The sequence below is a fragment of the Letharia lupina genome (genome assembly GCF_014066315.1).
Source record: "Letharia lupina isolate WasteWater1 chromosome Unknown contig_7, whole genome shotgun sequence".
Taxonomy (NCBI): Eukaryota; Fungi; Ascomycota; class Lecanoromycetes; order Lecanorales; family Parmeliaceae; genus Letharia; species Letharia lupina.
The window spans coordinates 7,973-472,395 of NW_023502976.1; the positions used below are offsets into that span (position 1 = coordinate 7,973).

At 44.5% G+C, this 464,423-nt stretch overlaps 130 protein-coding genes across 130 annotated transcripts; 67 read left to right on the top strand and 63 right to left on the bottom strand.

The window, feature by feature from the left end:
* Positions 1 to 5,321: 5,321 nt before the first annotated feature.
* On the top strand, positions 5,322 to 8,473 carry HO133_009446 (uncharacterized protein; the record flags this gene model as incomplete). Its single annotated transcript, XM_037300307.1, has 6 exons — positions 5,322 to 5,456; positions 5,508 to 5,721; positions 5,779 to 5,922; positions 6,014 to 7,055; positions 7,105 to 8,222; positions 8,304 to 8,473. The coding sequence occupies 6 exons, from the start codon at positions 5,322 to 5,324 to the stop codon at positions 8,471 to 8,473; spliced, it is 2,823 nt and encodes a 940-aa protein (XP_037154155.1).
* Positions 8,474 to 15,183: 6,710 nt separating this feature from the next.
* HO133_009447 (uncharacterized protein) lies at positions 15,184 to 18,021 on the top strand (the record flags this gene model as incomplete). Its single annotated transcript, XM_037300308.1, has 1 exon — positions 15,184 to 18,021. The coding sequence occupies one exon, from the start codon at positions 15,184 to 15,186 to the stop codon at positions 18,019 to 18,021; it is 2,838 nt and encodes a 945-aa protein (XP_037154156.1).
* Positions 18,022 to 19,783: 1,762 nt separating this feature from the next.
* On the top strand, positions 19,784 to 21,372 carry HO133_009448 (uncharacterized protein; the record flags this gene model as incomplete). The annotated part of the gene is made up of 3 exons (XM_037300309.1): positions 19,784 to 19,988; positions 20,035 to 20,462; positions 20,623 to 21,372. The coding sequence occupies 3 exons, from the start codon at positions 19,784 to 19,786 to the stop codon at positions 21,370 to 21,372; spliced, it is 1,383 nt and encodes a 460-aa protein (XP_037154157.1).
* Positions 21,373 to 24,215: 2,843 nt separating this feature from the next.
* HO133_009449 (uncharacterized protein) lies at positions 24,216 to 26,200 on the top strand (the record flags this gene model as incomplete). Its single annotated transcript, XM_037300310.1, has 3 exons — positions 24,216 to 24,519; positions 24,591 to 25,305; positions 25,369 to 26,200. The coding sequence occupies 3 exons, from the start codon at positions 24,216 to 24,218 to the stop codon at positions 26,198 to 26,200; spliced, it is 1,851 nt and encodes a 616-aa protein (XP_037154158.1).
* Positions 26,201 to 27,472: 1,272 nt separating this feature from the next.
* HO133_009450 (uncharacterized protein) lies at positions 27,473 to 27,919 on the top strand (the record flags this gene model as incomplete). Its single annotated transcript, XM_037300311.1, has 2 exons — positions 27,473 to 27,755; positions 27,846 to 27,919. The coding sequence occupies 2 exons, from the start codon at positions 27,473 to 27,475 to the stop codon at positions 27,917 to 27,919; spliced, it is 357 nt and encodes a 118-aa protein (XP_037154159.1).
* Positions 27,920 to 28,482: 563 nt separating this feature from the next.
* Positions 28,483 to 29,101, bottom strand: HO133_009451 (uncharacterized protein; the record flags this gene model as incomplete). The annotated part of the gene is made up of 2 exons (XM_037300312.1): positions 28,483 to 28,730; positions 28,882 to 29,101. The coding sequence occupies 2 exons, from the start codon at positions 29,099 to 29,101 to the stop codon at positions 28,483 to 28,485; spliced, it is 468 nt and encodes a 155-aa protein (XP_037154160.1).
* Positions 29,102 to 30,651: 1,550 nt separating this feature from the next.
* On the top strand, positions 30,652 to 31,923 carry HO133_009452 (uncharacterized protein; the record flags this gene model as incomplete). Its single annotated transcript, XM_037300313.1, has 1 exon — positions 30,652 to 31,923. The coding sequence occupies one exon, from the start codon at positions 30,652 to 30,654 to the stop codon at positions 31,921 to 31,923; it is 1,272 nt and encodes a 423-aa protein (XP_037154161.1).
* A 1,158-nt stretch (positions 31,924 to 33,081) lies between these two features.
* HO133_009453 (uncharacterized protein) lies at positions 33,082 to 35,661 on the bottom strand (the record flags this gene model as incomplete). Its single annotated transcript, XM_037300314.1, has 9 exons — positions 33,082 to 33,296; positions 33,383 to 33,541; positions 33,639 to 33,739; positions 33,841 to 33,920; positions 33,973 to 34,027; positions 34,087 to 34,440; positions 34,494 to 34,563; positions 34,626 to 35,053; positions 35,321 to 35,661. 9 exons carry the CDS (start codon positions 35,659 to 35,661, stop codon positions 33,082 to 33,084), a joined length of 1,803 nt encoding a protein of 600 aa, XP_037154162.1.
* Positions 35,662 to 37,859: 2,198 nt separating this feature from the next.
* On the top strand, positions 37,860 to 38,661 carry HO133_009454 (uncharacterized protein; the record flags this gene model as incomplete). The annotated part of the gene is made up of 2 exons (XM_037300315.1): positions 37,860 to 38,312; positions 38,419 to 38,661. 2 exons carry the CDS (start codon positions 37,860 to 37,862, stop codon positions 38,659 to 38,661), a joined length of 696 nt encoding a protein of 231 aa, XP_037154163.1.
* Positions 38,662 to 39,512: 851 nt separating this feature from the next.
* Positions 39,513 to 40,482, top strand: HO133_009455 (uncharacterized protein; the record flags this gene model as incomplete). Its single annotated transcript, XM_037300316.1, has 2 exons — positions 39,513 to 39,743; positions 39,841 to 40,482. The coding sequence occupies 2 exons, from the start codon at positions 39,513 to 39,515 to the stop codon at positions 40,480 to 40,482; spliced, it is 873 nt and encodes a 290-aa protein (XP_037154164.1).
* A 1,223-nt stretch (positions 40,483 to 41,705) lies between these two features.
* Positions 41,706 to 43,077, top strand: HO133_009456 (uncharacterized protein; the record flags this gene model as incomplete). Its single annotated transcript, XM_037300317.1, has 2 exons — positions 41,706 to 42,416; positions 42,478 to 43,077. The coding sequence occupies 2 exons, from the start codon at positions 41,706 to 41,708 to the stop codon at positions 43,075 to 43,077; spliced, it is 1,311 nt and encodes a 436-aa protein (XP_037154165.1).
* Positions 43,078 to 44,170: 1,093 nt separating this feature from the next.
* Positions 44,171 to 44,801, top strand: HO133_009457 (uncharacterized protein; the record flags this gene model as incomplete). The annotated part of the gene is made up of 2 exons (XM_037300318.1): positions 44,171 to 44,681; positions 44,746 to 44,801. 2 exons carry the CDS (start codon positions 44,171 to 44,173, stop codon positions 44,799 to 44,801), a joined length of 567 nt encoding a protein of 188 aa, XP_037154166.1.
* Positions 44,802 to 45,357: 556 nt separating this feature from the next.
* HO133_009458 (uncharacterized protein) lies at positions 45,358 to 45,718 on the top strand (the record flags this gene model as incomplete). Its single annotated transcript, XM_037300319.1, has 2 exons — positions 45,358 to 45,642; positions 45,713 to 45,718. The coding sequence occupies 2 exons, from the start codon at positions 45,358 to 45,360 to the stop codon at positions 45,716 to 45,718; spliced, it is 291 nt and encodes a 96-aa protein (XP_037154167.1).
* A 1,333-nt stretch (positions 45,719 to 47,051) lies between these two features.
* Positions 47,052 to 49,272, top strand: HO133_009459 (uncharacterized protein; the record flags this gene model as incomplete). The annotated part of the gene is made up of 5 exons (XM_037300320.1): positions 47,052 to 47,399; positions 47,447 to 47,512; positions 47,559 to 47,670; positions 48,208 to 48,731; positions 49,186 to 49,272. 5 exons carry the CDS (start codon positions 47,052 to 47,054, stop codon positions 49,270 to 49,272), a joined length of 1,137 nt encoding a protein of 378 aa, XP_037154168.1.
* A 950-nt stretch (positions 49,273 to 50,222) lies between these two features.
* HO133_009460 (uncharacterized protein) lies at positions 50,223 to 51,371 on the top strand (the record flags this gene model as incomplete). The annotated part of the gene is made up of 2 exons (XM_037300321.1): positions 50,223 to 50,272; positions 50,399 to 51,371. The coding sequence occupies 2 exons, from the start codon at positions 50,223 to 50,225 to the stop codon at positions 51,369 to 51,371; spliced, it is 1,023 nt and encodes a 340-aa protein (XP_037154169.1).
* Positions 51,372 to 52,434: 1,063 nt separating this feature from the next.
* Positions 52,435 to 55,432, bottom strand: HO133_009461 (uncharacterized protein; the record flags this gene model as incomplete). The annotated part of the gene is made up of 8 exons (XM_037300322.1): positions 52,435 to 52,995; positions 53,048 to 53,387; positions 53,440 to 53,694; positions 53,729 to 53,841; positions 54,207 to 54,463; positions 54,521 to 55,060; positions 55,099 to 55,190; positions 55,239 to 55,432. The coding sequence occupies 8 exons, from the start codon at positions 55,430 to 55,432 to the stop codon at positions 52,435 to 52,437; spliced, it is 2,352 nt and encodes a 783-aa protein (XP_037154170.1).
* A 6,902-nt stretch (positions 55,433 to 62,334) lies between these two features.
* On the bottom strand, positions 62,335 to 62,991 carry HO133_009462 (uncharacterized protein; the record flags this gene model as incomplete). Its single annotated transcript, XM_037300323.1, has 2 exons — positions 62,335 to 62,619; positions 62,686 to 62,991. 2 exons carry the CDS (start codon positions 62,989 to 62,991, stop codon positions 62,335 to 62,337), a joined length of 591 nt encoding a protein of 196 aa, XP_037154171.1.
* A 2,134-nt stretch (positions 62,992 to 65,125) lies between these two features.
* Positions 65,126 to 66,303, top strand: HO133_009463 (uncharacterized protein; the record flags this gene model as incomplete). The annotated part of the gene is made up of 4 exons (XM_037300324.1): positions 65,126 to 65,307; positions 65,372 to 65,916; positions 65,968 to 66,085; positions 66,147 to 66,303. The coding sequence occupies 4 exons, from the start codon at positions 65,126 to 65,128 to the stop codon at positions 66,301 to 66,303; spliced, it is 1,002 nt and encodes a 333-aa protein (XP_037154172.1).
* A 733-nt stretch (positions 66,304 to 67,036) lies between these two features.
* On the bottom strand, positions 67,037 to 67,765 carry HO133_009464 (uncharacterized protein; the record flags this gene model as incomplete). Its single annotated transcript, XM_037300325.1, has 1 exon — positions 67,037 to 67,765. The coding sequence occupies one exon, from the start codon at positions 67,763 to 67,765 to the stop codon at positions 67,037 to 67,039; it is 729 nt and encodes a 242-aa protein (XP_037154173.1).
* A 1,744-nt stretch (positions 67,766 to 69,509) lies between these two features.
* On the top strand, positions 69,510 to 70,562 carry HO133_009465 (uncharacterized protein; the record flags this gene model as incomplete). The annotated part of the gene is made up of 1 exon (XM_037300326.1): positions 69,510 to 70,562. The coding sequence occupies one exon, from the start codon at positions 69,510 to 69,512 to the stop codon at positions 70,560 to 70,562; it is 1,053 nt and encodes a 350-aa protein (XP_037154174.1).
* Positions 70,563 to 75,803: 5,241 nt separating this feature from the next.
* HO133_009466 (uncharacterized protein) lies at positions 75,804 to 76,758 on the bottom strand (the record flags this gene model as incomplete). Its single annotated transcript, XM_037300327.1, has 3 exons — positions 75,804 to 75,984; positions 76,068 to 76,261; positions 76,402 to 76,758. 3 exons carry the CDS (start codon positions 76,756 to 76,758, stop codon positions 75,804 to 75,806), a joined length of 732 nt encoding a protein of 243 aa, XP_037154175.1.
* A 2,098-nt stretch (positions 76,759 to 78,856) lies between these two features.
* Positions 78,857 to 81,505, bottom strand: HO133_009467 (uncharacterized protein; the record flags this gene model as incomplete). Its single annotated transcript, XM_037300328.1, has 4 exons — positions 78,857 to 78,901; positions 78,955 to 79,401; positions 79,454 to 79,695; positions 79,924 to 81,505. 4 exons carry the CDS (start codon positions 81,503 to 81,505, stop codon positions 78,857 to 78,859), a joined length of 2,316 nt encoding a protein of 771 aa, XP_037154176.1.
* A 6,238-nt stretch (positions 81,506 to 87,743) lies between these two features.
* Positions 87,744 to 89,025, top strand: HO133_009468 (uncharacterized protein; the record flags this gene model as incomplete). The annotated part of the gene is made up of 3 exons (XM_037300329.1): positions 87,744 to 87,842; positions 87,892 to 88,623; positions 88,681 to 89,025. 3 exons carry the CDS (start codon positions 87,744 to 87,746, stop codon positions 89,023 to 89,025), a joined length of 1,176 nt encoding a protein of 391 aa, XP_037154177.1.
* Positions 89,026 to 89,377: 352 nt separating this feature from the next.
* Positions 89,378 to 90,376, bottom strand: HO133_009469 (uncharacterized protein; the record flags this gene model as incomplete). The annotated part of the gene is made up of 1 exon (XM_037300330.1): positions 89,378 to 90,376. The coding sequence occupies one exon, from the start codon at positions 90,374 to 90,376 to the stop codon at positions 89,378 to 89,380; it is 999 nt and encodes a 332-aa protein (XP_037154178.1).
* Positions 90,377 to 90,791: 415 nt separating this feature from the next.
* HO133_009470 (uncharacterized protein) lies at positions 90,792 to 92,059 on the top strand (the record flags this gene model as incomplete). Its single annotated transcript, XM_037300331.1, has 3 exons — positions 90,792 to 91,321; positions 91,407 to 91,932; positions 92,006 to 92,059. 3 exons carry the CDS (start codon positions 90,792 to 90,794, stop codon positions 92,057 to 92,059), a joined length of 1,110 nt encoding a protein of 369 aa, XP_037154179.1.
* Positions 92,060 to 92,891: 832 nt separating this feature from the next.
* On the bottom strand, positions 92,892 to 93,461 carry HO133_009471 (uncharacterized protein; the record flags this gene model as incomplete). The annotated part of the gene is made up of 1 exon (XM_037300332.1): positions 92,892 to 93,461. One exon carries the CDS (start codon positions 93,459 to 93,461, stop codon positions 92,892 to 92,894), a length of 570 nt encoding a protein of 189 aa, XP_037154180.1.
* Positions 93,462 to 94,258: 797 nt separating this feature from the next.
* On the bottom strand, positions 94,259 to 95,983 carry HO133_009472 (uncharacterized protein; the record flags this gene model as incomplete). Its single annotated transcript, XM_037300333.1, has 2 exons — positions 94,259 to 95,647; positions 95,849 to 95,983. The coding sequence occupies 2 exons, from the start codon at positions 95,981 to 95,983 to the stop codon at positions 94,259 to 94,261; spliced, it is 1,524 nt and encodes a 507-aa protein (XP_037154181.1).
* A 4,950-nt stretch (positions 95,984 to 100,933) lies between these two features.
* On the bottom strand, positions 100,934 to 102,028 carry HO133_009473 (uncharacterized protein; the record flags this gene model as incomplete). Its single annotated transcript, XM_037300334.1, has 1 exon — positions 100,934 to 102,028. The coding sequence occupies one exon, from the start codon at positions 102,026 to 102,028 to the stop codon at positions 100,934 to 100,936; it is 1,095 nt and encodes a 364-aa protein (XP_037154182.1).
* A 929-nt stretch (positions 102,029 to 102,957) lies between these two features.
* Positions 102,958 to 103,951, bottom strand: HO133_009474 (uncharacterized protein; the record flags this gene model as incomplete). The annotated part of the gene is made up of 2 exons (XM_037300335.1): positions 102,958 to 103,303; positions 103,788 to 103,951. The coding sequence occupies 2 exons, from the start codon at positions 103,949 to 103,951 to the stop codon at positions 102,958 to 102,960; spliced, it is 510 nt and encodes a 169-aa protein (XP_037154183.1).
* A 201-nt stretch (positions 103,952 to 104,152) lies between these two features.
* On the bottom strand, positions 104,153 to 105,272 carry HO133_009475 (uncharacterized protein; the record flags this gene model as incomplete). The annotated part of the gene is given in 3 exon segments (XM_037300336.1): positions 104,153 to 104,914; positions 104,951 to 105,121; positions 105,141 to 105,272. 3 exon segments carry the CDS (start codon positions 105,270 to 105,272, stop codon positions 104,153 to 104,155), a joined length of 1,065 nt encoding a protein of 354 aa, XP_037154184.1.
* A 39-nt stretch (positions 105,273 to 105,311) lies between these two features.
* Positions 105,312 to 105,809, bottom strand: HO133_009476 (uncharacterized protein; the record flags this gene model as incomplete). Its single annotated transcript, XM_037300337.1, has 2 exons — positions 105,312 to 105,596; positions 105,717 to 105,809. The coding sequence occupies 2 exons, from the start codon at positions 105,807 to 105,809 to the stop codon at positions 105,312 to 105,314; spliced, it is 378 nt and encodes a 125-aa protein (XP_037154185.1).
* Positions 105,810 to 106,206: 397 nt separating this feature from the next.
* HO133_009477 (uncharacterized protein) lies at positions 106,207 to 107,328 on the top strand (the record flags this gene model as incomplete). The annotated part of the gene is made up of 1 exon (XM_037300338.1): positions 106,207 to 107,328. One exon carries the CDS (start codon positions 106,207 to 106,209, stop codon positions 107,326 to 107,328), a length of 1,122 nt encoding a protein of 373 aa, XP_037154186.1.
* A 1,023-nt stretch (positions 107,329 to 108,351) lies between these two features.
* HO133_009478 (uncharacterized protein) lies at positions 108,352 to 109,978 on the bottom strand (the record flags this gene model as incomplete). Its single annotated transcript, XM_037300339.1, has 3 exons — positions 108,352 to 109,432; positions 109,482 to 109,872; positions 109,927 to 109,978. The coding sequence occupies 3 exons, from the start codon at positions 109,976 to 109,978 to the stop codon at positions 108,352 to 108,354; spliced, it is 1,524 nt and encodes a 507-aa protein (XP_037154187.1).
* A 1,987-nt stretch (positions 109,979 to 111,965) lies between these two features.
* On the top strand, positions 111,966 to 113,104 carry HO133_009479 (uncharacterized protein; the record flags this gene model as incomplete). The annotated part of the gene is made up of 5 exons (XM_037300340.1): positions 111,966 to 111,986; positions 112,172 to 112,204; positions 112,264 to 112,640; positions 112,694 to 112,789; positions 112,870 to 113,104. The coding sequence occupies 5 exons, from the start codon at positions 111,966 to 111,968 to the stop codon at positions 113,102 to 113,104; spliced, it is 762 nt and encodes a 253-aa protein (XP_037154188.1).
* A 782-nt stretch (positions 113,105 to 113,886) lies between these two features.
* On the bottom strand, positions 113,887 to 115,801 carry HO133_009480 (uncharacterized protein; the record flags this gene model as incomplete). Its single annotated transcript, XM_037300341.1, has 2 exons — positions 113,887 to 115,595; positions 115,687 to 115,801. 2 exons carry the CDS (start codon positions 115,799 to 115,801, stop codon positions 113,887 to 113,889), a joined length of 1,824 nt encoding a protein of 607 aa, XP_037154189.1.
* Positions 115,802 to 115,956: 155 nt separating this feature from the next.
* On the top strand, positions 115,957 to 116,972 carry HO133_009481 (uncharacterized protein; the record flags this gene model as incomplete). The annotated part of the gene is made up of 4 exons (XM_037300342.1): positions 115,957 to 116,015; positions 116,112 to 116,283; positions 116,337 to 116,583; positions 116,638 to 116,972. The coding sequence occupies 4 exons, from the start codon at positions 115,957 to 115,959 to the stop codon at positions 116,970 to 116,972; spliced, it is 813 nt and encodes a 270-aa protein (XP_037154190.1).
* A 193-nt stretch (positions 116,973 to 117,165) lies between these two features.
* HO133_009482 (uncharacterized protein) lies at positions 117,166 to 118,455 on the bottom strand (the record flags this gene model as incomplete). The annotated part of the gene is made up of 2 exons (XM_037300343.1): positions 117,166 to 117,966; positions 118,219 to 118,455. 2 exons carry the CDS (start codon positions 118,453 to 118,455, stop codon positions 117,166 to 117,168), a joined length of 1,038 nt encoding a protein of 345 aa, XP_037154191.1.
* An 88-nt stretch (positions 118,456 to 118,543) lies between these two features.
* Positions 118,544 to 119,021, bottom strand: HO133_009483 (uncharacterized protein; the record flags this gene model as incomplete). Its single annotated transcript, XM_037300344.1, has 2 exons — positions 118,544 to 118,792; positions 118,833 to 119,021. The coding sequence occupies 2 exons, from the start codon at positions 119,019 to 119,021 to the stop codon at positions 118,544 to 118,546; spliced, it is 438 nt and encodes a 145-aa protein (XP_037154192.1).
* Positions 119,022 to 119,285: 264 nt separating this feature from the next.
* HO133_009484 (uncharacterized protein) lies at positions 119,286 to 120,624 on the bottom strand (the record flags this gene model as incomplete). The annotated part of the gene is made up of 2 exons (XM_037300345.1): positions 119,286 to 119,764; positions 119,796 to 120,624. 2 exons carry the CDS (start codon positions 120,622 to 120,624, stop codon positions 119,286 to 119,288), a joined length of 1,308 nt encoding a protein of 435 aa, XP_037154193.1.
* Positions 120,625 to 127,599: 6,975 nt separating this feature from the next.
* HO133_009485 (uncharacterized protein) lies at positions 127,600 to 130,906 on the top strand (the record flags this gene model as incomplete). Its single annotated transcript, XM_037300346.1, has 4 exons — positions 127,600 to 127,817; positions 127,929 to 129,181; positions 129,237 to 130,309; positions 130,358 to 130,906. The coding sequence occupies 4 exons, from the start codon at positions 127,600 to 127,602 to the stop codon at positions 130,904 to 130,906; spliced, it is 3,093 nt and encodes a 1,030-aa protein (XP_037154194.1).
* A 2,349-nt stretch (positions 130,907 to 133,255) lies between these two features.
* HO133_009486 (uncharacterized protein) lies at positions 133,256 to 134,611 on the top strand (the record flags this gene model as incomplete). Its single annotated transcript, XM_037300347.1, has 2 exons — positions 133,256 to 134,033; positions 134,094 to 134,611. 2 exons carry the CDS (start codon positions 133,256 to 133,258, stop codon positions 134,609 to 134,611), a joined length of 1,296 nt encoding a protein of 431 aa, XP_037154195.1.
* Positions 134,612 to 134,950: 339 nt separating this feature from the next.
* Positions 134,951 to 137,823, bottom strand: HO133_009487 (uncharacterized protein; the record flags this gene model as incomplete). Its single annotated transcript, XM_037300348.1, has 9 exons — positions 134,951 to 135,034; positions 135,089 to 135,148; positions 135,209 to 135,451; positions 135,538 to 135,744; positions 135,798 to 135,880; positions 135,990 to 136,886; positions 136,945 to 137,286; positions 137,540 to 137,668; positions 137,763 to 137,823. The coding sequence occupies 9 exons, from the start codon at positions 137,821 to 137,823 to the stop codon at positions 134,951 to 134,953; spliced, it is 2,106 nt and encodes a 701-aa protein (XP_037154196.1).
* A 303-nt stretch (positions 137,824 to 138,126) lies between these two features.
* HO133_009488 (uncharacterized protein) lies at positions 138,127 to 140,232 on the bottom strand (the record flags this gene model as incomplete). The annotated part of the gene is made up of 2 exons (XM_037300349.1): positions 138,127 to 139,982; positions 140,037 to 140,232. The coding sequence occupies 2 exons, from the start codon at positions 140,230 to 140,232 to the stop codon at positions 138,127 to 138,129; spliced, it is 2,052 nt and encodes a 683-aa protein (XP_037154197.1).
* Positions 140,233 to 140,532: 300 nt separating this feature from the next.
* HO133_009489 (uncharacterized protein) lies at positions 140,533 to 142,030 on the top strand (the record flags this gene model as incomplete). The annotated part of the gene is made up of 2 exons (XM_037300350.1): positions 140,533 to 140,918; positions 140,968 to 142,030. The coding sequence occupies 2 exons, from the start codon at positions 140,533 to 140,535 to the stop codon at positions 142,028 to 142,030; spliced, it is 1,449 nt and encodes a 482-aa protein (XP_037154198.1).
* Positions 142,031 to 143,782: 1,752 nt separating this feature from the next.
* HO133_009490 (uncharacterized protein) lies at positions 143,783 to 146,442 on the bottom strand (the record flags this gene model as incomplete). Its single annotated transcript, XM_037300351.1, has 11 exons — positions 143,783 to 143,901; positions 143,960 to 143,976; positions 144,050 to 144,075; positions 144,128 to 144,514; positions 144,568 to 144,626; positions 144,699 to 144,897; positions 144,952 to 145,000; positions 145,053 to 145,631; positions 145,696 to 145,760; positions 145,807 to 145,850; positions 145,908 to 146,442. The coding sequence occupies 11 exons, from the start codon at positions 146,440 to 146,442 to the stop codon at positions 143,783 to 143,785; spliced, it is 2,079 nt and encodes a 692-aa protein (XP_037154199.1).
* A 2,690-nt stretch (positions 146,443 to 149,132) lies between these two features.
* On the top strand, positions 149,133 to 150,023 carry HO133_009491 (uncharacterized protein; the record flags this gene model as incomplete). Its single annotated transcript, XM_037300352.1, has 2 exons — positions 149,133 to 149,588; positions 149,763 to 150,023. The coding sequence occupies 2 exons, from the start codon at positions 149,133 to 149,135 to the stop codon at positions 150,021 to 150,023; spliced, it is 717 nt and encodes a 238-aa protein (XP_037154200.1).
* Positions 150,024 to 150,292: 269 nt separating this feature from the next.
* HO133_009492 (uncharacterized protein) lies at positions 150,293 to 150,929 on the bottom strand (the record flags this gene model as incomplete). Its single annotated transcript, XM_037300353.1, has 2 exons — positions 150,293 to 150,481; positions 150,597 to 150,929. The coding sequence occupies 2 exons, from the start codon at positions 150,927 to 150,929 to the stop codon at positions 150,293 to 150,295; spliced, it is 522 nt and encodes a 173-aa protein (XP_037154201.1).
* Positions 150,930 to 151,247: 318 nt separating this feature from the next.
* HO133_009493 (uncharacterized protein) lies at positions 151,248 to 151,865 on the bottom strand (the record flags this gene model as incomplete). The annotated part of the gene is made up of 2 exons (XM_037300354.1): positions 151,248 to 151,463; positions 151,548 to 151,865. The coding sequence occupies 2 exons, from the start codon at positions 151,863 to 151,865 to the stop codon at positions 151,248 to 151,250; spliced, it is 534 nt and encodes a 177-aa protein (XP_037154202.1).
* A 4,193-nt stretch (positions 151,866 to 156,058) lies between these two features.
* HO133_009494 (uncharacterized protein) lies at positions 156,059 to 156,809 on the top strand (the record flags this gene model as incomplete). Its single annotated transcript, XM_037300355.1, has 2 exons — positions 156,059 to 156,218; positions 156,268 to 156,809. 2 exons carry the CDS (start codon positions 156,059 to 156,061, stop codon positions 156,807 to 156,809), a joined length of 702 nt encoding a protein of 233 aa, XP_037154203.1.
* Positions 156,810 to 158,217: 1,408 nt separating this feature from the next.
* On the top strand, positions 158,218 to 158,608 carry HO133_009495 (uncharacterized protein; the record flags this gene model as incomplete). Its single annotated transcript, XM_037300356.1, has 2 exons — positions 158,218 to 158,364; positions 158,408 to 158,608. 2 exons carry the CDS (start codon positions 158,218 to 158,220, stop codon positions 158,606 to 158,608), a joined length of 348 nt encoding a protein of 115 aa, XP_037154204.1.
* Positions 158,609 to 160,118: 1,510 nt separating this feature from the next.
* On the bottom strand, positions 160,119 to 161,222 carry HO133_009496 (uncharacterized protein; the record flags this gene model as incomplete). The annotated part of the gene is made up of 4 exons (XM_037300357.1): positions 160,119 to 160,237; positions 160,292 to 160,800; positions 160,852 to 161,110; positions 161,168 to 161,222. The coding sequence occupies 4 exons, from the start codon at positions 161,220 to 161,222 to the stop codon at positions 160,119 to 160,121; spliced, it is 942 nt and encodes a 313-aa protein (XP_037154205.1).
* A 443-nt stretch (positions 161,223 to 161,665) lies between these two features.
* On the top strand, positions 161,666 to 162,311 carry HO133_009497 (uncharacterized protein; the record flags this gene model as incomplete). The annotated part of the gene is made up of 2 exons (XM_037300358.1): positions 161,666 to 161,728; positions 161,835 to 162,311. 2 exons carry the CDS (start codon positions 161,666 to 161,668, stop codon positions 162,309 to 162,311), a joined length of 540 nt encoding a protein of 179 aa, XP_037154206.1.
* Positions 162,312 to 162,908: 597 nt separating this feature from the next.
* HO133_009498 (uncharacterized protein) lies at positions 162,909 to 164,624 on the bottom strand (the record flags this gene model as incomplete). Its single annotated transcript, XM_037300359.1, has 2 exons — positions 162,909 to 164,445; positions 164,500 to 164,624. 2 exons carry the CDS (start codon positions 164,622 to 164,624, stop codon positions 162,909 to 162,911), a joined length of 1,662 nt encoding a protein of 553 aa, XP_037154207.1.
* Positions 164,625 to 165,766: 1,142 nt separating this feature from the next.
* Positions 165,767 to 167,002, top strand: HO133_009499 (uncharacterized protein; the record flags this gene model as incomplete). The annotated part of the gene is made up of 4 exons (XM_037300360.1): positions 165,767 to 165,987; positions 166,044 to 166,344; positions 166,404 to 166,616; positions 166,673 to 167,002. The coding sequence occupies 4 exons, from the start codon at positions 165,767 to 165,769 to the stop codon at positions 167,000 to 167,002; spliced, it is 1,065 nt and encodes a 354-aa protein (XP_037154208.1).
* A 570-nt stretch (positions 167,003 to 167,572) lies between these two features.
* HO133_009500 (uncharacterized protein) lies at positions 167,573 to 168,806 on the top strand (the record flags this gene model as incomplete). The annotated part of the gene is made up of 3 exons (XM_037300361.1): positions 167,573 to 167,605; positions 167,659 to 168,420; positions 168,501 to 168,806. The coding sequence occupies 3 exons, from the start codon at positions 167,573 to 167,575 to the stop codon at positions 168,804 to 168,806; spliced, it is 1,101 nt and encodes a 366-aa protein (XP_037154209.1).
* Positions 168,807 to 168,961: 155 nt separating this feature from the next.
* HO133_009501 (uncharacterized protein) lies at positions 168,962 to 172,123 on the bottom strand (the record flags this gene model as incomplete). Its single annotated transcript, XM_037300362.1, has 4 exons — positions 168,962 to 171,393; positions 171,542 to 171,602; positions 171,655 to 171,726; positions 172,052 to 172,123. The coding sequence occupies 4 exons, from the start codon at positions 172,121 to 172,123 to the stop codon at positions 168,962 to 168,964; spliced, it is 2,637 nt and encodes an 878-aa protein (XP_037154210.1).
* A 1,390-nt stretch (positions 172,124 to 173,513) lies between these two features.
* Positions 173,514 to 174,602, bottom strand: HO133_009502 (uncharacterized protein; the record flags this gene model as incomplete). Its single annotated transcript, XM_037300363.1, has 2 exons — positions 173,514 to 174,281; positions 174,342 to 174,602. The coding sequence occupies 2 exons, from the start codon at positions 174,600 to 174,602 to the stop codon at positions 173,514 to 173,516; spliced, it is 1,029 nt and encodes a 342-aa protein (XP_037154211.1).
* A 375-nt stretch (positions 174,603 to 174,977) lies between these two features.
* HO133_009503 (uncharacterized protein) lies at positions 174,978 to 175,283 on the top strand (the record flags this gene model as incomplete). The annotated part of the gene is made up of 2 exons (XM_037300364.1): positions 174,978 to 175,002; positions 175,039 to 175,283. 2 exons carry the CDS (start codon positions 174,978 to 174,980, stop codon positions 175,281 to 175,283), a joined length of 270 nt encoding a protein of 89 aa, XP_037154212.1.
* A 3,564-nt stretch (positions 175,284 to 178,847) lies between these two features.
* On the bottom strand, positions 178,848 to 180,155 carry HO133_009504 (uncharacterized protein; the record flags this gene model as incomplete). The annotated part of the gene is made up of 1 exon (XM_037300365.1): positions 178,848 to 180,155. One exon carries the CDS (start codon positions 180,153 to 180,155, stop codon positions 178,848 to 178,850), a length of 1,308 nt encoding a protein of 435 aa, XP_037154213.1.
* Positions 180,156 to 181,931: 1,776 nt separating this feature from the next.
* Positions 181,932 to 184,328, top strand: HO133_009505 (uncharacterized protein; the record flags this gene model as incomplete). Its single annotated transcript, XM_037300366.1, has 6 exons — positions 181,932 to 182,113; positions 182,175 to 182,273; positions 182,330 to 182,390; positions 182,453 to 183,281; positions 183,329 to 184,189; positions 184,261 to 184,328. The coding sequence occupies 6 exons, from the start codon at positions 181,932 to 181,934 to the stop codon at positions 184,326 to 184,328; spliced, it is 2,100 nt and encodes a 699-aa protein (XP_037154214.1).
* A 1,272-nt stretch (positions 184,329 to 185,600) lies between these two features.
* Positions 185,601 to 186,574, bottom strand: HO133_009506 (uncharacterized protein; the record flags this gene model as incomplete). The annotated part of the gene is made up of 2 exons (XM_037300367.1): positions 185,601 to 186,257; positions 186,317 to 186,574. The coding sequence occupies 2 exons, from the start codon at positions 186,572 to 186,574 to the stop codon at positions 185,601 to 185,603; spliced, it is 915 nt and encodes a 304-aa protein (XP_037154215.1).
* A 679-nt stretch (positions 186,575 to 187,253) lies between these two features.
* On the top strand, positions 187,254 to 188,979 carry HO133_009507 (uncharacterized protein; the record flags this gene model as incomplete). The annotated part of the gene is made up of 5 exons (XM_037300368.1): positions 187,254 to 187,707; positions 187,757 to 187,773; positions 187,866 to 187,908; positions 187,981 to 188,045; positions 188,092 to 188,979. 5 exons carry the CDS (start codon positions 187,254 to 187,256, stop codon positions 188,977 to 188,979), a joined length of 1,467 nt encoding a protein of 488 aa, XP_037154216.1.
* A 2,216-nt stretch (positions 188,980 to 191,195) lies between these two features.
* Positions 191,196 to 191,696, top strand: HO133_009508 (uncharacterized protein; the record flags this gene model as incomplete). Its single annotated transcript, XM_037300369.1, has 1 exon — positions 191,196 to 191,696. One exon carries the CDS (start codon positions 191,196 to 191,198, stop codon positions 191,694 to 191,696), a length of 501 nt encoding a protein of 166 aa, XP_037154217.1.
* A 1,184-nt stretch (positions 191,697 to 192,880) lies between these two features.
* On the top strand, positions 192,881 to 194,376 carry HO133_009509 (uncharacterized protein; the record flags this gene model as incomplete). Its single annotated transcript, XM_037300370.1, has 3 exons — positions 192,881 to 193,208; positions 193,480 to 193,748; positions 193,792 to 194,376. The coding sequence occupies 3 exons, from the start codon at positions 192,881 to 192,883 to the stop codon at positions 194,374 to 194,376; spliced, it is 1,182 nt and encodes a 393-aa protein (XP_037154218.1).
* Positions 194,377 to 196,730: 2,354 nt separating this feature from the next.
* On the top strand, positions 196,731 to 198,473 carry HO133_009510 (uncharacterized protein; the record flags this gene model as incomplete). Its single annotated transcript, XM_037300371.1, has 4 exons — positions 196,731 to 196,878; positions 196,942 to 197,285; positions 197,646 to 198,389; positions 198,450 to 198,473. 4 exons carry the CDS (start codon positions 196,731 to 196,733, stop codon positions 198,471 to 198,473), a joined length of 1,260 nt encoding a protein of 419 aa, XP_037154219.1.
* A 1,466-nt stretch (positions 198,474 to 199,939) lies between these two features.
* On the top strand, positions 199,940 to 201,630 carry HO133_009511 (uncharacterized protein; the record flags this gene model as incomplete). The annotated part of the gene is made up of 3 exons (XM_037300372.1): positions 199,940 to 200,561; positions 200,610 to 201,087; positions 201,150 to 201,630. The coding sequence occupies 3 exons, from the start codon at positions 199,940 to 199,942 to the stop codon at positions 201,628 to 201,630; spliced, it is 1,581 nt and encodes a 526-aa protein (XP_037154220.1).
* A 453-nt stretch (positions 201,631 to 202,083) lies between these two features.
* On the bottom strand, positions 202,084 to 202,977 carry HO133_009512 (uncharacterized protein; the record flags this gene model as incomplete). Its single annotated transcript, XM_037300373.1, has 1 exon — positions 202,084 to 202,977. The coding sequence occupies one exon, from the start codon at positions 202,975 to 202,977 to the stop codon at positions 202,084 to 202,086; it is 894 nt and encodes a 297-aa protein (XP_037154221.1).
* Positions 202,978 to 203,324: 347 nt separating this feature from the next.
* On the top strand, positions 203,325 to 204,309 carry HO133_009513 (uncharacterized protein; the record flags this gene model as incomplete). The annotated part of the gene is made up of 3 exons (XM_037300374.1): positions 203,325 to 203,378; positions 203,458 to 204,106; positions 204,227 to 204,309. 3 exons carry the CDS (start codon positions 203,325 to 203,327, stop codon positions 204,307 to 204,309), a joined length of 786 nt encoding a protein of 261 aa, XP_037154222.1.
* Positions 204,310 to 204,862: 553 nt separating this feature from the next.
* Positions 204,863 to 206,757, bottom strand: HO133_009514 (uncharacterized protein; the record flags this gene model as incomplete). The annotated part of the gene is made up of 4 exons (XM_037300375.1): positions 204,863 to 205,086; positions 205,137 to 205,970; positions 206,063 to 206,299; positions 206,370 to 206,757. The coding sequence occupies 4 exons, from the start codon at positions 206,755 to 206,757 to the stop codon at positions 204,863 to 204,865; spliced, it is 1,683 nt and encodes a 560-aa protein (XP_037154223.1).
* An 829-nt stretch (positions 206,758 to 207,586) lies between these two features.
* HO133_009515 (uncharacterized protein) lies at positions 207,587 to 208,756 on the bottom strand (the record flags this gene model as incomplete). Its single annotated transcript, XM_037300376.1, has 3 exons — positions 207,587 to 208,410; positions 208,476 to 208,681; positions 208,737 to 208,756. The coding sequence occupies 3 exons, from the start codon at positions 208,754 to 208,756 to the stop codon at positions 207,587 to 207,589; spliced, it is 1,050 nt and encodes a 349-aa protein (XP_037154224.1).
* Positions 208,757 to 208,932: 176 nt separating this feature from the next.
* Positions 208,933 to 216,882, top strand: HO133_009516 (uncharacterized protein; the record flags this gene model as incomplete). Its single annotated transcript, XM_037300377.1, has 3 exons — positions 208,933 to 208,981; positions 209,298 to 214,269; positions 214,326 to 216,882. 3 exons carry the CDS (start codon positions 208,933 to 208,935, stop codon positions 216,880 to 216,882), a joined length of 7,578 nt encoding a protein of 2,525 aa, XP_037154225.1.
* A 1,069-nt stretch (positions 216,883 to 217,951) lies between these two features.
* HO133_009517 (uncharacterized protein) lies at positions 217,952 to 220,779 on the top strand (the record flags this gene model as incomplete). Its single annotated transcript, XM_037300378.1, has 2 exons — positions 217,952 to 217,996; positions 218,143 to 220,779. 2 exons carry the CDS (start codon positions 217,952 to 217,954, stop codon positions 220,777 to 220,779), a joined length of 2,682 nt encoding a protein of 893 aa, XP_037154226.1.
* A 596-nt stretch (positions 220,780 to 221,375) lies between these two features.
* On the top strand, positions 221,376 to 222,449 carry HO133_009518 (uncharacterized protein; the record flags this gene model as incomplete). Its single annotated transcript, XM_037300379.1, has 3 exons — positions 221,376 to 221,434; positions 221,597 to 221,848; positions 221,936 to 222,449. The coding sequence occupies 3 exons, from the start codon at positions 221,376 to 221,378 to the stop codon at positions 222,447 to 222,449; spliced, it is 825 nt and encodes a 274-aa protein (XP_037154227.1).
* A 629-nt stretch (positions 222,450 to 223,078) lies between these two features.
* On the top strand, positions 223,079 to 224,676 carry HO133_009519 (uncharacterized protein; the record flags this gene model as incomplete). Its single annotated transcript, XM_037300380.1, has 2 exons — positions 223,079 to 223,583; positions 223,904 to 224,676. The coding sequence occupies 2 exons, from the start codon at positions 223,079 to 223,081 to the stop codon at positions 224,674 to 224,676; spliced, it is 1,278 nt and encodes a 425-aa protein (XP_037154228.1).
* Positions 224,677 to 225,513: 837 nt separating this feature from the next.
* Positions 225,514 to 230,922, bottom strand: HO133_009520 (uncharacterized protein; the record flags this gene model as incomplete). The annotated part of the gene is made up of 15 exons (XM_037300381.1): positions 225,514 to 225,646; positions 225,703 to 226,183; positions 226,280 to 226,385; positions 226,467 to 227,029; positions 227,164 to 227,751; positions 227,838 to 227,934; positions 228,059 to 228,089; positions 228,237 to 228,540; positions 228,710 to 228,798; positions 228,857 to 229,273; positions 229,339 to 229,453; positions 229,500 to 229,836; positions 229,982 to 230,118; positions 230,166 to 230,352; positions 230,449 to 230,922. The coding sequence occupies 15 exons, from the start codon at positions 230,920 to 230,922 to the stop codon at positions 225,514 to 225,516; spliced, it is 4,059 nt and encodes a 1,352-aa protein (XP_037154229.1).
* Positions 230,923 to 231,372: 450 nt separating this feature from the next.
* On the top strand, positions 231,373 to 233,243 carry HO133_009521 (uncharacterized protein; the record flags this gene model as incomplete). Its single annotated transcript, XM_037300382.1, has 4 exons — positions 231,373 to 231,620; positions 231,720 to 231,813; positions 231,871 to 232,817; positions 232,871 to 233,243. The coding sequence occupies 4 exons, from the start codon at positions 231,373 to 231,375 to the stop codon at positions 233,241 to 233,243; spliced, it is 1,662 nt and encodes a 553-aa protein (XP_037154230.1).
* A 316-nt stretch (positions 233,244 to 233,559) lies between these two features.
* On the top strand, positions 233,560 to 234,901 carry HO133_009522 (uncharacterized protein; the record flags this gene model as incomplete). Its single annotated transcript, XM_037300383.1, has 2 exons — positions 233,560 to 233,703; positions 233,792 to 234,901. 2 exons carry the CDS (start codon positions 233,560 to 233,562, stop codon positions 234,899 to 234,901), a joined length of 1,254 nt encoding a protein of 417 aa, XP_037154231.1.
* A 475-nt stretch (positions 234,902 to 235,376) lies between these two features.
* On the bottom strand, positions 235,377 to 239,866 carry HO133_009523 (uncharacterized protein; the record flags this gene model as incomplete). Its single annotated transcript, XM_037300384.1, has 10 exons — positions 235,377 to 235,683; positions 235,768 to 236,521; positions 236,578 to 236,688; positions 236,746 to 236,819; positions 236,872 to 237,033; positions 237,077 to 237,306; positions 238,550 to 238,647; positions 238,703 to 238,806; positions 238,876 to 239,671; positions 239,722 to 239,866. 10 exons carry the CDS (start codon positions 239,864 to 239,866, stop codon positions 235,377 to 235,379), a joined length of 2,781 nt encoding a protein of 926 aa, XP_037154232.1.
* A 970-nt stretch (positions 239,867 to 240,836) lies between these two features.
* On the top strand, positions 240,837 to 241,322 carry HO133_009524 (uncharacterized protein; the record flags this gene model as incomplete). Its single annotated transcript, XM_037300385.1, has 2 exons — positions 240,837 to 241,250; positions 241,308 to 241,322. The coding sequence occupies 2 exons, from the start codon at positions 240,837 to 240,839 to the stop codon at positions 241,320 to 241,322; spliced, it is 429 nt and encodes a 142-aa protein (XP_037154233.1).
* A 1,130-nt stretch (positions 241,323 to 242,452) lies between these two features.
* HO133_009525 (uncharacterized protein) lies at positions 242,453 to 242,971 on the bottom strand (the record flags this gene model as incomplete). The annotated part of the gene is made up of 1 exon (XM_037300386.1): positions 242,453 to 242,971. One exon carries the CDS (start codon positions 242,969 to 242,971, stop codon positions 242,453 to 242,455), a length of 519 nt encoding a protein of 172 aa, XP_037154234.1.
* Positions 242,972 to 245,388: 2,417 nt separating this feature from the next.
* On the top strand, positions 245,389 to 245,999 carry HO133_009526 (uncharacterized protein; the record flags this gene model as incomplete). Its single annotated transcript, XM_037300387.1, has 2 exons — positions 245,389 to 245,557; positions 245,872 to 245,999. The coding sequence occupies 2 exons, from the start codon at positions 245,389 to 245,391 to the stop codon at positions 245,997 to 245,999; spliced, it is 297 nt and encodes a 98-aa protein (XP_037154235.1).
* A 701-nt stretch (positions 246,000 to 246,700) lies between these two features.
* On the bottom strand, positions 246,701 to 247,546 carry HO133_009527 (uncharacterized protein; the record flags this gene model as incomplete). The annotated part of the gene is made up of 1 exon (XM_037300388.1): positions 246,701 to 247,546. The coding sequence occupies one exon, from the start codon at positions 247,544 to 247,546 to the stop codon at positions 246,701 to 246,703; it is 846 nt and encodes a 281-aa protein (XP_037154236.1).
* A 2,051-nt stretch (positions 247,547 to 249,597) lies between these two features.
* Positions 249,598 to 250,967, top strand: HO133_009528 (uncharacterized protein; the record flags this gene model as incomplete). The annotated part of the gene is made up of 2 exons (XM_037300389.1): positions 249,598 to 250,614; positions 250,746 to 250,967. The coding sequence occupies 2 exons, from the start codon at positions 249,598 to 249,600 to the stop codon at positions 250,965 to 250,967; spliced, it is 1,239 nt and encodes a 412-aa protein (XP_037154237.1).
* A 646-nt stretch (positions 250,968 to 251,613) lies between these two features.
* Positions 251,614 to 252,594, top strand: HO133_009529 (uncharacterized protein; the record flags this gene model as incomplete). Its single annotated transcript, XM_037300390.1, has 2 exons — positions 251,614 to 251,762; positions 251,934 to 252,594. The coding sequence occupies 2 exons, from the start codon at positions 251,614 to 251,616 to the stop codon at positions 252,592 to 252,594; spliced, it is 810 nt and encodes a 269-aa protein (XP_037154238.1).
* A 1,113-nt stretch (positions 252,595 to 253,707) lies between these two features.
* On the bottom strand, positions 253,708 to 254,203 carry HO133_009530 (uncharacterized protein; the record flags this gene model as incomplete). Its single annotated transcript, XM_037300391.1, has 2 exons — positions 253,708 to 254,137; positions 254,199 to 254,203. 2 exons carry the CDS (start codon positions 254,201 to 254,203, stop codon positions 253,708 to 253,710), a joined length of 435 nt encoding a protein of 144 aa, XP_037154239.1.
* A 1,337-nt stretch (positions 254,204 to 255,540) lies between these two features.
* HO133_009531 (uncharacterized protein) lies at positions 255,541 to 256,251 on the top strand (the record flags this gene model as incomplete). Its single annotated transcript, XM_037300392.1, has 1 exon — positions 255,541 to 256,251. One exon carries the CDS (start codon positions 255,541 to 255,543, stop codon positions 256,249 to 256,251), a length of 711 nt encoding a protein of 236 aa, XP_037154240.1.
* Positions 256,252 to 258,776: 2,525 nt separating this feature from the next.
* HO133_009532 (uncharacterized protein) lies at positions 258,777 to 259,781 on the top strand (the record flags this gene model as incomplete). Its single annotated transcript, XM_037300393.1, has 1 exon — positions 258,777 to 259,781. One exon carries the CDS (start codon positions 258,777 to 258,779, stop codon positions 259,779 to 259,781), a length of 1,005 nt encoding a protein of 334 aa, XP_037154241.1.
* Positions 259,782 to 260,606: 825 nt separating this feature from the next.
* Positions 260,607 to 261,509, bottom strand: HO133_009533 (uncharacterized protein; the record flags this gene model as incomplete). The annotated part of the gene is made up of 3 exons (XM_037300394.1): positions 260,607 to 260,903; positions 261,061 to 261,397; positions 261,445 to 261,509. The coding sequence occupies 3 exons, from the start codon at positions 261,507 to 261,509 to the stop codon at positions 260,607 to 260,609; spliced, it is 699 nt and encodes a 232-aa protein (XP_037154242.1).
* Positions 261,510 to 263,628: 2,119 nt separating this feature from the next.
* On the bottom strand, positions 263,629 to 266,645 carry HO133_009534 (uncharacterized protein; the record flags this gene model as incomplete). The annotated part of the gene is made up of 7 exons (XM_037300395.1): positions 263,629 to 265,201; positions 265,639 to 265,776; positions 265,835 to 266,063; positions 266,113 to 266,304; positions 266,354 to 266,419; positions 266,475 to 266,583; positions 266,634 to 266,645. The coding sequence occupies 7 exons, from the start codon at positions 266,643 to 266,645 to the stop codon at positions 263,629 to 263,631; spliced, it is 2,319 nt and encodes a 772-aa protein (XP_037154243.1).
* A 1,021-nt stretch (positions 266,646 to 267,666) lies between these two features.
* Positions 267,667 to 268,362, bottom strand: HO133_009535 (uncharacterized protein; the record flags this gene model as incomplete). The annotated part of the gene is made up of 1 exon (XM_037300396.1): positions 267,667 to 268,362. The coding sequence occupies one exon, from the start codon at positions 268,360 to 268,362 to the stop codon at positions 267,667 to 267,669; it is 696 nt and encodes a 231-aa protein (XP_037154244.1).
* Positions 268,363 to 269,513: 1,151 nt separating this feature from the next.
* Positions 269,514 to 270,881, top strand: HO133_009536 (uncharacterized protein; the record flags this gene model as incomplete). Its single annotated transcript, XM_037300397.1, has 2 exons — positions 269,514 to 270,824; positions 270,846 to 270,881. 2 exons carry the CDS (start codon positions 269,514 to 269,516, stop codon positions 270,879 to 270,881), a joined length of 1,347 nt encoding a protein of 448 aa, XP_037154245.1.
* Positions 270,882 to 272,486: 1,605 nt separating this feature from the next.
* On the bottom strand, positions 272,487 to 273,540 carry HO133_009537 (uncharacterized protein; the record flags this gene model as incomplete). The annotated part of the gene is made up of 4 exons (XM_037300398.1): positions 272,487 to 272,684; positions 272,838 to 272,930; positions 273,043 to 273,280; positions 273,347 to 273,540. 4 exons carry the CDS (start codon positions 273,538 to 273,540, stop codon positions 272,487 to 272,489), a joined length of 723 nt encoding a protein of 240 aa, XP_037154246.1.
* Positions 273,541 to 277,984: 4,444 nt separating this feature from the next.
* HO133_009538 (uncharacterized protein) lies at positions 277,985 to 279,837 on the top strand (the record flags this gene model as incomplete). The annotated part of the gene is made up of 2 exons (XM_037300399.1): positions 277,985 to 279,490; positions 279,550 to 279,837. 2 exons carry the CDS (start codon positions 277,985 to 277,987, stop codon positions 279,835 to 279,837), a joined length of 1,794 nt encoding a protein of 597 aa, XP_037154247.1.
* Positions 279,838 to 281,835: 1,998 nt separating this feature from the next.
* Positions 281,836 to 282,045, top strand: HO133_009539 (uncharacterized protein; the record flags this gene model as incomplete). Its single annotated transcript, XM_037300400.1, has 1 exon — positions 281,836 to 282,045. The coding sequence occupies one exon, from the start codon at positions 281,836 to 281,838 to the stop codon at positions 282,043 to 282,045; it is 210 nt and encodes a 69-aa protein (XP_037154248.1).
* A 661-nt stretch (positions 282,046 to 282,706) lies between these two features.
* Positions 282,707 to 284,037, bottom strand: HO133_009540 (uncharacterized protein; the record flags this gene model as incomplete). The annotated part of the gene is made up of 3 exons (XM_037300401.1): positions 282,707 to 283,013; positions 283,361 to 283,756; positions 283,823 to 284,037. The coding sequence occupies 3 exons, from the start codon at positions 284,035 to 284,037 to the stop codon at positions 282,707 to 282,709; spliced, it is 918 nt and encodes a 305-aa protein (XP_037154249.1).
* A 556-nt stretch (positions 284,038 to 284,593) lies between these two features.
* HO133_009541 (uncharacterized protein) lies at positions 284,594 to 285,252 on the top strand (the record flags this gene model as incomplete). The annotated part of the gene is made up of 3 exons (XM_037300402.1): positions 284,594 to 284,670; positions 284,786 to 284,963; positions 285,145 to 285,252. 3 exons carry the CDS (start codon positions 284,594 to 284,596, stop codon positions 285,250 to 285,252), a joined length of 363 nt encoding a protein of 120 aa, XP_037154250.1.
* Positions 285,253 to 285,523: 271 nt separating this feature from the next.
* HO133_009542 (uncharacterized protein) lies at positions 285,524 to 287,320 on the bottom strand (the record flags this gene model as incomplete). Its single annotated transcript, XM_037300403.1, has 6 exons — positions 285,524 to 286,128; positions 286,184 to 286,343; positions 286,395 to 286,623; positions 286,685 to 287,039; positions 287,090 to 287,175; positions 287,238 to 287,320. 6 exons carry the CDS (start codon positions 287,318 to 287,320, stop codon positions 285,524 to 285,526), a joined length of 1,518 nt encoding a protein of 505 aa, XP_037154251.1.
* An 849-nt stretch (positions 287,321 to 288,169) lies between these two features.
* Positions 288,170 to 289,162, bottom strand: HO133_009543 (uncharacterized protein; the record flags this gene model as incomplete). Its single annotated transcript, XM_037300404.1, has 1 exon — positions 288,170 to 289,162. The coding sequence occupies one exon, from the start codon at positions 289,160 to 289,162 to the stop codon at positions 288,170 to 288,172; it is 993 nt and encodes a 330-aa protein (XP_037154252.1).
* Positions 289,163 to 290,029: 867 nt separating this feature from the next.
* Positions 290,030 to 291,477, top strand: HO133_009544 (uncharacterized protein; the record flags this gene model as incomplete). The annotated part of the gene is made up of 2 exons (XM_037300405.1): positions 290,030 to 290,768; positions 290,822 to 291,477. 2 exons carry the CDS (start codon positions 290,030 to 290,032, stop codon positions 291,475 to 291,477), a joined length of 1,395 nt encoding a protein of 464 aa, XP_037154253.1.
* A 1,127-nt stretch (positions 291,478 to 292,604) lies between these two features.
* HO133_009545 (uncharacterized protein) lies at positions 292,605 to 293,524 on the top strand (the record flags this gene model as incomplete). The annotated part of the gene is made up of 2 exons (XM_037300406.1): positions 292,605 to 293,127; positions 293,274 to 293,524. The coding sequence occupies 2 exons, from the start codon at positions 292,605 to 292,607 to the stop codon at positions 293,522 to 293,524; spliced, it is 774 nt and encodes a 257-aa protein (XP_037154254.1).
* Positions 293,525 to 293,794: 270 nt separating this feature from the next.
* HO133_009546 (uncharacterized protein) lies at positions 293,795 to 294,370 on the bottom strand (the record flags this gene model as incomplete). Its single annotated transcript, XM_037300407.1, has 1 exon — positions 293,795 to 294,370. One exon carries the CDS (start codon positions 294,368 to 294,370, stop codon positions 293,795 to 293,797), a length of 576 nt encoding a protein of 191 aa, XP_037154255.1.
* A 1,329-nt stretch (positions 294,371 to 295,699) lies between these two features.
* HO133_009547 (uncharacterized protein) lies at positions 295,700 to 296,284 on the top strand (the record flags this gene model as incomplete). The annotated part of the gene is made up of 2 exons (XM_037300408.1): positions 295,700 to 295,914; positions 295,972 to 296,284. The coding sequence occupies 2 exons, from the start codon at positions 295,700 to 295,702 to the stop codon at positions 296,282 to 296,284; spliced, it is 528 nt and encodes a 175-aa protein (XP_037154256.1).
* An 803-nt stretch (positions 296,285 to 297,087) lies between these two features.
* On the bottom strand, positions 297,088 to 297,942 carry HO133_009548 (uncharacterized protein; the record flags this gene model as incomplete). Its single annotated transcript, XM_037300409.1, has 2 exons — positions 297,088 to 297,263; positions 297,318 to 297,942. The coding sequence occupies 2 exons, from the start codon at positions 297,940 to 297,942 to the stop codon at positions 297,088 to 297,090; spliced, it is 801 nt and encodes a 266-aa protein (XP_037154257.1).
* A 2,310-nt stretch (positions 297,943 to 300,252) lies between these two features.
* On the bottom strand, positions 300,253 to 300,851 carry HO133_009549 (uncharacterized protein; the record flags this gene model as incomplete). The annotated part of the gene is made up of 2 exons (XM_037300410.1): positions 300,253 to 300,643; positions 300,682 to 300,851. The coding sequence occupies 2 exons, from the start codon at positions 300,849 to 300,851 to the stop codon at positions 300,253 to 300,255; spliced, it is 561 nt and encodes a 186-aa protein (XP_037154258.1).
* A 774-nt stretch (positions 300,852 to 301,625) lies between these two features.
* On the bottom strand, positions 301,626 to 305,946 carry HO133_009550 (uncharacterized protein; the record flags this gene model as incomplete). The annotated part of the gene is made up of 2 exons (XM_037300411.1): positions 301,626 to 303,913; positions 303,963 to 305,946. The coding sequence occupies 2 exons, from the start codon at positions 305,944 to 305,946 to the stop codon at positions 301,626 to 301,628; spliced, it is 4,272 nt and encodes a 1,423-aa protein (XP_037154259.1).
* Positions 305,947 to 307,092: 1,146 nt separating this feature from the next.
* On the bottom strand, positions 307,093 to 308,506 carry HO133_009551 (uncharacterized protein; the record flags this gene model as incomplete). The annotated part of the gene is given in 6 exon segments (XM_037300412.1): positions 307,093 to 307,177; positions 307,238 to 307,285; positions 307,338 to 308,111; positions 308,129 to 308,214; positions 308,265 to 308,299; positions 308,350 to 308,506. 6 exon segments carry the CDS (start codon positions 308,504 to 308,506, stop codon positions 307,093 to 307,095), a joined length of 1,185 nt encoding a protein of 394 aa, XP_037154260.1.
* Positions 308,507 to 311,534: 3,028 nt separating this feature from the next.
* On the top strand, positions 311,535 to 312,028 carry HO133_009552 (uncharacterized protein; the record flags this gene model as incomplete). The annotated part of the gene is made up of 2 exons (XM_037300413.1): positions 311,535 to 311,556; positions 311,622 to 312,028. The coding sequence occupies 2 exons, from the start codon at positions 311,535 to 311,537 to the stop codon at positions 312,026 to 312,028; spliced, it is 429 nt and encodes a 142-aa protein (XP_037154261.1).
* Positions 312,029 to 313,481: 1,453 nt separating this feature from the next.
* HO133_009553 (uncharacterized protein) lies at positions 313,482 to 315,110 on the bottom strand (the record flags this gene model as incomplete). The annotated part of the gene is made up of 1 exon (XM_037300414.1): positions 313,482 to 315,110. One exon carries the CDS (start codon positions 315,108 to 315,110, stop codon positions 313,482 to 313,484), a length of 1,629 nt encoding a protein of 542 aa, XP_037154262.1.
* Positions 315,111 to 317,530: 2,420 nt separating this feature from the next.
* HO133_009554 (uncharacterized protein) lies at positions 317,531 to 318,239 on the bottom strand (the record flags this gene model as incomplete). Its single annotated transcript, XM_037300415.1, has 2 exons — positions 317,531 to 317,997; positions 318,047 to 318,239. The coding sequence occupies 2 exons, from the start codon at positions 318,237 to 318,239 to the stop codon at positions 317,531 to 317,533; spliced, it is 660 nt and encodes a 219-aa protein (XP_037154263.1).
* Positions 318,240 to 318,636: 397 nt separating this feature from the next.
* HO133_009555 (uncharacterized protein) lies at positions 318,637 to 320,553 on the top strand (the record flags this gene model as incomplete). The annotated part of the gene is made up of 3 exons (XM_037300416.1): positions 318,637 to 319,727; positions 319,784 to 320,093; positions 320,149 to 320,553. 3 exons carry the CDS (start codon positions 318,637 to 318,639, stop codon positions 320,551 to 320,553), a joined length of 1,806 nt encoding a protein of 601 aa, XP_037154264.1.
* A 762-nt stretch (positions 320,554 to 321,315) lies between these two features.
* On the bottom strand, positions 321,316 to 322,261 carry HO133_009556 (uncharacterized protein; the record flags this gene model as incomplete). The annotated part of the gene is made up of 2 exons (XM_037300417.1): positions 321,316 to 321,921; positions 321,974 to 322,261. The coding sequence occupies 2 exons, from the start codon at positions 322,259 to 322,261 to the stop codon at positions 321,316 to 321,318; spliced, it is 894 nt and encodes a 297-aa protein (XP_037154265.1).
* A 1,475-nt stretch (positions 322,262 to 323,736) lies between these two features.
* On the top strand, positions 323,737 to 325,999 carry HO133_009557 (uncharacterized protein; the record flags this gene model as incomplete). Its single annotated transcript, XM_037300418.1, has 3 exons — positions 323,737 to 324,973; positions 325,029 to 325,636; positions 325,697 to 325,999. The coding sequence occupies 3 exons, from the start codon at positions 323,737 to 323,739 to the stop codon at positions 325,997 to 325,999; spliced, it is 2,148 nt and encodes a 715-aa protein (XP_037154266.1).
* A 1,374-nt stretch (positions 326,000 to 327,373) lies between these two features.
* On the top strand, positions 327,374 to 329,364 carry HO133_009558 (uncharacterized protein; the record flags this gene model as incomplete). Its single annotated transcript, XM_037300419.1, has 4 exons — positions 327,374 to 327,849; positions 327,911 to 327,987; positions 328,059 to 328,817; positions 328,877 to 329,364. The coding sequence occupies 4 exons, from the start codon at positions 327,374 to 327,376 to the stop codon at positions 329,362 to 329,364; spliced, it is 1,800 nt and encodes a 599-aa protein (XP_037154267.1).
* Positions 329,365 to 331,680: 2,316 nt separating this feature from the next.
* HO133_009559 (uncharacterized protein) lies at positions 331,681 to 333,062 on the bottom strand (the record flags this gene model as incomplete). The annotated part of the gene is made up of 2 exons (XM_037300420.1): positions 331,681 to 332,220; positions 332,436 to 333,062. The coding sequence occupies 2 exons, from the start codon at positions 333,060 to 333,062 to the stop codon at positions 331,681 to 331,683; spliced, it is 1,167 nt and encodes a 388-aa protein (XP_037154268.1).
* Positions 333,063 to 333,543: 481 nt separating this feature from the next.
* On the bottom strand, positions 333,544 to 334,478 carry HO133_009560 (uncharacterized protein; the record flags this gene model as incomplete). Its single annotated transcript, XM_037300421.1, has 3 exons — positions 333,544 to 334,138; positions 334,193 to 334,263; positions 334,323 to 334,478. 3 exons carry the CDS (start codon positions 334,476 to 334,478, stop codon positions 333,544 to 333,546), a joined length of 822 nt encoding a protein of 273 aa, XP_037154269.1.
* A 5,693-nt stretch (positions 334,479 to 340,171) lies between these two features.
* On the bottom strand, positions 340,172 to 341,545 carry HO133_009561 (uncharacterized protein; the record flags this gene model as incomplete). Its single annotated transcript, XM_037300422.1, has 5 exons — positions 340,172 to 340,403; positions 340,462 to 340,926; positions 340,979 to 341,324; positions 341,382 to 341,457; positions 341,525 to 341,545. The coding sequence occupies 5 exons, from the start codon at positions 341,543 to 341,545 to the stop codon at positions 340,172 to 340,174; spliced, it is 1,140 nt and encodes a 379-aa protein (XP_037154270.1).
* A 343-nt stretch (positions 341,546 to 341,888) lies between these two features.
* On the top strand, positions 341,889 to 343,258 carry HO133_009562 (uncharacterized protein; the record flags this gene model as incomplete). The annotated part of the gene is made up of 4 exons (XM_037300423.1): positions 341,889 to 341,997; positions 342,062 to 342,100; positions 342,163 to 342,260; positions 342,326 to 343,258. 4 exons carry the CDS (start codon positions 341,889 to 341,891, stop codon positions 343,256 to 343,258), a joined length of 1,179 nt encoding a protein of 392 aa, XP_037154271.1.
* A 454-nt stretch (positions 343,259 to 343,712) lies between these two features.
* HO133_009563 (uncharacterized protein) lies at positions 343,713 to 344,573 on the bottom strand (the record flags this gene model as incomplete). The annotated part of the gene is made up of 2 exons (XM_037300424.1): positions 343,713 to 344,364; positions 344,518 to 344,573. The coding sequence occupies 2 exons, from the start codon at positions 344,571 to 344,573 to the stop codon at positions 343,713 to 343,715; spliced, it is 708 nt and encodes a 235-aa protein (XP_037154272.1).
* A 10,912-nt stretch (positions 344,574 to 355,485) lies between these two features.
* On the top strand, positions 355,486 to 356,781 carry HO133_009564 (uncharacterized protein; the record flags this gene model as incomplete). The annotated part of the gene is made up of 3 exons (XM_037300425.1): positions 355,486 to 355,561; positions 355,621 to 356,645; positions 356,713 to 356,781. The coding sequence occupies 3 exons, from the start codon at positions 355,486 to 355,488 to the stop codon at positions 356,779 to 356,781; spliced, it is 1,170 nt and encodes a 389-aa protein (XP_037154273.1).
* Positions 356,782 to 358,375: 1,594 nt separating this feature from the next.
* Positions 358,376 to 359,838, top strand: HO133_009565 (uncharacterized protein; the record flags this gene model as incomplete). The annotated part of the gene is made up of 5 exons (XM_037300426.1): positions 358,376 to 358,652; positions 358,709 to 358,945; positions 358,995 to 359,068; positions 359,125 to 359,288; positions 359,358 to 359,838. The coding sequence occupies 5 exons, from the start codon at positions 358,376 to 358,378 to the stop codon at positions 359,836 to 359,838; spliced, it is 1,233 nt and encodes a 410-aa protein (XP_037154274.1).
* Positions 359,839 to 360,824: 986 nt separating this feature from the next.
* On the bottom strand, positions 360,825 to 361,417 carry HO133_009566 (uncharacterized protein; the record flags this gene model as incomplete). The annotated part of the gene is made up of 2 exons (XM_037300427.1): positions 360,825 to 360,915; positions 360,939 to 361,417. The coding sequence occupies 2 exons, from the start codon at positions 361,415 to 361,417 to the stop codon at positions 360,825 to 360,827; spliced, it is 570 nt and encodes a 189-aa protein (XP_037154275.1).
* Positions 361,418 to 361,946: 529 nt separating this feature from the next.
* On the bottom strand, positions 361,947 to 362,644 carry HO133_009567 (uncharacterized protein; the record flags this gene model as incomplete). Its single annotated transcript, XM_037300428.1, has 2 exons — positions 361,947 to 362,193; positions 362,358 to 362,644. The coding sequence occupies 2 exons, from the start codon at positions 362,642 to 362,644 to the stop codon at positions 361,947 to 361,949; spliced, it is 534 nt and encodes a 177-aa protein (XP_037154276.1).
* Positions 362,645 to 366,730: 4,086 nt separating this feature from the next.
* Positions 366,731 to 369,139, bottom strand: HO133_009568 (uncharacterized protein; the record flags this gene model as incomplete). The annotated part of the gene is made up of 3 exons (XM_037300429.1): positions 366,731 to 367,649; positions 367,703 to 368,410; positions 368,469 to 369,139. 3 exons carry the CDS (start codon positions 369,137 to 369,139, stop codon positions 366,731 to 366,733), a joined length of 2,298 nt encoding a protein of 765 aa, XP_037154277.1.
* An 11,595-nt stretch (positions 369,140 to 380,734) lies between these two features.
* On the top strand, positions 380,735 to 382,590 carry HO133_009569 (uncharacterized protein; the record flags this gene model as incomplete). The annotated part of the gene is made up of 5 exons (XM_037300430.1): positions 380,735 to 380,894; positions 380,944 to 381,096; positions 381,150 to 381,523; positions 381,597 to 381,690; positions 381,737 to 382,590. The coding sequence occupies 5 exons, from the start codon at positions 380,735 to 380,737 to the stop codon at positions 382,588 to 382,590; spliced, it is 1,635 nt and encodes a 544-aa protein (XP_037154278.1).
* Positions 382,591 to 382,763: 173 nt separating this feature from the next.
* On the bottom strand, positions 382,764 to 384,327 carry HO133_009570 (uncharacterized protein; the record flags this gene model as incomplete). Its single annotated transcript, XM_037300431.1, has 3 exons — positions 382,764 to 384,080; positions 384,132 to 384,248; positions 384,304 to 384,327. 3 exons carry the CDS (start codon positions 384,325 to 384,327, stop codon positions 382,764 to 382,766), a joined length of 1,458 nt encoding a protein of 485 aa, XP_037154279.1.
* A 1,373-nt stretch (positions 384,328 to 385,700) lies between these two features.
* Positions 385,701 to 390,053, top strand: HO133_009571 (uncharacterized protein; the record flags this gene model as incomplete). Its single annotated transcript, XM_037300432.1, has 3 exons — positions 385,701 to 386,188; positions 386,503 to 389,243; positions 389,302 to 390,053. 3 exons carry the CDS (start codon positions 385,701 to 385,703, stop codon positions 390,051 to 390,053), a joined length of 3,981 nt encoding a protein of 1,326 aa, XP_037154280.1.
* Positions 390,054 to 391,197: 1,144 nt separating this feature from the next.
* Positions 391,198 to 391,748, bottom strand: HO133_009572 (uncharacterized protein; the record flags this gene model as incomplete). Its single annotated transcript, XM_037300433.1, has 2 exons — positions 391,198 to 391,330; positions 391,420 to 391,748. 2 exons carry the CDS (start codon positions 391,746 to 391,748, stop codon positions 391,198 to 391,200), a joined length of 462 nt encoding a protein of 153 aa, XP_037154281.1.
* Positions 391,749 to 393,703: 1,955 nt separating this feature from the next.
* On the top strand, positions 393,704 to 398,005 carry HO133_009573 (uncharacterized protein; the record flags this gene model as incomplete). The annotated part of the gene is made up of 9 exons (XM_037300434.1): positions 393,704 to 394,168; positions 394,246 to 394,855; positions 394,940 to 395,297; positions 395,875 to 396,019; positions 396,066 to 396,136; positions 396,187 to 396,334; positions 396,385 to 396,420; positions 396,497 to 397,814; positions 397,887 to 398,005. The coding sequence occupies 9 exons, from the start codon at positions 393,704 to 393,706 to the stop codon at positions 398,003 to 398,005; spliced, it is 3,270 nt and encodes a 1,089-aa protein (XP_037154282.1).
* A 1,173-nt stretch (positions 398,006 to 399,178) lies between these two features.
* Positions 399,179 to 402,451, bottom strand: HO133_009574 (uncharacterized protein; the record flags this gene model as incomplete). Its single annotated transcript, XM_037300435.1, has 3 exons — positions 399,179 to 401,453; positions 401,513 to 402,239; positions 402,382 to 402,451. The coding sequence occupies 3 exons, from the start codon at positions 402,449 to 402,451 to the stop codon at positions 399,179 to 399,181; spliced, it is 3,072 nt and encodes a 1,023-aa protein (XP_037154283.1).
* A 28,884-nt stretch (positions 402,452 to 431,335) lies between these two features.
* HO133_009575 (uncharacterized protein) lies at positions 431,336 to 431,791 on the top strand (the record flags this gene model as incomplete). Its single annotated transcript, XM_037300436.1, has 1 exon — positions 431,336 to 431,791. The coding sequence occupies one exon, from the start codon at positions 431,336 to 431,338 to the stop codon at positions 431,789 to 431,791; it is 456 nt and encodes a 151-aa protein (XP_037154284.1).
* Positions 431,792 to 464,423: the final 32,632 nt, after the last annotated feature.

Here is a 464,423-nt window from a genome sequence, read left to right on the forward strand (position 1 = left end):
ATATAGAAAAGATATTAAAGAAACTTCGATAAGTTAATCTCTATCTTAATATTAATAAATATAATTTTTATATTATTAAAGTTAAATATCTAGAATTAATTATTATAATAAAAGAAGTAAAAATAAATATAAAGAAAATTAAGATTATTACTTAATAAAAGAAATTTAGATATATTAAAGATATATAAATATTTCTAGAATTCGCTAATTTCTATTAAAAGTTTATTATAGAATATTCTAAAATCGTTATATTTCTAATAAATCTTATTTATACTTAATAGAAGAAAGACTTTATCTATTTATAAATTTAAGAATACTCTAAATAACTCGCTTTTAAAATACTTAAGAAAGCTTTTACTACTATCTCTATACTTATTTATTTTAATTTAAATAAAAAGACTTAGCTAGAAATAAACGCGTCTAATTTTATAATTATTATTATTCTATTATAAAAAGATAAAGATAAAGTATTTAGATTTATAATATTTCTTTTTAAAAAGATATCTTCTATAGAGTATAATTATAATATTTATAATAAGAAACTTATAATTATAATATAAGTCTTCGAGAAATAATATTCTAAGCTAGCTAATACCTCTATCGAGAATTTTATTAAAATTATTTTAGATTATAAAAATTTATAATACTTTATATTCTTTAAATAACTTAACTTTCGCTAAGTAAGATAAGCGAAGTTTTTTTTTGAATTTAACTTTTATATTATCTATCGTTTAGAGAAAATAAAGTATTAAATCTAATAGTCTTATTTAACGAGTAAAAGATTTATCTAAAAATAAGAATAATAATTATATTTATTATTGATATTATATAATTCTTAAAAATAATAATCTTAATAAAGATATTAAGAACGTTATATATCTTATTATTATACTTCTAAATAATATAAGAGAAAGTATTATCTCTTTAATTATAATATTATATAAATTTAGTAAATAAGATAATATTAATAATAAGAAGTCTAATAAAGAATTATTATTAAAAACTCTAATAGAGACTTTTTAAGAGAAGTCTATAGAAGAATCAAGAGAAGTCTCTACTATTAATACTTCTAAGTTATTATATTAAATAAAAAACGCTTATAATTATAATAATATCGCTTAAAAAATTATTTAATTAAAGATATCTAAATAGAGAAAGTTATTACTTAAAATAATTAAGAATAATCTTAAGCTAAAATTAAGTAATTATTATCTTTATAATAAATTATTATATATTAATAATAGATTATATATATTAGATATTCTTAAATTACGAATTAAAATTATTAGAGATATTTATAACTCTTTATTTAAAGATTACGCTAATAGATTATTAATCTATAATAGATTAAGTAGATATTACTATTAATTAAGAATAACGAATTTCGTTATTCGCTATATTAAGAGCTATTATATTTATAAGAGATTTAAAACTTATAGAAAGAATAAATAAGATCTTCTTAAATCTCTATTTATTTTCGAATAATATTAATAAGATATTTTTATTAACTTTATTATATTATTATCTATCTATCTTAAATATAAATACTTCTATTAATATATTATAATAATTATAAATAAACTTAATAAAAAGAAGAAAATTATTTTTTTAGACTTTTTAAAAGTAAAGATAGTAGTTTAAATCTTTATCGAATTTATATAGCGAGAGAAAAGATACTTATTTATTATTATTTTAAATTAAGATATTTAATTTATAATATATTTTTGAAAAAGACTATATAAAAGAATTAAGATTAAATCTAAACTTTCTACTACGTTTTATCTCGAAATTAATAAATAGATAGAGAACGCTAACGCTATTCTAAAGTAATATCTTAAAGCTTATATTAATTATAATTAAGATAACTAGATAAATCTATTATTAATAGTAAAGTTTAAAACTAACTTTAATAAGAACGCCTTATCGAGCGTATTATTATTTCTTCTTATTAAAGAATATATTCTTTACTCGAAAATAGAATTCTTTATCTCTTAAGATTAATTCGCTAATTAAAGAGCGAAGAGAGATATTAAATTAATTAATAAGTTTATTAAAAAAATAGATATTATAAGAAATTATTTAAAGAGTTAGCTCGAATAATTATAAGCTTTATAGAAGAAATAAGCTAATCATTATCGACTCTTAATATTAAAATTTAGAGTTAAAGATATAATTATATTTAATAGAAGAAATATTAAAATTATACGTCTTAGTAAATTACTAAATTATAAGAATTTTAAATTATTTAAAATTACTAAAGCTTTAAATAATTTCGCTTACGAGTTAAAACTCTTTACTTTTATAAACGATATTTATTTTATCTTTTATTTATAGCTACTATATCTTAATAATAGCGATCTACTACTAAAATAAATTAAGTCTTTACTATCTTTTATCGATATTAATAAAGAAGATAAAATTTACGATATTAAAGAAATAGTTTAATTTAAATTAGATAAATAAAAAAATAATCTCTTAACTAGTAAGAGGGGATATTTAATATATAAAATTAAATATAGAGACTCTAAGATTGAGAAAAATCTATTTTAATAACTATTTATAGATATAGTAGAATATCTAAATCTAATAGTAGACTTTTATTATTACTATCTCGAGGCCGTTAATTCTTATTTATTATTTAAAAGATTTTCGAAATAATCTTCTCTATTAGCGCTACTAATTTATAATAGCTATATCGACTTATAAAAAAATCTTAAACTCGTTATAAAATACTAAGTTAATATATCTAAAAATATTACTTCGTATATATCTAAATATATTTTTTATAAGATTAGTATTTACTATATAGTAGTCGTTATCGAAGCTTTAAATTAAAGAGAAAGATAATATTACGATTTTAACGATCTTACGATCTTACTTATATTATAACCTAATTAGACTTAGCGTGCTAAGGCCTTTCGATCTTTCTATCTTACTATAAAGTCTATATTTATAATAATTCTATATAGATAGTATTCTCTTTATACTATAATATAAAGTTATTATATATACTATTAAGTTTCTAACATTATCGTCTAATATAGTTAAAAAAAGTCTCTTTACTACTATAACTAGAGAGATAGCTAAGTACTAAAAACGATTTATATCTAACTTTATATTATCCTCCTTCTTATTCTTATATATAAATTTATTCTTCTCTAGTATATCGTCGATAAAGTTACTCTCTATATCGTTATTATATAATTCTTTAATCTCTATCTCTATAATTACTTATTCTTTTTAACGAGATAATTAATCGAACTTAATAATAATTAATAAAATAATAGTAAAATAATTAATATAAATACTTTCGAATTCGTAGAACTATAAATACTTCTTAAGAATAAAGTCGTTAACGATAGATTCATATAAGATATTATATACTTTTTCTTTATTAATATTAATATTAATTCCTTAATCTAAACCCTCTATCTTTATTCTTATATCCTTATATTTCTTAATTATAATATTTACTTTATTAGCGATCTTCTTCTTATTCGCTTTATCTTTATTAACTAGATCTATCTCTTAAAGTATTCTTTCTACTATCTCTATATAGACGCCTATTAATTAATTCTTAAAGTTCTTTACTATTTCTTTATCGTCTCGCGTATAAAATTATTCTACTATAACTTCTATATTCTACTATATCTATTTAATTATAAAAGCGCGAGGTCTCTTCGATTAATTAAATTAAGAGATATTAATAATATCTTCGAGAATAAATCTAAATAGCTTTTTTCGCGTTATTAAGAAGACTAAAAGATATTAAGAAGAGTAGAAGATGTTAAAAAGAATATAAATATATAGAAAATCGTAATAGTAGTAATAGTATTATTAATAAGTAGTAATAGTAATAATAATAGTAGTAGAAGTAATAGAATAGTCTTATTTAATTACTAGATCTATAGAATTTATTAAAAAATCATAGCTAAAAAAATTATTAAATCAAAAAAAAGGCACTTCGAAGTTCTATTATTTTCAAACGTAGTACTTTTAAATAAAAAAACTAAAAAGCTTAATAACTTTAAAAAATTCGAATTTTAACTTTAGAAATTTTAATATATTAATATTATATATATTAAGAATATTTAAAAAAAAATATATAAAATATAATAATTCGATTATTAAGTAATAATATATTAAAGTAAAATAGCTTTAGAATAGCTCGCTTCGAATTAAAGCTATGTCGAAATTTATTAATATTAATATATATCTAATAGTAAATATCTTATATTAGCTAAATTATTAAAAAAATAAGACTTAATAGAATTTCCTACTTAGACCTACTGCGTAGGGCCTTTCTGAGACTACTGTTGGGATTTATCAGAGGAGGATTGTTTGATTTTCTATGGAAGGCTATGTAGGCTACTTATACCATGAGAAGCCTGTGGCAAAACCACGCTAGTGCTTGCCACCGTGAGGGGTAGCTACATTTCCAACAAGAGCTCATGTAGTCTCAGACATCAATATCGCTCTCTTCCCAGCCAACATTCTCTGTCTCTGCGACATTTGCTGTCAACAATCAAGTACGATGGACGCTGGTCGCAATTATGGTATAACGGTTCTCTATCAGCCGAAAAATTCCTCCGAGACTTCATCAGAACCTCTTTATGCGGTCTTTGAGTCAGTGGTTTTCCTTGTCGCGTAACCGTTTAGAGAAGTAGCTAACCGGTTGACCCCAGCTTGGTGGCTGTTCATGGACTTAATGGTGACGCTTTAGGCACTTGGACACACACACAAAGCCAAACGATGTGGCTTCGAGACATTTTGCCTGTGGTTCTACCAACAGTTCGAGTAATGACGTATGGCTACAATGCGTCATTCAAGAATTTTACGGCTCAACAAGACATAAGATCTATCTCGGCAAAGATGCTGACCGAGCTTGTAGATCTCAGGACAACAGAAGAGGTCTGCATCAAACTATGTCAACGCACTACTCCCTTTAGTCATAGTCATGAAATACTGATATGCCATCAAGGAAATGCGGAGACCCATCGTTTTTGTCTGTCATAGCTTGGGTGGTATTATCGCAAAGAAGGTGACACATATTCATGCACATCTTGCGGCTATCATCGTGCTGACTGGACTGGGACGCTATAGGCACTTCTGTTAGGAGTTTCAGGAGAGCAAGCGAAGGTTCAAGATGCAGTCTATGGCATTGTGTTTCTTGGTACATCTGATTGAGAATCTTGGAGCAAGGCCGTTCATCTACTAAGAATGGGGCAGCAACACCGCACAATGGTAGTAATATTGCTACGTGTGGAAAAATCATTGCAAATATTGTCACAGCTTGTTCACCTCTTAACCCTGCCAAAAAAATGATTGGAGCTCTCCAAAAAGATTCGAAGGTCCTACTCGAGATCACTGAAGACTTCGTGCCAAAAACATCAAACCTTCAGCTGGTGTCATTCTTCGAGATGAAGATGACGAATTTGGGCTTCTTCAAGACGATGGTATGCAGTGCGTCGGCCTTCTCAAACTGCCGGGCTGAGTCTGTCTGTTAGGTCGTTGAGCAAGGCTCGGCCATTCTGAATGTCCCTAATGAGGTGGTCATCGGCCAGAATGCCGACCATCGCGAAATTGCCCGCTTTGTTTCCTTGGATGACCGCAATCTTCGTCCAATCTTGTCAAGACTGAATATATTCCGGCAAGATATTTCCAATCAGTTACAGTCCATGGCAAGTGGTCAATCCACAATTGAGCGGTTGGATACCAAAGGTATGTCTCCCAGGAAGTACTCCACATGCCGAAGGTTAATTCCGGTATCGGTCGCAGCCACGTATGCCATTTTTGAGACTCCATTCCCTCCTTGTGATACTTTTCAGGGACGAGAGACGCTACTCGGTAAAATGGAGGCCTTCTTTTACACGTCATCAACGCCAAAGTCAAGTCAGCTAACTTTTGCTATCTGCGGACTCGGTACGTCAGCGCTAGGGGTGCCCTCTCCTCGTCTCCCGTCCATCGACCCTTGACGGTACTTTGCAGGGCTAATCAGCAGACTTGAGTACAGGGGGTTCGGGTAAGACGCAAGCGGCACTGAAATTTGCAACTCGCAATCGTGAGAAATATCAGTCAGGAGTGTTCTTCCTAACAGCAAGTTCTGAACCGTCTTTGATCGCCAATCTTTCCCGGATTTGTGAGTCTTTGCAGCTAGGGAACGTCTCGAACAAGGCGTCTGCATTCAAACAATGGCTGTCTCGGGTAGAGAATACTGACTGGCTGTTGATCTTTGACAATGCTGACGATCTTGAATCTGTGCGAATCTCGAATTACTTTCCCGAAACCTCATGGGGTCACATAGTCCTTACCAGCCGGGATCAGGGTGCAATTGGCACTGTGGCAAAAGATGGAATTGTGTTGGGTCGGCTTGAAGTGGGGGAAGCAACAGCAGTCCTTCTCCAAAAAGCTGGTTGTCTCTGTCCGTCTGCAGAAGACTACGAGGAAGCAAAAGTGATAGTGGAGCTTCTAGGTTGCCTTCCACTGGCTGTGGATCAAGGAGGTGCATACATCAGATCTCGGCGCAGGACTTTAACAAGCTATCGTCGCTTGTACAAAGATCGCCAGAATGATCTATTACGATTCAAGCCTAGGTTGGGAGAGTACAACAATACAGTGTTCACCACTTGGGACATCAATTTTGAACAAGTCGAACGCGATTCGAAGGAAGCATCCATTCTGCTCCTGCTCTTCTGCTTCCTTGACGCGTCAAACATATCTGAGACGATGCTTGATCGTGCGTGCTCGCCTCAAAAGCGGTGGAACCGAATAGGTGAAATGTCAGAGCTTGCGCCGATAGATGCCGGCCTGAACAGCGGTCTTGTCGCACTAATCAAAGACGAGGTAGCATTCGATGATGCGATCGAGAAGCTCCTCTCGTTCTCTTTGATCCACCTAGACAACGATGTTAATGGCTCGAGGAATTTCTCAGTTCACCCGCTTGTACAATACTGTGCATCGCAGCGTGTTCCATCCAGGCTTCAGGACGAGTGGAGATTACAGGCGATATTGGTTGTCTGCCATGCGTTCCCTCGGAACAAGTATCTTGAGCCTCTGTCAGTGAGCTAAATCTCTATCCTCAAAGGCTTTACTAACTTATGAAAGCTATGGACATCTTGGAAGATTGCAACTCCCCCACGTCATTCGAATACTGAAGGAGTATGACCAGCTTTCTGAGGCGGATGCCTGCCCGGCGCCTGCCAAATACGAAATTTCGTCAATGTTGCTAGCCGCTTCTCGATTCTCGAGCACATCGTGGAAGCGAGAGGCAATTGACCGTGTCAAGCAGCTCTCGCAAGACGAAAACGATGCCTCTCTTAACGTCTGCTTAGCACAGCGAGAGAGCTCCCTACTACGTATGCTTGGGGGACGAGCATCATCTAACAAAACGCTTGAGGAATTCATCCACTCAATTATTCTTCCTGGCTATGACCAATCGTTGGAGGGTGATGCAAGGTGGAATGCTCAGAGAGGAGAGCTAGTTCTTTCATTCGCGGAAAATCTTATACAAAGCGGTGCGTTCACGGCCGCCAGACATGAGCTGCTCCAATGGAAACCTATCAACCCAGGGTCGCCATCGTCTATGGAACGGATAGTGTTGCGTGGCAGGAATATTACGTTGGGGAAAATCCTCAAATTCCAAGGCCAATTTCAAGAAGCACTTGACTTTCTTAACACTGTTCTCCAGGAGAGCGAGATCGACAGTTTTTATGAGGGCACTGGCTGGCGACGAGTACTCCTTTCCAACATTGGCGACCTCTACTGTGAGCTCCGACGACCTGCAGATGCCCAGTTCCTCCTGGAACCGGAGCTGAAGCAAATGATCGACTCGGGATCTCAAAACATAAGTAGTGGACGACGGCTACAGCTAACGTTAGCGGAAAGCTTCATTCGGGGTGGTATGTATGAGAAGGCCGAGGAAGTTTTATCGAACCTCGGAAAGCTCTACGGAACGATCCCCGATCCTGACGCGCTCGCTAAAAGGGGCATGTTCCGTGTCTGGGCTAGCTTAGCGCGAATCGCCCATGTCGGATGCTACTGGGATGAAGCTCTCCTCAACTGGAACAAGGCCAGTAGTGCTTTGCAGAGCCTCGGCAAGCAAGACAATTCTCATTCTGGGCTTGTGCTATACGCTACTGCTCATGCCCTCTCTAAACTTGGGAAGAAACGAGAGAGCTCGGACAATTTTGGAAAAGCAAAGGATCTCCTGAACAGTGATGAACGTATGTATTGGATCGTCGGGTTCGACTCATATTGGCGTGATTACATTATTGAGTGCGTGGGCGCCTAATAGTCGTTCTAAGACACGAGCACTGTCTCGGTCAAGGACGAAGACGACTGTTTTTTGCCATCTAGGAAGATCGCTTCGTTCGTCTTCATTAACGCGAGAAATACGAGGATATCCGCTCAAAAACTGATTCTGCATTCTGCGCTTGCTAAGACACGGCAAGATGGAAGGAAGCCGAAAGAGTAGACGATCTTCGCCGTAGCGACTCACGCGAGATTTTGTGCTTCAGGTGTGTACGCGATGGGAATTAATGGCCTTCTTTCTGTTTTATTTGGACTACTATATTAGAAGAGCCTTCCAGCCAAAGTTCAAAATCGACTGAGTATCTGTAATTTACCTTACGATTTGAAGCTCTACGTCTGTATCTGTGCTTATCATTGGCCATTGTCTATTATGCTCTACGATTAATCTGCACGATTATGTAGTCTCCACAAAAAGTGATTCAAGGGTGCAGGAAATCGACGTCAAACTTGCCAATCCTCACGTCCGACAGTAGCCCTGCATGCCTTCCTGAATCTTCAACGCAAACAAAGTTACCAAAGAAGCGAACGAAGATTCGCGCAGTCAACTCCTATTGCACATCTCCTTCCATAGACCTCACCTCCCACGAGTAGTGAGCCACGCAAACGAGGCGGCTCCCAGCTAAACGGAGAACTTGTATGGTATTACTTAATTATTCGTTTTTGAAAGACGAAGCGCACCACCAATTAGATATAGACTCCCTGTCATCAAAGTCTATATACCGTTATTACGATTTTCAATTTCTCTTATATAATTTAGAGCTCTCTTAATAGTCGACTCGATTATTATATAGATATCGAAATTAATACTTCTATAAGCTTCGATATAGTTATTCTAAACGTTTAATAAGAATAGCTTTTCGAGAGTTTTAAAATAATAATCTAAATTGAAAATTAGCTTACGTAAAATTTAATAGAGAATCGTCTCTAAGCTATATTAGTATTAATAATATCGTCTTATTATTCTTTATATATACTTATAATAACGTATTATATCTATAATCTATCTCTTTATAAAGCTTTAATAATATCTTTTAAAAGAGCTACTTTATCTTATTTCGAAATATAATTAAAAATAAGAATATGAGTATATAATAAAGTTTTATTAGAATCTTTAACTCTTTATTCTATTTTACTTAAATCGAGTATTATTAGATACTCTTATTCTTTCGAGATAATCTTAATAAACTATTATATAACTTTCTAAATAATAAGCTTATTATAAGCTTTATTTAAAAATTATTAAAAATTATTTAATAATATAATAAGATCTTCTAGACTAGAAAAATTACTTTATATTTTAAATTATATTCTATAATAGTAGAATATAATACTCTTTAAATATTTTTATTTTAAAGAAAGTATAGATAAGAGTAATAATAAGCGAGTAATTTATTCTCTAAATCTCTAGCTTTGAGATTAACGCGTTATACGAGAGTATAAAATCGACGTCGATAAACTTTAATATTATATTTTTCTTATCCGCTCGCTATTATAATACTATTATAGCTATAAACTTTTAAAGAATTAAAAAAGTAAAGCTTTTATATTTAAAGATTCTAATCTTATATTAAGTAATATTTTTAATTAATAAATCGAGTTATATAATATAATTAATTTTAATTATTATAACTTTTATAATAATAAACTTTTAAATAATATTTATAACGTTATATTCTCTATTATTATAAATCTTATAGATTATAATATTAATCTTCTCTCTAATAAAAGTATAAATCGATATAAGTAATAGTAGTTAAAGATAGCGAGATTTCGAGAAGATCTTACTAAATAAATTATTTTAGACTTTAAAAATATACTTTATAAGAAGGCTTTTCGATATTAATCTTACTTAAGTTAATTTAAACTCTCTCTTATATATATTTTAAATAAGAAGAAGTATAGAGTTTAATTATTAAATTTAATATTATTATAGATCTTAACGCTATTTATATTAAAACGTCGATATCGTATATACTACGTTAAGAGTTTCTTTTAGAATTTAATTTTAATAGTATACTTCTTATACTTAAAGACTTAGCGAATATAAATTTACTTTATATACTTTAAGATTTTAATATTTTTTAGAAATTAATTTCTATTATTAATATATTATTAAATTTTATAACGACTTTATATCTTTTATAGTCTACGTTCGTTAACTATTATTTAATAGACTACGCTTTTATAATTTTAATCTCTTTATCTTTTAAAGAAAAAGATTTATTATTATTATAATATCGAGTTTATCTTTAGATTATATAATAAATATTAAAAATAATATCGTTAGTCGCTATAGCGTAAATATTTAATTTAAAAGTTTTTTATTAATAAAAGATCTTATTATAAAATAACGTCTTCGAATTATTAAAATTAAAAATCTTCGTTTAAAATAAGAATAAAAATTAATTATATTAAAAGTTCGTAATTATAAGCTTTATAATATTTTTTAATTATTTATAATTAATAAGAACTTATTTATATTAATTATTATTATATTTATAATAAATAGATTAATAAAAATAAAAATACTTCGCTTTAAAAGAATATATTATTATAAGAATATTAATAAAAGAGAGTATCTACGCTAATTTCGCGAAGTTAAAATTAAATTTCTTATAAGTTCTAAATATTTTACTATTAATTAAATAAGAATTATTTATTATATATAATTTTTAAAAGATAATCTTAATATCTAATAATATAAATATTATTAAATTTATAATTTAGAGAATATAATCTTTAAATTCTTAAAGTTATATACGATTTAGAATTATAATAGAGATAATATTATTAATCTTTTATTTCTCGATATTATAGAAACTTTCGATAATATCTCTTATTAAAGACTACTTTATAATCTTAGAAAAAAAGAAATTTCGAATCTACTAATAAGATAAATCGAGAGCTTTCTAAGAAATAAAGTTATATCTATTATATTAAAAAGAAGAACTAACGCGATAGAGTTTATAAAAATTAATATTTTATAAAAAAATTCGATATTATTAATTTTATTTCTATTCTTTAACGTATTACTTATTAAGAAATATCTTAAAACTAAATTTTAGTTATAGATTAGAGATTTTATAAATAACGTTTATCTATAAGCGTATAGAAATTAATTTAAAAACTATAAAGTTCTTAAATAGATTTATAAGATTTATTTTAGATAAATAAGAATATATAAGATAACTTTTATCTCTAAAAAGTATAAGTTAATATATCTTACTATCTAATAGAGAGTAATAAAATTAGAGCTAATTTCACTTAATTCGTTACTAGCGCGGAGATTAATTTCATTTAAAATCTTATTTTAAATGAAATCTAAGTTTTTCTCTAATAACTTTTTTTAATTATTATAGATTTAAGAAGTTCTTAATTAAAACTATATAGCGTATCTCATTCGAGAAAATTTAGTCTTATAATTATTTTTTAAAAAAAAATCAAAATCTATATGAAAAGTCGTTTCCCCGACTCGTCGACGCTAAGAGAAGTTAAAATTTAGAATTTATTCTTTATTATTAAATTTATATATTTTTTTATTCTAGAAAAAATCATATCTTATTTTTAATTTATTTAATTAATATATTTAAGAATACTTAAAATCGATTAAGAAAAGCTAAAGTTATTATTAAAAAGAGATATATTTTATATATTCTTATTTTCTATTCTTTTTCTCTATATTAATTATATAGATTTATTTTATTTTAGAAAAAAATTAATCTTATTTAATTTATTTCTTAATTATAGAATTAAGAATATTTAGAAACAATTTAGAATCGATAAAGTTATTTTTAAAAAGAGATATATTCTATTTATCTTTATTCTCTATTTCTTTTCTCTTAATTAATTTAATATATTTATTTTTTCTAAAAAAGAATTTATATTATATAATATATTTCTTTTATATATAATTAAGAATTCTAAAAATCGACTAAAAGTCGATAAACTTATTATTAAAAAGAGATATATTCTATCTATCTTTATAGAGAAGTTTATATTTAATAAGTTTAAGAGTATATATCTAGTAAATAGAAGATATATATATAATACTTATCTTTTAATAATACTTAGATAATCGAAATACTCGAAATTACGAAATTAGCTCGAGGGTTACGAAATTAGCTCGAAGCTAGCCTCGGGAGCCTCGAGCGTACCCGGAAGTGCGAATCTGGCGGGCCGACACCCGAGTTGCCGATGTGTGAAGGGTTAAGGAATGGCATATCGGCTACGAAAGTAGCTATAACAGCCATCAGAGCAGTCTACTTTATGGCTTGTCTAGTTTATGGCTTTCAGAGCAGCTAGTCCTGTCACAAGAGCCTGTCCCGTTACCATAAGAGCTATCATAGCCAGCCGTACTACAATTAGTCATACCACAGCAGCCAATATTGGTCCTCCCAGAGCAGTCATAGCAGCCCGTTATACCACCGTCAGAACCGTCAGTACCAGGGCAGTCTACCCTATCATAGCAGCAAGCAGTATCAGAGCCAGCCACATCAGAGCTGCTAGTCACACCACAGCTACCAGAGCACCTGCTAGAGCAAGCCTCACATTCAATACCCATATCACAGCAGCTGCCTCAGATCGATACAAATCAAGATCCTCGATTTACACAGTTTGTAGTACTTGGTACTACGGATCTACGCCCCACATTCCACTTGCTTGGAGAGATCATTCCGGGGGTTCTATCTACGCGTGCATGCATCAGCTAGCTTGATGTGCCATGGAAGCAGTCCTACAGTGCTTGTGGAAGAGGCTTCAGGTCGCGGAGGCTTTGTTCTGTTGTTTGGTAGCAGTTGAAAGGTGCCTCCTGCTATGGCGAGCCATATGTTGTATTGCTAGTCTACTTGGCTTGGTGGGGTTGTACTCGAGAAAGCCTTCGTTCATGGAAATCAACATGCCTCCTACACACACGACTGCTGTTCTTGTCCCACCATTTTTCTGGGACAGGGGACTGTCGCGAGTCAAGTTGCCTACTGATGGCCCAAGATCTTGGTCGATGGTAGATCAAGCGGAGGTGGGTCCTACTGCCCTAGCCAAAAGGAGTCATCTTCAGACTCAAGTGAGACGGCGTTGCGACGTTGCGGCGGTATATAGGGGCCGAAATATCTGTATCCAATATGCTGGCGAGGTTTGCGCCTATCAAGAACGCCAAGAAAACGAATGCATAACAGTACAACCAGAGACAAGGGATACAGGGTCCGAGCCTGCAAGCGCTTTGACATGCATCCTCTTTGACTCTTCCTGCTGGGCAATTCAGGTCCAAAGATGAAGACAATTGCACCAATGGGCGTGGGTTTGAACAAAAGCAAGCGTCACCATGATTGCGAGTAGGCGGTTGTTGCCGGCTGCTGAGTCAAATGTAGAGGCTGTAGCGTCATCCTGCTTGCCTTGTTCTTCCATAAACGACATGTTCTCTCATGCAGAATGCGCCAACAAGCTGATTTATAGACCCTACATGAGACCCTTGTCACACACATGTGAGGGGAGAGGGTTCTGGCTTGCTACCCTCCTCGCTCCGACCGAGTTTGTACATGAGATCGTCAGCCATTTTTAGTAGAATTGGAATCAATATGGTAAGTCCTACAGTGTTTTATGTAACCTAATCAAAGGATTCCAGAATCATGCAGGCGCTTGGATCCTCCCCACTAAAGTACGATCCACTTAAAGTAAAGTAGCGTGCGCTTGGATTCGCTAAAACGGATCGGGCGGCCGGACAGATCGGCAGTGATGGTTCCACCCACACTTCCACACACTCACCTATCACGTAACCACCATCTACCCGAAAATTGGAAGAACCCTGTACACTTTATACGCGTTATCGGAAAATACTTCTCAAGCATTTTCAGCCTCAAGGTGGTTTTATGGAGAGGCGGTACGGGTCGGCTCTCTTTGGGCTGAAAGCAAGGTCGCTGCCATTCTGCCATGGAATGATTGCGACCAAGATAAATACAAGCTGCGCTAGAATCCCCTCCTCATTGGTCAAGTTTCGGACTTTCTCAATCTCTACCAGGCTGACCTTCATTCAACGAATCTCAAACATCGGCCCGATCTCATGGACTTCATGCTGGTGTCGATAACATGGACATGATGCTGATATCATGCACTTAATATTGATATCATGCACTTGATACTGATATCATGGATCTCATGAGATTCCGGGAAATTTGGACGATTTAGTGTCATCTGCAAGTCCTATGTCTATCCATTCGACGCCTTAGAAATTTCCCGCAGAATGTAACATCGCATGCATCAAGATCATCCCACTCTGCGCGTTGACGCGAAGAGCGAAGAACATGTCCAAAGATGTTCATGATCTCATGCGCCCCCAAATGAACGACTGGACTTTCCACAAAAGGTTGGATGGTATTAAAGCTGATTGGCGCCGTCCTTCCTCGCGCTATTGGTTGATACAGAATCGATCGGGTCCAGATGGCGTCGATCGACTCAAGACCCGAGGTATGAGATTCCACAAACACATGCTCGTCCGCTTGACCAAATGAAGATGGTTCTTATCTAGCCTTTTAGCACCGAACACCTTCGAGCGATGAGATACCGTATGTTCGTACGGCTGAGAAGTGATCCCCCTCCACACAAGCACGTGGGGGGAGTTACTAGTCACAGCTTCCACCAAAGTTTATATACAGGGATCAATGACGGGCATCGTCGGTCCAAAAACATACTTTCGCCGGGCATTGCCAGAGACCTGCAGGGTCCATGGTGCCTCACGACATAGACAAGGTGGTGAGAGCGGACCCTTGCCGATGATCTGGTAGTAACCCTGCAGCCATGACAGTGGTGGGACGGCCGTCCGCGAGCATAAAAAGGGGGCGCTCCGCTGGAATTTCGATTTGGAAGACATCGACCAAATCCATCATGTATGAACCATCGAATCTGTACCACGTCCTCAAGGATGCCGCCTCATCCCGCGCTGGTCTTTCCGTGTATCCGCCCGGAGACACCGAAACACCCAGTGAGCTAGCCTATCATGACCTTTTTGTGTCTGCAAAACATAAGGCACGGTTGTTGCATGGTTTTACAGCTGCCGCCGATAGACCCATCGTCCTTCTTCATTTCGACAATCATCTGGAGACCATCGAGTGGCTATGGGCGACAATAGTTGCGGGTTTCCTACCTGCAATCTCTACTCCTTTTGTCAATGACCTGGGCCAAAGGAAGAAACACTTGTTGCATCTCAACTCCACCCTCCATGACCCGCTCATGCTCACCACGGCACGCTTGAAACCCGAATTCCTCGGCATCCAGCAACTGAGACTTCATTCAATTGAGGAAATCCAGAATGAGTACAACTTCAGAAACGCGGTGTACCGTCCCTTCGACTACTCGACCAAGGCCGCCGAACACGAAACACTGTTCCAGGGCACCTATGCAAAACCAGCGGACTTGGCAGTGCTCATGCTGACTTCCGGAAGCACCGGCTACGCTAAAGCGGTCTGTCTCAGTCACGGCCAGATGATCAAAGCAGTCAAAGGGAAGTCCAAGTACCATGGCACCTCGAGCGAAAAGGTCTTCCTGAATTGGATTGGCATGGATCACGTCGCAAATCTCACAGAGATCCACCTGCACGCCATGTTACTTGGTGCGAACCAGATCCACGTCCACGCTGCGGACCTGTTGGTGCAGCCGTCAAAATTCGTCAGCTTATTGGGCAAGCATCAGGTCGCGCATACGTTTGCACCCAACTTCTTCCTAGCCGCTTTAAGGAAATCGCTGGAAACCCCGGCCGGCTCAAAGCTTTGCGAGGGAGCTGACTTGTCGAATTTGAGAGCAGTGATATCTGGAGGAGAAGCAAACGTGGTTGAGACCTGCGATGCTGTCACCAAACTCTTGAACTACTACGGCGTAGAATGGAACGTGATTAGGCCAGGGTTTGGCATGACCGAGACCTGCGCAGGCTCCATCTACGGTACATCGTGCCCATCTTACGAGCTGGAACGAGATTTGGAGTTTGGCTCTGTTGGTTCCTGTATCCCGGGTATCCACATGCGTATAGTGGCAGACGATGGTACGGTGGCAGCTCAGGGCGAAGTTGGGCATCTGCAGGTCCACGGCAGTATCGTTTTTGAACGATACTACAACAATCCGGAGGCCACTGCGAGTGCCTTCACCCATGACGGTTGGTTCATCACCGGAGACCAAGGATATTTGGATGAAACCGGAAGTCTCAATCTCTCCGGACGAGCAAAGGAGAGCATTATCATTAACGGGGTCCAAATCTACCCTCACCAGATTGAGTCGGCACTCGAGGATGCGTATCTGCCTGGGGTTGTTCCCTCGTTCTTCGCCTGCTTCCCTCACCGGCCGTCAGGATCGCAAACAGAACGTTTCTGCCTGGTCTACTGTCCAACGTATGCCAAACACTGCATCACCACGCGCGTGGAGACAAACGATGCTATTGCGAGAATCTCGGCCATGATCTGTGGTTCGAGACCCTACCAGATCATTCCACTAGAGGAATCCCAGCTCCCAAAAAGCGCCCTAGGCAAACTCTCTCGCACCAAGATTAGAACGGCGTTCGAAGCAGGAGCATACCAAGGGATTCTGCAAGAGCACCTTTCCGCGATTCAGGCCCACAAGAGCAGCATGCGACAAAATCGAATTCTCACAGAGACGGAGAAGGTCGTCCTTTCAACCTTTTTGGATCTTCTCGAGCTCGATTCTGCAGATATCGGTGTGGACAGCAATATGCTCGAGGCAGGAATAACTTCGATCGACTTGCTGAAAATGCAAAAAGTGCTGCAGACCAAGTTTGCCATTGCGGAAATCCCTCTGATAACGCTACTGACAAACCCAACCATTGAGGGTATGTCCACAGCCATAGACAAATCAAGAGGCGCCGCATCCGGCAAGTTCGCGGACTACACTCCTGTTGTACCCTTGGGTACCAAAGGATCTAAGACTCCACTTTGGCTAGTACATCCAGGTGTTGGAGAGGTGCTTGTCTTCTTGAACCTCGCAAAGTTCATCACTGACCGACCTGTATACGCACTTCGCGCGAAAGGATTTGAGCAAGGCGAAGACTTTTTCGACAACATACCCGATGTGGTCGAAACCTATCGCAAGCACATCCGTGAGACTCAACCTCAAGGCCCCTACGCCATCGCGGGATACTCCTTCGGTGCCATGCTCGCCTTTGAGATATCCAAACTTCTTGAAGCACAGGGCGAAACGGTGAGCTTTCTGGGCTCCTTCAACCTTCCACCTCACATCAAAACGCGGATGAATCAGCTTGACTGGATTGAAGTAGCTCTCAATATCGGCTGCTTCCTTGACCTCTACTCGGAGGACTACCAGCATTGCATTTCGCATGACATGCATGAGAAGCAGGACCAAGAGGTCCTTAGCTACATCATGGAGAAAGCGCCACCGAACAGACTGGCCGAGCTTTCGCTTACGCGTACGAAACTGGAGAGGTGGATCTCCTTGGCTCATGCCATGCAGAATGCAGCCACCAACTACGATCCCTCTGGATCAGTGGCCAATATTGACATCTTCTATTGCACGCCGCTGGCGTCCGTGTCTAAGAGTCGTTCCCAGTGGTTGGAAGAGTATCTGAGCAAATGGAAGGATTTCTCGAGGGGAGAGCCACGCTTTCATGAGGTTGATGGGGCTCACTACACTATGCTAGATCCGGACAACGTACACTCGTTCCAGAAGACGTTGAAATCTGTGCTGGTGGAAAGAGGTCTCTAGACTGATCATGGTTTCCAACCCTTCTAGCTATTTCTTATGTATTTTTACATCGATTTAAAGTTAGAGCACTTTAATAGATGAGATTTCCTAACATAATGATGAAAAACCATGCTGCCATCGTCGTAAGCTCAGCATGTTGCAGCGGTCGTAAGCGCGTTGAGTCACTTGGAAAAACGGCGAGTGCTCGCGAGTTCCATGGCTTTGCATCCACGACCCCATTGTCATGCAGACTGACTAGGGTATTGCACGACTAGCAATTGACCGACATCGGCAATTCGAGGGGGTCGACCCTTGGAGCAATGAGTGGCTGTGGGCGTTCAGACCCCTCGTCCACATGTCTTGGCACTCGTGCGAGGCTCCCCGAGCCCCCCCGAGTCCCCCAAACCTCCAATCTTTTCAGAACACCTCCAACATACTCCAGGCTAAATTCCCTGGTCGCGCGTAATTTGGGCTACTGGCATGTAACCCTGCCAAGGCCCATTGTCAATGCCTCTCTCTACCTTTGTCGCATTCCACACCCCGAAGGAGTACTTCACTGCAACAAAAGTCTTGCGCAGCAGCATAGAAGGGTACCTCTACGGAACACACCCGCGTAAAAATTGGGGCTTTGAGATCAGGGCGTTGACCCCCGTAGAACTATGCCTCCAGTGAGCACGCTCGGGAGGCCGGGCACTATGATATGGCTTTCTTAGCCTTGTGTATCACCCGTGTGTCGAGATAGCAGCTAACCCCGTGAGCCCCGAGCTTGCCCCGTAAACCGCTTCTTGCGGGCCGACCTGGGCGAAACTTTTCCACCTAGCCTAATCGTCCGTCCGATGGTCGTTTGGAACCGTGTCTTACATGCAAAGGGGCCTTATGACACGGTGGTATCGTATAACCTATGGCGCTAGTCGCTGGCCTTACCAAGCTCGCTGTCGCCAACTGGATCTCTAAATCGAAGGCGTAGAACAACGCAAACACTCTACATCTAGTGTCCTACGTCGTCCTTTTACTTACTTTACTACCCGAGGCCAGCTTAGATTGTTGTCAAGGGACTTTTTGAACGCTACGAAGACCAGTACTTATGATTATGTACTGCGGCTCCACTAGAATTAAGTCGGCTGCTGGCTTGGTATTTTACGGTCTAACCATGGCCTACATCAGACAGTCGTTGTTTTGAACGGTAACTTACATGCGAAGGGGTCATTTGATGCCATGCTATTTTATATTTCAATTAATTCGGTATTCTGGCCATTTTGGGTTACTTGCAGTTGATTGACCGAGTATGCATGTTCGGTATCTCGGACTCTCCATGCCCGCTTCACTTGTCCACCCCACTCATGCAGGACCCGTACTCATGCAGGTCTCGCGTCGCACGTCACAATCAAACCATGTTATCGCCTCCTATTCCGCCTTAAGCCCACCCGAATCCGGGCTCATGAGTAATTGATTCCGCCCCACCCTAGCTATGTTCTACCGCAGATGACGATCGATAGCTTCCCGAGACAGTGGGCCCAGGGACGGTTATAAAAGTCTCCCGAGGCTCCGAGCAGATCCAAAGGTATATCTCTCAACCCAAATGCAACTCTGTTATGCACATTGTCTATCCTGGAAGGTTATTTTAAGCTTATGAAATTTTGACCAACTTGTTTCCACCTTAGACTGTGGATACTCCTTTGAACAGCCACGCAAAAGGAACATACGATTTCCAGAATTAATTCACTGCGATTTCTTGATACCTAGAGCCTGAGACCTGGAGCCTGATACCTAGAGCCTCTTCGCCATGGCTATTCCGACGCTGGCACTCGGAGCCGCTGCTTCAGTTGTTTGGGCCATATTGCTGGTGGTATATCGTCTCTATGTCAGCCCGCTGTCCAAATTCCCCGGTAGCAAACTTGCGATCTCGACGGAATGCTACGAGTTTTACCATCAGGTGATCCGAGGGGGTCAATACCCGTGGGTGATCCAGAAGATGCACGAAGAATACGGTATGACCTTCGGTTCGAAGGCAGAATATGCGCTGAATGTAGACAGGACCAATCATCAGGATCAATCCACATGAATTGCATGTCAACGATCCCGCCTTCTACGACGAGATCTACAACTACAAGCAGTTGGATAAGTATGGCCCTCACACACGGCAGTTCGGACATCCCAATTCTTCTTCCAATACTGTCGAGCATGACCTACACAAGTCCCGCACTTCTTCCATTGCCCCTTACTTCACGCGCGGCAACATTCTCCATCTTGAACAAGAAGTCATCGGGGAGACGTTACGAAAGCTTTGTAAGAGAATTGACGAGTTTCGGGGTACTGGGAAGCCTATGCCAATTGGTGTGGCTTATCGGGCTTTCACGACGGATGTCATCTCGAAGTACACCATGGCCACTTCGTTCGGGTTCCTTGACGAGCCTGACTTCAAAGAGACTTGGTTCAATGAGTTTCTCGAGAACGTTGGTATGGTGCATACCATCTCCTATTTCCCATGGTATTTGAAAGCGATAAAAAAGCTGCCGATGTGGGTCCGATCGCTCTTGGTACCTGTTGGGTCTCAGATGGTACAATTTCATCATGTGGGTATCTCCGCACACCCGAATGATTCGAGCTAATCTCTACATATAGGTGGTTGAGAAAACAGTCGAGAAAGCCAGCAGAGCTGGAGTCGGAACCAAATCAAACTCGATCCCAACCGTCTTTTACGAAATGGCGCACAACGAGAAAGTGCCGGCAGAAGAAAGAAGCCTCGATCGCCTCACAGACGAAGGAGTCTTGTTCATCGTGGCCGGTAACGAGACGACTGGAAATGCCCTGTCCAACATGACCTTCCACATCCTCAACACCCCGAGAATCCTCCAAAGTCTCAAAGCCGAACTATCTGCCGCTATTCCTAACAGCGAGACCATACCTCAATGGCGGGATCTGGAACATCTTCCCTACCTGAGTGCCGTCATCAAAGAAGGTCTCCGCATGTCCTACGGCGTCGTTAGCCGCATGCCTCGCGTCTCTCCAAACACAGAAATCAGATACAAGGACTGGGTCATCCCTCCCAACACTGCCGTCTCGATGAACAACATGGACATGCACGACGACCCCTCTGTGTTTGTCAACCCCAAATCTTTCGACCCTGAGCGTTGGCTGCAGCCTGAAAGCATCGAGCTACAGAAACAGCTCGCGCCGTTCTGTCGGGGCACGAGAGCCTGCGTGGGTATGAACTTGGCGTATGCAGAGATGTATATTGCGCTGGCTACGATATTCCGTAGGTACAACATGGAGCTTTATGAGACGAGTAGGGTGGACGTGGATGTTGCGCATGAGTTTCACATTCCACAGGTGAAGAAGGGGTCGAAAGGGGTGAGGATGCTGGTGAAGTGAGTGGGATTGATTGGAAAATTGATCCTTGTTGGGATTGCGGAGATGTGCTGTAATCATGTCGTGGGTGCGGACAATGGAGGTTGTGCTTCCAATATAGAATCAAAGCTGACTTCGAGAAAGGACGAGTCACAATAAATAGAACGCGCAACTATAAGAAATCTTCATTGATAACTAGCTGCAATGACCGATGGCTGGAGTTCTGGGCTTCTGGCCACTCATGCATGCATCTTGTTGTTTTCAATGGAGATGAGAATGCCAAAAAGTACCTGCTGATTGCTTAGATCCAGAACAACAGGCGGATACAACACATCGAGCAACTTAAGCACCAAGCCAATTTCTAGACTTTGCAGAATGCCGCACTTCCTAGCACTTTCGCACTCTCCTTCATCGCTAGTAAGAGCACGGGTCACAAGTCATGCGCATAGGGAAAGTTTTGCGGGCAAGAACCTTAGAATTTCTAAGTCCTACTGAGGGGAAACCTCGAAACTATCAAGTCCCACTGATGCAAGTTTGCCGGCACCACTGTGGGACTTAAGAGATTTCAAGGTTCCCTACATGCATGACTTATGATCCATGCTCTTACGATGCAACCTGCACTCGGGAAAGGTTGCAACTCTTCTGGCTCTGCTTCTGTGACAACACCGCCCTCCTACTCGGCCGGTTGCATGTCCTGAATAGTGCAGCACCAATGGCGGAGCCGCAGCCACAGCCACAGACCGGAAACTGTTGCCGTCTGTGCTGTTTGGGCAGCATGATTCTATGTGCATCATTTAGCTGCTGCAAACCATGTCGACTTGATAGCTCGTGGTGGAGTCGGTCGCTTGTGACGCTTTCACGGTCATATTGCGTGTCGTGGTAAGTCGTCGGCTCGGCAGGGATAGCGCGGGTTGTGGAACCGATGGGACGATAGAGAGCGAACCGACATGGATGTTGGAGCCGGGGCTGCCGGTTGTTGCCCGTTATTCATGTGTCGGAGGCTTTAGCCCGAGCAGTGTCGCAGGCGCGTGGGCAGACGCGGCAAAGGTGGCATTTGCTGCGAATGGAATCGATTTCGAAGTGGTCTCGCAGGCGACTAGGAACAGGCTTCAGGGCCCTGTCCAATCGAAGCATGCTTCGCACGAGCCTGCAGGTATTTGGCTTTAGGACTCGAAGGCAAAAGCGTTTACATCTACGCTATTGGGCCGGGACTAGAGCGGTGCTAATTGACACTCCACTACGGGAGCTTCCGGGTGACAAGTCGTCCCTGAGCAGGAAGATATCCTTGGTGCCAATAACGCGTTGACTATGTTGGCACCTGTCATGCGGCATGTAGCATGTGGCATGTGGCGTGTGGCTCCTTCCATGGAGAAGCTCATCATCGTCATGGTCATGGTGTCGAGCATGCCTACAGCCTCAGACAGCAGAATCAATCTCACTTCATCTGAAAGAATCATTTGGGCTGTAGTGTGATTGAGATTGATGTTGGACATGGCTCAGTCAATGCAGGATCTTGGATGAAAATTGAAATGGCCAATGGGTCAATCAGCAAAGTATATGTCAGGGCCTCTGCTGAACTCATCTGGATTTTGAACAAGGCATTAGATTAGTAGTTTGCCTGAGATCTGTGTATGGCGTATCATGATATACCTAGTCAACTGGGCAGTGGGATGGAAGAAAAGATGGTCTTTTCTGGCAATAAAATGCTTGGCAACGATGTGCGATCAGTGTACAACATAATGGCGACAGTGTACTTATTATCCCCTGTACTTTATGTACCGGGCAACGCCGAAGACCCTGCCAAGACGTTCTAGAAGATGATCTCTCGTCTTGGCAGCCGACTAGAAATTACTTGGCAATTTGGAAGGTAAAGTAGATTAAGTCTTGAAGTATGTTGTAGCCGTATCCAAGACATTGGCGCCCATCTCAAGTGTGTTAAAGTGTTGGCACGGAGCAAGGACTCTTCAGGATCCTTCCTCGGCTTCACCAGAGATTAGGTATTATATTTTCGACTACTACTAACAGCCACCGTATAATTATTCTCATTCTCATCCTCATCCTCATCATCATCCTCATTTGTATCCTCCGTGCTACTATCGAATGCGATCATGGCGATAGATAGAATTCAAACGGAGGGAGCCGAGGGCTGGAAGAGCCGAGGTAACCTACGAGTAACCTTAAAATATCATCCTTGCTCGCTCGCTTCACGGGGATCGATAAAGGCAAGACAAGCGATAGCCAGCCAACCTTCGTATTTTGTATGACTTTCTTGATCGCGTGAGTGTCCAAATGATAAGAGATGTCGGTGCCGATGCATTTAATCGAACTTGGAGAGTGGGAGACTATCTATCTACCTACAAGTAGCAGAGTCAAGCAGGAAAGATAACAAGCACAACTGCCAAGGACAACGCTATTGGATAGGCGTGAAACGGTGCATGAATTGGCCGCAGGCGATAGCGCGATGCGGAAGGTGCTCTGTGGCCCCTCCCCGGGCAAAGTTGCGAAGAAGCTGGGAGAAAACCAATCAGTCACAATCATCATCCTCTGAACAGCTTCCTTTCCGCATGTGCCAAGCTTGCACCAGGGCTACTCGAGTCCTCTAACAAGCTCGTGTTCGGCGATCGACCCCGTTGCGACTTACGACAATGCGTCGACTGCTGAGAGATGTCGGACTCTCCGGCCTCGCCACCAATCAAATGACGGCCAGATCAGCATCAACCCTCGTCTCGCAATGCACCATCCCACCCTGATCTACCACTCCGCACTTGTTGCCCTGCATTAATACCCCTCACTTTCCCTCCCCTGGTCTTCTTCTTTCATACGTCGTCGACGACTTCATTTTCTACAACAAGCATCATTCCGCTACCATGACGAGTGGAGCTATCGGACTCGACTTGGCTGAGGTGTCCAAGTCTAACGCGCCTCAAGTCCTTGACGTCCCTGCGGCCCCGGGACTCATCAACGAGAAGAACGAGAAGACCCTCGTCATTGACGACAGGCCCGTTCTCACTTCCGACGGCTCTCTGAGAGGTCCCGAAGGGGAAGAGTACCCCACGGCGGAAGAAATCGAGAAATTGCGTCGTGTCTGCGGTGTCGTTCCATTGAGCGCCTACACAATTGCCTTTGTCGAACTCTGCGAGCGATTCTCCTATTATGGGACTACGGCCGTGTGTAAGTGACGCGCCAAGTCCCGCCTGGGTCAATTCATTGCAGCGAGCTCGAAGACTGATGGAAAACTGCAGTCGTCAACTTCATTCAGTACCCTCTTCCTGATGGATCAACCACTGGCTCATCCGGCACCGATAGACAATCGGGCGCTTTGGGTTTGGGCCAGCGAGCATCGACCGGCTTAACCACCTTCAACTCCATGTGGGCTTATTTCATGCCCCTGGTGGGTGCCTACATGGCCGACCAGTACTGGGGGCGATACAAGACAATTCAGATCTCCATCTTTATTGCTATCGTCGGTCACATCATCCTCATCATCTCCACCATTCCGTCAGTCATTGCCCACCCCGATGGCTCCATCGCTGCCTTCTCCATAGGTCTGATCATCTTCGGTGTCGGAGTCGGTGGATTCAAACCCAACATCTCCCCTCTCATTGCCGAGCAGTACGAGTCCAAGCACCCGCAACAGTACATCAAGATCCAGAAGAGCGGCGAGCGGACCATTGTCGATCCGACAATGACCATCTCGCGTATCTATATGTACTTCTATCTCATGATCAATGTTGGGGCTTTGATCGGCCAGATCGGCATGGTCTACGCCGAAAAATACGTTGGGTACTGGTTAGCGTTCGTTCTGCCGACTATCTTGTTTCTGTGCTGCCCTACTATTATGTTCTTGATGCGCAACAAGTATGCGAGACGACCACCCACTGGCTCCGTACTGGCCAAAGCGCTTCAGCTCTGGGGATTTGCTATGAAGGGCCGCTGGTCCGTTAACCCCGTGACAACGTAAGTGGTGCATTCTTTCTTAAAAGTATCTGTCTAGAAGTAAGCTGACTTATGCCGATACAGGTTCAAGAATATGCGCTCGGATGACTTTTGGGAATCTGTGAAACCAAGCAGACTAGGGTCGAATAAACCGGTATGGATGACTTTTGACGACGTCTGGGTCGACGAAGTCCGCCGAGGTCTCAAAGCCTGCACTGTCTTCCTCTGGTACCCGGTGTACTGGCTCGCTTACAATCAGATGACCAATAATCTGGTCTCTCAAGCCGCAACCATGGAACTCCACGGCGCCCCCAACGATCTCATCAACAATATTGACCCTATCGCTCTCATCATCTTCATTCCCATCTGTGACATGTTCATCTATCCAGGCCTCGAACGCATAGGGATTCGCTTCACGCCGCTGAAGAAGATTGCATGGGGCTTTGTCACCGCCGCTCTTTCCATGATTGCAGCATGCGTCACCCAGTACTACATTTATAAGATTGGGCCTTGCGGCAAATATCCCTCTGAAACGACCTGCTCGGGCCCTGCTCCCATCAACGTCTGGGTTCAAACTATTCCGTACCTCCTTATCGCCTTCTCCGAGATCTTCGCCTCCATCACCGGCCTAGAGTATGCTTTCACCAAAGCACCGAAGAATATGCGCTCGGTCGTCACGGCAGTATTCTTATTCATGAGTGCTGTTTCATACGCTATAGGAGAAGCTTTCGTCTCTCTCTCTGCTGACCCTCTCCTGGTTTGGAACTACATGATCATTTCAATTTTGGCTGCAATTGCTGGAGCTGCTTTCTGGCTTGCACATCGCAAGTTAGACGCTGAGGAGGATAAACTGAATTTCATTCCCGAGAGTTCTTTCAAGGGTCGGCAAATGAGTCAGGGTGGTCAGGCTGCTTGATCGAATAAGGCATCCGCTGAAGTTTTATTGTAGTTTTGTACACAAATAATTCGCCGTAGTGCGTTTGGGGATGAATGGATCACAGGATATGCCCCTGTTTCAGGCCCTTGTCAGGACCCCTGCAAGGGTTCGGAGACAGGTGTCCACTACGAGCTATATAGCCACCTGTTTTGCACCTGTCGATGGCTCTTCGTTCGATTTCGTCTCTTTCAGAGCCATCGCATACTTTTAGTCCCACCCACCCACACCTGTACATAGCTAGCTACTATGAAATTTTACTTCCAGAAAAGCTCCATTTCTTGTCTTCCTACTCGTCTATACCAGTCATGTGGAAATTTTGAGGGGTACAGTCCAAGGATAGGTGCACAAATTTATGGACGGAAAATGCTTGCTGTCGCTGTCCAAGGGTTTGATCAAGAGGGCGTGGCACTGATTGTTTTTTTGGTGGGCCTACACGATACAGATTACGCAGGGCATGCGTCTTAGCGTTGGAAAACAGGTAATTGTCTCGCTTGAGTTCCATGCAAAAGAAGATTCGAGCATCGCCCCGTGGGTGTACCATAATTGGAAGGGACTGTCACAAAAGACTGGTGGAAGCAATGGGAGGTTCTTTGTGCGACTTTGTGCATATGGACCGCAGCGTGACCACTATCAAAGTTTCTTCCCTTAGTTCTTTATCTTAGTGGTTCCACTTCTTTCGCTGCCATGTACCTGTCAAGCTATAACCTCAAGGGACAAAGCGATATCTCATTGTGACTGACAGTGCCACTAAAAGCCTTTTCTTTTTCTACGCATAAGTTCATATTAGTTCTCTTTGTCGCAACGCAGCGAACCGTAAGCAAACTCTTTCTTCTTGTTGTACGAAGCCATCCGTTAGTCTTTTTACACATACAATGCAGTTCAACGTCCCCTCTTTGTTCGTCATAATGGCCTTTGCCGCTCTTGTCTTGCCATTGAAATCCTTAAATGATTCTCTTCTCCCTCCCTTCTGTACCTGCTCTTTCCCTAACCACTTTCAACCCACGAATCTCCAAAACATTTTCAGTAACTGCCATGGAAAACCACCCATCCAAAGCCGCTGCACACAGCCAGACACCCTCGACTATCGTGTGTGACCCTCAGCGTACTCAGCCCTTTGAGTCCGAGACTCAACCAACGCCAAGAGACAAATCCCCCCTTACTTGCTGGGAATGCGCGACATGTGGCCGCAGGTATATAGACCCAGCAGCCACGAGTCTTTTCATCTCACCCCCGCCAACCACCGAGTGCATTATGGTCCAGACCGACGAGACCTGGACCCATGAAAAAGGAGGATACGTGAATCTTTCCATCACTGGCGGAGCCACCTGCGATTACGTGCGCATTAATCGCGCCGTTGGCGACGCAGACCTCGGCGAACACATTGCCGAGCCAGAGGACTCCGCTTCTGCGCTGAACATCCCGGCTGTGAACGGACTCTCAGCGCGGGTTTGCGATAGTATGAAGGTGGAAGGGGAATATGGTCGTGTCAGTAGGCAGAATAAAGCCGTGGATACTAATTGCGACGATGCAAACGGTGAGTATTGCGAATTCTGGAACGCAGAGTGTAAGGATATTGATTGCATCCATGAGGGAGACCACTGCCGGTATGAATGCGCGATGGCAGAGTTGAGTGAAGAGCCTGAGCCTAAGGTACTCGCTCCTAAGCGCGGACTCAGATTTTGGCGATCAGTGCCGTAGGTGTATCTGAGGCTTTAGGTCTGTGAAGAAGACAATCCCAGGGCATGAGAGATAATCACTCGCTTTTCCGCTCAACTTCAAACAAAGAACAAGAACCTGATCACTCAGTGTAGGCAAAGTCCACACTATGAAGGTAATGAAAGACCAACAAACTCGGACACCTTGCAAAAGCAACAAGACGCTTTTTAAGAGAACCTCCAGATCGCACAGATTGCCTTATAATTCACATTAGAGTAAGTAGCAACAAGGTTATCGTGACAACCTCAGCTTTTTTAGCAGGTTTTCCTTCCGAATAACAATTGGTGAAGCGCGGACTATGGAATTGAATGTCGCTAAGAAGATCTCGATGATACGACCACACAGGTCTTCCCTTTTCTGGTAAAGCGCTCCTCTACGGTCGACCCTGACTCCAAAATTAGAACTCCGCTCAAAATTCCAGGCTTTTCAGACTGTCTTGACCCTCAAACAGCAACGCTCCTGACCTTCTCCATCAAACCTTTCAGACTCCCCTCGTCCTCCGCTCCCATTATCGGGTTCCCCCAGCTGAACCCACTGATTGCATCCTAAAACCACGCCACAATGATCAACCGGCCTTCCGAAATCTCTGGAGCGAACAGCTTCCGAAAATCATCCCTTTTGTGCTTGAACTTGAAGCGTTGAGTGATACTGGCCTCGTACAAGGCCCTCCTTTCGGAGAAATGACCAAGAAGGAAGGCCAAAGTGAGCGAGCCTGTCTTGCGAGCACTCAGGTCAATGATCCAATGTCTAGACGGCTGAGCGGAGGAGGTATCTGAGATCATGATGTCGGCGCCTACGAGGTGCTGTTCAGCACTGTGAAATCTTCATGGGCGGACGATGTGAGAACCGTTTTGGCTCACACGGGATACAGACGTACTAGCAGGCCCATAATACCCCTCCTTGTGCAGATAGGATGCACAAGATTCTCAACATCGCGATCTTACTTCTCATGCTTCTAGCAACGAGCTTAATAGCACTTTCAACGTTATCCACCCCCCTGTGGACAACAGTATTCTCCTTAGGGGTCGCGGGTATTGCACTGGGTGGCGTGCTCACAGTAACGCTCCTTGCTCTGATTAGCGCTGTATCCCACGAGGAGCAAGCACTTGTGATCTCGCTATCATACGCCTTTCGCTCTACTGGTTCAGTCATTGGGGTCGCCATGGCGTCAGTAGTGTTCCAGAACGTGTTAAGCAGTCAATTGTGGGCAAGGCTGGGAGCTCGGACAAATGCTGCAGAGCTGATCTCCAGACTCAAAAATAGTCTGGAAGGGGTCAATGTTTTCTGCCCTTACGGGATCAGTCCCTGGTTGGGGGGAGCTACATGTGCGCTTTGCAAGCGGTTTTTTTTGCGTTAGTGGGCTCAGCTGTCCTTGGTCTTGTCAGTGGGTCACTGATGCGGGAACTCAAGCTGTCTTCAAGGCTGGATAGACAACATCAAGATGAGGAAATTTGTCAGTAACGGTGTGAACTATTGTTTCAATTGGAGTTCATAGTCCTTGTCTTGTCACCCACCAGAGCCAGCTTGCCAGCAGCGGGGATATGCTGGATTGAGCGGTGAGTCCTTGAGAATTGGTCTCTTTTCTGTTGAGTCCGCTCTGACTTCTTCCTTCTCAGAGCACTACGCAATGCAGATTCAAGTAGCGTACCATCTGCTCCTTCCACTCCGTCTTTGCGCATTTACTCATGCAGCGCCGTCTCCCGCGCCGCTTATCCTCTCCGGCTCAACTCCATTGTCCCTCCTCAAACGCTGTTGTTGGAATGCTGCAGTACTGTATTGTAGCTACCCCTTATAGTGGTAAATTGGCATGGGCTTTATAAGTAGCTTACATATCACTCTATAGCTAATAAACCCTTCATCCTCCAGTCAAACACAACAGCTGTATCTTCAACCAGAGCCTAAGATCCAGCCCTAGCAACCGAACTCATCGCCCTACCAGGTCGAGACGACGAACACATCCCCGGACTCCCACTATCTTCGAAATCTACGACTACGGCCACACTTTTACCGTGCTTGACACCAAAGGGGCCAGAGAGTGTATCCGCGCTGCCATTAACAATGCTGCGTCCCACCTCGGTGAATTGAACCGCGAGATTGGCACCGGAACGGTCTTCAGATACGAAAAGCCACGCATCTGGCCAGTTTGCTATCCCAAGCAGCCATTGACCGGAGGCATGAACTATAATGTACTGGTGACAATGTTAGCCGTCATAGACCAGAGAAGCTTACGCAGAGAGTTTCAATTTTTGATTCTGCAAGAGGGACCGAGCAATGACGAGTTGACGACTAATTGGTCAAAACCCAAATGAACAAATGCAGGGCCCTCCAGGCCCTAATATGCGTGGTTGAAACTTCCTCGATGCATTGCTGCTTCTCTGCTTTCTTTTTCTCATTTTTTACTACAGCTCACTCCTGCCATTGATCGAAGGATTGTACAACAAGTGTGTCTACATAGTCTTTGTCACAACGTACAAGAACTCAGTAAGGCACTGGCAAGAACCATTGCAACTCCCTTTGTCCAACACAGTGGTTATGGGGAAAAGCATTGTTCCGACTATCACTATAAAAATACAAAGACAGTTAACACCAACCCGCTTTGCGAAAAGAAAAGGAATTCCAGAGATCCCATCAGCAGAGCAGAGCACTGTGACATTTTCAACTAATCGTTACTCGTACCAATACGAAATATCGACGAATAATCATACACATCAACCATGTACGGAAATCCTCGAGCGGATGACTACTATGCAGAACCCAGTGGCCATCGCCATAGCCCCCGTGTTGAACCACAGTATTATCAGAGCAATTTCGATGATGGAGCCAGATTTACCGATCGCTTTGAAGACATGGCCATTGGCACACACCATCACTCATCACAAAGTGAAGACTATGGTAAACGAGGCACATCTCATCACGTGGATGGCATAGGCTCGGACTACCTTTCTACACAAAGCGGACATGACGGTACACGAGGTACGCACCACCACAAGGACGACGAAGAAGCTCCACACTCAAAATCAGTTCGTCAGCAAGCTGGAGGGAGGAAAGAGCTCAGAGAGCGACTATTCAAACAAGCCTTGCAGCCGTTCAACAAACACAGTGGAACGCCCTACCCTTGTACTCAAGCTGACATCGATTTCCACCTGGAAAGTTTCAAATCACGCAATAGAGGTCCCTTCGTGAAAAACTGGGACGCAACGAAAGAAGTCTTGTGGCAGAATGACGAAGCAAGGCCTGTCCCTCCGGCCGAAATCGCTGCCATCAACAGACTCTTGGACGCTGCTAACAGCGCTACAGACGGAGTCGTCCTCGGCCCCGATTTTGCTATCAAGGCATTCTCCGATCTTGATCTTCTCTTCTTTGGCGGCCGACTCCGCGGCTACGTCACCGTGAAATGGAAAGCAAATGAATATTTTCGCAAAAATGGACACCAGAAGGGAACTTGGGCCTTAACCGAGGGACAATGCACAAGCTCCGAAAAGGGACAGTGTCGGATCGTGCTGAATGCCACCATGATATTCAAGGAAGCGTGGACGAAGCAAACGCCAAATCCCTCGGAGAGCATGATCGGGACGTTGTTACATGAGATGTGTCATGCTTATGAGTCAGTTCGGTCCCCCAACGATTTAGAGTCACACGGTGGGCACGGCAAATTATTCGGCACGAGGATTGGCGTTGTCGACAAGCGAGCTATGCGGATCTTGGGACTGTGGGCGATTGAAACTTGGGAGCCGCATCGGCAGCACCATATCTTTGTCCCATACTGCGTGGAGGGCGAAGGAGATCGTGACGGCGAATACTACGGGAGTAGCAGTCATGGCGGTGGCAGCAGAACCGGTGCAAGCGAGACGCACAAAAGCAGCGACGAATCTGGCAGAAGAGGTAAGCCAGATGACGGAGGAAAACTTGATAGTAGTAGGAAGAATGGTGGGAGCTCGAAAAGGCCAACAAGAGGGCACAAAGGTACGGATTGTGTGATAATGTAGCTCGCGCATTTTAGTGTATAGTTTGTGTTTATAAAAACTTGGTTGACACAGATGTGCGGAGGTATCTGAACACACGCAAGACGGGTCTCACATGATAAGAATCACGAGCCCTGTATGGTGTTCGAGTTCCGGGGAAATCGCCGTTGATTTATGTCGGAACCCTGCTACCAATCTCCTCAAATTACAAGCACTCGAGATGAGCCCTAATCCATGGTGCCACTCTGTGAGCCATATCCTCATTTTCTCCCTGCTCTAAAGGCAATCTCAAACGTCACTGACATAGCCAGGCGATCAGAGTGCGTGCTATCAGCCAAGGGTAACTTCAAGCAGTACATCCCGCCCCTTCGTCTCGACTTCAACATAACTTCCGATATCGCCGGTGATCCAGCCCCCGTGTTTGTAGTTGAGGACATCTTCTGCGATTGTGAATAGTGACCCAATATGGGTCAGGGAGCTGTCCCCCCATGAAGGGACCAGCAGTCATAAGTTTCAAGGCTGTTTTGATGCAGGGTTGGATTTCAGAGGTGAGAGAGGTACCGCGGCTGAGGCTCTTGTGCTAGTTCACCGAAGGCTATGCAGGTAAAATACGGCGTTGACATAGAGTTTACTTCGGAGAAGACGATGGTCACACACATCTGGACAGATTTGCAACTAAAGACCCGATGGAAAAGTCATTGATCGCGAGGTATACAATATTCGGCGCAGAACCTAATTTCAGGAACCGCGGAAGCCGTTTGAATGGGTCCAAGCTGGCGGTGGGCAGGTGGGGTGGCAAGGGTGGCGAAGGCTTTGATATCAACTGACTCGTCTGCCTGAAGACGTACGTCCATGATGGAAGACTTGGCAGCGGATCTCCCCCCTAGCCGAAAAGCCTATGAAGAGAATGCTGGACACTAATGAAAGTTCAAAGCAGATCTAGGCAGTGTAAAGCGAGAGGATCATAGGCAGTTTCAAGATGGCGATGCAGAGGCGGCATGAAGGCAATGGTAACTCAGAGACAACGCTGTGCACTGACGAGGTTTTCGAAGCATAGACCTAAAGAGATCAATTTGAACGCCACAAGTCTCCTCGATATGTGTGCAACATCGTTTGTATACTCGGGTCTTTGAGTCGTCTTCACTGCAGCATATGGCCCACCCGGCGTCCTCCCATGGCGCTTCAAAGATTCAACACAGGGATATTCCTCTGCTTATACCCATACCATTTCGGCTTCGATCTCCCATACGTGCTATTCCATTTGAGCTGCAAATCCTCGATCGCACTAGCCCACTTCACAAGCTCGGCCTCAGACCATGCGGTGCCCATGAGTGCAAGACCGAATGGCATTCCTGTTGAGGAGTTGACGCTTGCGGGGAGCGTGACCATTGGGTAGCCTATTGAGGCAATGTTCTCGTTAGCTTCTTAATATTAGACCATACCCGGAACCATCATTACTTGACCCCCTAGAGCTGTCACGTACCAGCTTGAGCAGCAATTTGATATGTCTGTGCGACATCAGGAGGGACCAACAGCGCTGAAAGTTGCCTGCCGTTGTTTTTCAGAGCAGCATCGATGCCATCTTCTCTTGTGGATCGTTGACAGAATGACAAAGCCTCGTAGTAGGTTGAATTCATGATACCTAGTACAGGTCAGATTTCATGGCTCTCAGATGACAAAGTCATCCCGCTCAAGGAACGGCCGGAAGGAGACAGAAGAACCTTGCACGGAGTACGGACCTCTGGTAGCAAGCGACGCCAGGAAGCTGTCTTGCCCTGAAGCAAATGCGGGTTGGACGTTCGGCGTGCCACCCTCAGTTCCATCATTATCATAATTGTATCTAAGCAGAGGCAAGTGGTAAGCAAGACTTTGTTATCACACAGGCGGCTGCCAAGCCACCGGTATCGTACCAATCGAGAGATCTAATACGTTTTCACTTACTGAACAATATCCTCAAGGGATTTAATGTCGGTGTTTTGAAGCTCGGCAAGATATGTCTTGATGTTGTTGTAAAAATCCACCTAACGATTAAAAGTACTTGGATGACTTTTGAGAAAAAGGAAGCGAACACACCTTTACATAAGTGAACTCGGATTCGTTTGGATATCCTCGAGTTGTTCCATAGTCCCTGCCGCGAGTACAGTAAGCGATAGCGCCACCTTCCATGCGGACAAAGAACAGACTCACCAGTTCCAGCCATCAGGACTTACAGTAGTCTGATAATTCGGCAGCTCAGTTCCATTAATTACAGTGGCACCGGCGCCTCTTATGAGTTCTATGAGTCCAAGCAGAGAGGCCTGCTGCTCTTCGCTTGCCAGAGTCCAGAAGCTTTGCCATGGTAGTCCGAAGGTAGCGTTTTGGAGCGCACGGCTGTTGGTTAAGAACTGGCTGTAGCCACCCGAGAGTACCTTACCCTCTTGGCCCAGAGTGTAATTGTCACGGAGATCGATGCCGTAAATTGCGTCAAGTGTATAGACAGCGTCTCGAACAGTTCTGGCAAACGTACCAACGGTATCTTGGTGAGTACTTTCTGGAATGACACTGCCCCCGTGAGCTATGCTGATGACACAGAGACAATGGAAGGGAACTACTACCCAGCGCGAGATGTCAAGCCCACAGTGGGCTTGATGCCTACCAAGGCATTCCTCTCCGCAGGATTGATGACTATACAACGCAACAAAATCAACAGCCGAGCATCTTGTACTGGGCCGGATATAGGAGCGTACCACTTCCGTCGGTCTCAGTCCCCAGAGCAAACATACACAAGTTCCCAGTTACAGCACCAGCACTCCCAGAGCTACTACCACCAGGATTGACTGTCAAATTGTATGGACTTCTTGCCTGCCCTCCTCTCGCTGAGTATCCTTCAGAGTACTCACTGCTGCGCATGTCCGCCCATTCGCTGAGTGTGGCCTTTCCAAGAAGCAACGCACCTGCCTGCCGGAGTCTAGCCACGACATGAGCATCACGTGGAACGATTGACCCCAGAAGCGCCCAACTGCCGGCAGTGGTTTCCATCTTATCCTTGGTGGCAATATTGTCTTTGACGATGAAAGGGATGCCGTGCAGTGGACCGCGGATTTGGCCAACTTCTCGCTCAGCGTCAAGAGTTGATGCGATTTCAAGAACGTCTGGGTTTAGCTCTAGTATTGCACTTTGTTCTTCGAGGTCAGTGATCTAGCATCATAGCAACCCAAGAAAAGGGTAGACAAGGAAGGAGCAAAGCCGCCACAGTAGGTTGCTTTGACAGAAAGGGGGGAGACATGGAAATTTGCAGGACTTCATCCTTTGGATTGTTTCTCAGATAGGAAGGATAAAAAACAATTCTCGTATTTCGCTCCGCAAATTGATCTCACATCAGACAACGACGCATGGACCACAGCAGGCTGAATGTATGCGCAAGCAAGTCTGCCATGCTTACTTTGTGTATTCATTCGTCTGGTATATCCGTTGCAAGTAACACAACGCTATCATTGTACTCGTCAATTGGCCCTCCTTCATAGCATTCTGCAAATAATCAACAGTAGCCTCTTCCAGAACAAGACCATTGCATGCCGGCATAGGGAAAAGATTGTCAAGATGTTTGTAATTGGGGAAATCATAGGGAAATGGTGAATTCAAATCCTCTGATGAAACGAGGTTGGTCTCGTTACCGTAGTACTGCGCGCCATGGCTGACCTCTGTCGCAAAAGCGCGAAGTTCAGAGGTACCAGCGAGAAGACCCAATACGTAGGGGTAGAGAATAGACAACCTTCGAGACATGATTGTATATGAAGGCGACAAAACAATGTGATTGGCAGGAAGCTTCTTGATGAACAAAATTAGAGATCTAGAGTAGACCCGAAGGATTCGATTCCCCGCAGATGGTCATGCACGTGTACGGTCTTACAGTAGTAGACTCTCGGGGACTTCCGTCGCCTCTGCGGGCCAGAGAATCTGCTTCAGTGAAATCGTGAAGTCGGCCTATGAATAACATCCCAGCTGCTTTGAATGGCCCATTGCTGCTGAAAGCTATCCTTGTCATCCCCGCTTTCATGCGTCTCTTTCGCATAACACTTTGCACCTCCATTTCGCCGCCACCCCACTCTACTGAACCGACCTATAATGCCCACCGCCTCATTTGCACCTTGCTGTCGCCGAAACAAAGGACTTGTGATAATTGCAAGATCTGAAATTACAGGAAGGAAAATTGGAAAAAAGAGTCAATAGCATCAACAAAAATGATGACCGCGACAGCAAATTCCAGACTTCTCTTTGGCCAAATCATCGTTCTACCGGGGAAAAAGCCGTTTGCTAAATCATTTAGGAATGAGGTTTATGAATCTCGCAATTGTCAAACCTGAGATTACCGAAGCGAAGCCGTACGCTGACCTTATTCCAGAAAAAGTAGCAATGAGAGCCAACAAGACTGGATCTCTAGCTGTGTAGACGGAAGCCTCTTAAGGAGGATATGAGCGGCGTAATGTCTGGACACAAGCCCCGAAGCCAATACTCTTGCACCCGACACATGCCCCGACGTGGTCAGCAAATAAATCAGCTCGGGGTTCTGTGAGACCCCTAATCCAACTGTCATTGAGAGCGAGGCTCACAACCTCACGACTTTCGAGCCTGACTGTCTCCCCATGCTTTCCGCTATGACTAGATTTCGAGAGTCATAACGGCTTCTTCTAGAGGAGAAGAAAAGCTAGCTCGTCGATATAACTCCGTGGTGATACACATAAGTGCTATGGACGATGGACGAGACGTCAAGTAGTGCAAGTACCCTGGAGGCTCCAGGGTTCACCACGGGCTGGCCAGGACGTATAAGCATTACAGTTTCCAGCTAATGCGCTCCGGTGTTCAAACTTATAGTAATTCTGTTGGAAAGTATGAAGGGTTGATAGATTAAGAAGCTATGAGAGTGCTGAGTGGGCTAGTTGTACCCCTATTTGCCACCTGATTGCCACCATGAGAGGTAGCTAAAATACTGGTGCTGCAGCAAATCTCAACAAATTCAATGTGACCGATGCATCCACAAACGCATCTAGTGCACATGGCGATGTCATAGATTACATTATTGGCGAGAACCAACTCGTGTCAGGGACTGCGAGAGGGCGTTGGTAGGGAATGTACACGGTTGAGAAACACTGAATGCATGACCTTGGATGCGGGAACTCAACGTTTACCTTCCCTGGTTGGTTGGTCGGCATCATGACTCTTCGCAATGAGCAAGTCTAAATGTCTGGTAAATCAATGCCACCAGGCCCCGTCACCCCATCCACATTTGCATTGATTTTTAAAGCCAGTGAATCATAGTCCTCAGAAAACTCAGTCATCAGCGTCGTCATCCCGCAAACATGTTTCGCGTCATGGCTGGGCGTGAAAGCACTGTGAGAAGCAGTGGCCAAAGAGATTGCCACGCTCCTTTACCAGTAACTGAGAGTTTCGAGTCTCAAGTACGAACTTTCGCTGGACTGCTAAAAGACCGTTGTCATTGTTTGTTATCGTGTGCTAACCGGTAGTATGTTGTAAATACGACGCACTGCAGCAGGACCGATGGCCGCAGCTATGTTAAGCCATAGCAGAGACCGCTTGCTTGGCAATGATATTTGGGAAGACAGCAGGCCACGCTAAAATGGGTTTTCGAAGGAGCAGTGCTGCCGATTGCCAGATTATTGTTCGAGTTAGAATAGGCAGCGGGTGATTTGGACATCATGGCGATTAACACTGGAGGAGTCCCAAAGCCGTCTCTGATTTAAATACATGAGATACGTTGGGTCACGGTGCAATGTTCTTTCTCTCCTTCTTACTTGGAAGTTCGCTTTCTTTACCGGCCACTATCTTGCCTGGATGCACAACGTTGAACAACACCAGTCTCATCTTGACATTAGCTTAAACCCCCCAAGTTCTGTCGCGATCGTATCATCGAACTCCAAAAGAACCCGACAACTCCCGGCAACTCACCCACAGTCTTCGACACGATGCTGAACTCCAACCTCGAGAAGGGGCAATACACTCCCACGCTTCAAGAGCTAACCGGCGACGCGCTCTTGCTGCTAATGGCCGGGACAGACAGCACTGCACATACGCTCGTTACCGCTACATATGCCATGTTGACGCATCCAGAGATGTTGCAGGCTCTCGTGACTGAGTTGAAAGAGGCGATTCCAAAGAGAGACAGCGTAGCAGAGTGGGCGGCTCTAGAGAAGCTGCCATACCTGCGCGCAGTGGTCAAGGAATCTCTCCGCTACGTATCTGGATCTCCGGGTCGACTGCCTCGGACTGTCCCATCAACAGGCGCTGTATTTTGCGGACGGCCGATACCGCCAGGGACTATTATTATAAGCGGTGCTTACGTGCACCATCGCAACCCGGAGGCATTTGAGGATCCGGATATGTTCCGGCCGGAGCGCTGGCTGCAGGGTACTGTTGTAGTACGGTGGAGATGGAGAAGGATCTGGTGACGTTCTCGAGGGGTCGCGGACGTGTACGGGTATGAAGTAAGTAGATTGACTCATTCTCTCATCTTTGGTCTCGAAGAGTTTCAGTCTGGCCTCTTTCACGAGACACTGCATCGAGTCTCCTGAAAAGCATGATTCGAGCGGCAGGACTTACTTTACTAGTCTGGCATATTGCGAGCTCTATCTCACACTCGCGCATCTTTTTCGAAAATTCAATCTCGAATTGTATCAGACTACGCCCGCGGACATGGAATGGAAGGACTGCACTGTATTTAGAATGATGGGACATCGGAAAGTCTTGGTCAAGGAGGCGAGAGATTGAGGGGTCTTGTTCGTGCTTGCAGGCAAGATATGCAGTGTTCCATGTGTAAAAAACGCTTGCATGAATTGTTTAGGAATGCCATCTACTCGACGGTTGCACTGGAGTCTCTGTGTTTTTAATCACAGTCGTAGCGCTCGCGTCATTCATGAGGGTCTCCCACAGTCCTCCAAATCATTTTTTCCACGCCCTCCAGGAAGAACCTGCGTTCGATGAAGATTCGCCATCCGAGGAAGTTCTTGTGCCCACGGCTGTTTCTACCTTGGAAGATGCCCTTGCCTTTGGGGAAATCCCTGTAGCCGGTCAATCACCTGGGCCTAAGTCGTCCTCTGCTGTCCACGATTGGTTTCTAAAAGTAAACATAACCCGGCAGCAGGATGACGGCTACACCTAAGCGGTATGAATACCGCGTAGCACGCCACCCACGCGCTCAACCTCGAAACATTGTCTGATTTCTCAAGACACCAGAAATCATGGACTTCGTACAGCCATGAGCTGTTTTAAGAAGTTGCCACCAGTGCACAATCTGAACAATCATGTTCTTCCACGGCTTTCACAGTCTTTGATTGCACCAGCTAGCGTTGCGAATCAGGGTTGTGCCAGCTCGGCGTCAGCGCCATCAAAGATGCAATATCAATGCACGATGCTAGACGGCATTGAGTACATTGAGAGATATACGAGAGGAGCCTACCATCCTGTCTATGTAGAAGACGCTCTCGACGGACCACATCATCCATAAGCTTGGTAGTGGAGGTTCCTCGACAGTCTGGCTGGCTCGCGACAACAGCACGCAGCGACTTGTCTCGCTCAAGATTCTGACCGCAAACGCTTCTTAAGAGGATAAGGATCTCAAGATGCTACGTTATCTCGATCACCATTCTGGGCCAGACTCAGGCCGTAACAATATCGTTTCTGTCACAAACACATTCAAAATTGAAGGCCCCAACGGCACCCACACATGCTACGTTTCTCACGTTGGCGGTCCTAGCATGGCCCAGCTGATCCGAACTGCGTGGCAGGTGGCGGGAAGCCGGCAGCTGCGCGGCGCCTTAACACAAAGACTGGCAAAACAGCTGACAGAAGCAGTATGCTGCATGCACTCCGCTGGAATGGTTCACGGAGGTCGGTCGAGATCTGCGCTACCGTAGAGCGTTCTAACATCCACATCAGATGTAACTCCAGAAACGTCCTTCTCCGTCTTTTGGCACTGACTCCTGGTCTCTAGATGAGGTTTATCGTCAACTTGGCGATCCTAGGCAAGAAGAGGTCTTCAGCGCATCCGGAGAGGCGCCCGGCATCCACGCGCCCAAGTACCTCGTCCAGCCGACATCATTTTCCAAGCTCGAACCAAAGCATTTCTCTCAAGACATGGTACTCATCGATCTAGGCGAAGCCTTCCTCGCAGCGTCTCCACCACGCAAAGGAGAAGGGACCCCCAACAAACATGCCTCACCAGAGCTACCACTGGCAAAGCAAGCTAGCATGTGGTCGGAGAACAGGGCCTTTGGCTGCACGATGTTCGAGATGCGGTCTGGCTTTCCTTTGTTTGAATCGTGGCTGGGGAACGATAGCCATGTGCTAGAGCAAATCGTACGGACCTTAGGGAAGCCGCCAGAATCTTTGTGTGCTGCTTTTGAGAAACGAGGTACTGCGGTGACGAATGTGAAGGGAGCCGGCCGATACTCTCTTGTAGACCAGGTGAGCGAGGTCGGAGCAGAAGATGAGCCGCCATTGAGAGGAGAAGCACCCACCAGACCTTGGATGGAAGCACCTGATACTAGACCGTCTTCCGAGGAAGTACGCTGCCTCGCGGGCCTGCTGTAAAGTTTGCCGATCGAGAGAGTCCTAAAGCATAGATGGTTTATTGAGGACTTTTGAGCTTCAATTGCTATCGATGAATTCGATTCAACCCACCAAAAGACGGCGGATGGGAGCGTGATGAAGATACACCCGGTGATGGATGGTCGCGGGGGGGCCGCTTTACATCAACGTGCCGCAGAATCCTTCCCCGCTCCAACAGGCCCGACTCCTTCACGGTACACAGGATTGAACCAATCAGGTGCCGTAGCCTGAGGATTCTCGTCCCGGTGAAACTTTGCACGGGGTTAGGCATGATCTATTTTCTATAATAGACACAAGATCCCACACGCGATTCAGCCCACCAGCTTGTCGCCAGTGACAGCCGTGGAGCGGGCGCGACAGCTAAATTCTCCGATACAGGAGCTCACCTAGAAGCACAAGGGTGAAGGAAAAGCCAATGGGACCTTTATTGTAGCCTTGTACTAGTACCAGTAGAATAATCCATGCAGCCAAGATGGTCTATGTAAATCGATGCTAGAGCAGGCTGTGCTGCAACAATCAGCTCAGTCATGGATAAGAAAAATACAGTAATCCATCAGCATGTATCAGCATGTGTGTCGGGCGTAGAAGACTAGAAGAACGGCACGGCTAGCTGCCGCAAGGTGTTGAACGTCAGTCAGACGGACTTGTGGAGTGGTGGAGTGAGAGTCATGGTAAAGTAGGTAGGTACAGTAGGTCAAGTTTGTTGTAGGAAGGGGAGAGTCAAGTTTCAGGGGGGGAGCGTTGGCGTGCATTGCCGTGCCTAGCGCATGTTGTATCTTCCCCTGCGTCTCACATTGCGGGAAGTTGGCATTTGGCACTTGGCATGATGAAGCGGAGTTCCTCAAAATCCAGAACTTCAGAAGGCTAGAAGCTGACCAGTGACCATCATCCAGTCCGGCGCCAAAAGATTGATTGCCAGAGACCAGGAATCCCTCCATCTTGCATGAGCTGCACGGAATATTTGGCTTGGCGAATTAGCCCCTCATGTTCCCCTAAAACTTCTCATCTCCTGAGCCCGCACCCCTCTTCCACTTCTTCCTCCTTCCATTCCTGCACTCACCAGAGCGACACCTGGTGATTCGCTCGCAATCCTTCCCTCTTTCGCTTCACACACCTGGCTGGACCAATTGCCCTTCATTCTTTATCACTCACTCCCTTACCTTGCAATCAACAAGCACAGTCGTTAGAGAGTCAGCACATCCGGCATGGCAGCTCTCCGCCAACTACTCAATGCGCGAGGAATCACCAAGGACGCAACCACCTCAGAGGAGGACCAGCGACGAGTTGATGCCAAAATGCAAGCAATGGGCTATTCCATTTCACCACCAATACCAACACGACTAAGGTCCAGCAGGAGCGAGGACCAAGGACAGAGACCATTTCATTCCAAGTTCAACGAGAACGACTTTGCGCAACATCCTCTGTACCGCGGCGGCGATCCAAACGGTGCAGAGCACGGCAACTCCTTCGACGACCCTTCTCGTCCCCAACTCTCTCGCTCGGCGACAGATGATCATCTACACCAGAGCTACGCAATGAACGATGGCAGGGGTGGGGTGGATGTGTCATCGTACTACGAAGATGGCGAACAATTGCCTGCACTGTCGCCTGCGTTGAACAAGCACCTCGCACTAAGACCTCTCGACCCGCATGGGCAACAGCAGCAGCAACATCCAAGCCAAACCAAACACGGCCGGCATCGCAGCAGGTCTGCGACAGACGACAATTTATACTACGGGGTCGAAAGGGAGAACAATGCGGTTAGCAAAGAGCACAGGAAGCACAAGCCTAGGCAGGAGTCCCTAGCGGGTGGTTCTACGAAGCCGTTGCCAGAGAAGAGGTCAGACGAGACGATGAAGGAGAGGACGATGCAGCTTCTCAGAGATCGTCAACAAACACCCACACAGAACAGCAATGTATGTGCTGCCACCATTCCACTCCTCTACGACGCGCAAAGCTTACGTATTAATTTCATAGGGCCGATTCACACCCCAAGCCCTCGTCGTCCCCCACGACGAAGCCACCAAGGTCGCACACACCTTCTCCGGGTCCGACGGCTCCCCCACCGACTCCGCCGGCAATAGCGTCAGCAACAGTATCAGCGAAGGTGGACACGGGAAGCACGGCCGCAAGCGCTCCAGAGATTTGGACTACGGCGTACACCAGCTCGCGGAGATGGACTACCAACAACTGCACAACGAATCCTTCGATCACGTTCCTGGCCACATACCCTACCACGGCCTCCCCGACCCCTCACTCCCTCTCTCCGAACGCCTGCACAACATATATCCGGATAAAACGCACAAGGATAAAGCGGCACGGGCAAAAGCTTTCTTTGCCTCTCTCACCATCGACCAATATGAAGAGTGTGGGGATTTGCTACTCGATGGGTTCAGAGATGTGATGGACCGGCTGAGGCAGGCACGGCAGCAAAAACGAAAAGCGGCGAGGGCGATGGAAGAGCAGATCGCGAAGAGGGAGGAGTGGGTTCGGAAGAAGAGGGGGGTGTGCGAGCTGGAGCTCGGAAGACTGAGGAGTGCGGGGACGGCGGTTGTGAAACCTATCAAGTCGAGATGATGATGATCCCTCTACGTTCTTTACTAACCATTTACACACGATAATGCCCCCTACGATTCTACTGGGTGTTCAAAGGGAAGGGATGGCGACGGTGTTATGATGGCGATATGATAGATCTGGATACCCTCTACCTACCCCGAATACGAGTGTATTAAGTTCCAGAGTTTCCCTCGAAGCTCTTGATTGGCCATGCATCTGACAGGAGGTGACTGCATCCGACATAATGAATGCCGTGAATCCTTAGACCCGAACTCAACCGTTGGCTAGGGCCCTAGGGGGTTGATATGGTGGGGGATGGGTGGCATGATCTTACGTTTGGGGCGCTTATAGCACCCGTAGGAAATCGGCGATCAGGTACTATCCGGTCATCCCGTGCAGCTGAAACCCCGCCGAAACCTCACACCACCGGGACCACCCCACCTAAAGGCTAGGGCAAGTCCACGCAAGCTCTATGTAAAAACGACTTCAAGACTTCATCAATTGATGATATCTGCATCAGAGTATGGTAAGAGAGATCCTAACCGCCGTCGAGGCAGACATGTTTCCAATTGCCAGATTCTGCCTGATAAGGATGTACATGAAAAGGACTATGTATGCAGCAGTCAGGGGTGCTTAGGTGGGTCTGCGTGGAGGGCTCCGAGGGTCGTTTCACCTCTCCCTTCAATTTCCTTCGCTTTTCCCTGCAATGTCAAGCGCCCACGCAGCTGCAAGGATTGCACTTATGTAGGTAATTTGGGAATCCTTTGGGAATCTAGATCTGCATGCTCATCATCATGTACAGGTACATGGAAGGTATCAAAAAGGAGATGTCGTGCCTCCCGTGCTCTGCCCGCTTTTCGCACCATTTACTAGACCATCATTCTCATCCCGCTTTCTCATTCTCCATAGTTGAAGAGACACTGCCGTCCCCTTATTCTCATGCTTCTCCACCGTGACGCGCATGAATAGGCTCTTAAGCCATCAACCACTGATCAAACCGCACCCGCCGCCACAAAAGCAGCCGGCCGCTCCTCCTTCAGCAACACAACCACTGTCCATCAGAACCAAACCCCCTATCACCGAGCATCTTCCCGACACCACCAACTCCAGAAGGATGTCACCCACAGACTACAACCCGGCCAAGCCGCTCCCCCTCGCCCAAGCCGCCGGCTTCCACACCTCCCCGCAACAACAACGCACCCACTCCCCACACATCGTCGACCAAGCCGTCTCGCGCAAACCCATCACCGCGAGCAAAAACGGCAGCGCCGACAGCCCGCCGCCCAACGCCTCCGCCAGCGACTTCGCCCGCTACCACTTCGAGCACAGCCCGACGGCCACCCCGACGCGGACGTCGTACGCCGAGGACCTGGCCATGGACCCGTCGGTGCGGCTCGAGGAGTACGACTGGGCGGGCCTGGAGACGCAGTTCGCGAAGCGCATGGAGGCCTTCAAGGTGGTCGAGGAGGGCATCTGGGAGGAGTGGCGCGGGTGGGGGGAGGTGTTCGGGGCGTGGGCGGGCACCATCAGCGTGCACGACGAGGAGCGGGCGGGCAAGCGGCTGCGGACGCGGATCTCGTACACGCAGGGCAGCGAGGAGGGGCTGGAGGCGAAGCGGATGCACTGTGAGATTCTGTGCCTGTGTTTGTGGTTGTGCAGGGTTTGCTGATGATTGTGTGGTCTGGGTAGATATCAAGGTCGTGCAGGCTTTTGAGGGGGCGTTGGCGCTGTTGGGGGACGGGTGAGGAGGGGGAAGCCGGAGTGTTTGGTGATCGGTTTGTCGGTGGCGGAGCTTCATGGATGTGGGTCTCTTTCGTGGAGTTGGATCTGGGTATGAGGGTCTTAGGGTTTGGATGCGGGACGGCGTATCACGATTGCGACGAGCTTGGTTTGGTCTGAGAGATGTGAAGCTACCTCGAAAACGCGTATGTACAGATACCCAAACTCAAATGCACGTCTATCTTCCAAGACCTATTGCTTCTCCCCCTCCTCATCCCGTCCAGCACATCTTCACCCACCAACAACGACAACAACAACAACAGACTCTCAGAACACAGCGTACCACGCATACACCACCGCCAACAGAGGAACCAACACCATCAACGCCCTCCCCACCACCCTCAATATCACCCAATCCCTCGCCCGCCGAAAACTCCTCACATAAGCCTCCGCATCATTCACATGCGGGAACGCCCCCACCGGCCTCTCCACCCCCAAAAACCCACACAGCGGCCCCCACCCCTCCTCCACATCAAACACCAACAGCCGCTCCGCGGGCACCACCCTCCTGACCACCTCGCCATGCTCCGCAAACGTCCTCTCCATATTCGCGTCGCCGAAATCGTCCCTCCCCCACCCCTTGAGCATGGTCTGTTTGTACCGGCACCAGGGTTCGACGAAAACCGGGTCGAAGCGGCGGAGGAGCTGCCAGGAGGGCCAGGCCATGACGGGGAAGATGGTGGCGTTCATGGAGGCGAGCCATTTCTCGACGGGGCGGTGGGTGAGGATGAATTTGGCGTCGGGGTAGGCGCGCACGAGTTCGTCGACCATGCAGGCGGCGGGGAGGTCCATGATGGCCTGGTTTTGGTATGTTATCAGACTCGTTGTTGTCATCATCAACGCATCATGTTTGCCATACGGCGACACGCTTTGTGAGCTGTAATATGCTGGGGGAAGTGGATTGGATAGGACTGCTCACGTCGAAGTTCCCCAATACGACATCGAGCTCGCGCCGGCCCCACGGCGCGCCCGAGCCCATGTACTTGGCGCGCATGGCTTCGGTCCACAGGGTCAGGTTTCGAAAAGGGTCCGCCCACATGTTGGTGCCGTGGCAGGGGTGGTACCCGAGTTGTTGCAGCGCGGTGTACATTGCTGAGGAACCACACGTCTCTGTTAGTGAGCCGTTCGTCGCGGGAGCAGTCTCGAGAGGGGTGGGGCTACATACACATCGTGCCGGTCCGGTTCAGTCCTAGTACTATGACCTTCATGGGCATGGTTCTGACGGAAGGGAGGGTGTCGACGAGGCGGGGTTTGGGTTGGGCCATGCTGGCTTGACGTGAATACCGTGGTCCAGGCAATGGTAGGACTGTTCACTGTTTTGGCAAGTATGAAACAGATAAGAGGTGATGGGAGATGAGTTGCAGTGACGCAGGAAGAATGGTGAAATCACAGCCGTGTTAATGTTTTTAAAAGCTACTGCTGCCACGATAACCGAGACGATAAAAGCAGAGCGGTTTCACTCGGTGCAGACCACGGAACGATAATAGCGGCAAGATAACATGTTAACACTTTTTTGCCTCAACTGACGCTTGTCCTACCGCCTGGGCTCATTCCTGCGCATGCTTTCGCGGCCGCTGGGCTGGAAACTTTGATTTCGCCACTATAGCGAGTGCTCGATGTGTTATGAGAGAAAGAAAAGGACCTACGCGGCCTCCACTACTGTTTTATACGACCATTGACACCCAAAACGTCTGATCATCATACTTCTAGCTCAAATATTCAGTGAACCATTTCAACTTGCTTCGAGAGAGCGCGAAGAAATACTCAAGTAACCCTGCCATTCACCCCTTTCAAGAGGGAACAATCTCTTCTTCTTCCCAAAACCGAGCTCTCGCTCAACTCTGTAGCACTACATTTGGTGATGCCGTATCTTTCTTGGGATAAAGTCCAAGATCGACTAGGGCTTGATCAGGTTTGGTGTCTATTGATCCGTACTAAGCAATCGGATAGGACGACGATGCCAGCGGCTTCACCTACTTGTATGGCTGCTCTCAAGACTCGAGGTGGAAGGTGTGGTAATGCACTGCAGGCGGCCTCAACTGGGAATCATAATCGAGCTGTGCAGCTGCTGCAAGAGCGGGGCTAGAGTCCTCGCTCATGGTGGAGAGTATTGCAACGCATTGTAGCGGCTTAATATGAAGGCCATATTCGACTCGCGCAGCTCCTCCGAGAACGGAGCCGAAATTGAAGCTCAACAGTGAGAGTAAAAAGCTCGAATGCCTGTTGGGATGTTTATGATTTGCTACGGACCGAGGAGCAACGCCACCAGTTCACTGATCACCCAGCATGATCAGAATATCAAGAAGCTTGGCTCAAGCATTTTTTGGATTGGAGAAGGGACTGGATTCGCAAGACAGAACGATAAGAGGATCTGCCGTCAAGATACCTTGGCAAAAGTCATGTGGTCGAACAAGGATATTGTAGGAGTACTGGATCCAGGATCCGAAATGCTACGCGAAGTGCAAAAGGGCTTCCATATCATCCTCCGGCTAAGGAAGGATGAAAGAACCGAGATCTCTATCACGTGCTTCTTTGAAGAAGCTCCCGTGACTGCGATTGGAGAGGTACGATGATTAATGCGTTAATTATATCCTGATCCTAAATAATCTAGGTTGTGCCGCTGCACTCCGCAGAGATCAAGGGCTATAGTTGCGATGGCATTCATGCAAATCATACGGTAACCGTGGAAGCCCCCATCAGTCTTACTATGCTTATTGCTGTAGGACATGACGAAGTTTCCAAACCGAAAAGATCGCGGGTACGACGCGATTCTAGGTGAACTTCTGCGCTGGAAGAAGACAGCCCATAGAGTGACTATGATTGAGCCTCATTCAGGTTAGTCCCGCAATTGGCTCCATTCCGGTTGTTGTGTGGTAGTAGAAGGGACTGGTAGCTTCAGTCACATTTGCTTAAGGTTGCCTCACTTCCAATGCTCTACTCAAGTATGTGACTTAAGTGTTGGAATCTTAAAAATTAACCTTGTGTTTTCCATCATCCACACAGAATCATAGCTGGTCAAAATAACAAGTCAGCCAACTCGAGTGGTCAGTATGTATCTCACGCGCTCGATCCTTCAATTTACGAGAGTAGAAGGAAATTCTGACAGCTCTGTACAATTCCCATAGATCATGAAACTCCCGTTCGATGGAAGGTTCCCCGTGTCAGCCCTCTTTATACCGGACGTAGAGAACTTGGTGACCGACTTACTGCCGTGTTCTTTTTTGATCATTCTGCAATCGCAACCAAGCAAAGGGTGTTTGTCATTGTCGGAATAGGTGGTGCAGGGAAGAGCGAAGTTTGTGCCAATTTTGCAGATGTTCATGAAGATGAGTAGGTACGACCTAACATGTCACTGATCTTCAACTGGCCAAGCAAGGTACTGGGGAATTTTCTGGCTTGATGGGAGGAGTGTCACAACAGCCGAGCAGGGGATCATCGATATCGGGCGCCAGTGCGGTATAGCAGAATCCAATAGCACAAGTGTGAAATCATGGCTAGCCTGCAAGATTCAGCGGTGGCTTCTGATCATCGACAATGCCGACAACACGGACATCGATTACTCGAAATACATGTTATTCAGCAAGAGAGGCGATATTCTACTCACTACACGCAACTCAGAGTGTGCTGCATACGAGACTGTGGGAAGCAAACTATTCGACTGCTGTGAGCCTGAGCTTGCTCGGGAACTTTTATCCAAGGTTACTTACATACCAGAGAGTCGGTGGAAGGAGAAAGAGAAAGCTGCTGTGACCGTCATCCAAAACTCTGGCTCGCATACGCTGGCAATAGTCCAAGCTGGCGCGTTTGTCAGGAAAGATTTATGTTCTCTCGAAGAGCACCCAATCATCTTCCAAAAGCAGAACGAACAGCTTCTAAGGTTTCACTCGGAAGCAAACGTGTCAACATATGGCAATGTGTACGCAACGTTCGAAATCTCTGCAGAGTATCTTCAAAGTTCGAAACTTCCAGAGTGCTTGGATGCTTTAAGCTTGCTTCATACTCTCGCCTTTATGCACAGTAGTGAAGTCACAGAAATACTGTTTCAAAAAGCTTCTAACTATGCTACTGAGCTCCACAATATAAGATCTATAGGTTGCGACAAAAGATTCTTATCCGTGCGCCATATCGTAAGACTGTCGGAGTACATCCAGCGAGGGTGGTCCAGTAACTTTCAAGACCGCTTGCGATGGCGCAAAGCTTGTGCGATCCTGGAATCTTTATCGCTCATCCCCATGCAAAAACATATCTCGGAACGCATGCATTATTCGACTTTCCAATTGTACGCCGAAAGCGCTTCTGCTCCTGAAGTCACCCCTCATGCACGCCATATCCCAGCTAACAGGTTTCAAGACCCTGCAGCTGGAGTACCTCACCTGCAAGGAATTCTGGCTGAAGGAAGACACATCGGAGGACATTAGGGAGAAATTCTCGGATTGAAGACTTGCCTTAGCTTCGATACCCTCGTGTTCCTGATCAGCCGAGCACTAGAACCAACGCTTGGATTCCATCACTACAGGTGAAATACTGAATGAGCCCACATGCTGGGAACAACACGTCACGTTTCATCCGCAAGGCCATCCATTCAAGAAGGCGGAGGGGATGGAGGCTAAGTCAAGTACTTAGGCGGACGAGGTGACATCGGCGCTTTCCACTCTGGGATGGATCCTGCCAATCCTCGACGATCAAGTATGAAGGCAACAGTAAGGGGAACACTGACCGAGCTTCTCAGTAAAATTCCCAGTACGATAGGCTCTCTTGCATTGTGCCAGATGATCGCGCCATGACAATCCAAGTCAGCGACTTTCATGGTTAAAATATGGCGTGTAATGCTAGATGATCGTTTAGCTGTTCTGCGCGTGGCGATGCTCCAATTCATCCACGCTGCGGGAAATAAGCATGGGATATGAGTTACAATCTGGTTTGATATGGACTACCAAGAGTCAAACTTCAGAAGTAGTAATGTCAATCACAGAGCCATTTACTCATCAAATGTTGATCTCGTCCTAGTTTTCCACGCCTAAACACCCAAGTACCCATTCACCACCAGCGAAAGAATATGCCAAGGCGATCCTTTCATTACCGGAAGCCTTGTGTTGTTCCCGCCACATGCTTCTCGTGATTATTAATTATAATAGGTCAACTAAATCTGCGTCGTTGGCTGGTGGATGGATAAGGCATTGGATGACTCACTTGGCATGGCCTAATGCTGCACAAACACGCAGCAACACAGCGCCAACCACCACATCTGCCCACGCGACCGCTAGTTTGTGCAGTCAACACCTCGTTTATTGTCTTAGCATAGCCCATTTAGGAGGCTTCATAGCACCCAAAAATAAACAACAACAACGACACCATAGTAAAACAGCATCTCAAGATCTCCAGTGGAAATGGAATTGAACGTTCAAGGACCAAGACCGGTCAACACGGCGCCTACCACGTCCAGAGCAATCTGGAATGCATTATATAACAAACTCAGAACCAGACTTAGAGGTTCTAGGCAGAGGTACATCTATACCATACCTCGCATATTCTATCAGTCGAACTCTAACCTTTGCCGTAAAAGCACCCTTGACATCGACGGAGAGTCTGCTTCTTCAACCAAGTCTACGAACAGAGAAGCCCACGCGATCAACGGATCGCTCAAACCTCATCCTCCCAAACCATCCCTCAATCCGCAAACACCCGCATCAACCACGCCCACACCTCTCGGCACCCTATCCGTCCTACCTCGTGAGCTACGGGATGAAATCTACAGCCACGTATGCGAGCGAGAATACGATTTCGGCCGCTTTTCGGACAGACTACACAGGAAGTGGCATTCCGACGGAAACACGGACCTGCCAATGCTAACATTGTCAAAAACCATACGTGAAGAACTCCTCGCCGTCCTCCATGCCGAAGCCGTGTTCAGCATCCGCAGCGCGCGCTACTTTCAGAACAAAGCATGGACGCGCAACGACATCCCATTCATCGATCACATCCAGCGAGTGGGACTGTCGACCGCGGTATGCGCATTGAGCGATGAACACTGCAACGAATCCATGCTGGATCCTCGCGAAGCAAACGAACAATTGTCCAAGATGAGAGCAGAGCCCACTTCGTTCTTCGCCGGGACAGAAGTGCCGAGGAAGACCTGCGTTATCGAATTCATACTCTGCACGCCAAAAACGATGCTGATACGTCAATCACCTCTTTTCGATGCCATCAAGCACCTGACAGGCTTCAAGACCGTGACGTTGAAGATTTCGTCAATCAGGGAGCATTGGGGGCCACAAGATGCATTGATCTACATCGGGGAAGATCCCTCATTCATGGATCACGCTGTAGGCTTTGCCGCCATTATCGATGCAATAGGGAGTGCGCTCGAGCCATCACTTGGTCCCAACGTCATCAGCGAAGCAATTGTCCTTCAAGGTATTGGTTGGAAGATTACGTTTCATCCGCGAGATTACCTATCCAAGCAGGAGAAGCCAGAGGCTGGATCTGGCGCTCAATTGGAAGAGGCGGCAGATACTTTGACCGCGCTTGAAAAGTAATTGATGACGATTGACATGGAAGGATAGCAACCAGGATGGACGTGGGCCACTCATCGACAGTGTATATGAATAGAAGATGAAGGCGGCACGGCAAGTAAGGAATGCTTTGAACAGGTACCACCAACTAGATATCAGTATTCACCATACATAAGCCTCAACCCCAACACCCTAGAGCGCCTTGACGAAATCGCAAAACTCGAACAACCACTTGCTTGAAAAGTCTAGGTGCTAGAACGGCGGCTGACTCAACCATCCCAAGCGTAAGACGCGTTCCGTAACAATGCTGTATGCAGGCTTTTGGTTTCCTCTCAAGTTTGATATCAAAGCAAAAACCCTCCATTCACAGGATTCGGATATCCGCTGGTGATATGCATCAAGTCCGACCTTCCTAAGCGTCAATCCCTGAGTAACAACATGACTCAAAAGTATATGACGTAGAGTACCCTCACAGAGTCCTTCAACCGCAGTACAATCCATCAAAAACCAAAAAGAAATTAACAGTGTGTCTTTCACACCCCCTCGCACTCTTCTCAACCCCCTCGGCGGCCTCCCTCACAGTGCTCACACACCTCTCCAACAGCGGCAGCCCCTGCCTTGCCTAACCACAAATATCTCTACTCTATCGACAGCAATCCCAACCCCTTACCCTCCGCTATCTCTACCTCCCACCGACCCTCATGCGCTTGCTTGGAATCTACACTGACTGAAAAGTGGCAGATCCCGAAGTTTGCAGACTTCAAAAGTCAATCGGAAAGTACATGCTGTGCATTGTCATATACCTCTAAGTTAAGACAATATTTTTTGTTCGTTTGCGAGGAGGAATCTGCAGCGCCCCAACGCTAAGTATAGGATGGCAAACGAAAGCATATGGGCAAAAGCGAGATGGAGGGACAGATGCCGGACAGTTCTACACAATCAAGCGTGCGCGACAGCTGCCTTTACCACGCAAACGGAACCACACGCCGCACCAGCTAGCGCACGACACGTTTGCCTCGCCTCATCCAGGAACAGAATCTCTGCCCCTACCACGCGAACGTCGCAACCATGCCCCCGGGCCACCTCCTCAACGCAAACTTCCTCGCCTCGTCGAGCAGCAAGACCCCCAGTATGCAATTGTTTTCTTCAGATTATCGAAGACAACCCTTCCGTACTGAACGGCTTCAACGATAGCAGAGAACGATTCGAGCAAGACCATGTCCGCGGCTTCGATGGCAATGTCCGAACCACTACCGAGGGCGATGCCGATATCTGCGGCCTTGAGTGACGGCGCGTCATTCACGCCATCCCCGGTCATCCCAACTATTTCATCTCTGGCCTGGAATTCGCGTACGATGCGGAGCTTCTGCTCGGGGGTTGTCCTTGCAAAGACGATCTCATCGTATCGGCAGAGCTGATCCCATTGATTTTCGTTTAAGGTGATAATTTCTGGCCCGCTGAGAACGATTGAAGTTTTCGAAGCGTGTTCATGTGTGGTTTCAGGACTCAATTCCCTTTTGGTCGAGCCATACTGAGAGTCTTTCTCACGGGAGAGCGCCTTGAAGTCTTTGACGAGGCTTGGAACACTGCTGACGATGCCACAGTCTCTGGCAATTGCTTGAGCTGTAAGGGCAAAGTCGCCGGTGACCTGTAGCGCCATCAGCACAGAAATCCAGGATCAGTCTAGATTGAAGATTCACCATGGAAATCCGAATCCCCGCTCTTCTCAATGTACGCACAACCTCAGGAATCTCGGCTCGGGGAGGGTCCACAATGCTGACCAGCCCGACGAGGGTCAGACCAGTCGTGGCACTTTTTGTAATTTCGGATTCAAGGTCATTCGACACGACGAGCGACTGAGCCGGAAGGGTTTTTCGTGCGAGCAGGATAACGCGCTTTCCGTGGGCGGGCCAATCGTTCTTGATCTCTTCAATCGTGCTGCGAATGTCACTGTTCAGTACGGTTGTATCGCCGGAATTGCTCGTAAAGTGCGTGCACCGGTCTATCAAGACGTCAGGTGCGCCCTTGATTGTGAGGAGTCTGTACAACAAGATGAGTAACCGCAAGCCAAGAACGGGGAAAATACACTCACAGATCCTCCGAGCTGTAGTGGCATCCTTCACTAAGAGGAAGTGTATACTTCAAGCCCTCCGCATCAGCCAATGAGAAGGTCTTGATCATAAACTTGTTTTTGCTATTGAACGCCAGCTCGAAGTTCTTCTTCCAGAAGCGCTTTAGCTCTGATACAGATCCTAGCCCCTCGGAGAACCTCAAGATGGCCTTGTCAGTGGCGTCCCCATTGATTTTTCCGCTCTTGAAGGGGCAGAGTGCCGGTAGCGGCGTCGAACTCTCCAGAGTTGCACAGTCCAGCGACGGCTCACATTTGGTCGACGGCATTAGTAGAAGTATTGTGGTCATCGCGGATCTCGTCTCGTGCAGATTGTGGGGTCATCTTCTTGGTGCCGATAGAGCATTCGGTAACAAACATTTCGTTCTAGCCGCCCTGTCAGCCTTAACTCTTCACATGGGCTTGAGGTCCTAATCAGATAGTTCATACTTGAGTCAGAGTACCGGTTTTGTCTGAACAAATGACAGACACAGCGCCCAACGTCTCCACCGTTTTGAGTTGCACAAAACCTTATTCTTGCGCATCAAGTTGGCCGTGATTGTCAGACTCGCGGTCAAAGCGATTGGAAGTCCTTCAGGAATGAACGCGATAGCAACACTGACGCAGTCAACGATCAGTGTAGGGACGTTGATCCAAGATGGATGGTCTCTTCGCAGCCAAGAAGCCCTGGAATGAAAGTTAGCGTCGTTTATCTTGAGGGTAGGTGCCGTTACACACCACAGAATGATCACGAGCACGATCATGGAGAGCATAATAGAGACGATGATGATGACGAAGTGCAGGACCTCCTTTTCCAGTGTCGTCATGCCAGTCTTGGGCTCATTCGTTAACATCGCAATGCGTCCAAAGACCGTTTTATCGCCAGTAGCTACAACGACACCCAGTCCACTGCCGGAGACACAATGAGTGCCCTGCATCCCAATGCACTTGGTCTCAAGGTAATTGTCATCGGTCGAATCTACCGTACCAGAAAGTGGTAAAGACTCCCCTACGCACTACGGTCAGTGGAAGTTCGATTTTTCAAGAACATATTGAGATGCTCTACCAGTGAGAATAGAGCGGTCAAACTTCGTATCGGAAGAAATCTCCACGAAGCGTACGTCCGCTGGCAGCTTGTTTCCCGCTTTCATTAGCAAGAGATCCCCCGGGACAATCCCGCTCGCAGAAGTAGTGACTTGGGCGCCATCCCGGAGCAGCAAACAATCCTCTGGCATCATGTTTGTGATCGACGCCATCACTTTGGAGGAAGACCAATCTTGCCATGCATTGAACGCAGCCTGTATGAGAAAGACAGCGAGCAAGACTATTGCTAGAGCGAGGTTCGCCTGTGTGGGAGGGTCTCCAAGTGGCTTCCAACATATGAAGACAAGTATGGAGCCCAACAGGAGGATAGATCCAAACCCTTTGAAGAAATAGCCAAAGATCTGTTTGAAGCGATGGGTGGGAGGAGGAGAGGGTGTATTTCTGCCGTACTCAACCAATCGGAATTTGACCTCCTCTTCGCTAAGACCCTTGATGGCAGAGGTAGACAGTCGGCTGAAAACTTCTTCCGGAGATATGACGTGCCATTCAAGTTTAGATAACTCTGCATGCGCTCTGCCATCAGCCTCAGATTGAACTAACGACTCTGGGATGACATGCCTGTGGTAGCGGAGTCCTTGGCTTTCTTTGCGTCTGCCAGGCCTTTCTCTTTGGATTCGTCGATGTTGAAGGAACTTGTTGGGCGTCAGAACCAGTCTGAGATGTTGGAAGCGAGCGCTTACACTGTTCGATATTGGATGGGAAGCATCGTGCCTGGATCGATAGAACCTCTCCTACTGTTTGCACTGTGTATCGATAGCTGGGAGCTTGTGGTCTGCGTGTGCGCGACCGGATTGCGAAAGTTCTCCAGAGCTTCTTCGTCAACAGTGTGCCAACGGAGTCCAGGCTTTTTGCCGTCATTCCCAGACATTTCCATTCCGAAGTCTAGAGATTAAGAGCAGACAGAGCTTTAGAAAGAGCCGGAAAAGCAAGTAAGGTAAAATGTGTAACAAGAGACGATAAAGAGAGTCCCAAATCTGTATGAAGGAGCAGAGAATTAGGGCCCCTTTTTTATGTGTTATTGAAGCAGAGACATGACCGTTATGCCAATTTCAAGGCTGACGGCAAGATGGGCAGTGAAATCTGTAGTAAAGTCTCGAGTACGGGCATTGGGTGAGGTACAAAGGGGATAAAAGGAGGATAGAGGAGAAAATCGCGTGAGGGATTTTATGCTAGTCTAGTGATCGTGCAATGGTCCTGAGACGCCCATTCCTTGGATTTACAGTCATTGTGTCGAGGCAGCGACTCGAATTTTGCAGTTGAACTCTGGGATGGGTCCAAGCCTCCATCAGGCGGTAATCGCTGCGCCTCCAATGCGAGAGCCAATCAAGGCGCATGTGTCAAGACGAAGATGTTCGGCTTTTGTCTTTGACTCGTGAAATCCAAGATGTGAACTGATCCAAAGATGCGGCTGGCCGGAAACAGCAAAGGTGGTGAAAAAGTAAATCGCGCAATTCTCATATCATTGCAGAGAAAAAATCCCGCATATCTCGCTTATCTTCAGACCCCACTATTTCTGACCACACGGACCATGTTCCCACGTTCCCCATGCACGAGACTGTTGTACGCACTGCCTCAGTCTAGAGCATCAATCTGCACATGAAAAGTGTCACTGAAGTTCCACTATTCCGTCCGCCCTTGACTCGATTTCGGCGTCTCTGTTAGAGACCAAGACTTAGCTATGCTAGCTTGCTGTTGTGGTTGCTATGGTGGCTGTGGTGGCTGTACGATGATGGTACAGAATCGCAGACGTAGAGGAAAGGGAAAGAGCAGTGTGAGACAGAGTACAGCACTGATGTGCTGGCGTTGTATGCAGCGAGAAATAGCTGTGCCGCTGTGCATGCTTATATCTTGCAATCGAGAGGTGGACCAATTGCCACAAACAATGTACTAGTCCTCTTACTCTATGCCGATCACGCTCCGAACAGAAGCGTGCCTGTGCGAGTGTGACCAGCCTTCAGCATAGACTCCATCTGTGACTAGAATCTCGAGGACTTTCAAGAGGGCCCTTACCAGAAGCCGCTAAAGATCGGGGAAAAAAAAGATCCCGAGCTTGGACCACGCGGTTGCTCCAGCTTTTGTCTGGGGACCCTTGTGGACACTTGTGGATCCTTGTAGACCCAGACTCAGCGGCAAGAGCTTGGGAAGCAGCAGAGTGACGTAGTCACGCATCCCACTCCCCAAGTATCACGCATACTCTTGGCAATTTCAATGATTAGTAATGCATAAAGAGCGTTAAGAAGCCTAACTCGTCTTCGTCTTAGACTTCTATCGCTTTCTTTAGCTAATTAATTAGAAGTTACTAAATTAAATTAGAGAAGTTCGCTAATTAAAAATATATCTAATACTTAATAGATTAATAAGATCTAAATTTAGCTATTATTTATTTATTACGAAGCTCTTATTAATTAGTAATCTTTAATATATATATAGCGATTTCTAATAGATTAAATTATAATATAATACTTTTCTTATCGATATAAATCTTAAGAGAATAATATTAGAATTTAATCGAATTTATAATAGTTATCTATAGAAGTAAATAGAAATACTAACGCGTATAATACGTCTAAAGTTACTTAATCTCTAGCTAATCGCGGCGAATATACTTCTTCTTTAACTCTAGAATTATAGTAATAGCTATATAGATCGATTTGAGATAGTCTTACTCTAAGAATTAATAGTAGAAAGTCTTATAGAGATACTTAAAGAACTTCTTACAATCGTCGATATATAGATGTTATTTAAGAGTTCTTTCGCTATATTTTCAATAGAGAAAATAATTAATCTATTATTTATCTTTTTTAAGGCCTTAAAAGACTAGTTAAATAGCCTTTTATTTAACTATAGAGTTATTAATAATTATATAGCGAAAATACTATATATCTCTTTTCTTATATTACTTCTTAAACTTTCGAAGAAATATCTTTATAATATTATTATTCTCGATTAACGAGACTATATAGACGTAAAGAATTTATCTATTATACTCGCTACGAGCTATAACGATAAATAGCTTTTATTTAAGAGCGTTATTATTATAGATAATATTTATTAAGATAAAATATTCTCGTCTTTAAAGAAATATTAATTAGATTAATATTATTTTACTCGTTAATCTAATTATTCTAATTAATAAATATTATAAACTTATATTCTTTCGTAAATACGATATTATAAATTACTTCGCTATCTATATCTCTCTTAATAATAATATTAATATATTATATATTCTTCTTCTACTTTAAATCTTCTAAATAATTAATCTATTACTCTATCTACGACGTCTTTATACTCTAAATTTATTAATTAGAGTAAAACTTCTTTTATTTAACTCTAGTATTATAATAATATATTAGAGTAAGATATTTATCTCTAGTAGCCTTTAAAGCAATTAGATTATTAATTTATTTTATATCTTTTAGAATAGCGTAAATTAAGTAAACTTTAATATTCTTAATAACTACTTTATTAGCGATATTTATTATAAAAAAGTTAATTTTATATTAATTAATATAGTCTTACTCGTAATTATACTTTTAGTAAATATATTTTTTATTAAGATAAAGAGAGACTTTAATAAATAAAAGAATACTACGATTAGATAGATTATAGATCTTTATTATCTTTAACTTTATTTTATAAAAATCGATATAATATAACTACTTATTTCGCTAATTATATATCTTACTAATAGTTTTATTCTTATATAAATAATATTATTAATAGAATAATCGAGTATCTTAGATAATTAGCGGCTTATCGAGCTTATTATATATTTAGAAATTATTAATTAGAGATTAATACGCGTTAAATTACTTAAGTATCTATTTAATAACTATTTTTAGCGTAAAAATAATTTTATAAATCGTTAAAGTATTTATAAATAACTTTAGTATTATTAACGCGACCTTCGAGAATATTATAAACGCGAGTTTACTACGTTTAATCCCCTTTCGTAACTCTTTCTACTTATTAAGACTAATAAAGATCTTTTATTTAATAGGGGGATAATAGAAGATAAAGAGGATGTTAAATAATAGTAATAACGATCTAGACGCGTTAGAGTATATATCGCGACTTTACTTAATATTACTAAGATTACTCTTATTCTTCTTCTATAATAAGGCTATATTATCTTTCGAGAGAATCTCTAATAAAGTCTAATTAATATCTTTAAGATTGCTATTATACTAATTTAGCTTCTCTTCAGTATTCTCAAAGCCCTTATATTGCGAGGGTTGGCGAATAATATATTTTTAAGAGATTATAGTAGGCGGAGCGAAGTAGTAAACGAGGCGGAGTTATAAATAGCTTTAAAAAAATTGGTGGGCGATAGCGAGATATAAAGAAGAAGAGTGTAATAGGTAAGGAGGGCTGCTAAATTACTATGAGAGGGCCTTACTAATCCGGCGGGTCGGCCTAATCGTTCTCCGGTAATATTACCGTAAGGGTGGGCTGAGGTTTAAAAGCTACCCCCCCCGGCTCAGCTTTAGCCGCCGCTTTAGCAGCTAAGCCAGTAATCTTAGTACTCAATCGTCACATATTTCCTTTCTACATAGACCCATCATTCACATTGAGAATGTAGCAAAGTTTATGCATAGAGAGAGAATATCAATTCACAACAGGAGAGATCTCCTTCTTTACCAATCAGAAAAAATTGACTCCTACTGTCAAAGGATCTTGAACGGAAGGGATTAAGCACATAAACGAAAGAAGAAGTCCTTTGCAGGTAAAACAACGATTCTCATTGGAAAGTCTGTGAAAAAATTGTCGCTCTCTTCTGGTACTCCGCCTGAGTTGTACGATTGCTACGACTCCTCCCTTGCAGGTACAAGGACGTTTCTTAGGCAAACGTTGTGAGAACCGTCCTCGTGTTCTAGCAACTGTCGGACTTCTACAGTTTCATCAAGAGTTTTCGCCCTCTATGCATGACTTTTGCTTCACTCTCTTACATACTCTTATTTGGCCGTGGCAGCAGGAAACGGCCGCGAAAGGTTGGGGCTCCTGCTAAGCCATCGGGATTGTGCCTCGGCCTCAGCCCCTGTAAGACCTAGTATCCGGAAGTGACGTGCCACTCGGCCCTCTCGCAGGTAGCGACGGAATCCCTACTCCAGCCCGTCGCGCTCAGCAAAGGCATTGTCGGGTTACGCCGATTTGAGACTGTGACTGTAGACCATGACTCGGATTGTGGGCCAGACGCCATTGACTGGGCGCTGTGACCCAGACTCTACGGATCCTCCACTATTTCGAGCGCGTAACAAATCTATTTACGTAGAGCGTAGTGAGGGAGGGACTGGAGGAGATAATGGGGCCGGGAATTTAATATGAGGGGCGTGCGCGGGAGGGGAGGTTTTGTAGAATCGCGGGCACGTATGTATTCCAGTGATTAGGTTGAAATTGCAAACACAAGACGGCGCGTGGTAAATCCAAAGGGGGGGATTCTTTCGGAAGACGTAGAGTCGTCCTCCAAGCAGATAAAAGAGAGATTCAATTGATGTTAACGAGAGTCTATCGAGTCCACCCTAGGCTGATCCATCTAATTTCTTTCATATCCGCTGGCCAGCTAGCTTTCATCACCCCCCGAGTCCCAATCCATTCATGTGTTTAAGTTGTAGCAGTCTTCCCAGCATCAAGCGCGAAAGTAGGGAAAGGAAGTTTCCGGGATACCAGTGACTGAATTCCCTATGTTCTTATCAGTGTCTGACTCATCTCCACGAGGGGACAATGGGACGTACGGGAGCGCTACTCTGCTGCTTTCTAAGACGGTGGGGCAGGAGGCGAGCCAGATGGAGGAGGTCCAGAGAAAGTGCCGGTTGGCTTTGGTCCGTGGTGACCATCATGCAGTATACCAGTGGTGTGAGGCCCGTGGTGACCGTCATGCGGCATACCAGTGCCATGAGGGCCGTGGTGATCATCGTGCGGCATACCAGTGCCATGAGGGCCGTGGAAGCTGACACCGCTGGGTGGAGGGCCGTGAGGACCACCTGATGGAGGACCTTTGTGCTCTTCGGCTGGAGCAGCAAAGACAGCTACCGGAGCCAAGGCGGCGACAAAGAGGGTGAAGAGGGTAGAGAGATGCATGCTGGCTGCTGTTGGTGGTGGTTGGGTTGGTGTGGTGGAGGTTTTGATTTGTAAAGATGTCTGCTTTTGCTGAATGAATGTACTTGGGTTGTGTACTTGAATGAGAGGGTGCTGTCGAGCAAATTGAAAAAGAAACAGAGACCTCTTATAGGGAAGACACTGCTAAGTGGCGCCCTTCAAGGCGCTTTCTTTGGTTGCTATAGGGGCTCAAGTCGTACGCGTCAAGCTTCCATTCCTGAATTTCCACGTAAGCGTATGGTATGATCAAACTTCTTCCGAGGCAAGTCTAGGCTTGACTCTCTTGGTCTTCCACCCGATGATTGCAAGTCAAAGAAACGCAACTGGTTTAGTTGGTGACGAGATTGTTTGATTGATGAATGAAACACCGTTTCGGCGGAATGTTAATATGAAAGCCAACGCCGTAATACAAAGCATGATCTATGTTGGTGCCCCTTGATAATATGGTTTGCTAAGCTTGTTCGTTGGTGCCTATCCGTCGCTGGCTCTGGGTTAGTGGGTATTGGATATCCGTCTCACGTTCCGAGCGCCCAGGGCAGTAATTGGCCCTGCAGCTTGATGCAAGGTACGAGGAGTCGCGGAGGCTCTTTAAAAAAGCATGACAAGAATGGAGTACGTACTTCTCTTCACAACCCTGTGCTTCATCAGCCTGCGCACATGGACAGGGAATCATCGCACTTCCAATGCACAGGTGACAACCACCCTAGATACATATCTAAGGTACCATTATACGCCAAAGTCCACATAACCAAGCAGTGTCAGAACTATTGGCTGTCGTCGCATGACGGCTCAAAGAAATTTCAACAGTAGTCGTCAGCTTCGGGTCAAAGTATGTGTAGTAGCTGCATTCGGTTTAGCGGACGCGTGGTCTCCGATTCTCACCAACAAAGGGGGACCGACGCTTAGATCTCTTCAATGATTATGAGCTGAGTCTGATGCACGATGGGCGAAAAGGGCTTTAGATTACTACTACGAGTCACATTATTGTAGATATGTAGTATGAACGGAATATATGGCTCACAATTCTGTTATTTGGACCGAGGTTACACGCTAGTCCCAAGCGGGTTTATCAGATTAGATTTGCTATCTAGAATGTTTGGCATCTTACATCTTGCGAGAGGGATGGCCTTCAGGAAGGCAGTATACTGCAAATACATGTCAGTTGAGTGAGGTCACAAGTCAGAGGATTCTTGATAGCTCGTAGAAGTTGTTCTTGATTAAATACAGCCGTGGAAATGATAAGCCGCCAACCAAGTGCTTACCCGCCTCCACGGGTCGCGTAGTCGGAGTACAGCTAGAGAGAAGTCATGATGGAGTACAAAGATTTCGTTCTCCAAAAGGGACTCGCACCATGTCTTCTTCCAACAGCATTAATTAAGAGAGTGTACTGTTGACTTAAAGGATCCATATGCTCGATCTCGCACTGTGGCTTCCGCCAAAAGAGTGTGTTCATAAAGCACGCAAGATGAAACCCATCGCATTACATGCTCCATATCCAACGAAATACACAGTATCACCCACGCATGAAAAGCCAAGAACACCCCATCGCACCCTGATCCAAACAAATATCCCCTATCCGTGTCCCTTGACACTTGAGCGCCACCTTGGATCCTTCAAAGACCTGCTTTTTAACTCTTGAGTGTCACACGAAGAGTGCAGAGAGTCTCAAGAAGCGTGCTAGGGTCCCTCGGGCGATGGACTCTCACGGCCTAAAACGGGATCGAATGACCATTTCTTGAATGCTTGCGACGGCGATGGCTTGTTCTTCGAACCATGTCGGTAAGGGGCGAAATTGGCTTTCGCTACATACTCCTTGAAATCTTGTGAAGGCGATCGCGGTTGATTCCCTTGAATAAAGTCCTGGCCAATGTCGTAGTCGCACCCGATGTTCAGTGTCTTCATAGCTGCGGCCCTAATCTCCTTGATACCATCTTTCAACTCTGCCAGTGGAATATCCGAATGCTAGTAGCGGTGGTTAGCGCAAGCAATCGAGAAGTACTCATTAGTAAAACTCGCCTTGCTGAGCACTTTCTCACATTCTCCGTCTATTTCGGTAATAGCTATGATCTCGTCATAGTCCGGAACGACTTTTCGTGCAACTAACTCGCCGACTCCCGCCTTGGTCATTCCTCGGTTGGGGAAGTCAGACCTTTCGTGGAATCCGCGGCGTGCTCGACACTCTATGGCTTCTATTTCTACGGTGCCAGGGTTTTTCAACTTGATTAGCTCAGACACAACTTTGGCGTTAACTCGAAGGATGCTAAAGCAAAGAATGATCGCAACGACTTTGGGTGTGTGTCTTGGAGGTTTGAGAGGTTTGGGTTTGGAAGGCATTCTGGTAGTCGGAAATGGTCTGTTTTGAGGGAAAAGGGTTCAGTACCAACATGAGCTGAGTGGTATTGCGGTAAGCATGTATGACTTTCTAGAGGTAAGAAAACCATAGTCTGGGACGCGGATTGACTCTTATTATTGTAAACATTTGCCTGCAAGGCTTCATCTCGAACACTGCAAACCCCTTGTTCCTATTCGATCAGAGATGTTACATGCATCTAAACAGTATCCATCGAAGAAATGTCAAGTCTTGCAGGACCAAGGCGACTTGCGACTGGATGTTTGGCTCGTATTCCTGTATTCGTAGGACGGTGAGATTCTCCCAAACGATTGTCACAGCCTCCGCTGGCAGTACATCCTGCGAAACACAGAAATACGTGCATCAGCATGACGATGTTGCAAAACCCGGTGAGTTGTAGGTGAGCACTGCTTGGCGTTTGGGATGGTATGAGGCAAGGACATCCACCCTGTCACAAGATGATGACAACAGTTCGATAAGTATCGCAGTCTTTATTGGTGTACGTCCCTCGGAAACAATGAAACATCTGTCAGCGATCTCATGTAAATCAGTGTGTGATCGTTGCTTGCTCATACGTATCAGAGATGTTTGAAGATTCAGCCCCCGCGGACCTGGACCTGGACCTGGACCTGGACCTGGACCTGGCAGGAAGGCGCGAGAAAGACTAGAAATCCTAAACAAACCGAGAAAGCCATGAAGCTCAATCACAGCTTTATTTGAAGGCTTTTGGTCGGTCGTAAAGCACTGTTAGACAAAACTATGCTCTATAAACGAGAATTGATGGAGAGCAATGTCATTGTAAGTAATTCCGGGGTTCCACATTTTGTGACAGCGGTTCGGAAGTTTCAGCCTGTTCCCCTGCAATTCGACAAAGTGACTCTCACATCTTTGTCAGATTGCATTTGAGTATGGACCAATTCCTCTCAGGTGAAGCTCTTTTTGCTTTGGCATTGCTTCAGAGTTTTACTGCCTTCTGCTGTTCAGGCACAACATCGGTCCTTACGATGTCTTATGTTCTTCTTGAAGTCATCAGTGTCGTATACGGTAAGCCTTTCCGATTTGATTCCCTGTACCAATCTAATGTTAGAAGCAATCCTAATTATAGGCCACATTTTTTTACAAGAGAAGGCGACAAGTAACACGTTGTCGGAAGCTATCATGTTTATGAGCGACATGTTCTTCCTGGGAAATCCCAGAATTTATAGGCTATCGGAAGCAACCATAGTCTCAAGCGACATATTCCTCCGAGATATTTTCAGAAATAAGTAGGAAACCGTGAATGAAGGAAGTCCGAAGTTCAGCGACTTAGATTGTCACTGTTTCTGGTAGCTTGCTTGATGCGCAACCAATCCAGACTACAATTTGGGTTGATTCTCCGTCGAAATCACTTCCGCCCGGGCTTATTAGGTCTTCAAAAGACGTTGCGTCAGATCGGTGCAAACATTATACGCTGCTCTAAAAGTGCCATACTTGGAGGATTCAAGAAGAAGCATTCACTCAGCGGGGTTGCTCGAGCTGATACAAAAGGTGCTGAGGTACGGTAATCAGAAACGACTTTTCCGCAGCTAAATGCGGCTAAGGTACCTTAGCTTATACCCGCTAGTGTTGTTCTTGCTTAATATCCCACGAAAACTACACGCACAAATGAGTTCTAAACGATGATTGGCTGGGTTCTAAGGCTTAGAAGCACGCAGACAGCGGTCCACAATGCAGCTCAGCCCTAAGAAAACTCCCTCTACGTAAGGTAGAAGACCTGGAGTCTAGATACAAGAAATCGCTGAAAAAATGAGGCTCCAAAACCTCTTTTTGCGACGAGAGGAATAGGAATAAGAATCAGGAGCGAAAAAACAGGAGGGATACCGCCTACCAGTATCGGGTTACAGCTCTTCCAACATAGCAATCTCGGCTATGTTGCCTTGTGTGTACTGCGCCCCACTAGCCCCCAGTCAAGCTGTGGCGAAAAGTCTCTCTAGCGTCGGCATGATATACGCGCTGCTAAGTTCTCGTCAGCGCTTCTTTTCCAACCGAGCCATCAATCGTGGGACGCATAGAGAAGTCTCGATCTGTTTTCACCCGGAGCGCAAGAATATCAGTCCTGTCAGGGTCTAGCTTTGCACCATGGAAGTCCATCATGAAGCACCCATAGCGCATACTCAGTCTTCATCAAAGGATTCTGAAGCTCAGGACATTGGGGATGATTACGAGATTCCCCCTCCAGAACCCTCTACCTCCTTTGCCGGCCTGAAAGACCGCATCAAGCGCCACTACGAGATATGTTCCGACTACTATTACTCGCTTTGGTATGTACGTGTCGAGTGTTCACGGTATCGGATTCCACGCCGGGAAGCATTCGCTAATGAGCAGGGGTGAACATATACACCATGGCTACTTCCTCAATCCAGCAGACACGAAAGAAGTGGCACAGACGCGCCTTGTAGATCTCCTACTCGAGCGCTCTCAATTGCCCCCCGGAAGCCAGGTTCTGGATGTCGGATGTGGCATCGGCGGCACGTCGCGCTATCTAGCTAAGAATAAGGGGTGTAGTGTTACTGGAATCACCATCAGCGGGCAGCAGGTAAAGTTGGCAAAAGACTTGTCTGCAAAAGAGGCAGGACGTGTCCAGGGGGAGGTCGAGACATCCAGCTCCATCGGGTTGGGTAATGGCACTGTAAGGTTCGTCGAGCTCGATGCTGAGAAGATGGGTGACTTCTTCAATGAGTCAGAGACAAAGACGGCCTTCGATTGCGTGTGGATCTCGGAGGCAATGAGCCATTTGCCCAACAAGGAACTCTTCTTTCGGAACGCTTCGATGCTGCTGAATGAAGGTGGAAAACTGGTGGTAGCGGACTGGTTCAAGGCCGAGGAGTTGACAGATGCGCAAATGGAAGCAGATATCAAGCCGATCGAGGGTGAGACTCGCCTGCTGGTGTTAGTCAGCCATGGAACTGACTAGTGCAAAGACGGAATGCTTCTCCCTGGATTGAACACACAGTCAGAGTACCTCAGCTACGCAAAGCAGGCTGGGCTTAGTGTGTTCTCAAAGCCCTTTGATATCAGCAAAGAGGTCTCCAAGACTTGGTAGGTCCCCAAGGGCTTCCCGACAATTGTGAACGGTACCTTGACACATGCATACTCGTAGGGATATATCATGGTCGCTGGTCCAGAACCCAGCGCTGTGGGCCTTTGCCATCTCTCAGGGTCGAGACGGTCTAGCATTCCTTCAAGCTTTCCGAGCGATGAGAAGAGGCTATGCCAATGGCACATTCCGCTATGCTGTGATGGTGTTCCGAAAATAGAGTGACTCGATTGCTTCACCAAAAGTAGATTGGATATATTCCCACTTTATGACTGTGGTTGCTCTCGACAGCGCGTTACCTCTGGGCTTCTCCCGGAAAGACATGTCGCTTATGACTGTAGTCGCTTTCGATAGCGAATGAATTCTGGGCTTCTCACGCAACAAAACATGCCGGTTGTGGTTGTGGTTGCTTCCAACAGCATGCCAGTGTGGGCTTCTCCTAGAAAACCATGTCACTAATGACTCTGGTTGCTTCTCAAAAGAAAGCGTGTTATTCGAGGGTGCTCCCAGAGAAAGGTGTCACTCCTAAATGTGATTGCCCTGACAGCGCGTTACTTCTAGGAACCAGCCCGAAAAGAGCTTGCCGTACATGACGCCGATTGCTTCGGGAAGAGCGTAAGACCATAGGAAAAGTCATGTAGTGCATGCTCCTATTGTCCATGATCGAGCTTGAACCGGCACTTTTGCTGATACCTCGTCTGACCCAGCCAAATCCAGAAGAAGCAATTACAAAGGAGTGTGGTATTGTACTAAGGAAGCGCAAAGCCTGCTTCATCTTCCTCTAAATACAACCGTGAAAAGAGTGTGCTAACTGAGTATTTAGTGCCAGTACCATTGCATAACATGGCATCAAAGCCGCCAATTGAAAGATTGTGTTTGTCTACCACGCAGATGCAAACCCATTGCACAACGGCTTCCCAGTGATCAACCCAAAGGTACCGGTCCGTCTGAGATCAGTCTGCGTCTCCAGAGCGACCATTCTCGAGAGCGCGATCGGCGTCGCGTTGAAGGAGACTGGAAGGAATGACCAGAGGGGTTGGAGATTCGTCAGAAACCTGCTTCAGTGGGGGATCTGGAATGCTAGGAGGACCGCGTCGGCCTCGGTTGATCTCCTTCCAGTAGGTTCGCAAGGGGACGTTGCCCTGCGGATCGGATAAGGCTTGCCATGCCTTCGATATTATCCACTCTGTCGTTACGGAGAGGCGTTCGTCCTTGTGGGAGCTGTCAGCGGATGCCAATGAGAGGAAGAAAATTGGTTCACTGGAACTTACACCAGCATGGTGTTGCAAGAAAGAGTTGACCTCGTCAAATGTGTCGTCATCCTTCACTTGACTGCTAATGATCTGAGCCACAGCGTTCTCGTCCCAAGTGATGTTACGCTCTACGGCGTTTTCCTTGGCTTGACGCCAGTATCTGTCAATGGAACTTGCTCGAACCTCGACATTGTATAGTCGCTTGAGAAACTCGCTGGCGGCAGCCGAAGATTCAGGCAGGAGGCGCTCCGTTTCAGCAGTGCTTGTGCTGGCTTTCGTGGTGGCCACATCGACAAAGTATTTGAAGAAGATAATGATCGCTTTGTGCTTGGATTCAAGGGGAGATATGTCGCTGACGGGCGATGGCACATCGCTGACGGGTGATGGCGACGCATCCACATGAGGGGAAAGGAGGTATTGATGTTCCATGTCCAGGGTGTTCAGGATGCGTATTATGAGCAGGATGTCTCGGGGTGAGTTTGATTTTGGATGAGATTGCTGTTATTGTTCTTGCAGATGTCTGTAAGAGAGGCTGAAATTCTATGAAGAACAATATCGAGAACATGGGGACAGCCTTTTATACAGACCTGTGCTCGCTGCCTGAGTCTTCTCTGTTTCATGGAATGCTTCATGTCATTCTACAACACAACTAAAAAACGGCATGCGTTTTAGGGTACCAAGGACAGATTTTCGTAGTGCTAGCTCGTGCTTCTCCCTACCCCATGCCACAATGCTGACACACGGAAGCGAACAAAGTCAGAGTCGAGTCTTCCATGGCAGGTAGCTGCTGTCCAAGGCATTGGCTTTGGTCCCTCCGCTTGCCAGAGACCAGGATTTGATCCCCACAGAGTCGTCCATCAAACAGTGCGTTTTGGCTGTTTCCGTTGATCGAGGGCCTAGGTTGCTGCGTCCGAAACCCATTAAGGCATATATTTCAGAAGCTGCCGATACCATAGACTGAAACATCCGTCGGGGACATCGGAACGCGCCGAAGCCGTTGGGGGTTCAACCGCTCGGATGTTTCAGGGCAGTATGTACGGGGTAGCCGCCTCAATTGTGCGGCCGAAAGTTGCTTCGAGCCTGGGATTGCGTCTGGAACGCCGGCTCATTGTTACAGGGATGGGGTCGTCTCTCGGTTCATTTCCCGAATGTAATGTCCGAAATGATTTCAAGCACCGCTTATGGTTACAAGAGCGGAGCCAAACGCGCACTTCAAGCCCAAAATCCATGTCCAAAACGTTTTCTGGAAGTGAAGGTTACCACGCGGTAGCGGTGCGCTCTGTGACGTCGGAATCCAGCGTAGGCATCAAGCCCAAACTCTGCGCCCAGAACGAGTCCAATGGAGCGTCCATTGAAACCCTGTCATGGGTTAGTGAACACTACAGGAAGTCCAACCTGCGCTTCGACTCAAGGATTTGTCTCCATAACTCGAACACCTGCCGCCGAGCACCGTCTGTCTTTCGAGGCTAGGCCGAAATAATCTTCCCAAATAGCTCCGTCCATGTGCACAGCGACCGTGGATCTCACCGTCGACGCTAGGCATCTTCCCTAAGCAGAACTAAGCGCATTGTCCAGACAGCGCTTTAGGCGGGGCGTTATCCGAAATATTGACGCAATGGTAGGTCTCGTACTTGATGTGCAGCACTTTTGGTGCCAACCTCCGTACCGTAGGCTCTACCGGTAGGTACGTAAAATTTGCTCTGGGCGACACCAGCAAGAGTCCCGAGCGCCAAGAATCCTGCAAAATCTCTCGCAACGTAAAGTGGTTTCGAAATTGCAGTTGACCTGCTTCCAACTAATTCCTACGGACTCTATTGTTGAGGAGCTTTCCCTCAGCTCAAATCGCACAGTCCTTGCCATCACACCAGGACGAGTACGAGTACTGTTACCTACCTACATCATTATCGTACCACTAGTCACTCAAATTTGCTCTCTCAGATTTTTCTCCTTGGCATCGTTGTTGTAGGGCAAAGCTGTGACTCATCCTACGAAAATTAAGGGTCACTGTTTTCAGAATACATACAACATACCATTGCTTGACCTCACCTTTACTCGACATTCATCCTCTCGCCTCCAGAACTTACACCACTGCTCAACGTCGTCTTCTCGACTCTCACTCCGGTATACCTTGCAGCTTCATCGCCACAACATTACGAAATACCCCTCACCGACAATGGCACTCACATGGACTAGATTTGTCCCAGACCACTACGACAGTGCTGCCCAGTCCCCACCATCCCCCGCAGATACAGTTGTCGCGCATCCTTTCCCTTTCATGCGCCTCCCCGTGGAAATACGTCTACAGGCCTACAGAGAATACCTACTCGATCGGTATTCCCCCTCACCCGCAGAAATCCACGAAATGGTCCTTGACACTTGCGACTGGGAAAAACCCCCGGCTGAGATACTGCAAGTCAGCAAGGCGGTGAATGCGGAAGTCCAGGACCTCCTCCGACATGAAACTGCATTCAACCTACGGATATGTTGGCAAGATGCCACATTCGATGGTCTCGCGGTCTCGTGTTTTCGGGCCAGGGGCAAGCCACTGGACTATGACGGCATCGCACACCTCAGGATCGAAATCTATCCTGCACACCCCGACCGATATACCGACATGATACGCGTCTGGAGACAAGTTCAGAAGGTCTGTTCCGATCTACAAGGGGCTTCCTGCGTACAGAACCTATCCCTTCACTTCATGGAGAACCAGTACGCGACGTGGTCACTCGACGGCGAGCCTCGGGGGACAATGGACATGAGTTGTAATGCAAAACGGTTGCCTTCGGACGTTCTACATATCCTCGATCTATTCAAGCTCCTGGCAAACGTCGCCAAAGCACAGATACATCTACCCGTTTCCTTAAACGAGGATGTGAGCCTGCAAGAGTCGAAGCGAGACACCGAGGACGTGATGATGCAGATCAAGTCACTTGATCATGCACATCAGAAGTTGGTCATCAAGACCATTGAAGAAGCCATAGCAGAGAACGAGGAAGACTTGAAATACGTTACTAGCAGCAACTCCCATGACAAGCTAGATAGACTGTGCGGATACGGTCACTGGATTTCTAACCCTCATTTTGACATCTTCGAGAAGGTCTGGCCACATAGAGACTCCGTTTTTGAGTGGGAATATAGACCACGCTCACAATACATCGGCGATGAGAGTCTCGAGAATGCTCCTTTGGATTATGTCGATCCCTATGACAGCGACGATTACTATTGAGAGACAGCTCCAGATGGACCTGCGGGATCACACACGACCCCTTCGACGATTCGCAGGTTCTCGGCAGCCACCAGCCATATAGCTCGGCTTGGGGAAAAGGAGGGAGAACATGGAGCAAGTGAGAGCAGTATTGGAGGAGCGGGGATTGGAATTTGAACGAAGGGAAGGCGGAACTGAAGGAGCAGAGGACCGAATTTTGGAGAGAGAGGCAATAGGAACGGAGAGAGGGTGTATTAAAGGAAAAGAGGGCAGAATTGGAGAGGCAGGGGACCGCGATCAGGAGGAAGAGACGATCGGACTTTGGCGAAAGTCGGGCCAAAATTTGAAAGAAGGGAGGGCAGGATTGATGGAACTCGCCATGTCTTGGGAAGTCCGCATGTACTCGCGTTAATATCTAGTCGCCGCTGCGATCCATTGTACCAGTATTGGCATGCTGGGCAGGAAACTTGGCACTCTCAGGTCTTGGCATGTGCCATCTCGCAACAGTGGGACTGTGGGTTAGTGGGTCCATTATGAGGCTATAGCGTTGGTGGCTATTTGATCAGCCGTTCTGTTGGTACCCTTGTTGATACCTCTGTTAATATCCCGGTAAGGGGTTAGGGATAGGTGTTCAATATAAGCTATATAGCCACCTATTTTGCACCTATTAACGGCTCTTTATTCGATTTTATCTCTTTTAGAGCTATATTATTTTTCTTCTTCTTTCGTAGTTGAGTCTATATAAATTAGTCTTTATTTAATTACTATAAATACTATCTAACTATTATAAATATACTCTATACTCTTACATATTTTATAATAGCCTTCGCCGCTATTATTAGGTCTAAAAAAGCGATTAAACGTATTATCCTCGCTTTTAAAATTATTAAAAAGACCTTTAACGTAGTCAATAAGGTTAATAAGACCTTTAAGATCAAAAAGGCTCTCAAGGCCACTAAGGCCAAAATACCTCCTTCTCGCGAGAATATTCTCGTATACGATATGTTATTAGATACTATAAGCTCGGATCAGATAGATAAAACGCTCTTATCTACTATTAAAGTAGATCTTTAAGAATTAATAGCCTAGCTATTTAAGATCTAAGAGGAGCGAAATAATCGCTATTCTTACGAGGATAAGATTTATAAGTTATATCGCTATTATCATCGCTATAATTATAGTTATTGTTATCATTACTCGAATATATCGAATTCGGATTTATCTAATTTTAAATTAAACTAAGAGAAAAGAAGAGAGGTTCTCTTTCGTTATATGAAAGGTAAGAAGCCCTTTTTTAGTATTACTAAAAGGTTTCGAAGTATAAACGTTAAGTACTTTAAATAAATCTTCTTCGAGATTTTTAAGATTAAAAATTTCGCTAAACTAGCTTATATATATACTATCTCGACTAAGGAGGATAAGAACATTAATAATCATAATTATATAATATACTACTTTTATATATACTCGATAATTGCTAGTCGCTTTATATATATTAGCGTAAAGAAAGACTTAAATAAGATTCTATATATGTATACTATTCGTCTACTATAGCTATTCATCACCTATAGATTTAACTTTATTCTCGCTTATTACCTCGCCTTTATTATTATATATATTTAGAATAATTAAGATAATCTTAAGATCTAGAAAGCGAATAATTAGAGTTATAGAGATTTTCTTATATCTAAAGAGACTTATATAGGTAATAGTAAGCTAAATCTCGATACGTTTAGCTCTAGTAAGATTATCGTTGAAGGAATTAAAATTTATAAGAATTTTAATAGAGGTAACTATTTTCGCGAGCGCTATATCTATTTATATATCTATATAATCTATTAATAAAATTATTTGATAGATAAGTACTCTAAGGCTCTAAACTCAGCTATAAGTAGCTTTAATTATTTATTATTAAGTAACCGTATTATTAAGATAGAATAACTCTTAGAGTATTTATAGATACTCTAGTCGCTATAGTATATATCTAAGAGGTTTCTATACGCGCTATATAACTTATTAAACTCGGATTTACTCTATTAGAGATCGTTAATAGTTAATAATTAATTTAAATAGTTAAATAATTACTTGAATCTAATATTTATTAAGACTATTTTGACTATTCTTCGAAAAGGCGCTAAGATAGATTTTTAAGGCTATATTCTAGTTTATTATAGTTAAAATTATTTATTAATATATTAAGCACTCTAAATACTATCGATAGATCTTTAAAAATAGCTTTAATAATATCGCTTAATCGAGGTTAACTCTTAAAATAAGTCTTACTACGTCTATTCGCTACTCGATTTAATATCGAAATATAATAAAGATTAAAGACGAATTTATAATCTCTTATTCTTATACAGCTATTTAGTTAATAACGATATCTAGGCGAAGTAAGGCGTATTAAAATATATTATATACGATAATATAGTAGTAGTATTACTATAGAAAGACTTAAGGGCTTAATTCGTTAAAAGAGATCTTAAAGACGTCTTTAGATATATATTTATCGCTATATCGAATTAATGATTACTTGATTTTAATTATAATAGACGCTATTAAAAAGAATAATATCTATTATTCGAACTATATATGTTATTATTTCTATTTAATCTCTTCGTAAAGGCCCTTACTTAGATCTTAATCGCGATCCTTCTATAAAAAATAATACTTTACTATCTAAACGATTTCTTTATAATCCTTTTATTAGATAATAATATAATTATATATACTTAGTAGTTCGACTAGCTATATAGCGAATTAAGTTTTTAAATTAATTATATAAAGAATATTATAGGTTTTATAGTCGAGTTTCTAGAAATCAAATTCGATAATATTCGTATATAAGCGAGACTCCCTTCGGATAAGCTGACTAAGGTAAGAATTACGGCTAAAAACCTTTAAAAAAAAAAATTATCTCACATTAGGAGCTCGAGTTAGCGATTAACTTTCTCTCTTTCGCTATTAAAATCGTAATTCTAGAAAGAGTATTCTTAAGACGACTTTTCGATATTCTTCGAAGGTCTATAATAATTATATAAATTATAGATGATATAAGGATAGACTTACTATAGTGGGATACTTTTCTAAAGTATTAGAATAGCGTCGCCTTAATACGCTATGTTGATAGTCGAGTTATATAATATATATAAACTAATACGTCTAGAAAATTCGATATAGGAGACTATATTCTCGATTATCTCGATTATATTTAATCGATTTAGCTTAAAAACGTTTTTAGCATTAAAATAGCTATACGTTATTATTTTAAAGATATATAATTTAAAGAAATAAAGGTCGTTTATTACGCGATAAAGCTGTAGCTATATTAGTTACGAGAATCTCGCTTAATTCTCTATTACGATAACGATATATACGTTAATAAATTACGTAAATCCTCTATATATGAGTTAGCTATAGCCCTATTACGCGATATAGCTATACTAGCAACTACTTATAATATTATAGTAATATCTATTTAAATATCTACGAAGGCTAACCAGCTAGCTAATAATCTATTATATTTTCGATACTAAAAAATTGCTAACGTATATTTATAGCTGAAAGGTCTTATATCTTCGCTAAAATAGAGCGAGATCTACTAGAATATTAATATAATCAAACCATATTACTTTAAGAGACTATACGACTTCTCTAGTAAAGACTTACTATTAAAACTAGAAAGATATATATAACTCTAGCAAGATTCTATACGATCTATTACGCACTAATAGAGATTTAATCTTTCTTTTTAGTAATTATAAATATTCTTACGAGCTAAATTATTAATCTAAGTACTCGCCGCGTTAAGTCGAAGTCTATAAAGGCGTACCTTATCGACCTTAAGTTAGCTTATGTAGATATGAAATTCGATAATCTCTTAGTATTTTATTATCCTCAATTACAACGCATTATTATAAATAGTCAATATCTTTATAGCGAAGCTAATATGAAAGAAAGGCGTTTAATTACTAAGAATCTATTACTTTAAATCCTTTCTTATTTCGATAAATTAACTCATACTAAGGCGACTCTATATATCTCCTTTTATCTTACCTTCGCGATATTTCTATATATAGATAAATTTACTTATAATAAGCGAGACCTTTAATAGAAGAACTTCGGCGAATAATTCCTTATATATCGCTCGATAAGACTATTCAATAATTATCTAAAACTTATACTTTTAGCGTCTAAAATGGACCTATTTCGTTATGAAATTATACTTATAATGATTATATTAGATAATAACGTATACGCAGTTAAAGTCTTACGTTATCTCTTTAGATGGGAAGCCTTATCTAATATATCGCTATTTTAACTAAGGGACTTCTTCTTTACTAGAAAAGTCGTTATTAATAACCTTTATAAGGTGCTGATATTACTTAGTATTAAGGGTTATTATTTAGACTATTTCTTTTATAGAGAGGCTATAATATTAGTATGTAACGTCGGTCTTAGTAATAACGAGATTTAATTACTAGATTGTTAAAAGTTAGATTCCTATCGCCTATATATAATTACTTACCTAGTCTATATACTTAGAGTATTACTATAGTACCAGTATCTTCTAACTTATTTACGCTAGTGCTATTAATCTCTATTACTTACTGCGATAGATATTATTAAAAGTTCTTCTCGAGATTTTTACTCTCTTTAGACGATGTTTTAGACTATTTAGAAGTTTTCTAGCGCTAGAGGACTTTTTTTAAACTATTTGTATATTTAAAAAGATCTTAGCTACCTTAGTATTAAATATACTTAATCATCTATCTACATATCTACTTATATATACGTTATTTTATATATAGCCTTACTATTTACGAGCACTAATTATAACAGTGGGATTATGAGTTAGTAAGTCCATTATAAGGCTATAGCGTTAGTGACTATTTAATCAGCCGTTCTATTGGTACCCTTATTAATATCCTTATTGATACCCCGGTAAGGGGTTAGAGATAAATATCCAGTACGAGCTATATAGCCACCTGTTTTGCATCTGTTAACGGCTCTTCATTCGATTTCATCTCTTTCAGAGCCATATCATTTTTCTCTTACCCACCTATACCTGTATATAGCCTCATTTCACTCCAGGGTATATCGCTTAGACATGGGAGTTTTCTAGCGCTGGGGGGCCTTTTTTGGATTATTTACATATCCAAAAAGGTCTTAGCTGCCCCAGTGTTGGATATGCCTAATCATCTATCTACATATCTACTTGTGCATACGTTGTTTTGTGTATGGCCTCACTGTTTGCGAGCACTAACACACCGCAATAATGACTGCCACCATCACTCCGAGAGTCTTGGCCAGGTTGACGGCCGCGTGTCTGTACTGCGGCTTTCTCCTCTCCGCGATGCGCTTCGCAAACGAGGGGGGCGCATTACCGCTCGGGAAAGCCTTTTCCGGCACCGGTTTATCGAGGAAAGCGCACAAGGGTTCCCTTTTGCCATGATTAGCATCAGTTGGGACGTCCTCAAACACCTCACCATAAAGTATCGAAAGCAGAAGAGCGAGGCAACACACCAGCCATCTTCCACCGTCCACTCCAGGTACTGCCTCTCTCCCAGTACGTCCTCAAGCTGGCGATAATGCGCCCGGTAGACTTCCAAGCCATGCTTCTCAAAGCTACCATTGAAGAAGTCGATCACGAACCGCAGCGTGATCTGACGTAGCCAGAAGTAGTCTGGGTGAAGATAGCTAACGCCTTGAGGGACCAACTATCACGAAGGCCGTGGATCAGTGTCGTGCGGAAGCTTCGGTCCCATGCTTCGACGTCTTTGCGGCGGTTGAGGATAACCTCCAAAACCACTAGTTAGTCCTCGTAGAGAGTGTATCAAAGCTCAAAGGGCAAGCCAACCTTAGCGTTCGGATACGTCTTGATCAGTTCCTTACCAAAGATATTACACGGCGCATCGGTGAGAGCCCCGTAATTCCCAATCAACTTGTCAAAGTCCTCCACAACAACCTTCCGCCCAGAACCGGCGACCCTGGCGTCCCACAGCCGAGTCCAAACCATGCTTTGGTTTCCCGTGACCTCGAAGCCATGATAGACGCCCTGGTATCCCAGATTCTCAAGCGCAAATTTCAGCGACTCGGTACCGCAGCGAGAAAGGCCCAGGGCTAGGACTTGCATCGGGCTGTCCCGCGCGGTATTCCGTTCATCGAAGCGGTAGATCCACTGCAGGAGCAACTCGACCGGGTGGAAGAGAGTCATTGTTGACAGTGGTATGAGAGGTCAGTGTTGATGAGATGTCAACAGGACTAAACGAGCTAGATTATATGGAGAGAGAGGGGGGACGAAACTTTCCAGTTGTAACATTCCGGAGGCTTTTATGAGGGAGTACAGAGTAAGTTGTACAAGCAGTCATGGGGAAGACGGATGAGTAATCCACATAGCGCCAAACAATTCCGGAAGTGCACGGGTTTGGACATAGGCAAAGCGCGAGCGGAGATTACATTATTATTATCAGAAGATCACGAGATCACTTTGAACACAGACACGCTTCGACCGTTCATATAGCAGTCAAGAATGGCACTGTCCGCTTTCCAGCTGCCCGGCTACACAACATACCAGCCAAGCAACCGCACTTATGAGAAAAATATCGGTCAAACACGTACGAGAATCATACGCCCAAAATACTCATATCTCATAAGATTCGTACCAAGAAGCCTACTTCCGAAGTGCACTGGACCCCAATTCCTCCTCTTCCAACACCGAACCGGAGCGGAAACCCCCTTAGTATAGACCGTGAATAAAAAACAGACACATCATTACAGCTCCCACCTACCCCCTCATCACCTTGTCCCCCATTCCACAACTTCCCTCTCCTCTACATCCCCGGCCCCCTCGCGCTCCCCTCGATCCTTTGTCCCGCGTTATCCAAAAAGACAATCGTATCCGCCGTCCGCCTCGAGCTCTTCTTCCCGAGGGCCACCTGCTCATGCGTCTCCTTCGTCTTGACCCATCGGTCCAGCTGCGAAGTTGCGGAACCCGAGGAGGAATTGGAGGAGTGGTTCTGTGTGTATTGGTTCTGTGTATACGGATTCTGTGTGTATTGGCTTTGTGTAGAAGAAGGATATTGGGACCTGATGGTCAAAGAAGAAAGCCGTGTCAGTTGCATTGCAATACGGAAAGGAGGGGAGGCGAGAGGCGAATGGAGGAAAAGACCGCACTAACGGCATGGCTGGCCTAGCGTTTGCACAAGTCAAGAGCTTGGATCAAGAGTGCCGAGGTTAGGGTCCTAGGCTTCTGACTGCGTCCAGTACCACTCTGACAGCTCTTCCGAGAAGATGATCGGTATTGTGGTCGGATTCCTGTGACGGAATGTCTGCTACTTATCCTGTTCTTGGAAGTCTCAGTGGCGATCCCATGCTACTTTATATGTTTCCCCCATCTTGAGCCAATACATCCTGGCTTCCTGTTCGTCCGCGGGAAATACGCAATTGACCGGTCGACGCCGAACGTCCTAGCAGTCCTAGACGCGAAAGACGCGCTCGATAGTCCTTATGGACGCCTTTGCCATCGCCTTCTAAGTGTCATGAGACGGTACTCGCGCGCCTATCTTGAGATGTCATGACAAAGCTCTCGTATCTACGTCTCGATTGAGGTTCTTCCGGTAGTCCTAGAGGCCAACGATGCGCTGGACAGTCCTTATGGTTGCCTTTGCCATCGCGTTCTAGCCACCAAAGTCCAGTTCAGGACACCACTCGAGCTGTATTTGTCTTAGCGTATCATGATGAGGCTCTCCTATCTGGGTCATACTCACGGTCCTAGAGCCAGGTAGCCTTGTCATCCCTCCAAGAGCGTGATTGACTTATCCGGCTCCGATTGAATAGATCCTGCAGGCTCGGGGGCCTATGAGAAGATGTCACCGCAGTAAAGGAGTCATAGGGCAAGTAAAGGTCAAACATCAAGGGTCAATCGGTGAGTATTATCAGGGGCGGGAACACATATGTGATTTGTCTGAGGTCATAAATTCATCGTTTCATTAGATCGCAACTAAATGGATTATACATCGAATCTTAGTCCTTGAGGAAATGTCTTATAGATCATGAAATCCAATCCATCGAAACGATAGCTTTCAGTCATTCTTGAAAGACAGCACGAGAAACTGAACGCCTATTTTCTACGAGACCTACGTCGATCAATTCCATCATCGTCCACTCTCCTGGCCGATAGTCTACTTTGGTCTATAGCGACACTTCTTTCTGACGAGGACATCCGATGTCTCTTCTTGAGATGCGGGCCTAGGTTGTCGGATCTCATGGGGGGCCTCATACGACATTCTGGCTGGGGACATTTGAGACCTGCATTATTGTGTCTTGGGGACGTTCGTTGATGACGCCGATAATTGGATCTGGCGTCTTGTGGGCTTCCCGTGAAGTCCTTGGAGCATTCTCGACAACTTACAGTTGAAGTTGTTGGAGTGTTGGGGGTTAGCGACGTTGGGGAGATGGAGGCTTGAGACAAAGTGGTCAGCGAGGTAGGCCGGGTGCTGACTTTGGGTCTCTCTGAATCAGCCGTAGACCTCCGACGCACGTCGCTGATTTGAGAGGAGTCGAGGGTCCTAGCTCCATTATCTGTTGGATACCAAGGAGCAGACGAATCGGAAAGTGGCTGGATCGGATGAATAGCTTCGAGTTCACTGGTATCTGGCCAAAGCTCGAAAGCGGATTCAAGGGCGTCGGGTCTGTCCTGCAATTTCGACATTTCCAGTACTCGGACCAAGTCGACGATATAATGACCATTACGCCAGGCGGGATACCAGTCTGAGTCCCTCGACGGCAGCGCTTTGTTACATTGGTTTGTGACGATATTGTGATATCTTTCAAACATTTCAGGTGACTCAGAGCTCCACTGGAATTTGTTAGCTAAATGAGTAGCAACTTGATGAAGACTTGGATCTTACTCTACCACTGGTATTCAAGGTGACCTCGACTTCACGCAGGTCCTGCAATAACCCACAAGCTATTCGAAACTCGGTATCAACCACGATCCTTCGAAGAGCTTCTACGCCGCGCTCATGCTGGAGCGGGCGAGTGATATGCTCGATCAAGTGCTCGATTTCGTCGGTCCGAGACTGGGCAAATAGGGCCAATTCCTTGGGCGGATATTGAGCATTCCTTTCACAAATATCTGCCTCCTCGAAACCTAAAAGTCAGTTAGAATGGCCATCTTAAATCTTGAATGGAATAAGTGTTGGCTTGCCGTCGAGGAAACTAATGCAACCTTTGAAAACCTCACTGTTTCTTAATACATCCAACATGTCTGCCTGGTTGCTACAGATGAGTGACTCCCGCGAGATGCTACTTCCGACGCTTGCATGGCAACTGCTATTGAATAACAGGGTAGGCTGAATCTTAGGTAGCCACGACCAACGATCCATAACCTTCAGAAACAAGATCTTGTCGTCCTTGTCGGAAAGCGCATGCTGCCACTGAAGAGCGTCGTAGTAAAAAGTATCCAAGCCATAAAAATCCTGCTGATAGTGTAAGAGAAACGCGGCAGCAAATGCCAGATGTATAAACGCAAAGACGTCATCGAAGGTCTGTCCCAATCTGCCACGAAAATATTCCCTCAGGGTCCCGATGCCTTTTTCGAACAAATCACCTGGCGGCAGTGGAGCACAACGGAGCCAGAGCTCAGGGTCTGATTCCAGCGTCTGCATCCAATCTTTGTTCACAGCGTCAACCAATGCCTGAAGTGTTTCGACCTGCATCTGCTTTGGTGCAGAATGAGTCACCAGGAGGGATCCATGATCGAAGCAATGTGGCAGAGTCTTTGTAGAAGATGGTGAATCAAGAGCATTAGATAGGTGAGGTCGGCGTTGATGCGCTGAAGCAACCTTACTTTCGGAGCCTGCGGCTTCGCCATTGCTCCTTTGTCCTTCTCTGCTCTGGCTCTGCGGTACCATCTCGGGCGTCGGCCTGGACCTCCGAGGGTTCAAGATTACCTCCTCACCTCTGGAGCCCGATGAAAAGATGTTGCTTCTGGACAAAGGTAATGGCGGAACGTCCATATGCCTCCTGCTCCACAAGGCGACGCTAGGCTGTCTTTCTGGGCAAAACGACGAGTTGAACGGATAGTGCGGGTCACCATCGCAGGTCGGCGATGGCAGCTTGCAGAGACCATCATTAGCAGCCATCGTGTCGATCGGGGTAAAAAGGGGCACTGGTATCTCTGGTCTCACTGTCTCCATGCTCCCACTCATGAAGCTCGATTCCATGTCAATATCCCGTGCCGGATGTGCAGAAGAAGATACAGAGGGCAAGAAAGCGGTGGTCCACGACTTTGAGGCTTCGGCATGTGTCATATTTGACTTTATCATTGACTCTAATAAATCGTCGACACCACTCGAATGGATAGGGCCAGCCAAGTCTGTCGACTCCATTCTCATGAGCGAAGGCTGAACACAGACGGACGACTGGTCAAACTCTTTGATTTGGAACGGACGATAGAAAGAATGGGAATGCTGTTGGGCCAGGATGTCCTTTGGCCATGGGGCTCGAGACGCTGTCGAGACCGCTGGGTGCGAGACTGGACGCTGAATTGGACGACCCGGCTCAGAGCTGTTGCGAGCAGAGCGTGTATGCTCGAGATCTTTTGTTGTCGACCCTGAAGGCGATGAATCAAGAGATATCCCACCGCTGGTGGCGTCTTTATGATGCTCTACCCTTCCCGGATCTGGTCCCTCGCGGGTGAATGTGGATGAACAGGCAACTTTTGACGGTGAAGACACAAAGTTCACTGTTGGGCTTATTGGAGAGTGGAGGTATGACCAGGGGGAGGAAAGTCCAGATTTTGGAGAGCTTGGGGAGACGTCATTTGAGGCTGGAGGGGTAGCAGTATGAGCAAGGGTACTTGGAGAGACAGTATTCCAGAATGTATAAGGATTCCTTGGTTCGTGTGGACGAGTTCGATTCATGGACGAGGCATCGCCAGCCAGTATCTCATCTCTCATAACTTTGCTGTCAGTCGAAGATGAGCTCGTGAGTGGTGGCTCGTGTCGCCTCTGGGACTCCCAGATTGAATCGTGAGCCGTCCAAAATGTGTCGGTCGACGCATCTGTCGGGGCACATCCCACAAACTCGGAATCAGTATAGGAGACAGATGTCCCGCTTGACAACCTAGGATTACGGCTCACGACTGAAAAGCGTTCGGAAGAACTGGTCGTTAATGGTGAATTTGGGACCGACGGCAACGGCCGGTTCAAGTTTGAAGACTTGCGCTGAGGCGGCGTGGGTAACGGTCTAATCCGGTCGACTGGTTTGTGTCTTGGTGACGATGATATTATTGTCTCAACGCGAGGAGACTCCAACGATGCCCCGGAACTGTCGCTACTCTCTCTCGAAATGTCAGTAGACACAAAGATTGTGCATCTTTTACTATCGCTCTGTGTATAGGGATCGGGGTTCGCCATAGATGTATGCCTAGGCCCGGGGCTTGGTATTCTGCAGAGATCATACGCCTCGGAAGCTTGCTGATCTACAGATGAGATCGTGCTCCCTGTTTCATGGGTATCAGGCCAGCCATTGCTGGATCGCTTAGCGGTAGACAAACGAATATCAATGGCTGGAGTTCCGTGCGTTTTTTGCCACAAGCTTGGCCGACCAGATTCGCTGTTGATCGGATGTAGAAGCTCTGGTGAGTCTTTCCGCTTGGACGACGCCAAAGAAATTTTCGGGGGAGATGAGGGGTCGTACATCTCGTGTGAGAGTGCTGAAAAAGGGTCGCACATCTCGTGAATTGGCCCTACGACGCTTTGGCGTGATGCTAGCTCCGGAAGACAGACGGTAGGGTCACGTATTTCGGCAACTCGGACGCCTGGGTATCTTGCTTTTTCATCTAACAATCCCGTCAACATTGGAGAGTCGTTGGCCCGGGACGAGTTTAGGGCCGATCCAGGCGATTCGAATCTTTGATTGTCAAGACCTGTGCCAAGCTCTTCCTTCCATCCTTGCCGCGTGCCTCCATCCAAGGCTGTTTGCTCCTTCAGTTCGGCTTTTGTAGCATGGGTTCGTTAGTATTATTGTACTTCAATGGATTGTTGTACTTCAATGGTGAAGAAGCCGAGTACAGACCTGATCTTTTCTCAGAGCGTCTGCGACAGACCCAATTGAGAAACCTTTCAGCCAGCTTATTGTCTTTGTTTCGAAACCTGACTTTCGGATGATTCTCGCAGAGTTTGTTACACTTTAGGAAACGTTCGGGGCGCTTATGGAACGGGCACCAATACCACGCAGTCGAAAGGCGAGGGCAATCGGGAACGTGACGAGCTGCTAATTCTCTACTGTCAAAAGTCTTGCGACACCAGATCAAAGGGCACATCCTGAGCTCGTCTTCTTCTATGTCTGGATTGGGGGAACGGTCGATTTCGACCCATTCGAGAAAATTGCGTAGACATCCATATTCAGAGAGGGAGTCCAAGATCCTTCTATCAACACCGTCGCGGATAAGATGTCTCAAGCTGACATATAGGTGTCAACATGTATTTCGTTTAGGATCAAAGGACTAAGCACTCACGCACAAGGTGCTTCGCGGGCAGAAATGGGTGTTGTACCATTCATCGTGCGCGGTAGACCCAACATGGGTCTGGAAGTAGTTGTCAATGATCTGCGAGGATGTGTGACTGTATGCCCACTTACAGGCAAGGTGTCTCGCAAACAGAGTCAGGAGTTGTACCACACATTGTGAATTGTAAACCGAATATTTGTTAATACCTTTTTCAAAAGTCTGAGATTGTAAGAAATATTGACTTGTCTAGGCCGAAGAATGAAGCGCCTTGAAAAAGTACTGACCGCTGAGAAAGGGTTGGGGAAGAAACAAGTTAAGAAGTTGGGGCATCTGACATTGCTCCACACTATAGTCATTCTTGTGGAGTGACAGCTCAATAAGGGTAAAGCCACATGAAAAACGGTAGGCAGGGTGCTCTCGGCTTAGGACTCTGACGGCATTGAGACTCCCACCGAGATAGCTGCTAAAAACGGCATCTGCGAGTAGGAGGGACTCTAAGGACTGCAGATTTCATGCAAGCGACAGCCAATGCCATTCTGCGCGATTTCTCGGAAAAGCAACGACGTCCTATAGAGCTGGTGGTTTCCAAGAAAAGGCCTGGCTAAGGACCTTGTTCTATGTGTCCTTAGCCTCCACTGCATGATCGGATAGGCGACGCCGAACACACAGCAGTACGTGATCTATTGCACCACCCAACGCAAGCTTCATGTTGGCAGTAAATTGGCACTGTCGGCCTCCCCCGAGCTAAACTGTATCTATCAGTCCTAATATCTAACACGTCTGGGCCTTATACGGCCACAAGGCCCGCGCCTAGGCACGAGGTACCTCATGTAGCCTATGGTCTTTCACCAAGTCTCCGGCGCAGACACTGGCTTGTGCAATCGACGCGTTCAGTAGGACTTTTTTCGGGCTAAAAAGCAGGCAAAATAGGCCGGCGATTGATTATGCATCGCTGGTATCGATTCGCTGGCCTACATGATACTAACGCAGGTCGTTTGAGCGGCGACGCCTTGCTTTGCGGGATCCCACAGGCCACGAGAGCCGGGTTCGGAGTGACAGATGTGGGACCGAAGGTCCAGGCTGCCAGTGACACCCCTGCAAGTCCTGGAATGGCTAAGGACGGCTACCTAGATCTGGTCAGTCCTGACGGCTTTATCGAGATCGATAGGCTCAAAACACAGCATGAACTCACCACAACACCTTCGCTTTCCCTTTGCCTATTTCTGGAGGCCATACATTGGAGGGGAAACAGCCGGAGCCACTGGTAAGGACTTCGCACGCCAGGACGGCCAGCAGAGCACGGTATGGAAGCCGGCCGTTGGCGCTGTCAAGACGTCAGCCGCTAAGCTGTTCGGGGAAGTGGGGGTTCGCATGATTAGATGGGCTGGTTACCAATTGTGACAGCCTTGTGGTGTTTTTTCTCCTGGAAAAGTCGTGCAAAATCCGGTCTACTTAATGAGATGAAGAACAGCAGCATGAGCAGATTTATGTGCATCCATCGAAACTACTCTCTGGACTGTGCCATGAGTAGTAGATGCTCGAGGTTACATCGCGGTATGTAGGATTGGACAGTGTAGCCAATTGGCTTTGAGCCCCCACCTACCTGCATACAAGACGCAGTTGCCAGTCCAAAAGGGCGCATCGACCGCATGAACCATCGTCACAAGGCTACTCGTACATTGGTGGGCCTAGATCGTAGAACGGAACGAAAGGCAATGAGACGATGATTTGAATCTCCCTTTTCCTTGACCAAATTCCTGTCGTACTTTTGCATTGCATCGCATCATGCGTGGAATCCAACGATGAGTTTGGCTCATGCCAGATGGACGTAGAGGTAGTGAGTGAGTAGTGAGGAATGTAGTAAGGGAAATGCTTGCCGTCCGACGGTTACTCCGTGAGGACATGGAGCGATCAGTAAGCCATTGGTGATTGTTATTCTTCGCTGGCTAATCCCCTTCGGGTTAGCCCCTTACTTTACTACGCTCGTACGACACCTCCAGGTGATGGGCTAGGATTTGGAGAATTCGAGCTGAGGCGTTGGCCATCCACTAATGCTTCGTCGATTAAGAAAGTAAGATATGTCAATCTACATCTTGATTTATCACGCCGACGGCGCGGTTAAAAAAGAACAATCCTGCCAGTCCATACAACGCTTCGCTTGATAAGCAGGTCCCGCAGAGGGAGAAGGCGACCATAAGGAGACCAGAAAGCCCGGGGGATGTGTTGCCATGTAGATGCCAAAGCCAATGCCCAAGATGGTGGGCATGAGAGCTATTGTGCAGTCCCGGACCTCAGCCATCAATCCCTTTAGTACCACACGATGTGTGGTAGCTGGGACTGGGCCGGTTCTGGCTGTTGGTACCACACCTCTGATTGGGGCCTGAACCGTAGTTGTCCTTGCTCTGCCGGCGTCCATGATGCCGTGCTCGAGATGTGGACGGGGTTGTGTTGGGAAAAATTTCTTCCGGCAGGCAGGGCAGTTGTTGTTGGCCTGAAGCCAGGTGACTATGCATGATGATCCTACCGGATGACCGCATGGCAGATCAACCTCCCACTCGACTACCCCAGTTAAAGTGTTCAGCGTGTTGTAGTCTTCTAGACAGATCATGCAGTTTGCGCCTTGGTCGGAGCGAACGCGGTTCTCGGTTGTGCTGAGAAGATGGGTGAGGAATTCTCGAGACATGGTGCGATAGAGAGGATTTGGTTCTTCGAGGGTAGCTAGAGATAGGGGAAGATGTGTTGTTGAAACGGTGAAGAGAGGCGAGTTGTAGGTATAAGTAGGTGATGTTGAGGGGAATGCCGAGGGGTTGACAAAGACTTGGTAAGTAAAGACACAATGAGTTGGTCTGAGAACAATCAATTCTTGGAAGCCTGCGAAAGAAAGAAGGACCTTGTCAGCATTACAACGAACGAACGCTACGGCTTTGTTTTTTCACAAATACCTCTGTATCCTGTGTTATAAAATCTAGAACGCACCAATGAGGCATCTCAACACAGTAAATTGGTGTTCATAGGTCCCGCTTCTCGCAATAACCACACCAACTAACCACAAAAGCGAAAAGGCAAGCCCCGACACCAACATGGGCTGCACACACTCCCGCCCTTCCCCCAAAGAGACTCAAAGACCTATCCCCGAGAAATCACGTTAAGACACGAGAAACCTCGGCGGATAGTCCGGGAACGATCCTGATTTGAAAATATTCAAGTATGCCAAGTTTCCAATTTTACGAGTAAAATATTTCTTGCTTCCAGGTAGGGCAGGGGAGGAGGGACAATGTGTAGAGTGATTGAGTACTTCTGGGGGCGGTGGTTGAGACGGTGGAGGTTTTACTGCTGTCCCAATACGAATTTGCGAAAAGTACGCCCCAAGCATTCAAGTAGAGTAAAATACAACATCGATCGAGGTTATACTTGAAGATTCCTGAAGATTAGCTACCTATCTGTTCTCAGAGCAAGCAACGACGAGAAAAAACTCGTCTCAATACACGAAGACAGTCCAGTTGGCCAATCCACTCGTGCTGACCTGTGGTGCACTTATTAAACAAGCTTGAGTTTCACGTAATAAGACTTCAAGGCTACCCACAATCTGGACCTCAAGTCTCCCATCACATGCACTCACTCCTCTGATTCTGGCATGTCTGAAAAGATAAACGTGTTGCTCGGAGGGAACAAACAGTACTCTGGCACGTCAACCACTGCTCAGTCGGCGGACCCATCTTCATTGACTATATCTTGCGCAAGAACAGCCTTACCGTTGATATCATGTTGAAGATCCGCGACGATTGTCCCAAAAGAGTGAAGATATCGCTTTCGAAAAGACAAAGACGTGGTGATCAACATCCCGAGCGCTTCTATGTCTTCAGACAGCTGAGTGATATGGCAGGCTGACGGGGACTATTCTACCATGACCATCCACTCCACATACGGTGTGACACGCTCGAAGGAAAAAGAATCTGTCTCAAGTAACTCGTCGCTTGGGACGGACGGAGATCAGTGCATTCAGCAAGCTCTGAGTGAGGGACGTCTACTTGCTGAGCTATATCCTGGAACTCCAGAATCCTAAGCACAGCATGCGTTGGGATCTTGTCTTCCACTAAATGCTCCCCTACTGGATTATCGTGCCATTCGTTCCCTACTTTTTGGTATTTCGACGAAAAATTGCTGTCTTCTTACTGGTTCTAGAAGTAGTCAAAGTAGTCCACATACATTTCGCCCCGAAAAGGAGTTCCCGTCTATTGAAGATCAGGTCCCAAAGAAGGGAGCTGGTAGTCGATAGCCAGAGAAGATCTCATATTTAAAACCCCAATAATATGGGCTACTCAAGCGGTCAAATGGGACTGGCTGAATCTACCAGAGGTACAGGAGAAGGTGTACTTCAATAGAACATGTCAGTTTGACCAATAAAGAACACAAGGAGAGGCACGCGAAACACAGCGGTCTTCTCGATTTCTCGCGACGCGGGGCCGGAACAATCTTTCCCCGTAGAGTAGATGCCAAGACATCTGAATATTGGGCGGCTTTATTACACCTTTGCGCCATGCATTACCACAGCAAACGGACTATGCGCCCCTACTACTCGAAGTCCGTCCATTGGATCGAAGAATCTACTGCCCATGGTTCCCCTTGATCCCACCAATCTTTGTTTTCGGGCAGGCGCAGCCACGAGGTCTTAAAATAAAACAACTATGGAGTACCTTCGAGATGTCCTCAGGACAAACCGAGGAGTATCATTGCCACTGACTGCACTTTTGGCTTTGTCCACTGTTATCGGCATCGCCGTTTTGGTATTTTTACCCTGAGGGAGGATGACCGCTGCTTGCTGACGCTCTATAGTTCTACCTCGCCCTATTCATCGTCGCCCCCATACCACGCGCTCCTTTAAGATCAGAGAAGACCTACAGAACTATCGAGCCTGGCGAGTACTCCGGAGAGGCCAAACCACTACCTTGCTGGCAAGACAAATATAATGCACAGGGAGAGGCCGCACGGCGCAGAGGGGACTCTACAGAGACAGATCTGCAGGTCGAGGAACCCGAGGTCTTCATGTCTCTCGTTGTACCAGCGTTTAATGAGGAGGAAAGACTCGGGGTGATGCTGACTGAGGCCGTGGAGTACTTACAGCATGCGTACGGCAACGAAGCTCCTAAGATGCAGGCCAATGGCAATCGCCCAAAGCGAAAGGATGCCACGCAGGCAGTTTCAAATGGCTACGCGGCGTCAAACAGCGGTCGGCTTCCAGGCTGGGAAATCTTGGTAGTCTCAGACGGCTCCACAGACAAGACCATCGACACGGCATTACAATTTGCGAGAGACTTGGGAGGAAGAAGTGCATCCTGTATCCGGGTCATCAGTCTACACGAGAACCGAGGCAAGGGAGGAGCGGTCACACATGGGATGCGTCATGTCAGAGGGCAATATGCCATCTTTGCTGATGCGGACGGTGCCAGCAAGTTCGAGGACTTGGGCAAGCTTGTCAGGGAATCTAAGAAGATTGAAGATGCTGAGGGTAGGGGTGTGGCTGTTGGGTCTAGAGCGCATCTTGTGGGAAGTGAGGCTGTCGTCAAGGTTTGTCGAGTGGCCGCATTAGAGATGAAACGAACGGTGCTGATGACCAATCTGTAGCGCTCATTTCTTCGAAACCTGCTCATGCACTCCTTTCATCTCCTCCTCCGCCTCCTCACGCCTCCTGCCACAGCCGCTATCCGGGACACCCAGTGCGGCTTCAAGCTTTTCTCTCGTCCATCACTACCATACATAATACCATACATGCACTCGGAAGGTTGGATATTTGACGTCGAGATGTTGATGCTTGCGGAGTCAGCTGGTATACCCGTTGCGGAAGTACCCATTGGCTGGCAAGAAGTTAAAGGCAGTAAGCTGAACGTGCTCTGGGATAGTTTGGGCATGGCTTGGGGATTGGCTGTTCTTCGAGCAGCATGGGGTCTGGGAGTCTACAGGCGCTCGTGAAAATATAGAGGGGGAAAAAGCATAGGTAGAGCATCGGTAAAGGCCACTTTAAACGGGGCCTGGAGTTTGGGATTCGTTGGGAGTTAGACCATGTAAGAGGACATCTACGTCTCACAGAGATATGCTTCAGAGCTCCATAGCATTCGGCCTTGCGATTCTGCGGTGTCTGTCACCACATCAATATCTCCCACATTGTCTTGAAAGTGAATACAGGATTGGGGTGTTTCACCACCACCAACGCATCCAACTCAGCGCAACAAACAACTCGGATGTGAGTTGCAGCCACGACGCGACCGACTCATCCAGCTCAGCCAAAGCCACACTCTCTCACAAGGCTTCCTGCGAACAAGGCTCACCACACCACCGACTGCTGCATCCTAACCTTGTCAACCAGATCCAACGTTTCCCTGATGACAAAGTCCGGGTCATCCCTCTGGATGAAATGGCCGCAGCCCTTCGCAACGATCGGACCCTTGCTCTTCTCACGATCTGTGACGTGCACAAGGCCCTGATTGTACTTATGCCACATTGGATTCATATACCTCATCGACAATCCAATTGGCGTACCCATGGTCCTCAAGCTCTCATTCGCAAAGGCTTCGAAATCATGCCCGACGACCGTCACCCAAGGTTTCCCGCTTTGATTGCCTAGCATGGGCCCGTCACTGTGAGGTAGCAACCTAGCTAGACTGCGCCTGCTGAGACCTTCTCTATTCACCACATCCGGCCTGAAAATAGCTGCGAACTTCGCCCTCTGCTCCCTCAAAACCTCGACAGTCACATCATCTGGCAGCTCTCGCTTATCGAACCCCGGCGCATCAGGATCAGGCCAGAAATCGAAATCAGAATTCGCCATAATAGAATCCAGAAACAACACCGCAGCCACCAGATACCTCTCAGCATACAATCTCGCGATCGCGCAGCCAATCGAGTTAGCCACGAGCACGACACGCAACTTCTCCCCACTCAACAACTTCAGGCCTTGACTGAAATGCTGAATCAGATAATGCAGGTCCTCAGCGGCATCCTTACAATCATGACCATGACCCTGCTCCCTGCCTTGATCTAAGGGATCGCGAACTTCCGTCATTCCGACGCCGTAGCGGTCGTAGGCTAGCATTGACGGGAATTCTGGGGACGCGAGACTTTTGCGCTGGTGGATGATGCCAGATATGACGGGGGTCCAGGAGGATTTGTCGGTCATGAGGCCGTTTAGGAAGACAACGAGGACCGCAGGATCGGTGCCAGAGACGTAGGAGCAGGCGATGGCGGCGGTGGGTTTGTGGGGAAGGATCACTGTTGTTGCAGTGATCTCTTTGGGGATGGCGACAGCTTGGAGAGGTACTGCCATTTTGAAGGGAGTGATCTAGCATTCACTCTCCCACCATTAATCGGTTGTTGTCTGTTGTTGCCAGAGAGGGTCGATATTCATATACAGAGAACGCGAGTCCATTCTCAAGGAAAGAGGATACTTATCAGCTGGCGTAGCTTAAGGCGTACTGCCGCTTCGTGAACCAGTCTCACTTCAGCAACGAGAGTTAGTAAGAATGTAATCGACGGCTGCAACAAAGTCTTGAGTATCGTGATAGACCCGAGTCACATGAAAGCGGTCAGGCAACTTTCGGCACTAGCGACGATTCCGTCTTATCGCCGCCTAGAGTACATGTAACTTCCACCTCCCCGCCATAAAACATCTTGCACAAGCATCAACAGCGACATCAGTCCTCTACCCATTTCCAAACATCCTTCCATGATACATACACAACATGAACTTAATCCACTCAACCCTCGACACTCTCCGCGACCGCTGGGCCCCAATCTCGCACACCTCCACCTTCCGCACCACGGGCCAAGTGACACCCGAAGAATTCGTCCTCGCCGGCGACTACCTCGTTTACAAATTCCCCACCTGGTCCTGGTCCGACGCCTCGACTCCTTCCAAGCGCGTCACCTATCTGCCTCCCACAAAACAGTTTCTCATAACGCGCGGCGTGCCATGTCACAGGAGACTCGACGAGAATTTCGCGGGCGATGCGGGGCAGGATGAGGCGATGGTGCAGGATGGATTTGCGGCCGGAGGGGAAGGAGGAGGAGGGGCAGGTGGGGAAGACGACGGATGGTTGCGGACGGGCGGGTTGGCTGCGAGCCAAGAGGCGAGGATGAGGGATGTGCGGACTGTGGATGAAAGCGGGAATGTAGGGGAACGGGAAGAGGAAGAAGAAATACCGGATATGGAAGACGAAGACGACGATGAAGAGGCTATAATCCGGGACCCGAAAGCCAGCGGTACTACTGCGTAAGTCCTCGCTCTCCTACCGAACCCCTCGTCGACAAGGCCAAGGCAAGTACGCATCAGCTGACTCAGTCAACATCCACCACAGACCCCTCCGAACCTACACAGTCTACATAACTTACACCCCCTACTACCGAACCCCCCGACTCTACCTATCCGGCTACTCCTCGTCCTCGCACCCGCTGTCCCCACACCTAATGATGGAAGATATAGTCGGCGACTACGCTGACAAAACCGTGACACTCGAGGACTTTCCCTTTTTCGACAACTCAGTGAAAATGGCGTCCATACACCCGTGCAAACACGCCAGCGTCATGAAAGTGTTGCTCGACCGTGCAGACGCGGCGCTGAAGATACGGCTGGAGAAGGTGCGGAGAGGGAATGGTGGTGGAAAGGGAGCGGAAGGGCGGGGGAAGGTGGAGAGCGGGATGGAAGGGTTGGTGGACGAGATGAATGCGACGCAGATTGCAGATCGGAGAGGCCATAGCAGTGGGGTAGCTGCCGCGGGCGGAGGAGGCGGTGACGAGTGGGAGGTCCTGCAGCATGAGGGTGGGGTCTCGGAAGAAGACGAGGTGGCGATTAGGGTGGATCAGTATTTGGTTGTGTTTTTGAAGGTAGGATCCCTACATCCTCACTCGCCCCATCTGGGGTTAGATTGGTGGTTGGGACGGCTGACATCTGCTCTAGTTCATGGCCTCGGTGACGCCAGGGATCGAGCACGATTTCACAATGGGAGTCTAGGTCTAACCTTCTGCCAGCACTATCATCGCATGGCGTTCAGCGCCGCTTACAATAGACGATCATCAAATTCTGCCGGATACTGGTAGCGCTCATTGATCAGGGAGAGACTCAAAATCATCCACACAAGACGCCACTCCAAATCCTTCACCCTCCATGTACTCAACGTATCCTATCTACCCACTTCCTCACGCCCAGTCCTTCAATCACTTCGTCCCCCATCTCCATCCTCTTCCCCAGATACACGCACACACACCATCTTTCCCCTCCCAACCACACCCCCCCACCCACAAAACGCCCTCCCCAGTCCCCTTCCTCAACACCCACCCACTCACCCACCCAAGCGCCCAAACCACCACCCACGCCTTTCTTCCCCAAATCCCCAGGATTCCGGAAGCCGACTCGGATAAACCGCAGCTGACGTTTCAGACACTACCGAGTGGCAACGAGCCGCCGAAGCGCTCGGGGCTGCGAAGAAATGCCCCACGAACGGTGCGGGTGGAAAAATGGCGACCGGTCGTGCATGACTGTGGCGTATTCGGTTGGATGTAGTTGCGTGCGTTTTTGGTTCGTGGCTCCGGGTGGGGAAGTTGCGCTTTGCAGCATTGCGGAGCGCGTGTAACTTTCTTGCTTTTCTTTTCTTTTCTTCTGTCTTTGTTCAGGCACTTGCATGAGGAGGATTCTGGAGCGCGGAGACGCTTGAGACGGAAGAATGAATTCGCCACCTTTTTTGATTACTGTTTTTTTTTGTTGTACAAACCGTGATAAAGACAAAATCGCCTCGCCAATCGTGCCCCAAACCCGCCATTCCAATCCCGGTGCACGCGCAACCCTCTCACCCCCTCGACAGCGGAGTCTCCGGACCTCGCTGAAGGGGCAAGTAAGTGATCGAATAACTGGGATACCCCACATCGACCGCCTCCCCCGTCTCATAATCGTCCGGCAACTGCTTCAAATTGACCGTGACCTGATTATACGCCGTGCCCCCGTCGATCATGCCGATCATATACATGGGCGTGTAAATATTGTCCATGCAGGCGTCGTACGTCGGCTTGGGCGCGCTGCCGGCGTACTGCGGGAGCCAGAAGCCCATGACGCACTCGGAGCCCGGGTCGGTCCAGTTCCACTGGCCGACGGGGACGGAAGAGGCGTTGATGGCGGCGCAGACGTCGAAGAGGACGGGGAGGCAGTTGTCCCAGGGGATGGTGAGGCCGGAGCCGTCGTTGAGGAGGAGGGCGCCGTAGGCGGAGGGGGCGGCGCCGAGGGTGATGTTGCGGTTGCAGGTGTCGCTGGGTGTGAGGGAGTCCTGGACGAGGGGCCCGCATGCGTCGAAAGAGTGGGTTGATGGGAGGGTCGCGGAGAGGAGAAGGAAGATGGGGAGTCTAAGGGAGGTAGCGTTCCTCATGTTGCTGTATTTGGTTGCATTTATTCACTCAAATTCGAGACTGGTCAGGTAGCATGCCAAGGCTTGATATTTGGAGTTTCAGAGGTATTTGGAAAGTGGAGACGTACCTTTGGACTGCGCAAAATATAAGAGAAGGGAGGGCTGACAACAGAGGGACATTCAATCGGCATGACTAGGCGTCATGCCGTGACCAATTGTCTACTGAGCGTATGGAGGATAAAGGCATATGATGCCGAGTAATCAGCAGTCGTATGCGAAACGCTATGTATGGTCTGCTTAGAGGCGATCACGCCACCATGTACGGCGGTTATCTTCCGACGGGCGCGCATAGGCAGGAAGAAGCGATGAAGTCTTGAAGAAGTGTCGAATCACACGAAGTATATCCAAAGTCTATCAATGAATCTTGATGCGTAATAAACTGATAAGATCATAGTAGCGCTTTCTCAATGCACTATACTATTCACTCGGTTCGAAAAGGGAGAGGATAGAACTAGGGAGTGCTTCTGCAATTCTGGAAGGGAAGCAATTCTGGAGAAATAGAGTCTCAAGGACATAGTGACAAGGCTTGTATTGGGACACACGCAACGAAACGTCAAAAAGGAAAATATCTGACCGAAAGAATTATGAAGGTACCATCAATCTTGCGTGTATAGCCGGGCGATTTGCAACCACCGACTGACACTCCATTCCGCACTCCGGACAGTTGCCGAACAGCGAGTTTCTGGTGTAGCTGAGACGGTGCATGGTCGGTCTTGAAAGATTAGCGAGATGAAGACGAAGATAGACTGGGAGTACGGTTACTGATCCTCAGTGTTCTCCTCAACATCAGGTTCACTAGATTCGGACTCGTCATCAAGAACATGTCTCAGATGAACGAGTCGCTCCTCCATGTATGCATTAGCATCAATCCGTTGGATGCGGGAGGATTCGGGAACATCTTCAGCGCTTTCGACTGCCCCGAGGCCCTCTTCTTCAACGTCGATCACCCACTGTCCAACCCTGCTGGCATCGTTCGCATTCCAGGTCCCTTCTTGCCGAGGTAAGGACAGGCGAGAGAGGAGAGACAGCGCTTGCCGGCGTACAGCTGGATCTCTGCAGTTGACCACTGTCAAGTATAGATGTACAATGACACCCAGATCCATCGAAAAGCTTGGTCTGATCTCTAAAGACCCTGGCGCTTCCACTAGTGACGCTGAAAGCGACAGACTGCTCCTGAAGTGGTTAAGATGGACGTCAAAAGCGCATTGTTCAGGATTGAGGCTCGCTCTGGGGAGGATTATAGCGGTAGTGTGATGTATCTTGAGGAGCATAGCTGCTCTGAGCTCTCTAGTGCCCATCTGTGTGCCTGATACTTGTAGCAATGTGTCGAAAGTCTGAAGCCATCGTTGCATCAAGCCATCGAGGTGATGGCGTTCCAAAACCACCGCACTGGGTGGCTCCTCAAAAAGATTGACAGACTCTTTGATGTCGTATGTTGAGTGGATAAAGTCGAATGTTGCGTTGAACAAATTGTATAGACAGATTCGCGACTGGTTGAGGCTCGAGAACGCACTTGGGATTGACTTCGTTGCGGTATCTCCAATGAACCGGTGATGCTCGGAAAGACCTGGGTCGACCAGTGACGTTGCTTGTAAGTTGAGGTGAGAGAACACCGGAAGGAGGTCGTCCTCAATCATGCTCGTTCCGGACGAAAGAGTTGATTGCAGAAGCTGGTCTTGCTGAACTTGCCAATCATGCAAGATCTTCAGCCCGTTCTCCAAGTGCAACCCCCCTGAGTCGTAGTTACCGAGGAATGTCTCGAAAGCGATAATGTGGACGCGGCAAATCAGGGTTGACTGGACATTCCGGTTCTCATTATCTCCAAGATTCTGCCGCAAGTGACCGAGGGCTTGATTGTACTGCTCGATGCTGTCTTGGCGACAGACCGTTGCCTGGGCATGCGGTCGGATCAGTTCCCGCTGACCGTCGAACTTCTCGTACAGGGAGCCAAGTGCAATGACCGCGTGGCATACAGCCGGATCATCATGGCTGACCTGTAAAATCAACTGGTCCCAGAAGTTCGAGTCAAAATATCCAGAGAACTCGACGACGGAACGTTGGCGGAAATACTCGAAATACCTCCGTGCGTCATGAGTGCCAGGTAGATTAGATGATGGGGTTTGAGTAGTGACCGGGAGATCGGTCTTCTGTCATCATAGCCTGTGGAGTGGCTCGACCAATCTGCGCGGGAAGGTAGCCATCACCAGTCCTTCCGGTTCTGCGATATTTCAAACATGCAGGTTTCTCCTCGTCGTACTTTACACGTCGTATTCTAGGATTAAACGGTACGAGCTTAGTATTTGTGAAGCACTCGGACCCATGACAGCGCGGTCAAGAGTGTAACTCACTTGCAGGTAAGACACCCAGACCGAACTTTCCTTCCAGCCGCCAACTGAGAGCTGCTCATAATTAAGATGCTTCGGGTTATTAGAAAATTGGAGATCGAACAACTCGAGCTGCTTGATCAATAAGAATGAGCTCATGTTTGGGGGTCTTCGAGATAATTATGGAAATCCAGCTGCAGCATGAAGAGCAGAACCGGCCCCAAATTGGCAAAGGGTGAGAAGAAGTCCGAGATCCTATAGTGTAAAGCAGTGATAGGCATTTGATCCCCAGAATTGAGAGGTTGCTCGATCAAAAACCCTCATTGGCTTAGCCGGACCGCGGATGATTGCTCCTTGCACACAAACAGGGCTCGGGTCACCATCAAAATCCACCAGCGATGACTAGCAAAGGATTGATACCTACCCAAAAGGCTAGGTTCAAAAGATGGTGTATGACTAGTCAATTTTACGTTTGAGGTTCGCAGAAGGTCTTGCTTCTTTCACCCTAGCGATTAGGTGCCGCTTCCGTCAATTCGTATCCGCTGGAAAGCCAATGAATGAGGTGCTGGGATAAGCGTATATCCATTGAGGGTGCTAGGGTTGCCAAGGCCTCACGGACAGAACCTAAGTATTGCTTTTCATCGCGGAGCTTGAGCTTTGCTATTGTTGGGGGAGAAGAATTAGGCTTTTCCCGCGGCTGAGAGGCCATGCAAGGAGAATCTCGTGTGACTACCTCTCCAATCGTCAGACTATTGACAAGGTCACCACAGCGCTTAATTTGTGTCGAGGAAATCTGGACGATGGAAAGCAAATTCTTCTTAAAAACAGAACACGTTACCGAGCGTGACCACATCAGGCAGGCAAGAATTGTCCATTGTGGCATGGCAGAGAATCTAAGTCGATATCCTCAAGTCCATCGACTCTATCAGAAACAAGGCTCTGACTGCCTAGATCCATGCGGTGGGATATGAGTCTCCCAGTATCTCCCGAGGGACGCGCCTTTTTGAGTAAAGAAAAAGGGGATCGAGGCCGGTTTAAACGATTCCAAAACCAGACTACGCGACGGTGTGATCGAGAGAGCTCAGAAGCGAAACCTCATGCAAGCGGATACCGTTGCCTTCGATGCTCTGTTCTCCACCGCCGTGGGTATTCAGAAATGCTTATAAGACGCACCACGCGTAGAGTCGATCGAATACCGTCTTTGCGAGCGAGAGACAACGGTCTGACTAACCTATACGCCCGCTAACGGCCTGGCGGAGAAGGGAAAGTTCACCCGGTCATTGACAAGAAAGCTGCCGTTGTCGTCGACCTCAAGCTTACGTAAGGACGGAGAAACTGGACGCTTCTTTAGGGGTCTCGACTGAGAAGAAAGATCGTTTTCCCCTTGTGCTAGAACCCACTCAACGCACTCTCGTCCTCCTATTGGGATACGTGAACTTGCCACCTAGGTGGAATCCTGAAAGGATAATGAGATATCATCATAGCTACACTCATGCCACAACGAGTGCGGCCTCATGATTGCGGGCTCGTCTATCCATCGGATACTGCATGGTGTCATGAAAGCGAATGATTAAGTACCAGCTCAGCCAGACTCTGATCGTCGAAAGCAACTATCCTACTTTCCATTCATATCCAAATGTTCACCAACTGTAGTAAGGGGTCTTCATCACTGAATAAAGAGCAGCATACAGAGTTCTCGATGAATCCCCGTCATCTTTCAACTTCTGCCTTTCGAGACATCCTGAGGGTAATCCATTTACTTTAGTTGTCATGATGTTGGCGCTAAAGGTCGTCATTACCTTAGTTGTGGCCCCACTAGTCACTTCGCTCATAGATAAAGTAAATTGTACCAAGCAATCGATGCTCAGCTCCGCAATAGAGATTCAAACGCCTAGATAGCGCATGACTCCTAGTGGACACGAGAGAAATGACCAAAGCAGATTTTCGACATTCCTTCGTTCACCACCTTCGTCCATCCTCTTCGACAACCACGATATCGAAGCCACTCAAGCCTCAAGATACCATTCAAACCACGACCGCGTCTTTCCAGCAGTCGTACCGAAGCAAAAGTGTCGCCACTTAGCTAGCCATCGATCCAGCAGTCACAACCAGAGGATCCACCCTCAGATTTCGACTCGTAACAACAAGTCTATTGCCAATAGGGCGTCGAGAACGATGGCCAGCGAACCTTCCATTCAGCAGGCTAGAACCTAGGCTAGATGCCGACGAGGCATGGGAGGTCTTTGAGCGGCAAGCCGCAGATGTGTTCGCAATCACTCGAGAAGATGTGATCGCTCTCGGAAAACATCCAGAAATTCCTACACGCTTTCCCGACGGGAATTGGGGTACGGGCTTCGGTGCTTATGTGGCATCTCTGGACGCGTTGCACAAATTACACTGCCTCAACGGAGTGCGCAAGATGACCTTTGTGTTGTTGGGGGTATTTAGTTCGTATTAGGTTCGATTCATAATGGCGCTGGTACAATGGTGTTGCGGTGCTTCCTATTTTCTCTTTGCAGGTTGTGGCGAAAAGAAGTCCTTGAAGAAGACGCATAGGGCCCTCTGGCCGATCCACTTGAGGCACTGTATCGACATGCTTGCGCAAGACATAGTGTGTCATGCGCATGCCGACGTTCTCACGTACAGTTGGATGGATACGCAGGAACATCTTTTTGTTGATTTCAGTATCAGCCGAAAAGGCAGGAACTTTGATGATACATTGTCTTGGAAAGAAGAGCATAAAGTGGACATGGATAGGTTTGTGAAAATGGAGAAGTCAGCGGGCGTTAGGCAAGTGCCAGCTGAAGACGAGTACTATGCGATGTATGGGTCAGAGGGTGGTGATCTCTTTCCCGGGGGAGTCGGCTATGTACCTACCAAAGCTGAAATCTGAGTGCATTCTTTGTTTGCCCAAAGATTCGTCTGGCAATAGTGATTGGCATCATCTTTCTCGATTTGACCAGACATAGCAAATGAAGGTGACGAAGTTATCATTGCTCATGGATCCAAAACACCGCTACTCTGACGGCCCACGGGCACCGAAGAGTGCTGGTTGGTTGGACCGTGCTATCTGGAAGACTCGATGTACGGTAAAGTATGCACTTGGAAAGAGGACGGCGCTGGTGAGATGATTCTAGTATAATGGGCACATGGATTTCCTAGAATGCAGCATGGAAGATGTGGAAAGAGAGTGGAACAGAACAATAGAACAGATTTGAATCCGATATGAAGAGCTAAACATTTCATTCTGAAGATGAGGTAAAAGGGCAAATCTTGGAGGTGTAGGGTGTGCACAGTACAGACATAAATCACGTAGCGTATGGAGTGCTTGGATGCAACCGTGTACTCTGATTTGCAAATTAAAATGGTTTTACTAGAATTGCTTGGAAAAGGCGCCTACGTTGAGTCCATTGATTCGAGAAGCTTGGAAGACGCCTGCTCCAGGATGGAAAATATGCAGACTGGGCACGCCTTTCGAGCCAAGCTACTCAGAGATATCTCGAGTGAACCAAGTTAGCAACTGGACGGCATTGGCAGGCAGCTTGGAGTGTCTATATTTGTACTGAGACAGCATGGTACGCTGTCGCCGAGCAAGCACCCACTCCTTGACCCCGAATACTAGAGCTCCGAATCCGATGATGAAAGAGCTAGCGATCGAAAACGGCGGGAAATGCCGTTACCAGACCTGAATGCCCTTTGTATTGTGGATGCTGGAGGTTTGGATCAAGGACTGAGTTTTCGCGCTGAAGGATGGGGAAAGTCGTCGGCGAGTCGTCATTGAAGGCAGCGATGTAGTCCGTGCAAAAGTCGTGACGCATCTCGACCACGCTCGATTCTCCATTCGCGGCCGAAGACCGCGGCATGCAGTACCCCGTCCTCATCACAGCACCACTCGCGAGTCCCCACTCCCATCCCCCAAGCGACGCTGCCGCCGGGCCACGGTCTGGAAGCCTGGGCGCAAATTCCGACCATTCCCGTCCGGAACCGCATCTCTGGCGCCTAGCATTCTACTTACTTACTTCGTCTTCGATGCCCCCGAGCTCCCTAGGGGATCGCGGGCAAAGAGCGCGAATACTCCACCCTATTCATCAAGGAACGAAGCGCACGACCCCAGAGCGCGCGCGATCGCCGACGACTGCCATCGACGCATCGAGTGCGTGAGCAAATACCCGCAGCCCGGTGGGTTACGGAGCAAGTGCGACATCTACCGCGCGACCGAGGAGGACGTAAAAACGAACACGGCGTCCGCGGAAGAGAAGCTGACATGCCGGTCCCGGTCTGGCGGTGGGCAGTAGGGATGGAGAGTGGCGCGAACGGTGACAGTATCGAGAGCCTGGACTTCGGACACCAGCTGGCCGAAGGGTGTCCCAGCCCAGCTCGGGAGTGTGTATCTCGAATTTTCCGAGTCCGTTGTGCTCGGTTCAAGGTCACGATATACACCATCGCATGAACAAAGGACTTCACAAAGTATGGCGGTCTATAACGCGGCGTACTTGGAATTCGGAAGGCATCAGAAACCGCATTCCACGCCATGCACATTCGGATCACGCAAAGTAGGGAATCCGACTTGTCACTGGTCGCGGACGCTGGTTTCGAACGGGAAAGAATGGCAACAGGCGAGACGATGGATCGGATCCGACGGAGATGAGACGCGAACAGGGGATTTCCAACCTTTCGGAGAGTAGAACGTGGATGTTGCAATGGATCAGTCTCGCATCCAAAGTCACGCGGAATCTGACTCTGCGAAGCACCAAAGATCAACACAGGACATTGAAATTCAACAATACAGGACGTTTGACGATGTGTATCTACGCCACCGAACGAGGCCTTAGCTCCATAGTAGCGAGCAGACGTCTTAGCTAGCTCGCGATTAATCATGTGAATGTCCACAAAAGGGAGTAGAGCAGCTTCTCGTGTGGAAGATCGTGTATAAAGTTTGAAATACATCACCCCATGCTCGTAAAATCTCATGTACAAGAATGTATGCATATATGTGCGTTCCAATAGAAACCCGCATAGTAAACCGTCATCAAGACGAAAGAAGTGAGTTCCCTCTCCGCTGTCCAGCAGTCGGCTCCCTGTTCTCCCACCTCAACCCAATCTTATATTCTAAGAAGCATACTTCGCCCCCACCGCATTCACACTTCCCCCACTCACAAGAATCCCATCCGTAGCCATGAAATAAGCATATCTCTCTACACCACTCTGCCCATCCAACCAGGGCAGTATCTCACCAAGGAAGCTCTCTGGATCCGTAAATGATTGAAACTCTGTAACCCACACCGGCACCTTCTCCCCAGTCGCTGGGTTCACAGCTGCTTCGATCGCCGACTGAACATGAGATTGAAAGTCGCTGACGTCGGAGGAGACTGCGCAGCCATTTTGGCAGCCGTACCAGTGGATTGGGACGAACGATATGGGGCACCCTGTGCATTGTTCTAGAAAGGGGGAAAGCCAGTCGAGTCCTTGGGGGATCCCGGCGCCGTTTGTGCCGGCGCCGTTAGTCACACTCGGAGAGCCGAGTAACACGTTGTCGCTGGCGTATGGTTTCATATACTGGTTGAAGCCCGCGACAGCGGAGCCGACGTCCATATTCGCTTGGCTTTCATTATCGGGTTCGTTGAACGACATGAGGTAGTTGGGCCCGGAGCCAGAGGTTGCGGCTTTGGCGGCCGAGTCCCAGTTGTCTGAGTGAATGGATGCAGTGCCCCACAAAGTGGGAACGTACTGGAACTTCGATGGGAGGCCTTGAGGCGTGTCGTCCCAGTTGTAGCCCCATGATAGTTGACTGTAGCTGGACCAGATGTTGAGATTTCCCGAGCTAGGGTTGTAAGCAAGACCGCGCTTTCCAGAGCTGCTGGTAGTAGTACCGGAGTTACTGTTGCTGCTGGTGCCGGAATTGCTGGTTGTTGATCCTTGATTTGCGGCGGGCGATGGGGAGGGCGAGGCCTCGACGACTGGCGCAGCCTGCGCGGGAGTCGGAGCAGCGGCGGGAGTCGAAGTAGTGGTTGGCGTCGGAGTGGAACCGCCACCGTAGTTGACGGTACTCCAATCTACGTTCTTGTAGAGAGAAGGATCGTTCCAATTCACGCCCGAATACTCGTCGCGCCTGTTTTTGCGATGGAGGAGCCAATGCGCTGGGTGGGCATAGACACATTCGAGGAAGAAGGCCGCCAGGGCTAATTTTGGGAGGGATAGATGCATAGTGGCGTCGATACTCGTATGTAATTTGGGGTTCTCAGTTGAGTGGCAATAAAGCCGAATGAGAGTCTGCAGTCTGTTGTCTGGTGCGGTATTCGAGTCGCGTGTAACAGTGATTGTAGGCACTGACCTATGAAGTGAATGAGTGTGGTGGTAAGGTTGACAATAGTCGTTGCGCAGCGCAGCTGTATAGTGATAAGGTCTGGAAAGGAGCGTTGATTGAGTGGTGGCGCCACGTGAAATGAATGAAAGAGCGTCTACAATGAAATCATTGTTCGTGTTGATTGCGTGGCTTGTATTTAAGAAGAGAGCCTAATGAGTGGTTGAATGTGTTATTGACAAAGGAAGCCGCGCGAATCAACAATAGTACCAGGCGAAGTAAAGGAAGCATCCTGGGGAGGAAGGGGCCATGTGCATTTACACAAATGCGACGTTCCGTTTCGAGTGAAAATGGAGATGGTAATCGCTACTTCCAAATCCACATAAGTTGAAACCGCTTGCAAAGTCCATCAGGACCAAATCATCAAAATGCAGCATCTTGTGTAGTGTCAAATATCGAGCTAACAAGTGGTTGGATGGTGACCGCTGTGGCCCAGGAATTAAGCGCTGGCGAAGATTGCGGAAGATCGAGAACTCCAGATCCCAGGGCCAAGATCCTCCACTCACTCGGCCTTGGTCTCAAAATAGAATAAAGAAAGGGCCACTCCTTTGTCCTCGAGTCTCGACTCCTGAGTATACATGTACATCACAGGCACGAGGAATCATGCGCACTGGGCCTGGCGCTTAGCTAATGTCGAGGAGTGAGCCTATGAACAGGTGACAGAATCATCGACAACAGAGGGAGAACACCGCTCATTAGGAAAAAAGGAGACTGTGATGATATCTCTACTCTAAACGCTAATAAAACGATTCAGAATGAGCCTCTATCCTGTTCACTCATCGTCATCTTCAGGTCCTTCCTCAAAGAATCCTACAATAGCGCGGCCTCCACTGAGGGCCAGACCATGAGGTGGGTAGCACACGTAGATAGGGCCCTCCACTCCACCCAACTTTTGTCTGAAACCGCTCTTCTGTGTGAGTTTGAATTCTTTCGCGATTGTCTGGTAGATGCGCTGGAGCATCCTGACCCTCATGCCAGACATGTGGTGCGAAGCATGCAGCTCGGAGGAAGCGGCGGCTCGGAAAGTCAAGTTGATGGTGTCTGAGCCCTTGGCCACTTGCATGGCATGCAGAATGGCATGCTCAATGGTGCCTGATGGCGCGCCAGGGAAATGTAGACTGAATTTAACTTAATGGCCATGCTTGGGAGACAGTTGTGCAAGGACAACGAGAGACTGGACCTTTCCTTCTTTGTCCTAAGCAAAAAAAGTACCGTCGGTGCATCATGTCCCGCCATGGGGTGATACCGGAGATATGGATTTGCTTTTCTTTGCGGCCTGCCAACCAATCTTGAATGCGCTCATCGGTTTGAGACCTGAGATCCTCTGGCACCTCCTCTCCTTCCTCCAATTCCTTGATTGTTAAACCCCTTTCTCTGCATGACGGATCTTTCTTGCAACGTCGTGATCATGTGAGCCAACGCTTTTTGTAGCATCAACACGCTCTTCAGCCGCGCATGTAAAAGTCTTCCAACCGAAGATCGAGCCCGACACCTCCTCGAATCCAGGGCCCACTAGCACCCATATAGGTTTCAGATGGGAGAGTTCTTTCTTTAGCCACTTCAAGAAAGCACTTGCTACCTTGGTGTATTGGCTCTCATCACAATGGATTGCCAGGCAGTATAGCGTGTCCGTGAATGGGAACCCAGGAAACCGCAGCACCTGTCTCCCCGTGACGCCAAATCCGATTACGCTCCTCCGTCCAGGAAGTGTTTGACGCGTCTCCGTAGTTGGCAATGTGGTTTTCAAGAGGCTGCGTTGTGCTCATGTCATGACAGGCTGACCCTTCCCAAGGCGGATCAAGAGTACTGTCTTTGAGGTGGCGGAGCTGGGGCGCCTGAGGTTTGGCTGTAAGACTCTTAGGATCTCGGTGAAACAGGGATGCGAACCGTATATTGCCAAGCTGGAGCAAAAGCATGATAATTTTCTCGAGTCCTATGCCTGCGCCTGCATGTGGCGGTGTAGCGTATCAGAAGCCGTCCATATAATCCTCCATACTTGAAGAATCTACCCCTTGCGCCTTCATCTGCTCCTCCAACATCTGTGCATCATGTATACGCTGCCCGCTGGTCAGGATCTCTTGGCCGCGTAGGAACAGATCGAACGTGTTCGTAACTTTCGGATCGTTGGGGTCGGGCATAGTGTAGAAAGGCCGTGCGGAAGCTGTCAAGTTGTCAAGTATGTAGTAATCTGTATGGTACCTCTCGTTAACGAGCTCGCCAGGCAGGATCTCGTCTCTCGTATGTATGTCTTCCAAAGGCGAGGGGGGGTTGCCACTCTCGTCGGTCCAGCTGGAATCTATAAGCATCTGCACTCCCTCCTTGAAAGGTATCCTGGGGGTCTTATCCAGCCACACCAAATCCTCGTGCGGAAAATGTCTCTTGGCTGCTCCAAGCTCATCGCGAAAACGTTCGTTTATACCCTTGAAGATATGCTTCAGCACTCCATCGATCACTTCCAAAGCCTCATGGTAGTGCTTTTCAATGGCCATCTCAAGATCCAGACCAGTGTACTCTGTCAAGTGTCTGGGGGTGTTGCTGTTTTTTGCCCGAAAGACCGGCCCAATTTCGTAAACCTTTTCGTAGTCTGCAGCTATACACATCTGTTTTGCCAACTGAGGACTCTGTGCAACGAGTGCGGGTCGTCCAAAGTAGTCATCAAGCTGAAATACACTGGAACCGGATTCCGTTGCGCCGCCTTGTAATTTGGGCGTGTGTATCTCAATAAATCCCTAAGAATCAAGATAAGAACAGAAGAGATTGCAGACCCCGGCGTTAATGCGAAAGATGGCCTTTGATGTCGATGTACGTAGATCGAGTATGCGATGAGTCAGTCTGGCGCGATCTGTGATGTGGCTTCCTGTACCGGCGGCGTCGTCGTCGTCGTCCAACTCCTTCTGCCTAGAAACCTCATCTTCGTAGACTGTGAAAGGTACTGCCTGAGGACGTCTAAAATACCACATGGAGCTCGCGTATTGAGATCTCGACGTCGTGTTTGGTGGTGCCGGTCACTGGCCGATCAGGTTTCTTGATCTGGCCTGTGACAATAATAATCGAGCCGGTTGGAATGCGCTCTATCCATTGCACCATAAGTTGTGAGACAGCCCCTTCTTCTTGGTGTATGACACCTTATACAGTTCCCAACTGTTGCCGGAACACAACGAAAGCCAGCTTGGCGCTCATCTTGCGAACAGTATGGATGCAGCATCGGAAGGTGATCTCCTGGCCAACGTCCTCCACCGACACGGTCTTGAGCTGGGCTCGCTGCTCACGTTTGCGGTCTCTCGATTGGACCAGAGGCAGGTCGCCATATCGACGTCTGATCTCCTCAGTCTCCTGCTGACGTGCCTTGCCGTCATTCTCCCTTCTGTGCTGCGTAGCCTCCTCCCTCTGTTTCTCGTTGTTGACATTGCTCTGGCGCTTATCGCTTCTGTGGGCGAATTTTCTCGTTTGGTTTATGCTTAAAGGTTGGCCGTCTTAATTCAGAAGCTCGCTGCTGGCACCATCATGTGGCGCGTCCGTTCGTATTCGTACCTTTAGTCTTGGGCCGTCTACCGCCATATGATCTTGGCTGCTCTTTTTCTCAGTGTGCTTAATCTTTAATACAGCATCGCTGAGCAAGGACATGGTGGAGGGTTTAATAGGAAGTGATTTATTGAGAAGATGACTCCGGCTGGGGGCTTCTTACAAAGTGAGAATGCAACTTCCTCACATTTGTCAAGTTGGTGATCGGAAAGGCAATTCAATTTCGGAACCTGAAAATGAGGGAGTGTGAGGTCAAACGTTCTCCTTACTTTACCGTTGATCTCTAAGGTAGAGTACTCCGGGTCATACGAGTACTCTACTCCTAATGAGGCCAGCCTCGAGATCAGCTCGGTTAGGTACTTGACCTGCCATCATTGGTGGATAAGCCTCATACAGATGTGACGGACTCAACAACTCTACCCTAACAGCCCCCATCCGGGCGAGGGAGAACCCAATAACTAAGGAGCTCGACATCTCACTTAGCCCTCTTTTCCGCATTATGTCCACCCAGATCCGTCCCGTCCCCTCAAACGAAGGCCCCTCCAAGACCATCCCGATACCCGCAAATCATCAACGGAAGCCACATCCACGATGGTGGCTTTCCGCTCAAGCAAATGTCTGGCGATTCCTCGGACAAGTCGGCCTCTACTTCCACAGTATCCCAACCCCATCACCGAAAGAGCCCTCCTTCCTCCGCAAGTTCCCCACCACCGTGGTAAGCGGGCAGGCCACCATGCTCCATCTTGCCTTTTACGTACCAGATGGCTACCAGAGTCAAATCCAACAAGGAAGGAAATACCCATTGGTGGTCAACATGCATGGCGGGGGTTTCACATTGGGAACGGCAAAGGATGACGGACGATGGGCGACCATGGTGGTAAAACAGGTGGAGGCCGTGTTCGTGAGCGTGGAATACAGACTGGCGCCCGAATATCCTTTCCCAACAGCGGTGGAAGACGGTGTCGAAGCGCTGCTCCATCTAGCAGCAAATGCCGACGAACTCGGTCTCAACCCGCACAAGATGGCTTTGACTGGCTTTTCAGCCGGAGGCAACATGGCATTCACGATGCCTCTCCGCTTAAGAACGCATATTCAATCCACTAGGAACGAGTATCAGTCTAAACCCATGGAAGCCTCACAATCGAACGGGACGGACAGGACACTGTCGGGTCCACCGCTGCCCGAGATAGTCTCTATAATAGCATGGTACCCCAGCCTAGACAACCGACTCACCCGGGACGAACGACGAGCCTCATGTGTCCGACCTGGGAAGACATTGCCACCAATCCTCACCTCCCTCTTTGACGAATCCTACCTACCGGAACTCGAGAACAGAATGTCCCCCTACGCTTCTCCGGCTGCAGCAACCGACGCGGACCTCACCGCTGCCATTCCGGAAGGCGTAGCGATGTATTTGTGCGAATGGGACATGCTCTTACAGGAAGGCGAGGTATTTGCCGAAAGGTTGAAAGGGCTGGGTAAAAGGGTTCACCTTGTGATCATCAAGGAAAAGCGACACGGATTTGATAAAAGTCCATACCCCTTTAGTGTAGATCCAGAGGCTACATTGCATTACACGGAGGCTTGTACCATTCTTAAAGACGCGTTGTTCGACTCGTAGTGGTTTAGGCATAGCGAGGCTGATGGCATTATCAGAGACCTTGTCGATGCATAGCGTGGCCTGAACGGACTAAAATTATGTACATCACTCTGGCCATGTCCCTCGTGACCACCGCAGACGATGGCCAGCGCAACCAAATTCGCTTCCTCACCCAGAAACCTCATAGTATATACTGCCATACCCATTATGCACAAGGACCCCGAAATAGAGCAGATCCCCACCCATCACGCAGTCCGTCCTCGCCTGTCGATTCCCCAGACCCACCCATTCCGCCTCGTGAAGTCGATAGATACCGGCTGGACATCCGAGACGAAAGGGCGCTGTACGATGACGGAACATCGACCGCGAGGGATGAGAGAGCGGCTTTTGGCGGGGTCACGGAATGAGTGCGGTTTTCGGGTTGTGGGCGCCCTAGAAGGGAGCAGGCGGGGTAAGTCGTCAGCACGTCAATGGCGTTTTCTTGATGGCGATGGCGCTCTTGGTGGGACAGTGGGCTGTCTGTTGGTAGAGCTCGTCGATTTTCTTTGCTGCCGCGGATTATGGAGGCGGAGGCGAAGGCTTGAAAAAACGATGCCTTGGCTCGAATACTATGCATCGGCTCTGTCTATTGATTCGAGACTACCATGATCCGATGTGCCGTGTGGCAGTCGAGTCGTGCAATGTCTTCCTTGTGGAGTCTGATACTGTGAACAGGTCTTTGGAAGGTATGAGGAAGTAATTTTCAAAACCTATCAGGACATAAACACCCACACCAGCAGGGTTTGCCATTGCTCGGGCCTGTGGCACCAGCGATGATCGACCTTGGCGAGTGGCTAGCCTAGTAAAGAGATTGTTCCATGCTTAGGGATCTCCGCTGGTCGAGGTTCGAAGAACCTGAAGCCTTCCACAAATCGACAGAGGAGAGAGAACTTTTCCATGATGGATGAAGATGCTATAGATAGAATTGCAAGGGTATCAAATATAAATCTCCCGTGATGTCTGGCACTTAACCCACAGTCCCTGACGGCGCAGGTGACAACTGCGTTACCAGGCCGTGATATCGCCAACTTCGGCTTCGCCAAATGTGCTGCTTTTTCCCATTGTCGTCACTCCCTGCTGTTCGTCACCCCCGTCGTCATGTAAATTGAGTCCTGGCGCCTCCATGATATCGGGAAGCACCTCGTTGAAGAACTCTACAATGTGCTTGTTCACCTGCTCGAACTGCAGCAAGAAAGCATCATGGCCTTCTGGACTGTCGATTTTCCGCAACCTTGAGTCCGGTATTGCGGCTGCTATCTCTTGCTGTTCTGCAAATGTGAACAATCCATCGCTCTCGATGCCGATCACAAGAGCTGGCTGCTGGATCTGAGACAGTGCCACTGCGGCTGGATTAGGTATATCCGGAGGTACCCGATACCTTGAGACGTCATGTGTATCCAGCTTCCTTGTGATAGCGATGTAGCAATTGCTGTCAAAACGCTTCACAAACTTTCCTCCTTGGTACCGTAGATATGATTGGGTGGAGAATTCCGTCAGGGGTGCTGGCGGGGTAGGTGGCACGAAAGTTGTAGCTCCATGGAACTGAGGGTCAGTGAATTGAGCTGCCTTGTCATTCGCAACAGATTGCGGCGCATCGGATTGAGGGGTAGGAGCCGACGTGTCTTCATGGACACTGGGCGGTCGAGTCGTGCGAGAGCTCCTGTGACCCTCATTGTGTACCGCCCAGTGCTCATTCGATGGTGTTGATGGACGTTGACTATCATTGATGGCCTGCCTTCGCGAGGGATCTGGAATGTTTCTTCCGAACCTTGCCACGAAGGAATCGCGGCTTCTATACGTCAGCAAGGCCGACATGCGAGCAGCCCCGAGCCCTGCTGCCGGTGGGTCATTGAAGGCGTAATAACCGTCTTCGTATTTGGGATCACAGTATATGCTTTGCCGCTGCGCCTCGCCCCAGCTGATACACCAAGCACTATGACAGCTTGAAGTTGCTATTGGTACTATTGCTCGAACGTAGCCGATGCCGAAGTAAGCATATTCCAGGACCAGCATGCCTCCCATAGATCCACCAACAGCCGCTGCAATTTTTTTCACACCCAGGTCATCCAGAACGAGCTTGTGTATGCTGCTGTATGTCAGATACTATTGGAGAAGTAAATGTAAGAAGCACGTACTTGACGTCGTCCCGGATCGTGGTCAAAGGGAACTCGGGGCCGTAACGCTCGCGGTTTGCATCTCCGTCCACACTGGTGACAGGGCTTGCACTTCCGTAGGGACTTCCTAAGCTGTTCAGACAGACAATAAAGAACCTGGTCATATCGAAGGCACGTCCACGCCCTCCCATCAGTGGGCCCCACCAATCAGCGACATCGGCACTTCCAGACAGAGCATGGCATATCACCAAGGCGTTACCTCCCTCTGGAGCCAGTCTCCCCCGAGTGGTATATGCGACTGGAACATTGCGGAGAGTGACTCCAGACTCGAGGGTGAAGGATGGTACGATGGCGATGTGCTGATTGGGAATCAGAGCAGCGAACGGGTTCTCAGGCTGGCTGGAGGCTCTCTCTACGGGATTTAGCATTCGGTCGAGACATAAGACTTAGGGCGTTTGATACTGACGGAGTCGCTGGGTCAATGGAACATCACTGGGCCCATCTCCCTCTGCTGTCATCTTTGAATGATGGAAAATAGATGCATGTGTGACGGCGGGAAGGATGGGGATGTGATGCCCCCACTCAGTGGGAACTCGCACGGGCGTGGCCGCTTGAGCCACCTTCCAACGACCTTCTGCCTAAGACATGGCGCGATCTGCTGCCTAAAGTACCTTAAAGCCGTGGTGGCCGCCCTCCCTAAATTTGCGCCTCCACTAGCTAACTTAAAGCACTAGAGTACTAGTACCTAAGCCTTTCAGCCGCCCAGTGTTTCTTCACTCAATAATTAATTCATCGCTTCGATAATAATACTGTTTCCTTTTCTGCTCCAGAACTTATTAATCTAGGCGAACAGCTTCAGTGCCCGGAGTACTTTCGTATAGTTGTTTGGCCTTTCCAAGAGACATTTGATTGGGGTTTTTTTCTTTCCCCTTAAAACGGGATTTCTTGCGCAGCATTCTCTATGTCTACACATCTATCGGGCCAGCGTAGCTGATTCGACAGTGTCCACGCAAGAAGCTCTTAGTCTCTGGACCGCGAAGATCCGATTGCTTCCATCATGCTGCCGGTGTTCGATAAAATTGATTTCTTCGCCTCCTACAAAAGCTGGAGGTGAACCATCGGTAATTGCAAAACCTCCGAATGGTCAAGTACCAGCATCGCGGTATTCTTCCTGGCTGTCCCACCCATCGATCCCTATAACAGATTTGAAGTCCCTTCGCCCTGCCCCTCTAATTATATTGCCCCAGCAGCTCTATCTCCCCCTTCATCAGCAGCAGCAGCATCCTCGCCCTTGTTTACCTTCCAACCTACTCCAGCGCATTCCATCTCCCCCCTCTTGCTCTCCGAGCTTCCTCTAGCAGCAGCGTTATCGGCCTTACCTTTTTCGCAGCTCCCGCTCCAGCTGCAGAATTAACATCCTCGGCTCCGTAACCAACCTGCTCCAGCGCAGCACCCTCGGTTCCGATTCCGATCTGTTCCAGCGCAGCATTACCGCCTTCGCTTCCCCCGAACTTCCTCCAGCAGCAGTAGCATCAACGCCCTGGACACCCTTTCAACATCACCTCACACCAAGACGAATCTCTATTGGCCACATTGCGCAAGGATAACCAATCCTTGCACTGATCGTCCACGCAATTGCTTCTTTTTGTTGCTCGTGCATACATGAACCGAGGAAGCCAGGCAATTTGGGTGCGAGGTCAGCATTATGGCTGCAGCGAACGCAGCTGACTGCCTTGAGCTTCCCGCAGTCAAGCGAAACGGGATGCCTTTTCCGCGCTAAATGTCGGTCTAGAAGTCTGCTTCTCCCCTTCCCCGTCTCGCAAGTCACAATTCTTGTGCATCCAGTTCGCATTTATAATTCTTATTATTCCTTCGATGTGACGCTTATCACACCACCAAATTCCAAGACGGTGTAACACTTAGTCCGATGGTCCGATAGATAAATCCTCAGTTTGCCAGCCTACTACCTTTCTACCATTTTCGAGTCGCTTTATTTTCCATGATACCAAAGTTGTAGCTGCATGTCAGCTTACCTGCTTCTGCATTGGAGTAGAATTCGTCAATCCTACCTTACCTTATAGAGATATTTTCTGATTTCCTTTCCTCCGTTCGAGGCCCGGGCCCCGCGCGGCGGCGAAGGATTCGTGCCCCCCGCGGCTGAGGCTGAGTGTTCGACTTTCGTACTTGAACATCTTTCTTTCGCAACAAAGGAATAGATGAACTGCCTGTTTGTGCGTACACACGCAGTTTCCAGCACCATATCACAGAGCATAGTTCATCGGTGCAATGTCGCCCCAACTTCCCCAGCATGTTCCTAGCCTGGCTCATGATATCATCATCACCTGTGTAGTCTGTCCAATAGTAACCACAGTTATCGTTTATATCAGAGTCTGGACCAGGATATTCGTCACTCATAATCTTGGTTGGGACGATTATGCGGCCATGGTCACTTTGCTGTTTTCCATAACTTTCAGTGTTGTCCTTGGCGTTTCCACGCGATATGGAATGGGTCTTCATCTCGGGGATGTAAGTTCAGGACCCGAGTCTTTACTCTTCAACCACAATCAATCACAATCAGTGTCGTCGTTCCGGTCATGGGATATGTCTCACAGGCAAAGCCTCCCCTTCAGCACCATCCGAGTCCCTAGACATCTCTCATCATTCATTTCCATGTCTCGATGAGGGAATGCTGACTCCAATACTCGCGATAGATGACACCGGAGCTGGTGTCTGACCACGTTAAAGTACGAATACTCGTTCCCATGGTATTCCCCAAAGCCCTGGCTGATGGGTCCCACCACAGTGGATATACATCTCCTCGGCCATGTATCTACTCAGCATCCTCGGCTATAGAATAGCCCTGCTGCTGATGTACCTCCGATTGTTCGGGGTCAACCAGTCTTTCAAGTACGCAACGTGGGCCGTGCTGGTCTTTGTTACTGGCTATTTATCCTCCAACTTCATCACCTTGCTCTTCGGCTGCACGCCAATATCGAAATACTGGAAGCCTGACGAACCCGGCCACTGCATCGTTCTCGTTCACGCTGACTATGCCTACGGGTCAATGAATGTCATTTCCGATGTGTTGCTATTTCTTCTACCTTTGCCGATGGTATGGCAGCTGCGGCTGTCTCCTAGAGAAAAGTTCGGACTGGTTTTGATATTCATGAGTGGGATCGCGTACGCCACCATCCACTCAAATATTACAAACGGGCAGACTAACCTCCCCGCAGCAATTGCGCAGTGACCACCGTCCGATTCGCCCTTCTAGTCCAAAACCTCAACGCCCCCGACACCGCCTGGCTGGACGCAAGGACCTTCCTCCTAACGTAAGGATTCCGCCTTCCCCCCCCCCCCCCCCCAACCCAGACCTTCCAGCACTGATCCTCTCTCTTCTCTACTTGTACAGCGCCGTCGAAATCAACACGGGTCTGATCTGCGGCTGCATGCCGGTCCTGAAACCCTTCTTCCGCCACATCCTCTACAAAACGCCCCCGGATCGGTCGCCCCGGCTTTCCGACGCCCGGTTCGGCGCGGTCTGGATGGGCAAGTGGCCCGACGACCAGACCCGGGGCAATTACCGGAATTGGATCGAGTTGGAGCACGGCAGCGACAAGAAGTTGGTCCACGTGATCGTGGACTAACGGGTTTGGCGCGGGGGAGGGGTGGGTGGATGGGGGAGCTGGGAGTTTGCCCAGTGGATCCAAAAGTCACGCCTGCGAATGTTTTCGACCGAGGGATCTAAAGGCTTGGTGGAAAAAAAGGAAAAAAAGCCATGCACGTGTAAGAAAAATCTCGGACGATGGTGGACCGAGGGGGATTTGGGATTCGGGAGCTGGGAGGTTTTGCCCGGCGGATCCAAGGTCATGTACTCGTACGCGTACTCTAGGCGATTGCTTGGGGAATGAGGGATCTGAAGGCTTGGGCGGGATGGTGTTCTGGACTCTGTGCGGTGGAAAGGCGTGCGGACGTGTAAGAGTAATGTCGGATGATGAGTTGGTTGGGAAGGGTCTATCATGACTCACTCACTCAAGGGGTCGGCGAAACGCAAGAGCCCGTGGTCGATTGGCCCGACGGGCTTTTGGCAAGCTGTGGAGGAAAAGTGGCGGTTTGGATTGTGGATCTGTTGTTACTGTATAGGCTGTGTCCTTTGATGACCTTGTTTATAATCTGAGGGCAGGACACGTTCTTTTTGTATTGGCATAGAATTTATGCTAAGCTATTGAACGTAACGCATGCATACTCTCAAACCCAGTGGCTAGCCGCTATTACTCTGAAGAATGAGCAGCAGCTGGCCACGCTGTGTGTGTATCAATCCTTTGACAAAGTCCATGACTCCATGGGTATCATGCCGCTAATTTTTGCGTCTCCCTAATAAGAATGAACGCCCGATGAATGCTCTTGTGAGGTCACTAACCCCCCATGCTCACGACTCCATTGTTCCAACGCGGCCTCCAACCTCACCCGTGCCACCCATCGCCCCCTGCATGACCCGTCTTTCAACAGCTGCCACCATCTCCTGACCCTCGGCCCGGGTTCCTACCCACGCCTTGAGCTTCATGTGCAGCAGTGTAAGCACATCATGCTTAGCAGCAGCAATCTGATACACAGCGCTTTCAACATCCCCCCGGCCTCCGCTCACAAGATTGCCGAAACTTTGAGGTGGCCTCATCAGGTACGGGACGACTATTCCAAGAGCTGGCTGACTCATGATGGCCTCGATTCCTGATTTTGGAAGCGATGCAGCGTTACACTTGCTGGCTAATTCCCCTTCCGATGGAAGTCTGAACGGGGTAGAGCCCGAAGGTTCGGTATCTGGAAGTGGTGACCATTTCGCTGTAATGACCGCTCCGATCAACGAGAGAGCCGACAATGCGCTCTCTTTGAGCGCCACGGTATCAGCTGCAGCCACGACACGTCCCCAAAAAGTCGAGATGTTTTCCATTTCCAAGTAGTAAAGTGCCCTTGCAGCGGCTCGTTCTTCGGGCTTACCCCCGTGGCTACCATGCAGAATGTGAGCCAAAGCCGCAAAGGCGTCCGGATTTGCGGGCTTCACGGGTATCAAGAACAACGGAGAGCTGGCCTGTGTCCTCGGTATGAGCATAACACGTGGGAGAGATACCAAAACACGAAGGTCGTGTTTGGGGATCTTCCCCTGTGCCCACTGGATCGAGGAAGTGTTCTCGACTGCTTGTGTAACGCGCGAGAGGATGTGGCCCGCAAGCGGTGACGGAAGTAGGTCCTGAGGAAATGTTGAGCAGTAGGTTGAAAGGTATTTTGCCGACGCACCGTACAGATACGTGAGGTCCAGTGAGTCTTGCTTCTCGGGTTCAAGGTAATATGCCAATGCACGGTCATGGAGTCCATTGCTTCGTAGGAAATGAAGCGCATATGTGTGGCTTGTACCCAGGTAGTTGGCATAAAATTCAATCAAGGTCATATGCATTAGCACATCGTCCTGGTATTCAACCATATGAATAGCTGCAAAGTGCAGCAGCCCACCGTTATTGACACCGAATTGTTGCTCAATCTCTGGTATCTGTGACGTCCTCACGGGACTCGAGTCGATCTTTAGGAGCATATCCAGCAGCCTTGCCTGAGAGACCGTCTTTTCTCTCTTGGACAGTGGCCCTTCCTGACCTGCTGTGTTGAGGCTACAGATCGAAAATATGGAGCCGTAGATGTCTCTGTCACGCAAGATTCTCCTCCAGATCAGGCCCTCATCCATGATCCCACTGTCACTCATGGTATGCTCCCCTTCATTTGCCAATAATAGCCCCACTATCACGTCATGGGCCCGTCCTGCCACTGCTGTATCTGGGGTGCACAGCCATAATTTGACCAAAGCTGCCACCACGTCAGCCTTTCCAGCCACTATATCGATGTCGCTTTTTCGGTACGTCGCCTTCTCGAGGAGGGAGAGGACGGCAAGGTTGATAGAGGGTAAGGAGGATGTAAAGCCAGCTGTGAAATCGACCGGTGGTTGGATCGTCAGAACGCGTGTGAAGTCATATGTCGCAGGCAGGGTGAGGACGTTGATGAGGTTCGTTACCGGCGTAGGGTCTTGCTGTAGTGTTGGGAGGAGGTCCGAAAGCTGGTTGAGGAGGGTATCTCTCCATGATTCTTCAATCGTTTCTGGTAGCTTGCTATCAGTATATACGAGTTCCGGGGGCAGACAGCCCCAGCAATGCGGCCACGTGAAGTCCTGAAAACATGCGCCACATACCAGTAACCTGCCTGTCAACGTGTTCCAGTAGCTTGTCATTCAGGCTTTTTCTAGGATCGTTTCGCACTTCTTCCAAATGGGAATGCACCTGGCCTAAAAGCGCTGGGAGAGCCATCTCGCGTCGTCGTCACGGTGTGATGACGAGGAAATGAGTAGGTATTTTGCAAACACGCCTTCCTCTTCCTCCACGCAACCACAAATCAACACGTGACGGCGAGCATGGAGGCCAAGAAACTGTGACCATTAGCATGGCCTGAGGTTTTATTCACAATGCCGGGCATTTACTACTACAAGCGGGACAAGTACCCGCCAAGATGGAACCAGCTGCAGTGAGTGGATTGGATTCAGCCCCGCCAGTGTCCCCGACCCCACTATATAAAGTGACTAAATCATACCTGCACGGAATTTTGCTGAACCATCTCCAGGCACGATCGTTGGACGCAAAACCACTACGACATGGCTGGAGCTGCGAAAGCAAAGCAAGGTCCCCGCATCAAAAAGGAAGGCAAAGGCGACCTCTACAGAATCGGCGGGGTAGACCTCCCCTGGGACCCCGAACTCGATCTCGACAAGCCCAAGCCCACGCCTCTATACCCTGTACTCAATTACCCAATCCCTCCTTCCGACCACCCCCACTGATACCTGCCCAGGCCTTCCAAATCCCCAAGCCAAAGCCCCTGACCGAAAAGGAGAAATCCCAAGTCGCCCACTTCCGCAAATTGCGAGAAAGCATCAAAAACGGCCCTCTCTACACCGTGCTCGGAGACAATGTACGGGTGGGCAAGTCTGGGACGTCGGCTGCCGCGGCGTTCAATCCGTTTGAGGGGATGCCGAAGTATAGTCAGAGGTATACGAAGAAGAAGAGGATGATTCCCAAGTTGGATACGAGACCCTACGGTTCGTGCTGCTACGGAGACAGATTGGTGCGGGTAATGTGCTGAAGGGATCTAGTGCTCAAATTCTTCCCCAAGGAACTCTGGTCCACGATCGATCCCTCCGCTACCGAAACCAACGGCGTCATCAACACGGATACCAAAGGCAAATCCTTACAACTCTCTGGCTACGAGAAAGACGCCGAGATGTCGGAGGACGAAGTGGATGTGAAGGAAGAGAGGGACCCAGATGATGAGGACGTGCCGGAGGGGGAAGAGGTGGATGATGAATTCGATGACGAGGAAGATGGGGGTGATTACAATGCGGAGCAGTACTTCGACGACGGAGGGGATGATGCTGGGGACGACTATGACGCTGGTGGTGATGAAGGGGGAGGCAGTTATTATGACTAATGGAGGTGAAGGGTTTTCTTGGTTCAAGATGCATAGCGAGGAGTCAAGAGTGCTGCAGGATCCGGCATAGGAGCGAAGATACCATTGCTAATATTTGGAGTCAATCATACTTGGTCTACAAACATGCCCCTGCGCCCGAACGCCTGCCCCGAGACCCATGACACCGAGTACGCTTCTACTGTATGCTTCTCGGTCACAAATGCTCACAGAATCTTGATGCTCGATATCCACTGCCATCACCAGGTCCTCTTGCTCCACCTTTCCTGCTCTGGACAGCGAATCCCTCAGCCGCCCTGTTCCAAACCTCATCCCGCCAACCGCACGTGTGGCTGCCAGTCACAGGGCCCATGTCACTGAGTCCAGCTCGACGCATAACAGGGTGCTGGCCAAAAGCCTGGGTCTTCTCCCTTGGCCTCGGGGAAGATACCCTCGGAGCCGGACCCGCCTTCCTCACCAAAATATCCTCCATCATATTCCCACATTTGACCATGAACCCCGTCGCATCCTCCTTCGCTTTCCTATCATCCATCTCCAACAACCTCCCAGCCTTGCTCTCCCCCCTCTCTCCTACATCCCTCAACAGCGACGCACTTCTCTTCCTCTTCTTCCCCCGCACCGCCTTGCTCGGTCGAGGGCCATCCGACTCCGAGTCATCAACGAACACGTCGCTGTCGCTGTCGCTTGAATCGTCCGATTGAACAGGAGTGGGCCGGGGCGCGCTCGGTCTTGTGGGAGTGGCGTCGCTGTCTGAGTCCGGGCCCTGTTCGGAGGGATAGAGAGTGTACGCCTCTTCGACGCGCTTCCTGGCTTTCGTTGCTGCTTCGCGCTGGGGTCTGGCGCTCATTGCCGGAGCTGAAGCTCGCGCGGCTGAGGAGGAGGGGGATTGCTGCTGGGGAGATATTGTTGTTGGCAGAGGATGTGAGTCCTGCGGTGGGAGGTGCGGACGTAGAGGGAGCGTAGACTCGGCAGACATATCTCTTGGTGGTGATCGTGACTGGCGAAGATCAGTTGTGTGAAGATTGCGAGGCTGCTGGTTCTGAGAGACGCGAGCTCCATTGTGGGAAGCCGTCAGTATTTAATACCTGCGTAGCGACTGAACTAAGAAGGAGACAAGGTAAGACAAGACGCTGAGGGTTTCCAGATTTGTCCTGCAGTCTCAGCTGCATGTTGCCGTAGACTTTCAGACCTGACTTACAGGGACAAAGGCTTAGTGAAACACTCTGTGATTGCAGTCTTAGACCAGAACTGGGTCTGCAGATGTGGCATTGTTGACTGACATCCTAGGCATCATTGGCCGCAATCGACTTTCCCTGTCGGGCAGGCTTTCATGGTTGAGTGTGATAAGATGTTTCTTAAACGTCCTGACTGATCCAGAGGTCTCCGCTCGAACGGCAACCCGGCTGGGATGGCTAGCATGTCTCTTCTCAAGTTTGTGTATCACTATCCGTACACAAAATCCCTCGCTCTGCCCTTGACTGATCATGTTGAACGCTTGTCATACACCTACTCCGGTAGTCCTTGTCTCGATGGCTTTCCGGGATCCAACACGGTCTTCCCATTGAACCCGCAGTCTATCTTGCCGTTTTAGAGATGTACGAATTGTTCACCTCTCCAGCGCCCACCATCCCCACAGTCTCAATGTCTCTTGCCGTCTCGCAAATTCTCGCTGCAGCTTTCTCTTGGTCACCTTCCTCGGCGACTTTCCTCTTTGCTCCTGCAACCGAGTGCTCCTCATCCATGCCCAACGGTATATTTTCGGCTCTCACTACCTTCGCTTTCTGTCTTATGCAAAATGGTATCTTCCCGCTTTGTCCTCGGTTCTGCCTTCTCACTTATAGATGATAATGCTTCTTAGTTAACGATGTAGCCGTCATTGGAGATTGGGTTTTCGGTTTTGTCAAAGTTGTGGCTGGACTGGCTGTCTTGGAGCTGGAAAAGTCCTCTGATTCCGTGGCTCGTTCGATAAACAATAGCGGTCTGTGGAGGCAACGCGCTGAAGGTTTTAGTTGCTGCTGCTCGCTGTGGCGCCTCTTGAAGCAGCGATGGCATAGTTGTGGACTCTAGAGGTGATGATGTAGAGGAAATGGGCTCGTTGTGGGATTATGAGGAAGCTGATCAGAGATCTTGGGAAAGCCGCTTTACTTGTCTGGAGTGGAAGATCAGTATCGGGACATCAGGAATACCCAAGCACGCCACATAGACTTACTTGCATGTCTAAATTATCTTCTAGAGACGCTTGCGGCTTCACGTTCGCAGTGAGCAAAGCCGCAAATACTGTCTAGAATGGACACATAATAAGACGTGAGGTTTAGTTCAATTAGCCAATTCCATATGAACGGTACGGAAACACATTTGGGAAGGGAAGTCCGTTTCTTCATTGCTCAAGCTAAATGCCAGAGCTTCTACCAGTTTGATCTCCTCTTCATCTATCCCTCCCGTTCTCATCACTTCGATGAGGTCTTCCTCCGACCCCGTTGGCCAGAAATCGTCTTGTGGTTGACCTGTGACTTCGGCGTTACTTTGAAGCGGGCGTCTCAGCGGCTCCCCGGGCGTCCCAGTTCGTGCGTCTCTGGATCGTTTCTCCACGCCCTTGCCTTTCGATAGACCTGTAGGATCATGTCCTCGATTTTCAGCTCTACATTGGATTCTGCTCATGCATGCCACCTCTCCAGGCAATGGAGGCAGGCCTCGCCTAGAACGTATTTCTTCGAGTCGTTGCTCCGCCTCTTCCCATTTAGTTCGTTCTTCGTCATGTTCTGAGGGTTCTCCACCCGCTAGGTAATCGTCTTCACCTAGTTGTAGGTTGTTGCTCCTTGCCCTTACCTTTGTCGAGTTTCCGTGCAGCAACATGCTCTCTCACATTCTCCAGTTGTTGCTCCTTGCTTTTTCCGTTATCATGTTTCCGTGCTCCCTCAGGTTCTTCGGTCGCTAAACCACTCGCCCCGCGTAGGACCATGAACTTCCAGACATACTTTCCAACAATCGTTCTCTTTTCCTTGGGCCAAAACCCATAATCACCCAGATCAATTGCGTAGTCACCGACTTCTTCGAAGCCATCTCTTGTACAGATTTCGAGCGAAGTACGGAGCTTGCACCCATGTCGCCCATTCTGTTCCGACCATAACTCGACGGCGTGCTCAAGCAAGCCATTTGCGACGCCTGCCTTTTGGAAATCTGGATGCAAGACAAATGTGTTAATAATGCAATGATCATGAGGAAGATGTTTGGCCTGCAAACTGGAAGAAGCCTGCTTGATCGTGTCCCAAACGTTGATTTTTTTGCCAGCGCTATCGAATTGCCACAATTTAAGTATGTGCGAACACATTGCCGTCCATTCCAGTCTTGCTCCATAGTCGGCCCTGTTTTCCACTTCCTTTCCCTCGATATCAAAGCTTAACGCTACCCACCCCACGATCTGGTTCGACGATTGTAATCTTGCGAAGAAGAATTCATAGTCCTTTCTTGTGATTAATTCTTCGATTGTCCTCGCCATTGTATCTTTCCCAAAGGGGTACAGGTACATGACTTGCGCGAATTTGTCAAGTTGGTGTAGTTCATGGTGGAGAAGGATCAATTCGTCCACACTAGGTCTGCGCCTCCACCAGTCCGTTCTCGCCCACCGCGAGATGTCCACTGGTACTCTGTTAGGCATGGTGAGCAGAAGTAACGGCTGCGAGTAGCCGAGTGAAAATGTGCTAGAAAATCGAATTCGAGGTGGATGTAATATGTTCCGGCGAACACTTGGCGAGATTCTAAGCTGTCATGCTAGCATTGATAGAAAGACTATGGAGAGCGATTGTTTGCTGTCTTCATTTCCAGCCAAGCATTCGGCAAACATCGTCTGACTCGAAAGTCGAGTAGGAAAATTGACGCCACGAGCGCAAAAACGTCTTCGGGTATGTTGTATTGCCACGTAAGGACATGCACTCATTGTCGCACTCGTCGAGTGATCCCCAATCTGGAAGCAATCACATATCTCATCACGAAAATCGACTTAAGCTGATGTCCTCACACTAATGCAGGATGACCACATAATGACATGGTTGGGCATCATGGCGTTTAGAGCAGCTTTGGTGGCCACAGTGAAGCAGCAACTCGGATCAAGACCGGTTTCTCTTATCCAAGGATGATGTCGAATTTGGGTTCAAAACTGGTATGGGACTTGTCTGAAAACCGAGACGACCCGCACAGTCTGGTGGAGATGACTTCTGTAAACGCACACTAGAAACTGTGGCTGGCTCAAGCCGAGCTTCAAATCTTACACTCTGAATCAGCAGATGAGTACACGATTGTTGGACGTTGGAGACCAAACCAAGGGTTGGGAGAAGCCGACAAGTCTCTGTCCTTCCAGCGATGCCGTCTGACCGGCAATCTTGTATCCACTATGACTCAAAGCACGAATTTAACTGCTGTGACAAGCCAACCAGAGACAGCTTTGGCTTGGAGACTTTTTGTACCGACGATGCTTCCAATTTGTAGATGCTGACAGAAAGTCGTGGTAGGACGGGAAAAAAGCGAGATACTCGAGACGCACACGTGACTCTTCTCCCGAGGCCTTGGCGGATCACAATTAACCAATCTTGATTTCTTTGGTGATGCACAATACATGCATTGTGAGTCGTAGTTTAGCGGTCGAGAGACTGGATGTACGCAAAATATCCCCGGTGTGGTTGTCTCTCCTGGATTTTATACATCCTGCACCTCAAAGTCTCGCGGTATCTACTTCAACCGTTATATGATCCACGTTACATCTGGACTAGAATGGCCAAATTCGAGAGGTAGACAGAAGTGGAATAGATCTATGACCGAGGACATGAGTACTTAGAGAAAAAGCAACATAGCTGCCAAAGCAAAGACTCCGATGACAGGAGTGGTCCCTCTCGCAAAGCATCCTTGGATTTCAAGACAACGGTCGGACCGGTGTGGCCTGCAATCCAGCCATGTAGAGGACTATAAATTTCGATCATACCGGTGATAAGAATCCCTCGTGCTTTTTGTAGTATTCCTTTAGACAGATGGGAAGGGTATAACTTCGATCCTGATAGAAGCCATTGTTGGAGGTCTTTTTCTGAGAGGTCATTGAGATGCTCTATCCAGTCCACGGGTCCATTTCAGTATGGGTTTGTACAACGGTATCGTTCCAGGTAGCAGGTTCCTAGACAAAGGGAAGAGGTCCGCAATATTTGCTTTTCCATCATCGCCTCCCCAACGAACACACGAAGGACTCCCGTAGAAAGTCTCGACTTTGCGGTTGATGGTCTGTCAGCCTCCCAAGTATCTCAAATGGCGGTGAGAGTATGACTCAATCCCGAGACGGCGCAATACGACGAGAATGGAAGGAAGAATGGCCTTGGTCTTGTCAGGTCTCGGAAGTCTTGGAATTTGCAGGAGTTTAGGGGGTCTACCGCTTACTCGTCAGCACAAACGCAGCCTCTGCTCCAAGTACATTGGATGATTTACCCCAAATCCGAAGTTTTCTGCGTAGTTTCTACCAACATCTGCTCATCATATTTTCGCTCAAGTAAGCAGGGAAGGGCATCAAACGCCACCAGCTACAGTACGCGTAATCGCCACCTTGCCACATATTGCCACCCACACAACCTAATTTTTTTTCCCGTTACGGCTGCCTATACGTTCCATTTGTATTCCGTTGAACTCTTCATGTTTCCAATATTGGGTACAGCATGGCCAAGCTCGCGGGTGCCAGAAATATCCGCACACGCCAAGAAGTCTCTCCACCTTGTCAGCTGAGAGAACTCGATGATTGTTCCCTTCAAGGATAAACTTTTGCGGAGCGATCTATTTGTATTGATGAGGTCCTCCAATTATCTCGCAAGAACCTTCAGCTAGGGCTCTTAATTGTGAAATTATCATCGACTTTTCAATTTTTAGATGTGCGGATATTTCTGGCACCCGCGAGCCAAGGAAGACCCACCTGCTTCTAGGAAATGCAGAGAGGTCAATGCCTTCGGCCCCAAGCCAAATCCACTAGCAAACAGTGGAGACGGAAGCGGAAGGCTTGCGAGGCGACTTTGCTATTGGTGCGACTCCCTCCGCTGCGAAATTCAATGCAAAGGCCATAACAGAAGAATGACCGAGTTCATTTCACGAGATGTAGGCGGTCATAAAGTTGACGGGAGACCCATTTGCCGGTTATTCGCTGGCAATAGAAGCAGTCGTTAGAATTGCAAAAGTCGGTGGTGCTGACTCGAACGTCCGGTCTCGCCGAACATGGTCACGAACCCGTGGACCAAGTGGCAACACCTGATCCGAATTCTTCACCGCCGAAAACCGAAAGCTCTGGCAAAGTCAGCCGTGGGAAAGAATGCCTGTTTTCCGAAGTCTGGTGAGCTGTCCACGGACAAATCACGGATCGCGCCTTCCAGCGCGGTGAAGAATTCCAGGAACAAAGGCTGATTAACCTTCATTTCCGTCTTTCGCATGATCATTGAGGCAGTCATGCTTTCAAATCAGCTGTTACTTCTTGCCACTGAACGCGGCACTGCCCCACAGGGTCGAGCACATCAGTTCGTAAGCTCTCTCTGTACCTACTCTGCAACTTTCAGCTCTCGGCGTTCGTTGCGCACAAAGTGGGCAATGAAAGTTACGATTCTAATTCGGTGTGGCCACTGAACCGGAGACAGTGGGCGATATGAAGCGAATCATTTGTTCGGCAGATCATACATGTAATGCAACGAAAAGGGGAACCAATAACAAACTGTTTGGGGACTCGCAGAAGACAGATAAACGGAACATGTACGTCTACAGCTGCGTGTCGCATGATGATGCCCAAGCGACGATCCTTGAGAAACAATTCAAGTGAGGAAGAGAGTTGGTGGATGCCTCCCATTTGTTCGCAACTTGTAGATTAACACGAAACTTCATGTAAATTTTGTAGAGTCTCAAAGTCCTATCCCTCGACTCTGGCAAAATTCCATGGGCAGGACCCGTTCGAGATACCTACAAGTAATCATGAGCCTTGCTCGTTCGGGCCCACAGGGCACGTCCACTGCAGAGCGGAAGCATGCATATTTCCCTTCTCGGGTCGGTATTCTAAGTAGATCTAGAGTCTTACCGTCGGCTGACTGTTCCGGCGCCTAAGCACAGCCTCAGAATGCCTAGCGACATAGAAATTTCTTACATGATTATAGTGTGAGGCCATTTGAGCGAATTGAGGAACTCTAAGAAGAGGACCATATTTCGCATCTTGTAAGGCGGCAATTGTTCCCGCATGCTAATTCATGGAATGGTGTAGTATTAACTTGTCTAAGCAAGATAGCGACATCTTTAAGCCACGCGTTGGACCGAGATGTCGTTCCAGCTTAGAGGGTATTTGATCCCATAATAGGTTCGATTCCTATTGGCGCTGGTACAATGGTGTAGTGGGTTTTTTATTTTCTGGCAGCGCCAATACTGCAGTGTTGCCGTTGCATCTTCCCCGAAGGTCGTGGGTTCGAATCCCAGTTGTATCTGGTCTGGCTTGAGTGCAGCAGCAGAAGTGTTGTCCTTGTCGTGCGGGGGCACGCACCTGTAGTTGCGGTCGAGCTTAGAGGGTATTTGATTCATAATAGGTTCGATTCCTATTGGCGCTGGTACAATGGTGTAGTGGGGTTTTTCTTTTCTGTTCCTGCAGAGTATTGCTGTATAGCCATAAAAAAGGGGCCGCATCTGTGGAGCCAAGTGTCACGGCAAATAGTCTTCGTGGTTGAAAGTATGTTTAGGTATTCTCTTATTCGTAGCCCTGCCATTTAATAATGCTGTAAGGCTTCCAGGCTAGACCATCAATGCTGAGATGCTTCCTGGCTACCAGGCGTACGCAAAGTTTCGACCAGCCTTTGGCGTCTGGTATCAACGACTGGTATTCGTTGGTAGAGACGAACACGCGTCGCTAGCCGATGGGCAATCCAGAATGTCTGCCAATACTGCTGTCAGCGTCCTGAATTCCACGTGAGTATATGTAGATATCTTAGCAATTCTCAGACTCTTCCAGACATGCTGCCGATGCCCGGTATTGCAGAACTAGACGCCTAACTGAAATGTGTCTGCGACCTCCTGAACGCCGCCCGACAGCGTCATGGCCCATTGCACTATTCTCATTGACCGCATGCTGTAAAAGGTTGGCCGCTTCGTCCGTAGCATACCAGAAACTCTTGCATACAGCTTGTCAAATCTGGCCTCTGCTCACCCCCAGCGATAGCAATAATGAAGCAGGTCCAGCAATAGACGCCCGTTGACTTCACCATTCATACTAGATAAAGATAATCAGCAATTCATTGTCCAGGACTTTGCAGGCTCAACTTGCGTTTTTGAGAGGTTGGAGTCCCCCCAAAGGTGTCGAGGCGACAATCATACACTAGGTGACTACAATTTAGGGGTAAGCACAACAAAATCTAGTGCCATCCAACCTCATTCTGATTTGTGTGTTTCGTCGTCGTCGAAAGTCCTTCTTGAGGTGACCTTATTGTCGTGTTGACCGCTGCCTGAAAAGATGGTCTGGCGGCGTGTGAAGAACTCGTCCAAGAACATCAGTGGCGGGTGGGTTGTGTTCTGCAGATTCGTGTGAAATTGGAGAGAAGAGTAACATTCTCGCCACCAAGTCCAGTTCGAAATTTTCATTTGCCACCACCAGTCTTTGGTTGACTGACTGTGCTCATGCAGTGACCTTTGGAAGTGGCGAATGCGAAGGCAAATCCTTCAATCTAATTTAGTATTCCAAAAGCGCGATAGAGTGTCTGTCACCATTTTCAGCGGAACAAGATGTCGCATGCTACGACTTACGATGATCATGAATGTTGTTACCTTATCAGCGGTTGCCGCCCAGATACACGGTCAGTAAAGCGAGGTTTACTAAAACCAATTTCTCATTGAGTCTGGATCATCCTCACACCGCACATCTACAAGACTAGGTTTTCCAGGAAAAATCTGCAGCTGCCGAGAAAGCTCCACTGCATCCTTTTTGAGAGACGCCACTGCAACACACCAGCTGAAAATCAGCACAGCAATGCATTTCAAGCCAACGAAGCGTACGAAAGATGGCGTGGGGCCGGAGTGAGGACTCAAACGGGACATAGGCACCGGATCTTGGTGTGGTTCTGCCTAAATGAATGGATGTTGCCTTTTAATAATTCATTGCGATCTCTGTAATGCCGCTGGACCTAGACTTGCGATTGGAGACGTAGACCGAGGACTCTCGCGCCGCATTTCTGGCGAGCCACGATCCACGCCACGAAGATTATTCGTGTGGTTGCTTTTGAAAGTGTCAGGAAAACGTCTGCAGCAAGCCTAGCACCCAGGGCCAATACCTCCACCAACCTCCAGAATAGGCGTCATTTTGCATTCTTGGCCAACTTTGATATTGAAGCGTAGCGTGACTGCAGATTGTGCAAGGCACTGATGGGCCCAGGTGTACATCGGTTTGTAGTCGCTAAAATCTGGGGTTGGAACTCATTGCAGGGTACAACATTACTCTGGTTCTTCACAGATCCGAGGCGTTTTGACTTGAAGCGATACAGTCATACCTACCATCAATCAGACCTCGCTCTCCCCTTTTGACTTCACAGCTTCGGCCAGATTTCCTTCTTGATTGAGCTTTACCGCAGAGATTGTGGTGCAGCAGACGAGGCTCCGGCCGTCCTGATGGATAAGCTGAGGGATGACGCTTATAATAAGGCAAACCAAATGCAGACCGCTTTTTCATTTTTATCTAAGGCACTGGTGAAACCAGCTAAGCGTCCCTGTGGAATCACGGCATGAAAAGCCTCAAACCTTGCAACCGGAGTAGAGAAAGGGTATGGGCCAAAGGTCAAGATATGTAGGTTATGAAGCTCGCAACCCCATTTGGGACTGGTCAAGCCGGATTGGTGCTGATACAATTGGAGTCGCACGTGCATCCTGGATCTCTTCAAGGGAGATTGCCAATTTCCATAAGTACAAGAAACATATAGCTCACCATACGTAATCGAAGAACAAAGGTCAACAGTAGCGCAGAGCCTTACTATGAACTGTGAGGAAGGCAAAGCGGACTCGAAATGAGCAAGGCGAGCTAAGGCAAACAAACATCCAGCAGGATGGTCTCGGAATATGTTGTGGGTTGACTCGTAGTCAGGACTAAAGCAAGGCTTGATCCTTGAAAGCAACCTCTACCAGAGCAAAGTGTCCTTAGTCCTCTCAACATGGTCGAACCGACAGCCTTATGTTGTATATATTAGGCCTCCAAGATTGCGGACCATTGCCTATTATTGCCTGCTTTTTCCTCGGCAACACTAGGCGCCCCGCCAGTGTGGTGCGCGGTCCAATGCGGCTCTGCGAGCAAAGGCATCCATTTACCATCTATATCTACGAAAGGCCAGAGCAGACGTAAATTTGCAGTCGCTCACTGTCCGTAGAAGACCCTGGGCCTACCTTACCAAAGTCCAAAGTTCATTCGCCTCCCGACGGAGACGCCGATCATTTGCCTTGGCTAGTGGGGGCGAGCGATGAGCGAACTGACACTCTGTTCCGAAAGTACAGTCACCTGCTACATGGCTATTTCACCCCAACAGCTGCAGAATGCTGATGATAACACTCAGCCACAACATAAGCACGGGATGCTCTAGCCGGCTTCCTAGTCATCCATACGTGCATAGGAATGGGCCAGCCATCCGATCTGAATGCCAAGATTCAAAGTCATCGACGTTCTGCCGCTGGAGGATATGGCGACGGCTACACATGTCCAATCTGCGAGAGACGGTTTCAGGCATGGCCCAAGGCATGGAATCACGCCAAGGAGGCTCACCAAGACTTTATCGAGGACATAGGGTCGATAGAGGAGGTTGAGGCAAAAAAGAGGTTTCAGGCTACAAAAGAGTACGTTAACACACTGTGAGCGTGACCGGAAATTAGCGTATGGGTCAAAGGATTTGGCTGAGCGATCCCTTGTCCCAATCATCATAAGTCGGCTGACACACGGACCTCTAGGCAGAAGCAGCCGAACCCTAGTGAGGTTGCAATCAGTCCAGCCCAGTCGAAGCCTTCCTCCGTTGGCAATCGCATAACGCCCACCATCGAAGGAGAACTGAGGCCCTATCCGTCTAATCGACCTAATTCTGCGCCGGGCGACGGACATGGAGATGGAAAGAGAATCGATGACTTTGGACATCTTACGATTGGCCAAAGGCGAGCCACAGGCACACATGATAGACTTGGGTATGACAAACCTGTTCTAGAGAACAATCCACGTAAAAGGGGAGCGGAAGGCGAGTCTGGCTCGCCAGTACTACAACCATTAGCTGCACAAAGACCAATCTCCATGCTTGCGAGGGCGCGCCATGCGAAAAGCGGTTCTCGTGGATTCTCGATTGGTAAGGAGGAGTCCGATCTCAACCGGCAGCAAGCGACTGAGAACGACCCGGAATTCAAACGCGGTGCCCCTGGGTCAATCAAGCCACTGTGGGATCCGAATATAGATGACCCTAACACACGTAAAGCTGCCCGAAGAGATAGGCAGCCTGGTCATGTAAACAAGCCCCCTCGGCGTCCACATCCTTCAAGGGAGCCCAGGTCCAGACCAAAGAAGCCAGACATTGTTGATGAACAGCCGAACGTTGCGGATACTCGGGAACAGACCATGTCTACCGAGCCCCATGTCACTCATTTTGATAGTTCAAGAAAAACTAGGATTTTAGCAAAGAAAGAGCCACCGCCTTCCGATGGCGACTCTCCACCCGGAGATGAACCGTCTGAAGGCTCGGAAGCTGAACCTGAGATGCTCCTACAGCCCGACACCAGGCCTATTTCTCATGAGCAGCTCGTAGTGGAAGTGAAGGGTATCTACGCTGGTTTGGTCATGGTCGAAGCTAAATGTATAGACATCGACGAAAGGCAGTCGGCTGCCGCCCAGGAAAAGGACCCATCCAAAAAGATCGACTTAAAGAATGACCAGTGGCAGTCACTCATTGCACTTCATAAACAACTTTTACATGAGCACCACGATTTCTTTCTGGCATCACAGCATCCTTCTGCGAGTGCAGCTCTAAGCAGGTTAGCAGCTAAATACTCCATGCCAGCTCGAATGTGGCGACACGGGATTCACGCCTTCCTCGAGGTCTTGAGACACAGGCTTCCACAGTCACTGGAGCATATGCTTGCCTTCATTTACATAGCATACTCGATGATGGCTCTACTTTACGAAACGGTATCCACCTTCGAAGATACTTGGATCGAGTGTCTTGGTAAATTCCGAAGATCCCAATTCATTTTTTGTTTTACTCATTTTTTGTCATATAGGGGATCTAGGAAGGTACAGGATGGCCATTGAAGATGATGAACCCAAGGACCGCGAGGTTTGGAGCAACGTAGCCCGTTTCTGGTATAACAAAGCAGCTGACAAGAGCCCAAATGTCGGCCGGCTTTATCATCATCTGGCCATCCTTGCTCGCCCTTATACCCTCGAGCAGCTATCGCTTTACACCAGGTCCTTGACTTGTGTCACTCCTTTCGAAAGTGCCAAAGGAAGTATCATGACCCTTTTCAATCCCATTCTCAACGGCAAAGAATCAGCAACCCGTCGATCCTCATTCGAAACCATCTTCATTAGAGCACATGGGATTCTCTTTACTAAAGGCCCCGCTGATCCTTCGGACCGATTCGATAAGGCCATCATGGAACTTGAAGCCGACGACCTGTTAGAGAATTACATTACGAAGACTGCTGCCAGGTTCAAGGAAGCGGGAGTCTTTGCTGCTGTTGCGAATATTGCTGCGTTGTTCGAATATGGCATTGCCAAACACGGAGTACCAAAGCCAATCCTTCGCTTGGCATTTGAGGCCTCTGAAAATGCTAATCAAGTAAAAGATGAGCAATTCGGGACATCAGATTTTGACGCTTTTATGTCATGTTCTCCCGGACCATCCGTCGAAGTGGTTACGCTGGCTTCCAAAATTGCTTTCGGAACATTGAGCATTTCTCTAAGACGCCCCGAGGACCCAAACGTTCATCCCTTAGTGCATGTATACCTCGTATTCCTTCGAACCTTTGTTGGTGTCGAACAGGCCATGAAGTGCATCGAACCCTCCGTTCCGTGGAATGGACTCTGCTCCTTCCTTAATTTTCTATCTACACCGTCTCGAGCTGCGGATCCCAGCTTCCGTTCCAAAGACTTTCCGGAACCAGAGGAAGGACCTGGACGCCCACTCCCCGAGGATTTCGTTATGCGGGGCCAGCTGTACAGCCAGTGGTACTTTCCAGAGGCTTGGTTTACGGATGCGATGATCGATGATGATGAACGTACATTGGATTTGCCATCCATGGCTAAGCCGCGTGCAGACAGGCTCTTTTGGCTTGGGCACAGCATAGCTTCTGTTTGTCTGACCACAATTGCTTTGGATATTGCACTAACTCTGTACTAGGCTAAGAAATGGATACGCTTTGACGAAGTGGGCAGACGCTTCTCGCCTACCGCTTACGCCAACGAGATTTGTGAATGCTCAACGGCGGAGACTCTGTCGGATCAGATTGAGATAGAATCTCAAACAGAAGCAGGTTCCAACGACGAAGACAGTACGATGGAAGATGCGGGTACCGTTCCCAAGACACCTGGAACCATGAGTCTCGCTCTGTCCGACTCCCAGGCTGCCTCAGAAGAGTCGACGCGAGCATCGACCCCAACGGAGAATCGCACTGAAGATGTCCCTGCCTTTGAGCGAGACGATGTTGCTGACGATGTTACGATGAAGGACCTTGGTCCTGAAAAGGCTATATTAGCAGGTACTGCGGATGAGTTTCGTAATCCAAAAGCTGCTTCATTGCCATCAAGTACTGTCATTCACCCCAGTTCACCACCTTGGAAGGCAGGAAAGACTAAACAGGAACCGGTCGATTATGCCTCGGATCCCCAGAAACTTGAAGAGCTGCTCAGGCTCAATGAGCCAGACTCTTCTGATTTGTATAAGCCATGACGAATTTCGGCATTTTTCACACCTGTAGTCATCATAGCGAACAACAATGCTATGGACTGTGACTCGCATATCGAGCTTACCCGATTGGGCCTTCAACACTCATATCGGCGATTCGGTCACCGTGACTTCATGCAATGCCGCCCCTCACCGGACTGCAGTTGCCTCACCATCAGCCCTCACATCGTGGACGAACCTGCAGAAACGGAACTCGTCCTTCATCAGGCTACAGCATTGGCTGGCATCGCATGGCTGGATTAAGCATGCAAATGTCTTTGCCGAGACCCCTACTGTTGCTCTCCTACTCAAACATCAGAAATGTCAATCTCGCGCATTTACGGGCCAACCAGACTCGGCTTTCTACACAGCGCTCATACGTTTTATACTCATGACGGCATTTCAGCTATATCCCCACTGCTTTCTTAGCCGTTAATTTGTGTATAGCCGGCGGAATTTCGGGAATAAGATTTAGAGAATGGGGGATTCTACTGGGGCCGAACCCATTGCGTGGAAAGTACATGCGCTCGAGCAGGCAACTACCTGGACTCTGAATGTCTCACATTGCCTGATGACTGCTGCAGCTTCTGGGCGGGGTCAAGGAGGGACGCAAAAATCAAGGACTGGACAATCGAGTGGGGGTGTTGCGTTAGTGCATAATACTCTAGCACAAGGCTCTGGAACGGATACTTGATGGCTTTTCGTGGCAGCAAGCGAGTACTCTAGGCTGGGGTTTGTGTAATTCAGCCTGGTGATCACAAGCTATGCAGGTAAGTAGGGCAGTACCCTGCGGCTAACATTCCATCAAAGGAAGTGCTGATGGGAGAGCTACGTATGCGTCTCGCACAGTCCCTTGCCCAGTCAATGCTGCACGTTGCCGGGGGCGACTCGGTTTCTTAGGTGCGGGTAGGAGCATATGAGGAGGCCTGAAATCAGGTAGGATATGTGGGCCAGTAGATTAGAACAATGGTGAATGTCATGAGGCTGATCACTCAGTCCAACAATCGATGTTTGATGTGTACAGACCAATCAAATCAAACGGCTGCTGTGACTTTGTTTCACGGTGGATTCTCGGTTTCTCTACGGTTCTACAGAGTTAGTGTTAAAACTTTTAATACGTCCTCGGATTTCAACGGAATCTTGATCTGTTATCTGCATTTTTTCAACTAGCGTGAAACCCAGTTCCGACAGAGTCCACTCCCTCCAAGCAGAGGGAAGTCACCCCCGCGAGAAACTTATCTAAATCGATTATTTTTGAAGTCAGATCTCTAAAAAGCGTTCAAAAATTCTCTACATTTCCGAGAATTTAGCTCGACAAGCTTGATTTGCAATCTACTAGGATTTGCAATGTTCAAAATCTAATTCTTAAAATTTATTATTCTACAACAATATAATCAAAAACTAGAAAGAAAAGTTAAAAGAATATAAAATATAGTTATTAGAATTTTTTTCTTTTTCTTAATTAGACTTAAATTAATAAAGTTATAAAATAGTATATTAAGATATAATCGTCGAAGTTTATTACGCTATTATATAAATTAATTATTATTACCTCGATTTTAAGAATTCTTAAAAATATAAAAATCGTATTTTATATCCTCTTAGGATTTTTTTCGAGTTTCTTATTATAATGCTATGGAATGATAAATTATAAAGATTAAGTTTTAGAGATTGCAAATCCTAGTAGATTGCAAATTCTAGTGAATATGAGTACTTGTTGTTGGCAATATGGTAGGCTATGCCCAATACAATTAGGGCTAGGGCTAGGGCTATATATGAATATGAATGCTATGTAAATAGATCGCATACATAGATAGGTAGAACATAAGGAAAGAACTTCATGCAAGTGGGCATGGGCCTGATATAAATGCAAAAAGTCGCTTGCCAAATCCATAGCCATGGCTATATGGCTGTTGCCCATGGCTATATGGCTGTAGCCCCCAGCCACATTGTGGCTAATGGCCATAAGCCGTCAAAACCAACACTTGTAGGCTTAGCAACATCGCAACGAATCCCTATATTCGTTTTTCTAATAAAAATAAAACCTATCAGCATATATAACGTGGTATGAATCTATCGGTAGTTTAGTGCTATTACTTAACAGCCGCTGAAAGGTAAAGGTAGTCCCGTAAACAATACATTTTGAATACAGTTCTCTAAACTCATAGCCCTTCACTCAGGTACCTTAGCGTAGTTTTACGCCAAGCCTATAGACGCCCTTCAACATCTCTGATACTTGACGGCCAATACAACTTTCTCACCGAAGGAAGCTCGTCTGAATCACAGCCTCAAACGTCGGCTTTTCAGGCGACTGGTACCAATCACTGATCGCACCCACATCATCCAATCCTGACCATGGCCCCCACCCCAACCTCTTTGCTCTCCACCCACCAGTCCCCCTCCTCCGACCTCCACATCAACCTGCACCCTCTCATACTCCTCACAATCTCCGACTACATAACCCGTCACACGCTCCGCCGCCAGGAAACCCCCATAGTAGGTGCCCTCATCGGCCAACAGTCCGGCCGCTCAGTCAGCCTCGAGCACGCTTTCGAATGCCAGACCGTGCAATACAACGGACAGATACTGCTGCACGAGACGTGGTTCAAAGACCGATTGCAGCAGTACAAAGATGTGCATCTGGCTCCAGCTCTGGAGCTGGTGGGATGGTTCACCACGATCCCCGTGACGGGGCCGGAGGGCGCGCATGTGCCCATCCACCAGCAGATCTTACACACCTACAACGAAACCGCCGTCCTCCTCGCCTTCCACCCGGCCAGCGTGCTCGAAGAAGGGGCAGCGGTGGGCGGCAAGCTCCCGCTCACGATCTACGAGAGCGTCTACGAGAACAACGAAGGCCAAGGCATGGAGGTCGACGGCGCCGAAGCGCCGCTGGAGCTGAAGTTCCGCGAACTGCCCTACAGCGTCGAGACCGGGGAAGCGGAGATGATCAGTGTGGACTTCGTGGCCAGGGGCGGAGGGAACGCCACGGCGATCGACAGCGCAGCGAAGGATACGAAAGGGCAGGCCTCGCAGAAGGCGGTTGGGCAGGTGGACAAGAAGGGGAAAGCGGTGGACAGGGAGAGTAAGGCCGTGGATGATTCGAGCATGTTGAGTTCGGAGGATGAAGAGCGTATGCGACCGCCATTCCACCCTTCACTTCCCGCAATGCCGTTGCTAATAATAGAGGCAGTCATCGCATCCCTCACCGCCCGCGCGAACGCAGTAAAGATGCTCCACGCCCGCATCCAACTTCTCAAAGCCTACCTCACATCCCTGCCACCATCCTACCTCACGACCACCACCACCGATTCCCCCTCAGACCCCACCACACCCCCAACCGACGCCCCAATCTCCGAAATCAACCACCCTCTGCTCCGCTCGATCCTCGCCCTGCTATCGCGACTCCCCCTCCTGTTACCACCGGAACACCACTCCACGTTCCGGCAGGAAACGCTCGCCGAGAAATCGGACGTGGAGCTGGTGTCGTTACTCGGGAGCCTAGGCAGGAGTGTGAAGGAAGCGCGGGAAATGGGGCGGAAGTTCGGGATGGTGGAGGGAGCGAGCAGGGGGAAGGGGAAGAGCGGGTATATGAGCATGGCCGGCGGGGCCATGGATGATGTGTGGAGTCAGGGAGTGAATGGTGATGGCGGGTCGGGAGGTGGATCCAATGGGGAAGGCTTGAGTATGGATGGCGGGTATACAATATGAGAAGGCTATTGGGCCGGATGGCTTGAATATTTTCAGCTCCAACAGAGGAGCAATTCCATTCTTGCATGAGAGTTGGTGAAAATAAATGCATTTAGAGCGGCATAGCATCGGTTTCCACCCATCCAGATTCTAAGAGTAGCAATGCCATCAATATATGAAACAACATTTGCTCCTGTCGCTCCTGCTGCCTATCAAGCTAGCGGAGTAAGCGGGTATCTCTGCGAACTTTAATAGCCATAGCAAGCAGTGTAAAACCGAAAGAATATCTTTCACCCAATGGTTTCTCTCCGTCAGGGTTCAAACCTGCCCTACTCTGGGCCGTGAGGCACTCGTCGCGGCTCAGTACCCATACCCACCTGGCGTCATTTCCACGCGCAGCAGATAGCGGAGCTTGACCTGGGCTATGTCGTAGGCGATGTATTCCTACTCTCTGTAAGCGCGGGGTTTCTGGGTAGAATGGAAGAGGTGAGAGCGTACGTTGTATTGCAGATAGCTAGACGCATAGTTCGCCGGACCTGGCTCCTTGGTCGTGTTAGGCTGTCACTTTCGGTCAGTATCACCCCAGTCCTCAACAATCTGGCTGGAGCAAACACATACCATCATCACCCCTTTTAAATCCGCATTCACGCAACCCGCATCTTTCCAACCCCTAGGAGCAGTAGCACCTCTACCCCAGGTGGCAATGCATCCGTGCTGTTTAGCCAATTCCGCAGCATCAGAACGGCCGATTTCGAGTTCGAGCATCGGTTTGCCGAGTTCGACTTCGCAAAGGAGAAGGAGGCCGGTGTTACTGGAAGCATGGGACTGGCAGTAATTGGCGGATTTGGAGGAAATGTCGGCCTATGGTGGTGTCAGTAATGGGATTGCATGGCCTATTGCATGGCTTGTCGGGGTTTTATTTGGAAGGAATAAAAATGGGCGTGTACCAGGTAGACGCCCTTGCCAAACGCGTAGCCGTTTACTGGAGCTTCTGGAGGAGCGATACGAAGGCCTTGAGACAGGATACCGCCGTAGTTGGTGACTCGAGAGCCATGCCAGAGAAGACGGCGGTCGCTACCTTTTGCTTTTGCGTAAGGTGACTGCTCGAAACGCTCCTCTTCGCCGTTACGCTCGATGCGGAAGATGTCTTGGACCTAAAGATACGGGGTAAGTGTCTGGAGATTGACTGAAGCGGACAGAGCTGTACCTTGAATGAGAGATGATGGGTATGTCCGTGAGATTTGATCAGGTACTCCTGGAGGAGCGTGAATTCGTCCGAGACGATGTTGACTGAGGAGACATCAGTCAATGAGATTATGTCACAGTTCAGAGCCAGCAATGATGGAGCACTAAGAATAACAAGACCACAATCTGCTACAAGAGAGGAATCAAAGCTTACGAGGCGTCATCTCCCGCAATCCTAGCCCAGCAAATTGGCGATCGAGCGCATTGATAGCAACGTCTCCCCCGGTGTCTTTCATGATGACATGAGCAATCTGCATATCGCTCAGTGATTCCATCAAGCTGATTTCCTTCTTCAACTTCTCATCGGATGAGATTACTGGCGGTCGGTTCCGACCGAAAGCATGAGGGATGACGGTATAGAAAGCGTTACTGCAAGCTGCAATGGCGTCAAGCCAAGTCATGTTGTGCTTGCTGTCGGCGATAGATGGATCCATAAGCAGTTCACCAAGGTCTCTGAGGATCTCGAAACCCCTCTCCAAAGTGCGCTTGCTCAGCTTCCCTAGAGGTAGCTTGTTTGCGTCGTAGTCCAATTCCCGCATCGTATCTGCGAAGTACTGCTGGTTGAAGATTAACTCCATGAGTCGCTGGACGGATTTTGGAAGTGCACTGTCAGCTCGCTCGACATGGCTAACAGTGGCCCCCTTCTTCGAGGCTCCACTGGTGCTAGCAGTAGGTAGATCTTCCGCATCATCATCATAATCATCATCATCATCATCAGAGTCGTCTTCGTACTTGCGTTCGATGAAGGTGTAGTATCCTTTCTGCCTACTTCCCTTTGGCGCGTCGAATCTGTTGGACCAGGTGACTCCAGCTTTCTCTTTGAACTTCTTCTCAAAGGAGACCATTGCGCTTTCCAAGCTACCATCCCCAAGAGTCGTGCCTTTCCCTGATTCGCCAACTCTACCCCAGCGTGTCCAAGTCTTGTAATCGCCAGCCCCAGACACAAGAACCTGAACACGGTAGAACTTGTTGTTGTTTTCCCCTGCGTTTGTTTGGTTCAAGGCCGCATCGTAGATCATCCCATCCTCGCCAATGTATACTCGGTGAGTCCCTGTTACCGTCAGTTGGTAAGGCTTCCGCCTGGAAAGACTCGCGATCAGAAGTCTTACCTGCAAGAAGGCATCTCTCGTCCACTGGGATCAGAAGGGAACCAGACTTTGCTCTCTGCACGTCCTTGTGCTTCTTCGTAGGCGGCTGTTCCACAGCTTTGTCGACATCGGAATGGTCTTCTTCGATCGGGGTCGGGCTTCGCGGCCGCTTCCTGCCCTTACCTTTGGTGTCGTTTTGTTTGGAAGGCGCGAGGTCCATTGAGCTGGTAGCGTTGTTTTGATCAGAACCTGTTTGATCGAGTGAGAATTGAGCTTCATCGGCACGGGTTTGGCTCTTGGTCGAAGCCGTGAGCCAGTCGAAGCTGACGATTTTGATGTCAGGCAATTTGCTAGCTTCCTGGACTTTTACAGAGACAAGCACCGAACGTTAGCTGAGTGTAGAGTGAAGGAGGAGAAGGTAGGCTGCAAAGAGCCATGTTGAGGAGATGCGGTGAGCTGAGCGAGAGGTGAAGGATGACAACAGGGAGAGATCTGACTGCTTGTTGGAAACGACCCGAGTTTTCAAGAGAGCAGATATTCAAAGTCAGGAACAGAACATGTAAAGAGACGATTGACGCCATGGGTAGTTGGAAGGATGAATAGCTGAAGGTCTCACCTTTCTCGGCCTGGGCTTCGATGTGCTTAGCAGTTGTAATAAGGTGTGTAACCCACCAAGCCTCCTCCTCTTGAGAGATCTTGGTGCTGTGTTTGCCGCCATTCTTCTTGATCAAGGCTGCAATCTTCGCTTTGCAATGTAGAGCAAGGTTAGAAATCGAAAGGTACCTTGTGGAATCTTGCGCTGAGCGTAAAGCAGCGTGGTGTGAGGATTACTTGCTTACCATGCGTCTCGTCGAACTTCCCGCTCAAGGCTATTACGCAGTCCTTGAGTGGAGTGGCCATGTTTGCAAGTAATTTGGTTGTTGAGTGTCAATATTCAAGATGGGGGATGGAGATGGGAAGATATATTTCCATTGTTATTGTAATCTTTTTGGCGGCAGATTTCCGCCCCTCTAGGCTTAGCGTCAGGCACCAGGTACATATTTCTTGGCGTTTTTGGAGTATGTGAGACACTGCGCAACACTCGTATAATGCAGAACGAAGAACTTGAAGTTAATAATATAGCGAAGTAAAAGCTGTCGTCTAGTCATCCCAAAGGTCTGTAAAGACAAGCAACACACCGTAAAATTCTATGAGAAACCTTCTCTATCCGCTTTTCCATGCTCCAGGGTAAGATGCTTCTAACGGCGTGCTGGGAATCGAATGGAACTCCTCGTCCTCATGAGCTACTGCCTTGGCAAGTCCTTCATTCTCCTTTCCAATACTAACAGCAGGTCCGCTGTTCGCCTCCTGGTCCTCCATCCTAATGGGCGTTTCTGCAGGCGCACGAGAGTAGTCTGATCCGCTCATTGAGACTTCATCGAAACCATCCTTCTTCGGCGACAGCCTTTCAAAATCATGATTGGGAGCTAGGTGAACTTCAGTCAGCTGGTCCTCAAGCCCGCCTTGAACTTCTGGGTGGGAGCCTTCGCTTTCGCCGTTGATTTGATCATGTGGTGGACCACCGAGATTGATACCCAACCCTGATTCTTCATGGTCTTGTGCAAGAGGACTTGTGGGTAGATCGAGACTAGCGCTCTTCGACCCTGAATTCCGGTAAGGACTTCGGGGTGGTAGAGCTGGTGGTATCCTCTTAGGTATGGTAACCACCTTGGCTTTCTGGATGACTGGCATCTCGCGGGCTTCTTCCTCGTGACTATCCAGATCATGAACAGGCTCACCATCGTCAACATCATCTGCAAGGTTCTGTGACGTCTTCGTGACTGGGCTATGGCTTCCTGGTCCTTTGGCTGAATCTGCGAAGGTTGGCATCTGCAGTGGCTCAGCGGTCTGCGTGCCCCGATCGATGCTGGCAATGCTGAGCCGACCACTGTCTCTTCTGGAATCTCTCTTTGCGACACTGTTCTGTCGATTGAAATTGCTGAAGATTGGGCTGTGTGGTGAAGGTTTGTATTCAAAGGCATCGCTGCTTGGCCTACCCTTTGTGCCAGCTTCTGTGATCTCCTTGATCTCCATACCTTGCTCCTCTAAGGCGTGGACTCCATAAGGGTCTGGGTCATCTTCCGAGGGTGGCAGACCGAACCCCGTACCTGGATCATCCGCCACTTCAAAGTCCCCAGGTGTAGGCTCGGCTGGTGCTATCAAGCCTTCATCGACATTGTCACCCTGAGCTGCCTTGATCGTAGCCATGAGTGTCCGAGTCTCGTATGGGTCGTGCCTGACTTTGCCTGCTAGGATTTCCGCAACAGACAACTTTTGTCCGTAAAATCTCTCATTCTCATCCCCTCGCTCGATGATCAATGTCCCATCGATTTGCACCCCAGCGTAGAACCCTCGGCTCTTCATGTAATTGAATACGGGTGCCTGTCTCTTATGCAGCTCCGTCTCCAATATCCCACCTATCCCAACCGGCCCAGCCACGACACTGATCTCCCCTCCAAGCGTAGCCCGTACTTTGGTGAACGCTTCCAGCGCCTTCTCCGTGTTGATGACCACCACGCAATCGTAGATGTCGACACCAACCATGAATCCTAGGCCTGCGGTGTGTAGTAATATGCCAGAAGGCGGTGACCAACTGCCATCCTCCTTCCTGCCAACCAAAATCCCCGATCCTCCAGCTCCACTGACCCACAAGCCTGTCCTCATAGTTGTAAAGATTGCTAGCCCCTTCGCTCTCTTGATCACTTCCGTCGGTATCTTCTTTATTACCCTCTGTTTCCCGCTAGGCTTATCAGCATCAATGACACCGTTAGAGAGGTGGTTCTCGTCCTCCACATAGAAGCCATCTTTGCAAAAACTGCGCAGGATTCGCGCAGCCTTGTCTGATTCTTTATCGAGCGTAGTTGGCCAGAACGCTTCCGATCCTAATTTGTTTGAGAGTTTGTTCACCGGAGCACCAAGTTTGTCGACGAGGTTGTATACTTTGTCGAAGCCTTGTTTTGAAGTCGTCTTAGTCGTAGACCAGCTAGGAAGCGCAGGGAATTGGATCGGCATATTGGTAACTTGGCGGGTATCAGAAGTGCAGCGCAATCGGTTGGAAGCGCATTAGAGATTACCTCCTTCGCATGGAAGGCGAAGAGCTCTAAGGATGCTCGAGGAAAGCGATTGTTTAGCCTCCACGGCGCAATGTTTGCTCAAGGTGTACTGTTGTATGCGATATCTTGGAGAATTCGTACTGCAAACGCCGATCTTCCGTCTGCTTCTGCTACTCGTACCGTGTTCCTTCCGGCAGACACCGAACCACTCTCCCATTCGACACTCATGCCAAGAGATACTCAAGCTTGAACATGCAGCCCAATTGTTAGTGCTTTGTCTGACCAGGCCGCCCCCAGATCTTTGACCTTCAAATATCTCGAAAGATGATTCGCAGAAGCGGTGAATACTAGCCCTGGTGCTCCCTCGGGAATACTTTTCGGCCATGGCTCGGAAGTCCGAGGTGCTATCCGTATTCCCCACGTCGTCATACATACGGATCTGTCTCGAGACAATTGCAGCTCTCAAGCATGAAAAAAAAAGGTTAAACATTGATGCTATGCAAGGCGCGTCTACAGCATGGCTTCGAGAGCAAAATCCTTCCTGTTCAACGTAGCTGAAGAGCTCGGCGTGTTCTCCATAGCACAATCCTCCAGAGATACTAAGCTCTTATGTCTGCAGCGATTCACCCGACTGTTTGCCTACGGAGCGTCGACGCTCATACTCGCCCTCTATCTCTCGAGTCTTGGCACCTCGGATGCTCGCATTGGACTTTTCATGACCCTCACCCTCCTCGGAGATGTTGTTATCAGCTTCCTCCTTACACTTGTCGCCGACGGGCTAGGAAGAAGGCGGATTCTCATACTTGGGGCGGCATTGATGAGTGCAAGTGGTGTTGTGTTTGCCCTGAGTGGAAACTACTGGGTTCTGGTGGCAGCGAGTATATTTGGTGTCATAAGCCCGAGGTACGTACCTTCTCGCACCTTAAGACGGAAGATGCTGATTGTCAACTAGTGGCAACGAAATCGGTCCATTCAGAGCAATCGAGGAGTCCACACTTGCCCAGCTCACGGCCAAAGAGATACGCAGCGACATCTTCGCCTGGTATACATTACTTGGCAACGCGGGCACGGCATGCGGTTCTGTCGCGTGTGGCTGGATAGTACAGGCGCATCTCAGAGGAGGAGAATGGTCCGAGACAAGTGCCTACCGAATCATATTCGGCATCTACGCTATTCTGGGAATCGTCAAGCTTCTGCTCGCTCTCATGCTAAGCGACAAATGCGAGCCCGAACAGCCAAAGCAGGAATACGATGAGGTGCATCAGATGGACGACGTGGAGTTTGAAGGTTTGCTCTCGGATGACGAAGACAGCCAAGAACAGCATGTCCGATCGAAGGCACGCGCACCGCTTCCGGAAATGAAGAGGAAATCGATCTGGCCAGCAATCTCCCCTGCCTCGCGCAGTATCCTCATCAAGCTCTGTCTGCTTTTCGCCGTCGACTCTCTGGCTTCTGGTCTCGTCCCCTTGTCTTGGATCACCTATTTCTTCAATCGCAAGTTCAAAATCCCAGAAGGCCAACTTGGCACCCTGTTCTTCGCCACGAACATCATTTCCTCCATCTCAAACCTTGCAGCGTCTTCACTCGCAAAGCGAATTGGATTGATCAAGACCATGGTCTTTACACATTTACCTTCGGCCATTTTCCTCGCCCTTATACCACTCCCTAGCCATGCGTGGTTGTCCATGACGTTCCTCATCCTCCGGTCCTGCATGCAGAACATGGACCAAGCCCCCCGTCAGGCCTTTCTTTCCGCCGCAGTCTTACCTAGCGAGAGAACGGCTATCATGGGTGTCGTCAATGTCGTGAAGACTCTCAGCCAGAGCGGTGGACCGATTGCTACAGGCTGGCTCGCAGAGATTGGGAAGTTCTGGGTGGCTTTCTTGATCGCTGGGGCGATGAAAGCAAGCTACGACTTGGCGATGCTGAAGATGTTCTTGGGCTACAAGAGCCGTGAAGAGGAAGAAGAAGAAAACAAAAGGCATCACCAGGAAACGGAGAATGGTACCGCCTGATCGATAAACTTTTGAAGGCACAATCTCTGCAAAAGAGAATCTAGATCTCGTATATTTGCCCTAGAATAAAACCTCACTCGCCCATCCATTGTCATCGTTCTTAACTTTACTTGCGGTCGTCGGCTGTTTTATGGCTGAAGAACATTTACATGGCCTGACGAGAGAAGACGACAGAGACCTGCCTCTCGCTCGCTCACTCAAGCTTACCGTTCCCATATACACAGCAAGCGAGCCGGGCCATCGAAGTGACGTCGTAATTTCTACCAAGTTTATGATAGGCCAGCAGCAACACAACCCGCATCTCTCACCGCCCTCTAATACACCAGCACCAGCACCATCATCTCGTCCCCCCCGCAGCCCAATCCCGCAGCGACCCCATCCCCCATCTCATCCTCTCATCCTCTCATCCTCTCATCCTCTTATCCTCTCATCCTCTCATCCTTTGCAGCTCTCAAAGTTGGAGCCCCGTCGCCTTTTCAGCACTTTTCGCTCACGATACGTTGACGGTGTCTCCTTTTCTTTTCCTGTCAAGAGACGCTACGCTACCTGAAAAGCGACGGGGGCGGGTTGAGTGCGCCCGTTTCCGGACAGCGTCAACTGCTGAGAACCGGCGCGAACACGATCCGTTCCATATAAATTTTTGTAAGAGTATGTGGCAAAGAGTATGTATAGGGGTCGATGGAATTGAAAAAGTCCGACAGTTGCTAGGGAATTGTAACGATTTCATAACCTTCTCGTTTTCAAATTCCCCTAAAAATCCTTGTTCTATCTACAAGGAATTTCCTTTATTAAAACATTTCTTCCTTCCTCATATGAATTCACATACCCTCTACGCATACTCCCAACCATCGCGAGCATCCCTGCAGCACCATTCCACACGCAGTGCGGCTCACCTCCTCTCTCTTTCAAGGGCTCAGGGTCAGTACACGACAGAAGCGTCGGAGCGGCGCTCAATGCGATAGCTACGTACGACCGACAGCAGCGAGCTGTTCAGTCCGCACACGGTACGCTCGCCGGGGGAATGATTTTTTCCCTCCGGTATAGCGGCGCCTGTGCCCGTTCAAAGATGGAATACACGCGGTGTTGGCTCTCAGTCAGAGCTGCGTTTGGGAGTTCGAGTCTGCGTCAGGATCTCCATTCACACATTCGGGGAGTGATTCCAATCCTCTTGCCGCGGCGTCACTGATGAGACAACATTTGCATCTGCAAAGCACAAACCCGATCTATCAGGTCCTTCGTTTAGCCAGTTTCTCTTCGAATTCCGTGCGACGAGACCTGAGATGCTTCAGGGGGGATTGAGACGGGAATGTCAGACCAGGAGTGAAGGAGAGCATAGGACACTTGGGAGGAAGGTCAGTATGTTATGTTGTTGGTGGGGCGTGGCTTTGGCACGAGGATGGTTAGAGACGAGAAATCTCTCGAGGTCGAGCCGTGAACTACGATAATTAATATACTACATCGACTCGAGACAGTCTCATTCACTGTAACCTTTCATCCTCAAGACTGTCAGATGTATCGAACATTTGAGCTTGAGTCTACAAGTTTTTTTTTCGTTTGGTCTCCGGAGCTCGCACTCCCGCAAACCATCTGGGTTAGAACATATTTATGTGGCAGATACAGAATCATTGAGGATTTGCGCGGGCCACAAGGGGCAGGGAATCGGTCTCCTGTACTAATTCTTCAATGACAAACTCTTGTGGTCGGCTACACGATGATCCGCAATTTCTTGCAAAATCAACGTGATCGACAACATCAGATGCTTATCCAGCGGGCCATGAACGTCTTCGTTATCTCCTTGGCTTCATCTACCAGGCCTAGCTCAAGCATGAGCTGCACGCTTCCCCGAATGCCAGACTCCAAGGCGGAGGCAACTAGAGATCAGTCAGCAATTTTGTCTTTCTCGAGCAGGACTCGGTTCTTGTGGCATACTCCACGCGTGCGTATAGCTCGAGGCGAGTTAGCAGGATGATTTTCAATGAAGCTGGGATGTGGACTTTGTCGGAGAAGCGGATGGCTTACCTTGTGTGTTCCCCAACAAAAATCATCTGCTCCAACGTCAGCCGGCTTACCATACAAGTCTGCAGGGAATTCACTTGCATTGTTCTCGGTCTTGAAGTAAGCGGGAATATACAGCTCGTGCATGCCAATGGATGGCGACGCCCAGCTGGCGCTCTCCAACGGATCGAGCACCCAGCATTTCCTGTTATATTTGCCGGTGTACTGAATCCGCGCCACGTCTCCATGTATCTCAATCATCGCGTTCAAGACGTACTGGACATGCTCTTCTTCCGTCAATGAAGCAAACCGAAGACCGAAGTCCGCATCTGTATAGCTCGCCAACATAACGCCTGGGCCCGTGGCATTGAGATTATAGCTGGGGTAGCAAACTTCGCCAATACCTGGAATATCTGTCGTAGTGGAACAACTGCCAAAGATTGGCAGCTCAAAGTGTTCCCAGAAACGTGTCTGAAATTGGAGCGCGACCTGCGGCTGATGAGCCTGGGACAGTTCCATGAAGCTACGGAGCAGAGTCTCACCTTGCAGACAGTGGTATACGGCACAGCACTAATTGCATCCGTGAGAGTTGGATCAAATACTGTTCTCAGTCAGCAAGACAGACCAGTTTCACAGGTAAGGAAGCACATGCAGGTGTTCGGGAACCGCCAACTTCGGACCTTGGAGAACGGCACAGCAATCATCGCATAGTCATAGGTCGCATTCTGGAATGCAACGTCGGTGAAGCTATTCTTCCATGACAACTGGACCTGGTTGGTCTCGGGCAAAAACTCCGCTCTCTCGATCATACGATTCATGGTCGTGATAGCACCAACATGCGGATAGAACGAGTATGGCAGTCGATTAAGCCCCTAAATCTTGCTAAGTGACGGATGCTATGCACTCAATGTTTGACCAAAACTTACCCCGTCAATGGTCCTCCACTTTGTAGCTGAAAAGTATTCGCAGTCGTAGCTGGTGTGTTGCGTCAGCACATCAGGCTTCGCAAGTGAAGAGTGCACCATACATATCTTCCCAAAAAGAATCTCCGCCTTCTCCTGCCGCTGATGTTGAGATTACCTGATCGGTAACATTGAGCGAGTACTTGAGGACATTGTGGAAGTAAGCAAACTCCGACCAGTCGTCACCTCCAAGACCATCCAAGCCAGTGTCAAGAAATGCCTTGTGGGCTGTGAATTGATTTTTTGCTGCAGCCGCCATGAGAGTCGGATCGCAGACTATATCGTTGTAGGTGTTTGTCAATTTGGTGACAAGTGGATCGATGGGGATTTGCGCAGTCAAATTCTTGTTGTTCTTCGCCTCAGTGATGGTTGGCGGTAGGCCATTCGGCTTCTTGATCCCGTGGAAATATTGTAATCCGTTCGGGTTATTCTGGATCCAGGGAATGAAATTTACGGTGAAGTTTGCATGGCCTTTGTTCAGCGTGTTCATAAACTCGGCAAGCTGGAAGGTGAGCTTCATGTCATTGACTTGCAGCGTCTCGTTTGTTCCCGCATATTGGATACTCTCCGGGAAGCGCATAGGTCCCATCTCCTGGTATTGGTAATCAAATGGACCGCCTTCCAGATATGCTGTGTGGACGCGACTTGAGATTGATGGTACTAACGGTCAGCGCGCATGCTCGCCTCGCTCCCATTGCGGCTGCTTACCCTCCAAGTCTCTGGCCGGCCTCTATTATCTCCAAATTGTGGAAGCCACTCATGTTCAGACACAACTGCGAGACACGTTAGGACCGCTAATTTCAAGATAGTGTCACCCACAAATGTCATCAAGCCAGCCATGCCAGCTCCCACAATGGCAATTTCTGCGCACTGGATCAGCATTACGCCCACATTTTGCTAATACTTCCCATCGAACATACTCTTTGCCTTGGCCTCATTGACACTGACAGTTCCAATCTCCTTCTGCTTTAGCAACTCGACCCCATCGAACCAAGGACCCTGCGCATCGATGCCACTTGCATTGGTCATAGGGATGCTCGCCCTCTTACTTAACCTCGTCCCTCGATCCAACTCTCGCTTCTTAATCCAGGGTCTGCTAAACTTGTTGACCTCCAACGGCTCACTGCGCCCAACGAGCTCGTGCCGTGCGGACCAAGCGGAAAGGCAGCCGTTTGTGGGGATATCTTCGGGAAGGATCCAGACCAGACGGTCGGAGCCTTGTTCGATTACTGTGGAGATGGTGTGATGCGCTTCATGCTGGCTGGTTGCAGAGTGGCACCCGCCGTATGAGACTGTGAAAGGGTAGGCAGAACTGTCTACGCTGGTGATATGCACGTTTGCTGATTGAGAGTCGAGCGGAATCTTGACTGAAAGCTTCAGAGGCAAGTTGTTGGAGGTAGCAATGGTGAAAGTGGCAATGAGGCTCAGCAGCCAGATACAATTGACGCTCATCATGTTGCAAACTTATCGAAATGAAGCAACGGTTCGAACTGAAAAGAGATGACGGGGCTTTGAGGATTTATATATGCTTCTATCTCTCGATCCCATCGGCTGGCAGCGTGCATATTTGGCTTGGCGCCAAGGTGCATAAGCACGGAGGTGGCCAGTCGATGGGATCCTTCGGATAAAAAGACGTTGCTGCACCGGCTGCAAAGTTAGTACTATCCATGCAGGGCTCTTTCTCCCTAAGCCGTCCCCGCACTTTTCAATACCTCGTGATCGCGGGGTGACAATACGACGTATGCACAAGGTAATCAGTCTCAATCGTAAGTTGACTTACCCATGTCCCGACAACTACATGGCTTTGTAACATGCGTTGATAGCCTGAAAATTGAACTCGGTCCGAGACACTTATTTCTCTCAAATGCAGACCACGTGCACATCAGCTCCAAGAAGGGAAGGTGGTTTTCACGCATCTTGTGGCGGTAAGAAACCCCTCACAAGGGTTTTGGTCCGAAGGGTACGCATACCGAAAAGAGCGAAGCGCATGAGATGAGCCAGATTGAAGGCAGCGTTGTCTAGTAATGCTACATGGAAAGCAATACTCACCAGATTGTTGATTGTCTGACGGACGTGACGAAACCGTCTGAGAGGGCTCAACTGACGGACTCAGTGGTAGGACTCTTCGGCAATAATCAAGTACAACATGCTCTGAAGATAATGGTAGGCATCAGTTTTGGCAATGACTATGTAGTCAAAGAAGAAGACAGTAGTCTGCCCCCAACTCAGTCGGGAAATGGGTTGCTCAGGGCTGCCGCTTTTAGCGCGTGAGCTAAGTGATCGATGCGACTCACTCAATTCTATGAATGTTCGCATTGTGTGGCTATTTATTTACCTATGTGACACACGAAACGGGCATGCTTCACCGTCCTGACTTTCCTAAAGTTCAGCATATGCTTAGGGTTAATGTAGTTCTGCGACCACGTATTTCAGTCATCAGCCCCAGGGTCTTCGATACATGCATGGAAATACTATGCAACCTTGGCGCCGAGAGCAATTTCTGAAGCTGAATTCCAGCTCTACAACCTGAACCTCAAGCAAAAGGTCTTTGAGATCGTGGCATAGGTGGGTAATCTACAGAAAATAACACCCAACGTGAATAGATACAAATTTTGCGCTTTCCAAATACCTAAATGAGCAGACTTCTTTCTATCGATTCTACTCTTTCGATTGTTGGACGTTACTTTGGCCTTTTGGGGCTTGTAAAGTCTTTAGAAAGTTACAAGCAAAGCAGCAAGGCATTGACCCCAAAAGCGATTAGGATGATTTCCTAGACACGTTATCAAATCCCTGCTTCAAAAGAAAGGTTGAAAATCTAAGCTGATCAGATGAGAAAAAAAGTGTCGTAAAAGGGGCCCCTAGAAGACAGGAGTATCAAGATATTATTATATACATTGCTGTCATTTCACTAGGTCGATCTTCTATTGCCAGCCAGCTTTACCTCATGCCTACATGCGTCCTACCACTCGATATCTGAGCATGACCGGCGAGGTCGCCGCAACAATGGCAGTAGAGTAAGTCATCGGCTAAGCGGCAAAACAGGCTCGTACAACGTTTAGGAGCAATTCACGCAAGACAGAGATGTTTGGAAAGTCAGGTAAGCTACCATGTCATTCATCCATGCTTCAAATGCGCGCCAGGAGGCACAATTGAACCTTAAATAGGGTCCGCCAACGGATATATAGTCTCATAATGCAGTTGTACGTAGACAATTGAACCTCTTGCCAGACGTTTCTTGCTAATTTACGCAGCTGATCAATCTCATATTCGGCGGAAACTGGCGTATATGTAGCCCAGCAAACATCCCCTTTGACAATAAGCATTACGGGTTTTGGGTATTTGAATGAGCAATTCAGACGCTTTGGAACCTTCAATGACAGCTTCGAAGAGATTGCGGACGTTGGACGCCTAGCAATCTGCATTGGTGCAATGGTCTACATTCAGGAGAACCAAAAGTGTCTTCCATCCTCTATGTCCGAAGAAGATGAACTGGAACGGCCGGATAGGGATCTCATCGCAGAAAATATGAAACTAGACCCAAGGGACAGACCAATGGCAAGGAAGCATTTACAAGATGTGTGGTTCCGGTCATGAAGCTGCTGAAGCAATTGGCATGAACAAACTCCCTGGACCTTCTTTCGTGATGGAATTTTGAGCCTGACGGTAAAGATGTGGGTCGACTTGTGACTTGCTCATTGCCATCGCGGCAGCAATCTTCTTTCGAGTAATTCTGTTGGACCCTTCTTTTGCATCACTCTTTTGAACCTTTCAGTCACGGTCACTAGCTCAACAGACCACACCAATCGTGTGATGCGAGGTTCATTGTCATACATTTCCCCATCCCCGTTGCTCTGATTGCTGACTTGCGGAATCGAGAGACAGATAATGCAGTCTGATGACTGTGACTCGCCCGATGCAAATGACTTCTTACTCCGTCTAGCTAATTGTGGAATACATGCCACTTCGAATACTGCATGCTTCACGAGATGCATTGGCGCTTACTAAATAAGAACGCGGTCTCCAGAGACGCCTGCATGCAAGTGAAGCGCTTATCAGACCAGCCTTGGACCAGCATTAATATCTTCGCGGCTCTCCCTCAAATTCATTAAACCCTAACTAGCAACATCTCGGGTACAGCAAGAACGATGTGGCCCTCACAGCCCAAGCCAGCAGGCTTACTTCTCGCCCTTCTCGCTCTCTTACTCCACGTGCGACTCACCACCGCCTCCTCTCTCTCCGCTCTCACGCTCCCAGCGTTGAACAACACACCCAGCGATGCAAACCTCACAGCCAACATGAACGCATTAAACCGAGTCACCTGTCTCCCCCACCCCGACCTCGCACCTTTCACCGACTTCTCCGACTGCATTCCATCCCTCTTCCGCCTCTACAGCACTCCTCTCATCCACACGGTGATCATCTGGGATCCTGGCGAGTTCAGACAGTGGGGTCCCGAGACTGATGAAGGAGGCTGTTATATACTGGTCGATGGGGGGTTACGGGGAGATGTTTTTGCGGTGGAAGATTTGTTGGGACCGGCGATACGGGTGCTGAGCAAGTGCTTTTTGGGGAGTGTGGAAGGGAGGAATGTTTTGGGGAAGGTAAGGGTGGGGCTGGGGAAGGATTGGTGGTTGAGTGTCGTTTTGCAGGCCACGGGGGTGGGGGTAAACGGTACTGTTTCGTAAGGGGGGGTGGAGAGCGTAGAGATTACTGAGGTGGTCAAAGGGGAAAGAGAGGAGGAAAAAAAGGGGGGGGGGGCCGGGGTCCGTTCCTAGTCATCGGCAAACAAGACCCCAGCGCTGGCTAATACGCTTGAAAAGAACTTTGCCACAATGGTGTCGCTGCACGCAACGTGCGAGACACACTTCGGCATGCTTGATCAGCGAGGAGAGTGTGAGAAGTCGATCAAATACAGTTTTTCTCATCACAAGAGAATGCAGCAAAAGTCACGCATAGAGGTTCTTTTTACGCATATTTTGGTAGATCTCGATCAAAACGAACCGACTTATCCTGTCAAAGGATCTAAAGAGCAATGATTTTCGGGGAATGTATATGAAAAGTGTCACTTTTCGCTGACATTGCGCCTGAACTGTACGACTTCTACAACTTCTCTTTTGCAGGTAAAAAGACAGTTTGCAGAAAAAAACTACAACAATCGTGGTTATTTTCCGGCAACTGTAGGACTTCTACAATCTTGTTGAAATTCTTCGCCCTCTACGCATGACTTTTGCTCGATCCTCTTACTCAGATATTCGCCACAGATCAGATCGTTTGAAGCATTGGTTGCAATCATCCGTCCAAACACCTAGACCTTCCAGGACGGACGGTCCACCGGACGTGTCCGTCCCAACGGTCCAGAAGGCGGGTCCCCACCATCGGGAGCCTCGCCCCCGCCAGTTTCCCTCCCCTCTTCATCCGCAACCGCGACCGCCTCCTCCGCGATCCTCTTCGCCTCCCGATCCAACAGCCCCTTCACCCACCAATAATCCCGCAGCTGCCCAAAACCAATCCCATCAGCGCCGGCTCCTCTCCCGTCTCGCACCGGACGACCGACGACGACCGCCGAGCTCGGGGAAACGAAAGATCCGCAACGGGGGCAGGAGACTCACCCAAGCGTCGCACTCCTCCCTCCGCCACCGCGGGTGTTTACACATCAGGGCCTGGAATTGCTCGAGCAGATGCCTGCCCGCGCCGTCCCGCGGCTGCTCCGGGGGGAAACGGCGCTTGTCGGCGAAGAAGCTGTCCAGGTAGAAATCCGTGCCGAGTTCTCTGTTGAGATATTCGTGGCCGTCGTCGCCGGTGCCGGCGCCGCCGCGGCGGCAGTCGTGCATGCGCAGGGCGAGCCGGATGGTGAGGGATGCGCTGGGGGGGACGGGCGGTGGGGACGGGGGTTGGGGTGGGGAGTAGGGCGGGGGGGAAGATCGGGGTATTGAGGCGGTCATTTTTGAGGGGGGGATTTCTTTTGAGGGTATTGGCGGATGGGTTTTGAGAATGCGTAGGTGGATGACGGAAGAAGTGGAGAATAGGGAAGAGGACCTTTGTAAATGGGGGTTCTCGACATTGCGTGTTTGTGCGCCTGAAGCAAACAGAATCTGTTTATGCAAGATCTGCTTGGGCAGAGACAGCTGGCTGGTACAGCGCAACGCTTGCTGCGGATGAGGAACCGTGTTGCCACCTACTCGAAGTCGACTGCGGTCGCTTGATCTGATCTCTGCTTGTCAGGTCATCAAGTCTCTAGTACATCAAACGCCATCTCACTCCTATCGCTCCATACGAATATTGCCCTTCATCTTCTCGCTCCTCACACAGCCAAGCCCCTCTCCCTTCCTCACAATCTCCCCAATCCGTTCCTGTCTTCGCTCCTCCACAACCCTCGCCGCGTCCTCCGCTCTCTCCTCCGGGCTCTTCGCTACCTCCCCGACGATCCTCTCCGCCTCTTCATCCAACAAGCCTTTCAACCACCAATAATCACGCAGCTGCACCCAAAGCCGAAGCCGATCGTCAGCCTTCGATCCACGAAGCAGGATGCTTCGCATAGAGTACAACATGGACGGACTCACCCAAGCAGCACACTCTTCCCTACTCCACCCCTTCTCCCCCATCACATGTTCAAAATCTGTCAAGTCCCTACTGGCTTTTTCATCTGGACTTCCTAAAGGGAAGACCTCATCGTCCCAGCAGAAGTCTCGCAAGGTTCTCACGACGTCTGATGGACCGAAGATGTATTCGAAAAAATCGTTGTCTGTGGGAACGACGCCGCGCCGGGAGTCATGGAGGCGGCAGGCGATGGTGATGAGAAGGATTTGATCGGGGCCGATTGCGGACGAGAACTTAGACGGTGCCAGGAGGCTATCGATACTTGCAGGAGTGTTTGTCATGGCGAGTAAGTGTTTACTGTAGAATATTGTGATGGGTTTGATGAAAGTAGAGGTATGGTGTTTGACTGATTCACAGACAAGAGCCTCTCAAACACGTTGTGTAATGCATGCAAAAGTGACGAAACAGAAATGATATTCACACACTAGTCAACGCGAAGCTGATGCTACGATTGGTAAGCTTTGTTGTCACCGCGTGTGTAAGGTGATTTTACCACTTACTTGATCCTGAGATGCTTCTCATCCATACACCTGAACTACTCCTTTGACAATCTGATGAAGGCGAGGGATTGACATCTCACCTTGCAGACGTTCATGCACAGGCCCCCTCGTACCTAGAGACTAAGGCCAAATACTCTACACACGCACACCGGCCCACAGCGGCTACCGAAAGTACCTTTTGAATCGAATTTGTGTTTTCATCTGGGGTACCGGTGTCAGCGAGAGCATCGTTGGGGATGACAGACGATCCATGCTCGAGATCAAAAGCGCAATGAAAGACTAGATATAATCCGGCCAAAAAGGTAGTAGTCCTCTTATGCTGAAGCATCTACTAGAAGTTGTGGAAGCTAGTGGCGAATATCGATAATTCATTCGCTCGAGACCAGATATGCATGCTGTTTGCTGTCCGTACCATGCCCCGTAAAGAGATCAAGTTCCTGGAGCCGGTGTTCAAGACTACTGTTGCCGTGCCCACCCCACTGCAAACAGAACCACTCCCACGGAAGCTACAATTAGGCCCAAGTTCCTCAAAACATTCAACAGACTCCTCTTCTGAAATTCCTTCGATCTTTCCGCCAAGGCACCCCTTTCGTTCAACCTTGGAAACGGAGCGTTGGGCTGCTCCTTTCCCAAAAACGCACAAAGCGGACCCCAGCCCTCCTTCAGATCGAATTCCAGCAACCTCTCCTTAGGAAAAATGCCTTCTCATTGTCAAATGCCGTCGAGAACGTCATCTAGGCAATGACTCGTTCTGCAAAAAGCGGCTTTCATCGTACAAAGTCCGGAGGTAGTTGAATTCTCTCGCTGGTCTCCATTTCTTGTACAGCTTTCATGAATACTAATAGTCGAGCAGCGAGTATGGAGAATTCTAGATCGTCAGCACTAACGGGTACATTACAGATACATACCCCAAAACCTTGAATTCTTACAAAGGCATACCCCGAACTCTTCTATTATTCATACCCCAATGAGATATGAATCGGTATTTTGCCATCTATACGGGTATGAGTTTGTGATTTACCCCAGCACTAACTGTTTGATGGCGCAAAAGTCTTGGCGCGGATCACGTGATCTTTGCGTTCGTGCCCATGCTCGGGAACCTAATCACCAGAGGAGTCGAAATATGCCAAAGAACCTTGAAGGACAGAGACGGACCGTAATCTTCACTTGACGTATATTTGATTGCAAAGGTCAACCAAAACGCAGGGATCAGCATATTCGAGACATCTAGAAGCCTCGTTCTGGCTTAACCGGAGCACCGCGATGACCGACCCCAATATTCAGGGTGAACTCGAATGAGAACTGCTCATGGTGCAATCCGATCCCTCTGCCCCACACAGAGTTCGCTGCATCATGAGGGTCCCTTCTCTCGACGATGAGCCAGCTTTCAAGGTCTCATGATACTGCATACTGGTCTCATGATAAGAGGAGACTACCCCGGGAGTCTCGACTCGTGGAGAAAAGGCTTCCGAACTTCTATCAGAAAGTACAAAACTTCCAACGTTCTGGGGAATTGAGAAGCGGGGATCACGGATCCTGGATTTGCGGGTAAATTACAAATTCATACCTCAAAACCTTGGATCCTTACAAATTCATACCCCTAATTACATTTTCATACCCCTCCACCAAATCTTGGGGTATGAAAATGTAATTTACTATTCTTTGGGGTATGAATTTGTAATTTATTACGGAGGTCGGCACCAAAAGTCCTGGACAGCGCTAAAATACTTGGCACTCTTGGCATTCTTGGCACTTTCTGTATAGTTACATTTATTTAACGATAATGCTTTATATAATTGCGTATATACTCATTAGCTCGCTCAGCGGAGTCGTATGATCGTATATCACCTTCTCTATAATCTTTTCTATACTCGTTATTATCTTTAAGACGTATTACCTTTTATACTATATCTTAATATTTACTCTATTTACTTCTAAATTCTCTTTTAAATAAGCTCGTAATTTTAATAATATAGTTATTATCTTTCGACTTTCTTATAAGTTCTTAATATATCTTTTTATTATAATTTTAATAATCTTACTTATATTATAGTCTAATTAAACTTAGCGTATTAAGATCTTTTAATCTTTCTATCTTATTATAAAACTTATATTTATAATAATTCTATATAGATAATATTCTCTTTATACTATAATATAGAGTTATTATATATATTATTAAGTTTCTAATACTTTTCGAGTAATATAACGTTTTATTTATATTTAATAAGACTTAATAAGTATTTAAATTCGAGTCTTATTATTATTATTAGAATTAATATAGATATAATATTAATATAGATATTTTAAATAAGATAACTAAGATATCGAATTATATAGATAGAAGAAAGATATTAAATAATAAATAATATTTCTATTAAGATACGCTAGGCTCGAATAAGTAAGAGAGCTAAGTAATATATTAAGAATATAAAATACGCTCGTAATAATTATAATTAATACTTTAAGTATTAGATATATTAATAAAAGATAATTAAGATAGAGAATAATAAGAAGATTTCTATTTATTATATTATATAAATAAAACTTATATATTAGAAGTCTTTATACTCTTTCTCTATTTCTCTATACTATAATTAGTACTTTAATATTATCGCTATTATATATTCTATTAATATCGCTATTATATATATACTTCGCATATATATACTTCGTATATATGTACTTCGTATATATATACTACGTCGCTATTATATAGAGCACTAATACTCATTAAAATAAAGAATAATGATGCTATCCATGAAATTTGGAAGTATGCCAAGCACTCAGCCCTACCTAGACCCTTGTCTTGGCATGTCCAGGACTTTTGGTGCCGACCTCCGTAAACTACGTCTTTGAGTGCCCGGCGTTCAACGCCCCTAAAGAAGCCCCGGGAGCCTTGAAAACCCCCTAGAAAATTGAACCCCAAATTCGCGGATTGGGGTGAGTCAGGGATTTATAACAGTAAGAGCTCGCCTTAGCCTCGGAGCGAGGTTTCGACGAGTTACACGGCGAACCCTACAGAGGTCTTCAGTTCGGGGCTCCCGGGGCCGGTCCGGGCTAATTTCGCAGCCCCCGAAGACGTAACCTCAGCGCACTATGGTAAATTACATTTTCATACCCCAAGGAATGGCGAATTACCGATTCATACCCCATTGGGGTATGAAAATGTAATTAGGGGTATGAATTTGTAAGGATCCAAGATTTTGGGGTATGAATTTGTAATTTACTCCTGGATTTGCGCAAAAGGAAAGGGACTTTGATATGCAGCTAATAAGCGAGCCCAATCAGAAATTATCCCTAGGCGCTGCGGCCGCCTTCGAAACCCTAGGCGCGGTAAACAGTTCTCTGTCAGTGGTGCGCACAAAGGACTACAATAGTAGCGGCATATGTGAGGTTCGAAGGATGAACCGTGGTCAAATTTGGTCTCTGTCCGTCGATATGGTCTCGGCCCAACGTTCGCTATTACTTGTACTACCTTTCTCACAGAGGGGAGTAGTGTGCACAAACGAACATCGACCCACAGCAATCCTTGTTGTCCGCTCCTTGAAATAGAACTTGATGAGGGGAACACGTATCTTTTGCTGTTTTCCCAGCCGAAGTGCTTACACTACCGATTGCAAGCGCTGACGGACATGTCTAGTGTCTCAATGTTGGAATGTAACTAGTCTTTATTTTGAGGTTTCGGATATTCATAAGAAGAGCATGGTCGGGACCTGCTTCGATTGTCAAGCCCCCAGATGCATACAAGAAGGTGAAAGGTACAGACTACAGAGGCGGCTTCTTTGTTATTCCTCCCCTCCGCCAAGGCTGTCCGTGCGTCCTTTTTCTTGCAACATTCACCGCTTAGATACTCTTACATACCACTTGACTGTATCCGCTTTTCAACTTCCTCGAATGAGAGCTCTGCGACCGCCAATTGCATTACGGCTTGAAACATACATATATAAACATCAACACCCTCCCTCGCCAAGATGATTCCCTCTCACTTCTCCTTCCGCGCCACCCTCCTAACGTTCTTCCTCGCCTTAACCGACTCCGCCCAAGCCCATCCCTCGAAACCAGACACTTCACCCAACGAAATCCGAGCCACATCGCCCAACCTCTCAGCCTACAGACCCGTCCTAACAGACGGTACGTTCCTTCCAGCCCCATCCTCCCACACCAACCCTAACAACCTCAGGCACGGCGTCCCTCCCCTCCCCAACCGGAACCCTCAAATCCATAACCCTGGGCCGCGGGACCCAAAACTACACCTGCGCCTCCAGCGCGAGCACCCCCATCTCCGACGGCGCCACCGCAGCCCTCTTCAACGTCGCCCAGCTCCTCCCCACCCTAAGCATCAGCCAAGGCCAAGCGGTCCTCAACGGGCTCCCGAACGCTCTGGTCGGCGACACCGTCGCCCAAATCGCGCAGTCCGGCCTCCCCGTCATAGGCGAACACCACTTCACCGCCGCCGGCGTGCCGACCTGGGACCTGTTCGGCGAGGGGCTACTGCTGTACGGGTCCGGCGTGGGCGACATCGCGGCACCGGCCGGGGCGAATGCGGGACCGCAGGGGTACGGGGCTGTGGATTGGAAGGCGCTGACGGGTGCGGCGGGGAGTGTGGGGTTGACGGAGGTGTATCGGGTTGAGACGGCGGGAGGGAAGGCGCCGACGAGCTGCAGCGGCTCGGGCGCGACGATCGAGGTTCAGTATGCGGCCATGTATTGGTTTTATGAGTGATGGGTGCGTGAACGATTTTGTTGGATAGCCGGGTCGCCATTCGTGTTCTGTTTGTAAAGGACGAGGCGGCGCGATGAATCGCACCGCCCAGGTATCCATCGTACATACTGCGGATACTCGTTGTACATACAAGCACGCATCCTACTCAGAAATCCTCACGCCTGAGTATGCCAACCCATCGCACACAACAGAAATGCGCAGTGGTAAGTTGCCTCCATCGCATCCCTGCTGCACGAGCGTGCGTTTCCAGCACTATGCTCATGAGCCCGGGTATCGACTGGCATGACGACTGTGTCAACAGTCCTTGAACGAGATCTACTCAAAATCGGAGATAAAAGCCGCGGCTGCTGTTTTGGATGACGGGGCAGCAATTAAACCTGAAGGAATGCCAAAAGTTCAAAGGGTGCTCAGGACAGATGCTGATGTATAGTCTGCGGAGACGGACAGTTTTCAAGACAGCAAACGATTCGCGGAGAATAAGGAGTTTGGAGATCGGAAGTAAGGACAGCCCAGGGAAGGGCAGGAGATTGCAACTTGTGAGGCAGGAAACTCACTTTCCAGGGATCTTTATCCATTGCAAGTATTAAAATAGGTATGCCGGATAAATAACGAAAAATTCATAAGATTGCAAAGCCCGAGTCAAAAGAATAGCATCAACGCCTGGATGGACTGCAAAAGCAACTGTGTAGCCAAGTAGCCAAAACCCTAACACGTAAATACTGACCTTACGCGGCACTTTTACCAGCCAATGCCAAAATCACACCCCACGATAGACAAATTTAGAAAAGCGCGTAAACCCACAGACACAACCGAGTAAACAAATACCCACCGAACCGAAACCAAAAAGCATCGCTTCATCCATCAAACAAGCACCAACACCCCACCCACACAACTCTCAAACGCCTCTCTCAACATCAACCGCCTTCCCTTCCACCGCGCACTCGAGAGCGCCCGTTCCTCTCCACACCCACTCCGCTCCTCCTGAAAAGCCTCGCTCGGCAGCTCCTGCAAACCCCGCTCGTTCCGATCGCGCAGCTGTATCCAATCCCGCCTCGATTGGGGCGCCGGGCGTGTTCCGCTCCGCCATAGCCGGAGCCGGAGTGTCGCCGTCGCCTTTGTGCGGGGGGCGATGGAGGCGAGATGCTCGTAGAGGCGGGGCGGAACGACGAGGCAGCTGCGGAGCGGACCGCTGGCGATTTCGGCGATGCGGTCGCACGGTTCGGCCGGAGATGTTTCGATCGCTGGTCGTGAGGGGAATGGAATGGAACGGGATTGTGGGAACTCACGCCCAGAGCGCGGCTTGGAATGTCACGTCGGTGTGGTCTTCCGTCCTGGGTCGGGAGGACGTGGAACGCCCGGGCGCAGGATGCTCGCGACGCAAGCCCTGCCATACGTCAAACGATCTCACATGAGAGTGTGTCTGAAAAACGGGACGGGGACTGACAGCGCGCCCGTTGCGAAGATGGGCGGAGACACCGATCTTGCGCCGCACCGACATCTGCAGGTTCCGGATCAGATAGATGGGGACGCTCAAGAGCGCGATGTCGGAAATCAGGTTGGAAACTGGTGGATGCGAGATACAACACGTCGACGTCCAGACAGCGTCCCGGCTCTTCGGGTGTCCAGATCTTGGTGCGTGGAGAGCGGGGAAAGATCGGGACGAAGAAGAAGGCGGTATAGGATATCGCGTTCACGTCGATCAAGCCTTGAGTAAGCCAGTAGCCGATGTCACGCTCGACGGAGCAGAAGACTCGCAGGATGAGGAGCAGGATGGAGCATTTGGTGAAGAAGAGCGATAGACTGTAGATGGGGTCTGAATAATTTGTGTACTGCCTGTGTTACTAGTCGCTTAGACCCTAAGTTTGCGAAGAGCGTTGCGAGACTCACTCTTTTTTGATATTGAACATGCGAGTAGTACAGATTCCACATATGGGTGCCACGACCATGAGTGCCAATACACCATTCGATTGCTAGATAGGCCATGAAAGTTGCCTAGGGCGATTTATGTTAGCTGGTTGTTCTCTACACTTACATTTCTGGGTTCACGTGCTCTCCAGAAAGTAATCCACCTGGGGAGAGATAGACAAAGGTAGAGAGAGAGTCCACCCATCCCAATGAGCAAGTATCTGGCATAGATGAGACAATACTGTCCACACACTAGCTAGCTCTACTTACTGTCTTCCCATTTCAGAGCCTTCACTATTAATTTCTTCGTGTATAAACGCGCGGCCACCATGACTGTAGTCGCAAAAACGCTCGCGACTATCGTCAAAGCCTGATAGGGCCGCAACGTATAAGGGCTAAAGAATTCCGCTGGGACACCAGGCGGGGGCGCTAAGGCCGGCTGGTTTGGGCGAGGGATGGACCGCGATTGAGACATTTGAATGGACGGTCGGAAATGATTGGCACGCGTTAGGACTGCCCTCTTGACTGCGCGAAAAGAAGGCGAGAAAATTTAGAATAGATCTGTCTCCCGGAACAACTTATGCTTTTTTGAAGCATGAGATGCCATGATTCAGTCAACTGGCCATTGCCGAGATGGTGGGGTGGACAAGAGCTAACAATGACACTCATGTGGTGGAAACGGCTTGAAGAGACTACATGATTAATGTGAGTAAAGGAGAGGGCGACGGGACGCTGTTTAAGCACACGCCGCAACGTCATATACTAGGGCGGAGAGGGAATACTGATCGAACCATCAGCCCACAGGCAGGTACATAACCTCAATTTTCCCATGTCGGTTGATGTCACCAAGGTCGTCGTGGATGCCGGAAGACATAGATCGTCAGGCCAAGGATTGCCCGTTTGGGTTGGCTGGGCCGTGCCGTGCGAAGAGCAAGCGCTCCAATGGGACACCCAACCCACCCTCTCCTGCTTTAAAACCCTTACCCACTCCTGCCTAATTACTGCTGTTAGCGACACGAGCAGGGTCGCTTGCCTGAATCGACTATTCGCACAGACTTTTGCAAAAGAACTCAACGTGGCGTTGAAACGTGGGCCTTGGCTGATGTTCGAATTACCGCAAGAAAGAACAGTGTTGAGTTGTTTTTCCCTTCATGCCGAAGAAATCGACACCAAGAACATGTTGCGCCTATGCTAGGGCCGAACATGCACTTGCACGTTCCCGCACTGCTGTTCACTTGTCAGACAGTCTGTGACAGTGCTCAATCAAGCGAAGAGGTAAAAGGGTTTTGTTTGTCAAGCCTGCGGGTTCCGGAATATCCATAGCTTGAAGGATTGCGGTGCGAATAACCAAAAAGAGCATGGCACTCTGCATAATGTTCTTCGGCTAAATACCTCTCCTATACATCATAGCTTTGATTTCTTACCACCTTTGACTCCAGTCACCACTTCATCACCCAAAAGAAAATCAGGATACTTGAATCCGCCCATGTTGGGCGTCTGTGCTCGCCACGCTGCTCCATCGACTGAGGACCAAACATATCAGCTCATTCCTACATAATGGGAGAATTCGTACACACCAACAAGTGCCTGGCCATTCACGTAATTCCCAGCATCTGAGAATAGAAAGATCGTGGCGTCTGAAATCTCCTTCACAGTGCCCCACCTTCCCAGAGGGATGTTTTTGAAAGAGTTAGCCACGTCGTCCGTCTTTGCCAATCTTTCCATGCCTTCTGTGCCGGCGATAGGGCCGGGTGCGATAACGTTAGACGTCACGCCTCGCGGACCAAACTCGAGAGCGAGGTTGTTGGAAAGTGCGTCAACGCCAGCTTTGGCGACGCTGACATGAGTCTGGAGAGGCATTGCAGTGTAATGAAAGGTGGCGGAGATGAAGATGATGCGGCCGCCTGTTCCTGTTGGAGAGGCTGTTCTGCCGTCGGACTTGTGCTTGCCTGCTGAAGTGACGAGATGGGGCAGCGTCGCCTTGACAGTGTTGTAAGAGCCCAGAACGTCGATGTCCATGACGGATTTGAAGGCGTTTGTGCTGAGCTGGTTGATGGAGGCGAGGAAGTTGCCTGCAGCTCCGGCGCTGGAGGAATTTAGTGTATGCAGACATGGCTTGCTTAATCCATAGACTTACATCACAAAATCGATTCCCCCCAGCTCTTTAACACACTTCTCCACAGCTGTTTGCATACTTTCAATACTCCTGACATCAACAGACCCAAAGCCCAGAACTTTTGCGCCTTGCCTCGCAGTAACGATATCTGTAGCCATCTTCTCCGTTTTCTCGACATTTCGTCCAATAATGCACGCATTAGCGCCGAGATGGACCATGGCTCTGACCTGGGCGCTACATATGGTGCCAGCGCCACCTGTGCAAAACACGACTTTGTTTTCTGGAGTGAGAACGTAAGCTCAAGCAAGACATGAATTAGGAAAGAGTTATTTGCTACCAAAAATGCCATCTTTCCAGATATCGCTCACGTACTCATGCTTGGGGAGAGGCATCTCGACGTATCGATGGCAACGTGAATCAAGATTGGAGGCTTTCTCAATTGCAAAGCTTAGGTGTCAACGGCAATACATGAGAACGGTCTCCAAGAGGAGGGAGGGCTTGAGGACGAATTATAGGGGCGAGCCTTGAATAAGATCGGCTCAATTCCAACCCGCACTCCAAGCCGAGGTTGATTACAAGCTTGATTCTTAAATACTTCAGCCGTTATTAATCTAGAGAACTCTTACCGATGGTCGACGCTTTCTTGGAGATCATAACATTGTGTTGTCGCTGGGCCGAGGCAAACGAGGGGTCCCCGAGTCGCCGCTTGCAGATCCCTGCTGCCGATCCGTAGCCGCTAGAAAGACGGAGCTTCAGGTTTCCCATCTCCACCCTCCATCCAAATCCCTTCCGCCTTCGCTCTGCAACATCCATTCTAAGTACAGCATCGGACAAGATGTCACGCACGACAGCAACCATCTGCAAGTTCATCGGCACCATCTCGCTCGGTCTCCTGACTGTACGCCCCTCCCCTCCATTCCCGCCCTCTCCTTCCTACTCCCACCTTCTCCTCACCCCCGGCTCAACATCCCCCGCCTTTTAACCAACAGCTGACATCTTCTCAGGGCGTATCCTACACCACAACAACCACCACCCTCCCACCCATCCAATCCCTTCCCAGCGCCCAACCGGCCTCCACCACATTCCAACACCTGCGCGCTCTAGCCCACCGGCACCAACTCCTCCTCTCCACCCTCTCCTCCACCTCTCTACTCCTCGCCTACGCCCTCTCCCCACCCCGCAGCCGACATCCGTATCTCTTGTGGGCAACCCTGGCCATCGGATTGGGCTACACGAAAGAGATCTATGCGGGTGTAGTTGGAAAGGTGAAGGGCAAGGGCGATGAGAGCAGGGCTAGATCAAGGACGCCGGATAGTAGCGATGAGGAATGGGAGGTCGAGGGTGCTAGCACTGGTAGCCTGAACGGAGAGGCTGTCAGGGAAGGAATGGAGAAGTGGAGGGGGAAGATGGTGGGGCGGACAGTCGTGTGGGGTGTTGGGTGGCTGGTTACAGTGGTTGGACTTTGGGGAGATGGAGTCTAAAAGTGGAAGGACCTGTTGTGCGATGCTCAGACCCGTCCTGACTCGGGTAGGCTTTTGTGACTTCAGGCTGGCCCTTGCGTGAGAAAAGTGGAGGGACGACGAAGCAGATGAGAGTGAACGTGGACTTCAGGGTGGCTGGCTGGCGTCTGTGGTATCTCTACTCGTTTGCAGACTGGAAATAAGTCTTTCATGTTTGAAAGCTCAATAGCAACTTCTGCACCTGCACTCAACTTAACATTCGTGTCATCTTACTAAAGACCAAAAGGTATTTATGATGCAGCTTCGCAGGACTCTTGTTCTGGAACTGTTTGGATAAAGGCTGCTAAAGCTTGAGGACGGACTGAATGTTGAACCTGAAGGGCACGGACCGGAGAGTGACCAAAAAGGGTTTTTCAAGACCGGTGTCAAACAACGGCTAATGATTGAGGGACGGTGAAGGGCTCGCAAGGCCTAATGGTAAGAAACTGCTTTTTCTTAAAAGCATGTACAGCTTTGGAGCAGAGCTCAATCGTTTATACTGCAGCTGTGAAGCTTCGCGGGGGAAATCTCAGTTCACGCTTGGGTCTGATGGCTTCAGCGACACCAGAGTTGTTCAAGCTACCAAGTCTCTTGCTTATACCTTCCTTCCTTCTCCATTGCCTCCATATAGCTCTCGGCGTCTTTCTGATCCATACGGCCGACATCTCTGAAGACATCGGCAAGCGCAGCGCGGACTGCTTGCGGCATCTTGCCCGAAGACCCACATACGTAGACTATTCCCCCACTATCATGAAGGAGGCGGTAGACAGAGTCTGATTGCTGGCGTATGAGATTCTGTACATAGACCTTGTGACCTTGATCACGCGAGAAGGCTGGGTGGACGGTCAATGGCATTCGCCTTTGCAGATCCTGCCATTCATCTTGGTAGAAGTAATCGGCGGTTTCACTGCGACAGCCGAAGAATAAGAGACTGTGTCCAGTCCCCGCTACACCATTTGCATGATGATTGGTCTTTTCTTCCACTTCGGTAGCTCTTTCTTTTGCCCATTGCAACCTTTCCCAGACCAAAGATCGCATAGGCGCAACACCGGTCCCGGGACCAATCATGATAACTGGCCGCTCAGATTCGGCTTTTGTGACAGCTAAGCCGCCTTGCTGCAGTCCGACACGAAGTTTCGCCCCTGCTGGCAAGTAAGCAAGATACCGAGTGCATACACCCTCTCTGATCTTCCTAATCACAGTCTTATACTTGACTATAGCCACCAGAAGCTCAAATCTTGCTGAGCCATCCGGGGTCTGTTTCAGTTGACCACCACTCGCAATACTGAACTGCCGACCGCGCAACGCTGGTAGAACATTCGCAGCCCATTGCCAAGGGACCTTGACGGACTCGAACTCTTGAAGTACTTCCAATATGCTACGCCTTGGCCTCGTGGTATAGTCGTATAATTCGTCTATGTACTCTGGCTTTGTGAATTCGAGGAGTCGGTCTTTGTGAAATTGGTTGCCTGTGAAATGGGCTATGAGAGAAAAAAAAGAGCGACGTGGTATGGCTGTGAGGTCGAGGTGCTCAGTCAGAAGTGTTCGAATTGTTGTACATGGTCCTGGTAGAGAAATTGGAGGCGATGGATAAAATACTTCTTCTATGTCAGCTTTGGTGGGAGTAAACTGGATCGGCTTATCTGCGATGTCAGTCCAGTCCAAGCGTTGCAGTAGACGATCAACATCTTCTGGGAAGTTTTTGGGGAATATGGTGAGGACATCCCCCGGTCCATAGGCGATCGGATGGTTACTGCTGAATTCCAAATGACGTACGTCTTGCCAATGTGTGCTAGGAGTGAGGCGTCGATTCTTCTCCAGCGTCACATTCAAATGTTGGGTGGCGGAGATGGCAGCAGATTTCGTCCTAGTGGGTTTCGCTGCTTCGGTCTCGTATTTTGCTTCTGCCGAGTCATCGATAAAGGACGTTCGCTCATCGCCGCCATTGGCCAGCTGCTTTGACGAACCATTGAGTGCGTTCTGACACAGCGCGAGAGTCCACTTTGGATCCAACAAAACGTGCTCCGAGATTGGACTTGTACCTTCCGCTAATGGAAACTTGGCCAGAAGGTGATGGCGGAAGTCATAAGACCAAGGAACGAAGCTTGCATCAAGCCTTCACTGAAAATCAGCCAATACTCTTTGCCATTCAAACAACCGAAGCATTGACCCTTCATCATGCTGTTCATCTGCTTCACCTCGAGGATATGCCTCCTTTGCTCCTAATTGAAGTAGTCTCTTGTGAAGCTTTCGAGCCGCCCAGTTGAATCTAGTCAACGAGTCAGCCCCTGCCATATGAATTCCTCCGTAAATGACCACGTGTACTTAGGATATGAGCTGTCTCCTAAGCCAAATGTTGTCAACTGGACGCCTTCAAGATACGAATATGGTAACTTCCTCCGGAGCAAGCTTTTCCAGAATAGCCTCGCATTAAGGGGTAGATCGCCTTGGCCTGTAGTCGAGATGACTACGATCACGACAGAGTAAGTCCTTAGGGATGACTAGCTTGTATCAGCTTTTGTCTGCGTGTTTTCCGCCGTTTTTCAGCTTGCCGTGTCAATTGTGTCCAGTTTAGATACATAGGTCCAGAAATGGATACGCTCAAGCATACGTCCGAGCTCTTCTGCATAGTCATATGCATTACCAGTCTCTGAACCATAAGCGACCAGAGCTGATCTGTTCTGCATTTGACACGCGATTTGCGTTCAACGTAGCCCAATAGAAAAGAAGGGGAAGCAAACACTAGTATTTGCCACCTTATGAAAACGGAGAAATCGTCTTGCAAGTGATCTTCCTAGGCAACCAATAGTGATCCAAGCCTGTTACTTCTAAAGAGGTGGGATTCATCCACTGGACAAGGCGGTCCCAGGCATAAGTCGTCCTTGAGCCCCTTAGACTGCTTTCAAGATTTATCTTGTGTCCTTTGCCACAGTTGTGTAGTCGTGACAATTCACATGCTCAGACTAGCAGTGATGTATAAGGCTCGTGATATCATCTAGAGACGTTTCTTCACTTCACATAGGAGAATTGTATTGGTGACTCTAAATATAGAAGTGAAGCAGTACCTAAGTAGATAATCTGGTGAATCTGGTTGCAGTGAGATGAATTGTGGCTTGGCAGTAAAGCTGCATGAAGGGTCCGCACGGGCGTCTTACTTAATCCGGCTTGGTGCTGAAGACTAGCGCGGCTTCCCTACATTTTCTTCTCTTCTGCTGTTCTGTTTGTAAAACCTCCTTCTTTCCTACTTCAAGAACGGTACTTTGTTTACTGACAACAAAAACTTCCTCTTACCTTCTCACACCTTGATTCGGGCACGCTTGAGCTACCCTCATCCTCCTCGTCAAGTCATTTCCTCAAAGGCATTCTCAACCTCGCCTTTCCTCAATCCAAAAAGCCTATCAGCAGCTTCAAGCTCACTACAACTTCTCAACACAAATATGTCTGCCGTTGATAGCATCACCGAGAACATGGCCGCCACCTCTATTGCTCCGTTAGCACCAGAAGGAGCAAACAACATCTCCGGTGGCGAGCCCATCAACGCTGCCGAGAACGAGGCAGTCATTGCCGCAGCTGCTGAGGGCCGTCGTCTTTACATCGGAAACCTCGCCTACGCGACCACTGAGGGGGAACTCAAGTCCTTCTTCACCGGCTTCTCAGTGTATGCTCTTTACTCAGACTTTGTCTGTGCCTTAAAATGCTAACACATACATCAAGCGAGACCACGTCCATCCCCACCAATCCTCGTACCACCCGACCAGTTGGTTACGCCTTTGTCGACCTCTCTACTGCAGAAGAAGCACAGAAAGCCATCGCCGAGCTCGCTAGCAAGTTCATCCTCGACCGTAAAGTCTCCGTACAGCTGGCTCGCAAGCCTGAGACCGCCGCCGAGAAGCAGGCCGCGGCTGCTAGTGGTGGAGAGGGCCTTAGTGGTGGGGAGGGCCGTCGTAGGAACTCTGGCCGCGGTCGTGGACGTGGCCGTGCTCGTGGTGGACGTACTGGTCGGGGTGGTCGAAGCGTAAGCTCTGTCTCAATAAATTCTCCAACACCTTCATGCTAACACAAGGATGTTACTAGCGTCAAGCCAACGCTGGTGAAGATACCAATATCCCAGGCCAGGCCTTGCCCTTAACAGAGACCACCAACGAGGGTGCACCCGCAACCAACGGAGCAGAAGATAAGGCCCGTGCTCCTCGCCAACCCCGTCAACGTGGACCGCCTGAGGATGGAATCCCCTCGAAGAACAAGGTCATGGTGGCCAACCTCCCTTACGACCTTAGCGAGGAGAAGGTAAGCTTTAGTGGGTCCCTAACATCTACAGGATTCATCTAACACAGTGATCATAGCTCAAAGAACTCTTCTCTGCCTACAACCCTACCGCTGCCAAGATCGCTCTTCGACCTATCGCCCGCTACATGGTCAAGAAGCTGCAGGCCCGTAACGAGCCCCGTAAGGGTCGTGGATTTGGTTTCGTCTCTCTAGGATCGGAGGAGCTGCAGCAAAAAGCTGTCAGTGAAATGAACGGCAAGGAGGTGGAAGGCCGCGAGATTGCTGTAAAGGTCGCTATCGACAGCCCTGGTAAGGAGGATGTCGACCCCGAGGCCGCTGGCACGGCTCCTCTCACCGAGAATGGAGTTGTCCAAGCCAACGACCCTCCTGCGACTGAAGCTGCCTAATCTGCCCCGGCACAGAGATGCGTTGCTTCACTGTTTACATCGATCTCACCGTCTTTGTTCACATCGAATGCTCGCAGAAAAATGGAGTGGGAATCTTGGCGGCTCTCTCAGTATCAAAACTTATGCATGCATTTAGAGCGACTGATTTCCTTCTCTGCGAGGTGGTTTAGAAGCTCGATATGGCCGCATTAACGAAGATACTGTTCCTTGTACTACCATTACGAAATGCTTATCGCCCGCCACCACTGTATTCTAGAATTAGATAGTCGATGAGGTGATCCAAGTTCGAAAAGTTTGATATACAACTTGATGCAAATTTGAGCTTCCTCAACCGTATGCTAAAGCATGTGGCAACCCAATATACCTGTCGAGCCGTCTTAAGAAAAAAGGGGTCTCTGGAGCTAGCGCGCTTATCGATAACAGATGCGTCCCACTCGTGTGCACTCCATTCCAACGACAACCAATTTGTGAGCCAACAGCGAGCATTGAACCCTCAATTGCCCCGACCATCAATGAAACTTAGGTAACAAACAATCTGCCCACCCACTTGCACATACAAAGTCCAATAAGATGTGGGAAGTCGACCCTGAAACCAAGACCAAGGTGCCCCTTTCTCCTCCTACCAAGTCAATCCCTTCTGACCGGTATCCTTGCAGCTCGCAGCCCTGCAAAAACGCCCCGGAAACACAACGTGCATCGACTGTTCCGCCCCATCCCCGCAATGGGCCTCTCCCAAATTCGGCACCTTCATCTGCCTGACATGCGCCGGCCTGCACCGCGGCCTAGGCGTCCACATCTCCTTCGTACGCTCAATACAGATGGACTCGTTTAAGCCTGCCGAAATAAGCCGTATGGAATTGGGCGGCAACAACAACTGGAAGGAATTCTGGGAGAGCAAGAGCGGACAGAAGTGGGGAAAGCCGGGGCAAGGAGGGGACGGGGAGGCGATGCGGTTGGTGGGGGACAGATACGGCGGCGATGAGGGCGAGGAATACAAAGAGCGCTTGGGGTGCAAAGTCGAAGGACGGGAGTTCTCCGGGATGCCGATCAAAGAGCGCAAGAAGATGGAATCCCGCGGCGTGGAAACATCGACCGCGCGCACATCGTCCCCGCTCGCCGGTGCGGGAGCACGGTCACAGAAATCGCAGAATGAGGATTTCTTCGCGAGGAAAGGGAATGAGAATGCCACGAGGTCTGATGGATTGGCGCCGAGTCAAGGCGGGAAGTATGGAGGATTCGGCAGCGAGCCAGCCGTGCCGATTGCGAGACAAGGGAGTGGAGGGGCTTTACCGGGGGTGGACGATTTCCAAAAAGATCCCGTGGCGGCATTGAGCAAGGGGTTTGGATGGTTCACGAGCACGGTGGGGAAAGGGGCGAAGACGGTCAATGACGGCTGGATACAACCTACCGCCCAGAAGGTACGCTTCCCCTCTCACAGCGTACACACCTACCCACCTCGAACCTTGAGCGATCGGACTGATAGTGTGGGGGTGTCCAGATAGCAGAAGCGGACCTCGCGACCACCGCCCGCCTCACCGCCGCCCAAGCCGCCAAGACCATCCAAACGGGCACCAAAGGCGCCGCCGATCGCTTCAACAGCTTTGTGGAGGACACAGGCGCCGGGCCTCCGGGTGCTACGGCTGGGTCGAGAGGGGCGGTCGAGCCGGAACGGAGGGACTTCTGGGATTCGTTTGGGGATGCGGGGGCGGAGAAGAAGAGTTCAAGCGGGGCGATCGGCACGGCGGCCATGAGGAAAGGTGGTGGTGGCAGTGGAGGGAAGGAGGAGGGATGGGGTGATTGGTAGAGGGGATGTTTGGCAGAAAAGGGGGGGGGGGCTTTTTTTGGGTTGCCGGGGTCGAGTATTTGGTATAAATGTTAGACGATGGACCGAAATGTATCATTATACCTCTATGCTACAGTAAGAGCGTCAACCCTCCCCATCCACCCACCTCACGCCCTTCAAAACCCCCTCAACTCCTTCAAAAGCACCTTCTCCCTCTGCCCCACCACCCTCTCGAAGCGATCAGCACCCATGACGAACGTGCCCCTGCCGCCCGTCAAACTTCTCAAATGCTTCAGATAGCCCACCATCTCCTTCAACGGCACCCGCGCCGTGATGTTCCGCTGCCTGCGGCCGTCGACCGCGATGCCTTGCCCCCGGGTCTGGGAAGCGGACGGGCCGAAGGGATCCGGGGGCGCGTAGACTCTGGCGACGTCGATCCGAGGCAGGGGGTCGGGGGTGGAGTTGACGGCGGGGCCGGATGTGACGCCGGCGTCGTCGAGGGACATGATGTGCCCGCCGCGGGAGGAGGAGATGTCGTTGACCACGGCGCCTAAGCTGGCTTCGTCGACGCTGACGGTGACGTTCATCACCGGCTCCATAAGGACCGATCCGTTCTCCAGAGCGGTTGCTTTGAGCGCTGCTTTTGTGGCAAGGCGTGCGGCGGAGGAGAGAGCAGCGGGGGTGGTGTCGGTGCCGAAGATGTGTTTTCTGGGGTCGAGGGTTAGCAGAACGTGGGTATTGTGCAGCTGAAAGGCGTAATTGATACCGCGGCTCAAGGCGGCGAGAGCGCCGTTTTTGAGGGCCGAGTGGAGGGAGGGGATGGAGAGGTGGGGTGGGAGGTCGCCGTCCCAGGGCTCGGCCTCTGAGGCGTCGTCTGTAGTTGGTTTAAGAGATATTGTGACTCTATTACCGTCTTCGTAGGCTGAGTATGCGTATTCGTCGTCCAGGGGGATTTGAGTGGTTTCGGAGAGAGGCTCGACGTGGGCTATGCAGGAGGCACGGCCCTGTTTTCCACCTTGCTCTTTGTCGAAGACGTAGATATCTGGCGAAGAAGCTTCAAGGATGGATTCTCGGTACGCGATCTCGATTTTACCCATAGCAGCTTTAGCTTTCATGTCGTTGACAAGGCGGTCTCGGGCAATCTCGAGGTGGAAATCGCCCATGCCGCTTAACAACGTTTGGCCCGATTCTTCGTCCTCGGAGACTTGCAGACTTGGGTCTTCCCGGATTAGTAGGTCTAAAGCACTCTTGACAGTCTTCTCCTCGCTCATGCTGTGCGGCTCGACGCTTGAGAAGAACACTGCAGGAGGGACCTCGATGGGTCGGAGCTGCAGCGTGTTTAGAGGAGAGGGCGGCCCTGATTTAGGATTCGCGCCAGTGTACGAGATCAGTGTGTCACCTGTCCTCGCATACTTCAAGCCAGGAATGACCCCAATCTGGCCTGCTGGAATGGTATCGATCTGGACTGAGTCGGAAGCATACATCTTGAGCAGCTGTGGCGCTCGTTCGGAGACTTGGAGATTTGTATTGAATAGCATAGACTGGCGTTTTATACTACCTGAGTAGACCCGGACGTAGACCAGTGCACCACGGCGAGAATCATGGACGACTTTGAAGGCTAGAGCGCATGATTCCAGGTTCTTGATTAGGGCTGTGCTTTGTTTTTTGAACTTGACAGTTGAAGCTTTTGACTTTGGCCCAATTCCAGCGGACACCAGTTTTCCACTTAGCAAGCTTGAGAGGGTTCCTTCCGCGCCGCCGAGGTTGATCTCGGGATCTAGAGCCTCAATGGGGCTTGGTAGTAGTTGGATAACAGCATCGAGCAGAGGCTGAACGCCCATGTTCTGGAAGCTTGCGCCAGCAAATACGGGAACGATATTGGATGACTGATTCAGAACGCATCGCCTCAAGGATATCATGATGTCTTCGCTTGCAATGGCGAGATGATCTTCATCGACCTCCAGGTATTTCTCAACCATACGTTCGTCATGCTCACTCAAAAGCTCAACAAGCGCTCTCCTAGCCTTCTTGATTTCTAGAGCGAACTCTGCTTCAGATGACGGAAGATCGTCAATAGAGATGACTTGAAAGTCCTTGCCATCCCCTCCCTCAGTCCATTTGAAAGACCGAAGTCCAATCGCATCTCCTAGTCCAACAAATTTGCCCCTTCCTCGTTCCCACCAAGGCACCTGGCAGACGGCCGGCCACGCGTGAAGACGCGCAGCAATCTGCTTAACGGTCTCACCAAAAGCCGCACCATCCCGATCAAGTTTATTCACATAGATGATCTTCGGAATGCGGTACTTCGCGGCCTGGTACCACACCTTTTCTGTCTGTGCCTCGACGCCTGCTACGCCATCGAGAATACAGACCGCGCCATCTAGAATGCGCAATGATCTAAGGACTTCGAAGGTGAAGTCTGCGTGGCCGGGCGTGTCTATTAGATTGATGTTGTGAGGCACGAGGTTGCTTGTATTTGCGGAAGTGTTTTGAAGGTCGCCGACAAACAGAGGCGGCCAGTGGAATGAGATGGCGGCGGACTGTATTGTTACGCCTCGCGCTCTCTCTGCGGGCAGGAAGTCGGTGACGGTGGAGCCTTCGTCTACATCTATAAATTCCATAAGAACATGAAGACGGGAAAACTCAAGCCTCTGGTTTGCGAACGAGATTTTTGCGAATGAGCTGCCTTCTGAAAAGAAATACGGATGTGCAATGGATACTGGAGATTGAGATAGAAAACAAAGAAAACACCATACTTCCTATTCGTCTTGTATGCCCACTATAGTAGAGCATGCGCTCCGTGGTCGTCGTCTTGCCCTTGTATTTCGTAAGCATTGCGGCCAGAAGCTATATTCGGTTCATGACATACCGCATCGATATGGGCAATGATGCCAATATTCCTCGTTCTGGATACCTCTGTTGAGACATCTTGAGCTTTTGTCTGTAATGCAACACTGAAAGCACGTCTCGCGCTGTGAATGAATAGGTATCGACTACTTGGCTTGTATAACTGGCGGCTCGAAGCCCGCCCAAGTTGCATTTACTCGGGCTATTTATTGGCAAGAGGTTCTTCAATATCGATGACCAAATTTAGATTCCTTGACCGAGGGACACAATGACCCAGCGGGAGCGGGTTGCTAGCACATACGCTAGCATGCAGGGGCTACCTTAAGGTACCCACTCTAAGGTACATTACCTTACCATACTGGCGGTGGTGTGGTCGCGAATCGTAGCCCGACTCTTGTACATTAAACCTCGTAGAATACCTTCTCTTCCTCTTCTCCAACTTCTGCGTTTCCTTCCTCATCAACCCAGAAGTTGACGAATGCTCCAGACATGATAACATACATCGGTATCCCGCTCGCCGTACTGGGTGTTCTACCAATCCTCCACACGACCATAAACTCCCTGGTCACCATCCATAAGGTCAAACAATCCCTCAGACACAATGGACTCTTCGAAGCCACCACTCGCAGCAGTCTCATGTCCGGCATTATGGAAGTCACCCTGCCAGTATTCAGCATCACGCCCCTAGACCGCGAAGTGGATGCCGAATACTGGAAACTGAATCGTAGACCTTCCACGCTAAAGGGTGCAACATGGACCATCTTCAACTAAAATTTCCTAATTACGGGGTCCAGACTCTATAAATGCAGTATAGTGATGAGCTACAAATTCCGCATAGCAGGAATCGATTTCGAAGGATTCATGGCATTTCTGCTCGATAGAGGCGCTGTGCCGGACATTAAAGGTCTGCATACGTTGAGGGTTTCTGGATTGTGGACGCCGACTGGGACGAGTATGTTGTTGAGTCCGGATACGCTGGATAATGTTTCGAAGGTATCAGCGTCCAACTGTTCAGACGGAGTCCTGAGCTTGACGTTGCATTGGAATTCAGCTTGGGATCAAAGGGACCCTAGCCACCTTTCGCCGGGCTGGAGGCGACTCCACTTATCTGTAGAACTCAACGAGACACATCATGATGCCTTGGAGAAGCAGCCTCCCCATCCCAGGCCCACATCAACTCGTTTTCGTCTTGGTCATGTCGACTCCTCGGTCTCAATCGCCCATGCGGTTTGGGAGCACAAGAACAACCCTCTAGCATCATCTCCTTCGCTAAACCACGTCCGCTCCGGTCCAGCTTCGAATTGGACCCCATCTTTGGTTCTTGCGCTTGGGCTCTCCAGGTCACTCCCCCTATACCATCATAATCTCGACCATCAACTCACCGGCTTGGCCACCCGTGACACCAATCCATGCGGCATTCTTGTCATCCTCGGACTCGTGGATGAAAGCGAAGCCCCGCCTTGGGAAATGAAGCATGATCCGAATGGGCGTATTCTCATAAACCATCTAAGTTTTGCTGCTAAGTCAAGAGCAGTCCAAGATGAAATGACGATGAGGCCAGAGCAGGCAGACACTGCAAGAAGGAAAAGGCAAGCAGAAGGAATCCGTCAATTTGGCAGGAGGAGCACGCGATGAGTGTTTGCACTGTTTCGAAACGATTCCGGGAATGGAGTGATCAAGGCGGGATACCCGTTAATGACTTGAAATTTCTCGAGAGTAACGAAGTACCCTTCTGCAACGCGGCGTGCGTTATGGGTCTCTTTTGAGAAGTGAGTACGAAAGAGGAGAGCACGGTTGCCCTAGACAACCGAGAATCTGTACAGCATTGGAAGAGAGTCCGGCTGGGATGACCGCGTATGTAGTGCCACTCAATAGTCCTTGTTAGCTAGCGTTCAGATACTTTTGGTTTGACCTCTGTCTTCTCATGTCTTTGTCCGCTCTGCGAGCATGGTTCAAGCTGTTGCCCAGACCTTCAGAGTCTCTACGTTCTTTTTCGAGACTGCTTTCTGTGACATAGTCCAGCATGAACCTTCCAAGCAGGCCCTTTCTCCATCTTTGAATCATCCATAGTGCTGAAGCATCAACATCCGGCGTGCCTCCTTTTTGTAGCCTTCCAGTCTTTTGTGCCACAGCGCTCAAAAAGTCTATGATATCATTTGTAGGCGACGAATAGTCTGCATAGATCTGTGGATCATAGATGTTCATCTGATAGAGTAGGTAGTCTGCTAAAGTCGTCGGAGGAATGATGGTGTCCTTGACGCTTCCACACAGGGCAAGTTTGAGCATGGACTCTGCATTCGGCACGTACGGGACAAAGACACCAGGCGTATCCATCAAGTAGACGCCCTCATTGTTCTCATCGCCCTCGATAATCTTTACCGTCGTTCCAATCTTTCGAGTCACTCCAGGTTGAGCGCCAGTGTGTGCCGCCTTCCCCTTGTGGACACCGACCTGCCGTAGAGCATTCAGAAGAGATGATTTGCCCACATTGGGCATTCCGACAACCATCATCCTGGAGCCCATCAGGGAATCTTTGGCTGCAGCGTGGTCGCGAGCGAAGTTGAGAACTTTTCGGATAGAGCTTTTATCCTTGTGGTCAGAGAAAAGTACTGAGCTGGGCTGTTGCCATTCTTGAATCAGCCGTTCTCTCTGTACGAGGTCAGTCTCCACCCTCAGCATGATGATGCAAAGGTCTTGCAACATACATACACTTTTGTCCTGCTGCCTGCCTTCACTGCCCAGATCCTTCTTTGTGTAGACAATCAATCTTTCCCTTCCAGCTAGATTTTCCTCGAAGAGCGGGTTGCGAGATGTGAGCGGTACTCGATAGTCTCGGCATTCAATGACCAGGTCTATGTACGTGAGCATCGTCTTCATCTTATTTAGACCTGCGCGGTGATGGCCTAGAAAGTAAGAGCGAGGGAGGGAGTCGAGGGTGGGGAAGACACTTCGCGGCACGAAGGAGGCCATTGAGGGCGTCGTGACAGCAAGCCATCATGTGTGATAGTCTTCTTGCATCATAGCCCGCATGGTGTGTTGAGGTCGAAGCAGCAGGAAGCTTTTGTGAGATTGGAGAGTAACCTTTGGCTTTGACTGAAATCATCCTAGACGTGCCAAGCCCGTAAGCCCCCTCGGGTTAGCGTCTTTCTAGAATGCATAAAGTTGGAATCGCTAAAATGTACAAACACCTGCCCACGCACCACCATAAATCAACGCTCGTACACCCAACTCAATCATAAACCTAATCTCATCAAGTTTATGTAAGTCAGATCCTCTTCTAGTGGCTCACACCATGTACGAATAAGTACAGAACGTCTCCCACAAATTCTACCTTTTGAGCTCAGGATGAGTCGTCCGTTCGTCCAGAACTGTAAGTTTTGAGCACAGCAATGATCACTATTACTAGTCTTGTCAGTTCTCGTCCATTCGGTCTATCCAGCGGGTCTGGCTGGTCTGGGTGTTGCTGGCGACAGATATCTTCTCGGAAGCCAGTTGGAAAAGGTGGAGGTCAAGCTGGGATCGCGGATGGATGCCGTCAAAGACGATCTGGGGATCGTGAAGAAGGACGTCACAGGCCTTGTGGACATGGAGCGTCGCAAAGTTGATGTTGTGGAGAGAATGCTGGATTGCGGAAAGAAGAAGAAGAAGTGAGAGGTCATGCAGGATGGATGTTGCTATTGGCTTGCTTTGCATTGCTCAAAGGCGTATACCAAAGAAGGAGTGGGAGTTTCTGGCAGGATGATTGTTGCTATTGGCCTGCTTTGCATTGCTCAAAAGTGTATACCCTATGATTATTGCTACGGCAGAAAACGCTAGACAACAGTCTCAACTTAAGAAGTACCAACGAGCTTGATACACGAGCCAGAGGAGCCTGCGATCAAGCCTCCTCTTTCAACTGCTAGTGTAACAGCGGGGGGGCCCCAGAAACATTCACCATCTGCCCAAATCAGGTCGCCACGAGACATCTCACGCAGGCGACCCCTGGAGCTGTGCTCCCCACCACTGTAGGATACACCCTAGTTATCTTTGGTCCTGGCTCGCCATATTGGGGACCGCCGTTCCTACAGGGTGACGACGATCTATTCGTCCAGACCACTGGCGCTGCCCCAAGCACTTTATCAGCCGTAACAACGACACTAATACTCTCTGAACCGGTGACAGCTGGGACTGCTCCTTTGCCCACTGTTACCGCGAATCTCACAGCAGTAAGTCCATGTCTACTCCAGCTGATGGCCATTGGAGCAAATACGCCACGAGCCGCGTAACGAATAAAAGAACAAGCGCTGATTCTAGAGTGCAGGCCATTTGCCGGACCGTACCAGGCCTAGCTGTACCTTGTGTCACCCCGCCTCCAACCGTATCCTGCGGGCCCGCTGGCACATGCAGCCCGGGCATAAAATCCGACCAAACTAGCTGCGAAGCCGAATGCTATGGTGGACTTTGCGCCCCGGCCCAGGAGGGCGTGACAGTTGGCAGTTACCTATGCTCATGTCCCGACTCCTCTCCGGCCTGGACATGCATCACAAAGATCTAGCCTGCGACCGTAGTTTCGACTTGCAGCAAATCCAATGACATTTGGCTTTCGCACCGAGTAGAACATCTTGATCCCTAGCTTTCCTTAAAACAAAGCCTCTCCAGTCCTTGCTCATAATCATGTGAGGTAAGACATTATACAAGTTAATACATTCCATACACGCAAGGGCTTGGCATTGCCCCTTCGTCACTTTCATGCGCATACTGCGACAGGTCATTTCGAGGTCTCCTTCGATGAAGGCCTTTGGCTCATATAAGATCTTTTGGCATCCATTCCTTCTGTCTTTTTCAACCACCATCACTCAGCTTTCCTTGGGATCACATCTCATTGTTAGCCTGCCTCACTGATCTCTTCGGCATGCACCTGCCTCGCGTGACCACCCTCGTCATCTATCTCATTGCTCTTGCCTCAGCCTCGCCCATTGCCTGGCCCGATGACAAGCTCGAAGAGGTCAACGCTCTGCGGGTGAGAGGTGTCTCAGAGGTGAGCAGACTCTCGCACGCGCTCAACTTTTCACCATGCCTTTATTCCTTCTGCAAGCTATCTTCGCCCCGCCAAGCGGACTCGATCGCCTTTCATTTCATCGATCTGGTTCCCATTCTAACACACCGTAGGCCGAGATAGCAGTCCGCATCCCACGACCGCTTACATCTCCCTCGCCTGCTCCGCTCTCGGAACCAGTCTCGTTTTTCGGACGCTCCACCAAGAGGAATGCAGATGTGTCGTTAGGTGCTGGCGGTGAAACGGCAAAGAGTCACCAAAGGAAGACACACTTCAGGGAGACTGTTGGCAGAAGGGGGGAGGAAATTGGAAGACGGCTATAGCGTGACCGGGAGCGTGAAAATCTGACAGAAAGGGGAGCTTGTGCACAATAGTCATTGCCCTAAGAAGTGCTTCAGATGCTACAGGGCCTGGGGCAAATTTAGAGAAACTCGCAGTGGGCGTTGTCTATCACTGAAGCAAGGTTCAGTAAATCAATTGCCACTGCACCGCTGCTTCCTTACTCACCTAGACACTAAGTTTGATTCCCCTCGTCACTCTTCACTGAAAATATTACCCTGCCAATAAGACCTTCCATGTAGTCGGATGATGTAGAGATCCACAATGGCCCTCTGGGATCTCGGGCCGGGCTGAGCGGTTCAAGCGCTAAGCCTAGTTGAGGTTTCGAACCCTGCCAATGTTGAACCCCGAACATGGAGAAAGAAGAAGGGAAGTGATACACACGTACACCCCCTTTTGATACATGTACACCCCCCCAAATCCGATTAGCTTCCGCGCGGCCGCTAGCCGCATAAGATATAAACCCCGCACATAGCCGGCTACACGAGGCGGACAGCAAGACGAGGCTACAAGAGGTGGGACTACACGAGGCGGACAGCGAGGTAGTCGACAGCGAGGTGGACGTGGTACGCCAGCCTACATGCAGGGTAACGAGACCATATCTTTTCAGCTGCAGGGAGGCCAGGTGACCAATAGGTAGTGGATATTCGAGTACGATAGGCGTATTTCTAGTAGCAACGAGAGAGGGTAGCCAGCCAATCAGCTATCGCCATAGAAGGACAATCCAAAGACCTCACCATTCGACGATTTGAAACCGTCTGATCTTTTAGACTTTATCAGGAGAGATCTGGGAAGGCTTGCCTTGCTACCACCAAGAGTCTCGGCAATATTCCCCAGGAAGCTATATGCGGGGTTTATACCTTATGCGGCTAGCGGCCGCGCGGAAGCTAATCGGATTTGGGGGGGTGTACATGTATCAAAAGGGGGTGTACGTGTATCACATCCCAAGAAGAACCAGTCCATAGCCAATGGGGCTTCCGACAGCAACTCCGTTGTGGAACAATTGTAGACCAACTACCACCACCGAGGGATTAAATACAGCTGAGAGGTCCATCCTCTTGCCATATACGCAGTAGAAGTACAAACAGGCTACCTTGGTAGGTAGTCAAGAACGCCGTGCTCCGGAAAAAATCACTCGCCCTCCCTGCTATTGACCAGATCATACGGTATTTCCATCAGCTGCTGTCAATTATAATTTGCCGAATTTTAACACCCACAGCATCGGCATGCTCCCTTACCTGTGCTTTACTTTCCTTTCACTCCACGCAAGCCAAAAGACAGGGTTTTCTCTCTCCATCGTGGTTACCGTCGCTCTGGTACCGGCTCTGACCATCGATGTAGCCGGGCAACATGTATATCCTCCCGGTCTCACGCCGTTGACCTACATTCTCACTTTCCGTCGGACTCTGATTTCGTTATTACATGAACACTCGGGATTTGCAAAGATTTGGGGTTAGCAGCCAGCCCGGTTGGTCTCATGCAGAGGGAAACGGCAGGAAAAGATATAATAGGCGAGGAAGGATGTTGATGCAGGAAAAGAGATTGCTGAAAGCGCACCGCGTAAAGATACAATTGGTCACAAGTGATTCCCAGCTTGTTCATTCCATGGTGTTGACGGTTGGATGCCGAAGGGAAGGTGCGCCTTGCAGAGTATGCATCCTGGAAAGGTATGATCACAACGGGACAAAACCTTAGGTTTTTACGAAAGCTTGCGGGCAGCAGACCGCTATGATTGGTTCTCTCGTTTTTCAAAGATGCTCAAATTGGTATATAGGCGCCAGTCCATGCAACCTCCTTTCCCTCCCATTCCTTGAACCTGTGTCCAATTGTGAAGTCCCCATCTAGAAACCCTTCCCGCAGGTCTTTGCTCCAAACGCACTCCCAAAGTTCGTGCTCCTCTTAATCCGGAGCTTAGGCTCATGCTCCGGCTGCTCGAAGTCCTTCTCATCCTTATCCAGAGAACTCTCCCTGCCCGAGCCAGTCCCACTAGGACTAAACGCCTCCGATCTAGCAGCTTGCAGCAATTTAGAGTCCAGCTCGCCCAAGAAATGCTTGTCTTCGCCTTTGCTGTTGTCCAGCCCAAGAGGCTCTTTCAGTTCTGGGTCCTCATCGGGAGACTTGTCTTCCCCATCTCGAGACCTATCTCTTTCATCCCAAGATTCGTCCTCGGCTACGGGGAAATAGCTATCTGAACGCTCAGAAGGTAATTTTGCAGATGAGACATGGGGTTCGAGTGGAGGTCGCTCTATTTCGGGCTGTGTAGGAGTCGGTCCATCACCCTCACCGGAGGGAAAGTCCGCATTGAAATAGGTACGGCGAACCAGAGGAGTATGCCCTGCGTCTTTAGTGTAAGGGTCAAGTGGTGCTTCAAGCTTGGAGGAAGGTAGCTGTATCGTCCGTGGCGAAAGACGAGACGGCGAAGATGTCCGAGACGACGGCGACTGGGGTGTCATGACCTGCTTAATCGGTACCGGAGACAGAGTACTAGACTTGAAGTTGATGCCGTCGAGGTTCTTGTCTATCTCAGCGCCGGACCCACTTGGCTTATGAAGACTAGGTTGCATGTCCAGAGAGTCTTTACGTCCACAAGTGGTGTCTTCGGCAATGCTGGGCAATCGACCTCGATCTCCTGGCTTGGTCGATTGAGTCGTAGGATCAGAAAAGGTGCGTGTAGGCTGGACGTCAAGTTTCGGTCCGCGCCAGATCTCGTCTCCTGTTGTAGTCCCGCTTGTGTGACTTGACCCATCTTTACTCAGGAGGCTCCAAAAGCTGCTATTACTTTGAGATCCACGCTTACTGTTGTTGATCGGAGATGACGCTTGGCTGGAGGAGATGGTTTGATATTGGTGCAGAGACCCTTCAAGCTGCGCAATCTTCTCATGTAGCTCCGTCCTCTCAACGCTCCACAATGCCCTCTCTTCGTCGAACGTTTGCCGTTGATGTTCCATGAGTGCCTGGAACTGTTTGACATAGCGGGCAGATGCTACCTGTGGCGATATCGATACTCGTAATGGTGATGCAGGTAATCGGCTGGCAGAGGTGACAGATTGCTGATGGGCCCCACGACCTTGAGGAGGTGCATTCTCTGACTTGGATCCTTCATTTGAGCGACGGCGAGGAGATACGGTAGATGGCGAGGAGGTCTCCATTCTTACTGAGCGTCTGGCAGACCGTGGACGATAATAAATTGACCGGAATACAGTGTTGACCGCTGATTCAAAAGGTGGCGATTTGATGCTGCTGGAAGATGGACGTCATCGGAGAAGCATCCTGCCCTGCGTCTCTTCTGTTAGAGTGACATTTCATGCACAAAGATTGAATTGGGTTATGAAGCCGGCGAAGAGGAATTGAAGTGGATCATCATGTTTCTAACGTCTTCAATTACATGTGGAGACAAATTCAGAAGAAATGGGTGGCCGGAGAAATGAGAAAAATGTACCGGCCAATGACGCACCACAGCGCATCATCCTTCCCGCTTCCCCGGTACCTGAAGATCACTGCCTAATTAATGTAAATGCCGAATACGTGACTGCCAAGATATGTAGCAGATTTCTTGCATACCGTCCGCTTCTGCCCCGTTCTTACCTTTCATCAGGCACATGCTGAGCACCGCATGGCGACGGATGCTGCTGGATCTTGATCGATCAAGGCAGGCGTGTCTCAATCTCTACGAAAGCAAGCCTCCTCTTGGCGCCAGGACACAGCCCCTTGGATAGGCCGTAGCATCGGCCGCCTGGCATCCGTCCAGTCGAAGCGATGATCGATTCGCTTAAGCTGGGGCCGCTCAGCGTTTCTCAGCTGACTCGCTAGCCGATGCGAGGCTCGCGACTTATGAAACCTGGATCGGTTCCCAGTACTCATAAAAACTCTTGCAGCTCTGGGTCGCTTGTGTTTTACTCACTATCCCAACATGAGCAAGAGTCCGGTCTTCCCAAAGCCAAGATGATCACTTGAACTTCGTGGTTTGGTTGCTACGGATAGAAGAAAGCCTGGACAAGCGGGACGTATTGACCCTGATTTGCACAGCTATACTGGCTATCTATCCTGAATTGTATATGATTCCATCAGCGAGGTTTTGGCATTATCATCAAGTCCTCTCACTCGTTCTTCGCCTTCCCCTCAGTACAGAACGTGGGGCGACTAATACGTTAGCCTTCTCCTACCCTTTGCCTAATGGACTGCCAACTCCCCCTGCAATTCTAAGGGGCCACAGAGACGGAGGGTATCGAATATCTTGCATCCCACGCGGTGGATACATCCAAGAAAGGTTATGGGAAGGAAAGTGAGGAAATCAAGGAAAGCGAGTGATAGGAGAAGAAGGGGAAATCTGAATACTTGGTGCGACGGACACCGACATGGCTGTTTATTTCGGATGCTGGGCATGCTGAAAGCATCTGCGAGAGTGCTAGTAGGTGTAGGAAAGACGCACGGCGGAGCCAGCCGGGGCCAAATCTCAAGATGGGGTCCAGATATAGTGGGCTCCTTCGGAAGTTTCTGAAGCAGCGCCAGTATGAACAATAATGAATGGGATATCCTCGATATAATCATACGGTATTTAATGATGCTGTTTAACGACATGATGTACAAAAAACAGTCATTCGAAGCTATATCGACATGATCTGATTGCAAAAGTTTTGCCCAAACGGCCCCATCGACAAGTTTCTGTCAATGGTGTCTTTCATCAATAGTTGTTTTGTACGTGAACGGCATACTCACTTCCTCGTTTGTTGAAGATGCAGCGTTCAATGTCATTCTCCATTCTCCACACGTTTCCCCGCACAGTGCCAAGACATTACCCGATACCGATACCGGTCTGAGTGTCGTAAATTTTTAGCCACTTTCCGTCTTGAATTGGATTGACTCACACGGTGCAACCAAGAAAAGACACAACGATTACCGCCCTTTGAGCATTCTCTCACAACACAATGTTGCGAACAAAGTCTGCTCGCGTTTTGCGCTGGCGTCAACCACGTCAGCATTTTTTTTCCACCGCCACTGCTGCACCAGCATTTTCCGAATCCAGAAGAACGGGGCAAACTCTGCCATCGTCGAAAGCCAAAACGGACGTTGCAAAAAGAGGTCAAAGCACTGCTGCAGCGACCGCCCCGTGAGTGGAGTAACTATCGAGTCCTGATCTAAGCATTCAATTCACTGACTTTTACACACAGCCAAACCAGGCCTATTCCAAGTCCCGCCTTTAACCAGGAGACAAGGAGAAACGATGTACAACCGCTACAAAATACGCAGCGGCAAGAGATGGATGAGTCGTGAGTTGAATCTGTGTCTGCATTGGCCTGCCTTTGCTGATTGGCTGCAATTACAGCTTCATTGGACTCAGTGGCGGTGCGATATTTCACGAGATGATGTTACGACAAGGGGTAAAGGTACGTCCTTTCTACTACTCAATATCACAGAGGATAATGCTGACCTCTGGAACTATGTACAGCATGTCTTTGGATATCCAGGAGGAGCGATCCTGCCTGTGTTTGACGCCATCTACAACTCCAAAAACTTCGAATTCATCCTACCCCGTCACGAGCAAGGAGCAGGTCATATGGCAGAAGGCTATGCTCGAGCTTCAGGGAAACCTGGGGTTGTGCTAGTCACATCTGGTCCGGGAGCAACCAATGTGATTACTCCCTTACAGGACGCTTTGTCAGACGGTACGCCTTTGGTCGTTTTCTGCGGTCAGGTTCCCACAACTGCTATCGGGTCAGATGCTTTTCAAGAGGCGGATGTTGTGGGTATATCGAGGGCATGCACCAAATGGAACGTCATGGTCAAAACGGTCGCCGAGCTTCCAAAGAGAATCAACGAAGCATTTGAGATAGCTACCAGTGGACGACCAGGACCTGTGCTGGTAGACTTACCGAAGGATGTTCAGGCTGCTATTTTGCGGAAGCCTATTCCTATGGCCAGTACACTGCCGTCGCATCCTAGTGCCGCTAGCTTGGTCGCAAGGGATTTGAGTCAGAAGCAGCTCGAGGGGGTCATTCAGCGTGTTGCAAGGTTAATCAATATTGCTAAGAAGCCCGTCATATATGCCGGTCAAGGCATGATTGCCCTGCCAGAAGGACCGAAATTACTCAAAGAGTTGGCAGACAAAGCTTGCATACCAGTCACTACTACAGTACAAGGCCTCGGAGGTTTCGACGAGCTGGATGAAAAGTCGCTACACATGCTCGGCATGCACGGATCACCTTATGCCAATATGGCTATACAAGATGCGGATCTTGTAATCGCTCTGGGAGCCAGATTTGATGACCGCGTAACAGGTGATGCATCCTACGTTACAAAGTTTTATCGTCGCTGACTTTTGCAGGTAATATCGCTAAATTCGCCCCTCAAGCCAAAGCTGCTGCTGCTGAAAAGCGCGGTGGAATTGTTCATTTTGAGATCATGCCTAAAAATATTAACAAGGTCGTCCAAGCGACCGAAGCTGTAGAAGGTGATGTCGCCGCGAACCTGGCCCTTCTTCTTCCATTCGTCAAGGAAAAGGCTTCCCGTCCTGAATGGTTCAGTCAGATCAATGACTGGAAGAAGCGCCTACCTTTCGCTTATGAAAAGGAGACTTCAGACGGCCTTATTAAACCACAAAGCGTTATTGAGAAACTCAGCAACCTCACTCATGACATGAAAGAACGGACTATAATTACAACCGGCGTGGGACAGCACCAAATGTGGACTGCCCAGCATTTTCGATGGCGCCATCCCAGAACCATGATCACCTCTGGCGGCCTTGGAACAATGGGATTTGGCCTGCCTGCTGCCATCGGTGCAAAAGTAGCTCGTCCGGATGCTCTTGTCATAGATATCGATGGGGACGCATCCTTCGGCATGACTCTTACGGAACTCAGCACGGCCGCTCAATTCCAAATTGGCGTCAAGATCATCATCCTTAACAACGAAGAGCAAGGCATGGTCACTCAATGGCAGTCTATCTTTTACGAGGATCGGTTCGCGCATACTCACCAGAAGAATCCAGACTTCGTCAAATTGGGCGACGCGATGGGCGTGCAAGCGCAGCGTTGCATTGCACCAAACGATGTTGAGGCGAAGCTCAAGTGGTTGATCGAGAGTGATGGCCCTGCTTTGCTGGAAATTGTGACGGATAAGAAGGTGCCGGTTCTACCCATGGTGGAAGCGGGCTCCGCTCTTCATGAAATGCGAGTATATGACGAAGGTACGTCTACCCTTGATTTCGCACATCCTGCCAAGCTACCCTTGAGACCTACATCCTAACCTACGCCGCAGCGAAAGAGAAGACCAGGAGAGCCAAGCTGAAAGTCAAGATGGAGGCAGCTGGTCGGGCGAACCGATGAGATTGTGACTGACCTTTTTCCTTTTGTCGATATTTGCTGCAAATACCCGTATCAGGCGTCCGGAGCTTTCAAGTGGTGGCAATGTGATCCGCAAAATGATTTACAGGAAGGGATTTTGGAAAAGCTCCTGTTAGGCCGAATTTTGGAGGAGTATTTGGTGGCGACGAGCACGTACAAGGGATATTGGTCCTTCGAGCAGTGCTTTAGCTCCGAAGCAGGCTGTATATATTTTCTTCGAGATGAAATCAGGATTTCCAAACTGCAGGGTTCCATTGCCCGACCTCACCGCGAAGACTACGACGGGGGCCGCCTGGTCGATTCTAGCGCGACCGAGGCACTTCATGCTTTACTCTTCAAAGTCTGATATACCTACTAACTACTTGAATTCACTCTGCTCTCGCACCTCCTCGCACGGATATCCAGAAGCCTCGACAGGGGCGATGCATGTGCACTCAGCTCACGCTATAAAGCGGTTCAAATCCTTCCGGAACACAACCAGGAGGCGGGGGCGTGGAGAATATCAGAGCTGCATTTCGAGGAGGCTGATGCAAAGATGGATGATTGAACCGTGGAGAGGGTTTCGCGAAGAGCTGGTTCAGACGCGTTTATCCAGTCAACAGGAGATTAGAAGGTTGACCCTCATCGTTCATGATCTTTGTGAGGGTAGGATGGGAAAGGTATGGAGAGTGTCAATGTGATTGTTTGAAACGACGGATATAAGAGACTACTCGCCAATAACATGTTTTTATGTGTAAGAAGTAGACGTAGGGGGAGTCGAAGAACATGGCGTAGGCTACGTATGAATTGCCAGAATCCGTGCACTACCGCAGCGGCTTTGACGAACTGGAGAACCTACATCTAACTTGATGATATAAATAAAGTACGCGATAGAGAGCCAGAACCCCGTAATTTGCTCCTTTCGGCGGTCGGGAAGTGAGGGTGTTTTCGGTGACAACTGCGTGGAAGAGGATCCTGCGTATGAGACTGTTTCTGCGTACAAGATATGGTTCCAAGCAACCCCTAGACAGATTGTTATCGTGTGAGAAATTGTCCTTTTATACATACCGATCAATGCCAGGATGCGGTATGGATCTTTGTCTCATCAAGTTAGCTTGGCGTTAACCCAATACTTGATCTCCACCGGACCTTGAGCCACTCGGCCCCTCGTCGCCTCCTACCCGCCAGAATCGGTTCTACGCAGCTTGTAAATCCACTAGTGGGCTACCTGCTGAGTTATATTGGGGAGGGTAATTGACAGATCCTTCGTCATCTTCATCCATTCTCTACATCTCTCCTCCTGATTTCCTCCTCCAACTCATCCAAAGTCAACGGACAGCTTATCTCAGTCCATTTTTCGTTCTCACCCTCAATCCATCCCTCGCAGCTTCCCAAACCCACAACCAAAAAGCCCAACGTCTCCCTGTCAACATCGAAGACCTCCCACCACTCCATACTCGGTAGCTTGACTCCCACCTCCCTCGCCGCAAGGTATATCGCCGACACAGCCAGATGGGGGGGTTGATGTGTCAGGTACAGCAGCTGCGGAGAGAACAAGGCCGTGTTGAGATGTGCAAGCGTGCGGGCTGCCAGGGCACTCGACTTGGTTGTGGGGCTGGGAGGAAGCACACCGAGGGTTTGGAGATAGGTGAGGGCGAGGTGGTGGGGCAGTGTGACCTGCGTGATAAATGAGATTGACCGCAGGAGGATGGACTCCGTTTGAAGGAGGGTAGCCCTTGCGGAATGGTAGGATCCTTCCGAAAGGTAGTAGGATTCAGCATCGGGCTTTTCTTTTCCTGTGATGCCCTCTGACGGCTGTCGTAGAGGAGACGTGGGGGAGAGAAGATAGGCGTAGACGTTCAATACCGAGCGAGTCGACTGAGGCAAGAATGAAATCTTGGCCGTCATGTATAGTGATGCTGCAGAAACATCCTACATCTCGATCAGCACAAGCTTCGATGGGCAGATTAGACTACATGTTGGTGCCGCACCTTCACCGCATTGATCCGGAAGCTTCCTCCCTCCGACCCAAGATAGAATCTGTAAAAGATGACAATGGCTTGCGCGATGATCTCCTGCGGCAGCCGGAGCAATATGCCGGCAGCTTGGGTGAGTTTCGCGCCGGCGAAGCGAAGAGAACCCTCGAGATCCGCAGGTACGCCATCAAGTTGGGAGCTGGAGGTCGAGAGCTGGTCGACCGTAGCCAACGGGTTTGACAGAGACGACAGCTGTTCTGGTTCTGGTGCCATAGTAAAGTATGGCTTCGGGCAAGCTGAGGGTCCGAAGGATATGCCAAAGATAACGGAGCTACAAGTAGTCCCTAGCGTCGAACATCACCACCCCCAGCAAAATCACTGCTCTACAGCTACTACATACAATTGACTACCCCTGTTACATATAATATTATGAGACCAGAACCCTAGGCCAAGGTCTACTTGCGGTTCTTCAAGGTTCTAGTATTTTTCATGGTTTGGCGGTAAGGCTAACAGACGTCTACTGATTTCTCGACATCTCTTCGTCGACCGAGCCTTCGAGCAGCACGATGGCCACCTATCCCACAATTTTGACTGTCGAGGTAGGGATTCCCACCGACTGAACTATCGCATGTGCAGGACTCTGACACGACTTGTACGGCCCTGTCCAACGGCAACTGCCATATCAGGACACAATCGCAACAATGTTTACTAATCGTGGATACTGAACCACAAATCAAACGCTACAAAGCTTCGCAACTCTTTGACTGGTAGGCTATATCCACGTTGAAACCAACCATTGGACGCTGCATGCTCATGCTCATGCATTGTCATGTTTTATTGATAGTGGGGTCGAGTCAGAAGATGCTAAATTCTTCATCGAGAGTTGAGAATACTTGGCTTTTCCCAGATATTATTTCACCGGCTGCACTTTTCAGAATATTGACCCCCCGTCATGGCTGATCTCTTTAGAGAAGCCCCTTTTGGGCAGCTCGTTCGCATTCCTTCTGGCAACAAGTTCTTCCGTTACCCTGAAGAGAGAGAAGACTTCCATTGCCCTCATTGCTATCATGCGGATGCTTCTCTACCCTCGGAGAAGATTGTAGAGCAGAGTTCCAACAGCGAAGTTAACGGTGTAGGGTCGTTCAAGGCAACTAGAACTTCGACACTTGATACGAAGCTTGACTCGGAAAGATCGGCCACCAGCTCAGATCCTGACGTGGAAGACGACCAAGAACAAGAGCCGGCTAGAGCACTGGGGCTGCAGAGAACTCAAAAGTTGCCCTATACAAACGAGAGACTAGAGATCGGGAAGAAGCTTGAAGTAGAGAGGACCAAGTTTAGACCCATTAGGTTTGGGGTTAACGAGTCTGTTGCATCGCTTGGCCTCGCCCTTTATGTACTCGGGTGTAAGTCAGAATGCAGACTACTGAGGTTCGGTCTCTAATAGAAGCACAGATGGAACGGGTCCTCTGGTTTGGGCTCCTATGAGTGAGGGGTAATCTCCACAAGTTTAGTAGTGCCTGTAGGAAGGGACCGAAGATGAAAGGCTGACTGATCTACGTAGGTGAAACTCCAGCTTTCGGCAGAAACTTACCTTACATTCTCACGTTCGCAATCTTTGTGATACTGTGTGTGCCTACAGCACTCGTCAACAACATCGGAGGATTGCTATTTCTCAGGGTTTTGGCAAGGTTTCTTTGGTAGCCCCTGTCTCGCTAATGGTGGTGCCACGATGCAAGACATGGTAGGCTTCTCTCGATGTTTCGTACACTAAGCTGATATGTTCCCAGTACTCTCTGCTCTATCTTCCCTTCTTTGTGTCTGTTTGGGTATCTGCTATCCTCGCAGCACCTGCTTTGGGGCCCATACTGTCAGGCTTCGCAGTGGTTGTGGAGAATTGGCGATGGTCACTCTGGGAGATTTTGTGGTTGGCAGGCCCGGTCTTTGTCTTGTGGTTCTTCTGTCTTCCAGAAACATCAGCCAGCAACATCCTCCTTCGCCAGTCGATGCGTCTTCGCAAACTTAGTCAGAACCCAAACATCAGTTCGCAAAGCCAAACCGATCGTCGAGGCCTGACGGCTAGTGCTATAGCTTTGGATGCCCTGATAAAAGCATTCGAGATCATGTTCAAGGATCCAGCCGTACTGTTCACCAACGTCTACACCGCTCTCATTTACGGCATCTACTATTCGTTCTTCGAAGTGTTTCCCTTAGTCTACGGCCCGCTCTACGGCTTCAACATTGGAGAGACCGGTGTGGTCATTACTTGCATTATTGTGGCTTGCGTCCTCGCAATGGGCATATACTTCTACTACCTCCAATACATGCTCATACCGGATACCTCCAAGAATGGTCTCCGTGCTCAGGAATCTCGACTGCGACTAGCATTGATCTTTGTCTGGGGTCCCTTGATTGGACCGTTCATCTTGGTAAACTCTTTCTTGCGGACGCCAAGATTGGAAGTAGCTCACCAGAGATTACTATTAGGCTGGTCCGCGAACAAAAATGTCCACTGGATCGTCAGCGTCATTGGCATCACAATCTACGCCCTTACAGTCTACATCATCTCTCAGTGCCTCTTCGTCTACATCCCGAATGGGTTCTACGATCTTCCGACTTCAAGACCTCGAAGCGATCGGAACCCACATGGCGCTCCAGCTCTATTCCTGTGGAGATGATGCAAAACTCCATTGGAGTGTGATCCGATCGCTCACGTACGCTTTACCCGTCGATGTTCGGAGTTGCTTTTCCTCGCTGGTGGATTCGGCTTGACCAGTCTTTCCGTCTTGACGGGCAAGGGCAGACATGATATCCCAGACTGCGTCGGCAAAGAGACAACGAGAGCTCAATCTGTGGCATTTTGCTTAGCTCGTAGCCGATATCCCACCTCGATTGGGTCTGATTCTTGTTGTACGCAGATGTGGTGACAGCGTTCTCGGTCGGGGATGGACTGTTGTCTTGCCTTTTGGTGCAGCTAATGCTTTGAGTGAGGATCTACATCACTGGCATGCGGGCGTAGATATTATTCTACTTTTTAGACCAGTAGAGGGTCAAACATCTAATCAATTCTTTTATCTATCTGGAACATGATATCTACTATAGTTTTTAAATGTCAAGTTACTTTAAAATTCCTCTATCACGTTTTTAGAGAGAAGAATACTGTTGTGAGCAACGGAAAGAATAGAAGTGCAAGATATCAGTGATACTTTAAAAACCGACATTCGATTTTCCATCTCTTCACATGGGTCAAGGGTCACATATATCCTCCTGTAAATATTCAAACCCCTCAAATGAGACAGACACGCAATCGACTTCTCCGCTTTCGCGAACAACCGATCCCACTCCTCGGCCCCACGCTCCTCCAAGTTCCGAATCTCGAGCGTAGTCAGGTCGGCCGATCTACGGAAACCGTATCAGCCATCGACTACCGACGGGACGACGACCAGAAACTGCTAGAACAGACAGCGCAAAACAGACCTCGACGGGAGTTCCCGATACGGAGACAGCGAACCCGGCGCGGGCAAGCGGTATCCACCGATGACGATCCATGCTCCAGGCTTCGAGTACCGGGGTCAGGGCCCCCAGAACCCGCAACGGCGTATTCGCCCGACCGGTCGTGGAAGATCCGGCGGAAGTGGTACACGTCTGCGGCGCGGACTGGTTGCTCGGTGCAGGAATCATGCGCCATGATGTTCACGCGGGACGCCAGCTCTCGAGGGATTTGACGGGGACCGTGAGCGATGGCCTCGGGTCGATCTTGCACGATATACGATAGGCTGGTGGAAAGGCTGGGCGATTGGGACGGCGATTTGACCGTGCGACCACCAACGTCAACAACGATTCTTTTGGCGAGTAAATAGAGAGGTTCACAGTGTGCTCTGGCGCCTCAAACGCTGGCCACTGCGCCATTGCGTCCACCGTCTGCGAGTAAGATGGGCAGGTTCCACTTCATCTGTGAGGCGGACCAGTTTACCCGTGTCGCTGCTGGCCACAATCTTCAATCATCATTCCGCCCCGTTCTCGCAACAAGTCGGTTTTTGTAATGGTTTTCGATGCCGTAGTATGAGCGACAACACCCTTTCGCGGCTCACCAAAGATACGCTGGGTCATTGCGTGACGCAAAAGACCGATCCGTATCAGCTCTTGCAACGCTTCCCGCTCCTCCAATATCCATCTCGGGCGTGAACTGCCGTCCGGATGAGCTGTCTTAAACCCTACCAATGCTTCTGGACCTCCGGCCGACAACTCATGTTAGACACGACCCAAGAGACGACTCCTTATGTTCTTCGCGTGCGGTTTCGGATGAAACCGGCAAAAAAAAGTGGGTAGTGCGATCAATTGGGACGACCTGATACGATCGATTCGTGTGCGTCGATCCAATACGTGCCATTTGGTGTGTGCCCTTACGCTCAGGATCATGGCGATCTTCGAAAAGTGTCCTGCGGGGCTGAAAGCTCGTGTGAGGTAGGAGACGAGAGACTGAGTAGCTTGTCGTAGGACGACGAAGAAGAATGGGCCGCCGAGGCGTAGATCTCAGGATACGGGGTAAGCGTCTTGCGGGCAATTGAGATCCTCGAGGCATGAATCGGTTTCGCCTGCCTGTGGACATGGACGATGGGATCTGTTGAAGAAGGCGATTGAGCTTTAGCGGTAACCGTGAATCGGGAAGACCATCCTGCCAGAGTAGGATCGTGGATATGCAGCCTGAGAGTGTGCTTGTGATCCCTGATGGCTTATTGGCCGCTGACACTAGTGGCGTGCATGTCTCAGAAGGCTCCCCTGTCGACATGAATCCCCCGTTCGCCAGCTTCTTTCCTGTCACCACGGACCCGGACGACCTGAATTGAAACCTACTCCATCGCACTGCAGTATAGATCCTTTGAAATTGCTCAGAATGCTCGGAACACTACGCCTGACTTCCAAAACTCTCCTCCAGAGCGCATACATCAGGCCACCCGCGTTCGCGCAGCCAAGACATTTCGTCCACCCTCAACCTCTGTCCATCGGTCCCCGGTGCCAAAGAACACTCTTCGACCATCACAGAGACCCAGAACTTGTCGGCCAGATCCGCAAAATTGCCGCAGACTTTGCCTCGGACGAATCTAGATTGAAAGCGATCATTTCATTGTCCGACCTCGTCTTTTGCGATGCGTTGAAGAGCGGAGGAGAGAACGCCATCGCTATGCATCGAGAATGGCGCAAGAGCTTGCAGAGTATGAAAGAGCTGCTCGAGGCGGACGCCAAAAGCACAGAACCGAAGTGGACAAAGGACGAGCGAGAGGCGGCTCTCCAAGCTCTCACTATCACACGTCTCACATCGAGCATTGCTGTCAATATGATGGGTCTGTCTGTGGTTGGACTTGGGACCTTGGTTTGGATAACGTTCACCCAATAAACATATCGGCGGACGGTCACCGGAACGGCGTTCGCCGGTGACTAGAGTGTTGGTAGGATACGACCCCATCGAACAGGGACCGCAGGGTGTATCGACGTTGGATCGCGACGTACAACAGGGACTTTCCACTCAATGATACCACACACGGTCTTCTTGACCCGATCGATGTACCATACCATCCCTAAAATGAAGAAACCATGGCAGCTTTTGCGATGGCCCTTAGACTCGGTCCCTGCTCTTCTATCTCGAAACTTCAGCGACTGTCAGTAGACGATGCGGATCGGCTTCACTCATACCATCATTGCCTCAGTCGAGGGAGCTCCGATGGTGTGGGGCTGTCGTTATAGCCTGCCGTGTAGTTTCTGGAGGTATATCACAAAGGACAGACACGTCAAAATCCGGCCCCCAGTCATCCCAATCGTCTTGTAGTTCGAAACACTCAAATCGCCAGGACCAGGGTCCCAGAGATCTCAGGAGAAATCACTTCATCCATCCTATATAATTTCAACCGAACATCGTGCCAAAATGACCCATGGGCGTTTTAGGCCCCAAAGCCGCCATTCTACCTCATGATTTCCACTGACCTATTCATTTTAAGCACGACACATGAAAAAATAAAAGCTACCCTACCTATCCAACACATCCATAAACGCCGGCGCAAAAGCTCAAAAGAAGTACAAGTATCGAACCCCAGCTCACAACGACCCCTCACCTGTGCCCCTCCCAACGGCACCACCGAGCAGCTCGAAAGTCCTCGCGTCGAATTTCCAAATCCAGCACCGGTACTCAACCCCAGAGAGAGGACTCCTTTCCCGCCCCTTCAAAAAAAAAGGGTGTCCAGCAAGCGCTTGTCTCCCGCACGGTGGCCACCGGCCTGCAGAGTAGCGCTGCGGGAAGACATCACCATGCAGGTGCTGTGGCTGAGTATTCGAACCTCCACGGCAGCGATTGGGCCATGCGCCTCAAACGGCTTCCTTCGCGCAACGGGTTTACGGGGACTCCGCGCAAGATCCAGTAAAATCAGCACGACAAGCAGGGTGGTGGGGGAGACGGGGGGAACCTAAGAAGTAGCACGAGGCTGCGGAATGTTCAACAAGATTTAATCAGGAAATTCCCGCAGGACAATTTTCTTCTTCTTCTTCTTCGTGTACCGATCTTTCGTCTTTGGTTGCGAGTCTTGTGCAATGGCAGTCGAAAATCATAACGCGAACCCAATCATTGTTGAACCGACAGCCTCGCCCGATTCCGGTACACCGCCCCGTCTTCTCAACCCATCGCTCAACACAAGCTCCTCGTCCAACTCTTTCGAATCGTCTCGCCCACAGTCCCGAGGAAGCAGTGCTACCTCGGCATCCGAATCCTCGTCACCAGTTCCGTCGCACGAACCTTCCAACCTCAGACCACAGACCCCCTCGGATGTTGAGCCTCTGCCTCCGAGTGCCACATTAACACCAAATCAGTCACCTCGGAGCAGGAATCTTTCAGCGACACCACTTCCTAAAAGAGCAGAAGGTTCTTCTCACAGCAATGCAGCCTCATGGCTCTCTTCCTGCCGTCCAATGTCTTCCAGAAGACGTTGGCTTGAGCACGGCCTGGGTGTATTTACCCTAGTAGCTTCCCTGGTTGGCTTGCTATTCATAGGCGTGCGAACATACAAGCTAGCTGTCATATCAACCGAAAACTCGACACTAAGTGGTTGTACAGACTTGATCCAAGTAAGTGACTTCATCTTTTTGGACCGGTTCTTCTGACCAGCAGTCAGGCTGGGTTCACGACTCTTGAGAATTCGACTCTGCTGTGCAAACTGGCAATGAAGCATGGTCCGCTGAGCTCGCCGTATCACTTGGACAAACGAACATTGCGTTCTTCGCTCGCTCTAGCTTCGAGATGGATGAAGTGGACACCCAAGCGGCGTTGTGGCTTTCCTTACATCGTGTGCCAGTCCCTAGGAGCCAACACCGTCTATCGAAGTATATCCACGCCGGCAATCGTCATCATTACGACACTCGCATTGGGAGCGTTGATGTTAATATTGGCTTGGCGAAATGCAAGGTCGATGGAAGTCTTCACAAGCCCTGCACATTCTGACATCCAGATTACTAGCGGACGTAAAACCGTTACCGGCCAAGGGATCCTTGAGACACACAAACCAGAAGATCATCACGACCTCGGCCAACCCCGCAAGCGAAGCCGAGCTTCTCTAGACCAGGATAGTTTGGTGAAAGACACCGTCCCATTCCAATCGACCAACAGCTCCTCCGCCACGTTGACCAGCGGGCGTAGAGAATCACCAGTTTCTCTTAAAAATCGCTCATCGGGCGAGAATCACAAGGGCCTGATCGAGCTTCAAATCAACGGGAATACTAAAGCCTTCTTCAAGATGGAGACCGGCGAGCTCCTCCACCTTACTCACTGGAAACGCCAACATAGTAACGACTCGGACTCGTCCTCTGACAGCGACAATCCGAACAGCATTGAGAGAAAGGACGTGGGGGAGACAGTTTCTGGCGCGTCTGTACTAGCAAAGGGAAGAGCAGCCAAGGATAAGTGGACTGAAGAATTGCAGCTGGATTATGAAAAGTGGCATGATAAGCATTCGCACGCAAAGCCGCAGGCGGGAGATTGTTGTGCTGGGTTGGTGACAAACAAGCTCCCGACGGGGAAGCCGCAGATCATCTGAGGGTAAATCGTATATAGCTGCGACATAGACAACGTGTGACTTATGATTCATGCGTACGATTTGATTTATGTTAAGGAAAGAGCGTGCACTTCTCCTTGAGCCCTTTGATCGATCTTGACCCCGCAGAGCAGTACGCATCGCGCTGAAGCTGGCCAATTTCATGTGCTCCACATCGTATTTGCATCAGATCATTCACGAGGAAACAGTCGCCCCAGAGGCTTCTCACAGCTTCTTGGGCTATTCTCCGCGGCCGCAGGGCCACAGGTTTCAGATGTTCGCCCTGGACTCTTTGGAACAGTCCCCCCTCACCATTAATAAGGGCCATGAGGTTAAAGTGCAGTTCGACGTGGAGAAATGCGGTACAGTGCAATGCATGGATGGACCGACGACAGAACGCCTTCTTTCCAACGGTTCAGCTTCAGCCGAGAAAGAGGCGTCCAGGCAGATGATCGCGCGGTGGATCGAGGCATTGATATTCAACCCGGGATTTGCAAGATACTTGACGAACCCTGGTTGATGCTTCGGCAACGGTGATATCATCGAGACATGTTACGTTCTTCTCGCACACAACGTTTTGTTCCCAGTTGAGAAAGGGTGTCGCGGGGATGCTGGAATGGTACACGACCTCCCTTGGTTAAATGTGGTACCGTAAAGGTATGACCACGGTGCTGTGCGAAAGCATGAATAATATGTGCGATGATGGCGATGATGGCGATAATTGCGAGAAGCGGAGGTATGTAGAACCGGGAGAGAGGGGGCTTAAGGAAGGAGCGGCTGACTTGCATGAAGCCTTGTTGAGGAAAAAGGGAAAGTGGAAAAGATGCAAAGTGGCAGAAAGCAGAACCAATGACGGCACAGACCGCACCTCCCCACCAACTTCCCGAACCTCTGGAGCTTGATTGACTTTTCGGGTTTTGCGCAGATCAGTCTGACAGCTGGACCAGAGAGGCAGGAGGAAGCTCGACAGTACCGTAGTTAAGAGTTCACAGTACAGTTCACAGTCGCCGGGTTTCAGGGACCAGATGATTTCCAATGTACCTAGGTACCAGTGTAACAATATTCATGTCGTTTGTCCATTCAGTTTTTGACACCGTGAGGTTTTGAGTGGATCAGAATGAAAGCGAAAGAGTCTGCGGACATGTTGGGAAGTTGCGCGGGCTACGGAGTAAGGTAGATAGGAGACGGTGCCCGCATCCCAGGCTAATGAATGCTATTCTTGGATAGAGTACGGATCCTTTTATTCTTCAAACTTCTACACGAACCAAAAGATGCGCCGGATCACTACCGCAGTATGAGAAAGCGCGTGCTACTCAAAGACCATAGGTCAGAGTCATATTATTATTATAGGGACAACCGTTTCAAGATGCGCTCATCGAGCTTGACACTTCAAATTTGAGACTCGAATGAACGTAACATATGCTGATGATTGCGATGATGATGGAGCTTCATTTGTTTTGTTTCAAGGAATAGTGCCGCAACAAGGTCTTTGTTTGTCGGCCCGGGGCCTGGGCTTCTGTCAAGATGTGATTCCCAGCTCTGTCCATGACCGTGAATCTAAGTTGCGCACAGCATCACAAAAAAGTAAACAAGTCAACAAGACAGCTCCAGACTTGTATAGACGCGTAATGATGTTGACTAGAGCCTTGTTGCAATTGCTGTTGACTGATGTGTGAGAGAGTAAAGTAGGGTACTTCAGGTAGGGGAAAAGTTGGTGAAGTCATCTTTCTTGGCGCTAATTACCGGAGCTATCTCTTAGCGTGCTCCCGTCTCTTTGGCTCCCAACCGCGACTGCAATTTCAATTCCTCCCTTCCGCTGTCCTTCTCTTCTTCTGCTTCTTTATTTCTTCCACTTCCACCACTCACCCTTTCAACTTTGTCATCTTTTGCGACTGTTTTGGCTGTCTCTATAGTTTCTCATTTTTATCGAATGTCAGCAGCTGCTGCCTGCTGATTCCACAAGTTGGAGCAGCTCATCTCGAATGCATCATCCTTATCGGTCCAGGTGAAGGGGATAGATTGGTGGGTTTGTTGTTGGGTCCGAAGAGGAGAAAGAAGAGAAAGGAAAGGAGGAGGACAGAAGTCGAAATTGGTCGATAATCCAAGTCTATACCCGGAGAAGCGCTCGTCGGAGCTTGAAAGGGATCCAGTAGCAATCGATGACTTGTCGCCGACTAAGCAACCCACAACAATCACAGGACACCTGATTTGGTCTGACCAAAAACCAACCACACACCATCTCTCACTGGCAGTATCCTCAATCAACATTCGCTCAACTAGCAATCCTCGCGTCTAGTGTCACCTTGCCACTATCGCCAAGCATCAGCAGTGTTCTTGGATCCCCAACAAACGCCATCATGGCCACCCCAATCTGGAGGCGACTTGGTGCTCGACCCTTCATCCAATCGCTTGCAATCTTGCTAGCTTTCGCTGCACCGAGGCCCTCAGTCCAACTGTCCCAAGAACTATGCTCCTCGCAGAACACTGGCTCTGATTCGAATGCTGGTACGAACATGCTGCAAGCCCCACACCCATACCGCTTAACATGCTGACCTTGGCCTTTTCTAGTGTCGAATCACTTCAACTCCAACGGAGCATGTCAAACTGCCTGCTCAGGTTTCGCATTCGCGGTCGTACAAAACCAAAACTGCTGGTGTTCGAACTATTCTCCCGCCGATACAACGTCCACTGGCAATTGTAGTGAGGCGTGCCCAGGGTATCCATACGAGAACTGTGGAAGTGCGTCATCAGGCCTATTCGGATATGTTGCTCTAGGCAATGCACCATCCGGTACAATTGGTGCCTCAACCAGCACCTCCACGACGTCGACGCCGACCCCAACTCCCACGACAACTCCTACTCCTACTCCTACTCTAGCTCCAACTCCAACAACAAGTGATACTCTTCAGGCGGTTAGTACCCAACCCTTACCAGGCGTCCCTCTTGGCACCACCTCTTCCCCCGAGGCAACCTCTTCTTCTACCAGCAGTACCCCTTCAGTACTGTCAACCGTTTTGCCTACTACTGGACCTCCGACTGCAATTTCGTCGGCAGCCAACCCTGTAATCCCACATTTTCTAATTTCCTCCTCGCAAATTACTTCTTCACCGGATCCGAGTCCTGATCCTATGACTGTGCAGGAAACAGTCACAGAGTCACCATCGGTTTCTATTTCTTTTGTGTCTATAGTACGGACTCACCCTGCCCTCTTCTACCGCACATTAGACGTTTGCCATTTATATAGAGAATCATGGCTAACAAAAGCTTTCTAGACGCCATCTACGACGTCTACGAGCTCCACGTCTCAACCAATACCAGTATCACTTAATCTTACTCCCACTACCACTTCCACGCCGACGACTCTCACAACTTCCTCCACTCCTACGACCATCGCCAAGTCCAGTACGACTACATCAAGCAGCTCCTGGTCAGCTACACCTTTCACGTCTGTCACCACAGTGACTGGCCAAATAAAAACCTTGACAATCACACCCACTTCGCCTCCAGCAACAGCGACGACAATTATCACAGCAGCAAAAGAGAACAACGGTGGCTTCTTCTCCAGTTCAGGAAAGGTCGCCGGAACCTTTGTCGCTGTGTCAATCGTCCTCCTTCTCCTAATCGCAAGTGTCATCTGGTTCTTTCTTCGTCGCAGCCGAAGGCGGCGACCTGAGCCCGCCGCTATTTCTTCCGTCGCTGGTAGCAGCACTCCTCAACGTCGGCCAAGTCGACTCAGCCAAATGGGGTTGGTAGGCGCCGGAGGACCCCAACGTGAGAAGACCGGACCGACGATACCAGTCATACAAACGAGTGGCTGGGGCCCTAGTAATCGCGATGGCTCGGAGAAGAGCCCAGCAGACACATCATCAGCGGTCGAACGGCGAAGCAGCTACCCTCGAGTTGTCGATCAGAGACTGGAGCCCACGGCGTTATGGAATCCATTGCATGACAATGGAAGTCACGTTAGCGTTAGAAGCTTCAGGGATGACCAGGACTACTCCCGGCGCATGTTGCGCGTAAGTCCCCTCTCCCATCGAAGGTATCTTTCTACGATTGCTGAGTAATTTGCCCATCAGATTGCAAACCCCGATGATGGTTAGCAACCATTTGCATCCAATCGGGTTGACGTGGATTGATCCGACAACCGTTGCGCGCGTCCTCCATCGAAACTCTCACTCGTTCATTTTAGCGCACTACATCCTACCTCTATTAATTACAGTCACCGCTTTCTCGTCGGTATCCGTTGTGCATGCATGTACCTCTCGGAAGGTCATCAAATGGCGTTGGGTTGAAGAAGGCCGAGCATTACCGGTCCGGAGTGATATACCATCTTAATTCCCTGTACAATAGCTGATGACTGGCGCATGTGTGCTGTACGTTCTCGTACATTGTTTGGCTCTTGAGGCCATTTTCTACGCTTTACGGCCTGGAGACGGAAGGAAGGGCAGAGGGGGTGGATGGCATGAGCAAAAGGAAAAGGCTCCATGATTCGCCTTATGGTGATGCAGATACACAGAAGTGATGGATATAGAGAGCATTGTGCATTATTGACGGCAAACGTCTTCACTTCACAACATTCACATTTAGTTACCATTTTCAGCAGCCAATGCGAGTTAGTATGGAGGATGATGATGTTGTGGTGCTTATCGAGCGTGACAGATGCTGTGCTGCAGTGCTTTCAGGGTGAAGCGTGGGGAGACTGTCGGACTGGAAGAATTCAGAATTCCTAGTCGAATGCCGACATGCCGACGTCTTTTTGACGCCATTTATTTCCGCCCGAGTGTAGCATACATAATGTACCTACTGTGTCTGTAGTCTGTCGATAATATCTTATTGATAGGTACGTAAAACCAGCGCCATAAGTCAGGTTAATGTCTCATGATTTTAGATTCCCACCAGACTTGGTTTCGGGGTCCGTGCCTTTTGGCAGCCTGCAGGGAACTCATTGCCTCCTTCGGTTAGCGCCTCTGACCTTCCTCAACGACTTTACCTCCAAACGGCGAACACTTCCCTTTCATCGCAACCTTTCACTCTCAGACCTCTGGTACACACCTGATAGGGAACCTTGAGGTAACCGACTGATAGGTTCTGCGTCCGGGGAAGGCAAAGCCAACATTGGTGATTGAGGGGAGATATGGGCATGTAAGATATTCAGAGATACATATAATAGGCTATTTACTGCATTGCATTGGTTTTTCTTATTCTCAGTCTTTCAAAAAAAAGAAAATCTATCTGCCTGCACCTGCACCTGCATTGCTTCCCATTTATTAATTGAGATGGAACGCCATGACAGAGCTGCATGATCATGATCGGCCTCTGAACAGCTTAGAATCTGCGTTTACCGCGGAGCTCGGAGAAAAGGACGAAGGTGCTACGCTACCTTATTGTAGCAATTTAAGCAGGAAGGAGACGCTTGTTGCAATCCCAAGAGTCGTGCAGTACCACAAGAATCCTCCTCATACATATATATCATCGCTCGAACGATCAAGGCTTCCGAGCCTCAATTCCGCCAACGTTTGAGCCCACTGGCAGAGCCATACCTTGACTACTCGGGAATAGCCTGAAAATGACGATGGATACCTTGAACGAATCCGGCATCCGGAATGCCATCTTGTCCCTCGAGAGATACTTGCCATCCGGTCAATCTTTGATTTATCTCGCCATCGCTGTGCTCCTGAGCAATATCGCCTTGCTGGTCCTGACCAAAAGCCAAAGAGAGGCTCTCTATGCACGTGTATCCTCCTGGGCACCTGTTGTGGCTCGAGGCCGTCGCACCTCTTCTGCAAGGACACCGCCTCGGTCGTTGACTCCGGAAAAGAAGGTCCCAAACAATGCACCGCCCCCAGCGGAATACAAGGACATCTTTCCACCCTCGAGCCGCGAAGTGCTGCTCGAGGTTGCAGAATCATGGTCAACTTCGCAAAAGAAGAATATCGGGCCTCATGAAATTTCCCAAGAAGAATTTACGAAGAACGTCATCCCTTTTGAAGCTGACTACAGGGAATGTGGGCCGTCAACTTACACGCCGATGGAGATATCGGTGGCGGAGATCAAAGCCCTTGGTGACTTTCCCGACTACGCCAAGCTTAGCGGTGTGCCTCTTCCAAAAGCCTACAAGGAATTTGAGATTGAGAAAGCTCTACCTCGGCCATATCGACCCTTTAGATGGGCATATCATCAGACCATGGGTATGTTGACTCTTCGTTAAGCTGACTAACAGCTCACAAATGGTATAGCTCTCAACAAACTGGAACCCGACTGGTGGCTAGAGCTCGAAAGTAACTACGTCGCACGAGTTGCGGAGCGGAAAGAGCTTTTCGAAAAGCACGGCAAACTGGTGCTCAACTATCTCCCCGGCAGCGAATTGGCCTGCAAAGAGATCATGGAGAATGCCCTTCAATTCCTGTGCGCCCGCTATCCTCAGTACTTCTCCCTGTCACTGTCCACGTCGAAAGGCTATGTCTTCCACAATGCCATCTTGAACAAGGAGACCGTCATCGAGGACATGCATCCGTTGCATGTCCTGCTCGAGAACGTCCCGGAAGACTTCGCCGTCATGTTGCGCAACCCCGAGGATGGCATGTACTACTTCCGCGCCGGTCTCCTCTGTTCCTCGCTCGGCTGGAACGTCGACACCAAGCTCGGTATGCAGCTCAAGGAGATCCACAACCCAATCCCCGACTACAAAGCCAAGATGGAGTTCTCAATGGACCGGTACGTCCCCTCTTTGACATCATCCCCGACCCGTTGTCCGACTGACCGTGCGACCACGCCAGCTACTTCTCCCACCTCCCCCCCAACCGCCCCATCCAACGCGGCTCCTGGGGTCTCGAGGTCGACACCCCCCTCTTCATGCCGCCCGGCGACCCCCACGAAACCTTCCGCACCCGCCAAGTGCCCGACCTCCCCGTCTCCCGCGTCCACCTGCGCGTCGACTGGCAAACCCTCCGCCGCCTCCCCCTCTCCGGCGCCATCGTCTTCAACTTCAAGGCGCTCTTCACCCCGCTCGACGACTTCCGGTCCGAAGCGTACGTGCCGGCGCTGCTCGCCAAGGTCCTCCGGGACGGGAAGAAGGCGCTCATGGAGTACAAGAGCACGTGGCACGTGGAGCACGTCGTGCTGCCGACGTTGGAAGCGTGGGCGCGGGAGCAGGAGGCGGATGGGCTGACGGAGAGGGGCTGGGAGGTGCGGACGCTGGAGGAGGCGCCGTGGTTTCCGGGCTGGGAGGAGAAGTGGCATCGGCGGCAGGGGTTTTGAGGAGGGTCGCTTGCGGGGGTTCGAGGGTGGAAGAGGTGTTTCCGGGGGGAGGGTGAGTGGGTCATGATGGGTTGAGCGATGATGATGATGATGATTGTCGATATCGGACAGCGAAGTTATTGCATCCAATATGGGCCGGCTACCGGATTTGAGTTTTCGTATTCATGTAGCAAGGGTCAGACGATGTATATCCGTAGGAAAAGAGAAACACAAGTCTCGCAGCTATAATATCCTACTTCAACTTTCCCGTTCTGCTCGCCTAGGTTGCCATCATAAGCGGCAGCGTCACCGTCTCCTTTTTGCTTTTTCGCCCACGTCTTCCGCCCAAAACTCGCTTCGAGCTTACTTCTTACGACAGAGAGGTATTTTTCCGGGTCCGGTGCCTTGAAGGCGACGATAAAATCCGGGGAGGAAGCCAGACCCGGTTGCTCAAACCTACTACCTACCTAGTCACTACGCCTGAGCCCGAAGCTCGCTCCCCACCCTCTCCAGAGCCTCTTTGACCATGGCAATCACATCCCCCATTCCCGTCTGCTCCGCCATTCTCAACGCCGTCGCCCCTCCTCTCCCCTCGACCCTCGCATCAGCCCCGTGTGCCAACAACCACCGCACCTTCTGCACTTGCCCTTGCCTGATCGCATAGAACAACGGCGGTCCCACGGCCTGGAACCCTCTCGCCTCATCACCGGCGTTTATATCGCAGCCCTTGCGTAGCAAGTACTCCATCATCGGAATCCTCCCCGCGTCTTCCTGGCTCGCCGCCGCCATGTGCAGCGCTTGGCTATTCTCCAGTTTCGCGCCGTGTTGGAGCAGGAGGTCGAAGGTCGCGGGCGTGGCGGCGGAGGCGGCGCAGTCGAGGGTGGAGCCGGAATCCGGGACGGGTGCAGAATCCGGTTGCGGTGAAGGAGGGGGCCCGAGATTTGGGTCTGCGCCGTGGTCCAGGAACCACTTCAGCAGCGCTTCGTTCTTCACGAATGCCGACAGGGCAGGTTGTCCGCCCGTGACGGGGCTGTTCACATCCCACCCCTTCTCCAGCAGCAGTTCGAAAATCGGTATGCATTCGCCTCTGACGGCCGCCATTGCTATGGATGGGGTGATCGTTGCGCCGTGGGAGAGCAGGAAGCGGGCGATTGGCAGTTGTTTGTGGATGATTGAGGCGAGGAGGCCGTGGTTGAGGTAGTATTGCGTATTGGGGTAGTGGTCGTCGCCGGTTGCAAGGATGGCTGCGGTGTCCATGTTGCCGTTTGCGCAGGCTTCGGCGAAGGCGTGGAGGGAGGCGGCGGTTGTGGGTTCGATGGATGGGTTGGAGGAGGTGCCATGCTGTATCGTGGCGCGGCCTGGTTGCATTGTTGAAGAGGGATGTTGCTGACGCTGTGGGGCAAGTGGAGGAAGTTCAGATGATGGTGTAGTGCACTCGAAAGGAGGAGCTGGAGGCTAGCGCATGCTGCGCAGGGGTCAACGTAATCACATTGCGGCGTGCTCTGGTAGGATTGCACGTTGCAGGGTGCAACAATGATAGCTCAGACAGGGGACGCGAACATATACTGAAACGTAAGATTCAAGAAAAGGTTGACTACATATACCGATTGCGGAGAAAGAATACTATGGGCGCGGCTAAATAGCCGAGGCTTCCCCAGACTCCCATCTTGAGAACGTCACCTCTCCTCGACCATTGGTCTTTTATACCGCTCAATATGCCTACCCCATTGAAGATCCTGGTGCCTGTCAAACGGGTCATCGACTACGCTGTAAGCCCTTTCCCGCCTCCCCAACCGTTCCAATCTCCCTCTACAGACACTCGTCCACTGACCCCCCTCCTCCTCACAGGTCAAACCCCGCGTCAACAAAGCCCGCACGGCCGTCGAGACCGCCGGCGTCAAACACTCCATGAACCCTTTCGACGAACTCTCCATCGAAGCCGCCGTCCGGATGCGCGAACGCAAGAACCCTCCCGTCGACGACATACTCGCCCTCAGCGCCGGCCCCGCCAAATGCGTCGACGTGCTCCGCACAGCCATGGCAATGGGGGCGGACAGGTCAATCCACGTCGAGATCCCAGACGCCGGCCAAGGACAGGCGGAACTCGAGCCGTTGGGGGTTGCGAAGCTGTTGGCAAAAGTCGTGGCGGAGGAGGGGCCGAACCTGGTGATATTGGGCAAGCAATCCATCGACGATGATTCGAACCAGACGGGGCAGATGCTGGCGGGGCTGTTGGGGTGGGGCCAGGCGACGCAGGCGTCGAAGATAGAGTTTGACGACGGCGATCGGGTCAGTGTGACGCGGGAGGTGGATGGCGGCGTGGAGACGGTGCGGTTTCCGTTGCCCGGGATCATAACGACGGATTTGCGATTGAATGAGCCGAGGTATGCGAGTTTACCGAATATCATGAAGGCGAAGAAGAAGAAGTTGGAGAAGAAGACTTTGAGTGATTATGGGGTGGATGAGGGGAGGAGGTTGAAGACTGTTAAAGTGGAGGGTAAGTGCTGCTTCTCTGCCGTTGTACTCTGTCGTTTTTGGCTGGGTGGATAGCTTTGAGTGTCTGTCTTTCGATCGAGTCTTCAGCGTGCGGAACAGGTGCTAACGAACCTGTGTACAGAGCCACCACCGAGGAAAGGAGGAGGAAAAGTAGAGGATGTGGACGGTATGATAGCGAAGCTGAAGGAACTTGGGGCTATATAGATACAGCCGGATATGGATTGCCTTGGATTCTATGTATATACATTGATAGCCTTTACGGGCAAGCACCCAACCATTCGTCCAATATCTTGGCTTCGTAACCTTCGGTTGGAGAGCCAGATGCTAGCAAATGTAACAAGTGTGACTTGGATCGGAGGCTTCTGAACAAAGACATAAAACCTAGAGGGGGTAAAAAGTAACGCCAAGTCATCTTTTCCATACTCGTATATACCGACAGAGCAGTGAAATCTAACAGATCAAGTTGGCAAGCCCAAGGAGTGTCGAATACTTGGTACTCGCTGTTCGCCAAACCACCTCGTACAGGACCGGATCGGATGAACTACGACGGATACTTGGCAGATTTAGAAGGCAAGCAGCTAAGCATTTGTTTAATCACGTTGGTGTTGCATAGGGCGGATTGTCTCAGCGAGATTTCATCTTCTATTCCGTGCCATGTCATCATGGGCTCTTCTACCTGCCTCATTCAAGCTTGCTATATATCTCTAATGAATCATTGACCCTTGTCAACGGTAAGCAGCTGTCGAATGACCCCATCCTAACGCTCCATCCACCTACGAGGCAACAGCTTCGCAGCCTTGATACTCTCCAAATCCCCATCAACCACCTGCTTGCGAGCCTTAGACTTGGCCAAGACCATCTTCTCCATTTGGACCAAATTGATATAGCCCTCCATCGCAGTCATGATGCGTTCGTGATTGCTGGGGGGGTGGCCGTATGAAGGAATCGAGGCGCTGGGAGCTGGAACATTAGATGCGCGCCCTGCGAGGGTGTTAGCCTCTTGTAGACGAACGTTGACAGGGATTACTTGCCCTTGGTCTCGCTGGAAGATGCGACGTTCCCTGCCTCACGCGCCTCTTCTTCCATAGAGCGGGCAATGTCCATGAACTTTTGGAACGTAGTGGTCTGGTCGTCGATGGAAATCCCGTAATTGATTTCCAGCATCTCGACAATGCCGGCGAGCTCAGTGATCACTTTGTCCTTAACCTTCATCTGCTTCTGCATCTCCTGAGTAGAGCCGCCTGAGCGGCCACCATACTGGCCAGAAGGCATAGAAGTGTTGGGATTATTGGAACCGTTAACGCCGAAATGGTGAGGGTCAGGTCCATTGCCACCCATGCCGTAGTTGCCATCCATACCGCCGTAGTTGCCACCCGTGCCGCCATAGTTGACACCCATGCCGCCGTAATTACCACCAGGGCCGTAGCTACTGGCCGTGTCATAGCGAATCGAGCCACTGGGATACTGAGCAGCGTGGCTAGGAGCCACGAAGTTTCCACCCATCTGGGGAGGAGAGCGGATAAAGTGCTCCTGGACGGGCTGGTTGGAAGCCCCGATGCCGATGGACATGTTACGGTAAGAATCAGCAGGAGCGGGAGACGTGGAATCGTCGGGGTGAGCGCGATTGTAGTTAACAATAGGCTGAGCAGAGCCGAACAACTCCTCCTTGACCATATTCGCGGTTTCTGATTGCTTGGGTATGACAGTTGTGGGGTTTGAAGGATGTCCGGCCTTGGCATAGATGTGTTCGATTTGTTTCTGAATTTGAGGACCGACGACAGCAGCTGATTGCGATCGATGGTGACCTTTCCAATCTTTGTAAACCGGCCGAGGATTTGTCGCGTTCTTGCCGGCTACTGCTGGACCTGATTTGGCTTTAGCGTGGTTTCAAACTTGTCAAAGTGAGGTTCGGAAAGAAGCCCCGAACTTAAGTGAAGGATATGGGAGGGAAACTCACGACCTCGCTGAATCTGCACTGGTGGCTCTGCAAGTCTTCCCGTATCAAAGTGGGAGTAGAGGCAAACGTGATCAGGCAGTCTGCAGCCCTTATTTGCCCAGTACCAGCAGGTAAGGTGTTTTACCGACTTCGGTTGCGAAGCGCTGATTTGTCCTCTTGGACTTGGCGAATTGGCAAGGTTGGATTCCTGTTGGTTGGTAGGCGTGTGTGCGAGGTCGCCACCTGCAGTTGGCAACACTATAAGGCCCCAAATTCGCTAATTAGTGTGTCTGTGGGAAGTAGCTTGCCGGATTTGGCGGAGACTTACCGGGCTGATGCTGCGGGTTGCCGGGTAAGGAGGGGATGTGGCCAACTGAAGATGCGATTGTCATCTCCTGTGAACTATGGGTACGGCTAGGTGTTTGGGGAAGCTGCCCGGAACAAAGTGCTGGATGAGCTTCAGGTCCCAATCCACCTGTAGCCGTATTGAGGAAGTGCCTTGTCACATAACCAGGTCTTTTGGCGTATTGAGTCTGAGGGTCGTAGCCACCTGCGGCCGTATTGCGGGCATATCCCTTTGCATAGCCAGATCTGTGGGTCTTATAACGACCGTCTAGCTGTGAGGCTCCAGATTCGACCGGAAGATTGCCCAGACCTTTATTGCAATAAGGATCGTCTGCCGGAAGTCGACTTGCTGATACAGGATTCCAAGCCATTTTGAGTTATGATAGTATACTATAATTGCTATTAGTATTTATCTATATATATTGGTTCGATCCCGGCTTGCTCGTAGCTGTGACAGTATAAGACAGTGAAGGTGAGGTGAGCTTTAAACTTCATGCCTAATAACAACTCTGCACGCTGCGATCTGGAACAGTGAAATAACTTACTGTGCAGTGTTCCAAGCTTAAAGGGCCTTGTTTCAACGCGATGCGGATGGAAACCTTTAGCATAAACGGAGTGGATATTTAAGAGCGGTGTTTGAATAACGGAGTGTTAAGATATAGATATTGATATCGACTTCACCCCGGCGTCAAAGCATAGATATCAACTTCACTCCGGCGTCAAAGCATGGATATCGACTTCACCCCGGCGTCAAAGCATAGATATCAACTTCACTCCGGCGTCAAAGCATAGATATCAACTTCACTCCGGCGTCAAAGCATAGATATCAACTTCACTCCGGCGTCAAAGCATTAACGCGTTAGCGCCGTCTCTCTAGCCGAGTACATCACTATCACAGGCTGTGCTCAGTCCACTGGCACTTGTATTCAGTCAAGGGTGTTATCCCCAGGCAACCCAATATCTTGAGGGATATATGCTTGAGATTAATCGATACCCAGGGTCTCCGGAAGACAGCCATACGGTTGCCAGAATCACCACTTTCCTTGCTTGCTTTAGATGCATCGTCAATCATAGGGGGTTCTACCTGGAGACCATGACAGTTCACACCCAAGTAGCCCAAGACTCTGCAGGGTCGTTTGGCTATGCAATGTTCAAGCGGTTGCGAAGGAGATCTGCAAAGTCTATGAAACGCACACTCACTCAACCAGCAACCTTTGCCGCATGACCTGGCACAAGCCCAAGGCTTTTCGCCTCAGCGCTGACAACCTCCAGGATGTCACCATCAAGGTCCTTTGCCGCTTTCTTTGGCAACCATCCTAGCAATTTGCGAGCCCGAATGGCATGAAACCTTGAATTTGCTCCCCACAGTGCCGAGCCCCACCAAGCCAAATCATCCGCCTCTTTCTCGGAGATCGAAACAACTTCATCGGAGGGAAGGAAGCCTTGCTTGTGTGCAGCTTTCGCCACGGCCTTGGAGATGTGCCCCCAGATGTGCTCCCCATTCTCCGCGAAATAGTACCCTTCCTTCCCCCATGTAGCATTTCCGCCTCCTTCAACCGCAGCTTCAACAAGCTTGACATAACAATCGCTCAGGTCATGAACATGGACGTTCGGTCCTAGATTCTCCCCAACTCCAACTTGAAGACCCTTCTTTTTCTCGAGCATGGACCTCGCCAGCTCCGGAATTTGGTGGCTTCTTTGATTTCCGGGTCCTCTTCCAGGCCCATATATTGTAGGCGGACAGATGATCGCGGTCTTGACCTTGGAACCCTCTGCACTGATGACGTTCTTGTCATTCTTCCGATGGGGGGCATGGTCAGGCAGAGAGGTAACTTCCCCAATGCCTTCCCAATCATTGTAGATCTTGCTAGACGTTTCTCCGTAGATCTTACGGTCGATATCGGCGACGAAGAGGATCGCATTGCCGGACGTGTGGATGTAGAAGCCCGGGGTTTCTGCTGCACGGGCTGCAAGTCCTTTGGTGAGAGCGTTTACGGCGTTCTCGTTATCTGCATTGGCGCAATCTAGGCAATGAGAAACTATCAAAAAATGATCCAGCTCCGAGGGTAATACTAGTATACTGACGCACTGAGTACAATGTCCGCTTTCTTTGCCTCCTGCCCTAGTATATCTCCGTCATCCAAGGTTCCATAGACAAGCCTGGCCTTTACGTATTGGCTCGCCACCTGGGCACCTTTGTCGGAATTGCGGACCAGGCATGCTATTTCGTACTCGGGATGGGTCTGAACGAGAGCGTAAAGAGCATCCCCACCAATGTATCCTGTCGCACCAAGTCTGTCTGAGCATCAGTGGCAGGACAACGTAGGCTATACCAAAGATTAGAGCTTACAAGAAGATCTTGGGTGCCATTGCTATTGTTCTTCACATGCTATCGGGCCAGAACAGTCACAGCCCTCCTTTGGCGTTGTCACACGAGGTTTTCACCGAAGCTCTTAAAATACCTCAAATCCGGAAGAGAGAAAGCCAAGGTATAAAGCGAGGATTCTTTCCCAGATTGCTGTGACGTAGTTATGCACCTTGCGCTCATGTCCCAAGAGCGAAGGGAGGACGTTACCGGTATGCGGGCAGCGGGCAGTGAGGCCTCTTTACGCGCTAGCGGCTAAGCCCGAGAGACGACGATCTGAGCAATGAATGCCAGTTCACAATGACTTATTGACCAGGCTAACACCCACCACTGAACACATCCTGCAAATGCAGACCACTTGGAACATTGAGGAAACAACATCTTGAAGCATCTCTAATTACAGTTGTTTTCATCCACGAAGCTGTACCTTTCAAAGGAGCTTCATCTCCAGCTTTTAACTTACTCGTTTGCAACATACCAATAGAGTCACTGTCAAAAAATAGCCCGCTCATGCTGACTGCCACAAAACAGTGTTACGCTGAACAGCCCGTGTGGGTCTAGGCCGGATGGCTCCTGGAGGTGGAGGGAAGAGGAAGAGGGGGGACAGGACTTACTCGAACGAGGGTAGAGAAGAAGGTTCGAGACCTTCACCTCATCGACCCGGCAACTTGACGCTAGGACAACAAAGCAACCAGCAGCAAGGCCAGCAGTCGCAAAATTATGGCAGAGATCAATATGACCAACGTGGTGGAGGCAGGAGAAGAGGAAGCAGAGGAGGGCGTGGAGGCGGACCTCAGCGCAGTCCCATGAACAGTCCGAACGCCATACCGCTACAGTCACGTGCGAACGGCACATCCCCAAGGCCTATGTCACCTTCTCTTCCACCGCCACAGCCCCCAGCGGAGCCAAAAGAGGAACCAGCACCGCAGCCTTTAGTGACGCAGGTCCCAGAACAGCAGCAAAGCAAACCTGCAATTTACTATTACGAATATGCTACCGAAGAAAGAATAAGAGCATGGGCAGATCACGGGAAGAAAGAGGTTCTGGATAGGGGTATTACAGCTCGTACCGCACAGGATGCCATGACTCTTGGCATCCTCTACCAGGAATTGGTCAGATCTGCTCTCGACGGACGGATAGATGCAGCGGAAGCTGGCTCCACGATCAAAGATATCATTAAGAAGGACGATAACACTGACACCTCTGATACCATGGCCGACGAATATCCTTTCGACGCAAGCTCGCTCTTCCTTGATTGTCTTTCGATCTTGACAGAGGCATCGCCTTCTATCGCGACACCATCATTAAAAGCACTTGTACTTGCTACTGGAATACCGGCCCAACAGATGCGTCGTGAATTGGATAGCACGCTTTTGGAGAACTTTGGTATGATACGCAACACTTTTGTCAGAGTCGGCATTCGGAATACAACCAACCTTCTCTACCGCCAGTCGAATTACAATCTACTTCGAGAGGAGACGGAGGGTTACTCAAAGCTAATGACTGAGCTTTTCACAACCAGTAGCAACGAGCTACCAACTAGCGAGGTCGTCGAGGAAACTTTCGAGCGAGTCAAGGGAATGATTGGAGCTTTTGATCTTGATGTGGGAAGAGTTCTCGACATCACACTCGATGTTTTTGCAGCGGTCCTGGTCAAGCAATACCGATTCTTTGTCAAGTATCTCCGAGCAAGCTCATGGTGGCCGCAAGAAAATATCTTCAAGTCACATCCTACCGGGCATTTCCTGAGTCCTCTGCCGAAGTGGGCGTTACCAGGTGCATCTGGGTGGGGATTGAGTGACGAAGAGAAAGAAGATGTGACTACGGCAAAGATCGAGCGAGACAAAGCTTTCTGGCAGAGAAGTAAGGAGGTTGGGATGGGTGCCTACTTCGAAATTGGTGGTCGAAGAGCAGAAGGATCAGCCCTTGCAGCCGCGGCCACCAACAGCAGCTCCGAGGACTCGTCTCAAGACGATGAAGATCGCAAGTGGATCGAAATCACGAATACTTTACCTCCTCCAGGTAATCAGGTCGCCGCTCAGGTGCTCGGATTCAAACTGCGTTTCTACAGCTCTACTGCACGTGATCCCAACGACGTACTCCCAGTCAACCTCATCTACCTGGCCGCCTTGCTGATCAAGGTCGGCTTTATCTCACTACGAGATCTATATCCTCACATCTGGCCAGCAGACCCAGCAATGGAAGATGTTAAGGAAGAGAAGATGAAGGAAAAGGCCGAGAAGGAGAAAATGAATCGCCCTGGGGGCGGCGCTACCAACGCGCTGATGGCCGCTGCACCACTCCCAGACGACTCCGTGGACGGCAAGATGAAAGAGGCTGCAAGACTACGTGAAGTTGAAGTAGCTCGAAGAAACACCGCAAAAATTGACCTTACAGATGAGAGGTCAACACCAGCTGCGCAGCCAGAAGAAAAAGTCGAAGAACTTCCAGAGCCTTCTGAGCAAAAAGTCCAATTGTTGAAGAGCTTACTCTGTATTGGTGCTCTGCCCGAAGCTCTCTACATGCTTGGCCGCTTTCCATGGCTTCCAGACGCTTTTCCAGAACTTCCCGAACACATCCACCGCATACTCCATCACTCTCTCAGCAAAGTCTACGAGCCTTTACGGCCCCTCAAAGACCAAGCGGGCCTGCGAGAGCAGCAGAAAACACCAGACCCTGATCAAGCCGGAGTAGCAAAAGGTGAAGTTAAGCTCATTGACGCTCCTGCGCGCAAAACCATGCGCTGGGCGCAATTGGACAAAGAGGATACGAACGATGCGATTGATTACAAGTTCTATTGGGACGACTGGGCCGACAACGTCCCCGTATGTCAGACAGTCGATGATGTCTTCGTTCTTTGTTCCACCCTACTCAATTATACTGGAGTAAAGATCGGTCAAGATAGCTCGCTTCTAATTAAGCTAGCTCGGATTGGTAGTCATTCATTGGCCACTGACACCTCAGAATCGAACACGGCACGTTGGGTTGATTTGTCGAAACGACTGTTAGTGCCGGCTCTGTCTTTCACGAAATGCAATCCTGGGATAGTCAACGAAGTCTTCGAGCTCATTAAAAACTTCTCGACACCCACTCGATACAGCATATATGCAGAATGGTACCAAGGACAGACGTCACGATCGCCGGACATCAAGTCCGCCTTCGACCAGGCAAAAGCCGAGACGAAAGACGTTCTCAAGCGCATCAGCAAGACCACAATCAAACCCATGGCGCGAGCTCTAGCCAAGGTGGCGTATGCGTCACCTGGGATCGTCTTTTCTGTTGCCATTGCTCAACTTGAGTCCTACGAGAACATCGTTGATGCTGTGGTTGAATGCGCACGATACTTTACATATCTGGCATACGATGTGCTCACGTGGTCTCTCATGAGCGCTCTTGGAGGTACTGGAAGGAACAGGGTCCAGGCTGATGGCATGCTCACCAGCAAATGGTTGGCAGCATTGTCCTTATTTGCGGGCAAGGTCTTCAAGCGCTATTCTGTCATGAATCCTACACCGATCGTTCAATACGTCGCCGATCAACTCCGGAAAGGCAACTCGACAGACCTCATTATCCTCGAAGAGATTACCAAGTCCATGGCTGGCATTTTGTCCGACGCCAATCTCAATGACGCACAGGTCTGGGCAATGGCCGGCCGGGACCTTCTGCAAGCGCAGACCATATTGCAGCTGCATGATCGGCGGCACGAGTCGAAGACTACCGCGAAGCGACTGATGAAATCACTAACGGACTCGAGAATGGCTGGCCAGATCATAGTCTCCTTAGCCCAGGAACGGCAGACAGGTATATTCAAGATTGAAGAGCAAAATGCCCATCCTAAACTGCTAGGCAACCTTTTCGACCAGCTTCATCGAATAATTACTCAATACATAGAGCTTTTGAGAAGCAATATGTCCGTCAAAGAGTTCGACAATTACGTGCCCGGAGTCTCCGAGCTTGTGACTGCGTTCGGTATTGAGCCCAGCGTCGCTTTCTGGATCAGCCGACCAAGCATTGCTGCAGCAATCGCTGACTACGATTCCAAGCACGGAAAGCGAAACTCAGATGCTAAAAAGCCATCCATGAAAGAAATAAAGGAAGATGTGGCCAAGGCAGACGATGGAGCTCTAGGAGAAGAAACAGTCTCTGACGCAACCAAGGTTGCCGTAGAAGATCAAATGGAGGTGTCCGCAGCAACCGTGAATGGAGATTCGGACAAAGAAAATACTGATCTTGAGACGAAAGATGGGAATGACAGCACACCAGCAGTTGTCTCTTCACGTTTGGCCAAAGTGAACCCGATTCAACGGCCTTGGCATCCGATCCTCCAAGAACTCATAGAAGCCATCCGTCCGACCTTGCCCGAAAAGACCTGGGAAACCTTGAGTCTGCCATTCTATGTGACATTCTGGCAGCTATCGCTTCCAGACATGCATGTTCCGTTGCCCAGCTACAATGATGAAATCAACCGGCTGAAAAAGAAGGTGTTAGCCATCAGCAGCGACCGATCAGACATCAGCATACTCGGCACCCAGAGAAAGGATAAAGAAAAGAAAGCTTTGGGGGAATTGCAAGACCGCCTGCGAGATGAATCCGGCACCTGTGTACAAGTATATCAGCAAATGAGAATGCGCCTCCAAAAAGAAAAGGAACACTGGTTCGCTGGGCTTTGGGGCCAGTGGGACGCACTCAATGTTGCATTGATTGAACACTGCTTCTTCCCACGAATCGTGCTCTCACCAGTCGACGCCATGTATACCTTCAAGATGTTGAAATACCTGCATTCTTCAGGAACAACCAACTTCAGGACAATGGGTGTATACGATCAGTTCTTCAAAGAGAAGAGGCTGACGTCTATGATGTTCTTATGTACAGCCAAGGAGGCCGAGTGTGTGGGTCGCTTTTTCAATGAGATCCTTCGAGATCTCAGTCGATGGCACGCGGAAAAGTCAACCTTTGAGAGAGAGGCTTTTGGCCCGAACAAGAATCTTCCAGGATTTTCGAAAAAGATGACAAACGATAAGGGGATCGTGTCTTTCTATGAATACGAAGAATTCCGCAGGGTACTCCTGAAGTGGCACCGAAATCTTAACGGCGCTTTGAAGACCTGCATAGGCAGTGGTGAGTACATGCACATTCGGAATGCGATCAACATTCTCAACAACGTTCATCAATACTTCCCAGCTGTAAACTGGATGGGCCAAAGTCAGCTCACCAGTATTGGGGAGTTGAGCAAGTCAGAAACTCGCGAAGACTTGAAAGTCGCGGCTACATCGTTGATTGGTGCCCTAAAGAGACGTGAGAAAGATTGGGTGCTCCCGCAAGCTTTCAACTTGGTACGTACTAGCTCTCTTGAACCTACACGAGTGGACCCTGACCAGGCGAAGACCGAAGGCGGCTCTGCAACCACCAACGGTGTCAGATCTACATCAGCGAAACCATCTACGCCGCATCCTGAGAGCGATACGGCTCGGACATTGAATCCCAAGGCTCCGGATTTCCAGCCAAGTCCACGCCCGGTGTAAGTCTCGACTCTGCTGTTAAATCTTATCACAGATTGCTAATATAAAGATCTAGTGTGAACGGCGGGCCGAAGATGGTCAGGACAGCTTCTGGGAAGCTTGAAGTCGAAGACGGTGAGATCGAAGACGCGAAGATGACAGACAATCCAATCAACGAGGGTGAAAGTTCAGATGCCCAGCAGCTACCGAAGCCAGCGCCAGGGGAAATCCCCAAAGTGTCAGCCATTTCAGCGCCTCCTGCCGAGACATCGAAGCACTTAGATGTCTCACGGAAGGATTCTCCAGCCCCGAGTGCAAATCAAGCCTTACGATCATCTGCCAGTACGTCGTCAGCATCTACAAGACCGGGGATTAGACCAATGGCACCTTCTGCCCAATCTCCGGTCCCTAATCGGCCAGATTTGAGTCGCAATGCATCTTCCAATGCCACTAATGGGCCCCTTCAGCATGGTCTTCCCAACAAGCCCGAGGCAAACGTGTCAAGGTCTGGAGACAATCGCATGCTGCCACGGTCCGACGGGCGTGGGCTTGGGCTTCATGACCATGCACGAGAATCTCGCTTCCCTGAGCGGGGAGGAGCCGACAGGTCTAGAGACATACTGCGTGACCGAGGACCGGAGCGAACTGCTTCAGGATCCTACACCCAAAATCACGAGAGAGCAAATGAGCGGGCACCGCTACCTGACAGGGACCGTGTGGACCTACGTCATGGCAACGAAAAGGCGCCCCCTGCTCGAGCTGCTATTGACGACCGACACAATGGATCGCATGCGAGGGATACGAGACAGCTACCTCGCGATGATAGACTGGACCGACCTTCCAACGACCGGTTATTCAACGAACAGCAACATAATCGTCGAGACGCGGAGATCCCTACACAAAACATAAGAGACACGGCGATGCCACCACCACGGTCGAACATTCCTCAACATCCCGACAGAGCTGCTCTTATTCAGGGCAACCAGAATTCTAGCCGGGGATTACCCACCAGCAACCCTCAGGACCGCCGCTCTGAGACACCGAGACACGACAGCCACTCTCATCCTGGACGAAGCTCCCGAGGACCATCGCCAAAGCGAGACGATGATCGTCGTACCCCTAGAGATGACGGTCTCCGCGAAGAGCGACCACCAGTGGATGGGCGCCGTCCAATCGATGACCCTTCGCGCCTTGCTCAACCGCGATATGAGGAACCCCACGCTCCAACAGGGCCACGGACAGGCCGTCCACCAAGTGCTTTACCTGTGAATCCAACTGACCGATTCAGAGACTCATTGAAGGCGTCCACTCCGCTACCAGCAATAGACCCGAGTCATGGACGTTTAAGCCATGATTCAAACCACAACGGTAGACAGTCTGAGTCACAATATGGAAGGCTCAATTCAAGCACCGACATACCATCTGGTCCAAGGTTGGCAAATGGAAATCATCCGCCTCCAAATCGGGGTGGTCGAAATGTCAGTGCGCCACAACCGCACCTCAACACTCAGCAACCCTTACTTGTCTCACAAAGCTCTACTCCCGCCGCTCCAGCACAGGACCGGCAGACGCCAAGTGGACCTTCGATGAGAGGGTCACCACGTAAACCAGCTCCGTTTACCCAACCTATCTCAACATCATCAGCGCCTCCAACACCAGTGGCTCAGAGCCCAGAGACAGCTGGCATTCACCCCGACCGTCTAAAGGCTATTCAAGGTTCGGGCGCCGCTACTACAGAGAGTGCACCGGCAAACCGAGGGCCAAGGCAAGCTCCGCCGCCAATGGCAATGCCGGCGTCGGGCCCACCAAGAGGCCCAAATAATCATCTTGCCAGTCCTATTGCACAATCTCCGACTAACCGTGGTCCACCCACAGGCCCATCATTCCCGAATGATAGAAACAGAGACAAACGTTTTGCGGGTCTGCAAAACGTTCTCCAGCAAGTGGGATCACCAGCGGTACCCGAGAGGTCTGGTCAAGGAGCGACCATCCGTGGTAGAGGTGGTCGCGCCAATAATGTCAGCATGCCATCTCCAATCACGCCTGGTCCGCCTATCCAAAATCTGCCAAGACAGGATGGTCCTGCTCCTCGTGTCGACCTCTTTGCTGGAAGACCAAATGGCATGCCGAACCTACAGCAAAGTGAGGGAGATGCAGGCTACGAACGTGGAGGCAGGCGGGGAGGTGGGCGGGACGATGGAGACCGTCGATCTGGCAGACATCGGAGCCGTTCCCCCAAGGACAGAGTACCTGGAGCATCAGTACGCTCTCGCGAGGAGGAAACAATGTATGGTAGAGACGGAACAGGAGAGCGATCTAGGCCTGGTGACGCACAGCCTGATAGAGACTTGAGAGGAGGCGTTGGACAAGCTGAGAAGAACGTCCGCGGTGGTGCTGGCCCTGAGAGGAGAGACTCGCGTGCCGATGAACCTCCGAGGGATACGAGAAGATCTGGCCGGGACGAAGGGCAGTATCGAGATCGGAGAGGAGAGCTTGATCAGAGAGATGGAGGTGACCGGAGAGATGGGAGGGATAGAAGAGACGGCGGTGGGAGCGGAAGAAAGCGCGGAAGAGGCGGCGATGAAGGCCAAGGGGACCGAGGCTTTGCAGATAACAAAAGGCCTCGAAGATGATCTGCTGGAGTAGCGGAGTATTCGCAACCATGTAACATCAGAGCATCATCAACAGCGAGGGGATTTTATTCTTCATTTCGACACTTGGACCGTCTCGGAAAGCCATTGCCTTGCTTCATTAGTGCCGCGGTAGAGGGTTCTGCAAGTGACTTGGCTGCACGTCTTACCAAATGCTCGGGATGGAGCAGAGTTTCTAGATTGGTGGATGTAAAAATTTGGGAGTAGCGTTTGGCGGAGTTTGGAGCGATGTTGATCGTCAGAGCGCAAGGCGTTTCGAGTCAAGGATCAGGCTGGTTTGCGTGCGAGCCTGCCTACCGTATCTATTCCTACAGATCTGATGGATCATAAGAACAGCAATCATGCATATGGTCTTAAGCTCGCGAGAATATGAGCAAGTAGAGAAAGCATCGTGGCACTATCTCCGCTTCCACACCATCAACTGTTCGTATCGAAGAGAGATTCACGACGCGTGTAGAGTACGATGTAGATCCTGGATCTTCAGTTCGAGACTTTTGCTCCTGGGCCACTGGATTGGTTTCGACCAATTAGTAGTGAGTTCGACAAAAGCACGGGCGACGGAAAGAGCAAGCGATAGAAGCGATCCAACGACGGGTTGAGCCTTCTTTTGCGCCTTCTAATATGCGATTGGTAGTGGTTGGTCCTTAGAGCACCAGTACTACCTCTTTAGTAGTGCTTAGTCCCTCTGTAGTATGTTGTTGGAAGTCCAAATTGCATTTTGCAACAACTGCGGAGGCACAGGTTTTTTACGAGATGAGAAAGTCGTCCATCAATCGTCCTTCTTATCAACGACTTCACGAAAATATCACGACTTCTACTCCTTCACATGATAATACATACAATCCATATATATAATTGTCTTACTAAATCATTCGCGAACCGTTAAACGATCAAACTGACGCCGCAATCTATTCGTTGCAGCTTCGCCCGCCTTTCCCACTTCCAACTGCTGGGCATTGGAGGCACAGTGGCCACTCAACAATATTTGAGGCGGTTCGAGTCTGAATCCTTTCGACGCTTTTCTGCATAGTCACAGATCACAGCCATCATCATGGGGCTCACGAGTCGGAAGTTTTCCTTCTCTTCGCTGCGCATTGTAAGCAATTTTCAGCCCCAAAGTCCGCAGGAAGACCAAACCCAACCCCGCAGTCGTACCTGCGTGTATGCTGCAGCCACTTTATCGCGTCATCTGCTGCATTTCACCACATTCCCGAACAAGAACAGTAGCTAACAGACCCACAGAAGACTTCTACGCAAGCGGCAGAAGCACCCACAGATTATGACATAGATACATCCCCACCCTACAGCCCAACAGAGTCCGAGATGGAGCGACCGAGCGTACAACCACACATGCTGATTGACTTGCGTCATGCATGTGCCATCATAGTAAACGAGACCAATCCTCCAGATCCAGATGAGGAGCCAGATCACCGAGAAACATTGAGGAGACACGAAGAGGAGCGCAAGGCCAGACATGCTGCTCAAGCTCGTCTCGCGAAACCACAAAAGATTGATGTCAAGTCACAACAGGCATCGGCAAATCGTGCTGAGCAACGTCTGAACGAGAAAGCGCAGAAGGCATATGCCCGCAAGGTGGAGACGGAGGCTAGGAAGGAGCTTGCGAGGAAAGTGGAATCTCGAATGGCTATGGGTCGAAAGGAGCAGTCTCAAATTCGGCAACCAGAAAATCGAGAGGAGCATCCCCGACAGGAAAAAGCTACAAAATATGAAACCCGCCGTCCTCGTGAGGATATCCCGTTGTTCGGACCGGAAGGCGCGGCTTCTTATACCAGTGCGATTCCCAAGACTGCAAGCTACGAGGCTCTGCACGGACAGCGGAGACCTTCGGAGACTGGAAGTGCCGCAAGAATCGAGTTCCTCCCACCAGTACATGCCACCATAGTCAACAACAGTCGACCCAAACCGCGAGAGGCTGTCGAGCCGCCCGAGCCAGTCAACACCGCAATATCTAACAACGTCAAGGGCAAGCAAAGAGAGTCTGATCTCATCGAACTATCACCGGTAGCCACAACTAGCAACTTCAAAGGCAAGCAAAAGGAGTTGGATGGGTCGAACGGGCCAACACATACAGCAATCTCCGAAGGCCTCAAGGCCACGCTGAAAAAGATGGAGCGACCCGTCCAGCCAACGCGCACAATGTCGAACAGTACCAATTCAAAGCAGAAGGAAATTGAATCTTTAATGGATCGAATTGATCCAAAACCACCCCAAATCTTAACAACCAGCAATCCTCGAAGAAAACAGAAAGAGGTGGAAGACCCTGCACTCAACCACATCCGTGATAGTCTCCACTTCCGGCCCAAAACCTCGGCTGCTGCTTGTATAGACTACAGTGGTGCATCAGGCGAATCAAGCAAGTCGACCTCCCGCTCGTATACAGACTACGACAACAAATTTCCACGCCCAACTTCGACTGCAGCGACTTCAGCGGCCCTCACACCTGGCGACGATAAAAAAGCCCCCTCATTCGACTACAACAGGCGTCCATCGTATGGTTCGTCTCATCATAGACGACCGTCCGACGAATCTCACCAGAGCGAAGAAAGCGAACAAGCTAAGCTCTGGAGACGAAAGAAGCTTCTGATTCAGCAGGCCGAGGACAGGTACAACAACAGCGGACGTGCAGCCAGACCAGGCAGCCGCGCATCCAAGAGGTCAAGGTCCAAACTTTCTATGAGGGAAGACAGCGACTCGGAATACGAACGGCCTTTGAGCAGGGCCAGCAGCATAGGGAGCAGTATAGCCTCCGGAATCAGCAACTACATCAGACCTCGCGCAAGCCAAGACAGTATGCGTTCTGGTTTTTCCAATGCTTCCGGTCTGTCGCGATCGGGTAGCCGAAGTAGCAGCGTTGGCCGACGCGGCAGTTGGTGGAAAGGAAGTGGCCTGCGAAGGAAGGGCAGCTGGAGCTCCTTTCGTAGCGCAAGGCCTGAGGAAGAAGAGCCAAGGAAGCTTAAGAAGAACGGCGGACCCAATCTCAACAGACCGTTGCCTGCGTTGCCTGGTCTGGATCAATACAAAGAGGCTAAGACGCACATTGGACAGCTTATGAAGTCCGGCGGCCGTGGGCGCAAGGCGAAGAGAGAGCAAGAGGTGTCAGGGGCGAACCCATACGCTCGGGACCAAACGCGTGGCCATGTGAAGAAAGATTCGATCTCCGCGCCAATCGTCTCCAATGATGGCATAGAGCGCACTTTACACCGCTACCGTGGCGCGTCCGTCGAACATCTACGTGGCCCTGGGAACCTCTCCCAGCAGCCTTCTATCAATAATATGCGATCAGGATCTCCTTACATGAGCTCCCTGTCCCAGACACGGCAGGAGAACCCTTTCGGCCGACCAGAATCTCCCCCTTCTCGGTCTTATACACGGCACGAAGATCCTAGCCCCTCTTACCTTAAACGGCCAGATTCACCTCTCCAAAGGAACCCCACAAGACCAGACGACCCCTACTCGCGCTCTCAAAGTCGACAACAGGGACAGTCCCCATACGACGACGTTCGCTATGAAAGCTGTGAGGAAACCATGAAGAAGGCCGCCAGACCTCGTGCAGGCTCCAATCAGACCGGCTCGTCGAGGAGCAAGTTGCAGAAGCAGCCGCCGCCTATGATTCGCGGTCCAAGCTACCAAAAAGAAGTTGAAACGGGTATCTATCCGAGGCCTATGGAGGTGAACAGGGATGCCAATATGTATGCGAATGTTTTGAACACGCCTGGTGTGACGGTCCTGGAAAGTCCGAACAAAGGAAAGAAGATGGAAGAGGGAGGGGAGTGGGAAAGAAAGGGCGGTGCGAAGGGGAGGTTGGGAAGGATGTTTGGCAGGAAAGAGAGTGCTGGCAGGATGGTAACTGCTAATTGATGAGTTCGTGGATGGTTTGAGCATAATTTTGAGGATATGTTGGAGATGCTATTGGAGACGACGCTGGGAGTGGCGCTGACATGATGTTCGATACCTTTTTGGAGGCTTCCGCCATTTTGCATACGATACTAGGCGTCTTGGTCGGCTTTCTGCTGCTCTACTTGGGTAATGCTTGGTCTGCGTCTAACATTTTGGAAAAGAGGGAGGCGTATTGGGCATATTGTTGGGGAGCGGCTCATCATGATGCATCTATACCACCTCTTATAGGAGCTCGCTATTTATTGAATGTATATTGCACTAACAGTGATTGTTCATACAATTCATGCACCTTTTCGCTTCTTGGATATAAATACATTATTGAACACGAATCTCAGCGGCTCAGTTCCAAGTCCAACATGTCATGATTGCAAAGCCTTCGCTTAAACTTCGTATTCACGTCGCCGGTAACCTTGACATTTAGACTTCCTTAGGCCTAGCGTTAGGGCTTGAGATTCCAGCTTTTGTTCCCCGCCACTCCGCAGCGGAGACCCCCCCACATCAACAATATCCATATGCCGCCGGCAGCTCTGACATCTTTCTAGCCACCTAAGACAGCCATGCCACCAATTCCCCCACTCTTCACACTTCCAATCCAGCCCAATGGGCGGATAACATGGTATGCACTTCCTCATCCATTTCTTTCATCCAAAGTCATGAATGCCGAGGTCAGTCTGGGAGCGAAACATTCTTCCAGCTGCCACTCCGCCCTCAGAATACCTCACCTAGCTCAGCCCGAAGCGCAAGAAAGGCGAGGCTGACTTTCTATCGATGACCACAGCACGCAACCCTCGCCCCGCATCTATCTCCTAACCTTCGAATCCCCCCCCGACAACCGCCTAACCCCCTCCTTCTGCAGCTCATTTCTGCTCGCGCTCGATATACTGGACCACCGCTTTCCGAAAGGGGTGGTAGTGACGACGTCAGGCATACAGAAGTTTTATAGCAATGGGTTGGATTATGAGAGTGCGGTGAAGGAAGGGGCGAGGTTTTGGGGTGGGAGTTTGTATCCGCTTTGGAGGCGGCTGTTGACGTACGTCCATTTTCCATACCGAGCAGAAGCAGTATCTGTGTACGAGAGCCATGCGACTAACCTTTGATCGCCTTTGGTATGGGATAGATACCCAATGCCAACCCTAGCCCTCCTCCCTGGCCACGCTTTCGCAGCCGGCTTCATGACAGCGATGATGCACGACTACCGGCTCATGAATCCGCACCGGGGCTTTCTGTGTCTCAATGAGCTCGATTTCGGTGCGCCGTTGAAATCGCCCATGGCGTCAATCTTCAGACAGAAGGTGCCCAGTCCGAATACGTTTCGAACTATGATTTTGGAGTCGAAGAGGTATGGGGCGTTGGAGGGACTGAAAGAGGGGTTGGTGGATGGTCTTGGGGCAATGGAAGAAGTGGTGGTGTTTGTAAGGGAGATGGGGTTGCTTGATAGGGGGAAGACGGGGGTGTATGGGAGGTTAAAAATGGAGATGTGGGGTGAGACGGTGAGGTTGTTGGATAATGTCGAAGAGGGGGAGAGGAGAGGGGAAAGGGAGATGGAGGACTATTCAAGACGGCAGGAAGAGGAGAAGAGGAGGGTTGAAGATTGGGAACGAAGAAATTCGGATGGGAGGTCGAAGTTGTAAGCTGGGGCTTGCTGGGTGTGGTCTTTGCTTTAGGGTATCATGACGGTGGAGTGGCGGACTATACAGAAAATCGACGCCAGGGACCAGAGCTTACGGATTAATCAGAACGGGACGTCTTTTTGATAGGGCATCGATGCCACAAAGACGTTGATGGTCCGAAATATGTTCAACATTGTCACCGTCATACTCTACCTACAATCAGAGATTCGCTATTCGAAATGCCGCGCGACCGACACAATTCAGCAGAATGATGGCAACATCATATGCATCACGAAAGACGACATCCCAAGGCCTCGGTGATTGATAATCACCGTCTCACTCTCACCGTCTCCATTGTACAAGATTACTGTATCTACTTCAAAGTACAAGTTTGATCTCGAGTCAGATATTAGCAATCAATTCCGAACATTCGTCACTCCTTTTTCTTTTCCTTGAAGCACTAAAGTATTAATAGTCCCTCACTGTTTTCGACACAAGATAGTGACACAAATACTGATAATAATACCCTTGGCATCTGACATCCTTTCTACTGACACCTGAGGCACCCTTACAACACATGACCCATCATATTATAATTCTTTCCTGACCAATCCATCCCACACTACACTCACCCATCGCTCTCCAGTCCCATGGCCTCATCCTTTTCGTCCCTGACAACGAAGACGTCCATTCTCTCCCCAGCCATCCTCGCTCAATCGCCCAGTCTTCCCGCCGTGGTCAAACTCTTAAACTACTCCTACAATCAATCCCTCATCAGTGGCCACAACAGCCGTCTCCTCCCTCCGGATCCAACGACGCGCTTACAGTCTCTGACCCAACTCTCTTCCGAACTAGAGCCCGATGGTTTTACTATCCTCATGTTCTCTTCGCAAATTTCGCAGGACGAGGATATTGAAGGTCTCATGACCAACCGCGCGAATGGGATGACACTAATAGCGACCGTGAGCGCAAAACCGTACGTACCTACGAAGCCGGAAGGAATGGGGCAAAGGGCCCATTTGCTTTTCAAGCGACCGCCTCCCGATGCTAGCAAGCCTGAAACGAACAACGAAAGAGGGAAGAGCGGCGACGATGATGAGGAGAGATGGCCCAAATGGGAGATCCTAGCCAACGCGGTGCATCCGAGCTTGCAAGGTCACCGATACAAGTACTACCCGAGCCATCAACAAACCTCAGTCGAGCAGAAGAGGAGTTACTCGAAACTTCAGACGGGCCTTTGATAGCAGAACAAGAAGAAGTATTGACCCATATTCCAAGCGCACCTTCGTCACCGATACAAGTACTACCCGAGCTATCAATAAACCTCAATCGACGAAACACCGGTAGCTCAAGCCAAACCTCGGTAATCTTCAACGAGTAAGACTGGAGACAGTATAGCTATATAAATAAACTTCAAACTGCGCCCGGAGAAGATATCTTTCCTGAAGTACCAGTTTCTCTAATTCCTACGACAGTCGTGGTAGACCCTTCTGAGTCTTATCACGCAGCCCATAATGAGTCGCTACAAACAGCTTTGGGGGAAACCCTAGATCCAGTACCAGAATCGCTGAACTCACGGACCGGATCCACTACGGCATCAACGGCTGAACATAACTTTGCAGATGGAGACGAAGACTCGATCCAGGGAAGCCAACCAGATATGTTTTCTACCGTTTCTCACCAACATCTCAGACGACTCAGTCCATCTACCTCATCAACAACTACCCCTAAGCTTATTACCAATCTAACCGGTAGCGAAGCAGATAGATGCAGGGAAAGAGTGATAGATGAGGTTTCTTCGTGGGACGGTTGTTCGCTGAACAAAGAGAGTATCAGAAAACGGTTGATCTTCAAGGTTGATGGGAATGGAATACCCCACAACAGACCACCCCGTGGAGACATTGATGAGGAACGTAAAAGATTGGAATACTACAGTGTCACACGCAAGACCGAGGTGACAGGGGAGATCAAATCACGCGCGTCTTCCTCCACATCACCCACGCCTCCCGCACAGCATCACCGGAATAGCGTCAACGGCGACGGCGACCCAGAAACCGAAAACACTCGTGAAGAGGCTGTAGGGAAAGGCAAAGTAATGCTGATGCTCTCAACGATGCTCGAGATCAACGAATCGTACTATCTCAAACGTGGGTTCGTAACTACCGCGGTAAGGAGATTTGAACCGGGGACGATGGGTAGCAGAGATGGGTTTAGCGTTGCGGAGATGGTGCGGTGGGTTGATTTGTGATGGCAAGAGTGGGAAAATGGAGTGGGAATCTTTTGGGGGTACTTTGAGGGGGGAAGGGTGGGAAAACGGCCTGGCTATCCATGTACCTCTTGACACTTCCCAAGGTAGTTGTCGAAGAGGTAGTCAGAATCCCACAGGGCCGCCCTGCGATCCGGGGTGTCACTGGGTGGGGGAGACAGGAGCAAGATCATCCAGATAGGGAGGAGGAGGGAGATGGGGAGATGGTCCGGCGGATGCTCAAAGCCCAGTGTTGGTGGATCCGGAGCAAGGACCGAATGCCGGGGAATCGCAGGACGAAGGCTCGATCGCGCGGGACGGAGCTTGCCCCTGTGGGTCCTGAAGGGAGTACTAGTACAAGGAGTGCTGCGGGATGGGTGAGAAGTCGAAAGGAGGGAGTCCTTATTGGCAATGGGCTAGCCTTGGGCGAGACGCTTTGTCACGAGATCCAATTCACGAAATGCATTGGCCGGAGAACAAGGTTCAAGGGAAATGGTTGTCTCCTCACCTCATGGCTTTTGATTCAATTTCTTACGTATTTATTGGGCGTTGTACGCAAGGACTGCACTTGAGTTTACTCCAAGGCGGCACGGTTGCCTCATCATCGAGGGTCTATCGTTTTCGCATCCTTGATTCACCCACTGAGAATCTGAATCTTCATGTCCCACGCCTCTGACTTGTCCAGGATGTAGATATCGGCGCCACTCTATCTCTCTCCCCCAAAGTATCCAGGTATGAATCTTCCCCAAAGCCAGAGTCCTCGTCGAACAATCTGCGGTGTCATATCCAACATCATCAAAAGGAGCCTTGCAAGGACAGAGTGACAGCCAACACGCTTTCCTATATGGACACCCAGCGCCGAGCCGAGTAGAACAGTCGCTGCCAAGGGAGTACATCTCCCCACTCTTCCTTCTTGCCGTCCGGGACCCAGCTTGCGAACGATCGCTCCGGGTGCGGCATGATCGCCAGGACTCTGACTCTTATTAACAAATGCTTCTTGCACCACACAGTGGACATGAGTGTGCTCACCTTCCATCGCTAGAGCTGATCCCTGCAATACCTAACGGACTGCCGTTCGGGTTTTCCGGATATTTCTCCGTAGGTCCGAGGGTGTTGTTGTCCACGTATCTTATTGCCACCCTCCCACTAGCCACCAGTTTCTGCGCAGACGAGGGAGCTTTGAAGCTTGAGCGGCCTTCTCGGTGGGCTACCACAATGGGAAGCGCGCTGTTGTGCATGCCGTGCAGAAAGACGTTAGGCGCGGTGTCAGAGTCCGTGATCTTGACCATGCACGCTCTTGCCTCGTATTGCTCGGAGATATTCGTCTCGAAGGTGGGCCAGCCTTCTGCGCCGGGAATGATGCTTTGGAGCCGAGAGAGGAATTGGCATCCGTTACAGACTCCTAGAGTGAAAGTATTCTTGCGTTCGAAGAAGGCTCGGAATTCTTCGCGGACCTTAGGGTTGAGCAGGACAGTAGAAGCCCAGCCGCGGCCCGCGCCTAAAACATCGCCTTTGAAGTCTCAGTAGTCATCCTAAGGCGTATTCGTGGAGTCATAGATCGAGCTCAAGGGGTGCAAATTAGAAAAAGTAGAGACACGTATAGTACCGTAAGAAAAACCGCCGCATGCAGCCAGGCCCACAAAATTGTTGGATAACGCAATCTTGCCGGAGATGAGATCGGTCATGTGCACATCAATCGCGGTGAAGCCAGCCTAGGGAAAAGAAGAGTCAGGACTGTGTGTACAAGAGGCAAGGCGTTGGTAAGAAAGCAGTCGCCCCAGGGATGGACCTACGGTCATGAAGGCAAAGGCCATTTCAGATTGCCCGTTAGTCCCTTGCTCGCGGAGAATAGCTACTCTTGGCTTGCTGTTCAATGAAAAAATGTTGGGCAATTTGCTAGTGAAAGGTAGGATATTATCCTTGGGGTTGAAAGTCAGGTTGTAGGAAAGTCCAGCACTAGATGAGTCGAGTATTTTGTTGAACTCCTCGTCCGCACAAGCTGGGTTGTCACGGAGGCGTTGCATTCGATGCGACGTTGCCGACCATGTCTGCTGAAGCAATGTGCGACTCTGTCGGTACACGAGTTGAGAACCGTGGTAGATGGTGAGGTCTTGCTGGGAAGCAGGAGCCACGCGGCCAATCTTCTTAATCAGGTTTGATGGTGGTCCACATGTTGCGAAGCATCTATGGAAATGAATCTCGTCACGCTTGCGAACCTGAAAGACGGCTCCCAGCTCTTCATTGAAGAGAGAACTTAGGACATGGGTAGTGTCGGTTGTTCGGCAAATAGCATCAACCATTAGGTTGACTCCGCAGTGCCCAGCAAACATCATTTCGACGATCGTAGTGAAGAGTCCTACGGATTTTGGAGTCAGCCTTTCCTGTTTAAGAAGCGCGTTTGAGTCTTGGAATATGTCTTCAGGGTATGAGCTTGTCTGAAGACTCGGGATTTAGGCCGAAAGAGGCAATAGTGACTCCGAATACACGTACCGCCATCACTTCGATCGTGGTATGCAAGGACGACACCAGCTTCGTGAAGCTGTTCTATGGCGTCGAAGTAGTCCTTGAGCAACTGGACGTTACGGACATCGGGCGCCTCGTTCCCCACCTGACCGAAGACCTGTGCCAATGCGGAACCACCAAGACATTGTCGTGATTCGGCCAGATCGACCAGAAGCAAGATCGTCTCGCCAATACCCTGCTCTTCAGGACGTCGCAGAGTTGGCGTCCAATGGCGAGTGTTCTTCACGGGAGAAAAGGCCGAGATGACCAAGGATAAGGGTGCCGTGACCTTTATTTCCTCTTGCGAGTGCTTATCTTTCCAGGACATCGACATACTCGTGGAGTCTTTGCCGACAGGCACGCTAATACCCAATTCAGGACAAAGCTGCATGCCAATCGCCTCAACAGCGTCGTAAAGAGCGGCAGCTTCACCGGGATGTCTAGCAGCGGCCATCCAATTTGCCGAAAGACTCACTCGTTCAAGAAGAACGTCTGCTGCAGCGATGTTCATAAGACTTTCTGCTACTGCCATACGTGCCGACGCAGCTGGAGATATCAGTGCCAGTATGGGTCTCTCTGGAGAAGAAGACCTCGAGGTCAGCAATGTCTCGCGATTCAGCACCAGGTGCCAGATGACGAAAGACGCCGCGGTGTTTACGTACCGCCCATCGCCATCGCCTCCCCAGTAATCATTCCAAGCTTCAGGGAAGTCGCTGTTATCCCAACATCGGCCACAGGGACTTGGAAAGGCCCAACCATCTAGGCAGATTTCGAGATCAGCTCTGCTTATTAGAGGCAGAATATATTTTCTTTGCCCCCAAAATATATTGTATGACTCGATTGGAATACCAAACAGAAACAATCAGCTCCTGAATGTACGTACCTGATCTCGGACAACGAGGCCTGATACAGATCTTCAAGTGTTCGGAGTTAGCCATTCTTCTTCGAGGTGGAAATGGAGTCCCAAGACAAGATGCGTGAGTATGATACTTTTGGAACAAATTTCAGGGCTCTCATCGGGATACGAACTAGGCAGAGACTGCTCGGAAAGGTAGACGTACCGGTCTCCTATCGTAATCAGGAAAGACTTCGACCCTACCGAGGGTAAAGTTAGCACTCTTTGAATGGCTACTTCGAGGAAGCCGCTTTCCATCTTGGGTAGGTAGGTCGCTAGGCTGCTGTCGAACGATGGTAGCGAGAGCTTTCGAGATTCCACGACGCGAGACAGCTTCGGCGGCTTGCCGAAAAGTGTCTCCATGGGAAGGTTGATTGGTTCTTTATGTTCACTCGATTCTCGATCAGTTAAAAGGAGTCTGTTATCTCTTCCTCCTTTTTTGCCGTCAGTCTTCCCCACGACCGAGTAGCCTGTTCGAGATTTTCGATGTTAGCATCGTTTTTTCGAAACAGATGTTGCAGTATTGAGAGGTGTTCTGAGAGTAGAGCGAGACTCAAAGGAATCAACCAACTCCGGCGACATGTCATGCAGTCTGAACTTGGGTACGGACTGGGGAGGGGTTATCCTGAAGGTACTCACTGCATCTTTCACGGAGGGCAATTGCCTTAAATGCGTTGATACTCGCCGGAGAAATTGCTATTACATATCGTTCTTGAGCTTCGCAGCACCTGTTGAGTAGTGGTAAGCAGGAGTCAATTTGTGGGATGATCTGCCTTGAACAATCACCATATTTCCAGCGGACTCAAGCCACGGTCCGCATTATCAACCTCTCTCAGTTCCATCTTTGCACCCAACCGCGAGTCGTGCACCAGCTCTGGAATACCATTTGATAGCCCTCCAGCTCCTATGTCATGTATGAAGAGTATAGGATTTTCTGAACCCATGGCTACACAGGAATTGATGACTTCTTGTGCCCTCCTCTGTACCTCTGCATTTCCACGTTGCACACTGGCGAAGTCCAAATCTGCAGAGCCTTCAGCTGAGGTCTGAGAGCTTGCGGCCCCACCTCCAAGGCCTATTAGCATTGCGGGTCCCCCTAGCACGATAATAAATGACCCCGGTTGGACAATTGAGGCGTCTTTGAGAGCATGCAATGGCCGTACCGTTCCCAAACCTCCAGCGAGCATTACTGGCTTATGATACCTAAGCTATAGCGTCAGCGGTTATCTCTTTTCGACTCAGGAAATTCACGCCTAGAACACACTCACCCCCTAAGTTCTTCACTTCCGTCGATTAGTGGGATTTGGGCAAGAAACGTTCGAAAGTAACCTGTGATACATGGACGACCGAACTCGTTATTAAATGAGGCACCGCCGATCGGACCTGGTGTGATCAGTAATGCAAATAACGGTCTAGAAGGTGGAAGTACCCTCAAGCATTATGTCGAGACCGCTGGCAATATGGCCAGGTCTTGAGACGTCTTCTAACTCCCAAGGCTGTTGGAAACCTGGGATTAGGAGGTTTGATACATTGTAGCCAGTCAGTCCAGCCTTTGGGCGGGAACCCCTACCCACGGCTCCTTCATCGCGGATTTCCCCACCCGCGCCTGTTGCGGCCCCAGCAAATGGTGATATTGCACTTGGATGATTGTGGGTCTCGGCCTTTATAACATAGTACACACGCTCGTTTATCTGTGTCCACTCCTTCGACTCGTTTAGCGGGGCAAAAAAGGTCGCATTCTGGTCTTCCTGCGCCTCGAGTACGGCCTTCAAGTATTTCGGAGTTAGCAAGTCTTCTTCAAGATATCTCTGGGTTGTATCAGACGTCTAGGGGGCGTTTGTTCCCACAATACATCTTGAGAATCGGCCTTAAGGACTGAAAGGGGAGGAGATTTCAGAAAGGACGACTTACTGCGTTATCACTATAGGCACTGACCACGTATGTAGGGGATTTTTGGTTGGTATTACGAATCATAGAGAAGAGAGAGAAATCCTTCTTAACGCCATCAATCGTCCATGAAGCGTTGAACTGCTTGTGCCTACAATGTTCTGAGGATTCAGCATGCTTTTCCAATTACAGCATATTCCAGGAATACCTGAATTGATCTGAGCAAACATATAGAGCTCCACATCAAAGGGAGACCTCCCTAATCCGCCGTCGCCTGTGAATTTGGAGACCAGATATTCAATTTCTGAGTCGTCAAGCGCCAGCCCCATAGTCCTGTTGACCTCCCGGAGAGTTCCGTGAGGATCGCGGCCTTCAACGAAGAGATCAATGACCTTCTGCATATATTTGAGTAAAGTAAGCAACTGGATGGATTTGGGGATGGAGGTAGATTTGCAAGACACAGCTCAAGAGGTGCTCCGGAAGTTACGTACGGCGGGAGCAGGAGTATGTTCTCCAAACATTGTTTCGAGATCTGGCATATTTGGGCTCAGATCTTGCGTCATCGTGTCATGCAACTCTTTCTTAGCTTTTGAAACATCAAATTCTACGTCCGATGAGATCTTGAAAATCGTCCCCCTCTCGATCCGCTTGACGACGCTCCCGAAACCGCAGACTTCGGCGATAGATGTCGCTTTGGAGGACCATGGAGATATAGTGCCCTTTCTCGGATGTACAAACCATGTAGTAGTATCAACCCCGTCCTCGTCTTCTTCGAGATACTCATCGCCATAAGTGAGCATTTCGATGAGATCATTTTGATTGTAGTCTTTAGTAACGTCACCGCCGTGTAGTGCCACGAAGTGAACCCATCGAGCGCGGACATCATTGACATGAAGCTGGCTAGCAAGAGCTCTTCTCCGGAAGTCGGACAGGGCACTGGAGCCTAGGCAAGTGATATAGGACATTTTAACAATAATAATCGGAATGGATGTCTAGATGATCAATATCTTGGGACGGCTTATGCTAGGGATGCGGCCGTGAACATATTCTGTGGATGTCATGGAACTCTGGAACTTGGCCTTTCATGATTATGTCTGAGACTAGCAGCGAAACAGCTCCAAAAGAAATGCGATATGTTGATGAAGTGGGATGAAACTACCTAGCACTTTTTTTATGAAAAATTCTTATCTTATCAGATTGGATTAATCTTAGCCTCCGTTCCGTGCCAAGCGAGGCATCGGGCGGGAATCGGCAATTCAATTGGCGGCTAAGACCGGAATTGGTAAAAGTTTCCAGGCACAGCTTGTCTTCAAAATATGCCTGCGAGGATGTATAAAAGATGGTGGCCTCAGCAGGGTGTAGAATAAAAGTGTCAAAGACATCCCCCAACTTTCCACTCTGTAATTCGCGGAAAGATGCGATTACCTCGCAGCCTTCGCCCCTTCCGCCTTATCCGACAAGATTTGCACAACCTTCGAGTTCGCTATGTATCCGATTGGACAGTGTTCAACCAGCTCGTAGTAGCTTCCGCCGTCTACGTCTTTTTTACTAACTTGCTCCCCGGTATCACCTTCGCGAGTGACCTGTATGTGCTGACTGGGAAGTCATGGGGAACAATTGAAGTGGTATTTAGTACGGGGCTCTGCGGCGTCATATTCAGCCTGTGAGTCCAGATAAATCTCTTACCTTCGCGGAAACATTCTCGTCTGCCTGTAAGGATCAGCCTTAGAAAAAGAAAGCAAGGCTCATGAGAGCCCTACAGATTGTCGATTCAGCCCCTCACAATCCTAGGCGTGACTGGGCCATTCTCGGTACTCGCTGAGAATATTTATTCGTTATGTATCGGCTCTTTAGATGTAGGTCGAGTAGAACCCTAGGTCTCCGGGCACATATCTTAATCGCGGATGCTTTAGATACCATTCCTTCCCTTCATGGCGTGGTCACTCATCCATGCAGGATGGATGCACTACCTTCTTGCTGTTCTCAACGCCCACGACTGGACCATGCGATACGTAACCACTTTTTCTACTGAGATCTTCTCCCTTCTGAACAGTATCATCTATTTCCACAAAGCTTTACAGGAGCTGCAACGTGCTCATAGTGCCCTGTCTTTCGCCGCATTTCTCTACGCTATCATTGGCGCAGTTGGTACTATGCTGGTGGCCATATTTCTCTCGACCGCCGAGTCCTGGAGACCGCTCTTTCATAGATACCTTCGGATGGGACTCGCGGAGTATGCGGCCGCTATCAGTATCATAATCTTCATTGGGATGCCGCATGTTGGAGAGCTAGCGTCATTGGACAAGCAAACGCTGCCAGTCAGTAGCCACGCCTTTCGGCCAAGTAGTCCTGATCGCTCTGTTTTCTTTGTTCAATTCTGGCATTTGCCAGCAACCTGGATCTTTGCTGCCATAATTCCAGGGTTCATCATAACCATCCTTTTCTTCTTCGATCACGAGGTTAGTAGCATCATCTGCACTATTGACAGATATGGCACCAAGAAACCTGGTGGCTTCGCCTGGGACATTGTATTGCTCGGAACGACAACAGCACTCTGTGGGATATTGGGAATACCGCCTGCGAATGGGCTTCTACCTCAAGCACCTCTTCATTCCGAGAGCCTTCTGCACCCTGAGAAAGAGCCCGCTTCTATCTCTATAACAGGCAATGGGGAGACAGAGGAGAAGACGGAGGATCAAGAAGTGCGAAGGGTGTATGAGCAAAGGTGGAGCGCTTTTCTGCACGCTGGAGCGATCTTATGCTTCATCAGCCCGCCTCTTCAGCTGGTTCTCGGTCTGACTCCGACAAGTGTCTTGGCAGGACTGTTCATGTTCATGGGTGAGCAGAGCCTTGCAGTGAAGTAGGCACACCACCCTTTGGAAGCGACTGATGCCCTATTGACTTGACCGCCAGCCCAATACTCCACCGGTCTTCCTACCTTCTCACTCCACCCTCCGAGCTACCAGCATTGCCTAAAGCTGTCCATGGCCATCTTGGCGTACATGTCTATACAGTCGTACAGATCGTATTGACTGTAGTAATTTTTATTGTGACTTTGACAAAAGGTGCTCCTGCATTTCCCGTCATCATCATTGCTTTGGTGCCGGCCAGGCTGCTGTTAATGAGAAAGCTATGGTGCAGAGAGACCTTAAGATTTGTCGATGCTTGGGCTTGCAGAGATGGCACTCCTGAAGATGACGAAGATCAAAACGCTGCTACTGAACCTAGACCTATCGTCGAGGGTCATAGCAACGGAGCTGAGCAACCGAACAGTCCGATAGTGTGAGGATGAATAAGAAGGGAGACCAATCACCAGTGAAGCTACTCAGTTTGAAGAGTACAACACTTCCTGGCGCACAATACTCCGTGAGTTCAGACTCATAATGGCAAGAGATCTATAAAATGTCACCACTGGGAATGACACACTCCAAAGTGATGACTTTTCGCATGAGATGCTAAAACCTTAGTCGAAAATCGGTCGGACTAAGACTCATTTCTCAAAACATCAAGCAGTCCTACGACACATTTGCTTAACACCTAGAGCAGAATCCACTATTTAAAAAAAATCGCATTTTTCATGTCTACTTCGGATTGTCTGCAACATGGACCCTGAAGCGTCAAGCATGGAGAACTGCAACATCCAAACAGCGCCTTTCCTGAAGCGGCTGCCAATAGAGATCCGGACCGAGGTCTATCGAAACCTACTCTCCACTCAATACACAAAACATCTTTCGGTCTCCCGACAAGTAAGTTTCATGGCCTATAACCGTCTGTATTAATTGACTCCGTCGCTTTTTGGCCGAGCTCAACATTCAACTGCTGACACGACTTCAGTTGCCAATACATGCGAAGCTCTGGCCTGGCCATGCCTATCATTTGGAGCCCGCCATCCTTCAAACAAGCCGCCAGGTCCACAACGAAGCCTCTACAGTGTTGTATCACGAAAATTTGTTCGTTCGAGTCCGCAGCACCAAAAAGAACCTCGGACGTCTGATGAACTTAAAAGGCATACATGTCTTTCTTAAAGGTCGCAAAGCAGAGACCTTCAGACACTGTGCTATGTCAGTGGACTTTGATCGTCTTAATACCGCACTCAGAATTAAGAGTCAAGAATATGAGCCATGTTACGTCATTGCGTCAACTGATCTTCAGCTCCTCTGTCAGAGCTTGTTAATCCAACACACCGTCATTGGCAGTATTTTTAAGCACTACGAATTCAGAGTCACCATCCACCGTATGTTTGATGACATGCTTAGCAAAACCCCGGCTCGAACCTCATCTCAACGCCGCTTGCTGGAACCTTTCACCGTACTCCACGGCGTCTCTCATTTCGCGATCACTGGTCCTGCGAACACGGAATACTGCGCTAGTATTATCGAACAAGTGTCCCGTATGGCACCTGCTGTGGAGGAGTGTTTCAGTTCAGCGATCGAGTTGAGGGATAAAGGTCATGAATATGTCCTTCAGAATGATCTCGAGGGCGCAGTGAAAGTCTACGAACTGGCCTTCTCACAGCTCATAACCACTTGCCTACGATGCAGGCTTGCGGGAACCGAATGGCTAGCACTCCATCCTGAACTGCCGGGTGCCATTGTCGATACGTATCTAACCCTCGTAGTTCGCCTCGCCTTCACAAGTTACAGACTCGATGCATTTGAAGATGTCCATTTGTGGGCTTGCGATGCCACACGGTTTGACCCCAACGGGAGGGCGATGCGACGCGAGAACTCTTACGCAAAGCTAGTTTATCTGAAGGCAACGGCGAGCGCGCGTTTGGGCAGACACCCACAGGCAGTGGAGGAACTGTGCGAGGGGTTGAAGTTGGTGACCAAGGAAGCGTACAAAGACAAGCAGCTTCTTGCGATGAGACGGGAAATGAGGTATCAGATCAAGGGGCTGGGTGGTATCAGGCTGCTCAAAGCTATGGGAATTGGCCATTTGTGAGCGTGAGTCTCGCCATGAAGGGGCGTGGTTGGAAAATTCTTGTATTTGCAGTGATATGGTGTGAAATGGCTAATTGGAAGGGGTTCGTTCGATGTCCTCATGATTTGCTTACGTGGAGTAGAATCGAACCGGAAATCGGTTGATGAAACATTCAGTATCTATGCATAATGAGGGTAGGATAGCTGTTGACACGACCAATTCCAATATGTCATCGACACGTTGCAAGCGTTGGTAGCAGACACCATAGGCTCCGACATCCTCAAGCATCAACGACACAGCCGCTCTAGAAGCGTAAACGCAGCGACTGTGGACAAGCTCAAGAGCCAAACGTTTCCCTGGAGACCACAATAGGAGACGCTGGCGGTCTAGGGATGGTTCAACGACATGAACAAATGGTTGCCCAGTCATGAATCAGATCTCACATGGCATATTTTCCAACCATTCGGTCATATCCATATCTGTGACAGCTAGGCGCTCACATCCTAAAAAGTCCAAACCTGCTCCCCTCCCTCTGACCCTCCCATCCTACCCCCTCAGCGCCCATCGCAGCCCTCAAGCCGAGCCCTAGTACCCTCCTTGTGTGCGCAGGCGGAATGACACCATCATCCCACAGCCTTGCGGACGAGAACACGGCATCACTTTCTCGCTCGATGCGATCTTTCAACTCCGGATCTACCGTCTTGCCCACCGCCTCCATCACCGAGGACAATTGCTGCGGACCCATGACGCCGATTTTGGCGTTGGGCCACATCCAGAGGAAGCGAGGGGAGTAGGCTCGGCCGCTTCATCTACTCATCAGCACGGCCTACCTAGCACATATATCCGGGTTGGGAGTAAGGCATGAGTAGAAGGGGTAAGGGACTTACCACATGCCATAATTCCCCGCCCCAGCACTACTCCCAACGACCACCGTAAATTTCGGCACATCTGCGCAAGCAACCGCAGTCACGAGTTTGGCTCCATTCTTCGCGATGCCACCTGCCTCTGCATCCTTGCCCACCATGAAACCTGAGATGTTCTGCAGAAAGACAAGAGGGATGTTTCTTTGACAGCAGAGCTGTATGAAGTGCGCGCCTTTGAGGGAGGATTCGGAGAACAAGATGCCGTTGTTTGCAATAATGCCAACTTGTTGGCCATAGATGCGTGCGAAGCCAGTGACGAGCGTGGTGCCATAGTCGCGTTTAAATTCGGCAAATTCGCTACCATCGACAATGCGAGCGATGATCTCGTGGGCCGGAATTTGAGTTTTCAAGTTCGTGCCAACAATACCAGCCAGCTCCTCCGGATCATATAGCGGTTCCTTGAACACCACAACCTTGTTCTTGGTACGCGGGCAGTTCAAATTCCCAACAGACCTCCTTGCGAGCACCAAAGCATGAGCATCATCCACAGCGAGATAGTCCGTCACGCCAGAAACCTCGCTATGCAGTTTCCCACCACCCAGCTCTTCCGCCGTAACTATCTCGCCAGTTGCTGCTTTGACAAGGGGAGGTCCGGCGAGAAATATCGTGCCTTGGTTTTCAACGATGATGGATTCATCGGACATCGCGGGGACGTAGGCGCCCCCGGCGGTGCATGGGCCCATTACGACGGAGATTTGGGGTATGTTCATTGACGACACTGGGAGCTTTTAGCGAGGAAGGATGGGTGCGAGGGATGGGGAGGGGAGGAAGTACTTCGAGCTTGGTTGTAGAAGATGCGACCGAAGTGGTCTCGGTCAGGGAAAACGTCCGCTTGGTGAGGGAGGTTTGCGCCGCCCGAGTCGACGAGATAGATACATGGGAGGCCTGGCATGTCTCAGTATATCTGGCGAAGATCACATGGCCCCCATTTATGGGGCATACGATTTTCCTGGGCGATTGCTTGTGCTCTAAGATGTTTCTTCACGGTAATTGGGTAATAGGTGCCTCCTTTGACTCTGCAATAGATTCAGACGTTGACCTTGACCTCGGCGGCAATGATTGGCATACGTGCTATCGTTGGCCACAATCATGCACTGTACACCCTGTACACTCCCCACACCCGTAATGATACCGCCAGCGGGCACGTCGTCCCCAGGGTAGACTTCATGTCCAGCAAGAGCAGAGAGCTCCAAGAAAGAGCTTCCGACATCAGTCAGGGCGGTGACTCGACTGGCCAAGTCAGCCTGAGAACTTTGCAGCCCTGAGTACATACTCCCGTGGCAGCATCTTGCCCCTGGCTATATGTTTCTCCCTGGCCTTCGCCGAGCCTCCCCCCTCGATCTTCTTGTGTAGCTCCTGCATCCGCGCCATGACTTCGCCCATGTGTTGGTCATTTTTCTGATATTGGGCGGAAGACTTGTCAACGTTGGTAGGGAGGATTGAGATAGCGGTGGCATGATGTTTGTAGGTGTGGGTTGCTATTGCTCTCCTCTGCCTTCGCAACTGGCAATTGCGGAGACCACATCTGGAAAGAGAAGACCCAAGGTACGTTGGTGGTCTCATGACTCAAGCATTATTACACTGGCTCTCTCAGAGCGCCTCCCTATCGCACTTGCGTCAGCTCGCTGTCTAGCGACTGTGGTGTACTCTACGAGAGACTACGAGAGACGTGGGAGATGTCAGTCGCGTCTGTTGAAGTGGCAGTCTGCCGCTTTTAGCCGCGCCTTAGGACCGCATTTAGCCGAGAAGTGATTCCGGTGGCCGCCCTCGCAATCTACAACAGGATGTTATAGAAGATGCAGAAGTATCAGTCAGACGATTGACTCTACCGCCGAAGAGCTGATGAATTGCTAGCTGAGTGCACAGTCCCAGCCCACGTCTGATGCAGTAGCATGTCCAGTAAGCGAGTCTCATTGCCGTCTGGCCGCTGGAACATCAACATTGATAGTAGGCAAGTGGCACTCAATACGGGAGCTTCTATTGTTGAGATGAATTGTTTACGGACGACACTTTCTCCCGGCTTGACGCCCAAGTTTGATGCGGAATCGGAAGGACTTCAACTCCTCAGACTGCCACTTCTATTAATGTGATAGCGTGCCTCATAATGAATGTCATACATTAATCTATCGAGACACGAGAAAGGTCCGAAAAGGCAATTGCCTGTCTCTCTTCCGCATTGGGACTAATAGCCGCTCATCAAAACAACAACATCGGGTTAAGCGCGTTCATTTGACCCTTGCTGGGCCATCAAAAGCGTAGGTGCCCGGCTTCTGCTGGCTAACAGACAAGGGGTCAAGAAAAGCGGCAGCTGAAACGGGTATGACTACTCAAGACTTCGACCAAAATAGCATCAACAAAGAAGTTTTAAGCCATCCAACGCTTGTTCTGTGGTAATTTCGACCGTGAAAAGAGAGAAAAAAATTCACGTTAGACTGACGTGAGAACAAGAGGTTTGGCGGTCCAGACTGTCGTTTTCTTTTTGGCAGCCTGCCTGCTACAGCCGCTGATGCCAACGCCGATACTGCTGAGAGTGTTCAGGCTCATTACGACGAACACGAATAACAATCCCTATCGTAGTTGTAAATGTGATACTGCTGCACTCCAGCATATGCAGAGTCCGCAAGGGGGTAAAGCGATGTATAGCATTTGCTTTCACTGGGTATGAACGTAAAAGAAAGGCAGCTGGGGTCTGCGAGACATGCAGCTGCGCAGTCTTCGAGGGTATCAGGCGGCTGTAAGGTATTACTGTATTCCAGTAGGCCGTCTTCTGCGCAAGTATCATTTGCGGGAGGATCTGGATTGGGGATTGCTGATGTGCAAGAAGTAGGAAAAGTTGGGCTCGAACTTGATGTTCTGCTGGTAAGGCAGCGGGTTGGCAACGTTGTAATGGTGGTAGTACTCGTGTGATTCGTGATTGCGCTTGTGTAAACAGTGGTAGTCGTGACATCTTCGGTCTTCGTCAAAGTTGTCGTATGGTGCCAGTAAATTGGACCTGGGATAGTTCTGTATCAAGCGTATTAGCTCAAAAAGAGGCATTGAGCACGACACAATTTTCTTGTTGAGGAGACGCACGAGGGTTTTTCGGTCCCGGTCACTGTTGCATGGTATGTCACGTCTACCGATGGGCCCTTGGATGACAGTGTGTAGTCCGCTTCGCCGTAAGCAACACCGTGTCCTCTAACGGTAAGACTTCCTCGGTCGAGCTGGGACATTGAAGTCGCGCGAGTAGGATGCGTATATCGCACGGTAGCGACAGGGGGTTTTTTGCTCACAGGTGGATGTTTGTTTGAAATGGCAGCGATTACGCTGTGAAGTGTGGATGCTTCGCTTCCAGAGACAAAAGTTGAGGAGCGACTTTTGGTTGATCGTGTGACAAATCTAGAGAGCGAGCTTTGAGGAGAGAGTGCTCCACTTCCTGGTAGCCTGCTGTATGAGGATGTGCCGTACCCAGAAGAAATATCTGCTCGTGGATTTGAGAGAATCGAGATGTAGGTTTGAATGACATGTGCTCCATTTTCAGGTAACCCGCTCGACGAAGGAATGCCGTAGTCAGACGAAACTGGTGGCGGACTTGAGTGTGCTGGCGTCCCCACAGTTTCTGAAGTGTAGACCTTAGTTAAGGCCGTTAATTTAATTGTATCCGAAGTTGTGGCTGTGGTGGTAGGGCAATTACTCGCTACAACCTTAGCCGTGGCAGTAATCAATTTGGTCGAGCTGATCGTGCTCGTCACGGTCTCCGTACTTAGATACGTCGTGACTGTTTCTGTAAAGTCCGAAGGCCTGACCCATATAACATCAGTCCCATCTGCAGACGGAACCTCACCCGTCTGGGCGGCGGCAACGGTAACGACAAGGGTACTTTCGATATCTTAGGCTTATGTCAGCTAGATTACAACCAAGGACTGTGCAGTGACTTACTAGAATTATCGAAGTTCCTGGTAGAGACAGCGAAATCACTGGTTTGGGCAGGATCGAAAGCGTACGAGGTAGAACAAGTCGTAGAGGACAGGGGCAGAACAGTCCTGAGTCCCTCGATTTGAGGAATTGAGACTATAATGCCCATGGTGCGGAAGACTATTTGCAAGAAGTAGATCTGGTCGTAATGGAGTTTAGAATTGACAAAAGATCAAGGTCGTGATTTTCCGCGCAAAGGGACAGTTGCACCTGCTGGAAAAATGTGCTTAGGGAGCGTGGAGACAGGTATCACTGAAGCCACCCAATTCCAAACTCAAAAACCCGAAGGTGTCACTCGCAGTGCGCAAGGTATACTTGATCCATTCCCAGCTTTTAGAGACGCGGCTCGTCTTTCAGTATCGAGTGTTACGCATTCTGTTGTCGTGACCTTGTTGATGGTGGCCACTGGAATGCAGGCTGATCACGTGCCAGAGACCATGAATGTCTCCAAGCCTTCTCCGCCATAGCATCTCTGCTAATGTTGATTGGCCCAGATGCGGTTGCCGAGCACTGGTGAAGCAACCACCTGCCGGAGACAGCGAAAACGGGTAGATATCGAGAGTTGTAGTGTATATCAAGCTGAGGCGCCACTATTCGCTTAAAGAGCTTGAGCGAAAAGTGTCGGTGTTTGGTAATTGCTTCGCTTATTCGAAAATCGGATTGGAAAACGCACCCACGGATTGAACAAATTCGGGTGGAATCTTCTAGTAGAATGGGTTGAGTCATAGAACCGATTTCTGGGTATTTTCGTGTGTATAATAAGAGTATCCCCGCTGTGTGCTGTTTCCTTATAGTCTTTAATGGTCTTCAAAGATAGAAAAGCTTTTCTAAACAAAGCATAGTCTAACTGTTCACTGTGTTATGCTACCCCTCATAGTGGCAAATTGGCATAGGCTTCACATGGTATATAAGTAGCCTACTTACCATAGCAATCAATCAATCCTTCATCCTCCATCAAATCCAACTCTAACATTCTCAACAAAAGTGGGCCCACGATTAAATTCTTTCCCAATAGCCTTTTCTCTCATTTCCTTCACAGAAAATCAAAGGACACGATTTCACTGAACTGATCCGCTATCATGGATTCGCGACCCCAAAACTGCTACCCTGTCGTCGTCACGGAATCCTCTCGCTTCTACCGTGATCCCGACGACGAAGAAACCTTTGTCCCCCTCCACAAGACCACGCATATCGAGGAGGTCACTTTCTCCCGCAATTTTGCCAACGCACTAGCGAAAGAGTACTTCATCCGGCAACACTGCGAGTCCGTCAGCGACTCCAACGAAGACGACTTCGGCTACCCAACGCCAAGAGCACGCCGATGGGGTATTTGGGTCCCGGAAAACACCACGAAATGCACGATATCCGAAGTAGAGAAGCGGTGCAGGATTAAGGTTGTACTTGGAAGTGGGTCGGAGAGGACGGAGTTCTTGGTAGAAGTTTTGAGACAGAATATTTGCGATGCGGTAGGACCATTGGCTCGAGAGGATAGTGTAGGTTGCATTCGTTTGATCGGATCAAAACCACGAAATGAATTGACTTTCAAACAGGATCCCGATGTCTGAGCATGATGGGCACCAAAAATCACCACGGAATTGTAAAGTGTGGATGTGTCAGAAGGGCTCGAAGCCTGTGAGCCCGATGCGTCTCGAAGCCGGCAAAACCTAGTATTACGTGCAAAGGGTGCTTCTGGCGTCGAATGGCGTAGTCACGCTTGTTGGCATACTTGAAGTTTGACAGTTCTATTTTCTCAGCTCCCAATTCGGTTAGTGCTTTGACAACATCACCTTGCCCATGCGTCAGTGCTTGATACATTGGGGTTTCGTTGCCACAAAGCCAGTCTGGATCGTTACCTTGCTCAACGAGCATGCGTACGATGGCAATATACCCCAACCGAGCAGCGCAGCAAATTGCCAGTCGACCGACAAACTTGCTGCATTGAAGCATGTCCGTTCTCTCAAGCAAGACTTGTACCACATCTGCATGCCCATATATAGATGCGGCAACCAAAGGATTCCGAATTCCGCGCCGACAGGTTAGGACATTCAAGTCAGCACCGTGGTCGAGAAAAGCCTGCACAGTGCATCGGTATCCACGTCTCATAGCTTCGAACAATGCTATCTCTCTTCTCCTTCTGCGAAGATGATTTGCACCCCATTCTAGAAGTAGTCTGACAACCTTTTCATGGCCATGCGAAGCGGCTAGCTCACCACTTGATATTCTAGATGTTCTCCATAACCAGTATAGTCCACTTGAGCTCCATTATCCAAGGCCGTGAGGATAAGTTCTTGGTGGCCATGATGAGCAGCATGCTTCATAGTTCGGCTCTGAAGCGTTTGCGAAGGCTCCACTTGGCACTTCTCAATCTTAAACCGTATGAGATCCGAATGGCCCCCCTGTGCTGCGTAAATGACAAGATCCTCAAAGTCATGTCCCTCCTTGTAAGAAAAGGTGGAATCTGACCAACTTCTCTACTATCTACAAACCTCTCATCCTCTTAGATGGGCGCAGACCGGAGGCTTTTCGACATCGTCTCTGGGGCTGAATCAGCTACCAGACATTTTCAATCAACAGCCGCTATCTACTCGTTGTACTTTGATGTGCCATCTGCAAGCAAAGAACGTCCTCCAACAAGGACTTCGACTGCTTGAGCTCAGTCTACCATCCGAAGAATAATCGTTTGCGACTCTCGACCTCAATCGCCCATCCGTATAGTATTATGCAGTTCTCCAAAGAACCGGCTCCACTCCTCATCGGCAATCCCATTCTCCTCATCCCCAGCCAATCCTACCCCCTCCGGCGCCAGCACTCCAATGCTCCTCAGCATCTCTCCAACCGCCCCAGCCATCTCCGCATCGTTGCACACCCAACTCCACGGCCGACCCACGATCGCACCCGCTCTCTTATGCTCTTCAGTCGCACCCAAGCCCTGGTTGAATGCCTTCAGCAACAGCATACACCATATTGTTGCTTTCACCTCTGTAGTGGCGCTGGTGTAACTGGGTGGTAAAGGTCCTTCGACATGGACGTAGCGAGCGGCAGGACTGATAAGGAAAAGAACTTGGCCGGGGGGCTGGAGGGGCACTTGGCGGAGGGATACGTGCCAGTGGTTGGGCACAGAAGCCGAAGGCGAGAGCTGGTTGCGCGGGAGCGCGTTGAAGGTTGAGACAAGAGAGGCAAGGTCGGAAGCCTGTTGTGCTGAAGTTCCCGACATGGCGGCTAGGGAGGAGAAATTGGATTGTCTCGCCGGCTCACGATGCGTAAGGAAGGAAGGTCGTCGCCAGGAAATGCCAGCATCGGAGGAAGCCCTTCGGTGCAGAGAAGGATGCAGGGATTTTCACTGAAGACAATCCCACATCCAGTGAGTGACCTCTAGTCTGTTCCTCAATTGTTCCTCAGTCACTGGAGGTCGTCGTCAATTAGACGAGGTTTCTGATGAAAGGTCAAAAAACGTTTGTATGGCTTTCACGAAAGAACTCCTGATACTGGTACAACATCATGTGGGGCAATTCGAGCGTAAGGCAACACGGCGTGATCGACAGACGCTATTATCATGGCCGATCATTTTTAGCCACCGAGCTACGGTCAGTCAACCTGCAGCTCGCAAGGATCGAGCAGCAGGCAGACGTAAATCTTCTGGATGACCATCCTTACCCTCAGCCATGAGACTTCAAGTGGTCCTCCGCCCCCAACCCGTTTCTGGGCGGCTGCGCCGGCGGCTAGTCCCTAAAATCGACCATCATCAAGACCTTGCAACGGCTATCCAACATTTTCTTCGAGGCCAATTGAGAAACATGCTTGACGATGGGACTCCGAATACTCAACTTCCCGAGATCGTCGACGGTCTCTAGCGCTTGGTCTTGTGAAAGCTCAAGATTTTGGAGACTGCCATCTGACTTTACTCCAGAAACATATGAGGTGACGACCAGGTAGAGAGACATTATCTCTTTGCAACTATAAGACGTTGTCGAACAATTACTAGTCCGGCTCCTTGCCCTGAGGTCAGATCAGAAGAGGCTTTGGCGTCAAGTTAGCATCTCGACTCCTCGGGAAGACATGCCTCAAGGGTTCTTGATCCTTGTCCGCTTGGGATGCCTCCACCCTGGTGGCTTGAAAGGTACCTTTGTACCTTATTTAAACGGCCATTGTAATCCTATGGAGCTTTTGCAGACAGTTGAGTGTCTTCTTGGGAAAATCTCCTGTAGACCATGTTTTATCTATGAATGCCTTTCGACCATAAACAAAGGTCCTCTCAGAAGCTTGTTCGCTTCTATGGACGCTCATCTTGATGAGATCTTGTAAGCGGCTTCGGGGGTCAACGTCTTGACCTTCTGTTTTGGCTCACGGACAAACGTTCGGCAAAGCCTGCCCTAAAATCTTTCCCCTGACTATTCTTGGTACAAACACGACCTCCTAGCCCCAGTCGTGAAGAGAACTTATTTGCTATTGGTCATGACTTGAACTTGGAATTCATGTCCGGAGTTTCTCTGCATGTCGTCTGGCGATGTGTCTTCGTACTGTCATTTAACAGCTATTGAGACATCCTGGAAACGCTGCACAGCAGCTCTTCGACAGAGCTCCTTTTATGGGAACGTCTTTCCTTGTCTGGCTAGGATAGCAATACATATCTCTATCTAGCTCTCACACACTGTGTGACCTTACATCTATCGAACACTTGAGGGTCGAAGTGCACGTGTTCTCAAGTGTTCCTAGGCACTCAACACGCGGAAGGATTGGATCTGAGATATCCACCCTCTGCTGGAGCTCTGCTATGTTGATTTGTTGATAATACTTTGACAGTGGAAGGATTGAACAGTTCGAGCTCATCTAGAATGCGATATTCCTTGTTCCCGGAGTGCCTGTTTGCCTACTGTATGTGTCTTAGCGCTCGATAATCTTCTGGAGACACTAAGAAGCAAGGCCTTGACCAGGATGTTACTCCGGAAACGAAGGCCTAGAGACAGAAGCTCCTGCTACGTGCCCTGTCCAAAACATCTATCGTTTTGGATTGCAATCGCTTGTCATTGGTTTCACATGATGTACGGCAAGCGCTGAGGCTCAAGCACCCAGATAGTATCTGACAGCATGCATGCAACCCACACGCACGATCATGGACACGCGTCAGTGTGCAGTCGCACCGAAGACGGACCCGCGTCATCATCCTTGATGTCGTTCACCAAGACTTTTGTGGAAAAGCGGCTCTGTCTCCCCACTCGATCCAAGTCCGTCACAGAGACCCTGTCCAAGCACCAAACATCGGCAGTGATGACCGTTAAGAAACCTAGTCCAGCTGAGGACGTTAGGCTAGATCACCACCATCCAACAACCGTGTCTCATCTCCGCAGAGACGCCAGCATCAAAACTTGGAAGAAAGCATGACCAGAGCCAAAAAGCCCCGAGCACATTCGTAGCGGCCGTGCTAGAGGAGGATGAGTGTATTCCCACTATCGTCATGGCGTCCCCGGCGATTGATGCCACTGCTAGACCAATGCAGAACCCCCCTGAGCAAACGACCATAAAGAACAGCGGAAATCCCACATTCTTTCCACACATCCAGCACCATCGTCTCAACCAATCCTCAAGCCCAACAACAATCACCAACCAGCCTCCCAGCCATCCCCACAATCCACCATGCACTTCACCACCACCGCCATCCTCGCCTTCACCCTCCTCACCACCACCTCCCTCACCACCGGCAACGCCAAACGCCAAGCCCCCCTCCTCTGCAGCGGCGCCTCCGCCACCCCAAACTGCTGCGCCGTCAACGTCCTCAACCTCGCGGACCTGCAGTGCGCAGACCGTAAGCCACCCCAAATCACCACTCGTCTACTCCTCCTCTGACTGCGGGGAAAACATTCTGACCGCGCACGCAGCTCCCACGTTGCCGACCGACGTGGCCAACTTCACGCAGATCTGCGCGGATGTCGGACAGGAGGCGCAGTGCTGCACGCTTGATCTTGTGAGTTCTTGTCTATTCTACGTTGCGGCCGGTTTTTGTCGGGGAGAGGTTCGGTGTGTTGATGGTTGGCTGATGGGATGGTGTAGTTGGGTCAGGGTCTGTTGTGCTCTGCGCCACAGAGATGATGATGATGATGATGATGATGATGATGAAAGCCGTAGTTGGTCGCCGAGAGGTGATGAGGACGGGAAAAGTTGGTCGATGGGGAATAGGAAGTGGGAGAATGCATATGGAGATGAGCGCGTATGAGTCGTTTGGCAGAATATCAAAGTGGGTGGTGTGATGTTACATGATGTGCCAACAGAGTTCAATTTCACGATGTTGTCGCCATGAATATGATGTAAATTTTATGATCTCTACTTGAAGAATGCTGATAGTTCACATCCATGATACACGTAATAAAGCGACTGGTAGAGGATGATAGCCTCTACGGTAGTCTTGATATGATTCGTTAACTCACCCTGCAGAAGGAGTAGACATTGGAGACGAGGGCTGGGAATTTTGGATACACCGAACATGATATGGACACGCTGGTTTCTGCAGTGGCTTTTCTCTCCCCACATTGAAAACAATATCCTTGAAAATGCCTGGATTCAGCCATGAAGCTTGATGCCTTACTTCAGCAATGGCTTGGCTGCCACCGTGACTGATTACAGGGCCATGAAAGATGGTCACTATACTTTCTGATCCTGAGTGAGTGATGTTCATCTCCCAGGATTTCCTTTTGCCACGGTTTTCCGGTCGCTCAAATAAGTGGTGTTTGACGGATCGAGATGAATTCTGGTCATCTTCGGCATCTTTTTCCCTTGGTTTTCTCGTCCCTGGGTAAGGTAGAGAGCGGTAGCCTGCTGCGTCCAAGTTGCTTCTCAACGTTACGTGTTCGTATGGACTTCGCTGCCATTGCCTTTACGATGGTGCATCTCGCCGCGAACAACACAGTGAGGCCGCGCTCGCAACCTTGCCGTCATCCAGTCATGCAGCTGCTCATTGCACCACCTGGAACTCTACCACATTGCTCGGCTCTAGTGGTATGCTCACTGCTTCCGGATCCCTTAGTTTGATTTTCATCGGCAATTCCATACTGTCCTTATCCCCATACCGCCAATACCTATCCAAGCCCAATCTCCCCACTCCCAAAAATCCCGCGTCATCACACCGCAGCCAATAGCTCTTCCCCGTCTCCAAGTGTTTGCTCCACCCACTCCTCTCGTCCAAGCCCATTGCCACCTCCTTCCTCACAGTGTCTCCAAGGTGTGCTTCCTCCCATCCATCCCAGCTTGTGACTTCCAGCTCTTTGGTAAAGCTGCCATCGGCTTCGCGGGGCGGGCGTATGGAGGCGTTAGGTCGGACGTGCGGGATTCGACATTCGGGCGTGCAGGTGGGGGTGGTGTAAACGGAATATAAGTTTTCATTCGGGGCGGATGGTGAGAGTGGACCGTAGCAAGGACGGAAAAGGACAGGACGAGCGGCTTGAGTAGTGAAAGTAGTGGAGGCGGGATCGGAAGTGTATGTTAGGATTGCTGCAATTGGGTAGATGCCTTGTGCCAGAGAAAGGGTGGGCGGGGCGGTAAGGGAGATTGTGAAGTGGGGCGCATCGGCGAGGACCGTAATTTGGCGTGCTTCTGTGATTGCTTTCCTTTCGTCGCGCTCGTCGCGCAGGACATCTTGTTTGGCCTGGGCGAGAGCTTTTTGAAGATATTCGGAGTCGGGCTTGGGCTCGGATCTTAGGGCGGCGTATCGTTCCTCATGGGTCATGTACTCCCAGCCTGCCGGTTTGGGGTATGCGGCCCCAGCATGATCTGGTGCTGGATCGGTGCTGGTCTCAGCCATCTGCTGGCGAGTGCTGCTGGATTTTGGGATCAGGTGGAGAATGGTGGCTGTGGTGAGAGATTCACAGCTTGTATCTGTCAACTTAGAAACTGTACTGTCAGAGAGCAAGGAACTATGTGTAGTGATGCAGTCTGCTGCCTAAGTAGAAAGGCGTATGTTGATTGATCAACTCAGCAAAATTGTATCATACCCCCTACACCAAATCACACCCAAATATGGGGTATGATTCGGTAATTTGCCATTGCTTAGGGTATGATTTGATAAATTATTAAAGTGGCCTCAAACTACGAAGGGGATAATCCGCGATCTAGCTTATTCGATTATAGGAATAAGAGAGTTTCTCCGACCGCATTTGATGAGAATTCTATCAGATAAAAACGGAGTCGAGTTACCGCTAGGCTAGAAAGCCATACCCGAGATAGATATTCGCACTTCATACTGCAGACACCCTTTCCGGGTCTCGTAAACCCCGTAAGGCCCCCGAAGGAATAATTTCTAACAATATCACTACGCTGCGTGACGGGGCGGGGCGGAGTAAGCTTCGGGGGTTAAACCTCGCCTCGAACCCCGCCCCGTTGCGCAGCGTAAATACCACCGTTATTAATAATCAAGTCGACGACTATTATTAGACGCTTAGTAAGCTTATCGCTATTATTACTTTTATTAAACTCTCTTATATCAGAAAGCTATTATTTAAGGCCTTCGTTAAATTATACCCCAAGCAATAACAAATTATCGAATTATATCCTATATTTGGGTGAAATTTGGTGTAGGGGTATGTAAGGATCTATACTTTTGGGGCATGAATTAGTAATTCGCCCAGTCGAGTATCATACGTGAAATCGAGTAATGCTACCTTGTTCTGAGCGCTCTGGGAAGTAATTGACCTACTTTCAACTTCAGTCCCTTCATCAACGATCTTTTCGTCAGGGTTCTAATGACGCTCCTCGTTGGTAATCAGCATAGGGTGAGCACCTCTGACTCTTGCTTTGCCTGACCCACGTTCGACTATGTCGCGGTCGTTTGTCTTGCTGAGGTCCAGATAAGCTTGGTGTCCGTCAAACATTAGCGCCATGTGTCCAACAAACCCATATCTGTACCTATATCGATATATCGAATACATCCGTGGTATTAACTTTCGCATGTGGCGAGGTCCATGTAACGATGTAACCACTGTGCCTCTCGGCAACATAGCCAGTATCTGATTTGTCAACTACAAACACTCGTATTCATTGCTTGGGCGTTTTACTTGCACTCCTTGCGAATGTTCTCTGAGTACTACCTGCATCGTTGGAAGGACGAGGCGCAGCCGATACTGTCTGACGCCGCGCCGCAGCCACGTATCGTATCACTTTTTGAGACCATGACCTGTCATATCAGTTTGCTCCCATATGACCTAGTGTTCAAAAGTTTCCGAAGGAGCTCGTCTTGGAATTTTCGCAAACCCTGCCGCTGAAGCTTAGCGTATAGCATACCAACTTCACCGCAGTGCATCTACCGTCGGAATGATGCTCGTAGTGGAATCACGGGCGGCAAAGCGAAACGAAACGACGTTCTGCAGGCTCCAGTGGACTCAACCAACAATACCCTACCCAGACCGATAGCGGCGCCTAATTCTGACAGCAACGTCATCACTTCATATGACATGTGAGATTTACAAGCTGCGGTTCAAATCTAGTGTGCTGAAGTAGAGAATGGATATGGCGGGCCCGTGCATGCACTATGATAAATTAAACATTCGTCCACGAGGTTCGTCGGAGCTGTGCCTATGGTGAATGTTGGAAAGGTTATGTGTTGCTATTCGAAGGTAGTCGAAGGTAGGTGGGATTAAGGACCCGGATAAACTTCATCATTCATATATCTTTTTGAAGGTTGCATTACACTTTGAATCTTCATCTCGCTTTTCTTACCACGCTTCTCACTACTGTATCACCAAGACGCATTGCTCAAACGTGGTGAGAAATTTGTTTGCTGAACATACACCGAACGAACACCTCCGCTGTTCGACCTCATTTTTTGATTCTCACCCTCAGTGCTACTGTACGCTTAGCATGCTTTCCACTGCCCAGTATGCTGCGATAGGCAGCTTCTTTATCGGGCTTACATCCGCCAACCCACTCTTAGCACCCCCGAGCGATACCTCTTCTGGAGCTTTGGTTGCCCGTAAATTCGCTCAGGGTTCTCATATAGACACATCTCACTACCAAACTGTTCTGATAGAGTATGCTGCTGGACAAACCATTGCCACCAAAGCCAAGACTATCATAGACGAAGACAACTACTTTTATGAGCTCTTCATCCCGAGCAGATACCAGAGCGCAGATCATGCCAAAGAATATAACAACAACTTCCTTACCAAGTTCATCGCCCTCGGCGACGATCAAGACTATACGGTCACCATCGACTACATTGGCACTTCCGATGACCCCAAATGCCAAGAGTCCTCCCAACCAGGCTACATGCCATATGCATATACTGAAGGTACCACAATTACCATGTGCGACGCTTTCTTCGCGCAACCAGCGACCAGTGCCATGACTTGTGACAATACCTATCTGGACGAATACGAGACGGGCGCAATGACACTCCTCCACGAGTTCAGTCATTTGAACCCCGCCTACTTCTCGCTTACAACTTCCCCGGACCCTCCATTCAACGATTATACGTATGGGTCAGCGAATTGCGTTAGTCTAGCCAGTAACCCCAACACTGCCGCTCAGGCGATCATCAACGCCGATAACTGGATGTTCGTGACCCTCGGCGCTTATTGGTCGGACAAATGTGGGAAGGATATCGAGCCAGAAGATCCTGACGAGGGTGTCTATGGCGGTATCGACGGTGATGCGGCTGGCTGTCTTCCAGGCCCCGTTAATCAGTGGATCATGTCCTCTGGTGGTTCCTGCAGTGCTCCAGGGGTCGCTTCGAATAGCAAGACATCAGGTGGCCCAGGCGGCTGCGGTATCCCTAATACTGGCGGCATGAACGGTGTGAACGTGGCCGATTGCTGGCTGTTACCGCAAGGCACGACTGCGGTTGAGATGATGCTATATGTCAGCAATGCCACACAGGTTCGTCGTGCCGTTTCTTCTACTTTCCAGCTTTTCCAGTCCTAAACACAACTCTTGGAAGTTGGTTCATCTCTCGAATGGTTGGAAACTGGTCTTTGTACCTATGGCTGACTTTGATTTCCAAAATGTAGGGTTTCTACACCGATTACAACATGACTGCCTTTACAGAACCAGATTGCAGCGGCACAGCGCAAAGTTTCTGGGGCCCAGTCGACTCCTCAGATCCACTCATAAGTGGCGACTGGCTGTTCCAGAGCAGCTGCTACGATAGTCCGAGTGGGACTTCGTGGCAGAGCTACTACGTGTGGAATATCGCTGCTTACGAAAAGCTGTATCCGGGAGGAGGGCCGTAGAGATGAAAGGGGGTCTCGTATCTTTCTGGGAAAGGGGCGAAATCCTGAGAGGCTCAGAGCGATGGGAGAATCGTGAAGCATTTTGACACTCTATACATGATCCTATTTTTTTCCGCGCGACGTTTGGAGTTACCCGGAGAGCTTGGGCATTCACAAACATCGTCGCCAATGTCATACATAGGTATAGAGATAGCACTCAAACCCTTTTGAAAGGACTTGCTTGCACTGGTAAGTGAGGCTGCTCTACTAGCTGTTTCTAAAAGATGGAATCGTAGGTAATGACACATTCACTTCCACCCAACTCAAGTCCGTTCTTCTACATGTGTTGACCTCTGTGGCAACTTCAGTGGCGGCCAATCGGCTCTTCGGTAATATCTTGGACAGGGGTTTTCTTGTGCTACATAACACCACCACTGACTCTCACCAAGGATAAAAATCCTTTCTTCACATTGATCTTCACCTTTGTCACCTCCTGCCATCAACCCCACCACCGCAGTACAGCAGCATGAAGATGGCCGCAGTTACCTTTTTCACAGCCGTAGCTCTTCTCTGTTATGCCTCAGCTCAAAATTCCTCGACCACCCTCCTTCTACCGGATGGCCTCTTCTGGGTAACCCCTCCGTCGCCGCAGACGTTTCTTGGCGCAATGACCGTCACCGACAAGACGACCTACTACACGATCGACTGCGGGAACTTCAACGATACATTATTCTGGCCTGGATCCAGTGGCTGCGCCAACAACAACAGCTACACCTTTTCGGCAGATTCAGCCAACACCCAATATCTCATGCCCAAGTAAGAGAACCCCAAACGCTGACTCCACCCCCAACCTCCATCCCTTCCATGCCCTTCCCTTCCAAGAACCTCACTCACTCACCCAACCAGCATCAACCTCGGCCAAGATCCGTTCTCCGTCACCTCTCCCGTCCCCACCTGGCTCGAAGCCTTCAACCAAACGTAAGTAAGCCTCTCCCCCCTCGAACCCGCCGAAAAAGCAAAAGCGGGCCCGGAAACGTCGCTGACACCCAAAAAACCCAGCGTGACGATCAACTGCGACCCCCTCAACACGGCCAGCTGGGCCCGCTGCGTGACCACCACCCTCTACAACAACGAAGACGCGGACGACAAATCCATCATCAGCTCCACCATCGTCACCCAGCAAAGCACCGTGCACGAGTCGTCCCTCTACCCCGTCATCTTCACCGCCCCCGGCCTCGCCGCCGCGGCCGCGGCCGCGACGCCCCAGGACACCCTCGCGCCATCCACCACCGCCGCACCCCCACCCACCACCACCTCCTCCCCCTCCACCGCCGCACCCGAATCCACCCACCCCCCGCCCGCCCTCACCCCGGGCGCCAAAGCCGGCCTCGGCGTCGGGGTCCCCCTCGGCGTCCTCGCCCTCGGCGGCCTCGGCCTCCTCCTCCTGCGCGGCCACGTCAAGCACCGGGAACACGCGCGCCTGAGCCAGACGGAGCACCTGGTCGCGCTGCCGGCCGGGGGCGAGGTGAGCGAGTACGGGGCGGCGGGGAAGGGGGGCGGGGGGGACGCGCCGGCGGCGGATGTGGGCGGGGTGTACGAGATGCAGGGGCGGCGGTCGTCGGTGAGGAGTGTTGAGTTGGAGGCGTAGGGGGGGAGGTGGTGAGGAGGGGAGGGGTTGGAGGATCGTGGTTTTCTCTCTTCTTCTTTCTTTCTTTCTATCTTTTCTTTCTTTTGGGGGGAGGGGGAGAAGATGGTTGGCGAAGGAAGAGAAAGGGCGTGTGCATGTGTATGATACGATAGGATACCAAAACCCCCGTGGTGCTGATCGTACAGTTGATAAGATAATGAAGAGCATTGCTATCTCCCTATCGATTAACCCCATGACCGAGCTCCTTACGTGTGACCACGCGGCCATAGACAGATGCGAGATATATTGTTCTCTTCAAGCACGTGGGTGGCCTTTGGCATCACGACGGCCCAGATTCCAAAGACATGGACCCCCCTCTCGACGAATAGCGTGCATGAATTGCCTTGTACAGAGAGCTGGAAGTCAACTTGAGTACAACAGCGACTTTTCTTCTTCTTTTTCTCCCTTCAACATTCTTCCGCTACGTCAACGTTGATCGAACGTCCTGATTGGAAAGGCAGTAAGTTGTCGTGACTCGAACAGTTTCCTTGCGTGCTAGCCTAGTCCACACGAATTCCGAATACTAACCTCCCCCAACCTTTCTCTGGCTCCTCGATCACGGGAGGGCCGTCTTCCCGCGCTTGTACGCCCGCGGCAAGCACTGCGAGTTCGCCGACAGGACAGAAGGGGTTTGTTGGAGGGAAAGGGAACTGGATTCCGCGGAGTGGGAGGCGAGGGTGTATGCGGTGCGGATGTTCAACCGGGTGGACTTTGTGGCGGTGCTGGCGAAGTTGAGAAGGTCGAGACCGAGGTTGGAAAGGGTGGAGGGGAAGTTGGAGGGGGTGAGAGGGTGGTGGAGTTTGGCGTTACATTGAAGATGCGGCAACCGACGTCTGTGCACCTGATATGGGAGGATAGATGAAATGGTCTGTAAAGGTTGAGACGTCATCAACGAAGGCAGAATACTCAAATGTGCAGATGCAAAAGTATCTCTGAACCGAACGCCATATATTAGTTGGTCTATGATGGCCATTAGCCGGTCCTTCCACATACGCCTCGCTGATTCGCTTAGAATATGATGCATGTACGTCCAATCGAATATTTACGGCAGCCACCCTCATCTTTGGTAGCCTGCTATAAGATGTTACATCTCGAATTCCCGCCGTCCAAGAACTTCTTCTTTCTCTTCCTGCCCCCTCTTCCCGGCCTGTTTCTGTCCCCTCTATCCAACTTCTCCATCTCCCTAACCTGTCGGGTCGCCATATCTTTGCGGATTATCTGCTTGCAGAGATCCACAAATGCTTCATCCACATTCCGCCTCGCTCGCGCTGATGTCTCGTAGTATGGTGCATTCCAGGATTGGGAAACTTGGAAGGCGCGGGAGCGGGAGACGGCGCGGTCTTCTTCGAGGTCGGATTTGTTGCCGACAATGACGAGAGGGACGAGGGGGTCGTCTTTGATGCGGACGATTTGGTCGCGGAGTTCGTGAAGCTCAGTGAGGGAGGTCAGGGAGGTTATGCTGAAGACGAGAAGGAAGCCTTGGCCCGATTTCATGTAGAGTTCTCTGTTTGAGGGAGGAAAATTAGGGGTCGAATATTAGTGTAGGTTGGGTGGGCAAGAGGTACCTCATGGCGGCTGCGGTTGCGTTAGCCTGGGCATTTGTGGGATGAGATAATGGAGGGCTCACTGAATTGTTCTGTGCCTGCAGTATCTAATCTGGGTATCTATCAGCATAATGTCTCGAGGTCGTCTGCATAGCGCGCTATGTCTCCATACATCTCTAATATGCATTGTCGGCCCTGTCGCACATCAGCATCTCCCAATCAAGCCGAGCGATCGGTACTCACGTCAACCTCGATCTGTTTCCTGTACGAGTCCTCTATCGTAGGGTCATAGCTTTCTATCCACACGTTCTGTACAAATTGTGCTGTATGTAGCTGTGAGCAGAATGCGGGTATGGAGGCGCAAGAATGCCGCATACCGGTAAGACAGCTCTTGCCCACACCTCCTGTTACAGCATGTTTCAGTCCAGCATCTTGACACATAGGACAGTTGTTCTCACCCGCACCGAGCACGACAATGTGGTACTCCCTTCTAGGCCATGGAGGTCAGCGACAGTCGTTTGACGGAGGGTGAAGAGGTGGTGGCACATGCCTTTGCGACATACTGCAGACGCCCGAGCGCCGTTGACAGTCGTCTGTTTGTTCCTGCTCTCAAAGCCTTTCTTCCCCTCTTGTCGCTATGGCCTTGTGAGGTTGGGGGGTGATGCAAGGCGCCGGCGGTGAGTGTCTAAAGTGAAATTGAGATGTTGAAGGTCTCATCTGGTCGTGGATGTATCCAGGAGAGTGCGGGGAGTTGGCGGAGATGGAGGGGAAGAAGTGGAAGGAGGATGAGGAGACAATGGTCATGTCCTTGTTAGAAAATAACTGGGCATCCAATAGATTTATATTTGGATTGGATCGCAAGACGCAAAAAAAGAGCATGTCAAGTGGTCTAGAAGGTAAAGTAAGGTAGCCTCCATTGGAAGGTTTAGCGGTAGCGTGTACCGCTAAGCATGCCTAGCCCTCCGGGACCGGGACGGTGAGAAACAGACTGCCGGGTCAGCCTTAAAGGGCCCATCCTAAAGCCCTAAGAGACAGCCAGGGTGTCTTAACCGACGATCCTGGTGATCCTAATTCTGCCTTGGGATTAAAACACCTCACCATACAACACACTCTACCGCATCACCTCCTCCTCTGCAACTTGTCCATTGTGCTGCTGAGGAATCATAACCTACCTTCCTTATCCGTTTATCCTTACCCACATCTAACGCTCCTCTTCACCACACACACTCACACACTCACACACTTACACGCGTATCTCGTACCATCGATTTTGCGTCATTCCGTAATCACCACATAGCTTCGGCTGCACCGACATCCTACAATTTAGCCTCAACCAATCGGTACCGACCCTCCTACCTCCACCATGCTCACTCTTCTTGATCTACCAATAGAAATACGATTCCAGATCTACCGTGAACTCGAACTAAGTCGCCGAGAGCCAATCTCATTGGGTAAACAATTTGCCGCTCTGGCAGCCTACGACTATCCACCTCAACTTCTTCAGATAAGCCACCAAGTCTGCCAAGAGGCTCTCATGGCTTTCTCCGCAACCTCTAAACGTCCGTGGAAGATCAACGTGATCGCGAGCATCGACGCGAAGCTGTCTTTACCAGATGTTCTACCTGATGGTTTGGCGCAGTCAGCCCATATTCAATTCAACTTCGAATTTTCCCACGAACGCGGTCCGGTAGGCCTAGTCTATATTGGATTCGGTAAATTCAGGCCTGTCCAAAGCCAGCCAAGAAGGGAGACCCTCTTCCAGGCTGTCCATCGAGTCGAGCGTGGCATCGACGAAATCTGTCGGAGGCTCGCGGAAGTCCCGGTCAAGCGCGACATGCAAATCTGCTGGTCTGATGACGGCGATGTCGCCGAGTGGGAGACCAAAAAGACCGTTCTGCAACCTTTTTCTAGACTGCGAAAGTCATGTTCATTCCGCCTTGGCAAGGTTTTGGTTTGGGAGGGCGTCTCTCGTCAAGAGCTCGCTAACTACTTGAAAAGTGTTACTACTCGCGTGCCAGAACTGACAGGATCTAAGGAGCCGGTGGAGCCAAAGATAATCTCGAAAAATTTATGAAATGATGCTCACTCACCTTTTCCTGCTGGACTGTTGCGATGCATTTTCTCGAGATGGGAGAAGCTATGAGAATCATTTTCCCAGCCCTATCAACCCTTCAAGAAGCAAATTCTTTAGATCCGAGTACCCGCAGCTTCAAGCCACTTTGGGAAATGTTTGCGACACAGCAAGCGAGCACCACGAATTCTTATCATGAATAGATTTCCCGCACTCCATAGCTTCCCCTCTTGGAGGATAAGATGCATAGTCCTCAAGGCTCGGTTCGGACCAGTCCGCGGAGGACGGGTTTGAAATCAATGATTTAATGATGATATGCATGAGATCAAGGTCTTAGGATCTGGGCTCCGCGACTGCGGAATCAGTCTGTAGCGTTTTCTAGGGATCGCAAGCATGATGAGCTAATTGGATTCTTTACCATTTTCCAATGTACAGTTGGCGCAGCTAATAGAGCGACAAGAAGTTGGAGGAGAATGGGTGTTGTCCAGGCCTTGAGGGCGGTGTTCACTACTGCACCTACTCGTATCAGGCTATCAGGCTATCGCTGCAGCCTTTACGCGCCGAAAAGGTGGCCCCTACCTTAACGATACTTAATCCAAGTTCTTGGGCCAAAATCACTCACGTGACTCGGCACTATTGACGATCAAGGAAGGTGGTGATGTCAAAGAATGCGGGGGTCCAGACAGCCGCACCAGGCGCAATCCCTCTTATTCTGCACCGAAGATCGTCACCTTTTCTTCTTCACTTATTTTAGTCTTTTAGGCAATGCCAGCGCAGCGTTGCGCTGCCCGATTCTTGTGGTTTTTTCTCTCTCTTCATGTGCTTTTAGAAATAAACTCACAAACATGACGTGAATTCATGATTACGCAAAACGATATTCATTGGCGGGCATCCCACCTCACCTAAATTCCAATTCACCCAACCTGCCCCACCTACTCCGAATCATTCGCCAGATCAGTCGAAAAGCCAAGAGGTTACTCACCCCTACATCTGCGCGCCCATGAAAGATCAGCATCTTCACGACCAATCAGCCTCTGCCGAAGACATTTGGCACCCATCTAAATGCCATAAAATGAGTTGAAAAAAAGTTGGCTCCTGGATGAATGCTGATCGCTGCACTTAAGTTTCGGTCACGTGAAAGGCATCCTAATTTTAATCAACTCTTACAACTCGAACGGATTTCGCTATTCTTTTGAAATCTATAAAGAGCCCAAGTCTCTTCAAACGCTCGAATTTCACAGTTAGAAGTTGTTGGTGTTGGGAATTCTTATTGGGTTAGATTTAGGGCTGACCGCCGTAGTACGCAAATCATAACCCTAACCGTCCGGGGTTCAGCCAAGAAGCTTTTTTATCGGCGAAGCCGATACAGAGGCCTTTCTTTTCGTGTTGATATACAGCGATCATGTCGACCCACTTTCTATTCCACTCTCAAACATTTCATAATGATGGTGGAGATACGTTGTTCAACCACACGGTGTGTACCATCAGAGATAGCCTTGATGTAGTCTGTTGGAATTTTTACAAAGTGCTAGCCACACATGATGAATCGATATATCTTCATCTGATCATTCTTTAGTACGGCCATGGGGATGTGATTGGCCCTGTCTGGATGCTTTTACGAAATTCCCACAATCCTGCTTCTTTCTGAATTACCGAGACTCCTCCTTCGCAAAGTTCCGTGATGCAGGAGGTCGTCAATCACCTAAAGGGGGTCATCCGTCATCCCTCGAAATTGACGCACCATGGAGTGTGAACATGAGTCAGAGTTCCTCGAGACAACCCTCCTGGAATCCTGACGGCGGATCAGATAACCTGACCTTACACTTGAAAGTCTGCCAACTCTTTCTTTTGGCGGAATGCATTTACCAATCCTGCAGGAAGGGTTCCCTGTGGATAGAGGCTGTGTCCTACCAATGTCACGAGTCCGCAATCGCGCACCGCGAACATGTAATATGCCAATCACCTTCAAAATTAACATGGCAACCTCTTTCAATGCCCGAGGCTCAGCTAAAGAAAAGAGTGTGCATATCCTCGAGGCTCATTCCCAACCTCGGCTATACGTCGAGTGTCCGAAATCATTGTCGACATCAGGTGCCTGAGACTGAGAGGAAAGAATTTTGGTACGTAAGTGCTTGGGCATCTCACATATGGCTAATATTTCAGATCAGTAAAATTTGATCTAGATTCTCCGAGCCTGAAAATGCTCATGCCGGTACGGGCGAAAGAGTAGCATTCAAGAACACCAACAAGAAATTTACATGCTGGACAAGGGGTTTGTCGGAGGTGTTATCGCTCACGTGACGGCACGCCTTGGACCGATCAGGAAGGTAGTGATGTCATCCATCGTATGGTTCTAACTACTCTTGAGCTTGATCTTTGTGGTGTATCGTGAAAGATTAAAGTCGCTTGCCCAATTCCACACTTCTACTCTCAATAACAGACGCTGAAACGTCCACACCACCTGTCTACGTGCGCTCATGTTATCTTCCCCAAAATCTTGTTCCATTGATTAGACTCCACCGAGCAAAATGCCTTCCTCAACCTATGATGCCACGGGCGTAGAATACTATGAAATACCCTCTTTCACCTTCGAATCTGGCGCAAGTATCCCCATCAAAGTCGCCTACCGCTCTTACAACCCCTCTTCTTCCAAAGTAGTCTGCATACCTACCTGCTATGGCGGCAAAATCAACACCACCCTCACCTTCAACGAAGAAAACGGCGCACTCTCCTCCCACCATGTCGTCCTCGTAGCCATGCTCGGCAACGGCGAATCCTCCTCTCCCTCAAACACCCCTAACTTCCCCAAGACCCTCGATTACCGCGACTGCATCCACGCGCAATACGAGCTCCTCTCAAAGCACCTCGGCGTAAGCGAGTTAGACGCCGTCATCGGTTTCTCAATGGGCGGCCAGCAAGCATACTACTGGGCCAGCATGTATCCCACCTTCGTGAAAAACGCCGTCGTGATCTGCGGCTCCGCACGCACCAGCGGCCACAACTACGCCTTCCTCGAAGGGCCCAAAACCGCACTGCTGAACAGCGCCGACTACGCCGACGGCGCGTACAGAGCCCAAGGCATCCGCCCCCTGCGCGGCCTCCGAGCCTTCGGACGAGCCTACTGCGCCTGGCTGACCAGCGGCGCCTGGTTTCGCGAACGGCAGTGGGAGAAGTCGCTCGGGTTCCGGAGCGTGGAGGAGTACATCGCCAACGTGATGGAGAAGTCCTTTGAGGAATGGGACGCCGAAGACGTGCTGATCCTCGCGCGCATGTGGCAGGCGGGCGATGTCGGCACGACGCGGGACGATGGCAGTTATGAGAAAGCGCTGGAGGGCATCGAGGCGCGGGTGCTGGTGATGCCGGGTCGGACGGATCAGTACTTCGCGGTCGCGGATAGCGAGGTCGAGGTTGGGTTGCTGAGGAAGGGGGAACTGGCCGTGATTGAGAGTGTGTGGGGGCATGCGGCGGGGGGTGGGATGAGTGAGGCCGATACGAAGTGGATGGATGGGAGAATTAGGGAGTTCCTGGCATGACAGTCAGAAGTGGCGGAGTGTGAGGGGTGTGCTTCAGAGATGTTGACGAGAGCGAGTGGTTTCGCGCTTGTTGATACATATACGCATCATTGACGAGAGTATACGTTCTACATGTTCGGTGCTTCGGCAAGACAAGATCCTTTGAGAAACATCAACAGACTGCTGTGACCCATCTCCCTTTCCACCAACCCAAACCTGTACGGCTCGCTCTAACATCAAAGAAACGGATACCGCGCTCGGTGCAAAGAAATGCCGTACAAGCTCAACCCATACGTAGCCGATACCCGTCTCGAAACTAACATTTGAAGCCGTTTGGAGGGGATCTTTCCTCCATCCTGACTCGGCCATTCGGTAATCAACACGGGATCGCGATTGAATCGGGATCAAGCAAAAAGCATAGGCTCGTCGGCGGTTACAAACGGTCGATAGCTGCGCGCCATAAAATGTTGCGGGCCGGCATGGGTTCGGAAAATGATGCCCTTCTTTTGGAGTGGTGGATGATTGATCACCACGGTCGTGAAGGACAATCTGAGTTGCACGCATATGACGTCTGGTGATCACCGGCATCAAAATCATTGCTTGCGTGTAACAGGCTTTCAAGTTGATCAAGAACCACCGCTACGCTGTGTTATTGAGGGTATAAAGCCGTCACATACAGTACTCATACGGTCGAAAGTATCGATGACAATGCGCTCCGAGTAATGTCACAAACAGCACCAAGCCAACCCACCGTTCCCTGCCGCCATACCTCCGCTCTTGCTCTTTCCCGACAGCCAACGGTCCACTTGTCGCATCGTCTATGCAAGGAAAGATTGCACCCGGCGATTATTTACCGCCCGAACCGGTGTCACACGCCCAGGCCGCGGTGCCAAAAAAGGGCCCGAGGACGCCGGTCAGACCCGAGAACAAGGAAAGTATACTGCAGAAATCGAACGAGGAACCCGCGTCCGCCGTGAAGCTGACCCCGACCTGCAGATAGCCTGCAGAATCGCCACTGGCGGTATCCGTCCTGCTGCATTCGACGAAGTTGCTCATGGTGCAGAATGACGCCGTGCCCACGGAGTTTGGGGGGTCTGGGAGCTTTGGGTTGAGGGTGGGTTGGTTCCATGATTGAGTCTTGCACTGTCCATGTCCGAGCTGTCAGCGGTGGTTTTTGTCTAGCATAATCTCGAGCTGTAGACACGGGGGATGGGTGACTGCATGGCCAAGGTTGGTGGTTCTGACACAATATCCCAGAACCTGCGCTACCACACGAGTGAGGGATTATGTAAGAACTCACCTGGGCACCGTAGGGTACACTCTTGACGATGCAGTCGACGAACTGCGAGCCATTGCCGAGAGTGAAGTCTCCCTTTGGATTGAGTTTGATGGTTCCAGCTATAGGAATCGTTGTCGCGTCCACATACATCTCAGACGGTATGTTCAGAGATCCAGTATTTTCGTAATCACACCCTGTGAGCTGGTCGTTGCAGGGACCGCTAAGGTGCTGCATAACATCGGCCGGTTTGAGATTGCCATAGCTGAGCCTCGTGGGATCCATGGTTACCGAGGTCGAATGCGAACCTGCCCGCTCGACGAGATCGCGCCCCGCGACTTCGAAGGCAACAGTGTCACGTCTTTCCGTCATTAGTCAGGTGATTCAGAAGGCGTTGAGGATACTCACTCAGCCGGGAGAACAATGCTCAGAGCGGTAGAGAACAGGGAAGAGAGGAGAAAAAGTCGCATCATGACGGCGGTGGAATGTGTGATAACTGCTGGCACAGGGTTGTTGATGTGTCGTAGCAGTGGCAATGAGTTAGCAGAGAAATAGTAGACAAGGCTTGAGAATTGTGAGCAAATGAGTGGATTTTCGTGCAATAATAGAGACACAGCAAGTAGCTTTATAACACTGCCAACAATTCTTCGGGTGGCTTGAAAACCCACGAGACTCCCATTCTCATAACCCAATTCTCCTCTTACCTTTGATCTATGCTTCAGAAGTTTCCATCTCGCAACTTTACCTTACCGGTCCAAGGTCCCGCAACTTGATACAACGATCTCTCCACAATGCTGCAAGTCGATACTCTGATCTAACATATTCGATGCGGCACATCTCCAAAATGCCCCGTTTTCAAAAAGTTGTTGGAGATGGCTCGCAGCTTTGCCTTTGTCTGTCCAAGGTCCCGCAAGCTGACACAATGACCTGTCCAAGGTCCTTCGAGAAAACATACTGATCTCTCGTCATCAGGGGGCAACAAGTGCACCAAGCTTGGTTTTCCACACTCTGGTCGGAGGTGGCTCGTATCTTCTCCTTTGCCCCTCTAAGATCCCGCAAGTGGATCAAATGGCTTTTCATCATTGAAGGGGAACGCGTCGACGAAACTCCCTCTTCAAACACACGCCGAAGGTGGCTTCCGACTGTGCCATGGCCTGTCGAGCGTCCTGCTAATTGATAGACTGAGGTTTCACCATCAATGGAGCACATTTCCTCGAAATCCGGAGTCAAACATAGGCCGAAGGTGGCTCGCAAGTAATCTTACGCCTTGCCATGTGCAGGATCCTACAATTTGATACAACGCGATCTCATCACCGGAGGAGCACATGGCCCCAAAGTTCCCTTAGGGTGGTTACATGGGGGGGCGATCGCCGGGAAGAGGCGAAGGGGGTAGCGGGAGAAAGTTGGAAGAAAGTTGGCATGAGACATGCAATGATAGAAGGTAATAAATATACGAGAACGCTACGCGCGCCGCACAGAGGAAGGAGGAGAGCAAGCATTGAGATCAGAGTCGTAAGAAAGAAGCAGAGATACAACAGGACAAGCTCAAGTTGAAGTTCATTATGGTGCGGCGGCGGCACTAATTTGGCGCCCTCGGCTCGAGTAAGGTACCTTAGGTATCTTAAGGTAGGTTTCGTCTCTAAGCTAACGGAGACTAATTTAGCGTCACGGTCGATCTACTGTCGAACCACTGTTTGAACCCCCTAATTGCATTTTTGGATATCAAGGCGATATGATAGATAGTACATGGTAAATGTAACGCGCCCTCGTACTTCAGATTGCTGCCCATACTGTACCTCTCTCTATGACAGTCATCCAGACACAGTACGCTCCAAGGCTAAGGTAAAACTCAGGGGTTCCGACCGAACATCAAAAATACGCTCGTTGCAATTCAGTGTAGTTCCACAACGGCTGCTTCCACAACAAGATATCCAGTGTCACGATTACTCTTCATGTGCAGAGCCAAGACTTTGTAACAGAAAAATATTCTGTAATCCTTGCCCTTCGAAAGTTGTTGTGATACGTCCGCGCCGTTCCGTTGCGCCCCTAAGCCCCCTCTTCCAATCCCGGCCCGCCCCTGCATGTCACAGCCTGGGGAGTGGATAAAGGTTTCAGCGATCAACTGTACCTCGAATTCCCCGAGACGTATCAAACACGACGATTTTGAATCTGAGCGATGTCATGTATGCAGAGTGGCGACGAGCGCTCATCCACTTTGCGCCCTGGAAGACCTGGGGCGAAGCTAATCGAGAAGGACAGGGATGTCATTTCTTCACAAGTCCGTCTCATCCTGCTATGGATGAAGTTTGGTGGGCTGTACATACTACGCTCTGAGTGTTTGCATACGCGAGTCTCACGCTTGTCCACATTTGGCCTCCACGGCGCCAAAATCTTACTTCGGGCGGTAGTTTTGGAGCTCGCTCAGCGGAGCGGGAGCATGGGATTTTGGGCACCGTTGTCTTGGGCCCTCATGGGACGGATCATATCATTGTTTCCCTTCGACGTCGACCCTTGTTAACATCGAACTTCGTGATAAATTCGCATGCCAAGTTTCACAATTCATCAGAAGTATAATTAGAGACAGTGCCTAGCCTACAGGATCCCCACCGGATAAGCCCTAGGTATATCCCTCGTATCTGGCACGATCTTCGGCACTTCTCCCAACCGCACGCTCTCGACGGCGGCTTCCGTACCTTTCGGCATCCGCCTCACTCTCTTCACCTCTGCGATCAATTTCGCCGTGTTCAACAGCCTCGCCTCCGTCCACGGCATGCCCAAGATCTCCATACCGATCGGGATCCCTACCGGCGCATCCGCGGTACTTGGCGAGAAGCCGGCCGGAACGGTCACGACTGGAAAGCCGGTGACCGCGGCTAGGATGCCGTTGCGGCCGGATTGAGAAGGCGATCCGATTTTGACGACGAGGTTGGCTTGCTCGGGGTAGATTAGAGCGTCGAGCGAGTGGGCCTTGAACGTATTCTCGAGGGCGACTGTGAGATTTTGGATCCCAAGTTTGATGCCTGCGTAAGTAATGTTGTCGGTCGATGACACGAGAGAAGTGTCGACGTAGGAATATTGACTTGGTATCACGAGGTATTTGCCACTGGAGTACAATTCGGCTAATGTTGATGGATGTGTACCCTGGAGGGAAGCCCGTGATAGGTACGTATCCATCTCTTGACGGTACTCGAATCTCTGGGTATCAAAGGCGTTGCTAATGGCAGTGGAGTTGAAAATATTCGACGTAATAGTGACGACGGTCGCACCAGCGTTGGTAAGTGTAGCATTTACGCCATTGAAAACTTGATTGACCGGTGTTGTTTCGTTGCTAGCTGTGCGGTTGAAGAAGCCTTCGACCAGGCCAAAACGCATGCCTTTGAGAGAGCCGCCGTAGAGCGCAGCAGAGTAGTCTTGACCAACTGAGCTGAACGGTATCAAGGCTGTAGCATTGTCGTCAGGATCGTAGCCAACGCTTGCCATGACCGTGAGAGCAACAGCGAGATCATCAACAATCCGAGCAATTGGTCCAATGGCATCTTGAGTGAAAGAGATGGGAATGATACCCGCGCGAGATATCAAACCCCTAGTAGGTCGAACACTGAACAAACTATTTGCACTTGCGGGACTGCGCAGCGAGTTGACTGTGTCTGTCCCAGTGCCGAAAACGGCAAAAGATGCTGCAACCGCCGCGCCTGTGCCTCCGGAGCTGCCACCTGGGGTCCGGGTGTGATCATAGGGATTGACCGTCTGACCGCCGAGCGATGAAACAGTCAAGCCTTCCAAAGCTAGTTCGTGGAGGTTCGTTTTACCTAGGATGATGGCGCCAGCGTTTTTCAGGGCAGTAACAACGGCTGCGTCGACTGTTGGTTGGGAATTTGCGAGGTCCAAACATCCGCCTGTTGTATTCATGTCCGAAGTATCATAATTGTCCTTCACTAGCACTGGGATGCAGAACAGAGCCCCGGTTGCATTTCCGGCGGCCAGAGCATAATCCTTCTCGTCCGCGATTGATAATGCATTTGGGTTCAGTGTGATGATGGCATTTATGGTGGGGTTGTATGCTTCAATGCGGGCGATGAACGACTCGACAAGGCTGCGGCAGGACGTAAGATCGCTGTAGAGGGCATTGTGGACTGCTTCGATTGTAGACTCTCGTACGTCGTAGCTATCGATTTGAGCAAACGTGATGTCGATGACGAGAGCGAACCATGCCAAAACTGTCAAAGCGGCATTTGTAGGATGCATTTGAAGTACTTTTCGTTACTGTAGTGCGTAGTAGCAATCGACAGCACCATAAAGTATTCATACGATATACGATACCTATGCCATGGGCCAAAAAGATAATGTCTGAATGGAAGTCGCGGTCTGACGACAAAGGTTCCGCTATCGGACACTTGCGCTAGCTCGCGATAGGAAGGTGCTCATCGACAATTGGCTTTCAGAAAGACAGTACAAAATAGAGTGATGGAGTTATAAGAACTTTCTTTACTCTTCTTCTCCTCACAAGTGGTGTCTACATACATATCAGAATGTGAGAGTGCATTCAGTGATGACTGAGCTGAGCATTCTTCCTCGAATTGATGTTGTTTTTTGATCACCTACCCTTGCCGTTCCGCAAGCCCCACGACCTTTTCTTTCTTGGCCTCCGTACCGGTACCGCCAATCTCGGCGATTTGATCCACACCCTGGTAATCTGGAATATCTAGATCATACTTCTCTGCGACGGACTGCGGTATGAACCTGTCCGATAAGCCTATGATACGAAGAACCTTGGTAATATAATGAGTGAGGAAATTACCTTCCACCAACGAAGTGCGTGCCCGTGAAATGCTTAACAAGCGGCTTTGGTGCAGTCAGACTGATTAAAGTTGCTGGATGGAATTTGGCACCTGGGCCTGATGCGGGCGGACCATCTTCGATACTCCATGACGATGGTGCGTCGACAGATAGTACAGGGACTTTGGTGGTCTCCATAGCAATGATCGGATCCTTGAAAGGGTCTCGCACCTCGCCCGAGAAACTAAATCCTGGAGAACGTGAGTTTCGAGACGGGTCTTGGAGCTTTACTGGCAATACCGAAGATGGCGTCTACTACATGATCTGTAGTCTTCAAGGAGCCATTAAAATCTTCGGTAAATGGCACGTCCAGATTCTTCAGCTGAGTAGCCAGACGCTCGTAGAGGTCGCTCTTGCTTTGCTTGGGATAGAAGATGGTCGGTTGATATCCGTAGTGCCAAAGATGACGAGCGGCAACGAGGCCATCGCCACCTGTATCTATAAGCTGAGATAAAAGAGACTTGACAGCTATATCCTATACCGTTGTTGCCGGGTCCACATGCCACTAAGATCTTCCTTCCATTGCTTGGTGGATGAACTCGGTAGACTAAGCGCAGACTTTTTCAGAATCGCCAGTCTCAGAGACCAAATTGTCTACGAACCTGCTTGAGAGACCGAGAGGCCGGCCAATTCCATCAATTGATCAAGGGAGAAGGCTCCGATGCTCATGAGGTCTTTGTCCAATGCTCCGGCATTTTTGGCATTGAGAGTCTGGTGATCATTGTTAGCTCGTCGCGGAGATGGTAGATACTGATTCATACTCTGAGTGCCATGGTTGATGGGTCTTATCCGTACGCGTTCTGTAGATGCCGGATATTGGAGGGGAAAGGAAAGAAAGAAAGAAAGAAAGACGGACGATGACGACATGTCCCTCCAAGACTTCAGCACGTCAGCGAAGCTGCTGACAACTCTCGCTGTTGTCCCACACGCACAGAAGATCGTAAGGTTTAATCTCTATATAACATGCTGCACACAGTCTGACTGGTCATCGCGCCTTGTGGACTACTCCTTTTACTGAAGAGTATCGAGAACGGTACTGCCCTTCTCGCCTTACAGGGCTGACAAAGCTATATTGTATCGGGACTAGCGCACATTACATGCAGGTCCAAGAATTCTGCATCAGACCTACATCAAGATTATCGAATCAATTTCTCTCCATTCTTCTCTTCCTTTCCCCTGCCTTCTCTCCGTTCATTGTCTGCTAGCTAGGTGGCGAGCCCGATTGACATGATGTAAATATTGCGCCTTTTGTGGATTCCATAATCTCATGCATTGCACTTGATAACATGGTCTTTATCTTTGCATGAAGCAGCGTCTATATAAAAATTCCATATCTAACGGCCTGAAGCCATCTCTCTGGAGAATTTGAACTCGGCAAGAGTACCCATTTTCCACACACAATCTTCATGGACTTGGGCCAGGCATCAGAGGCTGAGTCTGAATACGTCATAAAGACATTTTCGAGAGAGAACAAGACGACACTGCTGAGCAGATATCACACTGAGGGGTGCTGTACGCCCACGCTGGATGTGCCTCTCTTGGTCACATTAAAATATTTACTTGAATTTCGTCATACGTGAGACCAATGCACCAACTTGACGCTGAAACCACCACAAGCTATGTAGCTCACTTGATGAACTCAGTCGAATTGCAGTACAGTCAACCGTTTCTGCGTCAGAGACGTATTATCCCTGATCAACGTCCTGTTTCGGATATTGTCATACACAGTGTCCCCTTCCCCTTCCCTTACCTCCCCTTCTTCTCTGACGCTCTCAATGCTCGTTTCCGGCAAATTTAGAAGAGCAGACGCTCGCCTATCAAAGCCAACAAAGACCCCGGTTCAGCATCCTCATGAGCCTTGCTCTCAGGCTCCGTGACTTCTTCAGACTGGTTCTCATGACCTGCAACCTCCGTTTCCAGATGCGAGTCCGATGAGGATGTGTTGTGAATCCATCGGGACCTAAGTTCGTCGGCGCCAAGGAGTCCATTGCACTCGGGACAGAATCTGAAATCCCATGGCTCGTAGTCGACCAGGGTACCGCAATGTTCGCAAGGCATGACGGCTTCGTCTTTGTATCCGGGATCTCCGAAACCGACGTAGATTCTCTTGCCGCCTGGGTAGTGGTGATGTCTGACGCCGCAGTCGAGACAGTAGTGTTGCGCTGGGTTCCAGGTGGCATAGTTGAAGCAGAGCGTGTGGTGTCTGGCTGCCGTTAGATGGCGCTGGAAGCGGCTGAAATGTTCCTTCTGCAGGAGGCGGTTGCAGTAGAAGCACGTTTCATAGCCTTGCGGTATGATTTGCCATTCCTCGAGCATGCCTAACGACGGCCCGTATGGGTAAGCTAGGAAACTTTTGATGGTTGGAATTTCGACGACGCGATAGAAGAGGGTGGATGTTTTTTTCAGGGACCAGGCGTCGTCGTAGTTGAGGTAGCTGATGATTTCTTGGCGGAGCTCTTCTGGGATGGTGGAGATGGTCGGTGGAGACATGGCGCTTTGACTCGAAAGCTAAAAGGGGCGATGCCTAGAGTGTTGCAGGAACACAGAATAGATGGCCTGTCAAAGCAGAACTTCGCGGGATGGCCTGGGTTTTATCAACAGGCAAAACGTTGATATGCTTGCAAGTAAAGATCTTTCCCACTCGCGGATGCCACAGATCCAAGTGCTAGCCAGAGTATGCCATGTGAACGTCGTTCAGTATAATTATAAAGAGAACACGGCGCTGACTGGTTGCTACCGGTAATGCGAGAGCTGGCCAGAATATTCTTAAGCTCACAGTGCGAAAAAAAAGGAAAGCTCAGGTGATCGAAGATCAAGCAACGGGGTAATAGTAGTAGGAAAGTGTTGTCGGCTTTGTTAATGCTCTAGAAGTATTGAAAAGGCAGGCCAAAGACACTTTTTAATGGAATTTAGATCCCATCAATGGGCAGAGGTAGGGTAAATAATTTATCCAGTAGTCTTCCTTGCTCATGCCAGTTGAAAAGGTGATCTTTAGATCGCTGATTACCTCAGATTTCCATATCTCAGTCAGCCTTGCATTGGTGGCTGTGCGGAGCTTGCTTATCTAAACCCTCGGGGCCGGGTAGGTGTAGTGAAACTTCCAGCCCTATCAAGATTTCCTTGCCATTTCTGTGACGCTCCACCTTGATGCACGCACATTTACTAACGGCGGTCGGAATATCGCAAATCAAACGACTTCAAGTCTCAGGCCGAAGTCTTCATTTTATGAGAATATCATGCTTAGTTCCACGATTTTTTTCCCTCAGCTACGAAAACCCTCCTCATCACCTCATGTCACGGTTCCAGCCTACCTTCCAGCCTACCTTCCACGCATGCGCCCCAATCAGGCCTAGCGTGGCTTGGCACTACTTACATCCGTGGGCTTCACACCATAGATAGTCTTTCATCTGACACCTCACTTCTAGCCAGCCCACTATCATTGTGATACCATACCCCTCAATCTTATTTCCGAATACTGCCGATTAATCGTAAGCCTTCAGTCTTCGACAGAAGGTTTATGATCACTTGCTGAGCTGGACACAGTAACATACTATTCTACGTCCACAAGGATGGACCAAGGTCCTTGGTATAGTAGACTCTATTCAATGATAAATATAATAGGAAAGGGTGTCATAACAACAATGAATCGTCCCATAGGTACAATGTCTGGAGAAGCCCAGCGACGTTCCAACCCCCGCAACTTCCTAAGCCTACCTCCAGAACTACGCCATGTCATCTACCGCCACCTGCTCATTCCGAGTCCCATTGTGAAAATGAAACGGAAGGCTTACGATCTCGAGCCCGCCATCCTACTTGTCAACAAGAAGCTTTACCAAGAAGCTTTGTGGGTGCTTTACCGAGAGAATGACTGGATCCTGTTGCACGTTAAGGCCCCCTTTCAGACACATCTGGACGGCTGGCATCTAGAGAATGATTTCCAACGTTATCCTATTGTACCTCTTGCTGAAAAGAGCTTTAGCCAAAAGCCATGTCTAGAAGTGGAAATTTGCGAGACGGGCGCTCAAGTGCGAGGCAGGGCCGGAGGGGACCCAAGAAGATTCCTAGTCTCGCTGGATGGCTTGACCAAGGTCTGCCAAATACTAACTGCGGCCAAAAACACATCGAGTCTGGAAATCATTCTGAGTTTCGTCGAAGTGAAAGCCGATACCCTAAATCAGATCATGGATTGCCTAGAAGAAGTCTGCGGATATGGCAACGTTGTTGCGAAGGGACTGGACGCTGAAGCTACACAAAAAGCAATCAACAAGGTCATGATGGCGGAGGCATCCACCGGCAAAGAGACGCTAGAGCGGACCACTAAGTACGAGGCCGGTATCACTGAACACATCGCTCACGGAAGATACATCCCAGCCATGAAGGCCTGCCAGGATGGTATGGCGTACATAGACTTTGTTTACAACAACTTGGGCAATCGGGACTTGAATCCTCACTCCAGCCTGGTCCCGACACTTCTAAAGTTCACGAATTTTGCTTTGAAGCATGCTCGCTGCTGCTTGGCTTGCGAAGATTTTCAATCAGCCCGCGAAATCATGAACCTTCTCCTAGGTTCCGATCCTCACACATCGCTCTATCAGCCGAGTCGTCCATATGTTAGTGAGGCCCACTTCTACTATGGACAGTCGATGGTCGCAGGCGGGGCCGAGAATGCTGCTGCGTTCAGTTTCTTCCGAGCACTGGATGTAGTTCCCTCCCACGAAGGAGCTAATGCGGAGCTTGACGCAATGGAAGTCAGACTCGCACTCCGAGGGCCAGATGCCGAGACACAGCGGGTTAGGCAAAACCTCCAGACCCTTGGGGCCTGGCGGCACAGAAATGAGCAAGACGGGCGCCTGCCCCACGCTGAGCGCACAAAGCGTATCTCAGAGTTTCTGCTGTCAGACGATGAGAGGATACCTTTCGAAAAGCGATTAAAAGCGATTATCGACCGCAACGTAAGCTATTTCCAACAGCAGGAACCACCTTTTAGCAAATTCGTTAATCTGAACTAGGGACTCGAATTAATTATCGACACTCTTGACTCAGTCCCTTCGCGCGATTCGGCCTTCATCTTCTGTGTAGGCGTGAGAGTGCTCGGGGACGACATTCTGTGAAAAAAGACAAACATGCGGTGGCCGCTGCAAGAGGCCTGCTCGCATCAGCACTAGTCGCCACCGACCTCAGCTACCAGGCGACAGCTACTGAGTCCTTCGCATGCATGTCTCTACACAAGGCAATCTAATGACATCCTTGCCTGAGCTCCAGGGACATTTTATCTACCATGACGCAGTCATGGAATGTTATGTTTCAAGACCTTTCAACGTGCGAGCACGCGGCGACTAGAAAACCTGAGGTGGGGGGGTATGTAAGGGTTCTGAGTTGATGTTGACAAAACACGTACGCTCCTTAGGAATACAATCAAGCTTTTTGAATATCCCTGAATAAAAGCCCGTTCACTCCGTATCCATCTCCAGTCAGACCTAACCCATGACTATGACTTGAATCACGAAATCTCCACTCCTCATCTGCTCCTAGTAAATCGTACACACCATAGTCATAACTAGTCACGTGTCCAAATAACCGAACCCTCTCAACGCCAGCGCTAGCAGGCCTGAACAGGCATCTGGTATCCTCACCCCAGCCCAGCACCACGCATTACCCTGCCTATACAGCATGCACCTATCGGTCCAACATCAATAGCTAGACACAGGCGTGGGACGGCGGCACCAAAGAACGTTCTAGCTCTGAAAGAGACGAGATCGATCAAACAGCCATCCGCTGCTATGAACGAGTATACAGACGGCTCGCCGCTTCCAAATAACATCTCCACGAGGCCTACCGGATCCGCTCAGCCGCAACCTCATCACTCGATAGTCACGCACCTGACAAAGCCGGCGGACCGTTACAGAGTTCCCCGGCTGGTTGTCGACGGCTGGGTAGAAATGTCAGGGTCACTGGTGACTGCAAGGATGCGTTGCAACTTCCCACTTCGTCACGGATGAAATCCGCCCGTTTAGCTAGTTCTAGCCAAAGTGTCGGCGAGGGATCCTATCGAGGGTAAGAAAGGGTTTATAGGCTATATTTGGCATGATTAGGACTAGAGGCTGTGCGACTACTGTGTGGTCAGATGGGGTATATATGATAGGTAGGATATAAGGAAGGAAATTCATGTAGGTGGGTATGGATCTGATATAATATATGACTACTATATGGTCAGATGGAGTATATATGATAGGTAGGATATAAGGAAAAATTTCATGTAAGTGGGTATGGATCTGATATAAATGCAAAAGTCGCTCTGGAGATTTGTCACCCGATTTGGGCTTGTGGCACATAGAAAACCAGATGCATTCGGGGGTCATATCTCAGCCTTCCGACCCAACACAGAGCAGACAAGCGGGACCCACGAAGAATGATGACGGGAACGAACGTGGTGACTTTCTATCTTACAGACCACCCCAAAAAAACCCCCACATCCCTCCTCACCGGCATCCGCCTCAAAAAGACCAAATACCCCGGCCGGAACCCCATTCCTCCTTGGCACCCCCGCATCGAAGTCCAACCGACCCCCTCGCCCCTTCCCCATCCGTCTCGAGCCCATACCTCCAGTGCGCCAACTAAGGCTGCTTCGGGTCAGCAGGGCACGTACTCCCGATGCAGCAACTGATCAAATTAGTCCCGCAGCCGGCGCCGGCGCCGAAGTCGTTGGGATAGGTGAACGCGGCGCCGGCGCAGGGGGCGAAGAAGGGCGGCGCGGGTCCGGGGGTGGCCTGGGGGCTGTTGCTCGAGGGGTTGAAGCAGATGGCGCTGGGGCCCTGTACGCGGATCCGGGAGTCAGCATTTGCCCATCCGAGGTGGGAAATGGAAGTCTGGGGAGTGTGAAAGGTTTTCCCTGCTCCGGGAACGTTTCGTGCGACTCGATTTCCAATACCAGATGGGAAGAGGGGTCGGCTCCGAAATATACGTACCTGGGAGGGGCAGGGGGGGCCGTCGTCGTGGTAGAGGGGGATGTTGCAGCCGGTTACGACGCCCGTGCCGGGATCGCCGCAGGAGCAGACGATCTGGGATGATTGGTTAATAAAGACGCGGTGGATTGGAGAGTTATTGGGGAGGTGGATTTGGTGGGGGGAGAAAGAACGAAGGGAGAGGGAGGGACAAGGGAGTGGAGCTTACGGGAATACTGAAGCCCTGGACATAGCTGATATCGACGAATGGCGCACCGTTGTCGTAGCTCGCTTCGATCAAGCTGCCACGGTTGATGTAGTCGGGATCATTGTCTTTGCCGATGGCGATGCGACCGGCCCAGTTGGCGGGATAGACGGCTTCGAAAGAGTCGCCAATGGCGCCGTTGCCGGGGTAGCTGATTGCGGTTGGGGAGCCGGCGTTGTGGCCGAAGGAGGCGTAGAGGCCGCTGGGTTTTGGTTAGCGTGTGTGTTCTGATAGGACGCTCAGGTTGAGAGAGGCGGTTATGGCTTACCTTCCGAAGGAATTGGTGACGCTGATGGTCAACGGTCCTGCAACTTGGGGTGCGGGGGCATCGTTGACCAGGGGCGCGGGGGTGATGCGGGGTTGAGCACTGCCTGTGATTCCGCTAGTGTAGATGATAGGTTCGGCGATGGCTGGGATGGTGAAGGCGAGGACGAGTCCCACGATCTCAAGGTTGAAATGCATGGTGGTTGAATATGATGCACTATCAGTGAGTGATGGAAGGGTTGCAATAAATAGGGTTTAAGAGCCGCTGTAACTATGAGAGAGAGGTTCGAATGGAGGTCTTGATGATGGAGGAGATAGGAAAGATATTGCGGCATTGTAGAGGCTTTATATAACAAATCTGAGGCCCCAATTTCCACAAAACAGCTCAGCTCGTTCCTTTAGGCCGCTTGCTATCCAGGAATGTTTAGGTTAGACCGACCGTGCGCAACGAACACGACTCTGTGTATGCCTGGTCCCTGTCAAGTAATTGTGGAGGAGGGTCCCGTGGAGTTTCATTAACGAAATGGTAGCCATTCTGATTGGCGATCTGCAGGACCTCTCCGAAGAGCTTGTTCTCTGCACGTGTAGTCTAATTGGAAAAAGAGGAGAAGCAGCGACGTGTAAACTCCACCAACAACTTAGGCATCCAATCCAATTGGCATATCCTTCGAACGTGCCATGAAACATTGCGGCACGCTCGCAAGATGCCTGCTAAAGATGACGTTCGTGTCCGAACAGGGAGTTGCCGTAAGACCCGAGATGTCTCCTAAAAGGTGAAAATTTGGTGCTCAGCTCGGATTCGGGCCCGTGTAAGATGTAACGTTCTATACGAGACCAGTGACCGAGGTATCAAGCCTCAATACTGCCTTTCGGACCCGCTGTGTTCGCTTTCTTTGGTGGTGATAGCGTAAATTCATTCATGCACAAGATACATCTTCGAAGGGTAGAAAAAGAAACTCTGTTGCAGGATGATAGAGATCCGCCATAGGGTTTTCAGTACTGTTGCCTGAGGCAGTAACGCGGCCCACGAGCCCGGGCAGATGAAAGCCGTAATTCGATGTGGCGCTGATAGAATCAGGGATCTCACACGTGTGTATCCCTTTTTGATACCTATACACTCCCTCGAGTCGGGTCAGTGTCCGCGGTTATCAGAGTAACAGGCAGCCAAGTAGTTATGCGCACTGGGAAGGGCATAATTCAAGTATGCACTTGATTAGATGAAGATCCCTCCATTCCTATCTAGAGTAGTACTACGCATTGCCTCGATTGTAATGTGACACTTGCTTTTTTGTTCGCTTGGCGAGGAACTCCTCAGGGCCATCAGACCCCAGACATATGCAAAGGTGTGATGCACATTTTTTGATGTGTGCTTTGAATTGATCTTACAGAAAATGGATCCAATAACTTAGATAATGAAATGGACTCGACTGCTTGGATGGTTCAGGGTGTGAGGTATTTTCTTCGATGCAGGTCAAAATTGCTGTGGTTTGAGGCAATTCTGTAGGAACGGATCCGACTGCATCAATAGTCAAGGATGTGAAAGACTTTCTTCGATCCAGATCAGAGTTGCTGAGCCAATATCGTCGACACTAACCCGATCTAAGGGTTGTACATATCTTGAAAAAGGGTGTACACGTATGAGATTCCTAAAACCAAGTGTAGGTCAAAGGCGCTGACCTACCACTCTTTTTGGAGAGACTGGGACTGCCACAATTTGTCTCCCATGGAATCGGACGCCCGATGTACGATAGATCATGGCAATACTGAAGGGTAAGTCGTCCTACGTTAGCTCATTTCGGAAATCTCCCGGGCCTAGACTTCAAACCATCAAGGCAAACGTGGAGGCTGAAGGTAACCCTGCCCCAATACAGTCAACAGCCTTGCCAATTCTCGACTAAAACACGTAATGAGACAGTGTATCCTCGGAGCGGATTGGGGCCCAGCAAGTGTCGTGCGGACATGGACCATCGCATGTGGTTTAGTGGGTCAGCCCGTTGCTCGTTCCTGATCTTTGACTGGCTACCGAGCAGAAAATCAAGAAAAACACCGGGGTTTACCCGGGGTCCTCTCACACACTTCCAGGTCTTTTGGGGGCACAGCATGGTATGACCCGGTCTGCTTCTCAGAGAATGTTTGCGGTGCCTCTTTATGACGTTTGACAGGCTTCTCTGCGCATTCGTGGTTGCCACATCATTTGTCCCAGTGCAAACGGACCGCCGCCAGAGCATGCTCCACTGAAAATCGTTTTCGTGGATAGAGCAGTCTTGAGGAAGACCACATGATCGTGGAAGAAACATGGAACACCTATCCACTGATGCAGTGGGCAGCATCTTTGACCGGACCGAGGCACCAGGAGATTTTGCGCCAATTTCCCTTTCCAGACTCCAATGGCCATGTGGGCTGTAGACTGTTTTCTTCCTACTCGAATCGATTGTCGCCGTACCTTCCGTCGTATAGGTATTGCCATGGATCGTTCCTTCCCTTTGCAGTAGGTAACATCAAAGCCCAACCAGAAAAATCAACGTCCGCAAAGAGTTGGATCTGCAAGATCCCCTTTGTTACGCCTCAATTCTCAGCGTAGTGGAGATTTGCATTGATCAGTTAATAAGGGGCGAATGCACCAGTGTGGCCCGTGACGGCGGCCTCGAACTCTCAGCCGAACTCTCAGCGCCGCCTCCGTGTACCTGACAGTTTCTGCCTCATGTACGCCTGATGATTGCCTTGAGAATTTGGCCCGTTCAAACTTATAAAGTGTTAAGGTAATGCTCTGGTTTATACCGTAGCGAGTGACGGTGGCTTTTTCTAAGGGTGAATATACGGTTCCTTTACGGCTCCTCAAGATAAACGTTAAAAGCCCTCCGCCTGTCGACGGTGATAGTCTTTCGAAGTTACGATGAAATCTCTAGAAACGTTTCTACAATTTGTCAACGGTAATTTTTCGATTAGCGTGAAGCCCTAGATCCGATTTAGCGATTTCGAAATGGATAAGATTGCTTGGCAAAAAAAATCGCGCCCCCCCTCCGGCTTTGCCACCAAAAATCCAAAAAATTTCAGGAAAAGCTATATTTTTCTTATCTAGATTCATGAATTTTTATTATTCATTAATCTTATTTATATTAAAGTTATACTGATTTATTAATTCTATTACTTTTTTTTTCAGATTAATTTAAAGAGAATATTTTTGATAATCTTGATTTTGTATAGAAGAGTATATTCACTTCGTCACTTTACTTAATAAAGATAAAAATTCAATTTAAAAAAAATTGACAAAAAAAAACTAATAGAACTTGTTAAAGAAACTAGATTTTATATAGAAAAGACTTTTTTACAATTAATATTCATAATTTTAGATAAGAAAAACAAGATTTCTTTTTGGATTTTTTTGGATTTTTGGTGGTAAAGCCGGAGGGGGGGCGCGATTTTTTTTGCCAAGCAATCTTATCCATTTCGAAATCGCTAAATAGGGTTAAACGACAGCCCCCTAACCCCTTAGTCTTCACACTCTGTAGGCTAAGTATCGCAGAGGTTACCCGGGTTACAGCTCGGCAGGGGTGAAAAAAAGTTCGGCAGGGGTGAAGCTTCGGCATATGCTCGCTTCACCCCGGATGAACTCATAGCATATGCTGAACGTATCCGTTTCACCTCGGATGAACTCGGGCCGAGTCTAAAATGATATCGGCACTTTAGGGGGAACAAGGCATATACTAGGCATATGCTATTGACTTCTAAATTTCTAACTACTAAAAGAAGTAATTCTCTACTATTAATAGTTATAATAGATAAATTATTAAATAAATCTGCATATACTAAGCATCAGCTCCGCATATCCTATGTGTAACGATTATCTCATATATATAAAAATCACTAGACTGAATTTTTTTTTTTCACCCCCGATGAGGTATTAGCATATGCTGAGTGTATCCTTTTCACCCCGGTGAGGTGCATATACTTAGCATCTACTCACCCCTGCCGAACTTTTTTTCACCCCTGCCGAGCTGTGAGCCCGAGGTTACCCCCGCGAGAAAATTATCTGAATCGATTATGTTTGAAGTCAGATATCTAAGCGCGTTGATGATCTTCTCTGTATACAAGTAGTACTTTCGAGTATTTGACTTGGTAGTAAGATTATTTCTAAGGTGTGGCAGTATCCCATTAAGATCTCGGGTTTTACTTGGTAACGTACTTTATATGATGCGTGTACCTACTCGTTAATTTATTAGAAACTATTCTACTACCGTTGATTGAATAGAACTGTGTAAGAAATATGACGTAGCCTGAATCTCTGAGTAGTGTGGTACTATTACCAAGTAAAATAACCGCCAATAAGCCGTCCTGCATACGAATACTGTATAGATACAGTTACCAGAACTCATAGCCTCAACCCCTGAGTGTCGCAATGTGAGAAGGCAACGTGAAACACGTGGGAAGTCTCGTACTATTGGACTGTCGTTTGCCAAGCACGACTAGTCTGCGGGAGACACGGGAAACACGCGGCATCTCCTACAAGTAATTACAGGGTTGACCGACGTGCCGATGAAATGATTCGATAATCTCCCGCCCTCTCGTGCCTCAACAACGACTTCTGTCCTTGCGATTTTCTCATTCTTCTCCTCTCCTTGTCTGCTTCTACCACTATCCCGGTATGGCATCCATGTCTCTGTGCTCGAAGCTATTCATATTCTTCGGTCTCATAAGTATTCTATATTTCTACCATGTGCGGAACTCAGGCGCTTTATCTCCACTGGGAACCGCGGGGTCGGCACCATCTAAACAGAATGGACTCCTCGGCCTTACGGGCAGCAAAAAACATCCAATCGAGCTGCTTGTCGAACATGCAAGGGTGAAACATGTCAACATGGTCAACAGGCAGTCCAAGACTTTAGACCAGGCCGTTACCGAGTACAAGAGAAGATACAGTAGAGAACCTCCGCCAGGATTCCACCACTGGTACAAAGCTGCCGTCGACGCCAACGTCCCAATCGTTGATGAATATGACACGGTCATGGCAGCTTTCGAGCCCTTTTGGAGCGTATCTGGTAAAGAGATCCGGGCCAGGGTGCAGGAAGCGATTTCTCCCCCAGTAGGGAAGACGCCTATAATCGGAGTTCACCTCAAGGACCAGAATGTCTCACTCACTTACAATGGTAACATGAATCGTCCATGGTATGGCCTGATTCTCAAGGATTGGATCGAGCATCATATGGACCACCTTCCTAATATGGAGATCGCTTTTAATTCGCATGATGAGCCCGAGGTAGTGGTTCCCCGCGACGAGCTGGAAAGAAGTCTTGAAGGATGCCCAGCCCCACAGAAACACGAGATTGGCAAGCCAAAGGAGCAAGCTGAAATGCATGACCCTGAAGTCGTCTATTTCGATTTTCTCCGCAGACACAGGACGTGGGACCGTGTGATCGAATCATGCCCTCTGGACTCTGCAAGCCGTTCACGTAAATCATCAGAGCCCGATAAGAGCGCCGATTATACCGACGGGCCTCTCTTCATTCAAAACATTACGCGCGCCAAAGACATCTGCGAGGAGACCGATGCCGCTTCGCTACACGGCTTTTTCACTTCACCTGATGGTTTCGTCCTGACCAATTCCCTCGTACCTGTTTTCACAAAGTCCAAAGCATCCTCCTTCCAAGACCTGCTCCTACCCGCCGTGGACTACGACTCACGACTCAGTGAAGGCACTTACAAAGAATACAATCCAGACGAAGACATGCCATGGGAGGAGAAAAAGAACCATCTCTACTGGGCCGGGACATCCATCGATGGCTATTATCAAGATAGCAACTGGAAAAACATGCAGAGAGTTCGCTTCGTGAAGAATATGAATAACCCAAGCCTGCCCGTCGCCCTCATGCGTCGGGACGAGAAATCCGGTCGTTGGAAAGCGCACAATGATACCATGGGAAGCCTGTCGAAATATGCAGACGTGAAGTTCACGTTGCAAGATATGTGCGCTGAAAAAACTTGCGAGGAGATGAGAGATCCAGAGAACGGTGTTGTCTGGAAGGGAAAGGAACCTGCCACGGAGCCTTACGCCAATCGATTCCTGATGGACGTTGATGGCCACACATTCACAGAACGCTTTCGGCGCTTGCTCAGCTCGAGGAGCTTGGTGTTCAAGATGACTATGTTTCAGGTGATTCTTCATCCTCAACAAGTGCGCTTAGCCTTGGTCTTGCTAACATAATGATCTAGGAGTGGCACAACGATTTCCTGGAACCGTGGGTGCACTACGTGCCTATCACCTTGGGTATGAAAGAGCTGCCCGAAACACTGAGATTTCTAGCAGAGACGCCAGAGGGGCAGGTAATCGCGAAAGAGATTGCAGAGGCCGGAAGGGAATGGGTGGGCCAGGCATGGAGGGTTGTCGATATGAGAATCGCAACGTTCAGGATTCTGCTGGAGTACGCGAGGCTGTATGGGGAGGAGAGAGATCGGACGGGCGAATGCCCTTGGGATCGAAAGGGGCGAGGGAAAAGCTGAAAGGGGACGCGTGAGTGGAGCCGAATGTGGAGTCAGCGAAAGGGAATTTACTGAGCCCGGTGTGTAGTCGCTGAATTGTGGAGCGCGCTGAAGCAGCGGAAGGGATGGTGGCCAGGGAGGCTACACGCCCTGATGACCTGTCACCTGTCACCGATGCTTCTTCGTATCAATGCCCTTCGCCGACTTCAAGAAATTGAAAGCCAGCGGCGAAGGACGAAGCTACGCTCTGCACGCCGCGAGCGGTCAGCCGTCCCAATTATAGCGATAAACTTGGCCATCGCTGGAACTTCAATCATTGGCCACGCCGCACTGTCATTGCTGAGGCTGCTGACCCGCAGGTTTGGATCGTCTCGAGCCGAAGCTGGCGGCTGAGATGAGAGATCGAGCGCACTCATGCGGACAGTGGCATCGTACCGCACCTTCCAAGACTGTTGCCTTCAGATGGTAACTTGATGTACATATCGAATAGTTCCATCAGGCCGCAAAGACCACAAGGCTTTCCTGCGGCACTCTCAACTGGAAATTTTGCCATATCTATCCTTTCTATCCTCCCCAGCTATGTCTGAGCGAAATTGGGCCCCAGGTCTCAACATACTTCTGTGTCCCACGAAATATATCGTTCCGATCAACTTTCCGGCCGGGACATCCAGAGCCAAGCGGTCGAGTATGACTTGCCGGGCAATTGCATTGATCTGAAAATTGTGAAGGACCATTGAGAACGGAAAGACTCCCTCCTCAGTACGGGGACTCGGCGTTCGAATCAAAGGCAGAAAAGAACATGGAGCACCAGGGCATTTCAATTCAATCATTAAAATACGAGAACCCTGCGAGGGTCCTCAAAATCCCCGCAATATGCACGATGCATACAAAGCTCCGAAGCTAACCTACAGGAGCCTCAGCGACTCACTGCCGTGGTGTCACCACCGCCTCGGAATCCCTACCTACATCTCTCCTCCAAGCCACTTGAGCATCCATCACGGACGAGCTACCCGCTACCGCCAGTGTCTCGTCGCCCTGGGGGCTACAGAGTGTGCCAGCGGACCATGCTCCGTACAGTATGCGTCGACTCACGGCGCAGCTTGATGCTGTGCACGAGGCTTTATAAACAGGAGGTCGCAGAGTTCCTAATGAGACATCAATTAGACATCGTTGATGCAGGTCTCGATGTGCTAATTCGACTGAAGAAGGCCGTACGAGACTGTGTCGATGATGTCTAGAATTTCGAAGCAAAGTTGACAACGCTGCCTCTTAGTCCATAGAAGCGTACTAGGCAACTCGGCCTCGCTGCCGAACTGAGGGAAATTGCTAGGCTATGTCATCGTACGACCAGCAAGCCAAACTTCGTCCCATCCGAACAAGCGCAGTCCATCATCGACAACTCGGAGCTGATCCTGCCTGCGCCCCATTGAGACGCAACACAGAAGAAGTATCCATCGCCATCAACTTCCTACTCCAAAGCGTAACGTACACGAGACTGGGCTATGTGACGATGCTACAAACGGGTAGTTTGCCGGGCATGGGCTGAAAAGGATCCGGAGAGTCCTATCTGCTGCTTCAAATCACGCCATCTTGAAGGAGCCGGGCCAGCGCGAAAAGTGCATCAACGTCGACCGCGGCTCTTCATCTCAGTCAAAAATAATGCTTACAGTCTACGATATCATTCCCAGATCCTCGGATGTTGTCGAGATTATCGAAGGAGGAGATGTCGATGCGCTGGTTGGATTATTCGCTTCTGATAAAGCATGACCTACAGATTGCGACGAGAAAGGCCGGTCGCTGTTGAGAAGAATATGGTCACTCCTCATCGAAAGCTCTATACTTTACTCTCGTTCAATCTGGCGGTTCCAAGGAGTGAATTACGGATTGAGCGCCCGCCCCGTATAATTTGCAATTCCGGACAGAAATCACCCCCTAGGTTGCACATTTCCCCTACCGCTCTACAATCCGACGCCATCGCATCCCCCGAGATCCCGACCTCCTCGCTTCCCGCCTGCGAAGATGAGCACTGCGAGTGGCTATCGGGATCGGATCGAACCGGGCGTCGAAGACGAGATTGAGTTCGCGGAGGAAGGAGCACGCGGAGGAGACGCTCAGACGCACGAGATCGACGGGATTTCCACTGAAGAGGCGGGGGGGGAAGGTGAGCCCAGTGGTCACTTCTACGAACCTAGCACGCCTTTCAATTACCAGACGGTGCCGATGGGATGACAATCGGACTGGGAGCATAACCGCAACGGGTGCGCAAAGGCGGGATGGCTCGATCAGAACGGCTCTTTGCTATACCACAACCCGTGGTGACATTTCCGAGCAAGTCATGCCATCACCAGTGTGACATTGTTGCTGTTGAAGGGTCAGTGTCGAAACGGCCATCCCTACAAGTTAAGCACCGGGCACCACGCACCGCGATCATGGATTCCATTAAGATCCAGTAACTTGGTCGATCCTATGCTGTAGTAAATCCATATCGGTGAAACACATGCATCGTACAGGACTTTTCCGAGAGTATCCATCTCCCATCCTTCCCCACAGCGCAGCGAATTTGAGCACTTCCTTCGCGCGCGCGGTCCTGCCATGCTTGGTGATGATGTGCAGCCGATTAGAAATCGCCAGCGCTAGCATGACGACCACGTTCAAACCCACGACCGCGACGGAAAATTGCCAGATGTTTGGGTTACTGATGCTGGTGCTAATCTCACTAACGTTCATACCGTAGATACCACTAATGATGGTGATAGGCGCAAACCTGGTATGTCGATTGCCTTAGTATTTACTCGACAAGGCCCCCACGTGATGAGGGGTAAGAATCAAGTGGAGGAACGTACACATAAGTAAAAGTATTCATCAGCGCGCTCCACCTCCTCTCCGCCTTCTACCGACGATTGCTCGCCATCTTCTCCCTTGTCTCCCACAATAACTCCGTCTCCCGCACCACACGCTTGAAGTCCTCCTCCAACGCATTCTTCGTCTCCTTTACCAGTCTAACATCTTCACCCTTCCACCCTAAACTCCCACCCCTCTGCACCAACGACAGCGACTTCTTGATGCCCTCTGCATGTCCGACCGTGGTGTCGGATACGCCATTGATGCGCCGATCTTTATCATCTATGCTCGTTATGACGCGGCCCCAGCAGAAGCAGTTGAGGCGGAGGAGAGGAGAAATTGTGAAGAAGGGGGAACTGGTTACGGTTTGGAGGTCGGGGTACGAAAAGGTTTCTAGATAGAGCTCGCGGAAGGTTTTGGTGTTTGGGCTGTAGGCTGCGGGCGGGGGAGGGCGTGAAGCTGGGGGATGGGATGAGGTTCGCGGAGGAGAGATTGATCTTGGCGTGAGAGGTAAAGAGGACGATCCCTAAAGATCGCTTAGTATGCTGGTTCGTGACAACTATGTTTGGGATGTTTGTCGGTGTCACAGGCTACAAAAGATGAATCAAATAATACACAGATGATCAAGGAAGAGTCAGACAACCCATTCCATCCATCACCAGCTGATGGGTGCATTTGAACTGCTTGTAATGCTGACACCTACCCAACATCATCATCAGGCTTGACATAAAACGTAACCTTAAACTTCTCAGCATCCGTCATCAAAGGCGTCGAGAGCTTCGGCACTCCAAACTTTATGCTCGTGAACGGTGCCCTATGATGATCCGACGGCGCAAGAACACGCTTATGCCCACGTAAGCCGGACTGGAAGAGTCTCGGATCCAGATCCAACGAGCTCCCCAGCGCCGCCATTACGCCTGCCGCCAAGTCGCCCCCCTGCTCAGCCATATACGTTCGAACCTTCACGTTGGCAGGCTTCCCCTCATCCCAGAATTTCTTGAGCGCAAGCCCATCGTGTATATCCGGCCGACGCTCAAGGCGGGAAGTGTCTGTGATTTCCAGTATCGATACGACTATCTCTTGATCCTCGATATCCACGCTCATGTATTCGTCCGAGGCTTCAAGATGTCCCAGCCTCCCTGCACCAGGTCGTGGACGTACTCACGGTACGGTAGAGGCGTCTTCGTCGACTGGTTGCTTTGAATCATAAACAGCTCCTGATAGCTCTTTAAGAGTTTCGGTTTCAATCGTCAGATCGATGTCACATGGTGCAGAGCCTAGTAGAGGCTCGATCCGTCGCCTGAAGTCAACCCACCCAGTTTCGTTCTCGTCCTCCGCTCCAATGACCACAAGTGGATTTGGCTTACGGTCTGTTAGCATTGTAGTAGTGACCCAAGTCAGATCCGTATGATTCTCTAAGTACGCATCAATCCTAAGCTCAAGGGACGCTTCGTACCATCGCACAAGCTCAGGATGTGCCGATTACTTGGGCGCGAGCGCGAGCGTTGGCTCTGGCATATCAAGGGCTAGTGTCGAAGCAGGATGCCGTTGCTCCAAGCGGGGAGATACTGCTTTCGGTGGCTTTGGTCCGGGCATGGTGGAAAGTGTCGGTACAGAAGCAATGACCTACAACAAGGTGCCAGGCGTCCAGGGGAGCTATGGAAATTGTGTAATTGAAGCTAGTGAGCAGGCAAATCAGCGAAAATGGAATAGAGGCAAGATGTGTCACAGGAAGGCAAATAATTGTAGAAGTGGAAGCCTTTAAAGTGTATATAAAGTGACTTCAATGAATAGGGCGCTTGATATTGGAAATCTAGTGGCTTGGCACTAGATTTGAGGTAAGGTACCAACGATGATTGAGCATTAAAGAAAGCAAGCTTTCCAATCAAAGTCTCCGCGAAGCTCACACCCTCTCTACATCTCCGCTCAACCAGCAATGGTCCTCAAAATCCGCCTCGCCCGCTTCGGCAAACGCAACGCCCCCTTCTACAACATCGTCGTCGCGCAAGCCCGGTACGCCAAACCCTCCTTCCCCCTTCCCCTCAACCCATCTCCACCCCCAACCTCCTCCCCCCTCGATTCCACCCATCCGCAAACCCCGCTAACCCCCGCTTTCCCCGACCCCCAGAACCGCCCGCAACTCCAAACCCCTCGAAGTCCTCGGCACCTACGACCCGATCCCGAAACCCGCCCCCCAGGGCGAGGGCAAACCGTTCAAAGATATAAAGATGGATACGGCGAGGGCGAAATACTGGTTGGGAGTGGGCGCGCAGCCGAGCGAGCCGATGTGGAGGTTGTTGAGTATGGTACGTTACGTTTGGGTGAATTTCCGGTGGATGGAGAGAGAGGACGTAAGAGGTGGGAGGGAGGGAAGGAAGGGCAGGTGAACGAATTGCAGGAGTGGTGCCCGACGCTGGAGAAGAGAAGATTAGGGGACGATGGAATTGATGGGCAGAGTGAGAACGAAATAGCTGATGAAAAGGGTAGATTGGTTTGATGGAGCCGAAATACAGTATACAAAAGATGCAGCAGGCGGAGGCGGAACAGAGGGCGGCGCGGAAGGAGGAGGCTGCGGATGCCTCGGAGGGACGATAACATTAGGGGGTTGATGAGGACGAGCTGGATTAGGTTTAACAGGAAATGCATGAAACGGTGTTTTGCGGGCATCTGATGACTTTGGCGAATGGTAGTCGGCTGCTTACACCATTCGGGGCACAGATTCACCCCGGCGGCGGAGACGGTACTATGATACTGTACAAATATAGCTTTGGATTACAGACGACATAGCTCAAGAGCACGCAGGAGCTAGGGGTATGAGAAGTCTATTCGCGAAATTATATGGCTATAGATCTATGACTCTTCGCTATCAATGAGGCGCAACCACGAACAGCGTGTTCGTGATTAGACAAGTGATCATGACAATGAACCCATAAATCGCAAGCGCAAGACTAAGCCGCCGCAGCAACTTTCTCCGCCATGGTCCGCCCTTCAACATACTTCCGCCAAGGAGACCCTCATCCTCACTACCAGACCCATCGTCCTCATCGTCATCTTCTTTCATCAGCTTTTGGTGATGTGGCGACTCAGGCGAGGATATTTTGTAGTAGAACAATCCAGGAAGGATGAAACTGATACTGGTACTTCCGGTGCTTCCCACGTACGCGAGCACCTTTTCAAGTGATGAAACTGTCATGGCCACTATGTAGCTGAGAACGATGATGGCTGTAGTGATGGCTGCGAAACGTGTTTCGCCCATGCCATCGCCTTTGGGCTTAGTGGACGGTTTAGCAGGTGGCTGCAAGAGACCAGATCTGGATGGAGAACTATTTGCGGAGTCGGCACTCCTTCTCGGCCGCCATTTGAGTACTGCGTCGACGGAGGCCCTGCATGGGTGGACCTGGAGAGGGTAGGAGAACATGACGAGAATGACGATGGCGGCTTTGCCGATGGTTGAGGATATTGATGGCGGGTCTGTTAAGTTGTCAGATACCCAATTATTAGAAAAGAAAAGGGAATAGGAGCTTACACATTGCAACAACATTGCCTCCCACTGCATTACCGAAGGAGAGATACCCAGTAATAGCAACAAGTACATACAGGAACCCTGCAGCACCTATGCTGGCAAAGACCACGGCGGTGGTCCTGAAATGCGAATTATTGCCAATCTCGTTCAGTATTGAGAACATCTGAGGGACCTGTCAGTACATGGAGCCGAGGCGAAAGGCCGATGGACGCACATTTTGATGACATGTATATGCGAAGACAATAACAGGAAAGCTGCTGAAGACCGCGACTGCGCTCGGCGGTTGGACCACTCTGATATCGCCTCTATCCTGCTTGGTATCCCCTTTGATGAAATGGGCGACAACCAGTATGACCAGATACCCAATCGATATCAAAGCCACCACACTCGTATATTTAAGAGAGTCCAAACGCCGCAAGAATGATAGGGGTATAACAATAAGCCTGGTTCCGAATCGGTTAGCCATGGCTTAATGCCGCAAGCAAGGATCATCGCAGTGCTCACATAAACGCAGTAACCCAAAAATGTCTATCGACCAGGAACCCAACGCCCCCAGCGTCTTCATTGAAACCTCGGACCACACCTGGCATCAAATCCCCAATGATTATAAGATAGCTAACCCCGACACCAAAACATTTGATCGCAATGGCCGCGTCGAATATAACGGCTGCATTTGGATATGTGATTTGCGAGAGAGCGAAGAAGGAAGCAGCGCCGCGGTCTAGGTATCTGGCGCATTTCGTTTGAAGGTAGAGACCAAAGCCTGCGGTCAGGCCTGCCCATAGGATGATGATGGTGCCGAGTAGTATTCCCATACGTGAGAGGGCCAGGGGCATGGCGAGGATACCGGCACCGACGACTGCGCCAATGTGAGCCCCTTTACACCGTACATCTCTTGTCTGCGCATACTTGTATTGACCAGATTGATAACGCTGCTGATCCAGCTGGCTTGACCGATCATACCCACCTCTTTTCTTCCTCGAGCGGAGCGTGGACTACGACCTGTCAGCTTGTCCATCTTCACATTGTAGAGCGCGACAGGTCAGTGAGAGCATACCGTGACCCATGGTATGAATTAGGGCTGGTTGAGCGGCCATCGCTACGCTCTGCGTCGCCATCAGTGGCCAGGTAGGCCGGCATGCTCAGGGCTGCCTCTTCGGAATGGCACGTCACCGGATGGCCTTCATATGTGTATGGACGTGTATATTCGTGATGATGCTGATGTGGTCTACGACTGAACACATAGGCTGATCTCGAATAGCCAATCTCGGGCTTACTTTCGGATGGCTGGTACTAGTGCTTCTAGTGCCCCGGATCTTACTTTATCTAATCTTAGAGTCTTGGCAGCAATGCGATCTCCACTTTACTGCTCGCCTGCACACAGCTTATTTCCATTGTATACTTACATCGTACTCGCTCGTCTGGGATATAGCTGAACTGCAGTCTCATTTTGACCCATCTGTCTTCCCAAAATCCATTTGCTTATTGCACCTTTTCCTACTTGGCCGCCTTAATCAATAAACAATTTAGACGTCAATTGAAGTCGAACTTCATTCTCTCCAAGTACAATCGATATATAGAGTATTCTCAAGGGTATACCTCGTAATTAGAGCTTTAGACAGATATATTCCAATTACGTAATTATATATAAATCATCTTGTATGTATAGGATGCTAGAATTACATGGCCCCTTAGGCTTAACATGGTAGGATTTTGAGCTAGTAGTACAAAGGAGGGTGATACTGCATCTTTATGGTACCTGTTGGATCGGGTAAGAAACATGTTTTTCTATCAAGACCTATATGTCTATTCCACCATTGAGAGGAGATATTCAGCCTAACCTCCTCCAGTTTCGGCAATGCCAACACTGGGAGACCGGAGTCACGGCGACGTATGGGGCTGTTGTTGCTGTCATCAGATGAAGAAGACAGGGCCAACCTCCACCATACCTCGCGGCGCACGGATCCTCTTGTTTGTGACGTGGATTCTTTATTTCTGAGCCCGCTTCTTCTCCCTCCCCAGTTTCTCCTGAGTTAGCTTCTCGGATTTCTCATTCAATAGCCAAAGCTGAGGGTCATCACGACTTATGGCATCGAAGTATTCATTCTGGATGCTGAGTAAGACCTTCTCGTACTTTGCCGCCGTATCTTTATCAGGCGCCACATTGAGCAATTCCGTGAGATCGCGGCAGATTTGCTCGGCGAGGCGGTTCCAATGACAATCTGAAATGTATTGACGGATTTGACTGCGGAAGACGCGATTTCTCTCCGCCCATTCTTTGATAAGCCATAACATGTGTTCCGAGTCGATGCCGAGAACAGCGCAAGCGATAGTCACATGTTTGCGAAGGTCAGCAACGTCGGTGCCAGCCAGCTCGTTTGCGATGGTAATCCATGTCTTTGATGGTCCGAGTTCTAGCGCTGCCTTTTGTATCTCAGAGTCAACGCCGATGGCTGCTGCATTGAGATCTGCCCGAATAATCTGCAGTTCTTGTCCGAGATAGTCGCCGTAGTTGGCCAGGAACTCTAGTCGTCGTAGCTTCACGTAGTACATAAGATGTTCATGCTCCTCTGATGAGCGTGGCTTGAGATAAAACGCAGCAGAAAAATACACCTTGTCCATAGCTTGCACAACTGCACGAGAAGCTTTGTCTGGGACCTCACCGTCTAAAGCAACCTTATAGGCGTCTTTATGAAGTTTGAGGAACTCCTGAGTGCGAGGAGTGATTTTCCGTTTTGCCGCCCCGTCAATATATCTCAGCCCCTGCTGAAGGCGTTCATGATCGTACTTGTCCAGGTCGTCTTCGGGCTTGAGAGGCTCTTCGATATCCTGTCGATCGCCTTCTGGTGGTAAGAGGGCACTCGTATTTGCTCTCGCACGCTTTGTTGGACGTCCTTCGTTATCGGGATCATCTCGTTCTCTCACGCGTTTCTTAATTTCTTCGCCGTGGTCGTCCGGTATGGTATCAATATAGGGATCCATGGCTGGTGCTGGATGTCGTCGAAGACAAATACAAATGGAATTGAGGTGAGGGTACTACTGATGACAGAACAAAGAACAAGGTAGCAAGGATCGTGTGGGTAGAAGAGGATGTAGATTCTATGGAGGAAGGATCCGAAGGATCTTAAGGATCCAACCAAGAAAGCCAGGACGCACCTTCCGACTAGAACATGAGGGGGTTTTAAAAAAAAATTGGTTATTCCGTCAAGTGACGCTTTACTCAATTAAGCATTTCTCTAGCGCAACCACCTCACCGTGTTCGGTAATTCACGAAGGTCGAATGATGCCAAGGCATCTTCCGTGTCCGCATTTAACGCTCGACCTAAGACAACCCTAGAGTATTATATTTAACTCGTACAAGGCTATGCATCCAGGGCGTCAAGAGACAGCAAACCAAATGACTTACTTCAATGAAGTACAATTGTGTAGTGCGACTCAATCTCCTGGCGCCAAAGGACATAAAGTTGGTTGGTTTAAAATTTTTCATCATGACCTTTTCGGTTCCACCCTTCCCCAGCGCCTCTGACAATTCTTGCCACGATCAAGTACGTACTCTAATCAAGGTGTGGATACAATCTCTAAACTCGAATTGGCAGTGCGGGCCCACTGAATTAAAATTTCGACGCTAAATTTAGGGTCTAAGCGAGTCCGGTAGGGTGAAGATTAAATTCTTATTATCTGTTAGAAAATGTGGCAAACAGCTCTACATCACGTGATTCTACTAGCGGCTTGGCAAGCACACACATATCTGTACTCAACTTTCTAGCACTAGATTTACTCCTTAGTCCACTACAAATCTCAACATAATCTAGAGATATTAGGGCCGCCGCTCGGGCAGCAGCCTGCAAAATGTTTTGGGATTCTCTACCCGTAGAGATTCAAACGCATATCCTAGAAGCCCTTGTTCTTCATGAAGATTCCGCTCGTTACGCTTCAATCTGTCGAGCATGGCAAACAATCATCGAGCCAAGGATTTTCGCTTGCCTTAAAGTCACGCGATCACGTCTTGCTGGCTTCAGCGACATTGGCTACCGCCATCGGCATTTGGTGAAGTCTATATGGTTTTCCATAGAGCCCTCTGAGAACCATTGCCCGCATTGCGGAGGCGTGGGGATTTATAATTGGCATCAAGTTCCTTCCAAAACTATCAGGAAGGCGATCCAGGATCTTGTTATCCAGTTGAGTACATGGGAACCAAGCGGCAGCTTGTTACTTGATATCAGCGTCAAGGCTCCAAGCGCCTTGAGGCATTCTTCCAGTACCATCCAATATGGACCTGGTGTTATTTCAGAGCCGAAAAAGGCCAAAATCATTCAATGCTCACATTGGCTCCACGATACAAGTGTCCAGGGTGCGGCTGCGTATTTATTCAATAAAACCACCGACGTTAGCAAGCCCGAGCCCAAACCCAGCCAAGAAATGCCAAAGGCTAGAGCTGTCACAAGCCTCCTCCTGCGCCGACAAAATCGCCGTCCTTGGAAGTCAGAAGTACTCGAAGAGCTTCTAGACCTTCTTCCTGAGGTCCACGAAATCCATTACGAACCTTGGAGAGACTGGCGTCGAATGGAGGAACGACCCACCAATACAGGTAAGGCTCCAGACACGTTACTGTGGACATAAATTTCTGCTAAAGCTTTGTAGCTACAATGCGGCTATGCGAGTCACTTAGATCTGATCAATTGAGGCGAATGGTGATATTCGAGAACTTTCATGGCAATAACCCAGCCATGTCCTTAGCAGTACAAGCCGCAGAGATTGACACCGGTTACGCCCTTGTCGAAGCCAGTCTCGGGCTTGAGCATCTCGCAGCATCGTTCGTTTCAGATGCTTCACATTTCTTTGATGCATGTCAGAAATGGAACATTTGGCCCAGGCTGGAATCGCTCGCTCTGACCTCGAACGTTCTAAAATCTCAACAGCAGTCTGTCTATATCAACGATCTTCTTGAAACGGTTGCGCTAGTAGCCATGAAGATGCCACGGCTAAAATCGATGGAGCTCTGGAATGGCAGGGCTGGGTTTGCGGGTGTTTTCCAATACCAAATATTTGAAAGCGACCGGACTGCTAAGATTACTTGGCGAGGTACTTGGGATCTACCACTAGAGCCTCGTGTTCTGCAAGCATGGCAAGCTGTGGCATCCGAGCGGGTGGACTGCAAGCTTCAGGTCGTTACAGAGATATTGGACGCCAATGTCGTTATCACATCTCATGGCGATGCTATCCGTTACCTGAGGCTTCTGAATACAGTCGTTCATCCCGTTTCGTTGTGGCAGATCCAAAAGGAGACTGCTTATTAGAGTAAGTCTAGGTATCCGTAAACTTTCAGGATCCTTCGGTATGAGGACGACCACGCTGTCTTAGATAGCACCAATCCTGGCACAGATCGGCTGGCTTACCGTGATCTAGAGGCTCTGATTTGTAACGCAATCTCTCTCGCTCGTCATGCCCCAATTTCTCTAGGACGGCAGATGATTGTAGAGATGGAAGCTGCTTCGTTCATTGGTTCAGTACTGAAGGGGAGGATCTCGCCCAATAGAGCTCTTGGGACCTATCTTCTGCTAGTGCTCCTTCTTCTTGATTTCCTTCTCTTTCTCTATCTTCTTGTGGTAAGTATAGATCGCAACTACGTTTCGTGCTAGCGGCCGTTACAAGATCTCTCGATCAAAACTACACATGATAGATTAGCTGAAAATCGTTATTGTCGATAAGTGTACGCACCGTCCCTAAGACCTTCGTATATGTTAAACTTGAATTTGGACAGCAGCTATACGTTTCGGCTTGATAATTTCATCTTCTGATTGATCAAGGAGCGCCTGAAGGGCTTTCGTAGTTATCGCAAGGCCCATTCAATTATGATAAAGAAAAGGAGGGCCAAAAGCATCGAAGGACTTAAAATCTGGTCGACTAAGGACAAGGCGTACCGATGAATGATCGTCTCATTCATGATGGGCGAAGGCGGTCTCTTGTAATCCATCAGGTGCGTACCGACTAGGCTAAAGCGCCATACACACTGGTGTAGGATAAGGATCGGAATCGACGACATGCTGTAACCGTAAAAGAAGGCCAAAAAGCAGCGATGATTAATGTGGATTCTGTAATCATATTTGCAATCGCTAAATACGGCTTCGGCAATGATTCTTCTCCACGAGCCTCACCGCGGGAGAGGTCCGGAAATGCGCTTTCGGACGTGCGCTACTGCGGCTCTCTCGCTTTCCCCTGCGGCCCAGGAGCTTGTAAAACCCAGGTGTGTCTACTGAGCTCTCGTGCGCTCTTTCTAATGCGGTATGGCAGTGTCAAGACATTCATCCAATCCCTTTGGCGGTACGCAAAGAACCCGAGAAGTCAGCAGCGCCCGCATGATATTTGGCGGAGTCTTTTAACAGCCTGAGAGCGCTCAGGATATTCAAATACAGGCGCGGAAATGATGTCGCTGAGGCCCCATCTTCTGTCTGCTGTCTTGATAGTGCTACTCTCTACGTCTGCTGCACTTAGTCTACCCTCGCCTCTGAATATTAATCCTCCATCGGGCCCCATCGATACCACCAACTCTTCCCGACAAGCACCACCGAGTTTCCCAAATCTGACATTCTCACCGTGGCCCCCGCGACCCTATCAAATCCCACTGTACCCACGCTCTGGCTTCTTCGAGCTCCTCATCACCCGCGTGACCGAATACCACGGAACGCGTTCAGTCACCGCGCCGGCGCTCCAAGGCTTCCTCCAAGAATTCCGCGACAACCTGGAACGAGAGTATCCCGTCCCGGGCATCATGCCACGTCGGGCACAGCAAGAGACCTTCGACCTGGAAACCTACACGGTGTGGACCGTCACGCTCAACGAAGGGTTTTTGGGCAGCAGTTTGCCTATGGAAGTCGCGGCGCTTGCGTTGGATGAGATAGGGAGGCTGCTGGGGAGCCATGGTCCGGCGAGCCTGTACTTCAGCATAAGTGAAAGGATTTTTTTCTCGTACGGATTTTTGAAGATCAGGGAGGTTGCTGGCGTTTCTTTGAATCAATCTTTGGCCAATGGAAACAGTTATTTTCATTCAAGTTGAATAGTGTATGAACCTCTTTACTCAATCATCCTGGCTTAGGACTGAAGGGTTCCGGTCTGTTTGCTGTGATGGAAAAGGACAGTGGCCCGGTAGAAAGTGCCCTCGCCATGTACGTAGCACGTGGAATGCGAGTATCAACTTCGCAAGCCGTGACTCAGGCCGCATCAGAAGATCCCTGCGTCAACTTCTCGTCCTGTCCACCCATCACCCCTGTTGTTGGGACTGAAGGGCCATCCGAACAACCGCCCTGGACCGCCATCCACCGTGTCACGATCAGCTGGGCTCGCTAGACGATGAAATGTTAAGGTGATGGAGGCCGAGGCGAACTACTCACGTCACATATCACATGGCCTTTGCCGTCAGTCACCATTCGAAGCGTTTCTTGGATCTGTGCTGCGTTTATGCGCGTGCTCAGTATCTCTCGCGAATGATACCTCAAATAGAGCTTTTAGCTTAAATGGCGAAGAGATGTGTCATCAAATCGTCGTCCAAGGCCGACATTTACGATGGCGATAGGAGTCTCTATAATCCTTCCACCTTGGATTCTCAGTCTTCAAGTATCAGTGCGAGCTTGCTAAGGATGTTTGATCAAGCTCATCTCCTGTCAAAAACTTGACGACCAAGGACACTTCCTCAGCGCTTGTCATCAAATAGTCTTTCACGAATTCCTCATATCCGGTGAACACAAGCTCCTCAATGGGCCAGGTCCGAGGAAGTCCCCACCCTGCCTCGGCATCTACCGCAGCCCTTACAGCGAAGTCGATAGGGTCAACATTGACCTCATTCAACATCGAGCGCTTCTGGCCATCTAGTACTAAACGGCGAAGCGAGTAGGGCAAGATCTGTGATAACGTCGGACGATAAAAGTCCTCTCCTACCAGGCAGCTGTGATTCGTTCGCAATTCTGTGAGTGCTGAGAACTCTCGGAGCGAGCCCATGAAAGGTGGTGCGAGATCATTCGGATGAGCGAGCATCACAATCTTGCGTAGTGTGGTTGCTGAGTGCGATATGAGGCCACTGCGTATCATAAAGGGATTGAAATTGAGCGCCTTAGCAAGAGGGGCTTTCGCGGGATCTGCGAAAGAGTATTTAAAGGTTTGGAGCACGGTGAGCCTCGCAGGAACTCGGAAAGGCATTCGGGACTGACTGCGCAGTTCCACAGTTCGAAATCGGTAATCGATGAGTGTAGCTGCCCAACGACCGCACACAGAGCGCGATATGAACGCCCGCGACGAGGGACGAAGGTTCCAAGAACCATTTAGGAAGCTGCTCTGGATTCGTTGTGTACGCGCTGTTCTCAACAATGAAATGGCCGAGATGTAAATACTCAACGATGATAATATCTTGTGCTGACACAGGAGCTAGCCGCAAATTGCTGCCAGACAGAACGCAGCCTTCTCTTACACTTACCGCGCGAAAGACCATGGAAGTGAAAACGACCACACAATTATGGGAGATTTCTGACCGACCCAATGATAGCAGTCGTTCTAGCTCTAGTCACAACATAGCCTTCCTTCAGGGAGCGTTCTCAGCCCTTTGCAGTGACGTACACATGTTATTCTATCAAACAGACGGTCGTTACACAGCCGTGTCACTAACCAGGTGTTGCATCTAGTTCCACAGTGCTTCCCTTTCGTGCTCCTTGACCATACCATTGTAGCTGCAACAGAAAGTGGACAGCCTGGACTGTTGCATCGGGATCGAAAAAAAGAAGGTAGTACGGCCGTGATATCTATCAGAAGATTCAAGTCGAGACGCCAATCTGCTGTTCTTGGTACGGCACTCTTCTCTTTCAAACAGTAAATGTAGCAACAACGACAATGTTATTAGAGTACAACCAACAATGTGGTCATGAATTTCTCTTCATACTGATTCTCACACCGAAAAAAGCTTAGCGTTAGGGCTGTCGCTGAGCCCCTGAATGAAGATTGCCAAGGCTACTTTATGCTAGGAGGCTAGCTGAAACCAGCACAAATAATGCACGGCCCCACTCCACTTCAGCTATCGAGGGTCTCATTCCACACCCGACCCGGTGCTCCTTCTCTCTGAGCCGTCCCAACCAACACCATCCAATTCCAACACGACCAATTCTGCTCATTCATCAATCCATCAATCCTTTTCTTGATGCGCATTTCATCAACAACGTTCTGACCTGGTCGTCACCATCAATTGCAATCTGTACAATCCATTCGCTCACGATGAAGTCTTTCCTAATCGCCTCCATCTTATCTCTCCTCACCCCCATCATCTCCGCTCAAGCAGTCACCTTACTCGCGTCAAATCTTCCAGCCTGCGCGACACAGTGTATAGTTCTCACCAATGCCGAAGGATCTTGTACACCACCACTAGCACCAGTCACCAGTGACCAAATCTACGAGTCATGCTTCTGCCAATCGGCCCTCCTTACCTCGTTATACTCAAGCGCCGCGGTTCAAGGAGTCTGCCCTTCATGTTCAGCAGCAGATATGATGACCATTCAGAAGTGGTACCAAGGCGTTTGTCCTAACGCCGGGAAAGGCGCGCCCAATTTCGGAGCTTTGGCGGGAGGTACTACAACGTCGTCGACCGCTGCGACGCCAGGTCCAACAACATCAACTGCGACGACTGCACCAAGTGCAGGCGCAACCAGTACGAGTCAGCAGGATTCGAATAGCTCTACGAATCCCACACCGGGGCCTTGGTGAGACATATCCTGCGTAGTCCGCCCACTCACATGCTGACTTTGATGCCCGTCTAGGATGTCTACTCACTGGCGCTGGATTGTCATGCTCATCGTGATCATCATTGGCCTCACGGCTGCCGCCGTTGGAGGCTGGTTCTTCCACCGCCAATACCACCGCAAGCGTGAAGCCCAATGGGCCCTTGGATCGAGGGTGGACATGACGACGTGGGGACCGGGCCAGAGCGTGCACGACCTCGGCTACTATGGATCGGGGACAGCCGCAGGGGCAGGGGCTCCAGCAGACAAAGGAAAGGCTAGGGAGCAATTGAGGGGAGTGAACCAGCCGCCGCCTGCGCGCATGAAGGAGAACAGGTTGTCGAAATTCTGAACGAAAAGCAGGGAAGACATGGCTTAAAGGCGTTTGGATTGCTATGTCGGATTGGGAAGCATCTTGGAAGCAAGCTTGCAAGGTTGGCTTTATAGCTGGCAGGCGTTTTGACAGCCGCGAAATAGACGACTTATGCAAGGATTCGCTTCTTCTATACCCTCAACACACACCACGCAAGACGCTTGAAGGATTATAGCAATTGCAGCAGAGCTTTGTACAGCCCTAGCGCAGGAGCCTTAATTCAATATATACTGAAGCTTCGAAAACGTTGAGTATGATCTAACAGTGTGTTGTTGTTACTATGCTTTGGGTAATATCTCTAGCACGTGAATCTTCTGTGCTAGCTGGCCATCAATCAGTTCCATTCATTGATCGTGAAACGGCTGACAAGAATAAAGGCGCATAAGGGGAGCATAGTAAGCTATCGCATTCAATTTCCAATGATAATCATCAACAATTGAAGAAATCGGGTGCGCCCGAAAAGCTGTCAATACTCTCATCCTTCGTTGAGCTGTACCAGCTCAACAGATCAGATCCCGTGCACAGAACTAACCTCGCTTGAAATCCGAACCCACGTATAAAACTAACCCGCTTCAAATCCGATCCCACGCCTATGCTTAACCCGCTTGGAATCCCATCCCATGCCTAAGCCTAACCTCGCTTCAAAGACCTGAGGTCCCGCAGAGTCCATAACAGAAGACAAATTGGCTATCCTCACCTCTCAAATGGGACATACGCATCGCAATCCCGTTCGAAGTATACATCAACCTGTGAAGTGAAGTGGAGCGCATCGATGCTGACGGCTAGATTCCGATGTCGCCCAGGAACATCCTTTGCGAAGTCGCGTACCCGCTGCGAACTTGGTAGAGGCAACTTTGTAAGGCCCCTAGGAATGCGGGATGACTCTGGCCCACTCGCTGCAGGGGGGGGATGCCAGAATGCATCTGGGAGACGCCAACAACGGTGTCCCAAGCCGGCGCTGTCACAAGATTAGTAATTCCATCAAACGTATGGGTATCTGGGGCCGTGATACCTATATTTGCGCCACGCGACCCATCGTATATACGGATCTGCGATAGAGCGCGACTTTCGATACTAAGGTTGGCCCGAATCCTACCCCTAAAAGGCACAAGCAACGAGATCAGAACCTCTCTCCTCTTCTTTCCCTTTTCGAGCACTTCTCTGGTGAATTCCGTTAGAATCGATGGCTCGCAATCGTCCTGGACGACCAAGTTCTTCAACCACGGTCCTTGCTGGTTCTCATTGGCCTCGCGCAAGGTTGTCAAGAACCAGTCGACTTGCTCTCGTGCGTACTCCGAAAGAGCGTAAGGATCCTCATTCACGGGGAAAGAATCTCCAACGACCAGCTGCAGGTTTTGGACACGGCGAATATACTTCAGTAAGCTTTTCGTGCCATTGACAAATCTATTCGGGGCGTACGCAGGCTCGGACAAATCCAGGAGGAAGGTATTCGTGAAGTAGTAGTATTCCAACGCTTCGCGGTGGATCAATCGGCAGACGAGAAACAAGCTATTGCGTAGAGGTCCATCCATATCATCCCTAACAATGTCCATGTTGACTACCTTGGGAAGCAGGTAGGAATAGATCAGAAAGCGGATCTCTGTAGCAAGACTCAGAAGAGTAGGAGAAGTAGCCATAGCTGATGAAACTTGCACTTATATCTTATATTTAAGAACGCTATGGACTTGGTATGGGTCTGGCTTGAATATCGGGAATAAATAAATCGGTGGTGCAAGGTAAGATGGAATCCTTATGAGTTGGCGGGGTTATCACGTGAATGAACAAGCTAGACTGCGTTTGGCTCCGCTCAAATCTTCTCCAGTTGTCAACATCATCCTTCAGGATTCAGTAATAGATCGACTCCCGCAAGAATTGCTACGCTTCATCGTCGAAGACGTCGCCTACGAGAGTCTTGAACCCTTACGCCTTGTGAACAAAGCCTTGACTGCCGCCGCTGCTCCTTTCCTGTTCGAGGTCATTCCAGTATGGATCGGTGTCCGAAGTTTGGAACGACTCACAGCCACCTCATCAAATCATCTTGTCGCCGATGAGATTTTGATATCAAGATGACAGTCTCTACGAAGACCAAGTCAAGGATTGGATAGAGCACCAGCTACATTCTTTCAGTTCTCACGCCCTTACCATGGCCAAACGTATGTGAGCATACCGTGGCTATATCGAAGCACAGTGCCTTCTTTCCTCGAAGTCTTTGGACGTCAAGAGCCTTCCACGGCCTTCTCGCACATCCCTCAACTCGAAATCCTCAATGTGACTGTCAATACGCCTTGCCGGCCCTTATTGAGGGCTAGCAGCGTCACCCAAAGTCTTCAAGCTAAGTGGCGAGGAAGATCCCTCATACAGCAGCCTCTCAGGCAGCGTGGGGGATTTTTGAACAATTGCATCTCTCGAAAATCCGCCTGTTTTAACCTTCGAGGCTGATACTAGCTGAGAATGTAGAGATCTGCAAGAATGCTCACTGTGGTGTGCGAGAGCTCCATGTTGATGAGATCAAGGTCGATCGAGATGATCCTGCAAATCTGTCAAAAATAGTTGCCGCACTGCGCAGTTTGATGCAATCTTCATGGTGCCTCGAGACTGTCACCCGGTGCGAAATATGTTCAGATTTCATTGCAGGTCTACCGAGACCCACCATAGACAGTGTCATGCCTCCTGATGGGTTAAATAACCTCAAGAAGCTAAGCGTTAACCAGTATCGGACAAGTATTGTGTCTTTGAGTGACTTCTCCCGCCTGCACTGAGGCACTATCGTCGAGGTGGATTTTAGTTTCGTTGCTATCACTGGGAGCGATTGGTCTACAACTTTGGTACAACTGAGAACTTTCCATTTCCCTCGGTTAAAGCTCTTCATCCTCAGCTACTGCAATGGCGACGAGGCCGGTCTCCAAGTCCAGAATGATATCTTAAAGAAGACCAAAAAGATCCCATAGTGGAGAAGAGACAATCATAGTTGGAGGGATAACGAACAAGAGGAGCTGAAACAAGAACAGCAGTCTGCTCTGCTGCACCATACCCGCAACGCGGCAAGTAAACAAAATGAAAGTAGCAGATCATCAACGTCATTCGCGACCACAACATCCAGGAAGTTCCCATTCTCTTATTCCAGTCTGTGCTTCTTGAGAAGCAGATATTGGGACGATCGTGTGGGGAATTGGATGTTGTGATCGGATCCAGACATGCTCAGAAGATGAGATAGGTCACTCAGCGACTACTGATACCGCGATGCCAGCGCCTCGGGAGTCTTGGTCTTCAAACACGGGGTGGGAGCCGTCTATTTGCGAGTGCACGGCGCGGGCGCGGGCGGGGGTTGGGATTGGATTTCGGGCGTTGAAGATGGTGGGTATGGGGAGGGTTTCGAGGGCGGGGTCGAGGGTCGAGGGGGAGGCTGAGCGGTAAAGGATGAGGGGACGGGGGCGTGGAGGAGGAAAGCGTGGGAATTATGGATGTCGGAGGTTGAAGTGTGGTTACATCGTGGGGAAGTAAACAGCGGGAGGGATTTGTGCAGGGCGGCGGCTTTTCGCCTTCTTCCCTCCGATTCGCTCGTCAACATCCTTCTTCCCATCTGGAGACTTTGAGCCATTCCGGCATGCACGTAAAGGCTTGAGGCATGGATTGGCATGTATCGGGACAGAAACGGTCAAGTGTTGAGAGCAGCAGAGTAGGCCTTTTACCACCGACGGAAAGCCAATCCATGTTTTCGTGACTCTTATGGCCATCTGACATGTATATAAGACCTAAGATGTTTTGCATTCACTTTCGTTCAACGCGCTTTCATTTCCATTCTCCATCGCTGTATTGGCTTGATGATTTTGTCGATTTGAAGTTGCCGTCCTTGACTCTACCTCATACATCATCACATCTCCTTGACAAAACCACCACACCCCGCATCTTCTCCCCACAATACATATACCCAGAAAATATCCCCCACCCTATCCCACCGCCTCCCCACCTCCGCCCCCGAGCTCGCCCGCGCCTCCCAAGCAATCCGGTCCCCCATGCCGCGCAACAGCGTCACCTTCGGCAAAGTCCCCGAAGCAGACCTCCTCAAGATGTACGAAGGATTCTTCCACGACGGCATGGCGCTCCGAAAGGAGCACAACCTCCCTCGGCGGAAACATTATCGAAAAGTGACCGATGACGGCGACCGGTGAGATAGCAGCCTGCGGCGTATGGGTCCATCTATCCGAGGGATACTGCACCGAGGACGACGAGGAGGTTGCGACGGGACCGCTGCCCGAGGGCGCTGATGAGGAGTTGACGAGGGAGTTTTGCAGGATTAGGGGGAGATGAGGGGGCGCATGCGGGGAGGCATGAGGCGCACTGGTGTGAGTATCTTTCGAATGCCACGCGAGGTTTACGTTTGCGGATCGATCGCTGTCATTGTGTGATATGTGAGAGTGTGAGTCTCTGACGCTTCGAAGTGCTCTGGCGCCTCGGTACGCACCCGAAGCACGGACGGGAAGGGGCCGGGGCCCAACTCATACGATGGGCGTTTCCCCAGGCGGACGCCGCGGGGCTGAGATGCCATGTCGATGCTAGCAAGCTGGGACACCCGCTGTATCGGAAGTGTGGGTTCGAGGATGTGGGAGAGATGACGTTGGACTTGGATGAGTATGAGGGGGGGGAAAGGTCTGGGTGTGCAGAGGTGGGTTGCTGTGGTCAGAGAGCCCCGGGAAGCGTGATGTCTGCGTAGGTAGGTCTTGAAAGTAACCTGCATACTTGTTTTTGAGTTTGAAACAATAAGATCTTGCGATCTGGATCTGATGGTCTGAGGGAAATTGTGAAAGGGGTCTAGACCGTGACTCTGCTGGAAGAGCATAGCGTATCACTACAAGTTGGAACGTGAGCTGATGATAAAAGCATTGTCGAAATGATGACTGTGAGATGCCCTGATGACCCCTATCTATGCAACAAAGACTTTTAGTCCACACGATCCTTTTCCGGACAAACGCCAAATTCCCGAATATCACATTTCCACAGCAGCAACGGCACGACTAATGCACACCAGTAATTCACACAGTCTCTCACCGCCCCGTTCAGCTCACTGAACTACCCTGCCATATCCCCTCCCGCCACACTGACACACACTCTCTCTCACGCCGCCCCGTCCAGCTCACTGAACTACCCTGTCATATCCCCTCCCGCCACATCCAGGTTTACTGGAGTATCCTAACCATTCCATGCTCTTCCGCCATTTGTATCACCAGCGTTGAGACCAAATTCCTCTTGCCAGTGTCACCATTGTCTCGTTCATGACATTCTCCATCTATCTCTCCGTGATCCCCTCCGCTCACCCACTCCCTCATCTCTGCTTCGTCTCCGCCTCTGCCCCGGCGGCCTCCGCCATACGGTCCTGCCATCGCTGAAATGAGCTGCTCGCAGTGTTTGCAGATCTCGAGCCACGTGCCGGCCCCGGCTGTGGTGTGGGTGTTGCTGGACCACCACCGCGACCTCTCACACCGAAGCCAAAGCTGCTCCGGTTCCCGTTCCCAGCTGCTCCTCGTCCATCTTGCCCGCCTCTCCTGCTAGCGCCGAGGATCTTGAAGTCATCCTGAGCGTCTGGATCTGTGGGCGTTGCTTTTGACGTATTTGCAGTTGGGCCGTGTGTTGGGTTTCGCTTTTGTGGAGTGTGGGCTCCTCGCGCGCCAAGTCCACCACGACCGCCTCTTCCGTGACCACGAGGAGACCAGCTGGCACTTCCAGCCGGTGTTCCTGCTGGCGACGCTACAGTCGCAGGCTGCACGCCGCCATTGTTCTTCTCTGACGGCGCTGCCCCTATCACGTTTCGTAGTGGGGACCCTCGGTATATTGGCTTCGACGGCGGCAGCAAAGCTCGTGCAGCTTGAGTACCATCGTCTAGCTCTCCCTGGGTACATGTGCGTGTTGCAACGTTCACCGGTGAAGACTGTGCCTGACTCGCCATTGGCTGAGGAGGCAGGTTGTCGGATCCACAGGACGGTGAAACTGGCAATCGCACCCTCGGCGTGGTGTCCGGATCATCCAATCCGACCGAAGTCTGGATTCCGCTATCTGACCGCTCAGGGCCGGGACGCCGTGATGCGTGGCCTTGTGGCCCAGTAGGAGCACCGGGAGGAGGCTGAGGCTTTGGCAGATGGCTGAAGTTTGGCGGACCCCGGGGTGGGGCTCGAGTCACTCCCCCATCACCCAACCGATTTGGTGTCCGTGACGATGCTACACCCTCAGCAGGCGTTGATGATGCTCGTTGAGGAATGGCCTTTGCTTTTGCGTCAGGCTTCTTATCCGCCCACATCGAGTCCTCCAATTTCTTAGTGCCGTGCTCGCGGAAACAGTCTGCGAACGCATCGCCGACGGCTTCATCGTGCGTCTTCGTTGCGTTTTCAATGCTCGGGAAAATGCTCGATGGAGGTCGGTTCGCGGGCTGTTCATCACGTGTAGCTTCAGGATTTGGTCTGTCACCCCTATATCCCCGGGCGGCTGGCGATGATGCATCGATGGCACCTGCCACCGATAGAGGTAGTTCTCGGGTGGGAGGCTGAGATTGGGGTATTGGTAGGGGAGCGTTGACACCCTCTTGGTCGTCTTTTTCGTCTTCTTCGTCTTTTCCATCCTTCTCACTCTCATCCTCCTCATTCTGGTCCTCCTTTTGATCCTCTCCGTCCTCCTCATCTTCTTCATCTTCTTCTTCTTCAACATCAATCCAGCCTCCGTTGGCTCCGGACTCTTCCACGGCTTTTGGCGTCCCAGATTCACTGCTGCTTGGCCCCTCACCGCGGGTACCATTGTAGCTACCCAGCATAGGCTTCTTCGAGTTATCCTCGGTTGGCTTAGGACCGCGAGTCACTTTGTAGTTGCCAAGCATGGGCGCACCGTCATCTTCTTCTTCTTTTTCTTCTTTTCCATGGTCATCGTCCTCTACATCGGACCAGTCTCCATCGTTTTCGTCGTCTTCCTCAGCTTCTGACTCTTTGGAGCTGCTAGGGCCCGAATGCTCACGAGCTGCCGCTCGTCCGTGAGGAGTCACTGACTGTGGTACATCCTCTTCCGACGGAACATCGGGGGCCGTTGCTGATCCACCAGCCGAGTTCGCTTGTTGCTCTCCTATGGACGGTGAGGGCTCCGCATCCTCCTCGTCAGCGACTTCTGAACTCCTTGTGTTTTGACTGGAGAATCTCGATGCTGGGGCCGAGCCCGATCTAGTGCCCGTGGGCTTCTCCTCTGCTGGATACCGAGAGGTCGTTGCTCGTTGACGATGCAGCTCTGAAGCAGGTCCCGAGCTAGAAGAATGGATTTCTTCGTGCTCCGAATCCGCGTCTGCGTTGTCGGGGCAGTTCTCAGGGTAGTTATCTGCTACTGCAAGCGCCATTAGCTGTCCCCTGATTTCTGAATTTCGTGAGTGTTCCTTACGCTGCTCTTCTCCAGAAGCATGAGCCTCCTCATCTTCCTTCTCATCTCTCTCTTGGGCAAGATTTCTAGCTGCGGGAGCCGATGTGGTTCGATGCACTGAAGTCATTTCCGGCGCATTAATAATGTCACTGTAGGAAGGAGGGAACGCAGGGAGGGCGACGATCTGAGTGTAAGCTTGGATAATTTGGCGTTGAAACATACCCTCTGCAGACTGATTAGCTCAGGTATGTGTTCACGGAACAAGGCTACATACCAATCTCACGTTCGTCCTCGGGAGCCAGGATAATCTCTTCGTCTGTATCCGGCATCCCGCTCTGTCTTCTCCATGCCTTCTTCATTACGTCTTCGTTCAACTTCCGTATGTGGGCGTTTTTCGCTCCGCCTGGCCCCGCTGCCTTGGGAGCAGGCGAGTAGGTGAGAACTGGTCCGCCTGGCTCCTGAGCCGATTCAATCGGTGAATCCGCTAGAACGGCAGCAGATGATCCAGGGGTTGGAGGCACTATTCCCACCAAAGACGCGAAGTACGCTTGATGCGTAGGGAGCATACGAGGTACGGCCGACTTCGGACCTGTCGAAGGCTTGAACTCAGGAGCCACCGCATTCAAGACGGTAGTGACTGTACGAGTCGACGAGTCTTTCGGTGGTGATGACTTTGCAAGCGGGGTTGACTCTGCAGGTGGCGAAGAAGCTGTGGATGGTGAAGGCTCCATAGCTGGTGGTGCACAGGAAGATGTCAATGATCGTGGTTTTGGTGGCCCAGACGGACCTCCATAGCTTTGAGCTGTCGATGGGCCCTCAGACGAGGGTGGTGTGTCTGTCGCCCCATCATTTCCTTGGGCGCCGTTGTCATCTACACCGTCAGCCACTTTCTCCCCGCCGCCATTGCGACCGTCATCTGCATCATCATCTGCAGCATCGTCGTCGTCATCTCTGCCTTGATCCTTCCCTCCATCGTCGTTGGAGGCGTCGTCTTCATCCTCATCTTGACGACCGCCGTCCTTAGCACCAGACTTCTCCTTGTCCTGGGCCTCCAGTCGCTCCTTGAGAGCAGCAATCTCTGCTCGAAGGCTAGCCTTTTCGTCTTCGGCTACTTGAAGATCCTTCTTTTGTTGGGTGACCTCTTGTTCAAGATCCTCACAAATATCCTGGTATTCCTTCATGACTTCTTCATCGTCTACCGCTGCAGACTTCTGAGCTTCGGAGTCGATACTGAGGATTTCGTAGGCCTTTTTGAGATCCTCCATCTGCGTCTTGAGCGCAGTGAGAGCAGTTGTTGCATCGGCGACCTCTTTGTCCTTTTGAGACTCCAGGTCCTCGATGCGCTTGTCTTGTGCTTGCCCAGTAGCGGCAGCATCTGACAGGGCCTTTGCGATTTCAGCCGCCAACTTCTCTCGTTCGTCTTGGCACTCGTCGCGGTCATCTTCCAGTATGTTGAATTCCGCCTGGAGGTCTTCCAACCGCTTCTTGAGTTCCTTTCCGCCCAAACGGAAATTCTCCCTCTCCTTCCAGACAGTGTCTTTAGCATCTTTGTCGATGTCGATTTGATCACTCAATGCTCGGATGCGAGCATCGGAATGGGCGGCGTCGTCCTGTGCCTGCTTCTTCACCCTCTCGATTTCGTCCTCCAACCTCTCAACGTCATCATTCAAGTCGCAGTTTGCTGTCAACATGTCCTCTTGCAGCCTCTGGGCCGCATCGAGGCGGGCTTGAGTTGCATCTGCGAGATCGTTCAGCTCCTTCAGTTCTGCGATCGTTATAGAGACCGTCCTTGACTCTGGCTCAGGATAGGTGTTGAGATCGGGTTTGGGTTTCGACTCGTCCTTGGTTGCGGACTTAGGCTCGAGCTCGAGCTTAGCCTTGGTCATGGTTTCGTTGTTGGGTAACGGGTCTCCGTTGAGCAACTCATGCCTATCGTGACCTAACTCATCCCATACAGACGACAACACGGGACCGATGATTGGACGCGAAAGGTAGATGAGGCCGCAGGCCATAACCACCAGACGGAGGCTGAGTAGGTTTCCAGCTTGGTGCAGAAGGAATGCCTTCACCACGGTCTTGTCTGGACTATGGTCATTGCCATGAAGCTGAGAGTATGCGAATAGGGCAGGGATGCCCTGCGGAATGTTGAGCCCAGACTCTTGCGGGAGGCGAGGATTGGTCGCAGGTGGGATGACGGTGTGGTATTTTAATATCTCTGTCAAGATCTTCTGGGCCGTGTTCTTGATTTGGGAAGACATGGTACAAGGATATTGATGATGGAAGGGTTTTCGGTGAGTGTTGGTGGGATTGGTGAAGAAAGGTTGCAGAATGTGTGTTGAGTACACAAACTTGCTTCGGCAAAAGTGATAAGAATCTGTGATCTTGCTGCAAGTTGCTGCTGGGTGGTGATACTGACAGCAGTGCCAGGTATGAGTATGAGGTGTCAAGATGTGGAAGGACAAAGATATGAAGAAGACAATGTGTGTTTGCAACGTTGTGCGTGCGTATGCTTCAAGCGAGAATCACGATGATGACCTTTTCGACGATCAGAGCCGATAGCAGTGGCTTGCAAGCTGGTGATCAAGGTAGGTATGGAAGAAGATGGAAGGGAAGGTGGCTATATGTGTATTTATGTAAGATGGTCAAGTTACCAGTCTGTGTCTGGTGCTGATGGTGATGATGATGATGATGATGAGGATGGAATCTTAAGTAATAATTTCTGTGAAAATTAACGAGGTTGGTGTGATGAGGGTCAGTGTGTCAAGGACGATAAGTCGTGCAGGTAATTTCCGGTGCATATTACGCGGGGTTGTGGTGGTGTTGACAGACCAGAGGGGGTTGGTAATTTTCCGGAGCGGAAATTTTGGGATAGCTTCAAGTCTCAACACAATTGCTAAAATGAAGCGGCCCGAAATGAAGAAGCTTTGTCATCTTACAGGAGCATTATTCATTCAATCAAAGCCCGGCTGCCTTGGGTGAAAGAGGAAGATTGATCCTTTGTGCTCGGTGCCTACAACTTTCTAGCAAGCTGTGGGAAGAAGATGTTACCTTAGGGAGTCAGTTGACCAGTAAATTCCATGGACACCTCTTCTGTTCCTTTTTCTCCATCTGCCAGCCTCGTCTGCCTTGTCGTTATGTACTGGCTTCTGTTACGGAATTCCCGCATTACAGTACGGAATTTCTTTGTACTCTGTCTCATACAGTGGGAGCAGCGCCCTTGTTATCGTTTGAGGCTCCAAGCTTTTTACTCACTGTGGAGCGGGCGACCATAAGCTGAATGTTAGATTTCAAGAAATATAGTGATGCTCCCATTGGCCCCTATCATTCCACTGTACCCTTCGTGCGCCAATCTTGGCGTTCTGCTGCCGTTGAGATCCTTCTTGCGTGGTGGTCGTCTGTCGGACCTAACTCATCCAGACTGCGAAGGGAGTGCACAACAACCAGCGGTGAATATTAGCTATCCCTGATGCGGCATAGTGAAATGGTGGTCTGCTAAAACTCAGAAGTCGTTTTGTCCAAAGGGACCCCAGCGACGTATTTCATACTCACATTTGAGACAGTCTCAACATCCTACTCCGCTCGTGCTTCCTGCTACCACTGTGGTTCCTTGAAGCAAGCTGTGTTGGTATCCTGTCTCTTGAAAACCGACCTCGTCCTCGATGCAGCTGAACTCCTCTCCATAGTCCCATAGTCGATCTCCTGCACTCCTTCAAGACTTCCAGCCCGTACCTCCTCGCACCTTACCTCGACATCGGTCTTGGACCTCGACTCTTTACTAATACCGTCTTCCAACTGTTGCAGTACAGACAACATGCTCCCTTCCCCATGCTCCAAATCTCTCGCTACAGCCAGACTGCCCCTCCTGGCAATTTCGTCACGTTCCACGTCTCTGGACGCTGCTATACTGCCCTTTCTCGGCACTTCAACATGGTAAACGTCCGACTGTGGAAGCTCGTCCAAGTCTCGGCCAGCGCGCTTCGCTGCGGCGCGGAGTTTGCGGGTGCGGAAAAGCCAGATACCTTGGGAGACGAAGATACCGCCTTCGATAACAATACAGACTATGAAAAGACATCCACCGAGGGGGTCGAAAGTATTTTGTGCCACAACGCCCATGAGGGAGAAGAACGCGCCCAGCCAGTCGATGGTGAGGAAAATGAAATTGATGCCGACAACCCTCCCCGATCGTTTCCAGAGCTCAAAGTAAGGGGGCAAAAAACCTACTGCGAGTAAGATCGCAGCGACAATGCCCACGAACATGATGGGCCATGCAACTTGACGGTCATAAAGCGGTCTGATTGTGAGGATCAGAAGGGCTTCGATCCCTCCGAATGCTACTCCCACTACCGTTCCTACGACAGAGGCTTTCCGTGTCGTCCATTTGCTAGAAACGGCTTTGGTCAACGAAGGATGCTGCACGAGCAATCTGGCAAAGGTGCTTACTTATTGTATATCAAGACCTGGCCCCAGCTAACCAGTGCAAGCGCACAGAAGACCTGTGGCTGGATCTGGATTGGCATGTTGAAGTTCTGAGATGTCAATTCCTTACTCGATTTCGCACCCTTACTGGGAAGGTTACCTGAACAATTGCATATACACCAAAGGGCACGGCCGCTATTCTCTGTATCAGCACGGTTGGACCAAAGAGGGGTTCGGAGATGTACAAATAGCCCACAGGAACATCATCAATCCAGGCAGGCCATCCGTTTTCTTCTGCTTCCAGTTGTACCATATCTGCGGCACCAATTGTATGCACCAAAAGACCGTGCCAATTGTACCAAGGATGTTAGCGGCAACGGGAATGCTTGTTTGGGGTGCCATGTTGGGAAAATATCGCATCCTATGTAACTTGCGAAAACGTATAGAAGGTTCCGAGCACATGCTTTAAGAGGGCTCTGAAGGGGATGGAGAGGCATAATACATCGCGGAGACGACATTTTGAACTACGTCTAAGAGACATTCGCTTTCGTACGGACAGAAAAGTATATTTCTGGGAGCTGTCAGAGGAATGGAAAATACTCTAGAAGAAGATGATGAGAGAAAGTATGCTTCACAACTCTTACCGGACACTAAGGTACTACATGATCCTTGTATTCCAAATCTTTTCGTTGGCTGTCTCTCATTGCCAAAGACCCTCCGACTCTGTGCCGTACGTTGTAGTTGGTATCCATTGGCGGCGACGATGATCTATGGTGGCTGGATCTCATGCTAAGAAAATGTCCGAACGCGGCTTGCTTCCCAAGGTTGGTATGCGTGACACCGATCCTTAAAGGGCAAGCCGGACAAGCTATCATACGATGGCCTTGACTTCGTCCAAGATTAGTCACTCTAGCTCGGAGTTTACCCCAGCTTTGAGTCAACTTAAAAGCCATCTTGAGCCTGTTTAGGTAGAAACCTGGTTTCGTCCGACAAACCCCGCCGAGCCCGCTCGGACCGCCCACGCCAAGCCTCCACCATCAGAGTACACGTCGGAGACTTACGTATAATCTACATAAAGTTGCATAATTCTTGCATAACAATTCCGAATATTCAACGAGAGTGGGCTCGGACGACTTGTCCTCCACGGCATCGCATGCTCAATAGCGCACAACGCCTTCGAACTTTCAAGAGACACTCAGTGCTGGTGATGCGAAGGATCTGAGGGGGAACTGAACTACTCGACCTTGAGTCACACAGATTCGTCGACGGTGGGGAGATACAAGGTCCCCAATAGCTCTTGCCTCCAATGCCTAATTAGCTGTCCTCGCAGCAAGCCGTGGTATGACGATGGAAGCTGACAAATATGGGCCACATAACATGACGAAGGCCGCTCGATCATGGATGGAATGGCATGATGGCTGAACACTCGTACAGTCGTGAGCACGGAGGACTTTTGTATGTGAATGCAATGCTCCCAACAGTCCGCCCCCAAATCACGGACTATCAGTCGGACTGGTCCGCGGACTAGTCCATAACAGACCAGTCAGAGTTTAGACGGATTATTTATAGACTGGTTTAGATTTTAGACGGACTAGTTCGACTAATAGTCTAATAGCTTAATTTGTATAAATTAAATAATATAATTAAGCCGTATATTTAAGTATAGTAGATATATTTTTAGTAGTAATAGAACTAACTGAGGACAAATAAATATGACAAATCCACATCCCTAGACCAGTTTTTAAATCTACTTGGACTGGTTTAGTGTTTGAACGGACTGTGGACTGTTTATATAGCCTCACTTTGGACTAGTCCGAGCCTCTGCACGGACTAGTCGGACTGTTGGGAGCATTGATGTTGTCAGGAGACAATGTGACTATGTCATGATTTGGTGTGTGGTGTAAAAGATGATCATTATTCTATGTGTCTGCAGGGCAGATATGTGTGGTGCCAAGCCCACGCTAGGTAGTAAGGCGAGGCAAGGCCTTGGCGTACCGTGACAACATGGTATAAAAGATGTTCAGCGAGCCGAGGCTCTCACCTCGTAATTAGCAGATTCTGCTGCAGCCCAATTGCAGGTTCGATGGAGCTGAGTATCGGAAGCACTGCCAAAGAGAATTGCATAGAATGAGCAGCATAAGTAGCAAGCTCGCTCAGCTCTATGTTCTAAGTTCTTGAGAGTGCCCTCTGCTTATTGCACTTTCGTGCGCCTGCTTTATCTGCAATGACTGCATGAGAAATCTGTCTGATACATAGATATTTACCCTTGACGAGGTCTTTTCACCTCTACTTTGGAGTCACCATATCTTTGACTAACTTAGTGTTGCATGTTTTGTAATTCGGTGTCTTCTAAAATTAAAATCTATCCAAAAGAAGTATCCATCTTTTCGACAGCAGCTCTTTCGCCACTAGGCCTCCTAACTCCTTGCCAATAGTCCCTCTGCCAGTGATGATCCCACTGCGCGGAAGTAAAAGCTCATGTTTTTGACTTCATTAAGGTACCAAGGACAGAAAGCAGTCGTTGTGAGCTGTATGACTCATGATTAGCCATCTCTCGCAACCCTTTCAGGATACCTTGAAAGCTACCTTTTGCAGACCTTATAATCATTCGTGGAAGCCATAAGTCTACGGACACCCGCACGTGCGTTTCCGGACTCCCATGCCCGAAACGTTGGGTCTGAAGATCAGGCTTGTGCCCAACGGGACCCGATGCTCCAGCATAAGAGGACCCGCCTTGTCCTGGAGATGGCAAAATTGCCACCGGCAACAGTTCCGGGACGATGTCGGGCTGCCCTCGCGCTCCGCTGGTGACACTACTCTTCCCAGAGATGCCTCATAGCTTGCAGCTCAACAAACACTCCTTTCCGCAATCGTCAAAAGGGGCCTGTATACCCATACTCCAAGCCAACCTGCACAAATAATGGAGCAGACTGGGTTGCACCGTCGAAAGGGTGCGAAAGTGCTCTATATACTACACATGGCCCGTATACCTATCCAACTCTATCAAGCCCTGCCGATGCAACCACGGCGAGCTGCAACTTTTCGGTCCTTCCGGCGTCAACAACTAAGCCAGTCACGACCGGTCCTGCGCCGATCAAAGTTCCGGGACTGAATGGAGTGCCTGAATGCGCGGAGATTGTCATACACCAATGGGGGATCGAGTCATATTCAATCCTCTCCGAGTGACTGCAGTCAAACCACGTCGAATTCCCCAACAAGCCAGCCTGCCTACATGCCAACTACTGCAAGAGTGATGGGTTAGCAGTACTCCTCCTCACGAAAACTAGCAGTGGCCAAGCCATCACGCATTGCGCTGCGCGTATCATGAATGCTTGCCTCTTGACCATCAAACACTTCCTGACTGTAATGACTGATATCTAGTACTCTACACCATCCAGTCAACAGAAAACAATTGCCCCCAGCTACTACCATGCCCTCACCTTCAGCAACCAGTACCACCTCTTCTGCCCCCACGTCGACCCTGACGTGCAACCCACTTAATAAAGCACTCCACAAGATTTCAACCGCGACAAAGAAATCCCTCAGCTCACCAACTTCTGCACGAGCCTCAACAGCAAGTACTTCCTCCTCGGCGAACCGACCACCGAAGAGACCCCCACGAGCATTCTCGACGCAGCCGCCGGCGTCTCCGTCACGGCTTTCTCGTCTTCCTCAGACTATAAGGGACGAGCGATCGGTTCCGACGCTGTGAGTATTGAGGAATGCGTGGGGAACTTTTTGCCTGTGATCCACCCCTCCAAGAGCAACATTGACCGCATCGACCGTAGAGCTTCCACTGACGGGATGAACAACGGTTATCTCCAGAACACGTCCAACCTGCTGCACCGGATCATCGGAAACCACCTGGAGAGGCAAACATTCACGACTTGCGCAACATGGTCCACAAGCGTGCCCTCGGTCTGAAAAGCCCACCTGGGAGCTGATCGAAAGCGGGCTTATATACGAGCAGAAGCGTGCGAAAAGTGTAGGTAGCCAGTGCAGGGAAGAAAGTCTCGCACTCATCGATCACCTTATGTAGCCCTCCCTGGTCGTAGCAACAATCCCGCACGCATGTGCCCAAAAGAAAACCCCCCCCCAAACCACAAACCGCCACTTCCGCTTCCGCTTTCCCAAATCTCCCTTCCCATCCCATACTTGTACTCACACGAAACACCGAAATCGGAAAAAAACGTCCCAAAGCGAGCGAGCGAGCGAGGGGTTATCACAGTCCACCACCATCTCAGCCGAAGGGTCAAAGCGCGCCCTCCTCCCCGTGGGGTGTACAGCCGGCTCGCTTAGCCCGGCAACGCAAGCCAAACCACGGGCAAAAACCTCCCTCCCACCCACCATCCTCCAACCATCCTCCAGACGCGACCCAAAAAACCCAACCCAACCTGCCCCACTTCACAATCCAAAATCTCGAACCCCCCCGTCAAAAAACCCAGCAAAAAAAAGGAGCGGATTGAAGATTGTTATGCAACCTCCGTGAATCGAACACTGCGAGTTGTATTAGTGGGATTGTTAAGTGGGATCATTTCGGTGGGCATGGAGCGAAGGGGAAAAGGGAAAGATTTACCGGACCTCCACCTCTCGATTGGAAGGGTGGAATCCTAACCATTGGACCAAGGAAGCTGGACAGATGGTAAGGAGGGTCTTATTGTGTTATATAACGGCTAGGTTGAATGAACCGACGTGTTCAAACGGCCCCCACACGCTTTGACCCTCGAAGATCTAACCCGAAGCGGAACTCGGTGAGGCTGCGGTGGATTAAGTTCACATGAGGACATTTGTGGATGGAATGGAATAGTATTTGATTGTATTCATCTAGCATGCCATGATTCTGATTCTCACCCAGCGTCCATGCAAGCATGTTGAAATGAGACGCCATATATGCTCATAACGCTATGTATATGCACCAGGTAGTCCAGCTGTAGATGCTTTGTTCATGAGATTCGCGCCAGTCATGTCCCTGCATGTATGTGAGAATACCTACGCTCTTTGCCACCAGCACCACCGCAAGCAAATGTAGCGGCCAAAAACCCAGCACCAAAGATTATGTATGCAAAGGGGGAATCATCGCAAAACATTATGCGCCGGCAAATCACCCATCCCAATCGCAGATACCTCATGTTTTTTCTCCATGTCCGAACACATGCATTGACCCATGCCACATACGTATAACCCAGCTTTTCCATAGCCATGAATTCTGGCTAGTCACGCCTACACACCGTAAAAGAATAGAAGGATTACCTGGCAGTCGTCAAAACGCCTGCTTGGAGAAGTTGATGATATCAAAGCGCCTCGCCAAGTCGGACGAATGATGCCGTATAGTATGTTTTGTCGTAAGTTTCGCGTTGTTGGAGCCCCATAGACATCGTTAACGTCCAAACATGTAATCCGAATACTGCGCTCCCTGGCCACCCCAACCACTCGTCATGCCTCCTGCATGTGGGCTACGCATAGGCATACCCATGCTCATGTCACTCATTCCAAAGTTGCTCATGCTGGTTGGGCTCATCAGGCCGTTCAAGGTGCTGCCCGATGTGTGTAGACCCGGTGGAGCGGCCAATCCAGGTGGAGGTCCGTTGGCTGTCGAAAATGGCTGGATTCCCAAGCCATTCACTCCTGGCATGGGTCCCGATGGCGACAAGGGTGTTGGCGGACCCAGTCCCCCAGGCTGACCAGTCCGAACACCGAGTGGATTTTTAGAAAAACTCAATCGTATGCCACCCTTCACACTATTATGGAGGGGGTGTCCATACAATTCATTGAGAGCTTTCGTCGCAAATGATATATCCTCAAACTCCACGAAGCACATCGGTCCATTCTGCTTCGTCCTGAAACATAATCTCTTGTAACCTCTCTGCTTCGAGAACATCGCCTTCAATTCATCCTCCGAGGTATCAATGGGAAGATTGCCGACGTAAAGTGTATTGCATGGAGGATTCTGATCGGCGGGGTTGACAGGTGGATAGTTGTGCCTCTGGTAGTGCTGGTTCGCTAATTGATACGATGCGTTTGGTCCCAGGTTGCTAATACTGGCTGGGGGCATGGCGGTTGTAGGGCTCTGCATTGGTGCTGCGCTTCGTGGCGATGTGAAGCCTGACATTGGAGGAGAGGTCGCGGTAGTAGTACTTAGCGACAGGCCAGCAAAGCGAGACGTAGGTAGCTGAGGGTTGGTAGGATGACGCGAAAGCTGGCCTGACATATCGCTCTTTGCATAAGAAAGTGGATCTTTGAGGAGGTCCCCGGGCTCGTCATCAATGCTATCCTCACCAATCACTGCCTTCCCTGACACTCTTGGTCGGTCACCCATCTGCTGCCCTATTGGTGACTGGGAAGAAAAGAAGTTCAACATCGGAGAAACGACATCGGAGCGCTCGGCCGAGGAATACGAATTCCCGTTGGTGAGTCCAGGCACTGCGCTCGGAGGCGATATTCGATCTATAGCTTGAAATGTTCCATTGAAGCGTGATGATCGCGCCTGACCAGCAGACGATGCAGTAGAAGAGCTAGAATATGCCCTGGTGGATGCCATATCGAAGTTGTTCCTACCAGGTCCTAGACTTCCCGACGGCGAAAGGCGATAGATCTCGACCTGTAAAGGCGGCTCGTTCGGATTGTTCTGCTTTCCATTCAGAAGTGACTTAGCCTCTTCAGCAGCACCATTACTGCGAAAGCGTGCTATAGCAGATAGATATCCTTGATTCGACGGAGAATCCGAATTGACGAAGTCTGCGCCTATGAAGTCTTTCGCAAACAGAAGCATCGTCCGAAGAGCCTCACTGGTTGTATGCCTTGGGAGATTGCGGATATAGATGGCTGCTACTGACTCCATGTCTGAACGGCCAGAAGCTCTTTCGACTCCTTTCGGAAAGCCCGAGGCACCCGAATCCGCGTCGAAAGGGTTGTTGCTTTGGCCGATGGGAGAGATTGCCTGCGAAGATGGCATTCGGTAAGGCATTTGGCTCGGTCCATTGCCCAGCATGTATCCTTCGGCTGCCATTGCGCGAAGTCGTGCAACAATGTGCCAGCCTTTAGTGTGAGGAGAGGCCTCTTGCGTGCGTATGTAGCTCAAGTCGATTTAAAGAGTGGAGTACTGGCTGTGTTGGGTATCACAAGTAAGGTGCACACTCTACTTCCAGACAGAGTAGGAGTGTACTTCCGGACTTAGCTCCGTTGCGGGGATGAGTCCCACGTTGCTTGGCAGCTTCACTTGAGCCGATTGTAACAACTTCCGATCATCTCAACGTTCGCTCGCATTCGTAGGAGAAGGGCACGGACTGTGTGGCGTGCGCGCAGTCACTCGTTTGAGGCTAACGGGGCGTGTGAAGGTGTGTCGAACGAGAGTATGCAACGGCCTTTAGATGCGGATTCTGTGGAGGTGGGAGTGTATGCCGGAGGTCGTCGAGAAGGCCGCAGTTACTGAACGAGCGTTATGGATGGGAATTGGAGAGAGCGTTGAGTCAAGGGAAAGAGAAAGGCGCGCTTGAGGAAGTAGGCAAGAGCCAAAAATGCGACCGGGGCGGGGAAGAAGGGTGCTTTGCCAGTGGTGTGGGAGCTGTTGGCAGGGATCGAAGATGGCGTCGATAACGGAAGGCTGTTGATTCGCGCAGACGCTGATAGCCTCTTTTCTTCCTTTGCGTCTGCTGTGCGCCTTGCTCTGTCAGAAGCTCGCAATCATGAAAGGTAGCCGTCTATATTGTTTGCGTTCCTGGAGCTGACTTGAATGGACCAATTGGATGAGGCTCTCCCGGATCCTCCCAAGTTGGTGTGGGCAAGAGGTGATCCGAGTGTGTCAAGGGGCAGCTTTTAGCAGTCGTGGGATGAATTGGCGGACCCCCTCGGGAACGGACGATCTCGAGTTCTAGGCTGGCTAGGCTGGAGATAGGTAGCCGAAAGAAGGTGCTTGATAGGGTTGATATCGAGAGTCGGATGTGTTAGATGCTGAAGGTTGGAATACTCAAAGGGACTGAATGATGAATGTATTGGCAAAAGGTGAAGCAAAGTGTGAAAATGTGCAGTTGAAAGGCAGAAGATAAGGATGGGATGGGATGGGGGGGAGTTGAAGAGAATGAGGAAAAAGAGGGAAGAAGGTGGCTTCTTGACAAGCGGGAGCCAACCAAGAACCCCAGGAATTTCCAAGGCGAGCTAAAGAATTGGCGGGGACTCGGACTCGGCTTCATGATTGTGAAGGATGGGAAATGGGAAAAGGGAAAAGGAAAAAGGGAAAGGATGCCTCGATTTTTCTGGTCTTTTTCGATTTGCTGCATGATATCTGGGACGATGCGGGAAACCCAAAGGATTGGTTCGATGAATTCTCGCTGTCGCATAAAATGGGGAGAGCACGCTGCCTTGAAGCGACTGTCTTGAAGTTGTCCAAGTGCCATTCTTCTACAATTTTGGAAGCTCTACCTTACAATACCTACGGCATGTAGTGGATGATAATTGTCTCACATTCAAAGGTCTGACTGCTGCAGTAGCGGCAGGTACGCTCCGTGTCGTGTTTGTTTCGCATTATTACCGTAGATATTGAAGGCGATCTTTAATGACAGACAATGTCAGTAGTGGCCGCCATTGTATTCATTGTGTAACAGCTGTGTAACATGCGCGTTCTTTCTCTTCTTTATTTTCTCTTTCTTTTTTCTTCTTCTTTTTCAAAAGAGGGGAAGGTACATGGTAGGAAAGATACTCTACATCGAGATCGTTATCGCTGATTACCCCGCCCTAAGCCTTACAAGCTTTGCTACTGTGGTACTTTACCTTAGTCTTTACCTTAGGTACCCCTCGCTCGGTTCCAGAAAAGCAACCCATGCTCCTTTTACTTGCCAAGACCTGCCCATTCTGCTCCCTTACTCGTCCATTCAGAGCACGCCAACTGACGCCTGAAAATGTCAGGCCAGCATTATCCCAGGTGGTCGTTGATCAAGGCGTCCACGATTGGCGGTAACCTGCAGCATTGGTGCGTCCCGACAGTTTGAAAATGCCGATCAACGGTCACGAGGCGAGGGAGATGGTGGGATGAAGAAACTCTGCTTTTTCCATGTGCACTCGTGGATTCGTACTTTAGAATTGTGATAATGCCAATTTGCCGGAGGCCGCCAATGCCGCATTTCCCTCTTGCCGGAACGGAGGATGATGATCTTCGTAGAGAATGGAGCTATGACCAAGCGTTCGCATACTCTTAGCGCATAAAGCCCGTATCGACATGTTGTACTGGTACTGAGCTCCGAAGCTGATTGGTGAATCTCTTCCTGGCTCCATTGGCATCCCCATCTCAATTCTCTACGACAGCTGAGATGATCCATCATTTTGTAATTTGCTAAGGTCGACCCCATGGTAGACATCTGATGCCTTACTTCTCGCAGGCCTCGCCGGTCCATCAAGCGCAAGGCCTGATACTCCTCGACTTGATGGATAGTAGTCTCAGTAATCTTGAACACCAGTCTGGCCTGTAAGACCCTCAGCTCTCCCCGAATCCTCATCACTTTCCTCAACCCAACTCGGCTCCTCCTTTTCGAACCATCTTTCCTCCTCTTCCCTCTCTTGGACCCCTCTATCATCATAATCTTCACTTTCATCCACTTCCTTGTAGTCAAAATCCGGATCAGCACCCCTTAGGAACATCAGCTCCATCTCCTTTCGCCATCTCTGTATGCCCTCCTCTTTGTTCTTCGGGACGTCATCCTTCTCCTCGGCCAAAATATTCCCAGAAGCGTCCCTTCTGTATCTCATCACCGCCGCATGGTCTGCATTGGCCAATGCGCCAACCTTGGCTTCTGAACGCCACAGATCAGCTTCTAGCACGCCCGAGAATCCCTTTTTGCGACCTTCAGTTTCACGTTCGCCGGGGCTTTGGAACTGTCGGACTAGGCGGTCGTAGGCAAGAGGGTCTTGGTGCCATCAGTGACATGCCCCATCATATTGGTGTATGTGGCAGACCTGCGAGCTCGAGGGTTGGAGAGGAGAAGTATTCGGGGTGGGTGTCTAGGTAGCGTTTTCGGCGGTTCTTGATTGTGATGCGGGCTTTCGAGCTTGGGGAGCGAGAAGGACGTGCCGATGGATGAATGGGTAACGATAGTGTATCTTCAGGCTCAAGGCCAGCTTTATCTTGAAGGAACGCCTCTGTAGCCATTTATTGCAAGAATGCAGAGACGAGCACTGAAACAATAATCAGTGGCCTTGGCGATGATAACGGTAAAGGACTAGGAGGAGGCGTGGAAATATCAATGCAGACGGATGAGGAATAGCCCAAATACGCGTCGCGCGTATCTGTAAGTACACAAACATGGACGATGCCAATGGATTTGCTCTTTAGGCCAGGGCCCATATATTCACACTGGGCCCCAGAACGAGGCAAGCTGCTTGGGATTCTGGCCGAGAACCTATTTTCCACCCCACAAGGCTGAGACACTGACCTCAGAGAATCACGTCAACAAGAGATCCATCATCCTGAACATCTCAAAACGGCGCATCAGGTGCTGCATCAAATTTCAACCCATTGCGTTCTCCCAGTCTCGAGACTGATCAAAATGCCTCCTCGTGGGCAGAGAGCGAATGCACGAGCGCCTCCACTGACGCAAAACAACAATGCTCAAACAAGGACATTGTGGCCATATGTTAGGCTCCTTCTCACGACATTAGCGACTCTCTTCCTCGCTGCTGTGTCTGCAGAAGTCTCCAAGCTGTCCCTGACCCCTGTTTACGGCTCGATCCCTCCCATAGCAAGTCTTGATTGGCTTCGCGGAGGCCTTGAGCACGATCAACGCTACATCGCCATGATAATTTCTGTTTCCCTGGCAAAGATGTTCTTCAGCAAGCGCACTGTAGGACTCTCGAAACATTTTGCGATATGGGGTTTCTTTGTCCCTTCCATGCAGTCGGGTCTTTACAGCGTCAGTGGAAGATTCGGCCCAATTTGGGGTCCTCGCACAACCTATCTTTTGACCTCTGTCCCTCTCTCCTGCCTTTCTCTCTTGCATCTCGTGAATCTGATTGCAGAAGCATTCCCTCTTGCGATTTTCGTCGAAGGAGCAGCAACTCGCAGCCTGATCGAGTTTTGCAGCAGTGGGCTGGGGACGCTTTTACTGACAGGCACTCTGTACCACTTTTTAGCCCGAATCAAAACGTATTTAGAGAACCGGCTCCCGTTGCTTATGACGTTGACATCTGGTACGCATGCGATATTCAGCCGGTTTGGTCTTCAGACTGTAATGGCCCTCTTGTACACGCAACTCGGCGCATCACTCGAGCGGTTCAAGCTGGTATTAACCGCCATTCTTCCATTACTTCACCTTGCATTTGTTTGTCCTCATCTTCCATTGCCATACAACACCGACGTGCTTAACAGTACCCTCCGAGCTGAAGGATATTCCCTTGTGGCTCGCCAAGAATCCTTGACCGGCTACATCTCGGTATTGGACAATATCAATGCAGGATATCGTGTCATGCGTTGTGATCACAGCCTTTTGGGTGGAGAGTATCTCAACAGGCCTAGGGGCTCAAAATATAACGAGCCGGTCTACACAATATTCCTCACCTTGGAAGCGGTAAGACTTCTACAAACCAAGTCTTCAGGAAGCCAGCAAGTTGCGACAAGCAAGCAGAGACATGCACTTGTCATGTAAGTGTTCTGCGTGGCAGATATAAAAAGCCTTACTGACTAACCTTGCATTTTAGAGGTGTAGGCATCGGTACAGCACCAGCTGCACTCATCGCTCATGGAGTTCATACCACGACGGTTGAGATCGATCGAGTCGTGCACGACTTTGCTACAAAGTATTTCGATCTCCCACGCAACCATACATCTGTCATAGGGGACGCTACCAAGGTTGTTGGTGACATGCAAAAAGCGAAGGAAATGAGAAATACTTACGACTATATCATCCACGACGTCTTTACTGGGGGCGCAGAACCTATCAATCTCTTCACCAGGGAATTTATTATGGGCTTGAGTGACTTACTTAGACCAGATGGGATCATTGCTATAGTAAGGACCAAAAATTTGGACTTATCCGCTCTGAAACCAGGCTGACGTAAATCAGAACTACGCCGGCGACCTCCTCCTCCCCATCGCCACCTCAGTCGTCCGCACCGTAGAATCTATCTTTCCAAAATGCCGCCTGTATCGCGAATCACCACTCCCCAAAGCTCCAGAGGCGATGGACTACACCAACATGGTCATGTTCTGCAGAAAATCTCCAGAAGCATTCACATTCCGAGATCCTGTCGAAGCGGACTTTCTAGGCAGCCCGGCAAGGCGACAACACCTCAAACCGCAACATGAGATACCCGCAAGCTATTTCAAAGCGGGCAGGCGGCAGAAGGGAGAGATACTCAGGCGAGACCATATCAGTCGCGAGATGCAGAAGTCTACTATGGCTAGTGCTGCTGGACATTGGTATCTTATGAGGACTGTGTTGCCAGATGTCGTATGGGAGAATTGGTAATTGTGGGAGGAGTAGGGAACTTGGCTGAAGTCAATATTCGATCGATCAGCATGAAAATGTAGGCTTGTTTGAAAGATTGGTTCTACAAAAATTTATCGAGTATGGTTATCCGTACGGTCTGGACTACAGATAGGGATAAGACATGAAACCAATATTCTCACAACCTTACGAGAGCATCTGTACCCTAGCTCCCTGCCACAACCCTTCCTCCTCACGAATCCTGCATACTCCTGCCACGAAAAGTCTAATATCATTCCAAACTAGAAAATCAAGATCAGAAGAGATCTGTAGTGCAAATCAACAAGAGGATAGTCTCATATGCAAAAAGTCGGTTCACCGATTCGAACGATGGACCTAGAGATGACTGACTGCAATCTCTCCCTCTGCCGCTGACGTAGACCAACCAACATCTGGAAATCATGTTGTCAATCAACTGAATCTGTCGGCACAAAAACCGACATTTTTTCGACTATACTCCGTAAGTAAACTCCTAATGCGCGCATAGAAATCTGTGCACAGAAATCATGCATCATTAGAACCTGTGTTTCACAGCTCTGCATGGAAGATAGAGAATTTCAATGTATTCCTTTAATTATTCTTTGTTGTTGTTGTTACCTACGTGTCAGTGATTCGAGAAGCCTTTCCACATCAGCAACCTCTCTTGTCTTCCTCTACACCCTCAACCCCTCGTTTTCTACTCTCTCATTCAAATCCCTTCCTTCCTCGCTCGCTCCACCTGCTCCTAGATCATCTTGCATAATTTCACATCCGAAGAACAAGCTTGCCATTGGCTTGTCCGGAATCGAACATTCTATGCGCCTCGTGAATATGCGCAAAATCGTAGATATGCGATGGTTTGGTACTCCAATCTCCCTCCTCAACGCGTCGTACGATCTCCTGCAGCGGCACATCTGAAAGTGGAAAATCCGATGTGCCCAAGTCCTTGCTGTGGAAGAGACTGAAGTGGATGCCAGTGGCCATCTGAGTCATTGCATTGAAGCCCACAGTGGGTCCCAAGCCACCCAGCCATCCGCCCTGGCACAAAGGAACTCCACGACGGACGATCGCCATGCTCTCGATAAGGACGGAGTTTCCTACCAAATTCAGAACGACATCGAACCTCAAGTCTGAAGCGGCGATTTCTGGTACCGAGTCCGGGCCTTCGAGCTTGGCAGCATGGACACCCATCGCCTGCATCTGTGGGAAGCGTTCCCGCCAACGTGAGGTAGCTGTGACGATGGCTCCAGTATGAACGGCGAGATGGCAAGCGGCCTGGCGGAGCGCTGAGGTAGCGCCACGGATGAGTAAAATTTGCCCACGCTTTAACTCCAGGATGCCGAAGACGGTTGACCACGCAGGCATTAGTCTCTGGAATCGCGGCGCAAGGCAACGAGGTTTCAATGCCCAGCAGGTTCAATACCGGAACGCTGGTGTATTCGGCGTACGTCCCCGGAATCAACTGACCTAGGCCACCCATGATGGCGGCGAACTCCCCGCCCGGACATGCAGTCACCGAACCGACACACTCCAGACCAGTGACAGGCATATACTCGGGCCACTCGCCCTTGCGCATGTGCGACTCGGCGTGATTCAAGCCAAGGGCCTTCGCCTGGACAATAGCATGGCCCGCTTTCGGCTCCGGTTCTGGAAGGTCCTTGAAGACGAGAGCTTCGGGTCCACCAAAGTGATCAATGACGATAACTTTCATGTTGGGCAGATATATACCTGTCTTCGAGGCTGAGAAAACCCGAAAGGCGTCACTGAGACAGAAGACGCGTGTGATTTGAGGTTGTCTTCGCTGAATATGTTGTGACATCTTGACCATCTTATTCTGATCATCTCTCGATCGGTAACCGCATTAGCGGATTGGCAATACGGTTATACGTGCATTGAACAGATCGATAATACGGGTCAACCAACCCTTCTAACGTACCTGCGGCTCGCTCTGGGGTACAGGCAGAAGGGAGCTTAGACCCCTACAACTTAGGTGCTAATAGACGATGAAGCCGCGAGCTCTCGACATTGGCTTCATTGAGAGACTATACCCTTTCCTTACACGTCACCGGCCATGATTATGAAGATAACACGGTTGTAGACACATACCACGAGCGATGACGATGGGGATCATCGGACCCATCTTGCAAGGTTCAAAACTCTGGAAAATCAAGCCGAGAGTGATAAGCAGCAGATTTGTAATTGAACGGATGCGTTGGCCAAGCATACAATCGGGACGAAGATTGTTCGCTTTTCTTCGAAGCTCACGACATCGACAGTGCAGAGCAAGCTCAATGTTTGGTTGAGGTAGCTGATATACTGATGGATTGGTCCTGGGTCAGGCTCAGCCCCTTCTTCTGTTTTGGCTGCTTGGGCAATTTCGCCTTGGTGGTGGAACGAAGATGAAGTTACAAGCGGTGGCTTGTGCAGAGAAGATTGATGAGCTTAAAGTAGTATTTTGTAAGGGAATGTATGCCATGCATCAAACGCTGGAAATGGCGAGGAAGATACATGTGTAGAGGTAAGGATGGGCCTGCTGTGAGATTAGAAACCATGAATGGCCTAACTTGTACACCTCATTGGGCTCATCGCTTCCTGCGCGCAGCTTCGCAATTTGCGCTTGCTCCACGGAGGTAGGCCCCAACGTCAGTCAATAGAATCTCAGACCCTAGACCACGTTAAGCTGTATCTTCTTCGTCGAGGTCCCGGGATGTTATTTCCCCATCACTACCTTCTGCAAGGTTCATCAAAGTCTGCCTCGAAGTTGTAAACGAAATACTGTTAATGTTCAGAAGATCAGAAGTTGCCCGCAACAGCTTGCAGAGTAACCTCGATTCAAGAAGCGCAAAAGATCGCCGCATACTCCGTACTCCAAGCAGAATCAGGTATTCAAGGAAGATTCCTTGCAATACCATGAAAAGGTAATCACAAGCTAGAGATAGACATTAGACGCGTAGAATCATCCCTCATATCTTTTACAAGAGCATAAAATCCTTCCTAATTTCTGAAATTGCCAAGCCAAAAAATCCGACGCTGGCAAGACGGCGCGCGTGACGGAAGAGCCCAAAAGTAATAATCGAAAACAAGGAGCTGCGTCCAACGACATCATCCTGCTTAGGGACCCCCACGTCCACAAAAGAGAAAGCAAATTCGACTTCCAGACGGACGTGGGACGGTGGAGAAGATGTCATGACAGAACTCTCAGCGCGACTGAAGCCCCTGTTCCGCCGGAGTTCTACCTTCTCCTCCACTAAATCTTCGGCTTCAGGCTCATCCACCACCAGCGACGCTCTCGGTGACGGCCACACCTGGAGTAAAGGCTCGTTCCGGCTCTCCAAAAATCGGAAACCTTCCTTGCCTATATCGGTTTTCGAAGAGAACGAGCCTCTGCCACAACCACCTGGTGCACTGCCTTTAACGCCAACAGAAAAACCGAGGTTTACGAGGAGGAATAAAAAAGAAACGCCAGATACAAGCCCTGAAACACCGCGGTCGCCGCCATTGGAAAAGCAGAACCCTATATTGACGGTCGAGGCACCTACGCCGAAACTGGGGACGCGATCAGGAAAAGCACCTGAGGAGGAGTCATCTCCACGAGACTCAGGGCACTTGGCTGGGACAGATGCGGGGACTACAATTGGCTCTCAGCGCCCAGGGATAGCACACAGGAGAAGGTCTCTTACACATCAAGAACAGTCAAAGGATATATCGAGTCTGTTGGGATCCCAAAGCCCAGCGTTACAGCCTACGAAAACAGATTATTTTGGAGGCATTTCGGTCAGTGCCGATATGGTACCTAAGAAGATATGGGTGAAGAGGCCTGGCTCTTCTGCAACACAGGTCGCCATCAAGGAAGATGATCTAGTGGATGATGTGAGGGATACGATACTGAGGAAGTACAGCAACTCCTTGGGGCGGAACTTCGATCCACCAGATGTTACGCTACGCATAGTGTACCGGAAGCAGTCGGCTAGGCATTCCAACAGTGAGCGCACGCTTGGTCCTGAAGAATCCATGCTGAAACTTATCGAAATTCATTATCCTGGTGGTCAGTCAGTTGAGGAGGCTCTGATGATTGACGTCCCAAAACGGCAGACACCAAGACATTCACCACGGATGGCTATGCAATACTATCTACCCGAGGATCTCAGACCACACGAGAATGGCACGGATTACTTCCCGCCTATGCCGTCAGCAGCGCAACACTCGCCTCATCTTCCCACCAGCCTCTCCGTCTCCAGCGCACAAGGAGGCTCTCATCACCCACCAGCACATTCAATGGCTATCTTGACTACTGGACAACTTCCAAACTTACCATCCCCCGGCGGTAGGGCCCGGCATTCTCAAAATAATAGACCCAGATACGGACGACAGCATACCTCCTCTCCCACCGTCGTACAGACAGCATCCATAGCTCTCAATCATGGTAAGCCCAGACCGCCGGTCGCTTCACGCATCGAGTCCTGGCTAACGTCAACCAGAAAACCTGAAAGCCTCTCAACAGCCAATGCCCACACCGCCGATTCCAGAGGAAATGACACCCCACAAAACTGCCACGCCGCCGCCCCGAGTCGCCTCCCCTCGTCCCAAACCCAACAACAACAAACGCACCAAAAAGCCGGTCGACCAAGCCCCACAACCCGCAAACACCACAGTGCCTCCCATCAACGTCCTCATAGTGGAAGATAATATTATCAATCTCCGTCTCCTGGAAGCCTTCATGAAGCGTCTAAAAGTGCGCTGGAGCACGGCCATGAACGGCAGAGATGCTGTCACGAAGTGGCGCGAGGGTGGATATCATTTGGTGCTGATGGACATTCAACTGCCAGTCATGAACGGGCTGGATGCGACGAAAGAGATCAGGCGGTTGGAGCGCGTCAACAGCATTGGCGTCTTCTCGAACAGCGCATCAAGCACCCCTACCTTTCCGAAGGGTGCAGGCATTGATGGGACTGTCGGAGGTGAAGATAGCTTGATGAATACGGCATTGTTCAAGAGCCCGGTCATCATCGTCGCTCTCACGGCCAGTTCGCTGCAGAGTGACAGGCATGAAGCCCTAGCGGCGGGGTGCAACGACTTCTTAACCAAGGTATCCTCTTCTCGCTTCCCCTCTGGAGCCTGGGTAGCCAGCATACTGACATGCTGTTAGCCTGTGAACTTTGAATGGCTCACGCGCAAAGTGATGGAATGGGGCTGCATGCAAGCGCTCATCGACTTCGATGGCTGGCGCAAATGGAAGGACTTTAGCCAAACGAAGCCAGCGGATGCGGAGAAGAAGGGTATTGGTGCAAACAACAGCAAGTCTCCAAAAGCAGCGCTGAATGGGAAGGCACAAAGTACGCCGAAAAGAGATCGCATGGCGAGCTTGGGATTGGGAGGGAAAGAGAACACAGGAAGCGACGGGACAGGAACGGATACGCTTTCGAATGGCGACTCAGGTAGTGGGCACTGAGGTCGCTGTGAGGGGGTAGGGGAAGAAGGGAAGAGGAGGGGTGCAATAGGCGCCGTACGTATGGGTTTCCTTGTTCACGGCGACTTGGCATCGGTAGGCATCTCTACTTACGCAGCAAGCAGGGGGGTTTGGAGCGAATAAGGAGATGCATAGCGCTTGCACGGTAGGGTAGATAAGCGATGCATTGGCGATGCTACCAGTTACTTTACTGTCCAGTATCTCCAGACTACAGCCATTCGTGGAAATCTTTAACAAATGAGTACTTATATTGTCCAACCTATCTGGAGGTTTCTGAGACGGTACCCCACCGGCTAAGGTTCGCGATTAGGATTATACTGATTGGCGATGTGCATGGTTGGAACAACGACAAGCTTGCATGCTGGGATCACTTTACTACACATGACATGATGTCATGTGGTTGTTCCTGGAGCATATGAAAGAAAGATGTTTTCAGCTCGAGGACTTGAGGATGGCGAGGATGGCGAGGCCCGTCCAAAGGCAAACGGAGGGTTGCATCTTTTGCCTCCCATCGGGATCTCCGTTCGGGGATCGTCTCTTATCACACGGACTTGGAAGGGCTGTTGAATGAACAATAATATTCATGTAGGTAGAGTAGTGGAAGGGTGGGAGATGATAGGAAGGCGGGACATCAGAATGAGCTACCTACCTAAGGTACTTTACCTATCATGATCAGACAATTCATTCAGCATGTTGTATAGCGACGCCATCCGACGCTAGAAGAGTGATGGAAGGCGGGATACGAAGGTAAGCGCAGCCGGTAGAGCCTGTAGAGCCGGCTCGCCCGTGGGAAAGCTTGTCTGATAGGCCAAGATCCTTGGCATTATCAACGGGTCAGTCAAATGGTGTAAGTAATAATAAGGAAAGAAAGATAACCGGTCGTCAATATCACGCACTGTCTTTCTCCATACGATATAGTGGATAGGTATAGTGGATATAGTGCTCAACCGCCCCCCCCTGCCTCGGCTGCCCGTCCTTTCAACTCTAACCTAATCTTCGGTTTTGCCCGCTCCAACTCCGTACCTCCATACCTCCATACCTAGTGGCATATTATCATTCTTAATGTAACCTCCTAACTACCTGCCTTTTCGGAGCACACCGTCTTGGCCCCCTCAAGTCTCACCAATCCAATCAAATCACCTTGAACAAGCCGAGCTTTTTTCCCTCTATCTTGCCTGCATATCTACATATCTGCATATCTGCACAGACAAAAGATAAAGATGCCCTCCCTCCCCGCCCGATCCTCTCACTTCTCCTCCCACCTAGCATTCTCCTCCTCCTCCTCCTCCTCCTCCTCCTCCTCCTTACTCGGATCGCCAATCCCTTACATCCTTCCAACTTACAAGCGACTGCAACATGGCGCAACTCGGGGCCATGGCCCTCGATGGCGGCGACCCTCGTCTCGCCGACACGGAAGGCGAGTTCGCAGGCCAAGGCATTGTCGCATACACTCGCCCGCAGATGCGTGCTCTCCACGACAAGAGCATCACCTTCGAAGAATACCACTACTATGCTCTCCAGTCGCGCGCTGAAGAGGACTCGAACCACCGCATGGTGAAGAACGGTGCGGGAACTCGAGGATTCCTATCGACAATCATCCCAGGGAAAGGACCGTCGTCGTTAGCTTCAGATGAAAAGCGCAATCAGTCTATGATTCCGGCGGATATCAATCTTTCCGTCCCTGACCGTCGCGCATCTGTGACCGAAGAGGAATGGACCAATGCTTCCAGAGCGATACGCACTGCTACTGCGGGCGCCATCTTCTTCCTCATCACGACTGATATATTGGGGCCGTTTGGCCTTCCTTACGCCTTTGCGACAACTGGCTGGGGGTAAGCTTCGGACTCAACGCGCGGCCCGCGCCTCTCCAACCTGATGCTAACACACCCACAGACCTGGCGTTGCTCTCTATACTGTTTTCGGCTTCATGGCTGGTGTCTCTGGCTGGCTGCTCTGGTCTTGCTTCATGGGTACGTGCAGCATTGCGCAACTGGTTGCTACCCAAATGCTACTGCATATGCTGACGGTGCTTTCCAATCAGGCCTCGATTCCTACCAATACCCAGTCAAAACGTACGGCGATCTCGCCTTCCGTCTCTACGGCCAATGGGCGCGATACATGATCAATATTCTCCAATCAATCCAACTCATCTGCAGTGTCGCCGTCATCATCATTTCCAACGGCGAAGCTCTCTCGGAAGCCTCGAAATTTAAGCTCTGTTACGCTATCTGCTGTCTCGTCTGGGCCTTGGCCGGTTTCTTCCTAGGTCAGGTCCGAACACTGCAGAAGTTCGGATGGCTAGCCAACTTCGCCATTTGGATTAATCTCTTGATCATGTTCATCACGATGGGTGTCGCCGCACACTCTCCGCCTTTATATTCGGCTGCTGGTTCGTCAGCTGGTTTCAGCGTGAACCCAGACCTGGTGACTGCCAATGCCGCCGGCGTCTACCCAGCTGTTACTCATTCTGCGGGACTCCCGGACCCAGCCAACTTTGGCGCTTCCATCAACGGCCTGATGCAAGCCGTATACGCCTATGGCGGAGCTATGCTGTTCACTGAATTCATGTCTGAGATGAAACGCCCTTATGACTTCTTGAAGGGCATGTGGGGCGCGCAGTTCTTCATCTACATCTTCTACATGCTCTACGGCCTATTCATGTACGGATATCAAGGCCAATATCTCCAGAATCCGTCCTACTTGGGAATCTCGCCTTACAACTGGCAAACCGCGGGTAATGTTCTGGCCATGGTTAGCGCCCTGATTGCGGCTGCTCTGTATGGCAACATTGGTGTCAAAGGTGAGCTCGTTCTTACTATTCATCTACTGAGGAGCTTTTCCTAACGTTCTCCAACACAGTTCTCTACAACAACATAGCCGTCGAATTCTTCCGCGCACCACCCCTCACCAGCAAGAAAGGCAAACTCCTCTGGGTGGCCGCCATCCCCATCTACTGGTCCATCGCCTTCGTAGTCGGTGCCGCCATCCCCGACTTCTCCGGCTTCACCGCCATCATCTCCGCCGTCTGCACCATCCAATTCACCTATAGCTTTCCCCCCTTCCTGCATCTCGCCTTCAACATCAAGAAAAACGCCCTGCGCGGCGGCGAGGGCTTCGACCCCGTCACCGGACAGGTGAGCTTGCAAGACAGGGGCTTGAAGAGGCTGATGAGAGGGTTCATGGCTGGGAACTGGTATTTGAACGCTTGGAACATCCTTTACTTTTGCGGCGCGCTGGCGACGGCCGGGTTGGGGATTTGGGCCGCCGTGGAGAATCTGATCCTCATCTATGCGGAGCCGCAGCTCAATGCTTTTGGCTGCCATTCGCCGGTTGATGTGTCGTCTTGAGTCGGGTGGATGAGCGTATAGCTAGGATATATGTGTATATGTCTCTGTTTCTGTATACAAGTATCTTGTCTCTATACCAAACATCTGGAAAACACTTTAAAATTGATGTACGACAGCGACTCCCCTGAGAATGGAAAATAACCATCAGATACCGCTTCAACAAACCCTCCCCATTCCTTCATAATCAACCACATCGACCGAAACCACCCTTCAACCCATCTTCCTACTTGCACACACAGAAACTTCCAACCGATACCATACCATCCCGCCCGAACACCCCCACCCCATCCCCATCCATCCCCATCCCCATCCCCATCCCCACCCCTCACCCACCCACCACCCCCTCCAACACGCCCCCCTTCCCCTTCTTCCCCACCCCCTTTCCCTTCCCCTTCCCCTTCCCCTTCCGCTCCCCTTTCGGCATCCCCTCGCTCGCCCAGTGGCCCTCGCCCGCTTCGCGCCTGTGCACCTGTCGCATGGTCTTTTCGTTGTTCTTCCTACAGGGTGCGAGGGGGTGGTTAGCTGGTGGGATTTTTTCTTTTTTGGGGGGGGGGGGTGGATGGATGGATGGATGGATGGATGGGAGGATGGATGGATGCGAGATGGTGAAGAAACATGGGTTGGGGGGGGGGAATGTGCGCCGTGACAGCAGCAGTCAGTGCTCAAGTTGAGTCTGAAGCAGATACAACCAAGAACGTCACATCACCCCCCCCCCACAACAACACACGTACATACCTATACGCCCTCATCTCCCTCTCAAACCGCCTCGCCACCCTCCCCCTCCCCTTACCCCCCTCCTCATCACAATACTCCCAGATCCTCCCCCCGACCAAGAACCCAAACGCCCCCCCCACCTGCGCGACCGTCTTCCGGTTCCGCGCCGCGAACGCCTCGAGGGCGGCGGGGGCGAAGGCGGCCTCGAGGGCGGACGCCAGGTTCGCGAGCTGGGCGCCCGTCCATTTGGATTCGCGCCGCCGCCGCTGCTGCTGGCGGGCGGGGTGCGGCGGGGGTGCGGGGGGCGCGTGGATGTTGGGGATGGACGGCTGTTTGGGCGCGGCGGGCGGGATGGCGGTGGGGGTTTGGGACGGGCTGCTGGGGAGGTCGTGGGATGGTGGTGGTGGTGGTGGTGGTGAGGGTGGGTTGTAGGCCGGGACGGACCAGAGGAGGCTGTTGTTGTTGCGTTTGGGCGGGACGGGGTGCTCGCTCGTGCCGGTGTAGGGGGTCGGTGGGAGGGGGGACGGACGGGGACGTCTGCTGGGGTTGGTGTCGAGGGTGTCTGGAGCTTTGCGTTTGTTGTTGCCGTTGCTGGCGGCAGGTGCGGGCTGGATGCTCATGATCAGGGGGGCGTCTTTGGCTGGGACGGAGCCGGCGGAGACGAGGTGTCTGAATTCGTTGATGTCGAGGGGTGTTGGCTTTGGGGGATCATCGGCCGTGGGGTCAAGGGGCAACGTGGAAGGAGTGCTTGTGATTGTTGTGGTCTGTGGAGCTGATAGCACTTGGTCTTTGGGTACTTTTTGCTCGATTTGGGTAGGGATAGCCACTGTGGATTGTGTTTTTGGCTGTAAGTTCGTAAGACTTTCAGAGCAGCAGGCCGTTTCTCGTGGAGAAAGTGTTGGCTTGTCCGCTGTTAGGGGTGTCCTGGACGGGCTTTTGGCCAACGTCCTGGTGGAGTCAGTGGGCTGTTCCCCGGTCGATCTGGTCTTTGTGCTACTCTTGGCAGCGTTGTCTTCTTCGTCAGATGAAATATCGACCACTATTTGGACCGGCATCATGGGTGTAGGCCTTTGGCAGAGTTGGCGATCTTGAGCCTAGAAGCTCTTGTGTAAAAGAAGCGAAACCTGAAAGCAAGAGCTCGATCACGGTCGCTGTTCGGGGCATACGAAAGGGTACTGAGCTGCGTGGTGAGAGCCAAATTGGAACAAGGTACTCAGCATTGGGGATTTCAAGAAGACAGAAGAAGATCATAGACAGAAGAAGACCATAGACAGAAGATCATGACAGCACGAAACCGTATCATAACAACACATCCAGTCAGTGCTTTGATGTAAGATGCCTGTGCATACACAAAGCATCAAAACCATGGAAACTCGGATCCCTGCCGGAGCCGCGATTTTATCATTGTTGTAGCATGGCTGCCATCATCACAACAAAGAGCACACGGACAGTCGCAGTTCGCAGCTTTATGCACGCTGCGATGGTACTGGCTTGTCATACAATAGGCCCTGCTGATGATGTTGAAACGCTCCACGCTGATGCGAACGTGTGGACCCCGTTATCCCTGGACCCAAGATCGTTGCAATAGTTCGGACCTGCCGATCACGCAACCCTCATAGGAATCTTGATCTGACCCTTCTTTCGATCTTGATGCGGTATCCCATACCTCGCGCCCACTCCCTCCTTACTTCTCCCACTGCGTCCCACACTCTCAACCCTGATATCCTGGAATCGAAACTCTGACCTCTCCGTGTCCACCTTCCTCATCTCCCTCGCTTCCCTCTCTTTCCTCTTCCTCTCCAGTGCCTTCTTGCTCTGGACGTCCTTGGCTTCCATTTCTCTCTGCAGTCGTATTCTTTCGACTTCTATTTTACCCTCATGTCTCCATTTCTCCAGCTGAACTAGTTCGGTATGTGGGACGCGTTCTTCGGCGGGCTTGAGCTCGCGGTCGAATACTTTGCCAGCGTCGCGGCGGGTGAAATGGCGGGATTCGGAAACAGGGTGAAAGATCTGGGTTTCAGTTGCGCGGTGGACCGGGAGGTCATTGATTGATTCATGGGTAACGGGAGCATAGGGGACATATGGGGTCGAGGGGAGCATGCCAAGAACGGCTTTGGCGTAGGAGAAAGCGATCGGTTTTCCCTGAGTTTTGAAGAGTCAGCTTCGCTTCGACATGGCCTTTTACGTACAAAACGGACGGCTGCTATGATAGAGACAGAGTGTGTAGGATCAGAGAGTTGTAATTGTTTTGTAACCACGGTAGAAGTCTTCAAGACTAATCGAATTGGATTTTCTCATCACGAATGTTTGGGACAATTCTTCCAGAAGAGAGGTGCATCTTCATCCAAGTGACATACCTGTTTCTCCATTTCCTTCTCTAAAGCCTTGAGCCTGACCACAGCACCGACCCTACTCATCTCCACACCCAGTGCCGCACTGACAGTTCGAACACTCTGACCCTCTGCCATCACCCTTTCATATATGGCATCCTTCAGCTCTTCACTCAATACATGCTGACTCCTAAATTGCCGGTTCAGGGGGAACGGCATTAGATCCTCCATGGTCTCTCTGGGCAGCGCCGGCTCGTTCTTTGTCTCCTTAATCCCAGCTTCCTTGATTTTCTGCGGTTTTTTCGGTACGATCTCTCCATCTTCGTTCACCTCCTCATCTGCGTTTTCATCTATCTTTTCTTCGTCTTCCGCCTTTTCCTTCTCATTCTTCCCCACCAATCGATTTTTAGCTCGAACTAGACGACCATATCGGTCGTAGGCGTTGAGATAGTTCGTAGAACCGGGTAGGGGATGTCGAAATACGAAGCCGGGACCATTGAGCCAGCGGAACATCTCATCGCGCACTCGAGTAGCATGTTTTGGGGTAGAAGAGAACTGTCGAGCGCGTGTCTTGCAGATGCACTGGCAGCGATGAGAAGGTGACGGGAGTGCTTGAGGTGTCCGTAGATAGGGACGGCGTATTCGCGGTGGCATTGCCACAGAATGTAATTATGGTGGGATCTTGGATATGACAATCACTTCGCGAGTAATTGATGCCGCGTTGAACCAAAAAGGAGGAATGAAGGAGCCTGCAATAAAAGCTGGATACTTAATCACTGGTGACCAGAAAGTTGGGCGGAGAAAATTGACGCCAAGCCCGACTACTGCTCTGGACCCGAGGAGGGAGCCATCAAGAGTTTCAAGATTAAATCAAGCTTCACATTCAGGAATCAAGGTCTGGTATAGAGTGGTCATCTTAGATCTCTGGGAAGGTTTGATTGGTAAACTATCTAGGGACTAAAAGCTCTTGCCCATGGATACAAGTACGCCAGGCGCCAATTGTCATTCTCCCCAATTTCAAGACGAGTCCTCGCAGCTTCATTTCCACACCCCTTCCCCCAGTCATGAAAATGCCGACTCCTCTCCATCCAGTCACAAGTGTCATTCGATCATCCAGCTCTTTTCCAACCCATGCCTAGTTGTTCTGCTGGCTGTTGAGTATCCTGAGGATGGCAAGGAACAAGTTGATGATGTCCAGGTAAAGAGAAATAGCCGCAGCAATCTCCTCCTCAACATGATAGTGGCGCATGATAAGCTGGGTATCCACCAAGATATATCCACTGAATATGAGGGCTGCCACTGATCCGTAGATAAGCTCGGCAGTGCTATTGTAGGGAAAGAAGGCTGCCACGAATCCAAAAAGGATAAGTACCCATAGACCTCCGAACAAGTAAGGCATCCAATTTGTGAAGTCGTACTTTGTCTGGCAAGCGAACAGAGTCAGAGCAACAAAGATGCCAGCCGTCAGTACGAGAGCCAAAAGGACAATCTGGGAGTCGTAAAAGGTCACAATAACCGATATGGAGTAGGCTTCCAAAAGTGTGAAGCCACTGAGGAAGAGGAGATTCATAGGGTAGGATTTGCGTTTCCAGAACGTCAAGAGCATGAATCCAATGGCGCCGAAGAGCGAGACCCACATCATCCATTGATTTGACCGGATCCAGTCGTAGTAAGATGGGCTGAAGTAGGAGACGGAGCTGACGGCCATAGTGGCAAGGATTTGGGCAGTCCTAACAACGTCAGATACGAGTCGCAGCTCTGGGGTGGGACTTGGGCCGACTTACAGGATAGCGTAGACTTTGCGGACGAACTGCATGCGGATGGGAAGGGTGGCTTCAGCGACAGAACCACCAAACTGTGTGAGAGTCAGCAATGATACAAGAGGAGAGAGCGATACAGGCGAGCGCTCCCTACCTTGAAGTCATCAGGAACATTATCATCTTCGCCTCGTGGGGCCCCAAGCATAGGATCACTGGCCTCGGCCTGGTATGACGGTGGCGCTTGAGAGTAGGATGGCTCGTCGAACGAGTCGCGCTGAGAAGCGGGTTGGTATTTGGTGTTAGCAGCCATCTTGAGGAACGTTGGAGACAGCGATGTTTGGTGAGAGAGAGCGAAGGGAAATGGTAAGTTGTCAAGGCGGCGAAATTGCTCGAATCATGCGCCTTGCGGCGCTAAGCCTTTCCGGCTACCTTACTCAGTCAGCAAGGAAACTGTACTAGTCCTTGTAGGGCTAGTCACTTGATGAGGAAGAATCTCCAGAGCGCAAAAGCACTGACATAGACACACAATACAAAGCACTTTACTACCTCCTTCAGTTGTCCCTATCTCTGTACCACTACTATCGAGATTATAATTTAGCATAAGAGGTCGTTATCACCAGTCTGGAAAGCACGTAGAACACAGAATAAGACGGTTCCCACCAGTCTAAAATCTGGTAAGCAAACAAACTAAACAGCTCCCACAACCTCTGTGCTCGTAACGGACCAACAGGGTTTCCCAAAAGCTGAAATGTCTCGTTGTTAAATTACTGAACTTAGCCCTTTTCTACGCAAATTTGATTACTATGAACTACTCCTCTCAAGGCCATCTACCTTGTTCATGATGCTGTTCACGCTCGGTGAAAGAGGCTGTCAAAGTTCGCGCGCAGGGAAAAGCGTTGGAGGTGGAGTGAAACGGATACTATTGTAGCTCCACGAGCGTTTTCTTCCAAGGCTGTTAGCTTTATACACACCAAGTTGAAGGCACAGTCGTCCGTGGTCAGTCTGCTCAAAACTTAAGAGAAGAAAATTGACCCCTCCTGCCGAGTCGACTCCCAGACCTCACTGGAAGGGCTAGTCGCAGTGCGGCGCAAGTGAGATCCTCATTGTGGTGAAAAGGGATGACTGCAGATGTACCTCTTGGTCGGTATTCATCGAAGGCCACAGTCACCCCACCCACTCGGGATGTCTCAAACACGAACAAGATAAGAGTTGGGGGGGATACATTTGGTTGATCTTACCCGCGCTTCTGGAATTCAGCTGCACACCCTCTAGTCCTCCATGCCAATCATCAAATGATGTTTGAGCCTGAAGAGCTTCGGCCCCTTCCACTTCAGAAGCTTCTATTCCGCAACTTAGGGAGGGCGGGAAGACATCTAGGCACTGCACCTATTTCGAAGGACTGTGCATGCTTGTGGAGTTGTACTGGAAGAATGTGTGCAGTACCAAGCCACGCTAGTCCCAATTACGTGAAGGCCTTGGCAAAGTCCGTAACGATGTATCAGCGTTTATTTGGTCCGGCTGAGTTGACTGCCTCGTCACAGTAGGGTTTAATGCCATTCAAGTCGACATCAGATTGCATTTTTCGAGAGTTTGCCGAGGCAGGTCCGGCGAGGACGGGCCTTAGAAGACTCCTGGCCACATTTTGTCCGTTACTTCGTTGGATACTTCTCGAAGACAGTCAGGTAAGCGTCCGCAAGCGAAGGGTTTATGAGCCATGATATTCACACAATCATAGTATATTGCTGTGATAGGTCTTTCTTATTAATGACAGAATCATGCTAAAAATCCACCATCTTCTTCCTCCAAAATGAGTGTCTTACAACAATGCAACAATGGTTTTATTTCCAAGCTCGACTTCCAATCCCTAGATCGAAAAACAAGCCGACATACTATGCTTTCTGGGTGCAATAGTCCAAGGCAAGAATGGAAAGATTTTCCAAGTTCGTAGTAGAGCCCTATCCACCCATCGTCTCAATCCCCGTATAGATTTGAAAGACGAAGAGAAGGCACTTACAGTCTTGCCATCCCCTGCCCCATCGTTCACAAGATAAGGGTATGCATTGACGCTGATGTCCTAAATCACGATTCCGACTCAACATTACTTCTTTAGAAACAAGAGCTTAGAATTGAGCGGGGCTTGATCGGAGCAGAAAGCGGGAAAACAGGACTCTTGTAACATGGAAGGGACTCCGACAAGGGGCGCAGGTAACGTACCAGTGCATTCGATGGACCGCTGCACTTGCCCGATGGCGCAGTATTACTTTTACAGTAATTGTAGGCGCTGAGAGCCGGGCATGCGTCGACGATATAGATAGTGACTGTTTTGAGGCTGTCGTTGTTGGTGACATTGTAGCAGTTGCCGCAAGAGGCTGGGCAACTAGGGCCATGGTAGATCTCACTATTAGGTTGTTGGTCGGGGCCGGTGGAGTCGGGTTCGGTACTTGTTAGAGATTTGGTCAGCTACATAAGAACACTTGTTCGAAGAGGGAGCTGAAAAACGGTTAGCTTACCAGACGCTCCTGTCTTGGCTGCTGTCTGACGGAGTGTAATTACATCTTCCTGGGGAGATGTTCGGACTGAGGTCCCCAGCGGCGGCAGCGAAGACTGTAAGGCTTGTACCACCGTAATTGGGCTCGTCGTTGTGACTACCACACACAGTTAGTTGATTCCGGTTATTGACTTGATCTACGTAGTCGTTGAAGGTCGCAACGCCGTTGAACGGGCCGCTAGTGCGTTCCTGGAGGTAAAGGGTGGCAGATGTTGAGACTGTGAAGGTTGTAAGGACGGTAGCGATGATTGAGTGACGCATTGTGACCTGCGGTGTAGCGTTCAGAGCTGGATCAATTTAGGTTGAAAAGGTGGTGAGTGTACTCTTGGGAGGTTTGTTCAGGTTTTTGTGATTCTGATTTCAATGGATATGCTCGAACAGACAGGATTTCGGCGCTCTTATATATTTTCCTTGACGTCTCAAGGGAGAGCGTCATGGACACGGACTCAAAGGGTTACACGTTTGTCGACTCCGAGCCGGAGTCACCCCCATCATTCGGTTTGTCTGAAACTGTAGTCAAAGACTGCTTGAGCGGCATACTGTGGGTCGTCTACGAGTCTGGAACTTGTAGGAGTCTCAACGCGGTACGTAATGCTAAAGAGTACATGATCCCACATGTTTTGGCCTGCACGCGGCATACTGCTGACTGCCTTCGCCCCAGACTTTCTTTGCGTTTCGGAGACTTGTTAGGATCTGCAGATTTGGTCAGAGAGACCCTCGTCACAGCTGCCGATCTCACGAGGTCAGATAAAAGCTTACGAGAGGGTTTTTTCCAGCCTGGATTTCTCTCGCCGAGGCAGGAGAAGGTTCTGCAAGACATGCCACAGGACCCAGACGCATGCAGAATCTCTTATCCTACTCATCGTCACGGCGGTCCGTAAAAAGCTACAGGCCATGTCGTAGGACGTTGGTGATGTTGCATGGCAGTCTCAGTTTCAGCTCGTGCCGCGTCCATTCTCGCTGGTGTGGCTAAGGAGCGCGAGGGTCCTCATCTGTAGGGTGTTTTCCCAGCAAAGCGCACTGAAGGAATACGTGGACCGGAGGATTTTCACGGGAAATCTGGGGCAAATTGACAAATCAAGGCTGATATTCTGATAATAGCCCGTGCTCCCAAACCGCGAGAGACGGGAAAAGTCGATTGACACGAAACCTGTCCCGTTGGGGCTGCTGAGGTTAGGGCCGAATATGGCCCGTGTTCGAACCCCCAAAAACGGGACAGGACGGGTGGCTTAGGAATATACACATGACAAAGCGAGAAGGTCCTATGGTCAACCTGAACGTTACAGGTTCATGAATAGTCATTCATCTCCGACCATGAGATTGACGAAGGGGCTGTGCCGATGAATCAGAAGTTGTGAGACTCGCAGCGCACAGTTGCAGCAGCAACCACAAGATACTGAATGACGATCTCATTTGCATTTTTGAGATCTAGCAGCTCTTCGAAGCCAGGCTTTAAGAAATTGTCGCCAACTTCTTCACCACCACGGGTGTCGGGAACAGCATATGTGATGACCCGTCGTTGAACCGAAGAAAGTCTCGCCATACCTGTGACGAAGTCCGTACAATTCATACCGGGTAGGAGGCTCGCTGGGTAGGTCCATCATCCAGGACAGTCCAGTTCCAAAGCTCCAACGTGGGAAACGGCCGCGGAAGCTGAGCACATCACGTGGAAAGCCGAGACATGCCACAGGCCATTGGAGAGACGGTAGGTCAGTACCTTGGCTGCAGTCAACTACATCATTGAGGTAGGCATGTTCCTAAAATAGCCTTTTGTAGGCAAAGAAGTAGGTTGTCTTACTATTGATGGGCTGTGCCTCGTTTCGTTGGAATTCGTGCATGGTTGTCCCCCAAACCCCGAGTGCATAGCTTCCATCCTTGTTCTGGTTCGACAGACACTTCGAACGGCGGTTGCATCAAATTACAGAGAGTATGTCGGAAAACTTTCCATACCTCTGTGACTCGTCTCCTCCATATCAACATGGCATCATCAACCAAGCCGTCTGAGACCCATCGAACCCTACACTCTAGTCATGCTGTCCCGTCTCGGGTGTGAGGTTTGGTATCGATGAAGGGAAGAGAACACCGCTCCGCATGAGGGATTCGGTGACTAGATCATGGAAGAGTTGATGGACCTGGGCCTCGAGCGCCATCCGCTTCGGATTCCCCCTAATTTTAAATTAATTGTCCGCTGAGATTTTCCATGGGAGGTCCCTCAGGCAGATGTAGAAACGGGCTGGCATGAAACAGCATGATCAGTCATGGCTCGAGACACCGGGTCACATGGTCGATTGGCTTGCCACAATGGCTGGTCGAGGCCACGTACCTAGATCTCACTAAATCTGCTCTTCTTTTTTGGACTGGCTCGGTTCCAGACCCATCATAGACCGTAGCATGGACAGTCAGGAATATGCACCTCTAGTCCTGGCATTGTTCGTCCACGACGGCTTCCCGAGACCAATTCATAGCTTTGACATACTTTTATGGAGCGAGGATCGATCTAGATTTTCTGTCCAGTCAATAAACATTTGGCCGGCCATTCCTTTAGCTTGAGTCCCTGTCCACCAAGCTGCGAATGCGTAATCCTCACCTTCCAAAATGACACCAGATCCTCACTGCAATTCCTGCCTAGATCGCCTTGTCTGTCATTCAGGACCGTGTGTGCAAAAAGCCCTCGACTGGGATTCCCTTAGAGGATCTACCTGGCCTCGCAGACCTCTTCGTCCTCCCCAGGGTTCCTAAATTGCCTCTTCACTAAAGACACACGGCTATAATGCGATATTTTCAACTTCCCTAACCTCTGAAGATTGACATCGCAAAGAGAGTCAGTGACTGCCGTTCCCTGCCAATGCGCCGTCACCAATGCTACTATCCCATCGTGCAGGGCGTAAAATTTGAGGGTTCAGCCCTACCAGCTAAGACATTTTGCGCCCAAGGCGACAGACAATGGGATAGCATTTGATGAGTGCTCTAATGTTTTGATGTGGCCAATGAAGAAGTCAACAAGCTCATGGGAGATGAAGACGTACGCTGTTCCGACAATATCAGTGCAAACTTTTGGTCGCAAGAAATTGTAACGAGTCATTAAGGCGGCGAAGCTACTCGAACACTTGAAATATGCGCCTCATGGCGCTAAGCCATTGTCGCTGACATATACTCACGTACGGAAATGATAAGAGATTATATGCTTGATGCTTGGACAGAGAATGTAGACCATTTCAGGTATCAGCTTTACATCTGCATTATTTTCCATTTCCTTGCTATCCGGACAAGTGCAAGCACGATTTTTGTAGACGACTTTCCCAGAAACATTCTGGATGCACGCTGAAGAGGAGCAATAAGAAACATTATCAACAGCCAGCACGCCTCCGGATGCTCAAGGCTCGGTCTCATCTTTCCAAGCCCACGCCATGGCCTGTCTCGATTCCCCAATATCCACGTCTTGCCCGGACCATTTCCTAAGCCATGCCGCCATTCGTGTCGTCAATGGCGGTGCTCTGTTCTCTCGTCATGCGACCTTCAGCCTCTCTCAACTGGCTCTCACGTGCCAACAACTCCTGTCTCTTCTCATTGATCTCTCGTTGCACCTTGATCTCAATCTCTCGAAGCTTCTCTTCCTCGCGACGTAGTTGCTCCTCCTTAAGGCGTACAGACTGGGAGGCCAGATCGTCCGGGTTTAGCGAGGAGTCACTGTAAATTACATTAGCTGCCGCTCTAGTATCGGTCAGGTTGAATGGCCAGAACATACACAGAACCCCCATCAACGCTCTTGCTGAGTTTCTCCGTCCGGTAATTCTCATAGAGGAAGTCGTGAGTGATCTCCTTCAAATCCGCCAGATGGCTATGCAAAAGTGCGCTTCTAATAGCGAGGAAATCGGAGTGGCGTGGATTATCGATCTCGACCACACCCCATGGGTATTGTCTTGCTCGTACACGTCGTCCTCCAATTTCAACCACCTCCTCAGAGCCTACAATAGCGAAAGGCATCAAGCCCCGTAACTCTGCGTTCTCTTCAACAGTATCTTCATCATCCTCTTCGATATCGTAGGGGAAATTGTAGACGGGTATGCGGTAGTGTTCGATGTCTTCCATGACCAGCTTCTTCGACTCAGCAAGCTCAGCTGGGGTGAGCGAATCTGCTTTGCCAATAACGGGGATGACGTTGACACGCGGTGAAAGGCGCTTCATCAACTCGATGTCCAGTTCGCGGAGACTATTGCAAATGTTAATGACGATATAGACGCTGCTGCGTAAAGTTTTCATACCCATGGCCCGTTGGAGTAATGAAGTAGAGCAGAGCATGCACACGATTGTCCCTGAACCTGGGATTACGCTTGATGCGTGACTCCTCAGCCAGGATGTCATCGTATTGTCGTTCAAGATGTCCCACGATCTCCGAAAAGCTCGCTTCGTTGTCAATCTGGTCACCGAATCCAGGTGTATCCACTATGGTCAAAGATATGCGGGTGCCTTCCTCATCAAGCTCCAGCTCAACCGTGATCGGCTTGATTCTAACGCCATCCTCGATATGAGCACGCTCTGGATCATCGTCGGTGTCTTTGCTTTGTAGAACACGCTTTCCGCATAATGTATTAACGAAGGTAGTACGTCCTGGCGGCATGAATTAATATATATTCCCTGGGTAGTTACCGTTCAAGTAAGCTGTACCTGTCCCCGAAGCACCGCAGACCATCAGGCAAAATTGGATACCCTTCTTCACGTTTTTCTTACGACGCATCTTGATCTGTGATTTCCTCTTTAGCATAACAATGCTTCGCCGGTGCTCGTGAAGCAATTGGTTGGACATTTACCGCGTTCAAGTTGGACGACATCCTGAGGGTCTATATCAAGTGCTTGGACTGTTGTCTCAGATGAGGAATGTGAGGTGACAATGTGCTGGAATGCTTCAGTGTTTGAGTTTAGGAAGTACCTGCCCAGAAATTTGCTAAAGGGGGTTCTTAGCGCAATTGAAGCTGCGAGCGTTTACTAGCGTCCTGGCGAACTATGGGGCCCCCGCCAAGTTCCAATATCACCTATTCATCTCCGCGCGCCATGACTCTTAAATGCGTGATACAATATGGTTACCTTGTACCTTCATATTCATGACCTGCTTTTGGAGCGGCTACCTGACTCACCTTGGGCGTCTACCGCCATAAATCTATCAAAGCACCGGCCATGAATACCCGGCCAGCAATCGACGACTCTACAGGGCCTGTGTCTCTTTCCGTTGCCTTCAACCAGGACAATAGCTGCTTCTCCGTCGGACTCGACAGTGGCTTCTGTGGTGAGTCTCGAGTAACTATCTGTTGTCTCATTCAAAAAGCTCTTGCTGAATTGGGTCTCTTCAGTTTTCAGATCAGAACCATGCGAGCTCCAGGTCTCTCAAGGTACGATGATCAGGCGAGTAGGTCATACACTCAGTCTATCATGGTTGACATCGAGGCCACAGATTTCAATGCGGGGATCGGAGTGGCGGAGATGCTTGGACGAGCCAATTACATCGCAATAGTTGGAGGAGGAAGGCAGCCAAAGTTCCCACAGAACAAGGTCGGTAAGACTCCGCATAGCGAGCTCACTTGACAATGACACCAATCTCAAGATCGCTCGTGTAGGTGATATTGTGGGATGATGCCAAGAAAAAAGCCATCTTCACCCTCGAGTTCCGCTCCCAGGTCCATCGCGTAAGGCTTTCCAAATCCCGCATCGTGGTGGCTCTTCAGAACAGCGTACACCTCTATGCTTTCTCTTCCCCACCGGAAAAACTATCAGTCTTCGAGACCGCAGACAATCCGACGGGGCTCTGTTGCCTTGGGTCTAAGATCATAGCCTTCCCAGGACGTACACCAGGACAGGTACAGCTCGTGGAGATTGGTAACGGAAACGTTAGCATCATACCAGCTCATAGCACGCCACTAAGGGCTCTGGAACTCAGTCCTGATGGAGAAATAGTGACAACTGCAAGTGAGACTGGGACGCTGGTACGGGTATTCTCAGCCGCCAATTGCACTCGCATCGGAGAACTGCGCAGAGGGGTAGACCCTGCGGTCATCTACTCCATCGCCATATCACCAAACAGTGCTCTCTTGGCCGTCACCTCGGACAAATCAACCATGCACATCTTCGACCTGCCCTCTCTAGGTCGGTCTCGCAATGGCTCGATGATATCGAACAGACCGCATCGTAACTCCAACAGTTCCTCCGCCACTGGCAGTGCAGATGAAGGGAACAAGCAGAAATGGGGCATTTTGGGTAAGATTCCGCTGCTACCTCGGGTTTTTTCAGATGTCTACTCATTCACGTCCGCCCATTTCGAGACCGACGATGATCCTCAGACAGACCTTGGGAAGAGGGTAGCGATGCCAATACCAGGCATACCCGGTGGCAAAGCAAGGAAGGGTGTCATAGGGTGGAGAGATGATTACACGATCCTTGTCATTGGCGCTGGGAGAGACGGGCGATGGGAAAAGTTCATTTTAGGGGAAGGAGAGGACGGCAGGAGGCATCTCGTCAGGAATGGATGGAAGAGATATTTGGGGAAGAACTGACGGGACTGTGACTATAAGGATATGAACGTTCACGAAACACGAGCAAATGGCATGCGGAGTTGGAAAGATGATGGCTTGGACATCTTGATATGCATGGCGCCATGTACCATATTTACTGGTCTTGTGAACGGAGGGATAACCCCTGCTGGTAGACACTCTGGATTCAGACAATAGATCCCAATGCAACCCCTCGATTGGGACTACAGCTTGCTTTTTTCGTCCGTGCTCCGTCTGCATAGTTCGCAGTCTCCATGTTCGAGAGCTTCTGGAAATTGTTGACGCGAGAAGACCGGCCCATGCTGCCCTCGCGCACAGACAACGGCTTTTCGTTTGAAAACTATAGCAGCCGAAGTGGCCACCGGCTTCATCCCATAGAGTAGAGTCATGCATGTCGAGGCGTAGAAGCATATTCAAATGGCCATAGCCGTAGTATCTTTCATGATAATGTGGCTGTTCAAGGACTTCTCGACCTCCGCCTATGACCATGACGATGCCCATCACCATAGCCCGGTCTGCGGCGATCCTCCTTCTCCCCATCCGCATCGCTCCTCCGTCTCCCCCGATGACCATGTCGGTCACTGCGATGATGATGTCTATGCTCATGCTCTTTCTTCCTCTTACCCTCTTTTCCCCCATCTTTGATCCTCCCCACCGCCCGCGCAACCTCTTCTCTCTTCTCCTGCACCAGGTACTCCTTCATCGGATCATCGTCATCATGATCTCTTAGCAATTTCTGCAGCTCGAGTTCTTCCTTGATCATCGGTCTTGTCTCTTGCTCGCTCACCTCATCGCTCTCCTGGCCGGCCGGCCCACCTTGTAAGCCTCTCTCCCGCTCCTCTTCCTCCTCGCCATCTTTTCGCTTATATCTCGTATGGTCTACCTTCAACACCCTTCCCATGACGCTGGCACCGCCTAGATTATCCACCGCGAGGTCTGTCGAGCGTTGGTCTTCGTATTTCAGGAAGGCGAAACCTTTGCTTTTCCCTGACTCTTTGTCGCGGATGAGGTTGATGTAGGTCGGTTCGCCGAATTGGGAGAAGATAGTCAGGATGTCGCCTTCTGAGAGGTCGAAAGGGAGGCCGCCTATGTAGACGTAGGCCGTATCTCTGCTCAATGTTAGCTACTGGTTTCGTGTTGCTGAGGGTGGAGGGTTGAATTTACCTATAATCGGCATGCCAGGATGCTTCCGTAGAACTGGAGAAGAAGAAAAAGTCAGTATACTGCAGGCTTTTCACAAGGCGAGAGCGCGGTGGATATACACTCCATTCTCAAGCTCGCGCTTGTTGAGATTCTGAATCTCGCGGATGGTGTTCATCCTGGAACTCGATGATCAGATGCTAGCATCTGCTGGTTTGCCAGCCAGATCATGGTATCTGATACCTCATCTGGTGCGACATTGAGTGCTCGGGCTTGACGAGGGAATCAACTGCGAGGGCTTGGCGCAGCAAGCCGACAAATGAGTATACTTTATTACCAGCTGCGCTAACCAAACAGAAGTTCTTGATTCATCTGGTGGATGATTTCACCTGACAGTGTCTAGCAAGAAAGTCGACAATCAACGCACGAGAGTCGAATGAAGAATGATAGACTCGAGTGTTGTTAGGATTTGATACAAAGTTTACACACGGGGCTAAAGGGAAATAAATTTCCACTCCACCGATCGAGACTCAACACGTCTGACAAAATGTGCGTGCTGCTCTACAAAAGGCACGTCCGCGCCAGATTACCACTTCGACAACAAGTCGGAGATCTCCAAGCTAACCAATTCCTGTCGAAGTCCTCAAAATGCTCAAGAGTGACATGGTGTTGTAGGACACTTTGTTCGCTATCATGCTATCCCTTACCGTTGGAGGGAGTTTGCTGGCGAAGACTGTCAACTTTCTGAGGAGGAAGCGTTGAGGGGTACAAGCGTGGGAGGTTTGGTGTATGGGATGGTGAAGGTGAACGGAATGGGAGTTGGAGTCGAGAGTCTTCGGGGGTCTTAGATCCACTGTAAGATTGCTAAAGGAGAGTCTCCTCAGGGAAGACGCTGTTGAGGCTTCGTTTCCCACCCACTTCACTACTCAACACTGGCAGCATCATCAGTCTTTGTCGATTACAGATCCTCATCCAATGAAGTAGGTCACCACCCTCTCCGGTATGATCCTAAGATTGCGCCATACGATCTCCGCTCCGTTATCAAAATAATCTCTGCCTAACAAAGACAGTGTTCACAACTCGAGAACATAACAGCCTTTTAAAAGATGCAGAGGCGGTAATAGGATAGTGACCGGCATTGTGTGGAAGCTGTCGACGCAAGTAAGCAGTAAGGTCGGCTTTCTCCAACCCTCTCAACGTCGTTCGACTCGTTTCAGCCAGTAAGTGAGCAGGGCGGACAAGCCATCTCGCATCCTATCTGTTGGAATCTGCTGCAGCACCATAGTGTGTTGTAGCTACCCCGCAGGTGGCAAATTAGCATGGGCTTCACATGGTATTTAAGTAGCCTACATACCACTCCATAGCTAATCAATCCTTCAACCTTCCATCAAATCCAATACTATCAAAGCAGTTACGATCGTTGAGACAACGCAGAAAGACATCGAGACGACATCGGTGCGACACGTTTCTACATAATTGGTTCGTATTACATATAAGGGCTGCGTGAGGCGAGCTGAGTAACGTTGACTAATATCTAAGATAGACACACTGCAGCCTTATATAAAGACAGCGAGGCAGAATCCTGCAGAATCAGGCGTTAATCCGACGTGGTTCTACATGTTTGGGTTGTGTTATATAAGGGCTGCGGTAAGCGAGCTGGACAACAATTACTAATATCAATGATAGACACACTGCAGCCTTTTGTAAGTGCAACGAGGCAGAATGAGGCAACATGACGCATAAGGCTTCGCAGCCCAAGTTTTGGTAGCCTAAAGCCGGAATCACAAAAATTTATTTAAGGAGGACATAATGCCCTCGCATTACTGACTGTCTTCCCTCCCTTGGGTTTGCAATATAACAGAATATCCTATATCGAGCTTGCCTAAATACATCATCTATCTTGTCGGCTTGGGAAGAGGCAGAGTATCTCAAACGATCACCCTTCCTAATCCATGCCGTCGGTAAGTGTGACAGACCAATCCTAATCTCAACTATAAAAGCAAGCCGTCTCATCATCTTCGCGGCAGTCCAAGTCCAACACAACAACCTACACCTATTCGGTCAAATATGGAATGATCCCCTTCGGGCCAACGGGAGTACAAGTCACGGAAACCCTGGAGAAGACCTGCGAATGCAGTCAGAGTTTGTGCTGGGGCGCTCCTAACCAGTGCAGTGTATACGACTTTGGAAGTTAAATGCTTCAAGATGGAAGATTACCTGGCTCACATACCGAGAAGAAAAATATAAGGGGCTAGTCTCGATGCAAAGCTCCGTGCTCCGAAGGCGTATGAACGACAACAATCCTTCAGATTATTCGTCCAGCCGCACCAGGGCTCGAACTGCCCAGTTGGCAAAGGGATCCTCTTCTCTGATGCTTGCGACGTTCTCGGCCGACATTCATCAAGAAGAACAGGCACATAGTCGTTAAAGCATAACAGTCCTTATCCTCTGACCTTCATGTCTGCCGATAAGGTATGATAGATATCTGCAATTCAGCACAGCACTCTGCAATGCTGAATGAGTGGTCGTTGTCTGAGAGACTCTATCGTCTTGGGAATTTTGCCTTCTATAATTTTCAACATCATCCCTTTCAGCTTGCAATGCCTTCAACAATGTTAATATATACGGCTCACACCCATAGTGGCATGCCCATAGATCAGAGATTTCCACGAGATTTTTTGCGCTAGAACATATGTAGGAGCGGCAGACTCATAAATTTGACAAAGCCACAGACCATTGCCCATTGGAGTATGACTCTTGTGAGAGGAGCATCCCAATAGGTATTCTAGGGGTATGGGAGACTGGACAATGATTGTAGGGCAGTGGGAAGAGGAGCAGAACATTGGCTACAGCTCGGAAACGACATTGCCTGAGCGGGAATGGTATTAGCGTCCTTGGTAACAACCTCTCTGCCTTGTTTAACCAGTCTGGCTGTTAGCATTGTGCTTGGATGGTGCCAGCAATGCTCGAAGCAATATATCAACCGTACAGGAAAGATCCCGTGGAGAAGAAGGGGGACAAGAGCAGAGTACTAGATGAATTCCAAAGTACGGATGTCATGGGCCATAATGAGTCTTCTAGGGCATGTTCACGATCAGTGAATTAAACTCTTTGGATTTTAGTGGCGAGGGACGCCAACAAGTTCCTTGTAATGCTTGGGGAAGGCGCACTCAACAACCTTGGGTCTAGTACGGCAATCACGATAACAATTTATGACTACATGGAAGGATGTGCATCAAGGGAATTACACATGCGAAGCAGCGACGTGTTTTCCAAAGTTCTCTAAGATCAGCAATGCCATATTCGTGAGATGAATGTTTTCACGATATTATGACTGGACAGCAGATAAACAACAATGATAGACGTTGCACTTTTGGACTTTGGACCAGCCTTCTAGATCTTTGCCCATAAGGACTTACTGCACCAGCTAGATGTTTCCAAATGAAGGATTTCAGATGCAATAGCCATATCAGATCACCGTTGGAAGGTTGAGTCTCCTCACGACGTGCATTTTCGGGTGCTGCCAGACTGCTGCTCTTCTACTCTTCACCATAAGATTTCGCCCTGTTGCTCGCATCCAACTCCGAAGCCCGTCGACGTTACTTATGTGCACGAATAGAGAGACTACATACGTTCCATGTAAGCTTGCAACAACATTCTGCTTTGTTATGTTAGAAGCGGCGATATCTTCAAAGCGGTCTACTTTGATTTCGATGCACTATATACGGTCCTTACGTGCAAACGTGCTTGAGGCCTTATGTGAAGCGTGCCCAGTCTTTTCCGCAAATAAACGCACTGAATCTATTATGAACCAGGTAGCAAGATCATTGACGGAAAAAAATAGACGAAAAGAGCGATTGAGAATCCCGAAAGTAGGACGGTGGAGTGATGAGAATGGTCCCTCCGGCCACAAGACTACTCTGATGCTCATGTTTACCGTAGGCTATAGCAATCCTCTACGAAGCACACTCACGTGGGGTATCAAGGCACCCTATATTATATCGATTTATTTGGCATATCTCTAACATATACTTCACAATCTAGTTAGGAGACTTTCCCTCATTTGAAATAGTATTTTATATGCACAGGGACCTTATAGCACTGGTATTGTATAGCCATAAGCGCCAATCCTGCATCCTTAAAAATCTTGCTGACTGTTGGAGGTATCTGTGACAATGACAGGTACTGTATCGACTTGGAGGGTGACATTATATCTATTCTTCAACTCACATTAGTCATCATCGAAAAGCGATTTGCTCACATTTATCTTTCTCAAAGCGTTGATATATCTGTTTTGTTTTACATGTAGTGCTTAGCCGTAAAGAGTGTAGCGAATGCTTTTCTGCTCAGAACTACCAGCCAAAGGAGTGTGACGAGTCCCATTACAGCATGGTCCCCAAAAAGACACGCACAAAAAGACGCGAAGGAAGAAACACAACAGCTCGACATGCTACCCATCGCTAATTGGAGGAGGGCGCTCTCTGAACACTTCCCCACTTTGCTCCGTGTTTGCTTTGACTGATACATTGCTGTGGGGTATCATCCGCCAAGCTGGAGGTAATAGATGGCCCCGCAAAAACCGTGCAGCTGGCGTCCGAGTATACATTCAAAGATGTCATTTCCTCAAGGTCGGTGCCAAAGTTGACCGCGACGGCGTCGTACTTTGAGTCAAATGGAACGCAGTCGTCCACCTCAATGTTAACGGCGTCGCCGGCGCCGTTGCTGGTGCAGTCAGCGTTGTAGAATGAGCTCACCCAAGGGTCTTTGGCTAAAGCGGCAGTGGCGAAGAGCGCGACGAGAAGGGTTTGGTAATGCATGATGCAAAGCGTGGATTGAGAATTTGTTTGAATTTTTTTTGAGGATTTGTTTTTTGGGTGTGTGACTGGTTGGTGTGATCTGAAGAATTAACATCGTGAAGAAGACAGATCTTATACGTAGAGTTGCTCTAAGAAAAAAGGTGCGAAACTGCTTTTGTTCGATTCATGATGATTCTCTCCTTGTCTCACCTGGTGTCTTTTTCTTATCTTATGCTATTTCAAGTAAGCTCGCTTTATTCCCGAAATAAAGAACCACCGATGTCATGTGTATCTAATCAAGTTAGAGAAGAAAGGAATGTTCGAAGTATGATGATGTCGATCTAACTTTTTCGGGTTTCCTTTGTCTTCGAACGACCTTCATTTAATATGTCTTTTAGACTTCGGAACGTATCAAAGAGAGAGACAAAAAAGGTTGATTGTAGTCTCTAGCCAAACCTACCAAGATTCCTTTGTCTCTCATTATCCCGAATTCTATTTCCGCTGTATTTGCAGATCCAGATCTAGGGTTACAGGACATCATCAAGTCGGCAAGTTCCAAAACATGTCCCTGTCAGTTTGGACCTAAGTCGACTCTAGCATCATCAGCATCATGCACAATGGAGTAGGATATCGAAGACTGGTTGTGCCAGTTCAGAATCAGCAGAAAACAGGTCGCCGCCATATATGTGTCGACATTTAACCCACCTTCATCTTCTTTCGAGTAGATACTGGCATCAAAAACTCGAAGGCATCATCATATGGGCTTCTTACCATTAATGATGACCGTGGTGAATAATCCCGAACCTGATGAGCCCACGCCCACAACGACTCGTGACGACGAAAGCTGCCCTACCGAATGGCTTGAGTCGCTAAGCCAGGGGTTAGTAGTCGCAAACCCGAGCAGCAAGACGTTTATGGAGGTTGTACTATGAAATAAACCAAGAGAAGACCAGGGCTGGCAACGGTGGAAATAGTTGGTTTTGGAGGGCAAACTGCACCAACTACTAGACTTGGAAATCGAAACTGCACCAACTATGATATATTGAAAACCAACTACCCCACTATCAGTGCAACTGATAGTGGAGCAGTTGGAATAGAAGATTAAATATCGCTCAGTGAGGGGGGGGGGGGGGCAATATATCAAGTATTAAGGGCCAGTTCGGTAACCACATATTTTGAAAATAACCCCTACTTATTTTCAACTTAGCGTTATATATGTACAGGGTATCATTCGATTATCATATTTTTAATATTTTTAAAATATCTAAAAATAAGTTTTAAGTCTTATTTTTTAATAAAATAAGGCTAAGCACGCTAAAATAATAAATATTTATAATTAATATATATATATTATTAATCTCTTTTTCTAACTCTAAGTCTAGTAAATATAAAGAATAATTTAGACTTTAAAGAAGTAGCTATTACTATTATTCTTACTACTTCTCTATATTGCTCTTTTTATTTTAATTTATAAAAATAAAGAGCGTTTACTTTTTCTAATTATATCTATATAAAAAAGCTTCTTATTAGCTATTCTACTATTATATAATAAATCTTTTATATATTATTATATACTCTTAATAAGCTATAAAGCTAATTATTTAATTATATTTAACTAATTTCATCTAGAAGTATTAATATAGCGAAGAAACTTATTATATATATATAATCTAAAGATTATAATCTTAGTAATAATAGAATTAATAATTAATTTTAATACTCTAAAAATATTATATCTCTATATTTTTATAAAGTACTTAACGTCTTTCTTCTTCTTTATAAATATATAATATAATTATCTAAAGAATCTTATTTTACTTCGCTTAAAATCCTCTTAAATTTTAAATTTATACTCTATTTCGATAATTATTTAAGAGTACTTAATAATATATATATTAGTATATATATTTTAATAGAAGAATATATATTATAGCGAAATAGAAAGAGAGAGCTTAATTAGAATATTCTAGCTATATATAATTTTAATATATTATTTTATTATATACTTTTAGAATAAAAAGAATTTATCTATAATATTAAGATTTTATAGAATACTATCTTTAATTAAGAATTTATAATCTCTAAAAATAAATATTATCTTATCGATATTAGATATTTTAATTATAACTTTCTAATAATATTATATATAAGAATATAATATTATTTAAAAGAATAGAAGTAGATTAAGATAAAGTCTAAGAATATAAAAGAACTTTTTAATCTACGATATTCTCAGCTATAAAATATTATAGAAAGAATCTTCGATATACTTAAAAGACGATTTTTATCTATAAACTTTCTAGTAGAATTCGATATTCTAATTTAGATATAAATATAATTTAAATTAATAGCTCTTTATAAATTTATTATTCTATATTATTTTATAAATAACGAGAATATATATATTATTAAAGTATTAGATAGTAATAGCGTAAATAATATTAAGTCTCTATAGAGTAGCTTTAGAATTAACACGAAGATAAATTATTTAAAAGATTAACTTACGATAAATATATAGAGAAATTATTAAGTATATCTTACTTTATAACTAAGATACTTTATTAAATAGCTATATTTTTTATTTATAGCGTATAAAGTTACTTCGCTATTTCAAATATATTCTTCTATCTACTTTTTATATTCCTTTTCTAAAGTCTATTTCATTTTTCACTTATTAATTTTCCCTTATAACTAATTATTTCTAGTACTTTTAGAAAGAATAGTATATATAAATACTATTTTCTTATTTAAAAACACGATTACGGCTTAATAAAGAAAGCTAGAATTCTTTAAATTCATAATTATTTATAGTAAAACTAAAGCTTTCTCAATTATTATCTAAGATATCTCTTTAATATATTATTTTTCTTCTCTTATACGCTACGTGTAATTTCTTTCTCTCTATATAATAGAATTTTTTATTCTAACTTCGACTTTACTAATAGCGTTATCTATATATTCTTTCTTAATCTTTTTAATTCTTTTTATAAAAATTATTATCTCAATTACGAAGCTGATATATTATTTTTTTCGCTGCGATTTAAGATATTTATTATTTATTATTATTTAAATACTTTATATTTTTATATAAGATATTAACTAAGACGAAGAGAGAAAATAAGATATTTAAAAGATTATCTGCAAATCTGAAAAGTTCCTGCAAAATTTGAAATTGCTGATCGCGCGTTTGTCGCGGAAATTACAAAATCCGTCGAATTAGTAAATCTAATTAGAATCCGCTCAAATTCTATCGATTTAATAAATCTGATTAGAATTCGTCTAAATTCCGTCGGTTTAGTAACTATCTTAATCTTTTTTATTAGTTCTATTAATTTAATAGCAATATATATATAAAAAAGAAAAGTTCTAATAATTAACGTTATAACGATAAGGTTCTACGATAACGAGTATCAACGCTAACTTAAATTTGGCTATAGAATTAGACGATTTAATAAAATTAGTCGCGTAAATAATACTCTAATATAGCGTATAATAATACGTATATTAATAATAATATATATTAATATTATATATATATAGAATAGTACTTAGAGTATATTAGAGTACATTATATAAAATTTTTAAAGTTGTTGAAAATTTTTTAAAGTTACTAAATTAGTAGAACTGGCGAAAAGAATTAGAATAGTTATTAAATTAACGAAAAGGGTTAGATATAGATAAAGTCTGCTAAATAAACTAAATCGTACTTATAGTACGAACCTGACGGAAATCGTACGGAAAGAAACTTTTCAGATTTATAGATGATTAAGATTTATTATAATTTCTAGACTATATATAGACTAGACGTAATTTTCTATAGCTATTCTCTTTAGAAATAACTTATTAAACTCGATAATATAGAGAAAAGACTTAATTCGAAATTCGCTTACTAATTTATTTTTCTAGAAAAAGTTATTTAATTATATAATATTTTTATATCTTAACGTTATATCTTTATTTATATTTATTATTAATCTTTATTTATTAAGAGTATTTATATATTATTATCTTATTTTTAATTACTTAATTTATAGCGAAGAACTCGCTATAGAGTCTATCTAGGCTTATAAGCTTATATCTTCTCTTAATATTAAGACTTATTAATATAATACTCTATTAGAGTTATAGTTTAAATAGTAACTAAAATACTTATTTAAACTTTAAATTTAAAGCTTATATCTACTCTCTTTCTAAGACGATATTATTATATTATTTTAGAGTATAATATTATTTTTATAAGATAAATCTAAAATATATTATATAATAAAATATTAATAAAGATATTAGTAGAAATATTAATAGAGATATTAATAAAGATATTAATAATAATAATAAGAGTAATAAAAGTATTAATAATAGTTAAAGCCTATATAGTAATAGTAATAGACGTCTCCATTATAATAACGTAAAATGATAGAAATTCAATAATCACTGATGAAGAAGATAATTTTCTCAATTTTTTACGACGTTTCTGACTTAGCCTCAAAAATAGAATTACCGAACGGAATCGTATAGATATTTTTACATATTTTAAATATAAATTAGTGTCATTTTTAAGCCATATTTTCATTTGCCAAGAGGTGGCGTTATTTAGTGAAAATAAGTAGGGGTTTATTTTCAAAATATGTGGTTACCGAACTGGCCCTAAGCCCTATCAGCCCTATTTTCAGCCCTTCTTCAGCCCTATCAATGTTGGCCTAATAACTCTTTTCACTCAAAAAACCGAATTTTTAAAAATTTATTATAATCTACTCCACTCTCAGTTGAACCAGTTGGTTTCAAGGTCAGAACTACACCAACTACCAACCGGTACACCTCAAACTACACCATCAACTACGAGAAACTAACGGTTCCACTGGTAGTGGACCAGTTAGTTGGTCCACCATTGCCAGCCCTGGAGAAGACAACAGTGCTGCTGCCAGTACCGCTGCCATCCTCCCGTATAAACCAGAGAAATGGCTATACTAGATCAAATTTCCAGCGCGCCTTGTCAAATCTGACCGAAACAGAGAGAACCTAGAAAGGGCTGGAAAGCTGATTGGCTGATCGATCCTTCAAGGATAAACCGGACAGTATTGCTGAGCTGCTGCAGATCGGGAGCTGTGGAGCAGGGTATCAGAGACTTATGCAGAACATAGCTGCAGAGCAACATGACAAACAAGCCTGGAAAAACGCGAACAAGGGCGGCCACGTCCCCCTCTACGACGCTGAAGGTGGTGTTATCTCGTATTCTGGCGAGGCCATCACCCTCTCCTGCCATGTCCGGCAAGAGTCGCGTTTCCTCTACTTCGGCTTCGGCTTCGGCCTCGGCTTCAAGACCGTCAAACCTCTCGCCCTCGCCCTCGACCTCTAGGCCATCGCGTCGACGCAAATTATCAACCTTATTGGGTACGGCCGAGACTAGGATAGACTATGGTGATTGTGGGACCCGATCGTAATTCCCCCACGTTGTACGCCGACCGCTTTTGGATTGCAACTTGCTCGAGGACGCAAATTTCCTATTGTGCTACTACGGGACTGATTATTTGCCAAGCAAGGGAGAGACCAATGTGCTAAGTAAACAGAGTCAAAATACCCTCCTACTTGCTTAATCGTTGGCATCGCCCATTCTTTCGTCCCTTTCTTCCTCTGCTGAATCTGAATATTGCAATGATGAAAACAAAAGGAGGGAGATCTAGGGTTACTAGAAAATGCATGACGCTTTACGCAAGCGAATGCGAGCAAACTGTGTCAATTGCGCGAGTTACTCGTAATAGTGAGAAACTTCTGCAATTTGTCATACAGGACACGATTGGCAGTCGGTGAGTCGATGGTAACCACCAAGAGGTAGGTAGCCTTACTACAGCACCAGGGAGTGTCATTGGGCAAAATGTAACCGGGTTTCGGCCGTACAGCCAGCAACCCGTCCAAGGAATTTTTCTGGAAGATATCCAGGCCAGGATCATTGAGATGCCTAGACGATGTGACTGGCTAAGCAATCATGCCGGTAATGGTGATGAAACAGTAATGTGCTGATGTAAAGCTGTCGGACTTGTAGCCATTCAGTGTACGAGAACTCCCGAAGTCGAAAACAGGTTAGCTTGCCCAATGACTCCGTGCAGCCCGTGGTGGCAGCTTTGAAGAAGGGCAGGCACACATTCATAGCTTCCTTTGTATTTATTTACGATAAATCTTCATGTGGTGCAATTCAAATGTATCATCATCTGATTTCATTCCTAAACGAATTGAGCTAGCACAACTGAGCGAGTAAAGTTGAACTAGCACAATTGAGTAGCACATTCGGGCTGGCTTAGGATGTCCGGGAGCCCATCGGCCTGGGGAGGGCGATATAACTTAGGTGGAGACAAAGACGAGTCTCCAAGCCATACCAGTAAGTCGGGCTATCTGGTTGAGGACTTGAGTAGAAACATTTGCTCATATGTAGTACAGATGATTCATGGATAGAGCGACAAGACAATGCACTTGACGGGGAGCCCTACTGGGTTGAGTCAGAACATCCATCCACCCCGTTCATCCAAGCGTACAATGATTGGGTCGGCTTTGACCCCGGCCAAGAAAGCCTCGTTGGTACTCTCGAAGATATCGAAAACCTCGAAAATGTTCCCAGCTTTCCGCCCAATATAGATGCATCAACACTCGTCTCAGTCGATGCCACCAACCCAAGCCCTACAGGCTCCTCTCTTCACCGAACTTACCATACACCGGGAAAGACACTGCCCTGGGCCAATGGCAGCCAATGGGGGGTGCATGAGACTGGCTCTCCGCCAATGGCGCATGGCACGTACCATGCGCCTTTGTTGTCAAATCCTCGCCATGGTGTAGTAGAGCCAGATCCGCTTGAATTCTTCAACCCATATCGTGGACTGTGGGAATCAGATGGCTTTATGGAACCCAGCAGCAGATGGGTACCTCTGGCCTCACGGGGTTCCACGCCGCGCGGCTATCCACAGTTATCAGAAGTTGCATCGATCTCCACATCTCGTCAAGATTATCAGGATATCACTGCAGAGCAGACGGAGATGCTCAGGCCAGTTGATGCTCAGCTTCCAGAGCCGCCATTCCCTTCAATCGTAGACTTGCCAGAATTCAAAACCCCTCAGCAGGGTACCGATCCGTACAAGGGCTCAGCCAATTCCACGCAGAAGGTCTGGCTGGGGGGAATAACATCAGATGCTACGCCTCACTTTGAAGAGCATACTGCGGTGAACCACGAAATTTCCTATCAGCCACGCGACACCAGCAAGAATGCAACAAACGAAACCTCCATATCAATCAACGGGCTTGCTTCAAATCTAGTTCCTGTAGCTTGCACAGCCATAACAGAAGCAACCCGCCGATCAAAGGCTCCAAATGCGGACCTCACCCTTGTGATTGGAGGGGGGAAACACGCGGCCTCAAAAGTACGAAAGGCTTTCTCAAAGGGCCGCCGTCAGGAAGTTGCTGGAACTCGACAGGTCGGAGCCTGTTTTAGATGCAGGCTCGCGGAAGATACTGTTCGTTTCCTCGACTACGAATAGCTAGAAGCAAGTACTGAATTATCCCAGTGTCATCGAGCGAATGTTCAGGACGGCATTTGTGAACGATGCTTGAAGGATCGGCTGCCAGCGACTCGGATCTGCTTCAAACTAGATCTCTCAGAGTGTGGCTTTTTCAGAAGCGGTAAGCAGATCCATTTCATTGTTATCAATCCACCCAAAAGCATCGAAGTAGGGAATTCATTGTCCAATCTTAGAGTTTGGGCTCCATCCTGAGCCTCTTCGAAACGAGTCCAACTGGGTCACTTCGGCAACCATTACTCTCGAAATCAGAGAGACCCCGTTTCGACAGAGGGAATCCTTGAGACTAGCCTGTCGTCATTTTCGCCCAAAGGACAACGACGTCACAGTAGCATTCGTGAGAGGAAGTGTTCCGAGTGAAGTGGTGGAGGTGCCAACTTACGCTGCTGTCGATCCTTGCGCATTACAGATCGGATTAAAAAGGCTCGCAAGACAATACGTCCATATACTTCTGCATGGACTGGCAGCGACCGACTCTTCTGAGATAGTTCGACGAACATTCCAAGAGGCCTTTCGGTACGCAGTGAGTTCCCCCACAAAATGCTTGTTCTACCCTAACATCGCACGCTTCTCGAGGCTGATAAGCATTCATAAAAGACGCAGAATCCGCAAAGACTTGTCATCAAAGCCCTAGACTTATGGGCTGGCAGCAAGCTGTGCCAATTTGAGAGATCTTTCGATGGATCTGAGACCCTTGGGCTAGAAGCCATAAAAGACCCCGCATCGCCCATGTATAAAAAAGTACCGATCCCTCCCGTACTCGACCACCAATGCGATACTGTTATCATTCAGTGGATGAAGGGCCTTGGAAGTCAATTGATTACTCGGTTCGGGCAGAAAGTGTGTGCAAGGAAGCAAGAAGATTGGTTAGAAGTGTTCCTTACTGGTTTCATCTTAATCAACAACATCGAGTATGTGTATGGCATACAGAAAGAATTCGTGCACATGTACTCAACCACGACGGTGAGTTTGTCATGCATTGGATCATTCTGAGCTTGTCTCTCAACCTAATGCAACGCAGGACGAATTAAGCTCACGTACCCAAAGGGTCTCGGAAAGAATGATGGAACAATGGGAGTGGTCTGCGCAACGCCTGTTGTACGTTACCAAAACATTCCTCACCAATATCGGGCCTTTCTCCAATCAGTCTGCAGAGAGCGCCGCGGACGTTGCTGGTTTGGACGCCTCGCAGGTCGCTTATTTCCAATTTTTGACCGAATCAAAAGGTTTACCACCCAACCTTTTACCCCTCCTCCACAACGCGACCCATAGAATCGGTGCCCGCTCTACCGGGATATGTCTAACGTCTCGTACAGATGCCATTCTTACAGATCGTAGGTCTGCAGCCGAAGTGGGGGATTTCAATTACGAAATGGTATGGGGAGCAGAGCTTTTCGAGCCATTGTGATTCGTCCATCGCCAGCCTTCATCAAGGTGTGAAGAGAAAGGATGCTTTACAGATTCTCGTGCTGTCGTCATTGATTGTGTGTCTCAAATATTCGGAAAGCTGAGAGATAAGAAATAGACTTCAGACCCACGTTGTCACTGCTACTCCACGTCTGGTTTTTTGAGCACAGTAGGAAGCTCGTCCCTTCGATCTTTGACGCTCAAGCATTGTTCAGTGCACAATGGCTACAGTCGGCTATCCAACGCATGCGAATAGAGTGGCAACAGAGGCGCCCAGCGTACTTTCATACTACCCAACTACTGGTGATGCTCTTCGATTCTGGTCTCTGCGCGAAGACAAGAATGTCCATTCAGAGGTTCCCCAAGGCTTCCCTGCACATATTGACGCTCGAATGGCGTGGCAGGGATCGGACATGGAGATGCAATCGGATGCGTGGGTAGTACTCCTTTCAGAGGCCGACGTGTTCGCACTCGAGGGTGCTATGCGTGACTTTCGTAGTACGATTAAGAGACTTATTCTCCCCGCCGCTGAACAAGATGCTGATTCATCAAAGATCAAGCTTTGCATTTATCCCAGATTGACCAGATCAGCTTTCGCTTGCCAGACCAGCTTGCCAAGCGGCTGGATGACATCTCGGAGGAGTGTTACAACGGGCGCGGCTTTTGTGTGATTCGGGGCTTAGAGCCAGCGAAATACACCGACGAAGAAAACGTCATTCTCTATGCCGGTATCTCTGCCTACATCGCCCCGGAACGCGGCTTTCTAGACCGAGCTCGGCAACACGTCCTATGTAGGTTTGCACTTGCATTATGAGGACAGATAGACTTATCATTTGCCAGGCCATGTCTTACCCGCTGCTTTCAGTGCAGAGCAAGACAGGAAAATTACACCTGGATTCACCAACGATGCAATGGTCAGTAGGCTCTACTCATTGACGCGTGAGACTATTATATAACAACGATTGAATAGAGCTTTCACACAGACGACGGCGATATTCTCGCGCTATACGCAATGAATACCGATCAAAGTGGTGGAAGGACACAGATTGCCAGTGGGTGGAAGGTGTACAATGAGCTTGCCTCGTCGCGTGCGGATGTCCTTCATACTCTGACGCAAGATTGGGTTCTTGATACGTGAGATACTTCTGACTGACTGTGCCATTACGTGTACGCGGATGCATCATTACTGACTCTTCGCAATAGTTATCAAGACTACAGCCAATGGCCCCCAATCAAGACACCGTTGCTCTTCACTGATGGGAAAAAAGTCATGTTCAACTTCTCGAGGTACCCGCTCTGTGGATTCAGAGGAAACAAGCGGAATCAGAGCCTTCCTGCACCCACCGAATCGCAGCTGGAGGCTTTGGACGCCGTCCATTTCTTCGCGGAGAAAAACTCAATGTCGTTGCCAACCAAGACGGGAGATATTTTATACCTCAACAACATGAGCATGCTCCATGCGCGAGAGCCTTTCGAAGACCAAGGTACACAAGGGATGGGGTCTCGACGACACATGCTGAAAATGCAACTTCGTGACCCCAAAAGGACGTGGAGACTTCCTAACAACCTTGTGGAGTCGTGGAAACTCCTTTTCGCACCAAACCGAGAGGATGGTGGCAAAGATGAGAGGTTCATGATTACGCCAGAAGAAGGCCACGAGCGTGGCTGGTCAAGCAATGGTTGAACCTCTACTACCTGAGCATTCAACATGTCGGGTGTGAACCATGTAAATTTTCTTCATTCACAAGCCAAGCTGAGATTTGATTGTAGCCTGCAACAATTTCCTTCCAACTATGTCGAATCGAACATTGAGGGCAAATTACAAATTCATACCCCAAACAAACTATGGGATTCTTACAAATTCATACCCCATCTTACATTTTCATACTCCTTACCAAAAAATGGGGTATGAAATTGTAAGTTATAATTCCTTGGGGTAAGGAAATGTAAGATATTATTAACTTGTAGATGTAGCTGTCTTTATGCCTTAGAAGTGTAGTTAGGGTATGTGTAAGAGCCCTATTATATAGTAGAGTAGAGTGTATTTAGGGAGGATTTTAGGCTACCTTACCCTAATCCGCCCCGAAACTCTACCCTAAAACCCCGCCCGTAGATAGCAATTCTAAGCCACTATGGCAACTTATAAAATCATACCTCTATTAATGACAACTTATAAAATCATATCTCATTGGGGTATGAAAATGTAAGATAGGGTATGGATTTGTAATTCGCCCGAACATTGACACAAATCAAGTCTGGAGCTCACGGTCATTGATTTAGGCCGAATGGTAAAGCACGCAGGCTTATAAGAAGGTTTCACAATCATGTAGAGTCTGACAATGATATAGAGCGTCAGCGTAATCTCATGCAAGATCTTTGCCAACGCTCCAAGAACGCGCTTCAGGTCTTGCGCGGCATCAAACAGCCCAAGAAGTGGACCGACAACTAGACAGGAGACCGCTGCTTCGCGACAGCCACAATTCAAGCTCTGAAGGGAGAGTCACATTCCAGGATGCAACGTGAATTGCTCCAGGAAGTGATGAGGCGAGGCCGAGCAGCCAAGTGAACCCGGCGTAATCCCAGTCCTGTGTAGCTTGGTGGTGTTTATCAGTTCAGAATTTTGCACCATATTAGGATTCTTTCCAAGTACCTAAGACGGATGAATAAATTCTATGGGGCTCGATTGGAATTCCTTCCTCTGTGCAGCTGACGGATATCGGAAGAGTACAGCTTTGGGGCTTCTTCCACCAAGCGGCATAAGCTGTAACAGCACAGAAAACGTACGCCGGTGTACTGACCTCGAGTAGAGTGACCGCTTCACACTCGCTAAATGGGGAAATCACATTGGTCGCAAACCACAAAGTCTGCCCGCAGGCGATAAGCTTTGTGAAGGTATCCGATTTGGCTGCGTCTTCGATCTGGTCTTCTGACACCTTTCCGAGCTCGTCAACCGGTTCTGCATATGATTCTTTGGCCATAGAGCCTCCGGGGTCAAGGAAACCTTTCGACACGGACGAGACCTTACCAACGGCTGTATCTAGATCACGCTTTGCTACCGCCAGGTCCCTGTTCTGGGACGGATCCGAAGTTGTTTGTTTCACCATCATATTGTCTCTAATCGCCAGTAGAGGCCTGGTGCCATGTGAAGTGGGCGTTCCTCTGGCTAAAAGGATCTCTTTCAAATCAATTTGATGGCTTTTCCCTCCGGCGACTGCATGCAAAAATCCACCAATGTTGAAGAATGACCCTTGGGCAAAGAACATGTTCATCAAAGGCGCCGCTGAAAGAAGAAACCTTGCAACGAGCCGATGCTACGCGGGGGAAGGCGCGATGTGTGAGACTTGCGGGCTTGTAGTTGTACACGGGGGTTCCTGTTGAGGATTGGGGCAATACCTGTGCCGGAAGGCTGATGGTTGTGTGGAAAAAGGAAGAAGGCTGTGCTTTGGCCCGTGGAGCGGGTAATCATGGCCGTGTATCTCGAGTTTCTTTCGCAGAGTGCTCCCCAGTCGTCCATTCTCGAGACTCATAATGCGTAAGATGCTTGAAGATCGAATGCAACTCCTGAGAAGGTAGAACCAACTGGGAGTTTCTGAAACGCTGAACGCTGTCTGTCTACTGGCGCCTCGTTGAGATGTGTCTGCAATGTGGATTCGCTCTGTGTCACAGCTTTTTTGTTTCTTTAGCTCTATTCAAGAAGCTATCAACCTCAACGCGAGACAACATCGTAGTCGCCATCTGAACATGATCTGTACCTACGCCTCTTGACACACGTAATAACAACGCCCTTCGCTCTTATCTCATAAATTCATCCCCCCTACACGGGCCTGTGTACAGGACCGTGTGCGGAGGCACAATTCCTCCAGCGGTTGGCACGTGCATCAGAAACGTTTCCTTCGTAAAGATTATACCGTATCTACTCCTACTCAACGCCGCAGTGTCCGCGGCGAAAAGCAGCCCATTTTTGCCAGCGTGGACAAAGGCTTCTTGGGTGGAACCAGGAATGGTGATCTTTGCCGCCCCACTGACAAACGCGACAAACCTAGATCAAAGGAGGTCAGAGAGGCCAAAAACGTAACGCCGACGATAATTCAGAGAGGCAATAATGCAAATGCTGTGACAGGAGAAAAAGGGAAATTCTCGGGTTCAGGCCTGGACACCCAGGGCTAAGGCGTCAGAAGGTCGCTAGAGAGACAGGCTACTTACTGCGGATAAGGGGCAGTATGAGCGCCACCGTTCGTTTCTGCGGGAATGATGCTGTACGTTGCATTGGACAGATCTCCGAGCTGGGCAACCATGGAACCCCGGGTGCCGGATTGGGTAGAGGTGATGAGGGGAGTCGAGAGCTGCCAACATTGTATGACGGAATTTCTGAACGCAGCTGCCGTGACGGTGATGTTGAGGTGTTTGGCCGGCGAGGCCGCTTCGGTCAATAACAGCAAAAGGGCACAAGCGGTGACGATGAGGGAGACGAGGGAGGAGAAGGAACACATGGCGGAATACAGTGTCTGTGGTAGAGAGGAGTTGCCTGCGTATGAGTTCAAATAGTTTCTGGCTGTGGCTAGTAAACCAGACACGCACGTACACACATACACGGACTTTTAGTGAGTCTATCTAAGTCGCTCGTCAATGCCAATTACTCTCTTGAGAGCCGAAGCAGCTGTGATACCGGTATGAGAAAGTAACTCGTCTAATAAATTCACTAAGACCCCAAAAAAAACTTATAAAAAGGATCAAGAACAACAGTTCATGACCTGAAGATAGTAGCAATTTGATCTTGCAGGATTATCCCCACTTTGCGGTATTGAACACAATTTTTGTAAGTTCAGATGTCCGGGTGATTTTGGCGTCGACGGTGCTTTTCCCCATGACTCATCGAGTAGGATTCCGAAAGTAGGGTTTCTACAGGGCTACCAGTAGCGCTATTGTGATTCCTGCAGGATTGATGGGCATCAGCCCGGCTTTATACATACCCAAGGTCAGCTTACTGCTACCTGTTCTGACAAGCTCGATAAGGCTCTCACACTAGCGAGCTCATAGAACATGCAACCCATTCCGAGTTGCTGCAGAACTTGCGTTTGTCTAGCACTTCACGCGTGAATCTTCGAGGCTCCATGCGGAGGTGGGCACCAAAAAGTCGGAAGGTGCTTCCTACGGGGTCTTTCTGTCTTGCTAGCCATATGTAGTATAGCTTGCTTGGCTGGATCCTTAAGATCCTTTGGATCCTTCCTCCATAGAATCTACATCCTTCTTCTACCCACACGAGCTGATCCTTGCTACCTTGTTCTTTCAAAAGTCCTGCACATGCCCAGACTCCCGCGCTAAGACTCGGATAATGCCCGGGTTGCCTGGACGATGCGCTTAGAGCTGCTTCGGAACCGATCTAAGCTTATTCCGGGCCCATTTGCCCTTAGCAGCCTAATAGAGGTTCCTGAAGGTTAATCTATGCGCTCCCACGCTTGCTACAGGGTCGTCTTCCGAAAGTAGGGTTAGGGCTATGGTTAGCGCTGTGCATGCCTTTTGGCGCCCATCTTCGTACATCTGCTTAGATATCGCACAATGTGGGCAAAGTCATTTCAACCACACTCTCAGCGTCGATATCATCTCGGCAAAAAATCTAATTGTAGAAGGATAATACTTATAGCGGCGTAAATTACGGTAGTGTGTTTGGCTGTCTGGTCCCGTCCGCCTTGGTCCACCTGGCAATAGGAACGGATCAGTCTGCTGGACTTGATCAGAGCCTCTCATTATTCATGATGAATCGCAACTTCGCGGAAAAAATTACGCTGAAGGCAGCGATTGATACAGAACCTAGTAGTGCCCATACTTATGCTGCTACTGTTCCTTTGGATCGTTGCTAGAGTGGGCGTGAAACATACGTTCGACGTGCGAACGAGAATGTAGCCGCTCATGGTGGGTTTCTGATGTCAATAGTTCTGTCTTCTACATAACAATACTTCACCTCTACTCTCCGGAGCTACAAGCAACTCCATATATTTGACCTGCACTTGATGTTCCTGCGTGCAGCGACGGCTGGTCAAGTTCAGGTAACTATTCAGCATGTGAAATTGCTCAACAAGATCTCCACAATCCACGAGGTTCTAAGTCAGGACTGCGAGAATCGAGTAGCTGGACACGCATCGTGAGCTTTACCACATTGATGGATAGAGCTGGCCTGATGCTTGTCGATAGGAACACGAACATGGATTCTGAACAAGGTCTTTCTCTTCCGACTAATTTCACGCTCACTCCTGCTGTTCCGGCGGCAGATCTCAGCAGACTTCTCGACGACACTGATCCGTAGTGGCTCAGCTGGAAGTACCCGTGGTCACCCAAAAGCTATCTCAAAGCAGCAACACACATACGATGGTTCTCACCCATCGATGGAGCCCAGCATCCCAGTATGACAGACCTATGGCTCACACCCGTTGCTTCAATTGATTCTTCACCACAAAGATGTTGGGCTCCATCATCGACCACTGGGCCGAGGTACTTGAAAATTATCGTCCTGATAGTCCGTTCACTACTCAGAGACTCGCCGATGCAACAGTTGCTTCCGACGACACTGTTGGAACAGACCCAAATGTGCCACCCTTCAAGTATTTCATCCTATCGATCGGGTTTGAGCTGAAGAAAGTGCTCCCTGCAGAGGACGTTCAATGGCTTGTCCTGAGAGCACGATCAAGAAGATACAAAAAGGACGTCTGGATGCAGAAATAGTGGTAATGGATGAAAAGTTAGAGCTGGTAACCATCAGCCATCAAGTCGATCGTGTTGTTCCCGGGCTTGGGTTTACGAGGAAGCTCAATATGTTGCGATAGCAAGGCATCTATCTATATGAGCGACTTGTGCGGTAACTGTATCAATTGATGTATGATTCCGAGTTCACGTCAATCGCAGCGAGGAGAGACATCATCATTGCGGCTGAAACGAAAGGGCTCTGCGGACTCAACACACGGGACGTAAAAACCAGAAACGAGGATCTGCAACGCCACGAGGAGGCTCTGCTTCCGTGTCTTTGATTCGCGCATCCATAATCATACTTTACCAACCGATACTTTTATCTGTGTGTCCCAGGATAAATCAAGATTGAGCACCTGAGCTCTGCTCTGATACCATGAAAACGCGTGACACGTGGGTCTTACCTCTTCGAGATGTCCGTCGGAGGCTCAGATGGGTGCATAGGGTTCGATGACTCTATCGCCGTCCAAATGAATTTGCCGAGAAGTACTTTGCTGAATATAGAATAATCCAACTGCTCGCTGGCACGATTGCCATTCCACACTGTGAAGCGACTAAACATCAAGTCCATCAATCCTAGGTTCAGAAATTCGAAATTCACGAACTTCCAGCACGAAAATTATCATCCTCGCTACTACAGACGCCTCGCCCATCACAATATACACCAAGGCGCTCTCCCTCGCAGCCACCGCCCTCCTCCTCTCCTCCGCCCTCGCTCCCTCTCCCTCCGCCCTCCCTCCTCTCCACCGCCCTCCTCCTCTCCTCCGCCCTCGCCACTCCAGTACGTCAAGTTAGACAATCAGCAGGCTCATCCCTCCACTTCTCACCCTCACCATCAAAATAACACATCAACAACAGACATCATCATGTCACGGTCTCGGCCCCTTCACCAGCGGCAGTTTGCGAGCTTTTCGCTCGGGCGCAGGACCCAGACCGGTGATTGTACCTGCGGTTTTGGCTCGATCAACGGGCCAGCTCCGATGGTAGTGTGTAGTGGAAATGTGAGCCCGCCGAATGCGCCAACAGGGGAAGGAAACGTTGTGGGTGATTGTCCATCCAAACGTTCCTGTTCGTAGAAATGAGGATTGGGGGTTTGGATGTAGCATAGCATCTTCGTTTCGATCGAGCCAATCAAGACGGCCTTCGAGCATGAGAAGACTCGCCCCATCAGTTCTCCTGAAAGAGTGTTCCAATCCGATCGCTCTAAGCTTCGCGGATTCGTCAAGTGCGCCGGGCTATTTAGAAGTCCAAGTTATATGCAACAGGGCAAATTTTGCCCTGGCTTTTGGTGCTCTCTAGCGCCGAGACCCGTTAACCAGCCGAATCGAACTATAGCATGTTCGCAAGAACTTTTGCAAGGTTCTAAACATCCTTCGCGAAGACTTCCGGATCTGTTGCCACGTTGCAACGAACGGTATCTGTATGCGTATAGTGACGTGAATCTTCCATGCACGCCCTTGATGAAGGGGAGCCTGTTCTTTCCTCATGCTCTGGTGACAATGCAGGTTCTTCGATAATTTGAATCCCTTGGACATGGTTTCATTCTCTTGTGCCGTGCACTCGACGCGTTGTGTTAGTCGTATTGCACGTCGTAAATTTTGAGTCTGTTCTTCTTTATCTGCAATTTGTGCGTTCCAAAAACAGCCTCCCAAACAAATGAGAGTACCACAATAACAATGAATTAACAGCGATCACGGAGACCACAGAAAACGACAAGCAGCATAATGACCACTGGGAAGTCCAGTTTAAGTCTACATACTTCACTCCTAGAAAAGCCACATTAAGCCATCCCGATAGGCATCCACCTCATCCACCCAAGCCTCCGACGAACCATGTTCTCAACCTGAACGACCAGCTCCACGCAGACTCATCTGCTGGAATGCCGTGCCCAAATCTATCCCCCCAGACATCGTCTCACGCGCCATCTTCCCCACCGTCTCATCAAACGTCTCATCCTCTCCGATGCAAATCTTATAGGAAACCCTCGAATATTCCTCCGCCTCTTTGCACAGATGCGGCGCAACATTTCCCCACGCAGTCCACAGGTGCGTCCAGGTTTCGATCACTTCATCCGTCGTGAGACCCCACTGTAGGACTTTGAACGAGGAGGAGTTGGGAGAATCAGGAGATTGGTGGGTGATGACGAAACTGAGAGAAGTCAGGACTTTGAATGCGGTTTGGATAACGTTTTGGGATTTGTTCTGGAGGGCGTAGATGCGGGTGAGGAGGAGGTACGGGTCCCCTAGTTCGAGACGTGGAATGTCCTTGGCAGGTGCGGAATAGGTCTTCTCGATCGCAGCGAGCAGTCTTTCCGCTTTTGGCAAATCACACCCACCAGGTGTTAGGAATGTTGCCCTGAGATCTTGCAACAGCGCGTTCCTCCTGACGCGTATCTTCTTGACCGTCTTCTTGTCCTGCTGACACAAGACACAAGAGCATTGAAAGCCCCAATTCTGCAGCTTGTGCTGCGCCTTTTCCCACGTGCGACCGACTTCGGGGGCGGCGTACCAGAAGAATATTTCACTATTTGCTGGAATGGCCCTCGCGGCACGCACGATGATCATGTCTCCGATGAAGCTGCGGCGAGCATTCATGTAGCAGCTGTGGTTGATGTGAGAAGCTTTGATGAAGATGCCAGTGGTATGGTAGGATGTTTCCCGCTCTTGCTGCTCGGGTGATTGGGACCTGAAATGATCTTGCAGAGTGGTTCGAGGGCAACCGAAGACATTGAGGGCGATGATTCGCTCGATTAAGAAGCTAGAGGAAACTATTAGTGGTGAACGGGGAGAGGTAGTGGTCAAAGGTCTTACGTATCAACAAGTGGTGAACCGTCTACCTCTGTCTCACTGACTGGCTTGTAATCACCATGATGCAAAGCAGTGAAAGATGGCATCAGAGAAGGATTCCGCAACATTTTCTGCACGGTAGCTGTGATGAGACTGGCCTGCGTGCCCATGGTCCCTCGCTTCGTGTGCGTATTCATCAGCATACTTGTTTTGGAAGAAATCGCGCGTTCCTCTTTGCTAGCAAAACAATAGGAGAAAGCTTTCTCGCAGAGCAGCAGCTCCCCAGCGACAACAGCTCTCGTGGTAAAGAGTCCTCGTCCACGACCCTCGGAGGTTTTGATGGCTACAGGTCCAGCGTGTGTTGCGGTGTCAAGATAAGGTGGGGTCTCCTCAGCCGCCTTGTACATGACGTTGAAATCGTATTCGCCGATTTCCTGCTCGGCGAGTCGCTTCTCCGTCCGCAACAGCTGCTCTTTAGCTTCCGCGTTGTTCGGGTAGTTGTCCAGAAGAGTTGTGAGCGTTTCACGGCAGTCCTGGAACCTCTGCAGCTCATATAGAGAGCAAGCGGCACGGTATACGCCCTTTTCCGACACCTTATACTCTCTTGAAAGGTTGGTAGCGTCCGCTAATGCGTCGTCGTACCGACGCAGCTTGAGGTTAGCAAAAGAGCGATTCAGCTTAATGGTCTGGATTTCTTCGGTTGTTGCCGCGCAGTGGAGTCCTTTTGTGTAACTAGCTCAGTAGAGCGTGGTCAGCAAGCATTACAATGGGAAAGAAACTCATAGCGTACCATTTGACTGCCTTGTTCAAATTGCGAGCTTTCAACGCAGCATTGCCTTCCTCTTTCATCTCCTTTGCAGTCTTGTCAACCTCACTGATGCGAGGTGCCCAGCGTAGAGGAATTCTATCATCATCTTGAGCGAGCCAGAGGACATCAGTGACGTGATCGACGCGAAGGCCACACTCGCCACTTCCCATCGTCTTGAAATATGGCTCTTTGACGATACACACGCCGCCCACCTGCGCAATGTCCTCCGCGAGTCCATATTCTGTATCCTCTTGTTGATACACCTGGAGCAGGACTCCGTTTTCCTTTTCATCCTCCACAATTACCATGACCGCGGTCATCACATTAGGTGGAGTCGCCACCCTTAGCAGAGCGTAGAATCCGCGATGGTGGGTCTCCAATTGCATTTCATCGATATGCAACTTCTTGAGGGTCGGCAAAGGCGCAACGCTTGGCGGATAGGGCTCGCCAACCCACGAGTGGTGTATCATGTGTCCGTGATTCATCGTCTTCTGGCTTATGTGCACCACAATGAAATCGTGGATGAGTAGGCCGAGGGGTTTCATATCCTTAGGTCGTTGGCCCTTGCGTTTCTTTGCGACCTCAAGCGTCTGCTTCTGCTTGCTTAATAAGGCGGTGAACTGCTCAAGGCCGGAGACATCGTCGACGTCCATGTTCAAGAATATCAATGGTTATGAAACCTAGGTACGGCACTGGATGTTGAGACGTGAAACACGATTTGATGCTGAGGCAAGGAGACTTGGTGATGAGAGTGAGGCGGAAACTGCTAGGCGAAGCTGTATTCCTTCTACGCATCCTTGAAACGTTGGGACAGAGAAGTGAATGGAAGTGCTCGGGTAGCTGCATTTGCAACAAACGAGCAACTGGAAACATGTGGGGCGCGCTTTTGAGGCGGCCGAGACGATTGGACGAGCAGACACCTTGGCTTGTCAGGTATCGATACAAAAGGGACCGATTATTGCCGTGAACAAAAAGGCTATACGAGCTTCAGTTGCGGGCGTTGATTTGAAGCCTTGTGCGTACTTCACTTCAGATGATGTGCGCCTGCCAGACAAGGCCTTTTCGCTTTGCACTGAACATGATATCCATGGAAACTGCCATTTCCTATGATGAAAATGATGAGATTGACAGTTCTCAATCATGGCAGCTGTGTTGGAAATGCTATAGCACTATGTTATAGCTACCCCTCATGGTGGCAATCAGGTAGCAAATTAGCATAAGCTTCACATGATATCTAAGTAACCTACATACCACTCCATAGCTAATCAATCCATAACCTTTCTTCAAATTTAATAGGTTATAGGCCCTCGCGTAACTGATATATCAATTTTTATCTATTATTTAACTTTCTTAGAGATTATTAAGTTAAATTAAAAATATAAAGTATTAATTAGAATAATTATAAAAGATAATAGAATTTTAATTTAATTTAAAAATATTAAATATAAAACTATTTAGATTAGCTTAAAATTATAAAAAACTAGTTATAATATCTTCGAAAAATATTAGAATAATATTAATTATTTATTTATATACGTTTTTACTTAAAGTATAAAGAGTAATTATAAGTTATAAGTAAAGGCCCATGAATTAAATTCATGGAGTTGGATTTTTCATTTTTCTAAGTCAAATGAAGTTGGATTTTTTTAAGTCAAATCGAATTTTAGCTCTAGCCCTAAGTCAAATCGAACTCTGATCGCTTGCTGTCCGTTTTTGACCTACTTTTATTACTACAAAATTAATTTAATCTATATAGTATAGGTATATATGTGCGGAGAGAGGCGCGCTAAGGCCTAATTAGGAAGGTATATCGAGTATAAAAAATTAATTCGTAATAATTATTTATAAAAAATAGAGAAAGGCTATGTTCTTATGGTAAGAAGTATTGAAATATCGGAAAGAAATAGAGATAACGTGCTAATTAGTGGTGTGAATCCCATAATATCTCTTGCCGCAGTGAAATCTTTCGAATAATGAGATAGTTGTAGATATCGGACGATTTCAATTCATCCAAATATGTATCGTTTGATATCTCTTCTATAGAGGCTTAATTAACTGTGATCGTCGTAGTAGATCCTCCTCTTGTGACATTATTGCAGTGATATATTATATTAATGCAGTGGGGATGATAGACCAAGTTGCAGTGGTGTTCTCCGCTTGCTAAGTGAAGATTTGACGTGGGATCTTGGAGAGCTGAGCCGTGTTCTTGACGATGGTGGCCTTATTGTCGCTTGATTTCTCCGCAGTGTTCTCCGTAGTGTTCTCCGCAGTGTTCTTTATAGTGTTCTCCGCAGTGTTCTCCGCATTTACCTGTTGTAGTTCCTCCTTTTACTTTTTAATATAGTGGGGATAATAGGCTTAGTTGTAGTGGTGTTCTTCGTGGGATCTTGGAGAGCTGAGCTGTGTTCTTGGTGCTGAGGGCCCTATTATCGCTTAGTTTCTCCGTAGTGTTCTCCACATTCGCCTGCTGTATTAACTTCTCTTGCACTAGCTGAGTGGATTGATATAAGATCGTGGAGAGTAGGCCTGTTGTGTTACTGCTGCTGATGACTATCTCCGTAATGTTCTCCGCAATATTCTCCGCATTTACCTGCTGTAGTGGTTCCTTCTCTTATTGAGTATCGGGTTGGTGTGAGATCGTGGAGAGTAGGCCTGTTGTGTTACTGCTGCTAATGATTGTCTCCGCAATATTCTTCGTAGTGTTCTCCGTATTTGTCTATTGTAGATCCTTCTCTTGTTTAACTGAGTGCGAGGGTATCGAGGGTAAATTAGTGGAATTGGTAGAATGGTGGAAGAAGAATGGTTATATAAATAGGTGGAAGGATTATTATCCGATCTCGGACGCGTCTAATATGACTATAATATTTAAATATTAGTTTAACTTATTTATCGCTGGCTTAGGAGGAGTATATAAGGGAGAACGTATTCGTTTAGACTCTTTTTAAGGGCCTTTTAATGCGTTTATAAGCAGTAGTAGATAGTTATTAGGCTCGCTTGCGGCCTCGATTACCAGTAATAGTAGATTCGTCGAGGGGTGGTCTAAGGGCGTTAGTAGGGGCTCTAAGAGGCGGGCAAAAGGGGTGTATGTGCCTGAACCGGACGCGTCTGGTGTGATTATAATATTTGAATGTTAGTTTAACTCACCTATCGCTGGCTTAAAAGGAGTATGTAGGAGAGGACGTATTCGTTTGGGCTCTTTTTGAGAGTCTTTTAACGCGTTTATGAGTAGTTGATGTAGTAGTAGATAGCTGTTAGGCTCGCTTGCGGCCTTAATTGTTAGTAGTAGCGGATTCGCCGAGGGGTGGTTTGGGGGCGTCAGTAAGGGGCTCTAATTAGGCGAGAGATACCGAAGACGATTATATTCATATTGATGAAATTTATAGAATTGATAGAATTGATAGAATTGATAGAATAATAAAAGAATAATAGTTATATAAATAGGTGGAAGGATTATTATTCGATCCCGTCCCGGACGCATTTAATGTGATTACGATATTTGAATATTAGTTTAATCTATCAATAGTAGGTTAAACTTTATAATTTTTATAGCGTTAGAAAGCGTAAATTAAGCTCTATAATTTACGAAATTATGAAGTAATAGTATCCTTAGGGAGCTGGTTATTTTAGAGGATAAGACTTCTATATATAGATTTTTATAGATTTTTAATAGTTGCGGACGCTAATTTATTTACCCGCGGTGTTTAACTAAAAAGCGTAGACCTAACGAATTGATAATTGACTGCATATATAAATTCAAGGTTTTCTAGTTCAGCCCTACCTTATTCTTTTATATATACTAATTATATAGATATAAGTAGATCTATAAATTAAATTCATAAACTATTTTTTTAATTAGAGCTATCGAGTAAATTTAATAAGCGATCTTTAATAAGCGATCTTTAATAAGCGACCTTTAATAAGCAATATTTAAATTCCTTGCTTTTAAAGAACTATAAGATTAAATTTCAAAATTTCTTAACTTTTAAAAAGCGTAAATTATAATCTATAATTTAAAAAAAATTATCAAATTTTAATAGAAAATAGTAAAGCTATTAAAAGATTAAAAATTTATTAATATATATAATAGAATAAGATAGAGCTAAATTAGAAAATCTTAAATTTGAATATATAGTTAATTATAAATTTAGAATTACTACGCTCGTTAATTAAATCGACTAAGTTATCGCGGATAGATAAATTAGCATTTATAACTATTAAAAAAATATATATACGTTATTAACATATAGAATAACTTTTATTTTCTATTAAAATTTTAAGATTTTTTTTAATTATAGAATAAAATATAAGCTTTTAAATAAAAAAGAATTTTTAAATTTAGTCTTATAATTAATTATTAAAGCGTAAGAAATTTAAATATCGCTTATTAATGTTACGAGCGTATCCTTAATATACCCCTCAGCCCTATGGCTAGCGGGCCTTAGCGGAGACATCTTCTATTATATTATATCTCCTTTCCACCTATATAATTCGATACCTTAGTTATCTTATTAAATATATCTATATTAATATTATATCTATATCGATTCTAATATTATAACTAAGATTAATCCACTTATTTTATTTATATTAGTAAATGAATTTAAAGAAACGCGCTAGTAGGGGCTTTAGTAAGAAATTAAGTTAAGTTATCGTATTCTTAAATAAGCTTATTAGATAGATAAATCGATTTTAAAGAGTCTAAAAGGGATAGCGAAACGATCTTGATAAATAGTGGTCGAGGGATAAATAAGGTATTGGATTATTTGTATGGCTAGCGAATCGAAAGAAATAGTTAATATTATCTCATATTTATATATTATAACGTTTAGAATTTTAACGAAGCTTTAATTAGATAAGAAACGGCCGAGTTATAGTTAATTTAGAATACTATTCTTCGAAACTTTCTCGTATATAACTTCTCTATAAGATAAGGGACCCTTTAAGCGAAGTAAGTGTACTCGAAAGATCATTATTTAAAGTACTTATAGTCTTCTTAACGCCTTAAACGATTAGAAAATAAGTATATTAAACCCTCGTAAAGAAATAATCTTACTTTAGACTTTATAGTGAAAATTTTTATTCTTAATATCGAATAATTTCGACGCGTTTTCGAGAAACTTTACTATTCTCTAGTATATCTGATATCTTTAATACCCATTCTTTCGAAGTATTTAAACTTCTCTTTACTTTATTTTAAATCTTCTTTTTCTCTTTTCTATAGTAAAGTTTAATATCGAAAAAATAAATTAAATTAAGACTCTATTTAAGTAAATTAAGTTTTAATAAGTATTAGTTCTATTAGATAATATAGTTAACGAGTTTAACTCGATAGAAATATTTTAAGATATCGCTAATATTCTATAACTATAATATTAAATTAAGTATTAGTCTAACGAATTTATAATTATATTAAATGAAATTCGTTAGAAGCGAGATGATTTTCGAAAGATTACTACTCGATATCATATCGCTATAATAGAAAAGGATCTAGTTATAAACGATTTGTATTAGGTCTATAGAATAATCGAGAAGATAAATTAACTAGTTCGAGACTTTTAGAAGAATATAACTTCTCTATAGCGAAAAGTTAATAATCTTAATTTATAGTCTATAAAAGACTTATAGCTATTTTTAATCGAGGAGAAATATACACCTAGACGTTTAAAAGAAAAATTAATTAAGATCTTAGATCTATCTCTATTTATCGACGATATTAACTTTATCTAAGACGACTGGTCTTTTAGAATAGAATAGAAATTTAAGATTAATAGCGATTATTATCTTATTGAGAACTCTAAGATAGTCTACGTAGTCTTATAATTTGGTGGTAAGGCTGTATAATATACGATGTATAGAAGACTTCGGAATTTTATTAATTTATACTAGTCTTTTACTAAGATTATAGACGAGTTAGTCGATATTTATGAGAACTTAAATCGATATAGTAATATATTACGTGATATATATGCTTTATAATAGGGAACTCGATTCTTTATTAATTTCTATTTAGACTTTATTCAACTAGATATTATTCTTGACTATAATAAAACTCTTATACTAGAGAATTATCTTTCTAAGAAATTAAGAAAGAAATTAAAGGAGATATAGTAGGTTATAGAAGGTTTTACTACCTTAAAGGCTATAAAAGAATATCTTCGAAAGCTAAATAACTTATAACGTGCTAATTATAAGGATTTTAAGTTTATAAAGACTATTATTAAGTTAATTATAATATAAATATTAACGATAGTATCCGCGGCTAATATATGTCTTATACCTATTATCAAATTTAGTTTAAATATAATTATTACGCCTCTGAATGTTATGATTAATTTGAAATTAAGGGAATTAATATATTATAATTACGATAAGAAAGATTATTATTAAAAGGATTATATAATATCTACTTAAATCGAGATTGATAAAAAGGCCTTCGAGAAAGTATAACTTTACGCGATGGAAATAGACGAAGAATTTGAAATTAATAACGTCGATATCACGGGTAGCGACGGTTCTTCTTCGGATTCGGGAAATGAATAGCCTCTTTTAAAGTTACGGTAAGAGGTACTTATAAAGTATATCTGATAGATACTCTTAATAACGCTTTAGTACGTTATTCTTTTCGTATATAAGTTACGCTATCTTTATAAGAAAGGATTTACTTACTTAAGAACTCTCTTATAGATAGTAGATATATCGGAGCTTATATAGTTATAAACGAGTCTTTAATTCTAGCGATATATAAAGTCTTATATCTGGAACTATTCTTACTATTATAATCTAAATTACTAAGAGATTATAACAACTAGATTATAAAACGATTAATCATATATTGCTTACTCTTAATAATAATAGTAAAAGACTATTAAGAAGGAATATGTTTAATATTAATTATATTATTGAAATACGATATAATAGTTAGAAAATTATAAATGAATAAATATAAGGTAGTCCTTAATATATTACGGGATAAAATACTCTTTCTATTCGATTAATATAATTATAATAGTAATTAGATATTAATAGTAAATAAACTTTCCTTTCTATTAACTTTGAAGCTTCGGCTATCTATATTACTTATTTCTCTATCTATTATATTAAAATGATAAAGCTCTCCTTTACCTACTTACGATAACGAGGTTAATTTAAATATCTTTTTATTAAATGAGGATGAGAATAATAAGAAGTTTAAGTTTATTAATATCGCTGAGATTAATATAGCGGTTTACTACTAGCTAATCTGTAAAAAAGATAATAAGCTATTTATATTAATAATAAATAAGATTTATAACACATCGTCTATATTATATACGCTTCCCTTTATTTAAATACCTCGCGGAATTCGTATATTAGTTAATAAATTGTGTCTCTACGATTTAGAAAAGAAATATAAGAGATATTGTAATTCTAATTATTTTATTTAGATTAATAGCGTTAACGAGGTTAGTTTTAAGGAGGTAAAATATAAGCTATCTACGAAGTATTATAACTATCTCGATGTTTTTAATAGAATTAAGATAGATATATTTTCTCTATATTATCTTTATGATTATAAGCTCGAATTTAACGATAGTTTTAATAAAACGAAACTTTTAAAAAGTAGAATCTATTTAATATTAGAATATAAATTAAAATAGATAAAGAAGTATCTAAATGAATATTTAAAGAAGGGATTCATAATATTAAGCTATACACCTTTTATCTTATCTATTCTATTCGCGGAAAAGTCGAATGGAGGGTTGCGTTTTTATATGGATTATCGAAAGTTAAACGCTATTATTAAAAGAAATTAATATTTAATCTTACTAATAGATAAGATTTTAGTAAGAATTTAGAAATATAAATATCTTACTCGATTAGATATTATAGCTATATTTAATAAACTATATATATATCTTAATAGCGAGAATTTTATTACTTTTATTATCTCCCTTAAAGTATATAAGTATTAAGTCCTTCTCTTTAATCTAATTAATAGCCTGGCTATATATTAATAATATATAAATAATATTTTATTTGAATATCTAAACGATTTCTATTAGATCTATCTCGATAATATACTTATTTATAATAAGATAAAAAAGGAATACATTTAATATATTAGATAAATTCTCTAGAAATTAAAGAACGTCGGCCTTTAGATAGATATTCTTAAGTGCGAATTCCATATCTAGAAAATTAAGTTTCTGGGTTTACTAATATCTATAGACGGGTTACAAATAGATCTTATTAAGATTTAGACTATTATCGAGTGAATTATACTTATCAACTTTAAAGAGGTATAGGCCTTTATCGAATTTTGTAATTTTTATCGGCGATTTATTAGAGATTTCTCTAAAATAGTTAAATCTATAATAAAATTCACGATAAAGGAGGCCATATTTGATTAGTCCCCAGCATATTAAGAGGTCTTTTACTTCCTTAAAGTCGCCGTCACTAAAGCTCTAGTTCTATATTATTTCGATAGAATAAAGAAGATCGTCTTAGAGACTAATTCTTTCGACTATATTAACGAAGATATTCTTTTCTAATATAATAATAAGGGAGTACTTTATTCGATAGTCTTCTATAGTAAAAACCTAACCTTAGCTAAGTGTAATTATTAGATCTATGATAAGAAACTATTAGTAATTATTCGCTATCTAGAATACTAACATCTTAAACTAAAATATATGAATGTCTTTATTAGAATCTTTATCGATTATAAAGAACTAATATATTTTATTAAGGAAAGAAACCTTAGTTAACGTTAGGTCTAGTATTTAAATATATTATTAGAATTTAATATAAAGATTATTTATCGGTTTAGATCTTAGAATATTAAGGTTAATATACTTATACGAATAGCTGGGTATAAATTAATCGATTTTGAAGATAAATAATTACGTTAATAGTATTAGATAATCCTTATCTCTAATTAATTGAAATTAAATAATGAAGATATTAATGTATATGTAATTGATGACTTTATTTATTATAAAGTAGTAGAGACTAATAAGAAAGATAAATATTATACGGAAATTCGTAAGGCTATCGCCGAAAATAAGAATAAGTTTTAAGGAATTACTCTTAGTAAATGCTTCGTATAAGACGAGGTACTTTATTATAAGAATTGTTTATAAATATTCGATAATATATATATCGATATTATTCGAGAGGTATATAATTAATCATTCTATGGTTATTTCGAGATAGTATATATCTATAAACTACTTAAAAGGAAATATTACTAGCGAGGTATAAGGGCTATTATAGCTATTTATATTAAGAATTACTATATCTATTAGAGAGTTAAAGCGTCTTATAATTGAGAGTATAACTTATTATAGCTTCTATTAATTCTATAAAAACGATAGTAAGATATATTAATCGACTTCGTTATAGGCTTATCTATATTTAATAGCTATAACGCTATTTAAGTAGCGATTAATCGATTTACTAAGAAATATTACTATATAGCCTATTCTAATATTAATAAAGATATTACTACTAAGAAGATAGTTAACTTACTACTTAAGAAAGTATTTCGTCTATATAATCTATCGGCTTTAATAATATCGAATTAAGGCCTTTAATTTATAGCTATTATATAAAAGTCTTTTTATAAGAGACTAAATATTATAGCTAAGCTATTAATAGTCTTCTACTCTAAAATCGATAAATAGATTAAATGAGCGAATTAGAATATAAAGCGTTATTTTTAGATATATTATAATTATATATAGAACGACTAAATAAGATAACTATCTATTATCGAGTTTATCGATAATAATACTATTTTATCGACTATCGATATCTTATCTTTTCTTATAAATAAGGGATTTTATTCTCGAATGACTTTTAGTTTGAATATTATCGACTACGAGATTATATATAAGCGTCTTAATGCTACTTAGATGAAGGATATTACGAATTATATAGAATAAGTTTTTAAGTATATCTAAAGTAATATGGATCGCGCTTAGAAGGCTATGGTTATATAAGTTAATAAGTATTAATAAAAGGTTACTTTTTAAATAGATAATAAGGTCTTTCTAAATAGTAAGAATATTACCTTTAATCGCTCTTCTTATAAATTGAATTATAAGAGACTCGGTTTATTTAAGATTATAGGTCTTATGAGAATCTTATATCGTCTAGAACTTTCGCTAACCATAAGAATCTACGATATCTTTTATCTTAATCTCTTAAGTCTTATAATAAATAACCTCTTACTAGGATAGATAAACTCTTCGCCGAAGTATATTACTATTAATGGTTGGATCGAATAAGTTGTTAAAGAAATATTTGGTTTTAAATTAATCTATAGTCGTTTTAAGTATAAAGTTAAGTGAGAAAGTCTCGATAATAATCTTAACTGGTATAATGCGGACGGCGGTGAATTCGAAAATTACTAGAATCTGATGAACGACTTTTATAAGCGATATTCCGAAGAGTTTTATCTATAAAGAAATTAGGGCGAGGGGCCTTTAATAGCGATAGCGTTCTCGGGCCGGAACTATCTCGAATACCCTATTTTTAGTCGAATTGAGATCGTTCGATGTCTTTATAATAGCCTTATTTTTTCTAAAACCGAGAATCGATTTCTTAGACTCATATTAATTAGAAATTATCTTATATATAATCTTTCGCGTAGGCCCCTATTACTAATATAACCCTAAAGATCTTTCGAAGTTATATTAGTATATATATGAATTACGTTATCGCTATTACGAAATATAATTAATATTAGCTAAATAATATATTATAGAGAAGACTATATTAAAGTTACTTAATATTGAATTAGAGTTTTTAGCGTTTACGACTTAATTTGATTTGAGAGCCCTTAATTAATCACATCGCATTATTCTATAGATATCTTATTCGCTTAAATACGAATTCGAAAATTACTATTATTTACCCCTATGTTTATGAGTATGATTTTCGCCATATTATATTAATTTCCTCTCGGCTAGACTTTCTATATACATCTATATCTCGACTAGCGATATCGCTATAGCGTAAATATAAAAAGCTACTATCGTTCTTAATACCTCTAACGAAGAAAGGTATAATGCTATAAATCCTGGATACGGTTATTTCTTTACTGCTTTTATTATTTTTTAGGCGTTAAGCGTATATATATATCCATTTTTCTATCTTTTCACTTACTAATTATGGGATATAATTTAACGAAGAGAGAGGGTAGTATTATAAGCGTACTCTTAATATACCCCTTAGCTCTATGGCTAGCGGGCCTTGGCGAAGACATTTCCTATCATATTATGCCTCCTTTCCACCTATATAGTTCGATACCTTAGTTATCTTATTAAATATATCTATATTAATATTACATCTATATCGATTCTAATAATTAAAGTTCGCTCGATAGTCGAATAACTCTAATTAAAAAATAGATATATATTATTTAATTTTAGAATAACTTTTTTATTTTCTATTAAAATTTTAAGATTTTTTTTTTAAATTATAGAACGAAATATGAGCTTTTAGAGAGAAAAAAAATCTTTAATATAATCTTATAATTATTAAAACGTAAGGAATTCAAATATCGCTCACCAAAGTTCGCTTATCAAAGATCGCTCACCTATTTACTCGATAGCCCTAATCAAAAAAATGATTATGAATTTAATTCATAGGCCTTTACTCGTATACTTATAAAAAAATTCTAGGGAAACGAGCACGGCGATTCACACGACTAGGGCGCAGCCTCCAGCGAGAGGTTCCAGGAGATCATGCAGACCAAACGTGGCCAAATCTGTAGAGATTGACTTTGTTTGGGTTGGACGCCCGCGATAAGAAGGTGAAGGATGCAGATTGTCTCAAGCATCTACAGCCACGTATCCAGATCGAATATCAGCTCGGCGGGGTCATGTTGTTGAGGGATGATGCTACTCCTATCAACATCTTACCTCCGTGGATTGTTTGGCAGTGATTGAGGGAGTCTCACCAAGATCATTCATGCTTTAGATTTAGAATAATGATATCCATAGTCTACGACACCTGTCAGATAGTCTCCGCACTTTCAGCACCTCTATGTTGTACCATAAGATTATCCTACAGTCTGCACTGGTGGCACCGCAAACAGCCCTCTGCCAATATGTATTTACTGAATGCCAAGCCTTGAAACCACATGTGCAATCGCTACCGAGCTCCGGGTAGCAGGGGTGCTTTTTCCCGAACGACTGTTTACTTGCCTCGTCATGGCTTAATTCAATCGACTGTCCATTGACAACGCAAATAGCTCCACCATGAGCCGGCAGTCGAATTTCAGAGACCCAGTACCCACGAGTAAGAGTAGAAATGACAGGCCTCAAAGCAGTGGAGAGAGCGAGAAGGGCATGTGGTCGTCCATGCTGGACAGCGTTGCCAGGGGGAAGAAGCTGCCAGAGAAAGACTTGGTAGTCCTAGGTTAGTCACACATGCTCATTGAAAAGAGCAGAGGCCGATGGAATGATAGGAGGGACCCCGGACACACAGAAAGAGCTCCTTGAGATCTTGTCCTCTGATGCTCCCAAACGCCCTCAGGACCGGCATAAGAGGAAGCCGGTGATTGCCAATGAATTCGCCTTGGGATATACATATCAGGATGTGCTAGATGCAGATCAAGAAGGTGAGGCTTTTTCGGGCCCTCAAAACTAGAGATGTACAGCTGACAACATCTAGATATACTTGCCAGACTATCAATATACTTCCTCCCTGAGTCTTCGCCTACCTTCGCCCCCCTCTTGAAACCGCTATTTACACCACAATCCATACCAGAGACACTCTTAATCATACTACTTGACTGGAGCGAACCATGGCGTTGGGTTCGGCAAATAAAAAATTGGATTACGATGATACGAGACATTACTTCGTCTCTCGGCGATGCGCCTACGGAGTCAATGGAGCGGACGATGAAAGAGTGGCAGCAACGTAAAAGAGGGATATCGGCATATGATACTGGGAGTACAGGCAACGAAGGCAGTGTGACTCTTCCATTGAGCCAAGGGGAGTGGGATGAGCCGCTAGGGCTGCCACTGTGTGTAGTCTGTCACGGAGTGCGCACTTTCATATACATCGTTGACATTCTGCTCGGAGGCTGTGAATGAGGCTAATGGGGCGTGGGAACAGGCAGATAAGGTCGATGCCCTCGAAGTGGAGCACGGCTGGAAAGAAGAGGAGTTCGACTTCGTACTACAATTCCTCCGCACCATATTGATGAAGCGTAAGCAACCACAGTAGTAGGCGCTTGATCCAGTTGACGGTTACAGATGGTGCATCCCTAATATACACCTCAACATCCTCCCCAAACTCCCTCCCAACGCTCATCCACTCCACACTAGGCATACATTCTCAGCTGAAAAAGCAAACCCTCAAGCACAACGTAATTGACAGAGACAAAATTCTTGTCCCACCAAAGTGGGATTCATGGGGCAAGATACGCGTCTTACGCGAAGGTTTCGACGTCGAAGGCACAAGCAGCGGATGGAGTATTGACATTGAAGCTTCTGTCTCTACAGCAGCCAATGGCGATACGGAAACCAACGACGCCGAACCAGACTCTTCAACAAGCCCTAAAGGCGCTGTCCTTCCCACCTACGAATCCACCATCCCTAATCCTCACGCATACTCATCTAGCCAACTCAGCAACCCAGGCATCGAAACATCAACCCCAACAAACCAGGCATTCCTCACAACTCAACTCGAAATTCTCGAAAAGCTAAAGGCCGAGGAGGAAGCAGCCGCTGCTTCCTCCGAAAGGGACCCTAACAGCAGCACATTCAGCAACGCTACCAACAAGCCCCACGACGAGCGCGTAAACGAGCATATAGGCCCCGTACAGGTCAACATGGGGGGTATACAAGTCGATGCTGACGATATGCTTAAGAAGCTCAGAAGTAGGAAAGAGGGAGCGGAGGGTGACAGTAGGACGCCAGAGGCGAATACCGAGAAGGCGAACAAGAGTCCGGATGACATGAAGAGGGAGAACGAAGCACTGAATTCGTTCTTCGCGGGATTGATGAAAAGAGGAGCTAGTGGGACTCCGAGAGGTACGCCGGCGAAGAGGGATGCGAGCAGGGATAGTAGTGGTACGCCAAGTAAGAAGGCGGCTGCCAGGGATTGAGTATGCACAGTTTGAGTGCAGAAATATGTATGGTGCAGGGACTTGACTGCAAGTTGATACCCAGCCCGCGGTTGACGTTGATATGCAATCACAAAGCGAATGAAAGGAAGAGCGAAAAAGTCGATAGCTCTCCAAACGACTTAGATCGGATCTTCTGTATCTGGTCTAGATACTTAATCTCCCTCCTCCTTGGGCCCCCCCTCACGCCTGACTCTCGCTCCCTCTTTCAACTTCTCCCATCGTTCCCTATACCTTCCAACCACGCCCTTCAACTTCTCGTTCTCGCTCCCCATCCTCTCCATCTCTGTCTTTGCCTCACGGATCTGCTCTTCCAATCCTTCCACATTGACGCCCGTGCCCGCTTGCGATGCCGCAGGCGACTGTTTCATACTAGCTTTGATACTCTGATACAACGCAAACGACGAAGCCTGAGCACCCGCTTCGAACTCATACAAGCGCCTCGTGACACTATCGAGACTTAAGCGCAGTCCTTCATTCTCAAGCTGCAGTTCCTCCATCGTCTTATTACTACCCGCCACCTTCGCTCCCGTCTTCCCGGTCCTCATCATCAGCGGACTAGGCGGTCCAGGCGTCTCTCTCGCATCGACAAATTCATCCATCTCTTCACTATTCCTCGTGCCGTCTCTTTCCAGCGTAGGGAAGTTGTGTCGATCTCGGGCTAGTATACTGGCATAAGGCATGGTGCCCCCAGTCACGGGGACGACGTAGAAGCTTTCTGCGGCGCCCAGATTGGTGTTGCCGGGTTCATCGCGGATGGCGCCGAGCGCGGCTTTGGAGAATAGGCGGGAGTATTCGGGTTCCGCGGTGGCGCGGTCGGAGGGTTTGGAGGTTTGCTTGGTGGATTGTGCTGAATCGGCGGGTTGAGGCAAATCGGAGGTAAGGGGGAGACCGGCGAAGGCGAGGGGGGCGGAGAGCTTGGAGAAGAGGGCTTCGAAGGTTGAGTAGAAGCGTTGGAAGGGCTCGTCTGTTTTGGAGGGAGCGGGCTCTTGAGAAATGGTGACAGCCGCAGAGGAGTCCTTGGTAGATAGGGCCTCTGGCATCATCGGCGCCTTCTCCGTAGTAGGAGAGGCTGTTGTCCTTGAGGCTGCCTCTCCGAGCTTCGACCTCCTCGGTGGAGTGAAGACCCTGCCTTCTGCATTCTGGTGGGCTAAGACGGGTGAAGAGGCTTGGCCGCTTCCGTTTCTTCGCTGCTTGTTTGATGGTATGCCACGCGCTGATGCTAGGTTACTTGCTATCGAAGAGCTGATATCGCGCGGTGGTCGATGAGCAGCCGGTAGGCTTTGCGACGCAGGGCGATATGGCGAGACATCCTGCGCTGGTGCGGGGACTGGCGATGAAGGCTGCTGAGGAGCAGGCTTTGAATCGGGAATGGCCTCCGGATTTGCAGTGATAGGATGAGAGTTACGGAACTTGAGTAGCTGAGCGAGCTTCTTGTGGTGTTGCTCCAGCAGCTTGAGAGTGCGAAATGCCTAGCAGTATATTAGCCCTGGAAGATGGCTATAGTGCTGCGAGGCGTGCACCTCGGAGTTGTCTGTGCCTTTCGCAGCAGTTGCGAACTGCCCCGCCGCTAGATCATGCTCGTCGATAGCAGCAGTGTGGGTGTTTGCTTTTGAGGCTTTGCGGGCGTGGGTTTGCGCCTTGAGAGGCGGTAATAAGTAGATGCCCCAAACGAAGCGGATTCTTGAGACCTACCAGAGTCAAGGGTGAAGCGTCCATGACTACTAGGTGTAGCTCCGAAGAGAGCAAGGGAATAAATGACTGATTGATGGTGACGCGGCTCCGTGGGTAGCTCTGAAAGAAGCGCGTTGATTCCGCTGCCAAGAAGGAAGACAGAAATCGGTCTCGATTAGAATGGCAGACGCTACTATAAGGCTAACGCAAGCCACACGCGAAGGCTCTCTACTATCCTCTACTCGTACATTCGAGAAGTGAGCTACGACGCTAATATTTAGGGTCTTGGCTACTAAGCGAGGTAGCTCACTTCTCGAATGTACGAGTATATAGATTAGATAATAAATAACAATCTCGACTAGAATAATAGACGCTATTATAAGACTAAGGTAAATTATATATATATATATTTTTTACTATTTTTTAAATAAATTAAAAGAATTATATATTATAATTTTTAATATATTTTACGTAAATAACTATTTAGCTTATATATTCGCTTTTAATATAAATTAAAAGTATAAAAATCGTAAAGAATTATAAAATTATAAAGAATTATAAGATTATAAAGAATTATAAAGTTAAAATAGTTAAAATAGTTATATTCAAATTATTATCGTAATATACTCTTAAAGCTTCTCGAGATCGCTATTAACGATATCTCTATAAGAAATTTATAAGAATTCTCTAATTTCGAGCTTAAACTAAATTAACGTTAATAAATATCTCTTTAAAGTCTTTTTATTATTATTAAGAAATTTTATTTTAATAATAAAATATATTCGATATCGAATATAGCTTTCGAATTATAAATTACGTATTATATATAACTTATAACTTAAAATTTTCTCGCGAATTTTTACTTTATCGATATAATTTAATTTACTTAATTATTTTTAATATAACTTCTTTTTTTCTATTAAAATCTTATAATTCTTTAAATATAGAATTTAAAGTACGCTTTTTAATAATATAAAACTTATAAAATTCGATCTTATAATTTAAATAAATCTTAAATTAAAATATTTTTACTCTTCGAGAGTTAAATCTAATCTCGAAATTAAATTTAAAAGTTAATTACTTTTTATAAATTTAATCTATAAATTTAAACTTATATAACTTAAATACTTTAATATAAATACGTAAATTACTAGTTTAGTATTGTGATCTGTATGCTACATATAGGTTAGCGTGTGAAAAGAAAGGTGGCTTTGCTTGTAGATCAGCTAGCTTCAGCCACAACAGACCAGCCAGGTCAAGACCGAGGCCACTCTCATCGACCGGTGACAACATTGCGAGCAACCATTCACTCTTTTGACCTACTCTAGCCCTATGCGCCTTGATCGTGCTTCCTAGGTTACTACATTATGCAATAGCTCTACATATCTCTACACCTCCCGCCCCAGGGGCCCCTTTCAATGGAGAGCTCGGCCACATCCATATCTCCGGCGCCATCAGTATCTGAGCCAAGAGGCTTCAAGGGACTCGTTGCCAAAGCCAAACTCGGGCGCAAGGATGCCCCATCCACCACTTCTCTCAATGGCTCCAGCGTTTCTGATGAAGTCAGCGAACGAGGCGGGATCAGGAATTCGGTGGATTCGTTGATGGACAAAGTACGCGATAGCAGAGGAAGCAGTCTCGACGATGGACTTCCTTCAGGACCAAGCAATCTGTCGAAACTGATACCAGGCCGCGTCAAGAAGAAGAGAAGGAAGCGCGAGGAGGCGGAGCAGCAGCAGCTACAGCAGGAGACGGCTGACACGCGTGGGCGCAGCGCCGATGGACAGACTGCAACATCCGCAGAGCCATCAGTGCTCTCTGGCAACAACGGAAGTCGAAGTGCAGTGGGAGAAGATGAGGATGAAGATGGCGGAAGTCTGATCACCATTGAATCGGAAACTGAACCGTAAGTAGGCCCACTCTTCTTGTCTTCCAGGCTTGCCAAGCCTTCGGCGACCCTGAGACCTGAGAGGCGTAAGCGCACGTCCGCAATCCGCAGCGTACATACCTCGCACTTCAGCTGCAGACGCAATAACATCTAGAGCACATATCTCGAGATTCATTTTACAGACCCACCCTATTTCTTTGCCATTGCTTTAATTTGTTCATTCTTACCCAAGTCCTTTGGCGGCTTCTGCGAAGCCTTGTCTTGGAGTAGTATCCGGCGCCTGATTGTTGATACATGGGATCCTTCTGTGCTAATCTGGTATCTTAACGAAGACCTACTGTCTCGCCTCCTCCGCTCGTAAGCCATCAATCGCATATTGGCTTCTTGACATCCTCCTCGCCCTTGATCAACACCACCACACACGGCGACACACCCAGCAATCTTCAACTCGACAGTCCCACTTTCCAGAACCCTCAATATCAAAAGTCTGCCACGCTACCGGTGACAGGTGGTACCACATTCTCAACCACAAACCTGGCACCCAACTATGCTCCTACGATGGACACTAGGGATGGTGGGAGAACTCTTAACACTAGAGATGGCAGTAAGAGCCGAGGGGTCTCGCCAGGTGCAAGAATAAAAGATGTATTTACGGTTGGATCCAGGAAAAAAGACTCAAGTCCGCCAAAGAGCCCAGATCGCGCGTCAGTGATATCTTCTGGTAGCGGAAATGCTCTCCAAGCTTTATTCAGCAAAGACAAGAGGAACAGTATCAACCTGGGAAGATCTTCCAAGGCTTCCGACAGCAAAGAGTCGGTAGCCTCGAATCTGCAAAGCCCTTCTGCCAGTGTACGAGATCTCCCTACCATTGTCACAACTCCCAATACGCCTACAAGTGCCTCGCTCGACCCTCCGCAAACGCATGTCACGCCCCCAACACCGATCGACCAACGCCAAGATGTACCGAGTAGTCCATCACTAAAGACTATGGCTGCAGGCGCCGCAAGGACGAATCCGAATATGGCCGTATCTTCTTCCAATAACACGATCGCTCACCGTCGCGTCAGGTCCGATTCGGGCACCCTGGCGTCAAGCAAGCTGTCGAACGTCATGTCTGCTCCGCTCACACCCATGGCTGAAGAGAGAACTCCAGGTGCCCGAACCCCGTCCCAAGGCTCGCAGGCTGGAGGATTCTTCTCGTCTGTCTTTTCAGCCGCCCAGAATGCAGCCAATCAATTGAGCAGCACAATTGCAAATAATCAGACAAGGTCAAGAAGCTCTACACAGACAATTGAAGAGAACGACGATGAGCAGACCGATGGAGTGACGGCTATGGTAGCAGAAGATGCGCCTGTGAACGAGCAAAAGAAGCTAGCGGTGGAGACTCTAGGTGCTGGTGATCTAAGTCTGAGCCACTTAGGGATAGGCTCCGATGCACCTCTTGCGAATACTGGTTCCAACACTACACTTCCGAACGGCTTGTCTGAAAAAGGTCGAGAAGGTTCGACGGTCCAGCGGGAAGAAGCTGCTGCTCAAGCAGAGAACGTTTCTGCTGCCCGTGCTGTCTCTCAGGCTTATAGCTTAAAGCCAACGGAAGAGAATGCGTCAACACCCGTTGCTGAAGACGTGGCGCCTATTGTCAGACCAAGATCAACCTACGAATCAAGTATTATGACGGGTGACAAGACCCCTCCGAATGGGAGTGTGTATGAAGGAAATAATGGTTTTCGGCGCAGTGGCAGCGTTCGTAGCCGAGTCGGTACCATCGCTAAACGACACCGGAATAGCTCTTCTGCCACGGGTGGTACCATTGCTGCCGCCATAGCAGCAGGCAGCGCAGCCTTAGCAAATCCAGGGGCCTCAGGCGGTACTGCCAAACCTACCGGCTTTGCTGTAGCAAGCAAAAAACGTAATCGCGATTTCCACCAGCTGTTTCGTAGCGTCCCAGAAGACGACTATCTCATTGAGGATTACAGCTGTGCTCTGCAGCGAGACATTATCTTGGCTGGGAGAATATATGTCTCTGAAGGCCATATATGTTTTTCCAGCAATATCCTTGGCTGGGTGACTACGCTGATCATCAGCTTCGACGAGATTGTGTCTGTGGAAAAAGAGAACACCGCAATGGTGTTCCCCAATGCTATCGCCATCCAGACCCTACATGCAAGACAGACCTTCCGAAGTCTACTCAGCCGAGAAGCGACCTACGATCTGTTAATTGGTATCTGGAAGATTAACCACCCGTCACTCAAGAGCTCACTCAACGGTGTAAGACTTGAAGGCGGGACGGGTGATAAGACTGAAAAGGTCGATCCTAGTGGTAGTGATGAAGCCAGTGAAGTCAGCGACGAAGAGGAGGAAATTTATGATGAAGACGAAGACGATGATGAAGGAACCGGCAGCTTCACTGAGGTGCCTGAGGGCAGTATTGCTGGCAGTGAGCTTGCGGCTGATCAACAATCCAAAGCAGTCACTCGGAAAGCGTCGGCGATGGGTGTGGCAGCTGGTGCTGCAGCCGGTGGCGGGCCTACTCCGAGCGAGTCAAAGGCAGGCGAAAAAGCCGCAGCCGCGAGTGCTGCAAGCGCCGACTTTCCAGGTCCAGCGACACACGCGCCAACCGAGTGCGGCGATGGAGGTTCCCACTATGAGAGGCCTCTCCAGGATGACATTATCCCAGCCCCCCTGGGCAAAGTCTATGCTATGGTTTTTGGCGCCGCATCTGGAGGCTTTATGGCCAAATGGCTTCTTGATGAGATCAAGGTAACGGACCTCACAATGGAGGATGATAAGAAAGGTCTCTCGGAAGATAATAGAACCCGCAACTATTCCTACATCAAGCCGCTCAACGCCTCGATTGGCCCCAAATCAACGAAGTGTGTCGTCACCGAGACTTTGGACTCTTTCGACCTGGAGAAAGCAGTGTCCGTAACACAGTCTACCCAAACCCCTGATGTGCCCAGCGGCAACCTCTTTGCTACTAAAACCCATTTCTGTCTAATGTGGGCACCAGGTAACGCCACGAGGCTGGTCATCAATTTTACAATTGAATGGACTGGTAAGAGTTGGCTCAAAGGTAGATCAATACGTGTAATGTACTCATGCAGACATCGTAGCTGACACAGCTGTGACAGGACCAATCGAGAAAGGCGCGAATGATGGACAGACAACATACTGCAACGACCTAGTCAAAGCCTTGAAAGCAGGCGTCACGTCTAGACCGAGAGCTGGTACCAACGGCTCGAAGCTCAAGTCAAAAGGTAAACGCAGAAAGGGAGATGCCGACCTTGCGCGGACATCTCCAGCGAGCGTCAAAGCTGTCGCCACTGGTACTCAACCGAAAGACAGCTCATGGGGACTGTTCGAGCCTTTGCATGGTATTCTAGGTCCCGTTGTCGATATATTCAGTCCAATGATCAGCTCCAATATGGTAATCGGCTTTCTCCTATTTATCATACTGTTCAATTGGTTACGTGGTCCTCGATCCTCCACATCGGGCAACAGCTTAGCCTACATTCCCACTGCACAGAGAATTGCGGCGTACGAGGAAATCTGGCGTAAAGAAGAGAGCGACTTGTGGGACTGGCTGGAGGAGCGCGTTGGTATGCAAGGCGCAGCATACCCAGGAAGCAGTGATCAAGACGTAGTTGCTCAGGCAAGAAGACAAAGAGAGCAGAGCTTGAGAAACAAAGGCTTGCGCTCGAAGCTAGCGGATGTGAAAATGAGTGAGAGGGAGGTTGATCATGCGATCATGATTACCGAGGAGAAGTTGGGGATACTGAAGCAGGCGGTTCAGGAAAAGAAAGGCGTTCAGGACGAGATGGGTTCGCCTTCGAAGGCGGCTGATGAAACCAATCGACCTGAAGCACAGGTGGGAGGTCAATAATTGTACAGTTAAGCGGTCAAGCATTAGCGAAGCTTATCATTATAGCAGTATACACCAGGAAAAGTGCGCTACATTGACTCCCTGACCTCCATCAGTCGCTTAGAACAGCATCACGTCCTCTTGCGGAAGTAGAACCCCGAGCCGCGATCTCCAGCGTTGTGCGCTTGCCGCATTGCACTCTTTGGCAATGTATACGGCCAATGTTCAGATCGTCACCAGTTTCGCATCATCTTCTGCTTTGCAGTCCTTGCCTCCCTTTCCAGCGCTCAACCCTTTTCTCTACAACGCTCAGCAATCGACCGTGGAGATGGGTTACCTTCAGGTCTTGCACACCTTTGTGCCTGCCTTGCTCGTTGACTCGCTCTCAGCCTTGACGATCTCTCTCAACGGACAAAATCTCCCTAACCCGTCGAATACCACCCTCTGATCTCGGAACCCTTCAAAGAAGTAAACCGCTCTCCCTGTATACTTACCCAGTCATCCTCGCCGATCACAACTACAGCATTGACCCCTATCCTAGCCCCAGCTTCCCTCCCGAGCCCTTCCGCTACCACGTCCCACCCGACTAGGAATTTTCCAATGAGCACATCATGTTCACAGACTACGGCCATTCCATTTCACGGGCCGACGCCATACCAGCGCTGCTGAAAGCACCAGTGGTTATCATGCGGGAGATGGTGCTAAATACCCAAGATCCCGATGTTCCTGTATTCACAAATAACCTCCCCCCTCCGTCTTGCGTCTCTCATATTCCTTTACTGCAACAGCGGACCAGAGATGGTAATCACCTAGGTTGGACGCCACCCGCTTCTTCAGCTATGGCTCTGTGACGATGACGAAGATGCCGCAAGCGCAGTTGAATCATGGGTATCTGGGATTCTGGTTCGCGGGGTTGATGCTGGTGGGAGTTGACTATGGGTTTGCGGAGATTGATATGCAGTTTATGGATGAAAGGGGACAATTTGGACCAGGGGGGGGCTTACGCTCCGGAAGGGAAGTTTCGCGTCGCGTAAGAGCGTGACGTGAGTTGGGGTCGGGATGGTTCATGAGAAGTGGTGTCAAAAATTGCAGGAGATACAATGCTTGCCCAGAATAAGGCATGAGATTAAGTGACTCCCACCTGGAACGCCGTTTCCATTGCTTCTCACTGCTGGTCGTACACAACCCATGGCCCTTGCCATTCGAAACGCACTGCTGATCGAGATGGCCTCGAACGAGAATCCTCTGCCAGAAGCCGCTTCCAAAACTGCCATCCTCCCTCTAGGAAATCGTCGTCCCTACAGCGGCCGAATGTCCCTACGTCACGGAGTCAGTACCTTGATCACGACTGACCAGTGCGATGTCTAAATCGATTAATTTTACTCACAGCAGCATCTCCTGCGTTCCCTCTGCTATCTCCTGGTCCGTGACGTGCGCTGTCCGGGTGGAGTCGTACGCTATATCCGAATTGTATGAATCCGTCGCAGGACTCCCCGTTGGGCATGATGAAGCGAGTGAGGGTGCCGGTGACGGATGTTCCATGCTGGCTATGGAGGCAATAGCAACAGGCTTGCCGAAGAACCTGGCCAGCTGTACTTCCGTGGAGTCGAGTTCCCCCGGCATGGGTCCTTCCTTGGGAGGTTTGATTTTCTTGACGAGCTTGCGGACGGTGCTTCGGAGCTTTTGAGCCCCTGGGGGGGAGGACTGGGTCGGCATTTCGTGAAGTGATTCGAGCTTCTGCTGTGGAAGAAGCTGGCTGGACTGCTTTGCTGAACAGAGCTGCCGATCTAGAAAATCAGAGTTGTTTGTTGATTCTGATCCTGGAAAGAATCTACTTGAGTGATGTGCGCAACAGTGTCGAGGCAGAATCAATGTCAAGGGGCATCCGTGTTGATAGATATGTGGGTACAGGTCAATGTGTAAGCCGTCTCAAGGTTTCGAAGTCCGTCTCACGTATGAAGATAAGCGTACCTGATAGCCTCAGTCAGCCTCACTCAACCCGTCCTGCACCCTGAACGAATTATCTTTCAGACTTCTGCATTCATTTTATCTGGTCATGAGGTCTTTCGTCTAATTGCAAATGGATACACCGCCGGGCTTAGGGAAACGACAGGATCTCGCAAAGTAGGCAACCTACAGTAGTCGGATCCGTCCTTCTGCGTTGTTCTTACCTGCGCAACCTATGAAAATTGGGTGGGTCCAATTTTCCTTTCTTCCTCCCTTTACTTCTCTCCATAAGGCTACATAACGCATATAAACCATCAGGTTTGAATGGCTGCTTGGTATTACTGAAGGGTGGAGCGGCTCTATCCCCAGTGAGGTAACAGGCCACGCGGGTGACAGAAAAACCTGCACACCTTGAAATTAGAAATTTGATGATGATTTCATAACGAAGAGCCCTAGCAGAAAGGTTTTGCGTTATGATTTAAGGATTTCGATAACACTAATATATTATTCCGCAAAGTCTAATTTATAAGGAGGGTATTCGTTGAGTTATTCCAGCTGACAAGGTGAAGGGATTTCTTGGTGTGTGTAGGTTTTTCTGTCACCCGCGTGCAGGCTTAGTTCTAGGCGCAAGAGGGGAAAAGTTCTATGCAGCTAAACTTGTAGCCGCTTGATCCTTCAACTTCCCTCTCTGGAATGAGTGACACTAGAAGTTATTGAGTGATCACGAGAACAAACACATCGAAAAATCCTTCCAAATACCATCTGGTCGACTTTGTAGATTCTCTTCTTGCCGAAGGTGTAGCAGAATGGGTTGGTGGAGGCGGATGTTTCGGTTATGAGGAAAGAGAGGGAGAATAGGAGGGTGTGGGGGCCGTGGATACGTTCGCTATGTAGGGAAGGTAGCGAATTCATACATCGAGAGCGAAAAGTCCAAGTACAATTATTGAAGTCGTAAACTCCAGACCTGGTGCCGGAAATTGGAGATCCTGTTTACGAACTTTTCCCCAAGTAAAGTCGTTATTGTACCTGCAAGGGAGTTGAATGCGATTAACTCTGTTTACTTTGGTATCCTTTGACAGAGAGAGCTGATACGTTCTGATCGATACCCACAGAGATGTGCGCACATGATGAAGAAAGATAGCTTTCTCCTGTTGCGAACTGGACTCAAACCTCTGGGTATGACTTTTGCTACATGCTCTTACGATATGGAAAATGCAGTGAGTTCGAGGAGCCCGTGTTGGCTTACTTTTCGAGTGAGATGAGGCAACAGGGGAATACGGTTTAAAGGAAAATCTGGGTGGTGGATGGTGTGTTGTGTGGTGATGTTGTTGTAATTGCAAGGAGCTGGATCGAGGTATGAAAAATGAGTGAAAAGATGCATAATAATCTGCTTGACAAGGGATATTGGAGATGAACGGTCAAATGATGTTCTTCTCGACCTTAGATGAGTGTGCTCCATGAATTGTGAAGTCCATCTTACAGCCTCCCTGATGGCCACAATAGAGCGTGAATTGTGACCTGCAGAGGATTCGGATGACTAAGAAAAATGTGGGGATAAATTCCGAACCTCAACTGGTCGTCACCAGCTCAAGTCAATATTTGGACCTTTCACTCTCATCGCAGAAATGGATTTAGCTAGCAGCTTTAGCCTGCGGCTCTTATTTCTTGCTTTTCTGTATCTCGCGGTCCAAAAGACCAGAGCCAGCCTCCAATACTGGCGCTTAATGAAGCGCTATACGTGCGGCCGCCCACGACAATACCATCACAAAGACCCAATATTTGGGCTAGACCTGTACAGAAAGACTGTGGCCACCAAAGCTAAAGGCGACTATAGGCATACGCTTCAAGGCTTCTTTCACCGCTACGGAAAGACATTTGAAGCCCACGTCTTCGGTCAAACCGTAATCTACACCTCTGACGTAGAGAATATCCAAGCTATCAATACAACGGAGTTCGAGAACTTCGGCGTTGAAGGTATCAGGAAGCAAGCCAATGCAAGCTGGATTGGAGAGGGAGTTTTTGTTTCTGATGGCGAGATTTGGAAACACGCGAGGAAGGTTGTCATGCCGATTTTTGCGCGGAAGCAGATAGCGGACTTGAAAAGGTTTGGGGAGCATCTAGAGAGGATGATGGAACTTGTGCCGGGGAATGGGGAGACGGTGGATTTGAGGCCGCTTTTGAGGAGGCTGGTGAGTTGGTGTGATGTTTTCGTGACCGAGTATTCTTCAAGTACATTAAGATGCGAGTCGATTGAGGACGCTGGCAGGTAAAGCTGATGGTTTCCTTTCCTAAGTTTCTCGACACATCCACAGACTTTCTGTTCGCCGAATCTGCCGATACTCTACTTCCCCATTCCTCCAAACTAGACGCTGAGAAGTTCCTCGCCTCCTTCGACCGAGCAATGCTAGGCGTAGACCGACGTATGTCGCTTCGGGGTCTAAGCTTCCTATGGGGTCGCGTTACAAGAGATCGAGAGTGGAAAGAGGCATGTGCAGAAACCCACGCCGTCGTCGATAGATATATCGAGCGCGCTCTATCCAAAAAATGCGACAGCGAGGCAACTTCCTCACCGCAACAGAGCTATGACACGGCCCATGCCGATAGTACTATCCCAGCGGATCAGAAACAGCCAGTCTCGTTCCTACATGAGCTGGTCAAGGAGACAAATGACCGCCAGTTCATCCGCGACCAAATAATCAGTCTCTTCTTTCCCGCCCGGGATGCAAACGCCATCGCAATCAGCGACCTCTTCTTCCAGCTGGCCCGAAATCCACGCGTCTGGGCTAAGTTACGTGTCGAGGTCCTCAGTCACGACGAACCGATCACGTTTGAGAGTCTGAAGAGTATGAAGTATCTCCAAGCTGTCCTGAATGAAAGTAAGCAAAGCACCCAGGTCAAACACCAGCCCACCATCCTTTAAAACAGTTTTCATAACACTTCTTTCTTTCCCACGCACATAGGTCTTCGCCTCCTCGCCCCCGCCTCCGTCTCCCGCCGTACATGCACTCACACCACCACCCTCCCTCTTGGCGGCGGACCTGATGGCTCCTCCCCCATCCTCGTCCTCCCCGGCACCCACGTTGACTCCCACTTCGGCATCATGCAGCGCGATACCAGCATCTGGGGATCCGACGCCGAAGCCTTCCGTCCCGAGCGCTGGATCGAGGGGGCTCTGCGACCCGGTTGGACTTATGTGCCGTTTCTGGGTGGGGGAAGGATTTGTCCGGCGCAGCAGATGGTTTTGTGTCAGATGGGGTTTGTGTTGGCGCGATTTGTGGGGAAGTTTGAGGGCATCTTGAACAGGGATCCCGTGGAGGAGTTCGTGGAGGAGTACATGTTTTCCGTACAGAGTCGGAATGGGGTAAAGGTGGGTTTCGTTTAGGGGTGAGAGGGTGCAGTAATGGAATTGATGGCGATGTGCGTTTGTCTTACCGATCCGTTGTGGATGGGAACATTCAAGGGCGCTATGGGGAAAGGTTGGCGCATGTATATTCCGGAACGCTGGGACTTTTCCACGTTACGATATGACAAAGAGACATGTTACGTACCTTCGTCTGGGAATCGTGTTCATTCTTGGGAAGACGTGCGATGTCCTGGAATCCTCTCTTGAATCTGATTAATTCAGAGGAAAAGACTACAGTGCAGATTGGAAGCTTCGAAGGAGATATTTCGACCTACTCGTAGATGGGTGCTGAAAGGGAGTGTTGCGAAAGCTAATAAAAAAGGAAAGCACAAGCAGACAAGAACTATGGGTTCGTTGATACGAGTAGACGGTTATAATCAGATTTGGGAGACCTTCCAAAAATCAATCACCAGAAAGGCTTGGCGATGACTAAAGACGTTCCCCGCTTCGTAGCCTACCAACATCTCTAATCGCCATCCTCCGTCTTTATAGATCTAACGCTGCTGCAGCTCAATGGCGACGATGCCCATTGACCATGCGGCCAGCTCCAAGATCATTCATTAAGCTTGCGCGAGTCAACTTCCGGCCGGCTCGTCGAGGCCTGCTGACCCAGTCATATTCTCGAGGTCCCTCACAGGTAAGTCAGGCGCTTCTCTGCGTGTCTAATGACTCACTTTGGATAGCCTCCACTGCTCGAGCAAACTGTGGGCGAGCACTTCCATTCGATCGTCTCTCGATACGGCGACCGTACAGCGTAAGCTCCGGGAATAGTCGCATTTGGACATTGCTTGACGTGGAGCCCAGAGTCGTCTCTCGCCATCAACGAACGCGCCTGACATACGACGGGCTCGACAGAAAGAGCAATGACTTGGCACGGGGTTTGTTGCAAAGAGGAGTGAAAAGGGGCGACCGAGTCGCTGTGTCGCTAGGGAACAATATTGAGTATGCCATTGTACGAGGCCTTGGAATAGGCACGAGACTACGGGGCTGATAGGGCGCGAGGCAACATACGGCCTCTTCAAGATTGGTGGAATACTTGTGAGCTCATGGTCCTTGCTGAGCCTCACTTGAGTCTCTCTCGAGTCGACGTACACGCAAAGCTCATTAGCACAAGGTGCCACTGAACCCTGGCTTCAACGCCCAGCAAGTCATAGCTGCTTTGGCCCACCTTGAGGCCTCACATTTAATAATTGGTACCGAGACTCATTTACCGCGCAAAGAGCCCCGCTCAAATATCCAGCTGCTTCGGCAGTTGATACCCGATCTTCAAGGCCGAAAGATCGAGTCAGAAGCCGTGCCGTCTCTCCAAGAAGTGATCATTGTCGACAATTCCCAGGGGCGCATAGATCCGTCGCTTCTCAGACCCGCCGTCAACTATAACATCGTCCTCTCCGAAGGCTCCGAGCCGAGCTCCCTACCAAAGCAGTTCCTACATCCAGATGAAATAGTAAACATTCAGTTCACCTCAGGCACAACTTCTCTCCCCAAAGCCGCCTGTCTAACTCACCACTCGATCCTCAACAATGGCAAAAGTATCGGCGACCGTATGCTTCTCACAGAGCAAGATACAGTCTGCTGTCCGCCACCACTCTTCCATTGCTTTGGTTGCATACTCGGCTACATGGCCACCGCAACCCATGGCTCTGCCATAGTTTTCCCTACTGAAGCATTCGATCCTTACGCCACATTAAAAGCTGTGCAAGAAGAGAAATGTACGGCTCTTTATGGCGTCCCAACAATGTTCATTGCCGAACTAGAGCTGCTGCAAAGTAACAGAGTACCATATACAGGGTTCGAGCACCTGAGGACTGGCATCGCAGCTGGCTCAAGCATCCCTGCCGAGCTCATGCGGAAGTTGCATAAGATACTCAATCTAACAGAGTTGACTATCTGCTACGGTATGACAGAGACCAGTCCAGTCTCTGCTATGACAACGACAGACGATCCTCTCGAGAAACGGATCGATAGCGTCGGTAAGCTTCTCCCGCACGTCGAAGCTAAAGTCGTAGCCCCCATGGATCACACAAAAACCCTTCCAGTAGGCCAAAGGGGAGAACTAGCAGTCCACGGCTATTTAGTAATGAAAGAATACTGGAGTGCGCCCGACCGAACGGCGGAAGTCATGATAGCTGACGTTGATGGCAAAGTGTGGATGCATACAGGCGATGAGGCTGAGATGGATGAAGATGGGTACATTAAAATTACGGGAAGGATTAAGGATATCATTATCAAAGGAGGGGAGAATATCCATCCATTGGAGGTGGAAAATTGTATCTTCGGGATTGAGGCAGTGAAGGAGGTCAGTGTGGTTGGATTGGCCGATGAAACGTATGGAGAGGTGGTCGCTGCATTTGTGGTCAAGCAGGACGGAACAAGCGTCACCGCGGATGAGGTGAGGAAGTGGGTTAGGGAGAAACTGAGTCATCATTTGAGTATGTTGGGTGTCTTTCATGATTTGCTGACGACAGGAAAGTGCGGGCATGAAGCTAATACAGAACCTTCAGTACCCAAGTACGTCTTCTGGGTCGACAACTACCCTAAAACCGCAAGTGGGAAAATACAGAAATTCAAGCTCAAAGCGGAAGGTATCAAGCTCGTGAAGGAAGGTAAGGGGTTGCAATGATGTCACATCCAAAACCTTCGGGCGACAATCCCAAACCATACTCAGCATATGAAGAAGGCTGATATGATGCTTCATCACGGTCCCCGTTGTCAACTCGATGGTATTTCGGAGAGCTTTCAAAGATATCATTTCTAGCTATCAGTCAACAACTTGTAGTATCGCTAGGATCAGAGACGCTTTCCTAGCGGTAGAAGAGAAACAACGTGAAAGCTGGTGGCAATGTAACCTTTAGTAGAAGCCGAGGAACATGGAAAAGATGTCTTCGGCATGCCATTCTGAACCATGCTGCTGAAGAATCGGAGAATAAAGCAGCTCTAAATCTGGGTGGTTCGCGGAAGCTATAGACGCCTATTGACTGTCAAGCGCCTTGTGCATGTCCTTCAATATAGGAAAATGATGAAAAGACTGACATGTCGTTTTTGAGCAGAGTGTTTAAGCTTGAAATCTGGATTGTCCTTCGCTTGAGATCATTAAGCCGTTCTTACATCGCAATTTTCACCTTCTAAATCGATTTTGAGCAGCGTATCTGAGTGCAATCCCTTTATCAAAGTCTATCTTCGAATAAATAAGCTATAGCTACGTCGCAGTTCTTCACTTGTGGTATATGTTTTAGGCAAAACATTCAGGCTTAACGCCTATACTGGACTCTAATCTCAGATTCATACAATATCACATAAGCGCGACGCGCCCGTTTGGCTCCACTTTTGTAACCATAGGCGGTGTTTGAAATCATTTCGGACTTGAAATTCCGGAAAAGACGACTTCAGTCCCATAACAAGGAACAGCCGTCCCGGACGCAATCTTGACATGTTCGGTGGAACTCGACGATCCCGTGTATGAGGGTTTGTTTGCCTGGGGATTTGAGGACCGTCATGCAGGTGACTCGATATCCGGGACTGGGGGGGCGATGACGATCTTTCTAGCTACTCGTGCCGTTGAAAGAGTTACCTTTTTGATACGGAAATACTGACCAGTTGATACCCTAGCCAAGAGTGTACATAGTGGGTATATCCGCTTAAGCCATACTTCCCGAGCGTCGTCCCAGAATTGGCTCCAGAGCTCATACCATATCCCGGTACCTGCCGTCTTCCCTTTCCAATGCAAATGCTATCTACCCTACTCGCTTTTGGGGAATATATTTCTCGTACAAGAACAACGCTCATAACATCACCGTCACATCAACAGCATAAATGTCCCGCAAACCCCACAGACCAAAAGCAAAGACACCTCCAACCCCTTGTTCTGCCCACCCGTAAAAGGCTGCGCACCGACCGAACCATTTGCCGCCCCTGTCCATGTCGGCAGTGCAAAATGCCCCGTCCCGATATCCAAGGTCCCACCTCCAGCCTCCAGACTGACGACATTTCCGGAAACGGTGACACCGGCCGCGCCGGCACTCAGTGTTGCGCCATCCACTACGGCAGAGGAAGGTTGTACTTTGACATCGAACCCATCGATGTCAACATCAGGATCAGATGAAAATGTTTTCTGAGGTGTCAACGGGATCGTGCTTGATCCCAAAAGCAGAGTACCCGAAGGTTGAAGACTGATTATTGTTCCATTTACGGTAGCGGCTGGACCGCCTGCAGAAATGATGGTACCGTCTATAGGAAAAGCGGAGGGGTTGGGTGTGAATGTATGGCCTGCGACTGTGTATGCGCTACTAGAAGGGAGAAGGTCGACCGTAGAGCTGCCTATAGCTAATACTCCCGATTGACCGAGGCTAATGATGGTTCCACCAACTGTGACGGCGGGACCACCTGCTGAGATGGTGGTACCGTCTATTGAAAACGCGGAGGGGTCGGGTGTGAATGTTTCGCCTGCGACTGTATATACTTTGCTGGGGAAGGCATCTGGTGGGGTTGGAAGAGAGATGGTACTGCTGCCTATTTCCAAAGCTCCGTTTTGGCCAAGGCTGATGATGGTTCCACTGATTGTAACGGCCGGGCCGTCTGCTGAGATGACAGTACCGGCTATAGAGAAAGCCGATGGGTCCGGTGTGAAGGTCTGGCCTGCCACAGTGAATGCTTCTTTGGCAGAAGGGGAGGATGGTGGGGTTTTGAGAGCGATGGTCGTGCTACCGATAGCCAATGCTCCCGACTGATCGAGGCTGATGGTGGTGCCATCAACTGTGACAGCGGGACCACCTGCGGAGATGGTGGTACCGGCTATGGAGAAAGCTGATGGATTTGGTGTGAAAGTATGGCCTGCCACTGCCAACACGGGTGTAGCAGATGGAATTGTAAGGGTGACAGTACTGCTGCCTATGACTAAACCTCCTGATTGACCGAGGCTGATTATCGTACCATCGACGGTTCGAGCGGCGCCACCGGGAGAAATGGCTGCGTTGTTGACTTTGAAGCCTGTTGGATTGGCAGTGAAGGTTTGAGCGCCTACGGTGAAGATCAATTGAGGAGGCAACGACATGGTAGAGGATCCGTCAACTTCGGGTCCGGACCTCCCAAATGCGTTGTAGATGATTGCCCCTAGGCCTTGAGTCTGCGTTGGAGGGTCTTCCCCTTGTGGCAATGGAGCAACGTGTTTTTTGGGATCTGTTGGCGAATTTTGGGAATCATTTGGTGGCGAATCAGAGGCACCAGATGGAGGTGCCATGGAATCTGCTGGTGGGTCTCCAGCAACTGAAGGTACTTTAGGGTCAGACGGTGGATCTGACGGTGGAGCTGATGGTGAATCTGAGGCTGGGTCGCCCTTGTTATTTGGAGAGTCTGCTGGCCCATGAGGCAGAAAAGCTGACCCGGCTGGGTCGGCCGAGGCCACAGCTGCCGAGTGCGTTGGGCTACCTTTTCCAGGGTCCCCCGTTTCTGCAGGAGGGGCCGAGGGATCGTTGGGCATAGTTGCTGGTTTGGCGGCCTTAGCGGAGGGTGAAGCCTGCTCTGATATCGTTGTCGGGTCTGCAGGCGCGGGTGCAGGTTTAGGCGCAGGACGCGGAAGTGGAGTTGGCAGTAGCAACGGTGCAGGGGTCAAGGCAACTGGCGGATCAAAGAGATCTAAAGCACTCAAAACAAATAAATCACTGTATATCCCGGTACATATTGCCGCCCACGTTGGATTGAGAGAAAATATGTTCATGGGCGGCTGGATCAACGGAAGCCATGGCGGGCCAACAGTGGTGAATATGGTGCCATTGGCAGCGGTACTTGTTCCCAAGCCCCAGGTTGGGCAAGCCAGATCCTTGACATCGAGCGGGGCCGTATATTGAACATCATCAGGCACGAGCTCGAACCAAGCCTCCTTAGGAGACCAGACATCCCCAATAAAAAAATTAAGTGTATCGTCGTCTTCTATACCGAAAGGAGGTGGCCTCCATGTCGTGAGCGCGCCAGGTGGAAGAGTGAGGATAGGATTGGTCAATTTTGGGCCGACTGTAGTACATTGATCGTTCACCGCCGCTGTGCCCATCAATTGGAGGTAGATCGATGGAGAAGTACTACAGCACGCGCGCGTTAGTCTTGCGATCAATTTTGAAGATTAGAATGCTTTACTTACAAAGTATGTCCGCTAATCACAGCAGTACTTCCATTGGCAATAAGCGAATGTACTCGCTTTTCTAAATGCCGAGCGGACACGACCGAGGTGAGGTTGGACCTCTGGTATTCGGACGTCTGATTGTTATGGCAGTCGATAGTGCTCTTGTCCGGAAAGTAGTAAAGCCTTACTTCCGGTATATCCAGCGAGCAGTTTCCGCAACATGTACCAGTGTATTCAGCATCGAACATTCGTACAACTCCGGGGGGTATCTCCAAAGGGTAGGCGGAGGAAACCCCCGAACCGGCCGAAACGACCGTATTGCTACTACCACACTCCGAAAATGAGTACTCTCCACTCCTCATAGCCTCGGCGTAAGATCTGCATTCCGGACTATGACCAAAGTTTATGTTCCAATCCCTCAGACCTGGAATAACTGAAATGTCTCCCGCCCAATCATCATTCGCCTCCTTCACCAACCCCGAAACGTTTTTGATGCCGGGCTCAAATTTGTATTCTTCATATTCCAGGTACGCAAACTGTGCAGTGAGGTAGGATGAGCATGGTAGTACAGTATTTGTAGTCGCGGTAGTCAGATCTACTCCGACTGTTATGGAGCCGGTCTGACAGATGGGCCCGTATATGTTGCAGTCTTGCGTTTGGCCATAAGGTATAATATAGGAGAAGTCTGAAACATTGAACGAAGATGAGTTGGGGAACAGTTGACTAGAGACGTTGACTGTCGAAGCTGTAACAGGGTGCTGTTTGACTGGACGATAGAATTAGCCGGACTGCGCTGACAGCTTGGGCACTGATCGTTCCTGCACATAGACTTGACTCTTCAAATGAAGAGTGTGCGCAGAACTCAGTTTTCGAGGTTGACGACTCACGAGAAGAAACCATCTCAGCGCGGACAGAGAGAAACAGGGTCTGGAACAGGAAGAGGGAAAGGGGCGGCATCACGGCTCAAACGGAACGAGCGAAATCCTGAATCACTTTCATGGGATATATTTGAAGTAAGGAGATTTCAATCCACAAGGTAGCACGGTGAGAATATTTATACGCAAGGTTCTTGCGCATGATTCGAGACGGTCTAGGACTTCTCATGATTTTGCTGCTTTCCGCACGGAAATGGGGCGCAGCCATGCTGCATGCAACGGACTTGCTTGCCTAGGCAGCGAACAAAAACCCTCGCAATAAATCCTTCGACCAAGGATTGCGTGCTTGATGTCCTTATCGGTCTTTATACTGCCCCTCTCTAATGTAGCCCAGGGGCATACATAGCCCCATAGGCTCCCTAGCTAAGATTGTGTATGTGCACACACTTTCGAGAACACATGAAATGCAGTATTACATATTCCTCCTTGTGTAAGATTTTGGGATGTCTGACTAAGACAAGCCACAAGATTGGAGCTCAAAGATCTGGAAAGAAAGAGTGAGTTTAGATGATGGTTCTTAGCAGCAATGGGCACAGTCCTCAAACAGGAGACCATGACAATTAGAGGTGCGACGGTTTTCCTTCAATGCAGTTTAGAATTGCTGTATTCCAGGACGACTCTGCAACTCAAAAAAATTCGTGTTCCAAGACGATCCTGCAGGAAATGAGTTCGACCGCCCAATCGCTGAGGCTAGCTGTGAAGGATTTTCGTAATCTAGCTTAAAGTTGCTCTGTTCTGGGATACTGCTGCAGCGAACGGATTTGACTGCCCCAGTGGTAAAAGGTGTGAAGGATTTTCATCGATGCAGCTTAAGGTTGCTGAGACCCGATCTGAGGGGATGTACAAAAATCGAAAGGGGGTACACACGTATGAAATCTTATTACAAGCAGAAAAGAAAGGATATAGGTACCTGGTATGCACATTTTGATACGTGGATGTGCGTAGATCACGGGAGCTGGATTTTCTTCTAATAATAGAACATGCAGCCTTCTCAGCCAGAGGCTCGGCAGCGCCGCCACGAAACGTACCCAAATTTCGTTTGCAAGTGTATGATACTCACCCTAAGAGCGAGGTGTCGTCAGCTTGATAGTAGCCAACATCAATGACCCCTATGACTGCTGTGTTACCTGTATTCAAGATCCGGAACGCGCCTTGGCGTCTGCGGCTGGGTTTTGCCAATTGTTCTCTCCGGATCCCACGTGTCAGGGACCGGACACTTCTATTGGGTACTACGGAAAAAGAACAAGTGCCACGGTGCCGCTGGAAAAGGGTTTCGCGCACTTGTTGTCAGGCTAGTTGCTGGGGATACCGATGAGGCTGAAGGGCTGAGGTGGTGAATATGGGGATAGCGTACGGGTTTCGCGAATCTTTCCTGGAACTCACGTTGTACAAGAATTGTAGCTGAAAACCCTCATATTGGCGTATCTCCTTAAAACAAGGACATTGCGCAGAAACAATACCAATCGTCCCATTCAATCTTTTAGTCTTGGATGAGTCCAAGTTCACCAAAATTGCTAGCACCCTCCTCATTGCAATCAGGGACGTAGGGAAGGGGAAGTCGCCCCTCCTCGCACTGCTTTTCGAAATGTACAGTCCATCTACGTATCTCATGTTAGCAACATAATCTTCCTCTTTTGCTCTATGCCTTCCGCTTTGAGCACTGAGATTCTTGAGACAGGCTATAGCTTCGAGTAAGAATCGGTAGACTCGCATGTCTAGTTTCTCTTTGGTTAACCGGAAGTTGGCCTCCTTTGGGCTTATGCTCCGTTACTTGGACACAGGTCATATGACGCGGTCACTTGGACCATATGTGCGGATAAATCTTCCATGATAGCCCTCATTGTGTCGTTGCAGTATGCATCGGCATAGACTGGATGCTCTATCAGCGTAGTATAGCAGTGGTGATGATAGAAAGCGTGTAGATTTAGTGGTGGGGCCATTAGCTATTATGTAGCTGATGGAGAATAAAGTACTATTATCTATAGCTAGCTATATAAAAGGAATAATAATAGAATATATATAAAAGAATATAGAAGGAATATATATATAGAATATAAAAGAAATTAAATACGCTAATACTTTCTCTATTTAGTAATATTTAAATATCTCTATTCTAAGATTAAAATTATATATTATTCTAACTTATTAATTTAGATCTTTATTTATTAATCTTATTATTTTAATAAAATTATTAAAATTTATAATAATTAATACTTTAATAAGATCGTTAATCTTGATATTTTTTATAAATATATATTTATATTTTAGTATCTAATTAATTATTAATTTATATATAAAATAATAACTAATATTAATATAGCGTAATCTCTTATAATTTATAAAATTCTTTACTAGATTAATAACTTTCTTATTATTATATTATATTATAAATAGTTTATTTAATTATTATTTAAGCTCTAATAGAATATATTATATTTATATTATATTCTAAATAATATTAGAAGTAATTATATATTTAATTTTATATATAAATTATATTATAATCTTCTACTTAATAAATCTTTAATTAATAAATCTATCGTTTAGTATTATAATTATTCTAACTATTAATTATATTATAGATATCTTATCAATCTAATTAATATCTAAATATTCGAATAATTATAATATTACTATTTTTATAATCTCGAAGATTACTTTATATATTCTAATCTTAGCTAAGTATTATAATATCTTTTTATATACTTATTAGTATTAATAGTTTAAATTAAAAGAGAATATAATTAATTTATTAATAGTAAACGCTATATTTAATTATATTTAAATAATTAAATAATTAATTTCTTTTAAATTACTTTTAAATATAATAATATCTTTTAGATTAATTATATATATATTAGATATAAAGACGAGATAGTTATTTATATTTAATTTTATTAGAATAAATAATATATAATACTTCTTTCTATTATAAATTATAAGAATCTTATTAATAAATATAAATTAACTTATTTTAAGTATTTTTATTAAATAATTTCTTTTAATCTTTATATCTAGATAGTATATATATAAATTAAAATTTACGATATTAAATTATTTATATAAAAGTCTCTTAATTTAATTAATTAATAGTTAATTATTAATAATTTTAATATTATCGATATAGATAATTAGAAAGATAATTTCTTTATTTAATTAATAGAGAAATAAATATAAGTTAAATTATAAATATATAAATTTAATTTTAAATAGAAACTCTACTAGCGTATTATATTATTTATAATTAAATTATTTTAATTTATATAATATTCTAAATAGTAAATAAATCTAATCTTATTTTAATTTAATAAAATTTTCTAATTATTCTATATAGATCTTATATTTAAATTTTATATAAAAAAATATTATTATAATATTAATTAGATTTACTTTCTAATTATAGTATATAATTAAAATTAGAAAAATCTTTTATATAATTAACTTAATAATCTCTAAAAAGATTTTATTATAATCGATATCTTCTTATTAAAGAAAATCTTTAATAATATATTTAGTCTTATAGCGTAGAATTTTATTATTTACTTCTAGCTTCTTCTTATAAATCTATCTTTTTTTAAAAATAGTATAATATACTAGTCTTAATACTAGCTTTTATATCTTTATCTTCTATAATAAATTTTATTATTTCTATATAACGATTATTTATTAAGATACTTTAGATTTATTAATTACTTTTTTATAAGTATAAAGTTTAATATCGAGTATAAGCGATATAGCTTATATTAACTTAGTAAATCCTTTTTTTAAAATATCGAAGTTAATTTATTTATTATTTTAAATAATATAATAGTTCTTTAATTTATTCTTAATTCGCTATAAGTATCTTAATAAATTAGATATAAATAGATTTAATATATTAGAAATAATACTCTTCTAATTACTTAGTTTAGATAAATTTAAAATATAATTAATCTCGAGATTTTCTAAATTTATAAACGGATTTTAAATTATAGTCTTAGAGTCTTCTCTAAATATATTTATTATTATCTTATTATTTATAACTAATAAAGAAGAAACTTCTAAAAATAATAAAATTCTTTTAATAATAATAATAATATTTATAATATCTTTATTCTTTAATATTTTATCTAGCTTATTCTTAATATTACTAAAAAATAAAATAGAAATCTAAAGATGTTAGAACTAGCATAGATGTAATATTAGTATGGGTGAGGTAGAACGAGGATAATAAGGCTACCGAACTATGTAGGTGGGAAGGAGGCATGATATAGTAGGGAATGCCTCCGCTAAGGCCCGCTAGCTATAGGGCTGAGTGGTGTGTTAAGGGTACGCTTATAATACTACCCCCCTCTCAATAGCCATAATCCCCATGGCTGGTAGACCGAAGATGTACGCCTATTGCTTGCCCTGTGTCTCTAAACATCTATAGTCCGTGTAGGCCTCGACCGGAGACGATTTGCCGAGGTGTAGTGGTAGATATCGAATGGTTTCAATTCGTTTAAAAACACTATGTCCGAGGATTTGCCGGGCCGTATGCTGGTCTTGACTGTGCTATGCCTGTCATGTTCTTCAGAGATATTAGAGATATAGCTATATCTTGTTTGCGTGCTAGTAAGATTCTTCGAATTCTTCTTCTTATCTAATCTTCTTACTATAGTCCTTCGATAGAATTAAAGAAAATCTAACGTATATATTCGCCTCCAACACCTTTTGGCAGCCTTCTTATTATTAAGTCTATTTATTTTATTCTTTATCTTAACTTATTACTAATTCGTAGATTTAATAGAAAGATAGAAAATAATTAAATATATTAAATATTATTTAATAGTAGACTTTACTATATATATTATTAATATACTTAGTAAAGAGATCGAATCGTAGTCGTTTTACTAGGTCTATTCTCGTCGGTATTATAATAAGCTTATTATATATATTATTAATATACTTAATAAAGAGATTATACGTTTACTACTATTATAGTAGACTTACTATAAATATAAAGATATTAGCTTATTATATAGATCGTTATATATAAGATAAGACTAACCGCGATATATAGGTAATCGGCGATACGGAGGGAGATATCGAGTTAAAATTTATAATGTATTAAATGTAGATAATAACGGAGTGAAGCGGAGAAGGATTTCTTATATTCGATGTAGGGGACTCGTTTTTTAATAAATTAGACTATCGTTAATAATATAAGCTATCTAATATAGATTCTTTCGATAAATATATAATAAGGCTCCTATATAATAGAAATATCTAGCGTTTTCTTTATTAAGCTTAATCGCTTACTTTAAGTAGAAAGTAAAATATTTTAATAGCTATTTAGTTACTCTACTATTCTCAAGTATATAATTAAAAACTTAATTATATACTCGTATAAGTTTCTCTTCGTCGAATATATAAAGGAGTCTTATTATAATGTTAGAATTAGTATAGATATAATATTAATATAGATGAGATAGAATAAGAATAATAAGACTATCGAACTATATAGATAGAAAGAAGATATAATATAGTAGAAGATGTCTTCGCTAAGGCTCGCTAGTTATAGAGCTAAGTAGTATATTAAGAATACGCTCGTAATAAAAGAGATCTCTATAAGATATCACGTCGTTATATTAAACGAGATTTACGTTTATTCTATAATTAATATTAATTAAATTTCTTATAGCTAAATAAAATATATTTAAACTCTTATTTAATTATTTTTCTCTTTTATTTATACTTATAATTATAAACGTAAATCATTATTTTAAATAATCTTAGATAAGCTATATTTAGCTTCTTTTTAATAAAAGCCTTATATAATATTATAGCTATCTTTCTTAATAAAGTTATAGATAAGTAGTTTATATTTAGAATAGCTATTCTAATTATCTTAGTTTATAGATTTAATAATAAATCTATAATTATTAATTAGATATATATCTTCTAAATAAGAATATTATTAATACGCTTATTAATATTATTTTATTTAAGTGAATTGGATATAATTAACTTTTATCGTATATCTTAAAAAGCTAGTTAATCTCGAGTTTTCTTATTATTATACTTATTATTATTATTAAAATAAATATACTTAGAAATAGTATAAAACTATATTCTAATTATAATAATAAAGTTCTATAGTAACTTAAGTATCTAATTCTTAATTTTTAAGAAATCTATCTATCGAAATTAAGTTTTTTAATTAATCTTTATAGAGTAATAATAGTAGCCTTCTTTAAAGCGAGATAATATTAATTCGCTATTAAAGAGATCTATATAAATACTATTAAAAGCATTTTCTATCTTAATTATTAATTTATAATCTAAGATCTTTTTCTATTTTTCGTAAATATATAACTTATAAAATTATCTTTTAATATTATTTATAATTTCTATTTCTTTTATTATAATTAATAGTCTAATAATATTATTAAGTTATCTATAAATTTAAAAAGTTTCTATAAAATTTGAAATTGCTAATTACGCGTTGGTCGCGGAAATTATAAAATTTATCGAATTAGTAAATCTAATTAAAATCTATCTAAATTCCGTCTAATTAATAACTATAATCTACTTTTTATACGCTATTCGCTAATTTAATAATTACTATTTATTATTAAAATACTATTTATTAATTTAGTAATTACTATATATTATTTAAATAATATCTATTAATTTAGTAATTACTATATACTATTCGAATAATATTCGCTAATTTAATAATTACTATATATTATTTAAATAATTTTTTTAGAAATAATAATTATCTTATATTAATATTTTATTATTTTTATAATTTATAATATCGATTTAACTTTATAAGTCGAGTTTAATTTAATTTAATTATATTATAAGTCTAATCTAACTTAACTTAATAATATTATTATTAAATATTAAGTTTATATATATAAATTTATATTACTATATCGAGTAATCTATCTTTTCTATTAAAGATAAAAATATTATTATTTATAATATATCTTATAAGCGTTAATTATCTAAAAAGAAAAATCGTTATTAATACGCTTTTCTATCGCTATAACCGCGTTAAAGTTAATATAATATATATAAAGATTAATAATATATATTTATATTTTTATTATTCAATTTTAGCTCTATTAACCTCTTCTCTTAATATCTAAATTTCTTTAAAATTTATATATATTAGTACTTATTAAAATATTAAATATCTTTTTTATAAAATTAAAATTAACTTTTTTAAATTAGAAGTTTCGATTTTTAAATAATTATATATATAAAAATATAGCGAGTAATAATATATATAAATCTCTCTCTATAATATCTTATATTAAGGCTTTCTTCTAATTTATTATATTTTTAAAATAATATATCTCGATTCTAATTTATTATATTTTTAAGATAATATATCTTAATTCTAGTATTATCGTATAGATTATTAATAATTTTTATTATTTTATATCTTCTATAATAGCTTACATTAAGACTTTCTTCTAATTTATTATATTTTTAAAATAATATATCTTGATTCTAATATTATTATATAGACTATTAATAACTTAAAAGAACTTTAAATAATAATCTCTATTATAAATAATAGCGTTTTTTAAATTATAAGAAATCGCGAATTAGTTTAATAGCAGTTTTTGGCGTCGGAATACTTAATTAGATACTTTTTAAAGTATATTAATATCTCTCTAATTAAGAAAGAGTTTACCCTCTCTTCTCTTTCTAATTATAATATTTATATATATATTCTATAATTATAAGATCTCTCTTCGCTTAACAAACTCGTAAATAGCGATAAAATTCGATTATATTAAATCTTTATTAATCTCTACTTCTAAGATAATCCTCTTAGAGTAAAATTAATTCTTAAATCTTTGAAAGATATATACGTCTTTCTTAAGAAGAAATATTATCTAAGCGAAAACGCTATCTTTTATTATTATATCGATAATAAACTATTTTTAAAAAAACCTCGAAGTCTAATATAAAAGTTCTCGATATATTTTAACTTTCTATATTAATTTATTAATTTTAATTATAATAATAATATTATAGATAAAGCTATAATCTTATTAATTTTAGATTTAATAATTAATTAGAGAAGAATTTACTTTACTACTATATCTATTAATCTAAATATCTTCTATTTTATTATTAAAGCTATCTTAATCTTAATACGTTTTTTATATAATTTCGAATTCTCGAAATCTATAATAATTATTATCTTTTTTTTCTAGCTCTTCGATTTTAAATAGCTTAATTCTATATTATCTTTTAATATTATAATTTATTAATTTAGAGAAGATATAAATAGTAATATATTTATATAAAAAGCTAAATATTAAATAAGTTAAAATATATAATAGATAGATAAGAGTAACTAATCTTTAAAGAGAAATTTAGATTTAATATCTAATTAGCGTAATCGATTTAGATATAATTATATTCGAGGTATATATATATATATATATATATAGTAAGAATTTATTATCAAGTATAAAGATAATAAATAGATAAATTTAAAAGAAGAAGTAATAAGATAAAATAAAGGGATTTTAATATTTTATATATATATAGTAATACTCTAATATTTTAATACTTAATTCGAAATAGACTTAATAATAAATATTATAAGGTCTTAGAAGTTAAGTAATAAAAGTAGATCTAATTATTAAAAGTCTCGATTTAATATCTTAAAGACGATGCGCTAGATATATAAGTAATAATAATATAACTTTTATTAATAGAAATTTAATATTTAAAATTAATTAGAAGAATAGTAATAATATAAATAAAGTTATTATATATTAAAGTAATCTAAGTAATAGAAGTATAATATAAAAGATATATAATAAGTTATTATCTATCTAATATTTAAGAAGCTTTATTTAAATCTTATTTATAATTAACTTTAAATTAAAAATCTATATTAAGATTAGATAAAAGATATTCTAGATTTTAAGATTATAAATAAATTAATAACGAACTTTAGATCTAAAATTTATATTACTTTTAGATAAGTAGTATTATAAATTTTATTATCTTTCTCGATTACGATAATTATAAAAAAATTTATAATAAGCTTTTAATTAATAATTTATATTAAACTTAAATAAGAGAATTTTATTCTCTCTATTTAAAGATTAAATAAGAGCTTATCTATTATAATAGATTCTTAAATAAATATTAATAATTCGAAATTAACTATTATTAAGAATATTTTAAAGAAAATAGATTATATAAAATTATTATTAATTAATTTTTTATCTATTTTCTAATTAGCGTCGATTACTCTAAATAATATTTAATCGAAAATCTTATTAATTATTAAATTAGATTTAATAACTTTAATAAAAATAAGAATTTTAGAATATATAATATTATCGAGAGTCGAAGATTTATTAAATTAATAATATATATTTACTAAAGTCTATATAAACTCGCTTAAAGAATAGATTTTTACGCTATTTATATAGACGGCGAAAGTCTTAATAATATCTTTATTATAAATATTAATAACTTCTAGATATAAGCTTAATATTATTATTTTAGATATATTATAAAAAGCTCTTAAGTCGCTAATATATAAGCTTTATTTAGAGTAAATCTTTAATAATATTAAAAAAGAAGAGTAATTCTCGCTAGCGTCGATAATATTAGAAGAAGTCTTTATATCTTTAAACTTTTTATATTTATTAATATTCTTATTATTATTAATTAATAAGATAAAATAATTAATAAACTCGAGATTATTTAAAAATATTTTAGAGTAAATAATTAAGAGTTTAAAAGATATAATATATAGATAAAAATTAGCTAATATAAATAATTATAGATAAATTAATATCTATTTACTCTCTCTAAATTTTAAACTAAATCTTCTTTATAATAAACTTTTAGCTAAAAATTCTTATAAATATTAATTAAAAGTTATATACTTTAAAATAGTCTTTTTTAAAAAAAAATTTCGTCTTTTTAAAGATAATTTGAAAGTTATCTAAATTAAGAAAGATATTTAAATTAAGAAAAATATTTAAATCGAGAAGAATAATTAAGATTAATTTTACTTATTATATATTTAATCTTATTTTTAATATTCTAAAATTTAAATTCTTAATATCTCTATTATCTTATAATATAATATATATTAATCTTCTTTATTACTCTATAACTCTTATTTAGAAAGTTTAAATTATAAATACTATTATATTAATTAAAGTCGATAAAGTTATTAATATAATAAAATTTCTTATTTTTTATTAATATAAATATAATATATATATTTCTCTTAATACTTATAAGATTATAGAATTATTATTTTTTAAGAATTCTTAGATTCCGCGCTATTAATAGCTACGCTCTTTCTATTTCTATTATATTATAATATTTCTAAACTTATTTATTATATCGATATTTAAATATCTCTATAAAAATACTTTATAAATAAATTGATTTTTATCTAAAATCTTTATAAATTAAATCTATTATTTTTACTATAATTAATACTTTCTCTATTAATTTTTCTAAAAAAACTCTATTAATATTAAAGATTTATTAATTATATTTATAAATCTAAGTGTAATCTCTATATTATCTTTTTTAAAAAAAATAATTAATAAATTTATAAATAACGATATCTTTAAATAAATAAGCTATATCTAGAGAATTCTCTTTAAGAGTCTTTTAATATCGAATATTAGAATAGATATAGATCGAATATTAATATATCTATTTATAATTCGCCTTATATATATTAATATTATTATCTCTCTTAAATAGATAATATTTTTTTAATTTTATTTAATCTATTTAAATAAAGATAATTAGAGCTTTAAAAAAAGTATTTAATTTTAATTATTTAATAATAATCTCTACTAATTATTAATAATAACTATTATAATAATAGATCTATTTTATAATATTACGCTTCTTATTATTCGCTTATTAATTTTAGATATAAAAATTTAAAGAAATTCTTATTTTAATCTTTTTTTTTTTTTTATAATCTCTTAATTATAAATAATAATACTTCTATATTTTAATACTTAATAAGATTATATATTATAATTATCTTCTAATATATAATATTATAATATATAATCTATTTAATATAGTTATTATACTTATTTATTAATTTATAATATTTTTTAAAGAATTTAATATATATCTTTTCTTTTATTTAAGTAATTAATCTATTAAATAAATTAAATAATTATATTATTTTAAATAAGTAATTAATATTATAAAATTTTAAGAAATTAAAATAATCTTTATTTATCGTTTTATCTAGAGATTTATATACTCGAAAAATCTTTTTTAATAAATTAATTTGAGTTAAGATCGCGAGTAGATATTAAATAATATTATTATTATAAGAATAATATTTTATTAATATAATAAGATTAAGAATAGCGTAATTTATATATAATATATTTAGATTTAATTTAATTAAGATTAATATAAAGATAATTATTATTATTCTCTATAGAGTTTAATTATTCTCTTTTATTTATTATATCTTCTTATTTAGAGATCTAATATATCTTAAATTAATATAATTAGAGATTATCTAAAAGCGAGTATTAAAAAGCTTATTTATTTTATTCTTTATCTTTATAGCTCTAATATATTTAATTTATTATTTAAATAAATAGTTTATAAATTTTTTAATTATTAAAAAGTATAGAATATTAAAGTATTATAATTAATATATATTAATAATAAAGTAATTATTAATAAAAGAATAGCGATTATAGAATATTATATTCTATAAGTATTTTAATATCTTTTTAATATATCTCTTTTATAATCTTAGCTACTCGATTATATTACGAGCGTACCCTTAACACACCACTCAGCCCTATGGCTAGCGGGCCTTGGCGAAGACATCCCCTACTATATTATACCTCCTTCCCACATATATAGTTCGGTAGCCTTATTATCCTCGTTCTACCTCACCCATACTGATATCGCACCTATGCTGGTTTTAACATTATAATAAAACTCCTTCGTACACCCGGCGAAGAGAAACACATATGGGTCAATCAACGCACACTCACGCCTATTCGGATTAGCGGACGAATGGTTAATAAATAAACGCGCTAGCAAGGGCTTTGTCAAGATACTAACTTAAGATTAAGACACCACGACCGGTTAAGGTTAAGACAGGAACTTAAGACATCGTATTCTTAGGTCAGCTTATCAAATGAGTAATTCGTTTCGATATAACGGAACGGCCTCTAGACAGCAGGAGGGATAAAGCACCGCTGGATCATTCGTACTGCAGGCGAATCAGAAAGAAACTGACGGAAAACAACACCCCCCCACACCATAGTGAGCCTGCTACAATGGCGACGGGAACAGACCCGACAACACGATTACGATTCGACCTCTTCACTGAGCATGTCGACAACACACATAGTGAGCCTGCTACCAAATGGCATTCACCACATTCAATTCTTTCCCTACCTCCCTATTAAACCTACGAATCGACAAGTGCGACTAAGTTGAGATAAAGGATGAAATGGAGAATGGACTTTTGATGGCAAGAGCATGGGAGACACAGGGCAAATCTACAGTGAAGCTCCCAGGCCAGGCTGCCAACAGGTGTTGGGGGGGATTTATGACACATGCATGCGTTGGATTTTCTTCAATTCTACCGAAGGATTGTGACAAGAAGACTGGACAAGAGAAGAACTTGGAGAATCTTGCTGGCACGCAGGCAAGATATGGCCAATATCTCCAGGATCTCTGAAGGACAATGCAGGTATGGCACAGTCAAGACCAGCATGCGATCCGGCAAAACCTCGGACATGGTGTTTTTGAACGAATTGAAACCATCCGATGTTCGACTGCTACCGCTATACCTCGGCAAAATCCTCTCCAGTCAAGGCTTACAGGGACTATGGATGTTTGGAGATACAAGGTAAGCAATGGGCCTGCATCTCCGGTCTACCAGCCATGGGGGCCATGGCTATTTGAGAGAGGGGGGTAGTGTTACGAGCGTACCCTTGACACACCACTCAGCCCTATGGCTAGCGGGCCTTGGCGGAGGCATCCCCTACTATATCATGCCTCCTTCCCACATACATAGTTCGGTAGCCTTATTATCCTCGTTCTACCTCACCCATACTGATATCGCACCTATGCTGGTCCTGACAGATTATACGCTTAAATATTTATTTAAAATATAAGATTAGAGAATATAATTACTCTCTTTTTATAGATAGAATTATATATATAAAATAATATCTATTATTTAAGATTAAAGTAATTATTATTTATTTTTTATAATTTAATATTATAATAGCTAATATTAAATAATATCTTTAAATTAAGTTATTTATATATTATATATTAATATTATATTTAAAGTATTTTTTAATTATTAAATATATTTTATTAATAGATAATATATTATAAAAGTATAAAAAGTTATTTTTAATTATTAAATTTAAGATATAATAATAAATCTAAACTTTAGCTTCTTTTTTTATAATAATTAATATTATTTCTAGAATTACTATACTCGATCTACTATATATATATTACGTATTTTATTAAAGATTTCTAATTATAATATAGATTAACTAAATATATTAATTCTTATATATTTAAAAGAAATAAGTTTTATTTAATATTAAAATAATAAGAATAATAATAAAGCTATTAGATAGCTTATTCTATATTTTCTACTATTAATTTATAATATATATCTTATTATAAACTCTTACTTTATTAATATTTCTTTAATATATAAATTAATAATATAAATTTATATTAAAAGATTTATATATTAAAAATATTTTAATAATATTTATAATATTAAAATAAATAATATAATATATCTTTAATTTTAATTTAGATTTAAAATTATAAATTTTAAAAGACTAGCTAGTTTAATCGCTATTAATATTATTATTATATATATTCTATATCTTATATCTTAATAATTTTATATTATTAAAATTATAATTATTTTAGAATCGCTATAAATAGATATTATAAAAGAATTTATTAATATTATTATTAAAGAGTTTTAATTTAAAAAACTATAGCGCTAGCGTATAATCTTTCTAGAATTTAAATAAATTTTAAAAATTATTTATATTAAATATTAATTTAATATTTAATTTAATTTAATAATTAAATATTAATTCTATTTAATTAAGAGATTTCGATTTAAATTATAATTTTATTAGTTTCTTAATATCTTACTTTTTTAAATATAATTCTATAGAATTAATTATTAAAAATAAAATTATAATATTATAATTTAAGTTTATTATAGAGATAGAGAGTACTATAATCTTATTATCTAGATTTATTATTTATATTATATTTATTCTCTTTTTCTCTATTTTTTATTTATTTAATTATTATTATAATATTAAAGTTATAATTATATTATCTTTAAATAAATATATATCTTCTTCTTTTATAATAATTAAAATTATTAGATTATTAATATTATTAATTATATCGCGATTTATAATATTAAAAAATACATATAGAAGAATTAATTTTTACTTTTTATAATCTTATAAATATCTAATAAATTTATTATTATTTTTATATTATTTTTTATAAAAGTAATATATTCGATATATATTCTCTTATCTATTATTAATTAATTATAAAATATATATTCTTTAATAATTAATAATATATTAATATTTTAGTAAATATATATTATTACTCTAGCCTTACTTATCGCGAAATTTAATTTTAACTTTATATTCTTTATAATTATATAAAAGATATTTATAAATTTATATATAAAAAATATTTTATATTAATAGATATTTATAAAAAGAAAGAGTTTATAATAAGCTATTTAGAGGAGAGATACTTTTATTACTTTTAAATATTTCTTTATATTTAATATATATATAATTAAAGCGCTTTTATATATATAAAATTATATTTATATATTTACTTTAAAATAGTAAAGCTATTTATAGAGTATATAATTTAAAAATATATATTTTATATAAAAGAAATTAATTTTATTTTAATTTAAATTATTTAATTTAGATAGTAATATCTCTAAAAATAATTTTAAATATTATAAAAAAAATATATTAAATCTATTTATTATTATTTATAATATATAATTATTTTATTATATTTAATTAATTAATATATCTTTATATTAAAATAAAAGTCTTTTAAATATAAATAATTAAAATTAAATAAATTATTAAGAGTTATATATATTTAAAAAGAAGATAATCTAATTAATCGATTTTTATAAATATAAAAAAGAAAGAAAATTAATATATTTATTAAAAAAGGAATTTAATTATCTACTAATTAATTAAAAAGTAAATAAAAATTATATAAATATAATATCTATTAGCTACTATATCTTACTATTATCTCTTATATTAAAAAATTAAAATAAATATTAATTTTTAAAATACTAATTATTAAAGTAATTATTACTATTTAAATTCTATTAAAGATTATTAATTTCGAAATTACTAATAGAGAATAGATCTTAAAAAATTTATATTATTATTAAATAAATTTATATTCTTAATAAATATAATAGCGAAATTTATACTCTTATTATTAATATATATATTATTAATTTTAACGCTAATCGAAACTTCTATTAAAGTTTTTATTAATAATTAATTAAAGTTAGTTAAAGATATAATATACTAGTATTTAATTAAGATTATTAAAATAGCTATTAATAAAGTTAGCGCTAACTAAAGTCTATTTATAATTAATTAAAGTTAATTAAAGATATAATATATATTTTAAAAAAGTTATCTAAAGCTAATAGAGAATTAATAAATAAATTTATTTAAATAATAAAGAGTAAATTATTAATATCGAATATTCGATTTAAACTCTATAATTTTATTTAAATTTCTTTTATCTTATATCTTACTTAGTTTAATATATATTTTCTTATTATTATATTATATATATTATTATATTAATATCTATATTTTTTTTAAATAATATATTTATAATAATAATATCTATCGAAATTAATTTCTATTTTAAAATCGATATTATTAAGTTAAGTATCTTCGCGAATTAAGATAATATTTATAAAGAACTTTAATTTTTAAAGCTTATATTTAAAGTAATAAAAGAGAAATTTTCGCGTAATTAAGATATAAAGATTTTTAAAAAAAGTCTATAAAATTATATAAGAGAAAGATTAATATTATTATAAGCGAGATTATTTAATTATTATTTATTTTTAATTATATAATTATATAAGATCTTAGCTTTCTTCTTAAATTTTTATATAAATTAATTTTATTAATTAATAAGATATCTATAAAATAAGAGAAATAATTATTTAAAAGAGAATTAATAGAAATATAAAAAGACGAATATATAAAGATTTAAAAACTCTTAATAATTAAGAGATTAATAAATCTCTATTAATTTAATAGACTATTAATTAAAAATCCCTTTAATATTAACTTCTTTTAATTTATTATTATTAATAATCTAAATAAGTATAAAGTTATCTCTATTTAGAAGTTAATAAATAATTTAATAATAATTTTTTAATTCTAAAAGTAATTTAGTCTTAAAGCTTTTATTATTTATTTTTAATTAAAATAATTCTAAAATAATATTAATAAAAATTTTATAATATTATTTTATTTAATTTATAAAATAAATAATATAAGCTTAATTATAGATAATAATAATAATTTATAAAAGATATATAAATATTAAGAGCGAGTATATATATTTAAATAGCGAATATTCTTATAGCGTATAATTAAAGATTTATTAATCTCGCTTTTTTATATTAATAATAAATATTAATATTAATTTTAACTTTAATTAAGACGTTAGATATCGAAACTAATATTTTCGAAATTTTACGAGATTTATTAATATACTTATATTCTTAATTTTAATAATCTTTTAAAATACTTAAATATCTAATCTTTTCTTTTATTAAATAAAAATAAATCTTAAAATTCTTAATCTCTTTTAGATTTACTAATATCTCGCCTTAATCTAAATCTATTAAAATTTTACTTTCTTTCTATTCTATTATTATTTTATCTTTAATCTTATTATTTAATTTACTTAATATCTATAAAGAAAATTAGATAAATTCTTAATTTATTAATATTAGCTCGAATAAGAGTAATTCTTAATTATAAATTTATCGCTATTTTTTATAAAAGAAGTTTATTAATAATTTAATAGATAACGTTATTATATTTAAAATTTATAAGAGTAATAATACGCTTTTATTATAAGAGAGAAGATATTTAATAATAGAAGATACTATATTAATAGAGCTCTTAATTAAATAAAATTATATTCTTTAATTAATTAACTCTTATAATATTAAAATTAATAAAATTATAAATTAAAGAAAGATATAGAATAATATAAAGATTAGCGATAAAGATTTAATATTAAAATATATATTTAAGTATTATTAATTATTTATTTTTTATATTAATTAATATAATAAAAAAATAAAGCTCGATAAAAAAGAAAGATCTTAATAATTTAAGATAATTTAATAAATTATAAAATAAGTCTTATAATTTAATTATAATAATATAAATATTAATAATATCTAAATATTTAGAGACTTAAATTATATTTTAAATTTATAAAAAATATTAATCTCTATTATTTTAAAGATTTATTAATTCTACGATTTAATATAGTAATATATTTAAATAAATATTTATAAAGAAGCTATTAATATAAATAAACTTAACTTTAATAAAATAAATATATTTAATTCTTTTATTTAACTCGCTAATATAAATATTTCTTTAGACTTTAATACTATTAATAAGTTAAATATTTAAATAATAACTTATTCTATAATTTAATATTTTTAAAGAATATTAAAATATTATTATTATTAAAATCTTTAAAAAGTCTTTCTTTATAAATAAATATTTTATATTATAATTTATTTAAAAAAATTAATAATTCTAATATTCTTTAATTAAGATATTTAATATTATTTATTTATATAAAGACGAAGTAAATTATATAATCTAAATAATATTTAAAATAAAATTCTTTCTTATTATTATTCTAATAAAGACTTTAATAAACTAATTTATAAAAATTATTAAATTTATAAATCTCGATAATCGCGATATTATATAACTTCGCGTATTTTATATATATAAATTAACTCGATATTATAGAGTTAATACTAAGCTCTTAACTTTTATAAATATTAAGTTATTTAAATATATAATTAATAATTAAATTTAATCTAGATAAAAGAGATTCTTAATTCTAATAGTTTTCGAGTTATATAAAAATTATATAAAAATTATAATTAAAGATAAAGAGAAATTTAAATATAACTTCGCTATTAATTAAATTTATATTAATAAATTTTATAATACGAAATTAAATATCGTCTTAATTTTTATATTAATTAATATCTATAAGATAGAGTAATCTAGAATTATAATCGATAATTTTATAAGTATATAAAAACTATATAAGAAGAAGTAAGTATATTATAATAAACTAGCGAAGAAATATAAGTATTATCTATTATTTATATATAAATACTTAATTATATTATAAATTAAATTCTTTATAAATATAGTAATAATAATTCTCTTAATAGAGTAATTATAGTAAGAAATATATTCTATTATATCGATAATAATAGAAAAAGTATATTATAAGATTAGAAAGTAAATAAAGAATATAGAATTTTATCTACGCGCTCTATTAAATAAGAAATTAAAAAGAAATATTAATAAAATATAGATAATTTTAAATAAGCTAATAATTAAATAAATAGCGAAAATAAAAATTATTAATAGCGATATTTTATTTATTAAACTTTTATTATATAAGATAAGAAAGATTATCTATATATTAAGCGAGAATTAGAGAAAGATACTATAGAATATTAATTAAATTATTTAATAAATTAAATTAAAATAAAATATTTTATACGATATAAAAAGGCTATAATCTAAAATTATAATATTTCTAATTTTATCTACGACTTATATTTTAATAGAGTTTATAAGCTTTAAATAGTAATAATAATTTCAAATATTCTTAATTTCTTTAAATAATATTAATTAAAGCTAACTAATTCTAAATATTAAAATAATAAAAATTATTATAAAATAAAATAATAATAATTATTATAAAATAAAGTAATAATAATTAAACTTTATAGAGCTAGATAATAAAAAAAATAATTAACTTTAATACTTAGAATATAATATTTATAATTATTATCTAAATAAGCTAATATAAAATATTTCTAAATTTATTATCTTAAAGTAGCTAATTAATACTTTTAAAAAGAATATATATAGATATATTAAAAAATTAATTATTTTTATAAGTTCCTCTATCGTTAATCTTATTATTAATTTAATATATTTTTTTTCTTTATTTAATTAATTTTAGATAATATTAATAGACTTATAATAATTTAAATAAGAGTATTTAAATTATAAAACTCTCTAGTACTTCTTAATAATTTTTTTTAAAAATTATAATAATATAATAATATAATCTTTCGAGAATAATAATAAATCTCGCTTTTTAATCTTTATTAAATATTTTATAAATATAAATATAATCTTAATAAGATTCTTTTACTTTATAAATCTAGATATCGATTAAAAGAAATAATAGAATATTTAAGTAGATAATAGAGTAATATAACTATTATAAAAAAATAAAAAAATCTATAATTATTACTTAATATTAAATAATCTAAATAGCTTAGATAATAAGATATTAAATTAAAATATATAAAGAGAGATAGTTTAATTTTAAATATATAATAATATTAAGAATAAAAATAATAATATTAAGAATATAGATAATGCGAATATATAAATAGCTTAGATATCGTTTATTTAATTTTAATATTACTATTATATTTAATATTCGAATTAAATAAATAATATATTTAAATTAATTAATAATAATAATAAATTTAATATTTAACTTTTATTAAATATTTATAATTTTTTTAATTATAATTTTTAATTATTAATATAATCTCTAATCTAGCTTCTAGATAATATAAATTATAATATTAAATTAATATTATATTTAAAGATAATTAGAGTAATTAAGAATATCTATAATTAAATTATAAAAATAAAATTTATTTTTAAATTATTTAAATTAAATAAGTATTAATTAAGATAAACTCGTAATCTAAATCTTATATTATTTTAATAATTTTAAAATATATACTATTAAAATAGCTCTATTTTTCTTATTAAGAGATAAGAAATTTATTATTATTAATATTAATATTATTATTATTTTATTAAATCTTATAATATTCGCTTAAAGAGTTTTTAAATTAATATTATTTTCTTTAATATAATTAGAGAAAAGATAACTTATTAATATATTATCTAATAGCTCTTTACTCTTAATTTTATATTTAATATAAAAGATAATATTAAATACTTAATACTAATAAAGCGATAATTTTAAATTAAAAAGTTTTTAAGCGTTTTAATTATTAATAATATCTACTTCGTAATACTCTTTAATATATCTATTAAAAATCTAAATTACTTTTAAAATTTATTTCTTTTTAAAAATAGTATTCTTTTATATTATTTTAAAAGAAATATATATAATAGAAATAGCGAGTACTTTATTTTTATTAAAGTAATTAAAAATTAATAATATTTTTTAATTAAGAATTTTATCTATATTATTATAAATATTATTAATAAAAAGATTATTAATATTAATAAGAGATTTAATCTTATTACGCTAATATTTTATTTTCTTTTATTTATTTTATTATATTAAGCTAAATAAAAGATTAATATAAATAATTAAATATTCGAGTTAAATAGACAATTCGAATAATTAATAAACTATCGAATCGAAATTAAATAATTAATTATCGCGCTAGTTATTAGCGCTTATAATATTATATTCTATTATTTTCCCTTTATAATTTATTATTTAATATTTATTTACTTATATTATTATTTATATTACGCTTTAATATTAATTACTATTAATAAGTATATAATAATTAATTAATATTATCTAAGAAGTAGTTACTTATTTATTTATAAATATTATTAAAGATTCGAGTTAAATATTATATCTTTTTTCTATTTTTCTATTTATTTATATCTTATTATAAATCTTAATTAAATTCTTATATACTACTTACTCTATTATATATTTCTCTATAATTATTTACTTATTTATTATTATATTATATTCTTTATAATTATTTTATTAATTATATCTAGAGTAGATAAAAGTTATATTTATTAAATCTAATTTTTATATTAAATTCGATATCGCGAACTTAGATATTATAGATTAATTTTTATTAAACTTCTAGAATAATATATTATTCTATTTTTTCGATAAAGAATATATCGAAATTATTATATAGCTTATATTCGATCTTAAGTTATTGAATATTTAACTTAAATTCTATAGTCTTATTTAAATTTCTTTTATCTTATATCTTATTTACTCTATTACGTTATTATTTAATATTATTATATTAATATCTACGCTCTCTTTTAATAATACGCTAATAATAATATCGCTTACTAAAACTAATTTTTATATTAAATTCGATATCGCGAAGTTAGATATTCTAGCGAATCGTAAGAATATTTATAAGAAACTTCGCTTTTTATTATTTATATTTAAAGTTATAAAAGAGAAGTTCTTATATTAATTATAATAGAATAATTTTTAGAAAAAGTCTATAAGATAGTAGAAGAAAAAGATTAATATTATTATTAGCGAGATTATTTAATTACTATCTATTTTTAATTATATAATTATTTAAAATCTAAATTTCTTTTTTAAAGACTTAAATAAATTATTTTTATTAATTAATAAGATATCTATTAAGTAAGAAAAGCGAGTATTTAAAAGAAAATCTATAAAAATATTAAATATAGAATATATAAAGATCTAGAAGTTCTTAATAATTAAGAAAGTAATAAATTTTTATTAATTTAATAGATTATTTATCGAAAAGCTCTCTAGTATTTAATCTCTATAATTTATTATTATTAATAATTTAAGCGAGTATAAATTTATCTTTATTTAAAAGTTAATAAAAGATTTAGTAATAATCTCTTAATTATAAAAGTAAATTAATTATAAAACTCTTCTTATTTATTTTCGCTTAAAATATTTCTAGAATAATATTAATAAAATTTTTAAGATACTATTTTATCTAATTTATAAAGTTAATAATATAAGCTTAATTATTAATAATAATAATAATTTTTAAGAGATATATAAGTATTAGAAATAACTACGGGTATTTAAGTAGCGAATATTCTTATAGCGCGTAATTAAAGATTTATTTATCTCGCTTTCTTATATTAATAATAAGTATTAATATTAATTCTAGCTTTAATTAAGATATTAAATATTAAAATTAATATTTTTAAAATTACGCGAGATTTATTAATATATCTATATCTCTAATTTTAATAATCTTTTATAATATTTAAGTATTTAGTCTTTTCTTCTATTAAGTTAAAATAAATCTTAAAATTTTTAATCTCTTCTAATCTTTATAATACTCTATCTTAATTTAATTCTATCGAAATTTCGCTTTCTCTTTATTCTACTATCACTTAGCCTTCTATCTTAGAGCTTAAAATCTATAAGATAAAAGATATACTCTTATTATAAGAGAGGAGATATATAATTATAGAAGAAGAATATTTATTAATAGAGTTTAAAATTAAAGAAGATTACGCTTTTTAATTCGCGAACTTATATAATATCGAATTTAATAAAATAATAATTTAATAAAAAGTATAAAATAATATAAAGGCTGGCGATAGAGATCTAGTATTAAAGTATATATTCGAGTATTATTAATTATTTACTCTTTATATTAATTAATCTAATAGAAAGATTAAATTTAATAAAAAAAAAAAGATTATAATAATTAGATTAAACTTAAAAAATTATAAAGTAAATTTTATAACTTAATTATAATAATAGAAGTATTAAAAATATTTATATTTTTAAAGATTTAAAGTATATCTTAAGTTTATAAAAAATCTTAATATCTATTATTTTAAAAATCTATTAGCTATATAATTTAATATAAAAATATTTTTAAATAAATTTCTATAGTAAAGTAATTAATATAAATAAACTCGATTTTAATAAGATTTTAATACTTCTAATAAGTTAAATATTTAAAAAATAATTTATATTATAATAGAATATTATATATACTTCTATTTATAATATTATTAATTATTAATAATATAGTATATATTATATATCTAATATTATTCTATAAATATTATATCTTTATTATTAAAGCTAAATAAATCTTCTAGTATATCTTTAAAAATATTAAGATATCGCTATTATTAAAGATTTTAAAATCTCTTTCTTTTTCGATAAATAGCTTTTATTATAAGAGCTTTATAAAGATTAATAATCGAAATACTCTTTTATAAATATATTTAATATTATATATTTATATAAAGATAAAGCTAATTATATAATTCGAATAATATTTAAATTAAGATTCTTTTTAATAATTATTTTAATTAAAATTTTCGCGAACTAATTTATTAAAATTATTAAATTAATAAATTTTAAAGATTATAATATAATATAACTTCGCGTTTTTTATATATATAAATTAATTTAATATTATAATATTAATTTAAAGTCTTTAATTTCTATAAATATTAAATTATTTAAATATATAATTAATAATAAAGCTTAATCTAGATAAGAGAGATTTTTAATTTTAATAATATTTAAATTCTATAAAAATTATATTTAAATTAAAATAAAAAATTTATTTATATATAACTTCGCTATTAAATAAATTTATATTAATAAATACTATAATATAAAATTAAATATCTTTTTAATATCTATATTAATTACTATCTATAAAATAAAATAATTTAGAATTATTATTAAAGATCTTATTTATATATAAAATTTAAATAAAAAAAAATAAGTATATTATAATAGAATAGCGAAGGAGTTTAAATATTATCTATTATTTATTTATAAATATTTAATTATATTATAAATTATATTCTTTATTAATATAATAATAATAGTTTTATTAATTAAGTAATTATAATAAAAGATAAATACTATTTTATTTAAGATAATAGAAAAGAAATATTATAATATTAGAAAGCGTATAAAGAATATAAAGTTTTATTTACGCGCTTTATTAAATAAGAAATTAAAAAGAAATATTAATAAAATATAGATAATTCTAAATAAATTAATAATTAAATAAATAATAAAATTAAGAATTATTAATAATAACGCTTTACTTATAAAGCTTTTATCTTATAAAATAAAAAAGATTATCTATTTATTAAGCGATAATTAGAGAAAAATTCTTTAAAATATTAATTAGATTATTTAAGATTAGATTAAAATTAAGTATTTTATATAATATAATAAAATTTAGAGTTAAAAGCATAATCTATTTAAATTTATATATAAATTATATTTTAATAAAACTTATAAACTACGCGCTATAATTATTATTTCTAATATTTTTAAATTCTTTAAAATATATTAATTAAAGTTAATTAATATTAAATATTATAATAATAAAAATTATTATAAATCTAGATAATAGTAATTAGTCTTTTAAATTAGATAATATAAAGAAGAATTAATTATAATATTTATAAGATAATATATATAATTACTATTTATATAATTTAATAAAAGATATTTTTAAATTTATTATATTAAAATAGTTAATTAATACTCTTAATAAAGATATTTATAAATATTCTAAAAAGTTAATAATATTTATAAGTATCTTTATAATTAATTTAATTATCGCTTTAATATAATCTTTTTCTCTATTTTATTAATTCTATTTTATTAATTTTGAATAATATTAATAAATTTATAGTAATTTAAATAAGAGTATCTAGATAATAAAACTCTCTAATACTCTTTAATTATTTAATTTAAAAATCACGATAGTTTAATAGTACGACCTTTTAAAAATAATAATAAATTCTACTTTTTTATTTTAATTAAGTATTTTATAGATATAGATATAATATTAATAAGAGTCTTTTACTCTATTAATCTAGATATTAATTAAAAGAAATAATAAAATATTTAAATAAATAAGAGAGTAATAAATTATTATAAGAAAATAAAAAGATATATAATTATTACTTAATATTAAATAATCTAAAAAGTCTTAATAATAAGATTTTAAATAGAAATATATAAAGAGAGATAATTCGTTTTTAAATATATAATAATATTATATTATCTTTTTAGATATATTATTTATAAATATACTTAATTATTCTAAAGCTTTTATACTATTTTAATATATAATTATAATTTAATATTAAATAATTTATAAGGTCTAAATAAAAAGATTCTAAATAAAAAGATTAAATAAAAGATATTTAACTCGAGAATTAATATTTATAATAAGTATAAGAATAACGATATAAATAAAGAAGTAAAAGATAAGATAATTTAGATATATAATAGATAGAAAAATTAGAGAAGATATATATTATTCTTAAATAGATATTTTAAATATCTAAATAATATATAATATAGTTCGACTTTATATCGCATTATTTAACTTCGATTATTTAATTTAATTATTAATTAATCTCTTAAATAGATAGAATAAATAATATAATAAGATTTATTAAATAAAGATTAGCTTATAGAATCTATTTCTAAATTAAAATCTCTTCTATTATAATATTCGAAGTCTATTAATTCTATAATATTCTTTCTAATATATTCTTCTCTAGAATTATTCTACTTCTTTTAGAATTCTATAATTTAATTAATCTTAGATATAAAATACGAGTTTTTATAAATTAGTATTATATTATTTTTATCTATTTTATTTAAATTATTCTATATTAATATTAATTTAAGAATTTAAATAATATTAATTATCTTATATAATTTAATAATAAAAGAGTTTAATTATAAAAAGATTCGCTTTTTTTTAAAATAAAAGATAAAAAAAAGATATCTAATTAAGAGCGCGCTTAATATTTTTTATAATTAAATAAAGCTCGATAAAATCTTTAAGTAATTAAAGAACGCTTTTCTAAAAATCTTTATATCTAATATTTTAAAGAAATAATTAAATAATTACGAATTAGATATAGCTATAAAAATTAATTATATATATATATAAATTTATAAACGTAGATAGTTAAATAAATAATCTATCTCTATTAATAACGTTAACTCTATATTATAATTATAATTATATATTTTTAATTAAACTAATTTCTATATATATTTAAAAAGAATTATAATTAATATATTAATATTATCTCTTAATATTATTAAAATTTAAATATTAATTCGCGTTATAATAAATAATATCGATTTTAATATATTTATAAATATATTAAAAGAAGATAAAGTATATAATATTATAATAGATTAAATTATATATTATATTAATAATAAAGATATTAAGATTAATTATTTTTAAAAGTTTAAAATAATTATATTATTAATATATAAGCGAGATTAGAATTCTATATTCTTTATAATTAAAGAATATTAAATAAATAAATATTTATTTTTTATATATATCTACTATTATTAATATATAAAGAGATTATTTATTTTAAAAAAAGAAAAAGATAATAAAGATATTAAGAGAAATATATAAAGTAATATAATAGTTTAAATTAACTATTCTCGCTATTAGCGAAAGAATTTAAAGCTATAATATATATATATATATAAAATAGTTAGATATTTATATTATAATTATTATATTCTTTAAAACTTAATTAATTTTAAGAAATTCTATAATATAAAAAATCTATTTTATTAAAATAATTTATAATCTTTACTTTCTCTAAATATCTCTTTATACTTTATATAATATAAAATCTTTATTTTTAATATAATTAATGTCTCGTATTATTTAATAATATTAAATTTAAATAATTTTTAAAAAATTTATTAATATAAATTTTCTTTATAAACTATATCTTAATAGACTTCGATTAAAAAAAATATATAATTTTTATTAAATAAAGAGAAATAGTATAAAAAACGCTAAAGCTAATATTTAGTCTTTATATTTTATTAATAAAGATTATAAAAAGATAATATTAATTATAATAGAAATATATTATTATATATAAAATAGCTTTAAATTATTAAAAAAAATTATATATTATTTTTAATAATTATAAAATTTATAATAATATTATTATTAATAATTATATAAATTATAACTTTATATATAATATTATTTAGAAGATAAAATATATTATCGATATATTAAAGTAATTATTATTAATAAATATTTATATTAGAAGATCTATAATTATATATATTAAAATAAATATTATTTATAAAAAAATATTTAAGAATAGAAAAGTAAATAAAGAAGTATAATTAAAGTAATAATATTTAATAATAAATAATAATTAACTTAATATTAATTATTAATAAAAAATTTATTTAATTTAAATAGAAATTATTAATAGAAATATTATTTAGTTTAAATAAAGTATTTAAGTTAAATAGATAATCGAATTTAAATAGAAATTCGACGCGCTTTAATTTAAATAAGTTAAAAATATATTAATTAATAATCTCTCTTTTTAAGTTAATAACTTCTCTTTATTCTTTTATTTTTTTATTTATTTAAATATATTTACTTTTATATTTTATTTATTATTATCTTTAATATTTAATATTAATTTTATTCTAATTTTTAATAATAATAAAAGATTTATAATACTTTATATTCTATTAAATAAATCTATTATATCTAAATTATAGAGATTATAAAAATTTTAAAATAAAATATAAAAAAGAGAATAATAATAAAGAGAGTTAAAAATGCTAGAAGAGAGAAGAAAGCTAAAAAAATATAAAATATAAATTATAATCTATTTATTTATAAAGATATTATTAACTATATATTAATAGAAAGCGAATAAAATAAAGAAGATTAATAAAAGAAAAAAAATATATTAAAAAATATAGATAAATAGATCTTAAATTGTTTCAACGCTATAGAATATATAAGTTTAAAAAAAGTATATATATAATATCTAATTACGATAGTAATAAATTCTTAAATAACTCTATTAATTTATAGAAGATAAAGAAGTTATTAATAATTATAATTATTATATATAATAAAGCTCCCCTTAATATTAATAATACTCTCTTAATTTTATATACTATTATAAATATTAGAAAAGATTTCTCTTTTAAAATTAAAGATAAAAGCGAAGATTATAAACTCGATATATTCTTATTTAATTTATATCTTTTATTAAGTTAATATTTTAATAAAAAGCGATAGAAAGACTTTTATCTAAATTTTAATTAAGTATTAAAATTATTAAATTTAGAATAAAAAATAGTAATATTAATTATTAGTTAATTAATTTTAAAATTAAATAATATTAATATAAACTAGCTAATATAAATTATAGAATTTAAAATAATTCTTATTAGTGATAAAAAATTAGAATTAATAAAATAAAATAAGAATATATTATATAATTAAATATCTAGATTAATAAATATATATTAAATTAAGATAGAAAATAATTGTCACGGTACGCCAAGGCCTCCTCCAGAGCCACCACCCATTTGGGCCTAGCGTGGCTTGGCACCGCACATATCTGCCCTGCAGGCACATAGAATAATCAACATCTTTTACACCACACCCAAATTATGACATAGTCACATTGTCTCCTGACAACATGGTAGCAACACCTGAAGATCATTCAACAGGCGTCTATTAAGTTATTTCGCTCCCACACCAGTTGCCTACTCCTCCCCTAGGACCCCACCTACCTCAACACCAAGTACGCTCCTACATCAGTACTCACAGTCCCACGAGTCCCTACACGATTTACAGGTCGATCCTTTCACTAGGCCACTCGATATCATTATGGCATTCAACAGCCCTATTCCCGGCTTCTCAGCAGAGCAAGTCCGCTCCATTACCAAGCTCATAGAAGACGTGCTCGACAAGGCACTCGACAAGCACTTTGGCCCACTGCCGCCACACCAAAAGCAGTCAGTCATAATGCCAAAGCCGGCACAGCCACCAAAGCAGGAACAAGAGCATAGGCCATTGCAACAGGCAAATGTGGAGAAAATGCGGAGAAAACTATGGAGAAGAATAAGAGCACGGACAGCAGCAGTCCTATTCAAGCGGGCGCACTCTCCACAATTCCACACCAGGCCACTATGCAGAATTGCGGAGATCCTTCCCCTCGCCTCAGCAGTACTCCACTTTCTACCTCGCTTCTCGCCTCTCTTCTCGCCTCTCAACTCGCCTCTCTTCTTACTTTCGCCTCTCCGCTCGGCTACATTCGATTCGCGAAGGATATGGAGGCTATAGGCCAAGGCTAGGTGCATGGATATATGGACGGCGCATGATTGATGTAGCTATCCAGAGATGCAGCCACGAGGACGTGTCTTTTTTTCATTCTTTGCGGGCATGTTGTCACGGTACGCCAAGGCCTCCTCCAGAGCCACCACCCATTTGGGCCTAGCGTGGCTTGGCACCACACATATCTGCCCTGCAGGCACATAGAATAATCAACATCTTTTACACCACACCCAAATTATGACATAGTCACATTGTCTCCTAACAATAATTTATTAAAAGAAGCTATTTTTATAATAATGAAATTAAAATACTTTATATAAAGCTTTAATATAAGAATAAATATATATTCTAAATATAATAAAATAATAATTAAATTATTATAAATAATTTAATATTAAAAAGTATTACGCTAAATAAAGTCGTTAAGCGCTATTATATTAAAGTCGCGTTATTAATATATAGCTCGTTTAAGCCCTCTATTAATACGTCTATCAAATAAGATAAAAGAATTTAAAGCTTTATTAATATCTCTAATAATACTAGATTATATATTATTAATAAATTAAAATAAAAAAAGATATATAGATTATACTTTATAAGATAACTTAAATAAAAATAATTATTAAATTATATTTTAAAATAATTTAATATAATTAGAAAAATATAATCATAATATTAAAAAAGAGTATCTTAATATATTTAAAATAATAAGAGTTATCTTATTTATAATAATTATAATTAATAAAAACTTTAAATATCTAAATCTTTAAGAGCTAAGTCTTTAATTAAAGTATTATATTAATACGCTTAATTAAATAATAATTAAAATATAAAGAGATTAAAGATAATAACTCTATAAGAATACTTAATTTATATAAAGTATTAATAATTAATTTATAAATTTTAAGATAAAAAAGATATTAATATTTCTAATTAATTATTAGTATATATAAAAGAATAAGATAGAGCTAAATTAGAAAATCTTAAATTTATATATATAGTTAATTATTAATTTAGAATTATTACGCTCTTTAATTAGATCGACTAAATTAGCTTAATAGCTCTCTTACGTTTTCTTATTAAAAATTTATATATAGAAGTTTTATATTTTAAGATACTTAGCTTACGATAGATATAATTACTTTATAATCTCTTAAATTATAAAGCTCGCTTTACGCTTTCTAACGATATAAAAATAATAAAATTTAGCTTACTATTAGTAAATTAAATAGATATTTAAATATAATAGTTATAATAGTTATATTAGACGCGTTTAAAATTAAATAATAATTCTTTTATCTATTTATATAATTATTCTTCTTTTATTATTTTATTAATTCTATTAATTTCATTAATATAAATATAATTATCTTCGATATTCCTCGCTTAATTAGAGCTTCTTATTAACGCCCTTAAGCTATCTCTTAACGAATTTACTATTACTAATAATTAAGATCGTAAGCGAGCTTAATAGCTATTTATTACTACTTATAAACGCGTTAAAAGACTTTTAAAAAGAGTTTAAACGAATATATTCTCTTCTATATACTTCTCTTAAGCTAGCGATAGATAAATTAAACTAATATTTAAATATTATAATTATATTAAACGTATTTAATTTAGATATATATATCTCTTTTATTTATCTTTTAAAGCCTCTATTAACGTCTTTAGATTGTTTTTTAATAAATCTATTATTATTAATAATTACTAATCGAAAAGATATAATATAATATGAAATATTAATCTATTATATTATACTCTAATATAATATAAGTTATTAAGATTTATATAATCTCATATCTAATATAATATGAGATCTTAACGAGATATTTCACGATATAATATATCTATAATATCATATTATGAAATAATATATATATGAAATATTTCGTTAGAATTTCTATATTTACTCGTACTATTTAGAAGTAAGTTATCTCGCTTAATAGCGTCGAAAGAGTTAATTAATTAAACTACTTAGTTTATCGCGAAAATCGTAGTTTAATTAATTAACTCTCTCGACGCTATTAAGCGAGATAGCTTACTTCTAAATAGTACGAGTAGAAGTATAAAGTAGCTATTCTAATTATTATTCTAGTTAATTATAGCTATTACTATTATAACTATTATTATTATAGCTGCTACTATTATAACTATTACTATTATAACTATTACTTACTATTATAACTATTACTATTATAGCTATTACTATTATAACTAATACTATTATAACTATTACTATTATAGCTATTACTATTATAACTACTACTATTATAACTATTACTTACTATTATAGCTATTACTATTATAGCTACTATCGAAATATAATCTTCGTATATTTCAATTATTATATTCTTTAGTTATCTAATTTTATACTATATTTAGAATCTAGCCTCGAAGAGATTTTAGAGAATTAATTTATTCGTTCTATATATTATATATCTAATATTTTAACAGCTATTACTATTATAACTATTATTATTTATTATTTAAATAGTCTATTATTATATAATAGCTATAATAGTAATAGTTATAATAGTAATAATTATAATAGTAATAGTTATAATAGTAATAATTATAATAGTAATAGTTATAATAGAGATAGTTATAATAGAAATAGTTATAATAGAGATAGTTATAATAAGAGTAGCTATAATAATAATAGTTATAATAGTAAGTAATAGTTATAGTAGTAATAGCTATAATAGTAATAGTTATAGTAGTAATAGTTATAATAGTAATAGCTATAATTAATTAGAATAATAATTAGAATAGCTACTTTATACTTCTAAATATAGAAATCTTAACGAAATATTTCATATATATACTATTTCATAATATGATATTATAGATATATTATACCGTAATATATCTTATTAAGATTTCGAATCCATATTAGAAAAATGAAATAATATTCGACTCTATTTATATCATATTCAGATATGATATAATATTACTTAATATAAAATATCTTATAAAATATATTATATCTTTTCGGCTAGTATTAATAATCGAGGCTATAAGCGAGTTTAATAGCTATCTACTATTATTTATAAACGTATTAAAAAGCCCTTAAAAAGAGCTTAAACGAATATATTCTTTTTTATATACTTCTCTTAAGTTAGCGATAGATAGATTAAACTAATATTTAAATATTATAATTATATTAAACGCGTTTAAGATCGAATAATAATTCTTTTATCTATTTATATAATTATTCTTCTTTTATTATTCTATTAATTCTATTAATTCTATTAATTCTATTAATTTTATTAATTTTATTAATATAGCTAATATAAGAGAAGTTATTATAATAAGCGAATATAAAGAATATTATAGAGAAATTAAGTGATAATAAAGCTTTTAATATTAAGAATAGACTTAGCTCTCTAAGATTTCACATTATATACTCTTTATAATTTTATATTAAATTATTACTTAGTAAGCGAAGAATATTATTATAATTTAATTTATTATTCTTATTATATTAAGAAGTAAGAGAAGAAATTATAATAGATAAATACGAAGAATACTATAAAGAAATTAAGCGATAATAAGATTTCCAATATTAAGAATACGACTTAGCTCTCTAAAATTCTATATTATATACTCTTTATAATTTTATATTAAATTATTATTTAGTAAGTAAAGAATATTATTATAATTTAATTATTTTATATTAAATTATTATTTAATAAGTAAAGAATACTACTATAATTTAGCTTATTATTCTTATTATATTAAGAAGTAAAAGAAGTAATTATAATAGATAAATATAAAGAATACTATAAAGAATATTATAAAGAATACTATAAAGAAATTAAGTAATAATAAGATTTTTAATATTAAAAACACGGCTTAGCTCTTTAAGATTCTACATTATATACTCTCTATAATTTTATATTAAATTATTATTTAGTAAGCGGAGAATACTATTATAATTTAGCTTATTATTCTTATTATATTAATATAATATTAGTATATATAAAAGAATAAGGTAGGGCTGAGCTAGAAAACCTTGAATTTGTATGTGCAGCCAATTATTAATTTGAGGTTATTACGCCTTTTGGCTAGACTGACTAAGTTAGCTTACTAGCCCTCTCGAGCTCTCTTATTAAAAATTTGTGTGTAGAAGTTTTACACTTTGAAATAATTAGCTCTTTACGGATGCTGTTACTTTATAATTTCGTAAATTATAGAGCTTGCTTTGCGCTTTCTAACGCTGTAAAAATTATAAAGTTTGGCCTACTATTAGTGGATTAAATGAATATTCAAATATGATAGTTATGGTAGTTACATTAGACGCGTTCGAGATCGGATAATAATCCTTTTACCTGTTTATTATTCTTTCATTACTCTATTAATTCTATCAAATTCATTAATATGAATATATTTACTCTCGATACCCTCGCACTTAGTTAAATAAGAGGAGAATCTATAATAGGCGAATGCGGAGAATACTGCGGAGAATATTGCGGAGACAGTTATTAGCAGCAGTGATATAATAGGCCTACTCTTTACGATCTTATATTAATTCACTCAGCCAGTGTAAGAGAAGTCACTACAGTAGGCGAATATGAAGAATACTGCGGAGAAATTAAGCGATAATAAGGCCCCTAGTATTAAGAATAGGCTTAGCTCTCCAAGATCTCACGTTATATGCTCTCCACGATTCTATATCAAATTATTATTTAGTAAGCGGAGAATACTACTATAACTTGACTTATTATTCTCACTATATTAAGAAGTAAGAGGAGGAACTATAATAGGCAAATGCGGAGAATACTGCGGAGAAACCAAGCGGTAATAAGACCACCATCGTCAAGAACACGGCTCAGCTCTCCAAGATCCCACGTTATATGCTCTTCACGATTTTATATTAAATTATCACTTAGTAAGCGGAGAACACCACTGCAACTTAACCATTCCACATCAAATCATTATTCAGCAAGCGGAGAACACCACTGCAATTTGGCCTATTATTCTCACTACATTAAGAAGTAAGAGGAGGATCTATAACAGGCGAATGCGGAGAACACTACGGAGAACATTACGGAGATAGTTATTAGCAGTAGTGATATAATAGACCTACTCTTCACGATCTTATATCAACCCGATATTTAGTAAGAGGAGGAATTACTACAGTAGGTAAATGCGGAGAATATTGCGGAGATAGTTATCAGCAGTAGTAATATAATAGGCCTACTCTTCACGATCTTACATTAATTTACTCAGTTAGTGTAAGAGAAGTTAATATAGTAGGCGAATGCGAAGAATACTGCGGAGAATATTGCGGAGATAGTTATTAGCAGCAGTGATACAACAGGCCTACTCTTCACGATTTTATACCAATTCACTCAGCTAATACAAGAGAAGTTACTACAGTAGGCGAATGCGGAGAATACTACGGAGAAATTAAGCGAAAACAAGGCCCTTAGCACCAAGAACACGGCTTAGCTCTTCAAAATCCTATATTATATACTCTTTACGGTTCTATATCAAATTATTATTTAGCAAGCGAAGAATATTATTGTAACTTGGCCTATCATCCCCACTACATTAAGAAGTAAGAGGAGGAACTATAATAGGCAAATGCGGAGAATACTGCGGAGAAACTAAGCGGCAACAAGGCCACCATCGTCAAGAACACGGCTCAGCTCTCCAAGATCTCACCTTATATACTCTCCACGATTCCATATTAAATCATTATTTCGAAACGATGCATATTTGAACGAATTAAAATCGTTCGATATCTTACTCTGACAGCTATTTTATTATTTGAAAGATTTCACTGCGGTAGGAGATAATGTGGGATTCACATCACTAATTGATATGTTGTCTCCATTTCTTTTCGGTATTTCGATACTTCTTATCATAAGGATATAGCCTTTCTCTGTTTTTTGTAGGTAAGTATTACGGATTAATTCTTTACACTCGATATATCTTCCTAATTAGGCCTTAGCGCGCCTCTCTCCGTATATATATATCTATATATAGATCAAAAACGCACAGCAAGCGATTAGAGTTCGATTTGACTTAGAAAAATCCAACTCCATGAATTTAATTTATAGGCCTTTACTTGTATTACTATAATAACGTAAATATCGAATAATATATATTTAAACGAATTAAAATTATTTAATATCTTATTTTAATAGCTATTTTATTATTTAAAAGATTTTACTACGATAAGAGATAATATGGGATTTACATTACTAATTAGTATATTATCTCTATTTCTTTTTAATATTTCGATACTTCTTATTATAAAGATATAGCCTTTCTCTATTTTTTATAAATAATTATTATAGATTAATCTTTTATATTCGATATATCTTTCTAATTAAATCTTAGCGTATCTCTCTTTATATATATATATCTATATATAAATTAAAAACGTATAATAAGCGATTAGAGTTCGATTTAACTTAGGGCTAAGGCTAAAATTCGATTTAACTTAGAAAAATTTAACTCTATAAATTTAATTTATAGGCCTTTACTTGTTATTATTAATACTTTAAACTCTTTCTAATAAAAATATAGCTTTTTAACTATATAAATAATTTTTATTTAACTCTAATAAAGAAAATTCGAAATATTATTTAATCTTATCTTAAGATCTATATAATATTATTATCTAAAGATCTAAAAGCGATAATTAGTAATTTATTAATCGACCTTTAATTTATATATTAAGATTTATAAAATAGATAGAATATAATATATTTTATAGAATTTAAATTAATTAGCTTTTTTAGCTAATAGTCTCTAAAATAAAGAATACTTCTTATTTTAATTAATAGTTATATTATTATATAAAATTTTCTTTTATAATAAGAAAATGTCTTTTAAATTTAAATAAAGAAGTAAATATCTTTAATTATTCTTATTTAATAATACTATAATTTTTATAATAATCGCTTTTTATTATAATTTAAAAAATTATAATTTTAGATATTTTTATATTAAAAGATAAGATAATAAGAAAATTAAAGATAAGCTTTTTATTATTATTTTACTACTTATATAATTATAATATTTTTTAAAAATATATAAATATATTAAAAAGTTTTAGAGAGATATAAAATAATAGAAAAAACTTATTATATATTATATATTATAATAATATATTTTAGAAATATATTTTAGATTAATAAAAAAGATATAAAGACCCTCTAAATTAAATAATTTATATAAGAATTCGCTAGATAATATTATCGAGAAATTAAGCTTCGTAAATATTTTAAAAGAAGTTATATTAAGATTCGCTAATATTAAACTATTTAAGAGATTAGATTTAAATCTAATTAAAGATAATAAGAGAATCTCGCGAGCTATTAAAAAATAATTAATATATAAAATAATTAAATAAAAAGAAATCGATTTAATAAATAATAATTAGAACTTAAATCTCTCTAAATTTGAAATATAAATATTTTATATCTTAATAAATAGAGAGAATAAATAAAAAAGATTAAATTTTAATATATCGTTTATAGCTTTATTATAGCGAATAAAAGAAAAGATAACTTATAAAGAGAATAAGTATTTATAGATTAATAAAGTTATACTAGATAAAAAGAAAAAATATAAAGAATATATAGTGTAATAAATAGAATAGAAAGAGTTAGTCTCTTTATCTACTAGACGAATTAAATAAAAATTAATAAAGAATTAAATATCGCTATAACGCTTAAAATTCTAATTATTTAAAAATCTATATCTTAAAAATTATAAATATTATTAATATTATAATAAGATATCGCGATAAATCTTAAATTAATAACTTCTATTAGATATCTAGAGATATTAAATTTAATTTAAATTAAATACTCTAAAGACGTTATTATAATTAATAATATTATTTAATTTAAATATATTATAAATATTAATATTACTAGCGAGACTAGCTAATCTAAAAAATTTTATAAATATTATTATAATTAATAATACTATTTAATTTAAATAATTTTAAAAATCTTTTTAATATATATTTAATTAACTAGATTAAATTTTTAATAGATATTATTATTACTAATAATATTATTTAACTTAAATAATTTAAAAAATCTATCTTATATATAATCTCTCGAATTTTTAAATATATATTATTAAATTAATAGTTTATAATTATTTTAAAATCTAATTAATCTAAATAAATATTATCTTAATTTACTAAATACGAAGTTTACTATATTTAATTATTAAACTAGCGAAAAGAGTTAAATATAGATAAAGTCTACTTAATAAACTAAATTATACTTATAATATAAATCCGACGAAAATTATACGAAAATTCACTTTTCAGATTTATAGATAAAAATTTAAATAATTTAATACTTAATATTATTTAATAGCTATTATCTTTTAGTAATTAGCTTTCTTAATAACTATAGTTATAGTAATCTTTTTAATTATTATAACTTTAAATAATATAAATCTTAGCTTATAAAGTATATTTATTAATTCTCTCTTAAAAATAATATCGTTATTATTATTATAGATTCTTAAATAATTCTTCTTTTTAATATAAGTAAGATTATTATATTAGAATATATTTAAAGAGAGTAGATTTATAGATAAATCTTCGATATAGTATATATTTATAAGTATAAATATATATTCTTTATTCTCGCTATTATTATTCTTAATAAGAGTCTCTAATAAAATATTATCTATAATAGTAATCTTTAATATCCTTTTATTAACAATCTTAACTAAAATAGAATTTTTAAAGAATATTAATTTCTTAATAAAATAGATTTTAAAATATATTATATAGAATAAGACTATATTATCGAAATATTAATTTTAAAATATATAAAAGAATAAGATAGAGTTAAGTTAGAAAATCTTAAATTTATATATATAGCTAATTATAAATTTAGAGTTATTACATCTTTTAGCTAGACTATTTAAATTAGTCTACTAGCTCTCTTAAGTTTTCTTATTAAAAATTTATATATAGAAGTCTTATATTCTAAAATAACTAGCTTTCTATAAATACTATTTCTTTATAATTTCATAAATTATAGAGTTTAATATATACTTTCTAACGATATAAAAATAATAAAATTTAATTTATTATTAGTAGATTAAATAAATATTTAAATATAATAGTTATATTAAACGCGTCTAGAATCGAATAATAATTTTTTTATCTATTTATTTATTTATATAATTATTATTCTTTTATTACTCTATTAATTTTATTAATTCTATTAATATAAATATAATTATTTTTAATATTCCTTATAGAAATATTACTAAATATTTTTAGATATATATATCTCTTTTATCCGTCTCTTAGAGTCTCTACTAACGTCTTTAGATTATTTCTCGATAAATTCGCTACTACTAGTAATTACTATTTACTACTATTTATAAACGCGTTAGAAAACTCTTAAAAAGAGTCTAAACGGATATATTCTTTTTTATATACTTTTTTTAAATTAGTAATAGATAGATTAAACTAATATTTAAATATTATAATTATATTAAACGCGTTTAAAATCGAATAATAATTCTTTTATCTATTTATATTATTATTCTTCTTTTACTATTCTATTAATTCTACTAATTCTATTAATATAAATATATTTATTCTTAATACTCTTATACTTAATTAAATAAAAGAAGAATTTATAATAAGCGAATATAGAGAATATTATAAAGAATATTATAAAGATAGTTATTAATAGTAATAATATAATAGATTTACTCTTTATAGTCTTATATTAATCTATTTAACTAGTATAAGAGAAGTTATTATAATAAATAAATATAAAGAATATTATAAAGAAATTAAGTAATAATAAGATTCTTAATATTAAAAATACGACTTAACTCTTTAAGATCCTATATTATATACTTTCTATAGTTTTATATTAAATTATTATTTAATAAGCGAAGAATATTACTATAACTTAGTTTATTATCTCTACTATATTAAAAAGTAAGAGAAAAAACTATAATAAATAAATATAAAGAATATTATAAAGAATATTATAAAGAAATTAAGTAATAATAAGATTATTATTATTAAGAATACGACTTAGCTTTTTAAGATTTTACGTTTTATTAGTTATTTACTTAATTAGCTACTTAATTAGTTATTTAATCTAATATTCTATAAAAAAAGAAGTAAGAGAAGAAATTATAATAGATAAATGCGGAGAATATTACGGAGAAATTAAGTAATAATAAGATTTTTAATATTAAGAATACGACTTAGCTCTCTAAGATCTTATATTATATACTCTTTACGATTTTATATTAAATTATTATTTAATAGATAAAAAATATTATTATAATTTAATCTATTATCTTTATTATATTAAAAAGTAAGAGAAGAAATTATAATAGATAAATATAAAGAATACTATAGAGAGTATTATAGAGAATACTACGAAGAAATTAAGCGATAATAAAATTATTATTATTAAGAATATAACTTAGCTCTCTAAGATCTTACATTATATACTCTTTATAATTCTATATTAAATTATTATTTAATAGACGAAGAATATTAACATAACTTAATTTATTATCTCTATTATATTAATATAATATATTATTATAATAACGTTATAAGAGAAGAATCTATTATTATAATTAATTAAGTCTCTATAAAAGAAATATTAAATAATATATATTTAAATAAATTAAAATTATTCGATATTTATAGCTATTTTATTATTCGAAAGATTTTATTATAATAGAAGATATTATAGGATTTATATTACTAATTAATACGTTATCTTTATTTCTTTTTAATATTTTAATACTTCTTATTATAAGAATATAATCTTTCTCTATTTTTTATAAATAATTATTATAAATTAATTTTTTATATTTAATATATTTTTCTAATTAAGTCTTAGCGCGTCTATCTTCGTATATATATATTTATATATTATATAGATTAAATTAATTTTATAATAGTAAAAGTAGATTAAAAACGCGGGCTAGGGCTAAAATTCGATTTAACTTAAAAAAAATTCAACTCTATAAATTTAATTCATAGGCTTTTACTTATTATATAATATTATAATAGCCTTTATATCTACAAATCTGAAAAGTTTCTATAAAATTTGAAATTACTAATCGCGCGTTGATTATAGAAATTATAAAATTCGCCGAATTAGTAAATCTAATTTAAATTCGCTTAAATTCCGCCTAATTAGTAACTATAGTTTACTTTTTATACGCTATCCGCTAATTTAATAATTACTATTTACTATTAAAATACTATTCGCCGATTTAGTAATTACTATATACTATTTAAATAATATTTATCGATTTAGTAATTACTATATATTATTCGAATAATATCCGCTAATTTAATAATTACTATATACTATTCGAATAATATCTATTAGTTTAATAATTACTATATATTATTTAAATAATTTTTCTAGAAATAATAATCGTCTTATACTAATATTTTATTATTTCTATAATTCGCGATATCGACTTAACTTTATAAGTCGAGTTTAACTTAACTTAGTTATACTATAAGCTCGATTCGACTTAACTTAATAATACTATTACTAGATATTAGATTTATATATATAAGTTTATATTACTATATTAAGTAATCTATCTTTTTTATTAAAGATAAGAGTATTATTATTTATAATATATCTTATAAACGCTAATTATCTAAAAAGAAAAACCGTCGCTAGTATATTCTTCTATCGCTATAATCGCGTTAAAGTTAATATAATATATATAAAGATCGATAATATATATTTATATTCTTATTACTCGATTTTAGCTCTATTAACCTCTTCTCTTAATATCTAAATTTCTTTAAGATTTATATATATTAATACTTATTAAAATATTAAATATCTTTTTTATAAAATTAAAATTAACTTTCTTAAGTTAGAAGTTTTAGCTTTTAAATAATTATATATATAAAGGTATAGCGAGTAATAATATATATAAATCTCTCTCTATAATATCTTACATTAAGACTTTCTTCTAATTTATTATATTTTTAAGATAATATATCTCGATTCTAGTATTATTATATAGACTATTAATTTATATAGATAATAAAAGTCTTAATAATATTTTTATTATAAGTATTAATAGCTTCTAGATATAAGCTTAATACTACTATTTTAGATATATTATAAGAAGCTCTTAAATCGCTAATATATAGACTTTATTTAAGATAAATCTCTAGTAATATTAAGAAAGGGGAGTAATTCTCGCCAGCGCCGATAATATTAAAAGAGATCTTTATATCTTCAGACTTTTTATACTTATTAATACTCTTACTATTATTAATTAATAAGATAAAATAATCGATAAACTCGAGATTATCTAAAGATATTTTAAAGTAAATAATTAAGAGTTTAAAAGATATAATATATAGATAGAAATTAACTAATATAAATAATTATAGATAAATTAATATTTATCTACTCCCTCTAGATTTTAAGCTAGATCTTCTTTATAATAAACTTTTAACTAAAAATTCTTATAGATATTAATTAAAAGTTATATACTTCGAGATAGCCTCTCTTAAAGAAAAGTTTTATCTCTCTAAAGATAATTTAAAAATTATTTAAATTAAAAAGAATATTTAGATTAAAAAGAATATTTAAATTAAGAAAAATATTTAAATTAAAAAAGATATTTAAGTCGAGAAGAATAACTAAGATCGATTTTACTTATTATATATTTAATTCTATTTCTAATATTTTAAGATTTAGATTCTTAATATCTCTATTATCTTATAATATAGCGTATATTAATCTTCTTTATTACTCTATAACTCTTATTTAAAAAATTTAAATTATAGATATTATTATATTAATTAAAGTCGATAAAGCTATTAATATAATAAAATTTTTTATCTTTCACCGACGCGGGTATAATATATATACTTCTCTCGATATTTATAAGATTATAAAATTATCGTTTTTTAAGAATTCTTAAATTCCGCATTATTAATAACTACGCTCTTTCTATTTTTATTATATTATAATATTTCTAAATTTATTTATTATATCGATACTTAAATATCTTTATAAAAATACTTTATAAATAAGTCGATTTTTATCTAAAATCTCTATAAGCTAGATTTATTACTTTTATTATAACTAGTATTTCCTCTATTAATTTTCTTAAAAAAATCTTATTAATATTAAAGATTTATTAATTATATTTATAGATTTAAATATAATTTCTATATTATCTTTTTTAAAAGAGTTAATTAATAAATTTATAAATAATAATATCTTTAAATAAGCGAGTTATATTTAAAGAATTCTTTTCGAAAGTCTTTTAATATCGAATATTAAAATAAATATAAATCGAATATCGATATATTTATCTATAGTCTATCTTATATATATTAATATTATTATCTCTTTTAAATAGATAATATTTTTTTAATTTTATTTAATCTATTTAAATAAAGATAATTAGAGTTTCGAGAAAAGTATCTAACTTTAATTATTTAATAATAATCTCTATTAATTATTAATAACGATTATTATAATAATAGATTTATCTTATAATATTACGCTTTTTATTATTCGTCTACTAATCTTAGATATAAAGATTTAAAAAAGTTCTTATCTTAATCTTTTTCTCTTTTTTCTATAATCTCTTAATTATAAATAATAATACTTCTATATCTTAATATTTAATAAAATTATATATTATAATTATCTTCTAATATATAATATTATAATATATAATCTATTTAATATAGTTATTATACTTATTTATTAATTTATAATATTTTTTAAAAAATTTAATATATATCTTTTCTTTTATTTAAGTAGTTAATCTATTAAATAGATTAAATAATTATATTATTTTAAGTAAGTAATTAATATTATAAAACTTTAGAAAGTTAAAATAATCTTTATTTATTATTTTATTTAGAGATCTATATATTTAAAAAATCTTTTTTAATAAATTAATTTAAATTAAGATCGCGAGTAGATATTAAATAATATTATTATTATAAGAATAATATTTTATTAATATAATAAAATTAAGAATAGCGCGATTTATATATAGCGTATTCGAATTTAATTTAATTAAGATTAATATAAAGATAATTATTATTATTCTCTATAAAGTTTAACTATTCTCTTTTATCTATTATATCTTTTTATTTAAAAATCTAATATATCTTAAATTAATATAACTAAAAATTGTCTAAAAGCGAGTATTAAAAAGCTTATTTATTTTATTCTCTATCTTTATAGTTCTAATATATTTAATTTACTATTTAAATAGATAATCTATAAATTTCTTAATTATTAAAAAATATAGAATATTAAAGTATTATAATTAATATATATTAATAATAAAGTAATTATTAATAAAAGAATAAGATAGGGCTAAATTAGAAAATCTTAAATTTATATATATAGTCAATTATTAATTTAGGGTTACTACGCTCTTTAGTTAGATCGACTAAATTAACCCAATAGCTCTTTCGCGCTTTCTTATCAAAAATTTATATATAGAAATCTTATACTTTAAGATACTTAGCTTATAATAAATATAGTTATTTTATAATTTCTTAAATTATAAAGCTCGCTTTACGCTTTCTAACGTTATAAAAATAATAAAATTTAGCCTACTATTAATAAATTAAATAGATATTTAAATATAATAGTTATAATAGTTATATTAGACGCGTTTAAAATTAAATAATAATCCTTTTATTTATTTATATAATTATTCTTCTTTTATTATTCTATTAATTCTATTAATTTCATTAATATAAATATAATTATCTTCGATATCTCTCGTCTAATTAGAGTCTCTTATTAATATTCTTAAGCTATTTTTTAACGAATTTATTATTACTAGTAATCGAGGCCGTAAGCGAGCTTAATAGCTATCTATTACTACTTATAAATATATTAAAAAACTTTTAAAAAGAGCTTAAACGAATATATTCTCCTCTATATACTTCTTTTAAGCTAGCGATAAATAAATTAAATTAATATTTAAATATTATAATTATATTAAACGCGTTTAATTTAGATATATATATCTCTTTTATCTATCTCTTAAAGTCTCTATTAACGCCTCTAGACTATTTCTTAATAAATTCGCTATTACTAATAATTAAGATTATAAGCGAGTTTAATAACTATTTATTATTATTTATAAATATACTAGAAGACTCTTAAAAAGAGTCTAAATAGATATATTCTTCTTTATATACTTCTCTTAAATTAATAATAAATAAATTAAACTAATATTTAAATATTATAATTATATTAAACGCGTTCGAGATCGAATAATAATTCTTTTATCTATTTATATAACTATTCTTCTTTTATTATTCTATTAATTTTATTAATTCTATTAATTCTATTAATTTTATTAATTTTATTTACTTAGCTAATATAAAAGAAAATATTATAATAAGTAAATATAGAGAATATTATAAAGAAATTAAATAATAATAAAATTCTTAATATTAAGAATAAGCTTAGCTCTCTAAGATTTTATATTATATACTCTTTATAATTTTATATTAAATTATTACTTAGTAAATAAAGAATATTATTATAACTTAATTTATTATTTTTATTATATTAAAAAGTAAGAGAAGAAATTATAATAAATAAATGCGAAGAATATTATAGAGAAATTAAGCGATAATAAGATTTTTAATATTAAGAATACGACTTAGCTCTTTAAGATCCTATATTATATACTCTTTATAATTTTATATTAAATTATTATTTAATAAGCGAAGAATATTATTATAACTTAATCGTTTTATATTAAATTATTACTTAATAAGTAAAAAATATTATTATAATTTAATCTATTATTTTTATTATATTAAAAAATAAGAGAAAAAATTATAATAGATAAATATAGAGAATATTATAAAGAATACTATAAAGAATACTACGAAGAAATTAAGCGATAATAAGACTACTATTAATAAGAATACGACTTAGCTCTTTAAAATTCTACGTTATATACTCTTTACGATTTTATATTAAATTATTACTTAGTAAGCGAAGAACATTATTATAACTTAGCTTATTATTCTTATCGTATTAATATAATATATTACTATAATAACGTAAATATCGAATAATATATATTTAAATAAATTAAAATTATTCGATATCTTATTCTAATAGCTATTTTATTATTCGAAAGATTTTATTATAATAGAAGATAATATAGAATTTATATTACTAATTAATATATTATCTTTATTTCTTTTCGATATTTTGATACTTCTTACTATAAGAATATAGTCTTTCTCTATTTTTTATAAGTAATTATTATAAATTAATTCTTTATATTTAATATACCTTTCTAATTAGATCTTAGCGCGTCTCTCTTTATATATATATATTTATATATAGATTAAAAACGTATAGTAAGCGATTAGAGTTCGATTTAACTTAGAGCTAAGACTAAAATTCGATTTAACTTAGAAAAATTTAACTCTATAAATTTAATTCATAGGCCTTTACTTGTTATTAATAAAAGAATAGCGATTATAAAGTATTATATCTTATAAATATTTCGATATCTTTTTAATATATCTCTTTTATAGTTTTAACTACTTAATTATATATTTAAATATTTATTTAAAATATAGAGTTAGAAGATATAATCGCTTTCTTTTTATAAGTAGAATTATATATATAAAATAGTATTTATTATTTAAGATTAAAATAATTATTATTTATTTTTTATAATTTAATATTATAGTAGCTAATATTAAATAATATCTTCGAGTTAGATTATTTATATATTATATATTAATATTATATTCGAAGTATTCTTTAATTATTAAATATACTTTATTAGTAAATAGTATATTACGAGAGTATAAGAAGTTATTTTTAATTATTAAATTTAAAATATAATAATAGATCTAGATCTTAACTTCTTTTTTTATAATAATTAATATTATTTTTAAAATTATTATACTCGATCTACTATACGCGTATTACGCGTTTTATTAAAAATTCTTAATTAGTATATATAAAAGAATAAGATAGAGCTAAGCTAGAAAATCTTAAATTTATATATATAGTTAATTATAAATTTAGAGTTATTATATCTTTTAACTAGACTATCTAAGTTAGCCCGCTAGCTCTCTTAAGCTTTCTTATTAAAAATTTATATATAGAAATCTTATACTCTAAAATAACTAGCTCTCTATAAATATTATTTCTTTATAATTTCGTAAATTATAGAGTTTAATATACGCTTTCTAACGATATAAAAATAATAAAGTTTAGCTTACTATTAATGAATTAAATAAATATTTAAATATAATAATTATATTAAACGCGTCCGAATCGAATAATAATCTTTTTATCTATTTATTTATTTATATAATTATTATTCTTTTATTACTCTATTAATTCTATTAATTTTATTAATATAAATATAATTATTCTTAATATCCCTCGCGGAAACGTTATTAAACGCTTTAGATATATATATCTCTTTTACTTATCTCTTAGAGCCTCTATTAACGCCTCTAGACTATTTTTTAATAAATCCGCTATTACTAGTAATCGCTATTTACTACTATTTATAAACGCGTTAAAAGACTCTTAAAAAGAGCTCGAATAAATACGTTCTTCTCTATATACTTCTTTTAAGCCAGCGATAAATAAGTTAAACTAATATTTAAATATTATAGTTATATTAAACGCGTTCGAAATTAAATAATAATTCTTTCACCTATTTATATTATTATTCTTCTTTTACTATTTTATTAATTCTACTAATTTTATTAATATAAATATATTTACTCTCGATACTCTCGTATTTAATTAAATAAGAAGAGGATTTATAATAGATAAATATAAAGAATATTACGAAGAATATTACGAAGATAGTTATTAGTAGTAATAATATAATAGATTTATTCTTTATAATCTTACGCTAATTTATTTAGCTAGTATAAGAGAAATTACTATAGTAGGCGAATATAAAGAATATTATAAAGAAATTAAGCGATACTAAGACTTCTAGTATTAAGAATAAGCTTAACTCTCTAAAATCCTATATTATATACTCTTTACGATTTTATATTAAATTATTATTTAATAAGTAAAGAATATTACTATAACTTAGTTTATTATTTCTATTATATTAAGAAGTAAGAGAAGAAATTATAATAGATAAATATAAAGAATATTACGAAGAATACTATAAAGAATACTACGAAGAAATTAAGTAATAATAAAATTATTATTATTAAGAATACGATTTAGCTTTTTAAGATTTTATATTATATTAATTATTTATTTAATTAGCTATTTAACTAGTTACTTAATTTAATATTTTTAAAAAAAAAAAGTAAAAGAAGAAACTATAATAGATAAATATAAAGAATATTATAGAGAAATTAAGCGATAATAAGACTCTTAGTATTAAGAATACGACTTAACTCTCTAAGATCCTATATTATATACTCTTTATAATTTTATATTAAATTATTACTTAGTAAATAAAGAATATTATTATAATTTAATTTATTATTTTTATTATATTAAAAAGTAAGAGAAGAAATTATAATAGATAAATATAAAGAATATTATAGAGAATATTATAGAGAATATTATAAAGAAACTAAGCGATAATAAAATTACTATTATTAAGAATACAACTTAGGTCTTTAAAATCTTATATTATATACTCTCTATAATTCTATATTAAATTATTACTTAATATATAAAGAATATTATTATAATTTAATTTATTATCTTTACTATATTAATATAATATATTATTATAATAACGTTATAAGAGAAGGATCTATTATTATAGTTAATTAGACCTCTATAAGAGAAATATCGAACGATATATATTTAAATAAATTAAAATCGTTTAATGTTTATAGCTATTTTATTATTTAAAAGATTTTACTATAATAGAAGATATTATAAGATTTATATTACTAATTAATACGTTATCTCTATTTCTTTTTAATATTTTAATACTTCTTATTATAAGAATATAATCTTTCTCTATTTTTTAGAGATAATTATTACGAATTAATTCTTTATATTTAATATATCTTTCTAATTAAGTCTTAGCGCGTCTCTCTTCGTATATATATATCTATATATTATATAGATTAAATTAATTTTATAGTAGTAAAAGTAGATTAAAAACGCGGGCTAGGGCTAAAATTCGATTTAACTTAGAAAAATTCAACTCCATGAATTTAATTTATAGGACTTTACTAATTATAATATAAATTAACTAAGTATATTAATTCTTATATATTTAAAAGAGATAAATTTTATTTAATATTAAAATAATAAAAATAATAATAGAGCTATTAAATAGTTTATTCTATATTTTCTACTATTAATTTATAATATATATCTTATTATAAACTCTTATTTTATTAATATTTCTTTAATATATAAATTAATAATATAAACTTATATTAAAAGATTTATATATTAGAAATATTTTAATAATATTTATAATATCGAAATAAATAATATAATATATCTTTAATTTTAATTTAAATTTAAAATTATAAATTTTAAAAGATTAGCTAGTTTAATCGCCGTTAATATTATTATTATATATATTCTATATTTTATATTTTAATAATTTTATATTATTAAAGCTATAATTATCTTAAAATCGCTATAAATAAATATCGCGAAAGAATTTATTAATATTATTATTAAATAGTCTTAATTTAAAAAATTATAGCGTTAATATATAATCTTTCTAAGATTTAAATAAATTTTAAAAATTATTTATATTAAATATTAATTTAATATTTAATTTAATTTAATAATTAAATATCGATTTTATTTAATTAAAAAACTTCGATTTAAATTATAATTCTATTAATCTTTTAATATTTTACTTTTTTAAATATAATTCTATAAAGTTAATTATTAAAGATAAAATTATAATATTATAATTTAAGTCTATTATAGAGATAGAGAATACTATTATCTTATTATCTAGATTTATTATTTATATTATATTTATTCTCTTTTTCTCTATCTTCTACTTATTTAATTATTATTATAATATTAAATTTATAATTATATTATCTTCGAGTAAATATATATCTTCTTCTCTTATAATAATTAGAGCTATTAAATTATTAATATTATTAATTATATTATAATTTATAATATTAAAAAACGCGTATAAAAGAATTAATTTTCGCTTTTTATAATCTTATAAATATCTAATAAATTTACTATTATTTTTATATTATTTTTTATAAAAGCGATATATTTAATATATATTCTCTTATTTATTATTAATTAATTATAAGATATATATTCTTTAATAATTAATAATATATTAATATTTTAATAAATATATATTATTACTTTAATCTTACTTATTACGAAGTTTAATTTTAACTTTATATTCTTTATAATTATATAAAAGATATTTATAAATTTATATATAAAAAATATTTTATATTAATAGATATTTATAAAAAGAAAGAATCTATAATAAGCTATTTAAAGAAGAAATATTTTTATTACTTTTAAATATTTTTTTATATTTAATATATATATAATTAAAGCGCTTTTATATATATAAAATTATATTTATATATTTATTTTAAAATAGTAAAGTCGTCTATAGAGTATATAATTTAGAGATATATATTTTATATAAAAGAAATTAATTTTATTTTAATTTAAATCGTTTAATTTAGATAGTAGTATCTTTAAAAATAATTTTAAATATTATAAAAGAAATATATTAAGTCTATTTATTATTATTTATAATATATAATTATTTTATTATATTTAACTAGCTAATATATCTTTATATTAAAATAAAAATCTTTTAAATATAAATAATTAAAGCTAAATAAATTATTAAGAGTTATATATATTCGAAGAGAAGATAATCTAATTAATCGATTTTTATAAATATAAAAAAGAAAGAAGATTAATATATTTATTAAAAAAGAAATTTAATTATCTATTAATTAATTAAAGAGTAAATAAAAATTATATAGATATAGTATTTATTAATCGCTATATCTTATTATTATCTCTTATATTAAAAAATTAAAATAAATATTAATTTTTAAAATATTAATTATCGAAGTAATTATTACTATTTAAATTTTATTAAAAATTATTAATTTTAAAATTATTAATAGAGAATAAATCTTAGAAAATTTATATTATTATTAAATAAATTTATATTTCTAATAGATATAATAGCGAAATTTATACTTTTATTATTAATATATATATTATTAATTTTAACGCTAGCTAAAACTTCTATTAAAGTTTTTATTAATAATTAATTAAAGTTAATTAAAGATATAATATATATTTCGAAAAAGTTATCTAAAGCTAATAAAGAATTAATAAATAAATTTACTTAAATAATAAAGAGTAAATTACTAATATTAAATATTCGACTTAAACTCTATAATTTTATTTAAATTTCTTTTATCTTATATCTTACTTAATTTAATATATATTTTCTTATTATTATATTATATATATTATTATATTAATATTTATATTTTCTTTAAATAATATACTTATAATAATAGTATTTATTAAAATTAATTTTTATTTTAAAATCGATATTATTAAATTAAATATTCTCGCGAATCGAGATAATATTTATAAAGAACTTCGATTTTTAAAGCTTATATTTAAAGTAATAGAAGAGAAATTCTTATATTAATTAAGATATAAAGGCCTTTAGAGAAAGTCTATAAAATTATATAAGAAAAAGATTAATATTATTATAAGCGAGATTATTTAATTATTATTTATTTTTAATTATATAATTATATAAGATCTTAGCTTTCTTTTTAAATTCTTATATAAATTAATCTTATTAATTAATAAGATATTTATAAAGTAAGAGAAGCGATTACTTAAGAGAAATATTAATATTAATTCTAATTTTAATTAAGATGTTAAATATTAAAATTAATATCTTTAAAACTTCGTAAGATTTATTAATACGCTTATATTTTTAATTTTAATAATTCTTTAAAATACTTAAATATCTAATCTTTTCTTTTATTAAGTAAAAATAAATTTTAAAGTTTTTAATCTCTCTTAAATTTACTAATATCTCGCCTTAACTTAAACTTATTAAAACTCCGCTTTCTCTTTATTCTATTATTATTTTATCTTTAATTTTATTATTTAACTTACTTAATATCTATAAAGAAAATAAAATAAATTCTTAATTTATTAATATTAGTTTAAATAAGAATAACTCTTAATTATAAATTTATCGCTATTTTTTATAAAAGAAGTTTATTAATAATTTAATAGATAATATTATTATATTTAAAATTTATAAAAATAATAACGCGCTCTTATTATAAAAGAAGAGATATTTAATAATAGAAGATATTATATTAATAAAGCTCTTAATTAAATAAAATTATACTCTTTAATTAATTAACTTTTATAATATTAAAATTAATAAAATTATAAATTAAAAAAAGATATAAAATAATATAGAGATCGATAATAAAGATCTAATATTAAAATATATATTTAAATATTATTAATTATCTATTTTTTATATTAATTAATATAATAGAAAAATAAAGCTTAATAAAAAAGAAAGATTTTAATAATTTAATATAATTTAATAAATTATAAAGTAAGTCTTATAGCTTAATTATAATAATATAAATATTAATAATATTTAAATATTTAAAGACTTAGATTATATTTTAGATTTATAAAAAATATTAATCTCTATTATTCTAAAGATTTATTAACTTTATAATTTAATATAATAATATTTTTTAAAATATTTATTTAGAAGTTATTAATATAGATAAGCTTAATTTTAATAAGATAAATATATCTAATTCTTTTATTTAACTCGCTAATATAAATATTTCTTTAAACTCTAATACTATTATTAAATTAAATATTTAAATAATAACTTATTTTATAATTTAATATTCTTAAAGAATATTAAGATATTATTACTATCGAAGTCTTTAAAAAATCTCTCTTTATAAATAAATATCTTATATTATAATTTATTTAAAAGAATTAATAATTCTAATACTCTTTAATTAAGATATTTAATATTATTTATTTATATAAAGATAAAGCGAATTATATAGTTTAAATAATATTTAAAATAAATTTTTTTTTTATTATTATTTTAATAAAGACTTTAGCGAACTAGTTTATAAAAATTATTAAATTTATAAATTTTAATAATTACGATATTATATAACTTCGCGTATTTTATATATATAAATTAATTTAATATTATAGAGTTAGCGTTAAGCTTTTAATCTCTATAAATATTAAATTATTTAAATATATAATTAATAATTAAATTTAATCTAGATAAGAGAGGTTCTTAATTCTAATAATTCTCGAGTTATATAAGAATTATATAAAAGTTATAATTAAAAATAAAGAGAAATTTAAATATAACTTCGCTATTAACTAGATCTACGTTAATAAATTCTATAATATAAAATTAAATATCGCTTCGATTTTTATATTAATTAATACTTATAAAATAGAGTAATTTAAAATTATAATTAATAATTTTATAAATATATAAAAATTATATAAGAAGAGGTAAGTATATTATAATAGACTAGCGAAGAAGTATAAGTATTATCTATTATTTATATATAAATACTTAATTATATTATAGATTAAATTCTTTATAAATATAGTAATAATAATTCTCTTAATAGAGTAGTTATAATAGAAAATAAATTTTATTATATCGATAATAATAGAAAAAGTATATTATAAGATTAAAAAGTGAATAGAGAATATAAAAGCTCGCTCGCGTAGTCTATCGAACGAGGAGTTAAAGAGAAATATTAATAAAATATAAATAATTCTAGATAAACTAATAATTAAATAAATAGTAAAAATAAAAACTATTAATAATAATACTTTATTTATTAAACTTTTATTATATAAAATAAAAAAGATTATTTATATATTAAGCGAGAATTAGAAAAAGATATTATAAAATACTAATTAAATTATTTAAAACTAGATTAAAGTAAAGTATTTTATATAATATAAGAAGATTATAATCTAAAACTATAATATCTTTAATTTTATTTATAATTTATATTTTAATAGAGTTTATAAACTTTAAATAATAATAATAATTTTAAATATTCTTAATTTTTTTAAATAATATTAATTAAAACTAATTAATTCTAAATATTAAAATAATAAAAACTATTATAAAATAAGATAATAGTAATTAAATTTTATAAAGCTAGATAATAAGAAAGATAACTAGCTTTAATATTTAGAATATAATATTTATAATTACTATCTAGATAAGCTAATATAAAATATTTCTAAATTTATTATTTTAAAGTAATTAATTAATACTCTTAAAAAATATATATATAAATATATTAAAAAATTAATTATTTTTATAAGTTCCTCTATTATTAATCTTATTATTAATCTAATATATATATTTTTTTTATTTAATTAATTTTAGATAATATTAATAAATTTATAATAGTTTAAATAAGAGTATTTAAATTATAAAACTCTCTAATACTTCTTAGTAATTTCTTTTAAAGATTATAATAATATAATAATATAATCTTTTAAAAATAATAACGAATCTCGCTTTCTAATCTTTATTAAATATTTTATAAATATAAATATAATCTTAATAAGATTCTTTTATTTTATAAATCTAGATATTAATTAGAAGAAATAATAGAATATCTAAATAGATAATAGAATAATATAATTATTATAGAAAAATAAAAAAATCTATAATTACTACTTAATATTAAATAATTTAAAGAGCCTTAATAATAAAGTTTTAAATAGAAATATATAAAGAGAGATAATTTAATTTTAGATATATAATAATATTAAGAATAAGAATAATAATATTAAGAATATAAATAACGCGAATATATAGATAGCTTAGATATCGCTTATTCGATTTTAATATTATTATTATATTTAATATTTAAGCTAAATAAATAATATATTCGAGTTAATTAATAGTAATAATAGATTTAATATTTAACTTCTACTAAATATCTATAATTCTTTTAATTATAATTTTTAATTATTAATATAATCTTTAATTTAATTTCTAAATAATATAAATTATAATATTAAATTAATATTAGATTTAGAGATAATTAGAGTAATTAAGAATATCTATAATTAAACTATAGAAATAAGATTTATTTCTAAATTATTTAAGCTAAATAAGTATTAATTAAAATAAACTTATAATTTAAATTTTATATTATTTTAATAATTTTAAAGTATATATTATTAAAGTAACTCTATTTTTCTTATTAAGAGATAAAGAATTTATCGTTATTAATATTAATATTATTTTACTAAATTCTATAATATTTATCTAAAGAGTTTTTAAATTAATATTACTTTTTTCGATATAATTAAAGAAAAGATAACTTATTAATATATCGCTTAATAGCTCTTTACTCTTAATTTTATATTTAATATAAAAAATAATATTAAGTATTTAATATTAATAAAGTAATAATTTTAAATTAGAAAATTTCTAAGCGTTTTAATTATTAATAATATCTACTTTATAATATTCTTTAATATATCTATTAAGAGTCTAAGTCGCTTTTAAGATTTATTTCTTTTTAAAAATAATATTCTTTTATATTATTTTAAGAGAAATATATATAATAGAAATAATAAGTATTTTATTTTTATTAAAGTAATTAGAGATTAATAATATTTCTCGATTAAGAGTTTTATTTATATTATTATAGACGTTATTAATAAAAAGATTATTAATATTAATAAGAGATTTAATCTTATTATATCGATATTTTATTTTCTTCTATTTATTTTATTATATTAGATTAAATAAAAGATTAATATAGATAATCGAATATTTAAGTTAGATAAGCGATTTAAATAATTAATAAACTATTAAATCGAAATTAAATAATTAATTATCGCGCTAATTATTAGCGCTTATAATATTATATTCTACTATTTTCCCTTTATAATTTATTATTTAATATTTATTTACTTATATTATTATTTATATTACGCTCTAATATTAATTATTATTAGCGAGTATATAATAATTAATTAATATCGTCTAAGAAGTAGTTATTTATCTATTTATAAGTATTATTAAAAATTCGAATTAGATATTATATCTTTCTTCTATTTTTCTATTTATTTATATCTTATTATAAATCTTAATTAAACTCTTATATATTATTTATTCTACTATATATTTCTCTATAATTATTTACTTATTTATTATTATATTATACTTTTTATAATTATTTTATTAATTATATCTAGAGTAAATAAAAGTTATATCTATTAAATCTAATTTTTATATTAAATTCGATATCGCGAAGTTAAACGTCTTAGCGAATTATAAAAATATTTATAAGAAACTTCGCTTTTTATCGCTTATATTTAAAGTTATAGAAGAGAAGTTTTTATATTAATTATAATAAAATAGTTTTTAGAAAAAGTTTATAAGATAGTAGAAGAAAAAGATTAATATTATTATTAGCGAGATTATTTAATTACTATCTATTTCTAATTATATAATTATCTAAAATCTAAGTTTCTTTTTTAAAAACTTAAATAAATTACTCTTATTAATTAATAAGATATCTATTAAATAAGAGAAGCGAGCGCTTAAAAGAGAATTTATAAAAATACTAAATATAAAATATATAAAGATTTAGAAGTTCTTAATAATTAAGAAAATAATAAACTCTTATTAACTTAGTAGACTACTTATTAAAAAGCCCTCTAATATTTAATTTTTATAATTTATTATTATTAATAATCTAAATAAGTATAAGCTTATCTCTATTTAAAAGTTAATAAAAGATTTAATAATAATCTTTTAATTATAAGAGTAAATTAATTATAAAACTCTTTTTACTTATCTTCGCTTAAAATATTTCTAGAATAATATTAATAAAATTTTTAAGATATTATTTTATCTAATTTATAAAGTTAATAATAATAATAATTTTTAAAAGATATATAAGTATTAAAAATAATTATAAATATCTAAATAGCGGATATTCTTATAGCGCGTAATTAAAAATTTATTTATCTCGCTTTTTTATATTAATAATAAATATTAATATTAATTCTAGCTTTAATTAAAATATTAAATATTAAAGCTAATATCTTCGAAACTATATAAGATTTATTAATATATCTATATTCTTAATTTTAATAATCTTTTATAATATTTAAATATCTAATCTTTTCTTCTATTAAGTTAAAGTAAATTTTAAAATTTTTAATCTCTTTTAATCTTTATAATACTCTATCTTAATCTAATTCTATTAAAATTTTATTTTCTCTTTATTCTATTATTACTTAATCTACTTAATATTTATAAAAAAAATAAAAAAAAAATTTAACTTATTAATATTAGCTTAAATAAAAATAACTCTTAATTATAAATCTATCGCTATTTCTTATAAAAGAAGTCTATTAATAATTTAATAGATAACGCTATTATATTTAAAATTTATAAAAATAATAATACGCTTTTATTATAGAAGAAAAGATATTTAATAATAAAAGATATTATATTAATAGAGCTCTTAATTAAATAAAATTATATTTTTTAATTAACTAACTCTTATAATATTAAAATTAATAAAATTATAAATTAAAGAAAAATATAGAATAATATAAAGATTAATAATAAAGATTTAATATTAAAGTATATATTCGAGTATTATTAATTATCTACTCTTTATATTAATTAATCTAATAAAAAAATTAAGTTTAATAAGAAAAAGAGATTATAATAATTAAATTAAATTTAAGAAATTATAAAGTAAATTTTATAATTTAATTATAATAATAGAAGTATTAAAAATACTTATATTTTTAGAGATTTAAGATATATCTTAAATTCGTAAAAGATCTTAATATCTATTATTTTAAAAATTTATTAATTATATAATTTAATATAAAAATATTTTTAGATAAATTTTTATAATAAAGTAATTAATATAGATAAGCTTAACTTTAATAAGATCTTAATACTTTTAATAAATTAAATATTTAAAAAATAATTTATACTATAATAGAACGCTATATATACTTTTATTTATAATATTATTAATTATTAATAATATAGTATATATTATATATTTAATATTATTCTATAAATATTATATCTTTATTATTAAAATTAAATAAATCTTTTAATATATCTTTAGAGATATTAGAATATCGCTATTATTAAAGATTTTAAATTTTTTCTCTTCTCTAATAAATAGCTTCTATTATAAAAGCTTTATAAAGATTAATAATCGAAATATTCTTTTATAAATATATTTAATATTATATATTTATATAAAGATAAAGTTAATTATATAATCTAAATAATATTTAAATTAAAATTCTTCTTAATAATTGTTCTAATTAAAATTTTCGCGAACTAATTTATTAAAATTATTAAGCTAATAAATTTTAAAAATTATAATATAATATAATTTCGCGTTTTTTATATATATAAATTAATTCGATATTATAATATTAACTCGAAGTCTTTAATCTCTATAAATATTAAATTATTTAAATATATAATTAATAATAAAGCTTAATTTAGATAAGAGAGATTTTTAATCTTAATAACGCTTAAGTTCTATAAGAATTATATTTAAATTAAAATAAAAAATTTATTTATATATAACTTCGCTATTAAATAAATTTATATTAATAAATATTATAATATAAAGTTAAATATCTTCTTAATATTTATATTAATTATCGCTTATAAGATAAAGTAATTTAGAATTATTATTAAAGATCTCGCTTATATATAAAATCTAAAAAAAAAAATATATATATATTATAATAGAATAGCGAAGAAGTTTAAATATTATTTATTATTTATTTATAGATATTTAATTATATTATAAATTATATTCTTTATTAATATAATAATAATAATTTTATTAATTAAATAATTATAATAAAAGATAAATATTATTTTATTTAAGATAATAGAAAAGAAATATTATAATATTAAAAAGTATATAAAGAATATAAAGTCTCGTCTACGCGCTTTATTAAATAAGAAATTAAAAAGAAATATTAATAAAATATAGATAATTCTAGATAAGCTAATAATTAAATAAATAATAAAATTAAGAATTATTAATAGCGACGCTTTATTTATAAAGCTTCTATCTTATAAAATAAAAAAGATTATTTATTTATTAAGCGATAATTAGAGAAGAATTCTTTAAAATATTAATTAGATTATTTAAGATTAAATTAAAATCGAGTATTTTATATAATATAATAAGATTTAGAGTTAAGAATATAATTTATTTAAATTTATATATAAATTATATTTTAATAAGATCTATAAACTACGCGTTATAACTATTATTTTTAATATTTTTAAATTTTTTAAGATATATTAATTAAAACTAATTAATATTAAGTATTATAATAATAAAAATTATTATAAGTCTAAATAATAGCGATTAATCTTCTAAATTAGATAATATAAAGAAGAATTAATTATAATATTTATAAGATAATATATATAATTACTATTTATATAACTTAATAAAAGATATTTCTAAATTTATTATATTAAAATAATTAATTAATACTCTTAATAAAGATATTTATAAATATTCTAAAAAGTTAATAATATTTATAAATTTTCTTATAATTAATCTAATTATCGCTCTAATATAATCTTCTTCTCTATCTTATTAATTTTAAATAATATTAATAAATTTATAATAGTTTAAATAAGAGTATTTAAATAATAAAACTCTCTAATACTTCTTAATTATTTAATTTAAAAATCGCGATAATCTAATAATATAATCTTTTAAAAATAATAATAAATCTTATTTTTTTATTTTAATTAAGTATTTTATAAATATAGATATAACGCTAATAAGAGTCTTTCGCTTTATTAATCTAAATACTAATTAAGAAAAATAATAAAATATTTAAATAGATAAAAGAGTAATATAACTATTATAGAAAAATAAAAAGATATATAACTACTACTTAATATTAAATAATCTAAAAAATCTCGATAATAAGATTTTAAATAGAAATATATAAAGAGAGATAATTTATTTTTAGATATATAATAATACTATATTATCTTTTTAGATACGCTATTTATAAATATACTTAATTATTCTAAAGCTTTTATACTATTTTAATATATAATTATAATTTAATATTAAATAACTTATAAGATCTAGATAAAAAGATTTTAAATAAAAAGATTAAATAAAAGATATTTAACTCGAAGATTAATATTTATAATAGATATAAGAATAATAATATAGATAAAGAAGTAAAAGATAAGATAGTTTAGATATATAATAAATAGAGAAATTAGAAGAAATATATATTATTCTTAAATAGATATTTTAAATATCTAAATAATATATAGTATAGTTTAACTTCGTATTATATTATTTAACTTTAATTATTTAATTTAATTATTAATTAATTTTTTAAATAGATAGAATAAATAATATAATAGAGTTTATTAGATAAAGATTAGCTCGTAAAATCTATTTCTAAATTAGAATTTCTATTAATTCTATAATATTCTTTCTAATATATTCTTCTTTAGAATTATTCTACTTCTTTTAAAATTCTATAATTTAATTAATTTTAGATATAAAATATAAGTCTTTATAAGTTAATATCGCGTTATCTTTATTTATTTTATCTAAATTATTTTATATTAATATTAATTTAAAAATTTAAATAATATTAATTATCTTATATAACTTAATAATAAAAGAGTCTAGCTATAAAAAAATCTATTTCTTTTTAAAATAAAAAATAGAAAAAAGATATCTAATTAAGAGCGCGTTTAATATTTCTTATAATTAAATAAAATTTAATAAGACCTTTAAATAACTAAAGAATATCTTTCTCGAGAGTCTTTATATCTAATATTCTAAGAAAATAATTAAATAATTACGAATTAAATATAATTATAAAAATTAATTATATATATATATAAATTTATAAATATAGATAATTAAATAAATGATCTATCTTTATTAATAATATCGATCTTATATTATAATTATATATCTTTAATCGAGCTAGTTTTTATATATATTTAAAAAAGATTATAATTAATATATTAATATTATTTTTTAATATTATTAAGATTTAAATATTAATTCGCGTTATAATAAATAATATCGATTTTAATATATTTATAAATATATTAAAAGAAGATAAAGTATATAACGCTATAATAGATTAAATTATATATTATATTAATAATAAAAATATTAAAATTAATTATTCTCGAAAGTTTAAGATAATTATATTATCGATATATAAATAAAATTAGAATTTTATATTTTTTATAATTAAAGAATATTAAGTAAATAAATATTTATTTTCTATATATATCTACTATTATTAATACGCGAAGAGATTATTTATTTTAAAAAAAGAAAAAGATAATAAAGATATTAAGAGAAATATATAAAGTAATATAATAGTTTAAATTAATTATTCTCGCTATTAACGAAAGAATTCGAAGTTATAATATATATATATATAAAAAATAATTAGATATTTATATTATAATTATTATATTCTTTAAAATTTAATTAATTTCGAGAAATTCTATAATATAAAAAATCTATCTTATTAAAATAATCTATAATCTTTATTTTCTCTAAATATCTCTCTATACTTTATATAATATAAGATCTTTATCTCTAATATTATTAATATCTTATATTATTTAATAATATTAAACTTAAATAACTTTTAGAAAATTTATTAATATAAGTTTTCTTTATAAATTATATTCTAATAAATTTCGATTAAAAAAAATATATAATCTTTATTAAATAGAGAGAGATAATATAAAAAATATTAAAGCTAATATTTAATCTCTATATTCTATTAATAGAAATTATAAAAAAACGATATTAATTATAATAGAAATATATTATTATATATAAAATAATTTTAAATCGCTAAAAAGAATTATATATTATTTTTAATAATTATAAAATTTATAATAATATTATTATCGATAATTATATAAATTATAGCTTTATATATAACGCTATCTAAGAGATAAAATATATTATTAATATATTAAAATAATTATTATCGATAAATATTTATATTAAAAGATCTATAATTATATATATTAAAATAAATATTATTTATAAAAAAATATTTAAGAATATAAAAGTAAATAAGAAATATAATTAGAGTAATAATATTTAATAATAAATAATAATTAACTTAATATTAATTATTAATAAAAAATTTATTTAATTTAAATAGAAATTATTAGTAAAAATATTATTTAATTTAAATAGAGTATCTAAATTAGATAGATAGTTAAATTTAAATAGAGATTTAATGCGCTTTAATTTAAATAAATTAAAAATACGTTAATTAATAACCTCTCTTTTTAAATTAATAACTTCTTTTTACTCTTTTATTTTTTTATTTATTTAAATATATTTACTTTTATATTTTATTTATTATTATCTTTAATATTTAATATTAATTTTATTCTAATTTTTAATAATAATAGAAGATTTATAATACTTTATATTTTATTAAATAAATTTATTATATTTAAA